At 31.0% G+C, this 554,163-nt stretch overlaps 8 protein-coding genes and 22 long non-coding RNA genes across 69 annotated transcripts; 12 read left to right on the plus strand and 18 right to left on the minus strand.

The window, feature by feature from the left end:
- Positions 1 to 14,110: 14,110 nt before the first annotated feature.
- LOC121126624 (uncharacterized) lies at positions 14,111 to 16,429 on the plus strand. The gene is made up of 3 exons (XM_040721922.2): positions 14,111 to 14,432; positions 14,493 to 14,990; positions 15,047 to 16,429. Exons 1-3 carry the CDS (start codon positions 14,298 to 14,300, stop codon positions 16,274 to 16,276), a joined length of 1,863 nt encoding a protein of 620 aa, XP_040577856.1. The 5' UTR covers positions 14,111 to 14,297; the 3' UTR covers positions 16,277 to 16,429.
- Positions 16,430 to 31,985: 15,556 nt separating this feature from the next.
- On the minus strand, positions 31,986 to 98,210 carry unc-104 (kinesin family member unc-104). Of its 5 annotated transcripts, XM_040722675.2 has the most exons (19): positions 98,008 to 98,210; positions 97,649 to 97,844; positions 97,277 to 97,359; positions 96,979 to 97,224; positions 96,178 to 96,925; positions 93,940 to 94,703; positions 79,599 to 79,713; positions 71,187 to 71,538; positions 58,736 to 59,290; positions 57,722 to 57,818; positions 57,319 to 57,658; positions 56,874 to 57,262; positions 56,391 to 56,825; positions 56,063 to 56,337; positions 55,466 to 55,933; positions 55,366 to 55,418; positions 55,075 to 55,141; positions 40,318 to 40,477; positions 31,986 to 32,381 (listed from the first exon to the last, which is right to left on the minus strand). In XM_040722675.2, the coding sequence occupies exons 2-17, from the start codon at positions 97,746 to 97,748 to the stop codon at positions 55,125 to 55,127; spliced, it is 5,037 nt and encodes a 1,678-aa protein (XP_040578609.1). In that variant the 5' UTR covers positions 97,749 to 97,844; positions 98,008 to 98,210; the 3' UTR covers positions 31,986 to 32,381; positions 40,318 to 40,477; positions 55,075 to 55,124. The 5 variants fall into 5 exon arrangements, with proteins under 5 accessions (XP_040578609.1, XP_071748255.1, XP_071748256.1 ...); XM_071892154.1 differs by lacking the exon at positions 55,075 to 55,141; XM_071892155.1 differs by lacking the exon at positions 55,075 to 55,141 and having other exon boundaries at positions 96,178 to 96,920; positions 98,008 to 98,175.
- A 17,128-nt stretch (positions 98,211 to 115,338) lies between these two features.
- Drep2 (DNA fragmentation factor-related protein 2) lies at positions 115,339 to 119,428 on the minus strand. Of its 6 annotated transcripts, XM_071892158.1 has the most exons (8): positions 119,202 to 119,281; positions 119,064 to 119,108; positions 117,943 to 118,046; positions 117,647 to 117,841; positions 117,489 to 117,597; positions 116,780 to 117,432; positions 116,426 to 116,723; positions 115,339 to 116,364 (listed from the first exon to the last, which is right to left on the minus strand). In XM_071892158.1, exons 3-8 carry the CDS (start codon positions 117,979 to 117,981, stop codon positions 115,820 to 115,822), a joined length of 1,839 nt encoding a protein of 612 aa, XP_071748259.1. In that variant the 5' UTR covers positions 117,982 to 118,046; positions 119,064 to 119,108; positions 119,202 to 119,281; the 3' UTR covers positions 115,339 to 115,819. The 6 variants fall into 6 exon arrangements, with proteins under 6 accessions (XP_071748259.1, XP_071748260.1, XP_071748262.1 ...); XM_071892159.1 differs by lacking the exons at positions 119,064 to 119,108; positions 119,202 to 119,281 and adding an exon at positions 119,293 to 119,428; XM_071892161.1 differs by lacking the exons at positions 119,064 to 119,108; positions 119,202 to 119,281 and adding an exon at positions 118,365 to 118,772 and having other exon boundaries at positions 117,647 to 117,851.
- On the plus strand, positions 118,708 to 133,599 carry LOC121127160 (uncharacterized). 2 transcript variants are annotated; one of them, XR_011782731.1, is made up of 4 exons: positions 118,708 to 119,089; positions 119,214 to 119,672; positions 119,732 to 121,476; positions 128,772 to 133,599. It is a non-coding gene; the product is annotated as an uncharacterized lncRNA (long non-coding RNA). The 2 variants fall into 2 exon arrangements; XR_011782730.1 differs by lacking the exon at positions 128,772 to 133,599 and having other exon boundaries at positions 119,732 to 121,596.
- Positions 126,625 to 127,684, minus strand: LOC139906785 (uncharacterized). Its single transcript, XR_011782732.1, has 3 exons — positions 127,057 to 127,684; positions 126,865 to 127,003; positions 126,625 to 126,802 (listed from the first exon to the last, which is right to left on the minus strand). It is a non-coding gene; the product is annotated as an uncharacterized lncRNA (long non-coding RNA).
- Positions 133,600 to 142,410: 8,811 nt separating the features above from the next.
- On the minus strand, positions 142,411 to 143,761 carry LOC121126838 (uncharacterized). Its single transcript, XR_011782762.1, has 3 exons — positions 143,608 to 143,761; positions 143,252 to 143,552; positions 142,411 to 143,205 (listed from the first exon to the last, which is right to left on the minus strand). It is a non-coding gene; the product is annotated as an uncharacterized lncRNA (long non-coding RNA).
- Positions 143,762 to 148,522: 4,761 nt separating this feature from the next.
- On the minus strand, positions 148,523 to 149,768 carry LOC139906871 (uncharacterized). Its single transcript, XR_011782974.1, has 3 exons — positions 149,440 to 149,768; positions 149,247 to 149,385; positions 148,523 to 149,184 (listed from the first exon to the last, which is right to left on the minus strand). It is a non-coding gene; the product is annotated as an uncharacterized lncRNA (long non-coding RNA).
- A 1,083-nt stretch (positions 149,769 to 150,851) lies between these two features.
- Positions 150,852 to 151,491, minus strand: LOC139906803 (uncharacterized). The gene is made up of 2 exons (XR_011782751.1): positions 151,244 to 151,491; positions 150,852 to 151,186 (listed from the first exon to the last, which is right to left on the minus strand). It is a non-coding gene; the product is annotated as an uncharacterized lncRNA (long non-coding RNA).
- Positions 151,492 to 164,230: 12,739 nt separating this feature from the next.
- LOC139906818 (uncharacterized) lies at positions 164,231 to 165,489 on the plus strand. The gene is made up of 3 exons (XR_011782798.1): positions 164,231 to 164,913; positions 164,971 to 165,110; positions 165,173 to 165,489. It is a non-coding gene; the product is annotated as an uncharacterized lncRNA (long non-coding RNA).
- A 16,236-nt stretch (positions 165,490 to 181,725) lies between these two features.
- On the plus strand, positions 181,726 to 182,647 carry LOC121126694 (uncharacterized). Its single transcript, XR_005867098.2, has 2 exons — positions 181,726 to 182,372; positions 182,463 to 182,647. It is a non-coding gene; the product is annotated as an uncharacterized lncRNA (long non-coding RNA).
- A 2,766-nt stretch (positions 182,648 to 185,413) lies between these two features.
- On the plus strand, positions 185,414 to 212,788 carry LOC121126690 (zinc finger MYND domain-containing protein 11). Of its 3 annotated transcripts, none has more exons than XM_071892059.1 (9): positions 188,368 to 188,645; positions 188,706 to 188,767; positions 188,826 to 188,941; positions 199,023 to 199,271; positions 199,318 to 199,746; positions 199,826 to 200,479; positions 211,408 to 211,680; positions 212,365 to 212,526; positions 212,590 to 212,788. In XM_071892059.1, the coding sequence occupies exons 3-9, from the start codon at positions 188,933 to 188,935 to the stop codon at positions 212,710 to 212,712; spliced, it is 1,899 nt and encodes a 632-aa protein (XP_071748160.1). In that variant the 5' UTR covers positions 188,368 to 188,645; positions 188,706 to 188,767; positions 188,826 to 188,932; the 3' UTR covers positions 212,713 to 212,788. The 3 variants fall into 3 exon arrangements, with proteins under 3 accessions (XP_040577926.1, XP_071748160.1, XP_040577928.1); XM_040721994.2 differs by having other exon boundaries at positions 188,506 to 188,645; positions 188,706 to 188,843; positions 188,902 to 188,941; XM_040721992.2 differs by lacking the exons at positions 188,368 to 188,645; positions 188,706 to 188,767; positions 188,826 to 188,941 and adding exons at positions 185,414 to 185,793; positions 185,853 to 186,133.
- Positions 186,544 to 188,229, plus strand: LOC139906737 (uncharacterized). Its single transcript, XR_011782559.1, has 2 exons — positions 186,544 to 186,638; positions 186,707 to 188,229. It is a non-coding gene; the product is annotated as an uncharacterized lncRNA (long non-coding RNA).
- Positions 208,892 to 229,450, minus strand: LOC139906736 (uncharacterized). The gene is made up of 2 exons (XR_011782558.1): positions 229,312 to 229,450; positions 208,892 to 209,519 (listed from the first exon to the last, which is right to left on the minus strand). It is a non-coding gene; the product is annotated as an uncharacterized lncRNA (long non-coding RNA).
- Positions 229,449 to 295,776, minus strand: Ubr3 (Ubr3 ubiquitin ligase). Of its 5 annotated transcripts, none has more exons than XR_011782557.1 (17): positions 295,249 to 295,776; positions 294,546 to 295,184; positions 285,220 to 285,759; positions 272,906 to 273,132; positions 261,451 to 261,516; positions 260,832 to 261,376; positions 260,592 to 260,771; positions 251,027 to 251,151; positions 248,471 to 248,613; positions 247,079 to 248,416; positions 235,402 to 235,870; positions 230,949 to 231,149; positions 230,693 to 230,889; positions 230,256 to 230,614; positions 230,072 to 230,198; positions 229,778 to 229,937; positions 229,449 to 229,716 (listed from the first exon to the last, which is right to left on the minus strand). XR_011782557.1 is itself a non-coding variant. In XM_040721990.2 (17 exons), the coding sequence occupies exons 1-17, from the start codon at positions 295,460 to 295,462 to the stop codon at positions 229,599 to 229,601; spliced, it is 5,673 nt and encodes a 1,890-aa protein (XP_040577924.1). In that variant the 5' UTR covers positions 295,463 to 295,776; the 3' UTR covers positions 229,449 to 229,598. The 5 variants fall into 5 exon arrangements, 3 of the variants coding, with proteins under 3 accessions (XP_040577924.1, XP_071748158.1, XP_071748159.1); XM_040721990.2 differs by having other exon boundaries at positions 230,256 to 230,639; XM_071892057.1 differs by having other exon boundaries at positions 230,256 to 230,639; positions 294,546 to 295,203; positions 295,249 to 295,621.
- Positions 295,777 to 299,032: 3,256 nt separating this feature from the next.
- LOC139906869 (uncharacterized) lies at positions 299,033 to 301,700 on the minus strand. The gene is made up of 3 exons (XR_011782971.1): positions 300,110 to 301,700; positions 299,917 to 300,056; positions 299,033 to 299,854 (listed from the first exon to the last, which is right to left on the minus strand). It is a non-coding gene; the product is annotated as an uncharacterized lncRNA (long non-coding RNA).
- A 2,852-nt stretch (positions 301,701 to 304,552) lies between these two features.
- Positions 304,553 to 307,753, minus strand: LOC139906738 (uncharacterized). The gene is made up of 2 exons (XR_011782560.1): positions 304,873 to 307,753; positions 304,553 to 304,809 (listed from the first exon to the last, which is right to left on the minus strand). It is a non-coding gene; the product is annotated as an uncharacterized lncRNA (long non-coding RNA).
- A 13,185-nt stretch (positions 307,754 to 320,938) lies between these two features.
- LOC121127247 (retinol dehydrogenase 13) lies at positions 320,939 to 382,524 on the plus strand. Of its 20 annotated transcripts, none has more exons than XR_011782569.1 (8): positions 320,955 to 321,078; positions 339,332 to 339,718; positions 356,062 to 356,367; positions 359,567 to 360,783; positions 360,865 to 360,936; positions 360,983 to 361,210; positions 361,304 to 361,768; positions 361,874 to 364,266. XR_011782569.1 is itself a non-coding variant. In XM_071892063.1 (5 exons), the coding sequence occupies exons 3-5, from the start codon at positions 339,645 to 339,647 to the stop codon at positions 382,122 to 382,124; spliced, it is 672 nt and encodes a 223-aa protein (XP_071748164.1). In that variant the 5' UTR covers positions 320,990 to 321,078; positions 339,332 to 339,368; positions 339,427 to 339,644; the 3' UTR covers positions 382,125 to 382,524. The 20 variants fall into 20 exon arrangements, 6 of the variants coding, with proteins under 6 accessions (XP_071748163.1, XP_040578530.1, XP_040578529.1 ...); XR_011782573.1 differs by having other exon boundaries at positions 320,963 to 321,078; positions 360,513 to 360,783; positions 361,002 to 361,210; XR_011782567.1 differs by having other exon boundaries at positions 360,983 to 361,768.
- LOC121127250 (uncharacterized) lies at positions 329,058 to 332,869 on the minus strand. The gene is made up of 2 exons (XR_005867704.2): positions 330,013 to 332,869; positions 329,058 to 329,956 (listed from the first exon to the last, which is right to left on the minus strand). It is a non-coding gene; the product is annotated as an uncharacterized lncRNA (long non-coding RNA).
- LOC121127248 (uncharacterized) lies at positions 332,973 to 335,006 on the minus strand. 3 transcript variants are annotated; one of them, XR_005867700.2, is made up of 3 exons: positions 334,474 to 334,936; positions 333,482 to 334,376; positions 332,973 to 333,421 (listed from the first exon to the last, which is right to left on the minus strand). It is a non-coding gene; the product is annotated as an uncharacterized lncRNA (long non-coding RNA). The 3 variants fall into 3 exon arrangements; XR_005867702.2 differs by having other exon boundaries at positions 333,482 to 334,308; positions 334,474 to 334,935; XR_005867699.2 differs by having other exon boundaries at positions 333,482 to 335,006.
- On the minus strand, positions 353,732 to 354,693 carry LOC121127252 (uncharacterized). Its single transcript, XR_005867706.2, has 3 exons — positions 354,217 to 354,693; positions 353,947 to 354,147; positions 353,732 to 353,896 (listed from the first exon to the last, which is right to left on the minus strand). It is a non-coding gene; the product is annotated as an uncharacterized lncRNA (long non-coding RNA).
- A 3,949-nt stretch (positions 382,525 to 386,473) lies between the features above and the next one.
- Positions 386,474 to 388,709, minus strand: LOC139906740 (uncharacterized). Its single transcript, XR_011782578.1, has 2 exons — positions 386,854 to 388,709; positions 386,474 to 386,791 (listed from the first exon to the last, which is right to left on the minus strand). It is a non-coding gene; the product is annotated as an uncharacterized lncRNA (long non-coding RNA).
- Positions 388,710 to 396,396: 7,687 nt separating this feature from the next.
- On the plus strand, positions 396,397 to 406,044 carry LOC121127251 (uncharacterized). Its single transcript, XR_005867705.2, has 2 exons — positions 396,397 to 405,814; positions 405,917 to 406,044. It is a non-coding gene; the product is annotated as an uncharacterized lncRNA (long non-coding RNA).
- Positions 406,045 to 418,992: 12,948 nt separating this feature from the next.
- On the plus strand, positions 418,993 to 485,579 carry LOC121127242 (uncharacterized). Its single transcript, XM_040722591.2, has 8 exons — positions 418,993 to 426,868; positions 444,604 to 444,922; positions 462,787 to 462,876; positions 462,937 to 463,123; positions 476,635 to 476,749; positions 476,843 to 476,963; positions 484,675 to 484,813; positions 485,131 to 485,579. The coding sequence occupies exons 2-8, from the start codon at positions 444,701 to 444,703 to the stop codon at positions 485,151 to 485,153; spliced, it is 897 nt and encodes a 298-aa protein (XP_040578525.1). The 5' UTR covers positions 418,993 to 426,868; positions 444,604 to 444,700; the 3' UTR covers positions 485,154 to 485,579.
- LOC139906741 (uncharacterized) lies at positions 444,929 to 454,362 on the plus strand. Its single transcript, XR_011782579.1, has 2 exons — positions 444,929 to 445,280; positions 445,348 to 454,362. It is a non-coding gene; the product is annotated as an uncharacterized lncRNA (long non-coding RNA).
- Positions 448,070 to 457,691, minus strand: LOC121127245 (uncharacterized). The gene is made up of 2 exons (XR_005867690.2): positions 455,793 to 457,691; positions 448,070 to 455,698 (listed from the first exon to the last, which is right to left on the minus strand). It is a non-coding gene; the product is annotated as an uncharacterized lncRNA (long non-coding RNA).
- LOC121127243 (uncharacterized) lies at positions 464,268 to 466,896 on the minus strand. Its single transcript, XR_011782575.1, has 2 exons — positions 465,152 to 466,896; positions 464,268 to 465,049 (listed from the first exon to the last, which is right to left on the minus strand). It is a non-coding gene; the product is annotated as an uncharacterized lncRNA (long non-coding RNA).
- On the minus strand, positions 466,892 to 489,240 carry LOC139906739 (uncharacterized). 2 transcript variants are annotated; one of them, XR_011782577.1, is made up of 3 exons: positions 485,704 to 489,175; positions 467,175 to 467,525; positions 466,892 to 466,926 (listed from the first exon to the last, which is right to left on the minus strand). It is a non-coding gene; the product is annotated as an uncharacterized lncRNA (long non-coding RNA). The 2 variants fall into 2 exon arrangements; XR_011782576.1 differs by lacking the exon at positions 466,892 to 466,926 and having other exon boundaries at positions 467,197 to 467,525; positions 485,704 to 489,240.
- Positions 476,970 to 482,163, plus strand: LOC121127244 (uncharacterized). Its single transcript, XR_005867689.2, has 2 exons — positions 476,970 to 480,807; positions 480,870 to 482,163. It is a non-coding gene; the product is annotated as an uncharacterized lncRNA (long non-coding RNA).
- Positions 489,241 to 493,085: 3,845 nt separating the features above from the next.
- LOC121127070 (uncharacterized) lies at positions 493,086 to 497,029 on the minus strand. Its single transcript, XR_005867492.2, has 2 exons — positions 495,695 to 497,029; positions 493,086 to 495,644 (listed from the first exon to the last, which is right to left on the minus strand). It is a non-coding gene; the product is annotated as an uncharacterized lncRNA (long non-coding RNA).
- Positions 497,030 to 506,107: 9,078 nt separating this feature from the next.
- LOC121127330 (dual oxidase maturation factor 1) lies at positions 506,108 to 518,310 on the plus strand. Of its 2 annotated transcripts, XM_071892064.1 has the most exons (9): positions 506,167 to 506,259; positions 507,410 to 507,557; positions 511,534 to 511,713; positions 511,762 to 511,819; positions 511,880 to 512,709; positions 512,766 to 513,011; positions 513,075 to 513,247; positions 513,298 to 513,417; positions 518,075 to 518,310. In XM_071892064.1, exons 3-9 carry the CDS (start codon positions 511,549 to 511,551, stop codon positions 518,115 to 518,117), a joined length of 1,635 nt encoding a protein of 544 aa, XP_071748165.1. In that variant the 5' UTR covers positions 506,167 to 506,259; positions 507,410 to 507,557; positions 511,534 to 511,548; the 3' UTR covers positions 518,118 to 518,310. The 2 variants fall into 2 exon arrangements, with proteins under 2 accessions (XP_040578593.1, XP_071748165.1); XM_040722659.2 differs by lacking the exon at positions 507,410 to 507,557 and having other exon boundaries at positions 506,108 to 506,259.
- The last annotated feature ends 35,853 nt before the right edge of the window (positions 518,311 to 554,163 follow it).

Here is a 554,163-nt window from a genome sequence, read left to right on the forward strand (position 1 = left end):
AATGATTAATACCCTAATTTCTAACTAATTAACAGGTTTTTGGATTTTTTTATTCGGATATCTTTAGCCAAGGTCTGGAGAGTTCCGTTCCAAAAAACCAGGTACAGCAAAATTGATATATATCCAACTTTGAACTAATCAATTCGAAAATCCTAACTATAAAATAAAAAAAATTGGCCATATGTGTTAACTAGCTTATGACATAACAACAAGTTTGAATAATTTGGCCGTTTAACCTATTCTTGGTACATTGGAAGATAAAAAAAAGCGGTGACATTTTTCACCCAAAATCAGGGTTTCTTGGAAAAAAGACGAGCAATCCGGAAATCTGAAAAATTAAAAAAGTTGCGGCCTGACCTACCAATTATTTTGTGCATTTAAAATTATAAATATCTTTAAAACCAAGGCTAGATCCCTTGCTGGCACAGTAAATTTTTCTGGCATCACTTTGAAGAATGCATTTTTGGACCAAACTTTAATAGTTATAGACACCAAAACTAGAACGCGTACGGCTATAGTCCATAAAATAAAATATATAAACCATGAAAAAATGTATCAAATAAAAAATGCCAACGCAACATTTTCAATTTCCGGAAAATTTTGCTATATAATTTTTGCAAAATTTGCACTTTTATACCCTGTTTTGGGGGTTACTGATTAAACCGAAAAAAATTAGAAACTTCATAAAAATCAATGTTCAAATTTATAATAATAAAAAAGTTAACCTTAGGTATAAGATAAATTTTTGTATAACACAAACTATAACAATTTTAAAATTTAACTTATTTCTTTAAAGTATAAAGGTCAAAAAAAGGTCAAAATATTGTATTTTGGTAATTTTTCCGGAACTGTTATATAATGAAGCATTTTTGCATCGAATTTTAACATAGAAATAAAAAACTATATTCCTAAAGTCCATAAAATAAAAGTTGTAGTTAAGCACTTCACTTACTTCTTCCAATATTTTTTTTTTTTTTGAAAAACCTATGCCAAGTTCTGGAAAAATCTGTTTAATAAAAAAGCAAAATCAATCAATGTCAGTTCTTTGAGTTATATACGGTTAAATTAAGTTTTTAATAATAATTTTTTGACTCAATTAATATAGGATTGTAAATTATTTACATTTGTAAATTTTGCTGGGCGCCAATTATAAGCTCCTAGTCGTTATATATAATAAATACAATTGTTTATGTCTTCTAAAGTCTTAGCAATAATTTGTGGCTTACACACTCAGAAACTAGCTGATGTACGATTATAGTCCATAAAATAAAAGTTGTAGTCCTATTTAAGTAGAAGAACGTATACACGTTTTTTTCTGAAAATCCTATGCTAAGTATGGAGATACTCGTTCTAAAAAAAAAGGACGTCAAAAAAGAAATAAATCTAACTTCATAGAAATCCATTCGAAAATTTTACAACTGTAAAAAACTTTACTTTATGTGTTAGTTTACTTTTTGAATAAGAAAAGTTTGTAAAATTTGGCTGTTTAATCCTGTTCTTTTAACTTTTGAAGGTAAAAAAAACGGTCAAAATTTTGGGTCGAAAAATGGTTTTCTCGGAATAATGACTAACAAGTCGGTAATCTTCATAATAATAAAAAGTTACGCCTGGCCTAAAAAATATTTTAGACTATCAAAATATAATATTTTGAAAAAACAAGAATTTTAAACTTGTTACAAATTTTTTTGTTGTAATTTGTTTGTCACCGCTTTTTATTTAAGATGATGAACTATTTTCGGATCAACTTTATTGATTATTGAACGTTCGTATATGCTCATAAAAGACGGAACATGACCCTAAGGATTTGTTCGGAGATATAAATGTAAGTCCCTCTTGGACTCAGAGTAGAATTGGGGATCGACATCGGAGTAATACTAGAAAATGTAAATGTGTATATCCTTTTTTCCTTCCTCTCTTGTCACAGCTGATTTTAGCTGATCTAATAAAACGTCATGAGCATTATCCTTTCATTTATTCACAAAACATCTTGAAATATTCCCTTTTACAAATAATATCACTAAAACATTTTTTTCAAAATTTCATTTATATTAAGAAACTAAAATACCCTAGGGTTGTTGCTTTTTTTTTCTTCAAAAAACTGGTTCTTAAATTGAATAAAATCAGGAACTATTAACCTTGCAAGATATATATATTTAATCCTATTATTATTTACCTCCTAAAATTAATGACGACCAAGATATCAGCACTTCAAGACTTAAAACTTAAACAAAGTTATAAAACTTGGATATTTTAAATATCGGACTATTGTTTTATTATTTGAGCTATTTATCTTAATTTAACCCCAAAAAAAAAATTCATTTATAAAACGACGAAAATTTTACCCGTATGGATGTAAAAAATTGAGTGAATAATTAACCAGTTTTTGGTTGAACTCAAAGTTGTAAACCTTAATCCACTGTTTTCAAAAATGTATAATCTTTCGTATATATTTCTTCATTTGCATTGAAAGAGGCCAGTGAAGTGTTTATGTTATAATATGATATCACCATTAAAGCATCCCAGAACTTTAAATACAGGAATAAATTATTTTTATACAGTTTTGAGTGTGCATTCATTAACCATACTTTGATTGATTTTCTTAATATAAGCGCAGGTTAATGTAATAATATATTGGTTTTTTTGTGTGTTTGTATGAATAGACATGTCAGTCAACTTTGATGTGGGTAAGGGGGTAGCTCGTTTAAGTTTTTGGGTTTAATTGACTTTTGACTTAACTAATTTATATAATATAGCTAATATTTGCATAAATTCCTGCTATTGACTCTGACGTGGGGAAGGTGTCAGTTCGTTTAATTTATTGAGTTTAATTGATTTAATTAACATATTTTTTCTGTGGTATTTGATTGTTCATTTGAATATATATTTGAGTAAGTCAACTCTGATGTGGCGAAAGGGTCATTTTTAATATTTTAGTTTAAATTTAATATTTACTTAACGAATTTGGATAAAAATTTACAACTAAACTTTTCACTAAATTAAATTAGGATGTGAAAATTTTATCATCCCCCACTTCTAAGCTGTCAGTTGTTATGTATAATAAACACAATGTCTCTATGTCTACTAATGTCTTAGTAAAAGTTTGTGGGTTATAGACTCTGAAACTAGCAGATGTATAGCTATAGTCCATAATATATAACCTGTAATTAATATTAAAAATAGAATACAATGTACATTAAACGCCGATTCATTTAAGAGATTCGAAGTAGAGTAGATTTTTAAAATTGTTCCGACAGATTAACATTAATACTATTTTATATCTTTGTTTAAATTATATCGTGGGTACTATTAAAAGAAGAAAAAAATATTAAATTGCATTTTCCTTCACCCTCGTCGTCAAAACTTCTTATTAAAGTTATACTCCTTTGAATAAAAGTTTCAAAACCTATAGAAAGGTATCCTTACTTACATCAAATAGCATACACAATACTATACACGTGTGATTAAAGACTAAATTTTAAAATAAGATTTATGTTGACTTGAGGTAGCGATCATCTAGTCCTGCATGATCTTCGTCTTTAATCTTTTCATCTAGGATGGTACGGACTCCCAGGATCCTCAAGTGCGTTCGTAGAAGAGGTACTGGCTCGTTTCTTTTCTTTCCTTACAAAGAAAACAACTTTGTCTATCCTTTTCTCGATCAGGTTTATTCGAGAAGAAGCTCGAAACCATTTTGGTTTTTGCGTTTGGAAAATGCATGATGGTACGTAGATTTTGATATATTTAATTATTAAATTCAGAATTTCTAATTCCTCGAAAAAAAACTTCAAATGGTGTATTTCTTTGCTCAAACACCTTCATACGTCCTCAATGTGATATTTAAAAAATTTCAAACACTAATTTTCAAATAAAGCACTGGTTTTGGATTTTTGGAAGAAAAAAAGGCTCATTTTTACAGGAAAACTAAAACAAGTATATGAATAGATGGGTTCCCTATGGAAACGAACGTTTCTTATGTATGCATGAGATAGATTCCCAAATGTGAAGTTGTTTGGTCTTATAACAAATTAAATCACTACTTCACTATGGCCATGGCATAATCTGATGAAATAAAAGATTATTTTATTGATGAAGAAACATTAAAAAGGATTGTTATTTGTTAATACCAACCTACGTGTTTACAGAAAGTGCTTAAACTCTCAACTTATATAGTCCTAATTAAATTTATCTAACGAAGAGTGACGAAAATATTCCTCTAATTTCTTGTGAAGCCACATAATTAAATTTCAATCGATTGAAGTAAGCAGTAGTAATTTTTTTTTATCTTCTGTTTTTTACATGACCTAACGGTGGTAATAACATTATGCAACAAAATGAAGTTCTTGGAACGCCTGCTAGCTGAAATCAAAATTTGTTATTGTTATGTAAGCTGTTAAACACGAATTGACCATTAAAAATTTCAATCCATTAAGATTTGGCCTTTAACGCCTTTTTTAAATCAAGTTTTTATGGTTAAACGAAGATTCAGTGTCATATTTCGAATTAAAAAAAAACGATATATATGAAAATCAAACTAAATAATAAATTAATAAAACATTTCAGCATTTAAAAAAAAATTATTTGTTAAGTTATCTTTAATACATTTTATATAAAAAATGTATATAACCATCAAAAAATATATTTTCACTTGCGAAGTTTCTTCTAGATTTTTTAAATGGAGTTTTTGTGATTATGGGATCAAAGTTTTGTATTATTTTATAGTGGAAAAACAAATTAAAACCCGAATTCACGAGATGAATTTGTAGCTATTTATAAGTAGCATAAATAATTGCAATTCCAACATTTCCAATTTTACTACATATATAACCAAGATGCATGTCTCCTACATAAGGTTGTGCCCTTATCGGCCTATCGGTTCCGCTTCTTGAACGGGTTGAACCAGAACCAAAAAAGTCGAACCGAGAGCTCAATATTTAGCTTATCCGTCTCAGTTCTTGTGATATTTTTCCTATTGCGAATATATATACATAAAAATATAATCTATATTATAAAGCATAAATTAACTTTAATAAATAAGTTAATTTTCGGAGGGTTTTTTTTTTTTTTTTTTGTATGCAATTGTAGCGTTTTCCAATAATTTTTTTTATGTCGCTAGGGTGATACGGTTGTATCTGAGTTCCAAATAGCTAAGGGCTTCTTATGGTTCTGAAAGAGTGGTGTTAGATACCACACAGTGTAAATAAAAGAGGGAAGGGGAAGGAATATGGAATCAAGTCCTTACTAACCTTACTGGGAGTCCTATAATATAAAAACTATAATATTTCCAGAGACAGGGTTTCCCAAACTTTAGTAAGCCAAGACCCCCTCCCCCATCACTATTTCATTTTTTGGAGAAACCCCTTTTTACAAATAATGTTTATTGTGTATGTGTAGACTGAAAGTAATCCTCAATTCTCCATCTTACTGCGCCCTCCTCCTCCCGAGCCTCCCCTCAGACGATATGGATCCTTGATGTTGAAAGATTGCATGGGTCCCTCTTTTGAGCTTGGACGTGCTAAGACGGGGGTGTCAATTTTGGGGGGATCGTATAAGGGGAACTTATGCTATGTCCAAAGCACAAAAACCGTTTTTTGCAGCTCATGAAGACTAGATAGGGGTTTGAGTTATTTATCAAAAAGAGATTCGCGTCTCAAACAACTATACGAATAACTACGTTTTCTAAATTTATTCAAAATCAAAAAAAAAAAAATCGGTGAAAATTGCAATTTCGTTTATTTCAGGTGCAAAAAAATGATCTTCCAATGAAATATGGGATTAGTAATTAGGATAAAGTTTGTAGGAATTTGTCTAGGGATTGGTTTGCATATAAATTTGCCAAATACAAATTGATGTTTAACTGAAATATCTGTCATTTTCTGAATAATTCTTCTATTTTTTTATTTTTTTCTCTCTTTCCCCCCCCCCCTTTTTTTTATCAAACGTCAATTTTCAATATTTTTAAAAAATGCCATAAAACGATACATTTTGCACATAAAATTTGAGATTCATAATAAAATGTTTGAAAATATTTTCAATTTCCGGAACTTTTTGTTACATAATTTTTGCAATATTTGCAAAAATGAACCAGTTATCGAGGGTTTTTTTTTTTTTACATTATTCTTCATAACTTTTTGTTTTGCAAGTACGAAAAAAATATTGGTAGGTTTGTGTTTCTTTTACAATTTCAATAAATGCTATTAACTTTTTTAATTAGTGCAATAAAAGTGTTTTACAATTAACTTCGCGAATTTCGACTTGGGAATTTTTTGAAGTAAATAGAAAATGGACTTCTCATCTAGACCATTTTTTAGATGCATATATGCTGGTATGTGATTTGAAATTTATAACAAATTATTTTTTTTATATTAATAATAATAAAGTTACAAGAGGCAAGAATAAGAGTAATTTTTTTGTGGCGGGTGAGGGGAAGTTGCTATGATGAGACGTTGTAAATTACCTTACTTAACCGAATTCGTATAGTCTGAAGAATCCAAGAGAAATAGAATTAGAGTTATCAGGATCTTTTTCGACAACAACGAAGCATTCATATTATAATTATTAGTATTTAGAAGTATTTTCTGCATATTTTTTTTATTTTCTTAATTAATTTGTCCATTTTCAATGTGATTTCCCTCTCCCTCCTTAGCCCGAGCAACACCGAGTGACCCTTAGCTCGTATTCTATAAATATTTATTCATTCTAAATACAGTCAACAAATGTATTGGTCATGTAATTAATACTAAATATAAAGAAAGAAAAGAGTAAAGATCCAATAAATCCAATATTCAGAGCTATATTTCAATCCACGTTTTCAAAGTTCAGGCAAAGTTCGAGTCATCATACTCTGGGTGTATGGAAAAATAAGTAATGTCTAGATAAAGCTGTAGTCTCGTCTAAGGACAAATATCCTTTTTCCACAAGTTAATCACTAATCTTTGACAACACTAATATACTTTTGCACTCTATTGACTTTGTAATGGGGTAGTGATGATAAAAAGCAATATAAATAATAATGATGTCAGTTTTGTAAGAAAAACAAACATATTTTAGACACTCTCCCTGAATCAAGTAACAAGGTAACAATTCCAAAAAGTTGGACCATCTTTTTATAGCATTTAATGCAACTCTGAACATATATAATATTGTAGAAAAAAACGCGTGCAAGGAGAAGGGGGGGAAAAAGACATATGGTATCATTGTTTAAAATACTGATGTGATTATCATCTGCCTGCTTTATTATGATTTTTGAGGGTATAACGAATGCATTTATTAGCAAAATATTTAATGAAGATATACTACGTATAATTGACTTTGACGTTTTTATCCGTTTCAGTAGATTTGAAAACGTCACACTCCATGAAATTGTAATTCACTATGAACCTTAATTCTCAGAATAATAGATAATGAAACGACAAAGTAGAGTATTTGAAATATACTTGAAGCTCAAAAGTTTAAAAAAGAAGGCTTTAATTAAATATAATCTACTTACTAAAAAATAAACCATTAAACATTTAAGTTAAATATACAAAATTAAACAATTAAAATCATATAACTATTAATAATAATAAATTATAAATACAGAATATTGAAATAATAGATTGATCCATATAATTTTTTCTTGTTCTAACATCGGAATTCAGTTAAATATGTCATAACTTTAGGTTGCAATACACAAGCGAGACGTGAAGTTTAATCAAAAAAGATAATCACCCCTCTTCTTCATGTGGAAGTTGCTATATACAATTGTGCACAGGATAGATATATCTCTACCGATGAGATCAAACTAATTATTAATAATAAAGTAAATGTCAAAATCATAAAATTAGACTATAAATATATTAATAAAAAAATGTTAGAAATAAGTTCATCGTAAAAATTTAGGGCAAAAGCTAATTATGTAGTAATGTCCGACGATATTGCTCCCTATTAAGAGCATCAAAAAAGATTTTCCCCGTTATTTAGGTATGCATATATAACAACATACTATTATAATGAAGGATATACACAATTGTTAATTATAATGCAACACCCAATGTAACTACCCTCGTTGTTGTGACCATTTAAACAGTTGTTTTTGCCTTTTGAGTTTTCTGAACAACATTTCTTGGATCCCATCAACCATAGCTAATGCCATAAGTAAGGGTGATAATTTTGGTAAGAATAGAAAAGCGTGCGAGCAGAAGAGAAGAAATACTTATGGCATCATTGATTAAATAATATACATCTTCTTCTATGAATCAAGAACGTTATCATTCCCGCCTTTATTATTCAATATTAATATAATATTAGATGGTGATAGTCGAAAGAGAACTGAATAAAATGCCTAAAATAACGTCGCCTTCTGTCTGGATTTCTGAAAATGGAGGCCCAGGAATTTGGGAATTACTTACCAGATGAGAAACAGATGGTTTGTCGGATTTGTCGAAATATATGTGCCTTTGTTCTCCTATCTAGAATTACACGCCACTCATTATTCTCATCTCATATCAAGAGAATGGATATTCATCTAAAAAATCAAGTTAATGATGAATACATCAAGTCAAACTTTAACTCTGATCTCACAAAGATGCTTATTGCATGTAATATAACCTTATCAATTGCTAATCATTTATGTTCAAAAAATTTATGGAGAAATATACGAGTAAACCTATCCCTTCCCGAGGAGCCATCCTTAAATTAATGGAGGATGTTGGTACTGATGTAATTTATAGAAATACATATAAAAATGTTTTGAGTCGTCCACACCAAATGACGATCAAGTTATCAGTAAAAAGTATAAAATATTTACTAATTTCGAAATGAAAATCTGAATTTTGTACTATCTAACAGTAAGTACTCAATCTTTTTTTTAAATCTAACCCTAAAATATGATTCTATTTTTGCTAAACATATTAAGAATTATGATACACAACTCATTAAATAGTAAAAACAACTGCTTAAATGATCACAACAACGGGGGTAGTAACTTTGGATGGTTCCCAACTAGCTTGTCTGAGACTAGTTTCTTCACTTAAAGACTTGGGTATGATAATTAGGTTTTCCAATATTACATAGTCAATAAATATATCTTTTTTATCACTTAAGGCTTAGCTATGGTTGATAGGCTCCAAGAAATGGTGTTAAGAAAACTCATAAAAGGCAAAAACAACTGTTTAAATGGTCACAACAACGGGAGTAGTTACATTGGGTGTAGCATTATAATTACTAATTATGTATATATGTTGTTATATAAGCATAAATAGCGGAGAATTTTTTTTTTTTGATGCTCTTAATAAGGAGTAATATCGCCGGACATTACTACATAATTAGCTTTTGCTCTAAATCTTTACGATGTCATGTTAGAAAACTACAATAAGTCAAGAATGGTTGCCTGAATTGTCTTATCAGTTAAATTTTACTGCATGGATTAACTTTTCTTTTTTTAGATAAATATGAAATAAATGAAAGTGGGATTCTAAAAGCTGTTCTTACTAAGATTGGAAGAAGATATGGATTGAAATCTAACATTATTTTATGATTTACTTTATTATTAATAATTATTAAAATCTCATCGGTAGAAATATATCTATCCTGTGCACAATTGTATATGCAACTTGCACATAATGAAAAAAGGTGATGATCTTTTTGATTAAACTCCACGTCTGGCTTGTATTTTGCAACCTCAAGTTATGACATATTGAACTGAATTCCGATGTTAGAACAAGAAGATATTATTTGGATCAATCTATTATTTCAATATTCTGTATTTATAATTTATTGTTATTATTAGTTATATGATTCTAATTGTTTAATTTTGTATATTTAACTTAAATGTATGATGGTTTATTTTTTAGTATGTAGATTATATTTCTTTGTAAACTTGGAACTTCAAATATATTTCGAAATACTCTACCTTGTCGTTTTATTAGTTATTTTTCTGAGAATATGGTTCACAATAAATTACTATTTCATGGAGTGTGACGTTTCCAAATCTACTGTAACGGATAAAAATCGTCTAAGTCAATTATACGTAGTATATCTTTATTAAACATTTTGCTAATAAATACTTTCGTTACACCCTCAAAAATCATAATAAAGCAGACAACTGATAAATACTGATGTGATTATCACTGATAATCACATCAGTATTTTAAACAATGATACCATGTGTCTTTCTCCCCCCCCCCCTGTCTCCTCGCATGCGTTTTTCTCTACAATAATATCAACTATAGCCTTCTCTTCTCCTTGCACGCTTTTCTATTCTTACCAAAATGATCACCCTCAATAATACAGGCTATGTAGAAAGAAGGAGGAGGGGGGGGTGAAGGAAGGAAAATATTCTTCTATATGAAGGATGGAAGAATAATAATTTGCAACATTGCGAAAAGAAAAAAACCTTGGATTTTTGTAGCAGCAATAAAATGTTTGTTTTTCTAGATATTTCAATTTTTTAAACTTAACAAAAGTTGTAGAACATGGCTTTTTTATTCATGCTTTATTTAATAATGATGTATCATTTTTCCGAGAAACAAGCACATAAAAAAATTATGTCAGGAACTTCAAATTACTCACATAAAAAAATTGTCCAGATGAGAAATGCATTTTGTATTTTATTGAAAAAATTGCCGAATTTTAATTTGGGAAGAAATTAGGAAAACAGTTTTTTGTACTGATTTTACAAAAATTGAAAATAGCATTTATTGGCATGTAAAAGAACAACTCAAAACGACAACTATTTTTTTTCGTACTAGCAAAAAAAAATTAGTAACAAAGAGGTTAGTTTCGTCAAAAAATAGCCCTTTATAACCTTTATAATTGCAAAAATTATAATAAAAATTTTTTCCGAAAATTGAAAATACTAATTAACAAGGTCAGGTCTCAATTTTTATGAACGAAGAGCATTATTTTGTAGCATTTCTTCTTTAAAAATTGATGTGGGATGAAAAAAAAGAAAAGAGTCAAATGGTTAAAAATGAAAACTAATTCAGAAAATGAGATACATGGGTTTTTATGCGTCATATTTATATCTACAAAAAAAAATATCTAAAAACTTTATTTTATATGCAAATGCAAAATTTTTCATTTATTTACATAGTTTCAAAATATTAGTACGGGTTAGTACGGAAAAGGAAAAAGGAGAATTGAAAAGCGGTTCTCCCTTTTTTCCCTAGATTATTTAAATATCTAACAACATCCTGGAACTTATAAAAAATTATTTTTTTCAAGATATTTACATTTGTTAAAAGCTTAATAGAAAGTCAGGACAGGGCACAACTTTTCTTATTTATGCAGATTTACGTCATTTCGAGAAGCACCGATTTCGACTAAAAAAAATTTAAGTTTTTTTATCTTCAAATTTTTAAAAAGATGGGCATGAAATTTTTTTTCAAAATTTAGTTTTTCGGGTTTATTCAGACCTGCGTCTTTAACCAACAAATTTGAGTGAGAAAAATGCTTCAATCGGTTATAAATTTGGCAGATTGCCCGAATATTTTGCAAAAAAACAGATTTTCCCCATTGACCGTAACATATATAATATATTTTGTTTGAGTGCGAGTCCTTTATGGGCGCTCACACTATTGGACCTAGGATGCTGAAATTTTGCATGGTCAGGCTTATTCTATACCCACTAAACAAAAACAAAATAGGGCCTCAAGGAGACTAAATATGGGGTTGAGTCATAAATCAAAAAGTGACTGGCATCTCAAAAAGTAACTATCAGAAAAAAGACATTTTCTAAATTTATTCAAAATCAAAAAAGCTATAGGGAAAACTGCACTTTCGTTATTTCGTAGGTGCAAAAAAATTGATTTTTAATGGAATATTGGACTCGTTGATAAAGTAAAGTTTTTAGAAATTTGTCTGAAAATTTGTTTGCATATAAATTTGACACATAAAAATTCATGTTTAAATGAAATATCTGTCATTTACTGAATAATTTTTCCATTTTTTTCCTTTTTTCTTTAAACCGTCAATTTTCAATTTTTAAGAAGATATGGCACAGAACAATGCATATTGGACATAAAATTATAAACTCAAACATTACACTGTATAATTTTCAATTTGCAAAACATTTTATTTCGTAAAAATTTGTAAAAAGGAACAGGTTATGTAGCGATAGGGTTCAACTACGGCATTGGAGAAAGGAATCTCTTGGATTTTGCGGTTATGAAGGATTCCTTATTGGCCTATTCCTTCATATGTTACCTAAATTGGTAAAAATACTTTAATTAATACTGAATTCAATATTAATTGTCATCTCATTCTCATATACCTGGAGTAAAATCGATTTGACAATGGAGTTGTCCCTTGTAAACTTGGATGGGCATTATGTTTGGGAGGGGTTTTCTTCAAGTTATCGCTCAGAATGAATGCCCTGTTCACTTCAATGTTTGGAACTCGAGTCAAGATGAATTCATATTACGAATGATGCAGAGCTTAACTATTATCTACATATTCTAAAAATTTCAATGGATTGACAATATTGAATATCCGACAACTCCATAGGCTCATATTCCATGTCAAGCAAATAAATTATCAATCATGTTTTCGCCAAAATAGAGGATAGGAACAGTTCTAACCGGCGTAGCGAGATGCAGTCGATTCAATGAACTCTTCCAATGTCTGATTAACGATTATTTCCTCTTTTTCGTATTATAACACCAGCAGAGGATCTCATGGAGAGTATTTTAAATTCTACATCAACATTGTCTCAATTTTGTTAATCTTGGAATATGATATTTATATGAGATATTGAAGTTCCAATATCAATGGCTATGAATCTAAGCTTTTGCTGCAAGACCATAAACTTGGATTGACAGACAAGCATTTGCATAATACTAGGCAGGAGTATCAGTTTTCACTTCGTTATGATCCAGGATGTTTTAGAAGAAGAGGTAGTTGGCTGTGGCGCGACAAACCAATGAGAGGATTCGGGCCAGTAGTTAAAGGTCGAGTCATCGGAGAGTGCGTGGAAAACTGCAAAGCTCAGTGGAGTTTGAGCAATCTGAAATTGTAATAAAACGATGGCCTTCGTCTCTTCATAGACCTTCTTTCTTGTCCAAAGAGAACGAAAAAGGCTGCATTACGTAATTACCTAAAGTACTTCAATTCTCGAAGTTTTTTTATCTAGGACTGTGAATGCATACATCTGATGTATCAAACCAAGTTATGAAAACCATAAAAAGTGACTTATCAGCTCTTTGAACGAATTTTTATGTGTAGTTATCTAGTATGATACAATGACATTTGCATGTAAATATCACAAAATATTGCATTTCGTACAAATTCAAATAGATGTATTTATTTCTAACATTTTTATTTATTAGTATATTTATTGTCTAATTTTATGATTTTGACATTGACTTTATTATTAATAATTAGTTAGATCTCATCGGTAGAGATAAATCTATCCTGTGCACAATTATATATAGCAACTTCTACATGAATTTTGATTAAACTCCTCGTCTCGTTTGTGTTTTGTACCCTAAAGTTATGACATATTTAACTGGATTCCGATGTCAGAACCAGAAAATATTATTTGGATAAATCTTATTATTTTAAATATTCTGTGTATATAATTTATTGTTATTAGTTATATGATTCCAATTGTTTAATTTTGTATATTTAACATAAATGGATGATGGTTTATTTTTTTAGTATGTAGATTATATTTAATTAAAGCCTTCTTTTTTAAACTTTGAGCTTCAAATATATTTCAAATACTCTACTTTGTCGTTTCATTAGCTATTATTCTGAGAATAAGGTTCATAATGAATTACAATTTCATGGAGTGTGATGTTTGCAAATCTACTGTAACAGATAAAAAATGTCTAAGTCAATTATACGTAGTATATCTTCATTAAACATTTTGCTAATAAATACTTTCGTTATACCCTCAAAAATCATACTAAAGAAGGTAGATGATAATCACATCAGTATTTTAAACAATGATACCATATGTATTCCCCCCCCCCTTCTCCTTGCATGTGTTTTTCTCTTCAATATAATCAACTTTAGTAATAACAAGGGAAATGATTTGACATCGCGACAGCAGAAGAGAGAAAAAAGATAGTTTGACAGGACTAAATCGAAAACATAGTAGTTTAAAGCTTAAAGGAAGAGGAAAGAAGAAGGAAGGAGAGGGAAAAGGGGAAAAGGTTATGAAGACTGAATTGGAATGGGGTGAGGCAAGGGAAGGGAAGGGAAGGAAAGGGAAGGGAAAGGAAAGGAAAGGAAAGGAAAGGAGAGGAGAGTGAGTTACTAGGTAAAGTAAAGTTGGTTCTGGTTGTTGATTGTGAGAGAAGGGATGTGAGGTTGTGATGGAAGGTAGTTCTCGGGAGATGGGCTCTTTGGGAGAGTCAAGGAGGTTGTTGGGAGAGAGGTGTGAAGGAGGTGTTTGGCAGTATATGGAGGCGGCTGGTATGGGGCCTGCTCCCCTTTTGGCTCCGCAACAAGTAAAGAGGGTGATGGGCGTGTCCTGTGCTGCTATTGATGTGTTTTCTTTGTTTGTTTAGTCTGGATTGAAGGTGATGCTCCCTGGCGGTGGTGTGAGGAACTCCCCTCACTACTTGTTGTTGGGCGGTGCGGGGCCGGGTGGGCTGGATGGGAGTGGCGGCCTTTCTCCGAATGGGGGCGTGCCCAGCTCTCTGGAGATGAGTGAGAGGAGCTGGAAGAATGTGGTTCCCGGGAATGTGCTGCTGGGTCCTCCGATGTTGAGTCCCGATGTGAAGAATGTGGAAGAGGGTTTCCAGGGACCGCTGGGCGAGTTTATTCCCCTTTCCCGAGTGGAGAGTTATCCTGGTGTTGCAAGTGTTGGAAGTGGGAACTCGAGTCAAGGTGGAAATGGATTTGCAGTAGCGCGGAGCGGGATACATGAGCTGAATGGATATAGTCCCTTGAGTCCTTATAGTCCTGCCACTATTTCCTGTTCCCAAGCACAATCGTCAGGCATGGGCAGCATGGGCAACATGCTGCAAACAATGCCTCCCAGACCTCGGCCTGAAGGTGGACAAGTATGTTTCGAATTTGAGGTTCCAGGCTTTTCCCCTCCTAATGTTTTGTTTGATAGGAACAGTCGAATGTTTTTGAAAGTGTAAATGAGATAAGGAAGGATGATTTGATTATTGGATCTTGGGATGAGGAATGTAAGGAGCGTGGGAAGGCAGCATTATCGCAGCAATATCATTATCAGCAACATCATTCAAATCAACAGCCCATGAATATCCTCCCTCCTCATTACAATCAGCAATTTTTAATGCAGCATAAAATGGTTGAAGATTGTAACGGCTTTGATGATAGTAGTAATTATGCGGCATGGAGGAACCACACGCCTTGTGGCAGAGGTTGGAATTCTTCATCATTAAACAATACTCTCAACTCATTATCAACAACGCATCATCAAAGTAGTACAAGGTCTGCACTCAATGGTTGGCAACAACCTTTCTCATCGAATGCTGGAAGAAGTGCTGCGCGTGGACGGGGTATCCTTCGAGGAAATAGAAGTCGTGGTAGTAGATCTAACGTTAAATTTGGGACGGAGAATGATAGTAGTCATAGATCGAGACCTCATAATAGTACCCATATTTCTGATCATCTTCAAGAAAAGAAAGAAGGGAAAAAGTCAGCTATTGCCGAAACTATTGCCATGATGTCCAAAATGAAGATGGAGGATAAAGAAAGACAGGTTCAGAAACAATCGCCAGATAATGATAGTTCAAACTCCGTAAATGTTTTAACAGAGAATTGTTCAAATATACAGTATAAAAACAGCCATTCAAGAGGATCAAGATATATAAAGGGACGTGGATATAATTGTGTTGGTCAAAACCATATAAATCCGATGAACAATTTTTTAGTTCCTATAAGAGGGATTGAAGGGTTTTTACCATTTCATCAAAGCATTTATACTGGTTCGTACCCATCTAATTTGTATAGAACTCCGTTTTTACCTCCCGTCATTCCTGGTAGTAACAACAGGGGATATCGTAACTGTAATAATCTCTATAGAGGACCTCCTCCACCTATCATGATAGGTTTGTCTCAAAGGCCACATCATGCTCAAGGTTCACGGTTCCCATTAAATATATCATATACAAATGAAGGAATCAGGAGGTGCAGTCGCGGCCGTGGAAGAAGTGGTAATCACAAAATATACATGAGTAAATTCACTTCTTCTTTGAAGGATGATGTTACCTCAAAAAATGTAGTGGCTAATGAATCCAACTCTTCTAAAGGGGAAGATCAGAATAGTGAAAATGATAGTATGGAAAGATGTTCTTCAACATTGGTTACCGATTAGGAGCTGGATCAATTTGTCATTTCTGGGGGTCCAAGATAAGCATTTTATTATCAAGGATTTCGTTATAATATTCCCGCTAATTTCTGGAAACAAGTCTTACAGTGTATTTATTAATGAACGTCTGTTAATAAATGTATTTGCGGTTCTTCATAAGTTAATCTTGTATGTTTGTTTTTTTGATTAAGTTTCTTTCATTTTTGCGGCTAATTCACCATGCAATATGAAGTATTTCGCATATATAGCGAGCTTCCCTCGTTAAATGAATTATACGGCCACCATCTGCAATTATTAGTTGTGGATCAATTAATGTTGTTGATCCTTTTTCATCATGTACAATCATTACGGTAATTTTATGTTTAATTATAAAGTCTACTTTAATAGGGTAAGGCTGAGACCATAGAGAAATAAATAGATCAAGGCGACAAGGGATTTTTATTGGCAGTAAGGCTTAGTAACTATCAAGGCACTTGTATATTAAAATCTTCAGTCTGGAAGAATGAACTGCTGCTTGAGGAAGGGTTATGATATTTTCAACGTAAAGCAAAGGGAAGAAGTTGATTAATCAACTTTTTTATAAAATAGCCAATTTGAATATATCCTCCCTGGTTGGGATTACAGATATTTAATCAACGAAGTTCATACTTTATTTATTCATAAATGATAGTATTATACTTACACTAAAAAGATAAAATGGTGTGCTGCCTAATAGAGAATGTGAATTCTCCCTCCCCCTCTGTCTTACATATGGGTATGATTAGCTTATATTTCATGTTCTACTTAACATACTAAAATAAAAATTTTGACATGCTAAAGTCACATTATCACTTAAACATGCATTGTGAAGTTAGAAGATATTTTATTTGAAACTTAAAGAATATATGGAATAAATGATTTATACTTAATAATAAAAATATTAATAGAATATATTCTGATCTATTTTTAGTGAGTTTATACTGTAATCAAGTTTTAATTAATCTTTATATTTGCTTGCAAAATATTATGCTATTATTAATCATAATGATTCATAAACTAGAAGTGAGTTTCAGATCATTAGACCCAATTTTAACCGGAGTCATGATATTAATTGAATAGTTGGCATGTTTGGTTTAGATTTACAAAATTACAACTCGTGTACCATGAGAAAATATATGTATAAAATTATTATCTTAATTTTTTTACTATAAAAATACCTATAATACCTAAATTTAACCACACTTAGCGTATAAAACTAAATTAACCTAGATTACATATTCAATAAGTATTAGTTATTTGTATCTTTATTTAGGTATATTATTGGATTATAAAAAAGTTACACATAAATTTAAAAACAAAATAAAATCCAAATAAATTAATGTTTGGTTTATTATTGAAGCACATAATATTTTTTATGATGACATAAATATTTACTTAGAATTTCGTAATGTTGCTGTCACAACAAAAATAACAAAGGAAAAATTAATTGTAGTATTCGTCGTACACGGCTTAATTCCTTCATCTAAAATATCATTTCCCGAATTGCTTCGATTTTCTTAAAATATTATCCTCACAATGGATTTTATGCAAATAAATCATTCATAATATAAAATAAACATTTATTTTCTTAGATATTCATTATATTATGTTATTTTCTACATATTTGCGATTAAAAATAACAAAATTAAAATAAATTTAACAAAAAATAATCCATTATGGAGTTAATTAGGATCTTAGTAACGAGTTTAGGGGTAATTTTCTATATATTTATAATTTCAATCTTATGCCCTATCTCAATATTCTAAACTATCTCATTTTAAGCAATATCGGCGATCACAATATAAATTGTTACTATTTTTTAACTAAGCTAGAAATGATGCAGAATACGTAGATGAAGATAAAAAAACAAACACACTGATATAAAGGGATAAATGCCATTTTTTGAAAATTCAAAATGTAGAACTAATTCTCTATAAATATTTTTCATCATATTTTCGCTCGTTTAGGGGTACTTAAATTTCACAACTCTTTATGATTGCAATTAAATTCCTGAAATTTATATATATTATTTATTCCAAAAAATTAAGAGAAATAAGGCACATGAATAAATAAAACATAAAGATCTAAAATTATATTTAAATCCATAAAATGATTAATCCAACGTTTTATATATTTAATTCATTGAGAAAAGTCTTCTTTTTTTTTCTTGAAAGTTTTCATCTTTTAAACTGTGACATATATACTTAAATAATTCACCGACTTTAGAAAATACTCTGTCAACGGTAGCTGAGGAAAGTAGTGTATAAATCAAGTCAGAAGGTAACATGTACCTGATTAGATCTAACGGCAATTCCATCAAATATTCAAGTTACTTTGAATAACGATTATTAAATTGATAGAAAATTAACATTACCACGTGTAAATCGGAAAACATTAAGTACTAATTGTTGGTGGTTCTCAAACAGTGTGTCTTGAGACAATTTTCTAGTGTACCATACGATTTGTGACTGCTATACATTATTTGCATTAGCTTTTTATAATCCAAATAATTGGTTTAATTAAAAAAGGTGTTTTAATAAATTCTTACTTGTCTTTTGGTGTGTATTGGACACAAAAAGTTTGGGAATTGGGTCTTATGGGTAAGGTTGATAATTTTGGTAAGAATACAAAAAGCATGCGAGGAGGAGGGAAGAAATACTTATGGTATCAATGATGATTTTAGTCAATGGACAATGATAACGTATCATTGTCCATTGACTAAAATAATAAACATCTTCCTCTATCAAGAACGTTATCAATTCCCGCCTTTATTATTCAATATAATATTAGATACTAATAGTCGATAGAGAACTGAATAATATTCCTAAAATAACGTTGCCTTCTGTCTGGATTTCTGAAAATGGAGGCCCAGGAATTTGGAAAATACTTACCGGATGAGAAACAGATGGTTTGTTGAATTTGTCGATACAAATGTGCTTTTAGTCCCCCGTCTAGAATTAAACGCCACTCATTATCCTCATCTCATATCAAGTTAATGATGAATACATCAAGTCAGACTTTAACTCTGGTCTCACAAAGATGTTTATTGCATGTAATATAACCTTATCCATTGCTGATCATCTATGTTCAATATATTTATGGAGAAATATAGGATAAACCTATCCCTTCCCGAGGAACCATTATTAATTAATGGAGGATGTTGCTAATGATGTCATTTATAGAAATACCCCCATTGTAAATTGTGAAGTTGAGATAATTTTCAACATGTCTTGAGTCATCTGTCTGGATTTCTGAAAATGGAGGCCCAGGAATTTGGAAAATACTTACCGGATGAGAAACAGATGGCTTTTCGGATTTGTCGATATAAATGTGCCTTTAGTCCCCTGTCTAGAATTCCACGCCACTCATTATTCTCATCTCATATAAAGAGCATAGATATTCATCTAAAAAATCAAGTTAATGATGAATAAATACATCAAGTCAGGCTTTAACTCTGATCTCACAAAGATGCATATTCGATGTAATATAGCCTTATCCATTGCTAATCATCCTACGTTTACAAAATTTATGGAGAAATACATGGGTAAACCCCTCCCTGTCCGAGGGACCATCATTAAATTAATCGAGAATGTTGGTAATGATGTCATTTATAAACCATACATAATCCTTAAGTGATAAAAAAGTAATATTTATTGACTATATAATATATATATAGAAGGGGACGTTATTTTAGGCATTTTATTCAGTTCTCTATCGACTATCACCATCTAATATTATATTAATATTGAATAATAATTATGTCGGGGATGATAACTTTTTTTGATAGAAAATGTATAATATTTAAACAATGATGCCATGCTTATTTATTCCTTCCTCCTCGCGCATTTTTCTATTCTTACCAAAATTATCACCCTTACTTTTATGGGACATTTCATTAGGAGGTTTCGTTCACTGTGGTTGAACACAGGGTTGTCAACTTTTTGAACTTATGTTTGCGTGAGATTATGAGATAATATTATGTCAATTTACTACATAAAAATATAAGAAAATCGTATTTCAACAGGGGAAATTAGTAATAATAAAGAAGGATTTATCTTCCAACGTAATCTCTACACAAGAAGGAGCTGGCATTACAGTTACTATAGAGGCAAAATTATCTACCGAAGACAGTAGACAGTTTACTCATTATATCATTACTTTAATGATGGTTCCTCGGGAAGGGACGGGTTTACCCGTGTATTTTTCCATAATTTTTTTGAGCGTCGGATGATTAGCAATGGATAAGGGTATATTACATACAATAAACATCTTTGTGAGATCAAAGTTAAAGTCTGACTTGATGTATTCATCATTAACTTGATTTTTTAGATGAATGGATAAATATAACGAATAGATTCGTTATTTTCATAACCATGAGACATCCATGCTCTTGATATGAGATAAGGGTTACTGTGTAAACTGTCCAATAGAGGGAAATTTCCCTTTGCGACCAAGGAATCGACCGTGAAGAAAGTGAAAAGCTCACAACGTTTTGAATGAGGATTGGATTGGACGAAAATCAAAATAATTTCTATTTAGGAATAATTACTTGCTAGCTCCTAAATAAAGGCAACGACAACATTTATCAAGAATTTATTTTCAAAAGTTTAAAAATATATAAATACTACGTTAATCGGTGCCCTCTAATCTTTCCTGCGATTTTTTTTATTTTATAAATGCTCATTTAATCAAATTTGAATGTATTTACTGTAGGTACTTTGGCCTTAGGAAATTTTGCGTTGAAGCCATTTTCCCTTAAGAATATTTAACCTTAATATATAAATAAATGAGGTTTATACGTCAATATTTTTTTTTTAAGTTTAACTTTATGTTCCCTTTGAGCTTTTCAATCAAAATATGCAATGTTTATTACTATAAAATGCACTAAATGGTTCTTTTCTGTGGGAATAATGATAAGATTATGCCCCAAAATTACAATGCATACTTTCAAAATCTCATTATGTAATGGATCCGCTCGGTTATCAACTTATTAATTATCATTAGACATTATAGATTGTTCATATTAGGAGAAAAGGATTCGTGAATAGACAAACATGGATAAAATGAGGCAAGATAAGAGATTTCCACTTCGTTATGATCCAGGATGCGTCAGAAGAAGAAGCGGTTGGGTTGTGAGGATTTAGTCCTCTCTCAATAACCAAGGATATTGAAATTAATAGATTGTATTACTTACTCTATAATAAAACATTGCACAATAATAACACACGTGTATTGGTATAAAGTTAACTATTTCCATTGAATAATATTATAAAAAGAACAGAAAACCCCACCTTCCTTTTTGGAGGGAAAAAACAGTTGAATATAATTCGGGTGGCAATAGGTGATCATAATGCCAGATATGCAAAAGACTCAAATTCAAACAGATCCTCCAGAAAAGAAAAGGTTTGTCAGATTATGACATTTTATGTCTCTTTGTCTTTGCATATCCTACTCATTTTTGACTGAAATTAATAGACCCCCAGGCTGTAAAGCTGTAGATCTTTCCAGGAAGTTTCACTAATTGAGCGAAATGTAACTTCAGAGAAAGAATACGTTAATGTCAGTAACATCTACCCTGTATTGCCAAGCTATACCCCATATAACTTTATAATTTTTAGGGTGTCTAAGTTACTTTATTTTGAAAACATTATTGGGGTCTTTAGTAAAAAAAAATTAAAAAAAAAAAAAAAAATACCATACATGTATTCCTGTATTCGTAACTCAGGTTTGGAATATACAGACAAGCTGTAAGGTTGTCTGATCCCCACGAAAGTTATATAATATTGTTATTTTTAGATTTATATTAAATTATTCTTTTTAGATTTATATTAAATTATTCTTTTACTTTATCTTTCCATGCATGGTTTGAGAGGTTTAATCGTCGTCTTTTAATAATTTTATATAACTTTCTACGAGCTATTTTTTCTTCCTCAATTCATGATGATGAGTATCAGCAACATCTTTCTCTGATGTCTCTTCTGAATGTTAAGGGACTGGTTCTCCAGACATGGTAGCTATTCCCCCAGGTAGGAAGGACTTTATCCTCTTTGACTTCCTCTTTGTTGCAGGTTCGATCTCAAACAGGAGATTGCCACTTCTGAGTCGATTGTAAAGCCAACTCAGGGACCGGCAACGTCTGCTCTTGATTTTCAGCAGGTCCACATTGATTGGTCAAGTTAGATTCCATCATTTCTTTTTCAGCAATGTTAGACTCTAATAGAACAATTTGTCGTATTGAGCGTAATAATTTTCTGCCATTTGTTAGGCTTAGTGTTGCTGAAGTGACAACGTTGTCCTGGTTTTTATAGATTTCAGTAATCCTGGCTAACTTCCATGATTTTTTCTCTAATGATTCAGGTTTTAGGATTACTGTATCACCTTTTTTGATTGAGCTGGTATTAGACTTTAACTATTCTCTTCTAATACTTAGTTTATTTAAATATTCCTGTCTCCATCTTGTCCAAAAACCATTCATGATTTTTTTCCTTGACACCATATGTTACCGTAGGGTAACGTGGACAAGGTTGATTCATTTGGAGTGTTTATTACACGCTTTTAATGACCATGAATCAGAAGGTAATAAGGGATTGGAAACTCTCAATGGTTTATCATTTATGATACTTGTTATTTCAATAATTAAAGTCTCTAAAAAAATCTTAACACATCTGTATCTAATATATTTTTTTTTTTGTATGGATATAAACATTTTTTTATATCTATTGTTGCAATAAACTTGTGTATTTTTGGATGCAAAATTAAATGTACAATTTGTATTAATAAACAAAATGTAGGTTAAATGATAAAATTATTTCCTCAATTCCATTTTAAGTAAGTCATATAAGTATCATCTACTTATGAATGATACTCTGATTTAATTCGTTTTGTAACCATTTTCCAAATAGTTAATGCTCCATTACAATTATTACACATTTGATGACCTTTAGCATTGAGATATTTCCATGGCATTTCTTTCAACAAACCAGCATTTTTGTGTGGAATCCTACGCTGCTTTTCTTTCATATGTTGTTTTGTTTGGAAGTTCATATCTGTGAATAATTTATCAACAAGTTCATGTGTACTTATGCCCACTTTTTCACTTGAAAAAAATTTGTTAGTCAAATTTCTCAACTATAAAAATTATAGATGGATGTTATTTCATAATTTATATGATCAACAACTTGAGAAAATTGTATTATTACTTTTGTTACATTCTCAAATACATTGATATTTCTGGAGAGAGTCATTACTCATCTTTCATGGGTTGATGATAATAAGACTCAGTAATCACAATTTAAAATGGTCTTTTGAATATAATAAGATAACTTTCTGTAAAAGTGAGAACATCTTTTAAATAATTATGATAGTCAGGATTTATAAGTATTGTTTGAAGTGGCTCTCCAATTTTATTGTTTTGTAGCCTTTATGATTTCAATCACATATTTGTTGTCTTAACTAATTAAATCAAAAATAATATACATTTTCTTGTAATAGTTAGATCACCTGCAACGTTTATTCTCAGAACGGTAGGGTGACAAAAGAACCACCTTCTAAACAGTTTCTTGTTTTAATTAGAGATATATGAGAAGTAAAGTCAAGTAGTGTTCCTATATTGATTACTTTTTATTTAAATGAGTTCACTAAATAATACATAATATTCCCTAAAATATCTATGTATTTAATAACATTGGTGTGATTTGTAGGAAAATAATTATTTTTAACAGTAATTAAATAATAAAATTGTGAATTAGAATCAGCTATTTTTACATTCTTTGCGGAGTTATTTTTTACATTAGATATTTATTTTCGTTATTCGTTATATATAGAATTCTTTTTATCTAAAATCAAAATCATACTAATCTTTAACATTTTTAGTAGTAAATTTCTTAGGACACATAAAAATAGAATGATCTCTCGGGCCATCTTGGGAATGATAAGGATGGCAGTTTCTTATACAGTAATGTCCTATTTCATGTGTCATGAGATGAATCCCTTTTCTTGAACAAACATACTAAAATTATTTGTTGTAATTTTTAGAGCTTTGATATATTTTTTACTTGCGTGGAGATAATGCGTTCCACAAATTACACAACTTATAATATAATTGTATTTAAGTTAAATTTTGATCTCTTTATTGATAGCCACTTCTTTCTCTGTGGTTGACTTAATTAGAGTAGAATCTTGGAATAATTTATAAGGCTCGGAATCCTTAACGGATAGCAGGGTAGAATGTTTATCTTGATTCATTTGTTCGAGATTTGATGGTATATGATTTAAATCAATAGACTTTTATTTCTATATTCTCCTCATCTATTTGTGGATTCTCTTTTTCTTTCTCCTTTGTCCAAAATAAACGGAGAGTTTTAATCCCTTTTTCTAACGGATAGTTTCAATCTCTTTATCGAACGAAGAGTTTTAATCTCTTTTACGAACGGAGAGTTTAAATCTCTTTTTCGACTGATGTACCTTTCTCCCGAGGTTAACTTGGTGAAATTATGTTCTTGAAATATATCTCAAGGTTCTGGAGTTTCAAAAGATCTCGGAGTTGAATGATTTTCTTTATCCATTTTTTGTTTTTTTAATATTTTCTATAATATATACAGAAAAATTAAAGTTTGAATTACTATTTCAGCTTTCAAACAAAATAATATTTCTAATTAATATTTTCTATCTTGTTTACGGTATTTGAATTTAATAGATTGATTACTTCCAAAATATCGTTCAATAAACTATATTGTTTCGTCTTTGGTTAACACAACTCTCGATATAATTAAAAAAAATGTATATTGGAACAAAATGAACTCTTTAAACTTTTAAGCCCCCGCGTAAGGTTCTATAATGAGTCCTTTAAGCTTCAAATACTACACAATAATCCCTTCTCCTAATATACTCAAAGAAGTCTGACTGAATCGGTGTGGTGTTACAATGAGTCTTTCATGCTTCAAAGACCACGAGTATGGTTTTATAATGAGCCCTTTAAGCTTCAAATACAACACCAACAGTCCCTTCTCCTAATATACTCGAAGAAGTCTAATTGATTAGGCGTGTTGTTACAATGAGCCCTTTGCTTAAAGTTAAATTATTTGTAACTGCCAATTCGTTACAATGAGCTCGATAAGTTTCAAAGTATCTGCGTATGATTTTTAATGAGCCGTATAAGCTTCAAATACCCCACTTCTTCTAATGTACTTAAAAAAGTATGACTGAGTCTGTGTGGTGTTACAATGAGTTTTTTATGGTTTAAAGCCCACGCGTATGGTTTTATAGTGAGCCTTGTAAGCTTCAAATACTAGTACTGTTTCGTTCGCAAACGATTCGTTCTTTTGAACGAATCTTTTTAGTAAACGTACTGAACCGACTCAGTCACATGAGTAATTCGTTCGTTATTATGAAAAATGAATATATTCAAATATCGCAAGCTAAATCATTAGTTTGATACTTTGACAGCACTCTAATTCGCTCACATGAACAACTGCAAAGTCAAGAACTCGCCAACTGAAGTGTCTAACAAAAGAACTGAATCTTTAAAAGAACGAATTATCAAAAGAACTGAATCCTTCAAAGAATTGAATCATCAAAAGACTGAGTCACTAAAGGGACACCTTGTAATATCCAAAAATATACATCGGCCCACGAGTTTGTGCAGGTGAAGTGCTGGGACCCTAGGCAGGTAAAATATCAACGCCGCCTCTTCCATGAGCATCAAGGACCTCTTGTAACATCCAAAAATACATCTTGGCCCACAGGTTGTGCAGGTAATCTTAATTAATAATCATTTATTAACTCAAATGAACTCTAACATTAATAATAGGTTAACTAGAGGACAAGTTAAAGATGTTATATTATTTTTCGTACGATATGGAAGTTTTAGTATATAAGGGATGTTGAACTGACATTTGACCTTTTGCATCAAGTTATCTAGTAAACCGGACTGTATTATGTGAGATTACAAGGGATCCTTAATGCTCAGAGCAGTGTCTGTGATAGAATTTAACCTACCCTGGGCCGGGGTTTGTTTTAGTATACAAGATGGAATTTTTTATCATTCAATATTTTGCTTACCCGAATATTACCACGCAATGATATTACTTCAACCTTTTTAAAACAATAATTTTATCGCACAGCTCCGATGCCCTTCCATTTCTGTTCTATAGCATCCCTAATACCTATGCTTCCAAGAAATGCATAGTTATTGTAAGGTAACATAATCTTCTTGAGTAGGCAGTTGGGAACAAGCTTAAAGTTAGAAAAGTCGAATTATACGAGCCTACGAACAAAAGTGGCCAATTTCAAGATATCATTATATGTATATATTAGAAAAAATCTATAGAATGACATTGGGAAGAAGGATTTAAAACCTCCCAAACTTGTTTCATCCCTTCAAATTCATGTTCAGTGAGAACGTCCAATTTGGAATGGCGGCAAAGTTGACGTATTATTTATCCTAGACTTGATTAATTAATTTGAAAATACTGCCTTAATGATACATTATTCCCATTTGAACGTGTCTTCAGCAATATACGACAAATAATCTCTAAACGCAGAAATTGTTTAAGTCCAATTAAAGTCAGCCAGCTTGTATTATTTAATACTAATTTTGATTAAATGCACTTCGATCTGAATGAATACTGTAATGAGTAATCAATGATTCTTAATATTTTTTTATGTATATTTTATATACATATATTAAATAAATGTATATGTAACAGTTTACAATTTTTCCATCACAATTTAATCTTTAAAAATTTTGCTATATTGATTCAATAGAAATTTTTTAAATATCAGTTTGTGGTGGGGAGTATCTTTGAACTTATTCATTGAACGAATCTTTTTAGTGAACAGAATCACTTGAATCAGTTCACTAAAAAGAGTCACAATTCCCAGCACTTCTTCAAATATATTCAAAGAAGTCTTACTGAATCTGTGTGGTATTACAATGAGTCTTTTAAGATTCAAATACCACCCCGTCTGGTTTTATAATGAGCCCTTTAAGCTTTAAATACCACTGGCACGGTTTAATAATGAGACTTTTAAACCTCAAAGTCCACGTTTTTCAATCAATCTTCCGAAAATATATCGAAATGATTTAATATCAAATGGATCCCTGAATATTTCAAGAAACCACGATCCAACTTAGGTTCTAAGTTGGCCGAAGGACAATGTGAGGATTTAGGCCTCTCTCAATAACCAAGATTAATGAAATATTTTACTGTATTACTTAATTTTTAATAAAACCTTGGACAATAATAACAGACGAGTATTGATATAGAATTCTATATTTCGATTGAATAATATTATAAAAAGAACAGAAAAAACATGCCTTCCTTTTTGGAGTGGAAAAACAGTTGAATATAATAATAGTTGCCAATAGGTGTAATATGGTCAGATATGGAAAAGACTAAGGTTCCAGCAGCTGTGGTGAGGCAAACCCCTGAAAGGATTTGGAGAGGGCACTCAAAGATTTGGTCATAGTAGAACATGAGGAAATGAGAAACGTAAGCGAAGAAAACTCCAAAGTGCAGTACAGTTTGAACAATTTAGAATCGAAAAAGAAACATGATAACGGCTGTCTTCATCTCTTCATGAATTTTATTACTTATCCAAAGAGTACAATACAGTTTATAGTAAGTAGTTACTTATGGGACTCAAATACCTCAATGTTGTGTATATAGGAATGGGAATTCATACCTCCTATGGATTTGAAGCCAAATTATGAGAACCATTACATATTACTTAAAGGGTGCTTCAACGAATTGTAAGTCCATTTTTCTATTATAATGCAATGACATTGGATTATGTAAATTCATCTGTAATAATTGTGCTTACTAATACATTTCAAAGAATATGAATATTACAATTCTAAATGATCATTCAATCCAATTTTTTTTTGGGAGCTTACAGATCCTCATAAGTTTTCAAAAGTCCTTAATATGTCGTTTTATGAATAAAATAAATATTTTCAAATTAATAACTGTTTCAATCATTCCAAAAATGTTATTTTAGAACTGCTAATGCTTTTTGTTATGTTAAATTACAAGTATAAAAAAAGTAAATCTCTTTAATATTAAATACAAGAGCTGTCAAGAAGTATTGATATCATATTATATTATGATACTTATCAATACATATAGTTATTGATAATAATTGGGAATATCGATACACATTAGAACCGCTTATTTCAAGGAGTTATTGAAAATAAGTGACGACATATACATTTTGCAGTGACGTCATTATTTATAACCCAGCTAACTCAAACAGGTCCATTTGTAAACAGCGAAGGACCAATATATATGAAATACCCCAAGAAGAATTCAGTATAATAAGGGATCATCGAATAACCTATCATTATTGGGTATTAACTATTGAAAGTTCCATGGGCCAATTTTGTAGATTGTTCAGATTTCTCAGTTCATTCAGTAACAAGACGGTGTATTTTCTATTGATGTCTTTTTAAATATACAAGAACCAATTTAGTTTAATCCAAAAAAATGGTGTTATGCTAAAAGTATTGCATTTACAGAAGAATTACCTAGTCCACGGGCTATTAATTTTCAAATTATTCTGTCGAAACCATACTATTCTGCTATCACGGCCTGCAGAAGAAGATTTTGCTACCTTCAGGAGAAACTGACATGACATTCCCTATTGCTAAGTGGACTATCTTAGGATGGGTCCTTAGTGGAGCAGATGATATTTCATCATTGAAAGTAGTAAAGCTTCCATGTATTCAGGAATTATTAATAAAATCCGAATGTATGAATACTTTGATCTTGATACTGTTTATCGTTCTCTTGAGTTTAATTTGACAAAGTTTTGGAACTTAGATACTGTAAGAATAAATCTAATGAATCTATTACAGCTGAGCTGACCTCATTAGAGCTCTAGACTTATTTTCATATGTAAGGAACTGCTATCTTTGATCCATCAAAGAATAAGGGGTTCATAAAAATGCCATGGATAGATGTTTATTCTAAAGGAAGAATTCTACCTTATAAGTACAGTAGAGCCGTTGCTGTCATGTCCCGAGTTCATAATAAGTTGAAGCTTGAACTTATGAACTTTTGAAATAATTACAAAACATCCCTGCTACTTCTTGATATCAAGACCTGTCTTTCGTCTCGATAAGGACTCTACAAAATGTACGATCTTGGTAAATGCATCCTTATGGGATGTCAAAGATAAAACTAAGTCTTTGAATAAGCTACAAATGAAAGGTAAGAAGATGGTCTCACAAATAATGGAACTAATTCTAAAAGTAAAATGCAAAAAATATTTTGTTGCTGTAGACATTAAACAGATGTTCTTATTAATAAATCTTACCAACCCCCTAGATGAAGACATGTTGCGTTTTGTCTGGATAAGACCCGGATATCGGCCCCGGTTAATGAGATTCAAAGTAATTGTGGTTTGATTTATCAGAGCACCATATATATTTCTATGCAGCTTAACCTGTAGCTTCCGAGATTATGAATAAAATGACTTTTATGGACGATATTCATATCACCCAGGATATTCCAGAAGAAGCCTTCCAAATAAATTCAGAGATACTGAAAATTCTAGAAAGTGGCGGATTTTACAGTCATAAGATTGCATATTTTATCCAGAAATTCTTTCACAGTTTGAATAAGAAAGAATGGTCTTTCCAAGGAAGGAGATTTCCGCTCTTGGTTTAAAGTTGGACCCATTTAAGATTAATTTATGTGATCATGGAGACAAATTTGAAAGATTTAATTCTGATTGTGCTTGATTATCAAGAATTAAAACTGATTCTTCGTTTATAATGGATAGAAAAGTTTAAGTGGAACCAAAACCTGAACTATTAAGACATCAAAGCTGCTAAAGAAGCCGTTTAGGTCTTTACCAAATGGGTTGAACAGATCCCTTTGATGAAAGATTTCCATTTCCCATGTTATAACGGGGGAAGCATCAATGTTCCTGTCGCTGTCTATCTCGTTGTAGAAACTGAGGAATGCAAAAAGCTGAGTAAACTTGTCAAAAAGCTAACTAATGCAAAAAGCTATCTATGAGAAAAGTAGACTTGAGGACATGTTGCCGATTGCTCGAGCATAACTTGTTCCTCTAACTATGGCTGTGACTATGGCAAGTTATATTCAGAGTGTACTAAAGCTAATGGTGTTTCCCCAGAACGCAATCATATTTACCAACTCACTATTAAATCTGCAGCGGAGACAAAGAGGTAAGATGTTCGGTGCCATGTAAGGTTTTGCCCAGGAGTCCTCAATCCAGAAGATTTGCGTAGTAGGGGTGCTATATGAATGAAGTTACTGTAAGAATATAGTTTTGGAAACACGGCCCAAGGTTTCTCTTGGAATGCTGTAATAAATGGCAAAAACAACTGCGGCTAACTGAAGGCACTTATAACAAATCTAAGACTAATGGTTGTGATCTGGTGATATATTTTGATCAGATTAGTCATCATCTGAAAGTTATACAACTATCTTTTTTAAAATACAAAACCGCTCTTCTTCGGTTATAGATGTACATATTCGACGATGTTGCAATTTATCTTTGATTAAAATAGTGGTTTTTCCGAATAAGGAGATGTACCCGTAAGGAGCCTATTCAATCCCTTAACGTACCTAGGGAAGAATCGATATGGACAGAAGTTCTTTTAATTAAATTTGAACAAGAAAACAGGCTTGTGAATAAAATGAAAATCCTTCAAGACAACTGCTCTGAGTCTGCAAAACGTAAGATTGTCCCGGGATCAACTGTCATTAATCTTCATGTTTTTTACGACAAAAAATCAAAAGTTACTAGATTTTTAGCTTATTACACGTATCTTCCACTATTGTTTTTGACATTACTAATCCTATAATCACACCAAACAGATGTTTGATACACATCAAAGTCTCTTTCATTGGTCACAGAGACAAACGTTCAGTAGACTTAAAGCTCGGTATTGGTTCATAGGCAATTATAGATTTGTCAAATCTTTAGTTAAGAAGTTATGCAAAGTTCCTAGGTACCCTGGGGCATTTATTAGTTATCACTTATAATACTGTGTAATATTTTAAATGGGGCATTCTTACAAATAACTCTGCATTTAATTCTATAGTAGAACTCAGAGGTGGAATAAATACCTTATACTATATATTCAAGTCGAGTCTTATGTCTTTCCTGGAAGTCCAAATAATTAACTATTTTCATCTGTCCAGCTGAAGTTGTCCGAGAATAAAAGGTCCTTTCAAAAGTACCATATATCAATTGAAAAAATGAAAATATATTTTGAGTCGTGAGTCTAACTTTTAAAAGTTCATGTCAAGATTCGAGTATTTGTATTATCATCTGAAGTCGTAAGTCTTCAATATATGAAATCAAGTAAAAGTCTCCGTCTCTCCTAGAAATTATTATAACTAAATAGTTATGGTTAAATTGCATTTTTTAATTTGTTCTCTATTACATGGCATATACGCAATGAAAGAAATGTTTTGTTAAAGAATATAAAATTTGAAGGAATATATGTTTTTTGTATTTAAAAGTCCATAGCAGAGGTGGAATTTATTTGAGAGCACTAGTTTTTGCATACATTATAGTGTTATCATAGCAATATAACATTTGTTGTTTCTATCTCAGGTTATACATTTACCTGGACTCGGTGAAGCCCAGGAAAAAGTTTGAATTTTTATTCAATATATCGATAATCTCTCTTGCAATAATATAAATAAAACAGTAGTGATCACATGTAAGAGCATATTTATTTCAAAATTGATAAAATGTAACGAAAAACAATTTGATAATTTTGGATGATTTTAAAATTTTTGTTTAAACAGTATAAATGAATAAAAGTTATTAGTCAATTATAATATAATCAATATATTACTTTGATAATTATTTTCTTAACATTTATTTTTTTGGCATTTTTTTTTATTTGAATACGATAAAAGCAATAATGTGCAGAAGCATATATTTGTTTATTTTACTGCTGTGCAAAAAAATAAGAAGCAAATTGAATAATGATATAGTAGAAAGGAGGCACTAATATTTAGTATGTTAGATTAATAAGTCACATTAATCTAAGTAAAACCGTTGATCATTCCAATCAATGAATTTCTTCTTATTTATTGATCCATATCTGTAATGAATAATGGATTTTTCCTATATTTATTAATTTTATATATATCGTGAGAAAGTAACATAATTAAAGCTAACTCACTCATTTTTAAAAAGGGATTGATAAAAAAACAACATTTGTTACTTTTTACAAATATTTTCTTTCGTATATGACATATATTAATAAACATACATCAACGTGGATGACTTAGTTTTTTGTTTTTTTTTGCTATTTTGTTCTCCCTTTTAGTTATTGCTATTTTTAAGGACTTCTTAGAATACTTCGAGTGTTGGACATAAAAGATAAAAGTGGATTTGTGTAAAAAAGCCTTTGTTAAACTTCGATATAAGGAAGCCCTTAATCAATAAATAAAAGGAGGAATACAATTGTAAATAAACAGCGGCAGCAGCAAGGAATATATCAATAGGTTGTCAACTTTGGTTGAGATGGTAGAGCATGTCTTCTATAGCTATCTGGTCACTTCGTCTCATTCTATAGGCTACAACTTGAAAAATGCTTTGGGGAACAGCAGATTAGCTGTCATGGCGTTTCATAAGATTAGCTATGAGAGGAAGGAAATAAACTCAAATCCCTCTCTGCAAACAGTAAGGGCATAGGAGCGGAATTACTCCGATGTTGATCCCCAATTTTACTTTGAGTTAAATAAAGACTTATACTTATAACTAATGTTGTAGCGGTCCTTATTTAGGACTGAAAACTTCAGTCCTGTTCAATTATATATCGTATATTTGTTCTAAAAATTTATATAGTTCGGTACTTGATGAAGTCAGTGGGCTTTATTTTTAGTCAGTTGTTGTACTGACAGTCCTAAAGGCCAACAGTCTTAAAGACTGTTCCCAAGGACTGGGTTCAAGACTCCAATACACCGAATAAATAAGAACTGACAAAACACAACTGATAACTGCTACAAATTATAATTCTTACTTTCCGTCTTTTTGCAACTAATTTACACTTTATAATTAGTTGTCCTTTTGAAAAAATGAAATAATAAGGATTGGAAAATGAAGGACAATATGGAAATTGCCAACTAAAAAAAAAATATTTGCTCACAAAAAAAAATTGTTAGAATTTACAGTTCTAATTTTAACTGGGAAAATGGTCCAAAATGTTGTCAGTGTAAATTTCAAAAAGTATATATTTGTAGGGACAAAGTATCAACAGAAAGAAGGTATGTAGTTTATTATCATATCTGTAAGCAGATAAATTATTTATCAAAGTTATCATATTATTTATGACATTCCCACAAGCGTTGCTTTTAATCTCACCACAATTTGGACAATTTCTTTATCCTTAATTGTAACTACTTTTATTGTACAAGAGGAGCTTTTTTTAGAAAGATTTTTTCTTCCCCTCACTTTTTTGATTAATTAAGTAGTTCTAACAGTACATCACCTTAGAGTTATAAATCGTAACCATTTTTGATATGAAAAAAAAAAAAAACTAAACTGAAAATTAATATTCCATAAATTACCTTTTGCTTGAAATATACTTGTACATTTGGAGACAGAGGCTTTGAAGTAGTTGACATGGGTATTAAAGAAAGTACAAGCGAGCACACTGATGGGATAATCCCAGCAATGCTTATTCTAAGGAACACTGATCAGGGTATATGTTTAGTGGAGGGGTTTCAGACATACGACCCTAGGACTGGATCAGGACCGCCTGGAAGTTTGGTTCTGCTAAAGAATACATCTGCATTATTAAAATAAATGAATGAATTCACTGTCTTTTTTCTTTCAAATATGTGGATCTTGTGGAAAAGAAGAAAAATGGACACATAATTTTTTTTTATATGTTCATAGAAGGGAATGGGAAACCCTTGCTAAGCAGCAAGTTTCGTTTTTAAAAGAACACGATATTCGTTATGAAACTCAGCATAATGAAAAATATATCAGATTCCAGGAATAATTGAGAAACCAAAAGTTCCATGAATTGACAAGTGATCTAAAGTAACAGCAATATGCTTTCACCCGTAGTCGAAAAGCCAATGATACTGCGGTGAAAGCCAGTTACCTAATTGTCAGGATAATATTTTTAGTATCAAAGCCTTATAGTAATGGGAATTCGTTAATAACTTGAAGTTGAAGAGTGCTGAAATTATGCGCCTTAAGAAACGAAATGCTTTTGTTAAGATTAGCTAGACAAGAAAAATATTTTACAGTAAACTTCTTGTCAGCCCTATCATTAAAGGAATTATTTAATTCCTCCTCAATATTCAGGTCAACCCTCTTCGGTTCTCCTCTCTCCTTGTTAACAACCGTCTATGAAAGTGGCCTTTATCTCCTGAAAAAATGTGGAAGGTTTCTTTGATCGTGCAACGCGAGATTGAGATTTTTTGGGTTGCAATATTTAGCTGTTTTTTGGTTTTTTTTTGCAGTTAGTGCACGTTGTTTTCAACAGTCAAGAAGGTACTATGTAGGAAAACTCCTTGCACACCTTGTGGTTGTCAGGCTGATAGCTGACCAACCGAGTACTGGCTACACGAGACAAGGGGTGTTTGTCAGGTCCTCGATATATCCATGATTCTCTGCAAAATTGGGAATTGTATGAAAAATATTGTTCATACGCACAAGAACCAAAAATAATTGAGTTAAATTTGATTTGACAGCTCTACTTTTTTTTTTTTTTTTGCCACATGGCGTTACTTTATTCATAACTAAATATAAACTTTTTGACAACCCCAACAGCTTAGCACATCGCTTAAAACACAAAATTTTAAATTTAAGAAAAACACAAACAGTAAATTTTAGAAAATTATCAAATTAATAAGAAAGATAAAAATAAACTGAATAATAATTAAAAACTTAAATAACGTTAGGCTCATAGTCTTCAGTTAACTAAAGAACTAGTGACTTTTATATATATATTAATAATAGAGATGACGTTTTTAAGGTTTAAGTCCTTCTTTGTTCTTTTCCACTTATTAGTTGTTGAGTTTTCGTAATAATGGCGTTTACCTTGCCTCCCCCCTTCCAAAAATAGTGTCCTAAAAATTCATCTCGACCAGTTGTTGCTCCAAATTTTTTCAGCAGTCCATACAAGATCCACTCATAAGTTACACGGAAAATGCTGCACCTCCAGAAGAGATGGTTTGTAGTCTCTCTTGCTTCTTTGCAAAACGAGCAAATACTCCTCGAGTCATTAAAAAATTCTGCCCCAACTTTCAACTTTCCTGAGATTAATCGATATTTGAATCATATCTCAGAAGATGTCAAATATTTACTCCTTGATGCCGATATATCCTCCTTTATTCATGTTTCTCCTTTCTAAATAGTCATTAAATGGAACCAAAGTAATTTTTTTGAAACATATTCTGATGTCTGACGTAGAAACTATTGAGGGTTTCATATTGAAGGGCACCAGGTGCTTTTCGACGCCCTTGGAATGAGTTAACATTGATCTAAAAAGACTGTTCAGCCATTTTTTCAATGAGCGAGGTTTACCATCGATTGTCTGCCACAATATCGGCAGAAATGTTTTTGCACTTCCGGGAAATTTACGTGTCCTCCTATGGGAAGTTACCAACGGAGAGAAAATTCAAATTCCATTGTAGCATCTATGCACACTTTAGATAGATACTGCATTCGTTTTGAGTATAATGCAAAATTCTCCAGAATAATATTAAAAACTAGCTTTAGAGTTACCCAAAAGAAATACTTGTCTCTCTTTCAGGAAGTCACTGAGAATAAAACACCTGGGTTCCTACATTCCTACTATTCTACATTTTTCTTACCCAATAAAATTTGAGAAGATTCCATATTTCTGTGTTCACTATACTGTGGACTGTGAAGCCTATCATAGGAGATGGTCTTTCTCCTTTTTGCTTGGAGATATGAGGTCTCTGTAGCAGATATATTTTTAAGAGGGTGCCCATCGTATGGTGTTACTCTTTTGGGACAAAATAAAAGTTTCACAAAGATATTTTGTCCCATATATTCAGGGTGGAATTCGTGATGAAAAGGAGTTGCTCCTTCTGTGGATTAGAAACCGAGACAAGCAGACAAATGCTCTACAAGTTATCAAGAATTCAAGGTAATAGGAAGGCCATAGAGAGGAATATTCTTACGGATTACGTTGCGAAACTAAACGTCCTAGACTGGCTCATAACGACGTCAAGCCAGCATGTGAACTGCAGAAAAATAGAGTTTGATTTGAAGCGTCCACTCAATACTCTACACAATTCGGTGCAGAGGGAAGGGGATCCCAGGCAATTTCGAGAAATATATAGAGCAATCGATCCATATCCTTGGATACTTTATAGATAGGGGAGCCCAGCTTGGATCGGACGTATGGACGGACGAATTTTGTATAAGAAAGGATAAATGGGTGGTGGGAAAAAATATATATTATAAAAGTGTTTTGTATATATGTTTTTCTACTTTACACCAACTGTTAATTTTTAAAATGATAGTTTATCATTCTCATGTTTACATAGCCTATCTACGATTTACCAGAATTTTTAAAAGCAAAGGATGAGCGCTCGCTCATCAACTCTCCATCCTTTTTTTTTTTCTTTTATCTCCTTCGTTTTTTTTTACCTCGGAGGAAGGGGGCAATATAAATTGTGTGGAGTGTTTTATAATAATATATATTAGTTTGGTGTTGTAATAATGGCAAAAAAAAGAAGAAAAGAATATGAATTCCCTGACAATTTCCTCATTATTCTTTTGACAACCCTAATTCCCCAATGTTATGTATTTAATATGTCCTTTCTGGTTATTATCTTCTTGTATATTCGTCTATGTATTATAAGTACTGAGTTTTACGTATTATAAATAGTATCGTCTTTTGTAAATATATTAGAGTATATTTAGAACACACATGATCTAGTGTTACATTATTCCTCCACGTGAATTCTTCTCCTCTCATCTCTCCCGGTCATCCTGGATTTCTCCCACTATAAAGAAGTTTGACTCTCTCGTTCGTCAAGACACAACATTGGCGACGAGGATGGGATCAGGATCACGTGACCTCCCTGCTGTGGGATCGTCGGCGAAGCTAGCCCTGTTGGAGTTGGGTAGCCCTTTTTCGTCGATGGGGAGAACGCTTGTTCGTCTGCGGAAGGCAGAGCAATATGGACTGTGCCTATGTTTGGGCCTCGTGGAGGAAGGAAGAGAACCTTGGTCACTTTCAAGAAGTGAAGTGTGTGTCCGGGTCAGGGACCACATAATTAAAAATGGGTTTTGTCCTACACAATTTTGGTTCTCTACTGTTCCTACTCTCCCGTTCCCATCATTGGTTAATGGATGTGGAACGGTCTCTCTTCTGGATCATCCCGAGTTGGATGAGGGTACATCGAGCAAGATGTCTCCCAGGGACGAGCAGGGTGCTCGTCCCTAAAACCTCAACAAGGGTGAATGTTATTTCTCCCAGGGACGAGCAGGGTGCTCGGTTCCTTAAAACTTCAACAAGGGTGAATGTAATTTCTCCCAGGGACGAGCAAGGTGCTCGGGTCCTTAAAACCTTTATGAGGAGTATTGTCCTCCTTTCTGCGGTGCGCGTGCTGAGAGCACGGCACGTCTATGGAGATAAACTTTTGCAGTACAAGGAAGAATGTTTTGTCCTCGCCTGGACATGGATGGAGCGGATCTATAGGCTGCTGTTCATGGAGAGGAACCTGTTTAAGCACCGCCATGGATTTGGTGCTTGGGGGGGTGATGTTATGTATTTAATATGTCCTTTCTGGTTTTTATCTTCTTGTATATTCGTCTATGTATTATAAGTACTGAGTTTTACGTATTATAAATAGTATCGTCTTTTATAAATTTATTAAAGTATAGTTAGAATACACATGATCATATAAACAGTGTGTAGTTTCATTCCTCCACTTCATTCTCCCTCTCATCTCTCCCGGTCATCCTGGATCTCTCCTATTATAAATAAGATTGTGTCTCTCCCTCGTCAAGACGCAACACCCAAACAGACTCCAAGGATGTTGATGTTTCTTGTGTTACGAAAGCAAGGCCATCCTTTTTCTATCAATCCTCCATAAGCCCTCAATAATGAATTGGGAAGTTTAAGAGAACTTTCTAAGCAAGGTCATCATTCTTCTGATTGACTTGATAGTTTAAAAAAGGGCTCACATCCAAGAATAAAGTTAAGTCGTCAGCATAGCCAAGACATTTTGGAAGTGCTGGACGACATCGCCATATCCCAGTGGCAATGCACTCGGGAGATATTATTCTCTTGAAGTTAATATGTGTTCGATCTCAGGCGATACCTACAGAAGGAAATATATAATACTTTATGAATATATATGGATTTCACAAAAAATTCCAAGGTTAGATTGAGTAATTGTAATACTATAAGGTTTACTTAGACTTAATTAGTGCAACTCCATCTAAACAATTGAAGGGGAAAAAAAAAAGTGGCTGGGATCACCAAAAATCCAACGATTTGGTCATCTTCCAGAATATTTTTAAGAAATGTGTCCATCCCTACGTTGAACAGCAATGTAGACACGATTTCTCCTAAATACTCCAATTCTATTTTCAAAAAAGGACTCTTGATTATCATACCTCACAATAGTACGGGAACCCGCTAAGATTCCTCCGACCATTCTAACTATAAAATTGCCGAATTTTTTTCAGATATAGCAAACAATGATACTTTCACAAAAGAGCGATCACAGAGTTACACTTCGAAGATTCGAGGAAGGTCTGTACTGAAAAGGGAATGTTGTCCATAGGTTTCAGAAATCTATACTGGGAAGGGTTCATATATACGGCCTTCAAAGTATTTATTCTGTTAGTCAAAACTTAGTTAAATTTTTTGTGTATAATATTAACACTGGGTAGTTCTTCAGGTATCCAGGATCCTTGTTAGCTTTCTTTATCAAGACAATCTGTCCTTGTGTAATGTATTCTTAAGACACAACAGCTTGCGATGCAAATTCTGTAAAGAACCCACGAACATTAATATTTCATAAAAAAAGAGCAGACGAGGAATCAAGAAGTCTACCTTGTTTTAGTAAATTTTGAACGTAAAACCAGAAGACCCAGAGGATTTATTAAACTTATCATTTATGGCAATGATATTTTTTTATCACAAAGTGCGTCAATGTTTTTCTCTTAGATCTTTACCTGCTTCTGATATATCAGCATCATCACTCTGTTCACACCTCAAGTCCACACAAAAAGTAAGCTGCATTCTTCTGACATCTCCTGCACTAATTATCGCTCTGGCAATCATAACATGAGTAGTGATTAGAGTAGAATTTATTGATATCACTATAGATGAATTTTGGATCATCCGATTTCAGACCATTATTATCTAATAGCCAAATGTTTTTTTTAATACTATAATTCTCTAGCCGCATACACTGCAGTCTGGAATGTGACAGGTCATCAATATTGTGCATATTCATTTGTACTCTATATTTCAGATCGTTTTTCCTACTTTTCGGGTCTAACTTGGTTTTTTTTCTTTGTCAGTAACAATGCTATTGGAAATAGATTCAAATTTGTGAAGGTATTCTATTTTTCTTTTCGTAATTTTCTATTTTCCTTTTCTTCTATGCAAAACTTAACAAATTTCTCAGCACTACTTAATGGAGAAAAAAGTATTGGAAAAAATGCGTGCCGGCACCAAAACAGATTGAAAAGTTAATATATTGAATATCTCTGTGAATATTTAGTTTAGTTGATCTTCGGTTCTTACTCATGATGATCAAAATAATTCATTATTAATACATTTTTTTTAGAAATAAAGTACTTATAAAATAAATATTCGTAGCTATATTAATAAGAACAAGTTCTAAAATTACGCATTCGACATTGCAATGTGGTGAAACGACAATTTTTTTAGCATTATATTTAGAGATGTGAAATGTGAACGAGCAGAAGGTTAAAACATTTTTTAAATCATAAAAACCCTGTTACATTTTTACCCTAGAGTATTTATCTATACTCACCAATAGTTTAAAGATAGTACTTACTTGTTACTTTTTGTTCCATCTATACTCCACATAAATTTAAGGTGTTTCTGTTGATATTATAAATTTTCTTCGGTTGCTCTTTATATATTGGTTAATTTAGATAGTCAATGATGACTGTTCTTCGGAAGGATCGTTTTACTTTTCTTAGATATCAATATTTCTGAAATTGATGAATGTTTTCAGTAAATTTAAAATTCAATTTACTTATATTTGTTCATTACAATTTTTTAAGAGTAATAGTACATCTACTTTATATTATTTATTTTTTATGATTATATTATACTATTACTAGCAAAGGAAATACCTAGGGTTGCTTGGGGAAAAAAATAAAATTTTGTACAAAAACAAATGGGAATGTTATTGTTACAAGAGGAAGAAATTTCTGACCTTATGCATTGAAGAAAAATGATGTCATGATCTTTTGACATCAAGTGATTCATAAGTGCATGTCTAGATCTTTTATCTTTACTCATTTAGTACTTAGAAAAAATATTGTGAATAATATAGTGAGGGTACGGGATATAAAAATAGTGGCCTACCAACAATCAAGAGGCAACAGGCTCAAAGCTTTTTGACTGCTTCTTATCTCTTACAGGGGAGAGATCTGTATCTGGTTTGTTTCTTTTTCCCACAGAGGAAGCACAAGTAAGACGGTCCAAAATATATGGACGTCCAAATGAGGTTTGAATTGTTTCATTGGCTATCAACATCATTAGTCATATCAAATTGTTTGATCCCTGTATTGGAATGAAAACTATTCTTCTTCTCAGATCTCGTCATTTCAATGCAGGATATATTTCCTTCCTCTTTTGTTACCCTACCAATCATCAGTGAACCATAGATCAGTCACATAAACTTCGTGTAGGTCTACAGAAGAATAAGTTATTCACTTATTTGCAACCAAATCCGATTAATAAACTTAATAACAATTTTAAGTTAAAATTATTATTCCTGGAACTTTTAGAAATACTATTAGTTACAATACGAACATCCTTATCAGTAATTTTCTGTGTAGACACATTTGTATGTTGCACTTTTTTAGAATGGCGGTCTGACACTGTTTCTTTAGTATTTTAAAATAAGTATTGCACTGTTTCAAGAGCATAGGGAGTATTTTGAAGAGTCTCTTCAAGAGCTGACTGATTAAGTAAAGGATGTATCCCCTGACTTATAGAGAATCCAAGAGCTGGATGAACGTGTTTGCTTGTAGATGGAAGAATTAATGGTACACTCCAGGGTACAGCATTAAAAAAAATTTAATTTCTTTCTGTGACCAAGGAAAGCTATGACGAGGCTATCAGAAAATTAAAAGAGAATTTTAGCTGTAGTTTGAGTGTAATATCCAAGCTGGTCCAAGGATTTGTGGGTCTAAATCAAGTAAAAATAATGCAAATGATTTTCATCATTTCCACGATGAAATAATTACGATTACGACTTAAAGCGAATGATATAGATTTTGAAGTACCTAGTTTAAGAAGTTTTGTCATTCCTCTTCTGGAGAGTAGAGATTCTGGCCTCCTTAGGGATGGATGGGAGAGATTCGTTAGGGAAATTCAAGATCAAAATTTGATCAAAACAGAAAAGTTCCTATTGCATGTTCGAATTGCAGCTAAGGTTGCTGAAACTGGCAATTCAATTAAGAGTTATGTAACATCCCAAAGCATGAAAGTGGTTTTTAATAAAAGTATAATAAATTTGTATCAGCCCCTAATAATTGTGTAAAACAACATTCACTCGATGGTTGTGTGTTGTTCTAGAAGAAAACTTACAATGCCCGTCAATTACAAGTAAAGAACCTCTGTGTTTTTTTTTAACTGTTTGAAAATGGGTCATCGTCTCAGTGAATTTTTATCAATTAATTCATGTCAAAAGTAGACACCATACCCTTCTTCATAGAATTAAAACAGGACATGTTCCTTCAATTTCAAGATCTAATGTTTATTTCTACTATTAAATCTACTTTGTTAATGACTGGAAGAGTACATAATCTAAGTAATGATGGTAGTAAAGAGGTTCGTGTATTATTCGATCGTAGATCTCAAATAAGTTTAGTAACGTCTAGGGTGGTTAAGTATCATAAGTTACAAGGATTTTCGTCACAAATATATATTGATGGTCTTCCTGATATGGGGTGGCCAATTAAAAAGTATTCTCGACACGGTATCAGATTATAGATTCGTACTGGAAAATCAGTTCTAATCGTGGACTTTGAAGTTAATTGTATTTCTGAATACTCTTTATCAATCCCGAAAATTATATTATCTCCTTCACATTATGTGATTTAGATTTAGCTGATTCTGCAGATCTACCAGGAAAAATTGGAATATTGATAGGAGCTAATATGATCCATCGATTTTTAACATCTATTCCAGATATCATTGGGAAACAGGATGAACTGTTTGTAAAACATAAGAAACTTGGATGGGTTATTAGTCTCCCATTTAATCGTCATTATGCTTGTGTATCTCATACATCTATCAAACAAGAAGTTCATGATAATTCAAAATTTTGGAAACTAGAAGAAATTGATACCTCTATGAAGAAACCTAAATAAAAAAAAATGAATAGAAGGCTGAGGAAGTTTTTCGTTCTAAGGTTAAAGTGACAGACAATGGTCACTTTGAGGCTCCTTTACCTTTGATGGATGACTCTTTGGACTTGTCAGAGTCAAAAGCACTTGCTCTCAAATGTTTCAATCAACTAGAATCATCATTTCGTAGGAGGGCTGGATTTTGAAATACATATCGGAATGCTATGGAAAGTCATTTTGATTTGGGTTACACTAAAGTGATACCGTATGATGAAGTAGCAAGCATAGATAAAATTGTAATGCTGGTTTCCCTCTCCAAGGTACCTTGGAGAGCATTGGCCTGCTCCCTCATTTTGGGCGTGTATTCACAACATTTCCGGGGGAGGTTAGAGGGATATGACCTCCTCAGACCAAATTTAAAAAATTTCAGGACTTTTTTAAATCAATAAAAATATTAATTGATTTAAAAAAAGTGCACCCTTCTTTTTCTTCGTTTACTATCATATGACAATTTCCGGGGAACCAAAAAGCCCGAGATTTGAGAAATGTAAAAAAATAATATTTACCACATCATGGTGTGATAAAATAAACGTAAACTACAACGAAGATTAGGATTTTTTTTATTCATCAATAAAAGTGAATAATGGTAAACTGCTTAATGATCAGCTCTCTGTAGGTCCAAAGATAAAACTTGATCTTATAGACATTTTATACTGGTGGATCTTTCGGCCTGTAGCTATTGTGGCTGGTATAACAAAAATGTACAATCAAGTTTATGTTCCAGAAAGACAACAAGATCTTCTGCGTTTTTTTTAGACTAAAAATAAATGGCCATATCAAAGAGATTTTTGGAACGGCGAGTGCTGCACATTCGTGTATATCTGGTGTCAAAATGAATGCTCATAAATTCAAATCACAATATCAAACTCCAGTGAATGTTTTGATAATGATATGTACGTGAATGACTTGGTCACTGGAACAAGTGACATTATCAAAGGTTATAGATGGTTACAATGAAAATTTGAATTAAGACTTCTGAAATCCTTTTCAGTTCCTAGATGTGTCATGAAACCCAATTTTAATTATAAAGATGCTGAGTTGTTTATTCTTGGAGATGGTTTGTCCAAGGGATGAAGTGAAATGCTTTAAGTCAAGGTTGTTCTTAATGATGAGTCTATCAAAGTTGGTCTTCTCACATCACGTACTAGAGTCAGACCACTCCAAATCACAATTGTACTCATGTAATCAGAGGCTGCACTTTTATGTGATCGCCTTATTAAACATTTTTACCCAATAACTCAAATTAAAATTTCCAAAGTTCGTGCATGAACAGATTCTGTTATTGTTTATAATTGGATTTAAAGTGAGGCATCGAATTGGAAAGCCTATATTGTCCAATGGTTACAAATAATTCAATATATTATATGTCCATCATGTTGGAGATATGTGTTTGGAGTACATAATCCTGCCGACCATAGATGGCGTGGATTGTCGGCCGGTCAATTTGTAAAAAATGGTTTATGGTTCTATGGACCTCAATGGCTTAGTTTGAAGAAAGAGATTGGCAAAACATCTATGTTATAACTGGTGAAGAAAATAATGAAGTAGACTTTGAAAAAAAGAAATCTGTTAATAAACTTATTTTTCGAGATATTCTCACTCCTTTATTTCAAATACATTTTTGTCTGTGATCAAGATTCAAAGATATATAACGTGGTTAAAACGACTACCTATATTGTTAAAGGGAAGTGTCCTATAACAAGATGGTGCACTTTCTCTTGAAGAGCTGTAAATTGCAATAAATTTATTGTGCTAGTTAAACAAGAAATCTATTTTGAAAATAAATTCAAGAGTTTAAGTCAAGGTGATTTGAAGTTAATATATTTTCTGGGATACTGATGATCAATTAATAAGGGTTCTGGGTTGCCTTAATAACATGGAAATATTACAACCTATACCTAAACTCCGATGTTATTTTCAAATCCATCAGGTTTTGCTGTTCTTCTTACTGCACCTGAACATGCAAAATTACTTCACTCTGGTAATGCTACAACTTTAGCATCACTCCGTTATCTTAATTGGATTGTTCGAGGGAGACAATTAGTCAATTCAATAATACGTAAATGAGGTAGATGTCAACCTTCTTTAGTCAAGCCGTCTCCTCAGAAAATGGGGGATTTACCTCTCGCAGGGGCAGTTGTGGGTCTTCCATTTGCACAAACTAAAATTGACTGTGCAGGCCCGATCAATATTTATACTTCAAAAAGAAAAACAAATCAAGATAAGCATAAGATCCTAAATAATTCCAACATTTGGGTGAATAGAGGGTATGTTTGCATGAATTTTCTCATTAAAATTTGATCACAACTGATTTCACCATCATCTGCTTCTTTATTAAAGATCCTTGTGCCATGAAGAACATTGGAAGAAATAACTCTAAATAAATTCTGGGGAAAAGCAAGCAATATAAATATTGATACTAAACCCTCCATTATACTTTTCGAAAAATATAAATGAAACTTTTTCATCCTGTGGCTCATTGCATTAGAATAATCAACCCATAAAATATACACTCTATTTTACTCTCCCTGATATCGCACTTAGTTGGTCAAACTAAGTGTATTTTATAGGATAGAATAATTAAGAAGGGAAAGAGGGTATTAAATTGAAACAATCATTAAATGAATAACATATGCTGTTAAACCATTTTTTAAGGTGATCTTTTTTATTGTGTCCAATCGGAATTATAAGAAAAATTAAAAAAATATATTTTAATTCGTTGAAAGTGGGTTATTACGTTTATTATATTATACCAACAACTATATAAATATACATCAATTGACAAGCAGAATATTGGGATTTCATCAAATGGTCAACTCAATTATCTACACCTTTGCGGAACAGGACTTTGGAACTAATTGACAACTTCATTGATTTCAACTTAACAACAGAATCTTGGAATTCCCAACATCCTATTGAATATTAATTCATATATTTTGACATATTTGTACCCTTTTACTTTTTTACCGTACAAGCGAAACTTTTGTAAATAAATTCTGTTCCCCGTTCATTTTTGAATTTTCAATTTATTCATTTAATATTTATCTAGTATCTTAAGACTAACCTACAAAAATACTCATTAATTTCTAAAGCCCTTTTCGTTTCGCCATACATAAAAATGAGCCTCAATGGCGTAGCTTACTAAAAACAATACAGCCAATCTCAGGTGTCCTAAATTGATACACTCATTTTTTATAAAATTGTGTCCAATTTCTTCAAATTGTTTTTGTATTTTGAATATTCTCAAAATAGAGGCAGTACTTTCATTCAAGGCAACCTCCAATTTATTTTCAATAATCTCCCTCCTCAAAAATAGCTGAACCGAGATATTTTTTCTGAGTTATTTTATTTTTTATGGAATGGTTGACCCTTGGTATAGACAGTATAGGCAAATGTTTTGTTTTGAAAGAAAAAGGTGACCCAGAACCTAGCCCAATTTTCGGGTCTACCTTAATTTTTCCAACACTATAGTTGGACCCATAAAACTAGGGTGTGGTCGGTCTTTAATTGTCAGACCTAGTCGCATTTCATTTTTTTATTATCTGGCAGAACTGTTTTAGAGAAGTCTCTAATTGCTTTGCTGATTTTTTCAAAAGGTTTTAATTTAGACCTGTGCATTAATATCTGATATACCTATTGTGGTCTTAGTTTGTATATAGTGTTAACTTCTCCAGACAGATGGGTTCTGTTTTTATTATTGTTATTTATTGTTAGAGACATTATTGCTAGACTTTGGGGTGGAGGGGGTTGGAGGTGCTTGCCGTGTGAGAAGATAAAATTAGTATACTTATTAGTATAAAACGGTATACACTACACGAACTATAAATTTCCTTGACTATACATATATTTGTGCAGTGGTTATACCTTTATTTTGTAACACTAGTCGACAGTATTCTTTTTTTTACATAGTCCAATTTTAAATTTTGCGTTGGTTATCGATGTTACATTTTTTAATTATTTATTATATTATTAGAATATAATAAATTTCTAAGACAATTAATATATTCAGCTTTGTGTAACAGTATAATATTGAATATACATATTCTTGGCTAATATTTTGCATAGGGTACCAAATTGATTCGGATTGGCCCTGTTAGATTGCAGGGTTGATCACAATACCATGTAAATAAAAAAAAGAGAGTAGGCGAAAGAGTCAAACATCATCAATTCGTTTTTTTTTTGTAGTGCCATTGCCAGAGGCCTACAAATGAGTAACTAAATCTAACTAACTGGAAGATGAAGGTATACAATCGACTAGAATTATTTAGGAACTAAAAGACTCGCAACTGCAAATTATAGTTAAAGATAAATAATTTGAATTTAAAATTGCAATTATAAATCCTCCACGGCTTACTAGTCCCATTCATCAAACTGTGTGTGCTCTTGGCCTTAAAAACATATGTATCTCTCTAAGTTTATTAAATAATTATGGGTGGGCAACTTCCAAAAATATATGACTGTTTGATTTCATAGTATTTTGGACATTCAGTAAATTAATTACCTTGGATTGGAGTTCATAATGAAAATCTAAATGTAAGTGTCAATTATATATAACATTTCCCCCAAAAATAGAGCAAATAAAGTAGGTATGTTACAAAATGCCGATTTACGAAGATAAAATTTTTGCAGGAGGCGTGCATGGAAGTATTCTTAATATTTCACCAGGTCTAAAATTTATTTCAATCAATTGCTTCGTCTAATTGCACCATTTGCTGGAAAATAAGTCATCTCAAGATAGCTTTCAAAATTACAAATGTATTGTAATGGATCAGGTATAAGCTATAATGGACCAATAAAATGTTTATTTATCTAGTATCTTGTAAAGTTTTCGTTTAATGTGTTTGTGAGACGTTCATCAATTTTAACCCGACAATAGCACCTTTAATCTTTATTACTGCAGAATACGAAAGTACTTTGATTATTTTAACTTCTCTTTTTTTTTAATAATTATCATTTATTGCCTGGAGAGCGGGGAAAGATATTGTTATACTCGAATTTCTTACATCAAAATCTGTAATATAATAAAATATGATATTTCAATAAAACAACACAACTCTCAAAAGAATTAAATAAAATTTCCATGATTTACAGAGTACAGTTGATGTTTTTAAATATCTGGAATTGAATGGTATCATATGAAATTCTAGTATCATGATACATATTGAAAAGAAGGAGATGTTTTAAAATTAAGACAAAGTACGTTTATATAGTGCAGTAATAAAGATTGAAGGAGCTAATGTCTGGTTAAAGTTTATGTATTTTATATAAACAGATTGAATAAAAACTTTACAAGATACTAGATAAATAAATGTATTTACGTCCATTATAATTTTTATTTGGTACAATAAAAATATTTTGTAATTTTGAAGGCTATCTTGAGATGACTTATTTTCCAGTGAATGATACAATTAAATGAAGCAACGGATTGAAAAAAATTATACTAAATAAACTATATTTCAGCAGCCATCAAAGATAATAATTATAATTAAACGCATAGTCACGAAAAAAAGATAAGGATGTTCAAGGGATGAACTGAATGAGTGAACACTGTTCATTTTTCCGTTCAACGTCCAAACCTGGATTTTGATAACCTATTTAAGCTCTAATTCTTATTATATTTATTAACATTAGTAATTTATAATTTGTGTAACTAAATGCTAATAAACTTTATTTATTCAACTTACAAAAAGTCTGCTTTTTCGTATCTTCCAATTCCAACGCTTATTTGATTGAGTAAGTGTAAGCCCTCTTTTAAGCTATCACACCTTGCATTGTAGCTAGGGGTTATGCTTGTTAAGAATGTTTTTGAGGCACTTAAATTTTGATTTATCATCGATGCATATATCCTTCATGTATATTAATTCCCTTAAAAAAGGGCCAAGTAAATAGATATTTTTGTGTCTTTTAAAATCATTTTCAATTTTGCCAACATTCACCTCGGGCTACTTGGTTCAAGTAAAAAAATTCGCAATAATACATGTACAAGCAATTTTTTTTTTTTTAAATAATAATTCTGAAATACACTTGCAAGTATTTGATTAACAATCATATGAAAATGATACTTTGACAAATTGTTTTACATATGTTGAGGTATCACCCTGCCAAAAAGTAGGGTTTTTGTAATTATATCTCTCAGGGGGGAATTTCAAAGTTAGGATAAATTTCTCCGGAAGTTTTGTCAATTTTACTTCCCTGTTGATATCTTAAACTTATTTTATGATTTATATGGACATAAAAAAGAATACTGAACTACGATAATTCCCAATATTACTTAGAAATTTAGATATATAAAAAAATACAAGGTGTGAAAAGTACTTTGAACTGTCGTCCTGCCGCTCATATTGGTACTGTTATAACACATATAACATGGGTATTGGAAATCCAGCAAACATAATCTCTAAGAGATCAATTATAAGATTGAAATTGAAAACAAGGATAGCGAAACTTAGTATTTACGTCTTTGTTATCGTATTCTTCATTGGTAACTGCACCAATCCATACCATATTGTCATAAGTGCAATCAACAAATTAAGAAAATTATGTTTATATGTACGATTTTTTAGTAAATGTTGTAATGATGATGAGAAAATCTACATACTATTCAGACTATGCACCATAATGTTTTAATTAGTAACCAGAATATAATCTGTGGAATACTTTATTTAAATTGTGATTGACGATGAAGATAAATTGACAGTACATTCCTCTGATGGGTGGTCCCAAGAAGGTCATCCCATTCATTTGAAAGAAAAACTTGGCAATTATCACGTCATTAGTTTAGTATTTTATCGTAAGTAATCCATGTTTAAATAGTGCATACACACATAAACAGAATACAACCCAGAACAACTAACTATGGAGAACCATTTTCTTTGGAGACTACAAAATTTGGAAAAAAAAACCCAGAAGAGATATAAGGGAACTTAGTGCCGAATTTAGCATAAAGTTCCTTCAAAATGCACAAAATCAACCTTTCCTGCTCATAAAACATATTCCTTTAGGTACTAACTTAAGAAAGAGAACTTGTAATTCTTTCAATGCATATCAAGGAAATGATATAGATATTTTTTGGAATAATCGTAGGAATAAGTTTACAGGTAGGATTATACAATCATATGAGTCTCTTCTATATATATATTTATTTTTTTTTCTTTTGTACCTAACAGCTATACAATAATAATGAATAAGCAAAAATAAAAATAAAAAATACGTCTATTTTTAATAATGTAATCTAAATTTAGTTTCTTATTTAAAGCATAAAACAAAAATTTCAAATCAATTTCGATGAAACTTTATCCAATGAACTTGATCTCAATGAGACTGGCCAGTAAAATTATTGCAAAATTACATGAAACTTACAATAAAACTACTTTTTTTTTCTTTATATTAGTAACTAACATTGTAAAAAAGAATAAATCAATTATAAAAATCTTTATTATGTGAATTTTTCTTTTATCAAATACATTTATGAGCAAATTATGAACTCCAAAAATGTATGTGCAATTTTTATAACACTTTTACTCAGTTAAAAATTTATTTAAGTGCGTGGTGCATAACTAAGCACAGTGGTAGCAACAATGTGCAAAACATCCGGTCGAAACATTATAGAACTTTAAGATAATGCTTTTTCAACATTTGGAATGCATTTTGAACAAATAAATGAGAAGAACATCAATATTAGACATATAATTTTGAGAAGCAAAATCTCATGTAAATGTGAGCTTTGAGTGCGTTTCGTTTTATTAATTTTCATTCGTAAAAAAACTTTCAGAAAAAGATAGGTAGTTCTAAACATGAACATAATTTTTAAAGCCAGTGCTGTTAATGATAAATAGCCGGGTAGAAGGTACTTGTTAAAATGTGTCCAACTCCAAAGAGACAAATTTGTTCTTCAATCCTTCATGACACTGCAAATCAATTATTTCAAGTGTCATGTCAACGTTCAAATCAGAAGCTATGACTGTGAAACGGTGAGCAAACTGCTTCAGTCTGTCTATAGTTCTCTAAAAAGCTGAAATCGTTTCTCAAACTCACTGAAAGCCCTCAAATTTTGTCTTTGTGACGTATTGTATCAAAACTGACGATTGATGTATGCATATCGTTTAAACAGAGAAAATGTTCCGGGTCACGGCTTTTCATCTATGTCTCCCAAAGCTTTAACTTGAATGTACGTATGGTGTCATAATACTGTGATACAATTTTTTTTACGGTCCTAGCAACATTTTGCTAAGATTATTCAAGTCTTCAGTGATGTCAACCATGAATGCAAGGACTTGTAGCCATAGTGAGCACTGTAATTCCTTAACAGGTTTACCATATTTCTCCATAAATTGCCCCATTTGGCTGCGTAAATCAAAGAAGTGCTACAATACAGCACAGCACCTCTGATTAACCATCGTACTTCCGTTTAGGTAATGTTTCAGTCCTTAAGCAGGTTTTCAAATTAATGATTATTATTAAATATCTGGCTCAAATTAAATTAACAGTTTGGAAAACCAGCTCTATGATGTGATCCATTTTTAGCGATTTACTGATGCAACATGCAATGCAATTTCTAAAATTAACTTCCCCATTTTCGGTTTGTAGTCTATTGCGCCATCATTGGCTATGCTTTCAGTAAGCATTCCGCTCTAACTTGGGCCAGCGCTCCAACTAAAGAAGTATAATCTACTCAGCTGTCGTGGTGTCTGCCATGGGTAAACGCTTTGTGACAATTCAAAGTTTTATTCACCACGAATAAATATGGCAAGGTAGACAACGTCCGTAGTATTAGTACTCTCATCAATCGTAACAGAAAATACCAAAAATGACTTCACTTTGTGTTTCAGTTGATGGTCTAAACCTGCCGATAGTTCCTAAATTCCACGGTATGTCTTGTCAAACTAATGTTGCCAAAAGTATGTCGTTCCTCACAACGCACAATTTCAGCAGCCTTCAAAATGCAGTTTTTAACCAATTCCACATCGCTATAAGGCTTTGATGCTAAATTTAATTGTAAAAATATTAGATAGCTGGTTTACACCACAGTATCACTAGCGTCTCCTCTTCTGATGAAAGGAGATTATTGTTTGCTCACACGCATTATCATTTCATTGAACATTTGTTTTCTCCCAGCAAGGAGATATATTTTTTTATTATTGTGAGTTTCAAAATGGCGCCAAATATTTTATTTTTGAAACACGGATATTTGCTGCTGGAATACCAAGCATACATACATGGGTTTCATTAATTTTTGTTTCTTTTTTAGAAAAACTCTACACATAGTATCCACTTTTCTTCTTTTTTTTTCACTGATGCGGGTGCGAGGCCAGATGAAAAATTAATATCGCAATTCACGCCAACATATGCTTAACAAACTCAAATGCTACCACCTACTGGTGTTAGTTACATCACAATGTTGGTTCATATTGTATTTTTGACTTTTTCAGATAGATATTTGATGATCAGCTATTTCCTTCTATAGGGTCATTCAAAACGAGCGGTTTTTGGATTGTAGAAATAAAACACATAAAATATTATATTCTGGTCAGAACTTTATTGGCCGCAACTGGCCTTTAAATGGTCCATTCTTTCGCGCCAATTTTTGATGACGCGTTCGAGCATTGTGAACGGAATCTCACGAATAACTCACTCAATATTTGCTTCCAATGCTTCAATTGTTGCTGGTTTATCCACATAGACTTTTGCTTTTTCGTAGCTCCAAAGAAAAAAGTCCAAAGGTATGATATTACACGATCTTGGTGGTCAACTCACCGGGCCAAAACGTGAAATTAATCGCTCACCAAAATGATGTCCTAATAAGTCCATTGTTAGGCAAGCTGTGTGGCAAGTGGCACCGTCATGTTGAAACCAAGTATCGTGCAGACACAATCTTCGCTACAGTCGTAATATTTTCTACGCTGCGAGCTGTATGTAGCTTACCAGACGACGGGATATCCCAACAAGTTGCTGCCACTTCCAATTTTTCGATTATTCTGCGAATTGTGGATTCTGAAGGTCGATTATGCGGACCATAAGTTTGGCGTAACTTATGGAAAACTTCTTTCATAGAACGCTAATTTTCTTAACATACAATTGAACAATTTGTACACGTTGTTGTGGCATATATCTTTCCATGAAGAATTGTAAAAAAATGACGTAGGAATTTGACAGAAATCGCGCGTGCCTGTAAAAAAATCCCTACTGGAAAAAACCGCTCGTTTTGAATCACCTTTATTTGGATTCCCAAGTCAGTATTCTTTTCACTTTTTAATTGGAATGCCATTCATTTTTCTCATTGGCAACAACTGTAAACGATCAGGATACTTTTTTACTTAAGCTTCAAGTATCGCCCTCTTCCATGGGATACCGATCCACTGTTATTATTATTTTACACACACTAGGATACAAGGTTAATAGAAATACAAGATTATACCATAACACATGTACGACATATGTTTGACTTCCACCACGCTTTGAATATTGACGTCATATGAGTAGTTGCGTGTTTGGTCAAAATCTGGTTTCCCTGCCCAGTGGCCGGTACTATACATTAAATTGAAAAGTCTAGCAATAGTGACTTCATAGACTATAAGTTGTTGCGGGTTTTGTCAAAATCTGCCTGTCTTACCCAGTCGTCGGTACAGTAAATCAGATTGAAAATTATACCTAGCCCGATTACATTATGGTCTAACCTTGTATTTCTAATAACCTTGCTAGGATGGCGCTTTTATTTACTTCTCTACCACGTATATCAAGCATGTATACGTATATACTGGAGTGGTACTAAGGAAACTTTTTATTCGGGAAAAATAGTCCTACTAAGGTATCAAAAAGTTATTTTTGAAAAAAAAAAAAAAAAAAAGGTAGTACAAAATTTGACTATGATCAATATATAGGAGTAGCACAACCACCCAAATTTACAAATTTTTTCTTATATCCTAATAAATACCCAAGAAGGACATCATATTTAGTATTTAGATGAGGACTTTATCTAGAACAAATATTTTAACAGCTTTCCCCCAATATCAACAATTCACTAGTCCAAAAATATTACAAGTTATAATGACTTCTTATTTTTATTTTTTTATTGGTTTCTGCATACAGTGGCAACTTTTTCGTCATTAAGGGTAGATGAAGAACATTATATCTTAAGTAATTTTTGAAAATGAAACTAACTATTATTTTTTCCAACTATTAATTCAAGTAATTAACCAATCTGTTATAACACAAATCGGGAAAAAATGTCAGGTTTCGGACACAATTTTAAGAATGATTTGAGTTTGTTGAGAATGTTATTGTATTACCTAATCAGGACTACAACATGTTCAGAACTGTCATTGAATACCTCAATACTTTTTTTCTATCTTTTGTGCTTTGTTATTGTCGTCCATGCTACTTCACAAGACTGGATACTCATATAGAAACCATGTTGACATATTCATTTTAATAAAAAAAGTGATGGTTCTTTTTTGGTCGCAAAATCTTCTAAAGTACAAATATTATCATTTCATATTTTCTTATCAAGAGTCATTTTTAGTCGTTGTTTTAACATTAATTATTTTGGTCTTTCAGTTGTATCAATAAATACCATTATATAGAACTGAATTTCTTTGAAATAAACTCTCATTTTACACTGTTTTTTGGAAGTTGAAGCAAGTATCTTACTTCGGTCATCCTTCTTGCATGGTGCATTGTTCCTGGACGTTTGAATGACATTTCATCTGGAAGAGTACGACCAAGGAAGATTTACGATTAAATCATTTTGACAAGCTCCCTTTCAAATATCTCCATCCTTTTGTTGATATATATTTACTTTTAAAGACTCTGCTTTATGATCCGCTCTGGAATTAAATGCGTCCTTCTTCAAAAATGTTTCTGCAAAGTCTCATAAAAAGTTTTGATGTCGGTTTCATGTGAAACTAAAATCCTACTTTGCCAACCAATTCAAGTAAATGATGCAATCTTTATTCATACGCTAGTAGAAGCACAATACTTCACAATTTCAGCAACCTATTCAATCACTTTATGCACATTCTCTTCTTCTATTCCCCTTAACCCCAGCTAGTAAATAAAGAAAAATAAGAGGTTTTGTAAAAAGTTCATCAAAATATACGTAGGGATTAAGGTAAATTATGCTAGAGGAATAATAATTATATAATTCAAAAAATTTCAGTTGAAAAATATACCTTCATGATATCAGTGAAGCTATCTCAAGTGATAGGTAAGATACAACTGTTTAGCTAAAATTCGAATCTATAATTAAAAAAAAAAAAAATCATTGAATTTCACCTACATCAAAATCTCCCAGGGACGAAAATGTTTACGGCAAATATGCCTGTCTCAATATTTTTACATACGTCATCAATGAGTGAACTTAAATATATAATAATCAAATGGTAGTCGAATTATATTTAGTTTGACAATTCTGTTAAAATAATAATTTTAATCGTTAAAAGAGTAAGGAAATAATATATTACTATTTTTATTAGCGGAAGACTCATTTGTACACCGGTTTCTTGATGTTGCTGACCTGTACATATAAATATAATTAAATCATATAAAATACATTATACTTACCTAATACGTCCAGCAAGAAGAGGATTTATAGCATAAAGCCAATCTTGAAGTTCTTTTTCGTCAGCAGTTTGGACCAGATAAACATTTCTCTTAGAAATAATCCGAAAAGTATTCTTGATTATTGTTTGCTGATTTGTGGAATACTCTGTGGTTGCATGTGCCAAGTTAATTATACCTCTCTCGGCATGGTCTTTTTCATCTCTGAATATAAAAACATATGGACGACGAACTAATACCCAACGTTTTTTCCATAACTTCGTCTTTGGTTCCAACATGTTCAAATAACCTTTACGAGATATGATTGGTGATACTCGTATTTCTTCTAATTCTGGAATCAGCAATACCTTGGAAGGAGATATTTTGACTGGAGATTTAGTGGGCTGCATAGGAGATAAAGTTTCCATATCTCCAAAAAGACCCGATAAATTGTCTAAGATTAACGATTTCGGTCTTTGCGGCTCAGAAGTGCTAAATATGAAAAAATAATAACTTAATTAATTTTACAGTTAATGAGAACAAAAGAAAAATATTAGAAAATCTTATGTAAATTTATTTTATTCTATAGTTAACTACATATAAGATCATTTGTTGACTTACCTAATATTTTGTGTATAGATGGAGTCACTAGTATGAATATCAGATGGAGTTTGAATATTTTTGTTTATTTCGGTGAAGTTAGGCTTTGGGCCTAATGCGGATAGTTCTTTATTCAACTGATATTGAATTAAATTGAGGTATTTTAAAGAAACTTCTCGCTCAGTTACAGTCATTTCTCGGGGCTCATATGGTTCTTTATTGCCTATATTAATCATCCGTTTTTTTATATTTGTTCGATTCTCACAATTTGCTTTTGCGACTTTATTACATGCCTCCTAATGATTTATAAATATTTTAAACAAAAAATAACGAAAATAATTGATATTACCTTTTCTGACTTATCTAAATTATGATTATTAATATTTAATATCGACAAAGGTTTATCCGTTTTCAGCTTTTCTCTTAAAAGTAAAAAATGTCGTGCTTTTTCTGTTTCAGAAAGTCTCTGAATTTTTTCTAACTTCCACTGATGATCAAATATTAAATTATCCCCTTCAGGCCTCCAGCCATGTAAATTTTCTTCTCCTCGCACATAAGTGCGGGATGTATCAAGAACGCGTCTTTGTCTTCTTTGAAGGCCTGGACTACCAATTGTTGCTTTTTTAATGGCCATTTCATACACACCAGTGAGTCGATTACTTTCAGGATTCCGGAATGTACCCTGAAAAAGATGCTTAAGTCTAGGACCTATCCGCCCATCACGGCCGTAAACAAGCATGGCTAAATCTTTTGTTATAATTGCTGGTTGACAGCAGTTTTCCATCTAAAAATTATAAGTAAGAATATTTCTCAATTCTTTGGTAATTTTTACCTCTAAATATGCTGATATTGTCATATAAATTGTTTCGCCAGATGGGGTTACTCTATTTAATAACAAGGAATTGTGTAATGATGAGTCCCATGCCGCTTCAAAGCGAAACATCGATCTTTCTTCACCCTGGTATTCTAAATATTCTCCTGGAAACAGTCCTAAGCTTAAGACACTACCATCCAAATCATCGTCAATATCTGATTCAGGTGTAACACGGATCCTTCCGACAACAAGTTCTCTAACATCCCTCCAAACGATATCTGAAGATTTTTCATGAACAATCGTTATGCGAATACGACGTTGGAGACCATGATGTAAAAAGTAAACACCTCTACAGGGTAGTTCATCTGAATGATCTACCAGAACAGGAACGTAGTCACCAGATGAAGCTTTAAATTACAGAAAATTTAAAAGGAAATAATGACTTATTTAATGAGTGTATTACCTAATTCCAAAACTTCAAACCAAACAAGGATATCATGTTTATTATGAACATGTACTAAAGTTGACTCGTTGAATTCTATAGGTGATTGGGTTGGGCATTGAACATTTGATTTAGTTGAAGAGTGCTGCCATTCATCTGCTATTTTATGACTTTTGATCGGCTGAGATATTGGTAAGGATGCAGGAAGCATACCTTTTGGGGCAGGACGACTTGTTCCAATATTAGACTTTTGATTGCTAGATAGAAAATCAACTTCTTTTTGTGAGCGGCCGTAAATGGCAAATAATATTGGTTGATACTTAATATATTCAACAAAAGATTTTGTTACTGAAACAGTTATCTAAATAATAGAAAGTATATCTTAAGTCACAGTTTCAGGAAAATAGATAAAAGTTTAACCTACATTTTGAACATGAAAAAAATTTAATGGACAGTTTTTGTTCATTTGTGTATGTTTCATGGGTTCTGAAGAAAATGTTTCTTGACAACGATTTATGAAACTGAAAAAAAATTAATATATTATTTCATTATAGTGTTTATTATTTCAATTTTCAATATAGGTCAAAGGGAATGTTTATTTAATCTTGAAAGATTTTTCAATCTAAAAAAAAACAAAAATTAATTTTATTGTTTCATAGTTCTTAACCCTCAAATATAAAGTTGTATAAAATATGAACTAAAGTTCGCAATCTAAAGAGTTTGTTTTATTTTCCATAGTTGTGGTCATTTAAGTATAAAGTGAATGTTTCCATGAATGACAAAGAGTAATCTTAAGATTTGTTTGGGAGTTATCAGTTGAAGTCTTTGTTGGACTCAGACCAGAATTGAAAATCCACATCGAAGGAATTTCTATCTAGGTCCTTACTAAATACGGGGTGGAAGGAAAGAAACACAAATTCCGCTCCGTATCGAGTTAAGACATTGGCAGGAATTAGAGATGTAGATATCAGGAGGAAGATATATTCCTTTAGGATTTTAATTAGGGAAGAGGGTATACATGGACAAAGTTTGCGGGCAGAGGGCAGGCTATCAAAATTTCGTATATGTGCATTCCTAGTAAACATACCATGTTTTGGGTTCCTCTTATTTTTCTTTCTTTTTTTTACCTTACCGGCATGTCATAATTTATAAAACTCTAGTTATATAATATTTTCTATATTTTAAAAATTTAATTATTTTTATAGCGTGCAGCCTCCTTCTCTAGAATGATCCTTTACAGTAGCTATTACATTTTATATGAGCTGAAGTATAGGTGAAAATAACAAAAACGTAGAAAATTCGAGTGGATATTATTTGTGTTAGCACAACAGTTAGATCACTATTAGATTTATCAGATTTAATAATAATGATTAATTATTGAGCCTTAATCATTTTATGTTACCGAATTTATAAGAAATATATTTATATAAATTGTTACCTGAATTGAGTGAAAATATCTGTATATTCAGATGAAATTCCATAGGCCTGAAGTACAGATATTTTGATAGTAAATGTTTTGCCTATTTTTAAATGCTCTGGTAGATCATCAAAAGTTTCTTGCTTTTCATGGTTAATCTCCTCATCATATTCAAGTCTCTTTAAGTTATCCTCATTTATTTTGTTATTTACAAAAACATTTTTCTCATTTATCTGTAGGTAATCATCAGAAAATGAAACATTGGCTGATTGACATACTCCACCGCTGCCATCAAAATTTTCATCTTCCACCGCATGATTTACTACTGATTGTACAGACACATGAAGATACCCCTTCACATCTCCATGTTCATTTACAACAGCTAATCGATGGGCCAAGGGTACAGGGTACATCAAATTACTCAAATATACATAAGCTCTTCCAATTAGTCGGAATCTTGGGAAACGATCATAAAATGGATCTCCAGTTTCATCACTAGACGAGTGTTCGTCAGAACTCGCAGGTGAAATTTCAGCCTCATTTTGGCAAATCTCTCTCATTAATTCAAGTCTTTGTCTGAAAATATAATATTATTTAAAGTTTTGATTTGGGTGATAATGTCTAAAAAATTTATTTAATTATTTAACAAATGAAATGACATTTTGCACCTAATTTCATATTTATTTTTGAATTTGAATTTTACTGCATAATGATAATAATACCAATAAAAAGGAAGAAGATATGTGTGCTAAATGAGTGCATAGCCTCTTCAGTGCACCCAACTTTAAGAAGATTAATTGTAATTTAGCATTTAAAACAAAAATCAATTTTCCACGTAAAAGAAAAAACTCAAAAAAACAAAAAGTTTGTTTCTATGAAAATGCAAATTTAATTCTTTATCTGGAGACCATTTCGTAAATCGAAATTTTTTATTTAAACTTGAAAATTGTTATTTAATTACAACTGAAGCACACTTTAATTGTAGAAATTTTTTATGTTAAGTTTTTTTTTAGGTTTGCATTTAATGTCTAACTCGATATGAAGTTTTATTAATTGGTCAAGAACAGATCATTCACATTTTACACCTTTCAGTTTTAAAATTTAATCGAGTTTTTTTAATCAACGCAGAAATAAGTTTTATTTTTGTAAAAATGTAATTAATATTCTTATGTTTCCCATGGATGTTCCTCAATTATCAGTGTTTTCACAAAAAAAAAGAAAAAAAAAGTCATCATCCTAATTTTTTTATAACTTATATGGGCTCTCAAGGGAAAGTTTGTTTTTTCGTAAATAAGTTTTATTTTTTCATAAAAGAAGATCGATTCCCCATGTCTTAAAGATTTTTTTATGGTATTTGTTGTTGCTTCAAAATTCCATAAGATAATTAGATTAAAGAAAGAAGAAGAGGATTAGCAGTTAGTCTTATTATGTATCTTCAATTAAAGTATAAATCAAATATATAATATAGGTACGTCCTAATAATGACAAAATATAGTACTATTTTATCAGATTCTTGTCTCATTTTCACTGTCACGTCATTTGTGCCATCTTGGCATATTACTCATATCTACTTGATTTTAGGTTGGCCCACCATCCCTGATAATGATTCAACGTGATTATATGTAAGATCCCCTTAATGTACATGTGGTTTGAGAATGTCCCTTTAATTTAATTTTATTTTGAAACTTTGTTCAAGTTAACCTTGAATTAAACACTCCATATGAAATTGAAATACCAATTTAAAAAATCAATCAAAATCAACCTTTTTTAAGGGAATTTTTTTTTGTTTGTAATATAAGATTTATTCTTTAGTTTAAGCTAGTAATTATGATATAATTACTAGCTTAAACTAAAGCTAGTAATTATGATATAAAGTAATTTTAAAAAAAAGAGTAAATATTTGCTTCAAAATGAGATTTTTTATTATCAGAAACATCTTTTTGCATTGTATTCAAGATAACAACATAATAAAAAAAAATCAAATGCTGGAATGCTTTTATTAATTGTTATTGTTATATATTTAAGGATATCATACGCTACGAGATTTGGCGAAGTAACATCATTTGTTCAGATCATATTTGGATATGTTCATAATATTAAGGTAACTCATATTATCAATACTAATTTCCTGTCATTGTATCATTACATGAACATAGAGTAGAGTAAAGTACTAAAGTTGTGGATACTCTATATGGCGCTTTCGGCTATTAACCAATAAATTGGACCAATTTGGATAACTTGAAAGTTTACAAGATTGAAAAAACCTTCCTTCCTGATTAGCTTATATCAGGTTGGAGCCTACGTAAACGCTACGAATTAAAAAGCTAAAAGCTATAGTTTTATTAAGTAGAAAGTGAATCCATATTAAGGTCATGTAGTTATAGTAACAAATGAATGGGATCGAGCGAATATATTTAAAACTCTTAGTATGCTCAATCAACTAGCAATTGAAATATTTTATATATTAAACGATATTATTGAACTATTGGAGTTAAAGTGTGAAAAGAAATCTCAACCGAAGGATATAAATTCAATTATTGAAGATCGAGATTGTATGAAATCAACAATAAAATATACTTTGGTAAGGCGAAGTACTTATTTGAATAAATTTGAGAGTGTGGATATTTCCTTCAAGAATTACTTATAATTAATCTGAGTTATTGAGAGGAAAGTTAATGTATTTCACTTTGTAGAATGACGATTGATTTTTGAATAATATTAGGATATATGGAATAATATTCGTAGGAGAAACAACTGGTAAATTAAACCTCGTTTGTAGATATTTAGATGGGTGAAAAATTGAGATTGTTGATTGAAATCAGTAATACGTCAGATTTAGCTGATCCTAAGATTTTGTATTTAATGCAAAGATTTTTCCTTTTAAATATAACATTATACTGAATAAAGAAATATTTTACAATATATATCGAAAAGAAGCTCAACCATTTGAAGATTTTTACATTGATACGTAGAAAAATAGTAGTCGAGCAGAGTTATATTATAAAATGTGGTAATGCGGGTGTTTTGAGGGGAATGTAAAAATAAAATTGATTTTTAATTCACACGATGAAGACACAAGAAAGAAAGTAATGCTGTTCCATTTCAGGAATAGCCTCTCCAAAAGGTGACCGATGTTTGTTTAGTAAAAGAGACAGCAAAAAATAAAAGACGATAAAAGCTTATATACAAAAACCAAGATATACAAAATCTAAAAAGCTAATAGAAAATATCAAAGCAGAGATATGGGTATGAGAAGAAGAGATCAAAGGACTATAAATTGTAAATATAGCTTGAGAGCTAATAAAAAAAAATCAATCTCCAAAATAAAAAACAGAATGTAGGAAATATAAGAAATTGTGTAATTTCAAGATTTCAAGGATGTGTTTGGAGTAAAATGGAATAAATTGCCGGGTTTTGATTAAACATTTAACTGAATTTAGCCCATTGCCATCGATTCACGTCAGGATAAAAGAGATAAATATCTAGTTAGATATGATTATTCTATAGGTGACTCAAGGTATGAAGCAACAATCACAGATTATAAATTTTTGAAAAAAATGCATTTTCGATATTTTACATATGAGAAACACGTTAAAAATGGTATTAGTGGAGCAATTGGGAAGTCATTTTCTCAATTAGGAATAACTAAATGGAAGATTGGATGTGGAAATAAAGAAGTTGAAGGGGATATAATTGTAGTTGAAGATTGTATTGTAATGTTTATTTCATGGAGTAAATGTAAAAAAACCTAAGATTCTACATGAGAGCTATCCCACTCAATTACAAGACAATGGATGGAGGCAATCAATCATACGAAAAAAAATATGGCAGTTGAGAATGATATAATACCGTCAGAATTTGAAAAATAACTTGTAGATAATGAGTTATTAGAAGCATTCTCAGATGTTCGGATTGATAGGAAGAAGCAAAACCTTTTAAATTATAGACTCCTAGGATAATACTATTGACACAAATAGAAAAAAATAAAAGAGAGTTGGACAATATGGTTCGTTTGGAATAACTCAATCATTAGGGAGCATGCCCACGAAATAGTATTTCCCACTTATGTTGGTAGGAAAATCAAACAGAGGAATTTGATTTACAGTAGATATGACAAAACTTAATTTATAAGTTACACCCTATCACAAATCCAAAATAAATAATTTCAAGTATAGAGACTGGATATAATTATTTTTCAACATTCGACATTATTAATAGATAATTGCAAATACCTTAAGATAAGAAAAGTCAAGAATTGACAAACTGCCAGGCCCTTTTCGATTAGGTACGCTAGGTGCTATAAACTACCAATTAATCCCAAATTAAGATGTTAATAACACTATTTCGTCTTTATTTAATTTAATAAATTTCTAGATATCCCTTGATTCACTAACAAAAATTTTGCCATGTTCATTCCACATGACTTCTGGTATGCCTTAACGACATGTAAATAAATCACCGGAGAGTTATTAGAAACTCAGACATAGATACTGAGAATACAGCTTCTAGACGAAAAGTTCTCGTAGCCATATCTGCAAACAAGCATATATATGCCTTCTACGTAATTCTAGTTTGCTTATTTGGAGGGACTAATAACAGTCCAGCGTAATCAACTGAGGTTTTTCGCCAAATGTATTGATAATTGCTTTCTAAATTCAGGTAGGCCTCCTATTTTTGGAAAATGAAGTATAGGAACCGATTTTAGACATACAACACATAACCAATCTTTTACAACTATTAATCCAGTAGTACTGACTTTGTGAAGCATGTGTAATACTAGGTCTGGCATGAAATAACCTCGAGTGTTCGTATTCAATTAACATTTTGAAAATTCTAGATTAATGTGACATCAAAATTGGATGCTTTATTTCTTTTGGCCATTCTTTGATATTTTTTTTTCTTTCTACATGAGTCATTTTTATTCACTTGTCCACACATTTCTAATTATATCAAGGATGATAAAGTTACTGTAATTATAAATAGACTAATTTATCCAAGTACATAGAACTATATGTTGGTTAGAACAGTTCCACACAAATGGGTATAAAATACCACCTTGCAGACATCCTTTTGTTGGCGAGAAGGGCACTTTACATCTTTGTCGAGAATATTCAACCTTTCATTTTTCAAAAAGTACTTGTACCATTTGTTTGTACAATCATCAATGTCAAACATAACAAAAGGTTCTTTCTAGCTTCAAGTGGAAGATTATCAGATGCTCCTTCTATGTCAAAAAACACTATTAGGTCATTTTTTTTTAAAGAACTACTACACTTTCACCTTTATCTACTACTTTTTCCATCGTCGAGTCTGTGAACTTTCCTTTTCGAAATCCAAATTGATTTATCATTGTGACGTTTAACGTCAGGGACTCAATATACGAATTTTAGGTGTACCATTCAATATGGTATTAGTTAGTGTGATTGGTCTATAGGCTTTCAGAAAGCTGTAGTCAATATTATAAGGCTTTGGTAAAATTATTACTCGAGCATTGTTACAGAATATTAGTATATACGGTAACTTAAATAATAATTTATACAACATAGCAATTTCACATAATACTCATCAGGTAAATTTTGAAAAACTACTGGTGTAAGCAAATTAAGACCTCTTTTTATAGTTTTTAAAAGATTAAAAAAACATCCCGAATCATTCATCCATGTTGCGTTCATGTTTTAAAGCAATACATTAAGACTTATTTCTTCATATATTTCATCTGACCCCTATACATATAGTTGAGAACTGAAATGCCCTCTTATTAAATAATTTAGGCTATATTTTACCTAAATCCTAAATCTTTATCAGATAACATTCTTATACTCGCTCCATTATTATCATTTTGCCGTTTTATTGTAACTGATACTGCTGTGTAAGAATCCAACTGTATGCATCCCTCCCAACAATACCTGTGTCTCCATTCCTGATGCTGTTCATTCACTTATCCAATGCAGTAGTATTGACCATTTTGTAATAAAATGAAATCAAAAGCTTAAGTTATTCAAAAATCAGAGTGCCAGGCTTGGTTCTCTATAGACTATTATTATATTCTAGTTGAGATATATACAAAAAAAAATAGTAAAGTGTACACACATACTTACGAGAATAATGAGAAAATGATATGGAAGACAATATGTAATAAGAACAATGGGATAGATGCTTCCTATTACCTGATGTATCATCAAGAATTGATAGGGAGGTGCATTTTGGTTAAACTGAGATAAGAGTAAAAACTTCTCCTGAGAGAATTTCAAAAATATAGGATTACTTAAAAGGAAGAAATATTTTCTGACTGAGATAACTATTTAAACTAGAGTGCTTCTTGCTAGCTGATATGTTAGGACTCATATTTTGTTCTTACCCGCATATATATATCTTTAAATATACGGTCGGCGTAAGTTCACCGATATTCAAATCCGTAATGATGTATAACTTAAAAGATTTATTTATGAAATCGTCTTTATGTTTATTTGTCCCTTATTTATTTAAAATCTCAGGTCATATCATATTTGAGTAATTCCACTAGAAATTTTCGCGAAGAAACGGATTGGACAAATTTGGTATGTAATATCATTCATAGTACTCCAACTAAGAAATGAAACTCTGAATCCGTAACTCAATCCAACGCTGAGTTTTGGGAAATAAAATTTTTGATACATTTTTGATTAGTGACACTTCTAAATCAGAGGTGGGCAAATTACGGCCCACGAATCTTATAGCAAATAATCTTAAAATTATCAAAACTGAATAAAATAACTGTTATATTGATAATATATAGTACGGATCAAGGAAACATCAATATTCGTTCAACTGATATACCTAAAAATGTAGTTTTGAGATTTTCCTGATTAAATTTACACCCTCTAAAAAAATGAAATTCCTCCCAAATGTAGTGATAAATTTCAAAATCAACTGACGTCTTAGAATGAAAAACTCCTGAACATAGAGAAGGGACCACTGTTTATTTTTTCCCCTGCTCTTCTTTTACTAAAGCTCTTACTAATAATAAACTTCATCACTAAAAATTGATCTTGTCTTATGAGACGTCTTAACGATCGAATCAGTGAAGATTTCTACTGCACAATGTGTTCTCATTTCATTGCATTATACATGAAGGAAGTCTCTCTATATCTTCATTGCAAATCAAACATGTTATGGATACATGGAGTGTATTCAATAAGAGCAATCGGACTGAAACACCGTCAATTTTGAAGTTTCTTAGAAGATATGCATGTAGATTTTGAGGCAATTTTATGCAAATGTCAACCTCCCCATGAAAAAATAAATTACCCATATTAATTTCAAAACCTACTTCAAATGTATTATCAAGGTCGTTATTTTAAAGTACAAAATACGTCTGATCACAATATTCATGCAAATATATGTTTTCTTACTATGATGAGGAGACGCAATACTGTTAACATTTATTTTTCAGTGAATGAAATTGTATGACTTTCTGAATGGCCAGTATGGCAAAAAGAAAAATAACCTACCAATGTCTTCTAACCTGACTTTTCATCAGGAAGTGCTGTTGTGACAATATGTCAATGAGTTATATGCTTTGTGTCTTTCCATTGACTGGTGAAACATGCAGTTATGATCCCTGTTTATGGGACGCCTCATCGAACGTCTATAACGTTTTTTTTAGAAGAAGTTGTTATAAATCTTGCATTTTGAAAGCAATGTCAGCCAAAATTCCAAGCATAGCTAACTTTGATAAAAATGACATATTAGCAGCAATTGTCAACTTGGTCTTATTTTTTATTATTATTTCCGAGTGCTATGGGTGGATAATCCCAGTGATATATGTACAGGTCAATAACATTGTATCTTGTTTATGGTTATACCACATTGTTAATAGGCCTCTGCACATGTGGTTCACTGTGTAGTTTTAGTTTAGACAAGTCCTTCTGAAGTATTTTTTTATGATATTAATTTAAAATATGCTTTTATACATCTCATTACATTACGTTTGAAATGTGAGGCAGATTCAGATTTTTAATGATTGTGCTGCCTCCCAGCTTAAGTACAAACATCTGTGGACCTTTTTGTCATCAATTTTCCACCATATGTTTCCCATCTCCATGTTGAGTTGCACTTTTTTACAACAGCCCATGGCAAGGGAGCAGTCTATGGTGTTTCAAGCAAGGTGAAGTGGGATGGCAGGACGAACAATAGGGAATTTTCTACACTGCTGCTGATTTCTCCCGAGTAATTGACAGAGGTACCCAGTCATCACCATCGAAAAGATGGATCCTCAGGAGATTAAGAGCTTCATAGACAGACAAGAGCTGGAGGCCAAGTCGGAAGATCTGCCCACCATTCATGGCACAAATGAAGTACATCATGTCGAGATTATGTCATGGGACGGATCGATCACAGGATGTACTCTACTGCTCAGACATCATAACTCCTCCATTTTTTCCCTTCAACCACCAGAATCTCAGTCGTCTCCTCTACACAAAGGTTCAACTTCTCCCATTGAAGAGGCCAGATTCCCACCACCTGTATCCTCTGACAAGGACGACTGTTGCCCACCTCTCATGAAAGCAAGGAATTGTCTACTCGTCTATTTCAGAACAAACTGACAGTTTGTGGGATTTGTCACACAAAAAGACATCACAAGGCCCGAAAGTCAGTTCCTACGAAAAAAATGAAGTGTTAGGTTTAGTCATCGCACTCCCTCCCATAAAGGGCAAGTCCTGCATTAGTTTTTATCAGGTTGTTAACATCTAAGTCCTCACATGGGCAACAAAGGGATTTATCCTTTCTCCAAACCAGTCCAGGCAGAGTGAATTGGACTGATTATAACTACAAATATTCGGTATGTTTATTGTTATTCCAATAATTTTGATCTTATATGTTGATATATGTATTTGGTTGATAGTTTGTGCGTGATAGATATATGGGGTTTTGTAGGAAAGAATGAAAAGATAGACATACATTAGCCAGGTGCACAGTCAATTACCAGTAACTCTCTTCTCAAACTGAAGAGTCCACAGTTCGTTGTTTCCAACTAAGGGCTGCATGCTCTCTGATTGGCAACAAACAATTTGCATAAACTAACCTATCTAACTAAACTAGATTCCCCTCCAAACTGGTTTAACCATTTAAGTGGGCCATAGAAGTTGCGCAAATGTGGGACAACCCCCATTTTCGATAATTTTTTTTGTCTATTTCAGACGTGTAACATACATAACACAAAAACGACAATGTTTTATTATTCTTTCTTTAACAGGATTTTTCCTCCTAAATATGCTTTTTGCGTACTTCAAACTCTTCCCTATAAAATGATATCAAACATATTATTCTTGGCAACATAAATTAATAGAGTTTGTATCATGTGTTCAGTGAGTCCAAAAAACTTGTTCATTTTTGTAATATCCATAAACGCTAGGCATTATGTTACTTCTGTAAAAATATATGGGGTTAAAACATTTCATATTGCAGGCTTATTTTTATCCTAATAATTGTAACTAAAAGATGTATTTTCCATTTTCTAATTCAAATAAATTTCTTGTCAATGTTAAGCGCAGTTTCCAAATTTATCTCTGAATGTAACATCCATAATGCTGGAATTTCCCTTTACTAAAGTACTTTACCACTCAAATGTGCTCAAATGTGAAGAGTACTAAAAATTAGTGATGGGACGATTAATCGTAATCTGGTAATTGGCTGTTTTTTCTGGAATCGGAATCGGCATTCCATAATAATGTTTAATTTGCGATTTTGATTCTCATGTATTTTTATTTATCACTTGGGATTATCTGTTTTTCTTTTTCGAGCCGATTATAACATGTAAATCTTCCAAGATTGACTTCCTTACTATGTGAAATTTATAATTTATCTTTTCTAATCTTTTCTTTCGTTTTTCTATGTAGAAACTTGCTTACTTTTGTGCAATTTGTATTCTTAATTCCAATTCGTTTGAAAAGTATTCTTTTTTTAATTTTTTTTAGACGAATGGGAGTAATTGAAATTGCATGGAATTACGTAGTTAATTAAGCATACCCTCAGAATAAAAATCCTCCTCAGACTAATAGACATACGACAAAAAGGTGTGCATGAATGATAATTAATAAACGAATATTTCCAAATGCATGAGGGAGGGGCCGCTACTTAAGATAAATCTGAATGGTCAAAGTTGATTTTCAATCTGCTCGTTACTAATTCGTTTGGCATATCCGCAGAGATTTAAGCTTAAACATAATACTTATTCTTCTAGTAATTGCAGCATTTCAGTACTATAGAAGTATCTTAGTAACTATCGTTATCTTCTTTGTTTAAATAGTAGTTACAACTTGAAGTTAATTTACGTGTCAAAGTTTTAATATTTATTTATATTCGATAAATCAATTTTTTAAATCAATTTTTCCTCTTTAAGAATGAATATGAAAAAAATAAAATATTAACTGTATAGAAACCTTTATCTTTCCACATATTAATTAGCATCAGTACCACTAAAAACATATTGGTTATATATTATATCCAGACTATAGTAAAATATTGATGTGTAGACAATATAAACTGTTGAATTACGCTTACACTGAATGAACATGATTCAAATTAGTCCAATTCATTTTTAAGTTAATCTTGGAAAATAAACGACAAAAACAATTTTTCAATTACAAGTTTCAATAATTCTTTAAAAAAATATAATTTTTTTGTCTCACGAGTTTTTTAAAGAACAAAAGTCTTAGGGTGAGTAACAAGTATTCAGCGGGGTAACGAGTATTCAAGCAATTAACGATCATTCAAGCGTGTAACGAGTAAAGATCGTAATTCCTTGACTGTTTTTTTAAGAAATTCAAAAATACACATGCAGCAAAATTCAAGTTTCGGGACATCACTATGAATATTATTTACATAAAATGAAGGAAGCCTACTTATTTTATCAATTGTAATTCTTAGAAATTTATAGCAAAATGATATTTTGAACTATTATTTAAAATATGAAAGAATCGGAATCCCAATTTTTTACTAAAATGTTTTTTTTTTTTGGAATCGTCCCATAACCACTAAAAATATTGAGGGGAATCAAAACAGAAGTTGTTGGGTTTTGGATATAGAAAATATTTCTCATGATTTTTAAAAGGAAATAGAATGTGGAAAATGTTTATGTGATTTTGGTTGTGCTGTTGAAATATTGCAAAAAATAAATGCATTAAACACAAAACTACAAGGTATGAATATATTTACTCATTATTTGTATCGGGAAGTAAAAGCCTTCCACATGAAATTTGAAATTTTTGCCAAGCAGTTGAAGGAGAAATTTTTTTGCTCATTTACCACATTCGAAAAACAAACTGCCTTCACTCAATAATTGTTAGAAAATTGGAATTTCTAGTCTGTTAGTATTACATGAGAATTTATCAGACGATTTGATGATTTCTATGCAATAGGAGATCAGTTTAATTTACTTAGCTCACCTTTTGTCGGCGATGTTGAAGAAAAAAAAAGAAGAACTGCAGTTAGAACTGATAGATTTGCATTCAGATTATTCTTTGGATAAATTAAGTGAAATCAAATCTCTGAATGTATTTTATGCATTTCTTACCTTATATAAATTTAAAATTCTTCTGAAACTTTACAAGAAGAGTGCATGTGACATTTGCATCAATCTACATTTGTAACCAGAATATTTCAATACTCAAAATTAACAAATCAATGAACAGATCACTGATCACAGACTCAAACCTTTTACTCTGTTTTAAGAATTACCACAGCCAACCCAAAATTTTGAACAGTTGGTTAATGATTTTGACTACCTACAGTTTTGCACTCAGACAGAATCCAATTTTTGAATGCAACCCTCGATCTAAAAATTTTGACTACTCCTTTCCTACATCAAAGCAATGATAGGCAGATATAATAACTGAAATGCTATTAGTTAGATAAACAAAACTTACTTAATAATTTGTTAAAAGCTGTTATGAGTAAAAAAAATAAAATTAGATGGCCTTTATTTTTTCAAGGTAGATACTCTTGGATTAAAAAAGAAAAAGAGCCATGTAAAAATAGAGTACTTATAAATATTTAAAAAAAAGAGTGAAGTAGTAAAATCATAGAATTAGTACTTATAATGTGATTTATAGAAGTCATACCTTATGATTTTATAAATCACACTATTCTCCTAATTCCACCACTATACACACTACACTTTTTTTTTAATGATTTATAGGTGTTTAATCTTAAATTAATTAAAATTTAAAAAAATCAAAGGTTAACAATCTTCAAAAATTGTTGTTGTGTGGCCCCTGAGAATTGATAATTATTTTCCACAAATTTTCAGTCCTCTAAACAAGGTAAGGTAAAAAACTATCCCAATCAATTTTCAACAACATTTTTAATAGTTTTTCAATTGTTTATTATTTTTGCTTATCATTGATTTGATTTACGATATATCTCTAATCAATAAATCACTTTAATGCTAAATTCTGATAATGATAAATTAAGCTATTATATAATACATTACCTAAGTTTTTCTAAACTCCAAACATGATAAGCATCGTTTTTCATATCATAAACTTGTACAGCTACTATAGTTTTAGGTTCTGGCGTTTTATCATCATCTTCAGGGTCCCTAGTAGCGATTATATCTTGAGGAATAGGAGAAAAAAGTGTGTCTGATATTAAAATAAATTGAAATTGAACCCTTTTTTTTAATTCAACAGATATAGCATTCGCTTCTTTTAAAAAAATGGCATTGCCCCAAAGATCATCTCGTAAAGAGGTAAATAGATGTCTTCTCCATTTATTAAAGGCCCAAGATGCTACTTCATATTCTTGCTCGCTCCAGACGCATTCTGGGACAAAAATTGGATTCACTAAACAAAATAAAATTAAATATTATAATAATAAAATTAAAAATATTACAATATTTTAAGGCCAAATTACAGTAAATCTAAGCATTATAATTATCATGGTTGGGCAAATAAATTTATTTGCAGAATGCACACTATTCAATAATTATTAAAGATGAAAATATTGGCTAAATTGCGGTAAGTGTAAAAACCACTCCTGAGAAAATGTCATACAAAATAGGATATCTTTGAAATACGACATATCTGTTGACAATGATAGCTATAAAATATATTGTTCCTTGCTCTCTAATAGGTTACAATTTTCAAAATAGGGAGGAATTATTTATAAGAGCTCTTACTGACATATATATTTTTTAAAGTATATGTCAGTCCCAATTTACCAAATATTCACATCCTTAGTAATTATGCAAAAGATTTGCAATAGTGGTTTTTATAATAAAAAAAGTATTAATAGACATATCTGCTTCTGAAAAAATCGATATTGCTGCTGCACTAAATATATTAGAGTCAAATACTATTTTGTAAATGAAAAAAAAAATTACGTAAAATTGAAATTATTTTGGCTTGAACCAATTGAAAAATCGAGCTTTTATTTTTTCCAAATAAAACCGTTAAACATGGCAAACTTTTAACCTTTAAATTTGGTTTTCTCATGGTTGGATATCTCCATACGAACTATAATTCCATGTTTAAAATTAACGTACAATTTCTGGATAAATGTGTATTACTAATTTTTTTCTCTTTCATAACTTGTCTCAAGGATATAAAAAAAGCTAAAAATACTTAAAAGTAACAAATTGAAAATTCTCAAAAACCAGATTTGATATGAACAAAACTAATTAAAGATTCGTAGCCAACTTGTCATGTACTAGTATAATTAGATTTTTTATATTTAATGTTTTTATTTTTACTTTAATAGCTTATTAATTTAGAAGCAATGTTTATAATTTATTCCAGCCTACAAATTTTAATATTCTTAGAACAACTCCCTAAGTAGACAAAAACACCGATAGACAAAAAAGAAAAAAAAAATCATCAGTCAAAATTATTTAATCAAAAGTCCCTAATCAAGTCAAATTCTTTTGTTTTATTTTCCAATAAACATTTGAAATATTTGTTTGATTTTTTTATGAGTCATTAAGAATTAATAATTAATGTTTAGGTACATATAGTTGAGAAGTATATTGTTAATGACGAGTATTAAAATCCAATGCTATAATCGTAATAATAATTTTTAGTACTGTAAACATGAGAATATAAAAAAGTAGTTAGCTTCTATAACAGGGGTGTAGATAGATTTATATATATATATATATATCATTTGATCTTATAAAATAAATCGACTTTTCCCAAATATTTTTTTTTCCTATGTTAGACAACAAACTATTTAGCCAACCTTTTATATCCCTCTTTAATTACCTAGTCTATAGTAAGTTTTGTTCCAAACAATTCCATTTGTTTCAGTAATCGTTTATTATTTATTCTATTTATTTTTCTCTTGGTTGTTGATAATCTAAATTATAAAAACGAGTCTTTATCTCGAGAAGACGAGTTGTTTCTTAGATTTATAAACCCATTTGAAAATATAGATGATATTGAGATTACCATTATGTTTTAAATAAACTATGGTTGAACTTTATGTATTATCAATTTAAAGAAGTTGATATGTTCTTGCCCAATGAACTCATAGACATCTACATCCCTGATAACTTAAACGTAAGGTTCCAAAATAGAAAAATGATCTTTGATGCCACTGAGGTCAAATTTAACAAACCAAGTAATATTGCAGATCAATGAGTAACAATAAGTTCCTACAATAATTATAAAATTTTGTCATATTAATTATATTACATTGTGAAAAAAAAAATAGAAAAAATAATTATAATCTGGGTTGTAGAGCCGGAATAAAATTTTTTCATTCAAAATACAAAATATGAGACTATTTTCAAATCAACATTTTTATGCATAACAGAATTTATAATGTTGAAATCAAATTTAAGATATAAATATATAAAAAATATCAACAATAACAATTTCATTTGTACTACAAACGTATAACAATTAATGGTTCTTAATTACAAATATTATTTAGTAATCCGGGGTCTGAATCCAACATTTAGATTATGAGATTCCAAAACCATTCAACTTTGGTTCACATAGTGTCTGTAAATTCTCTACCCACTCAAAAGTAACTTCCCAAGCTGGGTGAATCCTTTGTTAGAATTATATTATATATTACTTAAAATTATTTTATTTTATCAATTTAAGATTTCGGAAATCGATGTAATCCGACACCAGAAGGAAGTTTCCTATCGGCTCTTGTTCGACACCCAACATAATCACACTTGTTTACCGTAATGAATGAATTATTTTATTATTACAAAATGAATATATATTAAATAAATATTATATCATTTGAATGAAACTGATACTAAATAATCTTGTAAAACACGAACTGAAGTTGATACTTTATTTTTAAAGGCAAATTTATCCGTTTAAATAATTAGTTCAATTATTTTTTGACGATTTACTTTACAAAACTTTTTACAAAATATTTACTTTTTATTTTGAGGTGTGAACGTGAAGTGAGTCCATCATTTTTGTCTCAAAAACAATTTTTGGGGATTTAAAATGCTTAACCAAAATGGAATAGTTCAATAAAACACCATGCGATGCCGTTAAAAAACCACAACGACAAACTATTATTCTTTTATAATTGGCCAAAGATCATATGAGTTTACAAACAGATATTTGCCATAAAAATGGATAATCATTACCAAAACAGGTTGCATTATTGGAGCTTGTGCTCCTCCAGACAGTATAAGAACTCATTGAAATAGTAGTTGAAATCATGTTTGAAGTCTAATTGTTTTCTTTGTTATTATTATTTTTGTTGTTGCTATATTGTGAGTCAGTTCATTATTTTGGTTTTTTAGAATAAACACATCAAGCAAAATGTTTAAATCATAATTAAAGTTTAATACAAAATTGGATTATACAGACAGGGCCGTACGTCAGTATTGCGCTTTTTCCGCTTCAGTGGACCAAAAAAAAAAAAACCTTACTCAACCGTCCACCAATCATATAGGTATGTAAATATAGATGAATTAAGTCATAATTAATTATTAAAATCTATTATATATATGTAACTTATGACCAACTCATAATAGTACTGAGTCATTATAATAAAATTACATATTTGTAGCACGTCCACCCAAAAGGAAGCTAGATAATTTTTCTCAAAATTGAACATGGAATACATTTTCCAACAAATTATAGTTCATTTAAATGAAAAAATGATTCTGATTAATCCTTTGGAGGCACCACAAATTGTACTTAAAGTAGCCAAAATTCACCGGCACATTTAGAGAATTAGTAAATTATATCTCTAAGACAATATTGGGGCCAAATTAAGTCCGATAGATAAAACGGAGGTTTTAAACTACAGTTAACACTCCCGGGTATCTCAATTCATCGCAGAAATTTGAATTTAAATCTTGTAATTTACCGTAATATTTCTTTCAAATATTGCCTGTCATTTTATAAATATAAATGATTGAACCTTTGAATATAAAACGCGTTTTCCGCTTCCCGTGATACATTTCTGATAATTAATAAATTACTGCAATTATTTCAAGAGTACTTTAAAGCCAAAAATAAAAAACAAAGACGCACACAACATTTTTCGTATGGATTTAAAGTACTTCACATTGAGTGGATATTTGAGTTAGATATTACGTTTAACGTTACTGGTTGCAAATGAGAAGTACTTTACAGACAAAAAAAACAAAAAAAAAAACGCACACAACATTTTTCGTATGGAGTACTCTTAAAATATTTAAGAGCGTGACAATTTGTTTAATTGAATACAAGATAAATTAAATTATTACTGCTTAAAAGGGACATAAATAATAGTTATGTACTTTTTAGAGTGGATTGTTGCAGTAATTTATTAATTATCAGAAATGTATCACGGGAAGCGGAAAACGCATTTTAACAGAGAGTTGGTGATTTGTTCTATCTGTCAGAAGGAAATACAGAAGGACAACTTTAATGATCACAAAGTTAAACTCCATAAGAATGACCCCAGCTGCAAGTATCAAGTGAAAATTGATCATAAGAAGCAGAAAACATTGAAGTTTGCTATTAAGAAAACTTCCTCTACTACATCCTCATCCTCAATCACTGCCTCATCCTGTCCCGATGACCCTGCTCCAGTTGAGGCCTTACTGCCTGAACCAAGATCTGAAAAGTCAGTTTCTGCTGAAGAGAAAGTTACTGCAGACACAGAAAATAATGGCGACTCATCAAATTACCCAAGCAGACGGATTTCTCATGGAATAAGACTTCCTAATCTCGATATCGGACCAATCTTCTCTCCCGAGCAGCTCTCTGTAGTCAACAACAACAATATTCCCTCTGCAGAGGACTCTGAGACTAGCAACAATGACCAGGGAGGTGAGAAGAGCAAGACTGAGGAGATGGAGTTTGTGGACGGAGGCCCAGAGTACCCTGTCGTCTTCATGAGCCAGCTGGGTGACCCGATACTTACCGGGTGGGAGCCAAAGCAGAAGGACATCCAGACCAGAACCAGAGTGGAGACTGAGCAGGAAACTGTACCTAAAGTCGAGAGAGATCATCCTCTACAGCCCAAGTTACAAACATACATTCCTCAGATAGATGACAAATACTCCAGAGACTTTTAATATGATTGGTTCCGTAAGTTCCCGTGGCTAGAATATGACGAGGTTGAAAAGTCAGCCAAGTGTTTCGCCTGTTTCAAATTTTCCATTTCCAACCTTGGGAAATTTGAGTTCAAAACATGGAAAAACAGTTCCTCGTTGAAAGTTCATTCTAACAACAAAAACACAAACTGTTGATGGAAAAGTGGATCAATTTCCTCACATCAAAGAGAAAGAATACCTCGGTTCTCGGCCATGTTCAGTCTCAACATGCTGAGGAAGTCGTGAAGTGGCGAGCTTATTTGAGGTATCTTTTCCAAACTGTTGGGTTCCTCGCAAAGCAAAGATTGGCTTTTAGGGGCGATTCCGAAAGAAGAGAAAAGTTGACGGAATCTAATGAAAACAATCGAGGAAACTTCTTGGAGATTTTGTCCCTGCGTTCACACGACAATCATATTCTCAAAGATAAACTGGAGGCCGAAGTCAAAAAATTTGGTTCAGCTGGGCCAGGTTTTGCCAAATGGACTTCACCTGACACCCAAAATGAGCTGATAGAGATTATAGCATCCAAAGTGACGGAAGATATAATTGAAGATGTCAAGACTTGTGCCGGCGATGATGAATATTGGTTCTCTGTGATTGTTGATGAGACATCAGATATGTCAAACACGGAGCAGTTCAGTCTGTCACTGGAATATCATACGAGTGAAAGCATCAAGAAAGAGAGCTTCCTCAAGTTTGTAAAAGTTACCCAGACTGACGACAAATATTTGTTTGAGAAGGTTCACGAAGCTGTCAAGGATCTCGGCCTTAACCCCGCCCGCACTGTCTCCCTGGCCGCGGACGGTGCCTCCAACATATCCGGCATCAAGAAGGGTCTTGCCGCCAGGTGGAAGGAAGCAGCCCCACTGTGTGTCTACATCCCCTGCTACGCCCATGTCCTCAATCTTGTAGTAAAGTATCTTCTCTCAGATATAACCCTGTTGAGAAATACAATGGGGACAGTACAAATTTTATACAACTTCATTGAAGGGTCACCAAAGAGGTCAGCAATCTACAAGTCGGTGAAGATAACAAGTAAAGATGAGGACCATGCCAAGGTGATGACCCTGAAGAACCAGTCTGCTACCCACTGGAGTCTCCGCTACGATGCTGTACACGCTGTATCTTTAGGGATGGTCAGAATCATGAATACCTTCATAATAATGAGAAAAGATAAAGATACATTGTCGAGTTCAACAGCAACTTCTCTGCTCAACAGCATCTTTAGTCACGAATTTGTTTTCGGCATTGAACTGTTGAAGACACTCCTCAGACACACATCTAGCTTGTCAGATGAACTTCAAGGCAGAAAGGTTGACCTAACAAAGGCCCGGAAACACGTCAACCTAGTGATTAGGACTCTTGAAGATCTTAAGAATGAGAAAATCTTTGAATCAATCTGGAAACTTGGTGAGTTGCAGTCGTCTGAGATGAAATTAGTATTTGACCAGGAGGACTCAATTGATTTGGAATTCAAGGAGGCGAAGATTCCAAGGAGAATAAAGTGGAAAGGAACAACTGAATCCTACTTCCGTAAAAACACATTTCGATGTTGCAATCAATAAGATTGTATTTGAGCTTGAGAGCAGATTTGCCACCGACGATACAAACATCACAATGAATCTCATTGCAATCGTCAATGACAGTGAAGTGGAGACCTGTGTCATTGAGCGTGTCGCCAAGCACTACAGACTTGAACTCGAGTAGCTCCAGTCAGACCATGCAATCTTCCAGCAATTCAAGGTTAATATTATAATGTTTCATTTTGCATTATATGTTTAAAATTTATGTTTCTCTAGGCAGATATTGACACAGAAGACATGGTTTCGTCACAAATTGCTGCGGAGTGTTCCGCCTGATGCCGGAGCTATACAACATGATTGTTATCCTGGCTTCAATTCCCATCAGCAGCTGTGAGGCGGAGCGGTCATTCTCCTGTCTCAGAAGGCTCAAGAACAACATGAGGACCCCCATGGACCAGGAGAGGCTCTCCTCCCTCACCCTCTTGAACATGGACAGGGTGATAGTGGACAAGGTGCTCCATGAAGACATGGACAGTTTGATTGACACCTTTGCGTCAAGGAAAGAGAGGAAAAACTTCTTCTTCTAATCATGATAAAGAACACATACATTTTTTTCTTCATTTTTTTCAAACACATCACCACGTATACATGCGAGTTAAGAGCATCAAGACTTGTGAACATAATTTATTTTCTGTCGATGTAACCGTTTCATGGTATATTATAATCTCGTTCATTATATTCATCCGTTATTATTTTAAAAATATTTAAGGAGGTTTAAATTGTTTGACTTAATTGTATAGTTCAAAAATTTTCTCTCATTCTTGCACCGTGCATTTTATACTCCATTATACTCCTTCCTTTATGAATAGGTCGGCATTGACTTTCCGTCTAGAGTTTTTCCTTTTCATTATATTTTTCCCAATGTTTGCCTGAAGAGAATAATGGTCAGACAGTCCATTGGACGATATTCTTGCAAGATTTAATCTATGCTGTAGCATTTGCCCTGTTTAAATATCCTACGTTCACCACTGAAAATCAACCGTTCACCCTTGTAAAGCGGACCGAAAAATCTTCCTGACATACGGCACTGTATACAGATATACATATATATAAACTTAGACGTGTTCACACACGATAACGTATCTTTAAGAGCTTATAACTCAGAGTCAGATGGAGCTACATAATTAATGATGAAAATCGTGTGTATTTTGGGAATAATAAAAAAATAACCTAAAATCACCATTGTAACCCAAACAATTTCGAGAATATTTTGGAGGAGAGTAGCTTACCTGCCATGATACTTCATTAGATCAGCTAAAATCAGCTGTAAAAACAAGAGAAAAATAAATAAACTACGATGTCCATCCTCAATTCTACTTTGAGTCCTACAAAGACTTACAATTTTAACTCTGCAACAGATCCTCAAGTTTAGTTTTCCTCTTTTATGAGCTTATATGAATGTTTAATCAGTTTTGAATAAAGTTGAATATTATAAGAAAGGAACTTCATTAACCAGGAGTTAAATACTAATGACAACATTTAAGGAGAAAAAATCATTTTTCAGATTACCAATTAAAAAACAAAACAAAAACCGGACTAGCTAAAAATGCAAACGAATTACATCACTATACATAATTAAATTTTATTTTTGAGTAGGAATACTATCAATAGTTCCACATATCAAATTTAAGTAAAAATCTGTTTCGTGGGAAAATATGTCATCGAATATATATATATATAATGTCAACTGATTACGATTGAATTCTATATTTAGAAATATTTACTAGGTATAATTATTTAATGTTATAATATTTACCAAATACATCTTCATCATGTTGAAATTCATCTGTTGTAATAGAACTAAACATTGACATTGTCATACTCTGTTCCATTACTTGTTTTTGTAAAATCTCAATTTGGTCTTCGTATTTCTGAAAAAGAAGAAATTATATTCTGTATAAAATGTTAATTCAACGGAAAAATGAAATTGAGTAAAACTTGCGATTTTAAGTAACACTTTATTGGTCAGTATTTTAAACTCGGTTTTTGTACGTTGAATTTTTCTACTGCTTCATTTAGCTTTCTTTACTTGTGTGATACGACAAATAATAGTTAGTTACCAGTAGGAATGTGAATACATGATAAAAACAATGAGCATAAAAAGTACTCATTAGAGAATGTTATACAAAATATAATCATATTTAGAGATGACATATGTGCTGACATATAAAACTATAAACCCCAGTGCTACATGCTAGCTGATACGTTAGAATTTTTAAAATAGGAAAAGTAAATTAATAAGAGCATTATTATTTTTTCTCTTACTACCCTATTTTTTACATATTGTTTTTTTTCAATTTCCTGTGACTAGAGTTAGCTAATATTCAAACCTCTAGTCACCACATCCATCATGCAGGTACAATAGGGTAATCACTTTTCGACTTTTTTTCAAAATTGATTTCTTGTATTGACAAGGGATGAAATTTTACTACCAATCACCTTTGTTTGATTTTTTTTTAAGTCACGCATTAACCAATTTAATGATAATTGATCTGAATGTAATACCTATAATTTGAATTTATAGAAAATATGAATGCTATAAGAGAAACCGAAAATCAACAGTGTAATAATGACATTTGAAATAATTTTTGGAGAACAGCAGTTAGCTGTCATAACATTTTGTTATATTAGCTGCAAGCAGCTATAACATGAAGGGAACACACTCAACTCTATAAATTGCAATGTAAAAGACAGAAATTGCCCTGGTGCCGATCATCAATTCTACTCATGCTCCAAGAAGGACTTATATTAGTAAGTCCTAATAAATCCTTAGCGTTACTTTCAGGCTTTTATGAGTACAAGTACTTTAAACTTAGATGTTTTATCATTAAGAATAATGATGGAAGATAGTGTTCCGATTGTCACATAGAAAAAATATCACAAACGTTTTATGCCATATTTTCTACACCTTCATACATTGTAGTGGAATATGTAATAACGAAAAAAATCTTATAAAAATGAATATAATAAGACTTCTATCTAGACTGCAAAAAAACTTCATGATAATTTTCACGTTAGGATTTAAAGAAAGAGTAACTGAGAGTGAATAACTATAAAACAATAATTGTAAATTTTTATTTTATTGGTAGTCGAAAAATGTTTCAAGATCAAATAAACACTTCTTGTGAGCCTATTTTGATATATAATCAATAAACATCTTTTTCAATACCATATGTATATTTGTATAAAATATGACAACCCAGTATCCTAAAAAAACGAAATATGACATGGAAATCATCACGATTTAAATAATGTTTTGGAGGATAGTTACTTTACGTAGCAGTCACGACGTTTTATTAGATTAGTTGCGAGCAGCTATTAGATGAAGAAAATAAACGTAAATCCTACTCCATATATAGTAAGGACATAAAAGAATTACTCCGACGTCCATTCTCAGTTATACCCTTTGTCCAAGGAGGACTTACACTACTAACTCTGTAACGAATCATCAGCGTTGCCCTTCATCTTTTTCACACTATTGATTACATTTAAATTTAGATATTATCCCTACAAGAATAAAAGAATAATGTTAGAAGCTTTGGAAAATAAAAAACCCTGTTCATGTTGCAACTACAAAAATTATCGCACTTACCTGAGGTAACATTTTTTACAACAATAAGCATATTATTGTGACATGTAGTTTTTATATTTTTGGGGGAGATTTTTTTTTAAATCTGGTAGTTTATATATAAAAATAGTCACTTACACAAATATCAGGGGAGTTTTTATCAACCCCCCTTCGCCCTTGATTCCCACACATATGTCATGCATATCTAATTCATTTAAAGCTATATAATATTATTAAAATGTGTCAGAGAAAAATTTATCTGTGGGTCACGGATTCCTTAGAGGGAGGTTGTAGAGTATTGATAATGTTACCATATTTACTTGTATATAACTACTCTATATATTTCTTATTTATATACCTTCTCATATTATAATATAATCAGTTACTGTTACACTATTCAACATGGCGCAGGGGCGGAAAATAATATATTCCCAATAATTTGAGTTTTAACATAGACAAGTGTAGAAAGAGGATATCATTTATTCAGGACGACTACGAACTTTGTATTGACAATTCTACAATTATAATTATATTTAGTCATGATGCTAAATTAAAAAGACATAATTATTACCAAAGTGATCCCAGGATCCCCTTCTTCAATACTCTTTACAGGTAACAAGATCTACATTGAAATCCTTCTTTCTTCAAACCCTTCTACTCGTGAACCCTACTCTATTACATTCATAGCATATATGTTTAATTGGAGTTAATTATATATACTTGAAATTCCTGATGATATCCTTCCTTAAGTCTACACTAGTACTTCTTCACGTTGCTCTCCTTCTTCCTAAAACTTTAAATTAAGTAACGAACCGAGGACCCACGAGATGAATAGCTAAAAAATGTATTGGTGTACAGAAACTTATTTTGTTCTCTAGAGGTACTGTTTAGTTATTATTTGGAGATATAATTAGGAGTTATGATGTTATCTAATACTCGAATTCCGGAAGACGGACTTACCTTAACTAGAGAACATTTTATAATATTGAGTTTTGTTAACCCAATAATTTCTTTATTCTAGTTGAAAGATTATGATGTTTATCCTGCGTTATTTTTTCAAGTATAATTAATGTAAAAATATATATTTTATATTAAACTATTGGCTCCAAGTCAAGCCTCGAGTCGAAGTTTCCACCTCTGACAATAATTGATAATTGTATCTTAAATTATACATTAATTATTCTAATAACAATCTATCAAGCAATCAATAAATTATAAATTGATATGTAATTGAAAAGCCCGTACTCTTGTCTTTGGTGGAAAAATTAAAAAAAGGAAAAATCAAAGAATAAAATAATCTCTTGATTCGCCACAGTAATTTTAGAGTGTCAGCTAGGCGTGCTTAATCAATCACTTTCTTTAATATTACATCCCAGCTAACGCTTTAATCCCCTCCTAAGTCAGAAAAATGACGGAATGACGTCATATGAAAAGCGACATCTTACGAAAAAAGTGTCAAAACGCTGCTCCATTGTTTCTCCTCAGGGTAACGGTCGCGTTTTGCTACTTGATTTAAAGCTTTACTTCTTCCCTGACGACAAATACAGAAGTATTTCTCTTCTTTTCTAAAGGGGAAATTTGTTAAATATTATTTATTTACTATAATGGCTGAGATTATATACTTTTTAAATAAGAGCTTTTATGCTCACAAGTGTGCTGTTACGAGATGAATTAAAAAGGTTAATATTGTATTTTATATATAAGCTCCCTAACCATGAGGTACCAAAATTATTAAAAATGAGACAGAAAAGTCCATTAATTTAGTATATTTAGAGGAAACTGGTCAAAATATAATTGAACACTCATCTACGGATAAAATTATTGTGGAAGCAGTCACTGATGACTTGACTACATACTCAGGTAATTCAATAGATGTAATTAACCATGATATTACTCTAAATCTGGATCCAGAACCTAAATACAAGTCTCCAGAACCCTAATAAAAATCTCCAGAACCTCAATACAAATCTCCAGAACCACAATACAAAACTTCTGGAGTAAACAGTTACATATCTTCTAAACCACATTTTCACATCAAAGCAGATCTGATACATTATTGGGAAAATTCAGTAAAGTTAGATATTCTTCATGGGAAACTTCAAGTTCCAGTTCACTTAAAAGGTACGAGTGCCAAATTTACATATTCCCAGAAAATATCAACTCGTATATTGCTTCCGTGCTGAATATTTTAAGGTGTTAAATTAATACAATATTTTTACTGATGGTGTCGTAAAAAAGATAACTCATCCCTGATTTCATTTTATATGATGACTGTATTAAAATTAATTTGGATTATTGAAGGGTCTAAAAATTTTGATAAAATTTATAAAATAATTTTAATTTATTTTATTTGTTTATCCAAAACAATGTATATCAGCTTATAACAAAAGATGAAAATCCTGTGTAGAATGTGCATATTAAATAAAACAACCAAAAATCAACAATTTGAAGAATGTTTTGATGGAAGAGAATTAGATTAGCTACAATCAGTTGTGTCAAGGGAAGAAGGAGAAATGGATATGAACAAGGTCATTTGCTTGAATTACTTCGATATTGATTTCCTATTCTACTATAAGTCCAAAAAGGACTTACAATTATAACTCGGCAACAAATCCTAAGGGTTACTTTCCGTCTTTTATGTGCACACACAAATTACTACTTAGTTTTTTTTTAACCTTTCGAATAATTTTGCTTCTTTTACAACTTCAAAACTCGATGTAACTCTCTATTTATTTATTTCGATATCGGAGTTGTTTTTAAAATTATCCATTACTTCTGGTAGGGATTCAACTGAATCCTTGGTTATATTTGGAGTACTTGTGAGAAATATGGTTAAGTCTTTTACTTATAGCCAAACCTTTATTTTTCCAATATCAGAACCTTAAATCACTTATTATATTTAAGAAGAAGTTATTTTTACGTTAAGAAATAGAGTTGAACTCAAAAAACTTCCTTGGAGACATCCATCATCAATTTTGTAGTTTTCTTTTTGCCTGGCAAGTCAAAAGAACAGTGTGATTGCCTTAAGATTGTTGAGATAATGTTGATGAAATTAACGGGAAACTTGTACATAGTATATTGTGAAATGATGAATCTATGCAAGGTTGTATCGAATGAACTTTCAAAGTCGATGATTAAAGTTACGTATTCTTCTCCATTATTTTGGACTTAGTGATTCCCATACTGAATTGATCGGTGGATGTCTTTTTCCAGACGGCCATTAATAAAAACTTTTTGATCCACACTGATAATAGAAGGGATGAATCTTACAATTTTATTACTGAATATTTCAAGCAGTATTTTGCATAAAGTATTTAACAGCAGAATAGGCCTGTAGGTATCTATTTCGCGGGGATTCTCCCCTTTTTTCGGGATTAATGTTACAATGCCTTTACCGATAAAATATGGGACGTACACCTTATTAAAAGCTTCCCCATATACTACTTTTATTATGAAGGCCCGATCCTCACATCAAATTTTATAAAATTCATAAGGCAAATCAGATGTGCCAGGAGACTTAAAATTATTTTTATAAGAATTGATATAGTAAATTATTTGTTTTCTGTGATATCGCCATCGATTCCTTTAAATTTTTCTCCAGTTTTGGCGTTACTATTGAGATACGCTAGATTTTTAGAATTCTATATCTGGACCAATGATTCTCATAAAAATTGCAAATTTTCTCAATGTTTCATCCTTTCCACCTATATTTTTCCATCATGTATATAATTGCTTCCTTTTATATATCAATTGATACAGATCCATCTGGTATTTTTAAGCAAGTCAGCTCTTTTTGAGCTTGATTACTTTTTGTAGGTATTTAAAGTAGCATTGTTTTTTTTGACATTTTGATTCACAAGTTTGGATTTACTTATTATTAATGCACCGATATTTTCTTAATACAGAATATCTTCGAGTGATTCTTTAATGTAAAAGTATTTCCTATTAAAGTCTTGTAATCCTTCCCATCCGGTCTGAATTTGATATTCCTTTGGTAGCTTTTCAATATTTTTTTACGTATAACCTTGTGAGTAGATTCCAACAATAACATTATCTGAAAAATCAGAGATCAACTTTTTTATCTTTTTTATTGTATGAATGGAATCTAGAAGTTAAACATTCAATTTCTAGAAAGATTTGTTGCTTCTAGACCTTGTTGTAATATATGCATAAATAGGTGAATGGTTTCAAATAAAGGGTGGTAAAGTCGTAAATTGGTTAAGTTTTTCTACTATTATAAATGAGACAATGGCGTAATCTAATCTACACTTAATTTTTTTTTATTCTTTGTGAAGCTAGTAAAAGTGAACCTTGGATTTGATTCGTCCCTCTGAAGGCCGAGGTTGATTAAATTATATTTCTTTATATTTTCATCTAAATTATCCCTCTTCTTCACTTACAGGTACTCTTGTTATTTTGAGATCACCCACGACTATTGTATTCCCGGATTCGTTTTAGTGAGTGAAATAACATCGGGGAAAATATCATCTTTCCTTATTTGGTCCATAAATTACGAAGACAGTTTTTATTATCCCAAATAGTTCGATTTCTACCACTACAAAATTTTCTCCATCATCCGAGGCTGAAAGGTTGGGGTTCACTATTTTTTACAACAAAAGGGCTCCCTCGGGAAGGATAGCTTCTTGTCATTTGTGCATTCGCTGTGAAAGATATGTGAGAATCTGAAATCAAGTAATTCAATTTGTGATAATTTCTAATTTTTGTGTCTACTAGACCCACTATGTCTGGAAAAGGGAGTGTTTTTTTTGTATAATTTAATATTATTTCTATCTAGAACGAGTTGACATAGAGTTTACATAGTATAAAATAGTAAAAAGAAGACAACCTCAGAGCATTACTGTTATATAGTTCCAATTTTTTTCAATTAAATAGTAGTGAAACCATATTGTAATGAAATCGAATTGAAATTTAATTGATGAGATTTGAAAACTATTAATTATACTATTGAGTTTTTACATTTAATAATATAAATTTCAATTCGGTTTCATTCTAATATAGTTTCACTTCTATTTTGTTAAAAAAAATCGAACTATTACAGAGAAATACCTCGGGCTGCAGTTCTTTGTTAATCGGGGAAAATTGTTCTCTTTTTTATTTGAATCTGGATATGAAAAGTTACTAAACCAGGAGGGAACCCTTGTTTCTTTACTGTGCCTTGAATGATCTATGACAGTTTGTGTGTCCTCAACAGTTGAACCTATGTTTTTATTCGACATCTACGAAGATGGGGATTCTACGATATAAGCTGTTGGATGTCAGCTGTATTCTTCAATATAAGATTGCACAACGTCTTTCTGAGTTTCTGATCGTGGGTCTTCATCTGTGTCTCACCCTTATGAGTAAGGGTGATAATTTTGGTAAGAATAGAAAAGCGTGCGAGTAGAAGAGAAGAAATACTTATGGCATCATTGATTGAATAATATACATCTTCTTCTATCAATCAAGAACATCATCATTCCCGCCTTTATTATTCAATATTAATATAATATTAGATGGTGATAGTCGATAGAGAACTGAATGAAATGCCTAAAATAACTTCGCCTTCTATCTGGACTTCTGAAAATGGAGGCCCATGAATTTGGGAATTACTTACCAGATGAGAAACAGATGGTTTGTCGGATTTGTCGAAATAAATGCGCCTTTGGTCTCCTATCTAGAATTACACGCAACTCATTATTCTCATCTCATATCAAGAGAATGGATATTCATCTAAAAAATCAAGTTAATGGTGAATACATCAAGTCAAACTTTAACTCTGATCTCACAAAGATGCTTATTGCATGTAATATAACCTTATCAATTGCTAATCATTTATGTTCAAAAAATTTATGGAGAAATATACGAGTAAACCTATCCCTTCCCGAGGAGCCATCATTAAATTAATGGAGGATGTTGGTACTGATGTCATTTATAGAAATAAATATAAAAATGTTTTGAGTCGTCCACGCCAAATGACGATCAAGTTATCAGTAAAAAGTATTTACAAATATCGAAATGAAACTCTGAATTTTGTACTATCTAACAGTAAGTATTCAATCTTTTTTTAAATCTAACCCTAAAGTATGATTCTATTTTAGCTAAACATATTAAGAATTATGATACACAACTCATTAAATAGTAAAAACAACTGCTTAAATGGTCACAACAACGGGGGTAGTAGCTTTGGATGGTTCGCAACTAGTTTGTCTAAGACTAGTTTCTTCACTTAAAGACTGGGGTATGATCATTAGGTTTTCCAATATTACATAGTCAATAAATATTCATTTTTTATCACTTAAGGGTTAGCTATGGTTGATAGGCTCCAAGAAATGGTGTTCAGAAAACTCATAAAAGGTAAAAAAACTGCTTAAATGGTCAAAACAACAGGGGTAGTTGCATTGGGTGTAGCATTATAATTAGCAATTGTGTATATCCTTGATGACAATAGTATGTTGTTATATAAGCATAAATAGCGGAGAAAAAAATCTTTTTTTGATGCTCTTAATAAGGAGTAATATCGCCGGACATTACTACATAATTAGCTTTTGCTCTAAATCTTTACGATGTCATGTTAGAAATTACAATAAGTCAAGAACGGTTGCCTGAATTGTCTTATCAGTTAAATTTGACTGCATGGATTAACTTTTCTTTTTTTAGATAAATATGAAATAAATGAAAGTGGGATTCTAAAAGCTGTTCTTACTAAGATTGGAAGAAGATATGGATTGAAATATAACATTATTTTATGATTTACTTTATTATTAATAATTATTAAAATCTCATCGGTAGAAATATATCTATCCTGTGCACAATTGTATATGCAACTTGCACATAATGAAAAAAGGTGATGATCTTTTTGATTAAACTCCACGTCTGGCTTGTATTTTGCAAACCTCAATTTATGACATATTGAACTGAATTCCGATGTTAGAACAAGAAGATATTATTTGGATCAATCTATTATTTCAATATTCTGTATTTATAATTTTATTGTTATTATTAGTTATGTAATTCTAATTGTTTAATTTTGTATATGTAACTTAAATGTATGATGGTTTATTTTTTAGTATGTAGATTATATCTAATTTAAGCCTTCTATTTTAAATTTGGAAAATGAAATATATTTCGAAATACTCTTATTTTGTCGTTTTATTAGTTATTTTTCTGAGAATATGGTTCACAATAAATTATTATTTCATGGAGTGTGACGTTTCCAAATCTACTGTAATGGATAAAAATCGTCTAAGTCAATTATATGTAGTATATCTTTATTAAACATTTTGCTAATAAATACTTTCGTTACACCCTCAAAAATCATAATAAAGCAGGCAACTGATAAATAAATGTGATTATCACTGATAATCACATCAGTATTTTAAACAATGATACCATGTGTCTTTCTCTCCCCTGTCTCTTCGCACGCGTTTTTCTCTACAATATTATCAACTATACTTATGAGTTTCCCTCAATCGTAACCAAAAATTGATATTTTTCCATACCGACTGTAAAAAAAAGTACGGAGACCTGCCTCTAAGTATTCATTACAATACTCATGATTGATCAAGATGATGTTGCAAAATACAAATAGAAATTTTTATTTTATAATATTATTACTATTACAATGCACATTAATTATGTTTGTTGCCCCCATCAGCCTCAATGATAGCTTATAACCGCCTCTGGAACCTCTTGCACACGTTGGTAACGTAGTCCTTTCATGATCCTCTACTTTTGGCCAACGGAAGTATTCAGGGCACCAATATTCGGTTGGCAAACTTTGTAGGCCTTCTTCCCAATTTGTCACCAAATTCAACACCATCCAGTATTCGGCCGCGGATAAACGGTATCCAACAAGAAACCAAATTGAAGTTATTTTTGCTTCAGTTGATGCCACAATCCCAACATCCTAACAAAGGTCGGATTTTGATTATTGGTGACTATCCAGATGCTGTTGTCAGACTTACCAAAGCATACAACGCAATCATTTTGCTTTTTGTAGACGGGGTCAACAGTAAAGGTATTTTCATCAGAAAAAAAAAGTAACCGATTGTTGTTTTGCTTCAGATCATTCAAGAGGTGTTGACATCGCTGAAAATGGAGTTTTTTTCTGACGTTGGGACAGGCCTCCATTCTTTTAAGTGACCTTCCTCCAGGCTTTCGGATGGCTTTGTCCAAAGTAGACCAATGCACCTTCTTCTTCGCGGACTGTGACATCTTCATCGTTGACCTTCAAGGCCTTCATGAATATAATATCTTGATTCAAATCAATAATATTACCGAGACTCCAGAATCCTAATATCTATCAAATGATTGAAGACGCTAAATCAGAAGTAACTTTCCCACATAAATCCTAGCAACTCGTTTTACGAGTTCTCGCTTGAGTTCTTCTACACTATTCAACAGTATTTATGCCTTCCGGCTAATTCCGATATATATTTGTTATTTAAGACATAGAACACAAAAACGATTCAGAGGCATATTTTCAAATAAGATGACGATACAGTTGAAAATTTATTGTAATAATAATTGTTCAAAACATTCCAGAATTCAAAAAATATAAATATTTATTAAATTATCTTGAATAAAGTTGATACAAAATGTGTCTAATCGTACTAAAGTCCAGTAAAATGAAAAATTATACATGAAAGCTAATTCTTTTTTCCTGTTTTTTCCAATTACTATATATTACAGCTAAAATTAAAGAATTCCCGTTATATTAAAGATTTAAAAAAAATAGCTGAGAAAATATAGGTCGATATTTTTGAATTTTTTCGGTTCAACTATTGATTTTTTTAATAAAATATTTAATAAATAATCAATGTAAGGTTGTGTAAAAAAAATTCAAAAATAAATATGATCATATCGATTATTTGACTAATTGTAATAAGTTTTGGAGACTAGAAGATTTAAAATTTAAATATTTTTCATAGCCTATGTATTTGATTAGTATTTATTGATTCAGTGTAAGTTTTATATTTGAATTACTTATATTTAATTTCTAAGCTTTTCATGCCTCTAAAATATTCATTATATATTATAATTATTCATAGATAAATGTTTAAAATTTACTTAAGTTATTATTTAGATCAACCAGAGTGCGAAAAATGCCCAATTTATCATTAAAAAAATTGAAGACTGATATGAATGATAAAGTAAAGTAGTTTTAAATTACAAAGTTGATTATTTTTTAGAAAGTGATGTTGCTCAGATTTATAAATATACGTTAAACTTATATTACACTGTATCTAAACTTTAGGAAAATAGGTATTTAGATCAATTATATTCAATATAACAAATGATTATTATAATTAATTCAATAAATAAAAAAATCTGGTAGGAACCAGGGTTGTGGTTTTGGAGACGCATATTTTTGCTAGAATCCGGAGTTGAATGGAGTCTGAGTCGCAAAATTTTACATAGTTGGAGTCGGTGTTGCATAATTCTGAATAGTTGAAGTTCGAAGAGCTAAAAAATGGTTCAAAAAGAACAGATTCCATATTCTATTTTATGACGTCAGATACAATTTATACACACATTAATACGATAGATTATCCTGAAAATCTGTTTATTCTAGATCATTTATTTATTTCATACTTTACTGATTAATTTATAATTCTCCTTTTCGCTAATTAAGGAATAATATATTTAATTTGATTATTATCCTTATAATTATTATGGTTTTAATATAAAATCGTCAGTTATCAATCATTTTGACGGTAGTGAAGATGGCAAAAACTATATTTGCAAATGCAAAGTAAAGAGAATAGATGGTGTTGAAGAGGCTGAATATGGCGAAAAGATAAGAGCATTTACCTAGGTTTAATCAAATGAGTTTCAAATTTGAAAAGGGCATCTTAGCAGATTACTTATGAACATATTTACAGTAGCAGAGAAGGAAGATTTTCGAAGATTTAATATCGATAATGTGTATAAAAAGATCAGGTAATAGCATGTGGGAGCACTTACTTAGTCTTCGGCCGCATTCTCAAATTAAAATATGTATTGCTTGATATGACAAACTCAGATTTGACAATGTCTGAAGCATTTACATTGATTTCGATCGATTTTTGATGATGACCGTAGATCTATTTTTTGATCCAGACCGTATACCGATATTGATAAAATCCAGACTGTAGATTTGAACCGGCCCAAACAAAATAATAGCAATCTCGGACAAGTCTAGAATTTTCAGAAACCATACCCGTCACTAGTCTATCATCTCCCTGACGTCACCAACGGCTTAGCTTGACCACCAGGCGGTGCGGTACGAGTACTTGAAACAAGAACGCTGGCCCAAATGCTTACGAACATACCTAGTATTTCTATATACCTTGGGTTGAAACATATCCTTCAATCTTTTCCTTTTCCATGGTAACCCTCATAAAAATGTGACAATCATCTCGATTTGGATATTGCCTTAGCAAACTACTTTTGATGAAAAGATTTTGAACATTCATAATTAAGTTTATGGGCTTGGCATTTTGGTCGAGTTGAAGGAAATCTGACGGCAACACATCAGCATCGCTTTTACAAAGTGGGTTTCTACAGCGATTAAAGTTTGAAAATAAAGTTGGTTAAAGTGAAATTATTGAGCTCTCCCAACTCTGGTTGAACCTCAGGAATTTCCATCAATTCCTCCAAATCTAGAGAAACCCCCATATGATTTTTGAGTCAAGGATTTAAATATGGAGCCTTGAAATTTATTTTCATGAGATAAGATTTCCTTTCGAATACAGCCTATGGTCTTTTTCGGCTCCGAAGGACAGGAGAACATGAGCAAACCTCCTTACTTAAATTGATTGTCTCAACTCAATAACTTCTGCAAAGAATGGAACTCCTACAAAACCAAACCTGTAGAGGGAAATGTTGAACATGGTCTCCAACAATGGACATTCAGCCTTCCAGTCTTTGTAGGGGAACTGACTAGGAGAGTTTCAAGAACTTTTATTCTCTCTAAAATGAATCTTGGCCGATGCTAAGTTTTAGAGCTTTCTCTAAAATAGAGAAGAAACTATAATTACAGGGAACTTTGCTGTAGAAGATGCTTTTATCACAAGGATTCGTTTGTTGTCTTGAAATACACCAAATAATTCTGAACAACCTCATTTTTCCTGTGAATTTGTTCGTTCATACTATGCCCATATGTTCATATAGTAGAAGTGTATAATTTAAAAATACAGGGGAGTGTCCTGTAAGTATTTAATTAGATTTCTAGACTTTAAACTTTTGGTTATCAATAATTAATTATACAAACTTGCAATTTAAAAGGTTGCTGAATAAATGTTGGTTAAGTTCCAATTATTTAAATTTTACATTATTGAAACAAACTGATTAAAAATAGAGGGAATAGCCGATTAAAATTAAATTTTACAATTATTTTACATATACCTTGTCAGGTTTATATTATTTTAAATAATTTATGTTGAATAGAATGTTTTTAATTATCCTAAACATACTATATATATATATATAGGAAAAGTTTACTTTGAAAAATAATTTCTCCTATTTTACCGGTTTTAATATTAAAAAAAGTCCACGTACAATGCAGATTCCATATAGTACGGATTTTTTGTTCCCAAAAACTGCAAAAAGCGGGGACCCCCTCTAGTTTTATTTAAATATATATGTATATTCTGACAAGAATTCGAATTAGAAACAAACAAGGATATCACTTTTTTTACCAACAGGAAACAAATTTTAGTTTTCTGAAGCACAGCTATTATAACAGGACTATTCCAAAATTGCACAAATGACTTCCGTACCAACGAAATCTCAACCTTTAAATTTTAAAAAACAATTCTGTATAGATTGTTAAATAATTAACAAAAAAAAAAGGATAGCAATTACCATTTTTCATTTTCTAATTTATAAACTGTATGTGATGTAACAAAAATGGCATTAAAACTCATACTTTATAAATTAAGGAATAAATATTTCCAACACACAAATAAATATTATAATGAAACTTATTACTTAAACACTAATTAAATACATTGAATAAGGAGCATATTTAAATTGAAGTTAATCTTTTTGCCTCTAAAATATGAATAACTGATTACAATTACTCAAATAAACTACTAACTTATATTTAATTTGGTTGCGCAAATATTCCATTTTTTTAGGAATTGTAATGAAAATAATATAATATATCATGAATCTGTCATTTGGTGTAATATCCTATGAATTGGTTTAAACTTTAGTTTCTATCTATATATATTTGTTTACGTCAAAATATGACCTTCAATTGAAATTCTACTTTAAAAACGTGATTTAAAAGAGGCTCTAAATGGAAAACTTATGTCGGTAGAATGTTATAATGTTTCTTTTTGTGTTTTACAGTTTTAATAACATTAATAAATGTAAATTTCAGCTGGTGGGCAAAAATGCAGTTGTATAGTGAAAGTATAAAGTTTATATAAAGAAAATCTCATAGTTATTTTTCAAAATTTATATCAAAAATTAAAAAAAATTGTCAATACTATTTAGTACATTGAATTTTTTATCTTAAATGATAATAATTGAAATGTACCTTTCTTTCTTGTTGAAATGCTTGGTGTGTTTGTTCCTTCTCTTTTTTCCATTGCTCTTCAAGTTCTCTTAATTTCTTATCCATTTCCTGTTTAAGATCTATCCCTTGTTTCGCCATAAGTTCTTCAGATGCGTATTCCCAATCGGCATCATTTTTTTCGGTCTCTGTTTGAGGACTATTAGAAATAAACCTCTCTCGCGCTTGAGTGGGATGATTAAATCGGAATACATGGTTTTTACCCAATATTACTCGCATACCAGTCTTCAAAATTATTGGCTTGTCCACTTTCCTTCCATTTACAAAACATATGGCTTCATCATTAGGTATTAATTGAACGTTTCCATCGGAATTTGCAAAAACGCAATGCTCAGGACGGATATGAGTTCCAACTAATTGAATATCTTGTGGAGTTTTGGCTTCGGGGGATCCAATACGCGTGACACCTTCTTTTATATAATAAAGAAGACATTCACTTAGAGTTGCATCTTCATTTAAATTTATTAAATGAGGTGTCTTTTTTGGAGAAAAAAATCCAACTGTTTGACCATCTTCTTTTATGGCAACACCCATTTCTGCAAATACCTGTTCTCTTTGATGCCGAATCGATTCCGTTCGACGCAGTTTCTCTTCCCACGTTTCATTAAGTTCAGCCACCAGTTTTTCATTCTCATGAAGTTGATCTACCGCTTCTTCTGCTATTGAAGATTTAGAGCTCATTTTATTAGATTTATTTAAGTTAACTTCTGAGTTTTTTTCAATGATTCCTAAAATTATTATTAAAAATTGTATTGGTTAAACTGATAAATATACTAAAATATTGTTACTAAATATATTTATAAAATAGGAAAACATTAAAATAATAAGTATTTTTATGTGGAATTTATAACCAGATACAACATTTTTTCTATTCAAATGTTCTGTTCATAGATTAATCAAAATATTTATAACAATATATCTTTGATATTTATTTGCAGAAACTTGTAAATATTGAGGTCTTCCGACATTAAAAAAAATAAAGTTTTTGCACAGATGATCAAATAAACGTTATTATTTATTAGTAGCATCTCTATTTACAAATCTTAACTACTCAATAAATTGTAAGAAGAACGAATTGTATAGACTATGTGATGACAATCTTTACATTATATATTTTTCTAACATATTTTGTTTAAACTTTGCAGAAGATTAATGTAGATATTAAAATAAAGTTCTGTAATGTGGATCTTTTCGATGAACATAACTTCATCCATTAGGAAAAAAACAACAACTATATTTAGCTTTCGCAAAATTATTATTCTTACATCATTACTAAATATATTTAACCTACTGTTTTTCTTTTTTCTTTTTCTGACAAATAAATGTTATATTTTGAGTTCACAAAAAAGTTTTTGCTATATTATAATAGAGTATATAGTTATATCCATAGGGGAAGAAGATGATTTTTTTTTTTTTGGTGGAACTTCAATTTTAACCAAATATGTTACTAGGATTTTTACTACTAAAATTGGTACTACAATTTTATTATTACCTTTAAAAAAAATCAATTATAAAGAAAGATTGATCGGTCAAATATAGCAAACTAATTGTTAAATATTGACGATTAGTGACGATTGCCAACCTTTGGTATGCTACACTGGAGATTTATAAATTCAGTTTTTTTTTTGTACTTAAAATAAAATACTAAAAAAATTCTGTAAAACTTATTGTAACCAAATCTTGACCATATAGCAATATAATCTTCCTGAACTTTGAGGTTTTTAGGCAAAATTACTTAAATCATCTTTTTATCTATTTGAAATTTTTGGAAAAGGATTCATACCAAAGTTTAATTATCAAATAAAAGTTGTGAAATCGATAGTTAAATACATCAAAGGCTACTAACTATTCCACTATAAGCACCAGGGTACATAAATGGTTAAGATTTGGGTTCATAAACTATTTTTACAGTTATTCAAAGAGAATAACAAGACAAGTCGGACGATACTTAATTTACTGACCCTGGACATTTGAGAAAGAAATTAAAATGTATTTATATGATTAAAAAAATTAAAAATTTACTTCAACATTTTTTGTGCAAAGATTGGAATTTAAAGAGTTTTTTTACCGGTTGTCACCTGTTGTAGTCAGTATAAACTTAAAAGTATTTTTTTATTTTTAACAATCAATTAACTTTTGTATGGGAGAGTACTTACATTTAAATTTTTTCTTATCTTAAAATATTTTAGTAAAAGGTATTACCTTCTTTCATTTCTATTCCCTCTGCTTTTAACAGATCTCTTAACCTTGTTATTTCTTCCTTAAGTTCTCTTATTAATTTTCCATTAGCATCTTCATTAACAACTGCTTTACAAACTATTTGCTTCGCTCTATCTGCATATCTTAAAGTTGATAATGTTTCATCGTAGTTAATATCAGCTGGAGAAAGAGCAGCTATCATTGCAGTCTTTGAATTTCCTCCTAAATTTTCACGTAATAACCATGTTAAAACTGAGTCTCTAAACGGAATAAATTCATTTTTTTTCTTTTTTCGATTTGAATGAGTATTTGAGGAAGATTCTGCAAGTGCTGAAATAACTTTTCCCAGGGTTGTTAAGCTTTTGTTTATATTTGCTCCCTCTTTAAGTCGTGTTCCTCTAGCTCCTGTTGATTCCGCTCGTTCCGATCCAGCCAAATCAACCAAAGAAATCTTGCTAACTTTTTCAGCAGTCAAGCCCGAATGATTATCATGACGTTGTTGTGTAAAAATGATCGTAAACACAGCGTGTGACCTTGATGATGTTTCATTCATATTTGTTGCAGCAACAGTTCTAGCTTTATTTCCTTCATCCATTAACTCATGTATTCCTTCGTAAGATGTTACTGCCAGTTTGGATAGGTCTTCAACGTAGGGTCCAAGAAGTGGATGCTCTCTAACTCTTAAATTTTCCGTGTTCTTTGGATTAAGCAAGTCTCTAACCCTTTCACAATAAATTTCCATATAACTGACCTTGTCAAAAATAATTAAATATAAATTAAAGTATTGATGAAGTTCTTACTTACTTCAACTGAGTATTGTATAAAATCTTTTTCTCCTAGATTAATTTTATAGAATAAATCTTTACAAAGTCTTGGTATTATTCCTTCATTAATATTATCAGGCTTCCCCATCATGGTGTAAGATTTTCCTGCTCCAGTCTGACCATAGGCAAATATACATACATTATATCCCTCAAAAGCATGTGTCAGCATTTCTTCTCCCAAATCATTATAAACCCTCTCTTGATTATGAAAACCTTTCGATTGAGGCTATATTTAAAATTAATAATAAATTTGGTTTCTATTACATTAAATAACTTACGTCATGTGACCAGTAAGAAAAATCAAAGTTAAATAATTTTGTTGAGTCTTTTGATCCAAATGGTATTTTTGGATTTGTGATGACTATAATAATAAAAACAATATAAATCAACTAACTTATTTTTTTATATAGGATAAAATTTTTTATAGGGAAACTACGTTAATTTTCTGCAAAAAAAAACTTTATTTTTATTGAATACACCTATTTATTTTAAAATAAAAAGGAAAATTATATAAGTATAAAAATTAATAAAAAATTTTACTATGACACAGAGTTAGAAAAATATTAACTTAATGAAAATATTAACGCATGTATAAAAATCCCAATAAAACACTTTTCCATTATTTAATTGGTAAAACTGAAAATAATTACTTGTTTGTGACCCTTTCATGTCTATAATATTGGAGGAATCTTTACTTAATTCACGGTTATTAAAGGGGCGAACCCTTACAGCAACTTTAACAGATGACATATTTGACAGTCCGAAGTATATATATATTTACTGTCTAATGTATAAAATGAATTTTTTTTTGATTAACGAGTGTATTTTTGGATCCAGCATAATCTTCTAAAACATAAAAATAATGTTAACAACTTCATTTTCATAGTTTATATAATAAGAATGAATAACAATTTATAATTTTTTTTATTAATTACTTCTTCAAAAAAAATTAAGTATAGAGTGAACATTCGAAATAATGAATGAATATCAACAAAATAATGTTATTTACCTTAAATTTAGTAGATATAGATAATGTTTACCATTTTAAGTAGTGTATAACAGTATAAAAGGAAAATCAAATATAGCAACCCTTAATAATGGTAGCTTTAAAAACTAAAAGGACTGAGGTTGGTCCAGTAATAACCTCAACAAAGAGATCCTTCATTAAAAGAAAGAGAAAGGCTCTTTTGATGACACAAGAAATGAGTTCCTTTCTCTTTTTTTTTTTTTTTTTTTTTTTTTTTTTTAGAAAGTTATTGATTTTTACATTTAGTGAGTAGTCATATTTTTATTAAAACATGCAGAAATTATCATTTGTTTTCAAATACAGAAACAAATTAGCATCGAATCACTAAAAAAATCAATTTTTTCCCTATCTTTATATAATATATATATATTTAATTTTGAGTAGTTATATGTTTAATTTGCAAGAAGAAATCTTAACTTTCGAATGAAATTATCCTATTAATCGGTGTTTTATTCAGAAATAATTAAATTTCTTTCTATGTGAAAATACGATTTACTGTATGATTAATCTAATTCATACACTCTACACTATGTTATAAAAAGTAAAAATATTATTATGAAATTTGAATATTAAAAGGAAGATAATAGGATTGGCTATAAGACTCTGGGGAAAGAGTGGTCATCAGAGATTCAGTGGTAAATTAAAAATAATATATAAGGTTAGAAGTGTCAAAAGTCAGACCATTACCAATGACGGTCTGACTACTGACGGTAAAGTTCCTTGCAACAATCATCAACAGATCCTTATTAAAGATTATTTATAATATTAATTAAATATTGCTTATTTGAAATTATAAAAAAAAAAATACATCTTTGAATAATAGTTTGAATATTTGTAAGCCAAAAAATAACTATTTATATATTTCTAAAAAAATATGATAATGGAAGAGTGCGATACTTTTTGCAGTTATAACTTATATAATGTTTATTTTTATTTTCCAAAGGAGTTATCATTATTTTTTTTATTCTTGAACAAAAAACATATAAGTATAAAGTAATCAAGTTTGTGAAAGACAAGGAATAACTCTAATATTGCAACAGGTTGGAAAGTTTTCCGAAAATTTCTATGGAACCTCTGTTTAGGAAATTTTCAAATGAGTGGCTTATGTGATTTTTAAATTCTCCGTTTACATTTACAGAAATATTACAATATTTTAGAAAATTTATCGTTCATACTTTAATAATTAAATATTGAGTACACCAAAGAACTCCTTACCACCTATAACAAATATGTTTAATTACAAGTTTAGCCACATAAATCTTCTTTTTTTAGTGCTGCCCCTGATCAAAAACGTCAAGGACTGCGGAAGAAGAAAGGGAGGCTATTAATTTTTCTCAATTAAATAGATGGATTATAAAGGGCTAGCAGTGTACAGTAAGGCTAATATTCAAGTATACAACTTAAGGAGACTACTATTTCATAAATTTTCGATTTATTTATATAATAAAAAATTTATATTATAGCTCAATTAGGAATTTTCTTTTATAAGACAGTGCAAAAATATTTTTTTATGTATAAAGGGTATCGCTAGATCAAAAATATTTTTGTATGTACACATTTGAATCTGAGAGTAACATACCACCTTCTGTAAAATTTAAGAGACCAATAGCGAAGTACATTTAATTTCGCATTTTTTTACATTTTGCAGTATTGGATTAATACTTTAGTCTCACAAAAAGAATTCAACGTTGAAACTTTAGTTACGTTTCCTTTTCTTTCTGCGTCTGCTATGAACTTTCAAATACCAAGGACATCTATTCGTTCAGATCACTTATCTCTTAATAAGACCTTTCCTTTATGACGTCTTTTTCACTGATTTTCCTTTGAACTCACCCTATTTCCTCTGAAGAAAGAGTGAAGAGTGGAATAGAAGGAGAAATATAACTACTTCAAATTTAAAATTGTAATTGACTTCCAAGTCATTTGTTTGCTACAGTGTTTAATAAGAGATTACTTTGACGATTTCGCTTCAGTGATTTCGATTCGAATCATTAATTCACATGTCACATCCATGAAATTCAAAATATTACTAAATAATTAATAGTAATGACTAATTATGATATAAACCTTTGTAGTGTTCTTGAAATTTAAACTCTGTCGTAGAGATGAAAAGGAATACTTTCATCATTCTCCAGACATTACTTATCTTTTCTTGGACCCGAAACATGAGATTTGGACTCAGAACTAAAAAGACCCAGAGTATTAGGACTTGAAACCAAAAATACCTGCTGCAAGTGGACTTGGATTTGACCTAGACACTGAAAAGGTGGACTAAAATACTGGACATTGGATAGAATATTTTTTTACACTTTTCTTTCATTATATTTATTATTTAGATTGAGAAATAATTTATAGTATGGAATATAAAGAGGATATTGTTTAATCTGATGATTATTTATTATCATTTAACATCATTATTACTCTGACATTGACAGTTGAGTTTATATTATTAATATTGCGGGCAAAGGGGTATATATTATAATTAAGTGTGACTGCGAGAATACATAATTAAGATAATTTTATTTTACAGATTACATCCAGTTGTACTGAATAGATGATAAAACTTAGATCTATTTAGGAAAAGATGATAGCTACTCAGGAATTAAATAATAATGGCAAATGCTAATGAAAAGAAAATTACTTTTTTTATATTACAAATTAACAGGCCAGCTAAAATACACAAACCTGATTTACATCATTGCTCATAATTAAAGTTGATAATTCTGTAGAGAAAAACGCGTGCAAGGAGAAGGGGGGGGGGGGAGAAAGACTTGTGGCATCATTGTTTAAAATACTTATGTGATTATCATCTGGCTGTTTTATTATGATTTTTGAGGGTATAATGAAAGTATTTATTATCAAAATGTTTAATGAAGATATACTACGTATAATTGAGTTGGATGTTTTTTATCCATTACAGTAGATTTGAAAATGTAACACTCCATGAAATTGTAATTAATTATGAACCATATTCTCAGAATAATAACTAATAAAACGACAAAGTAGAGTATTTTGAAATATATTTGAAGTTCCAAGTTTAAAAAGAAGGCTTAAATTAAATATAATCTAGGTACTAAAAAAATAAACCTTCATACATTTATGTTAAATATACAAAATTAAACAATTAGAATCATATAACTAATAATAAAAATAAATTATAAATACAGAATATTGAAATAATAGATTGATCAAAAGAATATTTTCTTGTTCTGACATGAATTCAGTTAAATATGTAATAACTTTAAGTTGAAACCAGACGTGGAGTTTAATCAAAAATATTATCGCCCTTTTTCCCTAATTTGGAAGTTCCTATACATATACAATTGTGCACAGGATAGATATCGATGAGATCAAAATAATTATTAATAATAAAGTAAATGTCAAAATCATAAAATTAAACAATAAATATACTAATAAAAAAATGTTAGAATTAAATCCATCGTAAACATTTAGAGCAAAAGCTAATTATGTAGTAATGTCCGGCGATATTACTCCTTATTAAGAGCATATAATAGGATAATAATAGCAGCATATAAAAATAATCACAAATTAAAATTTTTTTGGATAAAAGTTATTTTAAAATTTACAATTTCTTCGTAAATTTTTTTCTTTTGAAATAAACAGCCACATTCATATTGCAAAGGAAAAAAAAAAATAATTTATCAGATGTAAGTAAGTATGCAAAACTAATTTATAAACTTCAATCATTAGTCAATTATTTATATATATAAATATGCCAAAAATAATACAATAAAACAATCAAAAACATTTTTATGGACAGATAATATGGATCAAGATTATCCAATTACCTATGAAAGATAAAATTTACGACATTGACTTGAATCGATCTTTATTAAGTATTATAATTTATACGTAATTATAAATAATACTAATATTTGAAAAACGCCCTACATAGGAGAAAATAAGTATTGATACCTTTCAGATTTTGCAAGTTTGCCTACTGACAAATTAGTACAAACAATAATCAATTTTCAAAATGAAGAATGTTCTATGATTAAACCAGGAAGTTCAGTTCAAAAGGGTCTATAATTTGTTTCAAAAAGAGGAAGCTCTCTGATCAACTCGCTTCTTAAAATCAGCATGTAACCAGCCGAAAAAATGTAATCACATCTTAGGAAATAGCCGAAGTCTTTGATGGTGGAGAAATTTCGAATAGAATGGCAACTCTGTTGATTGCTGCAACAATTAAAGCTGGTGGGGGAGAAAATGAGTATTTTGTTCTTTCAAAGTCATCAACAGCCAGAGTACGCGAGCAAAAACACACAAATATATCCAAAAAAGTGAAAAACTCTTTCAGAGAAATAACATCAAAAGTATCCATGTGAATAACAATTCACTGGGATTCAAAAATGATATTAAATGTACAGAGATTGGGAGTAGTTGCAACTGGAGCCTCATTTAATGAAAAAATAATGGCTATACCTGTTATTGAAAGAACAACTGGTGAACAATAGGCTGCATGTAATAGTATACATGAGTGAAATATAAAAAAAAATGTATCCGCTACGTCTTTTGATACAACACTATCAAATACTGGAGTTCATGCATGTCTCATATTGAAAGAGCTGAAGAAAAACTTCCTCTTCATTTAGCCTGTACGCATAATATTGGATAATTTTAAATTAAATCTGCCGGGCAGTTCATTTTTGGAATGAGTACTAGTCTAGAATATTCGGTGTTTGTGGAGCTTGCAAAAAAATGGAATGAAATGAATAAAGAATCCATTAAAACTTTTGAAATTAAAGAAGATCTAGTTTTGAATATCATGTGGGATCAAGTCAAGGAGTTTTATAATTTATTACTTTATAACAAATGAAGTGGTTCATCTTCTAAGAGTAACGCCATACAATGAAAGCACTCTTAACAACATATCTGCTATAGAGAGCTCATTTCTACAAACGAAAAGAAGAAGGAACATCTCCTACGATAGGCGTCACGGTCCACTGAATAGTAGAGGACTATTTGTGATGAGTGTCTCTGAAATATGGAAGGTACTGACCTTTTACTGGATTAGAAAAATGTGAAATAGCGAGGAACCCTGGTCTCTTATTCTCAGTGACTTTTCTGAAAGAGACACGAGTCTTTCTTATGGGTAAGGGTGATAATTTTGGTAAGAATAGAAAAGCGTGCAAGGAGAAGAGAAGAAATACTTATGGCATCATTGATTAAATAATATACATCTTCTTCTATCAATCATGAACGTTATCATTCCCGCCTTTATTATTCAATATTAATATAATAATATTAGATGGGGATAGTCTATAGAGAACTGAATAAAACGCAAAAAATAACGTCGCCTTCTGTCTGGATTTCTGAAAATGGAGGCCTAGGAATTTGGAAAATACTTACCAGATGAGAAACAGATGGTTTGTCGGATTTGTCGATATAAATGTGCCTTTAGTCCCCTGTCTAGAATTACACGCCACTCATTATCCTCATCTCATAATAAGAGTATCGATATTCATCTATAAAATCAATTTAACGATGAATACATCAAGTCAGACTTTAACTCTGATCTCACAACGATGCTTATTGCTTAATCTTATCCATTGCTAATCATCTACGTTCAAAAAATTTATGGAGAAATACACGGGTAAACCTATCCCTTCCCGAGGAACCATCATTAAATTAATGGAGGATGTTGGTACTGATGTCATTTATAGAAATACATATACTTTGAGATTCAAATATATTTCAAATACTCTACTTTGTCGTTTCATTAGCTATTATTCTGAGAATAAGGTTCATAATGAATTACAATTTCATGAAGTGTGACGTTTTCAAATCTACTGTAACAGATAAAAAACGTCGAAGTCAATTATACGTAGTATATCTTCATTAAACATTTTGCTAATAAATACATTCGTTATATCATAATAAAGCAGGCAGATGATAATCATATCAGTATTTTAAACAATGATACCATATGTCTTTTTTTTCCCCTCCTCCTTGCACGCGTTTTTCTCTACAATATTATCAACAATACTTATGGGTAATCCCTTTGCTAGTTTTAAAAATATTATTAAGAACGCATTATACTCCAAACAAATTCAGTATCTGTGTAAACTGTGCATAGATGTTACTACGCAGTTTGATTTTTCACTCCTTTGGGTGTTGCCCATAGGAGGACGCTTTAATTTTGGGGAAGTGCGAACCATCTCCACCGATATTGCTGCGGACGTACGATGGTCGACCTCTCTAGTTGATAAAATGGCTGAACAGTCGTTTAGATCAAAGTTAGGTTATTTTAAGGTCGACGAAAGGCCTCTGGTGCCGTTCAGGATGAAAACCTCGATAGTTTCTACGTCAGAGATCAGAAGATGTTTCAAAAAATCCCTATGGCTCCTTTTTGTGACGACTGCGAAAGTAGAAACATCAACAAAGGAGTATATAACAGCATCTACGTAATAAAAAATAAATATTTGATATCTTCTGAGAAATGGTTCAAATATCGATTACTTGGAGGTTGGGGAAAAATTCTTTAACGCCCAGAGGAGTATTTGCCCGTTTTGTAATTAAGCAAAAGAGACTGCTGACTGTCTCTTCTGGAGGTGCAGGCTTTTTTAGGCTAATATATGAGCAGATCTTATATGGACTGCTTGATAATTTTGGAGCAATAGCTGGTAAAGATGAATTTTTATGGCACTATTGAGGATAGGAGGAAGGCAAGGTCGACACGATTATTACAAAAACCCAACAATTAATATAAGCAAAAAAAAAGACTAAAAGGACTTAAACTTTACAGACGTTATCCCCATTATTAAGTTACATATCAAAGTAATTAAAGATATGGACTACTTCTTCAGGCAAATGAAGACTATGTCACTAACGTTATTTTAACTTTTAATTGTTCTTCTGTTTGTTTTTTACCTTTTTTTTAGTTTGATAATTTTCTTGTTTTTATAATTTTTTTTTAGTTTTAGTTTTAAATTTGATGTTTTATACAAAAAGTTATTTTTAAAATTTCTCCATTTGCGGAGATGGAGGGCTGTAGCATCTCCCCCCTTAATGCGGACACCTCTATATATAGGCGCTGCATGTTCGAAGTGACTGGATAACGTTTTCTTTTGTATGTAGAAACGGGCAGACCCTCTCTTTTGAAACCCAAAAGTATTAAAGATATTTGGGCAGGGCAGTCGCATGAAACTGACTAAAAAGGATGCAGAGTGGAAATTGCCTTCATGCTAAAAACCAAGCATATATATTGCAAAAACTCAAGTATAATATTTAGTATATTATATATTCAGAAATTTACTCTTCCTTAGCTCACATTTTAATCTGTAGTATTGAAGTGGAATCGAAAGCATCTTTAAAAACTGATTGTATATGTATATGATATATTAAAAATTATTATATAAAAGTTTTAGTAAAATTGAAAATAGACATGCTTGATCTTTTTTACGTGAAAATATTTTCATTGTGACATTACGTGTAAAAATTCATTTTGATGGCTTATACAATAAAATATAACGAAACAATAAAATAATAATCTATTAAATGGTTTTTAAAATAGATCAATTTCTTCAAAAACATTCATACTTATTAACTTCTGTAGACTTCTATTGGAATGTCTGAAGGTCGTTGCAATTCCCAAAATTATTCAATCTGAAATCTTCTTCAAAATAGCCAAATTACTTGTCACCACATTGGAATCAGGGCTGTGGGTTAGTTTCAATTTCAGGGCAAGTCCCGAGTCTGACTTGAACTTCAAGACCAAGTCCGACTTAAATTTCGATCTAGAGTCTCGAATTTAATTAGAATTTCAAGCCCTATTCCTAAATCTGGTAATTCACACACTTTGAGAGATATATGTATATCAATCTTGATAAACACTACGATAAAAAGATAAAAAACACTCTCAAATTGTGCAAGGTGGTCCATATACAAAAGTATATGAACAATAGGAACCTAAGTAATATAGTTTAGATTTTCATAAAAATAGAAGATAAAAAAACTTCGAAACTAAATATTTTCTTTACGATTATGTATATTTACAAGTTCTTTATTAGAAAAAACAAATAACAAGTATTTACATATCCTAGTTTTCTCTTAAGAGAAGGATTACATTTAGTAGAGACTCCTTCATTAATTACCTCTGCACAATTAAAATCAATTTCATTTCAGAGAATAATCGTTCATCACTCAATTATGATGATTGGCACTAATGTGTATGCAAGGGAACGAGTGTCTGAGTAATTCATTGATGTGCCTTTATTCATTGCACCAAAGGTTGTTTTTCCTCAGAGTCGATGTTCGACAAAATCTGTCATAAAGGATTGAGATAAGATGTCCTTATATAACTAGATGATCTCTTTTTTTTTTTTTGTATAAAACTTCTATATTAAAAAACTCAAGTGCGTCTTTAAATTAAATGCAGTGCTATCCGAGACACCAGCAATTTCTACAGAACAGATTTTCTCATTAGCTACAATTTGGCAAATAATTTTTCTTCGAAATTCAAGGAAATGTTTATAAACTTTGGATTTACTTTTGCACCTATATCTAAGAGGACCTGTTGAAAGTCTAAAAACTAGTTAAAAATTTATTTTTTTATTCCATTTGAGAGTAAAAGTAATTATATACTTTAATAATTTCATCAAACTCGAAGGAAAATATGTTTAATTTAGCATTGGAAAAATTTTAAGTGACTAAAACTTACAAACAACAAATAAATGCAAAAATTACTATAAGTATACATAAATAGAAATTTAGAGTAAAAACTCTAATGATTATCTAATCATACGTGGAAACTACTTCGAGAAATTATGATTGATTGAGTCAATATGCCTATCCTCATACTCAAATTATATATTTTTAATTCGAATTTATTTAATTATTATTAAAAGGTAGTAAAAACACTATCCACTGTCGCTGTCTCCAATTTCAAGATAGAAAGAGAAAGTATGACTTGCGGGCAAACGACATTGAGCTAAGTCCAAAGCTTAAGATATTATAACAAGATTTTGGCTAAAAAAAATGTATCTGACCTCTATCGAGTATTATGAAATAAGGTGAAAATATATTTCATTACTTTTCCATTATCATATTTGGTAGAACGGACGTTCAGTGTAATTGCCTTACTTTTTTCAATCAAATCAACAAGCTTAAAATTACCAAACTAAGGGATTTACGTCTTGTCTTTAGTAAGTTTAAACCTGATATGGAGGAACTAATATTACTATTCTTACACCACATACCCATTTTCATTTTGGAAGAAAAACTTATATTTATTTATAGAATACGGGCGCTATAAGTTTATATTGAGGCTAAGGGGGCGCCAGCTCGAAAAAGTTTGGGAAACTCTTCTTTAGACCTTTTTTTTTATTTAAATTAAAATATATACATTAAAGTATAATACTTTTCCAACTTGGTCACTCATGGTCTCAATTACAAGCCCTAGACGTTGCTTGAAGTACTTGTAGACAGCAACAAGTTTCTGAGTGGGTGTCATAGTACAATACTTCTTGATATATGGCTTCGATGTTGTGATGGTGTCGTGAAGTCTTTCACAAACTTGCTCTTCCAATTAGATTTACACGTATAAATCCTAAGGATTCAGGTTGAGTGAGTTAGAATGCACTGAAAAAACTGAAATATTTTTCTTGAACTAGGACAGGGTTCTTAATGGTTGCGCGTTTACCTTGGTGCAATTCCTTGGCCTGATTCAACTTTTAAATTAGTTAAAAATTAATTTACATAAAATTATACTTTCTTTATTTTTGGCAAAATTTAATATTCATTTCATAGGTATACTTTCATTTCATATTTTCTCATCAAATCATGAAAAAATTATATCTAAATCTAAAGGTAATATCTAAAGGTTTCGCGTGAAAAAAAAAACAAAAAAAAAAAGCATCTCTACTTTTTATTGGCTTTTGAGGAAAAAGAGTTCGTCTTAAGCTTAAATAGTTAATTCATCAAAGACCTGTATTTTCTTTTAGTAGGTCTAGTTTAGTAGAAATATTAGCTTTATTATTGTTATTTTTCTTTTGGCTGCTGAAAATGCTCAAAGTTGATACAATACATTTGGGGCATTCCATATGAAGAGCTAACTTTAACAGCAAATATAACATTTCCAATTAAATGTCTAAAAGAAGGTAATTTCCATTGAGACCCAACTCTTATATTTTGCATACTTATTGGGTATGAATAAAGTTAATATGTTTGTATCGAAAAAACTACCATTAAACATAAATAAATTAAAAACGGTTTTTGCGTCTACTCTTTTTTTTTTTTTGCTTCTTTTTTTTCATAATTAAATAGGTAACCGTGGTGTTAACTTTTCCCATTGGAGTAAGTCTCGACATTTATGACGTCCAGAAGCACAGTCTAAATTCAACAATTTTCTCTAGTTATAAGTGAAAAGAAAGGTGATCGTCAATCAGTATCTCAACCATTTGGGATGGGAATCTGTTAAGTTGTTTTTTAGTATTGTTTTAGGTTCGAATACCTACACACTTTCAGGTCTAGTCTTTCTAATCTTTTATTTGCGATAAAAGACGAACCACTGTCGTTGAAACTGTATATTGTAGATCTTATTCTACTGTTAAGGAGTGCTTTCAATGCTATGAAGAAGGTTGTGGAAGGCTCGAGGTTCTAGGTTTTGGAAAAGTAGCATGAGACTAATATCTTAGTTCTAATTAACAGAATGAAAATGATCAGCCCTATATCTCTACGAGATAGATATTGTCCAGCAGAAGTTAGTTTTCCTCTTCTGAAAAACTCATCCAGACCACTCAACCTTGGATTAAAGTTCAAAGGTTCGTTACAGCCCATGCATTGTAGAATTTAATTCATTATTGACTTCCATGCCCTGCCAATGTGTTTTCAGTAGATACCAAATTTTTTCTTCAAGCTAAATAACTCTGATAGTCCCACAAATAGTCAGTCAATAAGATATTATCCTGTTTCTCTCTTGAACTTATTTTTATCATTATAGGTTAGAAATCACTGATTTTCCTTTATGTAGTAAATTAAGATAAGTTGAGTTCTTTCCACATAGTTTCAATATTTGTTGTTCCAAGATACCACTCTTCTATTTGAGAAATTATGCGGGATCTAGAAATTTTGGGTGTTGATCCACCACAAATTTATTTTTCCCTTAGTTTGTCAAGACGCTCACATATAACATTAGAAATAGGAGGATATCTCAAGATGTGGATAACTTTAGTTACGATAGTAAAGTGCCAGACCTTGAGTTTTCAAGTTAGGATGCTTTGGTGACAAATTTGAATTTACTAAATTGTGACCCCAGATCTTCTTCTCAATTTATTAGGGTAATTGTGTTTTTTGTGTTATCGAATAGACATAACTGAATTTTAAAGTTTTCCAATTTTTTAAAGATTGCAAAAAGGGAATCCGTCACATCTTCTCTGGATAAAAAGAAAAGAAAAGAAGTAAAAGTGACATCATCAGCTGATAAGGGACACTTCAGAGATATATTTTACGACGATATACTTTTTATCACTTAATGCAAGTTTATCATTTTGTATAGACAATCCATTGCATTTTGAAAAACGTAGGAAAAAGAAAATATCCCTATCGAACCCCTCTATGGATAGATAATTTGTGGTGTGTCAACACCAAATGGAGTTAGAAGGATTTTTTTCTGAAAAAGTGAGGGATGTATTTGTTTTTCAACTAATTATCCTCCATTTCTTTTAATAAAATATTATTCCGATTATCCCTAGAGAGGCCCCAGTATTATCTTAAACGATTTTAAAAAATTAGTCACAATAAAAAAAAAACACAATTGATTCACCTTTTATTAGTTTTCTTTAGATATCTGTGGTCTGTCAAAATAAAAATCATCTTCCATTTCCAATTTTCCTATATAGTGGTATTACCAATGAAACTTAATATAAATGAAGTTATGATTTTAAGAAATCACACCTTTACTACGAATTCTACAGTTTTCCCAATGTACAGTTGTTTGGGTTTTTTTTCTTTCTTTTTCATTTTTGAGCTGATCTATTGTGAGTAGTACGACATATCAAATTTTAGTCAAATCTGTTTTCTCATACACATTTATCATGGAATGATACGCAGTACACTAAATAAATTGATATTACAATGAAATAAAACTTTCACATACTGTAATTAATTAATTAGTAATAATTATAGAAAATGTTATAAGTATATATTTTGGATATATGCATAAGTGTATAATTTTTTGGCCTTCTGCTGCCACACATTTCTCCAAATAAGATCTGAAGCTATGTCCAGCATGGATTTTTTTTTTTTGATCAATTAAGGTACATTTCTCTTAAATTGATGCCTACAATACTTAGTTATTTGGATGACGTGTCGCACAAACCCTCTTCTCGATAATAATTCACAGGATTTAATTCCGGTATAGCAATCTACACCTCCAATTTCATTTTTGAGCGGTTACCGGAAAGCAATGAGGGAGCATAGCTTTCCCATCCCTTGTAATGGCACCCAAAACCATGATTAAATGACCGTCTTAGGAATCCTAAGTATTTTTTCTCTATTTTTATTCTTCGATGAGGTACCAATTATGGGAGAGGTTACCCCTGAAAAGCTTCCTTACAGAGAAGATTTTTACCGTCGGCGACGTCGTCCGTTTCATGAAATTGAAGAGATAACTCATCAGGTCTTCGAAAATCCTATTTGAGGTCAAGTTGGACAACATGGTGGCGAATTATTTTCTAAGTGACTCCAAATTCCTGTATGATACTGCTAGATAAAAATTACCCCATTCTGCAATAATTTTATCCAAATCATCCCTGGGTGTGGTGCCTCTAAAATTGATTTTATCATATAACTTTTTGGAGTTGACTAGTAAGTGATGATCTATTACTTCATTCTTTTTATCATTAATTTATACATGTACTAACAATAATAAAGGAGTTATATTTTTGTACTGAACGACTGAAGAGGTTATAATTATTTTATATATTTAGTTATATTTAAAGTGAAATATTAGTAGAGTGTTGTTAAGACACTACATTGGGGACCCCGATAAAAAAGAATCCTGACATTAGTAGACGACAAGGAAGTAGAAAAAATGTGTGAAATTAGTCATTTGTCCGTGAAATAACCAACTTTTACTACATTTTGATACTCTGCATATTAAATATATGTATAAATGTACTATACACTTTTAACAATAGACCAGATTAGTAGAAAGTAGCCACAGAAACTCCAATTAAATACGGGCACCCTTGTAACATATACCCCTAAAACTGGGATATATTTTCATCTACTAAAATCACATCTTTTAGAAAAAAAAATTATAAAATTACAACAAGGGCCTAAAACAGTCTATAAAAATAACAACACCGATTTAAAAAATTTCCTTAAAATAGCCAGTCTTCTTCAGGGGTCGAGGGTTAATCTGTTCTGCAAACAATGAGACCTAATTGCCTGAACTCCAGTATTTTTAATGTACCTGACTCTGAAACACAAAATTATTTTTTACTAATATGCTTTATAGCCAATATAAGTACCATTGAGTCATTTGAGTATATATATTTTAAATATAGATATAATATAGAAATAATACATTCATAAGTTTTGGAAAATAATTTATGTACTCGTAACCCAGGAACAATAATACATAATACACACAACATCTCACTGCAATGTTGCACCTTTCTCTGATGAGATTGACTATTCATAAGTCTAATTAATAAAATTGTACGGCTAATGGCTAACCTCTACCCAACATAATAATTTAGATTTTAGAAAAGTGTACGGGAACTCCGATTGCATGGACGATGAAGCACGTTCAACATTTCTGAAGTAAACTTATAAATTAGTTAACTTAATAAATTTCATAAATGAATGGTAAGTACTTAATACTGATGATTAATAACAATTTAGAAAATAATTTTACGAATACTCAATATAAGCATTAAATTATGAATAAGTATTGTTTACATAAATTATAATAAATTTTGTAGCCGGAGTTGGTACAAATTTTCCGACTCCTGACTCCAACTCCACCAAAAATGGTACCTGTTCCGACTTCACGACTCCTACTCTGCAGCCTTGGTATTCTTAACGGCTTCAATGTAGAGTAAAATTTATTTTTTATTAGGGCGAGTCTTCCATATTTCCCTCCTTATACCCTCCAGGGCATCACACTCTACCCTTAAATGAATTAGAGTCTCAGTTGTATCTCCACACAATCTGCATGATGCATCTTTTACCATTCCCATGATCTTTAGATGCTTCCTTAAGAGAACATGCACTGTAATGAAGGCAATTATAATGTTTATAGATGCTCTCCTGTTTTTAAAAAGTTTCTATTCCGAACTAGGTCCTTCCAAAAGAATTTTGCTTGTAGGCAAGTTGTGTTTTCTATCCATTCAAGTTTCTATCTTTTCCTAATGCACTTATTTATTTTGGAAAAAACTGCACTTTTGGGACCTTCCACTTCAGATTCTTCAGGAATAGTTCCGCCATTCTTGGGAAGCGTATCTGCATATTCATTTCCTGTATAACCCCAAAGGCCTTTTAACCAAGTTATTGTCACATTCCTTTTCAAACTTTTTATTTCTTTTATCAGCCTAACTTGTTGACATTTGAAAAAGCCTTCATTTTTAGCAATAGAACTAATAGCAGCTGAACTTTCCCGGAAAATTTTGTTAGGCCTTTGAAAGAATTTTCCATATTATTGAGAGCACGTAATGCCTTTAAAATACCATCCAGTTCTGCTTGAAAAACAGTGTGTTGCTACAGCGCTCTATAATACAATTATCTTCATATGTTATACAAAACTTTGTCATCGATTTTTGAACCTTAAAATTGATTTCACCTCTTCTTGCATCAGCCAAGTCCCTCCTTTGGTTTTATTTGTAGGAATCCAGGTTACTAATGTTTTCTTCTATTCTCTTACGGTTTGCTAGTACTCGTCGTTTTATACTTAGCTGTAAAAGTTCGATATTGAGCAAGATTTCCATAGTTCTTGTTGGTGTAAATCTCATCACACTCCAAAACAGTAGGCATGCTAATCTATTTATTATTCTCAACCTCTCAATGTGGACCTCTTTGGTTATTATATGCAGTGCCCTTATACATGCTTTATAAGTCAAAATCGATTCAACATAAGCCTTACGTATCCATTTAGCATAGGAATCTTTATAATTTCTGTATAAAACGGTCCTATTATATTTTGTTTATATATAATTTACATTTGATGAATCCATTTGTAATATTCAATGATTATAACTTATGTATTGTATCATTTGTCATTATTAATTTGTATGATTTTCTCTGCATAACTACTATTAAAGCTGTCTAATTAATATTTTTTGGTATAGTTAACCATTTATATTAGTTGTTTGTTTTTATTTACCCATACTTTTTCAATTCAATATTATAAATACACGTTATTATACTTTAATTAATAAATTTAATAGTAATTTATTACTTAGGGTGAAGATCTTTAGTTTTTGATTACTCATTCCATAATATATCATATTAGCAACTTTATGTGAAGAAATATAAGAGATTTGTATTATATTTGAAGTTCCAAGTGTAAAAAAGGAGGCTTAAATGAAATATAATTTTTTTACTAAAAAATAAACCATCATACATTTATGTTAAATATAGAAAATTAAACAATTGGAATCATATAACTAATAATAACAATAAATTATAAACACAGAGTATTGAAATAATAGATTAATCCAAATAAAATTCTCTTGTTCTGACATCGGAATTCAGTTAAAAATGTCATAACTTTAGGTTGCAAAACACAAGCCAGACGTGGAGTTTAATCAAAAAGATAATCACCGTTTTTTCCTCATGTGGAAGTTGATATATACAATTGTGCACAAGATAGATATATCTGTACCTATAAGATCTAAATAATTATTAATAATAAAGTAAATGTCAAAATCATAAAATTAGAGAATAAGTTTCCTAATAAAAAAAATGTTAGAATTAAATCCATCGTTAAAAGTTAGAGCAAAAGCTAATTATGTAATAATGTCAAGCGATATTACTCTTTATTAAGAGCATAAAAAAAGATTTTTTCCTTGTTATTTATTCTTGTATAACAACATACTATTATCATCAAGGATACACACAATGGCTAATTATAATGCTACACCAATGCAACTACCCCCGTTGTCGTGACCATTAAAACAGTTGTTTTTGCATTTTATGAGTTTTCTGAACACCATTTCTTAGAGCTTATTAACCATAGTTAACCCTTAAGTGATAAAAAAAAATATTTATGGACTATCTAATATTGGAAACCCTAATGATCATACCCAAGTCTTTAAGTGAAGGAAGTAGTGTCAGACAAACTAGTTGCAGAACCATCCAAAGCTACTACACCCGTTGTTGTAACCATTTCAGCAGTTGTTTTTGCCATTTAATGAGTTGTGTATCATAATTCTTGATATTTTTAGCTAAAATAGAATCATATTTTAAAAATATGATAAAAATGATTTAAAATATCTTCAAAATTCAGAGTTCCATTTCGAAATTAGTAAACATTTTACACTTTTTACAGATAACTTGATCGTAATTTGGTGTGGATCACTCTAAACATGCTGAAAATTACATCAACTTTACAACTTACAATGGGGTTTTTTCTATATATGACAACATTACCAACATTCTCCATTAATTTAATGATGGTTCCTCTGGGAGGGAAGGGTTTAACCGTGTATTTCTCCATAAATTCTTTGAACGTAGGATGATTAGCAATAGATGAGGGTATATTATATGCAATAAGAATCTTTGTGAGACTAGAGTTAAAGTATGAATTGATGTATTCATTATTAACTTGATTTTTGAGATGAACATCTATGCTCTTGATATGAGATGAGGATAATTAGTGGTGTTTAATTCTAGATGGGGGACTAAAGGCACATTTATATACTCAAATTCGACAAGCCATCTGTTTCTCGTCCAGTAAGTATTTCCAAATTCCTGAGCCTCAATTTCCAACAATCCAGACAGAAGACGACGTTACTTTAGACATTTTATTCAGTTCTCTATCGACTATCAGTACCTAATATTATATTAATATTGAATAATAAAGGCGGGAATTGATAACGTTCTTGAGATAGGAAGATGTTTATTATTTTAGTCAATGATACTATAAGTATTTCTTCCCTTCTCCTCGCACGCTTTTGTATCCTTATCAAAATTACCCATAACTCCAGTTATTGATAAGGTTAATAAAATATGTTTAGTAAATGACTTTTATGAATTATAAAAAATGTTTAATTTCTTCAATACAAATATGCACTTATCCACTAAGACGTTATTAACTTTAGGTTTTCATTATTAATAAATGCACAATAATTCAATAAAAAAAATTAACTTCTTTTATTTCAAAACTCCTATGAAATCGTTTTTCTTATCTACTGTTACAAAACAATCTTGGCAGTAACTAGAAATTGTGTTTATGTGTAGTATACTTATCAGAGGAACATAAGAAGAAAACATGCAAATAATATAAGTATAATAATGAGCGAGTACAATTCTCCTAGCTTTAATATTTTTTATTATTAAAAAGAGTGTCTTCTGACGAGGAGGATGAATTGTGGACTTGGCATAAACAAAAAGTCAATATTTTGCTTAACCTTTGACAACATATACATTCAATCATTCTTTCTTGAGGAGAAAGACATACATAACTTATCGGAAATTCATTCTTTTTTGGTAATGATTGTATCTCACTTCTGGATTTACATTTATATGAAGAGTTGTCCTTGCTCCTAAAATTATACTTAAATGTACAATATTTCTGCTCCAACGTTTTGGTTGTCATGTACAATTTTTGTCACTCTATAATTTTTTCACTTACATCTTCTTCAGAAATAATTTTATCTTTTATACTTTCATTTGAAATAGCTTCATTTTGGTACCCAGGATGTTCTCCGATTGAATAATAATTGTTATTATAAATAACTCCTATTTCACAGAGATCCTCTCCTTTAATTGTTGCTTTAATTGTCCAATTGTAAACCTTCTTGTCTGTTATTATTTCTCTGTCTAATTTTTCTACATCTAAAATTTTAGAATTGAGTCTTTCAAGTATAATTCCGATATCTTTAATGGATAAATGAGAGGAGTTTGTTGTTTCAATAGAAGTAGAAGGTGAATCAACGAGCAGTAAGAATTTAGAACATGCTTTTTGATCATGTTCGTCGTACAAGTCAGTTTCACTTTCAGAACTATCATGACTGCTACTTCCGCTGTTTTGCCTATTACTCATCGAAGATTGAGTCGTTAAAGCTTCAAAAAGCAGAGTTGGATGATATTGAGAAGAAAACATAGCAGTTTGACTAGAACCATTTGATAATTTACTTGACTCTTGTGTAGAATCTATTTAAAACAAGAGCATACATTATAGTCATGACAATATTGAATTGAATGATTGAATTACTTAAAGATTTTCCATCTTTTTGTCTGTAGGAAGAGGATGAGTTACCAACTACAGACATGTTTTCTCCATCTATGTTACAGAATCGTACATGAGCACCTTTAAGATGAGATTTTTTTCCATCAGAAGAATGTGAATTGATAACAGGAGCACAGTCTTCATTTTCCGTTAAACATGTATTTATATATTTAGAACGTCCTTGTTCCTCTTTTTCTTGAAATTGTTCTCCGGATGATACAACATGTAGAGAGCAACAATGAAAATCACATTCCACGGAAGAACTTCGTGGTGGAGAACCTCTCTTTAAAAACAATTAAATGAATGATATATATGTATGTTTTATTTATGAAAAAATACCTTAGAATGACTCGTGGGTTGATGTAAAAATCTTCCTGGAGCACAACATTCAGGAGTATGAAAATGAATTGGAACAATACTTCCACTTTCAACCGAACTTCCTTGCCTTGATAATACTCTTGGCGCCCCTGTAATTATAGAGCTTCCTTTATGATTATTTCCTGGTATTGTTGGAAAATGCAGGATATTCCCTCTAGTAGATTGTTGTAACTTTGATAATGGTATTCCGTCTTCTGGATTTATAAGACTCACTTGGGCACTATTACTTAAGCTCCTATTTGTATTTGTTTCAATAAATCTTTGGTCCTTATTTGAATCAAAACTACTTTGAAATAATAGTGAAGAATGAGTTTGAAGAGCACTACCTCCAGAAGAATTTCGAGAATTATCACGACTTAGACATGGTGTAGATCTTTGAGAAATTGATCGAGATGGAAGGACTCGAGGTCCACTAGAAGCTGCAAGAGTAGTATAAGAAGAGGATTTTCTTGGAGTGATTGATGTTGTTGAATTCCCATCTAATCCTCTTTCCCAATGTAAAACGACTGTCACTTTACCTTTATTATCCATTATTTTCCATGAAGGTATTTGATCTATTAGTCCCAATGAAACTAGTGTTTCTGTAACAATCGGAGGTATCGCTTCAATCATTGCTGTAAAATTAAGGAAATTTAAAATATATAAATATGAATTAAGAAAACCTTTTTACCCGATCTAAGTGCATCACATCCCCCTCCAGGAATCCAAGCTTCACCTGGTCTAAGGAATAGAAAAACTGAATTTTCTTTCAACGTCTGAAAGTATTCGCCATCATCTACCTACAAAATTATTAAACTCATCAATAAATTTTCATAATTATTCAAGTACCTGAGTTCCATCAGATTCAAGTACAATTCGTAAGGGTTCTAATATACCAAAGCCTAGCTTAACACGTCCTTTTCGTATGAACTCTTCATAAGTTGATACAACCAGAGCTTTTCTAACATTCCTTGCAGCATTCCATACTTTGACCGGACGTCTTCCTCCGCCAGCAGAGTGTATGCTTAATGCACGAGTATCCTCCTGAAGAACTCTTTGTATTAGTGAAATGTTGATTAAATGTTTTAGAAATTTAATCAAATATGAAAATTAGACGAAATAGATAAATAATTAGTAATCCTCACCCCTGAATTCTTCATTTCTTCTTCTTCTATGTTCGACATTATATCAATTTGAACTTTTTCTCTTTTCTTGTTCAGTTAAACTTCAAAATATTTTCATAGTAAAACTGAAGAATAAATCAAATAAAAGAGGAAGAATTCTTTTATTATGTTGGCTAAACGTATTAAAAAGGTATAAAATTGATCAATTTAAAAGTTATATATTCGTTAAGAAACTAATTGTATACATTTCTGCAGTTAAGCAAACTAAAATAATGATTATCATATATGAATGCATGTATAACTAATTAAACTTAGGAAAAACTATAAAAAAGTTTCAGTATTGACAAAATGGATGTTTATTCAAGGTAACTACTGATGCTTTGATGAATTGAAGTATAATTAGTCTCTTAATCTAATAAGCATGGATATAATTAAAGTTTTACCACGCAATAGGAAGAAGTGCATCTGAAAATCTAACACTATAATAATAAGAATATTTTTTGGATTAATCCTTGAAGTAGAATTATGTCACTAAAGTTGATCATTCTCATCACAATATATTCATTATTCAATTTCACATGAGTATATATATCTTAAATAATAGACGTTAAGTATAAAAAAAAGAATTGCTTTTGATATTGAAAGAAAAAAATGTTATTATTATGTTCCTTTTCGCCTTATGGAGATATATTTCTCCTCTTTTTTTTTCGTTTCTTTTTCTCACAATGACCTTCAAAGGCTCTCTTTATAATAGCCTTTCTCTTTAAAAAAAAAGTTTTCTTTTTCATAACAAATTAAAAGAAAGCGATCTATACCCAAAAAACCTATTTATTTGTACATTTATAAAATAAAATAGTAAATAAAACCAAAATGATAAATTTGGAGTTTCATGAATTTGTTTTATAACATTTTGAGTATTACTAGTAATTTTAAAAAATGAATATATATTTAAAAACTAAATGTTTGTCAGTAATATTTAGGTTAGCATTTCAGATAATAAATAAACTTAGATGTAGGATAAAGGGAGGGAGGCAATTAGGAAATATGTCCAGATATTTGGGGAAATTGGTTGTTCCCCTATAAAAATTCATCTCCTACGCCAATGAACTTACTTACGAAAAGTTGAATTATGATGGTTATACCTGAATAATGACTCTTCGTTATCTTGGTGAGTCAGTCTTTGGTCACTTAAAAAAAACAAACAGATTCCGAGTTTTATAATAATTATTTCTTTGCAAAGGTTATTAAAAAATATAAATAGTAATGTTTGTTTTATTTACATTTTCTTCTAGATATCTACTCTGATGACTTCTCCAACTCCTCATAAAGCTTAACTAACTCCATTAGATCTCTTTTTATCAAAGTACCAACCTGTGTTTTCGTCCGCGTATCCTAAAGAAACTGCAACTTTATTAAACAATTTTTCCATAAACTCAATTTTGAAGATCAGTTACTATGAGATAATTTGAAAGTATAATAAAGTGAATTTAGAGGTAGCATTAACCCTGTGAAGATATCAATTATATTTAAGGACAATTTAAAGCCAAAAAATTATTCTTTTTTAAATGATTGTTTGAAAAGGAATAACGACTTCATTTTTCTTTTGTTTGATATTTATTGGATCTGATTGAAAGCGTAAATACTTGATCTTGCGTATACAAAAGAGCGTTTGTTTTTAGTTTTTCAGCAATATTGATTTAAGAAGGGGTTTATTAATGCAAAAATTTATCCATTTTGAATTAATGAAATAGGTAAATTCTATTGTCTACCTGTTTATATTTGTATTTATTTCTTAGAATTTAAACAATAGTGGATGTATCGTGTACCGCGTTCAATTGCTACAACTCATCATGTTGAGATAGTACAACTTTTTATATCTGAACTGAAAAAAAAACTGGATCTCAACAACGTTCTAAAAGCTATTTGGTTTTAAGATGAAGCTCAACTGTTGTTGATGACTAAAAACTAGGTCTTGTATAATACAATTTAAATAACATATTAAAAGCATTAATTATGTCTTGTTTTATATAATGATAGTAAAAATATAATAAAAAATCTTTATTTTACAAATTATTCAAAATTATATTGATATTGTACATGGATTGGCATAAGAAAGTTAAAGTTAACAATAGAGTTATTGTTTAATCCGGACAATCTCACCATGAGGACTCTTTGAGAAATAGGTTTCACTGTTGTGACATTTTCTGTTGACAATCACTCAGTAAATAGAAAGTTATACATCCAAAATCTGTGTGGAGGTAATCTTCAAGCCTCAATTCCTCACCATTAAGATAGTTCAAGGCGATGTCATCTCCTCATCGATGAAGTTCACAATTTAAACAATATTTATAATTGTTTTCAGAGAGGGAATAACTTGGTATGTCCAAATATTTACCTTCTTGGATCACCACCTTTGCGCAGAATAGTATTTCATAAATACCATATTTATTATTAATACTCTAATGGGAAATTCTACGGAAAGGAAAATCAAACATGTAAAACGGTTTTATCATTTACAATAACTGGAATAGCCTGTTATTACCAAGAAATAAATAGCATGGTACAGGCATCAATTGAAGATATCTTCCTCTAAAATAAAATGGTTCTAGTCATTGAAAAAAAAAAAATATATATATATATAAGTGAATCCTTCATCGTCTAATCATTCTGAGATGTCATATCAACAAAAAAAAATAGGGAATATACTTAGTTGTACTTTAGTGGAAAACTTTATATTTAACAAATTTCCAAAGATTTCTATTTAAACGTAAATAATTTCTTTATTTGACACAATTCAACTCGTTCAAAACAATCCTTACAAACCCGAAAAAAGAAGAATTTATAAAATATTATCACTAAAATTGGATCAATGTGATATGCAAATTGAGAACATTCTGAGGGAATCTCCCCACTATATAACTCTCTCTAGAGGTTCTTCAACACCAGGAAGGAATAGTATGTGTATTTTCGGATATATAGCATAATCATTATTCAAAAACTTGTAATTCTACACATCACTCAAAATATATAACTATGATATGACCTTAAATCAAGTAAATAATAAAATTAAATACTCAACTTCCCTTAGTTATCATAATATCTTCAATTCGAAATTAACTTCGTTCATAAACTAAATAAACTTATGTGGAAGTTAGATACGTTCAAGTATTTTAGCAATGATCAAAGATTCCTTTAAGTTGACAAATATGTTTACACTAAATTTAGTAATATTCTAGAATTTAGTTGAGGGTATTATGATAGTTTTTAATAGGTAACAAACAATGAGTATTAACCCTGTATGGTATCCAATATCCTGTGAAATACTATCGACAAGTTGCACATCTCGTCATTGTTTCTCTATCTATATTCTTAAAATAGTCCATAAAGTTTCAACGTTGTGATGAAGAAGTTTGAGTTGCATACTTAAGATAAAATATTTGCCACCATCACTACAACAAAAATATGGCTAAACTTCATTCGAACTAATAGATGATCGTACTTCTAAAATTATATTTTTATCATTACATACGGAATAAAAAATATGTTTTAAATAAGGTAAAAAAATTATAATATGCTAAATTAATATTGAAATTAATATAAATTAAGTTTTAATTTGTCTGGGTATAAAATAAAATTATTTTGTTAAAGGATAAATAAAATTTAGGATAAGTTTGAGTAATAAGTTGATTAATTTCAGATCATGATGAATTTTAAATTGTCGTATAAATTTATCAATCAATGTTCATACACCATACTAATCATTTCTCATTTTTGTAGTTAGAAAAAAAAAGAGAGAGCCAGCCTCCTCGTGTGAGTGCAATATTTTTCTCTCCTTTCCAGAAGTTTTAAGTATTCCTTGTATGAGTATATCATAAAAACTCTGTGAAAAGGATTCGTAGATTCTATCATTCGTATGGTTTCAGTTACCTTTGTGCGTAATAATAACTAATTAAATGTAATACAAAATTCGGCTATTTTTAAAGCAATAGGGATGTTTGTCTGGAAGACCCTTTGCCTTTTATACTTTTATTATTTACATTGATGGGCTAATACAAGACATAGATTACAGAGATGAAATAAGAGGCTCTCAGTTGCCTCACTCGAATTTGAAATGCCTATGTTATGCAGAGGACTTAACAACTATATTTTGCAGGACTCCGTACAAAACAATCTAATCAATCAATCATCTGGTCTGTTGTTGAATAAAGATAAAAGTGAGCTTATCAATCCTCATAACAGATTATTTGGAAAGGCTTGTTCTTATTTTAAATTTAAATTAAAAGTTACAACTTTTGGGATCCTGGATTCACAAATCTCTTGCCCAATGAATGGGAAGAGATTTGTAAGAGAATTAGGAGTGCAACGTGTTATTTCTTTTATTTCAAAATAAACCTATTGGATAGGATCAGGACATGAAATATGCATATTACTCTTAAAGTAACTCATTTCTTCCGTCTTACACTTTTGAATAAAAGTATTTCTAAAGAAATCTAATTGATAGAATATTTCTACTTGAAAACAGTAACAAGAAATATATAAAAACCACCAGAGACTCCATAACCCCTTGAACTTCGAAGGACTGGGGGATATGGATTTCGTTTATCCACGAAAATCTCTAAATTTCTATTGGATAAGAAACTTAATTGATTGTTACAACTTTTGGAAAATTCATCAAAATGAATTTTTCAAGCTAAATCAAGTGAAATTTCAGCTTAGCCGATATTCAAGAATTACAAATGTATTTATAGTAGTATCACTATACTCCAGCCGTATTAAATTTTGCTGTAATGTGCTACTAAAATAATAAGAATGTTAGAGCTGGCAGCATCAAACTTTCTTGTCTTCTTATATCTCCGGAAATAAAAATATCAATTGAAATATGCGACATCAATTTAAATTAGCATCCTTGATCGCGAAAAATGGAAATTAAAAAGTTTCGAAATACGACGATGTCTCCAAGTATTTGACATGCAGTCTTTGTGCCTTTAATTTTAAAACAACTAAAAGTATTATTTACAAGATGAACTTGGACATATATTTAAAGAATGTAATTGAAGCAAATTCTGAAACCAATAATTTCATATATGATATGACCAAGACTTTTGTTTCCTTCAATGTTCCACTCTATAAAGTTAGTCTTCTCAATTTTGTAAAATTCATACAAATATAAATGGGATAAGCCCTTCCGTCTATCTAAGTTATCATATAGTCAATGGAATCTGAAAGACATGCTGTGATGTCCCATATAATAAAAGTAAAAATTAAAGATAGCATACCATAACTCCAGTATTGATTGGTACTCCAGAGGATCATTTTATAGGTCGACCTTACTTAATTAATTTGGAGAATTTAAAAAGAGCCAATAGCAAAACGATTACAGATGTTCCAATCAATAGTATTAGAAACGTTTTGGAGTACGAGTTCAAAGGCGAAAAACAGAAGGTTTTTATACGGTTGCATATCGTATAAAAATATGGCAAAACTTTTTAAAATAAGTAATTAATAATGAAATGTATCCTTATCTTGATCATAGTTTAAACAGAATATAAATTATTTTTCCTGATCAATTCACAAATACCAAAACTTTAATCTCTGAAGTGAAGAATGCTTGTGATTAAAAACGGAGATTTACTGCTTAATTCGAAATTCCTCTACCACTCGCGCCTATCCTCACGCAATATTTTATTACTGCGTTAAGCACTTCAATTCATCAAATAATCTATAGAAAGCAGTGACGCAATCCAAAAAGCTCAAAATGTTTGGTGACAAAAATATTAATAAATATCTTCGAAATTAGATATTTTATTTCTTACATTTGTTATCTATTCTAGTAAAAATTACCCATATACAAAATCTTATTTTATTATAGTTTGTAATTACTATAGTGTATAAACTTAAAGTACAATTAGTAAAAAATACTAATTAATTATATTAATATAATTTATTGGATTTATGGGATCACTGTATTAGCTTAATTGTAAGCTCCAATCAATAAGAAGTCAAAATTTCATATGATGATCATAAAAAACCTTGTGAGACTAAAACTTTTCAGTACATTTATGTTTCTTAATTATACTACTAAAATCCATCAGGATGTCACTGTTTATAATACGATGGTTTTTGTATTTCAGGCACTTACTATGGTTATTGATTATTTCTGGCACCAATTCCCTCAGTAAGATGTAACTTTTGTTTTTATAAATCATCTCCAGACATTTAGTTTTCATGGGAGAATGTGTATTCTAATATATATTTTCAATTATCGTTACACTTGTAAGTAGTGGCGTTCTTTCTTTAAATAATTTAATGGCTATTTGGATCTAATTTAAATAGTGTTCAATCATTAGCATTTCTGAGTAAAAAAACTCATTATTCATATTATCTTTATCTGTTTGGATTGCATCATTATTTCCTTCTTGGTCATTAATCAGCGCTTGGTTTTGCAATTTGCGCTTGGAATCACCAGTATTCTAAACTTTTTCTTAACTTTAAAGACCAGAGTGTTGATATTTGCAGTTTTATCAGGGCTAAGCATTAGAATCCCGTTTTACAATGAGCAAGATAAGTGATATGTAGCATAACTTGAAAACGTTTTTATGGTTTTTAGTTGATTTTATAGAATAAGTCGATAAAAACTTAAAGTGTTTCGGCTCTGAAAGTGGAGAAAAAATTGTTGTTAAAATATTTGACAACAAAGTTTTGTTGTCCAATCACTTAAGATCTTAAAATTTCATTAGCTATAAGATTTAAATTCGTTTTTGAACAAATAAATGCCGAACGACAAAAAAAAAATGAACCGTGTTCATTTGCTTATTATCTATAAGGAGTCGCTTTTTGACTATTTTTTGCAAAGATTATTGCACCCCATATTAATAGAAATACAAGGTTAGACCATCATGTAATTGGGCTTGGTAGAATTTTCCATCTGATGTATTGTACCGACTGCTGCGCAAGACGGGCAGATTTTGACAAAACTCACAACCACTCACAGGCTATGACGTCACATTTGCTAAATTTTTCAATTTAATATAGCGTACCTACTGCTGTGCAAGAAAAAGACATTTGGACAAAACACTCAACCACTCATCCACTATGACGTTAATATTAAAAGCGTATTGGAAGTCAAACATCAGTCGTAAATGAGCTATGGTATAACCTTGTATTTCTATTCACCTTGACTACAAAAAAAATCACCAAAAAAATTCATTCAGATAAATGAAACCTGACTGGAGCTGACAATTAAAAATTAAAACCCGACCAGGCCGTTATGGGCACAACTTGGCTCAACAATCATGTTTGAAAAATTGAACCTGACCCGAAATTTAGGTTAGATTCGGGCTTACCTCTTTTTTTCGAACCCATTATGGCACCCCCAGAATGAAGGGCGCCCTCAGCATTTGCCTATATTGTCTATGTCACGGGTCTGTCTTGCTAGTAATAAGGTGAGAAAATATGTATGTTCACCTGTTTTTTAAAGAAGGGCGGCTGTTGAAAATATATTGGATATCTCTTTGAATAAAAGTACTAGTTTATAAACTTTTTGAGGTATTCCTAAAAAACTCACTATTTTGAGTCTGTTCAAAAAAAAATGTGAATAGATGGGGTACCATTTTATAAAAATTGAAGGAATAATTTTTACCAGTATATTGGAGCCCTGGGATTGCTTGTATTGGTTTTAGAAAGTTACGCCCTCGAAGTTCATTTTTATATATTGAGAAACAAAACGGCTTTATTTATTACTGAGTATTTTGTAGGTTGGACATTTTATACTAGATAAATATTAAATGAATAAATAAATTATTAAAAAAGGAACGGTGAAAGGAAATTTTTTGCATGTACGAAGGAACAGAAAAAGGGTGAGCGAGTACAAGCCATAGGTATATATAGTTGATAATATTGTAGAGAAAAACGCGTGCAAGGAGAAGGGGGGGGGAAAGACATATGGTATCATTGTTTAAAATACTGATGTGATTATCATCTGCCTGCTTTATTATGATTTTTGAGGGGTATAACGAATGTATTTATTAGCAAAATGTTTAATGAAGATATACTACGTATAATTGACTTCGACGTTTTTTATCCGTTACAGTAGATTTGAAAACGTCACACTCCATGAAATTGTAATTCATTATGAACCTTATTCTCAGAATAATAGCTAATGAAACAACAGAGTAGAGTATTTGAAATATATTTGAAGCTCAAAGTTTAAAAAAGAAGGCTTTAATTAAATATAATCTACATACTAAAAAATAAACCATTAAACATTTAAGTTAAATATACAAAATTAAACAATTAAAATCATATAACTATTAATAATAATAAATTATAAATACAGAATATTGAAATAATAGAATGATCCAGATAATTTTTTCTTGTTCTAACATCGGAATTCAGTTAAATATGTCATAACTTTAGGTTGCAATACACAAGCGAGACATGAAGTTTAATTAAAAAGATAATCACCCTTCTTCTTCATGTGGAAGTTGCTATAAACAATTGTGCACAGGATAGATATATCTTTACCGATGAGATCTAACTAATTATTAATAATAAAGTAAATGTCAAAATCATAAAATTAGACAATAAATATATTAATAAAAAAATGTTAGAAATAAATTCATTTTAAAGATTTAGAGCAAAAGCTAATTATGTAGTAATGTCCGGCGATATTACTCCCTATTAAGAGCATCAAAAAGATTTTCCCCGTTATTTTATGCTTATATAACAACATACTATTATCATGAAGGATATACACAATTGTTAATTATAATGCAACACCCAATGTAACTACCCTCGTTGTTGTGACCATTTAAACAGTTGTTTTTGCCTTTTATGAGTTTTCTGAACACCATTTCTTGGAGCCCATCAACCATAGCTAAGCCTTAAGTGATAAAAAAGTAATATTTATTGACTATGTAACATTGGAAAACCTAATTATCATACCCAAGTCTTACAGCGAAGTAAGTAGTCTCAGACAAACTAGTTGCAACCATCCAAAGCTACTACCCCCGTTGTTGTGACCATTTAAGCAGTTGTTTTTGCCCTTTACTGAGTTGTGTATCATAATTCTTGATATGTTTAGCTAAAATAGAATCATATTTTATGGTTAGATTTAAAAAAAAATTGAATACTTACTGTGAGATAGTACAAAATTCAGAGTTCCATTTCGATATTCGTAAATACTTTTTACTGATAACTTGATCTTCATTTGGTGTGGATGACTCAAAACATTTTTATATGTATTTCTATAAATGACATCAGTAACAACATCCTCCATTAATTTAATGATGGTTCCTCGGGAAGGGATATGTTTACCCTTGTATTTCTCCATAAATTTTTTGAACGTAGATGATTAGCAATGGATAAGGTTATATTACATGCAATAAGCATCGTTGTGAGATCAAAGTTAAAGTCTGACTTGATGTATTCATCGTTAAATTGATTTTATAGATGAATATCCATACTCTTGAGTCTTGTTATGAGATGAGGATAATGAGTGGCGTGTAATTCTAGACAGGGGACTAAAGGCATATTTATATCGACAAATCCGAAAAACCATCTGTTTCTCATCCAGTAAGTATTTTACAAATTCCTAGGCCTCCATTTTCATAAATCCAGACAGAAGGCGACGTTATTTTAGGCATTTTATTCAGTTTTCTATAGACTATCACCATCTAATATTATATTAATATTGAATAATAAAGGCGGGAATAATTACGTTCATGATTGATAGAAGAAGATGTATATTATTTAATCAATGATGCCATAAGTATTTCTTCTCTTCTCCTCGCACCCTTTTCTATTCTTATCAAAATTATCACCCTTAGGTATATAATATACCAATACAGTATAAATGAAAAAGAGTATAATAGAGGGGAGCACTACATTAAATGTATGGAATTTCGTAGGTGTTTATTTCAACTTGCATTAAAAATGAAAAAAAAGTGAGTACTTTGTATAAAATTTAACTTTAGATGAGGTTTAGAAATTATTTAAAGTTCCCTGTGACTCATCCAATCATCTAAAAAAATCCCCAAGCTTTTTTTTATTAATTTTATTCTTTAGGAGAGTAAATCGAAGTATTGAATGAGTAGCTACGTGTAAGTGTGCTCATGAAAAATGGAGAGTAATACCAAAGATTTGTTAGGAGTTATCTTCCATATTATTGGGCCCTAATTTTTATGTAAGTTAACAACTAATAACTCTGAGCAATGCCGGCTAATATTTCTAGTACTTTTATATATTTACTATTAGTATGAAATTTTCATTCAAGAAATCGTACAGAAAAAATCTAGAAATTATTAATGTTTCATTATCTATTTACAAATAATTCTACTCTAAACAGTTTCTGTATATGTACAACTTTAACACCGGTAGAGATTGTACAAGAGGTAAAACATGGAATTGAGACTCGACTTGGAATTTAGTCTACATTTTGAAGACTTCAGATCCGACTTGATCTTACAATTAAAGACTTGCGACTTGATTTGGACCATAAAACTAAGACGTACGATTCGACTTGCAATCGAAATCAAATACTAAATATGTGAATATTTGCTAAATTTGAAAATATATAATGACTTGGGTATGTGAGAAAAAACTTGAGAGTAGACTTGTACTTGCAGTATTTGGACTCCTACATATATTTTTATATTAATTCTTTTTAACTTACCGCTGTTTAGATGTCCATTTTAAAATGAGGAATTATGATAAATTTTACGAAATGAAGAATTTACCGGTTTGTATTTTTATTTTTTTAACACTAGTTTTATTTTTTATTTTACATATATCGTTCTTTTGATTTTCATAAATTATTATATGACTAATTAACTTAATTTTCATAAAAATAGGAACTGTGTTATCCCTTGATGGACCAAATATAATCCAGATATTTTCTTCTCGATCTAATTACCTACACATCTTCTGTACTGCAATTCAATAAATAAAATCCGTCCATATCGAATGATAAATTCCAGATTTTACCATTCAGCTAATCTTGTAACTGTTCTCCACATGTTCAATGAATTTTCCCAGAAAGACTTCTGTATCATATGAGACTAAAACATAATCACATTCGGGATCATATCTGTAGATATCCATTTTTTATTGTTTCCAATGCATTGTCAACCTTATTATTTGAGCACTTGAAATAAATAATTGAATTAATAAGATCATTTTGGAGAAGTTTTTCGTGTCATTTGGAACTTTACATCGCTTTTTATTGCTATGAGATTTATCACTTCTGTCTGATTCTTCTAATTTAAATAAATTTCATTAAACTTATTAAGTTTTATAACTCATAATGTGTTCCAAGGTTAATAGAAATACAAGGTTATACCATAACAAGTGTTCGACTGGCGTTTGACTTCCACCACGAGTTTAATATGACATCATCGTAGACAAGTGGTTGCTTGTTTCTTCCAAATTTGTTTTACCTTCACGGCAGTCGGATTCTATAAATGGAATTAAAAATTATATCAATATTGACAACATAGACTATGAGGGGTTGTATGTTTTGACAAAATCTGTATATCTTGCCTAGCAGTCGGTACAATACATCAGATTGAAAACTGTAGCAAGCCCAATTACATGATGGGCTAACCTTGTATTTCTTTTAACTTTGGTATGGTGTACATTTAAGTATTCCATAGAAAAATTAAGCTTTTGAAACTGTATAGTTATGAACCAAAAACTAAAATACAACAATTTGATCCACATTACTTTATAAGAAGAAGTGAGATTTACGACTCATTTTTTTTTTTTTTTTTTTGTATAGTTCTAGTAGTTGATAAAGAGTATAATCGAATTTATTCTAATAAAAATCATGGTATAATATGGATATATTGAAACAATATGTAATGAAGAATTCAACTAATTCATAAATCATAAATAAGTCATTCTTGAGTTATCAACTTACAACGTTTCTATTGATAGACAATTTTTTTGATACTAATACATATATATTCTATACAAAGATACATTCTTAAATTATATACATACATGTTTTATTCCCATTAATCTTCTAATGATATGACCTCACATCTCCCCCAAACAATCAACTAACAGATAATTATGTAATACTAATATATATTAAGTAGTTTGAAAGAGATTCAAGTTTATACAGTTTTATGTAGCGTTTTTACGTATAATTTTCTTTTCCTTAGGGGGGGGCAGTAAAATTATTTTGGTAAGGAAATTACGTACTAAAACGTTGGGGTAACAATGTTGCGTGGTAATATCGTTATGAACATTATCATTGTGAGACAATACGTTGTGTGTAATATTATCGCAAAGCAATATGATTGTGAGTAATTTCATTGGAAGACAATATTATCGTGTGCCATTTCATTGCAATTTATGTTATATTCGGACGATAATCCTATTGAATGATGAAGAAACATGTCTGGATAGAACCATTCTAATAAACTATAATATATCCTGGCCCAATGGTTCTCTAGGTGAGCTGCTGGGCCGGAGTCAAGTTAAATTTATCCGCCGCTACCCTGAGCAATCAAAAAAATCTCTCTAATATCCCAAAATACAGCTCGGACCTCAGATTAAAGAGGTGAAGTGCTGGGCCACAAGGCAGTTTAAACTCCACCGCCTCAAATTTCCTCAGTACCAAAGAACCCTGATCCATGGGTATTAAATTTATCCGCTACTGTTCTCCTAAATATCAAGGAAACCTTATTATATTCCATTATCAATGTTTTAAAACTGAAGACTCCAACAGAAGGTGTGAAGCTGTTTCTCTTTCTTAATGGCAGAAATAGCAATTAAGGTCATCTGATCAATATTATGATACATCCAGTGTTCCTGTCACTACTCGATAGGTGAACCATTTCTCAGGTGTAGTCAAAATATGATTTGCGTAGCTCATACAAGCCGGAGGAGTGGAGACATCAACGCTCCTGCAACTTAATACCTACTTTACCGCATCCAATGACGACTGCACCCATAATGTTTGGATCGATTTTACCCGACTCCTGAATGAGAAATCATTTAAACAAGGTAGATTGTAATTGTTTTTCCTTTATAACCACGTAAGTCTTTTAAAAGCCAATGTAGCCAGAAGATTATGATACAATCCCTCCAGGTCTCTAAGAACTCCCATACCATTTTTCAAAAGCGAAGGATTCACTTCTGTAAATGCATCAGCTAGAGGTTTATTTAGGAAACAAGATAGTTCAAACAATTGGAACGTTTTGTTTTTATTAGAGACAAGTTTATTTATAGAACCTACTGCACTTAGTTTTGGAAAAAATATTGAATCAAATGCTGTTTCAAAAACGAGGGTAATCATAGTGAAGTTGTTACTTTTTTCGAACGCTGTTTGTAAATTAGTGTTGACGTCTTCAATCTTACACCCTTTTATAAAACCTCTCTGATACTTGCTAATAATTTCAGTGAGTGTCTATTTCAGCCTTTCGGCGACCACATGATAGAATATTTTATAAATTGTGCTAGGTAGGTTTATGGGTTTCAAATTTTTGACACATCGGTGCTCTTTGTCCTTTTTTGTTTTTGGAATTGTTATGAGTAGGCCTTCACTCACAAATGGAGGAAAGAATCCTGGTAAAAGTATATGTTCAAAGACTTTTTTTTTAAATCGGTGCTAAACATTTGATATATTTCAAAACCTATCCCCAATAAACCAGGTGATATCGTCCTTTTGCATGATAATATCTTTTTCATTAAAATATTTTTTGGTCATCAATACTGAATCAAGAATATATGACACTATAGGGCAACAGTGACAAAATCTGTCCTGTTCAATCAGTATTCCTTACTATTATTTCCCCCATAGGAATATTTGCATGCCTAGAGTTTTTCGTAGAAGTCAATAACAATAGGGTTAACATCTGACTTACTTTCTTTTAGTTCATTATTGTTATTAAATAAGTCCCCCCACTGAGATTGTGGGTTTGCCAATGTCTTGAGTAGAGTACTTATTCTTCCTACATTGGTTAATTTCCTTGAATTTTAAATCTGATAGATTGCCCCTATAATTTTTATGAATAATTTTGAGATATCATATTTATGGATTTTTAAATTTTTTCTTTTTGGGTGGCTTTGGCTCATGTAAAATACTTTACAATTTTTTTAATGTTTTTTAACTCCCTAGAAATCTCCACTCCCTCCATTGTCCGAATCTTAGTGTTGACAATTACATAATGTAGTTTTTCTATGTATACACTATCTTTCAGAATGGTGCTATTCAGAATCCATCTTCTATTGTGTCTCCTCTCATTCGTAGTGGCAAATTCTATAAGCATTGATTTTTTGATCACAGATAAAGTTTTGCAGAATATAAATCTTCGATAGTTTGCATCCCTCATTACTACTAATGAATGAGGCACATGTCCAGCGTTGATGTCACGATTTTCTTTTTCTTTGTTTTAGTTGAGAATGTATTATCTTTGTTATTCAAAAAGTATGGTCGGTCAATAATCTTCTTTTTCAACATCATAGCCCTGAGTACTGCGGACGCCTTATGGCTACTTTTGACTTTTGCTGTGGAGTTGTCATTCTTAAAACGTAACTTAAAATGACCAGCAAATATTATGTCACAGCTCTCCACAAGTGGAGAAAGTAGTTTTGAATAATTAAACATCAAATATCCAATAATTGAAATCTGTTTGGACCTTGCAGAGATTTCCACATATATGGCTGAAGCTATCACTGACTTCCATACCTATTTTTGTTAAAATTGCTACATCCTTTCTTTTCTCATTTGAGTTAGATTCGTAAATCTTATAAGTTTTGGGAATACTGTGATAACTCGCCATTTTCCAAAAATGTATAAGTTTAATTACTTTTATAATCTTTTCTCTTAATGTGAATTCCTAAATCTCGTATGAAAGAAAGAATGACGCTTTTAAATTCACACTAAGAGAAAAGATTATAAAAGTAATTAAAATGTACTTAAAAGCTTATTTATTTTATTCGTCCTTGGACTTGTAAATGAGTCAGTTGAATTCAGTGGATTAGAACTCATTGATCCACTCCGTTTCTGAGTAAAAGAATCATCACCTTCTTCCAACAAATTCCATGAATTTTTATTTGCATCTTTTGTAGTGGAATATCCTAATTTCCCCTCTAATAAACATTTCCCAAAAAGTTTAACAATAATGTGCTCTATAGAGCATTTCTTTATAATGGAAGAAATGGCGAAAAGAAAATTTCCTGACATATTTTGCGCTGCAATGAGTAATATACTAGATGGTGCAGAGTCGACTATAGATATAAAGGGTGGCCCAAAAATAAGATTGGAAAGAGGTGTGAGGCCAGGGGATCTTTTTCTCATTTTCATAGCAAGATCCAAAAAAATTATGGACGCCAAGCTGGAGGGAGTGGTCTTTGGAGGTGGAAGCATTACCAATATATTTTTTTGCAGACGATTGTACAGTTATTCTTGGTGGAAAAAACATCACGGATAATGCTTCAAAGCTCCATAGTACACTTGACAACTTTCGAAAGAAGTCAGGCCTGAAAATAAATATATCAAAATCTCAATTAATTACAAATATGTCAACAATACCTCATACCCTAAAATTGTTGAAAATAAAAGACATAGCCATTGTGTTTGGAAATCCAATCCCCTTTAGAGATACAACTACTGAAAATATAGAAAGAATAAATTAAAATATAAATCACTCAATTCAAGAAATAAGAAAACATAAACTCGCCATTTTAGAGCGAATTAAATATTGTAACATGGTAGTCATTTCAAAAGTGAACCATATTCTGAGATGTACGACCTATAACGAAATACATAGTCAGATACGGAGGCAGAAAGGGAAGGAACTTATTTGTTTACCTAAAACGGTAGGATTGAGAAGACTATTCAGTCCAAAGTGTCGAGGCGGCCTTGGTAGTATTGATATTAGGACACACTGGATTATCTTATTGCTATCATGGCAAAAGAGGGGTGCTTATTTTTCCGTGGCAAAGAATAATGCACATGGGGCAAAAAGAATTTAAATATTCACCATGAAGAGAGATTAAAAGCCAACCCAAAGAGACGAAGAAGATGTATTGGCTAGAGGTAGGCCATGAGAGTGAGCTTCTCCAAATACAAATACCTGCAAATGTGAAGACAGCTCTTAGTTTGAGAACTATAGACGATGTGCGAAAAATTGAAACTACTCACCCCTTGATAATTATGGTTCACAGTCAACTTGGAGAATACACACTCAACCCAATTAAGAGGAAGGGGAGTCCATATAACATCCTAAATAGAAAGATGAGGATCCACTTGGTAAAAGACGATTTCAGAAATAAGTTTGCTAGGGCAACGGAGAAGACAGAAAATACCGATATATATATCAAGACAATTTGGGACCAGGTCCTCAATCCAACGGAAATGTACCTGAAATTTTGTGCTTCTGTGTCTTTTTACTTGACTTAGCTCATCTATCAAAATGTATCAAGAATGTATTAAAGAATAAAAATAGTTTCCTTTGGACAACAGAGCTCAAAGTTACACTCAAAAAGATCAAAAGTATCGTCACTCTTCATCTTGAATGCAACTTCTTCAAGAAGAAAACAACACTATACTTTTAACAGTGGCATCTCGTCTTCATCGAATTGAATTCTTATTCATTCATCAACCTAAGAATGTATTCGAAATTACTAATCCCCGTATAATGAGAATAATATCTTGAAAACGACAAATAAGGAAGATTGATAAAATTGAGAGAACACATATTAAGGCTGGATGGTGAGAGGTTGTGTTTATTCGGAAAAGTTCCGTTAACAAGTAGATATATTGTGTGAAGTGTATATCTTTGTGGGACGTGATTCAAATTGATCGTTGTTGTTAGTGCATTGGACTTTGTAATTAATTAAAGATGGCAACCAAAACCAAGAACAGCTATTCAGGAATGAAAGGTGTTCTCACTGAAGCTATTACAAGTCTTAAAACTCAAATAAATCTGAACAAGGATAATTCATTGTTATGTATTTAATATGTCCTTTCTGGTTTTGATCTTCCTGTATATTAGTTTATGTATTTAAGTACTGAGTTTTATGTATTATAAATAGTGTCATCTTATGTAAATATATTTAGAGTATAGTTAGAATACACATGAGCGTATAAACAGTGTGTAGTTTCATTCCTCCACGTCCTTCTTCCTCTCATCTCTCCCGGTCATCCTGGATCTCTCCTATTATAAATAAGCTTGCGTCTCTCCCTCGTCAAGACGCAACATTGGCGACGAGGATGGGATCAGGATCACGTGACCTCCCTGCTGTGGGATCGTCGGCGAAGCTAGCCCTGTTGGAGTTGGGTAGCCCTTTTTCGTCGATGGGGAGAACGCTCGTTTGTCTACGGAAGGCGGAGCAATATGGACTGTGCCTATGTTTGGGCCTCGTGGAGGAAGGAAGAGAACCTTGGTCACTTTCAAGAAGTGAAGTGTGTGTCCGGGTCCGGGACCACATAATTAACAATGGATTTATTCCTACACAATTTTTGTTCTCCTCTGTTCCTACTCTCCCGTTCACATCATTGGTTGATGGATGTGGAACGGTCTCTCTTGTGGATTATCCCGAGTTGGATGAGGGTACATCGAGCAAGATGTCTCCCAGGGACGAGCAGGGTGCTCGGGTCCTTAAAACCTCGGCAACGGTGAGTGTTGTTTCTCCCAGGGACGAGCAGGGTGCTCGGGTCCTTAAAACTTCAACAAGGGTGAATGTTATTTCTCCCAGGGACGAGCAAGGTGCTCGGGTCCTTAAAACCTTTATGAGGAGTATTGTCCTCCTTTCTCCGGTGCGCGTGCTGAGAGCACGGCACGTCTATGGAGATAAACTTTTAAAATACAAGGAAGAATGCTTTGTCCTCGCCTGGACATGGATGGAGCGGATCTATAGGCTGCTGTTCATGGAGAGGAACCTGTTTAAGCACCGCCATGGATTTGGTGCTTGGGGGGTGATGTTATGTATTTAATATGTCCTTTCTGGTTTTGATCTTCCTGTATATTAGTTTATGTATTTAAGTACTGAGTTTTATGTATTATAAATAGTGTCGTCTTATGTAAATATATTTAGAGTATAGTTAGAATACACATGAGCGTATAAACAGTGTGTAGTTTCATTCCTCCACGTCCTTCTTCCTCTCATCTCTCCCGGTCATCCTGGATCTCTCCTATTATAAATAAGCTTGCGTCTCTCCCTCGTCAAGACGCAACATTCATATAATTCATTCAGTATCCAAGGATTACAGGATGCTATTAAATACTTTGATTATAGATATAAAGGTGTTGAGGATGGTGCTAATCCCTGGATGGATTGTAGTGGAGAAGAAAACAAAGAAGAAAACGAGCAAATTATTCAATCGGATCTGGAGGAACAATTTCAAAGGTATCATGAAGTTGTTGGCGAGGGAAGAGTGGTTCTGATTAAAGCCATGGAAGCTATTCGTTCCGATTCTTCTCAGTCTACTTCTCTATCTACTCCAGCCGTTCACAGGTCCAAGATTTGTAGACCAAACGATTATCTCGAGCCCAAACCCTTGCAAAAATGTAACTCAGTAGAGCAAATGAAGAATTGGTTGAGGAGATTTCAGGTCATACTATTCTACTAGTAATATGAAAATTATTCCAACTCAAGATCAACATGCCTACTTCCGTAGTTGTTTGTCTATTGATTTGGAAAAAGCTATTCTCTTAAAAAAATTTGTCAGATACGCCAATATTTGGCGAAGATAACAATAGTTGTGAGAAACTAATATTTGAAGAATTTCTTGTAATATATTCATTGTTAACAAGAAGATTAAAATACTTCAGGGAAACTCAAAGAGAAGATGCAGATATGTCTGATTTCGAAAGAAGATTGTATATTTTAGAAGATGAAGGAGACGTAAAAACTACGTTTATTGAACAGTTGTATATCTTTCGATGCATTGTTGCCACGAATAACGACGAATGGAGGCAAGAATATATCGAGGCAGGGGGAGATTTGATAAGAGAGACATTGAAGAAAATTTCTAAATTTTATGAAGCAAGGAGGATTAATAAAAGGGAAGTGGAATCATGAGGTGTTCAAGACTCTATTAATTCTGTTCAAAGAGGAAGATAAATTGAAAATAAGTCAGTCACACCAAAAGGTTACATTAATAGATTTGGGATTCAAAAAGAGATCGACTATATACCAACAGCCGAAACGATACAAGTAGCACAACTATGTCAAAAGGTTGTACTCGTTGTGGAATGTTGGACCACATGATTTAGGATTGCTATTATAGTTTCAATGTTATTTGTTCGAATTGCAACAAAAAGGGGCATATTATGAAAGTGTGTCGTATACCTAGAAGGGACCAGAAGATAAGTTCAACTTTATTGGGAATATGTTGAATGCATACGACGACGATACTCCCAAAGCCAATGTTATTTTGAATCATAGTCACAACAAACAATTTCAATTTAAAGCTTTACCTGATACTGGATCACCAATTACCATTATTTCTATGAATATTGTGGATAAATATAATATTCAATGGAATGAATCTTATCAACCCAATATCCCTAACGCAAGTGGAATTTAATAAAATTTGTCAGGCATTGTTAATTAACTATAATATTTAATGGTAACATCAGGGAAGCAATGGCCCTTATAAGTACGGAGAGAAAAAAATGAATTTCTACTCAGTTGGAAAACCTGTCAAAGTCTTTCAATAATTTCGAAAGATTTTCCGCTTTTATGTTGTGACAGCATCGAAATTAAATCAAAATAAAAGCTCAACAATTTAATCAAAAAATATAAAGGAGTAGTTAATTGTGATAAATTAAACCCTATAACTGGTCCTCCAATGAAAATTGTACTCGATAGGAATGCTGAACATTATACACCATTGAAGATCACTACTGCGAAACAGTTCCCTCTTCATGAAGAAGATCAATCAGAAGAAGTATTAACTAAAATACAAAACTTAGGTATTATTCAGCCAGAACCAGGTGTTACGGAATGGTATTCACCTAAAATGATGGTTCCAAAACCGAATGGTAGAGGAATTAGACCTGTAACTGATTTCCATCTGTTAAAGATATTTCTCAATCAGTTCCTAATGAAAGTAAAGTGTTCTGTACAATGGTGTATTGTAAAATGGGTTATTTTCAGATACCTTTGGAAGAAGAAAGTAGAGCTTTAACAACATTTAACACACCCCGAAGAAAATTTCAATATTGTGGAGGTCCGATGGGTCTTTGTAGTTCTAACGATTAATTTTGTGTAAGGACAGACGCTGTTTTATGTGGAATCAGGAATGTTAAGAAGATTGTGAATGATATTTTGATATCTGGCAAAAATGAAGATGAAGTTTTACAAAAGGTGGAAGAAGTACTCAGACGTTGTGAGAAGAACAATATTACCTTATCAAAATATATAATTCAATATGGAAGAAAAGTGAAATTTGCAGGTATGCTCATATCTGGTGAACGTATCAAGCCAGATCCTGAAAAAATTGTGAAGTTCCCAGAGCCCAAAAAATCTTACTGAATTAAGATCATTTATTGGACTAGCCAATCAATTAGCTCAATTTCATCCGTACTATACAAAAGTTACAACACCATTGAGAGAACTATTAAAGAAGAATGTTGAAGGTCAATGGCGAAAAGAAAAAAAAAAGCTTTCGATGAATCAAAAAGAATTATGAGCTCAGCATCTGTTTTAGCTCGTTTCGATGTTAAAAAAATTACAAAGTTGGTTACTGACGCAAGTAAGCTTAATGGTATTGGTTTTGCTCTCATTCAACAGGATAAATGTGGTGAATGTGATAGAAAATATTTAATTCATTGGGGTTTTCGAACATTAACTCCAGCCGAAACACGATATTCAGCAATTGAACTTGAATGTTTCGCAATTAACAGGAGCAACGAAAAATGTTTGCACTATTTAAAAGGTGCTAATTTCTATGTTGAAAAAGACATAACTTTCAAAGTTATGTGGATTTCAGGAAAAATGAATATTCTAGCAGATGTGTTATCACGATTTCCTGTTTCCAACACAGATCGACCTGAAAAGAAAATTTACAACTTTTATTTGATCAAGTCTAATCCTAAACTAAAAGAACTTTAGAAATTTGCAAGTGAAAATATAAATTATCAAAAAATGATTAAAGCGTTTTTGGGAGGCAAACAAATTAAGGATGTATCGAAGACACATCCAATACAAGACAATTTGGAAGAATATTTTACTGGAAAACAAACTACTAATCACGAATGGAAAAATTACTATCCCAAGTATTGCCATTAGTTATATTTTGAAGAAATTACATATATCTCATCCCAGTATTGTTCGAGCCCGAAAGTTAGCCCGAGATAGATACTTTTGGCCTGGTATGAACCATTCAATTAAAACAAGTATTGAGTCATGCTCTAAATGTATGGAAATTCAACCAAGTCAAACAAAACTGACAGAACATAATAAAACGTTAGGAAGTCAACCTATGGAAAAAGTATTCCTCGATTTATTTCACCAAGATAAGAAAGATTCTTTTATTGATGGTCGACAGATTTACTGGATTTTCTTGGGTCAAACCATTGAAAAAGACTACGACAACAGAAGTAACTAGTATTCTACTAGATTGGTTTTATGACTTTGGGTTCCCAAAATCTGTAAGAAATGATGGTGGCCCTCAATTTAAATTGAAGAATTTAAAGAACTCTCTAATTTTAATGGCATTATCCACGAAATTTCATTACCTTACGATGCTCAGTCAAATGGACATGCCGAATCATCAGTTAAAAATATGAAACATTTAATGAAAAAAGTTGATTATAATTATGCCAAATTTAAAAAAAGCCCTAGCCGAATTTCGGAATACACCAAAGGGAGACTGTGATTCTCCAGCCGAGATTATGTTTAGAAGAAAACTAAGAGGAGAATTACCAATGTACGAGAATGATCAATATAAACAGCAGATTACTTTTTAAATGGGATAGAGAGTATGTTTGCAAGATGAGAAATCAAAGAGATGGAAACGAATAGCCGTTATTATATCAAAGCATAAGCATGGAAATTCCTATTAAGTCAAAATAGAATACGGGTCCAGAAAGCGAAGAAATGCAATTCATATAAAGCAAGATTATACCCAAATGGAACTAATTTCAGATATACCTAAATCTCCGACCAAGCTGAGAGGAAGTCCTCGTTTTAATGTTTTGAAATAATTATTTGTGTTTAACTCTCTTTAAAAGGGGAGATGGTGTATGATTGTTCGTATGCCTTGTATGTATTATAAACGAGTGAATGAATATAGACTCATTCTTATATATACTATCAAAGTAACAAATCGTGTTTTATTTTACAATCTTTAAGGATTATTTAGTTCTACGTATTTGTAATTATAATAATCAACCAGTAATAACATTATTCTGTTCTCCCAATGTGAAACGGAGGATACAGAAGCGTGTTGTAGCTTCAAGATTAGTTCAAATAACAATATTTTTTAAATATAAGTAAGTTTAGAGGCACTATGCAAACATACATTATGTACATAGACCCTAAGTGTACAGATATAAAAAGAGAGATTAAAAATTAAGACAAAGAACTTTCATATTGTGAAGAAATAAAAATTGAAGGTGCTAATGTCGGGTTAAAATAAAATAACAGATTGGTGCATAATTTTACGAAAGATAAATAAATGCATTAACGTCAATTATACCTTTTGTTTGATCCATTTAATCCTATTTGTGATTTTGAAGGCCATCTTGAGAGGACTTATTTTACAATGAATGGTGTGATTAAACAAAGCAATGAATTGATTTTTTTTTTTTCATCTGAGTGAAATATTTATAATTTAACTAAATTAAATATAAATAAATTTAAATTAATCTCCCCATTTAAGTAAAATAATCCAACATATCTATGAAGATCCCCAAAACTATACTCCCCCCTCCACGCACCCTGCAAGTTTTTTTCTCTCTGTAAATTGGTGTTTTCTTACATATCTACTTTATTTGCTCTATTTTTGGGGAAGGTATTATATAAAATTTACAGTTACATATAGATTATCATCTTGAACTTCACTCCAAGTTTATTAATTTACTTAATCTCATAAACACTATGAAATCAAATCGTCATATATTTGGGATTTGTCCAGCAATAATTATTTAATCAACTTATACATATTTTTTTAATCGTTGGTAGCATACACAGCTTAGTGAATGGGCCTAGAAAGCCGTGGAGAATATATTATCGCAATATAAAATTCAAATCATTAGTCTTGAAATATAATTCACAGTTGCGAGTCTTTGAGTACATAATTCCAGTCAATTATATAGCTTTATCTTCGAGTTAGTTGGATTTATTTACTCATTTGTTAGCCTCAGGCAAAGGCAGTTGAAAATAAAAAAAAGCGAGTGAATAACGTTTGATGGTTCTACTAACTCTTGCTTATTGTATTTAAATTTAGTTACATTTATCTTATTTTACAAAGAGTAAAATGATATATGTAAAATTAATAAAAGTGTGAATATTTTCCTTCCATAATGTATTTACTCTTATATTTATTATGAGGTAATAGACAAGTTATGTTCACACAACTATAGAAAGAGTAACATAAATTTGATAATATTAATTTGGTCGAGCAATTTAGTCTTGGAATGATTTTCTTTTGACGAGGAATTGACAGCTGACAACTAAATAAATAGTGTATTTTTGTGTCAGTGAGGTAACGCCATGATATTTATGTAGAAAATATAATAATGCAATATTTTTGGACATTTTCTTATAACAATTTTCTTATTTTACCCTCATTTTGGACATAATAATAATGAAAAAGACATAATTTCATATCTTTTTTGAAATAATATCCTTTCTCTTTATTGGCCTAACATATTTTTTCTGCTAATAATAATATCTTTAGAAATGTTTTTGATACAAAATATTAGAAGTATTCAAATTGAACAGCGTCAAGGTTATACGGAAAACGGAAATAATGAGATGTAATCCTTCTTCTGACGAATACTTTAGTCTACCGATTGACTTGGAGTCCGATTGAATGTTCATAAGATACGAATTCACAATCTCATCCTCATATAGAGAACTGAAACTTACTTTAACAATTCTTTCAATTGATAATTATCTGGATTACTTCAAGGCATGATGTCAAATTTGTTTTTCATGGTGACCAATTTAGCCTATCCCCTTTTTCTTTCTTCTGTCTTATTCAAAAAGTGGAGATCAATCGAAATGTCTCTAAGAATATGATTTATTCTTCACAGAAAGTTGTTTATCGAGAAAATAATTGATATGACTTTACTAGAATTTCTGACTTTTATCAATTCTATGGAATCTCGATCTAGGCAAAATTTGAATTCAATATCCTCTTGATTCAACAGTATTGCAATATTTTCCAAAACATTAAAAAACTGGACTTTTTTTAAATTAATTTTTAGATCAAAAGTAGAAAAAAAAATACATTGGAATGTATATATTATATTCTTCTGGTTGTGACTAATATCACTTAAACGTCGAAATAAAATTTAAAGATATGTAACATGGTTTTATTTAATTGTATTGTGTTTAAATATGGTTTGTATGAATGTACATGTTTACTGTTAATATTAACCATGACAAGAAATGGTGGTCCTGTACTCGAATATGGGTATATATATATAAAATATAAAAATGCTAATTTTTTTGGAGATTTAATTATTACAATTTTACTTATTTTTAAGCTCATTTTGAACTTAACAAGAATGAAAATGACATAAAATGATATATTATTTAAATGAAATACTTTCTCTTTATTGACATAACATACTTTTTCTGCTAAACAATTAATAATAATATCTTTGAAATATTTTTTTAGACCAAATAATAAAAGTTATCAATTTTGGTCATAATGTATTTATGAAAAGTATTTTCCTCTACTTTAAATCAAATTTACAATTAAATACATTTTTTTTATCAACTGAATGAATTTTTATAGTGTTTGTAATTTAAATTAAAAAAAAAAAACATATTAAAAACTTAGAGGTATTAGTTGCATGTTTACTTATTTGAACTATTTATTCTTATCTAATGTCTGTTATGAGTAGATGAGCTTTATTCATTTCTACAATTTTATTTTTATGACTATCTGCAAGCTCAATTCCCGCTTTGTACCGACCAGGACGATGTCTATTAACTATTAATACAGGAATATGCGGGCCTAAAAATGTTCTTAATTTGATGGATATTTCAGTAAACATATGTCTATCATCCTCTCTTCCCATTAATACTGCTTCCGTTCGTAATAAATTTTGATGCTTCTGAATATCAAATGTTGATCTAACTTGGAATCTAAAACTTGTATAGTTAAAAAATTAAAATCCCAATATTAACTTACTTTTCAATGTTGGTATTATAACATAATTCTTTATTTAAATGCCCACCAAGACATATGGTGAAAGGTATCTGGACTTTTTTGAAATCTATTCTTGGATCACAAGTAGAAAAAAATACATTCGTAATGTATGTATTATGTTCTTCTAGTAGTGACTCATCGAATTTATATGCCGAAATAAAATTTGAGGTTTTTTCATTTATGTTGACTCCAAGAAGTGTATTGTGTTGCTTAGATCGTAGCACGAATTTACGAATTTGACTAAAGTGTGTTGACTGATTGTCATTACAATGACATGCAAGGCCTGTATTAGCCCATAAATAAAAATATAATAAATATTTTGTAGAAATTTTATTTACCTAGTTTTATAAATACGTTGAATAAATTAATTAAAGATGGATTTATTTTCATATCTATTGGATATATATATATATATACACAAGAACTATATAAAGACAACTAAACATCATAAGTATTTTACAAGATAAAAAAATGAATTCTTCCGCTCTTCGTATATAATTTCTTTATTTTTATTCCTAGGCATTAAGCTGACGAAATATGCTATTTTAGAAACGAGTGAAAGTCCTTTTTTATGAGTCACAATTCTATGAATAAAAGTTAATTATTGATTATATAATATTGTGAATGAATAATATGGAAATTAACCTTATTTCCTCAACAACAAAGCATTAAGTAATTGCTATTTATAACAAGTATTTTGTTGTAGTTCTTTTTTCTTCTTATAAAATTCTTCTACACTCTTGGGTTTTCATTAAATTAATATGTGCCATTTTGTGTACCACAAATATTTCCACCAAGGATAAGCACAGATTTTACTTTTGCCTTTCAACAGAAGCCAGTCATTTACAGAAGTTCGTCTCAAATTTAGTTTTATTATTTCTGAAAAGACAGAAAGTAACTGGACTATTTTTTAAATTCTTTTTAACACTAAACTTTCAGAAATAAAGAATTTACCAAAAACCTGGCATTCCTTTTGGGAAAAGAGTAAATGAACTTGAAAATTGCTACTCCTTTTATGGTCAAAAGAGGATTCTATAAAATGGATGAAATTTCTCAGACGTTTATTCCAACTCAGATAAAAAAAAGAAAAGACAAGGGATGTTCTTAAAAGGGATGTAAAATTTAAAAAAAATGATTGTGACTTTAGTCAATGTTTAGTAACGATCTAAAGTACTTCCTGACTCATCTAATCATATTAATTCTTTTTTTTTTAAATTATTATTTTATTCTTAAGGAGAGAATTTATAAGTATTGAGCCAGTAACTATGTGTGAGTGTGCTGATGATAGTCGGAGAGTAACACGAAAGATTTGTTGGGGAGTTATATTCTGTATTATTAAAACAAAACTTGTATGTTCTACGACACCTAATATATCAGTGCAATGCTGATTGCTACCGCTAGTATTTTATATAGTTTAAAATAGTCTCAGAAAATGTTAAATCAATATTTGAATGCTCATAAAGCAAAATGTAATTGCGTACTTTTTCTCTTTTAATCTAGACATTTTATCTGTGTGTATTAGTTATGTTTTGAACGTAGATAATTAGCAATGGATAAGGTTATATTAGATGTAATAAGCATCTTTGTGAGATCAGAGTTAAAGTCGGACTTGATGTATTCAGTATTAATTTGATTTTTTAGATGAATATCCATGCTCTTGATATGAGATGAGGATAATTAGTGGTGTGTAATTCTAGACAGAGGACTAAAGTTACATTTATACCCACAAATCTGGCAAGCCATCTGTTTCTCATCCGGTAAGTATTTTCCAAATTCCTGGGCCTCCATTTTCAGAAATCCAGACAGAAGGCGACGTTATTTTAGGCATTTTATTCAGTTCTCTATCGACTATCAGCATCTAATATTATACTAATATTGAATAATAAAGGCGGGAATGGTAACGTTCTTGATTGATAGAAGAAATGTATATTATTTAATCAGTGATATCATAAGTATTTCTTCTCTTCTCCTCGCACGCTTTTCTATTCTTACCAAAATTATCACCCTTACTTATTGTATAAGAATTATCATTATCTACCCAACTAGCAACTATATAGAGAAAGACTTAATACGAAATTGAGTCAACTGTTGACAAAAGTCCTTTGATTTCATTACTCATTATTAATGAGGTGTTAAGCGAGTTATACAATTATGTGATAATTAAATTAAAGATATTTTTAGTCGTAAAAGGTTATTCCAAAGATGAGTTAGACAACCCAAGATTTTAATTTCCAGAACTTACTTTCTTACAGAAATAAGAAACGTCTCAGTCCTTCTCCTTAGTAAGATTTGGATTTAAATCAATTAAAATAAAATCCATTTATTAGTCTCCTTAACCCAGTTTTCCAAGTTTCTTCGAAAAGAGTTTGTAGATAAGTTTGGACTGGCTCCCCTCATTTAGATGCAAATGTCAAAGAAGTTCAATTCTCGGAATCCGTTTCCTTATTGAACAAGGACCGACTGACTAAGATAACAAATAGCTCCCTTCCTTTTGGATAAGGATCTTTCAATATCATATGAATATAGTCAATTTTATAAATTACTAATTGACACCTAGTTGAAGAAAGTCACCAACATTTCTTCTCACGAAAGCAAAAATAATTTTTATTGAGGAATGATTACTTTCTAGCTTCGAAATCAAGAAGACGACATCAGTAAACATCTATAAGGAATATATTTTTATACAATTATAGAAATCTAAATACTATGTTATTGGAGCCCTCTGATCTTTTTTGCAATGGAAATAAATAAATATATTTTTATATTTTATTCTAAATTTTCTAGCATTTTTGAATTAGATACTGAGGACTCATACTCATGAATTTGATTTTTTTAAATATTAATATTTAATACATACAAGACGTTATCTAGATAGTCCTTTTAAATATATTTTATTTTTATTATCCTAAAATCCATTTCAATTTGTTTATTTAGTATTTACCCTATAACTGTTTTTAGGAGTAGAAATATAATTATTTATTTTAGAATCCATTGGTTGTAGCTAATTTCAATTAGTTGATTTAAGTTAATTTGATTTCCTGTTTGAATATTACACCATCAGTGTAAACTAGTAAAAAAGGAAGTATTTAAAACGACTTATACTTATCTTAAATAAATTACACACCCATGTATATAGCCAAAGAAACTGATGTTAGGCAAACTACTTGAGCACCATCTAAATCTAAAATACAGTTTGAGACCATACATGTAATTTTTTTTGACATTTTTTCTGTATTTATGAAAAAATGTATTTTATTTGGGAAAAAAGTTATTTTCTTTTAAAAATGTATTCAATTTGATTTTGAATGGCTCTTGTATGATATTGATACGTAAATGTTTCAGAATAGCCAAGCTTACAAGTCAAGAAAGTCTTCCTTATAAAGTAGTAATGGTTTCGTTAATTAGGTTGAGATTATTATTAATTATTGATAATTCTTCATAAATAAACTTATTAATTATTATCTCCTTAGCTTTTAGGACCTATGATGTTTGTTTATTTCATTAAGCCTGTTTAAATATTCCCTGATTTCTTCGAAGTTATTGAATTAGTAATCAAACGCTTTTAACCAAGTTCTCTAACTAGTGAACGATAGGTGCTGGAGGTAAGGAATCGGTCAGAAGTCGTAAAGATCCATTTTCTTTGCTCGACATTTAAAGACATTTTTTTAACTTATGAAATAAGCTCGTTTGTCTTTCGGAATTCTTTACGTACAAGTTCAGTTACGTTATGGAGTCCATGAGCCACAAAAGTAATATTTTTCAATTAGGAGTAGCTACAATCATGATAAAAGCTTTAAACTTATTTTCATCATAGTCCAAACCAAGAGTTAGTTAAGCACTCTGAACAACAAAATTTGCAATATTATTACCATTAGCAACTTTTATGTATATCATGTTGATTAAATAAGGATGACCCAAGAAACGTCCATCCGATGTACCCATAACTATAGATGTTACTGATTGTTGCCAGATTGTCTTTAGTCTCATCAAAAGCTATAAAAATATCCTCGTCTCCAATTTTCCATTTAATTTTGAAGATTACATTCTTGCTGACAATCTCTATTAATCTATATAGGGTCCTTCTACTAGGGACGGTTCTACCATTATATTTCTCCGTAAATTTCGTGAAAATGTATATTATATGAAACGAGAATCTATAAAAGGTCGATGTTAATGTTGTCAGAATCATCCTGAGTCCGATGTTGTATTAAATGCATTCATGTTTTTGACGTAGGAGGAGGACATTAAGTGTCGTTTGATTTTGGATGTGGAACTATAAGAGTACTTACACCGACATATTTGACAAAAATATTTTGTTGTCATCCGGTAGGTTGCTTTAAATTTCATAGGCTGTTTTAATTTCAATTCTGACGTAGGGATATTTTTTTAGTAATTTTACTAGAAATATTAATTATATTATACATAGATACACGGTAAACTATAGATGTGATCACAACAAAAACTTGGTAAAGAATGAATAAAAATAATAAAAGAAGTGTTTTACCTTTTTTGAATCTCAAAACAGTTATTTATCGAAACTAGAAGTCAGCTTTACCCATTAGTGAAGCGATCTTTAGACAGATTTTAAGTGAGCTTTTATATTACCCGTTAATTTTGCAAGGAGTCAAACAATATATCTAGGTGATAGTTAATGAACGTATAATAATTCTTCTTCCATTATGATTTTACTCTCATATTGATAAGGAAGTTATAAACAAGTTATATTTACAAAACTATAGGAAAAGTAGCGTAAATTGGAATCTATTAATTTTGTCCAGTAGTTTTGTGTTTGAATGGCTTTCTTTTGACTATTAGAGGAAACATAATTTAAAGCCACGAGTTTGTAATATCAGAAGTACTACTTCAGTCTTTCATTGCAACTCTTCCCCTTCTATGATAAATATAAATTTACTGGCATTGGTATAGTTGATAATATTGTAGAGAAAAAACGCGTGCGAGGAGGAGGGGGAAAAAAAGACATATGGTATCATTGTTTAAAATACTGATGTGATTATCATCTGCCTGCTTTATTATGATTTTTGAGGGTATAACTAATGTATTTATTAGCAAAATGTTTAATGAAGATATACTACGTATAATTGACTTTGACGTTTTTTATCCGTTACAGTAGATTTGAAAACGTCACACTCCATGAAATTGTAATTCATTATGAACCTTATTCTCAGAATAATAGCTAATGAAACGACAAAGTAGAGTATTTGAAATATATTTGAAGCTCAAAGTTTAAAGGCTTTAATTAAATATAATCTACATACTAAAAAATAAACCATTAAACATTTAAGTTAAATATACAAAATTAAACAATTAAAATCATATAACTATTAATAATAATAAATTATAAATACAGAATATTGAAATAATAGATTGATCCAAATAATATTTTCTTGTTCTGACATCGGAATTCTGTTAAATATGTCATAACTTTAGGTTGCAATACACAAGCGAGACGTGGAGCTTAATCAAAAAGATAATCACCCCTCTTCTTCGTGGAAGTTGCTATATACATTTGTGCACAGGATAGATATATCTCTACCGATGAGATCTAACTAATTATTAATAATAAAGTAAATGTCAAAATCATAAAATTAGACAATAAATATACTAATAAAACGATTTTATAAATAAATTCATTTTAAAGATTTAGAGCAAAAGCTAATTATGTAGTAATGTCCGGCGATATTACTCCTTATTAAGAGAATCAAAAAAAGATATTTTCCCCGTTATTTATGCTTATATAACAACATACTATTATCATGATGGATATACACAATTGTTAATTATAATGCAACACCCAATGTAACTACCCTCGTTGTTGTGACCATTTAAACAGTTGTTTTTGCCTTTTATGAGTTTTCTGAACACCATTTCTTGGAGCCCATCAACCATAGCTAAGCCTTAAGTGATAAAAAAGTAATATTTATTGACTATGTAACATTGGAAAACCTAATTATCATACCCAAGTCTTACAGCGAAGTAAGTAGTCTCAGACAAACTAGTTGCAACCATCCAAAGCTACTACCCCCGTTGTTGTGACCATTTAAGCAGTTGTTTTTGCCCTTTACTGAGTTGTGTATCATAATTCTTGATATGTTTAGCTAAAATAGAATCATATTTTATGGTTAGATTTAAAAAAAAAATTGAATACTTACTGTGAGATAGTACAAAATTCAGAGTTCCATTTCGATATTCGTAAATACTTTTTACTGATAACTTGATCTTCATTTGGTGTGGATGACTCAAAACATTTTTATATGTATTTCTATAAATTACATCAGTAACAACATCGTCCATTAATTTAATGATGGTTCCTCGGGAAGGGATATGTTTACCCTTGTATTTCTCCATAAATTTTTTGAACGTAGATGATTAGCAATGGATAAGGTTATATTACATGCAATAAGCATCGTTGTGAGATCAAAGTTAAAGTCTGACTTGATGTATTCATCGTTAAATTGATTTTATAGATGAATATCCATACTCTTGAGTCTTGTTATGAGATGAGGATAATGAGTGGCGTGTAATTCTAGACAGGGGACTAAAGGCATATTTATATCGACAAATCCGAAAAACCATCTGTTTCTCATCCAGTAAGTATTTTACAAATTCCTAGGCCTCCATTTTCATAAATCCAGACAGAAGGCGACGTTATTTTAGGCATTTTATTCAGTTTTCTATAGACTATCACCATTTAATATTATATTAATATTGAATAATAAAGGCGGGAATAATTACGTTCATGATTGATAGAAGAAGATGTATATTATTTAATCAATGATGCCATAAGTATTTCTTCTCTTCTCCTCGCACGCTTTTCTATTCTTATCAAAATTATCACCCTTAGGTATATAATATACCAATACAGTATAAATGAAAAAAAGAGTATAATAGAGGGGAGCACTACATTAAATGTATGGAATTTCGTAGGTGTTTATTTCAACTTGCATTAAAAATGAAAAAAAAGTGAGATCAGAGTTAAAGTCTGACTTGATGTATTCATCATTAACTTGATTTTTTAAATGAATATCCATGCTTTTGATATGAAATGAGGATTATGAGTGGCGTGTAACTCTAGACAGGGGACTAAAGGCACATTTATATCGACAAATCCAACAAACCATCTGTTTCTCATCCGGTAAGTATTTTCCAAATTCCTGGGCCTCAGAAATCCAGACAGAAGGCGACGTTATTTTAGGCATTTTATTCAGTTCTCTATAGATTATCACCATCTAATATAATATTAATATTGAATAATAAAGGCGGGAATGATAACGTTCTTGATTGATAGAAGAAGATGTATATTAATTAATCAATGATGGCATAAGTGTTTCTTCTCTTCTCCTCGCACGCTTTTCTATTCTTACCAAAATTATCACCCTTACTCATTAATGATTGTTGTACAACATCTCCCTCTTATAAGGACTATAGTTTGCCAGTGTCATATGGCATAATGACTCCCCAAAAATAAGTAATCCCGCGTATAAGCCCGACATTGGGTAAGTAACTCCTAGGATAAATCCTATATGGGAGAAGTACTCCCCCCTGTGAAATAAGTACTCCGCTCTATATGTATATGTATTAAATTATATTTGCAAATGAATTAACAAATTCAGTCAAGATCCATAAGTATTGACAATGCCGCATGTGTCATTTGAATTTATTTATCAATAGTTCCTGAAGGGTGAATGGCCACCAACTGTATTAACCAAACGGGGAAAACCCAACTTCCAACGGCTTGTAGACCCTTCGTAGTTATGGTACAAGAAAGATAATTATGATGAAACTGGTAAGAAAGTTGAAATAAGTACACATCCCATATGAGATAAGTACTTATCCCATATGTGGCTTGTACGCTAAAGTACTTTTTTGGGAGTACATATTCCATACTACACCGATTACCTAAGTGCAATATTGAATATAATTAATTTTATGAGTAAAGTGCCTTAAAAAAGTTACCTCTCCACCTGGATTGCAATGTATTGGATCTGCATATATCCATTTTACCTAAGATTTCATATTTTTCCATTTAGATATTCTACCACACGTCTTCTGATCCTCTCTTCATGTTCTATTCAAGGAATCTCTTCTCTGTGTGCCCCATTCGGTGAATCTCATCTTTTTTGATGGAAGGATCGTTTATTTTGTTGATGTTTCTCCCCATCAAGGTCTGTGATAATTACTTCTAACATCGTGAATCATTGCCTCTATAATTAAAAATGCATAAATTACTCCAGATCTTCCACAGAATAATCGTATACTGCTATAAGAACTAATGAGTGATGAAATAAATAATAATCCACTCAAAGCCCAAGTGAGGAACAGAAAGAGTTATCAACCTGCAACCGTCATTAAAATTCTGAAGTATTTTCTTCTTAAGTCAACTCTACTTCGTCTCTTAATCTACGAAAAATATTTCATTGATAAGAATCTTTCAGTTTCTTTGATGTATGTAACTCAGAAAAAACTTATCTCAATCACAATTCAATTTATAAGGTAGAGTTTGTGATGTATAATTTATATGGATAATTATACAACCTGGATCCTTGATTTCTTTAGTACTTGTGTGCCTCTTTTTTCATAGGAAAACGAGTGGAGGATAACTATAGACTCCTAAAGATAATATGCCTCTCTTTTCTCGATAGTTTTGTCTGCGTTGCCAATGTATATGTTTTTCTGCTAATAAATATATTCATTTCTGTATAAAAATGTCTCATTTAATTTTGTATATATATATATATAATGTTACTAATAATATGTTTAATATTTTTGTTTTATTTTATATTAATATCTTCTAAATCGTATCATTTTTCCTTTAAATTTGTATGATTCTCTGCTAGTGACTTCTATTAAAATTTGTAATTTATATAATTTTTTTTAGTTGTATTTTTTTTTAAATTTACCCATATTTATTTAACTTACTATTATAAACATACGTTATAATACTTTACTATTTTATGTAAATAATGTTCACTATTTCAATGTAACGATAAAGACGTCAAACTTCGTAATAAATAATGATAATTAATATTTGTCTATCATACCGTGCTTCGTACAAATTCAAATAAAATAAATACTAATTATATTTGAAATATTGAAATTCCCTACTTATCGTGAATAGATCTCATCAATTTTCCAATCTTTTAATCCCCTTCCCGAGGAAGGAGTAGAATCTGCTCTCTTGAGATGGATAATTAAGTTTGAAGTATCTTTTTTTCGATTTCCTCTATCTGGCCTTGGTTTTACATCTTGGAGAACGTATCTGAAGAGTTACCGTATTTTCGTATCATAAAAATACAATCCCTGATTTTTGCAGTTGAAAGTTAAGTTGTATGTTCAAATGGTGTGCAAGGTGCTTTTCTAACATCCATTTCTTCTAGTAAACACTTGGGTATGCTCCATGGATTTGAACATGTAGATGTGGAATTTATTTAAGATAATTATAAGTCTTTTAAGTGTATTTGATGAAGAAAGATTATATTTCTATTAATAATTTGTATATTTCTGAGTCAAAATGCCTCATTATTTTGTATATATATAATTCACATTTGTTGCTAATAATTTATTGAATCCATTTTTAATATTTAATATTAATAACTTCTATATTGTATCATTTGTCATTATTAATTTGTTTGATTTTATATGTATAACTTCTCTTAAAATTTATAATTAATATTTTGTGTAATAGTTAATCACTATTTGTATTATTTGAACAGATCTCTCTTACAATGAGTTCTAATAATATCTGGAGTTGACCAAGGGGCAATCACTTAATTAAATTAATACAAAACCTCTAAATAAATTACTGCCTTTTGATTTCATCAGCATCAGATAATCTATGGAAGTCATGTACTACAATTAATATATCTTCCACGAAGACAATATTTTTTATCTGAAGTAAAAAAGTTTTGATGCTTCAAATATTACCTTTAAGATTTTTCTCCGAGTCAATTACACACACAAAAAAAAAAAAAATACAAAAATCAAGTTTAGATTGAACATTTTATCTGTTAAAGTTAGAAATCGTCTCTTTGAAAAAGGGATTACAATAGATATAATTACAGTTGATAATTTTGGTAAGAATACAAAAACATGCAAGGAGAAGGGAAGAAATACTTGTGGCATCATTGATTAAATAATATACACTTTCTTCTATCAATAACGTTATAAATCCCGCCTTTATTGTTCAATATTAATATAATATTAGATGCTGATAGTCGATAGAGAACTGAATAAAATGCCTAAAATAACGTCGCCTTCTGTCTGGATTTCTAAAAATGGAGGCCCGGGAATTTGGAAAATACTTACCAGATGAGAAACAGATGACTTGTCAGATTTGTCGATATAAATATGCCTTTGGTACCCTGTCTAGAATTACACGCCACTCATTATCCTCATGTTATGAAGAGTATGGATATTCATCTGTAAAATCAAGTTAACGATGAATACATGAAGTCAGACTTTAACTTTGATCTCACAAAGATCGTTATTGGATGTAATATAACCTTATCCATTCCTAATCATCTTACGTTAAAAATTTATAGAAAAATACACAGGTAAATTCTTCCCTTCCCGAGGAAACATCATTAATTAATGGGAGATGTTGGTAATGATGTCATTTATGGAAAAAAAAACCATTTTAAATTGTGAAGTTAAGATAATTTTCAGCATGTTTAGAGTCATCCACTCCAAATTACAAAATGGAACTCTGAATTTTGAACCATCTAACAGTAAGTATTCATTTAAAAAAAAAATCTAATCATAAAATATGATTATACTTTAGCTAAAATTATCAAAAATTATGATACACAACTCATTAAATGGCAAAAAAAAGTGCTTAAATGGTCACAACAATGGGAGTAGTAGCTTTGGATGGTTTGTAACTAGTTTGTCTGATATTAGTTTATTTACTTCAATACTTGGGTATGATAATTATGTTTTCCAATATTACATAGAAAATAAAAATTACTTTTTTATCATTTGAAGATTAGCTATGGTTGATAAGCTCCAAGAAAAGGTGTTCAGAAAACTCATAAAGGCCAAAAGAACTGCTTAAATGTCCATAACAACGCATTGGGTTTTATTATAATGCATTATAATTAGCAATTGTGCGTATCCTTCATGATAACAGTATGTTGTTACACAAGCATAAATAACGGGGGGAAATCTTTTTTGATGCCCTTAATAAGGAGTAATATTGCCGGACATTAATACATAATTAGCCTCTGCACTAAATCTTCACGATGGATTTAATTTTACATTTTTTTTATTAGTATATTTCTTCCCTAATTTTATGATTTTGACATTTACTTTATTATTAATAATTATTTAGATCTCATAGATAGAGATATATCTATCATGTGCACAATTGTAAATAGCAACTTCCACATTAGGAAAAAAGGGTGATGATCTTTTTGATTAAACTCTACGTCTGGCTTGTGTTTGTCAACTTAAAGGTATGATATATTTAATTTAAGCATTCTTTTTTAAACTTGGAACTTCAAATATATTTCAAAATACTCTACATTGTCGTTTCATAATCCCACCTGCTAGCTTGATCATAATTCAGTGTGACACGCGTTGCCTCTTATTCCTACTAAATGTCGCTTATGAATCAATCTTCTGAGGTAAGAAATTAAATATGAGTACATGAAGGAAATACTACACTCAATATTCATAAGATAAAGAAGAACCCATTTAAAGTCTTCGATTAAGTTATTTTGGATTTTTTGTAGCCTTCCTACTTATTATATACTTTTATTAAGTGATATTATACTACAGATATCCTATTTTTTGAAATAAATTAGTTCTTGAAGGAAGGTTTTCGGAGAAATAGGAATTAAAATAATGAAATATTGAAAATTAATTAAATGTTTTTCTGTCTAAAACTCCTTCTTTTTTACTCCAGATTATCTTTTTTATACTTCAATTCATTTAAAACATCATGGGTGGATGCTTTGTTCTTGGATGCAAGAGCAGGACGGATTTAAAATATAAAAAAAAGATTTGTAAATTTGAAACAATTACGACGATTCAAGCTCTCCAACCGCCTGATCATAACTATTGTAATAAACTTATAAAGTCTTATTACCCGGTGACAGATGTATGGCCGATGAGAATGTTAGATCATCATGCACCCTCATCTATATTTGATTCCAAATTTATACAAGAAGTCACAGTGCATACTATATGTCCTCATTTCCATAATTATATACAAAAGATTGAATATCAAGATGCTGTTATATGGTCTTTGAAGGCAACCATTAAAATAATGCACCAAAAAATATGTTGCCTAAAAGACAAAAGTATTCATCAATTGAATTGTTATAACTCTGATTTGATGAAAAATCTTAAAGTTGAAAATTCTAAAAGTCGAAGATTTTGTAATGGTTCAATTTAAGATGCATTGAAATTATGAATGACCTGTGGGAAGTCTGGTTATGACTTATTAAGAGAGTATTTACCTCTGGCTTGCATTAGAACTTTACAAAAATGGACATAATTTTTAATGTTTCATTACGGAATCTCTAATGAAGTCTTTGACATGCTAAAGATCAAGGTGAGAAGTGTGTCAGAAATTGATAGGAAAGCGTCTTTAACATGAGATGAATGTTCAATTAAGGGTTCACTAGATTATTAATTTTTTAATGATTATTATTGGTAAGAGTGGCTCCATAATGGGAGAATCATCTTTTCCATATTCCAAAGGCGATGCTACGAAAGCTCTTGTTTTTATGATTTCAGGAGATTCCACGGCGAGATGGAAGCAAGTAGTACCAAATTATTTTACACCAAATGCTTATGACGGATCAAACATAGGTCGAATTATAATTGATGTGTTTAAAATGTTATACAAAGTTGGAATTGATATTGTTAACACTTTTGTAGATATGAGATCTCAAAATTTAGCTATGTGGAAATTATTTGATATAAATTGTGAGGGAAAATCTCAAAGTATGAATAAAATCAATAACCCAGCTATTCCTAGTAATAAACTTCATTTTCTTGCTGAAATTGAAATTGGAGAAATCTTCTCTCCTAAAATGATATCATTTTATCTGAGGAGACTCTAAAATCTGAAAATCTTCTGTCAAAAAAAAATTCCAGAAATATTTTCTACTAAAACTAGCATGCAAATTTGATCATAGTACAATACTCGTAACAGAGTCAAATAGGTCACTTTAAACTTTAAAATTATCACTAGGGGGATCACTTGTGGGTTACACAAATGAAGGAAACACTATTTCTTACAAACTATATTTCTGTCACTTAAAAAACTTTTCTTTTTATGTAGAGCGACTTGAGGCACGTTTCAAGCATCAATACATAAACATAAACACATTAAAGAGTTTGTGTGACTTGGTCTGCTGAAGAAAATTTTCCTTTGCTTTTAACAAGAAAAATTTAGCTCAATATGAGAATACTATATTTATCTTATAAACTTTTTAAAAAAAAATTAAGGAAATAAAAGTTATTTCAAACACAAAAGGAAATATTAGTAGGAAACCAACGCAAAAAGGATACATTTTAACAACATTGTCAATGATTGATATTCAAGAAAAGCTGCTTCATGCGGGACTGAATTTTGTCATAACTTCTCATTTCTCTTCCGATTGTATTGAAAATGTATTTAGTATGGTATGAGCTAGCAATTCCACCCTTCAACTAAAGAATTGAAATATATACTTAGATTAATATGTATATGTCAATTTATGAAAGAGGTAAAGTCGAGTAATTATCACTTTGACGATTCTTTCTTTTTAGCAGAGATTATAGATCTAAAACAGGGGTAGCAATCTTTGAGATATGGAGTGCCAACTTCAACATTTCTAATAAATGAGTGTGCTACTATCAAAAATAATACTAGAAACACACAAACTACGGGAATATATTATAATTTGCCATAGGTGCCATAGGTTACCGACCCCTGATCTAAAACAACATGCACAGACCAAGACGAAACCTCCTGGGAAATTGATTTTTATTCAGGTTTTATTATGTTTAAAATACAAAAAAATGATACCCATTGCAAGGCATATTTATCTGTTTAAAAAAATAGTATTAATGAAAACTATGATGACTGCATAACCAAACTTATAAAAATACCTGATTACACTTGACAACTTGCATAAAAAAGTATGACTATTAGAATTCCCAAAAAATAATTTTCTTCAATATCATCCTAAAAATTAATGAAGAATTAGAAGTTGATATAGGTATTTTTAGATAAAAAACTAATTAATTATTATTTGTGAAAAGTTTGAGGTTTATTTAAAATTCTGGCAACCAATGACAGATCAATAAAATCAATTACACATTATTTACACAATTATTATTCTTATTTTTTCATATCTACAACTTCATTCTTAATATTTGTTCGTGTTCGGTGACAACATTGTTTTGATTAGCTCATCCTTTTCATCTATTACGATCCATCCATTGGAAATATAGGATGAAATAACATTTGCACGTCCAAAATAAAGCCGAAGGAATTAATAAGATTTAAAAATTAAATAACGGAGAACTCATCAACAGGAAATTCAAATTTAGAAAAATATATTTGATATTATAATTTTTTTATTACGTGCCCAATCAATAACACTATCTAACACCAAAAATGATACAAAACCAGTATGTGCTTTATTTAATAGAGTTTGATCCCCTAATTCCAAATATGGCTTTATTTTTTCTCTCATAGCTTCGTGGCTTACAGAAAAACGCAAAACATTTTTTTGTATTTTTAAGGCGCAAAGCTGTTTTAAACGCTCGGTGTTGAAGATAGGGATAAATTATGTTAATATATTTTAAAACTGAATCTTAAAAAATTCGAAAACCATTATTAAAATGTCTGCATCATACTTTTAACTCGAGTTATCTTTGTTTAAAGTGAAAAATATAAGCTTTTTGTTCAGAGGCTCATAGCTTCGAATAGATTTAAAAAGCTTAAAAGTATTGCAATTGATAGCTGAAAGTATCAGTTTTAATTTTTTTTTAAAGAGCCTTTCCAAAAACGCTCTATATTGTTGTCAATGTAAGATAAGGCCACGACAATATTTCATGGAAAAAACTCATTTTTGAATTGATCTCATAATAAAGATCCTGAAGTATTGGTATGCCCCAGTTACAAGAGATAGGAACAAAGAACAGAGAAGAAGAAAATAGATAGAAACAAAGAGAGAGAGAGAAAAAAAAAGGATTTACTCTGAGAACTCCCTTGAATGTCCGTTTTTTGGAATCCCTTACTCACTACGTGTATGCAACGAGTCCTCTTATGTCCATGAAACTTGAAATAATTTATTTATATAGCTTGAGACATGAGGCTTAATGTTATAACAAATTGTAAAATATATCTTTTCTTTTTTTCCTTTTTCTCTCTCTTTGTTACTACATCATTTCTTTCTCTCTCTCTTTGTTTCTATCTATTGTAGTTGGAGCACACGAATATTTATGGACTTTTAATATGAAATCAATTCAAAAATGAGTTATAGCCTTTAAATATGGTCGTGGCCTTACCTCAAATTGACCAAGATATAGAGCGTTTTTGGAGAGGCTCATTTTTGTAAATCAGAGTTCATATTTTCAGCTATCCAATGAAATACTTTTAAACTTTTAAAATCTATTTGTCTTGAAACTATGTGCCTCTGAATAAAAAGCACCTACTTTCGACTTTAAACATAGATAGTTCGAGTTTAAACTATGATGTAGGCATTTTGAAATTTGTTTTAAAAAATTAACATTCAGCTTAAAAATATATTAATGTAATTTATCCCTATTTTCAACACCGAGGGTTTAAAACAGCTTTGAACCTGAAAAATAGACAAAAATTATAAAAAAATGTATGGTTTTTTTCTGAAAACCACGAGGCTATGAGAGAAAAAATAAGACCATATTTGGAATCAGGGAATCAAATTGTACTAAGTTGAGGATATTGTATTCTTCTGCATAAAAAAGAAGTGTTATTTTGTTGGATAGTGCAATTGAAACAATTGCATTAAAATCTTGTTACATTTGGACTATTATCTTCAATAAAACAATTTATTATGATAAACATTTATTAATGATATTCAGTTTATTTATTTGCTTGGAGTTCTTAGATATTCACTCGAGTATTATTCCAATATGTGAGAAGAAGAGTAATAGAGGATTCTCTATTGAATAAGTTAGGAAATTGTAACGACAATTGTAATGAACACTAAATGACTCTATCAAGGAAATATTTTAGTAGGAGACAAAGCAGAGTTGACTTTAAAAAGATTGAACTCAAAAAGTTATGATACTTCATCCACAGCTCTCCTTATGTTCCAAGCTGTATTTTCCATAACATTTTTCTTTATGGAAGTATGTCGTATTTTAATATATGTATAGGATAATTTCATACAAGATACAATAACTATTCATATGTAATAGAAAAATATAATATGCTTTATAGTCCAAACTATAGAGAATAAAGAGGTACTCTATCTTTAAGATTCTAGAATCATCTTCAACTTGATTTTGAGTGAGAAAAAGACTTACAAGTAATAAGGAAATGAGGGGTGAGGTTGTTGAAGTGTTTAGCTTCTATAATTGTCCATGTAGACCGTACCTCACGGAATCCACCTAATAAATGGAATTTATGTGAATGTGATAAAAATAAGGGATTCCAGCGTTATCTACATCAAGGGCACTGAAGGACTCTGATCAATTAAATAGGTTTTTTTGGGAGTTTTCTTGGTGTTGACGAAACAATAAATCGCTGGTAAAGTAATCTTCTAAAAAATAGATCTATTTTTGCCAAGATTGGTGGCAAGAGCACATCGGCAATACCAACAAGAGGATGTTCACAAGGAATTTTTCTTTTCAAGAAGCATTATAGAAATACCTATGTATAAGATTGCATATGCGGATGACCTGGCACTATATGTTAGAGGGGCTGATTGTCAAACACTAACACAATTGATGCAAGGAGCTCTTGATAAGCTCTCACGATGGCTGAAGGCAGATAAACTATTTTCAGCGGTAACAAAACCAAGTGTATGTTTGTTACTAAAAGAAGAAAAGGTTACAATTTTACACTTTACATGAATGGGACTGAGATACACAGGGTTAAAACCTTCAAGTATTTGGGCTCTTAACAGACAATGGACTAAAGTTGAATGAACATCTAAAATATGTCATGGCAAAAGCGAAGATAGGCCTCTTTGCCTTGAAGACATTCATGGGCTTGGACTGGGGACTCAGCACACTCAAGTCCAGATGGGCTTATGAAACTTATGTTAGATCGGTAGTTAGTTATGGAACGATTGCTTTCTCAGCTAAACGTAGTAACTAAAATTTCTCAAGAAAAAAAAGGCAATAAACGCGTCTCTTAGTAATTATACATCATTTATTGTACAGAACATTACTGTATACCAGGTTGTTAATCTTAATTATATAAGATCTATACATATAACCGCTGCTGCAAGTTATACTACATTCTCTTTGAAGGTACACCCTCCGATGGGATACGTGGAATTATGCATCAGATTTAATGAAATACTTCCAACAGATTTCTGTACGATATGAAAAGTATCTTCAGTTAATTATTCGACAATATAAAAAGCACATTTTTGGGTGATGTTATCCTTAAGAGGGTGTTTTATGCTATTATGTATTATTTTATGTTTTTTTATGTTGTATTATTGAAGTTTTGATTGATTTTTTTTTTTTTTTTTATTCTTTTTAAATGAGCATTTTACTTAATTTTTTTTTATGAATAATGAGGTTTTATTGAGGAATATTAATTTTAAACTATGAGGTTTAATTATGTTTGTTTTTCTATATGAACGCAAATATTCTTGAAATAAAAAACTTGCTGGTGAGAAAAAAAAACAAAAAAAACTGTGATTTATATAAGTGCCATCAGCCCTTTTAGGTATAAGAGCTATGTTTCCTTTTTTAAGAGAAAGGGGCATTTTTTCAGACTTCTCCATGGATTTTACTAATTTTAAAAGGCATAGTGCAATTTCTGTAGGAGCGAGAGAGAAAATTCGCCCACAAAGGCCATCTAAACCCGATGTTTTGGAATTCTCGAAATCATTCGTTACATAATTTACGATGTTACCTTGGTAAATACTTCAACCTTTGAGGGTCTCCTTTTCTTAAGAAAATTGAGTCCCTCTCTCCTTAAAATCTCTGAGAACCTTGTATCAAAATATTGCAATAGTTCAGAAAGCTTATTTAATGTTATAATGTCAATAACAATTTTTGTATTGTAGTAGCTGTATGATTATGTTGGCGAAGTAAATATTTGGTTCTAAGAATGGGATTAATTTCGTGATCTACTTTTCTTCGTTTTTAGTTTCACCAATGTCAAAGATTATGTATGAATTCCCCAAATCTGTGGTGTAATTTAAAAAAAAACGGAAGAGGTATTTAAAACTTCTTCAAGACTCTTTTGGAACCTATTTGCTTTCTTTTTTATCTAGAGCATGGTTATGGAGTTTTAATAGGGTAGAGAGGTCTTTTCCCAAAACTAATTTAGTTTTCTCAAGTCCACACACAAATGAATTTCACAACTCTTCTTTTCAACAACGAGAATTATGTCAACCCATTCTGTGGGTTGTATAAGTTTATTAATATTCGCTCCTATCAAATGAATCTAACTCCATTATCACATTTTCTCTCTAAGCCTTAGTTATTGGCCTAGCTGATCTCATACAAAATGGTTCTTCATTGTCCTTCAGAACTATCTTTACTATATTCTTATTGACTATGGGATAATCTGTAATTCAGAGAACATATACTTATTATTTGAAAAATAGGTTCCCACATAAAACAAAGTAAGTTTACTTAATAAATCTATCTATCAATCCTTAAATCGAAATATTAACGAAATATTATAGTAGTTCTTAAAAAATTTACATGAACCTTACTCCTAGGGTCATGATACTTTTGGACCAGGAAGAGTTGCGTGTCATTATGATCTCTAAGCCATTCGCTCCTCCATTAATTAGAAAAAGGAAGTCGCATATAATATAATCATTGTTGGATCAAGAGTACGGTAACTATTGCAGTATACCAAATTATATCTTTTGAATAGTCATTGGAAGACTGTGTCCCCCCGCATGGGATATAATAGAACAATGCCGTAATGTTTGCCATTTTTTATGGTTATTCTAAAAAAACTGTCCTGTATTTCAGAAAATATCTACAAATTAATTTTTTGGATAATTTTACATTTAATATCAACAACTGGTATTAAGAAATACTTGTACCATGTCATTTCTCTTTACAAAGTTATTTTTCTTTTCTATTCTCAATATAAATTAAGAATAAAGAACATCTAATATATAAATGCTTGATGAGGCTGAAAAGGTAAATTTTAATTTCTAACATTCTTAGTATTTTTAATCATGTAAAATAATTATAGGAAACATTGAAAATTAGAAAATTATTCCAAGGGAATTACGTCTCTACTTTATAGGATTTTAAAAAATGCCACTAATTTCCTCTTATTGACGCAACTGATTGTTGTCTGACAAAAATTTTCGTCCTCTAATTTTGCATTTCATCTTTGGATCTTCCATATCAGGGCAGTAAAATGTAAAAATACATAGGTTTTTTTATCTCAATGAGAAATAAAAGATATTTATAATTTTTGATATCACCAATAAGAAACGCTAAATTAACTGAAACAATGGTTTATTTTTCCAAAAGTATCCAAAGTCTCCAGATAACAAGAACAACGATCTTCGAAAGACCTTTAAACATTTTGTCCTTGTGAAATCATTCACGTAAAGGGCATCTACAATACCTTGAGGGCTACGTAGAGCGGTATAAATTCCCAACCCTGAGCTAATGTACACTAAGAAAGCTCTCAGAAAGGCCACATTTAATGAGAGGGAAACTATCTGGCAACAGTTGGATAGCCGCCACCAATCTAAGCAGTTTATCATCGAGCCATACAGTAGAACAAAAGTTTACAAATACAAGAGACATCAAATCTCTAGTATAGTTGGTATTGTTAGTGGCCACTTACAACTTAATAGATATCTTTTTAAAATGGGTAAAACTCTGAGCCTCATCGGTCGACTCTATAAAGAAGGTGAGGAAACACTATTTCATCTTATCTATGACTGTGCCCGTACGATGCAGGAAATGACTGAACTTATTATAGAGTAAGTGGGAATGCATTAGATCAATGGAGGAGTAACTTTTGAGCATTTTTAATATGTTGTGTATTATGATTTATTTTATAATAATTAGGTTGGAAACTCATAGATGAACCTCTACCGGTTGATAACGGATTGAGTTCCGGTATGCTGGGGGTATCTAGGAGCTAAACAAACAAACAAGGTTTCTTAAAGTAAGTGGCAAAACAGTGTCAACTTCATATAGAAAAGGATACACGGATTTCGATGAAGGAGTTTTGGATGGAGGAAATAGTGAGTAGCATTTTGCGTGCTTTTTGTGGAGCTCCCTGTTTCTTGCAAAGTTTATGATAATTCTGTAGAAGATCTGCAGGAAATGATATATTCTTGTGGATAGAGACAATGAGCCAAGAGGTGATGGATCCTAAGTTAAAGTTAGCAGACGAGACAGGTCGTATGTATCAAACGACTGGGCTGGAAATAAAACTTTTCTCAACCAATGGGGACCACCTAAATTCAACATTACTTTTGGTGAGTTCATACAATGGAGTCGCAGTAGCAGAAAGGTCTTTCAAAAATTGAATATAAAATTGAACTAGACCTAAAAACGATGAGTAGTTGGGACAGGAAAATCAATAAGTGGACAATTGAGCTAAGGGTCCAGTGAGCAGCATTGTTCTGAGACTTTGAATCCAAGGTACTTTATTCGGGCCTTGCAAACACACATTTGTTCTTATTAAGCTGTGCACCAGCACAAACAAGAAGATCATCTATATAAACTTTCAAATTAGGTTTGACATCAAATAGTTTTTCATGGACTGTTTGTACTATAACTAAGGGTGATAATTTTAGTAAGAATAGAAAAGCGTGCGAGGAGAAAAGAAGAATTACTTATGGCATCATTGATTAAATAATATACATCTTCTTCCATCAATCATGAACGTTATCATTCCCGCCTTTATTATTCAATATTAATATAATATGAGATGGTGATAGTCGATAGAGAACTGAATAAAATCCCCAAAATGACGTCGCCTTCTGTCTGGATTTATGAAAATGGAGGCCCAGGAATTTGGAAAATACTTACCGGATGAGAAACAGATGGTTTGTCGGATTTGTCGATATAAATGTGCCTTTAGTCCCCTGTCTAGAATTACACGCCACTCATTATCCTCATCTCATAACAAGAGTATGGATATTCATCTATAAAATCAATTTGACGATGAATACATCAAGTAAGACTTTAACTTTGATCTCACAACGATGCTTATTGCATGTAATATAACCTTATCCATTGCTAATCATCTACGTTCAAAAAATTTATGGAGAAATACAAGGGTAAACATATCCCTTCCCGAGGAACCTTCATTAAATTAATGGAGGATGTTGGTACTGATGTCATATATAGAAATATATATAAAAATGTTTTGAGTCATCCACACCAAATGACGATCAAGTTATCCATAAAAAGTATTTACGAATATCGAAATGGAACTCTGAATTTTGTACTATCTCACAGTAAATATTCAATTTTTTTTTTTAAAAATCTAACCATAAAATATGATTCTATTTTAGCTAAACATATCAAGAATTATGATACACAACTCAGTAAAGGGCAAAAACAACTGCTTAAATGGTCACAACAACGGGGGTAGTAGCTTTGGATGGTTTGCAACTAGCTTGTCTGAGACTACTTACTTCGCTGTAAGACTTGGGTATGATAATTAGGTTTTCCAATATTACATAGTCAATAAATATTACTTTTTTATCACTTAAGGCTTAGCTATGGTTGATGGGCTCCAAGAAATGGTGTTCAGAAAACTCATAAAAGGCAAAAACAACTGTTTAAATGGTCACAACAACGAGGGTAGTTACATTGGGTGTTGCATTATAATTAACAATTGTGTATATCCTTCATGATAATAGTATGTTGTTATATAAGCATACCTAAATAACGGGGGAAAATCTTTTTTTGATGCTCTTAATAGGGAGTAATATCGCCGGACATTACTACATAATTAGCTTTTGCTCTAAATCTTTACGATGAATGTATTTCTAACATTTTTTTATTAATATATTTATTGTCTAATTTTATGATTTTGACATTTATTATTAATAATTAGTTAGATCTCATCGGTAGAGATATATATATCCTGTGCACAATTGTATATAGCAACTTTCACATGAAGAAGAGGGGTAATTAAACTCCACGTCTCGCTTGTGTATTGCAACCTAAAGTTATGACATATTTAACTGAATTCCGATGTTAGAACAAGAAAAAATTATCTGGATCAATCTATTATTTCAATATTCTGTATTTATAATTTATTAATATTAATATTTATATGATTTTAATTGTTTAATTTTGTATATCTAACTTAAATGTTTAATGGTTTATTTTTTAGTATGTAGATTATATTTAATTAAAGCCTTCTTTTTTAAACTTTGAACTTTAAATATATTTCAAATACTCTACTTTGTCGTTTCATTAGCTATTATTCTGAGAATAAGGTTCATAATGAATTACAATTTCATGGAGTGTGACTTTTTCAAATCTACTGTAACAGATAAAAAAACGTCGAAGTCAATTATACGTAGTATATCTTCATTAAACATTTTGCTAATAAATACATTCGTTATACCCTCAAAAATTATAATAAAGCAGGCAGATGATAATCACATCAGTTTTTTAAACAATGATACCATATGTCTTTTTTTTTCCTCCTCCTTGCACGCGTTTTTCTCTACAATATTATCAACTATGTTCATACTTTAATACTATATAAAAATGATTTCCATACATGTTTCTCCAAAATTAAAACATAAAATGTTTAATTCTTTGTCATAAATTTCAATAATTAATTAATCATTAATTTAATTATGTGGATGCTTTAAAAGTTGATTAGAACTGTTGTATAAAAAATCATGACAACTGATTTTATTAATAAATAAATTCCAAAGAGACAATATCTTTAAAAAAGAGATGGAGTCGATAGTGGATTAATCAATGACTCCATGAGTATCGATTGAGTTTCAATGGACATTGCACATGAAGAATAATTTGGATGGAATATGTTGGAGCTCCTATTTAACTGGTAAAGTCCTGATTGGCATTCCTCTGTCTCGAGGTCGTCTAAGTATCAATCATTCTTAAGATGTGTTTTTCATTGGAGTAGAATCCAACTAACACTACACAAGGAGCACAAGTAATAATTAATTATTAATAAGCATGTTTACCAAGATTTTTCTATCTTTTCGTACAAGTTGTTGTCCGTGCCTAAGCTTAAAGAACAAATGAAAAGTTGGATCATCAGAAAATATATCAACTAAAGGCTTATTCATATTTCCAGTCTAATTTCCAATGTTAAATCTAACAATTTCCTCTTTTTAATAATTATAGTCTATCCGAACTGACTTATTTCATATATCTCTATATTAAGTATTCACATGTATTGTGAAATACAGCTTCCCCTCCAGACACCCTTTGAAAGAGGTCATGAATTAGGAATTATGATGTAACTTCAGCTACTCAAATGACGTGATTAGTAGTACCTACGTCATTTTAGCTGTTGTAGTTTTACAAAAGAACAATCAGGACAGGTAAATGTTTAATGGTTTATTTTTTAGTATGTAGATTATATTTAATTAAAGCCTTCTTTTTTAAACTTTGAGCTTCAAATATATTTCAAATACTCTACTTTGTCGTTTCATTAGCTATTATTCTGAGAATAAGGTTAATAATGAATTACAATTTCATGGAGTGTGACGTTTTCAAATCTACTGTAACGGATAAAAAACGTCGAAGTCAATTATACGTAGTATATCTTCATTAAACATTTTGCTAATAAATACATTCGTTATACCCTCAAAAATTATAATAAAGCAGGCAGATGATAATCACATCAGTATTTTAAACAATGATACCATATGTATTTTCCCCTCTCCTCCTTGCACGCGTTTTTCTCTACAATATTATCAACTATAACTATAACTGGAGCTGAAGGTAGACCATAAGGAAGTTCATTGTACTTCAATAACCCAATAGGGGTGTTGACTGTCAGGAGTTCTTTGGAGCGTTCATCCAACTCGTATTGTTCGTGACAATGTCGAAAATCCAACTTAGAGAAAAAACGGCCTCCAACCAGCCTGGCATATAGTTCTTCAGAATGAGGTAAAGGGTAGAGTTGTTTGTTAATAATAGGTGAGAGGGTCTATGTAAAATCCACACATACATGAACCTTTCCATCTGGTATCATCACTGTTACAATGGGAGATGTCCATTCTGATATATCAACTTTGTAAAAGTTACACGCTTGATCATTGCTCGCAACTCATCAATTACTTGACTGCGAAGAGCCACTTATACCAGACATCCTCATTTACACCTTGCCATAGCATCATTACTCATCTTGAAACACAGTCTTTGAGTGCATAGCAATAACCAGGTGAGTCCATGAAATTTTCTTCAAAATCGTGTTGAAAGGATTCAATTTCTCCATTACATTCCTCAGCAGCAGGACAAAGGAAACTAGGTGAGTGTAAGGAGACCAACTTAAGGTTTAGACAAACTTGATAACCAAAAATTGGCTTGTCCTTATCCGTAACAAGGAATTCCAATTGTCCTTGATCTGACCCATTTATCACAATCTCAAGGCAACAGGCCCATTAGTTGGAATTTTATTCCCTCCATATGTCATGATATGACCAGTGACTTTAGAGCTTGGGGAAGGGCTCTTTTCGTCGTTAGAATGTTCACATTTGCACCCAAATCGATTAATAAGGTAACCAACTCTCCATTTACAATCAGGTAGAAAATAGCTTTTTGGGAGGGCTTTTAACGGGAAAAGTGGTACGTACACCCCGTAACAGTGGCACTAAATCAGTGTTTGCAGCAGGAAGTAAAGTGATCAGTGCCATTGCACTTGCAGCACTTCTTGCCAATTGCAGACAACTTGCACGGCAGGGCACATGTGTGTAACCACAAAAGTTACAGGGGTTCTTCGAAAGTTGTACATCACCATGAGGTCGGTCTAGACAAGAATTGCTACATCCAGGACGCCGAGTCCCCTTGTAGCCTTTATATCAGACATGAGAACAGCTGTATCTGAGTTCATCTGACAGGAGTGGGTATCGGCATTCTCGAAAGCTCAACTTGACGATCTTTTTTGCAAACACCAACTGACGAATTTGGGGGCGGATGTATTCTTCATGATGTCCCAACGAGAACATCATCTTCATATGATGTATTACAGTTAGCGCAGATAAGCTTACGGAATCATGTTGGGCGCCGAGGTGAGAAACGTAGTCATCAATCGGCTCTCCTACACTCTGTTTCAACTCTGTGAGGCAGAAGTGCAGAGAAAGTATCGAGTCCATCGGGGAGAATATTTCATCCATGCCCCTATTGAGAGCGACAAAAGAATCTTCATCTTCTCTGGGCTTCAGTTTCAGTATTTTGTGGCATATTTTAACTTATGAAATGTACACATCACAGTATTGGTATATGTTTTAATAAAAGATAATCCAAAAATATCTTAAAAACTATATAATAACAATGCAATTATTTATTACATACATATGACAGAAAATTTATGATTTTTATAATATAATTAACAATTTCAGAAGATTTTATTTAAGTGTTTTATGAATGGTTTGTAGTGTTTAGATGTAAATTAATAGTAATCCAATGACTGCTTAACAAAATGATGGGGGCATCCTCTAACAAAAATATTTTCTAAGATGTACTTCGTCAAATTAAATTTTCTATTGAAACATTTCCATAATTATTCCATATAAAAATTATAAGTGTCTAAGAAGATAATAGCAAAATAATAATGTAATAAGCTGAACGGAAACTTTACATTTAATTTGGTTAGAAATATGAGTGAATGTGAAACCAGTACACTACCTATATCTTTGTGTGAATGTGAACAGATATAATTTACCTTTTTACTTTTATCTTAGACAGAATACGTTTTCCCAACTACGATACTAATATTGTCAACATAATTCTCTTTAAATAAAACTTTTCTAGCTTCTGGGTACTCATTAGCGTATTTTTATGCAATAAATGAGAATGCGTTATGAGATAGATCCGAACTAGACTTATCTCCAAATATGAAGACAAATGTTTTCGGATTTGGTTCTTTCATCTCCGTTATCACGTGACCATTCACCAATTTAATTTTATTTTATTTTCTCACTACACAAGCACAATCTAGTAGGTTCTACTCCTGATTGATCATTCAACATTATTTTCCGAAAATTGTCTACCTCTTTTACAATTATACCATATATTCTAAAAACGTCGACTCTCCCTCTAACACAATTTAGAGAATTATTTGACACTTCCATAACTCTACCAACAACAAGCCAAGAAGATATTTAAAATCTTGACCGATGAGTACACCAATTGCTCCACATTCTTTTGCTATTTTATCTTGAAAACACTTTCAGAACAGATATTTTATGAAAATTCCATTTCTAATTCCGGAAATTTGCTATATTTCTTATAGAAAACAAGCGTAGATTGAAAACTTTTTCTACTTGATTTTGGTTAATAAAACAAACAGTAACATTATATTTCCTCGTCTTTCCTTCATGTAACATTCCTCCGGCGACTTCGTAACAAATCTTGCCAGACATTCCATTCAAACACAATTAAAACACTAAATCTTTCATTATAGTGCTTTTATCAATCCTAGAATATATCAACCCGCGAACTTGTCTCCATAATCAATTTCTATCTTGAATAACATAATTTATTTCCCTTCAAAGTCTTAACATTTGTGCTTTCTATTTCATTATATCTATTGATTGGTATATGAAGGAGATTGTGATGGTTGTGTCTGTTACAAAGGTGGTACAAAATCTGGACACATATACATTTTATGTCCAACTTAGAGACCTCGAAAACAAACTCTTCTTTTTGTTATTATATAATGACGTTCATTTACAGATAATATAACAAACTTTTTAACATTTCGTGAGGTAATAATAGTAATTGCCACTGCCACAATCATACTCGATCTTCACGGCTTATTTATTGAACATAGACGGTAGTGAGTGATTTTTTTGTTCTTACATTTTTCTCTTCCTATATGGATACACATTGTTCCTTAGAAATAAGACTAGTTCGTCCACATTGTAACCTTTCTTCATTGTTATATATAATATGGATGATCTCTGACGTAATTTATTGTAATAATATCTTTTATCAAAAAACCTTATCTACATATTTAGTTTGACTATTTATTTCATCTGATCTCAAAAATGCTTGACAGATAATAGCAGACCTTTCATTAATTCACTATTTCCATCTTCAATTCTTCGTATTTTATGAAACTCTGATGTTATTTCTTTCAGTACATTTTGTTCAGTTAATCAAATTTCTCAAATATAACTTTAATTCTTGTTTTTACTCTTTCTTCCTCTTAATAAGAACTAGGTAATGCCTGAATCGATAATGCTAACTTTCCTGCGTCATTCTTAATAATCAATGCTTCTAAGATTTCTAAAAACGAAGTTTTCCACAAATGATAATTTTTTGTTTCTCCATCCCACTTTTCAGGTTTTCAAATTCTTTGATTCCTTTTTCGTTTCTAATAACTCATTTACCATATGGTTACAGAATTCTGTATTTTTCACAAATGCCTCTTCCAAGCGGAAATGATTTGAACAGTAACACATAGACGTATTCTCCACGTCTAAACCCATCACTATTTCAGGAAGGTACGGAGAATAATAATAAAGCCAGTACCTTCCTGAAACAGCGGTACATCTTCTGTTCTTATTCTTTCTTTGATTTGTTCCATATTATTCAAATCAATTTCCATTTAAATTGACGAGAACCAAACTGTACTTAATTTCAGATTGAATTTTCATTGAAAGGATCGAGTGAGGGGATTTAAACTTATGGGTTTTTTCTTCAATATGATGTCTACCATGTTCGTTTCATATCATGCAAAAAAATAAAAAAATGTTTTATTCCTAATTTTTATTCGGATTACGAAACTGTTTACAAATATTTCCATATCACCTCATTCTTTCTCTCATGACGAATTTTCCAAGCTCATGGCTATGACTTATTCATAGACAAAGCATCTTCTGAGTATTGAAGAGTTTGTCCACTGTGCTTTCAGGATGGGGACTTCGTCTGTGTAATGTGTTGTCTTGTATTACTTAATACTAACTGAATTGATTTTATAATTAACACGTGCACTACAAACATTGAGAAGCCAATGAACAAAACAATAAAAGGATAAATAGACTTATAAAAATAATGTATAACATATAACTAAGCTAATTCAACCTTTAATAAAATCATTGTAGATCGCTGGGGCTTAGACACCCGTCCCAACTTAGTAACAGTTTCTTTTATAACTGCTGGAGCTAGATCTTTTGCATCTTTATTAGTTTCTGTAGTTATAGAATTTTCTAGGCGAGGAGGTGGCATCTTATTTAATTGGGACCGATTTCTTCTATACGAACCCCTATATGTTTCAATGATATAGGAACGTGGTGTTGAATTTCCTATAATAATTCCAGACTGTCTTCTATCTAGTATTACATGTTCATCTCCTTTCTGAAGAGGAATCAAAGGTTTTGCTGCGTGTTATGGATCAAAATTAATCTTTTGTGCCGTCTTTTTATTTTCCTCCAACTGATGAAGAGCATGGCTAGCTATTATTATTGAAGATAACTGGCATGCAGCTACATAAACTTTTGTGCTGAACCTTTTTCCCATCATTAGCTCAGCTGGAGAATATCCATTTGAGAGAGGAATAGCTCTATAATTTAAAATAACTAAATAAGGGTCCTTGCTGCCTGATCAAAGTCTTTTAAAAGTTTTGACTGCTCTCTCTCTGCTTTTTCATTTCTTGATGAATGTGCTGGACTGCTTGTAAGATGACGGAAACCAGATTCATTGGTAAATAGTTTGCTCTCTTTTGAAGAATAATAACTGGCGTTATCAGACCTAACTTGATCTGGGATTTCAAATGTAGAAAATACCTATTTCCTCCTATCAATGACTTCATTCGATGTTGTTGTTTGTAAACTAGGAACCTCAATCCATCTTGCATAATAATCCACAAGAACAATATGCTGTGCTTCACTTTATCCTGATGTCTTTTGTCTTTTTTAAATCTTCGGTTCCAATCGCCTGAACCTGAATATTTGACTCGTTTTTAATCTCAGCCTATCTTGCTGAACATTCCTCTACTCTGCATTCATGCATGGCCTTTTCCAGTATAAGATCACCATCCTGTAATATGCTTGATCTCACCTTGCCACTATTTATTCCAAGTACAATTTGACCTTTGATAAACTCGTCCCTCATATCTCCATTAGAATATGTGTTCACAAGTGTATTAATCTTGGATTGAAAATTATCAAATTTTTCTCTTTCTTCCTGTATTCATAGATTAAATTTATATCTGTCATACGTTACATTCGTCTCTGCAGTGCAGTATTTTTGAAATTTTAATAGAATTTTCTCCGGGTCACTCTTATCCTCTTCTGGGACATGTCCTGCCTCTCCTTGATTTCCTGCAGCAGATGACCATACAAATCTATTGTACACCCTAAGGGCCTCTTCACCTACTGGGTCCAATCCTGTGGCAACCAAATAAGTCATAATCCTGGAGAAACTACGTGATATTCTCACTAGCATTGCCAGAGAGATCCAATGGCTTTGGGGGGAGGTAGACTATTACCATTTGCAGCCATATTCTGTCCCACAACAATCCCAGTGCACTCTTAATTCGCTTTATTTATTTTTCCCCGCTTTACTCCTGACACCATTTGTAGTCTTGTATTACTTAATACTAACTGAATTTAATATATAATTAACACGTGTACTACAAATATTGAGACGCCGATAAACAAAACAATAAGAGCATAAACAGACTTTTATAAATATATACATAACAAAAAAAGTACATAACTATTATTTATGTCCCTTTTAAGCTGTAATAATTTAATTTATCTTGTATTCAATGAAACAAATTCTCACGCTCTTAAATATTTCAAGAGTACTCCATACGAAAAATGTTGTGTGCGTCTTTTTTTTTTTTTTTGCTGTAAAGTACTTCACATTTGCAACCAGTAACGTTAAACGTAATATCGAACTCAAATATCCACTCAACGTGAAGTACTTTAAATCCATACGAAAAATGTTGTGTGCGTCTTTGTTTTTTTATTTTTGGCTGTAAAGTACTCTTGAAATAATTGCAGTAATTTATTAATTATCAGAAATGTATCACGGGAAGCGGAAAACGCGTTTTATATTCAAAGGTTGAATCATTTATATTTATAAAATGACAGGCAATATTTGAAAGAGATATTATGGTAAATTACAGGATTTGAATTCAAATTTCTGCGATGAATTGAGATACCCGAGAGTGTTAACTGTAGTTTAAAACCTCCGTTTTATCTATCTGACTTAATTTGGCCCCAATATTGTCTTAGAGATATAATTTATTAATTTACTAATTCTATAAATGTGCCGGTGAATTTTGGCTACTTTAAGTACAATTTGTGGTGCCTCCAAAGGATTAATCAGAATCATTTTTTCATTTAAATGAACTATAATTTGTTGGAAAGTGTATTCCATGTTCAATTTTGAGAAAAATAATCTAGCTTCCTATTGGGTGGGCGTGCTACAAATATGTAATTTTATTATAATGACTCAGTACTATTATGAGTTGGTCATAAGTTACATATATATAATAGATTTTAAAAATTAATTATGACTTAATTCATCTATATTTACATACCTATATGATTGGTGGACGGTTGAGTAAGGTTGTTTTGGTCCGCTGAAGCGGACAAAGCGCAATACTGACGTACGGCCCTGGGAGTATACAAGGATTCCATATAAGATGTGGAGGGGGTGATACATTCTTGAGTGAATGATCTACGAGATTAGAAGTCAGTGTAATATACCTTATGTTAAAATGTATCTCTGCAAAAAAATTATCCTTCCATTATTGGGGATGAGAGATAATGAGTGGGCCAAAGATCGTCCTCAATTTACTGAAAATATATAAATTCATTGGAACAATGGATTGATGCAGATCCATATTTACGAATATTCCACAGAAAATATATATCTAAAGTCTAATTTAAGTAAAAAAATATACTAGAACTACCGAGAACACAATTTTAACTATTCCCTCTCATATTTTAAATTTTTTTAATGTAGAAAGTTTCGTGGATATTCTCATTCCTATTTACTAAAGAAAAAGTAAAGAGAAAATATCCCTTTTTAGGGATAAGCGTAGGGAATTCTTTTTCTTCAATAATATAAGTTATCCCTACGGCAGATTAAATTCCGTACGAGTGACAGCATTGAATCCTGCTGCCAATTCTTTAAGATTAGGTTTATTATGTTTTTTTTAATTAAAACACAGGCAGATCTGTTAACTTATTTCTCTTTTGTTCTTGTTGCAGTTTAGTGAAGAAAACAATGTTTCACATGCATATGTTGAAGATAAACTTGCCAATAATGCATTTATGAATCGTTTGAGAGCACTAAACGTTTCAGGAATGCAATTCCAAGCAAATAATAATTCTTCATCTTGATTACAAGAACCTAATCCATGTAACTTGTCTGAATTATGTTCTTCTAAAATAGGCCCTAAGACGGATAAACTTTTGCTTCCAAATGGAACTCGATTTCCAAATTATCTATCTCTAGCCATCAAAACAAATCTATTTTCAGTTGGATAAAATTTGCCTTTTCCAGATTTTTTACGATAATTAGAATTTCTTCAAGCGCCCGAAATTGTGTTAATCTTGATGAAAATGGTCTTTCATGGAAATTAAAACTGACTTAAAATAGGCTTCCTCAGTAATCCCAATAGTCTGATCTTGGTAAATCCTCACGTTTTCTTTTTTATTCACGGAAATCATTTCTAACTTTTAATTTCTAAGTCACCTTGGAAAATATGCCGCTTACTTTCAAAAGCAATGATAATCCAAAATATAATATCAATGATTTTACAATAGGCTTATAGCTTAACATTTAAATAGTTTAAATTCATTGATACAAAAGTAAAAAAAACATTAACATACTGAGCTAGGCATCATAATCCAACTCGAGGAAAATTATTATTATTTTCCAAGTTTAGAAAAGAGCTATATCTCATTTAAATATTCGACAAATAATTTGAGAATTTTTTCCTGTACAAGGCCAACATACACATTATTGTACCTTAACAATACATAACAAGGGGATTCCACTTCGTTTAGCACTAAGCTGAATTCACATTTCTATAATGCTCCTGCTGATAACAGGTTGACTACCTTAGTGCGTTTGATGTCACATCCTTCCGTTCTTAAAACTAGGCGGGGGGTAAAATGGGATAACAATCTTCTTCTGTGGAAAGCTTTAAAAATCCAATATTACGCCTAACCCGTTGGGTGTTCCATCTGTTGTTACCGATACAACTTTTTGAGATATCTATATTTCTTTCACGCAATATATTTACAACAATCTGGCATTTCTCTTTCCCTGTGGTATTTGAAGACAAAGTTTTTAAACTCAGCAATTCTTCATACATTTCATCTCCTCTAGAGTATTTGGAAAATATTGCTAGTAGTGCAGACGATGTGATATCAGTAGTTTCATCACGACAAATTGAAAAGAAATCACAGCCAGCCAAGTATTTTCCTAATTTACTCTCTCAATTAGCGTTCATGGCCATTACCCAAATTGAACAATGTTTCTGAAATAGATAAATCTTTTATGCACTTGATAATAGCGTATATATTGTTCAATTCCCCCCATACCCCCCCAGCACAGTCCACAAAATCCTTTTTAAGAAACGAACAGTCACTGAAAGTTTTTCCATCCGTAAATGTATGAAAATGTATGAAAAATGGAAATTTGCAGAAACCAAATCTTAGCTCTTGCATAATGTACTCTTTACGTTCTTTTTCACTTTTTTGTAAAAGCCACATTCCATGATCTGCTCACAACTTTTTCCTTACATAAGATACGAAAAGCTTTCCTTTTGCTTTTTATAATGTCATATTGATGAGTCCAGCATTCTTGAAAATTCATTTTTCAGATAATTTAATTTTCTAGATATTCATTATGATAAATAGGGATTCAATCAAAAATTGTCAGTCCAGATATTCCACTATTTTAATTATTGGTTCTATTTCTTTTGTATTTCAAATATAAGTACTTTAGATTAGAGATATACCCATTAGCCTTGCTTTTGTTATCCTGCGCCAGAGCTAAGTACATGTTTATTCTTGACTACGCTAAAATACAGTTTTCACATAGCATACACGTTGCCAAAAACTGCATGGAGAACCGTCTTCTCTGTTTTAATTTTGATGCATTGTTTAACTGTTCAACTATAAAATTTATTTCTCTTTCAATATTATATTCTTCATTTTCAATGGTATTTAGAATTGTTATACAATTTTCAAGCTTTGATTTCGCCAAAGTCTCAGAATGGAGAGATTTACAATAAGATAGTAAGTTTCCTATTTGATTAAGAGTTTCAATTTCCTCAGAGTGGCTATATGTTTAAATTTGTCTTCAGTTATAGTTGTGCAATGATTACATAATGTAAATTTTAAATTATCAAATATTTAAAGGGATTGATAAATTTGGGGAACTGTTCCATTTATATAGCAAAAAAGAAGAATATCTCCGTTTATTATAAGATGAGTATCAGACGGCAAACAACTAAATCGATTATATCTAATAAAGGTGTTATTTTATTTATTTCAAAGTAGGTTACTTCTTCGTATAGTTGACGAATCGTTTCATTTTGGAATCTGTAATGATTATAGAAAAAATATTAGTACATAAAAAAGACTTATGCACGTATGACTTATTATCTAATTACTTTTGTTTTACTTAGTAGTTGAACTTGAAGCAGAAGTTCTCGGAACTGGACTGGTTTTGAGTAATATCAAATATGGCCAAAGTTGATAATCCTGTACAGAAAAACGCGTGCAATGAGAAGGGGGAGAAAGACTTATGGTATCATTGTTTAAAATGCTGCTGTGATTATCAGCTGCCTGCTTTATTATGATTTTTGAAGGTATAACAAAAGTATTTTGGAGCAAAATGTTTAATAAAGATATACTACGTATGATTTATTTAGACATTTTTTATCCGTTAAAGTAGATGTGAAAACGTCACACTCCATGAAATTGTAATTCATTATGAACCATATTCTCAGAATAATAACTAATGAAACGACAAGGTTGAGTACTTCAATATTTATTTGAAGTTCGAAGTTTAAAAAAGAAGGCTTAAATCAAATATAATCTACATACTAAAAAATAAACTATCATACATGTATCTTAAATATACAAAATTAAACAATTGTAATCATATAACTAATAATAATAATAAATTATAAATACAAAATATTGAAATAATAGATTGATCCAATTTTCTTGTTCTGACATTGGAATTCAGTTAAATATGTCATAACTTTAGGTTTCAAAATACAAGCCAGACGTGGAGTTTAATCAAAATGATCATCAACCCTTTTTCCTCATTTGGAAGTTGCTATATAAAATTATACACAGAATAGATATATCTCTACCAATGAGATCTAAATAATTATTATTAATAAAGTAAATGTCAAAGTCATAAGATTAGACAATAAATTTAATAAAAAAAACAATATTAGAATTAAATCAATCGTAAACTTTTAAAGGAAAAGCAAATTATGGAGTAATGTCCGCCGATATTACTCCTTATTAAGAGCATCAAAAAAGATCCCCCCCCCCCCTTAATTATGCGTGTATAACAACATACTATTATCATGCAGGATACACACAATTCCTAATTATAATGCTACACCCAATGCAACTACCCCCATTGTTGTGACCATTTAAGCAGTTGTTTTCGCCTTTTATGAGTTTCCTGAACAACATTTCTTGGAGCTTATGAACCAAAGCTAATCCTTAAGTGATAAAAAAGTAATATCTATTGACTATGTAATATTGGAAAAACTAATGATCATCCCCAAGTCTTTAAGTGAAGAAACTAGTCTCAGACAAACTAGTTGCGAACCATCCAAAGCTACAATCCCCGTTGTTGTGACCATTTAAGCAGTTGTTTTTTCCATTTAATGAGTTGTTTATCATAATTCTTGATAATTTTAGCTAAAATAGAATAATATTTTATGATTAGATTTTAAAAAAATTAATACTTACTGTTAGATGGTACAAAATTCAGAGTTTTATTTCGAAATTTGTAAATATTTTATACTTTTTACTGATAACTGTGATCGTAATTTGGTCTGGATGACTTTAAACATGCTGAAAATTTTCTCAACTTCACAATTTACAATGTGGGTATTTCTATCAATGACATTATTACCAACATCTTCATTAATTAATGATGCTTCCTCGGGAAGGGAAGAATTTACCCGTGTATTTCTCCATAAATTTTTTGAACATAGTATATTACATGTAATAAGCATCTTTGTGAGATCAGAGTTAAAGTCTAACTTGATGTATTCATCATTAACTTGATTTTTTAGATGAATACCCCTGCTCTTGATATGAGATGAGGATAATGAGTGGCGTTTAATTCTAGACAGGGGACTAAAGGGACATTTATTTCTAAAAATTCGACAAACCATCTGTTTCTCCTCCGGTAAGTATTTTTCAAATTCCTGGGCCTCGATTTCCAGAAATTTATACAGAAAGAGACGTTATTTTAGGCATTTTATTCAGTTCTCTATCAACTATCAGTATCTAATATTATATTAATATTTAATAATTAAGACCGGAATTGATAACGTTGTTGATAGAGGAAGATATTTATTATTTTAGTCAAAGATTCCATAAGTATTTCTTCCCTTCTCCTTGCACAGTTTTGTATCCTTACCAAAATTATCAACCTTAAATATGGCTTAAACACCCTGAAATATAGATGGAACTGCATCTTTTTTTTAAACATAAGGCGAGAGAGAATAGTTAGTATTTTTCTATGGGGTTTGAATCCGTGATTTTAGATTTATAGTCTTCTTGTCTAAAATGTTTGTTGCACAATCTTGAATTTTTATTCGGTTCATAATCTTTCCTATAGGTATATTAATAGGAACTTTTAGTATTGATACATTTGTTCAAAGTTTACCTAAACTATCAGTGAAAGAGAAATAAGTAAATAGTAATTGCTAAGAAATCGTATAGGCCTAGGGTTGGATCGGTCTAATAAAAGCTAAAGAGACTGCAGTCCTATCGGTCCGATCCTAATTAATTTTATAAGTCCTAGAACCGGTCCTTATCAGTCTTTTTTGGGAACTGCAATAGCTGAAATGACGTAATTATTAATTCCATTGCGTACCTATTCGTTAATCAGGTGTGAGGAAGATTTTGCCCTTCTGCGCTGATCCGTTTGTCCAAAAAATATATCATCACTTGTATTTTCAAGATTTTTTTTATTTCAGATACGGAGAAGTATTGAAATTCAAGACTTTCATGAAAGATTGTTATAATTTCTCCGACTCGGTTGTCCCATGGAAACCAAAGAGGTCAGAAGACTGGAAACTAGGTTACGACAAGTGGCTCTGATGGTCATTTATAAGACCTTTAGGTTGTCCTCGAGGGCCCTTATGGGAGCCTATGAGGAGACCAGTATGATATCCCGGACAGTAGCGGCAATGTATAGTGCTTCTGATCTTTAAGATCAAGCAGAGGAAAAAAAGGAGGGTCTCCTATCGGTTAATTAATTTACCGCTACATCGACTTCTAACTCTATTCCTAGACCAGCGGCAGCACCTAGTCCAATAAAGAGGATGAGGGGACAAAGAATAGGTAATTAAAATCTTTCATTACTAGTTCAAAAAACTTGTGGTATCAAATGCCAAATACACTTCCTTGATTTATAAGAAAAGTCTTGGACCAACAACCCTAGGATGCAAGAGCTCGGATCTTCTTCGCTTTCTCATTAGGAAGTGAAATAGTCATGAACTTGAAGTCCCATGACAACCCCAAATAAATAAGTTGCTTTCTTTGAATCAATAATTATTATTTTAATAAGAACTTGAAACCAAGGATTGTGTATAACATCAATGCTATACACGAGGAGAGTGAGGCTTGCACATAGGCATTGTCCATAAAAATTAATTCATCTAAATAGATACTACAACTTATAGTAAGTTGTGACGTTAGATATGAAACCACTATTTTCAAAAGCTTATTAAAAATTATCGGTGTTGAAGTAAACCCCATAAATATAATGACAGTATTTTTTCATTTAAACCTTGAAAAGAAAACGACAATGGTCAGGATTAAAATAAAAAAAGTAGAATATGTATCACACAGATCTACAGAATATTAATTAATTCAATTGAACATAATTTATATTTATAATAAACTATAACCTTGTTAAGTAACCATTAATCTCCATCGATAATTATCTTTATGAAGTAGCATTATTCATCAGGTGGTTATTTCTTCCCTTCAGTGCCACCTATAACGATAATCATAAGCAGAATGAAAGAACAGGATTGCTCTAAGCAATTTTAATAACTTCCGAATGGACGTGATCAAGATGGTTCCTGCACTTACAGGAACTGTCAATGAAAGAGCTAAGATTAGGATCAGCACGAACGATTTTCTCATGTCTTGACCCTCAGACTCTATCATAATCGGGAGTGCTTTTAAAATAGGCTACACTATGACATTAAATATAAATTAATAAGGTGTTTATTCGTTTTTTTTTATTATGTTCCATTGTTCTATTACTTTACATTCAGTAATATATTATATTTTAATAATAATTATGCTTATTTACTAATAATTGTTGATATTTATCTATTAAATAGGAATATAAAACTAAGGATTCATATTTGTACTGCTTACTCTATCAGAAAAGAATATTAAATAAAACATAAACGGTACCTTTAGATGCACAAATATTTTTAAGTGAGCATTTAAATATTCCTATGAAACATTTATAAAATAATGGATCGAATTCACCTGTTGATACTAGTTTTTCCTTTTCTTACTTTTCAAATATATAAAATCATCGGTGTACTTGGTAAAGGAGGAGATGGGACTCCACTAAAAGTTTTTAACAAATTTAATAAAATAGATATATATAATTAATGTTTGTTTTATTATAATAGTTAACTAAGGAGTCAAATGGGACAAGTCCTAAAGACCACGGACCGTTCATTTTAGTTAAAAAATTTATATACTACAGTTTGGTTACTCTGTTTGAGAAATTCCGCATCAAGGAGGACCACAGGTGTTGTATTACAAACGAGATGTCTGAGAAAGAAGTTGAAGAGGTATGGAGTGAAATAAAGCTGCTATAAGACAAAAAAGAGAAGCAGAGAGACAAATTAGAAGGAGGTTTAGAAACGGATTCTCGAGTAAAAATTTGGAAAAATTATTGGGTAAGTTTGAAGAAACAGTGACAAGTCTCAACACTTTGAAGACAAAGCTGATCGAGCACAGGAATAAAGTTGATATGTTGACTGTAGAAGAGCTAACCAAAGCACTAAAGGAGAACTTATTTGCAGTAACAGAAGTAAAAGATTTGGAAGAGAGTTATAAGGGCAAAGGTAAAAAATGTTGATTCGGAGTCTCAGAGAAGTCGTGATCATAACTTAAAAGAGCTGAAAATTAAGCTTGAAATAGAAAAGATGAAGTTGGCAAATGAGAAATTTGTGGAAGTCAAAGTGAGGCAGCCTAGTAACGATAAAGAAACGCGAAGAGAAGAATAAAGTTTGGAAATGGACTAATGATAGTGATGGGTTTAGACTCTGAGAAGAATCTATGAGTTGTTATTCAAATCATTCCCGTTTAGAAGAAGCATTTGTGAAAAATACAGAACTTCTAAATCATATGGTAAAAGAATTAGTAGAAACGAAAAGAGAGTCAAAGAACTTGGTGCTTCAAATAGCTGGATATAAACCTAAAAAGTGGGATGCAGATGCAAAGAATTATCATTTGTGGCGAACATTTTTCCAAAGAATGTAAATCCTTAATAATAAATATTATTAGTGAAATAAATAAGAAATTTATATCTACAATATTTAAAAAAAATTTACATTTTTTTTTTAAAGATTCTCGTTTTTCCATGATTTCATCTGAAAAAATATATTAATTTGAGGATATTGACATTACTGAACCCTTGGTTCCAACCCTTGGTTTGAAATGGTTGGATTTAAAAATGACAACATTATACATTCTACCATAGACAACATTTAGAGCAAGACAAACCGAGTCTGTATTAATCTCTACTGAAAAAGAAGACAAAGATGATGAAGAAGAAGACAACATGCAAAAAAATACGTTAATGCAACTTATTTAAAAGGAACAAAAGACTATATCTAAAAAAATAAGGTATGTAAACTAAAAAATGAGCGCTATATAAAAGAGAAACTAAATATTTTCCTGGGTGAAGAATGTGTAAGTTCCAACGAAAGCTTATTAAATTGGTGGCAAAGTATTGGGAAATATAGATTTCAAAAGCTATCCCAACTTTATTTTTCTTTGTATATTATTCAAGGTTCTTCTTTTCACACCCAAGGGTCTTTTCGACAGCTAGAAATGCACTATGTGATTCAAGAAATCTCTAGTCAAATTACATGGCAGAAATGCTAATAATATTAAATACTAAATACAAATAACTATTTTTTTCGAATTATACTTTATCAATATATATTTCAAATGTATTGGTGAATTATTTTCATAAATATTATTAAAATATTAATTAACACAGACTTATTATTTAAATAATCTAAAATACAAAAACTTTGGACAGCAGAAAGTCCCAAAAGATAATTACGGATCTGAAGGTACTTAAAGGGTGTTTATTTTTTAAATATAAAAAAGTTATTGGACTTGGTTATAAAAATTTGAATAATAAAAAAAAATAAACAAAATTTACTATATTTGCCTCTTGTATTGTGGTACACATAATATAATATATAATACTTAAAATTAAATTGAAATGGCATAGTTATATTATTAAAATATACGTATATATTAAATCAACTAAGAATGTTGATACAATCAAAACCCCACTTCCCTTAACAAGGCTAAGATATATAGCTTATAAGTCCATTTGAACGTCTAAAATAAAGTATAATGAATAAATACTTAGGTACATTTACATAATTTCCACATTGTTATATTATTTTATAATTTTTAAATATAAATACAAAAATCATTTAATTATTTTGTTACATATTTAATTATTTACATAAACAAAACAACTAGTAATATACTATTATGGAAAACATACTTCATAAATAGGTATAGTTATAAAATGTATTATATAACTTAATTTAAATAAATCTTAGATCCTTGTGAGGATAATATTTTAATATGGTCACAAACATTTTTCTAATTATATACCAGGAATTTATTATGATTTTCAATGAAGGGCTATGAATAGAGTATGTGAACAATCCGCTTCTCTGTTCTTGACTGATTTTTTAATTATATTTTTTATTAAATTCCTTAGTTTTTGTAGCCTTCTTAATAATTTTTCTGCCTATTTATTAATGCAATGATTAATTAAATATTGAACTAAATATTTTAAATCAGAAGTTACTGTCTTATTCTTGAACGTATAGGCAATGATGGAAGGGACATCATTAACTTTCCCTCCATTAAGAGTATTTTATGAGCCGAGCGATAATTATAAAATATAAGCTCTACTAAATATTATACGATGGAGATACATGAAGTTATATGTAGGAGGTCTGTGGCTAGAACGTTCTAGCTATATATCATTATTTTTTTAATCTTTATATTATTCAATCCTTAGCTATGAGTGAAGAAAATAAAAAGATAGCTAGGACCGTATGACTGAAATAACGATGTATCAGTCCTTAGGACTGTTGAATGGTAAAAAAGATCGGACTGATAAAAAAAAAAGACTGAAAGGGGTGGGAAAAAAAGACTGATAAGGCGATCGGTCCGAGGACCGATCCAACACTATATATGCCCGATCTCAACTATGAAGAAGCGTTTCCTTTTCTTAATAGGTAGCCTATAAAAAAGTCCTCATTTGGATTGCCGGAGTAACCTGTCCTGCATTTCTATATTTTGGAGGAGAGAAAGAATAATGCTCATTACGTTTCATTAGATCCACTACAATCAGCTGTGACCAGAGTGGAAGGAAAAAAGAATATAAATAGGACATTTGCTAGAATTACTCCGATTTAAATCCCCAATTCTACTGTAAGTCCAAGAACAATTTATAATTATAACTCCGCAACAAATCCTCAGGATTACGTTCTTTTATGAACACACACGAAAGTTCCATCAAGTTTGGAATATATTTAGAAAAGGATGTTCACTACTCAGGAATTAAATAATAATGACAACTGTTGAGGAAAATAAAATTCGTTTTTTATACTTCCAATTACAAAATTAACGGCCAGATAAAAGCAAAAGTCCCCCTTTTTATATGTCCCACCCATAGGGATAAAAAATATATTATATTTCTATGCTCCAAACCCATGAATTACTATACTATACATATATTCAAGGAAGGCTACATACATGTATCTAGCCTTCCTTACATATACAATATATTTAGTAATTTATGCCCAGCCTCACACTTAAAAATTGCTTAGGGGAAATAATTAACAGTATAATAATAAATGTCTAATTGAAGATACAATGTAAAATTATTGTCAGAGGTGAGAACTTGGACTCCACAGTTTAATTATAATATATATTTTTTCAATAATGATATATGTAAAAATAACTCTTTATAAACATCATCATGTTTGAACCCAAATAAACAAATTAATGGGTAAACAGAACTCCATATTTAAAAAATATTATCTATCTAAGCTAAGTCCGTCTTGGGGACCTCGAATGAACATCTTATAAAAAGTAAATTATACTACTTAACAAAATAACTCTTAATTATATCAGCAAATAATAACTAAATAGTACCTCTAGCGGACAACAAAAGGTTCTGTGTACCAAGATATTTTTGAGTTATTGATCACGTGGGTCCTCGTTTCGCTACTTGGTTTAAAACTTGAACTTTAAAGAGAAGGAAGGAGAGAGAGAGAGAGAGAGAAAGTGGGAGAGTGCTCGCCAGTTCCAGCTAAGAGAGAAGAAGAAAAGTGAGAAAGGGAGAAGTGGAGAAGTGGAGTTCTGCGTTTGCTAGCACAGACTACGAGGAGGGAGTCTTGTTCGAGGTCTGTGGATGGATTCCAGAGGAGTAGGGGAGGGGATACTGAAGAGAAGATAGGGGGTTGTTTGCTTTAACTTACGAAATGGTCACGAAAGAGACCCGCCGAATCTCTTCCTCTGGACGGGCACAACAGCTTTGGGATGCGATCAAAGCCGTTCGACTTCAAAAGCAGATTCCCGCGATTACTCGAATGGGCCGGTACATGAGTCGATATTATCAATTGAAAAAAGGTAATTTTTGGGGGGCCAATGGGACTATTGGAATTGGATGATTTTTTGAGTGATTGTAGATGAGACTCAACGCCTGCTGGATCTAGCGGTGGAAGATAATCTCATCAAGTTAGAAACGAAGATAGGGACGAAGGGAACCAAGTCTGGAATAGAGGAGAAAGCTTATCGATTACCAACGTCTGATATGTTACCAAGGGAGAGGCATGATTGGTATTGCTTCAAATGTCATGCAGGCGGGGAAGTGGTTCTGTGCGCCACATGTCACAGAGTTTACCATGAGGATTGTATTAAAAGTCCCGACTTCATCCCATCAGAGGAATATGTCTGTAAATATTGTGAGGTATGTCTATAGTATATTCTTAGATTTTTAATCTCTTTCAATTTGGATCTGCTCAATTACTTATAATATTTTTCGTATTTTACTACTAACATTAATCGGTGGTAAAAAAAAAAAACCCGGGAAAATGCCACTGAAGAGAATTTTGAAATGCATTACGAAATTACTTTTTTCTATGCTTAGTTTTTGAGTTAATTCGTATTTTGTCATTTCTTAAGAAAGGATGATATTTCGATAATTAATTGTATCATCAGAATTTAATGTGTATAAAAAAAATTATGACATAAATTGAAGCAATTCAATTCCTTAAAACTTCATAAATATTGCTTTTAATTAAAAGTAGACATTTTTAGTTTCATTTCATTATATACATGAGGAATCCTAATATAGATTAATAAGATATACTTATTTATAGTATATTGATTAGGTATATTAACAAACCAGAGACTGCTGTTGAAATTTTCTCGTGCAAGAAGGATTTTTTTTTTGCGAGTCTTATTTCTATACGGTAATAATAATATTTCACTTTCTTATATTTTGTCTTATAACAACTCCCCTCCACTTATATCCTTCCAGATTTGTGCTCCATTTTTTTATATCATTACCTTTTTAAAAAAAAATATTTTTCTCCATCTTTGTACCGTTTGTAAGTCAAGAAAATGTTATGACCTGCACATAGGTGAAACAGACGACATTAGAAAAATGTTATTTTTTTAAAAATCACTCATTAGGAGGAGGCATTAAATTAACACGAAATATGTCTAATTTGATGTTCATTCTTATATAAAAATATCAAATTTGAACAATATCTGATTAATTGACAAGTATCAAAATTAAAAATCATTTGTCGAATTGGATTATTCTGTGTATACTTAAATAATAACAAAATAGAACAGAAAGCTTGATCATGGTAAACAAGCTGAGCGATAAAATAATGTCATTTACTCAACTGAAGAGGAGAGACGAAAAACTTATTGATTCGGTCGTTTTGATTAATCAATGATTGTCTGTGGTGATTTGGATGTTTCTCCTCCTGTAGAGCATTTGGATATATGGATCTACGCCTACCCATCATTCATACGACATTTACACTTTCTATCCACATACTTATCCGTTAAAACTTGAAATTCTGGGATCTCGTCCCTTTGGAAGAGATCTTCATGTCTCACCCCGTATACTTAATCTCCTCTAATGGAGGGATTGTTCGTTGTGGAGATATTCTTAACATCAACGATGTGACAGTTAGTTATAATCTAGTAGATCGCTGTCCATAGGCTCAAGAATACATCCGTTGCTACTGATATTGCATGAAATCATCCTATACTCCGAATACTACTATAATAACTGAGGAATGTAATAAAGAGATACAATATTCGAATAAAAGACCCGGTGACAAAGAGAATCCTCATCTTCTATTGAAACTCTGGTTTAAGTCAACTCCACTTTGTCTCCTACTCTAATTGATTAGTGTCCTTTGTGTATAAAACTAACAAATCACGCCGATATAATTCATTTTATAAGCCTCAGTCTGTGCAATACGGTCTGTACGAATAATAAGTACAAAAATCGATACTTGACACTACAAACCTCACTCTTGAATAATTTTGAGAATCTCTATCTTTTGAAATTGAAAAAAAGTGTAGGGCAATCCTAGACTCGGAACATAATGTGACCCTCTTTACCTAATTTTTTAATCTCCAATGCTACTTTATAATGCGAGGAAAAATATAAGAGACTTTATAACTTCAGTTTACTTCCGAATTGCAAATCTAAGTGTCATTGCAATTTCCAAATTAAATGATTCGGGAATCCTCTTCTAAACTACAAAATTTATTTTCATTGAAATATTATCCTCGTGAGGATTTATAATCTCCAAACAAATAATTTAATTATTTATTATAAGTAAATGTTAACGAAAACAGTATTTTAGTGTTTATAAGTAATAAAGAAGATTTTTTTTTTTAAATGTAACAAAATAGCAAGCCATGTTGTTTATATGTTACAGTTGACAATTTATAATTTTGTAGCAATCCAAATACTCATTACAATAATATCTACATACGGTTGGTTTAGCTTCACCATGCAGAAATAAAAAGAAATAACGGCAATACAGGGATGATGAACACAATACTAAATCAGAAGATAAAAATATCATTATCTTCAAGTGGATAGTCAACAGATCCGTGTATGAATTTCATTTTTTTAAATTCATACCATACAATGTTGATTAAATACGAGGAAGTACTTATTTCATGAATAGTTCCATCGTACTACAATCACATGGCTATGGTAAATATACAAAATCAGATGATTGGGTATTCAATTATGGATTTTTGCTCTTAAAAAATATTATTTACGTTTGTTCTTTCACATGATCGACATGACTGTTGTCAAGAGTTGAGTTTGTTACCTTAGAGCTCAGACTGGGATGGAAACCAACAAGACTCTTCATTTAATTTCAAAATGAGAAAAGTTCACTTTCAGAAATTGAAGAGGATGATACGGTTAAAAAAAGGTAAGTTATACCAAGTCTTTGCAAAATAATAAATTATAATTTCAATTGGTTCATAATCAGGAACAGTAAATCTACTAATAGATGGAATTTCGCCTATATAAGAAATGAAGCCATCCTTTATGGTATAAATACCTTGTAGGCACATTTGTTTGATTTTTTTTTTAATATACTGTTGCAAAGAGGACACATGTTAAAATGGTACAATCTGTTAATCAATACATAAGAACTAATTTGATCGATAACTTTCCAATTATAGATGACAAATGTAGAAATTACAAGAAATCAGTATGTTTCGGGTAAGTGGGAATGTCATTAAAAAAATGGAAATGGAATATCTGATGACACTGGTCTCTATAAACTCTTTGCTTTGTTGATACGTTAGAATTTTCAAAAGAAGGAGCATCCATATTTTTATTTTATTAGCATATACATTTTTTATTATTTATAGTCACTGATATATAGCCAATATTCACATCCCTTGCAACGAGCGTGTGTAGCTCAATTTACGTGCGTCATTTTAAAAAGAAAAGGGGGATGATAATATTCCCTAAATTGCAGTGAGCGTAAAAACACTGCCCGAGAGAATTTCATGAAAATATGGTCACTTTGAGAGACGACATATATACTGACAGATCATTCTATAAACTGTAATGCTCCTTGATACGATAGAATTTTGAAAATAGGGAGGAATAATTAAAAAAAAACATTCATATTTTCCACTTATCACTTCTTTATTAAATATACGTTCAAAACGATATTCACATCCGTTATTGACCAAGCAAAGTTTTTCTTTTTGTCTATTTGTCATATAATACTCTGGGGAATGCCACCTGGAAAGTTGACTATAAGCGTATTTTTATTACTTAAGAATTGATTTTATCCAGATTTGACTGTATATAATATCTGAAACGGGGCATTCTAATGTTTAAAAAAAAAATTGTTACAACTGCAGTTTTTTTATGAAATCATTTGACTACTTAATATTTGTTAACAAGAATTAGTGGTAAAGCTTATATATTTAGATTGTGGAGGTAAATTGCCGTGTTTAAAGCTTATAATTTGAGTTGGATAGCGTAACAAAGTAAAACAATAAATAATAAAATTAACAGACGTTGAAAGAGCACGTTTATTGAAAGCTTTGCTAGGAAAGCACGGGACTCCTTCCTAATTGTCCACAAAAAATTCCAAATAACTTTTTTTCTTATGTTCTAAAGTAAAAAAACAAAACAAAAAACATAAGCAATAGTAATTTGATAGCTTTTAAATGATGCATTAATTATAGTTACATATTATTGCTTTAGTTTACAATGTATCACTAATCAAAAATTCTTCAAAATCCTAATTTCTTCGGAACTCAAGAGTTTATTTATAAAAATCTTAACTTCATTTCTATACTATTTTTTGTATATTTATAAGAGGTATGTTCGATTAAACCTTATTTTCTTTTTATTACTATATAAATGAAATTGTTATTTGTATAACAGAGTAAAGGCTCACCCAATTTTAAAAATATTCTTATCTCTATTCGTTGCCACATTGATATTTCTTACATCAAGGAGTCCTGCAGTTCTAAGATATTAAGGGCTCATTAAAAATGAACCCTCCACAGACAAACAAATCGACAAACTTTGCTTAACTATTATCTTTTTATCTGTAAACCAATTACTAACATTCAAAATCGTGTCAAAGCTTTAATTCGAACTGGATAATTGTTCTTTTGCAAAATAAATTAATAAGGCAATTTATCTAGTTTGAATTAAAGCTTATACGATTTTGAATTTGAATAATTGTATTCCAGGTAAACGGAACATGAATACATTACAGGAAATAATGCAATTATGGGGCAGTAATATTAAGTCATGAAGTCCTTGTGGAAGTTTGTTGGGAGTTTGACTAATGAAGTGGTGATAAATGGCAAATAGATATGATAGTTTTGGTAGGAGTCATAATGGTAATCAAATACGTACACTCTATGTGTATAGACTTTAAATCTTAATCTTTTACTCTCGTGTGAAATCTTTCGTAGTTGGCAACATGTACAGTATATTTTGTTTTTGCCAAAGCTGTTTTCGCTATTCTTTCATTCTTGAGGAGATAACAAATAAGTATGCATTATAACCACGAGTAAATGTGCTCATGAATGAAGTAGAGTAACACTGAGAATTTGTTGAAGAGTTATTCAAGTTTGACTTTTTTCATCAAACATAATATGTAACCTGATATTATTCCCATTTTCCATGGTCTAGACTAACTAAATATAGAAATTACTTGAATTTTGTATCTTAGATATGATTGCCGCAAGAGGCATTTAGGTTTATTGGTGACGTTTTTCAAAAAATACTGCAAAATTCGATGTATATTTTATTATTGTTTTCATTGTAGTGGCCCAAAAGTAGATTTTATAACATTTAAAGTTATGTTAAATTAAAGCTAATAAAATTTTCTTGAATATGGGGTAAACAAGTATATGTATATGAAAATTTTAACTATTTTTATTGCACTACCATACAGTTGACTCCTAAACAATTCGTACTCCTAAAAAAATTATAAGAAAACAGAATTAGTTGTTCATTTTGGATTTACAAACTCATTTAGAATATCCCTTGTCAATCAAAAACTACTCTTAACCAAAAAAAAAATGTTATAATGATTTATTCTTTTTTTCGAAGTTAATTAAAAAAATATCAGTTTTGGCGTTTCATAAGTATTCATACCCGAAAGCAAAATGACTTTATACTTAGTGACATGGCCTCTGGCTTTCTTCAATAAGAATAAGTCCTTACCAAATTAAGGCAAATTCTGGGACTGATTTTGACAGAATCTCCGAAGTTCATTGAGATATATCGGATGTCTTTTCCACATTGCTTTTTTCAATGTAGTCCATAGATTCTCAATAGGGTAAAGGTCAGGATTTTGGGCTGGCTATTCTATGACCCTAAACATATGCCTATTGAGCAGTTTTTGAACATTTTGGGAAATGTGATTTGGATGCAGGACCCACCAATGTCTTCCAAGCTTAAGCATCTCTGCTATTTATGCGGATACATTTCAAGAATCTCGATGTAGTCTTCCTTTTTCATGGTGCCATCAATTTTGTGAAGTTTTCCAGTTCCATTGGCAGCAAAACAAGCAAAAATTTTGTCATACTTTCTCTTTCAATCTTGAAATTGTAGACAATGACAATGTATAGCTAAAATCTAATTATTGTAAACTTTTAATAAAAAGATAATGACTTATAAGGGCAAATACTATATTTTTGGATTAGGAGGAAAGGGATCTTGACATTTTGAGATATTCTGACAATTATCACTTGATAGAATCACGAAAGTAAATGAAAGCTCTCATGTCGAGGAGTTATCCGTGGACTGAAGGATGAGGCCGCAGGAGGAGATCACATCTAATTAAGTAAAGCACTACAACTTTTTCTTGTATCTTACATGGACCATTACAGTATAATTACAGGATGAATGTAATTGGTATCATGGAAAGGAACTTCTATGTCATCAAATCCAATAATTCCTGTAACAAAAAATTAGTATTAACATAAATGAATACAAATTTACATTATAAACTCTAATGATTGTCTAATCATACGTGGAAACTTATTTGAGCAATTATGATCGATTGAGTAAATATTTTCTCTCCTGATACTCCGTTCATAAATTTTTCGTTTCTAACTTATTTCAATATTATGAAGAGGTAGCAATAATTGATTTTAGACTATCCACTATCGCTGTCTCTAATTTCAAGATACAAGAGAATGTATGACGTGCGGGCAAACGACATTTACCTAAGTCCAAAGCTCCAGATATCATACCCAGATTTTGGTTAAAAAAAAGAATCTAGTATTATGAAATAAGGTGAAAAATATATTTTATTACTTTTCCATTATCCTATTCGGTAGAACGGACCTTCAGTGTAATTTTTTTTCTTTTTTTCAATCAAATTAACAAGCTTAAAATTACCAAACTTGGGGATCTACGTCTTGTCTTAAGTATGTTTAAACCTAATATGGAACAACAACTATTACTGTCCTTGCTCCCAATACCCATTTTCATTTTGGAAGAAAACTTATATTTATTTATTGGGGGTTGCTGCGATAGAAGTTTATATTGCAGCCAAGGGGGTGCCAGCTTGAAAAAGTTCGGGAACCCATTCTATAGATCTTCTTTTTTTTATTTTTTTTTATGTTAAAATATGTACATAAAAGTATAATACTTTTTCAACATGGTCACTTATGGCCTCAACTACAAGCCCTGGACGTTGTTTGAAGTACCTGCAGACAGCAACAAGTTTCTGAGTGAGTGTTCTTGATATCTCGCTTCAATGTTGTGATGAAGTTATGAAGTTTTTCACAAACTTGCTTCTTCTAATTTGCTATAGACGTATAGATTTTAAGGGTTGAGGTTGAGTGAGTTAGAAGGCACCAAAAAACTGAAATATTCTTCTTGATCTAGGACAGGTTTCTTAATTTTTTTTGTAAAATTTAATATTTATTTCATAAATATACTTATATTTTTATCATCAAATCCTGAGGAAATTAAATTTAAAGGTCAGAACCTCTTTTTCTGAAGGTTTGCTTGGAAAAAAATAACATCTTACTTTTCATTGGCATTTGAGTAAAAGGAGTTAGTCTTAGGCTTAAAAAGCTCATTTATCAAAGACCCGTATTTGCTTCTAGTAGTTATAGTTTAGTAGTAATATTATCTTTATTAATATTAGTTTACTAGTTGCTGCTGAAAATGCTCAAAGTTGATATAATACATTTGGGGCATTCCATAATGAAAAGCTAACTTTAACAGCAAATATGGCATTTCCAAATAAATGTCTAAAAGAAGGTTTTTTCCATTGAACCCCAAATCTTATATTTTGCATACTTATATACTGAGTAATGTTAATATGTTTGTAACGAAAAATTAGGAAAGGAAAAACAGTTGTTGTGTGTGCTCCTTTATTTATTTATTTTTCATAATTAAATAGGTTGTCCTAGTGTTAACTTCTCCCTTTGAAGTAAGTCTCGACGTTTATGACTTCCAGAAAAAGTACAATTTTTTACCCCCTCATCTTCTTTCAGTGTTTGGATGTTTTGTAGACATGATACCCCCTTTGGTTTGGACGTCCTAAATTTTTAGCCCATATTAATGTTTGATATTACTTTCACTTAAATTTGTTGTGGTATTTTATAATTTAAAACGCACCAATTTATTTGATTGGATTTTCTTCTTGAAGCCTTGACCTCTAATGATTGAATAATATTTTAGTACTACTTGGGGGACTCTTAATATCGGGTTCTCTCCTCCTTCAATTTTTGTTACCTTCTTGCTTCTTTAATTGTGGATAAGCACGAAAATAAACTTCGACCGATTTTTTATATTGTGTATTTTACTTATATTTATCATTATTATGTATATTTATTCATTTTGATACTTTTTGTAAGTGAAATTTGGCTGGGAAGAGTAAGAGTACAATTGCTTATAATGTAAAAAATAACTTGCGAATCCTTCTGTTTTCATAGAGTTTATGTTCCAGGGGGTTCCACTCAGAAAAGTGTGTTATATTGATGTAAGTGGTATGGATTTGTAAATAAAATATATTGGCTATCTTGAAGACCATTGATATCCAGTACTCCCCCCTTTAAAAAATCAGTCCCCCTCCCTATCAACTGGGCGTCATAAATGTATGAACCCCTATTTTGAGTGTAAATTGTTTAAAAAATATATTATTAAATAAATATTTATGAATTTAAATATAATTACAATATTTTCATAGCAGTAATTCTATTTTACCCTTTAAATTTTTTTTTCTACTTATCGTGTTCTTTTATGCAAAATCTTACTAAAATGTAATCACACTTACCAATAAGAGGGTTATCAAATGAGACTAATTGTAGTTGAATATTATATAATATATCTGATTACAGAAAAATCTCGACAAAGTTTTGATTTTCGTCAAGTTTATTAACTAGAGTTACAGGGTGAATGTCTGTAGCATTTATTTAACCATAGAAATAACCTTTTATTCGATTCAGCCACCACCAGCGCTTCGTCCTGCTCCTGAAGCTAGCACAGGGGTTTCTCATGTGAGCAGATTCCAGCCCTTTGGCCTTTTTGGATGGATGGGACTTGTCAAAGGCCATGTCCTCTAACTCCCCTATACGCAGATATTCAAAAGGGTTATGTGAGAGGAGGTGGGGTTCAGGTCTCGACGTCCAAGAAAATTGGAACATTGACTTGGAGCAAATTTTGGACAATATTGTCGGCTTTGCTAAGTCCTGTTGGAACAAACACGGGAGTATGGGCAGAAGCTTAGTAATCCACAGGACGATATTGGTCTTAAAGAGGTTTCATATTGCAGAGCTGTCAGTTATTGAGGATATAGTTATCGTTTAAATTGACCCTGACATTACATTGTTCGACATGATCCTCACAATAATTGATAACTAATTAAGGAATATTTTCCTTTGTAATTTTGATTTGGTAGAATGTTTCTTCTCTTCCCATCGACTGGAGAAATAAATATGTGCATGAAATTATTTTATTCAAACAATTGTCAAATTGAATATCACTAAGAAAATTTTTGAGGGGAATGAATCACTAAATGAATACCCATTCATGTCAATATATTAATTCTAGCAATATTAGTACCAAATAGTGTCACAACACAACCACGTTTGAGGAGATCTTATAAAATTACCTAAGGAATTATCTTCCAGTAAAGTAGAATAGAAACCTAACTAATATAGTTAGGATTACCAAAGGGAAGATAAAAACTTCGAAACTAAACATTTTAGTCCAGGTCCATTCTCGACGTTGATGATTAGATCCTTCAAAGCTATTTTTCTTGTGCTTGGATTGATTTTTTGAAAAGTTCTCTTGGAACGTTTATCGAGAATATTTAATTCCTTCTCTACCTCATCCTCTTCTTGTACTAGAGTCTTATTCCGTCAACAGGCCTTCTTCCTCGTCAACGGAAAACATTGTTATTGCTGTTTCCATGATGAATTTTCTGGCCAACATCTTATGAGATACTTCTAGTAGAAAACGATATCTAAGAGCCAGATAAACCCCTACCAAGAATAGTAAATTTGACATAAGTTTTTTCTCTCATTTTATCATTTAGACTTATACTTTAGAATATCTTCTGCACATATATACCTTTTGCGGAACATAACTTCTTTATTCAAAGACTCTTATTCCTTTAAAGATCTGGGATTCAACTTTTCTGTTAGGGTTATTACTGTTGCTACATATGACAGTTCAAGAACATGATTCAATTCTGTAATTGAAGTCCATATAGATTCTGACATGTAGAAATCCTTGGAAGTTTCTGCTAAATCATCAACAATTCATCGGTGCTCTATGAGCCTATCCAGCATGAGCTTTATGCTCCCTCATCCCGTCGCACAATCTAAGATTGGTATTTTATTTGTCTTTTTGCGAATGGCAGGCAGAACGTTTGAGTTCCTCATATTTTTGACCAGTTGCCGAGCATGATTCAGAATGACAAATTTTCCCCGCTTCAATCAATCTTTCACTACAAGCTAGAGTGCATGAACGCCACACCCTCTGTGGTGTACTGTTGGGACTATACTCATAGTTAATTCTTCGTCATTGCCATCTTTTTGTTCTTTGTTGTCTTCAATTATACTTCCAATGTCTTACTTTAGCAACCGAACTGTCTCACCATTTTCTTAGCCTTTTAAATATTTATAGCAAGGAAATTCTTTAGGTTACGTGTAGCACCATCTACTTACATGAAAATTATTTTCCTTTTTATATTTTCCGTCAGCTCATTTTACTTTTTTTTATATCTTTACATCAAAAAACCCTCACCGTTTCTTGAGAGTCAATTTCAAGCTGATCAGGCATAGATTTCAAGAGCACTCATATCATACATGAATCAAAATAGAGAAGAAAGACTTCCTAATTTACTACAAGATCAACAACATGGTATTTGATAGATTCTTCACTCAAAATAATATTAATTGGATTTGTCGCAACAAAATCCGTCATAAAGAATTGAGATTGGGATGCCCTTTATATGATCTACTTTTATCGTATAAAATTCCTAAATTAGAAAGCTCGGAGATATGTTTTCTTTTCAAGTGCCTCTTTAAATTGAATATAGTGTTATCCGAGGCACCAGCCATTTCTGCCGATCAGATCTTCTCATCAGCTAGAATTTGACAACATAAATTTTCTTCCAAATTCAAGGAAATGCTTGTAAACTTTGGATTTCACTTTTTTAGTCATATCAAAGAAGATTTGTTGAAAATCCAAAAACTTATTTAAAATTTGTTTGTTTATTGGATTTGAGTCAGATATAAATAAATAGCTATATTACTTTAATAATTTTATCAAACTTAAAGGAAAATATATATAATTTAATATTGGAAAAGTTATAAGTGACTGCAACTAATAACCAACAAAGAGGAATACAATTAAAAAGATAGACATGACAAATCTAACTAATATTATAAAATTGAACTTATTATAAAGTAAAAGTAGTTATACTAAATACTATTTTAGTTGCTTCTGGGGAACAGCCACGTTCCTTGAAATTAGAAATAAAATTGCAATACATGTACATGGATGTACAAAGATTGAAGTTTGAAGTGAAGAAAAAATCCCTCCTATAGTATTGTTTTTGTTTTCATAACACCTATTGGATAATATACTTTCAATAGCGTACACAGCTAATTAATGGGAAAATAAATAAATAAAGATAAAAAGGACGCCCAATCACCTATAGGTTTCCACACTTAAATATATTCCAGACTGACGGTAGACTTAATAAAATTTTATCCCAGGAAGGTTAGCATGCCTTACTTTCATGGATTTATAAAGTGTTTTTTTTTTTCATTAATAATAGAAAAAATAAATTAGGGTTATGGAATACCAGTAAATTTTAACGAGTAAGAGTCCTAAGAAAACATAGCAAATCCACTAGTCAGAGTTTACATCTCCCTACCAAAATAATTGTTTTATAAATACACAATGGGCATTATCATAATATAAATATATATTATCTGCACGGTGGTACGAATGTATGTAGTTTGGAAGTGCAACATAAATATATTATATAAGGTTTTCCTTTTTATTTTATTTTTTCCTTGCACCCCAAATACAATTTTGAATTTAAATTTACAAATGTTAAATAATATTATCATTCATGGAGTTTTATTATTTTGCATCTCTGGATTGTTCTGTAAACTATCTAATATTAGTAAACAACGCCTCCAAGTCCATTTGAAAGAATACTTGCTATGGCTATGGTTTTTAAATGTGCTCAATTTATTTATTTCGAAATTATTCAATTGAATTTTATTATTTCAATATGTCAAAGAATACACCAATGTGACAAAGTAAAAGAGGAAAAATAAGTGTAGATGAAGTTATCTTGATAAGGTTAAACGACTTGACTAAGTAAGGGATAATCATTTGGGCTATGCGGATATGCACAAAGTACACATCCAATCGGAAGAGGATGTTTTGGAAATTGCGAACATAAACTTTAATGTAAAATGTACATTATTCCAACCAAATTCAAACATGAGTTAGGGACAAGTTTTGTTGAAATACCATAAAGTTGGGTACATACTTTGCACATGAACCCCAATAAGAAATGGGGATATGTTGTTTTATCAGACCTGATGAAGTTCAGTCTATTTTTTTGATAATCCTTACGGCTCTAAATGTTATTGCAATTATTTGAGAAAGAAAGGAAAAACAAATGTTTGCAATAAGATAAATTGGTTGGTAGGGCTCCCATGGTTTTGAAGTTTTTTCTTTGTAAAAACTGGAATTGTTTTATGGATGAAAAAAAAACATACTGCCAAAAACATAAATGTAAAATTCAAAAAGTCTTCTTACATATTTTGATTGTTTTTATTCTCTTTTTCACATGGCAATACAACCATTTATACTTCAAAACAATAAAATAGTGGTTGCACCATCAAAATATTACTTAATTGAGTTTGTCTGCTAAGTCATCAGATTTTAACAGTAGATAAAATCTGTGGGTAATCTGGTATAGATAAGGTTATATCAACAAAATGCAATTTGATGCCAAGGAATATTTAGAATCTTTCATTAAGCAATATTGAAATAAAGTATATATTAAGAAATTTAATTAGTTAAATGCAAAATAAGTATTTATGTATTACAATCAAAAGTGAATTAATTTAACTTTTGGAACATAGCACACAAATAAACAAACTTATCAATTTATGTGGAAGTTTTAAGGTGTTGTTTTTTTTTTGTCCACTTCATATTCTCATAATATATTACGTTTTTTTTTTAGATAATTATGTTATTCCTTTCTTTTAACTTTAGTTTCATTTTTTTGGCATATTATTTCATGAATCATTTTTCTTAGGCTTTTCAAAAAGTACACGAAGTCAGTAATAAGAGAGATCGACGAGATTTAAATCACTTGTTTCGTCTTATAGTTATGAGATCTAAAAAAAAACTACCGGAGCGCATTTATGCGCGAGAAGTTCCTCAGCCTCCATCCAAAAATATAATTGATTCTGGTAATTTGCAAAATCAATTAAACTTGTTTGATACTAATGGAAAGAAACTAGAAGAGGAGCTGTGGAGAGCTTCATTTTTGCTTAAAGAACAAGTATTTAAATAAATAAAATAAAATAAATATTAACACAATTTTGTAGATTGATTTTTCAGAAATTGAAAGAAAGTGCTTAGCCATTGAATATCGTGACTTGGAGGAATTCAGGGCAGATTGTCACCTTCTTATTCACAATGTTGTAATTTATCATGGAGTGAATTCTCATGTGTCAGACTTGGCTCGCTCTGCTTTTCGCGATTGTATTAGAGATTTGAGAGATTTAGAAGCATGTAGGGATTGTTTTAGGTACTCAATAGAACCAGAAGATGATAAGTATTGGTTTTGTAAACCCTGTCGTCCTCTTCATGAACTAGTTTATGCCCGGCAAAAAGGATTTCCTTATTGGCCGGCTAAAGTAATAAAAATTATAGACAATATGTATGATGTTCGATTTTTTGGTGGATATCATCAGAGAGCCTTAGTTGAAAAGAACCAAGTTCGCTCTATTACGATCAATATTCATTCATTACAAGTAAGTGCCTACTTGATTGAAATATAATGATTTTTGTTTCATTTTCCCAATGTCTTTAATTTTTTATTATCTAATCAAGGTTAAACGGACTTCTGCTCTCAACAAAGCGTGTGAGGAACTTCGGAAGCATCAAGAGTATTTGATTAAAATTAAGGAGGGTTTAGATTTAACCGAAGATCCTTATGGCAACCCATTTATTACAAATGGTATAAAAGTCGAATTTCCAGAATCTGAAGGCGAAGAATCTGAAGATGGTTTGCCTGAGGAGGGGCATTACCCAGGCGAAGTAAACCAATCTCAAAAAGAAGAAGATGCTGATATATTGAAAAAACCTAATTTTGTTCCTGGAGAGGCACCAATTCTTAACCCTCCATCTGTTACACATCAAGTATATCAACAACAGTTTTTAGAAACTATTGGTCAGCAGGCTACACAAATTACTCAACAACAAACAATGCCATTAGTTAGTGGCACCCCTGTATCTATCCAAACTCTTCCTCATCAACAGTACCATATTGTTCATCATCATATTCCACAACAACAAATGAGGTTAGTTCCTGTAAATAATGGTAGCTCTGCTGTTGTAAATCTGACGACTCACGATGGTAATCAGCATTTAACAACTGTCAATGCTGATCAAGCAAATCTTATGACTTCATCTGGCCTTGTACACACTACTTTAACGACGGATACTATTAAAAAGAAAAGAGGTCGTCCTAAAAAATCGAAAAGGGTGAGAAGCTTATATGTTATATTCAATTGTGTTAAATGAATGAATACATTTTAATGTTATCTTCGTAAAATATCATTTTTTATATCCCATTTTTTTAAAATTAAACCTAATATTTTTAACCCTATGTCACGGATTAAGATGAAATAAGGTTAAATATATAACTACTTAGCTTAAGTTTAAAATTTCAATGAAATCACTACTCATGGCTATAATCTGAGTTTTCTTAGCCACATAGAGGATAGTTAACATCAACCTATGTATTACATGGAAATACGTACTCTCTGGATTGATGTAACGAAGAGTGAGTAAGATTCCTTTAATTCCCGTCGAAGAATAATTAAATTTAAATAAATTGAGTAATATTTTTGTTTCTTTTCTATGTTTTTTTATGACTTATTTTATTGCCTTATAATAATAAGGTTCAAACTTGTGAGTAAATCGTACTCATCTGAACATTAAACTATTGAAACTGATGGACTGAAGGATAGTAATGAAGAAGAAAAAAAGTAGATATCCGTGCAAAGTGAGTACGTAAGCACTTAATTGACCCCAGCTTTAAGCTCATTAGTTATGTATTAACAGAGAAGTTATTCAAATCCGAAATTCATTCCCAATTTTTGCCCAACATTCACCTCAACCCCATCAGATTTATTTTATAAATCTACTGTGTGCGTAAGTGCCTGTTGCAAAATCTATGTTAATCTAAATACATAAGCTCGCTGATTTTTTTACTTCACTAATTTATAGAGTGAAGTAATTTAAAGTTTAAAACTTCATCCACAAATGCTATGAAACGGTCTTGATATTTTTTCATGAGTACGGCCTCTATATTTTTTCATGAGCACGGCCTCTATATTTTTTTCATGAGTACGGCCTCTATATTTTTTCATGAGCACGGCCTCTTTGAGAGAATTCTAAATAGAGTAAAGGAGTAGAATTGGAGACCCTCTCTACTACGCTCCTCCAGAAATAGTCAAACACGTGACAATTTACTACTTAGGAAATAGGAAACTTGGGCGAAAAATAATATTAAGTTTGATTGATGTATACAATTGCATATTTTAATTCAATTTAGATATAACATGGTTTGAGATTCGACCCCAGTTTCACTGCCAAAATTGGAAAAATATCAGGTTTCGAATTATAATTTGTAATACATATTTTCTACAGCAAAATTCTATGCAGAATTCAAATTTGAAGTCAGAAATACAAAATCTGCAATATTTTTTTAGATATTCCCATTTTTGTACAAGTCAATATCAAGTAGCTGCTGGTCATGTGTCTGTGCAATATCACGCGTTCCAAAACATGGATATTTTATGTTTCTTCGTTAAAAAAAGAAGAAATATTAAACTTTCTGAGATAAAATTAAGCGCATCAACCTAAAGGATACTTTTTCAGGTTAAATTTTGAAGTACATAGCCATTAACGTTTTTATGTACCATCTATTTTAATGATAGACTGTATTCTTCACACGTCAAAAAAATTAGGTAGTATGGATAGTATTTTTATTTTTTTAAATGTTTTTGTACAAGAAATATCATCAAATGCTATCAATTTAAAGCTTATTTATTTACCATAAAATGATAGATAAATCAAACCTGTTGGCCTTTCCTATTAGTTAATATGACTACTTAAAACCAGGTATTTATTAAAAAGTGTTAATTTTTTTATTCTTGTTTGTGACATTTTTCAATCGGCAATTGCATAAAATTTATGGAAGAAACAACTGAACTGACAGTTTTATTTTAAAATCCTGGCCACTATCTGTCCTTTTTAAATTAATAATAGTATTTAAAATATACATTGTAGATTTTATAGGTCTACAAAATTGGATTTCGAATTTTTGTCACACAAAAAAGTCATTTTTAGGCAAAATTGGTGACAAATTCAAATTTCTTGGCTAAACGACACAAACTGCAGGATTGAAACATATAAAATCATAATTTTAACTGATATTGTTACCATACAAAAGACTTATTAAACAATTCTCAATCATTATTTTCTACCCTAAATATTTTTTTCACGTTTTTGGCAGCGTAACCGGGGTCTTATTTTCAACCATATCGTATCATATAACACTACACAGTAGTATGTAGTTTGAATCTACTGCCGACGCGTTTCTAAGCAGCAAGGCCCCCTTCTAATAAGCTAAAATACATTCTGACACACGAGTTATGTAGATGAGCTGCTGTGGCCCAAGGCAGTTTAAATTCTTGCGCCGTCGCGACTCTGAGCACGAAGGAACCCTTTTAATATGTCAAACTACAGCCTGGCTATCAGGTTGTACAAGGGATGCGTTGCACAAAAGACTGTACAAACTCTATCGCATAAGTGTTTCTAAGCACCAAGGGCCCCTCTTAATGTACTATAATACACCGTGCCAACGATTTGTGTATACGAGCTACTACACTCCAAATTATGGTAAATTCTTCCACCGCCACTTTCCTTAGCATTAAGGAATCCTTCTAATATCTTAAATACACCTCGGCCATCAGGTTATGGAGGGAAAGTGCTGGGCCAAAAGGGACTTACAAAATCCACAGCCGCCGCTTTTCTAAGCACCAACGACCTCTTCTAATATGCGATGATATACCCTGACCCTTGGGTTGTGCACAATCGATCCCTTAAAATCGTACATGTACAATACTGCATTAGTTCTTTAAATGATAAAAGTATGTAGGAGTTCGGCTTATTTAGGTGATATTAAATATTCATCATAGTATCTAGTATTTTTATTTTCGTATAAAGGAATGATCATTTTTACTTAGTTAAAATAAAGATATTTAAATCTTAATATTGGTGATCCCAACGTGATATCATTGCAGATTTGGAGTAGATATTTTCAATAAAAAGTTATTCCGAGATGAGCCGTCCTTAATTTCAGAAATATCGAAGACTCAAGACATGAAATTGAAATATAATGATGTATTTGATAATAAAAGTTTCATTGAAACTTATCCAGCTCACGGAGTTGAACACCATATCGAAACGAAAGGTCCTCCTTGCTTTGCGAAATCACGCAAGTTAGATGGTGAGAAGTTAAATTTTGTACGAGACGAAATCAACGATTTGTTAAAGAAAGGAATCCTACGCTCGTCTTTTTCTAATTTTTCTTCTGGTATTCACGTCATTCCAAAACCCTAAGGAAGCTGGCGAATGTGTGGCGACTATCGTCAATTAAATTGGGCATTCTATTTCATCGAAAGGTTTTAGGACTCTAGAATATAAGATAAATGCAGTCCAAAAAAGTACCAACTCCAAAATCAAAAGATGCATAGATTTTCGGGCATGGCACAATATTACTCTCAGTTCATCGAATTGTCTCAATGGACAGTTCATTTATACCCCCCTGTTAAAGAAGAATGTAAATTTTAATTAGAATACAGAACATGAACACGCCTTTCAATGTATTGGAAATATATTTGTATTTATTATTATTATTAAATAATATGGACGAATGTTTGCAGGACACTTAGGATCGCAGGAATGAAAACAGCCTCGTATCATCCAGAGTCTAACGGACTCATAGAACGTTTCCACAGATCATTTAAGACCGTGCAAGTAGCACGAATGCTGGAAGAAAAAGAAGACTGGATCTATGCACTACCTGTAGCTTGATGGGGATTGAGGAACTCTGTACCTATAGACTCGGGCTCTAAATATTCACCTTTTCAGTTACTCACATACCGCTCAGGATCTATGGCCTTTAATTTCTTTACCGTGTCCACCTTTACTTCTGGCAGCCTCGACGTCGAAAGTTTCTTTAAAACAATGGAGAAAATAATAGACGTTCCTCCGAGACACTTTAATAACCCATTAACACACATATAAAAAGATACGAATTCGTTTTTGTTAAAAATAAACCAATAAGAGTCTCTTTCTCCTAATTTCTTGGGCCCGTTTAAGGTGATTGAGAGGCAATGAACTGACAATGTCTCGATGGATAGACTTCGACCTGCATTTGGAGTTCCAGCGTCTCCGACTATAAGATGCACAAGATTTACAACTGGAGAATGGTCTATTTGTTTATTTATCAATGTTTTTTATGCATTTTATTGTGTGTTACTACCTAGACTATCTCTTTACTCACTCTGTCGTCTAGGGGGAGTAGTGTAGGAGATCTACTTGTTTAGATGGTATTAAATATTCATCATAGTACCTTATATACTATTTTCCTTTTTATTTTCGTATAAAAGAATGATCCTTTTTTTCAATATTAGGATCCACCTATCACTACATAATTGATGTGGCACAACTTTTTGTAATTAAGTTATGCGTATATGTTTTTGTTTTTTTCAAAAATGTAGTTGCAGACTTGACGGTCAGAAACTTGGGGCTGGTTGTTACCGTTCAGTCGATGGTTTGAACTTCTTTGGTTAAGATAAATAGAGGCTTGTGCTTGATTGAGCTTGGTAAAAATTGTCTGTATACATCACCACTAAAATTCAATTTCCCTCTTCTCTCCTTTTTAAGTATATGGGTGATCTCATAGAAATGTATGGCAAATAATTTAGTCTGTGACAGCTACCATACAAAATTTTGTCTATATTTGGATGAAACACTTTTTTTAGTGATGAATCTCTGCTATAGAGAAGAACGTAAAACTCGTTTCTCCTCAATATGTATATTCAAAACCTCAGGTTTGGCCCAAAATATATATTATAATCTGGACCCTAAAAAGTGTAATAATCGTATTTTTTCGGCTTAGTTGGGATTCCTTATAAAAGAAGCGTAAATATTATAATCTGGACCCTAAAAGTGTAATAATCGTATTTTTTGGCTTAGTTGGGATTCCTTATAAAAGAAGCGTAAACATACAGGGTTCAAATTATTAATAGAGAGTTCCAAGGTTGTTAGAATAACTGGAGTGTCCCTGGAAGGATTAGATTAGATATAATTAATTTGTATATACTTAAATATTTATTGTACAAATTTGAATTATAACACACCCCAACCCACAGGTTGTGCAGCTGGGTCCGATGTGTGACAAATTCAATAGTTGCAGATTCTCTAAGCATCAATAACTCTTAATATAAAAAAAAAAACACCTTGGTCCTTAGGTAGTAAAGGTGAAATTAATATTCTTAGAAATATAATATGTATGTATTACTCTAGTTAAGATTTAAATATCTATATTTTAACTGAGTATAAATTATCATTCCTTTATACGAAAATAAAAAATCAAATCGCAAGATCAAATAGACAGACTGCAAAGAACCCTTGTGTCCTCATAGTTATACGAACCAAGATTTATTGGAACCTGAGAAGATAGTCAAACAAAATGGCTGTGGAGTTTGGTTTTTGTGCAGTTCTGTACTCCAGAGAGTCCACGAGGATCGAAATATATTAATACTCAGCTGTTCTTGGCAGCACTCCTTATAGAACGAAGTCTAATTTTACGCAATGCACGGAAATTATCTCATCAAATGTTAAAAAAGTTGAACAGGATGCCAAATTCAACCGACAGAATGACTGCAACATAGAAATTCCAAATATTGAGATTCCATCAGATCTAAGGACAGTTCTTAAATCTAAATTTGCAGTTTTGGGAATGGTTTGGGGCCGAATTTTCAAGTCAAGGATTCAAACTTTCGATTGTTTTTCTAGAAAGTGTTGTTCTGTTGAACCAATACATCTCCGAAGTTATGGATGTTATGGTTCTTCTCTGGAATAAATCCGGAAGAACCAGAGCAATAATCTTATTTTTCAGGACAGTCAACAGTTGTCATTATTATTTAACTCCTGAGGAGTGAACTTTCTTTCCTAAATAGATTGTATTATAATCATAAACTGATAGAATATTCTTCGTTGCAGGGTTATAATTGACTAAGTTATTGTGAACTTTGAATCTCCCCTCATTTAATATCATATACAGAATCAAGCCGGCTGTGCTTCTGTTCGGCCCGTATTGCAGCCAACATTCACAATAGAGGGGGTAAATATTGAATAAAAAGTTTAAAAATGATTAAATTACTAACTTTTAAAAACGGCATAAAATAAAAATATATATAAGGGAAAACGCCTTTTAAAATTTTCTAATCTTTCACTCCTCATCCTGTAGATATTTATAAAGACTATATATATATTCTTGTATTCGTCATGGATTAATAAATAAGCACAGAGTTACTGGATATGTCCTCTTTGTGGGCTTTTGAAAAAAAAAAATATTGGTCTCTTGTTTCACACGATCAACCTAGTGCCCAACAACGGTTGAATCAAATATTACAGCAAATACAACAACAACAACATTAATTTAAATATTACATATTAAGTAGGTTATTTAATTAAAGTTATCAAAATTTTGAATAGGAAAAACAGTAACTAGTATAATAAATTGAAAAACTAATGTTGTGTCGACTGTTCTACTCTACTTGAGTCAATGATGTATCTACTCCACTCAAATAGTGATTTGATTTTCACATTCGAAAAAACTCAAGTTGAGTTGGCTGATTTTTATCAACAAAATCATAAAATATATTGAGTTTCGTTGCGTTGTCCCTTACGGATTTTCTAATCAATCACAATTTAACCATTTTATTGGTTTAAATTAGATAGATATTTTTTATCAAATTTAACGATTCCAACTAATAAATACTGTAGTTATTAAAAAATTTCGCTCAATATGGTTTCTTCACTCGCCATAAGAAGAAACTTCTAATAAATATGAAGGATTTTGTAGATCTGACCAAGCTAGAGATCTCCCTTTATTCATTTTATGTATATTTCCTTTCTCTCTCTAACCTTTAGTAAATCGACCTTAAATTAAGAAAAACAGCTACCACAAATATTGAATAAAAAATATTTCTTAGTAATACTGCAAACATTCAAAAATCAAAACGATAAAATTTCATCCATTTTGTTTTCTTTTTGGGTTCATAGTGCGTAAATAATGTATTGTGCCTTTGTCATTGCCTCATCATTTTATTTTATTTTATTTTAGTTCGTTGACGAGAAATCTAGGTTTTGGTAAAAATTTTCATCCATCAAAGCATTGACATCCTTAACGGTTGATGCCCATTCTTGACAATCGACTACATTCTCACATTATATTGTATGTAGTTTTAATCATATGTTATAGAAAACCTTTATTTTCTTGACCGATTACACTAAACAGCAAAATGCATGTATTGAAACGTCCACCAGCTAAAACTAACATTTATTATTGTTATTTAAGCTGCAGAACACGAAAATGAGAAAACGTTTTTTTTTAAATCCGTTTTTTTTAAAGAATAATTTCGATTCGGAGCCATGTTTTGACTCTAACGAACTATTTAAATTAAAATATAAGTTACAATTAACTTATAAAACATTTCTACATATGAAAGACTGATAAATGATTTAATATGTTATCTCGATTACAATCCCTAATGTTTTTAATAATACCAAAATCAAGTGAAATAAAAGATCTTTTGGAAGCTATTATTTTTTTATATTTATTTCAATTGCTATATTTTAATAGCTAAAACTAAAAAATAAACCTTGTATTACAACTTATATAGAAAGTTGATTTTGTTAGATATTTTCACTTGAAATTTAGATATTCTATTGGAATATTTAATAAATAAACAATACAAGTTTACCTGAAAAAGTTCCAAAATTAAACATAAATACATTGATTAGATCAAGGTAATTTGAAATGCAAGGTATGTCAATTACGCTTTTTGGACTGATGCGTGTTATCCTTTTACTGTCGGTGTGCTGTGACGTCAAAGGAGGTATAATACTAAATTAACCAATTGATTTAAACATGCGATTATAAAGAGACCTATCTTAATTATTAATACTAAAATCTTTTCAGTTTTTAAAAATAAATATACCATAAAAATAATAGTTTTTGGAGGAAAATTGTCTACATTTGGAAAACATAAAAAATATACAGATTAGTTCAAAAGTTGCTATAAATATTAATACGAGTATATAAAAATTGAAATAAAATAACTTTAATTTAACAGACAAAATTAGTTATTTTTCTAGCTAGTTTCCTTTTTTACTAGGTTCTTGTTTAGTTAATTTATATTTTTTGGTTGAATAAATTTTCGAGAACGTAGAAATTTTTTAATAACTTCATGAAGTTCATTAGGATATTTATTATGAATAATTTTTATAAGTTTGCCCATAACAAATGAATTAGTATCTACATAGTTCCGTGGAAGTGATTAAATTCATCTTCAATTTTCTATGTATTAGTCCCCCTTTTGATGGAGTTTAAAGCAATAGACTATATGGAACATAAAGATTGCAGGTATGGATTCTTAATGTTTGAAATTTGTGGAGGAGACATATAACCACATACACAATAACATATATAAATATCTCTTCCTAACAGTTAATTTTGTTAGTAATACTTGCAAAATCTCCTTTTTATAGTTTTCCATTTTCATCTTCGCTACCAGATTCTGTGTCCTTGAATTCTTTTTTTTTTTTTCTCTCTCTTTTTTGTGGTAAAATCAGAGTCTTCAATGCCTTCAAACGTTTCATCTGTAATACATTCATGATTATTGCTCTTCAGTTTTTAATCGTCGTTACTTGTTGAATCATGAAATGAGAGTAATTGATGCATGTAGACTATAATATTTTCGTTACACTGATTACAATAATGCCAAATCGATCCATTGATTTTACTACATTAGGGTGAGAGTTAGATTGTCCAATATATCTAATTTTTGGAAAAAAGTTTCTTAGACAATCCTATGATGTCAACATATACGAAAGCTGAAATTCGTTTTTTAAACCTTCATATAACGCCGTGATCGACTTTGTTGAAATAATTATGCCTCTTTGGCAAGGCTTTAACATTGCTGACCAATGATATAAATCCTGTGTTTTTGATATCAACATATACCAAGTTGTAATAAATGTATCGCTCTAGCCTTTTATTCGTTTTTTTCTTTTTCGCTAGAAACTACTCAACTCTACATATATCTCAAAAAGGTGGTGTTTGTCTGTGTGTGGTTTCAGAAGCTTTTTAATATTTTTTTCTCATTGGACCTCTATTATTTTTATGATAAGAAGAGGTTGTTGATATTGTACAAAAATTCTGAAAAAATCAGGAACAATCAATTAATTTAATCTTGGATACGTGATATACTAATAACCAGGGTTAATAGAAATACAAGGCTAGACCATCAAGTATTTGGGCTTGCAAGAATTTTAAATCTGATATATTGTACCGACTGTTGGGCAGGACAGGCATATTTTGAAAAAACATGCAACTACTCATCTACTATGATATCAATATTAATTGCGTCGTGGAAGTCAAATATCAGACGTACACGCGTTTGGGTATAACCTTATGTTTCTATTAACCTTGCTAATAGCGGTATTTTATGAAAAATTTCAATTATGAAAGTTTAGGGTGTAAAGCCCGAAGAATAATTTGTACCATGATTATTGCAACCATAAATGTTAAAATATGATGATTTAATATATTAATCTGAAAACAAATTATTTCATTTTCAGAATATGTATATATCTACATATGTATGTAGTTATATATTATTCATAAATTGTGTTAAGTTTCTATATATATATATATATATATTAGAATATACATGATTCCAAATATTCAATTTGTTATTGGATGATTTTGATGTTGTAAAAATATGAAAAAACTATAATGAATTGAAGCAGTAAAATAAAAATTCAATAGTATTTCATTCAAATGTCGATGGTAGAATTGAAATATTCTGTTACTCAGAGTTACCATCTTTTTAATATATAATTTCAGGTGTGAATATTTTACTGCAATTAAATTAAATTCATGACATCATTAGTTAAATTACACGTAGGCTTATTATTAATCGAATTCCTGTACATAATCTAATTTACGACTCCTAATGAGTTGTGAAACTTCTGTTAATCACTGCAATGAATCACATTTATGATTGCTGGAGCCATTTATAAATGGGAGTTGAATCAAGTTCACTAATAAGACCTTTCAAAGTCTGAAAAAATACTATGAGTTATTTTTATCCTAAAATGGAACTATTGCAAACCATTTCAATTCACAATGTTCAAATTATAACACATCGTTAATTTGAAAGATCTTGTAACAATCTTAGCCTCTTCAGAAAACTATATAAAACATTGCTTAATAATCGTGTCTATACATGCTCTTAACGTTGGTATTAAAATTTTCTCATTTTACTCGATGTCAGTTAATTTATTTTAATAGACTTTTTAAGATGCGTTGTCTGCGACAAATGTGTTAGGGGAGGGGAGGGGATGTAGTGAAGATATATGGTTTAATAACTAACATTTAAATATATGATATAGATTTGTCTAAATATAAAAAATACAGTGCAATAACAACACTTTCTCTAACTGTAGCTATTCCATATTTTAATTAGAAATACCTTATAATTAACGTATTTAAAAATGTAAATGTAAAAAACCAAAATCAATTTTACATTTTCTAAATAATAAAATAATTCGATTTTAAAATAAAGTAAAAATGTATATTTTGAAAAAAATTAAATATTAGTAACATCTGAAAATTATATGATAACATTTTCTTTTCCAAACAAATTTTATAGTTCTTCCGTTTATAAGAAATCCTAACCAAAAATATTAAAAAAATGGAAATAAATCTATAGAAAAAATAAGTAAAAAATTTCTGAATTTTGAATGATATAAAATCATTTGTATTGAATTATATTGTCTCGATCTATTATGTTGAATTTTATTTTATTTATATTAAAAATTATATTTCTATTTTTGTAAAAAAAAAAAAAATCTGGTAGAAGCAATAATATATACATACTCTGTATAGTAATATATATATATCACTTCGATTTAAAAAAATGACCCCATGTGTTGTTTTCATCATTTGTCTCAAGTATCACCTGCGTTTTATACATACTAAAACATTAATTTATTGGTTTAAAAATTCATTATTCATTTATTGTCTCTATCATTTTCTTTAGGAGGAGCCGGAAGATTTTGTTTCATCTTCAAGTCAACAAGAAGCTCGTTTTATTAATGCTGGAGTACAAACACCCTCAAAGTTACTAAAGGCATATTCTAATACCAATGGTGGAGTTCTTAATAACTCTGCTTCTGTTTCTTCATCTAATGTAGTTGTAGCATCTGAGATGCCACAACCTTCCCAGACTATTTCTTCGGCAGCAAGTGCTGCAGCTGCCAACTCCTCTAATCGTCAGCTTAATGATCGAGAATTGAAGGAATTTGCTGATAAGGTAATTTACTACCTAATAACATCAATAACAAAAGGATGTGAAATTAGATACTCGTTTGCTAATTTTATAGAAGAATCTGCAAGATGATGTATTATGGATGCATGTTATGTTATAGTACTTTTTTGATTTCGATTTGCTAATTTTTTAGTTTATTTAGTAAGTTTGATGTAATATATTGATTTCAAGAATAGTTTTAAACTGCATGAGTGATGGTTAAAAAAGTCCTTCAAAACAATGGGGGAAAAAGACGTACTAATTATTGTTCTTTATATTTTTCTTGCTCCTTTTAATTCAAACGATCAATAATGCATTATTTTTAACAGATCCACTCTACTTTTAAAAGGATTATTTCTATAAGTTTTTTCAACTTTACATTATTTCTTAAGATTAATAGATCCCATATGTAGTTCCTAATCACATTTAATATTGAAATAAACTTATTAAAAGTAGTTCAAAAAAGTCCTTGCAATCTTCTGCAAGTGCCAAACATTAAAACTAAATACCAAAAAATTGGATTAATACTAAAAAAAAACTTTTTTGAAATCATCTATCAAACTTCACAACTTTTGAAACTGTAAAATTTTTTAAGCTTGTGCTGCTTAGGTATGTTTTCTGATTCTAATATAAATATGGTATTTTTCTCAACACAAATTTAAGCTAAATATGTTAATATGTCTAATTTAGCTACGTGTGGACTTTGAGCAAGAAAAAAAACGAGCCGTAAATGTTGCAACACGTAGTTTAGAAAGAGATTTAGAAAGACTCAAAGCAGATCATATTACTGAAATTGAAGAACTGGTCGATAAACATAAACAAGAAATATCAGAAAACAAAAAAAAACAATGGGTATAATTTTTTTCTTAGCTACATCTATGAATATTTAATTATTTTTTTCTTCTTATTCTTTAGTGTTATCATTGTGAAAGTGAGGCAATCTACTGGTGTTGTTGGAATACTGCGTACTGCTCTATTGAGTGTCAACAAGAGCATTGGCACAAAGAGCATAAACGAATGTGTCGTAGAAAACGATAAATGATACTCTATATTATTTGTTTATACTACATTAATATTAAATGGAATTATATCAATAAAGTATTTAATTCGTTAATATTTGAGGATTATTTATGTTAATGTTATGTAATAATTTCAACATGATTATATGAACTTTCGTATTTATTTAGACTATTTTGATAACAAACGAAACGAATTCTTACTTGTGAGGAAATGAGAATAGTGTATCTATTGAAAAAAATTCCACGGTCCCTCTCTGACGAACGATAAATATTTTATTCACTTCTTTCTGATACTTAAAATGGCCCGAATTTAGTACTAGTACTTTTCTAAATTTTGAAAAATCAATTTGTGATTGCAAGAATTTTAATCACTACACTGTATTACAAATGTTCCTCCAACACTTACACATTTGTGCAATACTTTCTTGGAATGCCTCATCCCACCTCAAGTTTAACTTCCGAGTATTTTGTAAAATAACATTTGTCAGAAAAAATAAAGATTAAATTTACTTTCTCTTGGGTCACATGTATAACCTAATGTCTTTTTTTCTTTTTCGAATGTAGTAACTAACCTTATTTGTATTTTTTAAAGGTTTAATTGAAATAGTTAAATAATATAAGTTGTAGAATAATGAGCAATGAATAATAAACTAGACTTATCTCTCCTTAGGAAAAATATTATTTTTTTTCTTCTCACATTTATTCAATTTTATTATAAAGTACCAAATTTTCCGCCGATTCTGATACCATCTTTATTGACAATACAGATTCTTTATTATGTATAAAGGAATTTCATAAACAAATAACAAAATTGTTCACTTTTTTTAATGTTTTAACTTTCTATTAATTACGAATACAAAAAAAAACAAAAAACATAAATTTATCAATCATAATTATGTGTTAACTAATTTAAATTTCAAGAAGTTGATTACTCTCAGTACTCGGGGAGCAATTAATTTCTGCCTGTCTAATATTTGGGAATTTGACGCTTCTCCTTTGTTGGATATTTAAAGCCGGCCTCTGATCTAATTTGAACTGCTAGATTAATTTTTTTTAAACTGCATCACTGACAATAGGCTATTTTCTATTATTTTACTGGTTCAACCCACATGAAATCAAATGGGATTGAACCGTCTCTAGTTCCTAACTAAGTCTTATAAGCTTGCCCTGGAAATTGAAATATGTATAAACCAGTGCTCGAGTCTGACCTGTGTCGTTTTTAATGTACCAGTTACGGATACTGATGACTCGAACTTGATTCAGAAATTATGGACTCGACTTCAGTCTTGTTATAATCAATATTATTCAACAAACATGCATAAAAGAAATATTTAGTGAAACAGTTACTTTATGGTTTCAGAGTAAACCGCTCAAACCAACTACTTATGAAGTTTTGGGACGACTGATGATACAATTCATATGTATGAGAAACTAAAAATGTAGTTATTTCTAAATCATAACTTTCAAGTAAATTTCTTGTACAAACCTGCAAATTTATATTATGAATTTATGTAATTTCGCGAGCTATAAAAATGAAGTTATTTTTTTTATTTTTTACAGCATTATTCCTAATTCTAAACATTGAACTTTTTTTTAGAGATGTATAAGTGTCTTATCTTTAGATAGTTATAATTTCAAAATATCAAAGACCATCAACCTGAAAATACTAAGGTCATACTGAACTTATTCTCTTATAACAAAAATCGAAAAAAATACATAACACAAGTATTTGCTTAGCTCTATTATAGCTTCTCAATTATGTATTATACTTTCCTATTATTACTTTATGTAACGATATATCCAAAATCAAAAATTAATCAAAATGCTAATGTCTTTCATACCTGATAACTCAGAGTTGGACCGAGTTACAGATCCATAATTTCATGTTGAGTATTAACTACTATCAATAGTACTATATTCTAAATTTGAGTCAAATCCGTTTCCTCAAGAAACCACTTTGCGTTTTGTCATGTGCAAATGGATAAAAATTGACAGCAAAAACTTATGACAACATTTATAGCTACAGGTGTGTAGCTTTCAGAAAAACTATAGCATAAAATTGCAGCTCACCTTTAAAGAGTAATAAATTATAGCACTTTGATTATCCAAGATTAATTGTAAGCTCTCCGTTCCTAGTTTAAATCCCCAGTTAGAATTTTAACTTTTTAGAAAATAAAAATATGGTGAATCTAGTTTTTGGGAGTTTTTTAAATTATCACTAAGAAAGAAATATAATTATGTAATGGGGTAAACAAACTTTTTACAATGGGTTAGATAACTGAAAGAATATTGAGCGCAGGCCACATTATCATTATGTTCATTATTAGCAAGCCAAAACAAAAGCTCTGGGAAAAAAGGCGAAAATCTAAGTTTAGCATTTCAAATTTATCATGGGTTAGAGGTGTGCAATAAACAAAAACAACTAACATGTTTATTTACGAAGTAACGTTAGAAAAAAGATAGTTACATCAGACATAGTGTGCATAGATCCTAATCTTACAAACTAATCAGGAAAAAAGGTTAGTGAGATTTGTGAAACTCATGTTTTGCCTTCAAGATATCATCTATATTCGGTTTTGGAACGGCTGTATCCAATCCACAGAATTGCTTTCAGTGGTTCATCAGTAAATCGCGTGCAATGTACTGACTTAAAATAATTCACTTTGAAATATATTTTAGCACAGGTATAAGTTGTACAAAAAAGTGATGCTATACTAGCGGTAAAGTTCTTCAGTTTGGGAAAGTCATCATCAGGCAAGCAGCTGTAAGATGCAACTAGTTTTCCTTCTGTGCGCTATTCTTTCAACAAGTCATTTGCATTCAAATCTATGAGCTCCAACTGTAGATCATCAAGGCTACAATCGAAAGGATTCTGGAACTATCATTCTCAATTCTGTTAAGATATGAAAATCTCATCAAAAAATGGTCTTTCTAGTCACAAATCATCTTATTCAGATAATTCTATGAAGATCACAGACAAGGTTTATACTTTACCTAAAGTTTCAAGTTCAATTTATTCATGTGTAATGTAATATTGCCCAAAAAGGACAACTTCGACAGCCAAGTAGGATCTGACAGTTGTGGATCAACTTTTTCAGTGAGAAACCCCTCTATTTCATACGGAGGTTATAAAAACGAGTGATAAGTCTAGTCAAAGAAATTAGAATCATTTTCTTAAAGAAAAACTTGGAACTGACTGAGATTGAGTGCATATCCAAAATGAAGTTCACAGTAGAAACGAGTGGTTTCAGTACACAAGATATATTCAAGTATTTCACAGAGGTTGGTAGCTCATATATCATGCAGTTTATGAACAGAGCGCCCAAAATCTTCCAACTGACTCCTGATATGCCCGCCAGTCCCTTCCTCTCTCCATTAATGTTTTTTTCCTCCATCAACTGTAATACTTCGAAGATTATTCGACTGAAGTTTATAGTTTTACGAAGTTTTTGGTACCTCCATGAGTATGTATTGCGCAGTTGCTGTTTCATGCATACTGCAAACGGGTGCCATTTCTTGTTCTATCGAGCATGTAAACCAGTAGTTGTACTATAACAATCAGTAGACTTATCTAGCAACAGATAATACTAAATACTGCTAAAAGCAGAAAATTGTATTTTGCCTTGCCTATTGTGCTTCTTGGTCTGAGGCTGATCCCCTCAGCAAATTCAATGTCGACGTTTACTGCTTTGACTGGTTCAGATATTATGATAGCTAGTAATTTCATTGACAACAAAAACAGTTTAACAAATATTGTGGACCATGAATATATATCAAATTTAAAAGTGTATTTTAATAATTTGGACTTTAGAATTCTTTCTGGTGTGATACAAATGATTCATCGAAATTATCGTATATTCTAAAAGATACTTTAACTGAACATTTAGTAAGTCAATCAACTTCGATAAAACTGTGTAAGATTATGTATTAATACTTTAAACATTCTTGGGTATAAAACATTAGTTAAGAAGTTGTGTTTTTGGTTATGACAATAAGTCCTTTTTGGACTAAGACTAGAGTTAATGATCTACTTCGAAGTAATTCTTGCCAATGTTTTTACTTGGTACGGTGTAGGATTTGTTTTGCTTCCTTTCCAACCCTCTTAGGGCTGCTCATGGATATTCTAATAAAACTTCATGACAGCTAAGCTGCTCTTTTCAAAAAAAAAAAAAAAAAAAAAAAAAAATCAAATTGACAGGATTACCAAGTTAATTATTATTTTTTTGTTTTGTTTTAGCATACCCGTGGGCATCTCTGGCCATGTACACTAAGTGAATCACTATTTGGTAATCATAAAACATAAGTATAGAAGTATCTAGACTGGACTGACAGAATTTACAGTATATTTCTGCATCTTCAACTCTCGAAGCTTTGTGTTTGACAGACACTGAACTGGGATCTGAACCTTATAGTCTGGAGATCTTATTGGACCAATGGAAATCCAATTGATCTAAATATGAAAAAGTTAATTAGGTGGCGAAAAAGGTCAAGAAGTCATGCATTTTCATCTAGAGTTCACTAAGATAAAGACGAAGTGCATACAACTCCGTACTGATTTTAATAAGGAGATAAGAAATTGTACATCTGAGTCTACCTCACAAAGCTCAGATATTTTACCAAAAATTGCTCTACTCAGACCTCATATTTTTCCAGAAAATACAACTCATCGGTCGTTTATAATATGGAAACCACATTGGGAAAATTACTTTAGTATGACCTCTCTAGGTAAAACAGAGAATATATTCCAAGTATCCGCATTTTGGGCTTGTTGTTCTACAGAATTATAACAAATTATAAAATACTCAGTGAGAGTCCCTTTAGAAACTGATAAGATTTTGGAAGATATATTCAAGGAAATTGAAGCTCATTTAAGGAGCTTAAGAAATCCCTTTCTTTACTTGAAGGATTTTTTCTCAATAAAACAAGCACAAAGTCAAGATTATAAAAGTCTGTGTAATAGACTTCGTCAATTTTCTGATTTTTCTGATTTGAGAAACATTTCCTTTGATTGATTAATATGTGGATTTCTTCTTCAAGCCATATCTACAGAAGATCGAAGAACCATAATAAAGAAAAAGAAACAAATGTGTATCGAGGAGAAGATTTATAATTCAAACAATAAGTGCTCTATATGTTTAAAAAAAAAAGAGATTCAACATCACGGTGCTTCCTACTACTATTTGAGACTTGTAATCGTAAGGGGCATTCCGCAAATCTGTGTCCCTCTATATCATTCCATTCATCAAAGTCAGTGTTGGATCTCTTCAAACTGATCGGCATCAATCATATTCTTCCTCGTCTAGTTTATCAACTATACCGTTGTGGTGAACAACAAATATTTCCTCATGTTTAATCATACGCCAACTTTCAAACAAAGAATCCATAAGACTGAAAATAATATATTCAATAAGTTTTAGTTTTCAGACAACAAAGTGGCGTGCAGATACAGGAGCAGACTTGAATATGATGAATCTGGACACTTTTGATATTGGTCATCGATGATATTGCTTATGGATTTGGTTTCTTTATTAATAAAAGTATTAGAGCGTTGTCACGTGTATAAATTAACAATTAGTAGTAAAAAGACCATTTTAATTGATAAGCCTCATATTGTAAAATCCTTGGGGTTACATAAATGAAGTTTACTTCATTTAATGCACTTTAAATTGCTTTTGTTGTATCAGCTCTTTCAGACCACCTTGTCCCAGAGATGATCTTCAGACCTCGTTCACATTCTTTGAGGTAGGCTGTTAATATTTCTTAACGCAGAATTGAATCTGAAAAGAAGTTGAATCATTCCATGGAATGAAGCTAAATGGGCTGGAGGGCCCCAAAAATTACTTGTCCTATTCAGAGGCCACCCAAAAATCTTAACCCCCAAAATAAAATCCTGCAGACGCTTCTGCCTGTTAGGAAACATTTTATTTCACATGTACCAACTAATTTTCGAGAATGAGTTGAATATGCTATCAAGTCCATATTAGGTTTTTAAGTCTTATTCTTGTATGAAGTCCGATTTAGGAAACAGATGTGAAACCAAATTGAGTCCAAGTAAAGTCACGAGTAATATAGGTGCAAGTGAGACTCGAATGACAAGTCATTTTTTTCTTTTTTTCAAGTCAGACTCGAGTCACAAATCATTATACAGTCATTTTGTTGAAAGACTCGAGATTGACTTGATGGCATCACTCATTAACAATTCAAGGGAGAAGAGGAATTAGTCTCTTTCCTGCTCTATCTCTCACTCTGTTTTCTACTTGTGTAAGTTAGAGTAAAAGAAAAGCTTACAAGAAATAAATCCAACAATGCTGAATGCCATTCTTACTGCAAGAAATTTTCATATTCACTTAAAAATCATAGTCAATACAGTATTTTTATGGATCAACTATTTGAGCAAACTACCCCTGATTAATTTACGGTTGAAGAAATCTCAGATATTGTAATACAAAAAGATTACCAAAATCCATCGGAATTTTATACAAATTATAAATATTTATTATGTATGAATAAAGCTTTTTCAAAATGAATGGACTAATTACCAAATCTAGTAAATATTTTTTGATTAATGAAATGTATTATCATATATTTATTCCAAATATAGTTTTTATTTAAAAATATAATCTAAGTAAAGAACAGGAGCATGAGTATATCTTTTATTATATACATATGTGGTGCTTGTAATTAGAATTATTTATACATACTAGTTGAGATCATGTTTTGGAGTCTATTTAGTTTTCTTTTGTTTTCCTTGCTATTATTATTATTATTTTGATATTATATTGTGAGCGAGTTCGATATTTAGATACATAGAATAAACACGTATTTCAATAAATAAAAATGTTTAAATCCGAATTAAAGTGGAATCCAAAATTGGATTCTACAGACAGAAAGAATCCACTGTAACGAAGTAACTAAAAATGAAAGTGTAGACATAAGCCACGTTTCGGTCAAGTTACCAAGGTTCACGGCCTTTCGTCCGTATGGAGATTTTCTTCGTGCGGAGGCTCAATTAGAGCTAGCAAAGATAACTCAAGAAATAACCAATATAACTATCTCCTTGGTGCTATATCTGAAGATATAATACATAAGATTCCTGATTTTTCATTGAATCTGACTATTGATTTTGTTAAATTAATTAGAAACAGTGATAATATAGAAGTAAGTGAAATGGAATCTAGAGGTTGGGATTTGATTAACAAGATTTGTAAAAACAAAAAGGATTTTAAAGAGGCATTGATCAAGTACATGGTTAGTGAATGCCTTCCTTTATCATCTCGTCAACACTTTAATCAAAGTTTCGAGAGAATGCCCCATGTGCGAAGACGGAAGAGAGTGCGTGTAAATTAAACAATTTGCATATTCATCTGTTAAAAGAGGAGAAGGAACACTCCCACGAAGAAATTAATCATAACAATAAAAAAGATTACAATGTGTGCCAGCGTTTTCAGCTTAAAGAATTTTTACCTGCTAAAAAATACACACCTAATAATATTTAAAATCATAAACAAAAAACCCTATGTCAATTTCACTATAAATATGGAAGTAATTCTTATCGTTGTTTGTCTCCTTATGTTTGCTTTGAAATTTTATATAAAAGTGCAAATAACTAATAATGCGTCGGGTATACCTGACGCCTTATGTAAAAAATATTAATATTAAATCTAAAGATTCCAAAATTATATCTTCTACCTCTATCTTCTATTTATATTAGAATATTTATCAATTATTTAAAAAAAACTAAAATTTGTTTAGATTACGGGCCCATATTACTGATTCTACAAATAATTTTAAAAGACTTATAACTTTTTTGATTGATACGGGAGCAGAACGGTCATTGATTCCTAATTTTCGAATAGTATCCTTATGAGAATCCTGTCTTATGTTATTGGCTGAAAACAACAAAGTATTGAAATTTTTTGGATACACAACAAAAAAGGTTCAATTACCTGGAATGGACCCAATATCTTGGAATTTTATTGTTACGGATATGAGTTTTGGAGTTATTAGTTTCGATTTTCTTACAAAATACGAAATTGTAGTTGATATTGCAAATAGAAAATTGATTAAAGATAGTAGTGCGATCAATTATATAAACGAGATTTCTTCATGTTCAAAAGTAGACAAAATACTCCACAATTTTCCCGCGTTGCATGATAATTCTTTTAAACGAAAGTATGCCATTTGTTACTCGACCACGAAGATTTACCAAGGAAAAAATAGAAATTCTTAAGTCTGAGATATAAAAATTACTGAAAGAGGGAATAATACAAGAGTCAAAATCTTGTTGGTCCTCCCCAGTACACTTAGTTAAAAAACAAAAGGGTGATTGGCAATTAGTCGGTGATTACAGATTGCTTAACAATGTTACAAAGTGCGACAAATATACTATGCCTGCCGTACAACATTTCAATCACTTTATATAAATCTTGTTATTTTAGTAGGCTTGACTTGTTAAAAGCTTACTATCAAGTTCCAATGTTGCCTAAAGACAAAGAAAGCACTTGTGGTTTTTATCAAAATATTCGCATGCCGTTTGGACTGAAGAATGCGATCAGCTCATTTCAGCGAATGATTGATAAAGTATTGGGACATATCAATGGTTGTTTTGGATGTATAGACGACATCTTATTGTTTTCAAAAACAGAGAAGGAGCACCATAATTTAATCACTGAAGTGCTAAAACAGTTAAAAGAAAATGTTCTTAGCTACAATATAAGTAAAAGGCAGTTTTGTAAAAAGGAGATATACTGTTTGGGATTTACTATAAGTCAAAAAGGGATCAAGCCATTAGACAAAAGAATGTCCGAGTTAAGACAGTTTGAAAGACCTTTGAATGTTCGAGGAATTAATAAGTTAATCGGAATGGCAAATAATTATAGACGTTTCAGATCACATCTTGGATCATTACTACATCCTTTCTACAAAGCTATTAATAACAAAAAGAAAAAGGATCCCATTAACTGGTCTTCTGAATTAAATCATGCGTTTGAAAATTTCAAGATAAGGACAGATGATATAACAAGACTAACAAATTACATACCTGAAAAAAAATTTAGAATTTGTGTCGATGCTTCTAATGAAGGCATTGGAGGTGTTTTAGAACAGGGATAGGGTTGCCAATTTCGTCCTGGTACCTTTTTTTTGTAGAATATTGTCAGAAAGAGAACGAAAAGGCTCGGCCTTTACTCGGAAATTGTTAGGTGTACGAGAAGTATTCAGACATTTTAGCTACATTATCGAAGGTAAAAATGTATTATGTCTCACCGATCATAAACCATTAGTTACGGCTCATTTTGTGAAAGATCCTAAATGGCCCAGCAAATACCATCGTTATTTTGCAGAGTTAAGCAAAAGGAACATAACTTTATTTCATATATCAGGGAAGCATAATGTACCAGCTGATTTCCTTTCAAGAATAAATTTAGTAAAGTTAGATGTTATTGTTGGGAAGACTTGGAGATATTAACAAATGAAGGAAAATGTCCTTACTAAATACCCATTAGCAGAATGAATTGCTATTGATGGACAAGACATACTTTATGATGTTCAAGCAAAGAATGGTAGACCTGTAGTTCCTAAGACAATGATAGATAAGGTCTTGTCATTATTTCATAACGAATATCAGCGTGAAATTAAGAATACAATTCGAAAGATCCAGCCAGATTATTTTTGCTATGACTTTTGACATAAGGCAAATTGTACAGAATTGCTCAATTTGCAGAAGAGCCAAGAAAAACCATTTACCAAAGTTAACATTTTATAAAATAAAATCTCCATTTAAATTTTTTTATCACATCCACTCATTTCATCGGGCCATTCCCAATAGCAAGAGGAAATAATATGGTTCTTACTGTTATTGATCGTGCTACTAAATGGTTGGAAGTATATCCTATGTCTATCGTAAGCAACGGAATATAATAAAAAAACTGAAAGAAAATTGGTTTTCAATATTTGGATACCCAAGAATTATAACAACCGATCAAGGAGGATAATTCGGTTATTTAGTTTGGGGAAAACTACAAGAATTAAATATAAAAACAAGTCCATATCATCCACTGACCAATGGGTTAATTGAACGAGAACACATGATGTCTCATGATATAATCTAGAGGCAGCTGAACTCTCAAATAAGTTATTCGGTGCTAATTACTGGAGTCAACCCACAGTTGTGTTGATGTATTGCATAGGATCTTACTTGACCTTAGGACAACAGTAAAATCAGGAAAGAATGTTTCTCCTGCAGAATTGGTATTTGGAGAAGAAATTTGTTCAACAGGGACACTGCTTCCTAATGACATAGATATTAAATCTAAATTTAACACTATATAAAATTTAAAAAATGATTCTTATACAAATAATGAAATCTATGAAAGATTAATGCAGGACAAAGAAGTTTATGTTTTAAACCCTCCTATTAGATCTTCGCTAACACCTCATTTTAATGGTCCCTATAAAGTAATTAAAAAATTCAAAAAGAATTTTATTATAATTAATAGAAAACCTAAGTCAATATCCATTTACAATTTAAAACCGAAATAATTATGAGGGGGGAAGTATGTGGTGCTAGTAATTAGAGTTATTTATACATACTTGTTCAGATCATGTTTTGGAGTCTATTTAGTTTTCTTTTCTTTTCCTTGTTATTATTATTATTTTGTTGTTGTTTTGTGAGTTAGTTCGATGTTTAGATTTTTAAAATAAACACGTATTTCAATAAATAAAAATGTTTAAATCCAAATTAAACTTTAATCCAAAATTGGATTCTACACATATGTATCAACTAATGAAGAAATTATTTAACGTTATCCAAATATTAATGAGAAAATACAATAAGATTCCAGACTCTCTCTTTGTCTAATTATTCCTTTTCTCTTCTTCGCCTTTTGTGGTGGTGTGTATGCGTTGTAACGAAGCTAGACTATTAACGCAGTTAAGCTTTGGAGCTGAGGAGGCCCTCCCTTTCCATCTATCTTCTCTCCTCTCGGCCAACCTTATCCATTTGAACTCATTTAGAGCAGCCAAAGCTAAAGGACTCGTGGGAGAAACATCATGGTACCGTGCATGGTACTGCAATTTGATTACGACTTTCGAGGCCACTCGCTCGAGATTGCTGGCTCCCCCAACACCATACACAAGACGAGACAAGTGCAAATACTAACAGAATGAATTGTGCGCACGTGCTTAACCATATTGCAAACTGCCGGGCCGGCACTCTCCTTTTCCCTTTCTGTCGCTCTCGCTCTTCTTCATATTGTATTGAGGGAGGACGAATATGAAGACTTAATCAAAACTAATCTTTTCATACGATTCCTGTTTTACTTCATTCTTAAGTATTTTTTTTATCGTTTTAAATTGATTTCGATTATGAATTGGTTTTTTATTTTGGTTATTAACAAAGTAAACGTATATATATACATAAAAATAAATAAATAAAAAGATTCCAGACTAAATAAGTTTGTGGTTCTCAATAAAATAAATTGTTCCCAATCACTATTTATTATGTAGTACCAGAATAGAATATCCTTTGCGAACAATAATATCGATAAAAAAACGGAACATTAAGAGTATATAATTATTTTCAACTTGTTTTCCATTGATACATTTCTGCTTCATATACATCAAAGATACTGAAGGGGTCATTTATGAAATGGGTTCTTTTAAAAATAGGATACGAAGCAAAGTTGACTTAAGGATGAATGGACTTAATAATTTCAATGAAGGAGCTGAGGATGGAGGAACCTTTCTCTGCTCCTCACTGGTACATTGAATTAATTTTCTGTCTTTTGATCTGGAGTAATTTACCTATAGAGGCAATGATTAACAAGGTCAGAAGTCCCTATCACAGACCTTGAAGTATTGGGGAACCTAAACAATGAATATTCCACTAACAAAAGGCTTTTCACCCATAGATTTCCGTATGTTGTTTATTGATCTGATATAATATGTTTCTTTTTGTAGATTCAAGAACATGTAATCTAGAAATTCGTTGAATTCCCAGTCACTTATGAAATTTAAAAAAAACAATCCCCCAGACCAATCTCCCTTCCCCGTACTTTTATGTTTATAAAAACTCTCTTAATCTTCAATTCCTCGAAGCAGGTCGTATTAAGGCCTTTATAGAAAATTTCACCAACATAATCGAAATTTTTTTTTTACATCTAAGACACAAAGTCCAGTCGAGGATTTTTAATATAAGGTGTCTGACAGCCCATTGTTTTAACTTTCTTCGAAGACATCACCCTAAGTATCGTGGATTTTATTTTCCCAAAAGTTATTAATTCGTCCAGTGGATCCAATGAAGGAGCCGTCTGTGGAGAATGATAACTTTCTTTTTTCATCGCTATATTTTCCATTATACTTTGATTTATGAAACTCTTCAGTTCTTTAATATTATAATATAATTATATGATGATTCCACACAATAACTATTTATATGTAATAGCCGAATAAACATGTTTTGAAGATAAAACTATGGGAGACAAGACAGGTAAATTATCTTTAAAACTCTAGAATCATTTACAAACTTATTTTCAAATGGCAAAAGGGACACATGAATAATAAAAAAATTGGGAGTGAGGCTTGAAGTGTCAAAGTTATATGATTATCTGATTTATCTGAGAGACAAATTGGAAGAAAAGACAAAAAAAAATTTAATTGATATAATTCCTATCACCAAATATAATAGATATTTAGATAAAAGAAAAATAAAAAAACACGACAACGGTTCGAATGGAAGAAGTGTTAATCAGTTAATTATCAATTATAATATCATTTGATATGATGGATTATTCATATAGGACAAGACTCATGGATTGACAACAGATATTATCATAATATTAGCCAAGAACAGTTAACTTTATTTCGTCAAGATCCAGGACGTATTAGAAGAAGAGGCGGTTGACTGTGGTGTGACAAACCACAGTGAGGATTGGGAGAGGAAGTGAAAGGTTTTTTGTAATTTGAGAGCACAAGGAAAACTGTAGCCTCAGTACAGTTGTGGCAATCGGAAATTGTATTAGAACAATGTTCGTCGTCTCTTCATAAACCTTATTTCTTGTGCGAAGACAACGACACAGGCTGCATAAGTAGTTACTCAAAGGAATCAAATCCTCAAAGTTGTATATCTAGGACTGTGAATTCATACATCCAATGGATATCAAGCCAAATTATGAGAACCATAAGAATGGAGTTATAGGCTCTTCCAAAGAATTTTCATGTCTATTTTTCTGGTATGATACAATGACATTTGAATGTATTAATGATCTTCAGTGATATTTATCAAAGAATAGGAATATTACAACTCCATATATTCATTCATTACAATTTAGAATGAGTATCTGGCTCCAACTTCATAATACTTAAAAAAAATATATTAAAGTAAATTCCTTTGTCAATGTTTAATTCCATCACTTAATATATTTATTGCATATATATATATACATATTTAATAATTATAGAAAATGCTCTAAAAAATTATGTAACAGTCTTGTAATGATCTAATTTGGTTAATTGCGGTACATATGGCTTCAGACCCTGGAAAATTTCAGATGCCTTATATTTATCAATATACGTTCGTGTTTGTTCGTCAATCCTTGAGTCTAGTCTAATAAGAATAATTTAACATATCGAATGATATTCTAACTGATAAAAGAGAATTATGTTATTAGTACTTCTTTCATTCAAACTGCTGTCGTTTTTCTTCATTTTTATTTCATCTTAACATATATTATAATGGTGATATAAGTTTAAAAGAATTTTGGCATTTTTTCCATTTGGTCACTTTTTCTTTACCATTTTTTCATCTGCCATATTTTCCTGACACCGATTATTCATATAGACCAGGGATGGTCAACTGCAGCTGGGCAGCACACTGCCTTCAACCTCACTCAGTGTAGGCCGCAAATGAAGTATATAAAATCCAAAGAGAGAAACAACGATTATACTTTGTTTCATTTGATGCTCATTGGTACCACAAAATTGACATTGGCATCCAATCCATTCTGAGCCAGCAGGTTTAATTAAAATTGTCATAATTGAATGCATGTTTTTAAAGAAACTTTTTTATATGAAGGAATTAAAATTACTTTTTGTATTTTTTTAAGTAAATGTTTTGTCTTTGTTGCTTATTAAGAACATGTAAAAATGCATTTATATGCAGAAAATAGTTGGATATTGGTGCAATAAACGTACAGATATCAATACATATACTATGTATTATGTTTTCTTATTGAGAATCATTTGTAGCGTCTGTAATAAGTTATTTGAAGTTCCTGGTCATGTGGCCCTCCAATGATAGTGCTAAAAAAAAGTTCCTCTTTATCATGGATGTTGCCCATCCCATAGACCGTACATCAAAAATTCCAAGTTATAAATGGCATTGATATCAACGTGGTAGAGATGAGTTATTTCTTCTATTCTACTATATATACCTTAAGATATTGAAGGGTTTTATACATTACTTCGTTTTTTTAGTCAATTTTCAATTTGTAAGAAGAAATGACACAAAACGATGCATATTTGGAATAAAATTGTGAACCTAAACAGTAGATTATAGTATTTTCAATTTCTGCAAAATTTTATAATATAATTTTGAAAATATTTATACAAATGAACCTGTTATCGAGGGTTATTTTTTCCACAAAATTATTATACAAAAAGATGGAAATTTCAAGGACAAAATTTTACCACAGCTCAAAGAGCTTGGTTTGAGTATGAACGGGCCCAAAGGCAAATATTGACCTTTTATGCAGAAATGTTTAGGCTTAGCAAGCTTTACATTATATATTTCTATTTATTTTTCAAATATGGACAAGAATATATTTACAGTTGACCAAGTCTAGTGATAGATATCTGATATTTACCACAGAGCATATACATATAAAGGTCTAGTAAGACGATATTGTGACTAATATTGATAGTGGCTCCCTTGTGCGCCCAGTGTGTATAACTAATCTTATGAACGATCACAATGAGGGTATAAAGTATGATCTACAAGGAAATTTGCAAATTTCTATGACATGATGTTAATATGCGACAACAGTTACGAATGCTTTATAGTTTTTAGTTTATTTTTGATAGTGTTCTTTTGCTCGTTATTTATCCATTTGACTTTAAATTGCAGCAAAGTACGGGCAATATGTATAGCTAACTTTTCACGAACGAGGTCTTGGTAAAATATTGGAGGCAATATAAGCTTAAGAATAGTGATATTTATTAAGCCACTAAAATGTGGAAGCGATATTAAAGTGTCTTTTAACCCTATAAGGACGAATGTAAAGAATTATTTACGTTTGAAATCGTCATTTTTTTTTAATCCAAAGATGAATTAGACAAAAATTTAATATGCCTATTATCTTGTTGATCTACAATATAAGAGTACTTTGAATCTTTGTTTCTCCTTTATTTTCTTTTTCTAATTGAAATTTATTGACCATAAATAAGTTATTTTGTATACAAGTGTGTTTCCTTACTCAGTGACTTTTATGATTCAAATTATTTGCTAAATTTCGTTATATTTAAAAAAAAAAAAAAATATTGAGTTGTTTGTTATTACCTAATTTTTAGATAATATTATTGATATTTCCATCTATTTCTCCTTTACTAGCATTTTTATAATAAGAATTTAAATTGTAAAGAATTCTTTACGTTCGTTTGTTTGGGATATTTTTTATCGACTTCAGAACTTATAAACATTCATGTTCTAAATTACAATATGGATAAATAGTATTATGATAACGAACAACACTGATTATTTTAAAAAAAGCTAGATTAATTGATGATGAAACGGAAATTCGATTAGTAAAATGGGTTGACAAAAATGTGTGACCCTTGTATCAACATTTGCTTTCGCTCAACCAACACAACTTTGCCGTCGTTTTGGCAAAAAGAACAATAACATGATTGAAATTTCTTGTCCAAATATTGTTAAAACCTATAACGACAATCTGTATAAGAATTTAAAAAAATTAAAAAAGAACAACAAAAGCCCATGTCGTTTTTCCTTTTATAATGTTAACTGTTGTTTTTCTCTTCGTTTTGCCCATTGTATTGCAGCAGCAGCTACTATAATCTATTTTTTTTTCAACTCGTTAAAGTATTTGCAAATCGATGACGTAAATACAAAAATACTTTAAATTCAGGGTAATAACAGGATTTCAAGATTAAATCCACGACTTTTGATCCGGAATTGGCTAAAAAATTAAACTTGAGTTAGATGTTTTGTCCGATACACACCACCAACATCATATGTGGTAAATACCACATAGCATAAGCATATAGAGGTCTATCTACAGGCAAGCACTATTGGCAAATGCACGACAGTAGCGCCCCCAAACATTCAGTGTGTATCAGTAAGACAAATAAGTAAATAAATCTTCAAAAATTAAATATTTAAACGAAAATTAATCAGGTAAGTTGGTTAAAATAAACTTTAAATCCCTTAACCCTCAAAGCACGAACTTTTTTGCTTTGTCCATTAAAAAAAATTGTTTTCTTTTTCTTCATTTATAACCTCAAAGTAACATACTTTTCTTTATACTATCAAAATTACCGTTCCAACTCAACATTAATATTTCGTAGTGCATTAATAATAGAGGTAAACATACTCATTATTACTTACATTTGGAGCAATATTTTAGAAATTGTATAAGGGCCTTGAAATAATCATCTAAATTGCAAAATCTTTGGAAAAATTCGGGATCGCTATATCTTGTATAAAATCATTGGTTGATACTAATACATAAAATCAAAGCCATGTTCTAGTGAATACAAATCAAAATATATTTTAGACTTCATAATAAAAATATATACATATTTTTTTTTCATAAGTACCATACACTATATGTACATTTGTATATAGCGCATCAATTAATCTTTGAAAATTATTTTTGAAAAGCCAACTTTATTCTATAGTTGATTCCAATGCCAAATCCATGTTCGATTATTATGACTAAAACGGTGATTTATCCATTGTTGCTGAAGTAAATTATATCGTTCATCATTTAAAAATAAAGGCCTTCCCCGCCTATTATTTTAATTATATGTATATAAATATAATTATAAATTAATCTTCAATGAAAACTTACTTTAATTCTTTGTCTTCTTCACCAAAAGAATCTAAGTAAATGGAACCCCATACACAAGCACGTCTACCTCGAACAACAACTATATAGGATGAATTTACAGCCAAAAACATAGCAGTGCCAGCACCACAATCAAATGAATGGCGTATAGCTTCACACATTCCTATAATTTAAAAAGTGATATAATATTGAGTTTATTTTATAACATTTAAGTTAAAACGTTGATAAAATTAATCAAACAAATGTTTATAAGACTTTAAAAAAAAAAAAAAAAAAAAAAAAAAAAAAAAGGAATACCGTTATTGGAATTTCCTCCAAATCGACAACAAGACTCTTTAAAACAAACAAGAACTCCACAAAGAAGACATATTGAGGGGTCCTTAGGTACTTGATGACAGACCCCACACTCCTTTTTATGGTAAAACTAAATTACAAAAATAATATAAAATAACCAAAAAATAATTAGTGAGCAAAAAATTACTTGAAAAATAGCATCATAGTTTTTTGGCAATTGCAGTAATTGAGGTTGTGCCCATAACGTATTTTTACATAATAGCCGAAATGAAGAGGTTGTACTTTTTATAGAAAATGATTCAAATTCTTTGAACCAAACATGTATTCTTGTATTTTTCTTAGAAAACCAATTCAAACATTTTATAGAAGGAGTAGTTGAATTATTTCTAGTATAGTTATTCAAATGTAGAAACTTCACAAGAATAGCAAATTCATCATTCAGATGGTCAATCTCAGGAAGAGGCTCAGAATAAAGATAGTGGCGAACAACAGAAACAATCCGTAAAAATGGCAATGTGAGTCTCTGGACATGGCTTTCGATATCGACTATTTTATTAATGATTTTATTTAACTATAAATAATTGTTGAAAATAAAAATTGAGAGTTAGTAAATGAAAGTATTACCTTATTATATAAAGAACTAGTTCCAAGATACTCCACTATCCGACCAAGGTACTCAGGAAATGTACTGGGAACACAAGATTTTAACGAATAAAATCTCATATGTTCTCTCTCCACATCAGTAATTGCACATGATGTACGAGCCATACTCTGAATAAGTTGCAAATTAAAGTGGGCTTTGGTCAGAGTTTCAAAGAGAACTATATAATATAGAAAACAAATTAGTTCAGATTATCAGAATTAATAGGAGAATATTTACCAATATCTAGTTGAATCGGTAACATCAATAAAAAATGTAAAAATAAAGTCGTACAGTCTTGTAGAAGCAAAGGTACAGTTTTTGAATAGTTAGGAGAAGAATTTAAAGTCGATTCTAAGCCAGTTATTCCAATCCACTCGCGAGATAGATCGATTGGACATGTTGTTTTTACGTGATTCGATAATACATGTAGCAAAGGAACTGAAACATAAATAGAAAAATTATTACCAAATCAAACATTATTTAAATAAAATGAGCAGTCTTATTATGAAACATGACTAGGATTTCATAAAATAATGGGATAAAGTTGATTTTATGAAAGAAAGAAAAAACCAATTGGTACAAACAAGTATTTGGATCAATTTAACTAGCATCGTTTTTTATTTATTACATTATGTAAGAAGTGAGTTCTTAGAATGCCCAAAGGTTAAATCTACAATTATTATTGTTATTAAAGCCGTGGAACACGAAAATGACCCTTAAAACATTCCTACTCTAAAAACTTTTTTTAAATCAAGTTTTAAGGGTATAGTTATAAAATTCAGTGCCATATTTAGAAATAAAAGAACTATACGGATGAAAATCAAAGTAAACAACAAATTGAAACAAACATTCAGCATTTGAAAAATTAATTATTTATTACTTTATCTTTATTACAAATAATAAAAAATATATATAACCACTAAAAAATTGAGTAAAATGAAGGATTTTACTTTGAAGCAAATATCTTTTTTTTCTTAAATCTTGAAGTGCTTTATATCTTTGCTGAAGTTGTAGAATATACCTTCCATTTCAATTTAAAAAGAAAATGCTTTTTAAAAAAGTCCATTTTGATTGATTTTTTTTCATATTAGTTTTTAATATTTATAAAAAATATAATTGATTATATCTAATAATTAATCAATTATTTTGAATATGAAGCATCTATAAACTTGTTATATGCCGCTACAAAGAATTTTTTTTATATATATTAGTTTATATTATTACTTAAAAACGCATGAAGATTTCAAATTTGTTATGTTTTTTATATGGAAAATATTTTTTGGAATTTTTCAAAGGAAAGGGAAAGTTATTAATGTGTATGTAATTTACACTTACTGCTGACATATTGCTAAATATAAATGAATTAAAGATTGAACTACAAGTTAATGGGGTATTTGTTCATGTGATTTTATGCATTTCTTAACTCAAATAAACTTCAAAATCTCAAAAACTTTTCAAGAAAAATGTTTGTGATATTTGCATCAACGTACATTTGCGAACAAATATTTCTAATAATCTAAATTAACAAATGAAAGAATAGGTCACTCATAACAGACACAAATCTTAACTCTATTTTAAGAATCCGCACGACCAACTTCCCTCCTATTTTTGAAAAGTTGGTTAATGATTGTGATCAAATGCACATATATCATTAATACTCATAATCTGATACAAACGAGTTATTTGTTTTGCCTAAATTAATACTTAAAATAATTTTTTTGTCTAATAGTATTTTATTTAAATATAATACACCTCAAACATAATCTAATTTTGAATGCAGCCTTTGAGCTAAAAAGTTTGCACATTCCACATATTTACCTTAGCACGCCTTCCCCTCCTTATTGTATTAGTATCAATTGAATAATGTAATGAATAGGTTTGTGACTTTTGCTGAGAAACAATTGTATATAAGGCAAAAAAAATAATAACACTGTTGGTACGAGTATTACTAATCAATATTACTTAATAACAGTAAACCCTGTACAACACGGACTCAGTTTTATATATTAAATTTATGTCTTTCGTCAGTGTGATAAAGATGATTTATTTGTTTGTAGTATATACAAAGCACACTAACGGACTCAAATCAATTAAAAAATTAGGATCACCTGACAAACATATAATTGCATTTCTTAACCAATTAGATAATATAATCTGAAAGAGATAAATACATTTTGACACTAACAAAATCCTTCTAAAATTGAGTCTTTAATGATATAGGGTGAAAAAATTTATTTAACTGAAAAAAGAAAAAAAAAATGCATTTAATTCCTAAGAATATGGAATCAGGAATACATTTTTTTAACAAGTGGAACCCTAAAATTCTGTAAATTTAATTAATACTAACATATTTCATGGAGATATCTTTCGAACATATTTTTTACTTAAAAAACCCCGTGTGCAGGTAATAAAAGAAAGATTCTAATGCAATGAGTTTGTAATAATTTTTTGGATTTGAAAAACCAAAAATGCTATTCCAATTTTTTAAATAATTTAATTACTTTTTGCTACCCTCAACTATTTTAAAATAATGAATAACACTAGTCAACAAGTTATATAAAAAAAAATACGTGATTTATGAGTGAAACAAAATTTAAAATTTGCTTAATAATCGAACCAAAGGTTTGAGATTCGACTCCAGTTTTACTGCCAAAATCCGGAAAATATCAAACTTCGAATTCTTAGAAGTAATACATGTTTTCTAATCCTAAATTTTATGTAAACTTCAAATCTAAAGTCAGAAATACAAAATATGCTATGGTTTTTTTAATATACTCATTTTTGTAAAGGTATGTCTAATTTGACGGAATAGATATATATATATCACTTCAGCATTTTTAAGTTCTACAAATGAATCAATTAGTCAAACATCTGTGGTTTTGAGAACTTGTAGTTGTTTAATAACAATTTGGACCTTGATTTAATCAATATCAAGTAGCTCCTGTCATATGATTTTTCGCTTCTTCCGAAATATGGATATTTTGCTCAAAAATCTAGGATATACTACAGCTGATAGGAAAAAAATAAACCCATCAGCTTAAAATATACTATTTCAGGTACACACAATCCATTTTTCAAGTAGCTCCAAACGTGTTTATATACCATCTTCCTGTACAAGGAAAAAATGTTTTAATTAGGTGTCAATTTCAAGCTCATTAAATTTCCAATAAAATGAAATTTAAATCAAGACTGTAGTCCTTTCCTATCAGCAGAGATGGTTATCTAAGCCGGAAATTTATCAAAAAGTGTAAATTTTGTATTCCGTTTGTCACTTGAGACATACTTTTTAAACAGCCATTGCAAACAAGTTATGGCAGAAACTACTGAATCAACAGTTTTATTTTAAAGTCCTGGCCACTATCTGTTATAATAATTTTTTTTAAATGTAGTGTAGATTCTATAAATCTACAAAATCGGGATTTAAAAAATTTCTCAAGCAAAAACTATCATTTTTTGGGGAAATTGCCACAAATTAATTTTTTTGGCTAAACTCAAAATACAGGATTAAAACTTAAAAACTCATAATCTACAGACATTTTCACCCTGGAAAATACTTATTAAACAATTTTCTCAATGATTATTTTCAACCCTAAATTTTTTTCTTCTCACTTTTGTCAGTGAATCCGGGGTCAATTCTTCAACAATGTCTTATACGGATATTTATGAAATAACAATAATGAGTCAACTTTAAGATAAAAATAGGATAAAAACAACATTTTGATTACTAGATATTGATATTATGCTAATGAGGTTGTCTTTTTTCCTAGAAACATTTCTCCTACCTTAAACAGCTTTGATAGTTATGCATTTAAAAATTAAGATATTTTTAGCAAACAATAAATATTAAATAAATTCAACATAATTTTGTAGGGTGTTCTTTCTTTATTTGTTTTTTGTCTTCACTTTAGAAAAAACTAGGATTTTTATCATTCCGATCAAAAGTGATCAAATTATTTGACTTCCAGAGAGTAATTCCCTTTTTCACGATTTTTTATTTTGTTTGTACTAATAAGGTATTTTCTCCAATTCCCAAAATACAGAAAAAATCAAAATATTTTTCGAATCTGGAAACATATTTAGAAATTATAATATTTTCTGATGTATTTAGATCCATTAAGGCAAAAAATAAAACTATTTTAGGAATTTGTAATAAGAAACTATTTTGTAGGCCACAGTACCACAAGTTAATTATTATATCTTGTAATTTTCATTTTTGGAGGTTAAAACAACATAAAAAAGTACCAACTAAATACGAAGACAAAAAAAGTTGAAAATTATTCCACTGCTTTGATCTTCAATAACGATGATTTTTATAGAATGATCGTTGATGAATATTGGGAAAAGGTCAAGGCTCTTCGACTGTTTGTCGTCAGGCCATTAGATCATCGTTGCCAACGGCATGACCGTCGATATTTGACACCTTAAGTTTTAAAATGAGTAATGTCATGACAGGAACAGTAAATAATAAAATAATCGTAATATGATACTTACAGAATAAGAAGGTGTTGACATGTTTCTTATTATTTTACGAGCACCTTTATTCAGTATGTTTTTATAGCTCGAAGCATAAATAATAAACTAATATATAGTTAACAAAAAAATTATTTGCCAAAGGCCAAATGATGAGTCATAGGGTCATAATATATACACATACATTTTTAAAACAACAGAAACATAGATTAGTATTTACCAAAGCAAGTTTTGAATGGATTTACTCCAGTAGATGGGCTTTGAACTTCATTGTTTTTTCCAATTAAAGTACCACCTCGTTGAACCAAGTCCAATTCTAGATTAATTCTGGCAATAGAACTCACAAAAACAAAAATAACATGAGCTGAGCGATTTGAACTAGAAGGTTGATACTGTAGAAGTGTTGCTTTTGGTAACTGCTCCATTAATTGGGACATTGCTCTCTTCAGTGGAGTCATACTTGAAGCTCCTCTTGAACAACTAGATGTATCAAACCTATTGTCTTCAAAAATTGACTTCTCATTTGATAAAAATAAAATTTGTTCAGCTAATTTAGTAAGCTCCTCCTCCGATGAAGGGCTATTAAATGACGAAGAAGATTCATCAATATTAGGAGGGATCGGTAAAATTGAATTTGCTAATTGCCGACACATGGGACACATATACTCCCCATGCTCGACGTCCAATACCTACGAAACGAAGTTAAAAAAAATGCTCACAATAATAATGTCAATATAATTAAATACATGGGGTTTATAAACATTTTGTTAAAAAACAAGGATTTTTCACCCAATATGATAGATTGGAGGGAAAGTAGAAATTGAGTTAGGATTGATGGACAAGCGTCAAGTAAACTTGGACGAGTAAGTTAATTTTAGAACAAAAAGAAATTATGAGGGAAACAATGTATTAATAACAAATGACGCAATGTCACATTTTACATGACGCTCGTCAATGTTTGAATTCCTTTAAACGAATATAGTCTTCATGTGAAAAAAAAATCAATTGAAAGGTCAAATGTTTTGTTAGCCGATTCATTTTGACACAATTCAAGAATAACTGGTTAAAAATATCATTCCTACACATCATTTTAAGAAATCAGGTGTACAAGCATTAATAAATAGTTTATATCAATATAGATAGTTCTTTTTTTTTTTTTTCTTCCAAAAAGGTTATGTTTTGAACAGATAAATACGTATATTGTGAATAGACATAGAATAGAAATTTCCAAAAAATACATTCTAATACACGGGTTTATCGAAGGAATTAAAACACTATAAAAATCAAAATCTGCATGCTCAAGAGTCATAATACATATTAAATATGATTATTTCTTCTTTAATTAAGTATTGATGTCTTAGAATAAGAAACATTCACTTGAGTTTATAGTGAAGAACATATCACATCAAAAGTTGATCAGAGAAGTAATTTGTATTACACAATATTATCCAAAGAATCATTCATTCGCTTCCATAAATAACTCAAATAAAGAAACTCATTAGTCAACTCCGGTACGTGCTATACATTTCTTCTCCTTCCTTTAGCTCCGTAATTTTCCTTAATTGCTCGATGTGAACAGTTTAAGGTAGTTATTATTACAAAAGAGGGAATGAAAATATCATCTGATATTCAGGGCATCAAGAAAATACAAAAAAATCCTCTCAGCTCTACCAAAAAAAACTTTTTCCATGCTTAGAAGTAGGAATATTTGACCTCCTTATCCTCCAAAGTGTAATATGTAGCATAGATCGTAATTCATATATCCCTCAAAAATAAGATAATTTTATTCATCAAAGGCTGGAGTGAAAGTTGTGGAGTCAATAGATTCAGAGCACTCATTGGAAATAATGAACGCCTTTGGGAAAAGAGGTACGAAAATAGAGAAATATGAAATAGAAGAAGAGTTAAGACTTACGTATATTGTATTTCAAGTAGAAGTAGTCTAGAGCTTCCCACTCTTTCATACGAAATACAATGGGGAAGATATATATGATTATGAGGTGATCGATATGGATGAACGCTGCAACGCAACGAGTGATATTCTCGATCGTATGATAGACCTGTCGTACTGCAGGTTACATGATATTTTGCTATATGACAAAAGTTACAAGATTTATATATAAAGGGTAGAAAAAAAATGTCAGTAGACAATTTGGAATTTAATTCAAGTGAAGTAATCCCACTCTGTATATTGCTCGGACATATACGTGATGGTTTTTTTTAGTAAGAACGCGAGAAGGAGGCAGGAGCGAGACAAATGATACACATAACTTAAGACCATTGTTAATATCAACTGCCTGTTGTATGATTTTGGAGGGATAAAGTGAACTACTGGTTTTAAGAGGAGAATCTTCTACTATTAAAATAAAATTAGTACAGGGAAAATATTAGAATTATAATGAAATTCATTTATATTTATTTTATTATGCCTCCTTAAAACAATTTATACCATAAACAAGTTGAGTTTTTCTGTTCGTCGGAGATGCTTATGCGTTACTTATTAATTTATGAACAAAAAAGAAGTAGAGAACACGTATCAATCTTTTTTCCTTTTATAGTTACTATACTTAGTTGTTTTTTTACACCTCTCCTCTTTATATATAGGTTGGAATTACTCCAATGTAGTTTATCAACTTTACTCAAAGTCCAAGAAAGACTTACATTTAATACTCCCGAGCAAACCCTTATCATTATTTTCTCCTTAGTTGTTCTGTATTCAAGAATTAAATAATAATGACAACAGCTTAGGAATAAAAAAAACCCTATTCAGATTACCAACTAGAAAAAACCATTCCCTCTCTATGTATATATTGGGCCACAAAGAAGTTTAATTTATATTTACAAGGTTTACAATAATCTGTGATGCGAGACAATAAGAGACTAAAGATTGGAAAAATTGAAGGAGTGTGATAAAGATGATAAAAGTTTATCAAAGGCTAGTAAAGTATGTCATCTACAGATCAGGGGGATACTTTAGATATTTTCCAAACAAAGTGAAAGTTTATTGGAATGTACGGTACGAGTAATCTATAAATCTGAGGGATTGGTAACACTGGATAACAGTAGAATCGTTGTTCTAAAGGAGGTAAGGAAAATCATTTAAGAAAACTTACGTTTATCCGATCAAGGGATAGTAAGAACAAAACAATAAGCAAATAACATAATTTATTGGCCTGGAATCAATTCCAAAATTCAAAATATAGTATGGAAATGCAAGTAATGTTGCCAAGTTTGGATTTGGATACTCGCATACAAAGTCCGAGAGTGAGACTAGAACATATCAGTTGCCGTTGATATATTGACAGAGAATTTTTTTTTTTTTTAGAGCATGTTGATCAATTTTCAGGATTCCAACGCTTCAGTACTACAACAAAAGTGGAATAACATAAGAATTATAAACAGTCATTGAGAGTACCTTGTTACATATTGTATACTTGAGCTTTTGAAGTCGGATGGTAGCACAAATTTTGCGTCAAGAGAGTTTCAGAGTTTTTTAGATTTATGGGGAGTTGAATGGAAATGTTCGTCAATCTACAACCTGCAATAAAATGGTTTGCCCTGAGTAAATGTGAAAAGGCTAAAATATAATGTTAAAAATTTAACATCAGGCGGTCGAGTAGATAAGTTGATAATTAACTACTGGAGATTAAAACAAAGGTCAATGGAGTTGACCCTGCAAAGACGGTGTTTGAAAAGGATATGTATTTATGTGTATATTTGGCATGTTTAATAAAATAAACCGAAATCTAACATGGTAATCCTGACATTTGAAGAATATTTTGGAGGAGAGCAACTTAGCTATCATGACGTATCATAGGAGCCAAAGGGGAAAGAAATAAACCGGGATTTCGGCAAGAATTACTCCGATATTGATCGTCAATTCTATTCTTTATTCCGAAGGAGGTAAGAATTTTTTTTAATGAAAACTTGCACGTATCCCACCAAGAGAGCCCAACGAAAAATTGCAACTATAACTCAACAAAAACCAACAAGTTTACTCTCCATCTTTTATGAGCACATACAACTGTTCAATTAGGTTTTTAATATAATTGAATGTAGTAATAATGAAAGTTCACCACTCGGGAGATAAATAATAATGACAACAGCTAAGAGAAAAAATCCGGGCCAAATACAGACAGTTTACATAATTAAAGATATGAAATCGATCTGAGCAATGTTACCCCAGACATCTAGTAACAATTATGACTTATCTATAATGAAGAAAAAACATAACCATGGTGTTGAGCAAAAAATAAACAATACATACTTTATCAGAATGGGACAATCCGTAATAATTCAAGATGGTTCATCAAATTAATGTACCTATACAGGAAAAAGTAGTAGTTAAGTGATTGTAGGTTAGCAGTAAAAGCGGGTAACCACATCTATCGTATGTGTAGAAGTCTAAACATATATATGGGCATTTAAAGGGATGCCCAAAAGTCTTAAACCTCTTAGATTTGGCGGGCAAAATTTTGGTGGTAAAGTATACTACCTGCTATCTGATTGGTTGTTATGTAATCAAACTTCAATCCCTCTCTTCTGATAAAAAACAGGACTATTAAAGATATTTTTATTAGACAAGATGAATTATCTAAGAAAAGGGAGTAGAAAGTCTTGCTCGTATTGGCAAATCATCCTTTCAAATTCATCAGATTTTGAGACTTTCAATCAGTCTCAGTTCTGTTATATATAACGTTAAAAGGATTAGAGAGACTAGAAACGTAGATGATAAACCAAGAAACGGACGCCTTAGATCCGATCGGACCCCAAATAACGCCCTGAAAGTTAATTTAAAAAGATAAAGAAACCATAACAGCCCAATGGCAAAAATGGTGAAGATGATCAACGTGTCAAGGACTTCAATTAATCGAATAATCTATAAAGCCCAAGGGGCGGTTTCTCTGAAGTTTCGTTACAGTCAGAATTTCTCGGTAGATGCACGGATGAAACGGATTAAAAGAAGTAATCCATGTTTTGAAACTTTGTACGACGAGAGTAAATATTGTTTTTTTGGATGAGAAAAAATGGTGCCTAGATCAAAATTAATCTGTCAAAATAACCGAATTCTGGCCTCATCATCAAAAGATTTATCCTTAGACCAAGGAACAATTCCGAAACGCTTAATACTTTATCCCTTTTGGGTTAGGCAGGGGTTTCAAGGAAGTAAAGAAGATAAGCTACCTTTGGTTTTTATTCCGGAGGGGTTCTGTATGAAGACGGGTGACTACATTTCATACCTTTTGGAGCCTGTGGTCCTAAGCCAACTCATCTAAAACGATTAAGGTGACCTTTCAGTCAGATGGAGCTCCAATACATACCAGCATTCATTGTCTAGAGTGGCTTAAAGCAAAAATTCCTTTTTGGGACAAATTGTATGTAGACTTCAAATCTAAAGTCAGAAATACAAAATATGCTATGGTTTTTTAAATATACTAATTTTTGTCAAGGTATCTCTAATCTGACGGAAATAAAAATATATCTTCTGCATTTTCAATTTCTAAAAGGGAATCAATTAGTCAAATACCTGTGGTTTTGAGAGCTTTTAGTTGTTTAGTGCCAATTTGGACCTTGATTGAGTCAATATCAAGAACCTGCAGGTCATATGATGTTTCACGGAAGTATGGATATTTTCTCAAAAATTGAGTTTATTTTGCTTTGTACTTTTTTTTCCTCTGAAGTATTAAGAAGGTTCACTCAAATTGGGCATAATTTTTATAAAGAAGTATATCCTGGGCATAATCGATTAGCTTTTCAAGAATATCGCTCATTCCGTATTTTCGTTTTGCATCCTCTCGTAATGCAAAAATTTCCCATAAAATTTTAAAAGTATAAATTGTAAAACAAAAAAAAAGAAATCTAAAATATTACAGCCTATAGGAGAAAATTAAACACATCAGCCTAAAAAATTATATTTTCGGTACAAACGATCAAATTTTTAAGTATATAGCTTCAAACGTTTTTATGTACCATCCATTTTAATGTATATTTTTTAAATATTTTTAATAAAATGTTCCGGTACAAGAAATAGTATCAATTTAAGGCTTATTAAATTTTACATAAAATGATATGTAAATCAATAGTATTTTTTCACACGTCAATAAAATTAGGAGTAGGCGTAATATCTTTAAAAAAAAGTTTCTGAACAAGAAAAAAAGTATAAATTAGGTATCAATTTAAAGCTCATTAAATTTACAATAAAATGAAATGTAAATGAAGACTGTAGTCCTTTCCTATCAGTAGATACGGCTACCTATAGCTAGGAATTTATCAAAAAGTGTAAATTTTGTATTCTGTTTGTCACTTGAGACATATTTTTGAAACATCCATTGCAAATAAGTTATGGCAGAAACTACTGAACCAACAGTTTGATTTTAAAGTCCTGGCCACTATCTTTAATAATAATTTTTTTTTAAATGTACATTGTAGATTCTATAGATCTACAAAATCTGGATTTAAAAATTTTGTCACGTAAAAACTATCATTTTTGGGGGAAATTGCCACAAATTAATTTTTTTTAGCTGAACATAAAATACAGGATTAAATCTTAAAAAATCATAATCTACAGACATTTTTACAATAAAAAATACTTATTAAAAAATTATCGATGTTATTTTCTACTTGTTGTTTTTTTACTTTTTGGCAGTGAAACCGGGGTCGAATCTGAAACCATGTCAGATTGTAATTATGGAGTTATAGAGGTTGGATAGACTTGTATAATAAATAAAAAGTAATAATAAAGCTTAGTTCCTGCTGTACGGTCTATAGTCTGTATAAATAATTCTGTCACATATATACTGTTGTCTATTGAACTGTATATTGTATTTATTTATATACAACATGTATATGTGGCATAATTATTTATACAGACAAGACGAAATAAGCTTTATTAATTTATTGGATATTAGTGTCATGAGAGATGTGTAATTTCCTTGTTTTGTAATCACAGACATTGGAAAGACTCGAATCAGTAAAAGATTTTTCTTGGAGGTGGCGACGAAGTGGAGTTGACTTTAGTTGGAATGTACTCCAGAGTTTAAATAAATGAAATGTAGATGGAAAATGAGAACCCTGTCCCACAGTTCCTCGCCGGACCAATCCGGAAAATTTTGTCTTTAGATTGAACTTCTTAGTTTTAACAGTAGCATTTGGAGTCTATGATAGTTTCAGACAAGATCAGTAGAGATTATTCTTTATCCTATAGACGATGATCCACGAAAATTAAAGTTACTGGCACACACATTTATGTTGAGGGGTATCTGTACAATTGAAGGAGATGAGATCCATCGAGTATGATGTGATAATCCCACTTAGAAGGAAGAAATCCTTGAAAATTATATTTATACTAGGAGGGGTATAGCTAAGATTTCAAAATGAAAAAAATATGCAATAAGGTACAGATCCATTTATAACTGATTTTTGTTTTTTGCAGAAGATGTATCTAAATTATCAATGGCAATCATCAAATTAGAATGATCAAAATTCTTGTTATAAATCCTTTACAAGTAAACACTACTAACGAATAAATCTCTCAGATATGATCTCTGGGAGCTTTCTACTAGATAAATCAACTCGAAAAATTATATCCCGTGCTGGCGATATGTATTATGAAGCCATCGAATAAAATAATGATCAGATAATTTCGAATAGGAGTTTGAGTAGTAGCTCTCATCCTCATGCAGTTGCAGGGGATAATGAGAAATTATTATCAACTTGACCTTATGAAGATGAAATTATTAAAAATTAAGTTAATTCTCTATTCTCTGTTACTCCAAATTTCTCAAGCTCTTCAGAACTGCATAAATTAATAACAGCTTCTTACATCTCCTTCTCTACATTCTCCCATTGATATCTATCCATCAAATTTTGAAAACAAACTTTTATATCACCAGACAATGCTAAAACTGCAACCCGCTTTAATACCATTTTCCTATGTATATTTCTGTATTCATTTATTCAACTCACAAATAAAATGTTTTAGTATTTAAAGTTCTTTGTTTTATTGATTTATCATATATATATTATATTTTGTTTTAAATATTTATATTAATAATGTTTTACTTCTTTGATATTATTTTTCAATAAAATATGTCCTTATGGAGAAAAATAGAATAGATCAACGCTTCTCATGGTATTATTTTGTAGAAGGATGAAAATTGATTTATTTAGGGAAACCAATTTGCTAGAACCCTAAAAGAACATTTGATTGATGTCTTTACTCAAAACAAACAATTTGAATATGCTGAAAATCAGCTCACTCATATTTGAATGCCAATCACATGTAAAATAAATTTGGGGCTATGTAGAAATTATAATTAAAAATCCTTTAAATATTCAATTATCTTTTAATGAGGTTCAATCACAGTAAGGAGTAATTTTTAATGTAACTGTTTATATATCATATTCCTGTCAAGAAATTTACCGCGTCATGATAACAAAGTCATGGAAAAGAACATTCATAAATGATCAATAAAAAATATTTTTTTAACATAAATAGATCCAAAATTTGTATAAAATTTATCTCCTAAGTTTTGGGTCTGGAATATTACCCTATTGTACCTTGATAGCACTCATAAATTAAATGAAGACCCTATCTCCCTCTCCTACGGCCCCTAATTTGTTGATCAGGGCAGCACTAAAAAAAAAAAAAAAAAAAAAAAAAAAAAAATTTGGGCTGAAGTTATAATTAAAATAAATCTAGCAAGAAAATTAATACTTTTCTAAAATTTAATTGTGATGGGGGGGGGGTAGAGGTTGAGTCGTTATTGTAAACAGAAGCTCAATATCTAATTATTAGAATATGAACAGTAAAAATTCTAAATTAGTGTTCTTTTAATGCATATATAAACTTTTTTAATCACATAACCTACTTATAAGAGAATTTTTATTTTTAAATTTTTGTGGAATTTTTCTACACCTAGGGAAACTCTAGTTGCAACCTTATCAGTTTTTATTTTCCAAAGCTACTATCATTTTTCTATCATTCTTGAGAAGAACACTTCTAAGTATAAAGTACGGATGTTCATGAATGTAACAATGAGGATTTGTTGGGGAGTTATATCTGTAAGTCTTTGTTGATGTCAGAGTAAAATGGAGGATCGACATCGGAATAATTCCTGACCATATCTTTTATAGATAAGAAATGAGATTTGTTTATATTTATTTCCTTGTCTACTCATAGCTAAGGTTGATAATTTTGGTAAGAATACAAAAGCGTACCAGGAGAAGGGAAGAAATACTTATGGCTCATTGATTAAATAATATACATCTTCTATCAAGAACGTTATCATTCCCGCCTTTATTATTCAATATTAATATAATATTAGATGCTGATAGTCAATGGAAAACTGAATAAAATACCAAAAATAAGGTCGCTTTCTGTCTGGATTTCTGGAGATGGAGGCCGAGGAATTTCGAAATACTTACCGGATGAGAAACAGATAGCTTGTCGGATTTATCGATATAAATGTGCTTTAAGTCTTCTATCTAGAACTAAACGCCACTCATTATCCTCATCTCATAACAAGAGTATGGATATTCATCTATAAAATCAATTTAACAATGAATACATGAAGTCAGACTTTAACTTTGATCTCACAAAGATGCTTATTGCATGTAATATAACCTTATCTATTGCTTATCAACCTACGTTCAAAAAATTTATGGAGAAATAAAAGGGTAAACCTATCCCTTCCCGAGGAACCATCATTAAATTAATGGAGGATGTTGGTACTGATATCATTTATAGAAATACATATAAAAATGTTTTGAGTCATCCACACCAAATGACGATCAAGTTATCAGTAAAAAGTATAAAATATTTACTAATTTCGAAATGGAACTCTGAATTTTGTACCATCTAACAGTAAGTATTCATTTTTTTTTAAATTTAATCATAAAATATTATTCCATTTTTGCTAAAATTATCAAGAGTTGTAATACACAACTCATTAAATGGCGAAAACAAGTGCTTTAATGGTCACGACAATGGGGGTAGTAGCTTTGGATGGTTCGCAACTTGTTTGTCTAACATTAGTTTCTTCACTTAAAAGACTTGGGTATGATCATTAGGTTTTCTAATATTACATAGTCAATAAATATGACTTATGTAACACTGAAGGGTTAGCTATAGTTGATAAGCTCAGAGAAAAGGTGTTCAGAAAACTCATAAAATGCAAAAACAACTGCTTAAATGGTTACAACAACAGGGGTAGTTACAATGGATGTAGCATTATTATTAACAATAGTGCGTATCCTTCATGATAATTGTATGCTGTTATATAAGCATAAATACCAGGAATTCTAACATTTTTTTATAAGTATATTTATTGTCTAATTTTATGATTTTGACATTTACTTTATTATTAATAATTATGTAGATATCATAGATATCTATCCTGTGTACAATTGTATATAGTAACTTCCACATTAGCAAAAAGGGTGATGGGAATATGGTTCATAATGAATTACAATTTCATGGAGTGTGACGTATTCACATCTACTGTAACGGATAAAAAACGTCTAAGTGAATTAATTATACGTAGTATATCTTCATTAAACATTTCTCTAATAAATACTTTCGTTACACCCTCAAAAATGATAATAAAGTAGGCAGCTGATAATCACATCAGTATTTTAAACAATGATACCATAAGTCTTTCTCCCCTCCCCCCTTCTCCTTGCACGCGTTTTTCTCTACAAAATTATCAACTTTACTCATAGCTGCTTGTAGCTTATCTAATGGAACGTCATGTCAGCCAAGCTGCTCTTTCTCAAACATATTTCAAATTGTCAGGAAAACCACATTAGTTTTAAAGGTTTTTTAATAATATATATTACATAGTAAAGGTTCATATTTTTAAAAACTACAGTATTATTCTCGTTAAACTCAACATAAGTCCCATCTCTAGTATTTCTATTTTTAGATTGAAGGTATGTGAATGAAGTAAGATAATTATGGGAGTGAACAAATTTAACGCTTGTCCTCTTGTAAATGCGAGTGGACCCTTCCTCGGGCAAGTAAGTTGTATTAGTAATTAGCAGAAGTAACCGCCAGAGGTAAGAGGAATTTTATGTAAAAACTGAAAAAGACCGGATTGTTCAGAGTTGTTTTTTAATTAATTTTTTCAATGCTTTTGTTACTCACATTCAACAATTAGTCCATTTGAAATTTCACCTCTTTTATAACTAGGAATAATGATACCAGAGTTCAAATTTAAGCTTGTATTTAAAAATTAAAACTATTCAACGAACAAAAAAGAAGTTAATATATAATTATTAAAAATAATTAAATTGCTAACACAGATACTAAATGACTTCTTTTAAAAAAATATTACAAGTTTTACCATGGGCCTTATTAATACTCATAGAAAAAAAAAACTAACAGCAAACGAAAGTCTCTTGAAATCAATCTGTGTATTTGAAAGCCAGAATGGTATCTTCGGATAAAAACATCTTCTCTAGCAAATTTTTCTAGTAACTATAGTTATTTTTAAAACATACGACATCATCTTACAAAAGATATGCCAAAAAAGTCCAACGTTACATAGAGGGGCCTATATATATATATATATTTTTTTTTTTTTTTTTTTTTTAGATATCTATACAAATTTAATTTCAAATTTCCTTACTTAGTATCATAATTTTTGGCAGGATTTGAAAATATATGTCGTACTCTTTTTCAAGTATATACAATATAAAATTTTTATAACTTATTTGATGTTCCGTATCGTCAAACGTATAAACATTTTAAGTGAGTTCATATTTTTTTTAAAGTACCACTTAAGACTGAAAAGGTAACTTTTTTGTTTTAAGCAAACGTCAAATACTTGTTTACACTTTATATTCAACAAAATTCGTATGAACTTTTAAAAGTGTTATTATAAAAACTGTCTTACGTGATTGTTCTCCGAACGTTGCTGTGATCTTAAATGTTCCATATAACTTTGCCGACAAGACAAGTGAACTCTATGCCCACATGATTGGATATGAATACCACCTGCCCATCCTCTTGTTTGAGCAAGAAGATATGAGTCTGAGCTAAAATGCCGAGAAAGTTCCTGAAATTGATTTTCATACTCAATACCGAGAGAATGAGTGTTTAGTAAGTACTGTTCTTCATCACATGTTGGTAAAATCAATTTACTTGATTCATAATGCATATGAGATAAAACAGAAGTAGCTTGAAGTAGAACAACTAAGCCTATAGGCTTTTCCTCTGTTGAGACTGTTGTCAAATGACAATGAACACAATCATATACCTCTCGTTTTTCGTTAGAAGAAAAGGTAGAACAAAATTGATTTGAGATCGATGTATTATTTGATGGCATTTTACTTCCGCTTTCGGCGTCAAATAAACTTATATTTTCATTCCCTCTATTAACGTTAGCCATAAATCGTCTTTGCTGAGCTACTAGTTCCTCCATCATTTGTTTTTGTCGTTGTTTTGCTCTTTTCCTTCTTATTTCTGCTTCTTTGCGCTCAAAGCTTTGTTCTTTAACTGCTTCGTCGTTATGATACGATGGCCAAATTTGAGTCCTACTAGCGGAAACAGACTGCTTACACATTTCATCAAATTCAACAATTAAATCTAGCACTTTTTCTATAAAAAAACAACCATTTCCTATTCGAGAGCCACGATAACTAGAGGTTGTAGATACACCAGTCCTATTATGTATAGGTATATATGAATCAGGAATTTTTGATAGTTTCGAATGGAGTTTAAGCAAAAGTGTTATGATACTTTCATTTATTCCAATAACAGACTGACATGATGTCGATAAGTAATTTTCACCCTGGCCTTGCAGAGAGACAGAGTATTTATTCTTATTTGCGAAAGGTATTTTCGAATGCTCTTTGGTATTTGACATTACAACACCTCTATTATCAAGTGTCATTGAACATGTTGAATAAAAATAAGTAAGTGCATTTTTCGGCATAATAAAAGGAGAAGGAGAAGTAAAAAAATTTGATCCAGAGGTTGAAGAAGCCGAACTATTTAAGCTATCAATATTATCCACTTCCATTTGCATGGAAGGCATAATGTCTTGAAAATTTGTAGGTACAATAGAGTTCGATTTGCTGGGGTCGTTCAAGTCACCAGTTATAGGGGGAATGAATAAGGCTGAAACAACGTGCCTTAAATTTGCAGAGAGCCAGTCTGTTGGGAACCAAGTATCATACTTCAAATCTGTTGGTTTATGGACGATAAGCCAGGGCTTACTTATAGCAATTTCCTGTAATGAAAAAAGTAAAACTTGTGCTATGTATGTGAATAATTAAAGACTAACCCTCCCAGAATAGCCATCCTGAGGATATGTAAGAGCTAACTCAAGTAAGAAAATAGTTAGAGATATTACATGCTCAGAAACCATAACTTCTTCATCATGAACTGCTTTGTATAAAATATTAAAAATAAGGCCATGAAAAAATCCTAAAAAATTAAACATAAAAAGTAAATAATATTCATTTCAAATGTTTTAAAAAGGAAGCAAAAACAACTTGTGCTATGTAGAAAAATATTATGAAAATTGAATATTACTATTTGGGGATTCCAATTGTAAAAAGAAGAAGAAGAAAAAAATTACGAAAATAAATTTTATTCAAAATATCAAAACATCATTTCTCATGAATTTCCACTTAACGTGACGATAACTTCGCATGGTAGATTTTTTTTGCCCATATGTTGTGTTGCAAGTTGTAAATTGTATAGTTCGAATTTCGAACAATATATGTGGAGAATAATATTATGATTGAAAATTCATATGATATTTGATGTATTAATAATGCAATTCAACAAAAATTACTTTCAAGTATCTTATCTAATTATAATATTGCGTGACTAGTTATTCTCGTATTTGGTTTCGAGAATTTTTAGTCTTTTAATAAGTTTGAGCCAACTTTTGAATAAGATAAAGTTCAGTAATGTATATGAAAATAGCCTATATTTCACACAATTCAATTACAATTTCTAATATGGGTTTATAGTTTAAATGGAATGATGCAATCCTGGCAAAATACAATTTATAACTCAAATAACCACCTTTTTTATGCGTATTGTATTAGAAAACTTCGTCTTTTGAAATGTTTTAAAACTAAATATTTTATTTCGAGGTTAAATAATTTTTCTTTTATAAAAAAAAAGAATAATTTCTTTTAAAAACCTAATTACTGTCAATATTTCTTGAATTTTATTTATTTAATATAAAAACCATTTGAAGTAAAACAATATTGTTTGCAATTTATATTAGTATTTATTGACTTCATTTCTCAATATAATTCAGTTTAGAAAATTTCGTAACTTAATCTCGAGCAATATCAATAAAAAATAAAATCCAATCAGTTTCACTGATAAACGATACCTTTTGGAAGCCAATACTATGCTATAAATGGAAGACAAATTGTTCACCTTCTGAATTAGAGGCTTTTTAAGGGAAATTTAGATCTTGTTTAAACCGACATATATTTTAAAATATTAAAATACTAAAAAAAAAAAAAAATTGTCTTAAAATTTTAGTAGAATATATGCTTCTTTTCATGTAGATTACTGGTTTTTTTCTTACTCAAAAGTTGCATCATACCTTAAGATAAAGTTTAAATACTCAAAAATTTTTATTAAAACCAGATTTCATACAACAAAATTAATTACAGATACGTAACCTAATAATATAATTAAATATAGTACTCAAAATATCTTTCAAAAAGGGAAATTCTGTTTACTTTATATATCAGGTGAAATTCAAGATTTTTATATATTTTGTTTAACATAAAAAAAAATTCAAAATCCTGCATTTCAATCACTTATATATAAAATAAATAATATTATAGAAAAAATTGTCATATCAATTTGTATTATAAGGTAAAATTTCAAGCATTATAATTAAATTTAGCAAAACAAACCAGAAATAAATCACGATATGCATTTACAAATGCACAACTATATACACAACATTTAAAACAATAGATTAAAAAAAAAAGGATATTATTGCTTTGATACCGAAGTTAGCGACAAGTTACATTCCTTCAAGAATATATCTAATTTGATCATTTAAAACGTAAAAAAACCTGCCATAAAAATACTATGAATCGTCTACTCTAGTCAGAATTGGATGAATTATTGTATACACTCAAGCTTTTCCCTGCAACAAACAAATATATTTTTTTCTGGATTCAAATACTTATTTCATTAAATATTACATGCAGTTATAATTATTTAACTATATTTACTTAACCTTTGATAAAATACTACATTTCAAACGTAATAAAACAGTGGTCCAATCTCAACAAGGCATCTATCAAATATTACTAATTTTCTGAAATGTTTGTATTTTATAAAACTTTATTTTGCATTTACTTCACAAAAAAAAAAAATTAAGTTTCAATAAGCGCAATAATAAAAAAATGAAGCTTTAATTTTATTTTATAACTACTTTTTTTCTTTTGTCTCAAATTATAACTGTGGCTTAAAAACAGTAAGTGGTAAAAAAAATTATTATTTATATTTATTTATGTTCAAATTAAACCACTTATTTAAGAGGTAAATTATTTGAATTTTGGTATGCAGTCTGATTTTGACAAAAAATGCAAAACAAACATTATCTTGGGCACAGAATAACACAATAGAAAAAATAAATCTTTTGTTTGAAGGTAAAAACTAAGATGATTACTAAATTTCATCAAATTCTGATGATGTTGGGTATTAATTGGATATTTTTTTTTGTGTGCAGGTTGGGCTGGAATAATTCAGAGTAAAAAAATAATTAATTAAAAACGATTTTAAAAAAAAGGATATTGAAGTTAGGAAAGTTGTTTCGCTTACAGATATTGAAATAAATATTTTTTTTTACTAGAATGAAGCAATCTTCTAGGATCATCAAATCCCTTGTGACATGGCGATGGAAGTCTCCATGGCGGCCATAGATTGTTGATTGTTTTCAGTCTCTCAGGATCATTAGAATACTTGTTTTTGGCACTAAATTTGAAAACTTTTTTTAGTTTATAAACATCATTTATTAATATACATTATTTACAAATAGCATATGAAAATTTGGCTTTTAGTATTATTTCATTTCGGGGCCAAATATTTGAAGCCGAAATGTAAAAACAAATTTTAATATGATTTTATATCTAATTAATCTAACATGTTGTACTTTTTTAATAGAGAGCAGATACTATTACAAAACCGTATACTTGGTATATTAAACATTCTTCATAATAAAAATAGGGACATATGATAATGATAAATACAAGGTTACAAGATTGACTTGCAGAGGCGTACCATCAAAATGCAAAAGCAACATAGAGAAAAATATGCACATTTATTCTGCCAAACCTAAATAATAATATGAGTTATAGTTATACTCTCAAAATTATCTGGGAGTAACTGGGATTTAAACATACACACCCATAATTAAATACCAGTCTAGATGTAAATACAAAATCAGAGATGTATCATGGGGATGGAAGTCGATGTGTGAATAAAAAAGTTTAGTTATTTTCATTATTTAATTTAATTATATTTTTATTAAATTTGTACACTTTACGGTTAAATTACTAAATGTTTACAAAGAAACATATCTAACTGAAAAAAATTCCATAGTATCATTGACATTGGAGCAGCTCATAAATTGAATGTTTGATTAGTGATATAGGAAAGGGGGATATCAAATATTTCAGTTTTTGGTTCACTTCCACTTTTCTCTTTACTTAAGAAATAATGCAATTTTCACATAAACACTTAAATGTAGCCCATACAAACTATGTAAGTCATCATATTTATTGGGATGGGAAAAAGTTTTCTCTCCATTTTCAATCCATTTTTGATATGTTTAGTTAAAAATTTCGTGTCGCTTAGTTGCTTAACTTTCTTTCTATTCATAGAACATAAACAAAACAAGCAAGACAGTCACGATGGAAAAAAAAGAAGCGTGTATAGACTTCTTCCTTTAATTGGTCAGACGAAGTATAGTATTACAATTACTCCATCTGACCCAAATTGAGTGCTAATTGTTGTAATTCAAAAATTACAAGCATATGTGTTACGAGCTATATGTAATTCTAGAACTATAATATTGAAAAACAGAGAAGTTCAAAATATTGAAATACATTTCTTAGATCCATTTTATTTTAAAAATTGAAAAAGAATGAAGTTTCCAAGCTTCATTCTGAAAAGTAAATAAATGAGTTACGATAATTTGGTACTCATCTCTTTATTTCATTCTCTAGGAGAAGCAAAGTATAAAGCCTACGCACATTGAGATCAAGAGAATAATTTCTCTAGAATGTCTTGTCCATTGAACTACGTACCTCCATCTTACATTACCGTTCTAGTCCACATTGGTAAGACAATATTTTATCACCCATTGATACTCTAATCCCTTACATTTTTTTAGAGGCTGGGTGATAGTCCTAATGTTACTACTGGAATTACCAAAGCATACCACAATGTCCAAAGTGAATGCCTTTTCATTAATTTTTATAAGTTTAACTCATAATTTTCTTTCAACTAAATGGTGAATCAAAATCGAAATTTTTTAAATAGCAAATCTTTTGAGCTTGTAATATAAGGGTTATTCTTTAGTTTTTGGTATAATATAAAGCAATGGGTGAAATATTAGCTTCAAAATATGGTCCTTTATTTTACTTGGTTTTTGTAAGACAATGAAACATTTTTTTAAGGAACTGTACTCAAGATAACTTCATAAATAATTTATCTAGCGAATGCTGGAATATTTTAATATATATTATTGTTACTTTTAATTTATTTTTATTTAGTTATTAAAAGTCGAAATAGGACTGTAAAACATGATTATAAAAAACAGGCTTTATTGACCAAACCTTGTGTAGTTGACAGCTTTAGAGGTAATTTCCATGTATTACATCTTAAATAACAGTAATTAATATGGATTTTAACCAGCGATTGTTTCAATGCCTGAATTTTGTTCCATAGTATAATGAATGCAGTAAGTAATGGGTTCAAAAGTATATTTCACGGCTATTCCGTTTTCAGAAGTCTCTGAGGAGAGAAGACTTTTTTGAAGCATTTTAACCCAATGCTGAACCCAAAAAATGGATTTCAGTGTACGGCCAGAAGGAATCAGCATTCATAAATTCTAAGTAACTCATCATAGATAGAATCCAAAAAAGAGTACAACTATTCGACCACGAAAACAGAACTTGTCTGAGTAACGATTGGTCCAAAGCAGGGATTGGATACTACCTCAGTCAAAAAAATTAATAATTGTAAATGTAAATCCCAACTACCAGATTGTTGTGAAGCCAGGTGGAAGGTTACGCTCTTGGGTTGAAAAATTTTATCACTAGCAGAGAGCTTTACGCCCCCGTGGAAGCTGAAATACTCGTAGTAGCATGAGCTCTGGAGCTAACAAGGTACTTCGCTGAAGACTGCGACGACCTAGTCGTAGCGACAGATCACAAACCATTTGTCAGCCTACTGGGCAATCGTAACTTGGATGAAGTGCCAAATATACGACTTTTCTGCCTCAAACAGGGGACTTTCCTCTGCAATTTGAAATCGCTAATCTACCCAGTAAAACTAACTCACCCTCGCCGTATCTTCGAAACCCGATCAAAATATCTCTTGACAAGACTGAAGTGGAGGAGAACGAATCTTTGGTTGTGATGATGGAAAATTTCCCGGAGATGGAAAAACTTACTTGTAAAGACGTAGTTGAAGCCACAAACTCTGACTACATATATTTGGACCTCAATGCCACACTTATAGACAAGAAGCCTACTATTTGAAGTGAACTCCGAGAGTACCCTACGAGTATTTTGGCCATAGATTTAATCTATGTACGAATTGTAGGGTGTGATAATGTACAATGATAGAATCGTAATCCCACTCAGGATTTATTGCACTCTGCCAGGCCAACACAGACTCTCCTAAAATGGTAAACTATCACTGCATCATTCACCAGCAGGCTATATGCGCCAAAGTCATGAGATTTGATCATGTGATGACACCTGCCATTTAGATCATCAACTCCATTCGCACAAAGGGCAAGCAGCAAAGAAGCTCCAAACTGTTCCTCCAGGAACTCTCTGCTGAACACAGTGATCTTCTCCACACTGAGGTGAGGTGCCTGAGCCGAGGAAAAATCCTGCATCGCTTATGCTCATTGCTGAACGAAATTAAGGCTTTCATGGAGTCAAGACAGGAGGACACTACACTTTTGCCTGTTGCTGAGTGGCTGCTTGATCTTGCGTTCCTGACAAACATGACAGAGAAACTCAATCACCACAACACTTAATTAAAAGGTAAAGACAACAATTTCTGGTATGATCAGTGCTGTTAAGGCTTTTAAAGCAAAACTATCATTATACTTCATGCAACTAAAAAACAAAAGACTGCAACACTTCCCAACAGTAGTTAGATAGCCATACAGGGGCTGACTTTATTTTAGATGACAATAAATATTGTGACCTCAAATCAAAGCTAAGCCAGGACTTTGAGGATAGGTTCAATGATTTTGATCAGCTGGAGCCATGTGTGGCATTCATTGCCAACCCACTCATGGAGGTAGACATCACAGAGATTTCAGAAAAGATGGTTGAACTGTTCACTGTCAATCCTGTAGAGATGAAGGTTATAAATCTCCAGAATCATATTCAGTTGAAGTTTCAGCAACACTCACAAATTTTCTGGAGCATTGTAGACCCAGAAAACTACAAGAACATTCACCGTGCAGCACTTAAAATTTCTGCTTTATTTGGTTGGACGTACCTTTGTGAAGCTGCTTTTTCTGACATTAATGTCATCAAATCTAAATTCTGAGCAAGACTGACCGATGAAAATTTAAATGACTGTATAAGAGTGAGCCTGAGTGCATACACCTCTTTGGTGGACTGCATGCAGTGTCAGTAATCTCAGTTTTAAAAAGAGTGAGAGTACTAATGTTTTTTTGGACCTTTGATGTTGAGTTATTGTATTAGAGTTGAGTTATTTTTTATTAGTATTTTGTATTGCAATTATACCCGTGTAGAAACAGAAGCTTATGTCTGTTGATTAATAAATATGAGCGATGTGATGCAAGTAGCTCTTGGACACTTAATTTTTTTCTAAGTAGCTCTCAGTTGAAAAAAGGTTGGAGATTCCAGGTCTAAAGCCTATTTAATGTCATATTTGGTTTCTTGAAACCATGAAATAAATCATGAATCAAACTTTTGCTATGTGATCTTTGAATTCAATTTTTACGAAGGAAACATTTCAACTTATTTAAAAATGGTATATTTTCATATAAGAGAAAATGATAAACATAAATTTTTATGAATTGATCATATACTTTTCAAAATATAGAAATAGGTGTTGAATTCTTGGCAACAGTTAATTTTTATAAATTTTTAAAAGAAGTTGAGAAAGTATCCTTGAAAGACACTATTTTATTATTATTATTGAGCAGGGATACTTATAATGCAATTGATTTCAATTTTAAAAGTAAATGCATCAAAAAATAGTATAACATAACTCTAAAATCTCATTTTTAGTGTTCAGTGTTGAAAAAAAAAAAAAAATAGGATTCCGTTCATAGAACTTGTGTTCCAATGAAAGCCTTGAAATTTCATATACTGTTCACAAGTTTTGTAGGAAGTAATTATGTGTGAGTTTGCTTATGAAAGGTGGAGAGTAACTTTGAGCATTTGTTGGGGAGTTAGAGTACAGTTAAAAATAATATGTCCTGCCAGTATGAAATTAAAAAAATACGAAAATTAATGGAATCGCCCTGACAATTTGCACAATATTTGGAGGAGACCCGCTTAGCTGTAATGACGTTTCATTAAATTAGCTGCGAAAAACTAAAAGATGAATAAAGTTATCACAAATCTCATTCCGTATCTACCAATGATTTAGGTAGGAATTACTAAGATGGCAATACTCAATTCTACTAAGCGTAGGACTAATACTTATTACTTTGTAACAAATCATCAGTCTTACTCTTCGTTTTACGAGCACAACTGAGCACTTTAAACTTTCAACAATAATTTTTTTTTGATAATAGCTTTGGAAAAAAAAAACACTCTTCATGTTGCAACTACAAAAGTCTCACACTCTTTCATTCTCATATTTTTTTCATCTATAATTATTTGGGCAGCTCCTTATAAAACAAAGTCGAATTGAGAATCAAAATCGTAGTAATTATTAGAAATATACAGAGTTGTAATTGTGTTTATTTATGTAATCTTCTAGCCGCTTACAGTTAGTCTCAGGAATGCTAAGCTGCTCTCCAAAAATGCTAGATAAATCACAAGTCATAATTTAAGGAAATAGGTAATTTGCCTATTCGTATCCTTCGTCTAAGACTTCCTTTTTCGTTGGAAAAAGTTCCTATATGAGTTTCGACCGGCTCATTTCCCCATTTAGATGGTAAAATGAAAGGAGTTGAGTCCTCAGAACATGAGTCTTTTGTGACTAAGGGATAATTCACGAAAATAATGAAGAGCTCACATCGTTTTGGATGAAGATTTTTCAGAGAATATCACTGAATTTTAGATCATTCATGAATGACTACTTGACACGTAGTAACTTACATAGTTATTTGCATATCATTAATTTCGAGAAGGTTTAAAGAAAGTGACCAATATTTCTTCTCAAGAAAGTGAAGATAGTTTTTATATAATAATTATATCTTTCTAGCTCATAAATAATGGCAACACTTTCATTGCATACAGTTAATTGAAAAAAAACAAAAAAACTACCTTTTTTATTGGAGCCCTCTGATACCTTATACAATGGAAGGAAATAACAATTTTACGTTATTTTTTCGATAATCGCGGCATTATTGATTTAGATTGTATCCACTCTTTTTTCCTTTTCTTTTTTGTATCAATTTGACTATTACTTTTTCTTTATAGAATGTGATTATTTAATACATATATGACAATATCCAGATGGTCCTTTAAAATTTATTTTTCTATATTAAAATCTGATTCAAACGTATTGATTTAGCATATATATTTTCATTAAGTTAGATTTGCAATTATTTATTTTAGGATCCATGGGTTGTGGCTAATTCTATATTTGTTGATTTAAACTTATTCGATCACTTGTTTGAATATTATAATTTTAGCAAAGATTAGGGAGAATAATATCGACTATATGTTTTGTTTCAACCATATGCTTATAATTTAGGAAGATAAAGTGGATAAAAAGTAATTATAAGAATTCCAACAATTCTTCAAATATTTTATTGGAGATAGAAAAGAGTGACAATGATAATTTAAATGATAACAATTATCAATATAATTTTCTATTTCAACCATACAACTTTATGTTCGTTCATAAATTACTGAAAATTGTCCATTCTCCACGTATATACGTATTATAATTTTTAGTGCTCCCTGAATGCATTGATGAAAAACTTATTGATCTTGTTGTCGTTGATTTTTTGTCGGTCCGCTCTTTCCTTTCAGTCCATAAGTTATAACTTGTTGAATTTCTTATGAAGAAAAATAAATATAAAAAATCATGATTTTAATTGGACTCTCTTTGACTCTTGTTTTGTATGAAGTAATTCCTGTCATTAGTTACCTACTTAGTAAATTGTCTTTTACAATACAAGGCCGTCATGAGCTCCCTACACCCGTATTGTCGACAGCTTTACATCTATATTACTAAACCAAAGTTTATCCTTCTGTCTGTATAAATCTCTGAACATATGAATACGAGTCCCCGGGTGCATTGTATATAGTAATTCCTCATGTATATTAACAGGGGGCTCCGATAAACATAATATTTAGTTTTCTCTAGACTGTATGTAAAGATAGTGGCAATAAGTCTTTTGTTTTTGTTATAATATATTTTCATCTAAGAAATAACGATATAGTCGTATTAATTAAATATTGCATGCGTGTGCTGATAACAAGATCACTGTTTCTGTTTGCTTTTATTGTTGGTATCTTATGTATATCATATTTACTGATGAAAACCGTGTGTATAATGCGCATGTTAAAAAAAAAAATCAGTATGGTCACCCCTATTATTTGAGGAATGTTTTGAAAATCAGCTAAATTCATATTTAACAAGGGAGGAGGGGGAGAAGGAAATGAACAAGGAGATTGGCAAGGATTACTCCAATGTCAGTCCCCAAATTCTACTCTGAGTCCAACATGGACTTACAAATATAAATCGGCAAAATATCCTCATGCTACTCTCCGTCTTTTAAGAGAACATACATGAAAATTAAATTATGTTTTTAATATAATTAAATCTATTTAGGAAAGGAGGTTCACTACTCGAAATTATATAATAATGATCACTGCTATGAAAAAGAAAATTCCTTCTTCAGAATACCAATAAAAAAAAATAAAACAAGGCCACCGTCATGTTAAGACTTGAATAAAATATAAGCTATGTTAAAATGAATTTTGTTTGTTTTTATTAGTGAGTGCTCCTTTAAACTAATGTATTCATAAGCAGAGCTGGTCCACCACGCTTTTAATATTGACATCATAGTAGTTAAGTTGTTGCTGGTTTTGTCAAACTGTGTTTTTCTTGACCAGCAGTCGGTACATTACATTAAATTGAAAATTCTAGCTATAGTGACGTCATAGACTATGAGTGTTTGCGTATTTTGTCAAAAACTGCCTATCTTGCCCAGCAGTCAGAACAATACACCAGATTGAAAAATGTTGAAATAAGTTTTAGAATTAATACATTCAAAAAATTGAACTAACTGTTATATACGCATTATATTTTATACAAATGAAAATATTTTTATTTATTTTATCTCATAATAAGGAAGACTACAAGCTATAAAATTAACTTTATTTATAAATTCCGCATCATTTTAATTTAACTCTTAATCAAACTTCGGAACTTTCGATGACAATTATACATTTAAATAGTTTGGGTTGTCTTTTTTTTTTTTTTTTTTTTTTTTTGTCTTTATGATGAGGAAGGAATTGTTCTTGGACGTCCTAAATAACAATGAATACGATTGCTGGAAATTACATTTTTTTTTAACTAAGAGGCTAATATGATTTCAATATTTAGATAGGATGGCAATTAAATATTGTAATACTAAATATCCATATCGTCATCCCTTCCATGCCTTTATTTAGAGCAATGATCTTTCAGGATACTTATTATAATTAGTGTCATTCTTTATTAATCTTAATATATAAATATGATAGAATGTTAGCAGTAAGATTGTTCAAAAACGCCTATTAACGAATTTTGAAACAAAATAAATAAATAACTCATTAAATTGCATTTATAATATACATTTTAAAATTTGAATCAGCCTGATCCAGCTAAACAGCCTAAAGAATAAATATTCAAAAGATTGAGAGGAAATGGAAATAAAATAATTTCTGCAAGTGATATGGAAAAGAAACCCTCCTAAATTATGCCAGTTGGCTACAGGATGCCCTGTTATATTATTGTTGTTTTTTTAAAGTTGTTATTATTCTATCTTATTTCTCTTGGAGGAAACATGTTTAATTTTTTTCATGCAACAAAACTATATATAGTCGCTATTACACCCCTTACGTATAAGTGGTTATTTCTTAGCTCCATTTAAACCATCTTAAAGTGAACATATTTTAAAATTTATACTTAATCTACCTAGAAACGACTTGAAATCTATGTCTCAGATAATAATTTTTCCTGAGCATATTTTTGACACTTGGAATACTCAGATATCCTACATGAGAATATTGATTGTTAAAAAAAAGAAAAATGTTGAGTCAACCTCATTTTCTACCCCAGCCTTCATGAGGAGAAAATAAGTTAAGCTGCATGCGTGATTATTATATGCGTTTAAAATTCCATTGTCATTTTATTCAAGAATCAAATGAATCTCTTTGATCTATTTATAAGTACTAAGTAGTTACTAATTTAGTTATAACTATTTTATGAACATGATAATTAGTAAAAAAGAAAATAACAAAAAAAGGGAACAATATTGTTTTTTTACTTCTTCTTTCCTCAATCGAAGTATAATAATTTCTTCTTTATTCAATAAACAGTGTAGGTGTGATCACCTATTACTAGCTACAATCAAAGGAAGTAGAGTTACAAAAAAAATTATAATTCAAGATAATATTTACTTAATCATAGAAATATTTTACTATGATCCATGTTTTTTAAAACAACGTATAAAAAAAGTTTTGCTTCATACGCGTTTAGAAATTGTAATTATTCAAGAGGTTAACGTTAACCAAATTATCTTAAATTTTGCATTTGTGCTCTATTTACCTAGTAGCACTATCAAAATTAGGGGCAGCTGATGTTGGTACAGCTGCATTGCCCAAAAAAAACATTCCAAGTATAAAATTTGGAAATTGTTAAATCAATTTATTATTTTACAATGAATTTTCATCGACTTTTAGTAAATAAATTATTTATAATTAGCTTAAATTATAGTAATTGTGCCATATAATATTACTTACTATTCATTAAACCTATCAATGGACGTTTGAAAATCTCTGCGATGTACTGCTCGAAGAAGAACGTAAATGGGATCATATAAATTATCCCAAACATTTGGTTTTGGTAGATATATTCCTTGTTGCATATTTCCTCCAGCTTCAAATTGTGGCTCGCGATATTGACCTACTTCCAACAAAACTCTGCAAAGCATAGGCAGTAATTTTAATATTTCAAATTTGAACAATAAATAATATACATACTTATCAAACAATTCAATGTGAATGGGATTGGCTGATTTTTCTGGAATTGAATCAAAAAGCTTTGAATGTTGTTTGTCTCCCATGCAAAGTAGTGTGACCATTTCCAGCCGAGCTAGATCCGTTTCTGAGAGCCCCAAATTAGATCTTAACACTAAAAGCGACACGATGAATGTTAAACATGATTCGATCATTGGAATGACTTGTTCCCTATCTATTCTAACACGATTGTTTTTATTTGCAGACGAAAAAGTCAACCAGTCATCCATTTGAAATCGTTCAAGAACTGTAGACAGAAAATGCAAAGGAGGTAATTGAGTAGCACAGACCTGAAGAAGAAATATATCGGCATCCACCATAGATTTGCAAAAATGACACTGTAGATACGTCATAGCTTGACCCTTGATTTGAAGACCATTCCTTACCCATATACCACACATTATTTCATAAAAAGCTGTTTGTACTCTTAAGGGATGAGCCATCACTAAAGATAAGATTTCGGGTTCTGGTAGAAGTTCTTTTAAGGAGAAGCCATGGCAAATAACTCCCTAAAATGTTTTTTTATTTTATTTAAATGTAAGTTAAATTTAATGTAAATGAAAGATCATCGAAAAAAAATTACTTGTCGGACAAACATCGAAAAATATCTATGAAGAGGTATGTGGAATGACACCTTAAATATATTGCACTGTAAAAAAGAAAGAAATAAAAAATATAGAATTTTAGGTAATTGTCGTATTAAAGTTAGTAATATATAGTATAAATATTATCTAGAAGTAAATATACAAACACAATATTTTTGTATCATATTAAAAGCATTGTAAAAAGGTAAATGAGAAAAAATACACGGTCAATCAAAAATCTGAGAATTTATAAAATAATTTTTATATAAATATTTCACCTAGATCAACGATTCTTAATGAAGGCAAATATAATATGAAGCTTGTGAACAGAACGAATTTTTTTAACATTGAACGCTAAAAATGAGATTTTAGCGTTCCGTTCCAAAAATACTTGTAAAAAAATCCAAGTTTCTATTTTTTTATTCCTTTTTTAAATATCATTTAAAGGGATGATATAGTAAAGACAAACGCTTGTGAGACCTATTATGTGGCAATGCCACAAGGAGGAGGGGGGATGCGAGAGTCCCAAACCGTGTTTCCAGAATTCGGAAAAATTCTCCTCGAGCCATCGCTGTATGGTTCTGGTCTTGTGCCCCCATGGTTTAGTCCTGCTGGGACACATCATTTCCCTGGATAGTTGGACTTCACCCAGGGCAAGTCAATTTCCTTGTGGACGTCCTGCTACTCCTTGGCTCCGATTTTCAGGCCTTTCACAAAATAATAAGGGACATCTTCTTCCCGTCTCATGCCACGATTCTCTGCATTATAGCAAAGGCTGGGAACTTAGTCTAGTTGACTGGCGGAACCTCATCAGCTGCGAAGGCGAAGTAACGGTCTTGAGTTTCTCGACTAGTCCAAGGTCCAGTTTTTCTTGTTTCTGTATTCGGTGCAGATCAAATCGGTTATACTTTGACTTTTGGCCACCATCTCCACAATGTACGAAACGATTTAAGTCAGCTGTAGCTCATATTGGAGCTACGCTGATAATCACTGGATGATAGTGTTAAATACTCTTGACAGTTAGTTTTCTAATGAGGACTCCCTGACACTATCAAAGTGAAAGCCATGATTTTCTGTTGTACAGTGTAAATGGTCCTATCTTATGATTGGAATGCTGAATGGAACCGAAATAATGGCTGAACGATGAACAAAAAATAAAATACGAGTAGAATGTTTAACAGAAGGTCAAAATAGTAGAATGTTTACAAGCCTATATAATAGAAATACCACATGTCAACCATAAAAAGAATCTTAGGTTTTCTATATTCAATTGCAGTAGTTCTGGACACTATAATCAAAAAATTTACATCACTTCTTCCGTATCAAATCTGGTTATGGATAATTATCAATTTGAATGTTGAAGTATTAACCTCTTTATAAGGTTTAGACAACTTATGAAAAATAAATCAATCACCCACATTAAAGTTAGTTACTTCTTTGGAAAATGTTATATTGATCTCAAATACGTTTTAACATTTCATATGCGACGTTATCACCTCATCTTACAAAATTCAATTTAAAAATATATTTTATTAGGTTTGGATTGAAAAAGTATTACACCTCAGTTTTTCGATTTATTTTTATGTCAGAAGAATTTCTTTGAAGAAAGAAAAATTAGTACTTCATTTCCAAAATAGTATTTGGCTCTAAATGAACTATTTCAGCCGCAATATCAAATTTATTTCTTATCAAGGTTAAGTGTAGGAATTTTCAAAATTTTTTATTAATGAATTACAACAAGTAAAAATGGAATTAAATACATTCAACTATAAATAGTTACAAAAAAAGTTTTTAGATGTTATTTTATAAAGCTTTATTGATTATTTCCTCGATATTATTGAGAATAAATAAATATAACATCTGAACTAGACCTTTTAAAATCAATTAATATTTATTAAATTTAACTAGTTTTGTTCAAACTTCAAATTAAGCTTTAGGTCTCAAAATTAAAAAGTTTAAAAAAGGTCTGAAAACCAGAGGTGGTCTTCATTTTCAAATAAAAGCCTTAACTTTTAGTTTATTTAAATTACATTTTCTCATTATTGGATAATTGTATATAAAACATTACAAATATTTGAAATTAACATAAAATTTTGTAAAAAATAAATAATCTTTAATGTAGATTAATTGTTTGTTTTTTTCATATTCAAAAGTTGATTCAAACTTAAATAAAGAGTAAAAAATACTTAAAAAATCAAAAGAATTTATGAATTTGATACAAATAAAAAAATAAAATTCGTGATGAACTTGTCAAGTATTATTAGAATTGAATATCGAATTTAAATTTTTTTTAAAGACTTGGGCCATTGGAAATTCCAAATAGAAACATGATTTTCAACTCGGTGTAATAAAAGTAAAGTAATAACCTTCTTTACTTTAACTGAAGTTAAAATTATACTACGACTTTATACATAGAGATAAAATAATATAAATCAATACTTTTTACAAGTTAAATTCGTTCCTAGGCTTAAGTTCGTAAGTCAAAGGAATGTATTCAAAAATAAAAATCTAATTAAACTAAACTTGAAGTAGCTTTTGTATTCCGTCACCAACCCTAAACAAGCTCGTATCTTGAGAAAAAATATAAAAAAATAGTATGTTGTGACATTTTAATTTCTATGTATTACTGTATTTTTGTTTTAACCCTATACAATAGCTGACGTTCATTGTTGTAGACAAAATATCTTTATTTGTTAACCTTTAACTTGTTTCTATATATTGAAGACAAACACAATATCTCTTACATGTGTATTTAACACATAAAATGGTAGCAAACATACAATTGTGCAATGTTTACATATTGTTTTTAACATCCTCAATTGGCTTTTAAATGTCTTTCATTTAGACGGCTCATATAGTTTGTTATTAGTAAGGGTGATAATTTTGGTAAGAATAGAAAAGCGTGCTAGGAGAAGAGAAGAAATACTTATGGCATCATTGATTAAATCATATACATCTTCTTCTATCAATGAAGAACGTTATCATTCCCGCCTTTATTATTCAATATTAATATAATAGTAGATGGTGATAGTCGATAGAGAACTGAATAAAATGCCTAAAATAACTTCGCCTTCTGTCTGGATTTCTGAAAATGGAGGCCCAGGAATTTGGGAATTACTTACCGGATGAGAAACAGATGGTTTGTCGGATTTGTCGAAATAAATGTGCATTTAATCTCCTATCTAGAATTAAACGCCACTCATTATCCTCATCTCATATCAAGAGCATAGATGTTCATCTCAAAAATCAAGTTAATAATGAATACATATGAGTCATACTTTAACTCTAATCTCACAAAGATTCTTATTGCATATAATATACCCTCACAAGAAAATAATATTTGGATCAATCTATAATTTCAATATTCTGTATATATAATTTATTGTTATTAGTTATATGATTCCAATTGTTTAATTTTGTATATTTAACATAAATGTATGAGGGTATATTTTTTATTATGTAGATTATATTTAATTAAAGCCTTCTTTTTTAAACTTGGAACTTCTAATATATTTCGAAATACTCTACTTTGTCGTTTCATTAGCTATTATTCTGAGAAGAAGGTTCATAATGAATTACAATTTCATGGAGTGTGATGTTTGCAAATCTACTGTAACAGATAAAAAATGTCTAAGTCAATTATACGTAGTATATCTTCATTAAACATTTTGCTAATAAATACTTTCGTTATACCCTCAAAAATCATAATAAAGCAGGCAAATGATAATCACATCAGTATTTTAAACAATGATACCATATGTATTTTTTCCCCCCCTTCTCCTTGCACGCGTTTTTCTCTACAATATTATCATCTTTAGTTATTAAAGATATAAAAAAGGTCGAAACTCCAGAGTTTGTAAAAACTACACTTGAGAGGATGTAATAAATAAATAAGGTAACTGAGAAACAATATATCTGCTGACAGAGATCACTAAAGTTATAATAAGTAATTCTTCCCCACTAGTAAAATAGAATTTTTAAAATAGGAAGGAATGTTATTAATAAGTTGCGGGTTAACATAATATATATAAATATTTCATTTTTTTACTATCGCTGGATTTCAACTTTTTTTCACATCTCTCGGTGTTACTGATCATAATCGACCATAACTTTTGATCAAATTTGGATAATTAACTTAATTTAATTTTAGGTTTAGCGTTCTACCGTGTACCAATTTTAGTTAAATTTTTTTATTAATACCTCCTCTGTCACTACTACGTTTTGTATGTTAAAGGAAAAAACGTAACCTTTCCACAGAAAATGACGAATTGAACCTATCTAGTATGTTAATTTTCATTTTACTCATTCATTTATTAACCACAAAGGGCCTTATAGAAGCTTAGAATATAAAACTTGCACTATCATCTAGTAATCAGTCAGTGATTCAGTATAATAGAAGGAATTTATTGTGTTATTATAAAATTTGCGACACAAGTACCAAAGCCATTCTTGACGTTGCTCGGTTTCTTCTCAATAAGATACAAACACTAGGGCCAAAAGAGGATGTTAAGTCAAACAAATTTAATTTAAAATTAAGTTTGTCGAGATATATACTTTTTTTTCCCCCTATAATTTGCTGGATGGAGTTGCATTGCTTAAATACAAGGCAACATTTAAGTATTACATTTACTCTGTCTAACATTGGAATATTGTTTTAAGTCCACATAAGTTAAGTATATTTATTTATGTAGGAATGATCAATGCGTGAAACTACACACATTGAGTTCAAGAGAATAATTTCTCCCGAGCGCCTTGTCCATGAGCGACTTCGATTCTAAGTTTATCCAGATATTTTTCAATTTTTATATAAATAGGTGAGACTATGTAGGTGAACGTTAAGGTCTCCTACGAGTAAGATTGGTAAATTATTACCTTGGCAATTGTTTATACTGGCCTGGAAAAAGGATGAACTCCTTACGTTTGGACCATAAGCTTATAATCCAAGACAAAAACTTAGAATTTAAGAATTAGTTATTTTGGTGGTTAATTAATTTATGTTCGTTAACCCAACAAAAATGGTATTTAAGAGACACGACGAATTGATATTAATAAAACAACAACACGTTACTAGAAACTTCGAAACAGCTTGTGTTATAATGGGACCATACAAAGAAGTTGATAATGGGCAGCTACCAAAATATGAGTGACGACATTAAATTATTGTTCAATATCGACTTGTAATTAAAGTATAATGGAAAGGATCTAATTAAACAATTTATGCAATTGTTTTTGAAAATATTAACAATATTAGAAACTAAAGTGCGATTCTAACTTTAACTAGACAATGTATTCAATAGCTGAAAGCCTCTTTTGAAAAATATTTTAATTTAAAAAGATATCCCAAAAAACCAACATAATTACAGGTTTCAAAACAAACAAAAAAGTTGTATAAAAGCATCAGAGATGTTTTTCGACGTTGCTGTTTGTAAGTGTATTTAATTTGAATATTGATTGTGAATAAAACCTATGAAAGTCTTCATCCATGCGAACAGTTTATGTTTTATATCAAAGAAATGATTAAAAAATGGTTATAGACGTTGTCGATCAATCAGATACGGCTAAGTTACATAAACGACGTCAGAAGCAAAATGAAGAGTAAACGATATAAACAAAAAAGGAATATTTCACTAAAAAATCGGATTTAATTTCAGTAATTGTCCAAATTATTATAACTGGACTTTTTCGATATATATGGTACATTGACGCGATCTGATGATGGTGTTGGCTTAGTGTCTTTCGAAAATTTAACTCTGGGAATTGATATAAACAGATATGTATACAAACATCCATAGAAGTTTTTTAAAGGATGGACCTAAGCATGTGTTTCAAATAATTGATTGCTCTAAATTTTTGTCAGAAAATATGAGGGTGTTGTGGACTCGAAAGTGTTATCGAAAGAAGACCTTAATTAGCCCACACAGAAAATCTTTCTACCAGTATATTGTTTGATGAACAGGAACCCATTCGGGAGTTAGTATCGTGAATAACAATAAAAGCTAAGAATATTTATACAACCAGAACTAAACTTTTCTGAAAGAAATGTCACCCATATTTTTTGTTTGGCACGAATGTTGAGTTACTGGTTCTTTGAAATATTTATTATGCGGACTTTCAAATCATAGCAAAAGATAAAAAACTAGAAATCATTGTTCCTTCTTGTTACACAAAATCAGTAGAAAGATCTGTTAAACTGATAACAAATGCTTCACAAAGTGCAACTAATGCTAGTTCTACAGATATCTGTATTCGAAACCAAATTCCAGTTTCACATCAATATATCCAATTTCAGACACAAAAATTAGTTCTAAGATTATTTCTTGGATTAAAATTGATTTGAATAATATACTACATTTCAAAATTATTTTTGAACTATATTAATTGATTAAAAAATTAATTTACAAAGTTCGAAGTGTTCTTCATCTATTAATATATTAATTAAAATTTTTAGATTATAATTATAGATTAGGTAAATACAAATATGTTGCTCAATGGTATATACTAATTTTTAGTATTAGTTTCATCAATCCTATTTGTTCTTTAGATGAAGAAATTAAATTTTTTTTCTATTAATCTGAAGACTTGCAAAATAAGACTTTACCGGCTAATCCTAAAGTAGTGAGCAACTTGCAGTAGAGAATTAGAAGATCCATTCTGTTTGTTATTCAAGTAATAAAGTAGATCTGTGAGATGAACCTGGGAGTATATAGGATAGGCCTGTCACGATTACACATTTTTCTGTACGATTAATTGCCCCATAAATTACTGTGATAAGCGATGATATTGCCATTTTGACACCATTTTAAACTTATATCATGAGAATGGCATAATAATGCAAGTACATCCTTTCGAAGATCAATAAAACTTAGACATACCTAATAATAACAATCACTAACTGAATGCTTAATCCATCGGGAGACAAATATACTGGATTAAAAGCTTTTGATATCCAATTATTTTGAAGTGTGGGAATGGAATTTATTGAAGGGGCGAAAAATTATCGCACATTTAATTGATTTATTACATATTAAGACAGGCCTAGATAGGGAGGACTTATTTTTGGTTCACAAGATCTTTGTATTCGTGTGGTTATGAATTTAAATTCCATTTCCTCAGCAAAAGGAGGGAGGTGAGAAATAGAAGAGTTGGAACAGCATTGAAATACTTTTAATTCATAGTGATAGAGATGCATCTTTCCTACGAAGAATGAAAAAGCATCCACCCATCTTTCCAACTCTAGGAATTCCTATTTTTCCATCTGGATATCCTACCCACACACCTTTTGCTCCGCTCTTCAGCTTCAAGGTCTGAGAAGGTGACTTCTGATCTCGTGAATCATCGCTTCTATGCTTAAGTATAAATAAATTACTCCGTTACTTCAACCGAAGCATCGTACACTTCTATTAGTGTTTTATAAATATATATTTGATGAGGGGGAACAGGTATATTTGTATTTCTATTGTTTTAAGTCTTTGTAATCTTGTTCTAAAATGATTAGGAGAAGTTGAATATTATCAACTTACTCTTTAATTATTATTGCCAATAAATTAATTCTCCAACCTATATTATTATTAAAAAAAGTAAAAAAAAAGACACTACTTCTCTCTCATCGATGCACCACTTTTTCTCCTACGTTAACGTGTTGCAAACCATTTTCAACTTCTTCACTACTGACTTGATAACGAAGAAGATGTTCCTTTATATGTGTAAATCTTCATTAAATAGAAATAATACTCAATTATTTGATTATTACTCTTTATGTTAAATTCAAACATAAGTAAGACGACATTCCCATATCAAATGGGAACTTATCAGGCCTAAAACCAACCACGTATGTAAGAGATGGAGGGGGAGTGTAAATAAAATGATCACGTAAGTTCACATATACAGGGGGGGGGGGGTGAACTTCATTTAAAAAATGATTCTCCTGGTTTTTGATATGAATACTTTATCAGTCAGATAGTGTGGAACCTAGTTCTATTTGACATTATGAATACATGAAAACTAAATATTGTATTTGATTATCAATTCTTAAGACCCTATTTCACTCATTAAATCCCATAATGGATTGATTTTTGTTTTACTATTTGCACGTGAACACGCGAAACTTAATAAATTTATCCCACTTTCGTTTAAGTTGCATTTTTTCTCATTCTTTCTCTTTAACGGTGTTTGTAACAATTGTTGTATGAATTCGAGCTTGTTAGGATTAGAATAATTCCCAACAATTCTAGAATAGTTCCTAATCATAATTAAATAATTATCCTATAGTTGGGAAGGATTGGCTAACACCATGACCGAAATGGTTTTGATCCCAAATTGATATGTCCCGTCCTAACAATCTTAAGGAAGCGTCCAAATTGGACTAAAATCCGTTCCAAAGAACTAAATGGATTAATTCCTGAATATAACTTGGTGGGTTCTTGTCAGGGCGCAAACGAGTCACCTTCCATATTTTTTCATTACATACCTTCTCCTCTTTAAATTATTTCATTTTATAATGACACACCCAACTTTGGGAAAATTTGAACTAACAATCCTTATTTCTTCCTTATTTTCAATAGTACATAAGGTTTAATTTTGTAGAATGTAACCAAACGTGTCAAGTATTAACAGTAAAATTGAGATTAATATTCTTAGTAACTAATGGATCATAATATAATAAGTCATCATTTTTTTAAGCAAACATTAAAATTTATTTAATGAGTAATATAGCATAGTATATGACAATAAATATAGTATTCCTTAACCAAATTATAGACTTATAACTTTTTTATTTCAAGATCTTGTATATTCTACTTCTGAATGTGATCATCCTCCCTTTCAAGTAATAAATAGTCAATGATATTAAATACACCAGTTGGGATGTTGCGAGTTAATAAATTTTTACGGAAAAAAACTAGACAAATTAAGAATTCCTCTAAAATATATTTGAAGAAAAAAAATTATCTTATAAAACTCCGAATTTGCCCTTAAGACATACCTGAAATATCTGGGATTAGAGTAGCTTGGGACTATTGTTCAATCATTTTTTAACTGTTACACAATTGATAAGTTAAAAGTAGGATTAATAAAATTTATGTAAAAGTGTTATGATTATTTAGTGTTTTTATTGATTCTATATCTTGTACTGAAGTCGATACATTTCCATTTTTATGGTTAAACATGATTAAAAACGACACTTTTCTTTAGAACCATGTAATTAATTCACAATACATAGTGATGAGAAAGATCATGGCTTATACTAAAGAAAATATTATATGCTATGTATAATTAACAAAAAAATTATTTATAAAATATGCATCTCCAAGGATTTTGTTCCATTTTGTATTATTTTAGTGATCATTATTCAGGACTCTAATATCATACAAAAATAACACTGATCAACAACGCACACAAAAAAAATCTGTCATGGAATTTTCATAAATATTAAGAAAAGCTTTCCTTCTTATGAGTAGTGTAGCTATAGTCATGGATTATATGATTGGATTTTAATTCAGTATCCCACTAAATTACATCAAAGCACCTCTTGGAGATCAAGATAAGCTTTGGGTTTCTCCCAAATTGTGTGAAACCTTTGTTTAGACTATGAGATTATGGTTTTCAAGACACAAATGTTAAACTTAAGCATGGAGATCCTATTGTTTAGAAAAAACAAAGTAATCATTTAGGTGACTGTTATTTCTATCTTGCCAATGTAAAATATATAAATATGAGGGTAATAAAGTTAGAATATGATGGGAAGCTATACATTTAACAATTAATTTCATATACATAAGCTAGACTATAAATTACATCATTGTGGTTTTTGTAGCATATTTGGTTGTTTGTGATAAGTTTTAAATTGAGTAGTTACAATAATGTTAATACAATCTTGGAAGAAACAAATATACTTGATATTGAAAAGCCAAAGCCAATAGCTAACTGAGATATCTTTTAACAACCTAAATATAAATAAAAAAAATTGTACAAGATAAGATATATTTTCTGTTCAAGACACATCCGTATTCTATTAAACCAAAACAAAAATTGCTTGGCATAAATTTAATTGATATCTCTCATTACGTTCACCTATGACTATAACTAAATTATTTTTTGAGTGTTATTTAAATAATATATATATATTTTTTTAATTTTCCTTTAATTGGCAAAGAGACCAAGTCAAGCAGTTCTTCGGTAATGCCCAACTTACTGTTGATCACTCGTATGAGGATGAAAAAATTATGGTGTATCATTGATATCCAAGCTTTCGTCCATTGCAAGCCTGATAAACTCAGAGGATTAGTTTGTTTTTCAGAGCATGTGCAATGCTCTCTAAGCTATATTATAAATTTTTTGCTCACCATTTCCAGAACTTTTTTGTTGCATATTATTTATTCGTTCATGTGTAATTTTAGTAGATGCCACTCTCACTCTTACACTAGTATTAGTGTGGACTTAATATAGCTGTATGTGGCTTGTTACCCACGGGTTGACTATCGCTAACATAAAGCCTAGTCTAATATGTAGAGCTGTAAATAAAAACTTTTCACTGGTACACGTAAAATAATAATGTTACCCGTGGGCATTCTGCACTACTCCTCGACTAAAAATCCTTAGCACTAGTGTTAGATAAAAAAAAGTGAAATCGTCATAACTATAAAAAATAAGATAAGTATTTAAGACATCATTTCCTTTTTTTCTTTTTTTTTAAATAGCGTCAGTGCATATTTTTCCTACTGACAAAAATAAGATGAGTACTTAAAACACTTTGCTTTGTCAATCCATGTATTTTCATTTAATTATTGTTTTGCAATGAAATAGCAAATTACCCCCCATAACAGTAAAAAAGAAAATAATAACATTCCTGTCGAATAAGAATGTGGGCAACTGATATAACTATAATTTTACACACATCCCTTTAAGTTTTTATTTACAACTCTCTCATTTGTCTGAAACAATTGGTGCACAAAGTCTGTGTGGGAGAGTAAAATCCGTATGATTAATTGAAATAACTACCCTATAATTAATGCAATTTAATTAATTTAATTACCCCCACAAACATTTTTTCTCCAAGCAAAATTTCTGCACTCTAGAAGCGGAAATTTGGAGTTTGATAGTAAGAAAATGTGACAAACGAAAAATATAGTATTATGATATACACATACATATGAAAAAAGAAGGTAAATAATTTTGTACAATAAACAGATCGTGGTAAATAGGTGAAGAGATAAAGCTATTTCAAGTAACAAAGTTGAATATTTACAGAAATTGCTAGACATAGTAACTGAAACAATAGGTAATAAAGCTTACATTTTCTTTATTAGTCTAAAAGTTCCATTACGTAATGGTCACATATTAATATAAACAAAGTGATCCTATTTATAGAGCCTAACTTAATTACATTCAAACTATTGCGAGTTTTATTTTATATGGCACAATATTTAATCAATGAAGAAACTTAATGGAAAATCTTACTTGATTTGGAGAAGTAAAATTATTCACTTTAAACCATTCCATTAGTGCTACAACACAATGCTTAATTACATTTGCAGTATACTGTCCAGTTTCTTTATTTTTGAGATGACTAATAAGAGCCCACATAGGTGAAGCAGAAGCCTCCAGTTCAGCTGAAAAAGAAGCATAATACGTAGAAGGCTCAAATTCGATATGAGCGTCTAGTTCCCGTTCATTGACATTCATGCCTGAAAGTAATAGAAGATTAACATCTCCACTCTTCATAAGTTTACTAATATATTTCAAATAGTTCAATAACATTACATATAAATTAGGACAGATATACAAATCGGCGAGGCGATTATAGGCAATTTGAAAGTTATCAGTAATCGACAATATTTAAAAACTATCATCAACATTATATTAGTTTGTTTTTTACTTTTATTTAGAAAAAAACAAAACTAATTTTTAAGAATTTATTTATTTACACATTTTCGGTAACAGCCCAAAAATCCATGACGTAATGATGGCACATTTATATAAATTGCATAGCTAACAGTATGATTTAATTCAAAGTCACTCAAATGACACTATACAATAACATTTTGGTATGCCAGCAAAAACTCACATTTGTTATTGTTATCTTAGAAGAAAAACTTCGGAGATCATGTCGAGGGGTGTCAAAAAACAAAATATATATATATATACATATTTTAAACTAATACACCACATATTTTAATTGGGTTTAGATGTCAAACCCAAATTTTGTTAAATAATACCCCTCCTAAACTAAATTTTTGAAAAAAAACATTTGATATAATATCGCACCAACATCATATTAAAACATTAAAAAATAAGCCTTTCGAAATTTTATGATACTTTCAATGGCGTCAATGATGCTGAGATCAAAAACTCAATACGGTACGGGTAAAACTTAAGTACCTTCCAAGTGTCAAGTAAATATGGCAACTTCACTATTCATAATTGCAGTAGATCCTCTTTTCAATCAAATAAATAATATCAAGTTATTGAGGAGAACCCAACCTAGGGATGTTTTTTCTGTATATGCCTCAGCAGACGATATATCTGCTATAATAAATGGAAACACTGTATTGACATTAGCATCATTCATTGAATTCTATAGTTTTATCATCCTTTGGCACAACGTCAGACCTACTAGTTCATGAAAAAAAGTCGAGCATAATCAAAATAATCTATATATTGTAAATATATATCGACCAACAGTCAAAAAAAAAAAAGCATTAGGGTACTTGGTGCATTAATTGAAAAAGACATCATAAGTGGCTATAAGAGATAAATACTATCCAAAATATATCCTCGTACCAGTTTCATAAAGAAGATTGGATTTTATAGATGGTATCAAATTGATTTCTAAATACCTACATGTCATGCGTCTAACTAAATTTGATGAAAACTTGTGCAAGGAGGTGGACAAAAATTCTTCTCGGATTCTTTGATCTAAGCACAAAACGTAACATCTGGATGAAGAGAATAATGTCGAGAGGTCTAGGAATGATTAGTTTTCGAGAAATATGGAAAGCTATGTTGGCCCAGTGGTTGGTGAAATGCTTAAAAAGAAAGGACTGATGGAGCCACTGTGTCATCGATAATACCTTAATTTAAGAAGTACAGTTGGTTATATAAATAAACTTATTGCTAATACAAAGGAAACGTTCCAATTGATTAAACTATCTTGTGGCCTAATTGCTTATGCATTTACTGAAGTGAATCCTTCGCTTCTGAGAAATGGTGTGGAAATTCTTAGAGACCTGGACGGATTGCATCATAATCTTCTGGGTACGTGACTTTTAAAAGGCTTAGGTGGTTACAGAGGAAAAATAATTTCAGACTGCCTAGTTGAAATGATATCTCATTCAGGAGTCAGGTAAAAACAATGAGTTTCAAATCTATTCGAAGATTATGGTTGCAGCCGTCATTGGATGTGGTAAAGTAGGTATTAAATCGCAGCAACGTTAGTGTCTCCGCTCCTCGGGCTTGTATGAACTACTCAAATAATCTCCTTACTCAACCTGAGACATGGTTCACGTATCGAATAGTGACAGGAACACTGGCGGTATAAGGATCTCTATCAAATAACCCTAATTACTATTTCTGCAATTCAGAAAGAGTGACAGCTTCACACCTTTTGTGGGAGTGACCAGTTTTAAAACCTGTTTACTCTACTTTAGAGAACTGGTAATTGGACGCTTCGGAGACTCAGTGAGCAGAAAGGATTTGTTCACACTAGTTTCCGATGACAAAACTTATCATCACACAGTGATCGCAAAAATTCAATTCTCTATCTTCGCCATGAAAGCATCCAGCTCCAAGGTTGACGGTGGCGTGATAAATATGATAAGAAACTATATTAACATTTTAAAAATATTGTAGCTTAGCTCTTTAAGATTTTATTGAATGATTGTGTTTAATATATATTTTATTACTCTTTTGTACTATTCTGTAATATGTTTTAATAATGTGTAATATGTGTTGCAAGTATTTCAAAATCTTTGAAATAAATTCTGGTTATGAAAAAAAATTAATTGAACTCTTAAGCGATTCATTTCCCCCCGAAATATTAATATAATCTATATTCACGCAACCTGACCAGTTTATTATGGGATATTTTAATTTATTTTCAACAAAATTAAGACGAACTATTAGCTATTTGATATTGTTCTAAAAAATTTAATATGGAAAATGCCCAAATAGTTAGATTTTTATGAGAATGGTGAAGCATGAGTATTTCGCTATAATCAAAATGGAATTAGAATGGATTAGAACTACATATCAGAAAATTGAAAATTCAATAAAAAAATTAACTATTTATATATTTATTCTTTGGTATAAGTTACTGATTACGTTTATGAGATTCATTTAAAAGTGTAAGATACCTACATATATTAAATAAAATGTTGTTTGAACTTCAATTATTTATCCTAATCAGTTATTAATATATATAAGGTGTGTGAATGATTTAACAAATATTGGCAATAATATAAAAAAGGCAGATTGTGTGTGTGTGTGGATGTCCTTTATAAGTTCACACACCATTAAACCTCGAAGGCTAAAATTTTGCATGTGTCCCTATATCCATTCTAGTCTCCTTGAGCTACAAAAAAAAGTTTTTGTAGCTCAGGGAGACTAGATAGGGGTTTGAGCTATTTATCAGAAAGAGATTGGTTTTTCAAACAACAACTAAAGGTATAACTACGTTTTCAAAATTTATTCAATATCAAAAAGTTATGGCAACAAAAGAAATCAGTGAAAATTGTGATTTCATTTATTTCAGGTGCAAAAAAAATGAACTTCCAATGGAATATGGGATTAGTAAATAGAATAAATTTGTAGATATTTGTCAGGAGATTAATTTGCATATAAATTTGCCAAAATAAAATTGATGTTTAACGGAACTCTTCCATCAAATGTCAATTTTCAATATTTTTAAAAGAAATGCTACAAAACGATACATTTTGGAAATAAAATTCGACACTCTTACTATTCAATGAAATATTTTCAATTTCCGGAACATTTTGCTACATATTTGGAACCAGTTATTGACGGTTATTTTTTCGACAACATTATTCTTCATAACTTTTTCCAAGTACGAAAAAATATTGGTATGTTGACGTTCCTTTTACACTTCTTTAAATTTTATTAACTTTTTTTTAGATACCAAAGTCTCAAATACTATTTAAGTAAAAAGAACAATGAGGGGACAGTGTTCCAACACCGTTTGGATCATCCTAGTTAAAAAATTAATTTATTTTTTAACTATGGGAACTAGTACTCAGATTTGCAAACCAGGCTTCAAACATAACCAGGACTAGTGATCAAAATAAACTGTCAAGCAATACGTACTTTTGAACCTATCATTGGAGTATTAACTATTTTAAATAATGAAAAACTATTTCTCCTAATAAAATGAAGCAAATTGTTTATTACAACAATTGATACATAAAATTTAACGTTCTTAATTATGTTAAGTTCAAATCTTAACATATAATGAAAATGAACATTAATTATATTTATGAATGATATACAAAGAAACCAATAACAAAAACAAACGGAATCATTGGTCTTTTTATTCGCATAAGCCTGCTATATTTTATTAACTCAACTACTTAATTATTTCTTATATCAAAAATATTTATATTATTTACATCACAGCACCCTGTATAAAAGTTCGATGCTATATACACACTCCTGCAATATTTCATTAATACAACTAAATTTTCACTCTTCCATCAAAATGCTTTTATCATTTAGCACTATATACAGAGCACCCAGTGACTTGACTTACATTTATACTGACGGAAAATCATGTATTAAATTTATAGAAAAGTTATCAATACCTTTTCTACGTGACTGCATAACTTCTTAGATTTCAATATTCATTCTCCGCCAGTACAATGTTTGTCTAGCTCTTCTCTTTATCCATTCTATTCCTTGATGGCAATAATTAAGATTTTCCAGAGTCTCTTTCCGTTAACTTTTTGGAATTATCAATCAATTTCTTTAAAAAACGATCCGTCTCACATTTTCCACCAGAACAATTCTATAACTATTTACAATAGAAGTAAGGGCTTATGATCAGTTATAACCGTAAATGTAGGTAATCTGGAAAAAAATATATTACACGTTTTAATAGGCCATATTATTTCAAAGTACTCTTAATCTGATCATGGTTCATGCACTGGACAAAATTAGAGATACACGCTGTATTAATTTCCGTCCCTCCTCAAGCTTTTGATGCAACACATATCCTATAACATTAATTTTTGATGCATATGTCTGGACCCGTGCTATTAATTTAGGATCGAATGGTACTAATACATGAGGCGAAGTCAACATGGCTTTCAATTTGTCCAAGGATATGGTATGGTTCATAGTCCATATAAATTCAAATTTAATGGTTACAATTCTCTTATAGGTCCCGTTGCTTCACTTATCTTTGATGAAAACAGACTCAGTTGAATCGTCAGATCCATCTTTTTGGAATAGAAAATTCACTAATTACACTCAATTTATCAGGATAAATTTATGTGCCTTCATTAGATAACTACTAGAAAAAAACTTTACTCTTGGTTTTAAGTAAATATAAATTTGTCAGGATTTAAAGAAATTTCTTGGTTTTTTTTCTTTTTCAAAATCCTTCTGACTTAACAAATCACTTGATACTGTTTTAACATTATTAACCAATCTTAATGTGTCTCGTATATGATCTATAATTTCATTTCTATACAAGTATCCCCTGTTATAACAAAAGCCATTTCGCCCTATTACACCAAATGAACCGATAAACACTTCCCCAAGAAATCTGAATGTCTTGGTTTTTCATCTAATTCAATTTGCTTGTAGCTTTTTTTTTGTTTCCATTGCCCCTGAAAAACCTTCCCTTTCCAGGTAAGCTCAAATCTAGGTGAGCTCTAGGGAGTCCTCATTGTATTAATTGGTCAAGCAATTTAATCATTAATTAATTAGAAATCAAGAAAGCCTAATTTTCCTTATTTCATTTTAGAACTACACTAATAGGTGACACCAGAGCTTTTATCCCTGACCTTATTTATCACTCTCATTTTCTCCATATGATCAATTTCCCTCTTTACTTAATCTCTATAGGCAAACAGAATGGGTCTTACAGCAATAATTACATTATCTTCCAACAAGATATTAATTGAGTCTCTATCCCTTGTTTTTATCTCTTTTTTTTACATTCTAAAAACATCATCGAATTATATAATCAATTACTTTTTAATTTTCTCCATATCGTTCAATTTGTTACGTTTTGATGCTATTGAAATCTGATATGGAAAATTAATTGAATTAACCGAATTTCTCAACAAATTTTTCATGATAATTACACTTTAGTAACCTTCTTGCAAATTGTTACGTTTAAATTAATATCAATAAGTACACTACTAATACTTAGAAAAGACTGACTATTTATATCATGTATTAATACATATTTACAAATACTTCCTCTTTAGACATTGATACTTATATCATATCATCTCCCTCCCAAGTTCGATCTTACTCGATTTTTTTTCGACCTTCTGAGTCCGAGTTCATGTATATCCCCATTGTCTTCCACACATTCGTCTATTTCGCAATATAATTCTTCCTGTATTTAATCAAACTTGGTATTTTCAATTTTTTTCCTTTTTATCCGATTATTCTTTTAATTTTGCACTATCACTTCCATTCCTATTTTCAACTACGGTAAATTCCCCTTATTATTATAATAACAGATTTTGTCCTTCTCCCTTTGCTCCTCCATTCTCCTCGAATAGTATTTTTGTTCTTTTTCGGACCTTGGACCATAGCTCTTCCAATGAATAGGTAAACACGATCTTACTTGATGACCGAATAGGTAAACACGATCTCACTTGATGACCAAATAAGATCTCATTTGGTGATCTTCCATCTGCATTTGGAGTATTTCAAAACTCCAGAATTCCGTGTAAGAATTCATCAGAACTACATTTTCATCCTGGTTTCACTAATAAATTCTTCATACATTTCAAAAAACTCTCAGTATGTCCATTACTTTGCAGATGATGGTGTGAAGAAGGTTCCCATGTTAGTCCCCACATTTTCAAGAATGCATGAAATTCCCTGAAACTAAACCAGGGCCTTGATAAGTTCTTATACTGGAATCCCGGTTGCAGAAAATATTTTTCTTAAAGTCACTATTATTTCTCCCCAAGATGAACTCTTTTGAATTCCTCTACATATGGTTCCTGAAAGACTATCTCTACATATTAAGTAATGGTTTACCCTATACTCAAACAAATCTGCAGACGTGCTCTCAAATGGCCTCATTGGTATCGGGTCCCTCATCATTGTTTCTTCTGGTATACTAGGTAATCTTCTTATACAATTTCTTCAATATCAGTTAATTCCAGGCCAATAAATCGTCTGCCAAACTCTTCTTTTCGTCTTCTCGATACCTTGATGTGAACTGTGCAATCCCTGTAGAACTTGCCTCTCTTTTGGAATTACCAGCCTATTACCTTATAAAACAAGTCAATTTTCAGTACTTAAATCCTTTAATATCTTGGAAAATCGTTGTACTGAATCGTTTATACAACTGCATTGACTAAATCTTTATATGATTGCATCTTTTATAATATCTTTTATTAATAGATCAACGAATCTTTCTTCATCTTCTAAATGAGTAGCTCTAATAACAGTAACTCTAATAACTTGTCCTCTGTGATATTCAACATCTCTATACAACTGTTCATCTTTCTCGGGATGAGACACCAGTGATCTAAATAATGCATCTGGTACTTCATAATATTTCCCCTTCATACATTTTGTTTCAAATTGAAACATTGATATTTTCAATTTAAATCTAATTAGTCTAGCATTAGCTAGGGTGTAATTATTAAGAATAGAAACAAGTGGTTTATGATCCGTAATTACAATAAATGTAGGTAAGCCTGCAAGATATATGTGACATTTCTTTATAACCCACACTACACCTAAACATTATAATTCTATCATGGAGTAACTTGTTTCAGCACTTGATAAAAATCGGGAGCCCCATTGAATTAATTTGCAGTCTTTTTTGTGCTTCTGACATAACACATATCCCAATCAGTTTCAAGTTTGGTTTCTAATCTGGATCGGACGGTGCTAATGTTGGTAGTGAAGTTAGTTCTAACTTCTTTAATTTCCTTCATTGATAAAGAAGGATTTTGGTACACACATACTCCACTTTTGACACTAAAAGCTCACTTAGTGGGCCTAAAACTTCATTAATCCTTGGTGAAAACTGTCCCAATTGATTCACAAATCCAAAAAAAAACCATCTCTATTTCTTTCAAGATGATGGAATTACCAGCCTTTAAATATCAGATGTCCAGATACTATTTAATAGCCTTCAATTTACTTGGATCCGCTTCAATACTCTTCTTGGATAAAATATAACCCCAATATTTTAATTTAGGTTGTGCAAATACGTATTTAGATGGATTTAATGTTATTTTGTTTTCTCTATATCTTTGTAGGATTATATGGACATTCTTAATATATGGTCTTCGAAATTGTGTGATACAGTAAGAATGTCATCAACTACTGTGTAATTGCTTGATACTTTCCAATGCATCATCTCCACGAATACAATATGCATCCCCCATTCCTATAAATCCGATCGTAGCTCTATTAAAAAAATATCTACCCCAAGGAGTCATAAAACACGTCAATTCTCTTTATTTTTCTTCCAGTTCGACCGGCCAATATCCCTGTTTTACATCCAATCTAGTAAAAATTTCGATGTTTGTTGGAATACTTGATATTATGTCCCAATGTGTTCTCATGTGATGGATTGGCCTCGACAGATTGGAACTTGACAATTCAATTTCTTAAGACCCAAACATATTCTCACTTTTCCACTAGGTTTGGTTACGACTACTAATGGATGGCACCAATCTACTGCTTTATCACCGACTTTACTTATAATTTTCATTCTTTCTTTTTAGTTAATTTATTTCTTCACTTGTTCTCTATAGGTACATGGTATGTTTTTTTATAGTATGAATTACGTATGGTTGATAATCGTCTTTAAGACTTATCTTCGTTGGTTGTCCCTCCTTAATTTTCAATTCTTCCTCATCACAAAATAAATCTCTAAATTCTTCCATCAATTCTTTTTTTTAATCTCTAATATCTTCTTTCTTCACAGATTGAACCGCAGCTACACCCATTTGTTTTGGAAAATCCTTTGATATGATTTGCAGTTCTCTACAGACTCGTCTAGATCAGAATATTTCTACATATAATTACATTTTCTTCACTTTTTTCTGAATTTAACGCTTAAGTAATTCTTGACTTTCCAATAATTTCTAATTGCGATCCATCAACACCTGAAATCTTCTCTTCTTCGTACTTTTTCACCATTTTCTTAATTAATCCTTTCTTCTGAAACTCTATTCCTGCTACAGTAACAGATAGTAAGTACGGAAACTGCTTTAATTTTACAAATAATCTTTCTTTCACAAATTACATACAGTAATACCATTTGATTATTATTATCCTCCTGAATCCCATTTATTTTTATTGCAACGAATCGTTTATCATCTATTTTGGACTTGCAAACTCTTTGATCATGTCCTTTTCTTCTGTATCGATTACGCTTCTTTCCATATGCCGGACATTTTCCTCCTTTTCCATGGTTGTTACTTCCACATTAAGAGCATCTCATGTACTTTTGACTTGTTATCTCTTTAACATTTTGTTGCTTTATGCTAGATACTAATCCTAATGATTTTCTAGCCAATGCCTCTTCCTGGACTTTCCCCTTCTCTTCACTGCGAAAGAAAAAATTACAACTGCAAGGGATAACTCGGATGATAGGATAATAACGATTTCTTTGTATCTTCAATTCTTATCCCCACTATGATAAAATTTGACATCCAAGTATCAAACATCATGGATTGCATTTCCTCCCCGATGCAGGACATATTTTTCCATTTCTATGATAATCTCTCGAGCAACAAAATCGCTATCAAGTTTCCCTTATCTGCTCATTTTTCCGATGTGAACTTGACATTCAAAAATCGATATTGACATTTTACCCTTTGATTCACTTCGAGAAATGAATATAACCTTTGAAAATGGCAACTCAGGTGATTTAGAGAACAGTTTTATTTTTATATTCACTATTTCTTCCGATTATAAATGTCGTTGATGGCATCTCCTAAATCCGGTATTTTTTACTTGACACCATAAAGCGGTGTAAAATGAATCAAAACTATCATATTCACTCTACTTCTTTTTTACAAACTTGACCTGTCCGAATACCATATCAATTTATTTCGTAATGTAATGCAACTTTCCATGAATTCGATGATTTATTTTAAGGGATTGTCCACATCCATTTCGATTGATATGGCATTTTGTATCTTAGCCAGTATTTCAGGACTGAAAAAAAAATTCTAGAATTTTTTGAAGTTTATCTGTTTAGATTGAGAAATAGTAGATCGACATGAATACATTTAAAAAAATCTATTTTTATCCACTAGTTAATAACAAATTGAGTTGCATAATCTAATTATTATCGTTTTTTTTACATAAATTTGAGCTCTGTCGTCAAAGATTTGCTCGAAAACTCTGAAGATGGATATGAACTATGATAGAGGGTCATTCCACATCAAATTGTTCCAAGGTTTTTGAATCAACAAGTCATAATATAATGAAATTTGGTATACCTTCAGATTTTGACTGCTAACTCCCAATCTTTTTTTTTATCATTACTTTTTCCAATCAGATGCACATAAAATTTCAAATTCCTAAATTTTTCATAACTTCTGGACTGTTGATCAATTTCAACAAAATATAGTGAAAAGTAGAAATGTATAAATAAGTTTCATTCGGAACTTGTTTTGATATTAGATCATATTACCTTGTATTATAACCTTTGATCTTGAATTTAACATTGTGGTTCAAATCAAAATCATTTTTAGGTCTAATATCATCTACAACATATATGGAGAAGATAAAACTCTCCATGTATATAGTGATCCCTGAATGGATGTAACAATGAGCTCCTAAAAGATTCCTTTAATTCATGGCGAAGATTCATTTTTAAATTTCAATCGATTGAAGTCATCAGTGATGTTTTTGTTTATCTTTTATGTATTTTATATAAAATAACGGTGATATTTTATTTTATTATAACTATATGGTTCTAAATTGTGAGCAAGTCAAAATGAATTCGAAAAATAAACCCATGAAACCGTTTCCATTTCATAACCACCTTCTCTTTTTTCTACTTTCCGTAAGTTTACTTCTTTTTTTTCAAGGAGAAAAAATCATAAAAAAATTATTGAAAAACGAAAAGTCATGTCAGAATGTTCACAAAAAATAGAACTAGCTAGTGCAGTAAATAAATAATTAAGGATAATAATAATAACAAGGAGAAATTATCCATACTAAATGAGGGGGTAATACTTCAATGAACCTCCCTTAAGAGTATTATAGAAATAACCATGTATCAAATTATATTATTTTGACATGATAGCATATCTTAAGTAGAAAATTATTAGGTACATTCTACACTAGTAAATAAAAATTATTTTAAGATTGATAGTTGCGCAAAAAACTAATTGTAAAGTTAGACATCAAGTTATTCATTATTTTAAATAATTTCTTTGAAATATTAAAAATTTAATTTTTATCATCAATCAAGTGGTACATTAAAATCAAAATACTTAGAATTTAAAAGTTCAACCAGACATCATTTATTAATTAACAATAGAATTTCAACACAATGAATCCAATAAATAGATGTGCCTATGAACCCTCTTACTCATTAATGTAACCGCCCTTAGGGGCAATGGCGGCCTCCAGGTGGTAGCAGAAGGTCTGGCACCCACTGCAGATATTGTCCTCTTGTCATGACTTCCCACTGCTGGCCGACAGTGCTATGAGGTCCTCGGTCATTTGCAGGCCTTCCCTTCCACATGCATCCAAAAGATGTAGTTAAGGGGGTTAGCATCAAGCCTGTAGGGGGATATAAGAGTCTAACAAAGCAAGAAATGGAGTTTTTATTTGCTGGTGTTAATTGTGGCCTCTCCACCCTCACAAGGCTCTAATAAAATACTGGTGTGAAATCCCGTAATCTATTTCATGGGCCCTCATGTACTTGAGAAGATTAGTCTGGGCTGTTTTCTTTAACTCATCCTGATCTAGGTTGACCTTTTTAACAGATCCCTACTTTCTCTGGAACTTTTTGGACATGCTGACGTCCTATAGACCCCCAACTGCTTGGAGTGCACGAATGGAAATTCCGCAATCACTTTCAAGTGTCCTTTTCTAGACTTGTACATAAGCCAGAGAGCTCAGCTATGTTTTGTTTTGTAAATAATTGTTTATTCCTAATATATATCCAAATATGAATTAATCTAATTCACTAAACCTACATTAATTATTGAATTAGTAAGTATACAGATTTAAATACACGACTCTGTATGAAAGATTGATATATAATTGTAAACCAAGCTTCTTTAATAATGAAATATGTTTCATAATCACAAATGTTATGTATTAATATGCACCAACTCATTCAATTATATGAATTGAGTAAAAGTTGTGATTTTAAACTAATATATTATACAAGTAGTTAACAAAAATTATATTTGTGTTTTAGACAAATAATTGAAAATTCATGTAATGAGTATAATAAAATAATTGAAATTATATAACCTTCTTGTACCTACATATATATAATGAATTCAAAATGTAATTTCGATTTAATAATTAACTGTAAGAAAAATAATTATATATTATAAAATCTTTAGTAATACCTTGTAACATTTGAAGAAAGCCAAACCACATCGAAAGCAGACCATTATCAGACATAAACTTTAGAGCAATGGGCTGGTGAGATAAAACATTACTCAAATCAGATACGAGTGGCCAATAGCAATGATCTTTGGTAATATGATTCATACAATCCACGACCATATGATCACTTCTAGGACTATGTAATGTACATTTGATTAGTACTTTGGACATCATATTATAAACTAGAGAAGAAACCATCACATGAAGTAGTTGAAAATTTTCTGTCATACTGAGAGCAAGTTTTTTATTTGAAAATAATTGAACAGATACGTGCACCACACGATTAGATAAACGATCAGAGTTGGATGATTGACTTAGTGTATGAGATACTCGAGAATAATGCATAACAAAGCTACGCGTAAACGCTTCTTTGTAGGTAGCATCAGGTAACATTTTAAGTAGAAGACAATTTAGAAGCTCAGGAAATTCATACTTAACTGTCCAAAATACAAGTTCTTCTAGGAATGTCTGATGTTTGAGTTTTTCATCAGAGATATAGTCTGAAATATTGGATAAAAAATTATTCCATTAATAGCAAAATATTTAAATGAAAACTGAATTTTATAAATATATAAATATTGGGCCTGTTAAAAAATATTTATTTCATAAGCTAATGTATAAAATATCAACACATATAAGAATTGATAATAATAGGAAATATCGATACAAATTAAAACCAGTTATTCCCAGGATTCTTTGAAAAGAAGTGACGACATAGACCATTCTCAAGTGGCATTATTATTTATAGATAAACCATCTCAGAAGAAAACGTTAATAAGTAATAACTTAACTATTAGTCATTAACAAGTTAATAAGTTATATCAACAATAAATTAGAATAGACTTTATGTTTTGACATAGCCACACACGCGGAAGAAATTAATATCTTTGAAAAAAATTAATTCTCGCTTGTGCTTGTAGTTATTTATTAGAAAAAAAATATACTTTTAAGCAGAGGTGGAAAAACTAAAATCCGCGAAAGCTTGTAGCAAATAATCTAAAAACTATTAAAACTGAATAAAATCAAATAAATACCGACTCTTCACAATGAGAAACTCCTGAAGATAGAAGAGTATGTTTCAGATTAGATGTGTCGTTTTTCATTCCCCAATTACTCAAACAATAAGCGTTTCGTTCACATCAAACCTCTGCAGCTCTTCATGGGATCTTAAGAAGAGTCTGTCCAGACCATTAGGTATGCAAGAGTCGTTACTTCTTGCTGCGTAAAGAATAAATACAACTTTAGTGATTTAAATACTTTATTTCTAGAAGACATCTTTGTTTAGGTGGTGTTATTATAAGCCAATCTCCAATCATTATTGCTGATTTGTAATATTCCCTCAGAAGCTTACTGTCATGGTGTACTAAGTGAACCACTGTTAGGCAATTCCATAACATTTGTATAGAAGTTTCTAGACTGGACTTACAGAATATGCAGTCTCTATGTGCATCTTCAATTCTCGATTTATTCGTAAAAAGAGTTGAAGTAGTTATTCGGCAGCGGCACCACTTTTCTTTTGAGCCCATGAAAGGGTTGCAAATTATCATTATTTTAAGTTTGTGACCTTTTACAACCTAAGCGAAACGTACCAAATCAGCCGGAGAACCCAATATTTGGTTTTATTGTAGAATTGGAATTTATCTAAGATTGCATGGTTGATGCTGTCAATGTTGTGTATTCTGAAGTTAAATCAAAAATAGAAGATATATCTCTGTAAAGGAGAACTATTTTTTGTCGCATTGATTCAATTGCAGAGAATGTTCAAGAACTAACAAAACCTAGTACTAATTTTCTATTGCAGATTTTAGAGGAATTTACGAAAACTTACATATTACATAAGAATTACTATCAGTGGAGTTCCTATAAGACAAAACTAATAGAAACTATTTGTACAACAGTGTCATAACCTGTTTAATCAAATCAAAATTAAGTTTTCATGAAAACAGATGGTGCCTGATACTCAGAAGTTAGAATTCTGGGCTTATTAGATGTCTGAACAATAGAATCAGGGAAGATTTTCCTATGCATGATGTGCTGTTACTTCATTGCATCATACATCGAGAACCCCTATGTAAATCATCATTACAAATCAAACATATGGATCCTGTCATAAATGCAGTGAACTCAATAAAAGCAAACAGACTGAAACACCAAGCAATTTCGAAGTTCCTTGGAAGATATGAATGTGGATTTCACCGAAGTGTTTTTCCACAAATATGTGCGCTGGATAACGTGGGAAGATTACTGAAAAAAGAAGGAGAAGTGTCATAACAGAAATTGTTATGTATTTCAATGTGGGAAATATTTATTTTGAATTTTCAAAGGAAATGGAAAGTGTGAAATGGGTATGCGATTTTCCATTTGATATTGATATATTCCAAAAGATGAATGAATTAAAGACAAAACTACGAAGTAAAGGTGTATTAGCTAATGAAATGTACCAGGACGTAATCACTCCGAATGAAGTTTAAAAATTTTGAGCAAGCTGTAGAAGAAGCAAAACTTAGTTCATTTCCTAGTTTAAAATATAAAAAAAACATTCTATCGTCACACAATATCAAACAAAAGGTCACTGATCACACACTCAAATCTTTATATGTTTTAAAAATCAGCACAACCAACTTCACTCCTATTATTGACAATTTGGTTAATGATTGTGACTTAATGCACAAACATCATTAATACTCATAATTGGGATCCTTTAATTTTTTTTATATTATTACTTAAAATACATTTTTTGTCTAATATTATTTTATGTAAAACTAGGAGAAGGCGCCTGCATTGCAGGGCTGAATAAAACATATTTTATTTAAAATCATAAGTTATTTAAATAAATTCCACGTAAGCCTCATTATTTACAACATTTTGTGTCCTCCAACCTGGAGAGTTGATAAAAATAATTTCCTTACTTTATAAAATTGGCCATGAGACAAACAAGGCTATTCTAAGTGAACTCCAACCACCTAAAGTGACTAACCTTTTCTCTTGTTGAAAGACAAGGAGAAACAGAGCTTTACAGTTGATTGCAATCTTTTAAATGGTAAATAAGTATTAAAGGATATTAGAAGGAACGATAGGAATTCAGGTAATACAAACATCCTTTACTTTGGTAAATCCTGTCAAGATGGAAACCTCAATGCAGTATCAGAAAAGTTGCTAGACACAAAACCTGTTCCATTGCAGAGGCGTGGAGCCTCAAAATTTCTCAGAAGTATAAATAATACTCCAACCTTAAGACGTAGTAGGTGTACCAGTTCGATTGAGCAAATTAAGAAACTCAATGAGATAACAAACTGTATCATTCTATTCAATGCCACTGTCAATAAACTGATAACTATTCCGTTCTCCTGGTACCATAAGCATCAGCTGATAGTTGTGTGTTTTGACATAATTTTTGAGAGCTGAAATAGCACTCTCACAGAGCCATGCAAGGTAACTGAACTTGATTAGTAAATCAAGATACACTTCTGAGACGAATTCTTTGGGAGACTGGACAATGTTATCGATATTAGATAAATATACATTCCCATCTATGTTTTTTTTTAGAGAATACTTTCGATTCAGAACCATATTATGAAGTAAAAGAACTATATAGATGAAAAATAATCATAAATCATAAAAAAACATTCAAACATACAAAAGATAAATTATTTATCAAATTCCCAAAAACTTGTCTTATGATCCAAAATTCAAGTGAAATCAAGGCTCTTCTATGGAAGCTAATACTTCTTGTATATTTTTTCGAATAAGTATTATTTATTATTTTATAAAATATTTAAATAAGCAATGTAAGGTTATCTTAGAAATTAAAAAAAAAAGTATAATTAAGTTGATTATTGAAGCAATTAATATCTTAGAGGTAGAAAGATTATCTTCAATGTATTTATTGATTATATGTAAGTAATTAATTCGACTTACTAATATTTAATTTCGATACTTCTCACGGCAACTTTTGTATTGCTTATTTATTAAATACTAGCAGTTGTACCCAGCATTGCCCGGAGTTATTAGGCATCGACAAACAAAAATCTTTACTTAAAATTATTATAATAAATCTTCAGTTTTACTGACAATTTTCATAAGCACAATCACATGCAGTTACACAGTACTTAGATGCTCTTTCCTCAAGAATGAAAAATTAATCAGAACAGCTTGAGGAAAAAAATTATAATATAACATGATGATCCAGGGAGTAATTTAACTACACTCACTCGTTACTGTGCCTCATTTAAATTAATTATATAGAATGTACTTTTTTTCTTTTGATATGAGCGTTTGCTACACACGATCGTTATGAAAAATGGATCCAACTTAAAGTCCTAAAAACCTCACATGCTCTATACAGAATGGATAGTAATATGATGCAGAGGCCATGGTTTTAGTATAACTGATTTACGTACATTTAGTTCCCTCCCTTTTCCCCCAATTTACAAGCGGGTAAAGAAGGGAGTTAGGTGAACCAGTAACTAATATTTCAAATTAAGTTATATTAGAGTTACAAAATATTAATTTCTTTCTTTTTCTATTATATTTCTATATGTTCTGCTTTTGAAGTGAATTTATATATTTCCAAGCGTGGCTTTTATTCATTTTATCTCTCACCCAGCACTCTAGTGTAGATGTGATGGGGGAAGAGAAATAACAGTAAATTTTAGCACAGTTTTGTAAATAAAATTTTATGGCTAGGGGAAAGAGCCAATTATTTATACATATTTTAACACAAACTTGCCTTACCCAAACGTGGCTTTTTATTTTAATTTTGCCCCCTTATGACAGAATCAGTGTGAATTCGCACTAGTGGTCATAGGATCACACCAACTCACTTGTTTTTATTTTTCTTCAACTAGATAAGTAGTATTTACTCGAACAGCATTAAGTGTTATATTCTTTTTCAGCCAGTAGCCCACTCCCCAATTCATAGCGCGGGTAAAGTGGGCGAATGGTCAAGTTTCATTAATTCATTCTTTTTATAGATACTTTTTCTAAATAATATATACTAATTCAATATATTTAGCCTCTAATTAAATACTGGGTGGCAATGGGTTGATGGAATTGCAATATGGACAAGTTTTTTAAATTTTAATGAATGGAGAAATTATACGTTTTCAAACATTCTCCAAGGGTTTTAATCGGATGGCCATCTGACACTTAATAATATGATGGACAAGTCTGAGCCAATGCCGTTTTAAACTCTTATTTTCAATATTAAACTATTCTAAAAATTCTTTCTGATTATACCTTCGAAATATTTTACTCCAATGTAGATTGTTTTTATTTTACATATATATGTCTCAACTTTTTAAATTTTCATGAATGAATGTAAATATTTGTACTACAACATAACATACAAAGGGAGGTAGAGAGCAAATAACTATAGGGAACATGGCCCACAAGGGATTCCTGTTTAAGAATCAAAAAATGAGTGTAAAACCAAAATAAGTCCCCTCCCGAAAAGGACAAAAATTCCAAAACAGAGACCCCCCCCCCTAGCAGGCGAGGGGTGGCCCATTCCCAACAGAAGAGAGGGCTGTGTTTCTGCAAGTTTCAAGTCCCTCCCTTCCTTATTTATAATTAAGTATCAATTGACCTAAACACCTGCAAGATTTTATTTATTTTTAAATCCCGTTCTTATATAATTCTATACATATATACTTTTCTTCTTTAATATGAAGCATTTTGCTCGATGCTAAACACTAAAGTCTGCTATATTTAATTAATAAACACTTAGTTTTTAGATCAAAATTGACTGCATAAATTACATTCATACTTAAAGACAGACATGCAACTTTGCTTTAATAATACTAAAGATATTTACATATAATTATATTTGTTGAACAGAAGGGGTTTAAATATATTTCAACATCCATCCACAACGTAAATAATTTGTAATTTGTGACCAATTGGAAAAAGAAGAAGAAAACCTCCCCCCGACCAACTATTAATTAGTTAATATTCCTTCTTCTCAAGATAACAATTTTATATTTCCATCTACTTCTCACCATTCACGATTTCGTTCCTTCGTCAATTTCTTCTCCTATAAAATCTATCAATTTAACTGAAGACAGTTAATCAATTTTATCTTTACCAACGAATTATTTGGTACAAGATACTTCATCATCTTTGAGTAATTTATTAGAAGGTATAACTCAACATTTTCCGTTGCTTAATTTTTTAAATTTTAATCTACTTGTTTTCTATTATAAGGCACATCATGTAACAATTAAAGCACACATACAGATTTATCTACATCTTTTGATCCGGATGAAGATATCCACTTGAATAAGAAAATTATGTGTTTAGATCACGAGGAATAAAAAAAAAGGACTTTTTATGTGATGGATGTAATTTTCACAGTAAAAATGTGAACATTGCAAAAATTGCATATGAAAATGTAACATAGTAATTCGGTACTATTATCGTTTAGTATTTTTCCAACATTAAGACAATCACCAAATTAAAAGTAAGATTAATAATTTTTTTAAAGATTGTAAGTGTTTTTATTTATTCTGTATATTATTCTAAAGTAAAGCACACACGAATGTTCAATGAGATTTTGAATATAATTGAATCTATTTAGGAAAGAATATCCACTACTCAGGAATTAAATAGTAATGACAACTGCTGTGGAAAAAAAAAAGTATGCTTCAGATTACCAATTCCAAAAAAAAAACGGACCAGCTAAACAATTCACAGGATTTACGTCACTAATTAAAACTAATTAATCATTCATAGTGATAAGTAACGTATTATAGAAAAATATCCCATGTAATTTCTTATTTTTTGAGTGATCCTATGATATATGGGATTTACTAGCAAATAGACAACATTATCTTAATTATGTTTATTATTTAAATGTAACGATAATGACTTTATATCCCGTAATAAATGAGAGTAATTGATGTGATAATAGAATACTGCACTTCGTAAAAAATAAAATAATTATATTCCAAGTATTTAAATTCCCTATTCCTCGTGAATGGATCTCTTGTCTGTTTCGAACTTGGAATCTCCTTCACAAAGAAGGAGTCAACTCTTTTCTATTATGAAGCCGAATAGTTTCCCTTGGGTGCATTTTTATCCTGTTGTCCTACTTGGAATAGAGAATTCCGAATTAGAGCATCTCTTGTGATGGATGATAATGTTAAAAGTATCTTACTTCGATACCCTCTATCTTCATTTGGCATTAACTCTTGGAGAACATAGAAGTACACTTCTTCCAGTCTTAATCTATGAAAAATGATCTCATACCTTAGCAATTGTCAAATTAGAATCATGTAGCGATGTAATAATCATTATAATATTATTTTTAAAATTGTTAAGATCATTAAAAACAAGTTATAATACTAAGTTACTTTTTATCATTCAAAAAATTTATTATTTGAAAAAGAATGATGCTGTTTCGTGAAGGAAATCAAAAGACTTGAGAAAAAATTGGATGTAAAGTTGCCGGTACTTCAGCTGAAGGATATAAAACTTGGATGAACAAGAAAACACGTTGCACGATAGAGATAAAAATATATTTGATGCTTAAAGTACCAAAACTGAATTTGAAAAAAAATAATATGATTTAGAAAATGATATTGCTTCATCTGTGGATTATCAGGAGAAATAGAAACTTGAGAAAGAACGTCTAAAATAGGAATAAAATTACTTGAATCTAAGATCATTTAAAAAACAAAAGTAGTCAGTAAATTCATTACAGATAAAAAATTACTTTTTCACTTCAAAATACTTTCATGGGGATCGATCGAAAAACACTACAGATGAATAATACTTAATGTCAAAGATAAATGCATGATAAAAATACATTGCTGAGGATCGAAATCGGAGTAATTCTTTCTGATAAGTTGTTATTTACTTTGTATATATGTATGATTGAGAATAAATTATAACTTGTACATTGTTTGATCTGTTGGGTGAGATTCTTCAGATAGAAAACTTGAAATAAATTATTAACCTCTCCCTGAAGTACATAGATCATATTATATTTGACAAATATACAACGGAAGTGTTAGAACTTGGGCAAGTAATAAAATTCAAGGGAAACTTTCGCCGATATCTTGAAGAGTGATTTCGAATACCAATTAAAGAATTATTTTTTTTAAATGTTCCTTTAATTGGTTAGATGGAGTTGCACTGATTATAGTATTACATTTACTCCATCTAACCTAGGAATCTTTTTGGTGAAATTCAAATACACTAAGTGTATTTCTTTCTCTAGGAATCACTGGGGCGAAAACGTACATACATCAAGTTCAAGAAACTCCCAAGGGTGCTATCCATGAGCTATGGCTATTCCATTAAAAGTATTGAATGTCAATTTGAGATATAAGGCTATGTCGTTTTTATTCCCTTTTCAATTTTTGTTCTTCAATTAGTCATTCTTATTCCGAATGTGGTTGTATTATTCATGTAACTTCTTGAAGATTATATTTTTTTCGTCTCGTCTTAAGTTAATAATTACTTTTGGAATTCTTGAATGACAAGTAGAAGCAATTTCAATGTGTGATCTTGATTTGGGTTCGAAATGACAATAATGGCAGATCATCCAAATTGATGGGTGAATCTTGATTTCTTGGCTTTCGATAGAGTAGATTAGTATCATTTATGTTATATTCTAAACATTTTATCCGAATTATTTAATTATTAAGGAGAGAACATATACGTATCAAGTGTAACAGCGAGAGTGTACTCATGAATGACTGATAAGTATAAGGCTAAGTCCCTAATGGACTCATGAGTAAAATTGAAGATCGACACCGAATTAATTCCTGGCTGTGTTCCTGCTAGATACGGTGCGGGATTTCTGTCTATTCCCTTTATGTCATAGGTGGTGAAGCAGATAATCTAATAAATCGTCATAAGAGATAAGCTGCTCTTCTCCCAAACATTGATCAAAATGTCAAGGTTACCTTGACACTTTTTAGTTTCTTTTTTTATAGTATACAAGTTTAAGGGAACAAAAATTGTGAAATATCTGAAAAAGTCATTGAAAATCAATAGTATTCTACTTAGTGTTAAAATAATTGACCAATGCTAACAAAGCTTCTGACAGCAAGAGTCACAAAATAACTAATAAAAAAAAGATTAATAATGGAATAAAAAAATAAACCAATTAGTAATATACATATATTAATACTGAACATTAAGTCGAGGTAAAATCAACTTGAACAGAATTCATGAAAAATACAAGTGATTTAATTAATAAGTTACCAACTTATGGATATGAAACACAATATATCTACAGAGGCGTATGGATATAGGGCTAGATAATAAAGTCAATTACCTTTATGTTCTATAGGAATATCAGAAGCTATATTTGGAAGATCTTCTATTGCATCTTCATATAAGTTTTGACTTTTACGCATAAAGTTAACATTCTCCGAATCACTGTTAATACTCGTGAGCGAAGAGTAGAGTTGTGGATCAATAAGAGAATGAGTCATGACAACTCGCATGGCCGCACCCAAGGAGGAGAAGTCATGGAGCAAGACCAAGAGGCCCTCTGCTGTCTGGATCGTTCTCTCATATCTCGCTAGAGTTTCCTTAGGGGACAAAGGGGGGCAAGTTGAGGAAGCCACGGCGTTGACGCGCAGGTGTTGCACCAGGCGCAGGATCACTCGTGGCATGAGCAGCGAGGCCACGAGGAGGAGCTCTTCTGGAGGAGAAGGCGAGGCAGAGTCCGGGGGCTGTCGATGCTTGCTGCAAAAGCCCTCCGGCCGCATGACGGAAGCATCCCCACAGTCGCAGGCCCCGCCCGCTTGACTCTTGAACATGTTGAAGTCGTGGCCCTCGTGGTTCCCCTCTTGGAAGCACTCTGCGCACAGCGACATGCACTGCGAGATGCCGCACGTACGACAACGGAAGGCCACAAAGTCTGCAGTCCACACCAAACCACACTTCTCCGTGTAGTCGAACCTCCGCACTGAAACACAACATCAACCCTTACTTACAAACTCACTCACTCACTCACTCACTCAGTCACTCACCTCGACGAGAAAAGGCCTCGAAAGTCTCGCCCCCGCCCACCAGCCACCGGCACCAGTCCAGGCACTCCGCATCACTCAAATCAGTCTCCGGGCACAGCAAATGGTCCAACAAAACACTCAAACTCGCCGCACTCGAGCAGGAGACACATTCCGCCAAAATCAAGGCTGCGACCGTCCTTTTACCCTTGCGCATTAATACCTCCGCCTTTCTCATCCTCAGCCCACTCTTTCACATCACACGCAACAACCACAATACTCCTTCTCAGTCTCAGTTCCACACACTAACACTCACTACTCACTCTTCCACGCTCTCACTCCAGGCTCCAGGACTCAGCTGCTCGCTCACTCCCTCTTTTCTCTTCCCCTCTTCTCCACCTCTTCTCCACCTCTTCTCCATCAGGCGCTCCCTTCAAATCTGGAGTGCAACAAGACAAAGGCACACAACCTCGCTTTCAACAATATAATAATGGTCACATCAGATTCTCTTGAGATTGCAATATCTCGGATAATATGACCTTAAATCCAGTCACTTAATAACCTCTAAATCATAGAAAGCATATACACTGACAAGGCTTCATTTGATGCCATTGGAGTAGATTATTATGAGTCAGCTGTTTTTGGGGGCATAGTTAAGTTTATTAATTGAATCTTGTTCGGAATTAATCAATACTTGTCGCTTATTACTTATTAGTAATCACAGAGCCGTATAAGTAGAGTTACGTCACCGGGCTATCCCCTTTGACGATAGCTTACTGCCTCATGTGTTCGAGTCACGCCCCAACACATTGAAAATTTTTAACTATATTTTAGGTGAAGAACTCTATACTCCAAGTACGCCCTCTTGTCGTGCACTGTGGATTACAGGAATCCTTCTTGAGCTGAGGGGATGACACTTTTTTCATTTCCAAGGGACAAATTCCTTGGAAGGCAACGGGGCTCTGAGTAATGAGTAATAACTAAAATGTTTAAATATCCCATTAATGGTTAATGCCATGCTTATCTAATTTCATCAGATGATAGATGAATCATGTACGTTCAAAGAGTGCAAAAAGTATCGTTTCCATAATAAATACGGTTATTCGAGAATTGAGTAATACATACTTAATATTATTTATTTTTGTATTTCAAAAAATATGTAGAAAACAAAACAAAAAATTGATTAATAGAAATTGTTGCACATACATAAAACTACAATTTAAAATCAACAACAATATTTTTACCCAGTCTTAGGCAAAGATTTTTAATTTGCTTGAATTAGAAAAATGATATTATTATGTCCATAGACATTAAGGATTAAATATTGCATAGATGATTAATGATTAACTTTATACAATTTCGTCAAATGACAGATTAAATATTTTGGTTTAGTTATTTATGTTTAATAATAATAATAATTTTTTTTTAGAGGGATTTTTTTTACTTATTGAAAAATATCACACTTATTTTGAAAAAAAAAACCAAAAGTAGTACAACTATGACCTATTTTGGACACTAATTTGGATAATTGAATACAATCACGGATGGATAAAGGAATTATTTTGTAATATGTGGGAAATAGTGAATAGATAATAATAGTAGATATAAATGATAATTACCCCAAATAACTCTTCAATCAAAGTTTTAATACCTCGAAACTTAAGTTGATAATATTGTAGAAAAAAACGCGTGCAAGGAGAAGGGGGGGGGAGGAAATACATACGGTATCATTGTTTAAAATAATGATGTGATTATCATCTGCCTGCTTTATTATGATTTTTGAGGGTATAACGAAAGTATTTATTAGCAAAATGTTTAATGGAGATATACTACGTATAATTGACTTAGACGTTTTTTATCCGTTACAGTAGATGTAATAACGTCACACCCCATGAAATTGTAATTCATTATGAACCTTATTCTCAGAATAATAGCTATTGAAACGACAAAGTAGAGTATTTCGAAATATATTTGAAGTTCAAAGTTTAAATATGTAGGATTTAATTAAATATAATCTACATAATAAAAAATATATCATCATACATCTATGTTAAATATACAAAATTAAACAATTGGAATCATATAAATAATAACCATAAATTATATATACAAAATATTGAAATAATAGATTGATCCAAATAATATTTTCTTGTTCTGACACCAGAATCCAGTTAAATATGTCATAACTTTAGGTTCCAAAACACAAGCGAGACGTGGAGTTTAATCAAAAAGATAATCACCCCTCTTCTTCACGTGGAAGTTGCTAAATACAATTGTGCACAGGATAGATATATCATACCGATGAAATCTAACTAATTATTAATAATAAAGAAAATGTCAAAATCATAAAATTAGACAATAAATATACTAATAAAAAAAATGTTACAAATAAATCCATCTTAAAGATTTAGAGCAAAAGCTAATTATGTAGTAATGTCCAGCGATATTACTCCTTATTAAGAGCATCAAAAAAGATATTTTCCCCGTTATTTATGCTTATATAACAACATACTATTATCATGAAGGATATACACAATTGCTAATTATAATGATACACCCAATGTAACTACCCCCGTTATTGTGACCATTTAAGCAGTTGTTTTTGCCTTTTATGAGTTTTCTGAACACCATTTCTTGGAACTTATCAACCATAGCTAATCCTTAAGTGATAAAGAAGTATATATATAGTGGAATACCTAATTATCAAACCCAAGTCTTTAAGTAAAGAAACTAGTCTCAGACAAACTAGTTGCGAACCATCGAAAGCTACTACTCCCGTTGTTGTGACCATTTAGCACTTTTTTTTTTGCCATTGAATGAGTTGTGTATCATAATTCTTGGTAATTTTGGCTAAGATAGAATAATATTTTAGGGTTAGATTTAGAACAATTGAATACTTACTGTTAGATAGTACAAAATTCAGAGTTCCATTTCGAAATTAGTAAATACTTTATACTCTCTACTGATAACTTGATCGTCATTTAGTGTGGATGCCTCAAAATATTTTTATATGTATTTCTATAAATGACATCAGTACTAACATCCTCCATTAATTTAATGATGGTTCCTCGGGAAGGGATAGGTTTACCCGTATATTTTTCCATAAATTTTTTGAACATAGATGATTAGCAATGGATAAGGTTATATTACATGCAATAAGTATCTTTGTGAGACCAGAGTTAAAGTCTGACTTGATGTATTCATCATTAACTTGATATAAGATGAGGATAATGATTGGCGTGTAATTCTAGATAGGGGACTAAAGGCACATTTATATCAACAAACCATCTGTTTCTCATCCGGTAAGTATTTTCCAAATTCCCAGGCCTCCATTTTTCGAAATCCAGACAGAAGGCGACGTTATTTTAGGCATTTTATTCAGTTCTCTATCGACTATCAGATCTAATATTATATTAATATGGAATAATAAAGGCGGGAATGATAATGTTCTTGATAAAAGAAGATGTATATTATTTAATCAATGATGCCATAAGTATAGTTGATAATATTGTAGAGAAAAACGCGTGCGAGGAGACAGGGGGGAGAAAGATACATGGTATCATTGTTTAAAATACTGATGTGATTATCACTGATAATCACATCAGTATTTATCAGTTGCCTGCTTTATTATGATTTTTGAGGGTGTAACGAAAGTATTTATTAGCAAAATGTTTAATAAAGATATACTACGTATAATTGACTTAGACGATTTTTATCCGTTACAGTAGATTTGGAAACGTCACACTCCATGAAATAGTAATTTATTGTGAACCATATTCTCAGAAAAATAACTAATAAAACAACAAAATAAGAGTATTTCGAAATATATTTGAAGTTCCAAATTTAAAATAGAAGGCTTAAATTAAATACAATCTACATACTAAAAAATAAACCATCATACATTTAAGTTAAATATACAAAATTAAACAATTAGAATCATATAACTAATAATAACAATAAATTATAAATACAGAATATTGAAATAATAGATTGATCCAAATAATATCTTCTTGTTCTAACATCAGAATTCAGTTCTATATGTCATAACTTGAGGTTGCAAAATACAAGCCAGACGTGGAGTTTAATCAAAAAGACTATCACCTTTTTTCCTTATGTGCAAGTTGCATATACAATTGTGCACAGGATATATATATTTCTACCGATGAGATATTAATAATTATTAATAATAAAGTAAATCATAAAATTATCTTAGATTTCAATCCATATCTTCTTCCAATCTTAGTAAGAACAGCTTTTAGAATCCCACTTTCATTTATTTCATATTTATCTAAAAAAAGAAAAGTTAATCCATGCAGTCAAATTTAACTGATAAGACAATTCAGGCAACCATTCTTGACTTATTGTAGTTTTTTAATATGACATAGTAAAGATTTAGAGCAAAAGTTAATTATGTAGTAATGTCCGGCGATATTACTCCTTATTAAGAGCATCAAAAAAGATTTTTTTCTCCGCTATTTATGCTTATATAACAACATATATACACAATTGGTAATTATAATGCTACACCCAATACAACTACCCCCGTTGTTGTGACCATTTAAGCAGTTGTTTTTGCCTTTTATGAATTTTCTGAACACCATTTCTTGGAGCCTATCAACCATAGCTAAGCCTTAAGTGATAAAAAAGTAATATTTATTGACTATGTAATATTGGAAAACCTAATGATCATACCCAAGTCCTTAAGTGAAGAAATTAGTCTCAGACAAACTAGTTGCGAATCATCCAAAGCTACTACCCCCGTTGTTGTGACCATTCAAGCAGTTGTTTTTACTATTTAATGAGTTGTGTATCATAATTCTTGATATGTTTAGCTAAAATAGAATAATATTTTAGGGTTAGATTTAAAAAAAGATTGAATACTTACTGTTAGATAGTACAAAATTCAGAGTTTCATTTCGAAATTAGTAAATATTTTATACTTTTTACTGATAACTTGATCGTCATTTGGTGTGGACGACTCAAAACATTTTTATATGTATTTTTATAAATCATATCATTACCAACATTCTCCATTAATTTAATGATGGTTCCTCGGGAAGGGATAGGTTTACCCGTGTGTTTTTCCATAAATTTTTTGAACATAAATGATTAGCAATTAATAAGGTTATATTACATGCAATAAGCATCTTTGTGAGATCAGAGTTAAAGTCTGACTTGATGTATTCATCATTAACTTGATTTTTTAGATGAATATCCATGCTCTTGATATGAGATGAGGGTAATGAGTGGCGTGTAATTCTAGATAGGAGACCAAAGCCACATTTATTTCGACAAATCCGACAAACCATCTGTTTCTCATCTGGTAAGTAATTCCCAAATTTTTTTCAGTTCTCTATCGACTATCACCATCTAATATTATATTAATATTGAATAAGAAAGGTGGGAATGATGACGTTCTTGATTGATAGAAGAAGATGTATATTATTTAATCAATGATGCCATAAGTATTTCTTCTCTTCTCCTCGCACGCTTTTCTATTCTTACCAAAATTATCACCCTTAGCTATAAGTATTTCTTCTCTTCTCCTCGCAGGCGTTTGTATTCTTACCAAAATTATCAACCTTACTCATAACTCATCTGTACGTCATAAATAAAGTTATTGTATTATTATAAATGTATAAAGTATTGTATGATCACTTCATGTTTACTTTCCTTGTCATAATTAATTTGATTGATTTACTGCCCCTGATAATAGCTGACATGAAATGCTGTGTCGACAGCCCCCTTAAGCAATCTATAATAATCTATGGTCTAAATAAACGTAAAGTGATAAATCTACATTTTTAGATTATGGTGAAAGAAGAGGCCTCAATGTGAGTTCAATAAAGTTAATAATTTCGCTAAACCTCTCATCTAAGTCTAGCGAAACGCGACCGTTAGCCTGAGGAAATAGTATTGCCAGTATATTTCATATTTTTTGGCTAGACCTCGCTTTTCCTATGAAGTCATTCATTTATTTATACGGAAAACGATCACAATCGTTTTATTTTTATCTATATTCATATTGATATTCTAGTCTTCATAAAGTGATATTGTGTTAATTATTTTACTTTTTTTAAATAAAAAAATAATGTCAGATGATAAGAATAATGTATCAAATTCTTCAGATAATGTTTTAAGGGAGACGACAATCTTTTTATTGATGCGAAGTCTCAATTTGAAGGGAACGAAAATAAAACCCCTTACAAACCATCAATCAGATTGTGATCTTAGAGTCTGAGTAACTTAAACTGATGGTCAAATTTAAGAGACTCATGCTATCCTATCCTTCGGAAACTCAATCCATATTTAGAAATTAATACTGACGCATCAACGTCCGGGTATGGCATTTCTTTTTGAGATGGAAGATTTGAGCAAGGAAAACGGTCTCTAGAAGAGATAAAATTACACATCTATATGTCTAAATACATAAATTTTGCAGAAATTATTTGCAAATTTGCCAGTACTATCTTTGTAGATTACAATTGTATATTGACTACACGTCTTTATCTTTATTGTATCACGCAACGTTTACTATAAAAAGAAACAGAAAAAAAGCCCGAAATCATCTGGTAGTTAGCCAAATAAGTGTGTCATACCAACCGCTATGTATATATTAAAGAATCGCAAACTATCACTGTCCTATTATTTCTTCGCCATTTTTAAAATAAACTACATACAATTAAAATCTACATAGTATTTTATTCGATACTGTATTATAATATTACTTAGTAATATTTGATTAATGTTAGTTATGATTAGTTATTATATTATTTTTGTGAAGAAATTTAGGCAATTTATTCATTAAAATAATAAAATGGCCTATATATGTGAAGCAATTACAAAAAAAGCAACATACCATTGTTTTTCGCAAAATTAAGTAGATGTTAGTAATTTACTATTCTTTGTATAATGCTCTACAATTTCTTTTATATGAATATATTCGTTAACCCTATGTAGATTGCGTAAATTAGGGTTAATTATTATCAAAATATCCTGCTAAAAAATAATATATCTATAATAGTTGGTACAGCTGACCATAATGGGAGGTGCCTTTATTATAAATGCGAGGAATAAGTCTTATTAGATTTGAGTTGAATTGAAATGCAAGAAATCTCAAATTTCACCAAAATTGTTCTAATTCGTCTATTAAATTTGTGCCAAGTCATTTTGTTTTGAAATAATAAAATATGGATGTGCCTTGCATAGAGAGCATCTGTTATTTTATTCAAAATTCGTTTACAAGTTGTTATTGTTATGAAATGGCAATACACTGTCATTTGCCTAGAGGGGAAAGAAAAACTATCCTGTAAAATATTCTGTAACCATATAAAACAAAATAAGAGCATTGTGTCTCATATTCAAAGGTTCAGACACTAAAATTAACTTTGTCGCTGAAGCCATCGATATTGCAGCTTTTCTGATTCCACATACCATCCAGCCGAGAATCATACATTTGACACCATTGATGAGAAAAAAAGTGGGAAAAAATAAAAATAAAAATTATCTGACTAATCTTATGTTATTTTATATTTATGTTACACACACGCTCGAGTAGGGTTGTGCTTGCCGGCATTTTCCCCCTTGTTCTAATTTATTTTCTTTTAAAATATGTGTCTTTGAAGTTTAAAATGTAGTGATTGATGTCATACTATAAGGAAATTTGTAAGATTTATTTGTAGGTGATAGGTCGTAATTTCACTCATTCTCAGCTTTGCAGTGGTGGTAAAATGTCCAAAAACGATTCAATCATTATAAATTCTGTTGAAAAATTTGAGATAAAATCGTGGTAGGATGAGTGTGGGTTCACTGATTTTTGTTAAATATATACTTAAATTCAAATTGTCATAATTTTTATTGTTAAATCCATAGAATCCTTTATAATAACTACTCTTAGAAGTTCCCTGGAACTTTCAATGCAACATCTATTTTTTTCTATGATTTTGAATGGAAGAAAAAGAAAAGAAGAAGATAATGTGTTGAGAATCAGGTGTAAGTTGTTTCTACTTATTTCAACTATGCTGAGAAGTGAGTTTGGATATATACAAATAAGTTTGTAGTATTGCTCTATTGTTGAAAAAATGTTCCGAAGAAATGCTAAAAAGAAAAATTCAATCCATGGATCTGGCATATTCAAATATAAACATGAGATAATTTTAGATCAAACTATGATTGCCTTTTTTTTAGGATGGAGGATACATTTATTGTGGAGAGTTGCAAATAATTCAAATCAGTATTTTGTCATAGGATACTCGTTGCTTATATTAATTGAAGTAAATAAGATTTAATTATTATGTAGAGCCTCAGGTTAATAGAAATATAAGATTATACTTCATATAATCGGGCTTGCTAGAATTTTCAATCTCATGTATTGTACCGACTGCGGGGCAAGATATCTAGATTTTGACAAAACATGCAACCACTCATAGTCTGTGACGTCACTATTACTAGAATTTTCAATTTGATGTATCGTACCGACTTCTGGGCAAGAAAGACCTATTTTGACAAAATACGCAATCATTCATCTGAAACCTGAAATTTTCCCGATTTCTAAATTATTAAACAACATTAGAATTTGCCTAATAACAGCAAAATTCCTAAGTCAAGTGAACTTTCCCTATTTCTTCCTGTAACCCAATAGTGTAAACATAATAAAATGACAATACTTTGACTACTCGGTCTAATAATGCGTTAAAAATCATATAATTACAGTAGCAAATCTAAAGTTTCAAAATATAATTGATAAAATTTAGTTCTAATGCTATCATATTATAAAAGATATAACTAGGGTGCTGGGTTAGATTTGAGGTTGAGTTTTTCATTTGAGGATTGGAGTTTTTTTTTAATCAAATTTTTGAAGAATTGTAAAAAGCTTAAGGAGTTTAAATATAGATTGGAATTTGTAATGTTGAAGAGTTGAGATAAGCAAACCTCCTACATTACAGCTCTAATTTGTGTCCCTGACATGGAAAAATATTTTATGTTTAATAAGATTACATGTAAATTCATCGAGTGTCAATATTGTTGTCATCAATCCACACATACTTGCTAGGAACATCGTTAACCCTGAATATATACCAGCCATCAGGTTGAGCAAGATATATGGCTGGATCTACAGTATGGCCAAAAATCACCACTAAGTCTTCACTAATTCACTCTTATTAACTAGATGCACCCCAGACGAAAGTCCACAGAATAGTTAAAACCCACCGCTGAGTCTTTTCTAGTCCAACAGAAGAAAAAGTGGGCTATTTAATAAATTAAAGATTTATCTTGTTCTACAATTTGCAAACTAATGGTATTTGTTACTTGAATAAAAATACATATATTTTTGGGAGTTTTTAATTTTACTTTTTATTAACATTATATAACACTATATATTCTCGAACAATATATAATACATTTATATTAAATTAATGAACTGGATCAATTTGATTATTCATCAAGGTTTTAATTAAGAGGAACCTTGACGTTGGAATGGAGAACCACTAACATTTCAGCATTCTCATCGCTGAGCCAACTTCGCCTTTTATTTAGCACAGAGCCTGCTGATGAAAGCAAGCGCTGTGATGGAACACTAGTGGCCTAGGAGAAAGATATTTTAACATAAGATGAAATAGATATTTGTGTTTTTTGTCATTTACTGACCACCAGTTTATGATGTTCTGTTCTGGATCCAACCAGAGGACAGTAAGATTTGTATCTTCATCTTGGCATTTTACACTCGCCGATCACTTGGAGACTCAGTCCTTCAGAAGCTGGGTCGTCACAAAGCTGGCTTTTATGAGGGAGTTTCAACTTGGTGGACGGAATATTGAACAGGTGTTTGCTCCTTTTCAATCTCCAACATTTCTCTTTTATGCTGAAAAATAGTATCATCTGCTTTAGTCAAATCACAAAAGGAGCTTCTTCCAAAGCGAACACCTGGAATTGTTGCTTTGGCAAGGACTTGGTTCTTCTCTAGACCCTTACAGCAAGGAACAGCTGAATTTATCTATGCTTGAGCCGATTGGTGGGCGATGTTGACTTTCTGGTGGCAATGACGATGTATGAAACTTTGTGTTTAAATGTTGAAACAGCCGGAATATACAGGAAAGCATCTTCTACCATCAAATTCCATGAATTTGCAAAGCACTGCACTTTCTTGAACTTGAGTCCCTCACCAGCTGCTACAACATTATTTAAATTATCTATAGAAATAGCAGTCAAGTTTCAAATCATCTGAAGCACGCTTGATGAAACCCTAAGAACAATAATATCGTAATGAATAACTAATTTAACAAAAATTAAAAGACGCACAGAACCCTGTAATAATCAGTGTTGTGGGTAACGCGTTACAAAAGCAACAATTACCGTAATATATTACATTGAGGTAATAACAGGCTAATTTAACGCGCTACTAACTATATTACGATAATATTATTACAGCTACTGAGTCCTGTAACGCGTTACAATACGAGCTGTCTTACAGGTGGAGTTTTCCAGAGAACACAATAGGCGCAACACCCGTAATTAAAGAGGAAAAGAAGACGGGTTTAAATCAACAGAAGAAGAAGACAGTTTTTAAACAACAGAAGACGAAGACGGGTTTAAATCAACAGAAGAAGACGATTTGGTTTGGAGATTTAGAGATGGCAACAATGAGGGATAATTCAACATTTTCTAAGTGGTTACACTCACACTATTTTCAATTTAACAGAGAAATAGACAAGAATCTAACAGTAAGGTGTACTTTATGTACTGGTGGGAGGCCGAGGGAACTTTCAACGGCTAAAAATAGTACAAGTCCTCAAGAAAAACCTGGAGAGTGAGGTAACCTTAAGCTAGTGGCTAAACGACCTCTTGCCAGCGGGCCAGTGGAAAAGGACGAATTAAAACAACAATGTTTAATGTTAAAAGTAACTTATTATTTTACAAAGTAGGTAGTATTCAAGGTTAGACCATCATGTAATTGCGCTTGCAAGAATATTCAATCTGATGTATTGTACCAACCGCTGGGTAAGATAGGCAGATAATAAAAACAACATTCAAGTACTCATAGTATATCGCCTCACTATTGCTAGAATTTACAATTTAATGTATCGTACCGACTGCTAGGCTAAAATCATAACTGTCACCCAAAGCAGCAACAAACCTTTTCCCCCATTTTCAACAACTGAGAGAGGCTGCATATCAGCACAAATCATTTCGATGAGAAATTTGTCTAATAAGGTTTTATTTGTATTGGTATACTTCTTATTACGAGTGAAGTATTTTTGCAGGTTTTCTTATTTATTTTTTAAGATAGGCATTAAATTCGACAGGATGCAAGTGAATGCCATGTTTGTTCATTGATGAGGTGAATCCACCTTTATTTATGAGGATTTTTTTTACATAAATCGCATTGGACTCTGGTTCACTTCTTAGCCAATTATTTGGGGGCAATTTTTGTAAAAAAATCCTGTACAGTAGATAATTTTTCTAGTTTGATGATATTTTGATTTCCACTTCATCCTTGTAGCCTTCGTTAGCTTATCTCTCTACTTCACTAGCGTCATTATAACTTATTGTAAAATAATTGCATTAAAAAAATTAAAGAGTATCTTATAAACTTAAAAAAATGATCTAAAGTTAACAAACTTAATCACAGTATCCAAAAAGAACAGTATTTAAATTACTTTTGTTAGTGTACCAAAGACAAATTCATCATCTATTACAGATGATGGCATAGCTCCATCCAAGATTTCATGTTAAATTTGACTACTATCAGCAGGATATTGGCTAACAAAAAGATCACCAGCCAGAACGTATATCCCTTATTATTAATTTATAGTAATTAATTTAATTCTCAGTCAAGCATAACTTAGAGTTTATTTTGATTTTTTAGCTCGTGACGTCATCTGCCTGGTTTGCAGTATTGACTGAAAAGCCACGACCTTATATATAGGTAAAGTTGATAATTCTGTAGAAATTTTTTTTTTTTAGGGTATAACGAAAGTATTTAATAGCAAAATGTTTAATGAAGACATATTACATATAATTGACTTAGACATTTTTATCCGTTACAGTAGATTTGAAAACTTCACACTCCATAAAATTGTAATTCATTATGAACCATATTCTCAGAATAATAACTAATGAAACGACAGAGTGGAGTATTTCGAAATATATTTGAAGTTCCAAGTTTAAAAAGAAGGCTTAAATTAAATATAATATACATAATAAAAAATATATCATCATTCATTTATGTTAAATATACAAAATTAAACAATTGAAATCATATAACTAAAAACCATAAATTAAATATACAGAATATTGAAATAATAGATTGATCCAAATAATATTTTCTTGTTCTGACATCGGAATCCAGTTAAATATGTCATAACTTTAGGTTGCAAAACACAAGCAAGACGTGGAGTTTAATCAAAAAGATAATCACCCCTCTTATTCATGTGGAAGTTGCTAAATACAATTGTGCACATGATAGATATATCTCTATCGATGATATATAAATAATTATTAATAATAAAGTAAATGTCAAAATCAAAAAAGAAAGAGAGTATTTACTGCTTCGTACGAAATTCTCCAATCTCCATCACTAATTATAAAAAGATAGAGAACTTAGTTAAAAACAGTAGAGTACTACTACCGTCACTTTGACGTCTTCAACGAATATTTAAACAACCTTGATGAAAATTTGCCACCAACCAGAAGAGCACAAGAAATAATTAATAATGATTCCTTCAGAGAAGAAGTCGTATTTATATAGGAAATTTTTCGTCAAATACCTTCAGCAATAATTGCGCTTGAGGAAAGATTGCATTTTCTTACCAGCCTAACCATAGTAGAAAGTCTGACGCAAGATTTGAAGGAAGAACCATTCAAAACCAAGTAAAAAGATGTGTTTCAAAAGAATCCTGGCTACACAAAACTAAATCAACTCTCAACAAGTGAAAACTGTGTATACAAAAATACTCCAATTGCCAATTGTGGTGCTGAGAGTCTTTAGTATGATGAATATCATCAATACGAAAAGGAGGTCCAAACTAATTACTATATAATTGAGGGAATTATGGATCACCAAATGGAATGAATGTTTTGCTATCATTTAATTGTCAGCACGTAACTATTAACAATATTTTTTAAATAATTTGTTACTTTATTGCCTCATTTCTATTCTATAGAGTTCGTGCCAAAGTTATCTATTCATCCTTTGGTGGTCACTAAGAAGTTATAAGGACACTTCCTGTAATGATGGGTTTGATGTTCTCTATTTTACAAAATATTTTTTCTTCCATAAATTTACAGAATATAATATACATTTATAAAGTTATTTATAGGGAAGTTATATAATAATAATATTCAACAATCTCTCTTCCTTCATTTGTAAATAAATAAATAATTTATTCTAAACGATATTCTTTCAATTGGGTTGGAATCGATATTTACATTGAACTCTTGATCCAGCGACAGATACAATTGCACCAATTTCTAGCTATTATATTTTTGAAGTATTTTCCATGGACATTCGATGGGTAATTTATTCAGTTAAAATTTTTGAATAGAGTTGATGATCAAAATAGAGTTTTCATTTAGACACCAGCATACTCTTGCATAGTTGCCTCTTTTATCACATCTCGTCCATTCGATGCTTTTTGCAAGCAAACTTTCCCATTCTTATAAGGAAATTGGAAAGCACAGTGTCCCAACAATCTTTCTTAGCTCTTGTTCCACGATCTCCTAGAGCTTTGACTTCTTCGATATATATTGAATCCACATGACTGTATTTGCGTTACCACTCTTTGATACTAAATCATTTAGACTATTTTGATTATTATTTGCCGTTTCTACTATTTTCCATTAATATATACTTAACATATTTTATTTGCATCATCAAATAATCTTAATTGTGCTTCTCTATACTTTCGGACTCCGGTTAATTTGTTAGACGTCATCGTTGAATTTTCTTTCAAATAGAAGTTATATACTTGGATCTCAGGTCTAACGATGATTAGATCCACCTTTTATATTGATATGTGTAACCAAAGTTTTATATTATGGCAATTAATATTTAATACTATTTGTATCATACAATAAATTATAACTAACATTTAGACATTTTTTTGATAATATTATTTTGGTTAAATAGTACCAAGTAAAGCTATATTTTGGTGAAGGGAAGTTCTATATGTAGTAACCTTTCAGATATGTTGTAATGTTATAATTGATATATCTTTATAAGTATGTTCAAAATTACCCATCGGCCATCAAGTATGACTTATGAATAAAGTTATGTTTATGTCCGAAAGAAAACAGAGGAACTAGATAGTTGAAGTTGTATTTGCGGGCGCGCTTGCGCAAAACATGATTCCCACAACCCTATATATAGGCAAGGACTCCTCTAAGCAGTACAGGGCATTGCGCTCACATGTTTCCAATTAAAGTCTTTGTTTATTCTATATGGAATGTCTCTCTTAAAGTGTTTTGCAATAAAAGAAAGAGTTTTTAAAAGTATTTTGTTAGGGAAAATCATCAAAATAATAAAAATGAGGCTATACATTTCTAATGGAAGTGGTATTTTATTAGTACTTTAATCAAAATAAACATTAAAAACCTATAAAAAAGAAAAGGCACAATCAAAAACTACAAAGTTGGTACAAGTCTACAAGTAAGATGAGTTTGATTGAAATTTACCTTTTTTTCTATTAGCTTCTGAATTCTTAGCTACCATTCTCTTTTTTGTCAAAAATCGGATGACATCATTCAGTTTAGTACTTGAATTTTTACTCATGACATTAAACAAAGCGAATGAAATTCTTTAAAGAAAAGCTGACCAAGAGTGTTCTTCCTCGCACTTTACTCCCACAACGGCATTAATGTCAGAGTTTAAACTGTTCTGCATCCTGTCAATGAATGTGGTAAGCTCTAGGATTTGGGGTGCCATGTAAACTGTCTTTCTCTTCAGGAGTAGATGTGATGTAAGAGAACATGGAATGAGAATAAAGACAGGAGAGGTAGAGAAGGTTGGATGGAGTCGACAACCCCCCTCTACTCATTATGTCGATGAACTCTTTCAGGTCTCCATACTGATTGTTTGGGCTATCGAAGGTTATTGAGTCCGGAGGTGTGTCTCTGATTACCATTAACTCTTGGCACAGCTGATCTTCTTCTTCAAAGAAATACCAATATACCCGGCAACAAAGTAGACAGTATTACTCTCTCCCTTAGAAGCTAGTTCCTGGAGGTCATCTGGTTGCCAGTTTGTCAAAATGAGCTCTGCTTTTACACGGTTTTCATCCAGCAAACCTTTAATTTCTGAAGTAGTTAGACCTGAAAATTTAAAAAAGTCAAATATTTTTATGATATTATTTTATTGTAAAAATAAGTAATACCTAAATAAAGAAGCTTATTATTAACAAACATCTTATTTATCTGATAATTTGACAAGACTCAGAATACGAATCTTTTTCTCTGCTTCCAAAATCTGTCTTACACTGATGGAGTAGATACTTATCCTTAGTTGTCTGTACTAGCCGAACCTTCTTTCGATCGGATCAGACTGGAACATGCCGAGGAGTACATAGGAGCAAGGCACGTCTACTTTGTTGCTGGGAAAGTTTCTGAGGCCATGTCTTTTACTGTTTTTCCACTCGATGAGAACGTCGACAAAATTTCTCAAGAAAGAGAAGCCAAGTTTGTTCTTCTCAGAGATAGGTTCCTGAAGCTCCTCTCTTTTTTCGTAGCAAACTCCAGGTGTCTTGACCTTTAGGATATTCCACATAGTCCTGAGCTCATATTCTCTTACATGAGTGCAGTTGAAAGAAGACAAGGTGTTGGTTTGGTGAAGAGGAGAGCCATTTGCTCACGAATGAAAGAGAGCATAGAAGCCTGCTTAGGTTCTATCTCTGAGGAGTTGAGAAACTTCACTAACTTGTTGAAAATATCTTCCCAGGTCTCTGATTGATTCAATTCTTCTTTTGCTCCCAGAAAGGAAGCCAAATTGATTCCCTGAATCACAGTGTTAACCTTGCCTTCTGAGGTGGTGTGTGACACTGCCTTTTGCAGCACTTGGTTATGAGATGAGGATGAAGTTTGATGGGAGTGTCTCCTTCGCCAATTTGTCAACAAGTTCTTCCACAGGACTCATTTCATTGAACTGTTGAGCCTTACGTGACGTGGTCGCAGCTTGAGTTGGCCTTGATGAAGCTTTAGGAGTTGAGATGTAGTTAGGCAGTTTGCCATAGGGATGGTACTACATTTATTAGTAAAAGAAGGACAGTTTTAAGCATAACCATCGATTGTGAGCAGCTGCCTTACCTCTTCTTTAGAGCATTGCCAAGGGTCTGAATTCTTTTAGAATCACAGATGAAATACAATTCGTTGAAATGCAGAGAACACAGCTTTGTGCTTTTGGATGGTGCCTAATCTGTCTTATTCAGAACTGTTTCTCTTGAAGTGGCTCTCAGCAAGGCGGTATCAAGTTTGGGTTTCTCTCTTTGTCTGGCCACAGATGGATAGTAACACCAGACTGTAGTGGTTCGTTGTCATAGTCCGTTCTATATCCTGGAGCATTACACTTAGTGGCCATGAATGGAATTACAAAACACAATAAAGATGGGGTCCACAAAGTAACTAATAATTATTAGTTATTACTTATTATCATACCAAACACGTTGCATTGTTTTTTTGTCAATGGACCCATATTGCACGCGTATTTGAATTCATGTTTGCGAGTGCCCGGTCCTGCTTACAAGAGTCCTTGATATAAAATACTTGTACTTACTGATAAAAAAAAAGAGAGAGAGTGATAATAAAAAAAATTATAAAAAAGGGGACCTGCATTAATATATATATATATGGAACTGAAGGGACACGGAACCGAAAAAATTAAGGTTCAAATTAAGAATCTGGAATTTTCCATTTTCGGGAAACAACGTCTTTTCTGACATATGATGTAATACAAATTTGTTTTTTTTTCAACACAATAGTTAAAATGTAACTAAATAGTATAACGATAGGTGAAGTATTGATCCAACAAATGAATTAAAGAACATTAAAGATATTCAGAAAAAATTAGGTTTCATATTTATGTGCTCTTCGATATATATTTTTTTAAATATTGATTCCTTCGACTTTTTATAGGAAATACAAATGCTATTTCATAATTGTGATTTTTGTCAGCCCTGTAGAAGTTTTTATGTCAGTCTTATTCCGATATATTAGCAAGATAATTACATTGAAATCTATGTTTATTATATTCAAGATAAGTGACAAACTAAGATCCAAGTTTATTTTTATTTACAAGACCATATCATTTTTATTGCGTAACATTACCATAGTCTTATTATTAGGTATATTTTGGTTGGAAAAAATATTGCTAATAATGTATCAATGGCAAAATTAATTATTTTAAGCTATGATAAATAAATATAAATTGAAACATGAAGAGAAGTATATATGTAGAATAACAAATACAAATTACAATAACGAATATAATATAAATATTGTTTTCACTAAGACCATTAATTAATTCCTGTACTTTATCGAGTTGTTTTATATAATCATCCCCTGTTTTTAACCAAATTCCCTAATGTTTAGTAATTTGTGCTAGAGATAAGCGAATTTGCCTTAAGCACTGAATTTTCGTTTCGTGACATTAGAATATAAAGATATATTTTTCATCTATAATATCAGAAGGGTAGCTTTAGGAAATTGCTGATGACAAAATTTAGATATATATGAAAATGGACTAAAAATTTCAATGATTGAGCTGTGGATGAAGAATGAGAACTCTCTCTGTTTAAGTCGATTATGCTTTCTTTTTATGTATATTCTTCTAATATAGAGACAATGATTGAAATGGTATCACACCTTGATGTGAAGGAGAATTTGCACAATGAAGGATCCTTCCCTTAAAGGAAATGAGATCCACCTAGTGAGACACAAAGAGAAGAGATCCCTTGTACATGAAGTCAAAGAGAAGATTAGTAGTCATTTGGATTTGATATCTACCAAATGGCAAAAATATAAACTTCTAGGAAGGAGAAGGATGGGTAGATGCCGATCCATATTTGATTTTAATATCTCATAATAATACGTGGTTAATATTTGAAGGTTTCATACAGGCTCTGACGCCAAGAAAACAATTCTTATTGTAAGGTTGTTCAGGAGTCGGTACGATACAACAATTTGAAAAGGAACACTGGCCGGTATGTGTTATTGATATACTTTGTATTTCAAGTTACCTTGGATAAGCCTAGATCAAATATTATCAAAGAAAATATTTATCCCTGTTATTTCACTCCATTCAATGGAGGAAGACATCAAGATTATGTATTAAAGACCCATTTTCATCAAAGAAAGAATAAGTAATACTTCTACTATTCTTATTGATTCTCTATTTTGTTCATTATGTTCTGTAAAATTGGATTTTATTCTGCACCCCAAAAATGTATATTTCGATCTTAAAGCAAAAAACTGAGCAGGAATATCCATGTATCCTTAGGTTTCGATTAATAGAACCATATGATAAATTTATGCATAAATATTTAGCATTTATCCCGCATGATCAACAAGATCTAGTAAGAAAATGACTTGTAGACATATCCAACAATTTTAGAATGTGAAACCTCACTTTTGGATTTACTTAGTATTTCAACTATTTCTTCCGACACATAAGCATTTGCAGTATTACGTAATAATTGATAACATAAAGAATATTGTCATACATGACTTTGGGGTGAAGTACACCTGGAATGAAAATTAGTCTACGTATATAAATTGGTATAATGGAGAGTGATAACGCCAAAATGGAATTAAATGGGTCTAATTACGATGACCCTGAATTTGTAAATATAACTATTTTACGTTTAATGACGCCCAGACCAACAATTATGAGTGGTGATTTTACCATAAAACTTACACCTGGTAGGGACTCTAATAGCCAAACAAAAAACCCTTGTTCCTGTTCAACTGCATGCCTTTCGTCTATTATAACTTCCTATGATTTTATGACGCTGCAGACATAATGAATGATTATTTTTCTCGGCCGATAAATTATCTAACCCTATGTTCTCTAAAAATGATATATTTGTATTTAAAGGTTTTTGGGGGTCACTTAAATTATAGAAGGATTCATATCCCTGAAAAAATCTGAAATGAAAATATAACAGAATAAGAAAGAAAATGTAAACTAAAAAAAGAATACTGAGAGATTGACGTATTCAATAATGTAAAACTTAAAATGAATAAAATAGATGATCTTTATATATTAAGATTACAATGTTGTATGCTTATAAAGAAGAGGGATATAAATATGTAAGTTTGAACAAAAATACGAGAGATGACTGAGGACCCTTCTGTCATCTGCGAAGAAATACGCTCCTTTTATCTTTACGACTGTTTTACTGTACACTATTAAACCATGTACAACAAGGTTAATGGTAATACAATGTTATACCATAACGCTTGTACGACTAAAGTTTGACTTCCGCCTCACTTTTAATGATGACGTGAAAGTAGATGAGTGGTTGAATGTTTGATCAAAATCTGTTTTTCTTCCCCTATAGTAGGTACGATATATCAAATTGAAAATTATAGTAATAGTGACGTCATAGACTATGAGTGGTTGTGTGTTTGGTTAAAATCTGACTATCTTGTCCAGGAGTCGGCACAATGCATCAGATTGAATATTCTAGTAAGCCCGATTACGTGATGGTCTAACCTTGTATTTTTATTAACGTTGATGTACAAGAAGTAGTGTTTCAAAATTCAACTTTGAAAAATTTGGAGTATATTGCTTATGAAACATATATATTTGGAAAATACAAAGCCTTTGGAGATGTCATTGAAAGTCGTATGAACATAGATTAAATAAAAAATGCAATAAACAATCAGGCAAAGATAAATAAGGCACCAGGACCCTCTGGTCTAATCTTTGAACTTTATAGGAAATACGTTAATCACTTAGCTCTTATTTTGTTCAGTTTTTATGAACAGATATTGTCATTTGGATACTTCCATAACTTTGCATTCAATGGGAACATTGTTTTAATTCAAAAACATATGAGGATCCACAATACCTCAAGAATCTGCGTCCACTTACAATGCAGAACTCTTTATTTCAGATTTTTTCTTATATTCTTGTAAACAGATTAAATATGGTTTTAGACAAAAAAGTGCACGGTTCTCAATACAGTTTTGTCTAAAATATAATAATGGACAACATTACTTCTACCTAACAAACTCTTTTACAATCAGACGAAAATGTCAAATTAATGACAATCGACTTTGCTAAAGCATTTGATACTCTGTCCCAGAGTCTGTTCAGAAAAGAAATCATCAAAAACTTTAAAAAATATTTGGGGTGGAAGATGCCCGTAATAGAATGTATTTATTTTTTCATTAGTCCCGTTTGTTATGTACTTAATGAAAAAAAAAGCTGGGAATGAGTATTTTTATTCAAAAAAATATAACTTTGAATAATTGAATGAGCGAATAATAATCCACAAATGAGTGAATGCTTACTTTATCAAGTTTATTAATTGGCTTACTCATTTTCTGTGCAAAATCTAGAGGATAAACTCCCCCGTTAAAAATTAGATAATTTGAATAGAGATAGACCGAATACTTTTTAGTTTCAAAGCCTCCAAATTTATGGATCATCGATTGATTAGTATATTCCATAGCTACAACGTAGAATCAGGGCATCTTTCCCTGCAGCTCCTTCCGAGAGTCATAAAATTGCTTTGATGTTGATCAATCACAATTGATAATTAGGCTTAAAGAGTAATGCTTGTATAATATTAAAAATAACTCCTTTGTAAGTATTCCTTCACAGCATTAAGTATATAGTCATATTTTTTGAAGCACTTTACAGTCTATTGCAACAATTGTACCATTTTACTTCTTTTTTTTTTTGTCGAATAAATTGTAAGGTAGGTATATCCAGTATACCTTCTCTTTATGAAGCTTTTCTTCTCAGTTCTCAATATCAATTTTTTTATACGTACTCCTACTAGGATCCTTCATGATTTTTTGAGAATAGTTTTAGGTCGCCCATGATTGTCCTGTCATAAAACCATTAAGTACTCTTGGTTTGAATTATTTTGCATTAATAGTATAATAATTAATTTCGTGATCTTACTTCAGTTATTGAACTTTGCACAGCTGTTTGAAAGGCGTGACAGATGTATTGATTAAATACACTCCGAGTCTACATAGAATTCAATATTTCACTGTACCTGGCATCATATTCTATTTGGGAGTGATCACTTTCGAAAACTTCCACTAAACTCTATTGTTATTCTTTGCAAAAATCAAACAAAAGTCGTGATAAATATTAGGTTTATATTATGACTACCACAAATATCAGGATAAAAAGTTATACTTGACACTCCAGAAGAAAGTGTACTATATGCATTGCTATCTTATTAGATCCTTTTCCGCCTTTACTTCATGATATGTGAAATATATTTCAATATTATTATTCATGTTCATAAATGTCAAATTAAACCCATTAAGTTTTCGTTTATTAAATGTTTTTTTTTTTTCATGAAAGAGTTTATGCAGTTTATCAGTAATACTATATAAAAATAATGTTAAATTTAATGAGTTGGAATACTTAAATTAGTATATTTAACCAATTGACTTTAAAAATTCTAAATTTTTCAAATATTTTGCAAAATCTGAATTTCATGTACTTAGAAGGAGCAAATAAATAAGATTTAGGTAACTATATCAAATTTACCTTATACTGCACAAAACTTTGCATGCGGTAGTTCATATGCGCAGACGAAAATTTGTATTCCTGCAAAGTTAAAGAAACTTATCATTCGCCGTATACACTATTTGTTCTCTTTTTCACTTCATTTAAGCTATAAAATTATGTCAAAATGAAACGTTGAGTGAAAATTTCCAGGCAACTACTATGAAAAGTTGAGCTAAACCATGCAAAAGGAATATGAAAAAAAAAAGAAAAAAGTTTTAGATTGTAAAATACATCAGTATCCATACCTTAAATATACAATTAGTCCATCATTTAAGATTCAAGAACAATTTTTAATGATTTCAAATATTATTCTAAAATAAAAGATTTGATTAAAATATTACGTCGTGTTGATACAAAATTATAATTATGACAAATATTATACCTTTGGAATCATCCACAGTTCATATTAGTTTACCATCGGGAATTTATAATCAAAAGGTTGTGTTTCCTCACAACAGCTTTCTTGAAATTAGCTGGTACTTCGCTTGATTGTATTATAACTCATTGCTTGACGATTGTAAAAAATATACCTATCGGTAATTTAAAAAAAAAAAACAAAAAAAAAAAATGCCCTACTGGCAGTGTTTATGTTTCACAACTCTTGAGCAGGTGAATTATACTGCTGCAGATTGACAGCTTAACTTGTTTAATTATTATACTGCCATTCTCTAATTCTTTACATATTAATTCCCTGAGATTGAAACAATATCAACGTTGGTATTTAAAAAGAAAAAAAAATAATGTAGTTATCCTGGCAATTTGAAGAATGTTAGGGAAGAAAAAAACTAAGCTATCATGACGGTTCATTAAATTAGCTGCAAGCAAATATTAGATGAAGAAACTATACATAAACCCACTGGTGTCAGGAAAAAATGGCAAAGGAAAAAATGTCAAGGAAAAAATGGCAGCGGAAAAAATGACACGAAAAAAAAATGGGAAAGGGTCTAAATGGAAAAAATTGCAAGATTCTTTTAAACTGATATAATATCTATCACAAATATAATATATAATAAGAGAAAAGAAAAATTAACAAACACGACAGCAGTTCCAATGGAAGGAGTGCTAATCACTTAGTTCTCCGTTATTAATTACAATATCATTAGATATGAAGGACTATTCATATTGGAACATCCGCTAGAGAATATTTAAATAGTCTTGATGAAGATTTGGCAGCAACCAGAAGAGCACAAGAAGTAATTAATAATGATTAAGGGAAGAAGTCGTATTTATGCAGGAAAATTTTCGTCAAATACCTTTGGCAATAACTGCACTTGAGGAAAGATTGCCATTTCTTACCAGCCTAATCATAGTAGAAAATCTGACTCAAGATTGAAGGAACTCTCAACAAATGAAAACTTGTTTACAAAAATACACTAATTGTCAATTGTGATGCTGAGAGGGTCTTTAGTATGATGAATATCATCAATACGAAAAGGAGGTCCAAACTAAGTAATAAGAAATTGAGGGAATTGTTGATCACCAAATGGAAGCAATGTTTTGTTATCATTTAATTGTCAGCACGTAACTATTAACAATATTTTTTAAATAATTTGTTACTTTATTGCCTCATTTCTATTCTTAAGATTTCGTGCCAAAGTTATCAATTCATCCTTTATAGTTAGTGGTCACTAAGAAGTTACGAGTACACTTCCTGTAATGATGGGGTTTATGTTTTCTAACTAACAATATATTTTGTCGTGCATAAATTTACATAATATAATATACATTCATAAATTTATAAAGTTATTTAAAAGGAAGTATATATTAATAATATACAACAATCCCTCTTTTATGTGTAAATAAATAAATAAGTTAAGTTAAAGATATATTCTAAACGATACTCTTTTAATTTGAATCTATTTTCACTTTGAACTCTTGATCCAGTGACAGATACAATTGTACCACTTTCATATGTAGCTTATATAATTTTGAAGTAATTTCCATGGGCATTCAATGTATCGATGGGTTATTTATTCAGTTCAAATTTTTGAAAAGAATTGATGATCAAAATAGAGTTTTCTTGTAGACCCATGCATACTCTTGCATAGTGGCCTCTCTTATCACATCTTGTGCATTCGACGCTTTTTGAAAGGCAAGCTTTTACATTCTTATGAGGAAATTGGAAACTACACTGTCTACACAATCTTTCTTGGCTCTTGTTCCACGATCTCCTATAACTTACTCTTCTTCGATATATATTGAATCCACATGACTCTGTATTTGCGTTAACACCCTATGATACTAAATCATTTAGAATATTTTGGTCATTATTGGCCGTTTCTACTATTCTTTATTAATATACACTTCTCATATTTTATTTGCATCATCAAATAATCTGAATTGTGCTTCTCTATACTTGCATACCAAAGTTTTATATTATGACAATTAATATGTAATACTATTTGTATCATACAATAAATCATAACTACCATTAAAACATTTTCTAGATAATATTATTTTGATTAAATATTACCAAGTAAAGCTATATTTTGGTGAAGGAAAGCTTCTATATGTAGTAAATTTTCAGATAAGTTGTAATGTTAAGAAAATCATAAATGAGATATCTTATAAGGATGTTCGAAATTACCCATCGGCCATCAAGTATGATTTATGAATAAAAGTTTGTTTTTGTCCGAAAGAAAACAGAGGAACCAGATAGTTGAAGTTGTATTTGAAAGCGCTTGTGCAAAACACAATTCCCACAACCCTAGATATAGGTAGGAATAAAACGCTGTCGATCCAGAATTCTACTCTGAGTCCAAGAAGGACTTACACTTCTAAATCCACAATAAATCCTCAGAGTTACTCTTCGTCTAACTTTATCGTTGCATCTACCTCGGGGATTAGAATGAATAAAAAAAGTGGGGGCTCTTGAGTACAACTGCAGTTAGAAATAATATAATTGATAGCTCAATGACTGTTAGATTTTATTATGTTCACACGAGTAGTTGAAGATGTCGCACGTGTGTGTGAAAAAACGGTAAATTAAAACTGTGAGCATTTCCAATTTTTAATGCAAAACCTACTCGCATTTATTCATTGTTAGTTGATTCTCTTGGAGATACGGACTGTGTTTCAGCATTGAATAAGGTATTTTTTATTATTAGTTTGAATTGCAGATATCACAGGTCCTATAAAGTATTTAAATAATAAAAGAATTATCATACGCTATGTATATCGTCAAGTTGTCTATTGGAGTAAGGTAGTATAAATGTTATTTTTATTCTGTGTTCCTTCTATTTAAGCTTATATTTATATAATTTTTGAAGTTATATTAAATCAAAGTAGAAGACACATAAAAATAAATATATGACTCTTATTTCATACTTTTAATATTTTTTTCCATTGAAAGCAATACTCCTAATTTTTCATAAGATAAGAAGTGTCTTTGTGTCAGAATTCATAAAATTCACCCAGATCAAATCACTTGCTCATAAGAAATTGACTATTTATTGAAATTATCCTCTGTCCCAATTTCTACCCGCCCACCATAAATTTTTATTGATAAATTTTACTGTTTCTCCCAAAATTTCAAAATTATTGAAAATAAAAGTTGAACTCCGTACACGACAATTTGAAAAAGAAGAAAATCCATATGTCAATTTATATTATAATAATAATTGTGGGTTTAGCATGACTAGTTTGTCGACTATATAAATGGCCAAATATCATGCCTATTAGACAAAAACAAATACAAGTTCCCTCCCCCCCCGCCTGCCCTTGAGGTATTATTAATGTCACGAGATTTATGCTTGATAGATAAAATTTTTGATAGACTTTTGATATTCTTATTTTATATTTAAGATTTAAACATTATTTATAGGATTTTCCAATGAAGAAAATCTTCATGTTTATGTTGTATATTTTCAGGTAAATTTGTAATATAATCAATGTAATTGATTTTCGAAAGGGATCCCCTTGGCTAAAAAAAAAGTAAAAGAGAAATATGCACCGATATAAAATGAAACAGCTCATTTTACTTAATGTTTTACTGTTGAAGGCGTGCTAACACGACTTTCACATTTTTACTTTCTAATTATACAGACTAGTAAATTCTATCATTTTCTCTAATATAAAATTAAATCACTAAGTGAAAGGAAAAGGAGGTAAGAATTATCTTGTTAATTTAAATAATTTATAAAAATTATAACTAAAGTTGTTATATATCTATCAGTAATTTTCACTAAAGTAGGCCATAGTAAATTGATGCTAATTTCAAAAAATATGATAGTGATGATTTTAGTTTTCGAATCTATCATAATGTATTTGAACTGTAAATCTAAACCCAAAAAATAGTTTGTTTTAGCTTCATGATTTCATTAGAATTATTATTTTAAAGAACAGTTACTGCTACTTGAAGAACTCATATACGTAGGGAAAGGGCTATGTTAACTTTTCAGTTTGAGAAAATCTTAAATTATTATTCTTATTAAATTTCAAATCTAATGTCGCAACATGAAATTAAATTTTATATCTCCTCACATCTATTTTCCTACATAAGCATAACTTACCAGTTTTATTGGGGTTGGCAACCAGTATTGGTAATAGACTTCAGCAGGGTTTTATTTTCGACAAAAATTACCAAACCAAATAATTAAAACTGTATATAATATTTTATAGACAATGTCTTTTTTTTTTTTTTTTGGATTTTTTAAAAATTACTTAATTTGTTTCAAATATTTTATAAAATTTACATCCATTGGTTGGCAGTTATACTTGTAGGCCTGATTAGATACTAAGTTTATGAATTTCGTCATTACATATAATCAAATCTTAACTTCAGATTTTAATGGTTAGTTTATATTTATTTTTTGTATCAATAAAAGTTTGCAGAACAACTATTTCAAAAATTATATTATTGTAAAAATATAGAACTAGTAATCATTTTAAAACATGAAGAAAATAAGCATATCATAATAAAATAAACAAATTAATGAAAAATATTTTCAAATTTCTCAAAATTTCAGTATTTCTGAACCTTTCTAAACTTGAGAAAATTACTTTGAAGTTAATAAAAAGAAGCAAATATAACCCAATTATTACAATATTACATGAAATAAGTTAAGCAATTATTTATTTGGAAAAACGAATGCAGTTACAAGTATCAATATCAGTCCAACTGAAGTGATATAAATCATGGATTTCTCAAATACTGTATTATCAGACTCAATAAATAATCATGAAACCTTTATTTTAGACACTAATTGATTTTTTATTTATATTTCATATTTTCTAACCCCTTACAATTTTACTTTTATATATGTTTAATTTAAAGGATAATAAATATTAAGATAACTCTGCTAGACCATTTAATGTATTTTTCAAGGGGAAAATATTTATCTTCCCAAGCTCTTGGTTTTATCAGTCTACTATTTTATTACCCAAGACTTCATATTTTCTAAAAATCTCACAGATAACATAATTTCAAATGTGATCGATTCCTTTTCTTAGCCTCGATGTTGCTTAGAAGATCCATTACTTTTAACATTTACAATATTACAAAAAATCCTTTTCAGTTTAAAACACTTGGCAGCTTGTTTCCAATCTGGGGGTTCGGTTGAAAGGTTGCCTTTCTTTTAGCTGAGGACATAAAACTTTGAAGCTTAGTTTGTGGGCATATAATATTGTGCATTAAAGCTCGTAAAGTGATTTGAAATGGATTAATTGCGCAGATGGTGGGGAGTCATCAAAATTGAGACTTACCAATGGATATATCGACAGCAATGACACATGACTTCTTCAGTTGATCATTTTTGTTCAAAAAAATAAAAACTTAAAAGGCAACACAAAGGGCCATGTCTGAGGGTTCCATTTGTTAGTATTGTTTCATCTAAATTTCGGACTAATGGAAAGTAATTTTTCGCCACGTTAGCTACTGTAAATCAGTGGAATTCAATCCTCTTGATGTTCTGGCTTATTCAAAATGGTGATTCTTTGTACGAGCTCATTGAAGAAACTGAAACAAAGTTGTAGTTTTTATAATATCTCAAAAATAGGTTGCTGATAATACAGGCTTTTAGAAATTCGTATATTAATTCATCAGATTGATGATATAGTTATATTATAAAAGATGCTATGTTTAAAATTATATCAAGAAATCTACCATAAATATCTTATGGTTTGAGATATTACTTTTATACAAATAAAAAAATTATAATGTTCTCAATGTTCGAACAGATGATCTCTTAAATAGATATCCTGCCGTCTTTTTTTTTTTTTTTTTTAGCAAATCCGACTTGATAAAAGATTTTAGTAAACGAAGCTGTTTTTCTAAATACGAAATATGATTTGACGAAAGTTAAAAGACCAATATGTTTCGGCTTATCCAGAGGAAGGGAGAAATTAGAGTTGTATAAAATATAACCAAGAACTTGTGCAAGACTTATTTGCAACCTGATAATGATTTTATATTTTCTGAAGCTGTTATCATTATTATTTCATTCTTGAATTCTTATAGTATATAGTTACAAAACAAGTATTTAGCAACTGTTAAAATTAGAGTCTGATTGAGAAATTAAGAAAGTTGGACTTGTTAATATTTGAATGTTATAAATAATTAGATATAGATAAATATTTATATATGTACGTAGATTTTTTACCAATAATAAAAATAGTGCCGATATTGTTAAATTAATTTTAAGCATATCATCCTCCCATCAATGTGTGAAATTGACCTTTGTTTTTTGTTTATTGACATTTAGCTTTTTTCTTTATAAAATCAGATTGAGTATTATTGGATTTTTTATATTAGCTTAATTAAAAACATCCCGGTCAACATATTGTACAGTTGTGAAGTGTAACATCAATACTTTTAAGGAAAAAGCTTGAGGAATAAAGTTGTTTCACTTCCCTGGTAGAGGCTAAAGTGGACTCAAAAACCTCGAAATACCTTTTATAAATAGGAATAGGAATTCATACCTACAATGGATCTCAAGCCAAATTATGAGAACCATTATAAGTGACTTATAGTTTCCTACATCAATTTTAAGTGTATATAAATTTATAATGATACTACATCCTTAGTTTACTTTCAAATACAATATTAAATATAATAAACACTCTAATTTGAAAACATAAAAATGATATATAAGAAAATATACTCGTTTTTGTAATAAAAATTACTCAAATTGAAATGTATGTAAATAATTAGCAATTTTCTTTAAATATTTAAAGTTATCTGCTGGATTTTAATTCAGAACTTGATTTTGCAATCTTTTATTAACATTTATATATATTTTTTTCTCAATGTCTCCTGACCCTGATCCAGATCCCTTTTTTTCTTTCTTGTATAAGCATTTTTCAATTTTTAAGCAATCGATTAGTTTCCACCAATTCGGCTTCATATTAGTAATATAACTTTGAATAGAACGATGGAACAATTCGATGCTGTTGTTCGTTGGAATATTATTATTTAATGTTCTTTCATAAACATTCCACAATGGAATGGGGACAGTCGGTTGTATTCTTCAACGAGTATCCTGACGATTTCGTTCAGGTCTAATGTAGTTATTTTCAAAGTAGAAGATGAAATCTTTGGGTAAACTTTCATTATCTGATAAATTGATGAAACCATCGATTAGAACCTCCATTGGAAGAAATGCCAATGCTGTGAAAGATCGTGGAATGGAAATCGGCATCACTGTTATACTGACTTTTAAAACCAAGATCGACAATATGGTGGTTAAAGTTCTTTACCATATAAAATAGGCATCCTGTTATGCTTTTAGAAGGGAAAATTTGGTGAATGCATTTATGATCGCCTTTTCGACGTCAATCATCAAGGTATTTGGATTTAGGCTTGGGTGAACAGTTGGCAATGTATTAAAAAAAATTACTGTATATGCCTTGCGATTTCACAAGAAGTAGCGCAAAAATTCTTGGAATGGAAACGCATTTAATAACGGAACAGAGACTAGGGCCTAGCACTTCGTCCATTCCAACAGTCGTCGTCAGCTTTGTTGATTTTTCTTATTATAATTATATTAATAATATTACATTTTTTGTTTCTGGTTAGAACTCATACATAGTAAGATTTTGATAGTATGCATTGTAATTTTGGGCATATCCCCATAATTATTCCAACAGAAAACAACCATTTAATGTGTTTTATAGTAATAAACATTACATATTTTGAATAATAAGTTCAAAGGGAACACCAATCTAAACTCAAAATAAACCATAACGACGTATAAACATATTTATTTATATATTAAGGCGAAATATCCTTAAGGCAAAATGTAATGATGCAAAAGTACCAGTCATGTACTTGTACACAATGATGAAGAACCCGTATACCAACTTGAGTCAAAATGGCTAAGGTACAGACTCGATACCTACAGTCTCTATACAAATAAGTCCAAAAAGAACGAAGAAGAGAGGATATGTTCCATTTGTGGCAAAGAGCGGGATACCTCGCTACCTATATTTTATCGGTGTGATAGGAGAACTCCATCGAGAAGTAAAGGCGAGGAAATTATCGTAAAGGAGTTTGGTCTAACTTTAACCAAGGCTGACTGGATGTTTGTTATATCACCTGGAGGTCTCCACTCCTTAAAACGGACTCATTTCTCACAAAAGCCCTCTCCCTGATGTACATATCAACGAGCAAAGGTCGACCCCTATCTTCAAGTATGGTAGATGTCACCAGGAGGGACGTTTACCTTCTTCAGGGGATGTAGAAGATTAATTTTATATGTTTATATAAACAGAAACAAACTATAATAAATAACACAGGTTGAGCGGGCTAAATTTATAGAATTGTTCGAGGGGAAGGAATTTAAAATTTATAATGTTCTGTCTCCCCTCGTTGCATTTCTTTATATCTTTTTTTATTATAATTTTTTTTACGTAAACAATACATTTTAAGGAACTATAGTGATTTTATTTCCTTTCATTACATTGTTTAAAAATCAGTTTTTATAACGTGGGATCTAACAGGGGTAATTGAAACAAAATAAAAGTAATATATGTGCCTTTGTCTACAATATATGTAGTGTGATTTATACATTGTCTCAAGTTCTACACCTAGTAGTTTTTCAGCCTTCTTCCTCCATTTACTACATATACATCAAGGTTAATAGAAATACAAGGTTACACCATCGTATAATAGGGCTTGCTAGAATTTTCAATCTGATGTATTGTACCGACTGCTGGGCAAGATAGTCCGATTTTAACAAAAGTTTCAGATCATTTTAGGAGATCTGGAAAATGATTTGTATACGTCTTGTAAATTAGCAATGGAAAAACTCGGTATTCCAGAGTGTATCAGATACTGGTATAAAAATTTACTAAGTACCCGTACGGTCACAGCCAAACTTAAAGGCGAAGAATTTTGTGTCAATCCAACCCGTGGGACGCCGTGAGATTATGGAAAGATTAATTAATAAATTTAAAAAAGGAGCAATCAAGGTCGTTGGCTATGCAGACGACATCCTCCTTTTAATTAGTGGAAAGTATCCCCACACCCAAAGTTAATAGAAATACAAGGTTATACCAGGGTCCTCTTTTGGATAAGAAAAATTCATTTTCATATGGCAAGAAACCGGCACATTGTATTGCTTAGTATGTCGAATAAGAGGGGAAAAACAAAAAACAGAATGAACATAAATATCACATATTGTTGGTGATCTTTTGAGTGCCTCCCTTTCCAAAGACACAGGGTTACGTAGATTCTTAAGAAAATGTTTCTTTCTATGATTCTTAAAGCTTCTTACTTTTTTCAAGTTTTACCACCCTACTCTACTCTATTCTCTTAATTACCAAGTAATTATTTTTGTTATCTGCACGATATGTATGAAAATAAATGGGTTAGTAACGTATATCTCTGTTGCTTACGTTGACCGTCGTATTGAAATGACGATTTGGATTATCTATTGAAAATGAAGCATTGTTACGTCTCATTAAGTATTGTGAACAAGAACAAAGCCACTTCTCTTATCGGATAGTAGATAAACTGAAACAAGAGAACAGTCTCTGGAAAACATAATTGATGAAAACTGGCTGTTATAAACGAGGGGAACAAGCCTAATTTCATAATCTAACGACCCAGTTCAACCATTGACATCACAATTGTGAATCAACAATGCCTTCAACAAGTTGGAGATAACAGGATGGCATCTTAGACCATCAATGTCTGACCAAAAATATATAGTTTTCGTATACAGCAAATATATGCCAATCGTGGAGCAATGAAGAAATTTTAGAAAAACTATCTTCAGGTCTCACACTGAATCAGCATAATTACCGTTGATGGGGTCAATCCCAAATGTTATTGACGATTCCACTGAAACGCTTAACAAGGCTATCAACATGGTATTAGATATAGGGTTCCCAAAAAGAAAAAATATCAGAGCAAAATCAATTCCCTGGTGGACCAAACATCTTTCCAGCCTTAGCTATAAACTCAGCAAAATCGAAGCCAAGTTTCATTGTAGTTCCACGAGAAGTGAACACCTTATCACAATGAAAGCTTATTGTTCAGCGCTCAGATAGAGCAGAGAGAATCATGGAGGAGTTTCTGCTGCAGAGCAGAGGGTCAAAAAATGTTGCTCACTTATAAGATTGCAAAAAACGACGTCCAACTCTATTGGTCCAATTAAAACTGATCATGACTAGGCGCAATCACCTGTTGAATCACTAAAAATACTCATACAAACTCATTTCCCCCAATGTAGACTCAGTACGTCTTCTGGAACATCCATACAAGTAAATGATATTAACATAGACTTCTTGGATCGCAACAAGGTCAGGAAATCCTTTGGGCCATGCAAAAGCTCGGAACCTGATGAACTGAAACTAGTTTTACTGTAACAAGTTGGGGATAGCATCATCGCCTATATCTCAGAACTGTATAAAATCATCCTCATTACTGGTTATACACCAAGATGCTGGTGAGAAATGAGAGTAAGTTTTCTGCCAGAACCAGGTAAAAAAGGTTACAGCCTGGCCAAATCCTTCAGACCGATAACTCCTTCCAACTTTATGCTTAAATGACTTGAGCAGATTTTACAGTGGGTAGTTGAAGAAGCCATTCCAACACTCCACTCACAGCATGCATATACAAGGACCTTATCAACTGAGACGGTCCTTTCATAAGTGACCGATACTATAGAAAAATCAATCTATCAACAAGAATGGACATTTGTCGTCAGTTTTGATTGCACAGGTGCATTTGATTATATACAATTTAGTTCGGCTGATGCAGCAATGGAAAAACTAGGTATTTCAGAGAGTATCAGATACTGGTATAAAAATTTACTAAGTACCCGTACAGTCACAGCCAAACTTAAAGGCGAAGAAGTTTGTGTCAATCCAACCCGTGGGACGCCGTGAGATTATGGAAAGATTAGTTAATAAATTTAAAAAAGGAGCAATCAAGGTCGTTGGCTATGCAGACGACATCCTCCTTTTAATTAGTGGAAAGCATCACCACACCCAAAGTTAATAGAAATACAAGGTTATACCATAACGTGTTTACGACTTATGTTTGACTTCCACCACTCTTTTAATGCTGACGTTATGGTGCATAAGTAGTTGCGTGTTTTGTTTACATTTTCCATCGTATAAAAAAGAAACAATTTACATTCTTGATTCCACAATTTGACAAGGTCTTCATTTTATGAATAGACATTCAAACCCATTCAGGATCTTCCAGGTCGTAGTGAAGCATATAAAGGTAAGACTCAGTTTCTACAGAGGATCACTTTGCCATATTGTACTACAGCAAGGAACGAAGGAGATTGGGGGATTGCACTGAAATCCATTAGAAAAATTAAATTGAAAGCTAATTAGTTATTACTTATTAGATATACTGTGTTAACTCTTCAGCCTTGTAATCATCAGTTCTATCATTCAATCCATATATTTTGTAATTACTTATAAGTTATTTGTATTGACTGTCGTTTGTTAGGATGTCTATAAATTATCATAAGCATTCTTCGTCAAATAGAAGATACAAGATGAAAACTCATTGGAGATTGTTAGAGTTCAATCTAACAAAAGATTGTGTTACTTTGTCACTCCCGGCATTAAAGAATAGGTCATTGTGATAAAGTGCAATATAATTAGATATTCTAATGATCATGAATTTAAAAAAAATCGTAATATTTATTGCTATGTAATGATTTAATTAAACTTATGTATTTTATAACGAATACTTGATTGAAATAGAACTGATTAATCCACAGTCAAACAGCTCCCATATTGACTTTTTGTGGATTTAACACAAGCATAAATCTTCGCTCCCAATAGCATTACAGTTATGTTAAAGAATAACTCTTACTTCGAAAAAAATATTGGGAATCCAATTTCCAAAAAATTGCTTGACAAGGTTTTTAGACTTACATTTTGAAGTTTACTGTTTAAAATTAATTAATGAGCCTCAAGAAAAAAAAATTCTATCTCTATTTTTTAACTAATGAAATGAGCAGTTTTACGCACATTACTTGCTATTTCTCTTTTTATGCTACTTTTGGTTACAATATTTATATACTTTAGTCTAATGAATGTACGAGTGCCAATAACTTTATTATAACTTCATATTCTTCCTTAGGATACTTTTCCACAATTATGCTGATGAGTTGATCCATCACATATAGTTCGGTATCAAAAACATTCCCATGAAACTTAATGAAATGCTTCTATATTTTTTGCAAAATTCCAAAAAAGATTCCGATGGTTGAAGCAGTTCCCCTCTTGACAATGTTTTAAGCCATTGACTTGGAGGAATTTGGATACTGAAAGTATTACACCCCAGAGTTAGAAATTTTGATGTAACGATTTGGCCAAATATCCAGTAACATATTTAATACTTCATTTTCACCGATTTTAGGAAGATATAAATCATTAGACAGTTGTTCTATTGTATTTTCTCATTATTTATATATTCCTCAATTTCACCCTTAATGAGTTGAGGATAAACTATATCATGAAAGTCTTAATAAAATTCTATGTCATCTTCTGCATCTGCTTCGCTTAAAATAGAACCTAAAAGGAGATACAGAATTAGTATATATATATTAGTTCATTGGTGATACTACAACCTGTAATTTGTTGAAACATAGAAACAAAACATTTGGCTACTTCAGATCTGACGGGAGTATTCTCAAAGACGATTTTTTCCTAGCTACTTATTACAAGTATCCCAAATCGATCGATGGCCTCTACTGCATTAGGATGAGAGTGGGGTCGTTCAATATATCTTATTCTTGAAAAAAAAGTGTACAAGACAATCTTCATTTAAACGAGATGCCAATATGTATGGAAGGCCAATTTCATTATTTATGCATTGATACAATGATATCAAAGATTTGAAGAAATACTTATGCCCTTTTGATAGGGAATCAAAGAAGTTGACTCAGTCAACACTACTTCATCATTTATTTCTTTTAATTTGCTTAATCGTTTGAGGGTTGTTAAACTAGGAACTGGAAGTAGACTACTGCATTGAATGTAACCGTAGCATTTGAGGAAAGAGCTTCAGTATCAGTCCTTTAACAAATTACTCCTCATTTCCTTTTCCAAACCTCTTCCAACTGATGATGAATTTACATTGAGATTTAGTAAATCTCTTACCCAGTTCTCCTTTCATCGCTTCTTTAAAATTAGATAGTTTTTAATAATCTATTTTATGATTGAAGGATTTGCAATTTTTCGTGTAAATCTGCATTCTGTTTCCTTAGTGACTCGAGTTCTAGAATGAGTTTATCTTTTTTGGTATCAGAAGCTTTTTTTATTTGTATAATCCACGATACACATGTTTGATTAGATGCGTTAACCTGTTCTAATACAAGTGTTTGAGTTGATTTTTTGTTGGTTTGGGATGATTTGTTTTAATTTCTCCAAATATATTTCATTAGAATCGTCTTCAAAATGGTTCACTTTCTTCATTCATTTCGTTTTCTTTAGTGCTTGCTCAAATCCTTCTCCAGGTTATGAGACATCTGGAAGGGATAGCATCTTCTTTCATTTAAAAAAAAGGAATCCCAGCATTCACCTTTTAAATCCCTTTTATAAGCATTTTATAAAAATGATTCTCACAAATTCTAGGGTATTTCCTAAGGGGTCCTTTCGATGACAAGCACTTTCCCATTTTTTCCTCCTTGAGGGATCTTTTGGAAAATGATGATAAATTATGTTGTTAGGAGAATCGCAAATGACAACTAACAGTTTCATTGCGGGTATACATTATACTTTTTCAGAATGCCAAATATGTATTATTATCGTAATAATAATAATCAATTAGTAATATTATATATATTGTAAAATGTAAATAAGATATAATATCATATTCCAAGTATACCAAACTTGTCTCTCTTGCCCAACAACCTAGTCCCAGTTCTTAATGTTGGCCTTTTGTGAATTTGTATTTGGTATTCTTTCTATTCTCTATGCCGTCCAAATCTCCCTATTTTGCCCAGCAGTTGGTATGATACATCAAATTGAAAATTCTAGCAAGCTTGATTACATGATGGTCTAACCTTGTATTTTTATTAACCTTGTCCACACCCTTTTTAATACAATGAAAAGAACAATCCCTACTGTTATTGAATGCGGAAAAGAAAATGGTTATACCTTTAACCCATCAAAATCAAGCACTATAGTCTTCTCGATAGCTTATAAACTTAGATCCAAATACTTTCCACAATTAGAAATGGATGGCTAAGTGATGGAAAAAGCCATACATATCAAGTACCGAGGTGTGACTTTTGATCAAGGACTCGCCTGGACAGAGCATTTGATATATAAAGCAACCAAGTCTTCTCGGATATGGAATATGGAGAAGGCAATCATAGGACATAAAGGGGGACTTACCTCAGGCAAGGTTCTCTAGTTGTATGAAGCTATGGTCAGACATGTTAGCTCCTATCGGTGTCTAGTATGGCGACATGCAATCACTACAAAGAAAAGTCCAAGGAAAATATTGAACACAATTAAAAGGAAAACACTCTTGGGAATTACTCATACATTTCGATCGACACCAACCACAGGAATGGAGGCTGTTTTGGGTATTACTCCTCTGGACATATACATTAAGGAACAGGCAACGAAATCAAGAGGTAGAACGAAGTATTTCTTATACCTGGGATGGAATAGGTAATCTTCGAAAACGTCGTGGGTATTGGTTCCATAGTGATAAAATACTTATAAAGGATGGAATGGATCAACCAAGTTACTACATAAAAAGTAGTCATATTTGGATAAATAATAGTTAGATTAAGAATCGTGACGCAATCATCTACATGGACGGCTATGAGGACGAAGACGGGGACACTGGGGTTGGATGGGCCATTACCTTAGGTGATTCATCAATTTGTCATTCAATGGCTTCATTGAATAAAGAGGCTTCTGTGTTTCAAGGATAGATTTTCGCTATAACACAAGGTGTAGAAACTCTTCTCAAGTACGAAGAAACACTGAATAATTTAATAATCAGATCAGACTCCCAATCAACAATTGCTCCAATCTTTAATCCACTTACTACTAGTAAAGAACTTTTAAAATGTAAAGAAACCATCATCAAAGGAATGAGTGAGAAAAATATACATCTAGAATGGTGTAAAGGACATTCTGATATTACAGGAAATGAATTTGCAGACCATCTTGTGAGGAGAGGTACTGAGAACCAAAACCAGTTTACTATTACGCCTCCAAGCTACATAAAGAACGTAATTCATGACTTCTTCTTTCAATATTGGTGTGACCGATATAAAAAGATCAAGCTATGAAACATTATGCTGAATAAGCTGAAGCCGAAGTGTATGAAGCTTGGATGAGAAAAATTGAGACTCATTGTTCAACCCTACACTCGACATGGCCCTTTTGTAGCTCATCTTAGCAAGTGGAAGGACACAAGCTCAACGTGTATTGTATGTATGGAAGAATTGCAATGTGTAGAATATCTCATCAATAGATGCCCCACTTTATCTTACGAGAGACATCAAGCAATAGATGAAAAAAACGAAGACATTCATATTTTAAAATTCATGAAAAAAAATATATATATATTGAACAAAATTTTAATGTAAACTAGGTTTTAGAATCTGCAGCACAAATAACCAATTGTGTGGTCGTGTTTGTTGCCTTATATTTGTACAATTTTATTTTATGTATGCTCCCAGATACTCAGTTTGGCTATAGAAAGGGCAGGCGAACGGAAAATGTAGTAATGTCTCTCCAATCGATTGTTGAATTCTGGAAACAGAGAACCCAAAGTTTTGCTTTTCTCTTCTTGTATTTAAAAAAAAACTTTCGATTCTATCGAAGATTCCTTTCTATTGAGTGAGACGAAAAATATAGGTTTTCCACAATTATATTGCAACATAGTTAAAAATATAATGTCCAACGAACATCATTCTTTGATATCGAAGGAGACCCAGTGGTAGAATTACAAAGATGAATGGGTTAAGGGGATCCCAAAGTCCTAGTCTCTTTTCATCAGCAGTGATAACTCTACAAAAAAAAAAAAAATGACCTGGCATTAGAGTTTTGGGTAACGGGAAATTAACCAACCTGTTCTTTGCAGACGATTGCACGGTCATACAAAGAAGCAACAAATTCGAGGAAGAAAGAGCTAGCCTGGATACACTCCATAAAGAATATGGAAGAGAGTGTGGTTTATTAATTAATGATAAGAAAACACAAATACAGGCAAACTTGAGGGAAAAAATAAACAAAATTAGCGCTACTTATCTTGTTCATAAAGAATTGGTCCTTGGCACTGTGGTTTCAATGGAGGACTGGAGATCCCAGAACATACGTCGGATAGATGAGAAAATATCACACCCAATAATAAAAGTCCATAAGCAAAAACTTAGGGTTCTTGATAAAATAAAATCTTGCAATATGACAATACTCTCAGGAATTAATCACATTCTTCGATGCACCCCTTTTGACAAATTGAAGGCCCAAGATTGGAAGAGAAAGGGCATAGAGTTTGTTGGCACTCCAAAATCAATCAGTCATTGGAGACTTTTCTTACAAAAGTCTAAAGGGGGCTCCACTTGGAATGATGGACCTAGAGTTGCACTGGGAAATTTGGATTTTCTCTTGGTACAACAAGTTGATTATCTTTGGAAAACATTCTACATGGAAGAATGCAGAGAGACAATCACGAATACGCTGACATCATCTCCATGAAAGGAATTAAAGCCATCCAACCACATCCTCAAGATGTACTGGCGGTCAGCGGGGGCAAATGCTCCTCTAGTTGGAAACCATAAGTAAAAATAGGTCTTCGTAATAAGATTAGAGAGGAGCTAGTTCTTAATACTATAAACGATGTCATTACCAAGGATGCAATCAACCATCCGAGCTTGAATATGCTACACGATTACTTCCTAAGGGTATTCAAACCAAACAAAAAGATTAAGGAGATAGTGAGAAAAAGACAGCCTCCAAATGATCTCTGCAACATTTTAAAATTCAAAATAAAGTATAGAATGATCCAGAAACAATATCCGAGGTCATTATTTGATCCATTTCTCACTCTTAAGCAGTCTTACCTGAGATAAATGGTTGCCTTTGGAGTGTATTGTACAGAAAGAAACAGGCCTTGCAAAGACTGCAAAAAAAAAGAAAAAAAAAAGAAGCTCACCCTTGTTTTTCGTGACAGTGAATATCTAAAAGGAATTTGGTTTATAAAAGCTGAACAACACACTCATTACCTAGGAAGAGGGCTCACCCCAGAGGAAAAAAATTTATTGCTCTAACAACATAGCTATTCCGTTCAGAATTAGATCCAAATCCATTACAAAATAGCAAAACATGATTGCAAGGTCCAATTATGAAAACATTAAACTTCACAAAAGTATAGCCTACACTGCTTTTAATGAATTTAGCTTTTCATCATGCGTGTAGTGATTACATTTTTAATTACTTATTTATCTACTAATTTGTCAGATACTATCTTTATGATCATGTCTTATAGTTGAGGTTGTTGTTTTTTGTTTTTCTTATCGCCTCCCTTTTTTCGTTTTTCTTTTTAAGATTGTTGTATTTCTAATATGTAGTGTTGTATTTGTTATCTTGACCCCGATTCTGATGACGGTTTTTTTTTTTTTTTTGGGGGGGGTTAGACAAATTTGACACTAGTGATAGATTGTTATATAAAATTGTGACCTATTATATATTGCAACGCAACTCTATTGTTTGTATCTATGTTATAAATATGATTAATAGTCATCTTTTGGTAATTATTAAATTAAATAAAGACTATTTTATATATGTACATATATATATATAAACTAATTCCAAAATCACGTATTAAATCATTTAGTTCTTGCTGATCAAATTCTTTTAAATGACGATATGTATGTTATAAAATTTCACAGTCTACATCATTTATTTCTTCTACATCGTTTTGATTTTCTACAGAAAATACTTAATTTGGTACAGGAGCTTCATCAGAATGAAGGATAGGTCTAGTTTCTGAACACATATTTGGATGCAAAATATAACATTTATGTTTATTCGTCAATCCAGATCAAAGTTAATTTAATTTGGAAAATTAGGTCTAGTTTTTTTATTAAACAAATTACAAAACTCTTCAGATATGCTATTTAAGAGTTAGGACCAAACGCAGATAGAGGAAATCGGAGGAATATACTTCTAACTTGATCATCCACCTCAAAAGATGCTCTTACTCAGAACTCCGTATTTCACAAGGGATGAGAATTGATACGAGGAAAACTACCCAGCTTCATAAAAGAACAAAGTCGAATCCTTGATTGAAAATAAAATTCCAGGATTACAATAATGAAGATATTCATTCACCATGCGTAGGGAATTTAAATATTTCAAATATAATTTGTAATAATTTTATTTCAGTTTGTATGAATCGTGGTATTATATTGTAATATTTATTATTATTACTTATTACGGAGTAGGACATCATCATCGGTACATTGAAATAGTAGTAATTATTTAAATAATGTTGAATATTTCTGAGTACATCCCCATAAATAATAGGATCACTTATAAAATACAACATCGATCCAAATCCAATGTTATTTATATGATTTTATTTATAAAATTTATCTATATACTACATGTACTAATTATTATAATATGAATGTTTCGTTGTTGTCGAAAAACATTGTGCTAATTATAATTCTCTTAGATTCTCGCTATCGTTTTAGAGAGAATCCAGTATAAATAGTTAAACAATTTTTAGATGTCAAGTTTATATACAAACAAATTTCAATACTTAGTTCTACAAGCTTTACTTTTTTTACGAATGTGGATATAAGAATTTGTAAATCACATATGAGTAAATTAAAAGAAAACTATAATTATTTTTGCATCAGGCTATAGATGTTCATTCGTTACATGGGGACGTATAACTATTTAGATAAAGACAAATCTGTCATGACAATATAAGTTTAAGGAAGAAATAGTCTTTAATTTGGTCAAAATACTTATACTTCGCGGGGAAGAAGTTGTGTATCATTTTATGCAATTAAGCAATGGTAGTGTGAGATCTTATATTTGAAAGAACATTCAATGATGACGTCAAATAAGGATACCAATTGGCCGTAGTCTAGAAGTATAGAGAAGCACAATTAAGATTGTATGATGCTGTAAATAAAATATGTGAATTATATATTAATGGAAAATAGTACAAACAGCAAAGAATAATCAAAATAGTCTAAATGATTTATTATCAAAGGATGTTAACGCAAATACAAAATCAAGTTGAGTAAAAATATATCGAAGAAGAAGAAGTCAAAGCCGTTGGAGATCTTGGAAGAAGAGTCAAGAATAATTTTTTAGACAGTGCAGTTTCCAATTTCTTCATGAGAGTGGGAAAATTTGCCTTGCAAAAAGTATCGAATGCACAAGATTTGATAAAAGAGGCCACTATGCAAGAGTGTGCAAGTGTCTAAAAAAACTCTATTTCGATCATCAACTCTATTCAAAAATTTGAACTGAATAAATTACCCATCAATACATTGAATATCTATGGAAATTACTTGAAAAAAATATTAGCTACAGATGAGAGTGGTGCAATTGTATCTGTTGCTGAATCAAGAGTTCAAAGAAAATATCGATTCCAACCCAATTAAACGAGTATCGATTAGAATATAACTTTAATTTAAATTATTTATTTATTTATAGAATAAGGAATAGGGATATTGTTGTATATTATTAATATATAACTTCAGCATAAATATCTATATTTAAATGTATATTATATTTTGTAAATTTATGCAAGATAAAATATACTGTTAGTTAATTAGAGAACATCAAACTCATAATTACAGGAAGTGTACTCATTACTTCTTCTTGACTATAAAGGGTGAATATATAACTTTGGTACAAATCTAAGGAATAGAAATGTGGCAATAAAGGTACAAATTATTTAAAAAATAGAATTAATGTTAATATTTACGTGTTGACAATTAAATATTTACAAAACATTCATTCCATTTGGTGATCAACAATTCCCTCAATTTCTTAGTACTTATTTTGGACCTCCTTTTCGTATTGATCATATTCATAATACTAAAGACTCTCTCAACATCATAATTGAAAATTGGTATATATGGTTTTCACTTGCTGAAGAGTTACTTTAGTTTTGTGTAGCCAGGGTTCTTTTGAAGCACTTCTTTTAATTTAGTCTTGTACGGCACTTCCTCCACATCATGAGTCAGATTTTATACAATGGTCAGGCTAATAAAAAAAAAGGCAATCTTTCCTCAAGTGCAGTTATTGCCAAAGGTATTTGACGAAAAATTTCACTAATAAATACGATTTATTTTGTATGGAATACGATATGGAATCATTTTCTATGAACTTGGAGAAATTGGGAAGATGTAGGACATTTAAAGGGATGTTAATCGACACAAATAACTTTGCTACTTCCAAATGGAATGATTTGCCGTTTAATTCTCATTTCTCTCCCTGAATCTTTTATTTCTTGAAGACTTTTAAGTTGTTGATGTAATGGGAGGTTTTAGAGGGGCAGATTACTCGTCATAAATAACGAGATGGGCACAAGAAACCGCTAAAATAGGAAGCCATATTTTTATTGTCCAAATCATTATTCCACACATCAGTACCTCCGTTGTTAGAGATCGATGAAAAATAGCACGTTTTCTTGTGCATAATGTACGTGATAGAGTAGTCAGGGGAGTTAATTTATTCACAATTAGTACAATACTGAAAAGAAGTTGTTTAAACGTTATTTGACAGCGATTCCAACAACCCGTGTGATAGGGAACGAAAATTCAGAAATATATGTCCCCCAAAGACAGTGATTCCCTAACTTTTTGTACCCAAAGCACACCAAAAGACAAATAAAATTTTGCTGATCTACCTATTTTATGAAACAAATAATTTGGATTATTATAAGGTATTGTAATTAATGTATGGTTGGTATAAATCGTACAGTACACTTGAACTTAAGATATGTTTAATTTAGTTGTAATCATAAAGAGTTGTCCAATTCAAATACACCTTTTCGAGTAAAAAATGAGCCTTTCTCATTTTTAATTGAGTGGGAAAGCGCTCATGGCTTTAAAAGTCGAATGGGAGCGCGCTCAGGATTTCATGAGTGGACTAAAATTCTTTATATTTGTAAGGTTTAAAATTATTAAGTCGCAAAAAAGGAAATGCCTCTCAATCAGAGTGACAAACGCTCGAGTCTTCTACTGGTATTTTTATTAAGATAACACATCTATTTAGACCAAATGTAGGAATATTTTAGACAAAGTTATATTTTTAGTAAAGGGTATAGTGGATGTCAATGCTAATTGAGTAAATATATGGTACATTAACATAAAATAATCCTGAACAAATATCCAAATTAGAAAAAAAAACCAATTAATTTTTTACTTCATTTATACATACATTTTAATATTTCATATACATATTTGAGTAAATTATTGGCGTTTTATTCCAATTTATGTGGCAAGTTAACATAACTAAGAACTTAGTCTATTTTTGAAACCTTCATTTTATGTAAGAGAGTTATATTACCCCAATCAAGCCTTTCCAATAAAATTGATCTATTTGTTAATTATTCATTGTTTCCATAAATGTTTGCTTTTGTCAATACAATTTTCAGCGTTTCTAAAGTGTTAATAGGAATAATTTATAGATAGAAATTGACAATAATTTGTCGAAGAAAACAAATGTTATCTACAATCAATTTGAGAAAAATCCTTCTAGCTTGCTTTTGCGTTGAAAAGCCAAATATCTTAGGTCAATATAATACATAAATAATAGCAAAGTCTTTAATTAAAATAATTGCAAGAGTTCAATCAATAATATAAATTATTAAATAACTCATAATTATAATTCCTATTATCTACTAAAATATATAGAATTATAATAGAACAAATTATTTTTATTTTTTAGAAATATGGAAACAAATTCATTAATTATACTACATCTGGTCATAACATTAACTGGAATCACATTTTTCATTCTAATAATCAGATGTTTTTTTAAAGGAAAGCCATGCCCTAGTAAGTTCGTTATTGATGGAAAAACTGTTCTTATTACACGTGGAGACACTCCTGATGGAATAGAACTTGCTCGGGAATTGAGTCATCGGGGCGGTAGAATTATCCTGGGTTGTGAAAACATAAATCGTGGATATGACATTGCTATAGATATAAGAGGTGAAACTAATGGTGAGGTCATTGTTGAACATGTGAATGCACAATCCATGAAGAGCATTAGAGATTTCTGTACAAAAATCCTTGAAACAGAATCTAAGATTCATGTACTTATCAACAACAAGTAAGAAAGATTCGTAAAAAAAGTATTTTTATTTCTACACCAATGATGAAATTCAATTAGCATATTGTTCAAAAGTTTCAAAAACGTCGAAAAATAAAACTATTCTGTGAAATTACATCCAATTTAAAAAAAAAAATTAAAAAAAATAGGCATTATGAATAATCATGTACGTCAACTGGGAGGGGAGGGGGGATCAACATAAAATATGTAGACCTCAATAATATGACACGATGAAATAAATGACGTAATAGGTAACAGGGAAAAAAACACAATATTCTTAAATAATGTATATTTTTTTTGTTTAATATAATTGTTGAAGGGGGGGGGGGAGTAAGAAAAGAAAAATGTAGATGGACATGAGGGATATAAAGTTATGTGAATCAAGAACCTCATGGTAACAATTTCAAAAAAAATACCCATAAAAATTCGAATTTTGATGGATTTTTTTAACTTAACTTTTAATTTCTGTATATAATTTTAATAAATAAGCAAGGCAAGGTTTGCTTTAAGACGTTCCAAAAATAAACATAATTAAGTCCATTATTTGAGTAATCTTAATACGTAATTCATACTTTTAAGGAAGGAGATAAAGCCTAGTTTATATATGTTTAAGATCTATTGTATTTGATTTATATTTATAAGAGATTAAGTCATAAAATTGACTTATTTATATTTCAATTGGGAAATTTTTACGAAAACTTTTTCATGGCTTATTCATTAAATATTTCTTACCAAAATTAAAAGTTAAAGTGAAAAAATCAATCAAAATGGACCTTTTTTTAAAGCAAATCCTTTGTAATTTTAATATAAGGTTTATTCTTTAGTTTTATCTATAATGAAATAAGGGATGTGTGTAAAAAAATAAAACAAATAAGTATAGAGATTAAAAAAGGAAAAAAAAGTGGTTCATAAATGTGCTCTTAATTCTTTTTTTGTTCATTATTTAATACGTCGTGTGTGTTAACATCTCCCTCTAAAAGAAGAATTATCGCCTAAGTTTCGTATCAAATAATTTTAAAATACATTATAAAATTAATGCATATAAGAATTCAAATATAATTATATCTAAAGTAGTTTTATCCAGACCATTAAGAAATTAAAATTAATGCTGAACTGTTCTGCTTCATATAAAACAAAGAATAAAGACCGTAAAATTAAAAAAAAAAATTATCGCTGGATGTTGTTGGTGTGTATCTTTGCACACTTTTTTAAAAAGAGATTATAAGATTTAGGGAAGAAAAAATATTAAAGTTGAACTGTAGTTCGCTCAATTTTATATTGTTATCTCAAATGCTTTGTCTTATTCTCTCTTCTTTTTTCTTCTCTAAACCTTATAATCTCCTTTTAAAAAAAGTGTGCACAGATAAACACAAACATAAGGTGACAATAATTCTTGTCTTTAATAATTTAAAGTCTTTACATCTTTTTTTTTATGTGCAGTATTCGTTTGTTAGTCGAAAAGCTCGTTTGTAGAAAAATGCTATTTTAAGACCGCCATGGCCTTCAAGAACAAAAAATATCTCAACAGAACCATCACTTGAGCCTTAAAAGCCTACATTAAAAAAATCAGCATAATCCATGCATTAGTTTCACCATGATTCACATGCACATACAAAAACACACACAGACATTTGCATTTTATATAGTGATATTGCCCCTGCACTAATGCTATTTTGAATGTAGAAGTAGGATTTATTATTTAATAAAATGTGATTTTGAAAGCTATAGTCCCACTTAAAATATGTACTGAGGTCTTGTAGTTACAAAAAAATATATTTTTTGATCGATCAACAATACACCCCCCTCTCCCTGGACATGCCCTTTTAAGTTTGCCTATCCTCAATCCTCTTTCAATTATAGTTAATTTCTTGGTTTATACTTTCCTATTGATATATTTCCCTCTCTTGAAACCAGAGGCTCCACAGGCTTATATTTGCTTGTGGGGTGCTCTTGTGTACATTTAGCTATTATACGAGAAATGTCAAAGTATTGTTTTAGAAAATTTAATTTGTTTTAACAGATCAGACACCTCACAACTTCAATGTGGAGGAATTAGTTGACAATTGCTTAAACTCTGAACACAACCCTGTCCACCCGACTTTTATGCTCAATCGTGTTATCACAAGACAATGGTCTGAAGTAGAAAGAACGCTTAGTAAACATTAAATATATTACTATCTATTTTTAAGTGTAACAGTATCAAGCCTCAGTTAACAAGCCTTAGATTGTTTTACTTGCTTAATGAACCCTGACTTTGATCACAATTTTAGTAAATTTGATATCCACATTTCACCAAAATTAAGTAGTTAAGTCAGTCTCAAGAATGAAACATTCAATCATTTGACCCTTACATGTACTATTGCTCTGTACCTTATAGAAGATGTTGTATCTTTTCTTCTTAAGTATACAGATGTATCGAATCATTTAGCTTGTATAGTAAGTTGCTTTATCAACTTATAATTTCCTAAAGTTATGTTTTGTGCAGGTGCCTTCATTTGACTACATATGGTTGAGCCTTTCCTTTCTTTGAGTACATCGGCTTATGCAACTTACTACAAATATATTTCAGTGTTCCAAAACTTACACAAGGAACTATTAGATAAAGATCCTTTACTTTTGCTACAAGCAGCTGCACCAGAATTCAAGTTTGTTTACAAGGAGAAGTTTTATAATTGAAGGTACTAAGAAGAAGGTTGCAATAATATACTTGATATAGCAAGTACATGTAAACCTGAATTACTTTGAATGATGCTTCTTGAATTGGCCAAAGGATTTTCAAACTAGAAAGGTGACATTTTTGGCATTGGCGAAGATGATGATTGATGAGTCTACTTAGCACTCAGTCATTCATATGAACCCCCAAAAGTTAGAAAAGTACCCATAGACTAGTTAAGGGCAGAATACAGAGTGGCCTTAATCAACTATGAACTTTACAGAGAGAAGCTAACCAAACTGAGTTGTGGTTTATAGTCTCAAGTCAAAGCCAGATATTTTGAGTAGCATTACTTCAAATGCTGATATCCTTTTAGAAGACTTTAGTCAATCATTATATGTTACTTAAGATCAATACTTGCATTGTCTATCGGAAATAAATTATAATTTTTTAACGTATTCATCTAAATATTAGTCAAGTTAAATTTTTTAAGCATGCATATATGTAACTTGTTTTTTTACAACATATTTCATGGATATCTCTCACACTTTTTACAAATTTGATATAAGGTGTGATCATCAAGGCTGTAATATAATCTATATATATATACATATAAATATATATAAGAGCATGTATGTGTATGTCCTTTATGGGTGCCCACACCGTTGGGCCTATTTAGGCTATGCCGGGGTGCCAATTTTCGTGGTGGGTTATATAAAGGGGAGGGGGTTACGCAAAAAATGTTTTCTGCAGCTCAAAGAGACTAGATAGGGTTTGTTGAATTATAATTCAAAATGTGATTGCCGTTTAAAAAAAACAAACTTTCCGAATAATTAAGTTTTCTAAATTTATTAAAAATCAAAAAAGTTATGGACAAAAAAAGAAATAATTGAAAATTGCAATTTCATTTTTTTACGATGAAAAATGAACTTCAAATGAAATATTGGATTAGTAAATAAAATAAAGTTAGTACAAATTTGTTTGAAGATTCGTTTACTTATAAATTTGACTCATAATAATTTATGGTTTAAACGAAATATCAGTCTTTTTCTGAATTTAAAAAAAAAAATTAGTTTCTCCTTTTTTTTTCTCATTTATTCATCTAACATCAATTTGGAATTTTTTTAGAAGACTATAAAACTATACATTTTGGAAATAAAATTTTAAAATTTAAATACACAGTTGATTATTTTCAAATTCCAAAACATTTAAAAAAATAATTTTCGCAATATTTCCAAAAATGAAATAGTTAGGGAAGATCATTTCTTCATAACTTTTTTGTATTTGCAAGTATAGGAAAAAAATATTTTCCAGGTTTGTGTTCCTCTTTATAATTCTAATAAATACTATTTACAACTTTTTTTTCCAAAATTTGAACACAACAGTTTTTGTAATTTTATTCACCATTTTGATTAGGGAACTTTTTTAAGTAAATAAAAAGTGGACTTCTTATCAAGATACATTTTTTGATGCATGCATGTTGGTATGTTATTTGAAGTTTATGACAAAATATATATATTTTTTAATTTTATAAAATACCAAGGTTAATAGAAATACAGGGTTAGACCATGATGTAATCGGGCTTGATAGAATTTTCAATTTGTGGTGTCGTACCGACTGTTGGGTAAGAAAGACATATTTTGACTTAACATGTAACCACTCATACACTATAACGTCAATATTGCTAGAATTTTCAATTTGTTATACAGTACCGACTGCTATGGAAGATACACAGATTCTGACAAAATGCAACCACCCATCAACTGTAACGTTATTATTAAAACCGTGGTGGAAGTAAAACATAAGTCGTACAAGAGTTATGGTATAGCCTTGTATTTCTATTAACCTTGGTAAACACCTAAAGTTTGATGAGACATAGTGGATTACTTTCTTAACAATATTGATATTGTATGAAGAATCCAAGAGAATTAGAATCATCAGGATCTTTTACGACAACAACGAAATATTCATATAACAATTATTAGTATATAGAAGTATTTTCTGAATAATTTTTTAATTTTCTCAAATAATTTAAATCTTCCAAGGTTAATAGAAATACAAGGTTAGACCATCATATAATCGGGCTTGCTAGAATTTTCAATGTATCTTACCAACTGCTGCGAAAGACAGACCTATTTTGAAACGAAAGAGAAATTAATGCCCCCCCCCCCCTTTTGGTAGAAAGGTTCTCCTCTTTATAACAGTAATTCATTTCTCCTCCCCCCTCCTAAATCATATAACAGACAGCTCATATTAACAATGGTCTTAATTCAGAAACACCATATGTCTTGCTCCCGCCTTCTCCCCACGCTCTTACACAAATCCAATCTCTAGTTATCATCTAAAGCAGTTGAAAAATAATATTAGCTTCTAAATATGATCCTTCATTTTAATTGATTTTTGTATGATTACACTCATTTTGTAGAGACTGAATCCGAGAAAACTGAATAATTATTATTTTTTCAAATGATGAAATGTTTATTATCAATTTTCATTATCTTCAATTTTCATTTATATAGATATTTTACTTCAAAATATGACTTTTAATCCAAATTATACTCTAAAACGTGATTTTTTATTAAAAAAGATTAAAAGCTAAACATATTGCGGTTTTAAATATTTATAAAGACTGTTATACATACCATAATGGGAAGGGAAATCGGCACAATGAACGATCCTTCCATTAAAGAATAAGAAATCTACCGAGGGAGGACAAAAAGACGAGATCCCTTGAACAGACAGGAAGAGAGGATCAAAAAGGTGTGTGTCTAGGATATCAAAATAATAGAAAAGTATGAACTCCTATGAAAAATGGATAGATACAGATCCCATTCATTACAATCAAGGTAGTGGGAGAATTTTTTTAAGGCATTTGACTAATAACATTAATTATATTCAATATTGCAAGATGGTAAGCGGCAAACTTTAGTATCGGATATCTAACAAAATTAATTTTTTCAATGTCTACGTCCAATACATTATTCAAAAATCTTCCAGTAGTTGTCTTTCTTAGATAGGGTATGATCGTTGGAGTAAAATGGACTGTTACATATTTATGTATTTCATACTTGTACATATATATTGTTATTATGTCTACTTATATAACATGTATAAGATTCAAGACAATCGTATGAAGTAATGATAAAGTGTACAGGTTTAAAATAGATCACCATGGATCAAGGTGCTTTAGTCACTATTTGAGATCATTATATGTAAAAGTCGGAAGATAAGAAGAACCTTAAAGAGGATAAGTAGATCCCTGAATTGATAAAAATACAACAAGATGTCGAATGAAGAGAAGGCTGCTTACGAGTTTACAAAGATTTAGATTTGCCATCAAAGAGACCATTGCATCCATCTCCTAGCTCCAAGATAATCGGAGTAAACAGATCAAGATTGGATGTTAGTAATAGTGTTGAACTAATATTTAGACTCGGTAATCGTCAATATAAAGAGGTCGTCTATTTTGTGAAGAATATTGGCGAAAAGGATATATTCTTATCACAGCATGCATATGACCAAATCTGAAATAGTAAGATAAAGTCATACATATTGATGTGGATCAAGCAGCATTTGAAGATATGCAAGCTATGGAATTCCCTTAAAAGTGGCTTCCACGGAAAAGGTGTGCTTTCTGGACCCTCAGAACGTGCCCATAACTCAAGAAAGTGAGAAAACTGCGGAAAAGGTGATAGACAATGGTCAAATGGTGAACCCTTTGTTTATAATTCTAATCAACACAAAACAACTACCATTGTTTATGATAATGCAAGTAGTTAGACGGAGGAAATTATAAATTTCTGTGTTCATGCTGCCAATAATAAAAATAATTGTAAAGATACTCCAAAGACGAAAGAAATTGTTAGTATTAGAGAAACTGGTACGGAGATCCACAGAATGCTATATGAGCCAGGGAAGACTTAATAAATCAAGCAGCAGGAATGAAAGACTCTGAAAAATATTCAATTATTTATTCAAAAAGTCGTGATGGCAAAAAACAATAAAAAAGAGATATGTTCTTTGATTTGGCTCCCGTAACGCTATTATTGGATAAACATAAACAAAAGGAACCAAAATAATTAGCTGCTCTTATATTAACACTAAAACCTAAGAAAATCTCAAATTGCCATACTAACAGAGCCATACCTCAGGAACTGCTCAACAAAAAGCCTCGCTCTAAGTTTTTATATTATTCATTGCAAACATGGCTCACGACAAACTGCTAATCATTTCCAGGCATAAATTTTCTGAAAAGGATGCTTGCATGGTATGCTTAAAAATAGACTAGTCTATAATGTATATTTGTGCAGTCTGTCTGGATCAATTTTTATTAGCTTAGAATGAAACAATATTAAGTAACATTGAACATCGTGAACACATAAGAAACCTTCTTTTTATGACCATGGATTCTAAACCTCATAATCATCTTTGGGGCAGTAAATACATTGACACTAGAGGAAAAGTTCTTGGATACCTAATAGATGAAGACAATCTGATATTATGAAATGAAGGAAATTAACCTACTTTTGTAACTCAACGAGCCATTTCAACCATTAACATTACAATTATGAATCAACATAATTTTAAAAAGTTTGAAATTTAAGGATGCTACGTCGATCTATGACCATCAGTGTCAGATCATCGATACATAGTTTTTAGCTTTAGAAAGCACAATCCCATTGCTGAAAAGTCAAGAAACTTGAAATAGTTAACTCGCATTTATTCAGACGTCCATGCAAAATGTATTACGGTCTGACAAACTTCCCAATGCAAGTGTGGTAGATCAATGTGTGGAATCAATATATGATTTTATAATCTAGGGACTTGACATCGCTTGCCCATTAAGAAAAACAATATAAGACAAATCAATACCATGGGGGACAAAAAATCTTGCCAGCTTGAGATACAAACTCTACTTATGTAATTATAGCTAACACATGGAGGAGTACCTAAAAACAAAAAAAGAATATCGCACAGAATTTAGAAAAGAGGAGAAAGATTCATGGAGCCATTTCTGAAGTAAAGGTGAAAATGCTAAAGATAGCACAATCCCCTACTCAATCCTTGCAAATAGTAATGGAAACTCATTTCTCTTACTGCAGAATCAATACAACCTGTAATATACAATAGCAAGAAACCTTTTTTGACATTGACTTTGTGGAAGCTAATAGAATCAAGGAATCATTGAACTCCTTCGGACTATTTAAAATTTGAAGATCAGATGGACTGAAATTAGTTGTACTACACCAGTTGGTGACAACTTAGTTATTAAATCTCTGAGCTTTACGGAGTAATTCTTGGCACTATCTATACTCCAAGGACATGGCTAGAAAAGAAAGTTGTATTTTTAACAAAGTCGGGTAAATACCCCCACAGCTCAGTAAATTAATTTGGACTAATCAAAGTAGAAGAAGTTATCCCTAGACTTCGCTAGCAACATGCTTACACAAAGGGTCTATCAAGTAAAACGACCTTGTCACAAGACACAAATTTAATCAAAAAATCCATATATCACAAACAGTGCACACTTGCAGTTAGTTTTAACTTTACAGGTGGATTTGATTACATTCAATTTCACTCAGCAAACACAGCAATGACAAAACAGAAAATGCCAGAAGGCATCGAATAATGGTATAGGGACCTTCTTAACACACGGATAGTCACGGTTGAATGAAAAGGTGATAAAGTCAACGTCAATCCAAGACATGGTACTCCTCAGGGGGGAGTTTGATATCTAATGGTGTGGAATACAATTATGGATACCCTCTTGACCGTGTTGAAAGAAAATACAGTCCAAGTTGTATGTTATGCAGATATCCTTCTATTAATAAGTGGTAAATATCCTAGTACCCTTGTCAATGGGATACAGGATGCTATAAATTTGGTTCTGGAATGGGAAAAAACAAATTGTCTCACCTTTACTACATCACAATATAATAGTATTCTCAAAAGCATAAAAATGAAGAACTAAATAATTTCCACCATTATATACTGATGAAAAATTATAAAATGTAGAGCATAAAGGAAGTACCTAGGTGTTTTATTTGATCAAGGACTCACTTGGATCGACAACCTTAAAGAAAAAGCTTCGAAGTCTTCCTGTATATGGAACATGGCAAAATTTGGCATTGGGCAAAAGTGGGAGTTAACCTCATATAAAGTTCGCTGGCTCTACGAAGCCATGATCAGATCCATTATCCCCTATAATTGTCTTATATAGGAGCACACCGTTATTGCAAAGAAAGTTGGAATAAGGAAATTAAGCAAATTCAGAGAAAATCACTCTTGGGCATAATTCATATCATCTCATCAACACCAATAACAGGAATATAGGAAGTAAAGGGCGTCACTCCCCTCAAACTCTACATACAAGTGCAAACAACGAAGTCTAGATGGAAAACAGGGCACTTTCTCCGGGCACCTTGGATGGCGTCGGTGATCTTCAAATGTGTCCTGGGTAGTGGCAATCGTATTTGGGTCGACCGCCGTCAAGTTGAACACCCGGATACAGTTATATATATAGACGGATCCAAAGATGAGAAAATTAACACAGTTTTAGGATGGGCCATCACTCGAGATGCCATGTCAATTCATCAATCATCGGCATAATTAAATAACGAAGCGTTGGTCTTCCAAGTATAAATAATCGCCATCACTCAATCAGTGGTAGCTCATCTTAACCAAGACAAGCCGTCACAAAATATAATAATTCGATCTTATTCTCAATTGGCAATTGCTGCTATTCTAAATCTGTATACAAAAAACGATACAGTTAATAAGTGAAAATAAATATTAAACTTTGGAAAATATGAAATAAACATATATCTCGATTGGTGCCATTCAGATATTTCAGCAAACGAATTTGCAGACTACATTGCAAAGATGGTACTGCAAGTTAAAATCGTTTGTGGATTGGAGCGCGTCCTAGATACTTAAAGAAGGTGGTAAATTACTTGTTGTAGCCTACACAGGTCATGGGCCATTTTTGGTGTAATATGCAATATTTGCATGGAAGAACCATAAAGTGCAGACCACCTTATTAACAGATGTTAATTGTTCTCATATGAGATAAAAAAAACACCATGCAAGAAGAAGATTTTGATTTTTGTATTGAAAATTCAAATAAATTCTTATTTACTATAGTAACTTGATAAAATATTTTCAAAATCCAAAAACGTATACTCCCTTCTTTTTCATTTTACTTTATTAGTATATGATTATGATATAAACCCTAAAGCACTATATATAGTTCACCTTGTGACTGTTTTTTATACATTCATAAAGATAAACTTTGGTTTATTTATATAAGTAAAGAAGCATATTATTAATAAGAACATTCGTAGAAAGAGGCACATACACTGGATTAACAGTGTACCCTACTCTACCCTCAGGGTTTTTTTAAATCCTAGGACGTCTGCAGAAATTTGCAATTCTTTCTTTACATTTAGAAGGAATTTATTATATTTTTTTATACATACGGATTATATGTTTATTAGGAGTGGTAAATTTTATAAGAACAATCTCAAATATCCTCATTTCAGTATATTAGTAGAACAAATACCAATGTTTTCTTGATCCATACTGATTATAATCAATATTAGTCAAGGTTATACCATAACGCGTTTACGACTGATGTTTCACTTCCACCACGCGTTTAATAGTGACGTCATAAGGTATGAGTGGTTGCGTGTTTTGTTTACATTTTCCATATTATAAAAAAGTAACAATCTACCTTCTTGATTCTACAATTTGACAAGGTCTTTCATTTTATTAAAAGACATTCAAACGCATAGATGATCTTCCACGTCGTAGTGAAACATATAAAGCTAAGTCTCAGTTTCTCAAGAGGGTCACTTTGGCATTTTGGACTACAGTAGGGAACGAAGAAGATTGTCAGATTTCACTCAAACCCATTAGGAAAATTAAATTGAAGGCTTATTAGTTATTCTGTGTTAACTCTTCAGCCTTGTCGTAATCAATTCTATCATTCAACCCAAGTACAATATATTTAATCCATTATTATAATATAATGTAATTACTTATAAGTTATTTAGTTTATAAATTCTTCATCAAACAGAAGATACGAGGTGAAGACTCCTTGGAAAATGTGTGGAATTCAATCTAACAAAAGATGGTGTTACTTTGTCACTCCCAGCATTAAAAAATAGGTTATTGTGATAAAGTGCAACATAATTACATTATAGGGATCATTAATTTAAAAAAAAAAAAGATAATATACATTGTTATGTAATTATTTAATTATACTTAAGTATCTGAAAACGAATACCTTATTTAAATACAACTGATTCATCCACACTCAAACATTTTTCATATTGACTCTTTGTGGATTTGACACAAGAATAAAACTTCGCTCCCAATAGCATTACAGTTGTGTTAAATGCCGAAGAAGAACTCTTTTACTTGGAAAAAGTTTTGCCCATCCAATTTCTAAAAATTGCTTCACAAGGTTTTTAGAATTAGCTAGAACACAGGCACTCACCTTTCGAAAGTTTATTCTTTAAAATTAAATAATGAGCCACAAAAAAAATTATATAATTTCCATCTCTATTTTTTAACTAATCAAATGAGCAGTTTTTTTTATCACAATATTAATATACTTTGGTTTAAATAATGTACGAGTGAATTTTTTTTTATAACTTCATATTCTTCCTTAGGATACTTTTCCACAATTATGCTGATGAGTCGATCCATCATATATGGTTAGGTATCAAAAAAAAATCTAATGAAAGTAAATGAAATGCTTCTCTTTTTTTTGCATAATTCCAAAAAGATTCCGATGGTTGAGGCAGTCCTCCTCTGGACAATGTTTTAAGCTATGGACTTGGAAGAACTTGGATGCTGGAAGTATTACACTCCAGAGTGGAAAATTTTAGATATAACGATTTGGCCACATATTCAGTAACAAAAATAAATCCTTGTCTTGACAGATTTTAGGAAGATTTAGTAAATCCTTACATTGTTGTTCTATTGTATTTCCATCATTATTTATATCTTCCTCAATCTCACCTTCAAAGATTTGAGAATAAATTATATCATCGAAGTCTTGAGAAAATTTTATGTTATCTTCTGAATCGGTTTCGCTCAAAATAGGACCTAAAAGGAGATGTAGAATTAGTATATAAACATTATTACATTGGTGATACTGCAACCTGTAATCTGTTGAAACAAAGAAACAAAACATTGGTCTCCTTCAGATCTGACCGCAGCATTCTCAACAACCATTGTTTCTGAGCCATTTATTAGGACTATCCGAAATCGATCCGTGGTCTCTACCACATTAGGATGAGAGTGGGTTCGTCCAATATATCTTATTCTTGAAAAAAATGTTTTCATGACAATCTTGATTTAAACGAGATGTAAATATATATAGAAGTCCAATTTCATTATTTATGTATAAATAAAATGATACCAAATTTTTTGAAGAAATAACTATACCCTTTTTGTAGGGCTTCAATGCAGATGACTTAGGTAACACCATATCACCATTTTTATTTCTCTTAATTAGCTTTATTTTTCCAATCAAATTTATCATGCTTCGTCGAATATCCTTTTGTATATCAAAATTTACTCCATAGGTACATCCAAAGTCATTTTTTGATATCGGTCGGGAGCTTCATTTCATCAAAACACAAGACAGCTAAGTTTCCATTTAGAGTTTCGTTGGATTTGATTTGTTGAGCAATAATTTAATAATATTTGATTGTATTCGAGGAGCTGATTTAAAATTAGACCACTGGATTGAATGTAACGGTAGGCTTTTGAGGAAAGAGACATCAGTATCAGTCCTTTAAAAATATCCTACTCATTCGATTTTCCAAACCTCTTCCCACTGATAATAAGTTTACATTGAGATTTAGTAAATCTCTTTTCCAGTTCTCCTTTAATCGCTTCCTTAAATTTAAATTTGAATAATCTATTTTCCGATTGAAGGATTTTCACTTTTTCGTGTAAATCTGCATTCTGTTTCCTTATTGACTCGAGTTCTAGAATGAATTGATTTTTTCTGATATTAGATGACCAACTAATTTCTATAATTCGGGATACACATGCTTGATTACATGCGTTAACCTTTTCTAAAACTAGTGTTTGAGTTGATTTTACATTGGTTGGGGATGAGTTGCCAAATATCTCAAAATATATTTAGGGATCCTTTGGAAAATGAAGATAAATTTTGTTGTTAGGAGAATCACAAATAGGAATTGCTCAACTGACAGTTTCATTGCGCGAATATATTATATTTTTTCGGAATGGGGAATAGGTATTATTATTGTACTAATAATAATCAATTAGTAGTAATATATATATTGTGAAATGTAAATAAGGTAAAATATCATACTCCAAGGATACCAAAGTTCTCTCTCTTGGCCCACAACGTAGTCCCAATTTTTAATTTTGGCCTTGTGTAAATTTGCATTTTCTATGACGTCAAAATCTCCCTCTCTTGCCCAGCAGTTAGAACGATACATAAAATTGAAAATTATAACAAGCTCGATTATATGATGGTCTAAGTTTGTATTTCTATTAACCTTGATACTAATGTCATTTTTAACATTATTTTCTACAATTTTTAGAACGCTACTAAGAAAATAATCGAGGGCTGTATGCCACTGCAACCGTAGTTTGCCCACTTCTGTGATGTCCATATATGTATAGGGATAATATAAAAGCAAGCTAGAATACTTTTTTATTTCAATCTTGTGACTGTATGATAAACGTAACTGTTGATATAAGTACTATAATTATATTAATTCAAAAAAGTGGCTCCTCAGGAGCCATGGTTTTTAAGGTTAACTGAACCTGATAAAAATCGGTTATTTGGTAACACTGATCATAAAAGATATTAAGACGTCTTGACGTGAAAATTATTGTTTTAATATAGTTTAAAATAATCAACGATCAAATTGACTGATCTTGTACATAATATGTTCATGTAAAATGTGAATAAATATTAATAACTTGTTGGACTCTTTTTCAGTGGTTTCATATTGTATTTGACTCTTAAAAAAATCCTCTTTGGTTTTTCCTTGAATTTAAAAATTCATAATGCGTTTTTCTCTTCTTTATCAATAAAATCTGAGCTTGCTTTTATGTTATCGTCACACATATATTATTTGTTATTATATGTCAAATACCCCATTATTGGGAAAGGCAAATGAAATTTCAGTTCTGGAACTTAATTTAGCTCTGAGCGATCATCTCATTTTAATAATCAATTTGATATTTACTAAAAGTATTAATTAAAAATGTAAGTTATACACAGAAAATCAAACAATTTAATATTGACAAATGCCACGGTTATTGATATAAAATAAAACAAATGAATTCAACGTATTCTTAAAACAATTGTATATTATATGTATTCAAAATTAAATGAGACATTTTTATACAAAAATAGATATACTGAATATGAGTAGAAATATAATATGTCTTCTTCTTATCTTCTATGTCAAATTACTTGTATTTAAACAGGACTCCTTTCTTCGTCTTATATGTTAGAATTAAGACTAAACAAGAAAAGTAAATTAATATGTTTAATATTTAAAACGACTAATACTTATTAAAATAAATGGAACATCAAGATGTTAGAAACCATGGAGCATACCCAAGCCTTCACGAAGAAACTGATGTTAGACAAATTCCATGCACAACATTTGAATCTAAGCCACCCTTGAGACCATTCAAGGTGTTGTTCTTGCTCCTTTCTATTTGGTTTTCGAATATTCTATTTCGGAGACAATGGAAATTTAGTGAAAAGCTAATCCATAATTTGGAAAGTAGTTGTTTAATTATTTTTTATGAATATTTGAATACACCAATAACTTACTAAGTTTCAGTTGCCAATATCATCAATAATCAGATATTGTTTACATATATTTATGTTATTGATGTGGGACGAGGTCATTGAGAGTCGTTTGACTCGGGATTTAGGATTATAATAGCACATGTTGTATAAAATATTTTTTGTCAATCGGAAGGTAACTCTAAATTTCATGGCCTCCTTTAATTACAATCCTAGCATTAGTATAATTTTGTGTATCAATCTCACTAGTAATATTAATATTATATTGCACAAATATAGGCGGAAATGTATACATCCTATATTGAAGGGAGATGTTATTGCAACAATGATTCGGCAAAAAATGAACAAACAAATAAAATGAGCGCACGCAACAACCGTGTGTTATTTCATAAAAAGTTATTTTTGCCTACTTTTTGCCATAATCTAATCATGAATAAGATGAGTAAATTGTCTTAATCTTCTTGATTGTAAATCATAAAGAAAAGTATACGCCGATCTTTTTGAAACACGATATCTCTGCTATCAAAGATCACTAAAAACTATAGTGCTACTTGATCGTTAATACTATGTACTATGTTAATATTATGTTTAATATTGTTTGATATTTAGGTTGCTTTGATCCTGATGATTGATAATAATGTGACTGCTTCTTCTTCCACTATAGCTGTTAAACTATTGGAAAAGTTAATCAGCTGCAATATTCATTTTTACTTCTTTCACAAAGAATGGGGCATAAATCTAACAATTTAATATGAGAAATTTTACATTTCAACAAGTTCATAAAAATAGGAAACTTCAAAATGAAAAGGAAATAATTTCTGTTTTGTCTTCAGTGGGTTATTTTTTCTTCCTTTTTATATTTTCTCCTTATTAAGTACATCTTTAAGCGAAAAAATAGATTTTATGTTACTGATTAACTAGGATTTAATTGTTTTTATAATTCACTTTCCAAAAAAATGTTAAAAACTCAAGAAATATTTTCTTCTACCTAGCTGCCTTTACCATGCAAAACCTATTTCCAGTGGATCTAAATTGATTCGAAGTAAAATAAATTTGACCTTTCTGTGATCCAAAAATAAAGCTAATAACTTGGCTCGTCACCTATATGTCTGTAAGGAAGCCAAAAACGTTTAAGAACTTAATCATCTATTACTACTACAAATAATTTTCTATGACTTTAACAACATGTAAAGGGAAACTAGAAAATTAATTTGCTTCTGTTTCTTAGAAGTGATTGCCATCATTTTTTTATGACTTAATTTGGTATTGGAGGTAAAATAATTTACATTTATACAGTTCCTAAAATGTTGGAAAATTTAAAAAAGTATTGAATTCTCCGAATTCTAATGCTTTTATCTATACAAAATTAATAAATCGGATGCTACAATCGATTTCGAATGCAGAGATCATTGTTCCAGAATACATTTTAGATGACTATTTCTGTCAATGATTGTATCCAACAATTCTCTAATATACTCCAAAACAAACGAAATTATTTTATTGTATAAAATTTGTCAAGTTGGATAAAATATTGTCCAAATTCAAACAATAAAGAGATTCTATGACTAATTTTTTTTTTGTTTGGGTAAGAGAAAATTGAACGTCAGTCATTTTCATTCTTCTAAAATATAAATTATCATCGCACTTCCTCTCCCACAAATAAGAAACATTTTAAATCACAAAACCTCTTAACTTTGATAGGGAGAGTTGTTGCGGGTTGAAGATCATAATATGAAAAGTTTATTTTAAAAAATTGTCTAAACACGTAGGGGATTATATCGAATTAATATTCATTTATTTAAATCAATATAAAATTGTACATAAATTGATAGAAAAAAATCATCAATAACTATCTTCTTTTTTAAATAGTGTGATACAATGGGCATCAAAAAGAACAACAGAAGATGGATTTGAATTACATTGGGGAATAAATCATATGTCTAACTTTGTAATGACACAATTGCTTTTACCTTTACTCCATCGAGCAGCTCCAGATGCAAGAATTATAAATATGACAAGTTCATGGTACTCCCGTTCAAAAGGTATCAATTGGAATGATCCAAATTTTCGAAATGAAAGTTATTCTGCATGCGAAGCATTTAATCAATCAAAATTGGCAAATATATTGTTCACTCGTGAATTATCAAAACGACTCGAAGGTACAGGAGTTAATGTGTAAGTAATTGAATAAAATGCTTCACAATATTTAATGAACATAATTGTTAATATTCATGTATCATTCAATAATGATATGACTAGAATTTGGTTATGGGGACATAAAATACTATCCATTTTGAAACAAACAAAAATACAATGTATTATCTCTTCAGCTGTTTTTGTCAGTTGACTCTTTCTTATTGAAGCAGGTGACTTTATGTATTTATGAATTTATTTTTTCATATTCGCATGATTGTAGCAAGCTAAACCTTCACATAGCTACCATACGTTTTTAAAAACTATTCCTTTTATTTTTGAAAGTCGAGATTACAATCGGACACGATCGTAAACCCTGAAACAATGAGTTAATGTGATACACTAACAATTTGTACAGTTATCATTATCTTGTCAATTTATATGTATCAGAGAATCTAGGTGAAGTCAAAATAACTTGAAATACAAGATATTTCAATTACACATATTTGGACAGATGTGTCTCTTTCCCCCACGTGTTACCCTTTTTTGTTTGTCAATAGAGCATGACGTTACAGCTGATATACTATGAAATTCATCGATTGAGTTAAACGTATAATTATAAAGTGATTGATCTAAATACTTAAGACTAAAATGATTTTTAGTTTTTAAACAAATATAACAAATTTTTAGATACGATCCCTAAATTTTTTGAATTTGTTAGTTAAAGATTTATGTTCCGATAAGAAGATCCAAATTTATTCTCCGAAGATATTGAATGATTTTTTAATTAAAAATATTAAAATAATGCTAAGACAAATGGTGTTATTAAACAAAAGGCCTCCAATATTACACATTGTACAAACTGATTGGAATGTCAAATGAACAAAAACCTACACACAAAATAAGTTAATATAACTGTAAAAGATAGGTAATGTTGCTTAAACTTTTTCAATACATTTCATAAAATGATAACTGTATTGTTGGTTATGTAAAAGCTTAAGAGTTGAAAATTTTAGCACACTGATGCACTATCAATCCCTATAATTCTAAAATGGAACTTCCTATCAGTTGAAAGTATCATAGATATATAAGCTGGACATACTCAAAGCATGACTATACATTATTAAATAGATTAACTTGTGGAATAATACAAAAAATATTTGTAACATTATCCAATTCATACAATAGCCTTTGAGATCGTAGGTCTAAGGTTGACTTTTGTGTTAATATGTCTCAAGATATGATGACTAAAAATTCTTGAAAATATGTCCCTTGATTGACTTACAAAATCTTATGTATTGAATATTGTTTGCGAGTGATATGTCAAAGTGATTTTGATGATGATCGCTATGATGATGATCATATTTTATTTAATCATTTCAAGCCAAAACGTCATTAACAAACAATAAATTATAACAATAATTTATTTCAAAGAAAATGGCTGAAACATGAAATACTACTTTTGAATTTTAATTTTAATTGTTGAGACACAACTTTGTAAATTGTATTAAAATTTCGAATTCACTTGATTATAGTTCATACATAAAGAGCCGAAAGAAGGCAACTTGAACAAAATGTTTCTGTAACATTTTGAGAGACTTCCTTACTAGTCCCTAAATAATATTCTCTTTATTCATCCTATTAGATTCTTTCTACTGACAATGAGTTTGCTTTGAACCTCAGCAAATATTTTCAGGTCCTGCTTTCATTATATTTAGAAAATTTGAAATAAAATTTAGCCTCTCATTGCTTTCCTCAAAATGATTTGTATAAATCTTGGGTGTCTTTCCAAAGCGACTCCTTCGATGACAGCTCTTTCCCAAATCTTTGTCATCAAGAAATCCTTAGCGAAATTTGGTAAACCACATTATTAGGTGAGCCACAAATGGCAACCGCACAAATCCAAGATTTATTGCAGGACTCCATCACTAGTCACTATATAAATAGAGGTATAGGAATTTTTGATAATTATGATTTTATCTAATTACTATGAATACGATTAAAAACTATATTTATATTATATGAATTTTTCACATCAGCTTTGAATTCACCAAAGCAATACTTTATTTAGCTTGATCAGCAGTTGGTACGGCACAACAATTCCAAAAAGGAGGGCTGGTCCAATGTATGTTATTGAGATACCTTGTATTTTAAGTTGCTTAGGGTGAAGTCACATACTTCAATGAATGCTTTTACCATTTGTGACCATAGATGGAAATAATCAAAGATATTCAAAACGCTATCCATGCGGTATGCTAAAAAAAACACCGAAATTTAACCCTAACAATTCTAAGAATGTTTTGGAGAAGAGCGCCTCAACTGTCATGACGTTTTATTAGATTTACTGTGAGCAGCACTGAGAGGGGTGGAAAGAAAGTAAACTTAAATCCTACTCCGTATATAGTTAAATTTTTTGGATGAATTACTTCGAAGTTGCTATTAAACACAAGATTTAGTCCAACAAAGACTTTTTTATCATAAATATAATCATAACTTCCCAACCAATGTTGTATAGTGAACAATGGTTAAAATATTAATCCATTATCTTAGTCAGTTTTTAACAAGATTGAATGTACTACCAATGTTCCAATTAGCAGAAAATGATCCAATCCTGGATCTTTTGTGTCCTAAAATTACATTGCTCTCAATACCGACATGGAAAGAGCTGATGAAATAGATCTTTGATTTTGAATAATTAAATTTTATATCCTCTAAATATTGAAACCATATTAGCTTCTTAATTACAAAATTGTTATTGCCAAGAATCTTATTCAATGTTATGTAAGACGTCAAAGAATAACTCCTTCGTACTTATCGAAAAAAAGGACAACCCAAACTGTGTAAACGTATAATTGTGATGGAAATTTCCAAAGTTTCATTAAAATTAAATAAAAAAGATGTGAAGTTTAAAATAGAGAAATAAATTGATTTTATAGCTTATATTCTTCCTTAATGAAAAAAAAAAAAAAATCCAATTATAGAAAATATAATCCCTATACTATAGCTAGTATATATTTTTTAAATTTATTCATTCTAAAAGTTATTGTACTTGTAATTCTAATATTACTTACTTTTCTTATAAAGAGTTATAACATGTTTTAAACAAAATATTACGGAAATAACAAGAACAAATGAATATAACAACTATATTTAATTTTTCAACATTAAATAACATTCAATTATATCGTATATTTGTTACTTATAAATATTAATTTTAATTTCTTTCTTTCCGATATTGAAGGAAAAGTCTAAATTTATGTAAGGCTTCCGGATTTCTATCATGCCGTTATAGTTTTGGGATCCAAGCCTTTAGAAAATACAAATTTGACCAGCATAAGAGAATCTGTATTCACCATAATAATTTACAGTTTTGTTCAAAGAAAATAACTAAATCAAGTCCTGATGCTTCTAATGTTATTTCGAATATTATCAAAATGCATGTCTCATTTCATATTGATAGTAATCCAAATATTGTAAGATTCATGGAACTTCATACTGGCAATGTAATAAATTTCTTCTCGATACACCATTACATAGTCCATAAAGTCCCAAAGATGTATTTACTATTTCTCACCTGAAACAGGATCATCCACCGGTGGTTTTGCAGACAGTAAGGGTATTTACCCTATCATACTTGCTAAATCCGGCGTGACCTAAACGAGACACAACTTGTTTTGCTCCATTTTCGGTATATTTATCCACTTGTAACACTTGTTAACTAAAGCGTTCAGAAGGTAAATAATCAGCTTTTCTTTTCTAGTAGTACAACTTTTGTATAAAATTAATCAAAACTTCAAAAAAGACAATTAAAGTAATGTTCTAAAAACTTTTTGATAGCCAGGTATCTATATAGTTTAAATTTTGTTTCTTAATTCTGATGATCGAAAACGATTGATTACTACTCCAAGCACTTCAATTCATCCACAATGGTATGGATGAAAACAACTTGATGAAATCAATAAATCATCAACGTTATCCATTCATGGCATATAAAACCTCTACTATTTTATATGCAAAACTTAAATGTGTACAGATGATTGAGGACGCTATATATTTTCGTTGAGTTTATTATCAATAAAACCTACATAGTACAATCACTATAAGAAACAAAATATAAAGATATAATACCATACTTGTATCTACCTAATTTCATAATTCTCATTAGCTATTTTGTATCTTCATCATAGGTCCTCATCGTATTCCATGAATAATTATTAATTACTCATTCTAAATAGTAAATACTAAATATAATTCAAGGAAAGAGTAAAAATCCAATACTCAGAGCTGTATTTGAGGCCACTTTTTCAGTGTTCAGGTCAAGTCCGGGTCATCATGCTCCGGGTCTTCTGGTCCCAAGTCATCATGCTCCTGATTTTTCTGGTTCCAAGTACAAGTACTCATATTCCGAGCCAAAGGGACAATAAACAATGTCTTGATATACATATAGTTTAGTCCAAGGTAAGATATCCTTTCCCACAAGTTATTCTTTAATCTATGACAACACTTATTTACTTTTGGACTCAATTAACTTTGAGTTAGCATAGTGAGGATAAAAAGTAAAGGAATAAAAGAATAATGAGGACAGCTTTGGTAAATAAAATATATATTTAGGTAGGGAGCACTCTCCTTGAATAACTTTACAACTGCAAAAATCCAGACCTTCTTTTTTATAATAGCTTGGAAATAATACCATCCACCGATACGTTAAAAAAAAGAAACTGAAAATAAATCTGACAATTCAAAGTATGTTTTGGAGGAGAACAGCTTAGATGCCATAACGTTTCATTAAATTAGCTGTGGTCAGGATCAGCCCGTGCTTATAGGCAAATGCTTAGTGTGCATGATTCTTATGGGGCGCGGGAATTTGGGAAGAACTATTTTACTCGTACGCTTAGCTTGTTTTTTAGTTCTTTTTAAACATACGTACCTATGAAGCACATAAAATAATTCCACTAATTTAATACTGTTTTTCTTTAAGGCAGGACAGTTTCTGAAGAATTGAGCTATTGTTTTTTTACCCAGAGATCGAAGGCTTTCTTCTCGCCCGTATAGTAGATATAGTGTGACTCTGTATTTTAAGTATGCATGTTTTGACGTAAATGGATCAAACACAATTTTATTTATGTAGTTATTTGTTTGTATATAAACATTTGCATTGATCGTATGTCTGAAAACAGACAACAGACAACCTCTTTTGATCCCTTATTTCAATTTGTAGTTGGATACAATAAATACCATTGAGAAAGGGGTTATATTCTCCATTGTCCCTCAGATCTTCTTTAGGGACTTCAATGCCAGCCAAATTTCCGAAGGTGTTGTGTTGGAGACCGCAAGGACGTCGTGTATTCTTACCGACTTGAAGTAGCTTTTGATTTTCGTTGATAGGGATATTTTGATCTCTGGATTGTCTTCGATTGGTACATTTGCACCAATTTCTTCACAAGTAAGTTCTTAACAGCTCTTCTGATGGAACAAGCTTCCTCCAAGGTAGAATTTGGGCTGGGTTTTAGATTTTCCTCGGCATGCTCTGATGTATATTTTCTTCTAGGGATGGCAGTATTGTAAATGCATCACATCACCCAGCCAAACTGAGGCAAAGGCTGCGCTGGACCAAGTTGGGCAATGTCAAAACGTCCCAAACTACCTGGTATTGGTTCAGAGTGGTCCATTTAAAACGGGAAACAGCTTCACATTCCCTAATTACGACGGGCAAACATGTCAACATGCCTATTTTAACAGACTATTAGCCAATGGGGAAAAAGTGAGAAGAAGTTGGCTTCTATACTCTAAAAAAGAGGACAGCTTAAACTGCATCTGCTATAAACTTTTTTCGAAAAGAAAGTAAAAAATGAAAAAGGAAGGACTAAAGGGTTGGAAAAATGCAGGTCACTTGCTGCAGGACCATGACGATAGAGCCAGGAGCATAATACTAAAATGGAAGAACTTGGAGGCCCGTCTTGCAGAAGGGCTCACAATTGACCAACATGATATGGAACTTGCAGAGGCAGAAAAAAGAAGGTTGCACGATGTTTCAGGTCGATTGGTGACAATCATTTTTTGAAAGAAGTTGAGCTATTGACAAAATTTGATCCTGTAATGAAACAGTATGTCAGTATGGCGTCATGTAATTTACCTCGACAAAATATTCCAAAATGAACTGATTGAATCTATTAGCTCTAAAATAATTGAGCAAATTGTCTACGAGGTCAAAATGTCCAAATATTTATCAATCATTTAGGATTGCACCCCTGATCTGAGTCATAAAGAACAGCTGTCTGGCATAGTACCGGTCGTGTCACAAGAAAACATACCTCACGTTAAAGAGCTTTTCTTGGGCTTTATTGTTGTACAAAGTCGACAGGAAAACATTGTGTTCTCTAATCCTGAAAAAGCTTATACGAGCTTAACATCTCATTTGAGGATTACAGAGTATAGTCTTATGACAATGGGGGAACATGAAGGGCAAGAAAAAAGGTGTTCAGGTAAAGTTGATTCAGCTAAACTCAAGAGCTTCATTTATTCGATGTGGTGCCCACACATTAAATCTGGTTGTCGCAAAAAGATTTTCATATGCCCTTAAACACTTTTGGTTTTTGACAAATTTGTTCAAGCTCTTCTCAGCCTCCACCCAAAGGTGTAATGTCCTCCTGAAACATATGAGAATTACTCTGAAATTATGGGCAGAGACCAGATGGGAAGTAGGATAAAAAGTATTGAGGCAGTAAGGTATCAGGCTGAGCAAGTCAGTGAGGCTCTTCTGGAGGTGAGAAAAACAGTTGCAGATCCGGTGGTTAGAGTTGAAGCCCAGCTTTGGCAGAGGAGCTTGGATCCTATCACTTTTGCATTTGTACAACCGTATGGGATGATGTTCTCAGCAAGATCCAGTATGTCCGTAAACTGATGCAGTCGCCCTCCATGCTACTTAGTGTGGCTGTCGACTTGCTGAATAAAACCAAACATTTCCTTATTAGCTACAGAAAAGCTGGTTATGCTGCTGCACAGAGTTCTGCAAAACAGATGTGTGAGGAGATGAACGTGGAGGCTGAACTCAAGCAGAAGCGTTTGAGAACCACCAAAAGGCACTTTGGCTATGAGTCTCCAGATGAGCCTAGACCAGATGCACTTCGAAAATTGGAAACCTCATTTTTTAATATGGCGACGATATTGCAATCTCGTCACTTGATGAGAGATTTCAGAGCCTTGGAGAGGTGAATATCACTTTTTCTGTACTCCACGAATCCATCCACATAGGAAGAGAGGACCTGCTAGGGAAGTGCCAAACCCTAAGTCTTTCTCTTGCCCATGACAGTTAACTAGACATTGATGCCATTGCACTAACCAAGGAAATGGAGTATTTCCCACCATTGGCATCAAACAACATGACGACCATGGAAATCTTGGCCTTCCTGCATACAAAAAAGCTGACGTAAATTTACACAAACATGTGGGTTGTGTTACAAATCTTAGCCACCCTCCTCATTACAGTGGCTGCTGCTGAGAGAAGCTTATCAAAGCTCTAGTTAATATAAACAAACTTGAGATCAACAATACATCAGAAATGTCTAAGTAGGCTCGTCATTATCAGCATCAACAATGAGCTCTCATATCATCTACCGTATGATGCCCTTATTGATGATTTTGCTGTCAAAAAGACACAAAGAGTAGGGTTGTAGTATGTGATGTAAGACTATGGACATTGTAGTGTATTTTGTTTAGTGCATTTCTTAAGTTGTCACCACCGCAGGAGTTCCTGATAAAATCACAAATGTTAAAGGTTTCACCTTTTTTATTTATTATATGATGATTGTTCTTTTGTGTGTTGTTATATTGTCTTGTCTGTTGTTTAATTATTTTTTAAACAACATTTAACCTTTTTCAAGTTTTTGTGCACAAACAATTTCTGTTCTAAAAATTGCTGAATAAAACAATTATTAAAACATAGCTATTTGTTTGATTTCTTCTTTTGCAATGTAAGGGGCGCCACATAAATTCTTGCTTAGGGTGCCAAATTGACTAGGACCTGCCTTGGCTATGATTATTTATGAGATGAAGGAAATAGCTACAAACACCACTTTGTATCTACCAACCATATCAGATGGAAGATCTCCTATGTTGATCCTCAATTCTTCTCTGAGTTTTACATGTACCTACACTTATAACTCCTCAATGTTACCTCCCCCCTTCCTGGCATTTTTGAGTGAATACATTCGTGGTCACATATTATAGATTATATGTTTATCAATGATATCTCCTCAAGATTAAAAAAAGACTCGCCCCTAGAAGTTTCAAAGGGCAATAACGAATTATGTATCTTGGTGCATCCTTTTACTTCACACTTTCCAAAGTATTTCATTTAAGGGTGGAACTCTTCTAAGCATCGAAAGCATAATTGTTCCTTCTTTCCTATTTCCAACTTGACGAAGTAGGCTCATTGGCAAACCGAAATCACCTCTTCAATACATGATTAGACATACCACAATATATACATGCAAGATGAATTGATGTAACGTAGGCATTTTAGCCATTTTAGTTGAAGCGTGACCCATAATAGCTTTAATAATGTTTAACATTCTCTTTCTGCATCTCCTCCTCACAATAATCTTCAAGAAAAGCTTGAATGATCAAAAAAATTTAAATTTAACGATATACGAATATTACTCAGTTTCACAATGGCAATCATTTTATTTTAATATTGCAATACCCCAGATTAACGGAGACTATACTTTACAGTGCTTAAAATCTTACTCTTGACGAATTAAACGAAGCAATAAAATTTATGATTTATAATAAGGATTAATAGTTTTTAATAAATTGAGGGGCTTGCCGAAGCAAACAAGTGTACCAAATAAACACAAATTAAACTATTTAAAAAGGAAATAAGTGCGAAAACAATAAGAAAATTAATCAAACCGGTGAAGCGTGCTAGCTAGAAGCAGTAATCATTTTTGACATTTGAGGACCCTATTTGATATTTAAGACTAAGAAGCTCTTTTTACTAATGTCTACTACTACTGAAAACTTGAAATACAAATAATAATAAAAAATTTTTGACTCTATTTCATAAATCTGTTTTGACCCTCCTTTCCCCCATGGCTTTCAATATTTCAAATGAGTCCTCTGAATCCCTTCTGCTCTAGCCTTTAACTAATAGAATTCCCTTATTATTGAGAGTAATATCAAATAATAATAAGGATCAATACCCCATATTGCTCTTTCGATGATGTGGAAGACGGTGATTCCTTAATTCTAAGCATTGAATAAGTGTTTAAGTCTTTATTGAAGCGACTAAGAGGATATTTCTGCATTCATAATAGAATAATGTACTGCAAAATGTCCTCAATATTTAATTATGATATTAGAGCTTTCTTTTTGTCCAGATGTTCTTCCCTCTTTTTTGACATAATATACACAAAATTTTAAATATTAAGGACGGAATGATGTAAAAATAAGGATTTGAAAGGAGCAAGGAAATACATGGACGAACCTATGTTGACTTTTGAGGCCCTACATTTTAGTATTTTTAAGAGGCGAATAACAATACTTTGGATATTATTGTGCATAGCTTCTTCTCTAATAATCATTTGAGGTAGTACGCTCTTTATTATAAACTTAATTAAATTTATATTACTTGTGAGTCATCAATCTATTCTATTTATAAAATAAGAAAATAAATATTGAATATCTTTTATGATTATTGACATTCAAATTTCCCGGTGTATGTAAAGTATTTTATGTGATTTAATAAAACAGTGCAATACGATAAATTGGAGATTTTGGGTTTTTTTATATAACTTTTATGTCAATAGCTTACATACAAGTTTTAAATTTTGAACTTATATGAATCTTTTAAATAAAAAACATCAGTATTGAGTTAGTAGTAATTTAATTATTTATTAATGTTTCTAAATATACATATTTTACGAGACAGTTTGAAATGTTTCATAAAAATAAAAATACACCATCTACATCTCTACCCTTTTCAATTTAAATCTTGATTTTATAAAAACACCTTGCACAATTGAAACACACTTCTTTAACTCTGGTTGATGATGAGGAAGGAAGCTAATTTAATAAAGGAGTGCTTGAAGTTGAAAACGGATTCAAGATAGAAGATGGGGTTAAGGTAAGAAACGGATTTAAGGCAGAAAGATGGCTCGAAGTAAGAAAGTGATTTAAGGTCGAAAGAGGGTTCGAAATAAGATACCGACTTGGAAAGAGGGCTCGAGGTAAAAAGCAGATTTATGGTGGAAGGGAAGCATGATACAGGAAACAGACTTATGGTAGGAGAGTTTGAGGTAGGAAACTGACTTACGATAGGATGAGTGCTTGAATTTATAAAAATACATAACGTAGGAGGTAAGCTGGGACTCGGAAGAAGGCTCGAGGTAAAAAAGAATTTAAGGTTGACGAGATTGATGTAGATAAAAACTTTAAGGAATGTTCCATAATTCCTTTTAGATTTTTTTTTCCTTTTGTTACCTCAATTGATCCGAAGAACTATTTTTCCTTTCTAGGTATTATTTCCTTTCTACTGTTAGAAGAGCTTCTTTAAATAAATATTTTTCAAGATTCGGAATTGGTTTATTCCTTAAATGAAATTATTCTCTAATAGCCTAACCATTTCATTGCTTTACTGTTGAGTATTTAATAAACGATTCCAAGATGATCAGAAAATAAAATAAATACGTGGAATTTTTTTATTCCTTCATCGTATTAATGTATTCTGATAAAATTTTTTTCCAATTGAACCATCTAACTCTATCTCATTTTGTAGGTCTTGCAGGCAATTTGGGAGACGTATTATTTTCTACTTCAATTAAGTAATCAATACTTTCCTGATTTTTAAAAGGTTCAAAAATCATTCCAAAGCTTCAATCAGCAGAAAAATTGGAATGATTTTCTACTAGAGAATGAACAGAGATTTTATCCACTTTCCCCTACATTACATTATATACTAAAAGATCCATAATAATATAATTTGTGTTCTTACCTTTGACAATCAATAAAAAAACAAATGGCAAAGAAATATATTATTGAAAAAAAATGACCCATCCACAGTTGCTGTATTTAATTTGAAGTCAAGGAGCAACATTATAATGAAATATTTCATGGTATAAAAGTGATTCAGTACAACTATAGCCTTTCTTGCGACTTTCCTGTCATAAACATAGAAGAAGTAAAATTATATAAATATTTTTGAAAAATTACAATACACATATTTAATTGTTCTTCTTCAACAAACATTTATTTATATGTGAGATGTCCTGTCTCCTTCATCAGCAAATAAATTGATTTTATATAAAGATAGGAAATGAGTCTTTCCTCTTTGAATATATCTATATGGAATGGACTTAGCCTCCGAAAAGTGAATTTCAATAATTAAACTTTAACCCTATTATCTTTAGAATAATTGGATTGTATGTTTAAATCTTTTCTTTCCATTTTAACACAATCCAAATGATTTTTTATTGAACTATTAAGTTTTAATGTCCAGCCGTATTAAAAAAAAAAAAATAATAATAAGTGTGATTTTTGTTTAATTGTTATTTTACTTGTTTAAAACTATTTATTATAAAATTTTACTATATAATTTTTTAAATTTTCTATTTCCCTTGTTCTTATTTTCATTCTTTAACCCGTAATCGATCAACTTATTTTATTTGTAATTACTGCATTAATTTAATTTTTATATTATAAATTAGTGAATTACTAAAAACAATAAAAATTAATCATGTTATCAAAACAAATTTCATAGCTTCATACTTTAGTTATAGTTCAGTATTAAAATTTGAACATAAAATTAGATATTGCTAATTTTTTTATATCTTTACTTACATAAAATAAAGAAACTGGCATCAAAATCAAATGTAAATAACTAAGATAACTCAACATGATCAATTATTGGTTAATTACAAATAATTATTTGTTATTAAGTTCATGTTTATTTTATATATCATTTGAAAATCGTGTTTTTTTCATAAATTTTGCTATTTTTAAACTAAATATATGACATATTTTCCCCCCAAAAAAGTATGTATTTTTTTATTTGTTCTTTTTTTTAAAAACTGGTTTACTCGGTTCATGTTAACGGTTCTAATTAAAGGTGTGAATGCTGCTCCACAGCCTCGCATTTTTAATTGCTTTTTATATAGGCATGATTACCTATAAATATCAGAGGGGAATACATATTTTTACCATTTAAATTAAGCACAAGAGGGAATTAATCTTTGAGAGCAAAATCCAAAACTGATCTTAGTTTTTTATTCATTCTTTGGTTTCTAGCATATCTAGGCTTATAGTCATTTGGGACTAATAACGTCAAATGATAGATTTTTCTTAGTGGCTAACTCAAAATATAGTGGCTGTAAAGGATGTATATATATATATATATATGTATATACATCATGGTATTAAAATCCTACTTAGTCTTTTATTCGATACTGTATTAAAATATTTTCAAGTGATTTTTCATTCATAGCACAACTATACACCTGTATTTCTATACAATAGCAAAAACTTCTTCATAAAAATAATAAAATGGTATATATATATATATATACGACAAGGGATCAACAAGAAACTGTAATCTTGTCCTAAGTATGTAATAACTAATGTTGATAATCCTGTAGAGAAAAACGCGTGCAAGGAGAAGGGGGGAGATACACTTATGGTATCATTGTTTAAAATACTGATGTGATTATCTGCTGCCTGCTTTATTATGATTTTTGAGGGTATAACGAAAATATTTATTAGCAAAATGTTTAATGGAGATATACTACGTATAATTTACTTAGACGTTTATTATCCGTTACAGTAGATTTGAAAACGTCACACTCCATGAAATTGTAATTTATTATGAACTATATTCTCAGAATAGTAACTAATGAAACGACAAAGTAGAGTATTTCAAATATATTTGAAGTTCCAAGTTTAAAAAAGAAGGCTTAAATTAAATATAATCTACAAGCTAAAAAATAAACCATCATCATAATATCATGTTAAATATACAAAATTTAACAATTATAATCAGATAACTAATGATAACAATAAATTATAAATAAAGAATATTGAAATAATAGTTTGATCCAAATAATATTTTCTTGTTCTGACATGGGAGTCTAGTTAAATATGTCATTACTTTAGGTTGCGAAATTTTAGCCAGACGTGGAGTTTAATTAAAAAGATGATCACCTCTTTTTCTTCATGTGGAAGTTACTATATACAATTGTGCACAGGATAGATATATTTCTCTATCATTTCTTATGATAAATTCCCATTTTCTTTTACAATAAGTTATAATAACGCTAGGGAAAAAATTTCAACAAATGATAAGTTAAGGTGATAAATTTCCCCTCCATAGATTTGCTTGTCACTTTTATCCTTAGATGATCTTTATGTTAGGTTGACTGATGAACACCAAGAGCTTTACGCCTCTCTTCTTCTTGTTGTGCAAAGTTTTCCATAGAATAAGGGATTGGACAACAGAAATAAAATATACATTAGTATTCATAAGCAACTAAGTAAATCGTAAATTTGGATATTTTGTAAACTTTTCGAGAAATGAGATTAATTATAAGGTTAACAATAATTTGTAACAAGAAAATGAATATAAATGACCGAAATCTTGGAAAATAAAAGGAACAGAAAATATTTAATTAAATAATATTAAACTTATCCAAAATAACCTAAAAAATATTTATAATGTACCAATCAATTTTGATGTCTGTTTGATAAATAGTAGAATCTTTCTTATCAAAGTTTTCCAGTTTATTATTTTAACGAATATGATCCCCCTTTTCTGTAGGAAACTTTTTCATGAATACTGATAGTATTCGACCCTTACTATTTGATGTACTTTATCTATTTTAATGCAACGATCTGGTATTCTCACAAAAATTAATAAATTTTAAAACTTTTTAGACTGAAACAACTTTTAATAATAATATATTTACTTATCTATTCATAGCATATTCAATGAAGTAATTATATTAAGTTATGAAACAGAAGAAGGTAATATTATGAAGACTGATGTATAGCAGATCCAGGGTGTAGATGCCTTGTAATCGACAAAAGGAAGGTTATCTGAACCAAAGTCCCATAAGAAGAAATACGTCACGAGATTTCAGCGCCCCCTTGTTATAGATGCCAAATGGACCAAAAAGTTCTTAACACAATAAATGAATACTAAAAAAATAATTTTATTGAGCTTAATTATTATGAAAAACTGGAATAATTACTTTAATAACAATTTCTTTATCTTACTTAATTTCACATACACATTCTTTGTTTTCCGAAAGTAAAAGAAGCTATTCGATTTTCTTTGCTAATCACAGCTTTCATTCGTAAATGTATGTGCATTCTTATACTAACATACTTAGATACAGTAGATAATAAAAATTTATGGCATTTGGCGACATTTATAGACGATTTAATTAATGGAACCGATACTTCAGTTATTGAGTTTACAATTTTTTTCATATTTTGAATTGATTTACGTAAGATTTGAATAAAGCCTCTATTTTTGCAAATTGATCCAAGAAAGTTCTTGGTGCAATATATTAATTGGACAACCTATAATTCGTCAATGAATCTTAACTGAAGTGAATTCTTAATGGTTTTATTAGACCAAAGACGGATTTTGGAATGTGAGGACTTCCAGCTTAAAATTTTTATATGGTTTTAATTAAATACCGAAGGGAAGCGCATTTTTAAAGACTTAAACTTTGATTCTGCGTCCCAAATTTTGACATCTTTTTCCTTCAACTTCTTCGTTAATTCCTTTATTTCTGCTTCATGGACTCCAAGTTTGATTTGTGTGTTGGTATTTATTTCCTTTAGGTGATTTACCTCAGGAGAAATATCTGTAATATATACAATTATTATTTTCTAAGGATAAAGTAACTTATGCAAAAAATTATATATATTTCATTATAAGAAGTGTCATCTTCTGTTGTTGATGAAATTAGGTTCATGTTCACTAAGTCCATCTCTCTATTTTCGGAAGTAGGAGGTTCCAAATAAGGAGTAAAGTATGTCTGATCCTGAAATTGTGGAGATATTTTTTTATCTGAAATTCGAAATAAAAAAGTTGCATCAGATTTCCTTAATTATTAAATTTTCTTAGCATAAGCATTGTTCTCCCGAATGAAAATTGATTTTTAGGAGGTTTTGGTGACCCTTGGAACTTTAGATTTTTAAACAATGTTGGAATAGCTGGAGAGTTGGAATTTCTTACTTCTTCAAAATGTTTAGATCACAATCGAGAATTATATTATGGTTTCTAAAGATTTAATTTAATTTTTAGGATCTATTGCCTTCCGAGGAATTTGTCCCATGGAAATGAAAAAAGTGTCATCCGCTCAGATCAAGAAATATTCCTATAATCCACATGAGGCATACTTGGGGTATTTTAACAAAATATATCGCCTTTGTAGAGTTCTTCACCCAAAATATAGTATTCAATTTTGAATGTTTTGGACCCTGACTCTAACACATGACGAAGTCAGTTATCGTCAAGGCAGATAGCCCGGTGACATAACTCTACTTATATGTCTATGATCTGATACTTTAAGTAATTCCATTGCTCAAAAGATGAGTGTTCAAATTTTTAAAAAACATGTAGAAGATTTAAAAATGAAAAGAAAATGTTCAAATATGTTGACGTTGCTTATGTATTGTCAAAGTTGATAATCCTGTAAAGAAAAACGCGTGCCAGCTTTATTATGATTTTTGAGGGTATAACGAAAGTTTTTATTAGAAAAATGTTTAATAAAGATATACTGCGTATATGTTAGACTTGGACGTTTTTTATCCGTTAAAGTAGATTTGAAAACGTCACACTCCATGAAATTGTAATTTATTATGAACCATATTCTCAGAATAGTAACTAATGAAACGACAAAGTAGAGTATTTCAAATATATTTGAAGTTCCAAGTTTAAAAAAGAAGGCTTAAATTAAACATAATCTACATACTAAAAAATAAACAATCATACATTTATGTTAAATATACAAAATTAAAAAACTAGAATCCTATAACATAGAACTATAGCTCTAAACATGGTGAAATTTCTCTCAACTTCACAATTTACAATGCGGGTATTTCTATAAATGACAAAATTACCATTCTCTTCCATTAATTTAATGATGGTTCCTCGGGAAAAGATAGGTTTACCCGTGTATTTCTTCATAATTTTTTTGAACGTAGGATGATTAGCAATGGATAAGAGTATATTACATGCAATAAGTATCTTTGTGAGATCAGAGTTAAAGTCTGACTTTATATATTCATAATTAACTTAATTATTTAGATGGTTATCCATGCTCTTGATATGAAATGAGGATAATGAGTGGCGTTTAATTATGGACGGGGGGAATAAACCCAAATTTATGTTGGCAAATTTAACAAGCCTTCTGTTTCTCGTCTGGTAAGTATTTCCAAATTCCTGGGCCTCAATTTCCATAAATCTAGACAGAAGGCACCGTTATTTTAGACATTTGATTGAATTCTCTATCGACTATCAGTATCTAATATTATATTAATATTAAATAATAAAGGCGGGAATTGATAACGTTCTTTATAGAAGAAGATGTTTATTATTTTAGTCAATGATTTCATAAGTATTTCTTCCCTTCTCCTTGCACGCTTTTGTATCCTTACTAAAATTATCAACCTCATGCATTGTTAGGGTTGTTGGAATCGTTGAAAAAGAACAAATTTGATAGGTTGAAAGACATAAAAACAAAGGAATAAAATACGTTGGTAGCCTTGAATCATCTAAACAAATTTTCATCAGTATTGTACTAATCATCAGCTAAGCAACTTCCCCTTACTACTCTCTCACGTGCATCATCATCATGCGTTTTTTGCAGTTTCTCGTGCCCATCTCATTCTTTATGGCAAATAATCTGCCACTTCAAAACCTCCCATCACATTAACAACTTTTGTCTTCAATAAACACAAGATTCAAGGAGACGAAGGAGAATTAAACGGTTCATCATTCAATTTGGACGGTGCAAAGTTATTTGTGTGGTGTAACATCCCTTTAAATGTTCTAGATCATCCCAATTTCTCCAAGTTTATTGAAAAATATATTGGAAAAACTTCTCCAGGTCGATGGGTCGGTAATAAATTGGTTGGGGATATATGTCAAGAAGTTTTGAACAGAATAAAAAAAGAAGTGGAATAAAAAGGTATTTTTGTTGCACTAAATGAGACAAGAGATCATCAATAACTGGAATTTTTTATTGGCCCTTTAAACGGACATTTCTGTGGGAGGCCTTACCTTATTGACTTGATTGAGATTGCAAATGCAAACAATGTCAAGAGCATCATCATAAGCTCAGTTTATAAGTTATTGGGCGAGGATTTTGTCCCATGTAGACTTAAAGTTTTCATCACTGATGCCGCCTCGTATTGTCTCAAAGCAGGAGAAGATCTTCAAAAAAAAATTCCGGAATTGATTCACATTACATGTATTGCTCATGGATTACATAGAGTTGCAGATATGGTTCAACAAAAGTTTCCTCTAATGAACGAACTTATTTCCAATTTGAAGATGTTTTTGAATTCTGGAAGAAGAAACAGAGTATTTACTGCTTCGTACGAAATTCTCCACTCTCCATCACCAATTATAAAAAGATAGAGAACTTGGTTAAAAACATTAGAGTACTACTACCGTTACTTTGACGTCTTCAGAGAATATTTAAACAACCTTGATGAAAATTTGGCAGCAACCAGAAGATCACAATAAGTAATTAATAATAATTCCTTGAGAGAAGAAGTCGTATTTATATAGTAAAATTTTTGCCAAATACCTTCAGCAATAATTGCGATTGAGGAAAGATTGCCTTTTCTTACCAGCCTAACCATAGTAGAAAGTCTGACGCAAGATTTGAAGGAAGAACCATTCAAGACCAAGTTAAAATAAGTGTTTCAAAAGAGTTCTGGCTACACAAAACTAAAGGAACTCTCAACAAGTGACAACCTTATATACAAAAATATTGTCATGTGTGATGCTGAGAGAGTCTTTAGTATGATGAATATCATCAATACAAAAAGGAGGTCCAAACTAAGAACTAAGAAATTGAGGGAATTGTTGATCACCAAATGGAATGAATGTGTGTTATCATTTAATTGTCAACACTTGTCAATCAATATTGACAATTTTTTAAATAATTTTTTACTTTATTGCCTCATTTCTATTCTTAAGATTTCGTGCCAAAGTTATCTATTCATCCTTTGTGGCCACTAAGAAGTTATGAGTACACTTCCTGTAATGATGGGGTTGATGTTCTCTAAATAACAATATATTTTATCTTGCATAAATTTACAGAATATAATATACATTTATAAAGTTATTTATAGGGAAGTTATATATTAGTAATATACAACAAACCCTCTTCCTTCATGTGTGGATAAATAAATAATTTAAGTTATATATATATTATAAACGATACTTTTTTAATTGGGTTGGAATCGATATTTACTTTGAACTCTTGATCCAGCGACAGATACAATTGCACAACAGTCATATGTAGCTATTATATTTTTGTAGTATTTTCTTTGGACATTCAATGTATCAATGGGTAATTTATTCATTTCAAATTTTTGAATGGTTGATGATCGAAATATAGTTTTTTTTTTAACACCTGCATACTCTTACATAGTGACCTCTTTTCCTCATCTTGTGCATTCGATGCTTTTTTCAAGGCAAACTTTTCCATTCTTACGAAAAAATTGGAAACCACACTGTCTACACAATCTTTCTTAGCTCTTGTTCCACGATCTCCAACAGCTTCGAATTCTTCGATATATATTGAATCTACATGATTTTGTATTTGCAATAACACCATTTGATACTTAATCATTTAGATTATTTTGATTATTCTTAGCCGTTTCTACTAATATCCATTAATATATACTTCACATATTTTATTTGCATCATCAAATAATCTTAATTGTGCTTCTCTATACTTCCGGACTCCGGTCAATTTGTTAGACGTCATTCATCAATGATCTTTCAAATAGAAGTTATATACTTGTATATCAGGTCTAACGATGATTAGATATACTTTTTAAGCACTACTGAATGCGCGATATAATGAAGGGTTTGATGTTCTCTAATTATATTTGGTCTTACGAGTAATAAGGAAATTGGGAGTGAGGCTTGAAGTATTCAAGATGTATCATTCTCCATATTTGCAGTACAGTATGAATTCAAACTTATTAATGGAATTGATATTTGTGATAGAAACTATATACAGTAGTGATTCGTGCATTATAGGTATTAAGGACAATAAATGACTCTTAACAAGGAAAGAGTTTACTTAAAGTAGGGGTTGACTTTAGAAGGATTGAGTTCAAAGAGTTTCAATGAACGATTTTTGGGTGGATAATAAATTTTTCGTACAATATATTTCCCTTACATAATTTTACAGAAGATAATATGCATTTATATATAGTTATTTATACGGAATATTGTATTGTTTAATAATATAAACTATGTCCCTTAAGAAGATTTCTATTCTAGGGGCTCACACATTACCATTGCATAATATGATACTCAACTTCTTCCCTGCGAAGTAAAAGTATTTGGACAAAATTTAAGACTATTTTTCCCTTAGACTTAGATTGTAATAACAGATTTTTCTTTATCTAAATGGTTTTACGTTCCCAAGTAAGGAATGCACATCTACAGCCTCATGCAAAAATTATTATAGTATGCATTTAATTTACATACATGCTATTTACGATTTATGATATCCACCTTGTATATTGATAATCGTAACTAAAGTTTTATATTATGACAATGAATATTTATTACTATTTGTATCATAAATAAATTATAACTAATATTTAGACATTTTCTTGATAATATTATTTTGATTAAATAGTAGTAAGTAGAGCTATATTTTGGTGAAGGAATGCTTCTATATGTAGTAAATTTTCAGATAAGTTGTAATGTTAAAAAAATCTCAATTGATATATCTTATAAGTATGTTCGAAATTACCCATCAGCCTTCATGTATGATATGTGAATAAGGGTTTGATCAAGTCCGAAAGAAAACAGAGGAACCAGATAGTTGAAGTTGTATTTGCGGGCGCGCTTGCGCAAAACAAGATTCCCAAACCCCTATATATTTTTTAATAATCTATTTTAATATGAAAGGGGAATCAGAAATTATCCTGAAGATTCCATAAAACCTAGCTATAAGAGGAAGAAAATAAACACAAATCTCGTTTCGTATCGAGGCAGGAATTACTCTGATGTGGATCATCAATTCTACTCCCGAGTTTAATAAGGACTTACACTCATAACTCTGCAATAAATCCTCAGTGATACTCTTCGCCTTTCGATACAAGTAATTTTCCACTTCTATACTCCTTTAATCCAGAATTATGGCTTTCTATAGAGCTCTGTTTGTCATTTTCCTAACAGATTAGAGCTCATTTCAATCGTTGGACTGTCATGCAATGTCGCCTTTATTCATTTTCATAGATGATCTAAAAATTGAAAAGAAAAAAACATAAGAGTAATTCTAAAGGAAAGACACATATTGGATATTATAAACTTACACATGTTATAGACTAATCCCAACTACTCCAAGGGGGGAGGGATATTAATCTGAGGCAATATCCTCGTTGAGGAAAATGTGATATTTCCATTCTTCCAAGTTTAACAGATCGACTCATTGTTTATATTTATTATTTGAATTACTTATTCCAAACTGCTATTTCATTGTTACCAAATAATGGCATTATTTTTATTAGAATAGATTTGAATCTAGCCTTTATTTATTAATAATACCAAAAAATTTAAATGAGGCGTAAATCTCTCACCTTTTGAGAGCTGCGTTTTCACTTTTTCTAATGACCAGGACTGAAAATTAGAGTGAGGGCGAGGAAAAAGAGAAGCGAGACATATGGTATTATTGATATAAGTATATATTTTTTTTAAATCAACTACAGGATAAAATAGCATGTGACTCTGCTCTAGAAATGAGAATCTTCTATACTTCAAATAACACTGGAAGAGTGTTAATCTAAAGTATTTGAAATTTTCAAATTCAAATACATGAATAAATTTTAGTATTATAACCTATATTTTTAATATTAAGTTAAAGAAGTATGGTTAAAAAAAAACACACACAAACAAAAAAAAATTAACTATTACAAAAAATATCGATTAGAAATGTTAATACAAGTTATACATATAGAATCAAACAAAGGATACTACAGAAGAATTTATCAATATTTATCATAAATGAACCAACCTTTAAAAATATCTAAAATAACCAATCATCAATGACTTCATTAAATGATAAATAATACTTAATTAAAATTTTATTATTGCCCTTGAAATATTATTTCCATTATTAATAGCTATGTTTAAACCGAAGCTACAAACATTGAACCTTCACTTCATTCCAATGCAACTTGTTTAATTTATATAAAATAATAAACTATGGAAAATAAATAACTTCTTTGTGCACACAAATTAAAAGATTTCTCCAAAAATAATTAAGAAATTAAAACTTGCCCTTAGAAATAATGAGACATTAATTTCTTATTCTAATATTACTACTATATAAATATTTACCATACAGCCCATATATTTTATAAATTTTTAAACTTGTAAGAAGGAAAATGAAAATTTAATGAAAATGAAAATATTCCTTTTTATTATTTATTCACCTAAAAGACTTTCATCAACAGCTACATATATTATTATATTATTGTATTTTTAAGTTTCATCCATAGGCAGAGTTTGATAGGAGGTAGGCTCCCTTGACCTTCTTAATTATATCTGATTCTAGGAAGATTGTCTTTATGGAAAATTGACCGTAATTTACTAATCATTTTAGGTTAAAATAATACTTCAATGTTTAAAAAACAACTTATCCGTTTCAAAAAGATCCAAGATCCCATATGCTTTTGTTGTAAATTTAAAATTCTCATATATCCTACTTTTGAGTGCAATTTGAACGTAACTTAATATTTTTGATTAAAAATCTTAGAATCTAATGTAATTATTTTCCTTTGTTTCTAAAATAACATTATCTAACAAAGAAACATACCATTTTTAACCTGTATTTACGTTTTTTAAACTAACATAAAAGCAAATCCAATGTTGTGTCCATTTGAAACATATTAAGAGGTTTTTATACTTTTAAATATAATCCAAAATGAATTTTTTTACCATTGACAGGAAATTTTTCGTACACAAATATATATAGAGGTCATTTTACCAAAAAATTCTTTAAGAAACTTATTTGACTAAAATTAGCGCTCAGTATCATAGTAATCATATTCAGTTAGGAAATATTGAACCCCTAAAGATTGAGCTCACTAAAGTGTTCAAGCATTCATTCATTTTCCCCACATATTTTCTCCTTTTACTATTATTATTATTCAGGTCATCTTTACTGCCATAGCTCTTTCGATTTTTAAAGGATCTTTTGACAAAACCTCTTGCTTTTCAATTATTTCAAGTACTTTCTAATGATATCTATTCCTTCAAGCTAAAATATAAAATGAAAAACGTATGAAAATTATAACAAGGGAGAAAGTGCAGGTGAAATTGGAACACTCTAAACGGTTTAATATTCGAATCAGTATGATTGAATCACAAGTTTGAACCATATCATTAAAAGACAATTCTATATAATTGCGTCATATAGTAAATATGAAAGAAAACAAAAATATTACTCCATTATATTTAAATTTATTTATTATTCTTTGCCTGTAATTAAAAGAATGTTTACGCTACTGCTCGTTACACCTATCCAGGAAGCACTATACACATGGAAAGTACACGCCTTTTTAGGAAAAATATAGTTTGCCATATAAAATCACATTTAGTATTTCTAAGTGTTTACCAAAAACTCTTTGATTTCATGAGAAAAGAGTTCTGGTTTTTGATTTATTTAATTTATCAACCACTTTTTATTTGAGATTATATGTTATGTATTTATAAGAAACGTTAGTTTGCCAGGAGTAATCAATTTATTCATTTCCTTTCCTCAGTTTTCCTGTTTCTTCAGAAATTTCTAAATTAGTTTCGAGTGGCTCTTACCTCATTTAAAGAATTTCATCCCTTGAAATCTGTTTCTTTATGACCAAGGACTGACTCACTAATATAAAGAAGAGCTCACTTCGTTTTGGATCATGATCTTTTTTTTAAAGAAAAAATGAACGTAGTCTATTCCTAAATTACTCCTAGCCACATAGTTATTGATAATTAATTTCAGAAGAATTGAAAAAATTATTTACTTGCAATAAATAATTTCCTACACTTGAGATTTTGTGTTTATTATAATTAAAAGAACAATTAAATATGAAAGAGGAATAAAATCATCTTACCTACGAAAAATGTAATTGGGATGTGTATAGCTGAATAATAGAAATTAAAAAAGACAAACAAACCCTTAATAATTTGGATTGATTAATTATTTTGCCATAATATTTTAATACATTTAGATATATGGAGCTCCAGAAATTTTCAATCCTTTGATATTTGATGCAATAAACATAGTAGTAAGATTTCTATCAATTTTACATAAATAAATTCTTGATAGATGTTGCCTGCTGTAGTTACCTGTATTTAGGATCTATGATTATCATTAATCAATAAAATTGATGAATTTATGAGTTTATATTTTCTTGAAGGATCATGATCGAATACGATGTGAGATCTTTGTTATATTGATAAATCAGTCCTTGTTCACTAAAGAAACATATTCCAAAGGTTTAACTTCTTTGGTATAACAATTTAAATGATGATGAGAGCCAGTCGAAACTCATACAGAAACTATTTCCGAAAAACAGAAAAACTGAAGCAAGGATACGAATAAATGTATTATTCTAGGCAAACGAACGTTTCTCATGAATACATTAGATAGATTCCCAAATAAAAAGTACTTTGGTCGATCATAGTTAAATTACTACACATTTTCATAATCAAATGAAATCAAAGAGTTTTCTTAGCTACGTAGAATTACTCAAGAGGATTGATAATGTCAACCTATATTTATCCTGAAAATGCATGCACTCTCCATGTATATAGTATATTACAAGTAACATCGAAATTATTCCTTTAATTCATGGAGAGCAATAAAAAATAAATTTAAATTTAATGTTTTTGTTTTTCTTCATCTATGTACGATGTAATTGTATTTAATTGTCTTTTAATGATAAGGTTCGAACTTGTTTGTAAATCAATCTAATTCGAAAATTAAACTGTGCCAACTTCATCCACATCTTTAATTTCCTAACTTTTTCTATTTTTTATTTTGGTTTTATTTTTGGCTTTAAGAAGAAGAAATCATAATCATTAGATAGGATTTAGATTTATATATTAATTAATATTATTGAAGGGGCTTTGTTTAGAATTTGTGTCATTTCACACTCAGTCATTGGTTAGATAATCGATTTAATGATGTATATAATAATTAATAACTATTCTCTAAATAATAATTAAAAAAATGGTTACAATTAAAAATACGAAGGCAAGCTACTAAATGTCTTTTTTTTAAATTGTTCCTTTCCCATTTTTGTCAGTCAAGGTTAAAAGTGGATAAAAAAACTTAATCTGATGGCAATACTTGAAATTATTGTACAAGTACAGGTTTTATCAAAATTTCCTAAAAAATAGAAGGAACTAGTAAAAATGTACTGGAGGATAATTATAATAAAAAGTGAGAAATTATACGTACGTCAGCAATTCAAGAACCTACTTGAACTAAATCCCACTCTGTTATGGTGTGATAAAAATCATAACCTTATTTATATGGTATATAAAGAAAATTAAGGGTTATCGAATTATATTAAAATATAATAAAAGAACAAAAAATTAAAAAAACTGAAAAAATAGTTTTTTTTCCTAAGTCCAACTAGGAAAATTGTTGGTTGTGTTGCTCCAAACTTAATCTTCAGAACAAAAAAATACTATTTAAATAATCCCATATCTCCTAATTTCACGTCTTTATCACTTGACTATTTTAAAACAGATTTATAAGTATTCAATTGGCTAAGTTAATCAAGAAAAAATGAAATATTTCATAAATTATTTAAGGTCAAAAGCTTAGGCCATGATTAACTTTTTTTTCATAATATAAATACATAAATATAAAACATCAGTTTGGTTTACCTAGTTGAAAGCTTTTCAATGATGTATTATACTTGCCTATCATTTCATTGGTTTACGATACATCACAAATAAAAAATTAATAGAAATGCTCATTTCTTCATTTTTAAGACATCAGAACTAGAAGGTGGATTTATCTAAAATTTAATATTATGATGAGGAATTTTATCAATGATAACACATACTAAATCTCTGTTAAATATGTATCTTCGTAAATTTTTTTGGTGGAATGACTAAAATATAAATGAATTAATAAAACTTTCTTCCTATTCCTCCCCCCCTCCCCCCTCATATACATATCTAAAACTCTACCTATGGTTTAATTAATAGAAAATTGATACTAAGTTGATTTTTTTTTAGTTATGCTATTGATCCTGGGCCTATTCGATCTGGTTTAGGAGTACATATAATTCAGGGATTAGGCTATTTAAAAGCAACTTTTGCCATTTTTTGTTGGTTACCTTGGTTAAAAACACCGGAAAATGGTGCACAAACTCTAATATATGCCGTGACGGACGAACGTCTGAAAAATCAATCCGGATTTTATTATAAAGACTGCGCAGTACAAATGACAAATGAATTAGCAGCAGATATGGATGCATCTTATAGACTTTGGGAAATGTCCGAACGAATGGCCGTTCTCTCATCTTGACTTCATAAATATGAAATATTTATGTTTTTTTAATTTTATAAACACATGTATACAGGGACAAATTTCGTGGGAATATGTACCATGTACCATTGTAGGGGTATTCAAATAAAGTTACGATTGAATTGTATTAAAACTATAACATTAAGGAATATACTGAGTTTTAAAAGTATTTATTTCAGTTATTTTGCTTTATCAACTCACTCGTAGAAAATCATTATTATAGAAGTTAAATTACTAAACTATAAAAAAATACCAACAATAACCAAAATAATTATATACTGGATTAGTATGAGGTCATGGCATATTTAAACTTTTTATATTTACTTATGTGTTTCATTTTGTTATTATTATATGTATATATATATTTTTATGAATTGAATAAAAGTAGTTTAAAATATAATTCAACAAGGTAAAGTCGATCAGGCAACCAAAAAACGCTATCACCTCATCAATTAAAGGCATGTATCCACTAAGATTGATAAATTAAATCCAACTACAGGGGTGTTTGCAAATTTATATTGGGGAGGGGGGGGGGCGTCTTGGGTTTCAAATTATGTAGGAAAATAATTTAAATTTTTCAAAAAAGTCATTGCTATTCAGAAAAAAAAAAAAAAAATTCAGAGACATTTTTCAAATATTATTATTATTTTTTTTAATTTCAAAAATCAATACCTATTCAAATAAAAATAAATTTTCTAGAAACTAATTTCAAAAATTAGATTTGAAATGATAACTCTTTCTGTTCCTCACATGGCCTTTCAGTGGATTATTCTGTTTTTTTATGGAGTCATTATTTCTTATAGCAGTATTCGATTATTCCGTAGAAGATTTTGAGGAATTTATGTATTTTTGAAAATAAAGACAATGATTCACGAGGTCAGAAGTCACTATCACAGATCTTGAAAGGGAAGGAGCCTCAGTACAATGAACGATCTTTCCATTATAAAAAATGACATCTACTGAGTGAGGCACATAAAGACGAGATCCCTTGAACAGAACATGAATGGAGGATCAGAAGGCGTGTTGCTAGAATGTTCAAATGTAAAAATATGAATTCCGAGTGAAGATCCAATAAAATGCAATCCAGGCAGAAAGGAAACTTTTTAAAGGCTAATAAAATTAATTATATTAATGTTACTAATCTAAGCGGCAAATTTTAGTCTTTATTAAAGGGAGTTGTCCAAGAAATATTTATAAGTAATGAAGAAAAAATGAAGAAAGATAAATCTACCAACTGATTTCTTTTTCTAATCTCAAAATAGTAATTTATTTGACCAAACAGCCCATCTTTAGTTATATTATATATTATAAAATATTAGGAAGGGGAATTGAGTAATTCGTAGCATAAATAAACATTATAGTTTAACATTGTTCTCCTCCCGAAGAACTTTTCAGTACGTGGTGATAGAAAGTAATAAAATAATTTGGGCAATTTATAAAACATGATCAGATGTAGTAAAACAAATAAAAATAAAATTTGAAGAGTAAATATTATAATATGAATAATAAAACATTTAGAAAACAAAAAAGCGATTGAAGAGTCTAAAATTCACATTCAAAACAATTACTTTCCAAAACTTTCATAAGATTTTATAATTCCTTTCGAAGGTTTTTAATATTTTTCTGATATTTTCTTGTAGTTTCGTACCAAATCCGCTCCATAGTGCCATCCATAGACCGACATATTTAGAATCCTCAAAGAATAGGGCGAGAATATAAATTTTTTGCAATTTTTTAGCCTCTAGTGATTTATAGGTGTATAACTTGTTCGCAATAAGGGCTTTTAAATTAGATAAAGACAAATCCAACCCCTTAATATTAATAGAAGAAGTGCTACTATTTGATACTCCAAACAAAGACTTGAATGGTAGAATAGGGGGTTCCTGGAGAATTTTTAAGAAATATTATTTTGATGTGCTTTGGTGAATTATGTTATTCGATTCTATCAAGGATATAGTCTTGGAATAATCACAAGAGCCTTTTATCTAGGTACATGCGTGTCACGTATATCTATTTTCAAAAACCGGGAAAAATGTTTCTTAAATAATAGCACAAAAAAATATATACACATTACAATTTCCCTTCTCTTCAAATCGCAAACGAAATGTTAGTATGTCAGTATGTCCAAACCACTATCCTTCGTCCTTTTTTTTTTTGCTTTCCCTCGCATCATATAATATAGACACCACACCGTTACCTTTATTGTATCACGCAACCTTTACTCCAAAAAGAAACAGAAAAAAATCCCAAAATCATCTGGTAGTAAGCCAAATAAGTCATCCACACTAACTCCTACTTATATCTTAAGTACTATTAAAATCCTATATAGCCTTTTTTCAATACTGTACATAATATTGCTTTGTAATATCATATTAAAAGTGTAGCTATACATTAGTACTTCTGTATGATAGCCAAAATTTATTCATAAAAGAGAAGGGGCCAAGCTCCTCGGGATTTTTATTGTTTCGACCTCAAAAATAAGTGTAAAGGCCAATGAAGTTGAGCTTATCAATAGATAGTAAAAGTCTCCATCACATATGCAATATTTATGAATTTCCTATTCCTTACATATATACGACCGTTTTCCAGGCGTATTTAGTAAGTTCGATTTTTTCTTTTAATAGTTCTACCAACCTTTTCCAATAATTTTGTTGCTGGATTCTGTATCCCAACTCGTTTGTGTAATATATTTGGGACGTCATGAACTAATTTCTTCAGTACACTACTGCGTGCTGGAATTTTTGACCGTAGGTTTTGTGTATGAAATAAATAATTGGGAGAGTATCCGCCCTTGCGGGGTATATTTTATAATCTAATAGTCTGTCTCTAAACTATTCAAATAAATATTGTTGCTTCTATATTTAGTAAGGAGGTTCTTCGTATTTCTTATCGCTACCATCGCCGTTCTGTTGCTTTGAGGACTGTAACGACTAGATGGATAAAAAATGATGCACATATGGGACGAGAAGACTGAGCTATGACCTGATCTCAGATTCTCCGGATATTCAAACTTAATTTATCATTTTGAAAATGTCTGAATAATTTTCTCCGTATTTATATTTTTTTTGTATTCTTCAATTAACTGTACTCTGATAATGCATCCACACATAACAGTTAAGATTTTCTGTTTAACATGAACAATTCTGTAGACATGGATTCAAAAATTAGTTGTAGTATATCGTCAAGTTTCAAACTCTCTTGGCATTGTGGAGGTGCTTTTTTTAACAAGTTTCACAGTTCTCAATAATAATGTCAATTTCATTGTTCATTCCTGGCTAGAATATGGACTCTCTCGCTCTTCTTTTGGTTTTAGTCATTCCTTGGTGTGACAAATGTAGTTTATCAAGAATGTCTTTTTTGGCACGCATTAGGGAGTACAACTCGTGTTCCTTTCAATACTATACCGTCCTCAACACTGTAGTCTTCAATTATGTTCTTAAATAATCTTACGTAAAGATTTTTTAGACTCCCTTTTTCTTTCAGACCACATTCCACGAATTGCACGAGTGCTTGATAGTCTTCACACTTTCGCTAAACTTCAGATCTCTTCAATTATTGGATCGACCAAACCAATATTTCTGATTTTATTGCTGATCTAGTAGTGTCTTTCATTCCACTTTCTAATTCTTCTCTCTTTCAGGATCATCTACCGGAGCTTGTGATAAAGCATATGTTATAATTATAGTTGATAATATTGTAGAGAAAAACGCGTGCAAGGAGAAGGGGGGAAAAATACATATGGTATCATTGTTTAAAATACTGATGTGATTATCATCTGCCTGCTTTATTATGATTTTTGAGGGTATAACGAATGTATTTATTAGCAAAATGTTTAATGAAGATATACTACGTATAATTTACTTAGACGTTTTTTATCCGTGACAGTAGATTTGAAAACGTCACACTCCATGAAATTGTAATTCATTATGAACCTTATTCTCAGAATAATAGCTAAGGAAACGACAAAGTAGAGTATTTGAAATATATTTGAAGCTCAAAGTTTAAAAAAGAAGGCTTTAATTAAATATAATCTACATACTAAAAAATAAACCATTAAACATTTAAGTTAAATATACAAAATTAAACAATTAAAATCATATAACTATTAATAATAATAAATTATAAATACAGAATATTGAAATAATAGATTGATCCAGATAATTTTTTCTTGTTCTAACATCGGAATTCAGTTAAATATGTCATAACTTTAGGTTGTAATACACAAGCGAGACGTGGAGTTTAATCAAAAAGATAATCACCCCTCTTCTTCATGTGGAAGTTGCTATATAGATATATCTCTACCGATGAGATCTAACTAATTAATAATAATAAAGTAAATGTCAAAATCATAAAATTAGACAATAAATATATTAATAAAAAATGTTAGAAATAAATTCATAGTAAAGATTTAGAGCAAAAGCTAATTATGTAGTAATGTCCGGCGATATTACTCCCTATTAAGAGCATCAAAAAAAAGATTTTTCCCCGTTATTTAGGTATGCTTATATAACAACATACTATTATCATGAATGATATACACAATTATTAAATTATAATGCAACACCCAATGTAACTACCCTCGTTGTTGTGACCATTTAAACAGTTGTTTTTGCCTTTTATGAGTTTTCTGAACACCATTTCTTGGAGCCCATCAACCATAACTAAGCCTTAAGTGATAAAAAAGTAATATTTATTGACTATGTAATATTGGAAAACCTTATTATCATACCCAAGTCTTAAAGCGAAGTAAGTAGTCTCAGACAAACTAGTTGCAAACCATCCAAAGCTACTACCCCCGTTGTTGTGACCATTTAAGCAGTTGTTTTTGCCCTTTACTGAGTTGTGTATCATAATTCTTGATATGTTTAGCTAAAATAGAATCATATTTTATGGTTAGATTTAAAAAAAATTTGAATACTTACTGTAAGATATTCGTAAATACTTTTTACTGATAACTTGATCGTCATTTGGTGTGGATGACTCAAAACATTTTTATATGTATTTCTATAAATGACATCATTAACAACATCCTCTATTAATTTAATGATGGTTCCTCGGGAAGGGATATGTTTACCCTTGTATTTCTCCATAATTTTTTTTGAACGTAGATGATTAGCAATGCATAAGGTTATATTACATGCAATAAGCATCGTTGTGAGATCAAAGTTAAAGTCTGACTTGATGTATTCATCGTTAAATTGATTTTATAGATGAATATCCATACTCTTGTTATTAGATGAGGATAATGAGTGGCGTGTAATTCTAGACAGGGGACTAAAGGCACATTTATATCGACAAATCCGACAAACCATCTGTTTCTCATCTGGTAAGTATTTTCCAAATTCCTAGGCCTTCATTTTCAGAAATCCAGACAGAAGACGATGTTATTCAGTTCTCTATCGACTATCCCCATCTTATATTATTATTATATTAATATTGAATAATAAAGGCGGGAATGATAACGTTCATGATTGATAGAAGAAGGTGTATATTATTTAATCAATGATGCCATAAGTATTTCTTCTCTTCTCCTCGCACGCTTTTCTATTCTTACCAAAATTATCACCCTTAGTTATAATATCGTCCTTTCCTTTCTTCCTTGATACTTTGAAATGGTAATACTGAAGGCACATTCTAATCATCTGTATTTTGGTGTTTTCGATTTGGTTTAAATAATATTTATTAACTATAGTGGGGAGAGAATAATGATTGGTTATTTACTTCGAAGTGCAGTAGTTCACTAAGGTAGATATGACATTTTTTAATGATCCATTTGATGGGAAAGGCTTCTAACGTGATCATTGCATATCTTGATTTTGTTTCAGTGATAAATCTCGAACCAAAGTCAATTAGTCTCAATCTTTCTTCAGATCGATGTGATAAATTGAATACGAGATTTCTGATGCGTCCGTCTCTAAACGCGTTTCTCTCTACGAATCAAACAGTGCTAGGATTGATTCGTTATGTAAAATATCTCTAATATTGTCCATTTCTGGGAGCGAACAACTCCCATTTCAATTAATTCTTTCCCTTCAACAATTATCTCAATGGTCCCGCTACTTTACAAAATTTTGATGTAAAAGATAGTAATTGATTAGCCATAACCATATTTTATTCTGTTGGTAGGAGTGGGAAATTTGCAAATAATTTTTTATTTATTTTCGTTTACAGCATACCATTTTTTATCAATTTTGTAACCGTTAGAATCCATTTTTTCTTTTGTGCCATTTCTTAATGATAATCCAAATTCCTTGCATCTGTTTAGTATTTTTTACTCTCTTAATATGATTTTCAAGATCTTCGTCGTCAATGATATAATCGACTACTTTATGAACATTTGGAATGTCTTCTAGTGCTATGTCACACAAACTATTGTACGCGTCTCCTATAGAAATAAATCTAATTGTAGCTCTCTTAAAGTAATATCTTCCATATTGAGTTATAAAAGTTGTTAATTTCTGGCTTTCTTCTTTTTCATCTGCAAATAACCATGTACTGCGTGAAATTTTGTGAAAAACTGGGAATTTGGGTTGATTTCGGAAACCATTTCTTTTTGAGTTTGCATAGGATGAACTAATCTCTTAATCCGTGAGCTTAACTTGGGTAAGTCAACTGTTAATCTTATTCTACTCTTCTGTTTAGAAACAATATCACTGTGTGGCAATATTTTCTTATTTCTGTCTCTACTTTCATGATCAAAACCTTTTGACGATATCAAATAGCATGTTTTTCACCTGTGCACAATAGCAAAATGGTATTTGTCTTGCTCTATGCAGTGCAAATGACTTTATTTTTTCCGTAGTTCTATTTTCATTAGTGGGGAATTCCTTTCTTTTAATTTATGTTCGTATGAGAACACACGTGAAAATTCCTCAAATAACTGAATTTCCACTTTTTTAAATTTTACTGGGCATTATTGTACACACGCTTGTGATGCCTAACGGCTGAACAATCATTATTTTTTAGTTGTTGTGGGAAATTAGAATGGGAACGCCAAGAGGAATAAATACATTTTGAGATATGAAAAATTCAATCTCTGGAATATTCTTATATAATATAAACTGTATCTCTAATAGGTGCAACTGTAAGTTTCATGATAAGTTGTACAACACCAAGAATATGCAGTGAATATTCATTCACTCCATTAACCTTTTGATTATGAGTAAATTATTTAAGATCAATTTTTCACTATAGCACTTCTCCACTTCCTTTGTATGATTTACATAAACATCCATGATCTCAGTAGGTATTTTATTTGTTTTTAGTTTCTGAATGGAATTTCTTACTCTGACGGAGTTCTGCTTCGCTGATTTACATATTCTTGCAAGAAGTTCCTTTCTTTTACAATTCATATAGATATTTTCATGTCTCCTAAAAGAATATAAGCGACTGAGTCATTTTTTATATTGTTCAAAATTGATAGGTAAAAGGCATGATACTTTTTATTTGGTCCATACTCGAATGTTAGGGTTGAGTTTAATGAACCTTTTCATTAATGCATGCTTCTTTTATCGATCCAGTCCACTTCTTGTGTTGAATGAAAGCATTTTGAAACTATCCATGATGCAAAAGATTAATTTTAAAGGACCCTTCTTATGTTCCTCAAGGGTTGTCGCTTTCATCATTTGCTTAACAAACTTCCTTTATTGATTCTTTAGGAAATCAAACAACTTCTGATACTTATTTGGACATCTTTTGTCTTTAAAAAATTTCGCTCCAACTTCTAAAGTTTCGGATAAAAGGCGGTATTTAAACCACTTTTCAGGTGCTCTTAAGAATTCGTTTTGCACGGAATTGATGTTGTCTTTTGAGTGTTTCTTTTTTTTATGTTCGTTTTCTTCAAATAACTTTGAAACGATTTCATTGTTGGTTACTTTCCACATTTTCTCATATCTGCTGTTGATAGCAGACAGGCTGTCATTTCAAAATGGAGGCAAATACTTTTGAACTTATATGAAGATTCCGAATCTGGTTTTGAAGGCTTGCCTGGCTTTTCTGTCTATCAAGTTACCGGATAAAAATCTGCTGTAATATCAAAATTGACTGTTTGGATTTCAGATAGACTTATACTTTCTGGAACAAGGTATTCCCAACCAAGACATAACACTAGATGTTCAATGGTTCCTCTCGCGCCTTCACAAAAACCTTGCATACGCTCAGAGTATATTACTAGTTTTTCAATAACTTTTTGGTAACTATCATGAGGATTTTGATGAAAAGAGTCCTATTTTTCTTAAAAATCCATTAGCGTTTCACTCCAAACCTCATTATACATCAACCATTAAATATTTCAAATATAAAATTCTTTTAAAAAAATAATATGTAATTATGTCGAATGTCTAAAATTAAAATTACTCCAAAAAGGAATAGACATTTGCTAATCGGTGTCAGGGAAAAAATGTCAAGGAAAAGAGACGAAGTGGAAAAAATGGTAAGATTTTTGTAAATTGATATAATACTTTATATATAATAATATATTAAGATGGAATAAAAATAAACAAACATGACAGAGGTTTCTATGGAAGAAGTTCTAATCACCTTATTCTCCGTTATCAATTAAAATATCATTAGACATGCTGGATTATTCATATTGGAAAAGACTCAAAGATTGACAAACAAGCATTAAATAATTCAAAAAATATATTTCTTGACAAATTAATCAATGTAAATTTTATAATTTTTAAAATGTTTTTTTCAAGTTTATTTTCAGTTAATAGGTAAAAAAATTAATCACATCAAAACAACGATAATGTTCAAGTCTGTTTGTGATTTTTAAGGATCTTTACATTTAATATTTCAACTATTAGAAGCGAAATCTTATTTTTTATATGTTACTGCGGTACAAGTATGCTACTATTTAATTAATTATTTTTAATAAAAATAAAAATTAGTTATACTGCTCTAAACATTGTATTTTAAAATACTTTAATCTTCATATTATAGATGAATACAACTTAATAACTCAATAAACGTGAAATAAAATACTTGATGTGCGTATGTTAAAATAATAATGTAAAGATGGATATTATTAGAACATTAATAATATACATAAATATAGTCATGAAATTTAAATATATTAAAATAACTTACAAAAACAATTAAGTAAACGGAGAGACAGATTTTATATATTTTTCATTTTATTGTATATGTTATTTTCATTTGCTTAGATCGATCTTCATTCATGAAAGACATAAATACGTTAATGTTTTTTAAAGAATAAGCACAAAAGAGGAGATCCGAGATACTTTATCCTCAACATTAGATGCTCAATTTTTTATATCTACGAGGATGATGATTGGATGAAAATTTATCCAAAGAACATAACCTAACAAAGTTAAGCTTCATAAGAGAGTAGAGCCTACATAAGTAGAAATATATCCATCGATATTTTTTATTATTAAAACATTTAGTGCTACACATCATATAAAGAAATACAATCAGTAAGGACATATGTAATAATGACTTTAACTGGCTATGCCCTCGCTATAGTTTGCCAGATTAGGTATCCTACTACATTCTGTCCTGAACTTCTTCTAGGGATGGTAAATGGTTCAGCCAGCGCCCGACATCAGAATTCATTATGAAACTGGAGTTGCTGGAGACAAAATATCATTGGGAAGGTGAAAAATTGTCCAAAAGCTGTGTCCGCTGAACTATATAGGCTTATATTCATAAGCCTGATGAAGTGGTTCTTCATCTCCGTTTAACGTGATGACATAGAGGGCTAACTTTATGGTATATAAGGTGACAGTGTTGACACAGGAGGCAATGCCCAGTGGTAAACTGAATCACGAAGAACGGTTTTTCTTTCCAAAAATCCAAGAGATGCTTCCACCTCCCAATTCTAACTCTTGGGAGCATCACATGGTTTTGACGGCAATAGTAAAGTTTCTACGAAAGTGTCTGCCACTTTTCCATGTTATGGACAGATACCTTCTCCCTAAGAGATGACAGAGGGATACTAACCATTCTGGTAGGAGTTTGATCTTGAGCTCCATCTGTGGCTAGCATATCATTCCCCTCATTCCCAGTGACTTTACTGTGACCTCTTTTTCATTAGAGGGAGAGAAAGACCTCACTAACAAAATACATCAAAAGAGTTTTCGCTTCTAGGACAAGGAAACTCTTTGTATTTATCGACCCATTGCTGTTTGGGAGTCTAATCAGATGCAAAATCCCTTAGGAACCCATGTCTCACAATTTTCTCTAAACCAAGAAAGGGCCTCTTTTATCGGGACCCCTCGGCCTGGAAAACACTGCTTTGAGGAGTGAGGCATATGGGAGCATCCTGCACTACTTGATCAACTTTAGTGATTCCAAATCCCGAACCAATGATTTGGTTGCTTTTCGATCCATCTGTGAATATATGAGTTTGGTCTTCAATCTCATTATCAAGAAAGTTGCACTTCTACATTTTCATTCGATTTATTTCGAATTTTTGGAGGTTGGAACAGATTAAAGATAATTGTTTCCTTATCAAAACTGGATGCAACACTCATGGAATATTCCTTGAATACTGATTTTTGAATGTTGGCTGCTGCTAGATACACTGCTTTATCCTTAAGGACTCCCCCGTCGTAAGAACTCGTGGAACTATGGCGCCGAATTAGTTATATATTTTCTATTGATATATTTTCGTTATGAATGTACTTTTAGCATGATTACTTGGCGTCATAAGAAGTATAGGAAAGAAAATAGAGATTAATTTGGATTTTTCTTTTATTGTTTTATTTATTTGAGTTATTGTGCTGGGTTTTTATTTTCTGTTAAGTACGTTGGGTAACAGTATTTGATTATGTATATGTGATTATTCGAAAGGTTGTATTTATTAGTATGATTATTTGAATTTCTTCAGTTTTTAGGTAATTTAAAAGGAAATAGATTTTTAACTATAATGTTAAATGATATTTTATACAAATATTTTATGCAAATTTCGTTTTATGGTTATTTTTATTTTTGTAAATTTAAATATTTATAAATAAAGACCATTTCGGTTGAGCAAAAAAATGGACAGCTCATAAGTTTATTGTTTTTCCAACGTAATAATACCATCCAAATTATCAGAGTACTCAATCATACTCACTCAAATAATGGATATAAATTACGTTGAATAATATTAACAAAAGGATGTGCGTTAGGCGTTTAAGAGGCTATGTGGTGATTATCTAAACGTGGACATGGACTCAAGTATTTCTAGAGTTTGGGTTTAGCTCTGGCTTACTTATTACATTCTAGATCATTCCAGATCATATGCATGTGATGCAAGATACACGCACATGATAATACGGCCTCGATTTTAGATGTAATTAATTCACATGATGATACGAAACCTCTCACTCGGTCATAAACCGGCCTCCTTCACTGTAGTTATCATACATTTATATACAATCATGAATTATATGCATAAAATACCGTATTACTGTAATTAGCTTAGATAATTTATATATAGAAATAAAATTAATACCGTTACATGTAAACAACAATATAATATCGATGATCCCTATCACGACGATCCCCAATGCCACTATAGATGATCCTCCGTCCAGAAAAAGACGACCTCGTCTTTTCTTCCGTACTTCAAGGTCCATCAGGATTCAGCATCACCCCCATAAGGTATCAGGAAAATTCCTTCCTGAAGAATCCTCCCCGGTGAAGTCTTTCCTGGCGAATTCCCAACTAGATTAATAAACCAATTTAAAAAATTAAGTATTTTTTCTTTTTTTCTATTAACTTTGTATTTCTATATATTTTCAAAAATAACAGCAAATACAAACATGAGATAATAAAAAAAACTGAATATATATCAATTTTAAAAGAAAAAAATATTCAAAATGCAATATTCTGAGCAATATCTCCTAAATAATCTAAATTTTCACGATTCTCATAATTATTTAAATAGTGACAATACGTTGATATCAATTGCGATATTGTCTTCTTGGTGCAGGCGGAGAATGACTTGCAAGCTCTTAAATGATGTCTATGTAATTAATATACAAAATATCAATATTTTAATGAATAAAATAATTTTTCTTATATTTGTAGAATATGAGTGATCTTGATTTCTCATCTTTATTTTCTTATAGTTTTTTTCCCTCTATGATATGTAAAGAAATAATGTACTTCCTAAAACCGATTTCTAAGTTTCAACGTTAATCAATTTCATTAATTCCCATAGATAAAGTTGCAAATGGTTGTCTCTAAATTCTACATAGCCACTTTAAGTTTCTCATAAAATGGAGAATATATTTTTAGACTTCAGAAAAATGATTCAAATCATTTCTAGCTGTTAGTTTGAAATGGTTTATTAATATAGGTGGGAACTCATCAGGAGGGAATTCATTGGAGGAAATTCACCAGGTGGGACTTCATAAGGGGAGAATTAACTTGAATGAATTCTCAAGGGGGTATTTTTCTGGGAATCCTCCTCTACAACCCTACACATTTTTATCCAACAGAGTAATATAGCAATGAAATAATTACTAAAGGTTCGATTCCAACTATACTACAAATCCTGAAGTTTGAGACTGGTTATACGAATGATCCCCATTTCTTCTCGAACCTTGATTGTCCATAGTATAAATCCAACTCATGTAGATCGAAATTCACAATCCCATTTTTTTACTTAATCCAAAATCCTTACTTCCATAGTTCTCATCTTGACCTTGTTCCAATCAAATACCCTCCGTTGTATCATTGTACTTATTCATAAATATTATAGCCCATTTCCAAGTACTTCTTGACGCTTTCTGTAACATTTAAGAATTTGTACAGGACACTTTGATCCTGTATATCAACAATAATTTTTTATCATTTATTTAAGACACAACCCCCTCGTCCGATTTATATAACATCTTCCCGAGTCACTGAGCTAATTTAAAGTTTCTATGAATTAATGCTGGCAAACATCCTTTTTATCCCATTTTAAACAACCTTAATGTGGACAATTACGAATATCTTCGACATGAGTAAAATCCATCAATTCATCGGTCTCAATTTCTTTTGACTTATATAACTCGTACAGATTATATTTATTATACAAAGGTAATCGAATTAACTCATCTAATCCATTTGCCGCTCCCTCTAATTTAAAGGATAAAGAGAAATCCTTTCAATACTCTCACTTTCAACTGCACTGATTGATCCATAATGATTTATAACTTTCCCATGTCCAATATATTTTTCCCATTGTGAATTGAAAACAAATCTGGACGTTCATTCTGAACACATCTTATCCGTTTGTGGACCTATTTCGAAGTAATTGTTAATACCATTATAATTGTATCAATCTTTTCAACTTCCAAAAGTTGATTGTGAAGCACCATTGTAACATTTACAATAGCCAAATTCTTAACTGAATTCCGGATTGCTTTAAGTTTTTCTTCTTCCTGTATTGAAGTATTTAAAAATTCTGACCTTGAATATTCTTTCACCATTCCGCCTCTCAATAATTTAAGACATTATGTACTTGTATTTTCTTTTTGTTGGTCATCCCATACCCACATAATACTATTACTTCATTTAATTCTATGTGGATATTCTATATGGAACAGTTTCCTGAATTGTCAAGTAAAAAGCTAAGTAAACTCTTAGCTAAAGAGATTTCTTTAAACATAATCAAGGAGTTCTTTCTTTCCATTATAATCTCTTTACTGGATTAATTTGACAAACTCCCTGCACTAAGACAAGGGTATTTATATTATATTTCATAATATACAATATACCCATCGTTGAATTATATGAAAAATATTTAAAAATGGCATGAATGCACTTATACTTACACTTCCAAAAAAAATTATTTTAAAATCGACCAACAATTAGCAAGATATGGTCATTTTTAATAATCTTAACCACTAGGTGGCTCTCACACGTTGAAAAACTTTAATCACTGATTTTAGAGCGCATACTTATTTATGGGTGAGGACTGGTTGATTTTGTTTCAATAATTTAGGGGGGAGTGGGGTCTTGATGTCCAGCAATACTGCTTATTGATGAAAAGCGCTATTTAATTAATTTTCTTTGACTTTCTTTTCTTTTCAAGAGATTTTTGCATTTAATTAGGCAAATCACCATTACTCTGTTTCTTTTTCTTCTTGAACAGATATTTTCATTTCATTAAGCAAATTTTCATTATTCTAGGGGTTTTTTTTCTTCTTCCTATATTATTTTTCCCGTATTTATCTTCATCGAGTTCTTCTTATCATTTCATTTTAATGTCTTTTGATTTTTATTTAAAATTTATTGTTTTTCATTCTTTTCCTCAGCCCTGTTTTTTTTTTTTTTTTTTTTTTTTTGTATATAGATTTTCCTATTTCTGTATTTATTAAGATGTAGAAATTTCTGTTGATTTTTATATAAAAATAAATAAATGTAAATTGAGATACTTTATTTGCACCATTATCTTTCTGTTAGTTTAGGCTCTTTTCTTTTAGAATGATTCATTCTTCATATAACTCATTATCTATCCTTAGTTGTTGTCTTGGAAACTTTGTATAATTTAAATTTAAGTATTTTGTCCTTCATCACTCTTTATACCTTAACAAGTCCATTATGATAAATAACTAATTACGATTAATGTTAGTTTGTGGTACCCATAAAATACATGATTTAGAACACTAATATTTTGTAGCCTTGCCTTCTTATTACAAGCGTCTTCATTTATTGAGACGATTTTCTAACTATTTCACTCTAACATTATCCAACGCTCAAATAATTGCATAATTATAAAATTTTAAATTTATATATTTATCTATTGAATCTTATAACTTTCCACCTTAATATTTACTTCAGTCGTTTATTATTGGATTACCTTGATTCTTTCTTTTAATAAAGTATTTTCTAGGACCACATGCAATGGATTTTCCAAGGGTTTCGATAAATTTGAAATAAATTTTATTGGTTCCTTCGAATCTTCAATTTTTTTATTTTATTTTTCCTTCCTCTCTTGTCACAGCTGATTGTAACTGATCTATTGAAATAGCATGAGCATTATTCTTTGTCTCCTCCAAAAAATTCTTCAAATTGATAGGGATACTATGTTGATTTTGGTTTCTTTTTTTAACATGCCCATTCTACACTGGATGTCATCTTTGAACAATGTAGATGGGCGACTGATTTCAGCAGCTTTATTTTTAGTTAAAATTGATTCTGGTTTTCAAACCTTAAAAATATTTAACTCTACTTATAACTTTTTACGTCGTAGAATAATTTATCTGTGACTGATTAAGGCACTTTTACCATTCGCAATGGAATTTTCTTTAATATGATCCTTTATTTGCGTTAGCGTGGTCTCAATAGTAAACTTTGAAGCTTTTGTTTCAAATAATACATGATAAGAAAAAGCGTGGAGTGTCAAATAAAGATTATACCTCTGACTTTTCCTTTAACTATTTAAACACTTCTTCAGTCCATTGACATTCTAATTTTTTTCGGATAAGTTTGCAATTGGTTCGAATATTCTTGCATAATGTGAAATACATTTACTACAATAAAAAGTCTTGCCCAAGAAGGTTTTGAGTCTCATCTTGTAACAGGAACAGTTTTAATTGTTGAACAGCCTTTATTAATCTATAAGCCGAAGCAACATGTCCTCTCCCTATTTATTGTCCTAACCAATTTTTCAAAAGACATGATTTAATTTGTTTTTCTCACCTTTCCCCCGAGATTAGTATTCTCAGTCGTTTGAACACAAAATATAGCAAATTTACTTCCCATTTGCATGAACGTACACTCTACGATGAGATTGTCATTAAAGAATAATCACCGGTTGACTTATTGGCCAATTAATTGTGCATAAGTTTCGCTCATTTTGGGTCCAAACGTATCTGAAGGAATTTATAGCCATTAGAGGGTCCTATTGATTAACAGGAACTGTAAGGTATGCCAAGTCATATCTACTGTAACAAAATAGTTTGATTTACCATTTGTGGATCTATCTGCAATTTTATTAAATATGCCATAGGATCCGCATGAGATCTATCATATTATTCAGAGCTCAATCATTCGTAGTAACTTTAAGGTTTTTTTCTTCATTTTTACTTGAACAAACGTTGAACACCATTCACTTATAGTCGGTTTAATAGTTCCTTTCTGAATCTATTAATTGAACTTACTTGTTAGGCTTTCCTTTCACAACTGGATTCAAAGCTTTAACTCTCATCTCCCTCAGCAAAAAACTTGTACCTGTCGTAAATTTTATTTCAGTACGGCCCACATTGGACGATTATTTTGATAAAATAGTATAACATTCAAAAATTATTCTTTCACTAGTCTACATCCAATAACACAGGGGAACAATTAGAGGCCCGAAACTTCCCCAAATGAAATTAAAACAAGAATGTAATTTTTCTTTGAGTGCAAAATACAAAACTGATCTCAGATCTTCTCTGGGTCGTCAGGTTTCAAAAATATTTGAGATTATAGTAATTCGAGACTATTAACGTTCAAAGACGTTTGTCACGATCAATAGAATCACCAAATTGAAGTATAATGAATAAAACTGATATAAAATGTATTTTATGATTATTAATCTTTATATTGATTCTGTATGTATCCTCTTCTCAACTCGACAAATTTCCATTTTTATGCTGAAAAGGAGGAATAGAACTTAATCATCATTCATATTGACAAAGAGTAACATAGGTCATATTATATAGAAATATTCGATCGTTTATTTGAAAAATTACTTACATAAAAAATAAAGATATCCAGTTTAATTTGGTATTTTTTGAGTGATTCCATTTTTTTAGGGAGATGTACAAGGAAATATGCAACATTATCTTCTATTATTTACGATTTCAATGTCCTCATAATGACGTCATACCTCGTAATAAACATATACATAACAAAATGCCACACTTCCCACTAATTAAAATAAAATAATTATTAATTAGGTATATTTTTAACATTAAAATTCTTTACTCATCATGAGTGGATCAATTCATTGTTTCTACCCTGGAATTTCCTTTCCCAATAAAGGGGTCCACCCTACTCTCTTATGAAACCTTGTAGTTTTTGTCAGATGAAATTTCATCCCGTTATCCCTAGTAAAATATAGAGTTCCGAATAATACTATAGACATATCTTGAGAGGAATGATCAAGTTAGAAGTATTTTCCTTTGGTGCTAATTCTTGGATAACATAAAAGTTTAACTTCTTCAGGTATTCATGAATGAAAAATGATCTTAGGCTTTAAAAATTGTCAAAATAAAATTTCATTTAAATTTCAAATTGTTGTACATTTTAGTTGTATTGATATAACTTCTCATTGTTGTAGTACATATTTAAAATATTATTTCTAACATATTTCACATCTAAAGCATTTCATATGATTTTCAAAGTAAATGGATTTCGTCATAGTTCCAACTGTTGAATATGGATGGAACGATTCCCACAAAAGTAAAAAGTGGCCTTTACTCTAGTATGAAGCTTAATGTTGTTTAGTTTTCTTGTTCAGCCATTTTCATCCTGTTTGTGTTATCGGATTCTATCACATATATATTCTAGTGTTGTTTTAAGGCTCTTCATTAATTTGGAAGACCGTGCATTCCAAAGGAGGCCAATTGCCTGAACTATAAGAAAAAAAGGGCATTATCCTAGAATTTGTAGAGCCAAAAATATAAGTGCAGTCTTAATAATCAATTCTGTTCGTGAATGTGAGTTGAATTAAGTCCAAATTAACAAATTGGACGCACGCGGGAGTTCGTCGGAAACAAAATTGCAGTATATGATATTGGCTGTTCATAGTAGCTGTGTCTTTGATAGTCCGTGATGATTGGCTGATTCCTATTGAAGAGAATAGCAAGAAATTAACAAAAATTTCACTCCATATAGAAAATATTACTGCAAGAGAGCTCCTATGGGATTTATTTCTACGGTAGATGCATGTAATAGTTCGTGTGACATAGCACTAGAAGGCATCCCAAATGTCGATTAAATAGTCCATGATAAAATCTTGTTGACGACGATGATTTTAAGAACCATATTAAGAGCGTAAGAAAAGTCTTCTACATAGGTACTCCCTTATCACACACTTATATTACTCAGTGACACTACCGTAGATATTGAAATTTGAGCATCTTTTGTTGAGGATAAAGTATCTCAGGTCTCTTCTTTTGTCCTAATTCATACAAAAAAATTCTTTAATAAATGAAGATCAATCTAAGTAAATGAAAAACACTTTTATATTAGGATTTGTCCCTCTATTTACTCAAAATATTTTTTCTAGTTATTTTTAATATATTTAAATTTTATAATTGTAGCTTATGTCTAATATTCATGTTTAAATAACATCTACTATTTTACTTAATTATAATTACATATGTACATCAAGTATTTTATTTTATTCAATTAGAATTGTAGTGTCTCAAGGAGGATGTATGACTTAACATTAACCAATTCAGCATACACAATGGCTTTATTTTCTCGATTAAAAGTTTTGTAAATTTCGGTACAATGTATTTGAAGCATTTTCCATCATGGGGTAGAGCTTTGATAAATTTTTAATGAGCCTTACTTTTATATGGAGAGGTGGGAAAATAATTTTTCCCGTTCAACTACTAACTTATTAATGATATCTATACCTCCATGGATTTTTTTTTTTTTCCCTAATCAGAAATCAAATCATTTATTTCTGACTGGTCAAATTCTTTATGTTAACATGATGATTATTATAAAATTTCAGAGTTTGGATCATTTATTTCTTCAACGTCGCCTTGATTGTCTCAGCAAAAGGTGCTCGAATTCCAATATTTATAGAAGTGTAACAGGCTGGAAATGGCCGAAGAAGAAAACCAAACAAAACTAAGCTTCATACTAGAGTAGAATCGACTTTTTAGTTTGGTGTAATATGGTGTTCCCTGTGTAACCATTCTTTTTTAACCCTTTCTCATACATATAATGTCAATGTTTATCTTAATTTTCTCCGTCTCACTACCTACTCTATCAAGGGTTACCTATATACCGAAATAATTTATCTCTAGCTAGTTCATACTTAAGATTATGATGTAAACTTTTTAAGTTCTCCAGATAGAAAGCAGATTATCTTTTATCTCAATTGAAGGTAACCGTGTTCATGTGTTCGTGTTTACTGCTTCAATTTCCAATTAGTTCCTAATATTTACGCAGGGACTATTCACCGATGCTCTTCCAGAACAATTGAAATGACTAATGATACCCGACTGTTTCCTTGCCTTTTCTTCATTATTTCAGTTAATTGTGACTTTAAGATTAACTTTTCAATCGTTCTTTGTTACTGATAACCATAGAATATCTGATGTGCTGTTATCAGAAATATTGTACTATTTGGCTGTAGCCTCATTTCTACAAATACCTCAGTCATAATTACATGAACTAGCTCTTCACAGTCAAACCATTAAAGTGAAGACAAGTATTATTGCCTTAGCAGACCCAAAAAATTATGTTAACCAAATTTCTTCCCTCACATATCCGACCTATGCAATCACATCATCACCTAATTCCATTGATATGGTCAGTTCTTTCATTGCTTTTCAGTGATTCATTGAATAATACTCCTGAGCCATGAACTAATTGGGGATAGCTTCCCAATGGTTAATCTATATTGTAGACCATGTAATTCACCACTTCAATAAGAGTTACCATAACATTTTGCTTATTATCTCCTACTGAATTCACGACAATATTTGCCTTTTCCAGGCCATTCAGGTACATTACCTCCTCCATAACTCTGGATCAATAAGATAGAGCGTCTGATTCATAGGATCTATTATTTCTTTCACTCGTTTAAACCACCTTAATATACAGAAGCTCCACTTACTGATTTAAAATTTTACAAGGAGTTTTTAAGCTATCAAAAATTGAATCAGGAAGTTGCTATTGCTAAAGTCGATGCATTTCTAGGACACACATGGTACTTTACAAAAGAATTGGTTGTGTTACCTCTATTCAGCGTCCAGAAGCAGATTTAACAAATATATTTAGACGAAAAAGTTTAAATTATACAAAAATTAACCTAAAATATGAAAGAAAAATTAGTTTAAAACAATAAAATGTAAAATTGATTTTTAGTTCCACCAGAATAGAAATATAGGTAAAATAAAATAATATAATTAATAAAAGTAGTCATATTAACTGAAATATAAGTTATTCGTAAGCTGAAACTACAAAATTTGTAGCAATTTTTCACTACAAAGTCGAGTGTATATTTAAACCTCTAGCGATGGCTGAATTATTAAGATATCTGTATGATTTTAGTTATGTTATTTATACAATGAAAAACCTCATAATAAGACAGCCCAGTTTCATGATACCAAAACATTTTGTTTGTTGGGACACCTTAATGGGGCAATCTTGTCTGATATGCCTTATTTCCAGGCTGAATTTTTAAGATATCGGTATAATTTTTGTTATGTTAGTTATACATGAAAAACCTCATAATAAGACAGCAACATTTCATAATACCAATATATATTTATTTTTTTTGGAACACCTTAATGGGGCAATCTTGTCTGATATGCCTTATTTCCCATTAACAATAATACTTAGGTCTATGTTATACCCAAAATGTCCTAGTTTTTCTATTCGATTCTTCTTTCTTCTAAAGCTCTTCATAAAACAAAGTCATCTTTACCTCATGCCGGCCTTGGGGATGTATCACACAGTGGTTTTCCTTTATTGACAGAATCACTGCATCCAATTCTTTATCTTCATCATCATTATAGTGCCATCCAGCAACTTGTTGATGTTTTAATAATACTCCAATCGTCTTGCAATTTTGACTGTTTTTTTTACAGCAAACTCTAATCAAGTTATAGTTTTCCTAGATTGGATCCTTCACTTCCTCCCCAGAAAACTCATAACAAAATGGTCTCCTATCCATGGTAATGTACGTATCTAACACTATATGTCGTACTTTACAGGCGTATAGGGCCATTCATTGCTCCAGCTACTTTGTAAATATCTCACCTTCCCCCAACTTTCAATATTTTAAATAGACTAGTCTCAGCTCTACACAGATGGAAATATTCAGATCCATGAAATAGCATAACAGTGTTTCTCTTTTTAGCAAACTGCTCTTGTTGGAGTTTTAAGTTCTCGATTGTGTTCATTCTCCTTGAAGTCAATAAACCAATTACGTCAAGAAAACTTAATTCGGGAAGACAGCGCTTACTATTTATATTGACCTTGAACCGTCTCAAAATTGAATTCAGAATTAATACTCAAATTTAACGGTCACTATTCGACTCACCTCACCTTAATTAAAAAAAATATAAATATTTTTTTGTTTTATATTTCTATAACAACCCCTTTTATTTACTTAATTTCTATTTATTCTGTGAATCATTAGTACCTCTATCAAAGATTTATTCCTTCGCTCCATGTAATTAATTTTATATGTACTGTCTTCTCATTTTACTCTCAAATTTTAACTGATTCTAAAAGGAAGATACTATAAAATGCAGCCCATACGAAGTAAAACTCACGAGTCATTTTATGTTGATCAAATATCTTAATTATTTATATTTACTTAAAAATTAAATAATGTAATGTCCTATTCTATTCAAGCGAATTACAATCGTGGAAAAGGCTACTACAAAGTTACTTAAATTGTTTTAAAGGATATCTACTAACAAATGTCTGAGAAGTATTCTATCTTTGGATATATATTACGTTGGAGACTACTAACAATAGGATGTGTATTAGGTGCTTAGGACCTTACCTTATTGATTGTTTACATAGGTATCCAGTGAATAATACAAGGAGTTTCTTGTAGTTGTGCAATGTACTGTATATTATAATACTTAGGAGGTAATATGGTGATTACCTTAACATGGACATAGACTCAAATATTTCTAGAGCTTGGGTTAAACGCTGACTTACTTATTACATTCTAGATCATTCCAGATCATATTCATCATGTGATACGCGCACATGATAATATGGCCTCGATTCTAGATCCAATTCATCTACATGATGATACAAAAACATAAAAAAATAAATAGGTATATAATCATTAATAATATAGAAATTATTATAATACTTTCCCGTATTACTGAAATTAACTAGATAATATATGTATTTATAAACAAAATTAATACAAGAAAGATATACACAATAATATAATATCGATGATCTTGATAAGGACGATGAATGACACTAAAATACATAAACACAAAAAATATATCACATAAAATATATAAATTTAATTAGCACTGTTCCAATCGTTCTTGATTAATATTATCTCCCATATTTATTCTACTTCGACACCTTCAAACTTCTTCTTTTACCTACTGAATCAAACTAATCCTACTTTTCTTTGAAATTCTAATTTGGAACTAATTTGTTGACAAAATACAACTTGCCTGAAATAGAACCTGCTACGTTAGCCACAGTGAACGAAATAATTTAAATATAATATACTCCAACTATTCTTCTTCTCATTTGTCGCATGACAATTCAAATTGCCTACAATTATTCTTTTGTAACTCAAATAATGAATTTTCTGGATCTCCCAATATATATTTCTTTAGGAACATACAGACAGATCAAAGAACTATCCTCCGTAAGAACACAGAGCTAAACTGAAGAGTGGACAGTGATTTTGCAAAGTGATTCTACTCCAACAGAAATTTTTTGTCCCTTATCTTATACCTTATTCAGATTCCATAGATAATTTTTCTCCTCAGAATACTTTTTAAACATAAGGTACTATACCGTACTTACACCATTAAAATGTTTTACAAAATATACGTTTAAATTTACATTATGGCCTATACCAAAAAGAATTAGAAGCAAAAGTATCTTACCGTCTGCCAATTTGTAGTATCTTTTCTATTCAGGAGAAAGCTACTGCAAAGTTACATAGATTTAAAAAAAAAGGATATTGTTAGTTAAAAATTTATTTCTGTTTACAATAATACATATATACATTATAAAATAGTACACATACATTACAAAACTATACTTTAATACGAACATATAACGAAGTAGATGTGCTATTATAGTACAAATTGATGTTAAATCTGTTACATTTTGATGTAGCTCATACTTAAAGATACTTATTGTTACTATGTGTACCTATATTATATATATATATATGTATATTTGTCATGATCGCATAAAGGAATAATAAAGTGTACAGTTTAAATATAGACCACGATGGAGCAAGGTGAATAAGTTTTACTCTTAAAGATTATTATAAGGTGCAGTTGGTAGATTTAGAAGAACATTAAAGAGAACAGACCCGTGGATTCCTAAGAAGGCGACAAGATGTCAACTGAAGAGAACACTGCCACGTTATCCATAGTGAGCAGATCTGGAAGGGTCCAGAAAAAATCATTTTAGTTGCAATCTGAAAATTTAAAAGAATTATTATTATATGAAAATTTGTACCCTTATAAAATTAATCGTACTTTAATAGGTATAAAAATATAATTATTAAATATTATGAAAAAACTGAAGAAGTTGTTAGTCTTTTGGAAGAATCCTCGGAAGAGAATACGAAAGAGACAAACAATATAGTAACAATGGGAGAAAAGCTCATCAAAATTGAATCTCGAGTAGATATGTATTTTGAAAGACGTTTGAAAAATTCAACGGACCCTTCAGTAAAGAGTGTAAGACATCAAAATATTCAGGCAAAATTATCAAACCAAATTGAAGAAAATATCAAACAAGCAGACTTCCGGAAATGGATTGAGAGCTGCGATAATTATGTGAGGTTGACTCATTTGGAATTTGCCAAATGTTTCTAAAGGGCCTTGTTCCTTTCTGCATAATTTATAACGTGTTGCTGCAATTTGTCTCTTTTCTTTTAGGTATGTTCATATGTCTTCCAGGACTTTTTCAATGGATTTGCTTGTATTTGCTGGAATATCCATAATATATCGGATTTTTGTAATGAACTCTGATAAACACCAAGTCGAAAATATAGAAATTGGTTTTTCCCTTGTTTTTTTTTTTACACATGTGGGTAAAAAGAGCGTAATTATTACAAGTCTCCAACCAATTAAGGAAGTCAGAATATCTTATTCCATCTCCATCTCTGATTTACTTTCTAAATATACATCTATTTGAGCTTCAATATTAATTAGATCTCTTCTACGTCACTGGCCTTTTCGACTTCAAGTTTGTATTCCAGAGAAGATTCCTCAAGAAGCACAAATAATTCCTCTGTTTTCTCCTTAAATTTCTCGGTAGCTTTCCTTATTATTTCTAACGTCCTCCAAATTTTAAAAGTATTTGGGACATAATTCTCCATGAGCTTTTCGATGTTCTTTATTTGTGCATCAGACCATCTTATTTGCTTACCTCTAGATCTTTGAAGATTGATCAATGGAGATGTTTGATCTATTTTGATCATTTTTGGAATAATACCTTCATCTAGGAGTTCTTCTGTACTTCTGGTCTCACGTTGCCTACGACTTTTTCTTCTTTATAGTAAATCTTTGGAGTTCGATTAGGACTGCCAACTGCACCATGTGGTATCCGATCCTATCTCAGATATATTCTTAGAATAATCACGGAATAAATACGAAAAACTTCTACAAAGGTCCGTGCATATTACAAATCTATTTGTATTTTAAACTTGGTAAGAATTCACCCATAATAACAATAATAGATTGCATAGATACATATATATAACAATATTGTAATGCTTCATTTAATAGTAATTAAGACAAAATCCCAAAAAGTATAAAATGTATCATGGCCACTTAATACTCTTTTGCACTCTCCCCATTTTATTCATTCGACACTACGTATCAAGGAGTAATTCCTGAATGAAAATTATACTCCTTCACTTGGAAAATCATCCAAAACGATAAAAATCTCTTCACTTTCTTCATTAATCGTTCTTTAGTCACTAAGGAAACCTATTCCGAGGTTTGCAATTCTTTTACATTAACAAAAAGGGAAGATGATGAGATTCACTCGAAACTCAACTTGAAGTTCTTTCCGAAGAAATAGAAAAACTGAGACTAGGAGACCAATAGAGGGATTTTTCTTGGCAAACGAACGTTCCTCATGAATGCATGAGATATATTCCCAAATATGATGTCGTTTGGTCGAATAATTAATTAAATCACAACCGATAGCCATAATCTGATAAAATCAAGGAGTTTTTTAGCACCGTAGAAATATAAAAGAGGATTGTTAATGTCAATCCACGTATTTCCAGAAAATCCTTGAACTCTCCATCTATATATTGCCCGCGGGATGGATGTTACGAAGAGCGACGTAAAGTTTCCTTTAATTACCGGCGAAGAATCATAATTAAATTTCCATCGAACGAAGTAATCAGTAATATTTTTGTTTTTCTATGACGTACCCGTGGTAATACCCTTATAACGATATGGTACGAACTTCTAAATAAATTACACTGATTCAAACATCAAACCAATTAACCGTTCCAATTTTATCCGTATCTTCTTTTTTATCTAATTTAATTATGTTTTTTTTTTTTTTTTTTTCATGTTGTAGATGAAAAAACTAGAAATTATTTACCAAAGGAGATGTTTTGTCAAAAGGTCCTCAAAATATAGGAGGAGCTATTGTAAAAAAAGTGGACTGAAGGATCATAGTAATAAAAAGGTGTAACATTGATTTGGTGATAAACAAAGGATCATTACTCTGATAGTTATTTCTGCATGGTAAAGGTATCTGGATTTACCAATAAATTTATAGGTCATATCATGTATCCAAATTTGTATTCATCAACAAGACCCATATCTCCTTGTATGAAATTCAGGAAACAATATATGAACTGTCCCTAGAAAATGATGCAACTTTGAAGGTAGAAATGATCCAGATTTTGAAATTTCAAAAGATGCATATGCTATAACAAAAATATATAAATGATTTAATGTAAAAATATTACCGTTGCATCAATTAATTAGTGATAAAATAAATCGAAGGGAATAGTCTATTGAAAGAAAGCATCGAACATTAAAGGAAGCAATTCGTAGAAGATGATGATGGATGAAAATTTATTCTAAGAAGAGAACCTTACCAAGTTAGGCTTCTAATGAGAGTAGAGTCTACTCCTTCTTTGGGTAGGAATCTATCTATCCCTTTATAATAATGAATATATTGAAGGTTGAAACGATGACGAAATCCATTCATTATAAGGTTCAGGTATAAGGGTCTGGATATGAAATAAAAAAAATAGTATGTGGTAAGTCAACTGAAAATGAAACTTGAGTAAAAATCAAGTTATTGAGCAACTCCCCTTTTATTTATTTACTTAATAAATATTAACTGCTAAATAGCTTGTAGTTATCTCTGGTCCATTACATGATTTAACATTCAAATTTGAGGGATGAGATGATATACCCCAGAATATTAGCTATAGTTTAGAGTCTTAAATTAATTAGTGTGAGTCTAATTGTTCCCGTTACAAACTTTCAAAAATAATTGGTCATATTCATAGCCTCAAATTTTGTTAATATTTATTAAAACGTACTTGTCATAAAATGAAGCAAGGTGATCCATTAACTTTACTCGGAGATATTATATACTATTAGGGGCCGTTATTATTAAGTTGTCAAACGTTATAAATTATGCACGAAGACATTTTTTCCTCCTCCTATGTCGATATTGGACCTTTTCATCATGAGTTGACATATTGGGGTGTGGACAAGGAATAGTAAAAAATGGCTCTTAAGTTTTGCGAATTAGGATGCAGTTGTAAATAGGGCCTCAAAAATCATTTGAAAAGAGAAGGCCATCCTGTAAATAGTTTTCACTAGAATAACTTAAATTTTGTAGGTGTTAGTGCTTGGAAATGGTACCAATTTCTATAGATTCTCTCGAAGTCTGTGACTTGAACATATTCCTTTAATGGACAAAACAGACGACAGGATGAATCTATTATTGAAACAACTGAAGCGTGTGTACTAGTAAGGTAAATTATCATTAGGACTTCAGGGTTTTAGGTTTTTTAAGTACTTGGAGTAAATACATCTTATACACGAAATATGTGTGATCATGCTAGGATTTTTGGTTATGAAAAATTTTGTTGGAAAAATACATTTATAAATTATTGGAAGACAGCGTGTCCACAAAGAGAAACTATGGTGAGAAGAAGTGACGTTTACCAGACATGTTACATCTCTTATGAAAACTTTAGTGTCCTTATTTAGGGAGTCCATCATAAAGAATCATTTAGGCGATTAGAAATTAAAAATTGCTAGTTCCATAATAATCATTTGATTGTGTTCAACATACGAGCCAATTATGTTTAATATAATAATAATGATGTTTTGGACAATTAATTTTGGGAAGGTAAGTCCATTCCATATTCTCCTATTGAAAGAGGAAAGACTCATTTCTTATCTTGATATTAAATCAATTTATTGGCTATTGAAGATGAAGGAGCAGGGGATTTCACATATACATATATTTAATGAAGCAGAACAATTAAATTTACATATTGAAATTGTTTTAAATATTTAAAATTAAAAATTTCTTTTGAAGAGCTGTAAGCTTATTCTTCTGTGTAAAATAAAAAAAATATTTCTGAGTGACTTAAGCTAGTTAAGTTAATTTGGATTTTTTTATTGATGTGCTTGCTTTCAAGTAAGGAATTTATCTGAACTATTCTGAACTTCGGAGGACTACACAAAAGTATTGTTTTTTTAATAGTTTAAATTGGTTCTCTAACAACCTATTTTTAAAAAAATCTTCTTAAAGCAGGTCAAGTGCATATCATTGTTTACTCGCAGAGTGTTTATATTAAAGATGTCCGGGCTCCCGCCTGTTATATCACCAGAAGAGGAAGCAACAAAAGATTCTTCTGACTTATTTCTTCGTATACTATATTCGAGGGCAGTGAAACAAGGAAACAAGAGTCAATGACGGAAAGTTTATTTACTGGGATAAGAGATTTAAAGACAATTAATTTATTATTTATTTGAAGGGAGTAATTGAAAAACCTATCGTATTGAAAGACTGAGGCATATTGACATTTATGGTATTTTATTATCATATGCTTTTAAAGAGAATGAATTAGTGGAAGCAAATCCGTACTTTGGTATTAACAAAGCGGGGTTTTACTCCAAATTTCCAATTATAAGAGGAAAATTAGCAGACCGCAAAATGGTATACCCATTTAGGGTTGGAAATGTAAATGGAAGTTGTATCAATGTGAACTTAAAATGAAAGGCATTGACAAAATTAATTTTAATAAAGAGAAAAAAATTACTGTCACAATGGTTAAGATATTCAAACGAATCGATGAGTTAAGGGCTATTAATTGGTTGAACCAACAAAGATGTGAGGAGAGATGGAGATTACATTGTAGAAACAGTTGCAGATCCAGTAAAAATTCTACAGCTAATTGTTTTTCATGGATACCTTGTTGAGCTCAAATTTAAGGGATCCAGACTGCAATGTCGGAACTATTTTGAGCTAGGTTACACAAACCATGTCTGCATAAATAGTATAGTTAAGTTTCATGAATGAGAACGAATTGTGGTCGAAATGTAAATAAATCAAATTGTTAAGAGTATTTAAGAATAGTATTTCTTCTGAAAAATTATTAATTTTGATCCTTGAAAATTATCTATGTATTATCGATTTATAAAAAAATGTTCAGATACATTGATTATTTAACTTCTTGAATAGATAAATAATGTCAAAACTTTAATAAACACACAATGGATGAATATCAATAATTTCCTGTGCAAAAAATTTAATTCACCTATAGCTCCCTGGGTTACTTTTCTTAAGTTCAGCCATCCCAAGGATGCCCTCATCACCACCATCGTCTGAAATTTTGTCACTGCTTTGGACACTTTCCTCAAAGCCACATTTTGGCTCTCCGGCAAGAAGCCGTATAGTAATTCGTACTGCGTTGGTGCTCTCCCAATATTTTGAAGAATACCCTTCGTCAGGACTCCCACCGCGTTCTCTATTATTTTGCTCACTCTGAAGTCGTATTGCCTTGTCTGCATCTCATTACAGTGACTACAGAGGCTCCGCTCAGCGTTAAATACTATCGGCGTGAAGTAGAAGCCAGATGTTATTCTTTACTTTATATACCTTTGTTTGGCTATTAGTATAGAGACTCATATTGTTCAATCATATTCTTTTGTCTTCTCTTTTTCCATTGCAGCCCTCATAAAAATGTTGAGTTGGTACACACTTGGATCTTGCAAACACAGTCTTCTTATGATGGAGCAATTTGGAACATTCATAACAACATTCATGGGGTGAGGTCTTTTGGTCAGCCTGAAGGGACTTTTTTTATCATCGCTATTGTAGGTTCAGTAGTTTCATTGCAGTTTAAAACATCAGTTATATTATGTAAGCCTAAATTTCTTCATATTTCCCTAGATATATATATTTTTACTTCCTTATTTCATTGAAGTGGTTCACTTGCTCCTCCCATTATCTTCCAATATGTGTTCTTTATCTCAGTTTCCGGTACCAGCCTTTTCCATGGCGTTTGAGTAGTAGTACAGACGAAGTTTCGCTTACAGTCTACATACAAAGACTTTTTTTTACAGAAAATTGACCTAAAATACTCTCTTATACAAGGATAACAAAAGAAGTTTCCAATGAAGCATCACATCTATCAAACCTAAACCACCTCCCCACTTCTCAATTTGCATTCTCCTATGTATTTTAGTAGATTTACGTAATCAATACCCATCTTATTCCATTTATTGGAACACTCCTTTTTATATGGGACACATCTCATAATATATGTTATACTAGGAATTATCGTTGTATTCCAATATTTGATTCGATCAAGTATTTCCAGCTTATGTTTTCTAATTAATAAGATCATCAATCATATTTTATTGTCTATTTTTTTAGAATTATTTATTGTCATTTACCATAGCGATGATATTTCACTATATTGTTTCCTCTTTTAACAGACAGGACTCCTCTTATAGTTTCTCTGGTGTTCTCATATTCGTCTGGACTTTTTCTTCTTAATTTTCTAGCCCAATCTTTCTTAAAATGATTTAAAGACTCTCCTGAGGTATCTCCAGCCTGACTTAAATGACTGATCACTCATCAAGATAGTCACATCATCTGCAAATAATAGATTTTTATCCTTTTTTCTTTCTATTTTTGTTCTTAATATTGTTGTTACTATTTTTGTTCTTCTTATGTAGGGGGCTGATCACTATAAAGAAGAGAAATAGGCTGATAGGATCCCTTGGTTTGCGCCTCTCTCAATATCAACATGGATATCTATTACTGATTTCGCTGCTGTTATTATATTCTTTACTGCATCTATAAATACAGGAGAAAATTTCAAAAATTCAATTTCCCTCAACAATGCCAGATGCTCAAAGGAATCGAATTCTTTTTGGAAACCAAATAGAGTATTGGCCGAAGCATTTGTTTCATCTATTGCTATTGATCATCCGTTCTCCTACCTGGTCTGAATCCAAATTGTGTATCTGGAAGAATGTTATCTAAGAATGGCCTTATTCATTCTGTTAAGATCACAGAGTATATTTTGTTTTCTACTTCCAGGATTGCTACTAGTTTCCAGTTTTTACTTTTCTTCGAAACAAAGATATTCTTCCACTCTTTTTCTATACTATTCTATGAATGTGGTTCCTGAAAATATTCCTGTGCGTACTTTGTAATTTCTTTCTCACAATTTCTCTTTCCAATCCACCTCTAATGATCTCATTTTTGTTGTTCCTATTTTTCTTCATCAACATCTAAGTAAGTTATAATTTTTTAAATTTATATCACGTAAATGACATTGTATCCTTTTTTGAGCTCTTCTTACTTTTATATCCATCGAGTTTTCCAACTACTGATTACACTCGGTGTCTTCTTTACAGCAAGTTCCTTCCTAACTTCCTTTTCTATTTGCCTTCTTTAATCCACCTCACGTTTTGCAACTACAATTACTATTTTCTTGGTCCTCTAGTAAAACCTATCCATTGCCTCTCTTACTTCATAACCACCATTTATATCCCTTTGAACCCAATCTATGACCTCCCTAATTACTTCCATCCTTTCTGTTTGTTTGAACAGTTCATTATTTAGTTTCCATATTGTTTTCTTAAATGAAGATTTTGTTGAAGATATGCTTCCCAGCAAAAAGAAGTGATCCGACAATCCATTTAAAAAAATTCTTTTTATTATATATCTGACGAAAGTATCTTATCTCAAGCAATAATGTAGTCTAGTCTACTCTCTGTGACTTGATCCTTACATTTTCGGCTTGCTTGTAGTAACATCTGTCAGATCCTTCATACTACTATTTTCTTTTCATGCTACGTTTTGAATTTGTGAAACCATTTAATGATGTGTAATCTCTTCCATAAATTTCAGATACATTAAAATCTCCAACCATCACTTTCTTTCTCCTGGTTTCACTCCGAACTCCTTCATATATCCCGCGAGCATTTTTGTGTCTATTGTAATAGATAACTTCTGTACCATATCTTCTATATCCAAGATCTTCGTACTTCCATCTTGGTCTCTGAAAATTTCCTTAGTTTCTGATATTTAGGGTTAAGATTACTCCTCTTGCCGGGTTTCGTATGGCCGTTTTTTTTCGTATCTGATTTGTATACCTGATAATTTCTTGAGACAAACGACCAAACCTCGTTGATCTTCATTCGAGTATCACATAGGCATACAATGTCCAGCAATTCTAAGACTTTTAAATATTTAATCAAATTATATTTATTCTTTCTATCAAAGAAACCATTGATATTCATTTGAATGATACGAAGCTTCTTCATGTATAATGAAATAATCATGTACTGTTAATCACTTTTAATTTTTTTTATTGTGTGAAATCTCTTAATTTCATAAGGAATACTTAATTCTGGCTGAAGATGGTTCTATTTTGGGTTTTCTTGAGTGTGAGTATGTATGATTTAAATTCTTATCCATTTCTTCTATGTCATTAATTTCGTTTTTCAGAATCCAAGCTCGGAAAATACCTGTGATGGAATATTTATTTGCATAGTTACGCGTTTCTTCTTTTCCAAATCTTGAAACACTGAAGTCCCTTACAATGATGTTGGAAGTTGCTCCTCTTTGGGTCTCATTTTTAAGAACATTTCCATATGACTTTCTTGACGATGTATGGACTGACTTAATTAATTATTTAGATCCAAAAACGTCAAGGGATACCTTTATAAAATTTTCTCATGCAAGTATATAATTTTTTGTGAAATTATTTTTTTATCTATTAGAGGGTCGACCCCTCTGCAAGGATTACTCTCCTTACCCTTAATTGTCCATGTAAAATAAAGTTTATGTTCTTTACCGAAAATTTCGTTATTTACCTCGCTTATTATTCTATTACCACAGCAAGTAACAGTGTTTGGATGAACCAAGGTTCTTCAAAAACTTTGTCACGTTTGTAATTTTGAGATTACATTGACCTTTGCACTTATTATTATTATAGTCCTTGTCATTGTTCAAATGTGTTCTGGTATATTTATTGATCTTTTGTATCCTCTGGACTTTTAACATATGTAGTAAAAAAAAAATTTAATTGCTCTTCATCCATTTTTTTTCTCCTCCCTTACCACAATTGGACTATATTCTTAAATTATTTGGCGTTAAATTGGGATTTGGTGGCGCTACTTTTCATTGTCTACATTGGTGCAAACATTCCCCAATCGTTTCACAGACAGAAGACTTATGTCTTTTTCTGCTCACGCATCCCCTATTTTCCCACAGCTATTGAGTGAAGGGTTAACCTCAATCAAGTCTCCAGCTCTCACGGGAAGTTGATTCTCTCTTTTCTGAATTGTTGTTTTTCTAACAATTGTATGTTGAAATCTAAATATTTCGTCCACTTTCCCTTCATTTGTACTCTGGTTATGTGTTCTAGTCATAGTTGGGATTATTTCTGGTATAATTATACTTTTTTGCTGTTGTTCTCAATTTTTTGTACAAAAGTGATATCAGATTCTTCCTCTTTCAGAGCATTAACATCTTCGCTTACTTTTTGCATTCTACACTAACAGTGTTATTTTCTTTCAGAATTTTGACATCAACTATCTTATTTATTGTTTCTTCTATCACAAATGGTTAGCTTCCATCTTCATTAATTCTTTTCTGTCTTAGTCCCATTCACTGTATGTATTGTGATCTTGGAACTCTTTCGATTTTGATTACCTATCCACGAATTTTTCCAGATATTTTTTTAAATAGTTGGGGATTGAGGAAATTAACAACATTTCTTATTTTAATCTTAAATTGTTTTTCATTCTTGGTTTTAGTAAACTATTTGCAATCTATGATGGCGTTGTATGTTTTTCTGTTACGGTCTTTCAGTTTTATTACCTTTGGCAAAAATAATTCTCTCATGCATTTTCGCTAGATTGTGTGAGGTTTTTGTTATAAATTCGGGTCAAATGGCTTATGTTTACCAAAGTTAATTACTTAGGACGTATCTATTCCAAATCCGTGTCTCGCTTTATAAAATATATTAATGAGGTGGATTTTTTTTTCTCCTCACCATTGTCTTCTCAGACCATCTTCTCCAGTACATGCTGGTTTTCGACTTTATGAATGTTGTGCTATTATCTTCTAGAGTGCGTGCTGGTCTTCTTCTTTTCGAATGTTGCGTCATCCTCTCTAATGTATTCTTCTTTTTTCCTCCTTTTTCTCTTCTCCTGTTCTCCCGTCAATACATTCAAATATTTATTGATTCTAACTGCAGAATTTGACCAAATTTTCCGTCTTTCTCCCCCAATGTCTTCAACCCTGGAAATCCTTTCAGGTTGTTCAAAGTTTTCAATATTATCTTCTATTTTTTCAATTCTCCTTCTCATACTTGGCAACTTTGGAGATGACAGGCATTGCCTCTTTTTACTTTCATCCATCCCTTTTCTGTGAGCTTTGGATTCTGATGATCCTTTTTTGGGGGTTCGTCTCATCCCCCAAGGATGAGAAGAGAGACTTAACTGAATAAGTTTATCACCCCTTTGTATAGTTATATAAGTATACACAGCAATAAACAAAAACTTAGCCTTAAATTATTGGTAATTATATATAATTATTGTCACTCCTAAACCTACAAGTTTTTATTTACTCGACGTTGTGTTCTGCAGAAGTTTCGCCCTAATACATATTTAATGGTAGGTGCAGCGATAATTTTTTCACACTTTCAATCTAGAACTTTATCAAGGTGTATTTCAGCGATCAGTTGTAATGGGGTTTGTCAATAAACTAAAAATATATAATAAGATGTCTTGGATACAGTAATCATCGGTGTAGCCCCTTGGTAGCTTCCAGGCGTCCACAGAAGGCATTGCATTACACGGATGTAGCCCACAGACATGACATCCCGGTGCTGGTTGACAGTGTTCTTGAGATTAATTATCTTTCAGTGACGGAGGATGCAGGCTTTGGACTCAACATGCACCCAAACAGTGAAGTCCAATGGGTTTACATCTGGTGATAAGGGGGCTCATTTTCATTGACCGGAAAAGCAAGTTGTCCTTGAAGCACTTTTGGGCCTTTTTTGACGTGTATGCAGGCACACCATCCAGGTGGAACACCATGTTCATGTAAGGGTAGTTCTGGACTAATGGTAGCAACTTCTTCTGCCAGTCTTGTACATAGTGGGCGTATTTGTGACCTTTCCATCTGAGGCTTCATATCCCAAAGACATAACAGGTGCTTTGTGTTAGTAAGAGTCTGTATAGACTCATCAACCTCCCCAAAGGACATATACCTGTCATTTTGACAGTTTTGCACGAGATCTATTATCCATGTCTTCTCATCACTCAAGAGCCCAACACGACTATCCTTGGCCTTCTTGAGGTCATTCAACAGAGCTTTACAACGTTGCAGATAGGTGTATTTTATGGCTGGTGTTATAAGGGCCTCTCCACCGTTGCAAGGCTGTGGCTGCAAGCCTTTTAGAATGTCCTGTGGACGTTTTGGTCTGAAATGCCAAAGTCCTTGTCGTGCTATCACATCTACTTCAAAGGGTTGGCGTTGGCAGCCTCCTTGTATTCTTTCATATTCAATTTCATTTTCCCTGATGAACCAAGCTTCCTGTCCACCTTTTTTGTACTTCATAACAGCATAAACGGTGGGCTTGGAGATCCCCAACTACTTAGCAATATCTGTTGTCTATATGTGTATGTTATATATTACTTGTATTTAATATTGACTAGTTCAGTCTTAAGAGAATAGCAAAAGAGAATAAACACGAAAACGCTACAAGTTTATTAAGAAGTTACCTTCCTTCTTTTAATAATTAGTGTATCCATTTATTTATCAATTATAGAATATATGTACTCATAGATCATCAGAATAATAAAAGAAATAGGAGTGACGAGTGTAGTTTTTTTAATTGTGTGTGGGTTGCATCAATATCGGTGGATATATATGTATATATATATGTTTTCTTAATAATGGTAACTCCAGGAGAAGAGAACGAAAAGAGGAAAGTGGGGATCAAAGCCCCTGAATTTGACGCAGATGACTCAGGAGTATTTTTGACATACTGGAGGCCCAATTTAAACTAACGAATATAAGGACGGATTCAACAAAATTATTTTATACCATAAACGGCTTACCAGCTAACGAAAAATCAAAAGACAGCTCAAAAAGGCGAATCATACGACAAGTTCAAGGCTGCAGTTCTGCCTCACAAAAAAAACCACCCCCCAAATGATCGATGAGCTGATTGCGTTCATAGTTATGGTTGGCTGTCCATTCAACTACTTAAAGTAACTACCATAAACTGTAGAGAGACTGAAACTTCCTGAAGAGATAATCCGCCATAAATTCATATCGGCATGTTCTTCAGATATTTATTCTGTTTTAATTTCCAGATAATACGATTCCTTAGAGGACCTGGGAGAGCTTGCTGATCCACTTTAACATATAACTAAAAAGTCTAAAAAAAAACATTTACAGTTCAATCGTCCCCATCACAGCAAGAATTAAATCGAAAATTCATTATCATCGCCGTATGTCGGTCTTGTGCTGAGGATGTCTACCACTCCATTGATATAGGAGATGATCTTTCTAAAGTTGGACATTTGTATCTATAAAAGCTCGATATCAGTAAGAAAAAATGAGAGTGGGGAATGGTATGTGATTTTCGGGCAATGTCTCCGATAAATATCCACCTCTATTCATACAAACCTATCTCACAGGCTTAATGATATGAAAGTAATTACGAAAATTGATATGCACCGAGCGTATTATAATATTCCTGAAATGATCATCAACTTAAGACTACTATTACAACTCTTTCGGACTCTTTGAATTACGTTACATGTTTTTCGGCCAGAAAAATGCTGGTGCAACTTTTCAACGATTCATGGATACATTATATCGTTATTGTCTGTTTGTCTTCGTTTATTTGGACGATATTCTCATTTTAAGTCCATCTGAATCGGAGCACAACCATCATGTTAGTCAAGTTTTGGTACTCTTAGCCAAGTATAACCTTAGATTTGCTACTGAGAAAGATCAATTTCATATCGTCCCAAAAGCTTTTCATAGGTTCCTCGTATTTATTTGTTATTATCGAAATGTTATCCCTAACTTTCCTCAAATAGTTTTTCTTTTTACCTTAAATGATAAAGTTGGTTGACATAAAGACATGATTCACTTGGTCCAAAGACCAATATAGATCCTTTGATAAAATCAAACTTGCTTTACAAAATACATAAGACCTTCCTTTCTTAAATGCATAATCTCATATTTTACATTTATTTACAGACACTACACAGGCTGGTGCTAAAGCAGCTCTTCCTCAAATCGTGGATGAATAATCTATTCTGGGTGCATTCTTCTCGAAGAAGATCAATGACATGCAACGACGATATTTTAACGCTTGATCGTGAGGTATTGTTGGGTTTTTTGTTTGTACTACACTTTAAGCACTTACTTGAGGATCAAATGTCACAATTTTTACCGATCCCAAGCAAAAATTGTGACATATTTGCCTTTCTGCAATCGAATGAATACAAACGCAAATATTTCGACAGACATCATATATTTTCCTCTTCTTAAAAAACGCTTCTCTTGAACCCCAATCCTTTTAATGAGAATCTCCTTCACAAGTTCATCCATAACCTGGACATAATTATATATAAACGTTGAGTACTGTAATAGGTCTCCAGTGACTAAAATTGGAATTGTCTCCCTGCTACAGAATTGGAGCTATTCTTCCCTTTTCCAGTGAACTAGGCATCTTGTCTTTTATTTTCCATCGCTTTACCGATTTTAACAGAAAAGGAAAAACTTCCCTTGTAAAAGTTGAGTAAATATTGCCAATAATTCCATTTAGAGCTTTACTATCTTCATATTTTCGAGTAATATATCGAGTGGTATTCTACTCAGTAAACAGTTTTTGTTCATGATTCAGGGCCATTTTTCTCCTTTTTGGAGAAATGTCCTCCAGACCAAACAACTGCCTGGAATCCAGAATAGAAGTAGCTTATGGTATCTTCAGTTTTAGTTAGGATTTTTCTATCCAAAAAATTTATTCTTGACATTAAGTGCTAATATTATTTTCAGACAGATAATTTAATCTTCTCGACATATTGTTTTTTACAATAACTTTATCCTCCATTCAACCTTCCACAAGCTCTTCCACTCTTAAAGAATTACTTGAGTCTGCCATAATCGAACGGGCAAAAATGAAATTGCTTTCAAGATTTTTATTTTATTTGAACTTGGTTATTCGTAGAATTCTTTTGTTTTTGTGATGTCACTGTCCGGATTATTTTGTAAAAACATCGACTGTGGTATAGAACTACCCACGTGATTATCCATAATTTATTGAAGTGAATCCATCGTTCATTAGACCCATACGCATTTATTAAATAAAATACGATATCATTGTTACAATTATTAATTCTGTGCTACTCACTAAGAAAAGAATATTCTTTGATACAAGATGTTACTTTAACATTTTTTTATTATTAAAGTTAAGACTCCTCTTCTTAACTCATTACCCGTAAAATAGTGAAATAAATTTGTCGGTAGGCACCAAGGACAATCTTTTCTACATGAGGAGGAAATGGTCGATCACATATATATCCTGTAAGCAGATTATATCAGCATCAACTGATAAAATGTGTTTTATGAATGCATGACTTTCTGTCCAGTCCCATCCTCCCCTGACGTTGAGGGATATTATTTTTTTACTAGATAAGTTCATTTTTATTGATAAATGATCCTATGCATTTGTCTTCTTTGATGGAGTTTTATCTTTGTTCGGCGAATATTCCGAGTCTGATTGATTTCTTTTCACGGAACATTGTGAGAAGTTTAGGTTCTGAGGTTAATTGCTCCCTATCTTCGACTCTAGCATCTCTTTTTTTCTCCAGCAGATTCATCCTGGATTTGAGGACTGTTGCTCTCAACCATACGGTATTTAGCAGGATAATACGGTTTCGAGTTGCTAAAAGATACTCATAAATTTAAAAATACCTTTTTTAATTCTTGAGACAGAAACGAAGTCCCTCTGTTGGGATGGATATATCTCAGAATTCCAAAAATTAATCGATAACAGTAATCATATATACATTTTTAGAACGAGTAGGTAGTGAAACCTTAAAATCGATACTTAAATGTACTATAGTTGTTTTAATGAGAGTTCCCAAGGGAGGTCTAGCAAATCTTTGCTTGAGTTCAGCACATATTCTACAAGATGAACCAACATTACTAATATTACTCGTTGAAAACGGTAAATTCTTTGCTCGCACATATTTCAACAACTTTGATACTCCAGTATGGCACAACCTACCATAAAGATCCTGGAGAACTGACTTTTCATTTTCCTTAATGAGACATATACATTTTTCTCACTTGGACGAAAAATTTTCACTCCTACTGTTATATTTTCAAGGTAAGGGAACATATCCAACAATTTTTCACTTAAATCAAAAGCAATGTCTATGATTAAAATCCCAGCTATTTCAAGCCTCTCAATGATGGAAAACAACAATTCATTTTCCATATGTCTGTCAAATTTCACAGACATTGGTTGCTTTCATTGCAACAAAGGTCCAAATATTTGCTAAGTATATAGCATATTTCAAACGTTCTTCTAGCTTCCATCTCATCGAAACCCAGAACCACAATACACTCTTGATAAGGAAAGTAGGGTTTAGTAATCTCAATTTTGATTTACTTAAAATTAAAAACTAATTATAAACGTTCAATACATTGACTAATGATAAATGTTAAACATATGGACTAATGATAAACATGAAATATATTAACTAATGATAAACGTAAAATATATTAACAAATGATAAAATAGACATGTTGATTTGAACAATTAAACAATATCAAGCCATACTCCCCCTCCAGACACTAGAATTCTAATAAAATAAAATAAGAGATATTATTTCAAGTTGAAACATATCAAACATAATACACACTAACATTTGTATAAATAAACCGACCCATTTTTAATTTAGATGTGCTTTTCATATACTTAGATCGATGTTCATTCATTAAAGTTAGAAATACTTCCATGTTCTCTAAGAATTAGGACAAAAGAAGAAATTCGAGATAGTTTATCCTCAACAAGAGATGCTCGATTTCAGATATATATTGGGGTGAAGAGGGGATGACAATCTATCCTAAGAAGTTAACCAAACCAGGCTAAGGTTTATAAGGGAGTAGCGTGGATTTTTTCTTAGTATGGGAATCTATTCATCTATATATCACAATGAATATATTGAAGTGTTGAAACTATAATGGGATCCATTCACTTTGTGATTCAGATAAAAGGCTCTGGATGATAAATATCAAATAAGATATGTTAATTAATAATTACAAATACTTATACCTAGTGCAACAAATTGAAGTTATTACCATAAAACGAACATATATAAAATACAAAACATTTAAACAATTGAATAACTCTAACAGAGACAAATTTGATATTTAAATGTGCTTTTAATTTGACAATTGCTAAGGCCTAAGACAATTCTTTGATCCTTAAGAGTGAAAGAAGTGGACTTCTATGTTCTTAAAGAGTTAGGATCATAATAAGATAGATGGAATCTAAAGAAGATACTTCTAACTTGATGATTTATCTCAAGAAAGGTTCGGATTCCCAATTCTGCGAGGAACAACAAGATAAATATTCATCCAATGAAATCTTCCAGGCTTCATTATGGAGTAGTGTGAATTCCTTTCTTAGGACAGAAATTCTAGCCTTCAAAAATTTTAGGTGCTTAGTATTTTCTATATATTACATAATGCTTGTTTGTCAAACAATAAGTAACAGGATAATTAAGTGATTAGCACTTCTTTTATTCGAACAGCTGTCGTGTATGTTTATTTTCCTTTTATCGTAAAATATAATATTTTGGTGATAGGTATAATATCAATTTAAAATAATCTTGCAATTTTTTTGCATTAAGACACTTTTACTTTTTGATTTCTCCTACCTTTTTCCCCACAAATAATCAAAATTTTTTTTGGGGAAATCCAGATCTTAGATATGTACATTAAGATTGGGAGACATAATTTATTGGAAGGAATACATTACAACATTCCACATTCCATTAAATATCCTTTATTGAATATTTTTTATTCAAGTTATCTTTCAGAGTTTGGCTCAAATAAATTGCTATGCAATGGTGCCTTTTTGAAATTTGTGTGTATCGTATATAAATATACAGAGATGCATAAAATATGAACTAGAACGAGTACGATACTTTTTTTGTTACAGCATGAATAAAATATTTTATTCTAATTCTTTTGGTTCTATGACGTTTTTAAAATAAAGCTTCTTTTTGCAGTTCTGTCGCACCACAACCATAGTAGAGGTGGATGAATATGAAGGTGTTCCTTTCCAAATAATCCTAGGTACTGCCACTAAAGATGGAGATAATGCCCCAAGGAATCATTTATAAAATATGTTCCTAGTATAATCCTTGATAGACCAGATATGAGGAAATAGTAGCTTGCCACTTAGTCTTTGGAGGTATTGAAAGGTCAATTATAAATTTTTAATAGGCTTTGGGCAGTGTTATTGATAGCAGAAATAATCCTCCTCCCACAAGAAAATTTAGGTAGTTTGATTGAGAGTAAAGATATTACCATTTTAGATTTGTTCAGTTTGACCTTACCTCAAACACGGAGAGAGTTACATTGATATGCAATGATCTGAGCATGTATATCTTTGCCAATGTTTCCTGTAACCCTTTTGTTGATGGCGGTAAGCCTTTTCTTGGCATTTTTTTCCTCCCTCATTTCCTCCACCTCTCCCCACGAGGGCAGCAAGATTGTTGTATAAAGGACTACTGCTGAAGAAAACGTGACACACTTGCGTCCTCAACTTGATTGTCTAAACTCCTTTGACTTTCAGGTAAATTTTAGAATGAAACTCCTCTAAAACATGAGACGGGAATGTTTTAGTAGGTGTCATGCGACAGTGAGCAGCAGGGCTATACAGTCCTTGGGGGGGGGGGTGATTTTACTAAAAAGTTGTAAAAACTTTGTCAAAGTCGACCATTCTCAGAAGACCCCAATACATTATTCTTATCACTAAACATAAGTTTCACTAATATAATTCATCTCTAGCCATACATTAATTAATAGACCACTATATTCTAGTTTCTAGGTGGTAGATACATTTGTTATTCTCCCGAAGGTAGAAATAATAAAAAAATACAGCCTTTAGTGCACAAAAAAAGTAATTTTTGACCAAAATATTTTTTTGGCTATTTATGACGTTGGACTTCGATGAGCAACTTAGTTTAATACTTTAGTTTTAACCATTTCTTAATATCTAAGTTCATTTCAACACTATAAATCGTTTACATGGATATTTATTTTATCATCTTTATACATTGATGTCTTCCTTTTCGAAATACCAATCTATTACCATATAATACAAGATAATTTTCATAAGTTAACTTATTTCTTAAATTGCCAAATGGTTGTACTGAATTGTTTTATATGTTTGATCTCTCATTACCTCTCTAAATCTTCTAAATGTGTATCTCGCATAACAACAATACTAATAACTTGACATCTATGATATACAACCTCTGTATCCAATTTCTTATCTTTCTCAGAGTGAAAAATCATTGATCTTCATAATTCATCTGGTACTTTATGTTCTTTTCCCCTACTCCACTCCGTTTAAAATTGATACTTTCAATTGATATGTAATTAGTTTTTCGTTATCTTGGTCATATATAAGTAACTATTGAGAATAGGAACAATCAGTTTATGATCTAAAATTACAATAAATATAGTTAAGGCTGCTAAATATATATGAGATTTCTTTATGCCACAAACTAAATCCATGCATTTTAATTATATCTTGGAGCACCTTATTGAACAGTAGTAGTGTTATTGGTGAAGTTAAACTTCTTTAATTTCCCTCATTGCTAAAGAATGCTTTTTGTTCCGCACATATTCTGTTTTTGACGTAAACGCTCTCAGTTTTCATACGACTTCAACAATTCTTAGCGAAAACTGTCCAAATTGATTCACCGATACCAAAAAACTTCTTAATTTCTTTTTAGATGATGGCTGTTCAAAATCTTTAATAAAACTCAATTTACTTGTATTCGCTTCAATACACTTTTGGATGGGATATAACCATAATTTTTAATATAGGTTGTTTGCGTTACAAATTTTGGTGAATTGGTTTTGTTTACTCTACACCTTTGTTGGACTCTACGAACATTATCATTATGGTCGTTGAAATTGAGTGTTATAGTAAGAATGTCGTCTATTGCTTTGTGAGTGGTTGATAAACACCCCTATGCCTTATCTTCAAGTTGACAATATTCCCTTGCTATGAATCTCATCACGGCTCTATTAAAAAAAAATACCTTCCTCATTTATTTTGATTTTTCTTTCAGCTCCACAGATGATCAGCTCTTTTGTATCGAATGTTGTAAAAAATGTTTATATGGGCAAATGTTATGCTTCTTGCAATATGAATTGCATATGTCTTTTTAATATTACCCCCCCCCCTTTAATTCGGTATTGACCTTGTTTTCTATTGATAAAAGAGACTCACAAGTAATAAAGAAATCAGGCAGATTGACATGACTAATTTTTGCGTTATATACATCAAGGACTCTTATCAACAAAATAGGTTTTTTTTAATATGAGACGAAACAAAGTTGACTTAAGGATGAATGGATTCAATAATTTCAATTAAGGATATGTGGATGGAGGATGATATTCTCTTTTTTAGTCACTAATACATTGAGTCAATTATACTGTCTTTTGGCGGAACTCTTTAATTCTTATCGAAGTTTACGATAATTTTCTAGAAGATCTGGAGAAATGAAATTATTGAGACAATTATTAACAAGGTCTGAAGTCACTTTCACAAGACTTCAATTAAAGTTGAATCTGCACAATGAACTATCCTTCAATTAAAGAAGATGATGCCTGCTATTGAAACACAAACAGGTGAGATCCCTTGAACTGAACATGATATTGAAGAGTTGGATTGGAAGGCGTGTAGCTAGGATGGCCAGATGGAAAAATATAAGCTCATAGGAACAGGAAATGAGGGTTTAAATCCATTTATCGAGTGTATCGTTCAAAAGATCCATATAAATTAGTATGATTGAAATGGTTTTCGACGCAGTTCCGACTCTTCTCATATTTCTCCTGCCTTATTCGGCGGATTAGAATAAAGGTAATGAAAGACTGAAGTCATTGGTCTTTTACCCGGATTATATTACTCATAACAGCTGACTTAATTCTGTCTCCAATATCTAGTCCTTCTCCCTAGTAGCTCTTGCTATATTTCATACACATTTGTTTCTCTCCATTCCGCATACCCTTAATTTTTTCTTTTCTAGACTTGTTTCTACTTACATTAACATTATATACAATTTAATCATCTACGAGTCGTAAGATATTTTTATTCATGTCTGACTTGAGTCACAAGTCATTCTAGTCAAGTCACGAGTCATTTCAATTCAAGTCAAACTCGAGTCACAAGTCGTTATATTAATTACTCGAGTCTGGCTTAAGTCTAAATCATGTGACTCAAGCCCACAGCTCTGGTTCAAATCAACTCAAATCTAACACGACTTGCTGTTCAGCTATACCAACCATTATAGCTACATTATTTTTAAGTATTATTTTGATGATGATTAACCCTAATCTGTGAACGCTACAGAGCGTTTGTTGAAATATTTATAAAATATAAATTTAAGAGCATTATGGAAAGAATAGTAAACTGGATTTATCTCCATTTTAAGAAAAACAATCGTATATTGTTTTAGTGATTACCTCACATACGTCATCTTGCAATATTACTATATTTTTATGACATTTACCTAGCTGATATTTTTACACTAATCCCAATTTTGTAAATATTCACTTCCTTAGATAACATGTAATACATCAAAAGGAGAACATAATACTTCTCTAGAGTGCTCCTTATTCTAATTATTTTTATTAATATTTACAGGTATCTATATTGGGCTGTTATATGCAATCAAATGTAATATAAGCTAACTTATTAAAATCAAGTTTTTAATCAGTTTTACAGGTTGAAAATCTAAATTTTTGTAGAAAATTATTGAATCATGTAGCAAATTACTTTGCTTTAAAAATTGGAAATGTTATATAAATTATGGGAATATAGCTTTCTTTATTTTCAATTATAAATGTATTAAATTAGGATGCCAAATATCATTTATGTAAGTATTTGACAAAAGAAAGTTATTTTCAATATATTGTTCATACACCCAATGTGAATATATTTTACTCTGATTTTTTTTAGAGTAGTATTTTAATGAGCAATTTTATACTTAAGCACTTTAATCAAAATTTTATTATAGGTAAGCTTTAGTATCAATAAAATTAACATAAACATACCATAATTTTATATTTATATTTATTTAATGACATTATAGTAATTAAAATTAAATTTAAAAGATAATGCGATTAATCAATTATCGTGTTATTGTCATAATACCGATATCTAAAATATCATGGTTTTACAATGTTCCTAAATTTACTCTTAAGAAATTTTTCCTCATAATAAGAATTCCTTATTAATAAGAAGAATAACTCTTGTATCTCGCTTCCACATAAGTTTTATTTATCCATGCAAATTAAGCATTATAATTTTATTAAGATCGTTAATGTGATTAAGTATTTACTTTATTTATATTGACAAGTACATAAGAAGAGCTTAATAAATGACTAATATTATACCGAATTTGCTAACTCTTTCTCATTGATTGTCGAGAATACTAATTAGTTATTTTGGGCGGAATTTCTTTTTTCCTTATGTCTATATATTTCCTACAAAATATTTCCTATATTATTATAACATAGTTTTATTTCCTTAGTCAGAAATAAGCCTAGCAAACACTTTTAGTTCAATTCTTACACCTGAACGACACGGCCGACGGACCCTATAAATGAATTAAACAAGCCGTACTAGTTAAATATTCCCCAGAATTTGAAGATATTTCATTTTATTTATCTTTCCTAATGTAAGCATCACAAAAACAAAATAAAATCTATCAAGAAACACTAATATGAAACAATAAAGTAATCTCATTTGTAAAATTAAACATAAATTTAAGTGAAGTTATAGATAGATAAAAACAGAATATAATAAGTTAAAAATAGTTTTTAAAAGTATAAGTAAATACAGATAGAGTAATTTTCAAGAGGTTGTTCGATCGCTGTCAAAACCACCAATTTATTTAAAAAATCGTTTGAACGAGCAATGTCACTCATATTATCAATCAAACGTAAAATGTATTTCTTATCTCATTGTAGATCCGGCTGAACCACATATACTTCTTCTTATGCTTTCTAAGGTATCATACCTTGTTAGTAAATCTACATGATAATATGGTTCGTCTCCACATAAACCTATATTAGTCTTTATCTGTCTTCTTGACATGTTTCTTAAAAGGAATAAAGCAGGTAGAAATAACCTCCTCAATACGCCCTTAACTCATTTTTCAACTCTGGCAACAAATATATATATCCCTAGGGTATAAGATAACTCATGCTACGTTAAATCATCAATTTAGTAGAACATTTTATTTGCCATCCAAAATATTCAATAAAAGCACGCCTTACTTCCTCACAATGGGTTGATCAACTTCTTTGGGCACTTTTAGGTACCAGTAGAGCCCCTAAAGAGGGTTTCCCTTCTTTGTCTATGGAAATTCTTTATGGCTAACCTCTCTCTCCATTCCTGGTGTAATTATAGATATTCCGTCATATTTCAGGGGAAAACACCTGCCAACCTTCAGACAAATGTGAAAATACTCCTGATCCCACAGTCCATCATTCATCACGTCAAATCGATTATATACCAACAAATCATTGTATACTCAATTCGTTTTTGTTTGCCATAGGTCTACTATTAAAGATTTACTGTCTCCTTAAAAAGGCCTGTGTAAATTTATAAAAATACAAATATTAGAAAAATATTGCAATATTGAACGGGTTTTCCAACTATAATCGATCTTCATTGACAGATTAAAGCTTGGAATAGTTCTAAGTTACTTTTTGACAGCTATTTTCTTTCTCAAGGAAAACTCAGAAATCATTTATCACTAATCCTTACATCAAAGAGTCCTCGACCGGAAATTTAAGCACAAGCATTGATGATCATTGTTTGTGTTTATAAATAAAAAATATTTTATTGTTATGTGCTAAATACTAGGGGCAGCAAACTTCTTATGATTCGTTATCTGTTGGGAGATAGGCTCTGTGGCGAAGTCCAAATGTACACAGTAGTGTAAACTTTATCAATGAAGAATCATCCATCTCATTTATATGTAAGATAAACAAGCTAATAATAAAATATACTAGAATATACTATTGGAAAAGAATAAGATATCCCTAAACTGCTATAATATATTTATTAACCCTTTTATTGTATATAATATATATATTTTTTTTTCAATAGTAGATTGAGGGTAAAGAGGCAAACATTATATAGGTCGACTTTTTTTGGTTTTGGAAACTGGAACAGTGTTTTTATTTTTATGTTTAAGCCCGACAAGGAATACTAGAACTACTGGAAAGGAAACAAAAATATTTCGCTCACAAAAAGAGGCTGACTATCTCTTTTCTTGTAACTACAAAGAGGCGAAATAACTAATATGATTTATGTACATTGATAAATTTATCAGACTCGTAACAATTTATCACAATCATAAATTAATCAATTTCTTAACCCATCCTAAATTATATTTATCCCTTAACTTAATAATTTCATTTTATACCCAGACAGATTAAAACTTAACTTATATGACTTTGGACATTCATTTATCATATATTATTTCTTATATAAATATAAAAATAGTTTTTATATGGTATTTAATAATAAAAATACAATATTGGAAGTACAATCAGTTAGTTCGAATGCAGTTTGGCAATATTTTTGTTGTTGTATTGAAGATGGCAAATATTTTATCTTCAGTAAGCAACACAAAATTCTTGACCACAACATTGAAAAGTTTATCGATATTTTAGCAATATAGGTAGAAAAACAGTGACCAGATTTGCAAGTTGTTGATGGTTTTTCATAGGATATTGGATAAAATACAGGGTAAATACTCAATTACTCTTACCTATTGAAGACTATAATACTACCCTCAACTAAAAGTAAAGTGATTCTAGAACATGACTACACATAGTATAAATAAAACTGCAGACATAATGGGAATGCCTGACCGTTGCTAAGATACTTTCAAAAAGTTTCTAAGAAGTTCATTTCTAGTTGAAAGTATTATGATAACTAACCGTAGTTGAGTATTTACTTTTATTATTTTCCTGATTTAAGGTCATATCATAGTTGTATATTTTTAGAGATGTGTAGATATAGCAAGTTTTGTATATTGACTGTGATATATATCTGGCAATATATATACTATTCCTTGCTGGTGCTGAAGATCCTCTAGGGAAAGTTATATAACAGGAATATTTCCCCATAATGTTATAAATTTGTATATCATATTGATGTACTTTCAGGGATATAATTTTAGAAATGATTCTTTCTTCGGCTTTGTATGGATCGACTTGAACAAGTTGAATTGTGTCAAATAAGGAAACTATTTACTTTTTAGTAGTATCCTTCGGATATTTCTTGAATAAACAATGTTTCACTGAAGTACAACTAAGTATATTCACAAATTTATTTTTGTTCATATAGGCATCACAGATTGATATAACGAGAAAAATTGTCTTTTTTGTACTAGCTAGAATCATTTTGTTTTATTTTGGAGGCAGATAACTTAAATTGATATGTATGCCATGCTAATTATTTCTTTAACAGCCATTCTTGTTGTTTTAAATCATAAAACCGTTTATAAGTTTGATTTTCCTTTCCGTAGAATTTTCCATTAGAATATTAAAAATAATTGTGATATATATAAAATACTATACTGGTGTTGAAGATCTTCTAGATAAAGTTATATATCAGGGAGATTTCCCCATAATGTTCTCAATTTGCAAATCATATTTATCTACTTTCAGGGATAAGATTTTAGAAATGTTTCTTTCTTTGGCTTTGTATGGATTGACTTGAACAAGTTGAATTGTGTCAAATAAAGAAACTATTGACGTCTCATTAGCATCCTTTGGATATTAGTTTAATAAACAATTTTTCACATGAGTACAACTAAGTTATTTTTCTTGATATATGTATCACAGATTGATCAGACGAGAAGAATTCCTTTTTTTTGTACTATCTAGAATCATTTTTTTATTTTAGAGGCAGATATCTTAAATTGATTTTTGTACAATGCTCACTATTTCAATTTCAGTGTTACATTTTTTTCTCTACTCTTCAATCCTCTAATTTGTGCTTTTAAGTACTTTGTTGTGCATGAAGGTAATCCTGCTTCTACTGTAATCACACTGGATACGGTCCTAAGATACTTGGGAGACGGAAGTGACAGAGCATTGGACATATATATTTGCTCATACAGGCCAGAACTGACATTGTGCCATATCAAAACAAAGGAAAGGAGTCCAGAAGAATATCTTCAACCTTTAGGCCGTTTGAAGAGGTGATACATTTGATCTATTATGAATGCGAGCTTGGATGATTGAATTTGGCCTATTTCTGCCGAGTTAGAAAAATTAAGGAGCTGTTCACAAATGTCTCTTTCTCTGTCTGACCGTCCGTGGAACCCAGAAAAGCGGCAATGTTGATGGGCTCAGTGATAGAGTTAACTTTATTTTCTAAATTTATGCAATGTGATACTAAGATCTTATTTAGCTCAACTTCGTTACAGAAAATTCTGAAGGAGATGTTTTCGTCTACCTTTACGCAAACAACAATGCATAGCCCTTCCATATCTCAATGAATGATTTTGAAAAGTGCAACTTTTGGAGTTTTAAGCAACAAGAACCCCCGAGGGCAATGATTTCCGAAGAGAGTTTGTCATAGAGATCTTGTGCCGAAAGAACGGTGTTATCCATAAACGTTGGATATTCCATAGCTTCTTGGCTTTCATTCTCCAAACGCACTCTATTGGTGCTAGCTGATGCCTCTTTTGGTCTTGGATGTGGTGATGGTGATGAGTGGTAGCTTGCCAGATTAGGCCACTTTGATGGGATGGCTTCCTCTTTCAATCGTTTAATTTGAACATAATTTTTAGAACACTTTTAAGTAACCTGTACAGCTGTTTGTACTACACTTCTGAAACTCTTTTTAAATTCTTTTACGTTTGAACACTGTTCAAGAACCTATCGAAGTATAAACCATTACTATTCAGCAACTGGGATGCCTACGCAAAAGAAATAAAAATTATCAATTCATGTAAAGTTTTTTTTTCTTTTCCTATATATTGTGTTGTTCCACATTTTTTGTTGTTTATAATATACACTTGTTGACTTTTGAAATTAAAATCTAAAAAATTGATAACTCTGAATACTCAAAATGGCTCAAAAAAAATTATTTTTCATTTCTGGCCCAAGAGGTCAAAAATTAAAATTGCGGGGGTCTTGTAACTATGGTTTCCTGAATTATCTAAATCAGATCTAGAAAATAGTTTCTGGGGGATCAAGTTAGACTTTATAATTAAACAGATGTTGAAATCAAGTAAAAAATAGTTTTATGGCATAAGCTTTTATATTTAGAGGGTTTTGTTGCCACCTTGGTCAAGAAAGCAACTTAAAAAAATATGGATTCTTACCCAAGGCCGGAGAAAGGATTATGGGTCCCAGTAACACATTTGGCTTAAGGGCCCTGTAATGATCTTGAAGAGTAAAAGTGATCGTTCTATTGTGCTCTATATAAAACTTTGCACTTCATAACAACTCCATACGATTATCCTGAATCATGTACATATTATATAAGTACAAAAAATTATAATGTGTATTTACAATATTAAATACATCAATACATAACAGACCCCGTCGTCACACTCGATTTACCCCTCCACCCTAGATCAACATGTATCTATTTATCATGTATTCTATTATGTATCATGATTTCACCATTTAGGTGGTTTTCTGCATAGATAAAGATATATCATGAGAAGAAAATGCAAAAGTTAAAGTTATAACAATCTATCAGATTGACTTTTTATTGTTCAAATTTTTTGCTGTTTCCAGGCCATCAAGGAAGTAAGCTAGAAGCTTGGTACGTCGACATCAGTTCAGTGAGATACATGCTTTGTGCAATTAGTACAGGAGTTAAAATACAAGCATTGTAATTCAAAGATTCTCAGCCCACCATATCTTCCAATTAAAGTGTGATGCCTCACAACTTTAAATTTCTACATTCAATTACAATAACAGGAAAATGTAATTGAATATCAAATGCATAACACTTTCTGAAAGTTATATCCATACACATCTATCATCTAAAGCAATTTCTATTCTTTCTGCTTTCTAATTATTATTAATTAATTTGTTCAGTACTATGAACCCGTGCTGATTTTAACTACCAACTTTGTGTCTTAAACAGCAAATATAGTTCTTCTTTGACATTCTTGAATGGCAAAGCTTCCCAAATAATATATATCATGGATTTTCTACAATAGCTAATCCATAACCTTTTATACAAAAAAAAATAAAAAATCATGGATTACATCAGTATGAAAAAAGAAAGCTTTATGATTAACTGTATGGTCTGTAAGACACACTAAATAATCAGATAGGGACCCTTATTAATCTATACATGGAAAAGATGTTAATGACGTCATTAAAATCAATTTCCTATGCAAGACTGATTTCAATTCCAAGACTTCATCAGTCAACATTAACCTCCTGCTTCATTGTTGAACTTATGTCATTTTTGAGCAACTTGCTGAAAAACCTTTCAGCAGTTGTAATAGTAACAAGAAGCGTCCGAAAAATTCACAAAGCAATGCAAATGTTTCGGAAGATAGACTCAAGGGTCACGATTGTTATTTTTTAAAGATAAATAATGGGTTTAGTCGAGTTATCTGGTTAATGCAAATGCATGACTAGTGTTGTGTCGGTCCCTATTTATTCGGTCCAGTCCAGTCTTAGGAGTGGTCCTTTTGGTTCTTAGTACACTCAGTCCTTAGGATCGGTCCTTGCAGATTTTCATACAAATATTAATGCTTTATAATGACAAATAAGATACATCAAATATGTATTTAGATTATTGCACAAATCTTGCAAACATTTTTATTATAACACAATATACTACGAACATATTTTATTGTTAATTAGTTATATAGTTTAGTCTATTATATAATGGAATAATTTTAAAAAAAGAGGAAAAATATCCTCAATGACGTCACAAGGGATCGATTTTAACTACTGTAAGGACCGACAAATGGGCATGGACTAGACTGCAGTCCTCGGTCCTAGATTAGAACGGACACAACACTGGCTATGACTCCTATTTTCTCACTTCAAAGCCTTGGGGCCAGTAAAAAAGTACTTTTGTTCCCCACTATTTCTGCCCCTGATCCCATCTACTCGGTAATTAAAAGATTGTCTGAAATCTTATACGAATCATACATACTTTATCTGAGGGAATAAAATTATCTCTAAATATTTACCAATCATTAATTACAATCATTAATAATTTTCGAAATATGTTTTTTCTAAAATCAACGTTCCTTTCATATTTACTCATTGGAGAGAAGTAACTGGTAGCTGCTTTGTTTCGAACAGTTGATCCTTTTATCCATCATTTCTAGCATTGGAGGTGGGGGGAGTAAATAAACACTTATTTATTACTGGTTAGTGATAGGTACAGGATAATTATTGAAGTGCAGGGTCCCAAACCAGATGGAACCCACTGTAGATACTTGAAGAAACTACTTAGAGGTCCTAACAACCCCCCAATTGTGCCCCGAACATATAGCAGATTATAAATATAAGCGAACAATAGTTAAGAACTATTAAGCTCCGAAAACATCCGAACATTCGTTTACAATTGTGGGTTTGTGAGGGGCTCTTATTAGTTTCTTCAAATATCGTCAGTGAGTTGCATCCTTTTTTGGGATCTGGTGGTACCCGAAAACATTCGCAACATGTGGGTACAATTCGGAAGGGGATTCCGCAGGGCTCTTAGTTGTTTCTTTAAGTATCGCCAGTAAGTTGCATCCCGTGTTAGGACCCGGTGGTACCCAAAAACACATACAACATTCGGCGTACAATTGGGGGGAGTGGGAAGGTGAACTTATTAGTTGCTTCAAGTATCGGTGGTAGGTTGCATCCCATTTTCGGGACCTGATGGTACCCGAGAACACTCCTAACATTCGGGATACAATTAGGGGTGGGGTGAAGCTTTTAGTTAATTTTAAGTATTGGGGGTAAGTTGCATTCCGTGGTTGGAGCTGGCGTGGCTAGAAAGAACCCCCAAACATTTGCAATACAGTTCTATTTTGAAATATGGTTCTGAATAGAAATTATACTCTAACTTTATACTCTTGCTTTAAAAAAAGTATTTAAAAGTCAGACCAACTTTAATTAAATATTCTAAAGATCTTTTTCCAGATGATTATCATGCCACCTTTTGTGATTTTTGGATACAAGCCTTAAGAAAATTCAAATTCCCACAGTATAATAATTTTCATATTCATGATAATAATTTGAAGCTTTATCCCAAGAATGTAATTGAATCGAGTCCTGATGCTTTGAATTTGATCTCGGATATGACCATTTGCATCACTCCATTTGAGATCAATCCAAATCTTGTTAAATTCATGGAATTTTATACGGATAAAGTATCTCTGGCTTCGTCATCACAAAATCAATTAAGTCCCTTAGTAAAGAAGTGTTTTCAAAAATTAAGAAAGAACTTTTAGGAAATGATAAGCTTCTTGATTTAGACGGAACCTAGGTTAATAGAAATACAAGGTTAGACTATCATATAATCGGGGTTGCTAAGAATTTTGGAATTTGATGTATCGCACCGACTTTTGGGTAAGATAGGCAGATTTTGACAAAATAAGCAACCACTGATAGTATATGACGTCACTATTACTAAAAATTTTATTTTAATGTATTGTACCGCATGATCAGCCAGAAATACAGATTTTGAAAAAACACACAGCTCCACATACACTATGACTATGAATTCAAACATCAATCGAACACGCATTATAGTATAAACTTGTATTTCAGTTAACCTTGGATGCAACTACAATCCATGACTGCAGAGTTGATTGCCCTTCTGTATGGTTGAAATAATAAAATAACTTAAAATACTAATGTCGGCTTTATTAAACATAAAAAGGACGGAAGTATATATCACAACAATGATCATGTATAAATAAAACGAGAAAACTAGGGTTGTGGGGTGCCTGAACGTTGGTGTGTACACTCATAAGCTACACAAATTAATTAAATTTCATTCATCCCTGATCTCAAAAGTTCATACATAATTATATAAGTATACAGATTACTTCACATACGACTAGATCTCCAAATTTCTGGGGTCGACCTTTCCGTGGATGTTCCTGCTCCTTTTTTCAGTTCAAAAGAATTACCGAATGCATCAGTTACATTGTTTTGAGGGGTTACAGTCGTGAAGTCACCTTGAGAGGGTCTAAACCATTCACAGAAATGTTTCTGTCGTATACAGGGTGTCCACGATAAATTGGAACTACTTTAAACTTCATCCAGATCCATAATGTGGATTTTGGGGGTTAAATGATACTAATATAAAAGGTTGCGTGAACAACACACTATAACTTCCACCACATTTGTTTTGACAACAAACAATAGTCATCATGGAACAAGCAAGGAGAAACGTCATCCTCGAATTGGCTCGCCGCGGGACACAAGCCCTCTGCTATCTACAAGCTTCTTAACTACCCCAAGACCACGGTGTACCGGGTCTTCAATGCCTGGGAGGTTGAAAAGAAGGTCTGCAAGACCTACAACGTGAGAAGTTACCGAATCCGCACTCGCCGCTTCCTTGAAGGCCTCCGGAAGTCCATGAAAGCTTCACCGGGGACTTCCTTGTCCAGGTTGGCCAAGAGCCGTGGAGTGAGAAAGCAGCTGGTCTTTAAGGCTGTGAATGAGGACCTCGGGTACAGGTCATACTGAATGGCCAAACAACACATCTTCACAGCATCCATGAAGGCCACCAGGATCACCAACGGTAAGCGTCTCCTCAATGACGTGAAGAGCCATGGAGGAAGAATCATCTTTTTCTCCGACGAGAAGAACTAGACTGTCGACAGAAGCTACAGCGTCCAGAATGACAGGTGGCTTGATAAGGAGAGAGAAGATGTCCCTGCAGTCTTCACCACAAAGTTTCTGGCCTCCATGATGACCCTGGCTGTCATCTGCAGCACCAGTGAGGTGATGCCTCCTTTCTTCTTCAATCCCAAGGAAAGGGTTAACGCGATAAGGTACTGCTAAGTCATGGAGGAGTTCGTCATTCCCTGGATGAAGGATACGGCCGCTGTGAGGGAGTTCATATTCCAACAAGACTCCGCGACCGCACACATAGCCTTTAGGACCACTAACCTCTTTAACTCCCACAACATCACTTTTTGGGATCGCCACACCTGCCCCTCCAACTCCTCCGACCTCAATCCGTGTGATTACTACTGGTAGGGTAGTTGGAAAGGGAGGTGTGCAAGGTCAGCCACAAGAGCATCGCAGCCCTGAAGGGCTCCATTACGAGGGAGTTGAATGCTGTTGATTCCGCGGAAGTCATGAGGACATGCAATCCTTTAGGGGCAGGATGGAGAAAATGGTGGCTGCTGAGGGAGGTCATGTTGAGTAAATTTATTTTTTAATATCATGTCTAACTTTTTCAGATCAACAAATACACTCCAAATTCCATTTTTATCAAGCAGGTTGAATTTTAAGATAGTTCCAATTTATCGTGGACACCCTGTATGCCAACAGCTTAAATGCTGAGATGACTTTGAAATAGGTTACCGGACCCATCGTGTTGCACAGCTAAATATTCTTCTTCATTGTTAATGATGACGTATTTTTCTTTTAGTAGTGTCAGTATAGGACAAAATGTTTTCAACTTCAGTTCTTCTTCCTCACAATGGATCAGTAAATGTAATGCATGTATTAATTTATTGTCGTGATCCCTGTAGAAGTCACATTACAACTAGAACATTTGAGATTCTTCTTTTTGCAATTGTTCTTTATCCGTTTCTTCCATTTTTCTGTTCTGAATTCCGGTACGTTTGATGAATTCTCCATCGACTTCTTAAATCTTCCTCTACTACAAGTTTTACTCGTTGGATATTGTATCGGAGTTTGCCCGGGGTTTCTTATACATTCATTACCATGTTTTTTTTTCGTAATTTCTGAATTATTTGAGTCTCTTCCACATTTGAGATTTTCTTCATCCTAGTATGGCTGTCTCTGAGAAATATCATGATCTGTCGATCGTTATTATCCAAATTATTTATATTCACTATTTTCACTTTTGTTTGGGTCGTAGTTGCTTCAGAAATGCCAAATATTAGTGGATTTTATAATATCAATCGTAGCTGATCTTTGTCCCCGTGTAATCTCTGTTCTTATATTCTTTGTTCTTTTTAATAAATATGAAGTTAATTTATATTCTTTTTTATAGATGTTCAGGTGTTTCCAGCATAGGATTTGAACCTTTTTAAATTTATTTTTGAACGTTTAAATCTGCTTAGCAATTGAGATTGAGTTAATCAGTTATTTGAATTTGGGGAAGGCTATTTTGATGTTAGCATGTACATGAGAGAATCCAGTTATTATTTTCTTATTTTTGGTAAATTTGCCAAAGTTTGTGTCTTTTTTATCTTTAAACTGAACCATGTCTGGAAACTGAGGTATTACATTCACGGCCAATAGTAATGCAATTTGTAATAACATTCTACATAAAAATTAAAATGTATTTATTCATGATTTGAGGAAATTTTCGTAATAGTCTATGGTTTTGTGATAGGTGATCGTGTAAATCACAATTTGGAGGATTTTGGACCAATGGCAGTTGAATTTTGATTCCTGCCGGAATCACTGTCGGATTTTGTCTCTATTTTGGGGTCCTCTATATCTCCAGTCTCCTACTTTTCTGTGGAGCTATAATTAGTTTTCCCCAGTTCACATAAGTAATTATTTATAAACATAATAGTTTAAAACGATTGAAGCACCCTCAATTTTCCCTCAATGAAAGCATGACATTTTTATAATCGATACCATAGTCCAGGTGAAGTATAAAATACAGATAACTTCACCGTGATGACTGCATCAGTGTTTAGATGAACCTGAGTTGACGGTGGCATAGCCACAACTCAATCTTCTTGTCCTAGTTATTTTCCAAGTGCATCTGTAATTTTCTGTTGCACGAATTTTCTAATAGATATCCCTTTATTACATTCATAAAAAATGGAAGGATTACTCCGTCAGATTCTTGCAGAAAGAGCGAAGCCTCTCTGTTGTATCTTTTTTCGACTTATTTGTGAAGACTGTTGACGGAGCGATACGATATCGTAGCCATATCTCTCTTGAATCGGTGAATAGATATCTCCATCCCACTTTCTCGATCCTCTTGTCTCTTCTATTCAGCATTCAGAGTCGTTTGGGAACTAAAAGAATTTGGGGTTGTATACTTTCATTTTCACGAGCTCTTTTCGAAAATGTTGTATATTGAGAACCTACAACGCAGTGTAAAACAGGATGTATAGAATCCTACTTTATTTTTTGTTTTGTTTTAATATGTTTCATAGAAATGATACGGTCGGCTGTTACAAAATTTAAAGAAATCAGGCATAGGAAGGAGTTTATTTGACCTAAGGAGACCATTCCCAAGTGCTACATTAGCTCATATCTACTTTTGAAGAGGTCATTAAAATTTACAGCTTTTTTTTGTCTCAACAGTGGAAGACCAGCCTACAAAAAGGAATTCCAAGAAGGCAGTAGCCCCTTCCAGTAAGCCTCATTCTTAGGTAAAGCTAAAAAAAACTCTCCTGGGCCCATGGTAATTCTATCCTCAAAATAGTAGCCTGTGTTTGTCTTAACATACTTTCTTATTAGCCAAGAATCTGGACACAGCCTTAGTTATCTAAACCAGAAATTGTTTCTGGACTTAATTGAATCTTTTTCGTATTGAAATCTTTGCTTCTTGCTTTAACAATACAAATATATCGTATGGTGAGTTCAGGTTTCTAATAAATACTGCATAATGCAGTGATGTAGTTGTACGTTGCCAATTCGTGTTATATTCTATTTGAGCACACATCAAAGCATCAAACCAATTTGCTTTACCATTAATCGTGATCGTCTTTTTATAAGGATAAAGAGACTGGTTCAATTTTTTATGATTGACCATTTGATTGAGGATAGTATAAGGTAATATTAATGAGAGAAATACCAATAGCTTTATAAATAATCTTTACAACTTTATTAATATATTCAGGACCGTTGTTGGTAACTATTATGGAAGGAGGATGACTTATCAATTTTGACAGGATCACATTGGCTATTTCTTCAGTCGTTTTCACTTTATTTTGAATATACGTCAAAATGTCTATGACATACTGTCCCTTCAGTATTTTAATTAGCTTTCTCCAATAGATATCGTTTTTCGGAACATCTCTCAACTCTTCTTCGTTACGGTTTGGAGTTGAGTATCTCCACCATCAATGCTCTCGATTTCTTTTGTAATGATTTTCTCAATCATATTTCTTAACAGGGAATCTGGAGCTCCCATATCCTGGCCCCTCATATAGTGAGACTCGAAATTATACACAAGAGTCTTATCTTTGAGGCGTTGTAATGTTTTTGCATTCAGGGTAGTTAACTCTCTCGTGATTTTAAAGTCACTGAAAGGTTTGAAAGCAAGGGTTGACCGTATAACTTTTACTTAATCTTCAACAAACTAAATGTTTTCATGATTAAGATGATATATTGAAATTCCACCAAAGCTGCAGTCTGGTAAAAACATTGCATTATTTTAAGCATGAAAGTGTATAGAAACTTCCTTAAATGTATCATAAATATCCATGTATGCTATAAAAGCCAAAATGATATTTTAAAAAATCTGGCCTTTGTAAAGAAAATGATAATTCATGAGGTACTCTAGCAAATGCTCAATATATTTTCTTCTTTCACTAATAGTTCGATAATGTGGGTTATTAGAGGGAGCTCCAATCAACAAATGTTATTTATGTGTGGATTTATTTTCCAAATAAGAAGCATGTAGTCTCTTAATTGTGGATTTTCCCATACTGAAGCAAGAAAAAGTTGTCGAACAAACTCTTCCTCCTCCTAGTTTAAACTTTTTCTTTGGATCTTCTATATCGAGTGCAGAAAAATTGTATGACGTCATATCATTTCTTTTCTTATGGTACAAAAATAGCTTACAAAGAAACACCTGTTTTTCTACTTTCCTTCTATTTTTTTCCAGAACCCGTTCTATTGTTCACTTCACATGTATCATTTTTAAAGACGCCTCTATACTTTGCAAATACAGCGAACTGCAAAACACTCACTGCAAAGTATGGCTGATCTCTATTAAAGCTTCTTTCACATTGTATATGGCGAGAGAGAAGAAATTGATATTATGTTTATTAATATTAACTATCTATAGGAATTATAGAATGTTTTAGATATAGTTGGGAGAGCGAGTTTTTTAGTCAACTGTATTTGCAGAGTCTTAGCATAGAGACACCCTTGATCTGATCATTAGGCATTTGAAACGCAAATACTACAGATAAAATATGAAGTTTTTTAATAAAAGATTATTGATGTCTTAAACAATATGGATTTCACTTTAGATCTTGTTAAAATGTTTGTGTGTTACATTTTCCCATTTACCATAGTGGGAAACCCGATTTTTGTCAAATTTGTTGCTAAAAACACGGAAACCCCACCCTTCTTATTATTTAATAACCAAGCCACTTAAGTTGGAATGAAAATTTGTCTTCTCTTGGGTAAGGAAATAGAATTGTTTTCACAGACGACGAGAATAGAGACACCAAGAATCGTGTTATGGCTGCAGTTTGGATTGAACTTCTTGATACGCTTTTCTGAGTTATCCTTTATAGCTGACGATTGTAGAAGTGAGTGTCAATAGTCTAAATGCTGAGGCGGAGACTTGGATTCGAGTCTTGCAACTGGACATGTATTTCATTCCATATTTTGAAGACTTGCGACTCAACTTGGTCACACAATCAATCACACACAATTTGACTTGGACTCGATAACTTTACTTGTACTTATCAACAAAGACATGGTACTCGAATTAGACTTGCATCATAAGAACTTTTTCACATATCAGGTTTTGATATTTATGAGTCTTAATTTTGTAAAGAATCAGTTAAAAGGAATTATAACCGATAAAATATCTTATTATAACATAACAGCTGAAAAAAATTGATCAATGAGTACATTAATGATTAAAATTATATGTTCGACATTAAAAGTCTGCAGAATATCAGAGATCTGTCGTCAACAATTTGAAAACGTAATGTTCTTATATCTCACATAAAGAAACTCTTTTTGCAGTCTGGTACTAGAACAGGTAGATTCACTGCTTCTTGTAAAATTTAATTACCCCTTCCACTCATTATTACATGTTATGGAACTTGAGTGAAAGTAAGAACATACTAAATCGAACATTTTATCTCAATTAAAAATATACATAATATTAGTTCCAATGTAGGAAATCTCAATAAGAATTTCAGGGAATCGGAATCAATATTCATCAATTCCAAATTTAATAACATAGTAATGACTTTGCAATGCAACCGTTTCTAACTAAATTAATGAAGGTGATGGGGGGAAAACGTCTGGTACAATAAAATGAAAAATCATGATTCAAAAATAGTTGGAGGAGATAAAGATTATGATAATTAAAAAAAAAACCACTGCTATGAATTAGGAGTCATAAAGAACATTAAGCTTTTGTACGGACGTTAACTCTTCATTATTGAATAAATTGTCATGTTCTCAAAATATTTTTGTTATGTTTTGAAAGCTTGAGCTAATAAAATTGTAATAAAATTAAGCATCTCTTCAGTTTTGAAAATAGTTCTATATTCACATAAATGGTTAGTATTTATTTACTTTTAGTAGTATAAATATGAGAAGAGCCGCCAACTATGAAGCAACTAGACTATGGCAGCCACATCCATAGCATTACGTTGATAGCAATCAATACTACTTTCATGCCTACTACATTTTTTTTTAGTATCATGAGGAGAAGGTCTTCATTTTTACACAGAAAATATACTAATTATTCCGTCTTTAGATAAACGGGTATAAAGAAAAGTGTAGTTTTTTCTAACTTTTCAATTTAAAAAAATATCACAATTTGAGAAATAGATAAAGAGGCAGTAAAAAAAAATTATAAATCAAAGAAACGTTTTGACATAAGTTGTATTAATCGTCTTTTTAATTTGATTATTGTTTTTCTGCTAAAAAAGGAGAATGACAATCACTATAAAGGTAATTCCATAAAATTTTGACCACCCTTAATCTCACAGCTTTTGATGAAATTATATCTCATATTTGATACTTATCATATTTGCTTCATTTTAAAATTTGAGGACTTAATTTGATCCACTGCAAGAGTAATGCACATCTGAGGTTTAGACCAAATTTTCTGCCAAATATTAACAAATATATATGACAATTCCAATTTTACTAGAATATTACTCTCTATTTATTCAATACAACCTAATAAATGTTGACTTATGTGAACTTAGATATACTATAGTTACTATATACAAATTTGTTTAAAGAAATTCCTAAGAAAAGTAATAAATATGTGATTTTAAATATTATGTTTCAGTGTTTCTCAAATATATTTAATCTTAGTTGGAATCTTATTTCTAAAAAGAAGTTGAAATTTTTTGCCTTGATTAGCTAAATAAAACTTAATACAGAGTGTCTAGAGTGAACGTAAGGATAATAGTAAATTTATAAATAAAAAAAGGAAAAATAGTCGTTGTGCATCCTCTTTCTTCCTTTTTGTTCATTATTTACTTGGTCGTCGTGGTGCTAACTTCTCCTTCTAAAGTAAGCATTTTCACTTATATTTGGTGTAAAGTGTTTTAAAAATGAAAATAAAATAAATTTATATTTATGGTATTTTTCCTGCACTAATGCTATTTTAAATATAGAATGTTCTTCCTTTTGTAAAGCAGTATTTTATTTTCTCCCCCAAAATCATTTAACAGGCAGAAGACATTAATAACAGTCTAAATTAAGTAGTAACATATGTCTTGCTCCCCCCTTCTCCTATCTCTTTTTCTTCGTTACATAAATGACCACTTTAGTGATGTCATCAGTCGGTAAACTTTTCTGAATTATTATAATGAAAGGTTACGGAAGCTTACAAAAAAATAAAAAATTATTACCAACACTATCACTAGTCATAAAATCTTGGTTAAATTGAAATGCTAATATTTCTCCTTAAAGGAATCAAATATGGGAATGAGATTCACGTATTTACTTATAACATCTGGACAATTTCAATTGATATAATAACTATAGGGTATTTAGTTTAATATAAGTAAGTATTTCTTGTATTGTATCGAATATATTTTAAATTCTATAAAAATAATCAGATTGAAATTTATTATTAATATATAGTGTTGTAAATTTTGTTTACGTTAGTTATTACGCCTACAATTGGAATATGGTTCCTCTGTTTAATTATATTACCCACTTGTTATTGTTCATCAATAATAACCAATACTGATAGTTCTGCTCAATGTACGAGTCCCTACAGTTCTCTTTCATTCCTAAAACTCAACTTTATCTCCATTTTTCTCCCAATATTAAATTTAGATATATGTTCTAACATTTTCTGCATTGGAGGAAGGTTTCAAATTTGACGTTTAACGATCAAATACAAGTTTTGAAATTATCAAGTAAAGTATGTGTCTTCTATTTGGCATAATTTTTGAAAATTGGTTAAGGAACCATTTTGGAATAATTTAGTGAAAAGTGTTTCAACTGTCCCTTGTCCCCACTACTGAATACTTTTAGAAATAGATATTATGCTCAATTGTGATGGTTGCCAATTTAAATATTTGATTGAAGAAGATATAATTTGATTGTATGTATATATACACTTGTATTGTATATGTATATATATTCGTATTTAGCATATATTTAATTACGAAATATTTATTTTTAGGATAATTTGGATATCGAAGTAAAAAAATGTCAAAGTATTAAGAATTGTCTTTATACTACTTAATGGATACAAAAAAAAAAAAAAGATCATATGAAAAATGGAATCACGTTTTGAAAGAGAACGGCGATTAATAATTGGTTCAATTTGTCAATACAAGCCAAAAGTTCAAAAATATGTCATAGGAAAATATCAAAAACAATTTAGTGGTAAAAATATTTCTCACGATACATTCAAAAGTAGAAGGTCACCTATCCATGATGATACTCAAAATTGTTCAATAGAGTTTAATGATCACTCTTTCTTAGAAAATAATGGGCGCGTGAGTATTTGTATTACAATATTATAATTAGTGTTGTGTTGGTCCAAAAATCTTCAGTTCATTCCGCTCTAAACAATCTTTGGGCAATTGAGCCTGAAAACTGACACTTTAAATTCTATGATCCTCAATATCTTAAATTAACTACCTGACTCTTAGTTTTTTTAAAATTTAATAGTGATTTGGAACCCATTTAATATTACATAAGTGATTACTTGATCGAATAATTGGTTATTCAACTTATCCTAATTTATTTCACTCAAAGTGGTTTACCAAATCTGTCTTGCGTGTAAACGTATATATAGTGATGGAAATCCGATGTACAATGGGCATGTTAAAAAAGAAACTGAAAATCAATATGGTAATCCTGACAATTTTAAGATTTTTTTTGGTGGAGCAAAAGAATAATTATCATGATGTTTTATTAGAGGATATACAATCAGCTGGGACAAGGGAGAAAGAAGAAAAGGATATAAAAAAGGACATTTGCAAGAATTACTTCGATATCGTTTCCCAATTATGCTCACTCAGAGTCCAACAAGGACATGCAACTATATTTTTGCAACAAATTATGAGGGTTATATTTCGTATTTTATGAGCACATACGAATTTTCAATCAGTGTTTGAATATAATAAAAGTTATTTAGGAAAAGATGTTCACTACTCAGGAATTAAATAATAACGACAACTGCTAAGGCAAAGAAAATTTATTTTTTGAAATTACCGATACTAAAAAATGGACCTGCTAAAAAATTCACCGGATTTACAACACTGCGTATATACGTGTAAAATGTTTGGGAACGGGCGAATTCATACTTTTTTCTAAAAACTTTGCATATTATGATTTTCAAACTTAAATAGCTATAAATACTTTTACCATATATATAAACGAAACAATAATCATTTGTGAAAAATTAAAAACTTTCACTTAACTAATTAGTCCCATGAAACCATAATTTGGAAGAACTAAATTTTTTGGCATTTATGTCCCTACTTGCAAGGTCTGCTGGAATATATTCACAGTTAACATATCTTCAAATTATGGTCTTATTATGTCTTGTATAAACTCAATACAGTATTCAATAAAATCTTTCCGTCTCTTGGAGTGAAAATTAATCAAATATCACAGGATCGTTAAGTTTATACAAACGTAAACATTTTTTATGCAAATTGCGTAATATCCAAAAAAATGTACAGTAATTTTAGCAGCCAATATAGCACCTTCTAAATATATTCTTGGAATACAAATTTTCCTTAGAGGTATTACTGTAGACAAGAAGCCAAAACTTCCACGCTAACTTTATATTTATTTTGAATTCGCAAGTACAACACGGGTGGGTACACATATCTTTCACGACACAACTCAAAAAAATATAATACAAATAGTAGCATTTTATTACACAACTGTGATGGAAGAATTCGTTGAACTTGCAATTACAAATATAGACAACTATGGTTTGATCTAACAAATGTTGTAGTATGCTTTTAACTAATGATGGACAAGTTCATTCGAGAGAAAAAATATCTTTGTTTCTTATTTGTATTTCTACGTTGTGACATTGTGGGGGAAAACTGAACAGGAGCAAACAAAAAATCTTAAATGTTGCCTGAAGACAATAGAAAGAGTTTCAATTACAATTAATTTAGACTAGGGATCTTTTTCAGAAAAATCAATTAAATTTCCAATGTATTTGGTCGAGAAGGCATGATTCGTAAATGACTTATTGAATTTTGCTGATCCCAATAGTTTCATGAGCATGCAAACTATTATAGAAAATAAAATTTGATATATAACTGCATCCTAAAGTTTTCAAATAAATACTGTGTCTGTACATTGCCCAAATTTCTTTGAGTAATGAAGTGCATGTTGGGTTCGTAATTAAGTATTTGCTTCAGAGTCCAAGAGTAAAATGCTTAATTTAGAAACTGCTCCATTAAAAAATCTAATTGCTGCAGTGTTATCTCACGAAAGTCGTGCCTTTCAATTTTTCTCAAAACCTTTGAATGATTCTGGGACAAAATTTAGTCACAAAGAAAAGGATGCACAAGCTATCTTTGAAAAGGTACGAAGACGTTCACACTTTCTTATGGGAAGAAGGTTCATCATTAATACTGATTAAAATAGTTGGTCTTTCATTTTTGACAAAGATCAAAGATATAATTTGAAGAATTCGAACTTGTTCGCATAAAAGGATGTTTATTCATACCTGTAGACCATCTAGTGGTTTTTCAATACAATCACAGCTTTTAGAATCTAGTGAAGCATTGCTTTGTAAATTTGATAAGAAACAAATCGTATCTTGTAAAAAAAGAAAAAATTATAGGAATCAATCTAAGTTATGTGCACATTAAATTTCCCAAAGAGGAATAAATACTGTGCCAATTTGTAATTTTTCCTCATGTACCAAGGATGAATTAAAAACGTCAACTAATGTAGAGAATGAATATACTGGAAGCAACGACGATTTTTCAACAAGAACAACTTATTAATGCAATCTTGGTCGGTATTCGAGGGAGAAAAAGATAGACGGAGCTATTTCATTTGTTTAATAGATTTTCATTTTATTTAGAAGGGATGAATGACATGATCCTAGATATTTAGCTAGTTTATATCATTAATACATTTGTGTAGCTATGTATGAGGAGTTAGGCGTCTCTCAAGAACCAAAGATAATGAGATTTATGGACTGTATTACTTATAAGAACACACGTATATTGGTAAAGAGTTCTACATTTCGAATGAATAATAATGTAATACTAAGAATTTTGAAAAAATCCTTAGTTTAGGAGGGATAAAAATAGCTGAACATAATTAAGGTTGCCAATAGGGGGAATATATAGCCAGATATGCAAAACACTCAGATTCTAACAGACCCCCAGGAAATAACAGGTTCGTCAGAATACGACATTTTCTGTCTCTACGTATTTGTATATCCTTCTCAATTTCGACAGGAATTGATAGACTTCCAGGCTGTAAAGCTGTAGATCTTTCCAGGAAGTCTGACCAAGTGAGGGAAGTGTAACTTCAGAGAAACAATACGTTAATGTTTGTAATATGTACCTTGTATTGCCAAACTATGCCCGAGATATCTTTATCATTTGTTGGGTGTCTAAATTACTTTCTTTTCACAACATCATTCGGGTGTATAGTAAAAGGATTCTTTTTTTTTTTATTCATCGTTCCTTTTATATGTACAAAGCAATTACGTAAATAAATGAACATCAATAAACATTGGAGTTTAAAGTTATTGCTTTATATTAGAGCTTTCAAAAATTTATATCAAACAGGCCATTTGAAAAATAAAACACAAAATATCTTATTCCAAGCAAGCAGTGGGGGAAGTTAAGTGTCAATGGTTTTAAAAAAAAAAATTGACGCTCATCAATAATGATAATAAAAAAAAACATCCTTTATAAAACACATCGATAATTGTTACTATATACAAATAATTGAAACCAAAATATATTCTAGCAATCAAGAGTGCGTGTTAGAAATTCTAAAAATTCTGAAGATTGACTTTAGTATCTTCCTATGCTGGAGTGATACTGATGGATATAATTTTACTTCTTTTGCCGCCGGGATCCAGGACATGTCATCAGCATAGGGGATTTTCAAGGAAAGGGTAATATATATAGTAACGGATGCCAAATAAATTGCTCTAAGTTCGTAACGGTATATTGGTTCATCGGATGTAAGTATTCCAGCAATTAATGCCTTAGAGTGTAATAAAGCATAAACAATGGCTTTATACTTCTGTAGAGACTCATTCTTCCTTTGAAATAATCCGAAAGGTATAGGAGCTTTGATTAAATTCAAAGGTCCTTTTGCCAGTACCTTGATGTTGATGGCGACGAATATTTGCAGAATTTTGACAGCCCTATAATCTACAAAAGGCATGCAGTATATTGTTAAAATAAATCCACAATCTTTGGATGGTTAGAAAAGTTTGATACAATAGGCAGATATCTGAAATTGTTCAGTAAATTTCCTTTTATGCAAAATATACATGAGGGAAGATAAAATTATTTTTCTCCAATTTTCTCGAGTCCTAACATATTCAAATAATAATCACAAAAAGATTGAGCTTCGTTTGTTTCTTTAATAAAAGTCATTTTCATATGCCAGGGTCTAGGAACAATAAAATCTCTTGTCACTCTTTTTAAAGGGAAGTAAAACCGAACATCACGAGAGGGGTTTTACACATTTATGTCATGAAAAGTTAAAATATTTTTTTAGGGCTTCTTCCTCTAATTTCTTTGGACTGTAAAGATTTCTAAGAAGACAAGCTTCTTAATCTTGCCTCGGATCATATCCAGAATAGAATCCCCATTGAATAAAAGAACAGCTGACCAAATAATGAGTTGAGCTGCAGTACATACCGGGGAGCGAGCAGCAGTTCTTTCGTTGGTGAGGGCAGTACCAATCATGAGCCTATGGTAGAACTCGCTGTATGAAACCTGTCTCCTCCATTCAATGTCCTGGACATATCCATAAAAATTTATATATATATTTTTTTCAGAATTATATTCACTAGAAATGCAATTCTGCCTCCAATCGTGATTTAGGCCTTTTTATGGGGGTCAAATAGCATGGGTAAAATAGTTTTTTAGCCACTTTTGATCTTTTTTGATCACCTTCAACAAATTGAGGGGAAGCAGTGGCTTTGTATATACCTAGGGAACTATTTTTCTATTATATAGATCAATCCTTCTCTGAAGATTAAAATTTCTCCACCTTGTGATGTTTCGGTAAATATCACAATTTATAGAATGCCCATTTCAAACATGAACTCCCAATTCATGCACAATATCTCAATTTTATTTTTTCCTGCACAATTTCTTATTTTTTTATTCTCACTTTGCTTCAAAGCATTCAGAGGAAGAATGGAGGTTTTGCCTTTTGATATTTAAGCCAGATCTTTCCTCATACTTTTCCAAGAAGTACAGCAGGATATTGATTCTTTTAAGAAGCTGTGACTCTGAATTAGGTTCTACTGTTAAAGTGACATCATCTGCATAAGCATCGATCAGATGCGAGTTGCCATTAAAATAATCACCAAACCCACCGTACTTTTTTAAAATATGTAGAATTAATTATTCTATGGATGCAATGAATAAAAGAGGCGCAGTCAGGCAGCCTTGTCTGCAACTTTTTTCAGAATTATTTTTCACTTTCTACTCCATTTAACAAAATAGTATATGAACCATTATATGAAAATGCCCTCACACGATTAGAAAAAACTGTTAGAATCACTTTCATCTACAACTTTGTCATTCATCTACTTTTCGGCTATTTCTGCTATTCTTAATGAATTAACAGCATTTGCAGTAAAGGTTGATGTAAATAGTGAGCTAGAACTCAATGATTTTTTACTTCGTTTTGATATATCGGTTTCTTCCTTTTCCTTTCCCAAAAAATTCTGAGACAAAAGTTTGAATAGCTCAAGATAGAACATGTATTAATTGTTTAGTGTTGAATTTTGACTTATGACATTGAATAAGACTTTTTTAACTTTTACTCTAAATTTTTCTTCACCAAGAATCCATCCTGATAAAATTAATAAATGCCATTTCAATTGACAATAGAAGCTGATTTCTATTTGTTTATATATATATGGCACTGTCTACAGTTTTGTTTAGGTTGTATGACATCAATACCAGGTCAATCCGGGAAGGCTCTTTGTTTCTTTGCTAGGATACTTCCTCTTCTGGACAGTGCTTTTTTAAGATGTCCTCCAAATTCAACCTCACACAAAGCTCACCTAAGACTTTTGAATTGGGATATTGATTTGACGACCTGTCAAGGTCAACATTCAAGTCTGCAATCGATATAAAGAGAAACGGGTCTTTCTTTTGAATATTGATGATAGATTGGAAGAAGAAAGTGGGTAGCTCATTTGGTTCATATGCATTTATTACCGAAGACGTCTTTCTATTGTTGGTCATACATATTTTATTCCAGTCACTCTAGCTGCAGTAACGCTTTACAAAAATAACATCGCTAACTTTTTTCGTGACTAGTGTCACAACACCTCTACTGTCGTTATCTCTACTAGAAAAGGCAAGAAACTTTTTTGGAAGGCAGAGAGGACAACTTGGATTATAAGAAGAATATAGTTTTTATTTTATGTCCTGAAGACACATAATGTCTGGATCCATACACAGAAGATGGTTCATTAAAGCATGCCTTGATTTCCTATCTTTTCTGCCCCAAGTTTTTGAAGAAAGTATTTTTTTTAATGCCCATATTCGATTTAAAATCATTGGGTAATGGTTCCAAGTGAAAATCAGTGATTTTTGTCTGTTTTTCGATTAAGAGAATATAAAGGCTCCAGATCTTTATTCATATGGATAGATTTATAAATAAAGTTTTGTTTGACATTGTTTGAGGGCATTATCTTATTTAAAGAAAAGTAACAAAAAAAATAAAAACACATTTTAATGAACATAAAAAATTTAAAAACATAAAATGGAATTTGGGCTTCCATATTCTCTTCAATTTGTACTTTTGATGGAAGACGTTGTTGAAGAACCTTTTAGAGTGCCCTTTCATATTCAAATGTTGAATTTGTTTTTCCATACAATAATGTTTCATGTGTCCAAAATGAAAGCATCTTTGACATTAAAGTTTCACTCCAGAAAACTTCAGCTTAACTAGACTTCCTTGAACCAGTAAAATTTGAGGGATAGACGAAGGATTAGTTACAATTTTCACAAGGTAGTCACTGTCTTGCCAAATTTTCTTATTACTTTTATGTTTTCCCTCTGCTTTTTTATCTAGATGGTTTTTTTTTTAAGGATAGTGTTCCATAAACTCCCCAAGTTGCTTCAACCATTTAATAATGGTTGCCTCATTTGTTCTTTTGCAAGTATTTTTAAGCGTCACAATCATTTTTTTCTTTTTATTAATATTAACATTATCAATACCTTTTACTTAAGTGACTTCCTCTAAAGAACCGTCTCCATTTTTTATTTTCGCCTTTTTGTGTTTTTTCAAGTCATCAATTCGATACCTAATGTCTATAGGGAATCTAGTATAAAAACAAGCTTGACCTAGGCAAAATCTAGCATTAGCACCCGCACTTTTACGCATATTAAAACCATATTTCATTGCTATATCATAAATATCAATGTGTTTAACATTTTGTCCTCTAAAGCCCACACCTTTTGCATTTTCCATTGTGAGCACAAAAGTCTCCCATTTATAATTATTATCCAGGTTAACACGAACTGCTGCATCTCTATGATTGCTCTTATTTTCCTTGAGGATATTTGAGTAACCTATTCCAGTAATCCTCGATTATTTTCCGATTTTATCGTTGAAAGGTTAATCGGGAGGGTAAACATTTTTTTTTTAAGTTCCAATTATTTTTTTAATCAAATAAAGACAGTTATGTAATATGTATATGTAGGAGTTCGACTTGTATAGATGATATTAAATATTCATCACAGTATCTTGTATATTTTTTTCCTTTTTACTTTCGTATAAAAGAATGATCATTGTTCCGCAGTTAAAATAAAGATGTTTAAATACTAACATTGGTGACCCCCGATGTGATATCATGCTTCCTAAAAAATCTCATTCTGATGGGCAAGACCATGGGGACAATGTCCCTCCGATCGAACAAAATTACGCAGCGGAAGAGGGCACCAACTTGACTCTTGCCGTAGCAGAACTACATCTTCCAAAATTCTCGGGGATGGACCTTGAAAATTGGTTTCGAAAAATTGAGCTGGACTTTTGGATGAGGAAGATCAATGAAGATCAGACCAAATGTTGTTTAATGGCTTCAACATAGTTTTTAGCTCTATTCCTATTAACAAGGAAAGACTCATGTATGATTGTGCAAAAAAGGCGGTTTACAGAAATATTGTCTCTCACCTTCAGATAGAATTAAAGAAAATTCTGATATACTGTACGATTCATGGGGATTCTTCCCTGGGGAAGTTATAGATGGAGTTAAGCATCTCCTTGCCGAAGAATACATCCATGATTTGCAACATCATTTACTACAGGAGGCCCTCATCAGAAATTTGCCTAAAGACCAGCAAGGGTACTTGAGAGCACAGTCCCATTCAGTTGAAGCAAATGTGTGTTGAAGCCAAAGAACTTAGCAATTCACATATTTTCACTGTGGAAGACTATTCCACTTCGCCTCCTATCAATCATGTTTTCAAAAAACCTCTTCATAACACGTCCAAATTTAAGGAGAAAAAGATATCTGCTATTATCACTCCAAATTGGGAATGAACACAACTACCTGTTCAAGAGTTCGTGGGCATTTTTTTTTGTACTTGTTTCAAAAAACAAAATTGCCCTCGGTTGCGCGGGACCGAGGTTGTTAATAAATCATCAAACTTCTTTTTTATCAAAGACAATTATAATTTGATTAACTTTTTGCTAGATACAGGAGTGCAAGTGTCTGTTACTCCATTTAATAAATGTAATAGTATTTTTCGAAAAAAAACTCTCATCTATTATTGGATATGGAGGAACCCTTATTGATGTAACTGTTACAACAACTTTAACTCTCAATCTAGAAAATCTAGGAGATTTCCAATGGAAATTTATTGTGGTACAAAGTGGTATCCAATTTAGGGAGCAGATTTTTTAATATAATTTCGGATTTGGAGTTGATATTTTCAATAAAAAGTTATTCCGAGATTAACTGTGCTTCATTTCAGAACTATCGAAAAGTCAAGAAATCAAATTGAATTATAATTATTTCTTTGATAATAAAAGTTATAAAGTTATATAGAAACTTATCCAGCTCACGGAGTTGAACACCATATCGAAAAGAAAGGTCCTCCTTGCTTTGCGAAATTGCACAAGTTAGATGGTGAGAAGTTAAATTTTGTAGGAGACGTAATCAACCATTTGTTGAAGAAAGGAATCCTACGCTCGTCTTCTTCTAATTTTTCTTCTGCTATTCACGTCATTCTAAAACCCAAAGGAAGCTGGCGAATGTTTGGCAACTATTGTCAATTAAATAGGATGACGGACCTTTATGGGTATCCCCTCCCATATCTATCAGATTAGTATGCTAATCTAAAAATTATGACTGTTTTTAGTAAAATAGATTTACACAGAGCATATAACCAAATATCTATGAATAGCACTTCTATAAATAAAACTGTAATCATTATACCATTTCGTTAAATATGAACATTTGAGGATCCCTTTTGGTCTTAAAAATATATACTCAGACATTTCAGAGAATATCAATTCAATTCTACGAGGAATTCCAAATGTGTTTGTGGACATTGATGATATCCTTGTCGCTTCGGAGTTGATGGATGAGCATTGAAAAACATTGAACGAGGTGTTATAAAGTCTTGAAACAGCTTGTATGATCATCTTGCCTGAAAAATGTGAATTTTTCATGAAATCAGTAGAGTTCCTTGGACATTCTATTTCATCAAAAGGTTTTAGGCCTGTAAAATGTAAGGTAAATGCAATAAAAAAAGTACCAACTCCCAAATCCAAAGATGAACTGTATAGATTTTTGAGAACGGCAAAATATTACTCTCAGTTCATCGAAAGATTGTCTCAATGGACAATTCATTTGAACCCCCTGTTATAGAAGAATGTAAAGTTTAATTGGAATACAAAACATGAACATGCCTTTCAAGGTATTGAAAATAGTTTGTCTAAAATAACTCAACTTGCATTCAGAGATAGTTCTTTGCCTTTAGCACTGACAACTGATTCATCTGATACAGGGATGGGAGCTGTTCTCAAGCTAAAGGTAAATGGATACTGGCAACCTCTAAATTTTTGATATCGGGCTCTTTCAACGACACAACAGAAATATTGAACGTTTGATAGGGAATTATTAAGGGTTAAGGAGAGCATCCAACATTTTGCATGGGCTTTGGATGGACAAGTTTTTAAAGTTTTCACGGACCACCAACCTTCAGTCACAGCGATTAACATTCACAATCCCTTTTGGACACCAAGATAGTTCTGTACTTTTGCATTCATAGCAGAATTCCATTGTGATATCGAACATGTTTCTGGAAAATTAAATCATACTCCAGACATTCTTTCTAAAAGTATAAATAACACCACAATAGGCCCAAACTTCATCGAAGATGTAATTGAGGATCAAAAGAAACAGGGTCCTTATTTACTTAAGTTTAAAATTAAACTTTCTGTTAAATACATTGCAGGAACCCTACTTGCTGGTTTTGACAATACTGACGCATTCTGTGTTATCTCCAGAATTGCGTCAAAGGATCGTGCATTCTGTACACAAGGAAAATTGTCCGGGATTTAAAGAAACGTTTAGGAAGATTCCACTTTTTTACGCTTGTCCTAATTTGTGTGGAGACGTCAGGAACTTCACTAGAGTGTGTTTAGCGTGTCAGAAAACCTAACTTTTCAGGAGCTCAAAACCAATGTCATCTTTCGATCCTCCATCTGAAAGACTTTCCTTTATTCACGTCGACAAAATCGGTCCATTTCCACGGATTCAGGGACAGTGCTATGCCGTAACTATTATGGATCGTTTCACAAAGTGGCCAGAAGTGATACCTATTCCAGATATAACTTTCAAGACAATAGTCAATAATTTTTTGAGTGCTTGGATTTTGAGGTTTCGAGTTCCAGGAATCATTGTGTCTGACTGAGGAACTCAGTTCACAAGTTCATTATTGATGGGGGTTTGCAGGACACATGGGATTGCAAGCAAAAACACAACCTCGTATCATCCAGAGTCCAACGGACTCATAGAAAGTTTCCACAGATCGTTTAAGACCGGGCTAGTAGCACGAATTCTGGAAGAAAAACAAGAGTAGATCAATGCACTACCTGTAGTTTTATGGGGACTGAGGAACTCAGTACCAATATACTCGGGTTCTAAATATTCACCTTTTCAATTAATCACAGGCCGCTCAGGATCCATGGCATTTAATTTATTTAACGCGTACACCTATACTTCTGGCAACCTCGACGTCGAAAGTTTCTTAAAAATAATGGAGAAATAATACATGTTCTTCCTGAACACTTGAATAAAGGACCCATTAACAAACAATTTAAAAAAACCGAATTATTTTATTTTGTGCTATAACTAGACGATCTGTTGATTCACTATGTCGTCTAGGGGGAGTAGTGTAGGAGTTCTACTTGTTTAGATGATATTAAATATTCATCATAGTACCTTGTATATTTTTTTCCTTTTTATTTTTATAAAAAAGAATGATCATTGTTCTGCAGTTAAAATAAATATATTGAAATCTTAACTTATATATGAAATTAAATGTAAACACCCTCACAAGGAAGAGAAGAAAAAAACAACAACAACAATGACTTGCTTAATCCTCTGGATCTCAAGATACAACAGTCGACTCTCAAAAACTGACCTTGAGTATACTGTGGTCCATAAAAAATAAAAATGAAAGACGGAAAAATGGACTAGTAGCACTTTTCACATATATGTATAGAAAGGCCAAAATACATTTTGAACTCACTAATTCCGATTTTAATTTATACATCACACAAAAAGACGTCTGCACAATATACATAACAAACAAGTGTTTGTTTGTTTTTTTGGCGTCTATTTCTCCTGTACTAATTACTTGAGTTTGTAATAGACAGAAAAATTATAAGATAGTCCACTTGCCCATGATAATTTTACCAAGTTGTATAATTTTATGATATTGTTATTTTATAGATTTATATTAAACAATTGTTTTTCATAATCTTTCCATGCATGGTTTGAAATATTTAATGCTTGCTCAAATAATTTTATTTGATATCTTTTACGTTGTCTATTCTTCTTCAATTCATATTGATGAACATCAGCAACATGATTCTCTAATTTATATTTTGAATTGTAAGGAACTAGTTCTCCAGACATGGTAGCTGTTTTCCCAGGAATTACTTTATCCTCTTTGACTTTTTCTTTGTGGTAGGGTTGATCTTGAACACAAGATTGGTTCTCGGGAGTCGATTGTACACACCACTGAGGGACCTTAAACATCTTCTCTTGTTTGGTCAACTTAGATTCCACCATTTCTTTTCCAGCAACGTTAGACTCTAATAGCGGATTTTATTTTATTTGACGTCAAATTTTTTTGCCATTTGTTAAGCTTAGTGTTGTTTATCATTTATAATAATTTTTATTTTTTAAATTAAAGTTTCCAATTCTCCAACTGTCAGCAAATTTTGTTATGCTGCCATTCTAAATTCTCCTTTAAATATACCAGCCATTCTCTCCGTGACACCGTTTGTCGTGAGTCCCTCGGTTGGAAGAATTCCCAATCTATTGGGAAATCACAATGAAAGATTATTCCTTGAATATTATCAAACTTTACTTAGAAAAAAGTTCCTTTAAATGGTTGTTAGCTTTTTGAAATTTTATTGCGCTGTCTGAATACAATTTGGATTGTCTACCACAATTTCCAACAAAACGTCGAAATACTTCAAGGAAATATAATGTTTAGCATGACTTTGCAACTTGTATAGCTTTAGTGTGGAAACAGGTGAAGAGTACAAGCCCGAATCTTTTGAGGTTCGATATGCATTTTATAATCTTTTATTTATGATAAGGGTCCCAAATAGTCAATTTCAACATTAAACCATAGAATTGGATTAACAATTTTCATATTTCGTAATGGAGACATTTTTGGTTACTCAAACTTTATGCATCTGCGTCGCGAAAGATAGCAAGGAATTCAAGCAGATTCCCAGTCCATCTTGGAAACGAGAGTTCTTTTAATTTTGGAAATTTGAATGATCCAATCTTTAAACAGTTTTACAGATTCTTGAGCGACAGGATCCAATATGATAACCCCATTATCATATCTTATTGTTTTTGTTAAAAGGCTCTCATCTCAAGAATTCTTATTGTACCATAACATAAGAAGGTTTTGTTTGAATTTCATTACAAACAGTGATACATATCCTTGTGTGTCAAATTGCTATTGATATTACCTAGAGGTTATCTTTTTTGAATTTGGGACAAATTGTTTAAATTTTGAATCAAGATCAAATTTATATTCGTTTGATTTTTGATCTAATGTATGACCAAAATCGAAATTAAATCAATTTGAACCAGTGTTTTTTTTAACAATGGCATTTAATATGACTTAGCCATTTACCGTAATTTTGTGACCTTGAAATCAACCACTTTCAAGAATGATAAGGATTTCTTTTATAAATTTAATTCTTTCTTTTTCAGTATTACCTCCACTCAGAATTTCATCCATATAAGTCTTTATTACTATAATATCTACTGCTTTTGGATATTCTTTTCTTCAAAGTTTTGCAGTAGCTTAAATACAATAACTTGCTATATATGGACTACTTACTCATCCAAATGGGAGTCTGGTAAATTGATACATCTCAGTAGGATTTTTATCAAAATTACTATTAATAAATATTAACATATCCATATCTTATTCCTTTTTTAGTCGTTTGGAAAGGAACGTTTGTGTAAAATCTATTGTTGCAATATACTTGTGCATTTTTGAATGCAAAATTAATTGAAAATTTGTGGTAATAAATTTGGACAGGTAAAAGTAATGTGTTTAATGTAAGTTTTCTCTTTTTCTGGTCAGGCATGGATATATTTATCAAAATCCTGTATTTTGTTGTTGATCGTTCAGGTTTTAATACAAGACGACTCATCAAAATATAAGTTGGGTGACTTTTTTTTTTTTTGTGTTTGCGTTGGAATTTTTTCAGCAAATCCGTTTTCAAAAATTCAAAATAAACGTAATCTAAAAATGACAGATGATCCGATTTAACTTTGTTCAGAACGGTTTTCCACATGGCTAATGTGGTATTATTATTATCTGTCATTAAATGTCTTTCTGTATTAGGATCTTTCATGGGCATTTAACAAACCAGGTTTCTTTTGTATAGAATCATACACTGCTTTTTCCTTATGTGTTGTTCTACTTAGAAGTACATAGCTGTGAGTGATTACAATCAGGTTCATGAGGTCATATATATACATTTTTAGTTTTAAGTGTCTCTTTTTGTTAGGGTAGTAATTTTAAAAAGGTAGTACTTTAGAGAGCTCCCTGCTTTGTCTGGAAAGATATTTTCGTTTTCTTATTGTTTGTAAGTTATCTAATGATATTACAGGAACAGTGAATAAGAAAAAGTACATAATAGGATTCATCTGGAACAAGCAGACTGCCAAGTGATATTGTCATTGTAATAGGTTATTCTATAATTATGTTCCGTTTCCCAATGGACATAAATACATTTTTTGGTCAATACATCGTCTTATATATACATAAACTGGCCATCTTATTATTTTAATGAAGACATTATGGTTATCATATAGGAATATATATGTATAGCTAAGCTTTTAATAAAATAAATAGTATCGAATAAAATACTATGTAGGATTTTACAGGATATTATTAAGTATATCAATGAATTCTTAGATAAAGAAAGGAAGTTTCAGCTGTCAATCTACAACCTAGGAGGTAAACAAAAAACAAGAGGAGAGAAATTTGTAGTTCCATGTTTTTGTGAACTGAGTAGAAAGATCCTTGAATATTGTGATTGTATATTAGAAATCATTGGAACTGGAATGACCCATATCGATAAAACCTCTATTAGATATGAGGTCCAGTACCTGGACGGATCTGATACAGTGAAGTCGTTTGATAGATTCAATGCAGTTCACAGATTTTTTAATACTTAGCATTCTCTAAATCTTCATTTCTAGACCAGGATTTTAAGGACGAATTATATTATGATAACTTATCCTAGAATCGATACTACGTTAATTCAATTGTTTTACAAGAACTCATTAACCTGGTGCTATGCGGATCTATTTGGACTTGAGGCTATAATAACTGTGTGGCGATAACATAAAAGCAAGTTGGTATACTTTTTCTCAATATTGTTACAGTATGATAAATTTATTCATTGATATGAGTGCTATAATTTATATTAATTCAAAAAAGTGATAAAGTAGTTAGGAGCTGTGGTTTTTAGGTTTAACTGAGTCTGATAAAAATTGGATATTAGATAACACTAATCATAAAAGATACTGTAAAAGTTATAATTTATAATTATATAATAATACTAGCAAGGAGTTACTCGGTGTTGCTCAGCTAAGGATTAAGCGGGACATCACAGTGACAAAGGTCGAAATAATTGAAAAATTGTTCAGAAAATAATCTATAAACAGAAATAATCTATTCTACTAATATAGTTTTAATATGAATGTTTCGCTGTTGTCAAGAAAGATCCTGATAATTCTAATTATTTTTCTATGATAATAACGACGGAGCAAGAAATTGACTATATTTTATACTACATATACTAATTACACTATATCAATTCGTTTAATCCACATAGTCTCATCATAGCGCCCCCCCCAAATACTCTTACCACTGGCTCTTGTAACCTTAGAGGTATTATAATATTTGTACATAAAATAATTGTCGAGATGAGACGTCCATTTTTATTTTTGTCAAAAATTGCCATCCAAAAATTAGCATAAAACTTTTTTGCACTAACTTAGCCCAAAATTATTGATTATTTTACTTAGTGGGTGGTGACCCGGCCATTATCTGGATCGTAGGGGAAAACTCGTTGGCTGCTATAGTCAGGGCCCTGAATAGTACATGTTAACCCCTGCGTGTAGATCTTGTCGTGGAGGCCACGTTTGTATAACTCACCAGTTTGGTCACTGGAGGAGCAGGAGAGTCCTCCAATTTGGATATCCATTATTTCTGCCAACCCCTTGTTGAATTTTATGGCCTCTTTCACAATGGGATCAGGACTATCTCTAAGTGATCGATCCCTACCATTAGCTAAAGTACGGTGAGCGAAAAGGAGCTTTCTAATACCGAGTTCTATATCTGCCACACTATCATGGTAGAACTCTTTGGGGGTGTTGTGTGAAAGCTTTACCCATTCCCTTATCGAGCTCCTTACAAACAAGTCGCAGACCTTGATGTCTTTAAAGGAACATTTGGCAAATTTTAAAAAGTAAAGGAGTCGAGAGATAAGATGATCCCAGAGGCCAATATATCTATTAAAGATAGAAAGTTTACTGTCCTACAGGCTCATAATCCCATCCCTCATCTTCTCATAGATTTTGGCTAACAAAACCCTGGTGATGAGTTTTGTACACCTATTGTTAATAATATTTATGTGTTTTGTAAAGAGAAACACAAAACTAACAATATTTTTTTCGTACTTGCAAAAACAAAAAAAGTTATAGACAATAATGTTATCGATAAAAATAATCAAAGATAACTGGTTCATTTGTACAAATATTGCAATAAATATTTGATAAAATGTTCCGGAAATTGAAAATACTCCTTGTAATGTTAAATTCTTTTTTTTTTTTTTTTTTTTTTTTTTTTTTTGTACAAAATGCATCGTTTTGTGGTATTTCTCCTTAAGAATTGATGTTTGATGAAAAAAAAAAAAAACTGAAAAAAAAAAATATTCTGAAAATGAGGGATATTTAAGTTAAGCATCAATTTTCATGTGTCAAATTAATATGCAAACAAATTTTCAGACAAATTTCTATAAACTTTATTATTTTTACAAATCCTCCATTATTTATTGGAAGTTCATTGTTTTTGCAATTTTCACCAATTTTTTTTTCCAATAATTTTTTAGATTAGGAATACATTTATAAAATGTAGTTATTAGTACAGCTGTTTTTGAAAGGCCAATCACTTTTTGGATTTATAACTCAACCCTTTACCAAGTCTCCATGAGCTACAAAAAACGGTTTTTGTGTTTTGAGTATAACATACGCCCCGTTATATGACCTCTCCCAAAATCGGAACTACTGCCTTAGCCTAACCACGCTCGAAACAGGCACCCATGGAAAATTTCAGCCTCTTGTATTTAAAAGTGTAAGCAGTCATAAACGACAGACATACGTAAACTCTATTTTATATATATATATACATACAGAAAATTATTATTTCAAAACACTTACAACTCAACTTTTTGACAAATACATTTAGATTAAACGCATCGATCCATTTAAAATTTTGTCAGGTTTTCAACAAATAAAATAGTATAAAAGTTGAAATATTCAATGGCACTAACAATAAATACTGTGACTTTATAATTTTATAGTCCCTTTGGAGGAACAAAACACTACTGGGGATGTGAAAATTGTCCAAATTATCGTGATCATACATTTAAAAAAAGTATGTTGGTAACCAGGAAAATGTCAGTGCTCTTATTAATTATTTTTCCAGATTTTGAAAATTCAAACGTATTAGCAAGTAAACAGCACTATACTTTTTTTTTGATATTTTTAAGTAGATTTGTCATTGTTCAAAGTTGCCAAGATATAATTTTCTTTTTAATTTACGCTCATGAGGATTTAAACAATTTCCACCTTTGACTAAGACATTATCAATAAGGATTTTTTTTTTTGAAAATTACCACAATGTATGCATTTCATATTCGTTGTCGTTGCGATATACAAATATTGATATTTTTGAACGCTGCTTTGGGATCAAAACAGCAAATAATAGCATGTTTTTAAATTCCTTTTTTATTTTTACATATTTATATTAGTAAGTCTAAAGTTCTCTATAGCAGGTAGTCCAATAATAGTAAGAAAAAATAATTAGATTGTTTAATCAAATTAGTAATTAAGTTTTTTCCCGCTTTATTTAATAACATTTTGAAAGCAAAATATTAGATTTCAGAAATTTAAAGAATGATTGTTTTTGCTTGACTGTTAATAACAAAAAACGTATTGATAACATCATTAATGGCATTTCCTTTGTGATCAACATGTGTTACTTGATTATGAATAAACTGAACTGTGGTATGGAGTTTTGAATTAGGTCCAACAAAGCACTATAAATAATAGTTTACTAATATGTCTAAAATATTTATATTTCATGTTAAGTTTGGATGTAATATCACACGATATTCAAATAAACATATATATTCTCCATTAACGTGCTCTGCATCAAAATTAAATTTTACAACTTATAAGGTAGGTTTTTCAAATATTTTTTTTAATTTTCATTTTTGCGCATCTTTTTATTTATTGTAGACAGCAACACCTACATCAATTCATTATATAAAAAATAGGAGACATGAATCCACAGATAATTCAAAATTAAGATCATTCTTTAAAGTTGTTGAGAAATCAAGCAATTTAAAACATCCTACAATCGACTTATCGAATAAAAATAATAGTAATGATAGAAATTCAACCTCTAAATGTAATATCTATAAAGGTAAGTATATTTATGCTAGAGTTAAAATTGTAACTTTTTAACATAAATAATATTTGTGTCTATAAATATAATTTTCTTTCAATTTTGAACATAAATTCCATTGTAATATAAAACAAAAAAAGTATAGACTCTTTGTAGCTAAAAAGATAGCATAACGGAGTAACCATATGATCAAATTGTTATTTTTCCATTTTTGAGAGTCCAGAACTCAAATTTTCATAAATATTGTGATATTTTGTTATTTTTTTTGTACCGCAGTAAAACTATATTACAGCTTATTATCTAATTTAACAACTAAATATTAATTTACTAATAACTACCACTAATTTTCCTATATATAATAAATATACTTTGTAGTAAAAAGTAAATAAATTGCATGAAAGGGAAATCCTCATTCACTGATTGGAACTGTTTGCCGTTGTAAACTTCCGTTTGCGATCAACATCATTCTTAAATGTTTTCTTGATTTAAAAGATTACAATGTTATTATTTGTAACTTTATCAGGGCTAAGTATTGTGATACTGTTTATACCATGAGTAAGACAAGTGGTATGTACTATCCCTTTAATATATTTCTTAAAGTTTTCGGCTGATTTATACAATAAGTTGTTAAATTTTTTTTTAGTCTTTCGCCTTTTTAAATTGGAGCCGAAAAAGTTGTTAATACTTTCGACTACAACATTTTCGTTGTCGGCTCTCATATCCTCCTCAAAAGTATAAATATAATGTGGATTGTCATAGATCGCCTGTAGATTTGTAGGAAGAAAAATATTCTATCTCTTAAGTTCTAAATTTATCTTGGACAACACTACTTAAAGTTGTAGCAAGTTGGAATGACTTTTCCGTTATTTATTTCTTCTAATTTTACAAAATTGTAATGAATACCTATATGGAATGGAACATTGCATGAAATAATAATTTTGGTAATATCATTTATAAAACTATTGGTTTTAGGATTTGCTTCAATTAAATTTCTTAATTAATTTTGAAGTGCCTCTCATGAAAAATATTTTTAGTTTCCAATATGGGTCCTAGTTTATTCTATATGGAATATATCTCTTAAAGTGTTTTGTTACAAAATAAACAGTTTTTAAAAGTATTTTGCAACGGAAAATCATCAAAATAATAAAAATGAGGCTATATATTTCTAATAGAAGTGGTATTTTATTAGTACTTAAATGAAAATAAACATTAAAAACAAATAAAAAAGAAAAGGCAATATCAAAAAGTACAAAGTTGGTCCAAGTCTACAAGTCAGAAGATTTTGAATGAAGTTTAGCTTTTTTTCTATAAGCTTCTGAATTCTTAGCTGCCATTCTCTTTTTGTTAAAAATTGGATGTCATCATTCAGTTTAGCATTTAAATTTTTACCCATGACATTAAACAAAGCAATTATAATTATTTAAAGAAAAGCTGACCAGAAGTGTCCTTCCTCGAACTTTACTCCCACAACGGCGATAATATCGGAGTTTAAACTGCCCTGCATCCTGTCAATGAATGGGGAACAAATGAAGCTCTAGGATTGGGGGTGCCAAGTAAATTGTCTTTCTCTTCAGGAGTAGCTTTGATGTAAGAGAATTTGGAGTGAGCATAAAGACAGGAGAGGTAGAGAAGTTAGGATGGAGTCAATATCCCCCTCTGCTCATTATGTCACCGAACTTTTTCAGGTCTAATTGCTGATTGGTTGGGCTATCGAAGGTTTTTGAGTATAAAGATGTGTCACTGATGACCATTATTCTTGGCATGATGTACAGCTGATCTTTATCATCAAAGAAAAATCAATATACACGGCAACAAAGTAGAGAACATTACTCTCTCCCTTGGAAGCTAGTTCCTGGAGGTCATTTGGTTGCCAGTTAGTCAAAATGAGCTCATCTTATACCAGGTCTTTATTCAGCATAGCTTTAATTTCTAAAGTAGTCATACCTGAAAATTTAAAAAAGTAAAATATTGTGATAATATTATTATATTGTAAAAATAAGTAATACCTAAATAAGGAAGCTTACTATTGACAAATATCTTATTTACCTGAGAATTTGACAAGACTTAGAATATAAATCTTTTTCTCTGCTTCCAGTATATGTCTCACGCTGATGTAGTAGATATCATCACTTAGTTGTCTGTACCAGACAAACCTTCTTTCAATGGGATCAGACTGGAACATGCCGGGGAGTACATAGGAGAAGACTTCATGTAGGAGAAGATATTCTACCAGATCTACTGCGTTAAGATGCGTCTGCTTTGTTGCTAGGAAGGTTTCTGTTGTGAGGCCAAGGGCTTTACTATTTTGCCAACCGATGAGAAAGTCGACAAAATCTCTCAAGAAAGAGAGGCCAAGTTTGTTCTTCTCAGATATTGGCTTCCGAAGCTCATCTCTCTTCTTGTAGCCAACTCCAGGTATCTTGACGCTTAGGATATTCCACATAGTTCTAACTAACTCTGAAAATTCGGCTGTGTCTTTAAACTCCGGTCAGTTATCTTCTTTGGAGTATTACTTAAGTGCTCCAATTGATGATTTGTGAAACACAGCATCAGCCTATTTCCCATTGGTCTTCTTCAGGTTTGCAGGGTTCAATGCTTTGAGGGTCAATTTGTGGGCCTGTTTGATTTCGAAGTGAGACTCCTTGAAGTGAATCTACCTGAGTTGGGCAAAATTTGGTCCAAGAGTATCGTATCTTCCAAGTGTTGAAGGGCACTCGAGCACTTCCAACCTTTGGGAGCTGTTGTAGACGTTTTTGAAGTTGTGCAATGGGTCAAACAGCAGGTGAATTTTCTTTTTTTCTTCCTTAGGCTGAGAGATGGAAATCTTCGATTCATCATTCCAAAGCAGTTTCTCGTAAAATTTGAGGTTGGTGGTGTGGTTATCTACTATGAGTTCCGCTACCGTGAATCCCACTTCCCAGAATGCTTTAATGACCACTTGATACTGGATATAGAGAAACTCAGTTGTCAAATTGGACACGGATACCAGTGCAACAACATCAATGTACTTGCCTCCAGCTGATTTAATGATGAAGGTAACAACTGTTTTGGTGGCTTGATTGTTCTCACAGTTCACAGTCAACTTTCCCTTCACGAATTTCACTTCATCTATCATCAGGGTGACATTCCTCTCTGTTCTGCTTAGGCCTTTCATTCTGACTTTTAGATAAGTGATTGAGGATGACGGTAGACCAGATTGGGTGTCTTGGGATTGGTAGGGTCACCAAATTAGATGAGCAGATCTACAGATAAAGTCTCGAGCTCACATTCTCCCACATGAGTACAGTTGAAAGAAGACAAGGTGAATATTTTCTAGCTGTATATTTGGTGAAGAGGAGAGCCATTTGCTCACGAATGAAAGAGAGCTTAAGAGGTTGTGTAGGTTCAATCTCTGCGATGGTGATAAACTTCACTAAGTTATTTAGAATGTCTTAGCAGGTTTTTCTTTGATTCCATTCTTCTTTTGCTCCCAGAAAGGAAGCCAAATTGATGGCTTGAATCACAGTGTTGACCTTGCCTTCTGAAGTGATGTGTGACACTGTCTTTTTGTCAATCGACACACCAAAGTGGTATATTTTGAATGGCATATCTGTCTCGAACTGGATACGGGCTACTACTTGGGGGCCCAATTTCTCATCATGGGATAGCTTCAAAAGGGCAACACTTGGTTTTGTAATGAGGATGAAGTCTGATAAAGTGTTTACCTTGCCAATTTGTCACCAAGTTCTTCCACAGAGAGGACTGACTCCTCAATCAACAGTTCAAATTCCAGATGCTGTTGTAGGTCATTGAAATGAGCACTTTTACACACACTCTCAGTACTACGTTATAATATAAAATGATGGAAGAATGAAAAAAAATCAGTCTTAATGGTATGGTTGAAAACAGTAATGTAATCGATAAACCAACAGTGATAATGTTTTTCAATCATGGCATATAAGACCCTTGATATAAGGAAATTTATTTGCACAACTTAAATGAATAAGGCCTTTAGACATTTTGTACATAGTGCAATCAATAAAAGAAACCAAATATTAAGATATATTTTTAATATTATACTCGTATCTACCTAGATTAATAATCTGTACTAATTATTTTAAATCTTAATCATAGATCCTTTTTATATTCCATAAATCCTTCTATAGAGTAAATATAATTAAATGAAGTAGTAAAGATCTATTCTATGCAATATCCAGAGTTGTATTTGAGTGTACTTTTTCAGTGTCCAGGTCAAGTCCAATTGCTCAAGCTCCGTGTCTTTCTGGTCCGAGTTCAATATCTCATGCTCCATGTCCATGGAAAAATAAGTAATGCCCAAATCTACCAGTTCTTAGGCAAGAAAAATATCCTTTCCTACAAGTTATTTCTTAATCTTTGACAAAACAACTTTGATTTGGTACTCCATTGACTTTGTGATGGCCTAGTGATAATAAAAAAGAATATTGAAGACAGATTTTGAAATTATAAAATATATATTCAGTTAGCAACTGCAAAAAACAGCCCTCTTGTAAAATAGGAGCTTTTTTCATCTATGCTCATCATCAATGATGTAAATCCGGTATGTTTTTTTAGCTGTGCAGTTAATTTGTAATTGGTAGTATAAAGAATGTTTTTTCTTATCCTTAGCAGTGGTCTATATTATTTGATTCCTGATTAGTGAATGTCCTTTCCTAAATCGATTCAATTATATTCAAAACCTATTTAAACGTTTGTGTCTGCTCATAAAAGACTAAGTGTAGCCCTGAGGACTTGTTGCAGGGTAATAGCGTAGTTTTTAATAAAAACAGCTTTTTACCTTTTCTGAAGATTTTAAAAGGAGATCAATTTTGACAAAAAAAAATTTAATAAGAGGAAATTGGGGTCAAGAGATAGTTTTTTTTAATGACGTGAAAGGAACAAAGAACAAAACAATCCGATAATTACTTATGGGGGAAATCGATAAAAATACTTCTTAAAGTTGATTGAAAATATCGAATTATTACGAGCACTCTCCCTTTTGGTAGTACTCAGGCAATCTATTGAAAGAAGGATTTGCTTCTTCTGTGAGAACAATATCGAGACATCCAGCAATTTTTTGTTTTAGTGTAAAATAATGAGTAATATATCGGACAACTTAAGATGTGAATTTTTTTCAAAATCCTGCATGGTTTTAAGACCCGAAGGTTTTATTTATATTGATCTTGGGTAGGATTTTTTTCTATGGTTACCATAATAGAGCTTAATTTATATAAATTAAGAAGTACGAGAACCCCCCTGTCTCTATGTTTGTTAATGTGTGTATTTAAAATTATTGAATTTTTTATTGAATAGATGTATGAATTATGTTAGTGATGACAATTCTGTGTATAATGGATATGTTAAAAAAAAGAAACCGAAAATCAATATAGTAACTCTAACTATTTGAGGAATGTTTTGGAGGAGATTAGATACAATCAGCTGTGCAAGGGGGATAAATAAATTAACATGGGCATTGGCAAGAATACTCTGATATCGATACCTAATTCCACTCTGAGCCCAACAAGGACTTACAATTATAGCTAAGCAACAAATCCTCAAGGTTATGCTCTGTCTTTTATGAGTACTCACGAACGTTTAATGAAGTTTGGAATATAATTGAATTCATTCACCAAAGTGTGTTACACTACTCTGGAATCAAACTATATTGACAACAGCTAAGCAAAAGAAAATTCGTTCTTCAGATTACCAGTTCCAAAAAACCAAAAAGGGCCAACTAAAAAAATGACAGGATATGCATCATTATCACTCATCTTGTTAATGTAATTTAACAATGTTTTTACTAACGAAGGCGTGGAATTGCTACTAATCTGTTTATGTGGATAAATTAAAATTTATAGTAAATAATCTGTTATTATGCAATCGGACTCCATATTTCCATCCCTTGCTGTGTCCATCATCAGTTTATTGCATTGTATGTTTCGATAGACCTAGAAACATAATTTATTAGAACACACAGAACAGGACTAAGCCTAACCCTTGCATAATAAAATAAACCCTTTACTTCGAATATAAGGGCCTCAATCTTGCCTGACTCCACGTATCTTAGAGATGTAGCGATGAGGCAGTCGGAGCGAGTAAGATTTTGGTTGTGTTCTTTCTTATTTAACACTAATAGTTATATTACAGGAGTAACTTTATGACAATTATAAGATACATCTAAGGAAGTCTCAACTTCTCTTCGACAGAAGGAATCTAGTGTATCGACAGGGTTGAGTAATCAAATTGTCTAAAATGCAATCAAAAAGGTTAAAGTCTTAAAATTATGTATCTTAAGTGTTTTAATGCTTCTCCTTGTCATGTTTTGAAATAAAATTGAAGAGCAAATATACATACAGGCATGAAATGAATAGTATGTCCCAAGGAGTCGAAAGACTTCCTCGACATAAAATTTCAATGAACTTTAGTTGTTCAACCTTTTCTTCATAGGATTCTGCAATAAGTTTTATGTTATACGGAGGATAATCTTTTTGAGCTAAGGATACCCTGCATGACATACATTGCACTTTTTACGGAGAGAAAATAAGCATATCCTTTAATGAAGTCAAGGGCATTGCTCTTTCAAATTTTTGTGATAGTCTCCGACTCTTTTTCTTTTTGACTGGGTGAGACTGAAACATTGCTAGGACAACATACTCAACTTGCTTCATTTCCAAAAAATACTCAGTGTGTTCAGCTATCGCCAGAAAGATATGTTTGACACGAGGTTGACATTCAGTCCTTTTGATCCAAACTTTTTTCACTCATCAAGAAATATTGCGAACTCTTTAAGAAATCCTAATTGTCCCATGTTTTTCTTGGAAATGGGTTATCTGAGAATATCCCGCTTCCTGTATCCACCTTTTGGTCTTTTAACGTTTAAAATTTTCCAATGATTTTATACAAACTCAAGAAGCTTGGCAGTTCCAAGAAATTCAGGGGTTGTTCTGGAATAAAACTTAATAGCCCCGATCGTAGACTCACGAAAAATTGAATCTGCAAATTTTATACTCTTCTTTTTCTTGATGCCTGTAGAATTTAAAACTTTTCAAATTATCTTGTAAACTAATTTTGATTGAAAACTGGATTCCATAGAATACATTTGTCGAAAATAAGCAAAGTTGGGAGGTAGGAAAGAAAATCAAGGAAGGTAAATATTGGGAACAACAAAGTAATATTTTCGTAGAAAGCATTTATATACATTCTTAAAAATATGCTCTGTATCGATTAAGTGAAATAACCTCTTCGTGTCGTCTTGAGGATGCCGGATTTATTTTTTCAGAACTTTATCATATAGATACTCAGTATAAAATTCCTATCGACAGTATGATTATCGACAGACAATGCAGCGACTGTGAACCCAATTTCCTATAATGACGACATGACATAGTTATACTGGCGAAACATAAATCAAGTTGTCCAGTTTGTCACCGTTACAAGAATAACAATGTATATATATTTTCCTTTTGTAGACTTGATCATGAAAGGGGGGCTGTTTCAATTGCCTGGTTGGTTTCCTATCCAAAAAAAAAAAAAAAATCCGCTTACAAATTCATTTCTTTAGACGAATATATTTCATCAATGATGAGAGTTACGTGTTTTTCATGTCTTTTTAAGCTTTTGATCCTTGCTTTGAGATATTTGACAGTAGAACTGGGAAGTTCTGTTTCAATTGTCGAAGCACTGGATATTGACTTAAGATATCTTGCCGATGGAATTCAAAAATGTTGAAGGCAAAAATTTTCTTTTAAAGAGCAGGTCTAACATTTTGCCACATCAGGGCAATGTTTTGGCCTTGGGAAACTGCAAGACGGGGTTCATTTTTTGAAAAATAAATGAAAGCTTCGAATATTGTAGATAGTTCATGTCTACAGAGTTAAATAATTAATAGTTTTTTTTACAAATATTATCATATGTGTCGGTGTTTAGCTCATTTGATCCCAAAAAAGCTGCAACGTGTATGACTTCTGTAACATTTTTGAGTTTTTCATAAAATTATAGACAGTGGGATACTCTCTAATTTTGAGTTAAGTATGGTTATGATATATTTTGAATGATAAGTCATCTTCCACTTCGAGGGCGATATAAATATGAAATCCTTTGTCATCTGAATAGATTATTTTGATCAGAACAACATTTGGAACTTCCACTAAAACAAATCCTAAAGACAATGTTTGAGATGAGAGCTCAATGTAGAGATTTTTTGGCGAGTGGACTGTCTCTTGCAAAAGCATATAATTCCTGAATGCTTTGAACCGTTCGTTTAGTAACATTTGTCTTTGTGTTGTAGTTGTAGTTGTAATTCTGACAATTAGCGGTCATGGTGTTTCATTATATTAGCTGCAAGTAGCTATGTGAAGAAAAAAATATACACAAATCCATCTCTGTATTTAGCAAGGACATTTGCAGGAATTGCTCGGATGTCGATCCTCCATTCTACTTTGATTCTAACAGGACTTAGAATTTTAACTCTCTAATAACTCTTTTGTGTTACTCTCCGTCATTCATGAGCACACGTATTAGTGATTACTTTAAACATAGATGTTCTCTCTTCCAAAATTAAATAGTGGTGATAAAAAATAAAATAATCTTGTTCAGGTTACAACTACAAAAAGTATGTGTTTTAGGTCATATTTTATAGAACTCTATATATAAAGGTCTGATATACAAGAAAGAGCTATGTTTTTGATAAACGGTAGAAGTGTATGTCCTTATCTTTCGTAGTCCTATTATACATCCAAATACAGAGCAATAATTTACTATTTTCCTTAATAAAAAAGAAACAAGAGTATTTTATCCTTATAAAATTGGTTTGTTTATCCCTACAGTAGTAAAAAGATGCTCCACTGATTTGTAAAAATACTAAAAAATGACGTGATAACTGTGAAGATTTGGGAATGTTTGAAAAGAGAGCAACTTAATTGGCATGAGGCTTTATTAGATTAGATACAGCCAGGTAGGCGAGGGAGAGGGATGGAAATATAGACAAAATGTAACTTCTCTATCTAGCAAGGACAAAAGCAGGAATTACTTTGGTATTCGTTAATTATAATCTGAGTCAAACAAGGACTTACACGTATAATTCTACAACAAATCATCCGGCTTTCTTTCGTATTTTATGAGCACACCCACACGTGGTTACTTTACATTGAAATATTCTCTTCTTAAAGAAGAATGATATCCCTTTTGAAGAAAATAATAAAACTATTTAGATAGCCAATTTTTAAAAATTTAATACATGAGTAAAGGGTTAAGATTTACAAGTCTATTTATGTATCTAAAGATGATTCACTGATGTGCTTACGCATGCATATATTATTCGTTTTTGTTATACTTATTATCTTATGTAAAAACTATAAGATTTTCTATGAAGTGAAGTATAATAATAATAAGAAATAGGGAGAATATATGTATGAGTAAGCAAATCAGTACATCCACTTTAAGCTGGCCAACCCCCACAATGATGAAGACGAATTAATACGCTCTAATATCATAGTTTTTTCTCTTTATATTCAAAAATGATTATGTGTCTTTAATATACACCAAAAAATCAAAATTGTAGACTACAAAAGATTTTTTTTAAATTTTTGTGTTATTTAATAGAAAAACAAATGTAAAAAAAACCATTTAATACCAGGCACGAACAAAAGTTTAAATTTTTGTTAAATAATGACATTAACCCATGCCAACCAATAATTATAAGTAAAGTTTAACTATTACAACTGTTTAATATTGACTCGTACTAGCCAATGTGATGTATTTGTCACGAAAGTTCTTCAGTTATTTTAGTTGATATATATTTCGTAAGATATAAATAGTTACCTCATGATTCTTCAATATAACTATAAATTATTTTGGCATATTGCTATACTACAATTTATGTAATTTATGATTAGTTTATTATGGTATTATACAAGATTGTGCCCTGTTCAGTCTCAGCAGTGCTATAAGTTCCGGTTCTTACATTTCAACAATTTGGGTATCGGTTCAGCTTTATACACCTCAGCTATTTGTTTATACTGGCTCATTTTGGTAACAGACAGTTAAAATAAGCGTTTTCACTAGAAAATTTGGGACCAAAAATGATATTAGATAAGGCCCCAGCTACCTTATACGCAGAGTGGGTAGTGACCCAAGTTCCAGCAGGGGCTGCGAAAACTAAGGTTGCTTTAGAAAATGATTTGCAAAAGTGGGGGTCACGACGAGAGGCTAGGGGCTCATAGGAAGATAAAGAATTCAGGATTGCCTTCAGTCTACATATACATAGAAAAATGTTTCGTATAAAGGGGGCCACAGCTAAAAGTTTATGGGTATAGTGTGGGCTTGGTATAGTAAAGTTTTGGAAACCCTAACTTTAGAAATATTATAGCCATCATATTATAGAGGCCCCACAAGCTTGGTCGAGGAACTGGATTTATAAGTTGATCTACCCATTCCTTCTTTTATTTACATTGTATGGTGCCTAAAACCACTTTTTCCCCAATCCATAAGAAGCACATAGCTATTTTGAACTCAGATACAACTGTATCACCCTGGTGAGGGAGAGAGCTTGGAATTGGTGTTTTATGTAATAAACACTTTTTTAACCCTCTTGAATAATTTTAGAGATTCTACTTCATTGGAATCATTGGTAATAAACCTGGCTAATTCTTTTTTTGGCAGAATCAACTACCCTTGGCCTCTTTAAAAAAATAAAAAAAATATTTGTAGTGAAACTATGAGAGTCAGCGTTTGACTGATTTGAGTTGTCATTACATCCAGGAGGTTCTTCTTGGCAAGATATTTTTTCCTTTGTCTTTAAGCTAGTCCATTTTAAATATAGGAATAGATACACTGGCGATAATTAAATTCCTATCTTCAAGAAGGTGGCCAAATGGTTTGTTGATAGCTTATCTAAGGGCATCAGCAAGTGATTTGTACATAGATAAATTCTCCTTTGCTTATCGTATTTTGTCATTAAGTTCTAAAATGGCGGGCAAGAAATAACCAATATACATATTTTCCTGGGCTTGTAAAATATGGAGAACTTGTGCAAGGGGTTTCATTACATTGATGTATTTTTCGAAGAATATAGCTTCATCTGATGTTATGGGTTGACTCTTACAATTAGTTCAACTATAATATCAGCCATAGCAATAGGATTTTCTTTTGAAAGTAACCTGAAACTAATACTATATCGTAGAAAAAATTCCAGTTCTTGGCTAGAGGGACCAATATACCTATTTTAAAGTTAGTATGATGAAGGTTCGAAACTTCAAAAATGCAGGAGTATACCGTAAAATATTACTAAGCAACATTATAATAGAATATTGAATAAAATAGTATGTATGATTTTAATATTATGAATATATATATATGTTTCATCCTGAATTCATTTTAAAAATCGTGAAAAAATAATATGAGTTTCTTAGTACTTACAAGAAAAATAGCTTATAAGATTATAAATATATCAAAAAATACAAAAAAAACGAAAGAATCGCTTGAACCACAAACACCGCAAGAATAATAAGAGCGCAAAACTTGGTTATTCATTAGAGGTACTATTTCTTTGCGGATTTTTTTTTTCGGACGTTACGGATTTTTTGCAATCAGAATGAAATCCTGTTCTTAAAACCAAAATGAGATATGTAAACAATTTTTCCTTGTTTTTCTTATATAGTATTTGTAAAAACACATAATCGGAAATAAAATGTTAGGTTTTGAAGATACTTATTACTTTCTTTCTTTATGAAAATTATAAGTATATTTCTTAAGTTTATTTTACTCAAATACTTTAGTATTTGGATCACTTTGTAGAGTATAAGAGTGGTTTCATCTTTTTATCATAGACTTACACTCGACCCAGAAATTTTTTGGCAAGTCCACAGACTTAGTTAAGATATTATTACTATAATTCACCCTCTTCACGACAATACAAAATTAATCAATTAATAAGGTAGTTATATAGATAAATAATTTTGATTTTGAGGAAAAAAAACATTTGATGGGTGTGTGTCTCGAAAAAAAAAACACACACATCTATGATCACTTTTTCAAAGGTCCCTCTTAGTTTTTTCTTGTGGCAGAAATCTCACAGCCATTCTACTGAGTAAATAAGTTAAAGTGGTGCTCTTCAGATGAAGGAGGGATACAGTGATATATCAGAAAAGCACTTCAATACAACAGAAATCATGTCAAGTCGTTAAATAAAATGATCAATTTTGATGCGATTTAATGAAATTCATCTTAAGTTAATGAAGTAAATTATTAAGAATGACGGTTCTAAAAAATAACAATCCGAGTTGCTAGGTTTCAAATATAGGATTAATATAATAAATATATTAAATAATATGTAAGTAGTCGACTACTTCTCTGTCTTTGACACAATTAATTCAAATTCAAGTTTTAATCATGAAATATAATAATTCGAGGTGTATAAAAGGGGTTTGAGGTAAGAAATAATGCATTTAAAGTTGTTTTCGTGCTACTAAATCGAAAAGGGGCTTAAAATGATCATATTTTTTTTCAAAATCCAAAACTCATGCCTTAAGTTAGAAACTTGAGTTTTAATCATAAAGTAGAGCACTTTAAGGACGTAAAAAGGTGTTTGAGGAAAGAAATAACAAATTTGAAGCATTTTTCGAGGAATCAGATCAAAAAAGGGGTTAAAATGAGCATATTTTTTCAAAAATTCCGAAATCCTTCTTTTTAGTTCAAAAAATTGTGTTTTAATTATGAAATACAGTACTTTGAGAACGTACAAGGGTATTTATGCAAAAAATAACAAATTTGAAGGTTTTTTTTCTCGAATAATAAGAAAAAAAAAAGCCCTAAAATGAGCATATTCTTGTCGAAAATTGTATTTATAGTTTGAACTTTAAGCTTTAATCATAAAGTTAAGCACTTTGGGAGCGTAAAAAGGTGTTTAAGCAAATAAATAATACAAGTAAAGCTTTTTTTGATTAATTTAACCAAAAAAGGGCTTAAAATGAGCATATTCTTTTTATAAAATGCCGAAATATGTATTTTTAGTTAAAAATTTGTGTTTAATCATAAAATATAGCAGTTTGATGTGTGTAAAGATGTTTAAGGAATTAAAGAATGCAATTGAAGCTTTTTCCAAGCTTAAAATGAGCATAAATTTTTTCAAAAAAATCAAAATTCCTATTTTTGCTTTAGAAATTCATGTTTCCATTATGAAATATAGCACTTTGAGGTCATATTGAGGTTTTTGAGTTAAAAAATAACACATGTGAAGGTTGTTGTTTTTTTCAGAAAAAAAGGCCGAAAAGTTTATTGAAATGAGCATTTTTTTCAAAAAATCAAAAATCCTTATATTTAGTTATAATTTTTTTTTAAATCATGAAATATATCACTTGAAGGACGTATAAAGGTTTTTGAGTAAAGAAATAACTCATTTGAGCTTCTTTCGAGGAATTATTCTTACAAAAGGACTTCAAATGACCATATTCTTTTCAAAAAATCAAAAATCCGAGTTTATTGTTCAAAATTTTGTTTTAATCATGAAATTATTATCTAACTTTTCTCTTTTATAGATATTGAAGAAATTGAGTATATAAATAATCATATACCAAATCAAGAAGAAGTCTACAATAAAAAAATAAAAAATATTATTGAAGGTGATGAACAAAGGAACAGCAATGAATTAAAGTAATTTTTTCATTTATTTAAAAAGTATTAATTGAATTTTAATTCATAAGAAAATGAAATAATAGTTATATTATAATTTTTTTTTTTTTTCAGCCGTGAACAAATTATTACGATTGGCAATGAACAATTGGAAAGTTCAACTATACTTATAAACCATATATCTAGAAAATTTAAACTTTATAAATTTGTCACGAAAGCATTGTATGACTTTAAGGTAAATACTTAATGATTTTAAGTATGTTAACATGATTTGTTCGGTAATACTGTAGCCTTTTTCTATACTATTCTATTATATTCAAAACCTGATTGAACATTCGTGTGTGCTCATTAAAAATGGAGAGTAAAAATGAGGATTTGTCGCAGAGTTATATTTGTAAGTCCTTGTCGGACTCGGAGTAGAATTGAGGATCGACATTGGAGTAATTTTTGACAATGTTCTTATTTGTATCATTATCCCTTGTAACAGCTGATTGTGGCTGATTTAATGAAAAGTTATGCAGCTAAGCTGCTTTCCTTAAAATCATCAGAGTTATCACGTTAATTTCCTGTTTCTTTTTGTTCTAACATACAAAAAATAATGACAATTTTCATCATTACATATTACCGATGTAGCACTGTTATTTACCTTTCCAGAACAAATATAACACTACAAAAACAGCATTTTCACTCACCGTCTAAAACCCAGAATTTTTTTTTCAGCTAACTGGCATTGCTTTATCTTATTAGTCTTAATAGTGCTCAAAAATTATAAGAAAATTTAAATGGTAAAACAATTAGAGAAAAAACTAGTCTCAACCATATTTATACCAAAATGGACGCAGTTATCATAAATAAAAAAGGAATACTTATGCACACACATAAACGACAACAAAATCACAATAAACCGAAGATAAAGTCAAAATAATACACAAATTAACTAAACTTTTTTTTAAACTTTAATTAATAATTTGATCGCAGAGATGATGCCATTGATATTTGATTTCCTGCTGATCTTTTTACGTAAATCAACTACTGAGTTTTGGTAATTATGGCATTAACCTTATTTTCTCCCTTCCCATTGTAGTGAGCAATCATCTCATCTCTACCGATCGTAGACTACAAAAGCTCCTTTTTGCTTACAGACTCCTTTGATTTTTCGAAGTATTGATTCAACTTGCAGAAAAGGGTCTCCTCCATTATTTACCATCTAATATATTTACAGAATTATGGATATTATCGCTTCATTAACTTCGAGTTCGTCTAGTATGCTTGAATTAAGAATCCACTTCTTAACTCTTTCATCTGGAGATTTAATATCAGGTGGATAGCCTTATGGTCTGATAATTTATTGTCCAAACGTCATATGAAATAATTGAATCCTTCGAAAATCCTTTTATCAAAAGCAAGTCGATTCATGATTACACTGGAACAGAGTTTTTGTCTATTGAGAAGAAGGTATAAGTGTGATTCTTCATTTCTCGACCTACGTCCGTGAAACCAATGGAATATATTATCGAGGACAATATCTTTGTACACAGAGTATGGGATTTTGAGGATTTGCTAGTTTTATCTCTATTTATTTTAAGCTTCCTATAGAAATCGCCTCCTGTAATTGTAGGTCTGTGGGATATAATTGGTAATAATTTGCTTTGGTAAAAATTTGGATCATCAATATTCGGTCCATATAAACCAATTACACCCAAAGTGGAGTCTCGGTTGAGACAATTTGCTTTTATTATGTTACCTTCAGCACACTGGAAGTATACTTTCGCGGGTTTAGGTCCGATTTTATGAGCAAACTTACTCCACGCATTGGGTGAGGTTTCTTATTGTTGAAGGACGAAAAGGACCTATATACACGGGGATTGGTGAAGTGGTTCTGGTATCACATAGAATTATAATGTTTGGTAGTTGAATATACTCTATTATTCTTGTTATGTCGCATTTTCGACTCGGACATTGTAATGAATTGACTTTCAGTGATAAGCAGGATAAATTCAATCTTTCTTTTGTTGTTTTGTACATGGTGTACTGGGTGACGGTTGGAAACATGATAATGTTCTTTTTGAGTTTGATCCAGATTGGGAGGGTAATATGTTTCTTTTTGATATAGTGCTAAGAGAGTTCTTGGGAGTTCCAATGTCTGGCGATTTTCTTACTTGCCCTCCACCCGCTCCTGAATCGGGAGAGAGGATCAGAGTCTATTGTAAATCATTTGTTATGTTCGGGTGTTCTTCCTCAGATATATTTGACTCCTGACGTGGATTCTCTATGGGTGGAGGATTAGCAAAATCGGAGCAAGCAGAACGAAAATCCACATTTATTATTGTTATAGTACACGAAAATCTAAAATTTTAAATAATAGTATGTTTGTCCTTCAATGTCTTTTTTAAAAATTCACATTTTATTTAGTATAATTTCGATTCGAGGCCATATTTTGAAATGAAAGAACTATATAGATATATTAGAATTTAAAAAAATGATGACAGCATTTCAGCATTCAAAAGACAAATTATTATTAAGTTATCTTGAATGAAGTTCCTACAAAATTGAACTAATCATAAAAAAGTCGAGTAAATGAAGTATCAAATATAAAAGCTAATATTTTTGCAGATTTTTTTCAATTATATTATATTACAGCTAAAACGAAAGAATAAGCCTTATATTACAACTTCCCAAAAAAAATTCTCAAAACAAGTTCGACTTTGACTTATTTTTTCAGTTTAACTTTTTATTTTCTTTTAGAATCCTTAACAAATGGGCATTGCAAGGTTGCATGACAATTTTTTGGCAATAAATACATTAAAATCAACTTTTTGACTTATTGTAATAAGTAATTAATATTTCAGTGACAGGAAAATTAACCCCAATTTAAATATGTTTAATAATCAATGTTTTTTATAAATATATTTTGATTACACAAGGGAATAATTAGAAGGTCAAAATTTGTTAAAATGAATGGATTCAAATGATTTTTCAAATTTATATTTGCGCGCAAAATCCAAAACAAATCTCAGTCTATCTCTTAGTCATCTGTATTATTGGAAATCTGGGACTATTATAATTCATAGTAATTTTTTACGGCACTACGTACTTTCGACTTAAACTCTTTTATCTCAGGATATCTTACCTTAAACCATTATGCCTCAAGGATATTTCCCCTTAAAATGTATTAAAATTATATAATTATTCTTCAAAATATCATATATACATATTATAGAAATCTCACTATTCGAAAGGAAGAAGTACTAATCACAACAATGTTATTAATTAGGATCTGACATGACGGATTATTCATGTTAGAAAAGACTCATGTGTTGACAAACATATATAATATGAAGAAAGAGCATAGTTTCATAATTAGTGTAACGGTAAGCAACGTTTAATCGCTATATATATTACATATTTTGATTTAAAAAATCAAAGGGAACAGCAATTTCAACCAAAAGTAAACAACTTTTAAACACACTTTAAGGAGAAATGTTCTAAGGCGAAATGGTTTTAGGGAAAAGTGCTTGGCACCATTATTTACTTTTAAAACAATTTCCAAATTACAAGTACGACTAATAAAAGATATGTAAAAGGGTTTTTTATGATAATGGAAGTTTGTTTTTTTCAACCGATTTTTTTTAGAGTGAATATTGATTTATTCAGTCCAAGGTCGTAATTATACATTATTGAAAATTTCACCTAAAATGCCGGTGTCATATGGGATAATGACTCCCCAAAAATAAGTACTCCCTCGTACAAATCCCATATAGGATAAGTAATCCCCCGTATAAATTCCATATGGGAAAAGTACTCCTCCTGTGAATTATGTACTACCGTCTATATGTATATGATTGAAATTATATTTACAAATGGATTAACTAATTCAGTCACAATCCATAAGTGCCATAATGTCACATGTGTCATTGGAATGTATTTATCAATATCTCCTGAAGGGAGTGTGGCCACCAACTGTATTAACCAAAGGGGAAAAAACCATCTTCCGAAAGGCATGTAGACCCTTTACTCTCATGGACCAAGAACTTTTCTAAAAGAAAGATAATTATGACGAAACTGGAGAGAAACTTGAAGTAAGTTAAATGAACTTTTTTCACAATAATACCGTTTCTTAATCAATCCCACATGACCCAAGGTTTTATTACGAGTTCTCTTTACAAAAGCTGAACAGAGAAGAGTAATTTGTTGTGTTCACAAACGTCTGGGAAACAGCATTGAAAGTCAAAGTATGATTGGGCATCGGGGAGTAACGCCTATAATGAACATTTTAAACAGATAATTTTATTGGTACACAATGGACTCTGATATTCAAGAATATTGTAAGTTCTGTTGCATGTGTCAAAATGTTAATAATAAGTGGAGGCAAGAGAAACTTCCATTATGTTCTTGTTCTAAAAGCAGTAATGGAACTGATTGGAGTCGATAAATATCACTTCATGAATGTGACGGATATCATAACTTTATACTGGCCATTGATTAGGTTTCAAAATGGACTGAAGGAGAGCCCTTGAAATATAAGACAGCAGTTTCAGTTGCAAGCTGTCTATTTAACCTAATTTGTCGTCACTCATGTGTGAAAATTCAAATTAATGATCAAGGGAGAGTTTGTCAACTCTGTATCCACAGAGTTGCATCGACTTATAGGGATTCATCTACGACTAACAGGCCATCAGTCTGGTGGAGAGGCAGATTGGAACGATTAAGACTAAACTTCTTAAGGCTCTACAAGGAAAACCTGAAGGATGGTGGAAATGTCTTGAGCTAATATTATTTTCTCATCGTTTAGCTGTACATCGATCAACAAAGATGACACCATTTTTTTTCATGTATCTGTCAATTTTGCCTGTAGTCATTTTCCAATCATTTAGATGATAGTGACATGACTGATAATGATTCCAATTTTGTTTATGGAAACGATGTGGAATAAATCAGTGAAGTGAGTTTAATCAAGATGAAGTGACAAAAGTGATGGAAATGATGATGAATATAAAGGAAAAAACATTTGTTACAGCATTCAATAATATCAAGCTTGCAGAGGCAACTTAAAAAACTAAATACGACCAACTACAAGGACTGACTGGTTCATCCCTTTCAGAGAGACAGCAAGTTTTACGGAAAAGGAAAGGTGGTAAAACAGCTTTACCTTTCAAAGGCCTTAATTTAATTTAAATATTTACGACAACAAAGTAGATACACTGAAAAATAAAGAAATAAAAATACTGAAGACAAAGCAAAACATTTGTAACTTATATCCTTCCTTTGCTTCTCCCAAAGAAGATAAAAACTTAGAGAGAACAAATGAAAAAGAGATTGCAGAAGATGATATAGAAGTCGAGAACATCGAAAACATGGCACTTTCCAATTACAACCCTGTCACTGCTTATAGGCAAAATGAAAAAGCTTTCTCAATTAAAGCTAACTGTTCAGAGCGCGCATTACCCGAGAAAAAAAGGATGTTTACTCATCAAACCTGCAATTCTTGAAAGGATGAATGGTGATGGCAATTCTTGAAAGGATGAATGGTGATGGCAATTCTTTCTTTCGGGTAAGTATTTTACACAAGCTCATTCAGGAACAGATGGGATAATGAAGGCTGAACTTGTCTAGTCAATGTGAATTAAACCTAAAAAACATTTCATTATTTTTTAAGGAGCATATCGTTCGCTATGAGTGGGGTGCAGTCGTAGAATATCGAAATTAGACAGGCTATTGTTAGCCATATGATGACAAAAACAGAAAAATTAAAAACATCTTGGTAGAATGGCATTACCCAATGAATGTGCAATAGATGTTGAGCTTTTTGCTGCCACTTCTTTGCTTAACATAGATATAATACTGTGGTTGCAATCAGTTGATAAGGCCTTGTTTGGAAAACCCATCATGAATCGTTCAGTTGGCCTGAATGATTCAAATCATTATGAAAAATTGGCTATATATCTACGACATACCACCAGAAACCACTTCGATTATCTCAAAGGAGTTTTTTAAATCATTAATTTGTCATTGAAAACTATTGATAAAATGAAAAACAAAAATATACAATTGAAGATAACTGATATTGAAACAAATAACCTCATCTCCTTTTTTTATCCATACACATACATAGGATTATATTTCAAAACCATAATTTGCAAGGGATTAGCCGTTTAATCCAGGATTTGCACTGGTTAAATAAATGAAAATGATTCTAGTAATTTCATTAAGGGGGAGTACTTATTTCGTAGGGGGAGTACAAGTCTAATACAGGATAACTATTTGGGAGTAGTTATCCATATGGTATTTGTATGGAGGAGTACTTTTTTGGGAGTACATATTCAATACTACACCATTACATAAAATAAATTAGAAGTAACATAGCAATATTTTAAAAATAAATAGAAAACAATATTTCACATACGTCAACATAGAAATAGGTAAACACCTTTTTTTGAAGGAATGTTTGCTCTTTTCTCTATAAATCCTCTCTTTTAGGGAGGACGGCTCTCGCTGAGTTCGTATAAATCTTAACGACGGACCAGGGAGTTCTATAGAGATTCGATAAGGCTCTTCTTCGTTACTATTGTATTAAATAAATAAACAAGATTCCCTGCTTCGTGACGTTGGGATATATTGGAGAAAATAAAAGAATGACCAAAGTATTATTTTTGATTCTGTATCTTGTTTTGAACTTGATATATTTCCTTCCATAGGCTTAAGAATTATGAAAAGCGTAATTCTTCTTCAGATTCTTATAAATTATTCATCATTCATAGTGATAAGGAATATGTTGGATTATATTAAGAAAAATATTGAACGTTTAATTTAATAAATTACTGATTTAAATTAAATATTTATCTCAAGTGATTTTTATTCGATTTTGTATTTTTTAAGTGATTTAAGGAATTTAAAAGTTGAATATAAATCAACTGGAACCAATAAACCATTTACCAGGTGTCATGTTTTATAAAATTGGTAATATTGGAGAATTTACTTGCAATGATATATATGGCTTCTTTTAAAAGAAAAGTATCATACTATAAATGTTTCTTCCTACATTGTACACCTTTGCTCATATTAATCTGGATGGCATCTGTGAAATGAATTAATGCATTGTTTACATCAATTCAAAAATACTGGTTATGTTAGTTGTTTGGAAGTTTAATACTCTTCAACAATATTGAATCATTTTTTTACTATTTGTATATTTGATTTTGACATTCCATTAAGGAATAATTAATAATAATGCAACAACTACTTATAATAAAAATTTAGATTTGAGTTTTGCTACTTATTTGATTCGATTTGGAGGTTTGATCACTTGAGTATTTGAGGTTCGTTGGGATCCAATTTTTTTTTCTTCCAAATGATAAATTAGAATTATATTGTTCTGTATCTCTTAAAAAAATTAACCTTAATGAAGCTTTTAATACAGCAACATAACTTTATAATTAAGACCACTGAGTCCCTTTGTAAATAGAGAACGTCGTAAAAAAAAAGAAGACATTTTCAAATAGCTAAAGAGGTCACAAACACGGTTTTTGAAGATTGAATTTTTTCAAACATAATTTTTTTATAAATATACAACAAAAAATTGAATTAACCGAAATTGGGATACCCTAGTGCATACGCGTAAATAAAAATTCAGAAAAAGTTAAACTTTTTTATTCCCTTTGATCTTTTATTAGAATTTAAAATTACTTTATTCATTTAAAAAATTGGTTCTCGTATAAAAAATCCTTATGATCAGAACATTCGCAACTTTTTTTATTATAACTCTGAAATTAACTTTAAAAAATATGGATTCAAAAAAGTAATATGTAAGATAAAGGGGGAAACCCCTGCTACCGACCCCCCTCCTTGCAAAAATACTATCAAGATATGTGGTCATAAAAAAAATTGTGCTAAAATTATATATCATCATTATCATAAATGAATTACTATTACAATATCTATATTTTTAGGCTGAAAATAATAAAGAATTAAACATTCAAAAAGGAGATACTGTCATCGTCCAAAGGAAAGTTGATTCAAATTGGTATGAAGGTGAATGTAACATGAGGCACGGAATTTTCCCTATTTCGTACGTTGCTTCAAATGCAGGTACTATTAATTATATCTTCCATCAAAGCAAGAATTGCAATAAGGGAAATACAATGACCAAATACTCTTTTCATACTCCTACACCGATTGAAGTGTCATTAAATAAGGTTTATTACGGAGCTATTTTAATTTTATAGGAATATAGAATATTAAAAATAATTAATAAATACATTTTCATACTATTCTTTGAACATGATATAATGAGAAACACAGAAAATTCATTATCTCCTAACTATGCAATAAAATATTTATTCCAATGCTCATTAATAATTTTCTTCTTACTTTCTAAATATTTGCATGATATTTTTCCATTTCAGGCGTAAAACAAAGGAAAACGTGAAAAATGATAAAATTTATTTCAAGTTTAAAGAAAATTTTATATAAATGCTTAGACGTATCATGGAACCATAGAAATTGCTTTGGACCCTCAAATATTGAGAAATATGGGCGTGTCCATTACGTTTGAAATATTGGAACACACAAACTTATAACTTTCAGAAAAAATGAGGTCAGGAGAAAAAGTTGTACATCATTTTATACAAACAATAAGAGTTATTTAAGTAAAGGCGAGAAATTTGTAAAATTTTAGACCAAAATGTATTCAATTATAAAATTAGGTTACTTATGTATAAAATTTATTTGAAAAATAATTTAAGACATCTATTAATAAGCAGTATATGTACTTAATATAATATGTTAAAAAACAACTTTTTTTGATTTATTCTGAGCTAATGTGTCTAAAATATAATTTAAATTGTGAAATATTTTTCAATGCCCATTATTGCTAACTCAGCTATTGCTGCTAACGATGTAATATATATATCTTTTGTCAAAAAAAAATGACATAATAACATGATTCCTAAGCTACTATTTGAACGAAAATTACATACCAACATTCAATTGTTTTAGAATTATGTTTAACTTTTTGTTTGCAGTTTCCGAAATCTTGATATTATTTCCAGTTGCAGTTCATAGCCGACTACCTTTATCTGTTGCTACAATATTTATTGCTCTCTTTATGTTTAAACCATTTAATTATTATTAATAACAATCATTCCGGCAAGCGCTAGACATTTTTTTATTGAACAAATACGTTTCTAGACGTACGTTTTTTATAAGTTTACCTCCCCTTAATGTGTCACATAACGATGGAAAGACGTTTTTGATATCATGAAGAGTAAGAATTTAATATTACACACCAAAGGCCCTTTTTTTCATTACTCATCAATAATTGAACCTTTTGCTCATTCCTAACAAATTAGAAATATTTTTCATGGAGTCAGTAGGTAAACTAACTCACTGTCAGACTTAAATAAACGCCTGGTACTTAATTATGCTTTCCATCTATTCAACAAGTCAATATTATCGCTCCACATTAGTCTAAAAGTCACCTTATTGGCTGTTTTATTTTATTTTACCGGTATACGAGAGTAATTCTTTAATGTATCTTCGATATTATACAGTAATTAATGTCCTTTTGAATGTAATAACCTATTTAACCCTAATTGGTCTTGAAACATATTTTTGTCAATTTTTTCCTTATATCCCCTGAAAAAAAGGACTCCAATCTTCTATAGAAAAATGATAGAATATGAAAAATTGGGTTCTTAGAGGGGAGCACTAACGTTTTGGGAGCGAAAAAAACGTCATTTCTATGTAACATACAATTTTGTGCATATGAAATCATTCTTTTTCTATAAAGATGTTTTCGTTTCCTTATTGCTTGTAAGTTATGCAATGATCAACAGAAGAGGAGCAAGTAAAGGAAATAAAATGATAGCATTTATTAAGAATAAGCAGGCTGTCAGATGATATTAATATAATTATTATACTTGCACCTGTAGAAGGTTTTTATATTGTGCTCTTAATGTCATATTCTTATCACTAACCTGTAACCACTTGTTTCATATTTCTACAGTTTTTTTGAACGTGTGACGTTGTATATAACGTGTGGAAGGGTAAAAATTGGATTAGTTTATATTTCAGTAAGATCATGTGTAATGATTCAATATTTATCCAACAAATAGAAGTCCTTTGTTATCAACGAAATTTTAAAACCAATATATTATACACATCGTTGATTTACTTATTTTTGATTTTTTTCGAGCCTTAATATAATAATGGCTTACAGATTGAATTTTAAACCCTAATTTGTCAATCTAATTTTGTGACCAAAGCCTTGGAAAACCTCGAAATAGAATAACGAATAAAAATCTGCATTAACGACCACAGTTTAGATGTTTATTCATGTCATATATGAATAAACCAAAAAATAAAATTAATATAATGTGTATTTCAAGGAAGAATTGGGTTACACTAACAAAACTAAACATTTTAACTTTAAATTAGACCTCCTATCCAAGAGTTAAATCTAGTAAATCTAAAAATTATCAAATATTTCAATAAGATGGCCGCAAAATTAAATATCACAGCATAGTAATCAATCAGTTTATCTCCCAACATGAAAGTGTTCATACCCCCGAACAATTCTTTTGAAACTAGTCATGTATCTAGCTCAATCTGACAATTTGAATTGGACAAAATCAATTTCATAGTCCCAGGTATTATCACCTTCCCGGGTATTTGTAAAAAAACCCAGCATATCCTAATGCAGAGGACAAAACTATTGCTTTCAAGTTTTCTCTATTAATTGTCTCTCCACATTTTAACTTATTGGCAAGAAGAGCTTTGGTGCTCAAAAGAGCAAAATATATTACTCGATTTACAAAGGATTTTCACCTTTGCTTTGTTGGTTGCCATTAAAGTACTAACATTTCGCCCTCCACATTAACAGAAACAAATTTTAGTGAAAAAGAAACCAAAAGGGATTCGATAAAATCACACAAAATATTGTTAATATACTTTTTATAATCCTTACAGGTATCGTAGAAAAAAATACATATACAAATATGGAATTAAGTTGTAAATTTTCTTGATTTGACGATTACACACGTAGAATTCGCTTTCGTGTGAGCTCAGGACTCCGAAAGCTCCAATTTTCTTAAAAACTTTTGACAAAACATGTAAGATACATCACGACATGAAGGCGAAATCCTCATGTTTAAGTGCCAGAGCCCTGGACATAAATCATGTCTCGCAATTTTTTTTTTATGGGAAACCGATATTTTCAATTATTTAACTGGTAATTTGAGGTAGGGTTAAGGTCATAAAGAGTAACTGTATTACCAATAACTGCTTTTGAAAAGATTTCAAATTATTATAACGATTTCAAGAAATACTTAGGATAGCTTATGGACACGAAGGCCTATGCCTTCGTTACCTTAAGCTATCTTGTTCGTGATGAGTCTGATTCATAATGCTCAGAGCCAAGTCTTTTATAAAATGACTCGAGTAGCAAATATCTGATAGTATCCAACTTCATAGCAATACATGGAAACGATGTCCATCACTTTTCACACAAAATATATCACTTCACCATATAGTCTAACGACTACCACGACATAACTTTTTTATCCACTCTCAACCTACAGTGTCAAAAAGGAAAAGATAAATATTGTAGCTTGCCTTTTTGTTGCCAATTTTAATTATTATTGAGAAAATAGTTATAAATTATTATATAGATTGATTTAATAATAATTATTCAATGACTGAGTATGATATGTACGAATCTTTCACGAATGCTCTTGATTTATATAAATTAATATAATTATAAAACTCTATTTATTACTTTTTTTCCTTCATATTACGTAGGGTCAGCTGCTTAAAATCATACAAGAGTCAACTCATGAATATTAATTAAAATAGCTGGTAGGAAAAAACACAGCATCTTCGTATTTTTTTTTTCACAAAAAAGTTCGTTGTGTATTGAGTCTCTTAAAGTTAGATCAGCACTGCCTAGATTTCTTCATTAACCGTTTTGTGTAGGGGTACCATATAAATTTTACATACACAACACCCTCCATACAAACACTTATTATAATGTATAACTTTGTCTTAAACTTAAACTTTATAATAATAAAAGTTTTCCAACTTTATAAATTATGTCAGACACCATCTCTTCTACTTCCTATGTCGATATCCGACCTTTTCACCATTCAGTAACACTTTGTTTTGTAATTAGGGCCTCAAGAAACCTGTGAAAAGAGACATCCATACTCTAATTGGGTTTCTCCTCAAGAAGTTACTTTCTGTAGAAATAGTCCTTGGAAATGGTGACAATTTTCTAAAAATTTACTTGCTATGCTTTTTATTATAAATTTTTGTTAAACGGATAAAAAATACGACAGGATGAAGCTTTTTATGGACGAGAATGAATCAAGTTTTTTTAATAAAAATTTCATATATTGGATATGATTGATTGTTCCATTAAAAATCATTTAAAGTTGTAGATGGAAAATGGAAAGAAAAGATTTCAAAACACGAGTCAGTTATGCTTAAGATAATAGGGATGAAGCTCAATTGTTGATAATGGACTTTTCGTAGGCTACTTCCATTCCATATTTCTCTATTCAAAGAGAATACTCATTTTCTATCTTTAAATAAAATCAATTTATCTACTGTTGAAGATGGAGGAGCAGGGTCATCTTCCATATGTATGCTTGATAGTAAGTAAAGGGATATATCATAATTTAAAAAACATATTTATATTTTCTTGCTTTCTTTCACTTGGGGATTGCTGCCTGACTAATAACGTATATTTTGCTGTATAAAAATATATCCAACAAAAATGAGCTTTATCAGTGAAGATGTTAATTTAATTTAAAACAGTGTAATTTGGAAAGGTTATTTTGATAATAAATTTTAAAAAATTGGTAATAAAAATGTACCACTCACAAAAAATGATAAATCCCTGTAATAATTTATCCACACCCTACAAAACAAATCGACATACAGATAGATACAAAATAGTGTCTTTACAAATAAATTGATAATTAGATGGAAAGACCAGAGTTTAGTTTCCTATCATCACTAGATTCTCATTTAATTATTTTTATTCTACTACTGTTGTTTACATTTCTGCAGCACAACAATTGTATTAGGATGGGCTATAATATTCCTTCATGTAGTCCTTGTATAGACAAATCCGTATAAATAAGGGTTAAAATGTTCTATTAGAGGTCTGAAGGCGCAAAGGAGAGACGAAGAAGGAAATTACATTATTTATGCAAAAATTTTATCAGTTAATTTTCTGTATAAGGGTAAGAAGGCTGGAGATGCTTGCAATACGGTAAGGAGTCCAAGAGGTTGTGGGTAGAGTCCAAGAGGACTATTTTAGGTATGAAATGCTGAGAAGCCTTATGAATGGAAATATTAATTTCAAAAACTACCCTAAAATACGATATTCCTGGTTTCCTACACATTTGGAGTTTCAAGACACGACTATAGTATATTGCGCAAGAAAAATATTGCCTAAAATAATTAGTAAGGCATTTTAACGTAAACATCAACTAAATAACAGGAAAACTTCATATTAATAAAGATTAGCTATCTTCAAAAAGAAAAAATAGCTCTAATAGCTCAGAAGAACATCTGTCCCAGGATCTACTCAAAAATATAATGCCAATATGGAATTAAGCAATAATCCTAGCAGCCGGAGAATACTACGGGCAAATATAAACGGAATTTCATAAATTAAAAAGAAAAGTCCGTTTATATTTGTCTGTATTATTCTCAAGCCCCTAAGATTTTTTGCTTAATTCCATATTGACTTTCATAAATTAAAATATATAGAAATAAATATACTATATGTATATGGATTTTACCAAAAGATTCCTAGGTTAGATGGAGTAATTGTAATACTTAATCAGTTCAACTTCATCTAACCAATAAAAGGAACATTAAAAAAAAAAAAAAATACTAGAAATGCCATCAACTTACCTACCAGTTACCATTTTCATCTACGATCACTGACTTTGATCGTACGTCATTTCTGACAAGGATTGTGACTCCCCTTAGTTGGATTTAGTTAATATTATATTTGAAGAGAAATTATTATATTTTGATTCAATGAAAGACAACCCACCTATGTTGCGTATTCTTATGTCCTTTAAACAGACTACCTCTGGTAGGTAAGTCGATGGCATTTCTAGTATTTTTTTTTTAACGTTCCTTTAATTGGTTAGATGGAGTTGAACTGATTAAGTATTACAATTACTCCATCTAACCTAGGAATCTTTTGGTAAAATCTACATACATATAGTAGATTTATTTCTCTAGGAATCGCCGGGGGGAACATACATACATCAAGTTCAAGAGAATAACTCCCGAGCGTACTGTCCATGTGCTATGGCGATTCCATTTTTTCTTTTTAATTTACGAAAGTCAATATGGAATTAAGCAAAAAAGAAGACACAGAGAGAAAGTGATAAGATAACTTATTGAAAATGAACAGGACTGTTTCTTGAGCCACGATCAAGATAACCTAAACGAATACATACTTGAAGGATCCAAAATAAGAGCACGAAATTTGAATCGAAATATTAACTCTAAAAATCTAAATCTCCTAAGGCATTTGGAACAAACGAATTTTAATAATATTACAAATGAGATGCAGATAGAAAATAGACAGTCAAACAACAAAATAGAAAACAGACTATGTTTGGAAGTTTTATCATGACATTTTTACATCCAGAGTAAAAACAGTTAAAGATACTTCATCCAACCAAAAAAAAAAAAAAAATTCTAACGAAGACAAATTCTCTCACGTGATTTTACAAAATCTAAAATCTGCCGATACATTGAAAACAATCTAAAATCAGACAATACATTGACAATTACCTAAAATCTGACAAATATCCAGGTTTTTCTAGATTTACTACCGAATTTTGTAAACAGTTTCTGGAACTAGGTTAATATCTTTAGGAGAAGGTCTTACAAGAGAGCAAAAACGTGAACTTATAAAATCATTTCCTAAGGGTAGAAAAGATAAAACAAAAATAAAAACTTGAAGCCAATAATTTAGTTAGAAACTGAATATAAAATTTATTTTCGTTTTTTGACCGAAAGAATAAAACCGATTTTAGAATATATTCTCCCTGAGACTTAGTTTGGTTTTTGTGCCGGATGCGATCATGTCCTTAAAATTTATAGTCGGTCAGGCAAAAGAAATGAAGAATATACTGCACTGATATGTTTCGATTAAAAGAAATCTTTTAATTCGATCGAGCACAACTTCATCATTGAAGAACTTGCTATGAGGAACTTTCCTGCTGTGTTATATTCCACAATAAACAAACTATTTAAATATGCTGATTCAATTATTGATATCGAAAATACATCAAAAATATGGTTAGAGCGTAGAGTAAGACAAGGAGATCCACTGAGTCCTCTTTTGTTTCTTACATATGTTACACGGCTTCAGAATACATTGAATACGTGTCTTGAAGGGATGGAAATAACAAGGAAAGAAGATTTCTTTCCTGATGATTGCACAATTATCCTGAATGGAAAAAATATCATTGAGAATGCTTCACAGTATAATTGACAATTTTTAAAAGAAGTCAGGCCTGAAAAAAAATATTTCTAAGTCTCCCTTGATTACAAATATGTCCACCATACCTCCTACCATGAAATCGTTCAAAATAGCAGAGACAGTCACCGTAGTGGAAATACAATCTCATTTAGAGATACAAGTACTGAAATATATAGAATGATCAATTCCAGAAATTAAAAAAAATATTTTAGACCGAATTTAAATTTGAACATGGAAGTAATTCCAAGAGTGAACCATTTCCTAAGATGCACGGACTATAACAAAACGCTAAAAAAACAAATAATTCTGGTATCTTTTTATTCAGTGATTCTTTATTCTTGTGAAATTTAAATTTTTTTTTTTTTTGGGGAACAAATCCGTAATAAGGAATACGTTCATCAACTGCAAGGAAAAATGAATGAGATATGGTCTTGCAACCTCCACAATCTCGCCTAACAAATCTGTTGAAAATGAAGTTTATGTAAGAGTTATATCGAATCATCCTTGCATTTGTTCTAGAAATGTAGTAGAATTGATTCTGTAATAAATATTGTGGAAATAAAAATAGAAGAGGAGTACGGTATATAAATTAAGTAAGAAGACTGGCCTGTAGCTATGCCTCCCACAACAATGGCTTACCTAAAAGCAGACTCAGTCGTAACTAAAAAAATATGTGAAATATATTTCACCGAACGACAGACAAAGTTGTAAGAACATCTGGCATCGATGATTTTATAAATAAATAATTTTTAATATTACGGTCGTTTAAAGTTCTTTATTTTAAACAATTATGGCACGAATAGCTTAAGGAACTGAATTTAATAAATTATTTACTACTAGTTTTTATTATTCTCTTTTATTCTTACCGAGTACTTTGAGAGTGAGGGACATAAGTAGGAACTTATTTTATAATGAGCCACTCATTACTGTAATTTATACAAAAAATATGTCATTTTATTAAAAGTAAATATATTGTAATAATTGATTATTTAGGCGATTAAAAAGTAAGCGAATAACGATACTTTGGATCTTATTAGGTAATACCTCTTCTTAATCAATAGAAATACAAGATAATACCATAACGCGTGTATGACTGATGTTTGACATCCACCAAGCTTTTAAAAATAGACATCATAGTATATGAGTGGTTGCGTATTTTCTCAAAATCTACTTTTTTTGCCTGTACGATACATTAAATTGAAAATTCTAGCAATAGTGACGTCATAGACTATGAGTAGTTGCGTGTTTTGTCAAAAGCTAGTTATTTTACACAGCAGTTTTTTGTACGATACATCAAATTGAAAATTCTAGCAAGCCCAATTACATGATAGTTTAACCTTGTATTTTTATTAACCAGGTTCTTAATCATCCATTTGATGTTATGCAGTCTTTACTATCAACTCAATTAAATATAAATTACTTGTGAGTCATCGATCGTTGCTGAATTAAATAAGAAAATTAATATCGAATAAAGTATATGATTATAACTATTTATCATTCAGATTTCCCTATGTATGTAAAGTGTTTTATATGATTCGATAAACCTGTGCAACACGATAAATTATTTGAAGATATCGGTTTTTTATCCATAACTTTCCTCTCAATGTGTTCTAACGTGGAAGTACGCTGGGGATTTGATACGCTACAACCCATATGGTTCGAAAGACAATATGACGTTTCTTCGCCGTCCACACATCCACAGACGGTTTAAAAATTTTAGTGAATCCAATGCTTAGTTGTTGTCTTTTTGTCACCATCCTACGTTTTTTTTTAGTTGTATGATTTTGATAATGTTTATTCATAGGTTTTCTACCTGATCATTTTACTAATTTTATTAAAGATTTTCATTTTACTAATTTTATTGAAGATTTTCATATTACTAATTTTATTGAAGATTTTTATGAAATGTGATTAACTACTACATGGTATTATAATTATCGTTTGACTCACCGTGCTAGTTAACTGTTGTAATGACTTTAGTTAAGGGTTTTAATTCTAAACTAAAATGCTTATTTATATATGTTTTTATATATGTATCTTCTCTAAACGAATAAATTCTTTATGTAAAAAAAAAGAAAAGTCTTTTGATTTGCTAACAGCTCGATAGATATTTACGCATTACATATACACAATATATAATAGGTACTTAATATATCGTGAAAGGAGGATTCGCCTGGAACATTTTTGCCTTGTATGTAGCCACCTTGTGGCATTTTCGCCTTGTACGGGTTTACCATGCGACGTTTTAGCCTTGATACTTTCTTACCTGGGATAATAATAGAGGGAGTACAAACTCTTCTTAGTTATATATTTGTTTTGATATTTACCATTGTATTCCAGCTCTGAGAAATTAGAAACAAAAATGTAAAAAAGCTAGACCATAACAATTCTTCAAACCTTAATTAATTATATAAAAATAATACGTACATTTTTATTCTAGAACATTAGTATTCTGTCTATATGTATCTCTTTGTTAAATCTAAATGTTATTATGATAATTTTTTGTAAATATGAATTCTAAAATAAAAGAGTCAAGATTTTGTATAATTATCTTAATATGTGTACTTGAATTTCTCATTTTTTAGATTAATTATCTGCTAATTTGATTTTCTGTTGTGTAGTCATAAAAAAAATAGGGTTGGAAAGTTTTTATGACCTCTATCCCTTTTGAATTTTAAAGTTATGATGCTTAATTTCAAAAGTTTCCTTTAAGTTAATTTCCTCATGGGATACAGAAGAATAAAATCATCAGTTTTTATTTTGAAAAAAGTGTATGTTTGTTAACGTTTTAACAACTTTATATAGTCGACTAATTGCAACTGATGTACTAAAATGACAAATACAGAAGGGAATTATAATCAACTCACTATTGATACATTACAGTGATTTTATGAGGGAATAAAGTGATTTGAAAGAATTATAAAGATAAATACTGGATTCCAGTACTTTATCTCAACAAAATATCTAACTTAATACATCAATTATTAAAAATGTTTTCGGTGATGTATCTGCAATCCATCTTAAAAATATAAAAAACTAAAGACTAAATGAGATATCTTATAGTGATAAATAAATATAATTACTATTATATAATTACAGATCCCCAGTTTTGATCTTTAGTTTAGTCGGACGCCCTTTGCTCTATTTAAAGGAACTTAGCGAGACGGCTGGAAAGATTGAGGTGCCAGATTAATATTGTCCGATACTAGTTTATAAATTATCGTCCATCCGAGATATCTCCGGTTTTAGCATCCTGCGGAGAAGATTCTCTTGATGTTTTAGGAAGATTAACCAAACAATTGCTCGGTTTTCTCAAGTTCCTTATACTTTTAAAGTCGTCGATATACAATGTCCCATACTAGGTATGGTCTCTCTGAGTATTTATGAGTTTGATATTCACTGTGAAATAATAATTATAGTTAGTATTATATTATTAAATTATATTCAACCTTTAAAACTCAAACTGTGAAGATCTCCTTATCCTATTCAATTCTCAAAGCTAGACAACTCTACAAATCCATCAAGTTCTTGTATTTACTATTTATCACCACTAAAAAAGATGCTTTACATAGGAAGGATCTTGAAACTATGCTTTCCTTCCATTCGTTAGGATCCAAAATCCTCACAGTATAGGAAGATGGTTAATTGCCACCTAGAATCACAAAATATGCATAAGATATAAACACACAAGACTGGAAGATAATTTACTACTGAGGCACAGTGAGAGAATTACAAGTGAAGGGTCAACGCGAGCACAGCAAAATCTATGATTGTGAATACTGATAAGTTAATGAAGTTCGTTGATAAATAGTATAAATATATCATGTTCACAAGTACATGTAGACTTTCATGGACGAGATCCCCATCTTGATCTTTAACTATAGTACAATCCTTGATGTAAGTAGAGAGTTCAATATCTCTTAATGGCATTTTAATGAAGAAATGGACTGCATATGAATGCTAATGATTTTTTTGCAACGGAACGTAGCAGTAGCATTCCGTGATTCCTCCACAATGCTTTGAAACCTACGTATTATTTATATATAACTAATTAAGGTTTGAAGAATTGTTAATGACTTGCTTGTTTGCATTTTTGTTGCTAATTTCTCAAAGCTGGAATACAACTGTAAATATTCAAAACAAATATGTAACAAAGAAGAAGTAGTATTCCCTCTGTTATTATTATTAAGGGAAAAAAGTCTGAATTCAAAACAGTGCAAAGCCAAAACACCTCAAAGTGAAAGCGTCACACGGCAATAACGGATCAAGGCGAAAGTGTCACAAGACAAATTTGTATACTGCAAAAAATCACGGCGAACCCTCCAAGAGCCTTAATGTATTACAACTTCTTTTATGAGGAGCTTTTTCCTATCGCCAATCAATAGTAAGTCTGAAAGCGAAGTTTAATATATGATGACAACAATTGCCTTGCACAATTTTCTCTTGAAATATGAGTTAGGTAATTATATTCCTGATCATTTACTAGATCATGAGGGTCTAAGTGGAGAAATGATGGAATTTCAAGGGCACTAGAGTAGTTCTAATACTGGCTTGTCTCCTAATATTCATGTTCATACTTCTATGTATTTTCTAATTAAAAATACAATAAATTGATCAAAGTTATTAATTTCTTTAGAGACTTAATATTCGGTTGTAATATTCAGCAAACTTTTAGGGAATATTTTAACAGGGTAAATTCATCTGTACCATGGCAAAACGACATGAATATTAGTTTTCTGTATATAATTTTTTTTTAATTGGAACACCCACAAGTTACAACTATATTTATAAATATTTTTTTATACATTAATATTTAGATGATTTATAAATATAAATCTTAATTCTTTCGGTATTTCCATAGGCTTTCTTATTAAGCCTTTACTAAAATACTATCCTCACTTATTAATCTTTTTTTTTAATAATACAACTATTTTAGGATAATTAGTTTAATTTTTTTGAACTTTTGCCACTACTATCGTTTGAACTGTCGATACATATTTTATTTTTGGAAATGCGTTGGTCAAATTCAAATATGGGGATCTGTTTTTTTCTAAATTCGGTTAAATGAATAATCCAGAATATCAGAACTATTCACACCTAAATTATTTTGATACATTTCCCATTTTAGAAAAAAATTATTGATAATTCGTTTGCTCGACTTGGAATATGAGTATATTGAGCTGGCAAATATTCAATAATGTAAATCTATTGGAGTTTATATAATATGTGGGTATTAGTTAAGTTCTGCATCATACAAATTATAACTTTTGTCAATTAATATTGACTTGAGCTCCAAATTTTGATCTGAACAGGGGATTCATTATGGCCGTTAACTTGGAGCAAGACCCTCTCAAGCACAATGCCCATCCAAATTTCCAAGGGACAACTCTATTTCCAAATCAAATTAACTCTAGGTATATGAGAATGAAATGACAATTAATATTCAGTTGAGTCATTATTTGAATTATATTTACTAATGCCGGTCACATATGAAGAAATAGACAATGAAGGAATCGTCTATAACCGTTAAACCCAAGAGATTCTTTTCTCCAATGCCGTAGTTGAACCCTATCACCTATTATCACAAATTGCTATAAATCAGATCTCTCATTCCAAATCCTTTATTTATTAATGTACATTATTCGAATTTTTTGAAATCGGTTCGAACTTGCACATTGTATGTTATAACTTTGAACATGTTTCCCGTACGATAAATGCACATTTCCAGTCTTCCACCAAATAAACCTATTTAAAATGAACACAGTATCTTCTCCTACTACTTATATACTAAGATGATCGGTTGAGCGATTTTTACCACAAGGAAAGACTAGAACTAACCATACAAAATATGTTCATAGTATTTTTTTTTAGAGGCACGCGCCTTAACACGTATTCTGCTCTTCCCAATGTATTCCGAACCCAAATTACATTTTATTTTTATCCAATGTTCTAGGAGAATTAAAAAAATCGAATCAAGAATCAAACACAAAAATTAGTTTTTCTTTTACTTTTGCGTCTACTTTATCGATTTTGCTTCATATAAAAGATATGGCTTAAGCAGTTGTTCTTTAAATTATTTGAGCTGCATATGAAACGCGCTATATTGCATTTTTCTTGCAATTTAAATGAATGTCACTGAGTTTATGCGATATCTTAAATTCACTACCATCTTGAATGAGAAGTTTTTGGAAATGTGATTCTAAACCTCAGCTGAACATCTGTCATCCCTTGAAAATATAACATATTCTGTATCTAGTACATGGTACCGAGCTCTATCCAATAATTGAAATGAATCAGGAAATACACAACCATTATTTGAAGGGTCATGTGGATTCACAAACGAGTAAATTTTGTCATTTAATGACACTTGAGATATCAGAAAATACATTTTCCATGTCCATACGGATTCCTCACATTCCAAACCCATGCTTCTCCATTTCATTTACAATAGAAAAAAGTAACTCCTTTGTGATGTTGTTATCAAGATAAAAGAAGATTGGCTGCCCCAAGTGACCGACTAAACCCCGCATGATTATTATTTCCAATTTCTTACATCGACCAACTATAGGGTAACAGTACTAATTTTTCATCATCTTCAGAAATTAGGAGCATCTCTTTCAAGGCTCTAAATGTAGGGATCACTGAAGTGTTCACGCACTCATTTAGTGTTATATTGATTTTTAAGACAAGATTGACAATATAGTTGTATAAATTCTTTGCCATATGAAATAAACATTCCGTTTTGCTTTTAAATGGGAAAAATTTGTTGAATGTATTCATGGTTCCTTTTCGAAGTCAATCATCAAAGTATTTGGATTTAAGGTTGGGTCCAGGTTGGCCAAAGTATCAAAGAGTCTACTGTATTTATGTCTTCTGATATGCCAGGAAGTAGTGTAAAAATTCAGTTCTAAGATTCCCCCCCCCCTCCAATAATTTTTTTTCGGAATGATTCAAACTGATATTTAGACAATCTGTATTAAATCAATATATCAAAATTTTGAAAGATTAAATTATAACGGAAAAATTGTAAACTGTTAGATATAAATTTATTTCATATATATAAAATATACATACAAAAATATTAAGGGTCATTGATTACTACATTACGGTATCCATTCGGATAGAACTCATTTAATCAAAATTAGTATTAGGTATACAAGTTGGCTGGCTTTGGTCTGACTTAAACTATTTCTGCGTTCGGAAATAATTTGTTTTATCTTGCTAAGACACGTTCAAATTGGACAGATGTAGCAATAATGCAGTGATTTTTCATTAATTCATTAAGTGTGGGATAAATAATCCCTCCACTTTGCCACCAGACATGAGGGTCTGTAGGTCCTGATAATAAAGATTCTGCAACAAAAGAGCAAACTTTTATAATTGCATGTGAAGAGCCATTATAATATCCTAAAGTCTATCTTTAACTAATTTGAAATTGGATTTGCTAACTGAATTTGAATGGATGAAACAAGCTTAGGATGTTTTAAATTCCTGTTCCTAATGTAATTCTACAGATTTTTTCTAATATATATATATAATAATAATAATAATAATATCTTGAAATTCAGGCCTCCGTAGGCTTGTGTAATTCGCCTCTTATACCTCTAAGCTTGTTCCAAAACCGCCTACTCTATCAAGGACACTATTGAATAGAAATGGAAGGGCGCATAAGCTGTCTTGTAAAATTATTGGGTTAAAAAGGTTGGGGTAAATTCGTTGCATGGTAATATTCGGGCAAGCAAACTATTGAATGATAAAAGAAGTTCCATCTTATATACTTACACACTACAGCACATGTCAGGTTAAATTCTTGCACACACGCTTCTATAAGCATCAAAGATCCCTTGTAATATCCCATAATACAGTCTGGTTCACTAGATAACCTGATGCAAGAGTTCACATGTCAGTTCATCATCCCTTATATCCTAAAACTTATATATTGTACGAATAATGATATACCTTCATTAACTTGTGCTCTAATTAACTTATTATTAATGTAAGCGTTCATTTTAGTTAATAAATGATAATTAATTTAGATCACCTGCACAACCAAGATCAATTTAAATCAACGGCAGTGGAGTTTAAAGTACATTGGGACTCAGCACTTTCACTGCACAACCCGTTGGCCGGAGCATATTTTTGTATATACAAATAGTTCATGATGCTAAAGGATGTGGTGGCAGGGGGGAGGGGGAAGGCTTCAATCTAAAATAAAGAAGTAGAAAACACTGTATTTGAAATCCTCAAGCTTGAACAAAGAAATATTTGGGAAATTCAGATTTGTCCAGGATATAAGAATATGATAATTGTAAAACTAAAAAATACTATTAATGTTGGAGTGGTGTTAGCTCATGTAAAAAATGATTTCATTATAAAAAAAGCTGAAGAAAAATTAAAAACCCAGCGAAAAGACAAAGTTGGAAATCCTACTGCATCCTACTATTGAAAAGAGAGTCTTCATACGCTCATCGCATGAAGATTTTTCCACTAATGATATTGGAGACGGGATCAAGGAGTTTGGAGCAGTAGCAGTCCCTGCAAAAGAGTGTTGTTTCTAATACGGAAGACTTAAGGGAATACATAATTGGAACTTTACTATTAAGGTCACTTTGATATCCGATATACAAGGTTTCCTCCCGATAAAGGGGTTCAAAACTCGGTTTACGTATGCAGGCCAAGAAATTACATACGCTAAATGCTATAAATCAGACCATTTTGCGAGAGAATGTACTAATGAGTATGTTAAGTGGCTAGGTTAAATACAGACGATTGAATATAATAACCTTACACCTTCATCAATATATACTGGCGAGAAGTGTGTAGTAAATGAGTCAGAAAAGGGTATTGCAGTAGAAAAAGAGGGGGACAAGCAAGCAAAATGGATCTGAGAGCTATTTTAATTTATGGTGCTACTAGATATGCAACTTTTTCTTTGGAGATTCCCCAGCTGCATGGTAACTCCTGGAATTACGTTTCGGATCTTATAAAATATTACCCATATTCTTCAATAAGATATGAAAAGACTTTAAGAATCATCATCAATATCTACAAACAGTAAGCCGAAAATTAGGCATTTTTTGTTTTAATATTTTGTCTTACCATGAGGCCTTTTAACTATTATTTTGTAATTGTTTATGTTAGGTACAATGTTTTCTGATTTCTATTGAGGGTTTTTTATTTATTTATGTTTTATTCTGAACAAAAAAAAAAATTCTATTAATTTTACAAATGTGTACATTTTTTTTTAGTGTGTGTGTGCATGTGTTAATAAATAAAGACCAAGTCAAAGGAAAAAAACAATCTTAATTTATTAAGACAAAAATATTGGATCATTGTAAAAATATTATTTGTCAAATCTTGAAAAAATCTCGATGCTGATACTCAAAGTCTGAATTTCCAAAAAAAAAAAAAAAAAAATCACCATATGATAGTTTGTAACCCAATTCTATCGTTTAACATTGAAGTAGAATACTTGAGACCTTTATTGTTCTCAAAAGATTGTAAAATTCATAAAACAGCAAAAAAAAAAAAAAAAAAAAAAGCTTAGTTCTTTTATGCATTTCCATACTATAGTAATACATTTACAAGTTTTAAGGTCATACTCAACATTTGATTTCTTGGACGACGATTTGTTGGAAAATGTAGCAGATCATAAAAAAAGATACAAATTATGGAAAAATTATAAAAGAAAAAAGCAACAATTGCGATAAAGGATTTTTTCTATGTCAAGTTTGACAGGATTTAAGCAGAAACTTTAAATGGTGGTTCTTTGATAGATTAAGAGTTTTCTAAGCCAGAAGAACCTTGGACAAGCAGTACCACTACAAGAATTATTACCATCCTAAAAAAACAATTTAGAATTGCAGTACAACGAAATGAGTTGAAAATTACAGAAGTGGAAATGAAGACTACTGTGAGTTTCTGATCATTATCTTTTATCATCTTTAGCCATTACTCCAAGCCTCCGGATTTATGGTCGAAAAAAGGGCACAATAATAATTCCAAATGAACCAATCTTGTACACATTACCTTACAGTAATATGTAATTGATAAGGGAAATATTTGTTGTATATTTTTAGACAATATGGAGAAACAAGACAAGAAAAATTATATGAAGTTAGGAAAGATTACTGAAGTCAAGAAAAAAAAGAATAACAAAGAATATACAAAGCTTAAAAAGAAGTTTGGAGGTATGGAGATAATAACGTGGTAATTATGACTGATCCAACCTCAATACAACGGATAGTTCCTTTACAGGGACCACTGGTCAAATTAAAACTGGGCGCAATAATTCAATAGTTACAATTCAGGACTATGCAAACGAGTTTAAGCAAACAATGGTGATAAATTTCTAACCGTAGTTTGAGGAACGTACAGTTAAGACTACCCATGAATTGGTCTCTTTAATTTTGGGGATTCAGAGTAAGTAGATCAATGAAGATTGGATGTGAACATTGAAGATGCGGTTGTTGTAGATCTACATTTACAAACTAATACACAAATTTCAGTTGATAAGTAATTGTTTGAGTTTTAAATCTTATGCACTTATTAACATGTGAACATTTGAGTAATATGAAGAGTATTTTTTGATTTTATTTTCCAAGCCTGTTATACTTATTCTTTAACTATTAAAGAGAAAACATAGAAGCAAAGACAGAGAATAAAACTGGTTCTGGCTGGAGAGTTGTAAGCAGATATGCTAATTTTTATTTTTAGCACACCTGTTTTTTGGGAGTTGGCAACCTGGAGAAAACATTTTCTTTTTATAGGCTGTTATCATTATTATTTCATTCCTGAGGAGTGAAATTATTTTTCTACTATACACATTTATATACAAAACCGAATTAAACATTTGTGTGTCCTCATAAAAGATAGAAAGTAATCATAATAATTTATAGTTTAAGACCTTGTTGTATTCAAAGTAGAATTGAGGATCAAAATCAGAGTACTTCTTCCCTTGATCCTTGTTTATTTACTTATCCCCTCACCTTTGTTACTGTAGCTGATTTAATTCACTGTCATAACAGCTAAGCTGCTCTCCTCCAAAATATTGTTCAAAATTTCAGGGTTATTATGTGGATTTTGGTTTCTTTACCATACTTAAAATGCTACCAATTAGCATTACTAGTGGAAGTCCTTGTGGTATTGGTGATCGACAATAAAGTAATTATTGCCTATACCCTTCCTAGATACTGAGTTGGATTTGTATTTATTTATTTTATCTCATAGTTACTTGTAGCTAACCTAATAAAATGTCATTTCATGTCTGTTCTCCTGCAAACAATTGGTTCAATGTCCCTTTCGGTTTCTTTTATTTGCATACCCACACAGATTAAGATTTACATCCCTACTAACTCCCATATTTCCAAAATTAAGTTCATCGCGGAATTTTCCTTTCTACAAATAGGAAATAGTTGAAATCACATAGTCTCTAATGGGGTGCTAGCAAACTAATAAAAAAAATTATACAACTACATGACACGCCATACTTGGGCCTTGATCATTGAAAGAAAGAAAAACTACGGTGAATGGCATTTACTTAAGCAGTAATTACTAATGCTGCTCAACAGCAAAAATGTTACAAAATCGACATAGTAGAATTTGATCCCCTAATTCCAAATATGGTCCTAGTTTTATTTTATCATCTTCAAGGCTTTCAGTACAAGGCTATAAAGTTTTTTTATTTTTTAGATTCAAAGATTTTTTAACCGCTTGTTGTTGAAAATATAGATAAAGGATATTAGTATATTTCAAAGCCTAATGCTAAATAAATCCAAAACAATTCTAAAAATTTATTCAAGATCTTTGAACTCTTTTTTTTTAAAGTTGAAAACGTGTTTTTTTTCAGATGCTCATAGCTACAAAAAAAAAAAAGTCTAAAAATATTTCATTTGATAGCTTAAAGTTTAGACTATAATTTACAAAGCTTCCATTTAGAAAACTCTCTATATCTTTGTAATATTTAGGGGATACAGCCCATTTTTGAATTTATCTTATTTATTTGATTATTAAAGGAATATTTAAGAAGACAAGAACAGAAGAAAAGGCTAGGAAATAAGGAAAAGAAAATGCTATGGAAAAGATCTAAAACATTTTGTTGCATAAGTTGAAGTAATTAATTAAATATGTGGCCTTCGGCAAAGAGGGAATACACGATTTGTCAGATGAAACAACTGTCTTCAATTCAGATGAATTTTCCTAATTTGCCATTGTAATCAGATCCGGAATCAGAACATCTGATCCCCCTAAATCATAATTGCTATCAGATGATTGAATACACTCAATTAGAAATACTTCTTTCCCATGAGTCCTAGCACATCGTTTTATATGTTTTCGCTTAAGTTCAGTTATTGTCCGACCATAATAATTTTGATCCATAATATATCAAATTATGGATAGCTTCTGTTTTATTTATAATAGTAATACTTATTTAAGTGAAAACTATTTACTTCTCCTGTATGTAGAATAGTAGATTTGCTAATTTATGGTGGTGTTTTTGAAAAAAGTTGAAAATGAATATTGGTTAGATAAGAAAACTTGATGTAGTGTTCCTAAAATACTACAAATACGACCAGAGAAAGAGTTTTCAATAATGACTAATTTATTAGGGGTACAAGCATACACTATATAATATATATTTCTATAAAAAGAACATTAATGATTCAAAAGATTCCCTACGTCAACTTAATGAAAGTAATTAAAAATAAGAATGACACATAAAACTTAATATGGGGTTATTGACAAGACATATAGCAATTTTTAATTAAATTTAACTATTAAAAGAATCAATTATTTTCAAAAATGATTATTTTCTTCTTTTTTGTCATTTGCATCGAAATAAACAATGATGGTGTGCATTTTATCGTAAAGGATATAAATGATTTATCTATTTTCTGTATCATAAAATTATATATACTATGTTTTTAACTAAAGGTTTATTTTTAGAGGTTCCACTTTTCGAAACATCTGCTTAATAGATAAGATATTCAAAATCAGTATTTGAATTCTTGCGCTTAAAAATAATATTATTAAGAAGAATATCAATAAATGTTTCTGGAAATATACAAATTATTTTTTCTATGGTACTGAAACGTTGCAGAGCATGTTTTTTTATACCTAGGAAAACTTTTAAAAAGTAACAGTCATTAACAAATTAAATATATGATAAAATTTATTACAATTCTACTGTATAGTAATGATTAATAAGATAATATTTACACTTTCTTAGTGAATATATTATATATGATAGATATATTAAGCTTTCTAGGCCCCCAGTATGACGTCTCATCTCTTGGATTATTTTGAATCACGTTGTTTACATCTCACACCCTATTCAAAAGGATTATAAAATGAAATAAATCGTCCATTGTTCCGTTCTAAAATGATGCACTTTGAAACATGTACACGTCTGATAGATGTGAAAACTCATCATTCAGTTTTTTTTATCTATCTTTAAACAGTTTTATCGGATATGACTCCGTTAAAAATGTTTCGGCTTAAAAAAATGAGATGTAGATTCTTTGATTTTATTGAATTGTTTTAAAATATTGTGGAAATATTTTTTACAGCTGAATGGATATATAATCTATAGGTAGTTAACACAACATTTGTTTATTTGCATATTTCAAATTTATGCTATTAAAATGTAATTTTTCAATTACTTTGAATAAACAATTTCAACTTTTCAATGTATCAATAATTTTTATTCAAGTATAGTTCATAAATGTATTTTACCTTCAATCAAAAAATTAAATAGACATCAGTAAAATTACAAATAGACTTGTCTGTAATATTATACACCTTCAAATATATCTAGCTTTAAAAGTATGTTAATATTTAAAATATATAGGTATATTTGGCGTGCGATAGAGGTAAACCATCTCCCTTCTCTTTCATATTTTTCCCCAATTTTTTTTTTAAATGTATCTCCAGTAACTAAAAATACTTAAGATTAAAAGTAACCTTTAGGTGTGGTTCATTTATACAATTAAACCAAGTATTATATAGTAGTCAAGTAAGTCTTTATTTATACTTTTACATAAACCTATTCCTTAAAGTTATAAATAATACTGTATTATAATCAATGAAGGTTGGTATTAATTTTGTTTCCGATTAAAAATACCTTCTCTTGTAGTACATCCTTAAAACATTTGGGGAAAATGATGTTCATCATAATATTTTTATTACTATTTTTTTATATTTGGGATAATCAAAAATTAGATTTATTCATAAACTTTATTTATCTGATGCATCAAAATAAAGTTATATTTACGTATAGCTATATATTTAATATTTTTACGATTGGAAAATTAATCGAAATGATTAAGTTATTATTTTTATTGTTTTAACTAAAGCTTTAAGTATTTCCTTTAATGTAGAAAGTGTATACGGATATCATTATCCTCCCTAAAATAAGATATTTAAATAAATAGTATTATATTTTTTAACCTATTATTATTCAATAATATCTTAGCTGTTAGAGTATTCATTTCATTATTTTCGAAATTTTAATCTATAAAATATCCCCTTGATATATATTTATAATATAGAACACTATCATTATGTCGTTATTTTATTAGAAAGTTTATTTCATTATATAATTTAAAAGAGCTATGTTTTTCTTAAGAAATAATTTCTGATATGTCATTTGATATTTTGAGATGCTCAGACGCTCCAAAAAATTTTATAATAAAGTTAGGGAAAATTTTTATTGTTTTAAACAAAATGGGATGAAAGGTTTTTGTAATATAATCAAATAATGCTGTGGTTTCCAAACTTTTTTGAGTTCAAATCTTAAAATATATGTGGCTATAGAATGTGCAACCCCTATAATTCCCATTGAGGATTGAATATAAATTTGGAATACATTTTATGCAAATATTTGACTTAGAGGTCATATCAACCCTATAAAGTTAAACCCCGAGGATAATATAATATAAGTTATTTGTTTATATTGATCCAAAATAAAGATTTTAGTTCTAAATATATTGAAAAAATAAGAAAAAATCAGAAATACAACGACGAAAAAATAGAATATACTGCAAATATAAAACCAGAGATATATGCACTAATTGAAATCATTTCGATACTATCAATTCTCTTATTTTGTAATAAATAAAATCAAAAATGAGACACACAAACTAATAATGTGGATGTGCAAATAGGTTTATCAACGAATCAATGTCTTAATTTTACAAATGTGCACTGTGCATTGCGGAAAGCATTTCTAATATTCTTGGTTTAATTTTGGACACGTCGACTTGAAGATCATTCTCCACGTGAAGCCGCGATTTGTATTTATTTGGGATATAAGTTAATACTGATAAGTATATTCATCATTATTAAAGTTTTGATGGCACAATTTAAATTATATTCTTCTTTTTTGGAAATCAAATCGCGACCCCTTTCTTTTGTTCCACGACCCCCACTTTGGGAACCGCTGAAATAATATGTACTAACAATTAATTTGCTGAATATAATTTTATACTAATGATATGTTTTTTTTAATGTGATTTTCTTTATTTTTCTTCTTCATACAACAAATTTCTTATTATCCTAATTCCTAAATGTATCAGGCTTTTCCATATATATTTTAGAAATAAGAATAGCTTGTAACATATAAAACTCTAAATTTTGTAGCATTTATATACAATTAATTCAGTAATTCATTAAACATGGTTAAACGAATAAAAAAATTAAAAATTAGATTGAATATTTGTCCAGCATCTAAAAGTGATAGAATATTTTACAATATCTTTGCATTTATTGAGATAATATTAAGTCAAGGAATGCAGTCTTTTTTTATTTTCCTAGAGTTTCCTTTATTTTTTTGAGTAGAATAGTTAGATTTTTACTTGGTCGATTGTTATTATTCATGCCCGTTATTATGTTGACCTCTTCTCCACCTTTTTATGTATTTCTATTATAGGTTCGAACTTTACGTTTATACGTATCTCGATCAGATTAATTATATAGCTAGAAGAAGAAAAAAGGAATAATGATGAAGAAATTATCTGTAATCTTGAGCTGTTTACATATTTAAAAATATAGGGAGAATGAGTAAGGAATCACGGATCTGGAATGCTGAGTCTATATCGAAAAGATTTATTGACTTGTGGCACGTTAATGTGGTATTTCCAAAATTTAATTAAAAATGATATTTTCACTTTTTTAAATTCAGAACCTCTTTATTTCGAAAGGGATAGTTGTTGAAGTTGGTAGATGATAATTTACAAAGTTATTAGAAATAAATTGTCTATTCTTGTGGACGCATGATAGATTTGGTAACTCACATTTACACTAATTACTCCTCAACTAATCTTCAGTGTAAAGGCGGGTTCACATAATACTATGCGTAGGTAAAAACATACGTTGATATTTTTTTTATAGTTATTTTTTCCCTTCATCTCTGATGAACTTCTAAATACCACAAAAATATTTTTTTGTGGAAAACATATTTTTTAACGAACCCTTTTTTTATAACGTCACTCCCAACCCTTTGCCCTTTTATACAAAAAATTGCGTCGACGATTTTACTTAATTAGGTTCTGTTCAGGTCCAATAATTCATTTGGTACCAATGATGATAACATCATTGAGCTGAGATTGAAAATATAATAAAACAATGACTTTAATTATCATATTAATTGAGGGCACTACAACATAATTTCCTTTTTCAAAGAGGCCATAAAACAAGTTTTTATTAATCAGAAAAGTTTATTTTGTTTCATCATAATAGTACAGACTTAAAGATATGTTTATGTAGTTTTGAAAATCATATCAGATAAGTTACGTCCCTCATTTTCATGCACTGAACTTTGGTATTTTAATATATCGTGGTTTTTTTATTCTCTATAAACTAATTTTCATTGATAGGTTTTTTAGGAATAGTTTTTTATGCAAAAATTTAATTTGTAACATATCTATTTTTGTATTAGTGGATAATTAGTTGATTAGCTCAATAATTATTGACAATTTTGTAAATATTTTAAACTTTTTGTTTTTCTAATCTAATTTCGACAATTCGCCAAATTAAAAATTTTTCCATGACACCTAATTTGATGGCCCAAATTTAAACTCTCTAGCTTCATTATTTGTTATTTCTGTTCAAAAATTTTTAGAAATTTCAAATTATGAAAATAAATTGAAAAAAATATTTTTGTATATAAGAAGTTGAAACAATTAACTGACTTTCATAAGTTGTACCAAGAAATCTATAAATATTTATTCATAATATGAAAATTAATAAAACTAAATAAGTTGTCTCCTAGACGGTTCAGGGGAATACTTAAGTATTCTTGCCTTTGGAAGCAGTTTAAATATTTTTTAAATTTTGTACAGGGTCGAAGATGAGATGGAATTTTCTATTGATGGCGTGTGGCGAGTAATTGAAGTCTGGAGCTCATCACCACAAAGAAAATGAGTGAACAACTTCCTATTGACTGGGTGGTTATCAACCAATACGGCCACAAAGATAAAACCTATTTGATAGAGGTTTTTCATAATTAAAGTATGTTTGCTGTAGAGGAATTCAGTGTTTAATTTGGCAATCGGTAGATGTGCATGTAGTTTCCTCCAATTGATTAGATCAGAAATTTAAGGAACATTTTAGTTGTTCGGTTGTTCTCGTATCCCAAGAACTTACCTTTAAAAAACTCGAATCTTTCTGTGGAATAAGTCTCATCAATTATAAGAATGGCATGATGTCCTCTACTGTTTATGTGTTTGATCTTTTTTCGAAGATATTAAACTATAGATGACGGTAGTCCAGTAATTACAATAGACAGAGTTCCAAGATACTTTTTATAAGTATTTTCATTATTTAAGAACTCCTTTAATCCTTAGTACACATCAATGTTGATTACTTCAGTTACTGATTTGATGACAAAGAATGTAGTAAGACAGTTGGAGACTGAACTATTACTTAGCGTATGATGGCTGTTAAAAATTCGAAAGGTGAGGATTCCGAGGCTAGCCTTAATATCAAGACCCCTACCTTCAGTTGCTTCAAGCGTAATAAGGACCAATTTGGGGGATTTAATTAGTATATATCACTACGGTAATGTTTCCAGTAACAACTTATCATAAAGTTCGTTAACGGCTAGCGCCTCTTCTTCCCCAACTATTTTGACCTCCAAGACTTCCTGACACTCATTCTCGAGCTGGAGTTGTAGGCCACTAGTGGATGCTAGGGTGGATCTAAGAACAGGCGGAGGAGAAAAGAGGTAGATCGGAAGGGTTGGCTACTTTTCAGGAGAAAAGTTAAGTAATTCAATTAAATACATATGTTTTGGAGTAGTCTTCTCCCATTTGGATTCAAGTGCTAGATTAGGAGGCACATTCAAACCAGGAAAACTATAGTAATGACATCATAATGTTGACGGCGTTTACAAGCTCAGCACTTTCATCCCATTACATTAAACTTAACAGTCACGATTGGAATCTTGAAGCTATAAGTATATGTATTATCTCTTCCTACTGGAAACAATGACTTATCAATTTTTTATGTAATCTCTGTCTTGGAGCAGGCACACTTTTTTATTTATCTGCATGAAGCCTAGATAGCTCTTGATGTGCATGTTATAATGTATTATTTATCAATAGAGTTTAGAGGAAAAATAAGCACTATAATATACAGTAAACACTTTATAAAATGAATGAAATCTTGAAGGTATTTAGTTCAACCCATGTTAAAGGAAAAATAAAAGCGGGAAGTACTTTATATAAAATACTAAAAAATGAGGGAGACTTTAATTGAGGTTAAGATAAAGTACTCCCTGGCTTTTCTAATGATATTAATTTTTTTTTCTCAATCTGTTATTATTATTTTTTATTTTTAAGGAGAGAACGTCTAAGTATTGAGTGAGTAGCTTTGTGTGAGTTTGCTCGTGGAAACGAAGGGTAACCCCAATGATTTGTTGGGGGATTACTTTCCATGTTATTAAAAAAAAAATTAGTATGTTCGTCAACTCTTAATAAATCCTACCTAGCCGAGTACTACCACTCATAATAAATAAAAGGAGGGAAAAAATGCCAAAAAACCTACTGCAATGTATAATAAAATAAGACAATAGAATAAACTAACACACCACTTACATAATATATGTATATAAATTATTATAGGTTTATAAAAAAGAATAATGTCAAAAATCAATCGAGAATACTAAATTATCTACCATTGTAGCAGTTTTGTTAATTTCAAATGATATTTGAAATTAGTTTTCCTTATGCCTTCTTTTTAATACAATATATATTTCATAAGTTATAATAGTTATTTTTTTAATATACAGAGTTCCATTTGAATTATGAAAGGGTGGTTTGACGGTTTTCGAGAAAATGGAGGACCCACTATGTATGCTTATAGTAATAGAACATCTGTTTATGGTGATTTATCAACCATAACAGTTTATATTGTTTTTATAACATTGTTCTTGGCCTTTTTTGTTATTTTCCCTGGAATACGAAAAGAGGTAATTAAAATGTACAATAAATTGAATGAATAAATATTAATATTTTAGCGATTTACAACATTTACATCAGTAACTCTCAGCCTTTTTGTTGGAACTGCCATTTTAAGTAAGAAAATAATTTATCTCAGCGGATTATTTTTTTTTTAACGTAAACCTTCTGAATTAGTTGGAAACAGTGGATCTAGTTGGCACATTGCAGAAGCAGAAATATCAAGTGCATATAGAGCTTTTTCAAATGATAAGATTATAGGTCGTATAGGAATATACATCGGCCTTGTTCATACAAATGTCACTCTTGAAGCTATGAACAAAAATTATAATAATACAAAAATTGATATTAACTTTAATGAACGTTTTACTTTTGGTGGTGCAAAAGAGTTACAAGAAGGGTATCGTGATGCACTTGTTAAAGGTTTACCGTTCCCTATTTTAACAGTTGCTGAATATTTAGCTGCTGATGCAGAAGGCTTTTGTTGGGGACGTTCATATAGAGAAGCTGGTTATTATACATCTATATCTCTTTGGGTTTCATTTGCTTCATGGATGATAATGAATATACTGTTTGTAGTTGTACCTCGATATGGTGCCTATAGTATGACTATGACAGGTCTTATAATGCTTTTATCCGATGTTATCTATTATTGGCTTTTACCAACTCGTCCTCTCAGAATCAAAATGGAATCTTCAACATTAATTTTCGAATTTGGATGGTGTTTTTGGGTTATCTTAGTAGCTGGTTTCATTTGCTTTGTTGTTGGCTTTGCCATTTCGATTATAGATTTGATATATCCTCATAAGTTTTCTACTGTTATGGAAATGGACTATGGGACTCCTTTTGATCGTCACACTATAATAGAGGATTCAAATGAGACAAAAAAAAAGAAAAAAGTTATACCTAAATTAGAAGAACCATCTATGTCTGTCGTAGGTCTTGGTGGACTTTTACGGAGATTTTCAAAACGAGATCGAGAACATCATCATCATATGCACCCAGGAGTAATCATTATTATTGAAATGTTTTAAAAAAAAATAATTTTTTTATATTATTCTAGGGAGAAGATAATTATACTTTTGAATTAGATGTTCCTAAAAGTCCTTGGCGGTACCCGCATCTTATTTTCCGTACTGACAGTAGAAAAAATAAACAGGTATCTTTTAAACAAGTTAATCATAGGGAGGATATCAATCCAATGGTGAATTTAAGAAGAGTAGATTCAAAAGATTCATCTTGTTCTTCTCTGTCCTCTACACATCAGAATATTGGACATTCATTATCGGTACCGGCTTCAGTATTAAATGTAACATAAATTATTTATTCACGTATAAAATATGTTGCTACATTATACTTCTTTATTTAATAGCAAAGATTTCGCCGAACCGATAGCGCTGATAGTAATAACTCCAGTCTAGCATCTTTTGGGATATCAATACTTTCAAGGACAAATTCTAGAAAAAATAAATCAAATAATAATTCTCATATCATTACCCCGGCTCAAGAAAAAGAAGATAATGATATTAACATTATTACAAGAGGGTAATCATTATAAATTTTATAGTATCATATTTGCATAAGTTAGTTTACAGGAGAATTTTTAATTCTACAACCGATGCAACCGATTCTGGATCGTCAAGAAAATCGAGTAATAATGATGAAGTAACAATAGTTGTTGGTCATAGGAAAAATTCTGTCACAAAAGCTATAAGGTAAACATTTATTACACTTTAAGTTTTAAAGTAAATGAGCTCATTCATTATTAATTTGAAATGAAGTAGGGTTAATCCATATTTAATACAACAGATTTAATAAACTTGTTAGCCAAGTTTTTTAATTTTGATAATTTTTGCAAATATTTGAGATCTATTTAAAATAATACATCATACAAAATTTGAACTAATTCGGATAAGGGGGTATTCACAAACCTCGAGACAACTAAAGGGGAAGGACTCCGGCTTAAAACCACATCTACAATCATTGTAGAAGAAGGACGCTCAAATTAAAACCTCGAACGAGACTATATATATTTGCTGACAAGGATATCAATCAACTCACTGAACATTTACTAATAATTCATATCTCCATTTATAAATTATAAACATTAAATTGAAACTTTAAGAGCTCATATCTTACCCATTTAAAATTACTTTTAATTTTTGCTAATAAAAAGTTTAATGATTAATCAATTATAATGGCGAACACTAATTTTCTTCAAATCAATTGAAATCCTTGATAGAATTCATCTTTGATTTCAGAATCTAAAACTTATTTCAGATTTTCTCACGGTGAACTGTATTCTGAAATGTCTAAAATTATGTTCATTTGGGACTATCGTCATTCAGAGTCATTTTTTACAGTCAAGACAATCACTAAATTATAAGTACGATTAATAAAACTTATGTAAATGTAATTTGATTGATTCTGTATCTTTTCTCGAACTAGATATATTTCCTTTTTTAGGCTCATAGTACCATTTTTGGAAGAACACAGATCAACTTTCAGCCAGATCGGTCTATTTCTTTCTGTTCGGCAACTTATATAAATATGTGCTCAAATAATCATAACATATTTTGTTATATATGTTGTTGTTACACATTCATAGGTCAGAGGGGAAATATAAAGGATTTAACTAAGAAAGCTTGCTTGGCCTATTTTAAAATACTAATGGGCAATCAAGATAACCTATAGAACCCCCACAAAGTGTGTTATTTTTATAGACTAGTTTTAAATCGATCGACTGTTGGAAAACGGAACAAGATGCAGTTTGTTGTACCTATGGTTTAGCCAGAACCAAATGATAATTCTTCTGATTGTTACTTCTGTCTGGTAAAAGTATCTGTATTAACAAATAAAAATAAAAGTCATATTCTGTATTCAAGAACAAGACCAATCCCTCATTCTTATGAAATTCCATATAAATCAAAAATACAAAATCAAGGCAACGTTGAAGAAAAAAAATTATCCAGACTTTGAAATTTTAGAAGATGCATCTTCTCACCAAAATAATTTAAAAAGGAATAATTAAATAATTCGATACAAGATTTGTGAACAAGGAAAAAACATCATTTTACAATTGAAAGAGAAACACTAAAACGCGAGGTTAATACCACAAACTATCGAAATCGAGAAAGTAATTTTCTGGAATACTTTCAGAGTAAGAAGGAACTTGTTTATTGCCACAACATTCCTGATATTTTAAAGAAATTAGAACTTTCAGCTGATCGACCCGATCAATTGAGGTTATTTATAGTAAACTCCAATGATAGTCTAAAATTTGTCCATCTTCACAATGGAAATGTTTAGCGCATTCTGTTATTATGTCTTAAGTGCATGGGAACACTATGAAAGTTCTTGAACTAATTCAATATGATAAACATAATTGAAGTATCTTTGTTGATCTCAAAAAGATATATTTTCTTCTTGTCCAACAAGGGGGATTCGCGAAATATCCATATTTCCTATGTTTTTGGGACAGTAGAGCTAGAGAGCAGCAAACTAATTGGTTTCTGAGACTAAATTTAATACCTGGAGATAAAAATATACTAGGGGTCATTAAACACTTTATCAAAGCTCCACCCGATGATGGAAAAGACTTCAATTATATCAACTCGAAATTTCCAAAACTTAAATAACGGCTGGTGTATTTGACGGACAGAAAATACAAAAACTCATCCGGGATGAAGATTTCTTCAATAAAATGACAAAACAGGAAAATAATGCTTTGATTTTTTCCAAATATGTAGTGGATAACTTCCTGGGAACTACAAAGCAAATCATCACAAAGAGTTAGTGAATAGACTGATGGAGAACTTCAAAACCATGTAATGTAACATGAGTATCAAAATTAGGTTCCTTTATATCCATTTTGCAAGTTTTCCTGGTAATCTTTGTGATGTAAGTGATAAATAAGGGGAAAGATTTTGTAAAGATTTAATGGTAATGGAAAACACTATGGCGGAACTTCACAGCTAAATCATATACTTGAATAGTTTTCAAGTAATCCGTCTTTAAGGCTTTACCTTCCAAATTTTCTCATACAAGTACAAAGATTTTATATATTAACATATTAATACCAAATTTACAATAATTAATTATTACTATTCATAAATGTCTTTTAATTAGTTCTCTCAGAGTAATCGAACAAAACGTGAACTGCTTTCATTGTTTCCGTTCTCTGCTACAGTATTATAAAGAAATAATATTGCGTTCTTTTCATTTTAACCTCGTAAATATTTTTTAAATGAATTAAACAAAATTTACATATTGAAAAAATTTAATAACATATTAAGAAAAACAGAAAATTATTTACGTCTCGAGCTTTGGACACTTCTGCATTAATTTTGTGTAGTTTGGAAGTATATATTATAATGATGGACCAAAGACACAGGACAATTATCAATGCTTCAAATATTGACTGAACAAAGGAATTCTTACACAGCTTTGTAAACATGATGACATTAATACCCTTTTCTATTGATGAATACGAAGTATTAGCTGCTTTTCCTCAGAAGTAGTCAACTTATAAAAAAATGCTGAAGAGAAAATAAATTGCATCTTTGTTAACTTCCAAAAGCGAATCGTGAGTGTTCTTTTTATATATATACTGTTCAGTGACTTGATCTCGATTTTTTTTTTTGAGAAGCCTGACAGGAGTGACAATGGATTACTCATATGCAGAGCTGTAGACTTGAGTCATGCATCAGTCATTAATCTAACAGCTTGTGACTAGAAATGAAATGACTCATGACTTGACTTGGGGAAAGAATGGCTCGGGACTCGAGTTAGACTTGAATATAAATGACTTGCGACTCGTAAAGGATTAAATTGTATATAATGTTAATGCATAAACAAGTCTCGAAAATTATTTTATTCTGTTATTTCATACAAATAGTTATTGGGAACTGATAAGTGATAATGTATTTAAAAAAATGTAAGTGACTTCTTAACTTACATAGAATTGTATTGGAGTATCTGAATGTTGTTGCAATTTGTAAACTTATTGAGTCTGGAATCTTATTGTATTTCCTCATTATTATTTAAATCACGTTATATAATTTTTTCACTAATTGATTATATAATATATATTATGTAAATTCATGGTTTGTTTCTCCTATCTTCTTCCTCATAAAAAAATATGCAACAAATCATACTAAAGAAGCCCCAATATTCGGATACGCTGAAGGTGGATGGAAAAAAGGTGTATGAAATATGAAGCGTAGGATCCGGCATCATGGGACTTAATTAAATTAGTAGACCACAGAGTGAGATACAGAGCTAGAAAGAGACTAACTTCTCTTTTCCTTTAAATAGGTAATTTTTTATGTCATAAAGTTATTTTGGATTCCTTAAAAACAATTGATTGTAACTAGTGTTGGATTGATCTTAGGACTAATTACATAATTAGTCTTTTTTTTTATCGACCCTTTCATTTTACCATTCAACGGTTTTATCTTTTAGCTATTCTCACTCATAGCTAGGATTGAATAATATAAAAACGAAGAAAATAATAGATGATAACTAGACCATATATTAATAGGTTCTAGCCACAAACATCCTAATTTAAACTTCCGCTATCTTGTCTTTAGAAAGAAGTTATGTTGAATAGCTGTAAGGACACAATTAGTAACTACATAACTTAAGCTATTGACTTTAATTGAATTCACTCGTGACTTGACTTGGTCTCGCCTCTGCTCATAGGTCGATAAATGCTACTACTAAAAATTAAATTTTAGCCCTCATCATTAAGATCCTGCTGGTCGATGATTCATGATTTAACACCACGTATATTTTAACTTACAACGTCAAGTTGTTCAATTGGGGATCCACACGGCCTATTTTGTTTCTAAAGTATGATATTACTTGGAGAAGGAAGAAAATTATACAAGCACAAAAATAATACCACAATTAAAATTTCTTTTTTTTTTTAAGCCCCAAAAAATAAATATCAAAACTATATTGCTTGTAGTGTAGGTAAATTCAGACTGATAATTTTAATGATGTATCATACTACATAATGCATATTTATTGTTTACACTTTCCTTAATATAAAAAGATCTCCAATGTAATTAATTTTCATACAACATATCAATTCGTATTAATTATGAATTATTACAATTATATTTGTATATTTTTATCACAAACAAATAATTTATCATATCCTTGTTCTATCTTTTTACATAATAAATAAATTCGTATTTTTTTTCATTAGTAATTTGCTTTTCTTTTTTTTTTAATGTACATAAAACAAAATAAGAATTATTTAACTATTAATATTATGTCACTAAATAAATTAATCAATTTGTGTAATATATTTCTTATGAATTACTTCTTAGTACTAATTAAAATTTATTTGATAAAAAATTATAGGAGAAATTCATCAGAACAAAAACCTGAAAATGGAGCGTGGTAAAATGGATAGAGAAATGGAATTATGAAATTTGAATTAGGGTGATAATTATATTCAGCAATTAGTATATCTGTTATTTTTAATGTATCTTTTAATATTCATTTTATGACAAAACACATCATTCGATTACTATTGTAAATTGAATTAAAATTATGTTATGGTACAAATGTAAATAAATGACTATTCCACAAGAAAAGTATAATTTTTTAAAAACAAATATCTACATCCCACAGGTTAAGGAATTTTTAATAGTATTATATGTGGCCCCATAAATCTGGGATCTCTAAATTGTTAGATATAAACCTCCAGGGTTCTAAGGACATATCTGGAAGCGATTAGTACACAGTGATGGAAAAGAAATTTTTCAAACGATCAACTAAAATAGTTATTGTTTGTTCGATCAAAAATATCAACAATACAGACGTTATGTCAACAAAAATAGTTTATAATTATGCAACTATTATAATTTTTTAAATATCCTTGAATACTTAGATGATTAAAAAAAGAAATGCAAGTATTACAGATTAACTAAAGTTCATGAGTTGCGTTGATGCTAACGTTCAGGAAAATCAGCTAGATGTATTTTTGTACATCTAGTCAAGTAATAAAGACTATTTATTAGTGATAGGCGATAGTTTTTCCTAATTGTAAATTAATTGCTCATTAATCGAAGAAAGAACAGAAGTACACAGTATTTACATTGAAGGAAGGAAATATAGCTTTGTATTCTGAAAAATTGTTTTTTTTTCTTCTCCTAAGTCCATCTAGGAGAATTGTTGGTTGTCTTACGCCAAAATAAAACTTTAATCGAATATATTTCTTAATCATGCGACCAAAGTTAACAGTTGAAGGCAATGGAAATTCTATCTTATTCCTAAGGGTGATAAATTTTGGTAAGAAAAGAAAAGCGTGGGAGGAGAAATAAATAAATTCGCACGCATTTATTAAATAATATACATCTTCTTCTATCAACCAAGAACGTTATCATTCCCACCTTTATTATTCAGTATTAATATAATATTAGATGCTGATAGTCGATAGAGAAGTGAATAAAATGCCTTCTGTCTGGATTTATGAAAATGGAGGCCCAGGAATTTGGAATGAGAAACAGATGGCTTGTCAGATTTATCGATATAAATGTGCCTTTAGTCCCCTTTCTAGAATTACACACCACTCATTATCCTCATCTCATAACAAGAGTATGGATATTCATATATAAAATCAAGTTAATGATGAATACATCAAGTCAGACTTTAACTCTGATCTCACAAAGATGCTTATTGCATGTATATACCCTTATCCATTACTGATCATCTACGTTCAAAAAATTTATGGAAAAATACACGGGTAAACCTATTCCTTCCCGAGGAACCATCATTAAATTAATGGAGGATGTTGGTACTGATTTCATTTATAGAAATACATATAACAATGTTTTGAGTCATCCACACCAAAATGACGATCAAGTTATCAGTAAAAAGTATAAAATAATTACTAATTTCGAAATAGACCTCTAAATTTTGTACTAACTAACAGTAAGTATTCAATTTTTTTTTAAATCTAACAATAAAATATGATTTTATTTTAGTTGAACTTATCAAGAATTATGATACACAACTCATTAAATTGTAAAAGCAACTGCTTAAATGGTCACAACAACTACGGTAGTAGCTTTGGATGGTTCGCAACTAGTTTGTCTGAGACAAGTTTCTTCACTTCAAGACTAGGGTATGATCATTAGGGTGTCCAATATTACATGGTCAATAAATATTACTTTTTTTTACCTTAAGGATTATCTATGGTTGATAAGCTCTAATAAATGGTGTTCAGAAAACTCATAAAAGGCAAAAACAAATTATATTTTTGATTAAACTTTACGTCACGCTTGTGTTTTGCAACTTAAAGTTATGACATATTTAACTGGAGTCCGATGTCAGAACAAAATAAATATTATTTGGATCAATCTATTATTTCAATATTTTGTATATATAATTTATTGTTATTATGATTCCAATTGTTAAATTTTGTATATTTAACATAAATGTATGATGGTTTATTTTTTAGCTTGTAGATTATATTTAATTTAAGCCTTCTTTTTTAAACTTGGAACTTAATATATTTCGAAATACTCTACTTCGTCGTTTCATTAGCTATTATTCTGAGAATAAGATTCATAATGAATTACAATTTCATAGAGTGTGACGTTTTCAAATCTATTGTAACGGATAAAAAACGTCTAAGTCAATTATACGTTGTATATCTTCATTAAGCATTTTGCTAATAAATACTTTTGTAATACCCTCAAAAATCAAAATAAAGCAGGCAGCTGATAATCACGTCAGTATTTTAAACAATGATACCATATGTCTCTCCCCCCCCCCTTCTCCTTGCACGCGTGTTTCTCTACAATATTACTAACTTTACTTATGCCTTGTCACCTCTAAACCATTAAAACTACTAGCAAAAGGCAACCTTTAGCTTGAGGAGATACAATGGGGAATAGGCAGAATACTTTATGCAAGTGTTTATAGTTTGTTTGAAAAGGTATAGGTCTTTTTAAAATGTGTATTTAAGATATTTAGCAACTATGTATGTATTTTTGTAATTCAAGCTGTATGGATCCGTTTAATGATTATCATTTAAAAAAAAATACCAAAATATATTTAAAATAAGGGGAAGAAATAAGTAAATGACAATGATTATAAGAGAAAAAAAATGAAGAAGATATATTGATTTGAAAGAGAAATTGTCGTAATATGTAGTAATAGATGCAAGGCCTAGCTGGTGGAGTCCAGTTACAATGGTTGGGTTTCTGTTCTGAAGTCCTAGACCGGTCTGACACCGTTATGATTTTTGTTGGATATGACTAATTCGATTCTTTAAAAAATTTTGGTCGAGATTTCTCTGACAGAAAAATTTGTTCTAGATCGGTCCAAAGAAAAATATTGGTATAGGCCAGTGCAAAGGAAAAAAAATCGTATTTTAATTGGCGAAGTGAAATATTAGACCACCAAACACATGCACTAGCTAGCGGATCCTAGCTGGTAATACAATATAAAATAACTTTGTGTACTTAATGATAGCCAAAGTGGAGTAGAGCTTATCTTCTGGCATTGTATGAAATAAATAATTGGAGTGTTATTATTTACTTCTTTAAATACATTTTTGAGTCATCTTTTATTAAAAAAATATACTTAATACTGTGATAAGTAAATTTGGCAATCTAAAATTAAAAATTAAAAAATGGATGTAAGGATGAATAACTTAGAATCAACCATTTAAAGAGACATAAAATGTATGCTCTAATGATATTAAGTAAAACTAATTAATAAAAAAGAGCAAAGAAATGAAAATGGCAAGCACATAATAGTTGTTAAAAGCGCAGTTATACATTTGTATCTTTACAAATACAAATGTGGGGGGTTAGGGTAGAGTTATATAATAGCCAAAATTAGTTCCTAGAAATAATAAAAGCTCCAGGCTTCACACATTGATGGTGTAAAATCTTAGTAAATAAAGACCCCACCCTCTCTTAATACCAAACCGTGAATAAATAATAGTGGACTGTTTAACTAATAAATAAATATGCGTATAAAAAAAGATGTGTTAACTGTAGAACGGTTATATTTCGACTGAATTATATACTTAATAGAAGAGAAAAACCCACATCCCTTTTTGGAGGGGAAACAGTTGAATATAACCAAAGTGTCTAAAAGAGCAATTTGTCTTATTGAGTGTAAATTTTTTCTCTAATGTTGAGCAAGACCTTGCAACTTGTATATCTATAGTTCTAGTTTGGAAAAATGTAAAGAGTGCAAGGCAAGTCTTTTGAGGTTCCTTTTTCATTTCACAATCATTTTTGCATGATAAAGGTCCCAAATAGTCTACTCCAACATTAGACCATGGATTGGATTATCAATTTGCATAGTTTGAAGTGGTGACATAATTGGTGATTCAAACTTTATGTACCTGCATCTAGGTGTTTTGCGTGATTTAACTATTGCTTTGACATATGACAAATTTCCTATTACCCAATATTTTTGTCTTAACAGATTAAACGTCTGTTTTTGACTGATATGCAGTCTGGATTGATGAAGATTTAATATTTTTCTTTCTGCAACCAGACTTTTAGGAAATCTTATAGGGTTGTTGAATTCATGTCATAAGAATGATGTCCAATGAAGACATATTTCGAGTCTTATGACTTCTTGATCTTTATCCCATATGACAGGTAAGTATTTTAGACATGAATTTTTTGGAAACTTGTTTTTACTCTTAATATCGCCTTTCTCAAGTATTCTGATTTCAGATTTTAAGTACTTTTCTTGAGACCTTTTTTATAAGAATAAAATTGCCCATTGATTTTCTTCATTAGTATCATTGACCTAAATGATTTTTATCTTTATTTCATATTCTTTGACTCATTCTTTTGATTTGGATTAATATCCTTAAAATTTTGTACCTCTTACTTTGGTTTGATACTAATTTATCTATAAACTCAAGGGTGTTTTGTTCCTCTTTATGAGATTCTGCATTAATCTTAAATATATGTATTTTTGTATCTTCTATTGATTCTATATTTTCTCTAGTAATTTGATTGAAATATATATATAAATCATTTTTCTATAGTTTTCATCTATTACCGAAGGACTCGAAAGCGGTTTGTTTGGCCACAATTATTTATGTTTAAGAAGAAACATGGGACCAGACAACCATTTATCCTCTTTTATTTTTAATTCTTTTAATGTGAGACCTCTACTTGGTATATCTGCAGGATTCAGAATACCTGGACAAAATCTGATAGAGGAATCTTGAACACTGCCAATTATTTTTACTATTCGTAGTTCTTCCCAGATTTTGCAGTGTCCTTTATCTCTCTGAACTCTCTGAATATTGAGAAGGGAGTCTGTAAAATATACTATATCTTTACTTGTGACAATCCTTTAAAAGTTTTTTTGGAAATAAAGTCCAACTCTAATTGCGATAAGTAGGGCAACTAGTTCTGCTCTTGCAATCGTTAATGCATCCTCAATATGTGCTCCTTTACGTGGAATTTTTGGCATTATTGAGGTTTTTGAGAATGCTAGTTGTGATGTGAGCTTATTCTGTCCTGTTGTCTTTTTGAGTGATAGGATCGGAGATGAGTTTAGCACTATCATCTTTATTGTTTTGGTTAATAGGGTCTCATCACAAGAAGTCTTATTGTGGCATAGCATAGGTAGAATTTGTTTGAATTTCACCCAAATGCAAAAAAAACAAAACAAGATTACTCGTAGAGATATAGTATCAATTGCAAGTCACACACGTATTTGACACAAAAGGATTGTATTACCGTTGTAATGAAATTCAAACAAATTCTACCTATGCTATGCCACAATAAGACTTCTTGGGATGAGAACCTATTAACCAAAACAATAAAGATGATAGTGCTAAACTCATCTGTGATCCTATCACTCAAGATGCTATACAAATATTTAAAGATGGGATATTTGAAATTCCCAAATTTAAAGAACTCTCGTTCCTAAGATGGACTGGGGTCCGTTTGAATTCCTTGCTATCTTTAGAGACGAGAGTAAAAAAGGTAAGGGAGTTGAAGCTTATATAGTGTCAAAAACAGGACAGAATAAGCTCATATCACAACTAACATTATCGAAAAACTCAATAATGCCAAAAATTCTACGTAAAGGAGCACATAACTGAGATCAATTTATTATCAGGTTTATGTTGGCTTATATCTACATTTTCTCCTGACCAAAATTTTCAACAATATTTTTATATATAGCTAATATTTCATTATTCATGTTGTCAAATTCCTGAGAAATTTTTTTAACTACATCAAGCTCCTCTCAAAACCCAACCCAATTTTGAAAATTTTGCTGCGGGCATTGAAATTTCTAGAGAAAGTCTTTTTTCTTTCTCTATTAGTTGATAATAGTAGGGTTCAGTGATCAGAAATTGAAAAGGACTTTTAACTTTTATATGATAACTTTTTGTGAACCGAATGTCTTTTAAGTTATCATAATTATTAGGATTTATTACGATAGGGTGAAGAGGTTCTCCAATTTCTTTTATATTAGTAGCTGTTATAATTTCTTTCTAAAATTTATTGTCAGTAGTCATTAATTGAAAGAATACATTCAGTTCTGAAGATGCAATATTTTGATTTCCTGCCATGTTCATTTTTAAAATAGTGGGATTTCCATTTAATCACATTTTTTCTGCAATATTTCTTTTGTTTAATGAAGCATTTGAACCTGAATCGAGTAATTGTCATACTTTAATTAATTGATGAGTAGATGGATTCATAAAATAATAACATAACAGTACTAGATATACCTTTATAATTTGTAACCCGTGATTAATTTGTTTGTTTTACACTAAGTAAATCTCCCCGTGAATTACGCAAATGACAGCTGTAATTGTCATATAAATTTACAACATTAATAGAATCATTGATATAAGATTTTTTGATATTTGTAGTATAATATTTATGAATATAATATACTTTATACAAATCAAACAAATTCTTGGGCTTCTTTCTGCCAAATTTCTTGTTTTGAGAAGTAATAGCTGAAGTTATCGACGCCAAAATTTGATCATTCATTAATTTGCAATTTTTGTGAAATCGGTGTTTTTACTTTCAGTGTTTCTCTTCAAGTCTCTTTTCTCAGTTGATTCTTTCTTCCTGAAAGTTTTGAAATTCAAGGGTTTGGTCCTGAATTTTTTTTCGGACAAGTTAATGGTAAACAATACGCCTTGTATTGATTCTGGCACCATTTACACTTTATATTGAAAATGTGCCCCCTTGTCCTGGGTTCTGAACATCTTATGCATATGTTTTTAGTAAAGCATCTTTCTTTTAATGCTGAATAGGTCATACCTAACGCTTCTGGACATCTTGTAATTTGATGATTGTTTGATAAGTTTGCAAGAAACATTTGTTTTGTCGACTACAGCAAAATTGGTTGTTATTGCTACCTTTTCAATAGTATCAAGGCTGGGAATTCGTACTTTGTCTATCCGCATCTAAGTATTAAACGAATCTAGGTTTTCCACCCTCTCGGCTGTCCAAGGCGTAATTGGATCGTCCGTTTTTAAACTTCTTTCATAATCATAAGTGTATTCTTGTCTAGCTTTGAATTTGTACCCTTCTCAATCAGCTCACATTTTAGGAGAGAGGGCATTGATGAGTGCCAATTCGAACATATCGACCTAATGATTAACGAGGTCATCTAGTAGCACCTTTAGTGCTTGAAATAATTTCAAAATTTCATGAGCCATTGTTTCTTCATCCTGAATAGGGTCAATTGCCTTCCTCAGTTATGAATTGAACATTTTTACAGGATCTTTATATAGCTCAATCAGGCTTTTTATAGCCTCTGAGTATGCCATAGGATGAAGCAAATGCAGAAACGAGAGAGAGTGCTGGACCATCACAAGATTATCTTAACTTTGGAAATAAGATGGCTTCTGTAAAGCCAGGCATTTCTCTAATTCCTTTTACTTAATTTTTCCACGAGGTTTTCCAATTTGAAAAGTGGAGGAGCACATTGTTATCCTCTGGATGCCTTCTAAATTTTTCAAGTAAATGTTTTACATGAAACTGCGTACTACTCTTTTTTTCTTGCAGAAAGGGGACCGTAAAATTTGGCTCTTCAAATGGTCTTGGAGTGAGTTTCTTTTCTATTTCTGGCCTTGCCGAAGTCTCATATTCTATATTGGCTATTAAAAGTTCAAAGTCCTCCTCTAGGGCAAAATATTGGCCCGATAGTGGGCTTCCTCTGGTTTATACAAATTTTTAGATTCATTGAGAAAAGTTGTTTCTATGCGTTTGGTATAATATTCTTTGCACACCTGTTGTATCTTCCAACTCTCTTAGGTAGCTCAGGCTTCAATATCTATTTTTTGATCATTCTTTCCACACCTATTCTATGTTTTAACGCTCTTAAGTGGCTCAGATTTAAACGGCTTTTAGATCATTCTTTGTTCATCTATTTTATTTTTCAACGCTCTTAGTAAGCACAGACTTAAACAGCTGACTGGATAATTAATTCTTCGCACACCTACTGTATCTTTCAACGCTCTTAAGTGGCTCAGACTGAAACAACTTATAGATAATTAATTCTTCGCACACCTATTGCATCTTTCAACGCTCTTAGGTGGCTCCAAATTACAACTGTTATTAAAATTAATTTTATAATTAGTGTATATATTAGTGCGAAGATAATCCTGAACCAGTGAACAAAAACACCACAAAATTGAAAAATCAATACGATGCCTTGTGTTCAAAGGAATACGACAGTATGCACACATGTAATAAAAATGTGAAGAATTATTTGATGATCAGAGGAACATTGAACTCAAACTTGAAAATTTAACCTATAACATTGATTAAGAACCCTGATCAAAATTTTTGTTCAAGGTTGGTCGAAGGACCATATCAAATCTTAGTAAATAAAAACTTTGAAAAGACCCCAGCCTCTCTCAATACCAAGAGGTGAATAAATAATAGTGGACTATATAACTTACTAATAAATAAATACGTGTATAACAAAAGATATATTAACTGTAGAACGGTTATATTTCGAATGAATTATATATTTAATAGAACAGAAAAACCCACCTCCCTTTTGGGAGGGAAAAAATAGTTTAATACTATGAGGGTTGCCAATAGGTAATTAAATGATCAGATATACAAAGGCTCAGATTTTAAGAAATGGAGCTTGTTTATTGACCTCATTTTTATTTAGTACCACCCATTAAAAACCAGCTGTCAAAATATCATAAGAATATGTTTTTCAATTTGTAAGTTATTGTACTAAGAATCCCACTTATATTGGATTACGTAATCATTTGACTATTTTTATTCAACTATGTACGTTTTCTATACACTTGGTGTACAATACGGAATATTTTGCAATAATGGGATATCCAGAAGATATTTTTGGAATGTTGTCCAATTTTAATTCCTTCCTCTTTAATTAAGAATTTAATTTGGTTCTGGATATCTTAGTGTCGTATTTACCTTATAAGGAATAAGAATCATGAAACATTGGGGTGTAATGGTTTGGTTCCTTTTTTTTCTGTTGGATTTATTCTAATTACTGCAACATAAGCTTAGGATCTTTTATAGAATAAGTAAAAATACACTATTTCTCTATCAACTATTACGAAAACATTTTTGTCAAAGCACCATTTTCCGAATGACATCTATCTAAGAACAATTCGGCAAATATAAATTTTGCCATTGGACAATTTGCCCAGCGGACATTTCACCGAATGACCTTTTGAGACATTTGGCCGAAAAATGATATTTAATAAATTGATTGTATATTTTAATTCAATTTAAAATTATAGTATGATAAAGAGGTGTTGTGTCTGTACAATATAATAGTGTTCGTAATTTTATTATATTCTAGGGATAACTTTTAGTATATGTAGGCATGTTTCTTTTCCTTTTTTATTAATAACAATGTGCAGTAAAATGAAGGTTTTAGAGCGGCTTCAGGCTGAAATCCACATCTATTATTGTCTTAATATATATTGAATATTACTGTAATCTATATCATGGAACCTAACCAACTTATTATACTTAAATTTTTCAATAAATACTAAATTTACCAATAATATATAAAAATCGACTTTTTTCAATGGTAATTTTTGTAAATTGAAATATAAGGTTAATTGTATAACTTGGGCTAGGATACAAAGCACTTGAAGAAAAAATACAAAAGATATTAGCCTCTTAGTAAGGTTTTTAATTTGACTCGTTTTTATGGTGAATATAAATATTTTTTTATTCATTGCAATCAAGATAAAATAATAAATAATTCATTTTTCAAACATTGAAATGTTTGAATCAATTTTTTGTTTGCTTTGTTTCTTATATATATAGTTATTTTATTTCAAAATATGGTACTGAATCGTAATTATACCCTCAAAATTTCATTTTTAATAAAAAAATTCTACGGATTAAATATCAATAACAAATGTGGGTTTCAGGCTGCAGATCAAATTTATGTTGTATGTTGTAATTAATCCGTACACTATCAAAAATAAAGGAGTTGTATTGTGTTCTTAAAAGAGCAATGTGGTTATTATGCTAACACGTGGTATAATGTTCAAAACTTAATTAATATTTGAAGCAAATACAACAGCGAGCTCCATTCTATTTTCTAACTGTGCTAAAGTTGCCCCAAGACCAATAGGTGATACATTGGTTGACAATACAAATGCCAGAGACGTGTCATAATGAGTGAGAACAGGTGAGTTAGCTAAAGCAGACTTTATATTTTGGAAACTCACCTTTCTTTTTTCAGACCAAGAGAAGACCACATCCTTTTTGTCAGCATGTGAAGGGAAGAAGATTCCACTGATAGATGTAGTACAAAATGACAAAGTGTACGAGGCCCAAAATCAATTTAACCTCAGTACACGATACAGGAACAGGGAAGTCCAGAATCAGTCGGATAATTATGGATCCAGCGATCAGCCACTTTCAAATATGGGAGAGCCTAAATAAGTTAATTTTTCATCCATCCAGACAACCTCCAGCATTTGAGATTCGACTGAACACTTTATTTGAAATTCGAAAGCGTTCCTCCTTACTTTTGGAGAATATGAGGACATCATCTATTAAAATCTTGAAACCACGAATATGTCCCAATAGCTTTTTTTGGGCTACCAGCATAATAACAGGAGCTGAAGCAAGACCATATGGTAAGACATTTTATCTATAAAGTACTAACTGGGAATGAATAATCAAACACTCCTTTAATTTTTCTTCCAGCTCATACTGATCTTAACAGTTTGCAAAATCAATTTGGTGAAGAACTGGGACTCACTAATCTCTGCAAACAATTAATTTGGCTGAGGGAGTTGGTGCAAATCTTGTTCATCACTAGACAGATAGTTTGTGTAAAGTCGGCAAAAAATCCGAACTCTTCCATCTGGTTTGAGGACAGAAACAATTGGAGAGGCCCATTTTGAACAATTAATCTTGAAATGGTACCACGCTTCAACATCTTTCGAATCTCCGAAGCGACCTTCTCACGGAGATCTCACAGAGTGCCAGTGTCATTGAACAGGCTTCCTTTTGAATCATCGAAAATAAACCGTTATTTATTTTTCAGGACCTTCACTTGAGATTCCATAGAACCAACCACATTGCATGTGTTAGAAAAATTGAGCCGTCTAATCAAACCGAAATCCAAGAAGTCCCGAAAACCTAGGATTGGTTTCCCAATAGGAGACAATATAAAATTATGACGAACAGAGTTAGAACCATTAAGGTAACAGAAAACCTGACAGAGCCAAGAGTCTTGACTTTTACCCCTCGAAGGACAACTATTGGACCAATGTTTTTAAAATTTTTTACATGTACACCAGATATTTAGGTAAAATATAAACGTTTGATGCAAGGTTTAATTATGCTCCAATTTATCATAAAGAAGACATATCCTCCATCCCCTAATCCATCCTTGTACTGGAATGTGATAGAGAAACTGGAAGGCGAAGGTGAGGGACAGCAAATCCTAAAATGGGCTAGTTTGCCACACTGGATACACTCCTTGCCAAATGCAGGGCATTTTGACTTCTAGAAGACATAGTTTCTCCCACAAAACTTACAGTTCCCTCTGTTCATCTTTTGAATATACTTGGAAGTAGACCACATCCCATTGTAACGACTGATAACTTTTGGGCCCTTATATTCAAATCCCATGACAGATTCACGCAATCATATTTCTTTAGCATAGCTGATTGACTGATAACGATCTTGCTATTGGTAGCACGTCTTTCAACTTTGTGTTGCTCCTCTAGAAAACAGTTTGGCAGAGCCTTGGGGACAAAGTGTTCTGGAACAAAACGTCAAGAATAATTTAGTCCTTGAACAAGACTTTGCAGCTCGAAAATAGGCTAAATTTTACCTGGCCATACAACAGAGTTACATAGTCATCCATAAGCTCCACAACTCCCTGTTTCATATCATACAGCTCATATAATCACCCTTACCCTCAAGGTTAAGACTTTTTCTTCAGGAAAAGTAACAATTTGTATCGTATTGAACCATTGTTGGATCTCTGTCGCAGCACAGTGAAGCAGAAAAAGCTTATTCCGTTCTACAGACAATTCCACAATCAGGGATACATAATTTTTAAACTCTTCCCACAATGACGACCACCTATGACTCTTTCGCACACCATCCATCACGAATGGGGAAGGGTGCCGTACCCCAAACTGTCCTGTTGTACCTGACGCCCATCTCCAGAGGCTTGAGTACCATTACTAAAATCGAAAGACTTGGCATCACAGGCTCAACCCTCAATATAATCTGTGACCAATCCCACGAGGTCCAGTTTCTACTTTCCCCACATCTCTTCCTCCCGTCCAAGTTCCATCCAGGAAGATTCACATCTCAGCTCCGTGAGCGTAAGCCTGAATAATAATTTTTTCATCTTCATTGCCCCTTGTAGCATTCTACTAACGCTATGTAAGCGTAGAATTACCAGACCGGAGGGCGTTATTTACTTCTTTATAACTATCATATTATAATATAGTAAGTTTTACCGGCACTAACATGGCGCAGTGACTAAAAAAAATATATTGCTAAGGATTTGAGTGTTGAAGGAGAACATCATTGATACAGGACAACTACGAACACTTTTACAATTATATTTAGTGCTTTAATATTAAATTACAAGGACATTATTATTATCGAAGTGAGCCCAGGATCCCCTTCTTTAATACACTTTAAACATAAAAAGAAATACACTGAAATTGTTCTTTCTTCCATCATTTTTAATCATGAACTTTACTTTACACACATATATTACATACATTATATATATAATTAATTGGAGTGAATTATATATATTTGAAATGCCTCCTGATATCTGCCCTTACGTCCTCGTAAGTATTTATTTGGGTTCCTCCACGACAAATATTTCTACAAGCACTCCCTCCCTTATTTTCTAAAGGAAAATATTTATTAATATTTAATTACTAGAATGGCTGAGAGTATAGATTTTTAAGCAGGAGATTTTATACACACAAGAGCTGTGTTACTGGAGGAATTGCATTGCTTAAAAAGTTGATTGATGTTGAGGATAAACAAAATAATCATGACAATACCAAATTTTAAACAAATGGGATAGAAAAATCGGAAAGAAATTTGGAATCATTAGAGGAAGCTGGTCTAAAGATAGTTGATCAATTCTCTACCGATAAAATTTTTATGAAAGCGTCACTGATGACTTGACTATATAAACTAGTAATTTAATCGATATAATTGGACTTGTTCTGAATATAATTAGCTTGGAAAATAATTTCTCGGTAAACTCTATGGATGAGCCTAGGTCTAGTGGGGTAACGTACAGAAAAGTAAACTTTACAACATAACCCTGTAGAAATGAAATTATGGATACAAATGTTTTCTTCATATTACAGCTATTCATAGCTGGCCTATTTTTTCAAACCCGTAGATATAAATCGAGGAACAGCAATAAAACAGAAAGTGGTCGAGTCAACACCATCTTTTAAAGGTCCTAAAAACATACATGTCCCGTCTCTTATACAAATTTTGGATTCAGATATAAAAAAAAAAAAATATCAAAAATTTCAGAGACAAGTTGAATGTATTAGTCTAAAACAACAGAAAGGGGAATCGATGTCACAAACATATCAAAGACTCAAAATTATTGGAAATACTGTACATCTTCAGGACCTGGATTTAGAACGATGGTATCCGATGCCACCTATAAATTCATGTACTTATGAAGAACTGAGAATGTTGAAAGCAGAGAATGCTCTCTTGATAGTATTCTGGAAACTATTTAGAGATACGAATCTGTTGAAGCTAACAAAACTTCAATATACAGTCGAAAAACTTTTCAATATCAGAAGAATTTTGATATAACTAAAAAGACAACGCCCTCGCAGAAACCATCCTATATAAGAATAATTTGTTTCAAATGTAAATTGAAATATAACAAATCCAACAAATGTAATATTGACAGGGAAGTTATAAAAAATTTGAAAAAAAATGGTCACATTGCCAAGCTCATAGTAAACGAAACCATGACGCAATATCATCTAGGCCAAATTTATTTCATCAAAACTTACACCCAGAGCAAAAATCATAGTTCATGATCCGGTTAATTGGTGTTGACTTCCTACTTTTATACTATCAACACGTCACTCGTTCTGTCTTAAAAGTTTAATTTGTTTTAGAGGGGCTTAAAGTTATATTTTCACATTTTTATTAAGTTAAGAAGTGTCATAAGTGCATATCCTTCCTCTTCTGAACCAGCATTGGACCTGAGGCATTTTCCTTTCACCAATAAATAGATCAATTGATAGCTAAAACAATGATCTCATCTTTTTCTTAATAAGGGCGTTTCTAACTCTCTAATTGAGCTTAACATTTTTGCCCATCTGTCACTCAACCTTTGATCATGGCTGAAAATGAAAGTGATAAAACATATCTAAGTATAAATATAAATGTCGTTGACCTAAAACGGAAGACCATCGCATACAAAAAGTGGAGTAACAGAGTAAGAGCCCATACCATGATGGGAGAACAATGTTCCGAAGAACCCAAAAACGAAAATGACAAACTTGGAGTCAAAAAGTCTAACTCTACATATAAAAAATAATAATCAGAATGTGCAACTCTTTGCACATGAAAAAACTGAAAATAATGCCCCTCAAAGTAAGAAACGAGAGAGGGAGTGTCGTTCTAACGAAATTCCTCCATCCAAAAGGCCTCAAAGCAGGAGTCCGCTGAGCAACAAAAGTTTCCACAATCAAATACTAAGCGTAAATTTCTTTATGCAGAAATTGCCAAGGAGGCCACATCTCCCTTGTTGAGTGGAACAAAGTAATAAAAATACTGGGCACATATTATATACGTATCTTATCCCCCACAGAATCATCGACAAACCCGTTATCTGATTATGAAGGTCACCACTACATCAAAAAAAGAGCGGTGATATGCGTCAGTAATTACACTACGCACCAATATGTCCAAAGGATTCTCTTGAACGATACACCTCTCTTGTCAGCCTTGTGGGGAGAGGTGGAGAATATGAGAGAGGAAAAAAATGCCAAGAAAAGGCTTACCCGCTTCATCAGAGGGGGTATAGGAAATATTAACGATGAGATACTTGCTCAGATCATTGCATATCAATGTAACTCCTTTCGTGTTAGAGGTAAGGTCGAACAGTCTGGAAGAGTCCTACACATTGATGCGGATAAAGCAGTATACATATAACGATCTACAAGTTATTGACTTCACTTTAAAAGTGGCGTCCACGGGAAAGGTGCGCTTTCAGGACCCTTGGAACGCACCCGTAACTCAAGAACGTGAGGAAACTGTAGAAAAGGTGATACACCAAGATGAAAATTGTAAACCCTGTGTTGATAAGTCTAATCAACACAAAATAACTACCATTGCTTATTATTGTGCAGGTAGTTCCATGGAGGAAATTGAAAATGTCTGTGTTGATGCTGGCACTGATAAAAATAATTGTTAAGATACTGCAAAGGCCAAGGAAACTGGCAGTATCAGAGAAACTGCTACTGAGGACCCCTTAATGTCAGATGAGCCAAGGGAAGACCTTCTAAATCAAGTAGCATGTGTAAAAGACTCTGAAAAAATTCAAATATATATCCAAAAAAGTCGTGATAGCAAAAATCAGTCCCAAATACATATGTTCTTCGATTTGGTTGCCAAACCAAAATTAAAGAGAAAAAAATAATTAACTGCGCTTACATCAAGAGGATGAAGATCTTCGTAAATTTATGAAATGTACAAAAATATTAAACAAATTATTGATAAGAACCATAAAATTAAGTAGGCATTAAGATCAACTTCTGCTGTATTAGCACATATACCCCTTTGTGGGGTCGTGTTCCTTACTGTATGTATGTATAGTTTTGTAATGTATCCATATTTGTATTATTTTATAATGTAGGTATGTAATATGGTAAATAAAAATAAATTCTTAACTAACAAGAAAAAAAGTCGAGAGAGTCTTGTAAATTTTAAATTTGACGTTTTACACAATTCAAGAACCATCGCACAACTGATATCATTTTACTTTATTTAAAATATTTGGCTTCTTTTAAATTGGTCGTATATTTCTACAGTTTATAATGCTTCTAAGCACCAAATGAAATGCATTGGTGTACGGAAATGAACCTTTGGTACTTTAAACATCATTCACACATCAAAACAGCTGTGATGGACAATATACAACTGTAATGAATTTCAATAATTTCGCCTTCAAAATCAACCACGAATAAATAAAAATGCATTGCTTTTTATCCTATGGAACGTGTATCTATGGACCTTTTTAATTACGGAGGAAATAATTACTTAGCAATTTCTGATAGATTTTCCTAGTTTATTTTTGTTGAAAAATTACGTTCCACAACTTTTATTGACATCATCAAAATTATCAAGGAATTGTTTATGGACATTGGTTACCCGAAGTATATTCGTTCAGATAACAGGCCCCAATTTAGTAAGGAATCTACCGACTTCTCTTATTATAATTCAATCGTACAAGAAAGGCCTAAACTAAAATGTATAAAAGTTGGTAAAGTTAATTTAAAAAAAAAAAAATTTTAAAAAGTCGATTTTGAATTTTGTAAAGCTATTGAAATAAAAATAATTTAGACAGAGTCGTAGCTATGATCATGATAAATGTTAGCTGAAAAAAACACAAGAAAAGTAAGTAAATTTTGTATTTTACGATAGAAGAAATGCATATATATATATATATTATTTTTTTTTTTGAAAAAACAAGAAAAACCTCTAGAAGTAAGTATTACATTTTGATGGTGGTGGCGTCTAGGTTTGTAACCCACCTAATACAAGTAAAAACTAATGCTAAAAAGTTACATTGATTGATGATCGCTAAAACGAATCCCTACGTCATATTCATAAAAGTAAATAAACTGACTGTGAAACAGAACAGTATGATTTTTAATACCTACTACTTTGCTCATTTAAAACCTTTTATTCATTACTAAGATCATCCATCATCTACACATTCATTTATGATGTGTTGATTTAATAGATCAATGCACTCATGCATCCTTATTTCAAGCTCCATAAAAACAAAATGGCTCGTTGAAGACCCGTAGTGACTGAGGGATTCCAAGAGATAAAATGAGCAGGCAAGAGTTCAGGGAGTCTGCAGAGTAGTTCAACGGGGATTTTGTTGTAATAGATTCCTCCCAAAAAATGTATTCCTCTCCATTCACGAATACTGATCCCGAATATGGGATCCTACTCTCAAGAGGGATTTCATTTCACAGCCATAGCTCCTATTTTCTCTCCCTTTCTGTCTTTGTTTCTCTCTCTTTCATCTAGACCATTCGAATATAGATCTGTTCAAGAATGAGTTTCATCCTTGAGATATTGTCGTGGCTTTATCTCAAATTGACAACAATATAGAGCGTTTTTGGTGAGGCGTGTTTAAAAAAATAAAGTTCAACCTTTCACATATGAAATGAGATGCTTTAATTTTTTTTTGAATAAATTAGTCATGAAGCTATCAGCCTCTAATAAAAGAATCTAACTTCAATTTTAGAAAATGATAACTCAAGTTATAAGCATGATACATCCATTTAAAAACAAAATGGTTTTATAATATTTTAACATTAGTCTTTAAAATATATTCACAGATTTTAGCCCTTTCTTCAACACCAAGCGTTTAAAAATGCCTTTAACCTTAAAAATAGGAAGTTTCTAAGTAGCTTGATAGGCATCTATGGACAGTTAAAAAAAAATTTCTCCTCAAAAGTTCAATAGTTATCCTTTTTTATTGCCATAGAAACTATAGCTTTTGTTTCTCAATTTTTATTATTAATATTTTAGTGAATGTTTAGGATTAGTTTTATGTTTGTTTTAAACATATGGACGTATTTTATCATTTTTTTGAGAACATGCATGTAATAATGTACATTATCTATCCATCATGTTAATAGTATTCATGGCTTTTAGTTTAGGCATTTCATATTAAACAATAATGTTTATTTATATATTTTTTTGCGTTTATTTATCTACCATGGACCAATAATATCATATATCTAAAGGCATACCTGGACCAGTACAAGGACAACGTCGACAAATGCAAGCCTCTGTTCGACAGCTTAGTAGTTGGGATTGATAAACACTTCGGAAGCTACTTTAAAATTAGAGAAATGCTTGTCTCCTCAGCTTATTTCCCTCAATACAAATTAGCCTTTCTTAATTAGGAGACTCTAGAAAAAGCAACAGTGTTCCTTCTTGACGAGACCACCTTATTTGAAGATAAGCCAGCTGTCTCAGGATGTACAGAAAGAGAGTAATATCTTCACCTAACGTCCCAAAAAGATGGATAGTGACAAGCAGGAAGTAGAAAGATACAGGGCTGATGACTCTGAAGGTCTGGAAATGATCTTGGCCAATTGGATGGTCAAAAAGATATTTCAAGGACACAATGAAGTACTTCCCAGTAATGCCAGTAGCGAGAGTTTGTTCTGTAAGACCAACCAGATCCTGAGGAGGACTATACAGATTCTGAAAGACGACAACTTTGAGAAGCAGTTCCTCTTAATTTTAAATAAAGAATTAGAAGAAAAAGGATTTATGGTGATATTTCATTATTCGCTGGCAGACTATATTTTACTTCTTTTTCTAAATATATTTTATTTATTATATTACAGAGTGTAACAGAATTTTTTTGACCATTATTAAATTTAATTTTTTTGCACTCATTAAGCAAATGGTCCGATACATGTATCGGACCATTTACTTTTTGCTTTTTTCTTGTGCATTGTTTTGAATTGATCAAAATTGCACAAAAAATGAGTAAACAGGAATCCAAATATCTTCTCGACGTGTATGTAGATCAAAAAAAATAAGCTCAGACATTGTCGGTATGACCATTAGGACAGTCCAGAGCATCAGGAGGGCAGTTCATGACTTTTTTAGAACTCCAAGACATCTCTTCACCGACAAGATGAAGGTTTTAAGTCTTTGAGAGATACAAAAAAGTCTTTAATTACTTGAAGAGTAATCTGCCGACAGTGAAAATCCTAAAAGGCAAGACTATCTTCACATCTTCTTCAAGCCCAATTAAAAAATTGGGGCTGAGGCCTACTATAAAGTTGGCCGGGGAAAAATTGTGCCCTGCCTGAAGGCTAACCATCCTAAGAACTATATGTGGACCCAAGACGGTGCCCCCAGCCATACCGCTTTGAAGACACAGAACTTCTGCAAGGGTCAATTTGCTGACTTCAGGAACTCCATCCCCTCGACTTCAGTGTGTGGAGTTTCATTGAGAATAAGGTTGGGAAAACATCACACAGAAAAGTGAAGGAACTAAATGCCAGCATAAAGAAGTAATGGCCAACATTACTTCCGATTCTATTGTGGCAACCTACATCAAGTTCAGGCCTCGTGTGGAGGATATGATAGAGGCTGGAGGCGGCCATATTGAATCATTATTTCCAAGATTAATTGCTAAACGTTTTTATCATAACATTTTTCATTATACTTTTCAAACAAAAAGTTATTAAGGTTTTGTTTTTATTCTTGAGCGGGAAAGTTTTCCCTGTCACATTCTGTAGTAAAATATTATAAATAAATGCATTTAGAAAAGGTTCATAAATCGTTTATTGAATTTAAAAATATCAAAACATATATAGATTTAGTTATAAGTTTCAATAAATTGTATATTTAAAAATGATTGTAATTATACTGATCAGATCGCTGATTGCATATGGACCTGATCTTTATATCGTAATGAATTTCTGATTGCACTTTTGATCCTGATCGACCAAAAGCCAGATTATTTCCGATTTCAACTCTTCAAGACAAGAATGTACTTTGTTTTCTTCACTTAATGTTGATTTTTTATAACGTGGATACAAATTGTAGCTTTTATTGGTAATTTATATTTTTCTTATAAAGATGAGAATATTGTGATATGATTTTCTTTCATTTGCTCAGTCATTTACATGCCAATGGACTGGGTCGAAGAGAGCGTTCAGCACAAATTTTTTTATATTTAAAAAATAAAACAGGTACTTAAGGAATAACTGTGGTACTAATGACAAGTTTTTCCGAGCTAATCTCAAGAGTGGCATAATTAAGGGTTTGCAAAACTTTAATGACTTGTTCCATAATTACTCATTCTTCTGGAGAAATCTGTAGTTTTATAAAAATGGCTCTTCTTTTATTGTCTACAGTAGGATAGGCTACAGTTTTCAAACATAAATGGAATACAACTGGTACCCGCCTTAGAAAATAATTAACCGGATTCTGTTTATCAAATATTACCCTTGAAGAGTTTTTCACGCCAAGTAACCCTTTTTACGGGTAAAATGTGGCCATATTTTTCATTAATGTTTCGGATACGAGTTCACGTGTAAGAGTATTACTCGTAGTCATACCTAGTCCTTATTTTTCTAAGAATTTGAGGAGACAATTGTTCAAGTCATTTAACGCGATATCCCACCGTAGTTCGAAGGATTCTGTCAGAGTTATCAAATCAAGATATTTTGGATCAATAAATAAAAGTGTGGGTCACCCTATGTGAGGGTTGCCAGAAATTTAATGTCAATAGGCACACCAAAGTTGAACTGAAATCATTTTACTCTGGTGTGAGGGGGGTTAGGGGGAAGGCTTAATATAATGTATATTGACATTGTAAGACCTCTACCTCCGTTCCTAGTCCTCGACAGTCATCATCGGAGCTGTTTTGATATTTGCTGATTTGTATCGATAGAGCAACCATATGGATGGAGGGACAAGAATCTCCCCATAGTTTTTTATAGCATCTTCAATATCACTAGTTGTAATATATTCATTTGGAGAATATATTAATATATTTTTCTCAAAAACAATGGAATTTCCGTCCTCATCTCTACGTTGAGCTTTGAGTCCCCTAACGGAAACCTTAAGTCCCCTAAATTTTCCATCTGCAGAACAGATCATTTACATGAGCCAAACTAACTCGAATAGTTCTCTAACAATGATATTCTTAAACCTAGGGCAAACAGAAATTCCCTTAAGAACACTCTGATCTAGTTTTAAAATCTCAAAAATCACTTTCTCAACTTCCTTGTTAATATGCCTATTCGGATAATATTAATCTTCAGTGGACTTGAGATCAATCATAATTTGATTAACATAAAAGCTAGTATAATCATGCATGCACTTGTGGGAGACTAAATCTCGCGAATTGGAGTCTTTTGTACGTAGTTGCTGTTAGGTTTTACAGAATTCATGCCAAGGTATTTCACCCTCAAACTAATGGTACAATGGAGAGGCAGCATCAACACTAAAGGCAGAAACTATGGGACGGCAGGAGGCTTGGATAACTGTATTACTTCTGGGTTTGCTTGGAATTTGATTAACAACAAATTCAAATCATATATCTCCCTTCACTGCAGTTACTGGTACGGTTGTGAAAGCTCCTCAATGGCTAATAAACGCATCGTTTGAAAAGTTTACTACCTCGTATCACCCTAGATCCAACGGCATTATTGAGAGATTTCACAGGACTTTGAAGACTTGGGTACTTTTAAAGTCTTGTTTAAGTCGGAAAGAACCTTGAGTCAGGATATGTGACATCGAACCAGCTAAGAAATACTGCTTTCAGGAAGGAAAACTTAAAGGAATTTTGAATGGAAATTAAGTAATCAAGGCAATCTTAAAGAATGAGGTGCCTAGATTCCTCCCAATCATAGCCAAATGTTATAGTTTTCGGCACTTTGCTAGGGAGAGCCCCAATAAAGCCGTGAAATGGAATGACCAAGTAGACAAGATAAGGAAATCTTCACCGATTGAGACAATCGACGTTGAGGAAAAAACTAAGAGTTTTGACGCATCTGATAAGAAGATTATAAGTGATGCTTCTGACTGTAATGGAAAGACTTTACAAAATATATTAAATGCAAATGAAACTAATATTTTAATTAATTCTGGCCGAGTCAGTAAATATAACGGTTGCTAGAAGGAAGGGAATAGTTCAAATGTAGAACTAAGGTGTGCCACAACAATTGAGAGAAAAATATCAGAAAAAGAGGACTTTTTATGCTGTTAAACGATGAATATTTTTTGGAATAAGGAGAATGCCCAAATGGTGATAATTTGAAGCCAAAAAAACCAAGAAGATCGTCAATATCACGTACGAGATCACATCCACTCGAACAAGGGCTGGCTTTACTTATAAAAGAACATCTCCTGATTTAGGGTTGTACTCTGATCGTAAGGAAACTCCTTTAAAAGCACATATAAGAATTGAGACGGGTTCTTTTGAGAAAATCATAACTCTTACAAACATAACAGAGCAACGCAGACTTCAATGAAAAATAAGCCCCTTTCTTATGATCTCAAGAGGAACATAGTTATGAGAAAAATAGTCTCCCTAAACTCTAATGGAGGAAGGGATCGTCAATCCAGACATGCAATGATGAAAAGTATCCTAGCACTAAGGCCAGATATAATATACTTGCAGGATATAAAGTCTAAGATATCATCTTCTTGTTGCATTCCATGCTCTTTTTGCCTTACATTGAATTACTCAAGCTATTTTACTGGATCTAACTTGCACCGAGCTATACTCACTCTGGTATCCAAGTCTTTGGGGAGATATAAAAGCATTAAGCAATATTCCAATAAGAGTGATTTGCATAAGATTAGGTTATCCCAAGCCGACTCGGAATTAGATAATATAAACACCTATGGTCCTAATGAAAAGTCGTTCCCTTTTTTTCAATCCATTGATAATAGGCAGAAGACAGATTCTGATTGGTAATTTAAATGTTGACCTTCAAAAAAAAGGAAAATTCTTACCCAAATGTAAACATACTTAAGAAATTAATCCATGAATTTAACTTAGTGGATGTGTTTATAAGCACCAATGTGAATGAAACTTTTTCTGGGAGGTCTGGCAAAAATTTGTCAAGAATTGATCATCCCTAGTCTCGAAGAGTATTCTACAATACCACAAAAACAAAAAAAAGACTTATAGATTCGAACCTTCTTGTGATCACAAATTGATCAAATTAAAATTTTATACCAATCCTCCTAATAAAAAAATTCCGATTCCCTAATTGGGTAATTGACTATGATGATTATAAATTTAAATTAAAAATTAGATTGAGGATTTCTCTTGACTCTAAACTATCCTCCAATAGACTATATAGAATATTTATAAAAATTATTCTAGATATAACCATTACTTTGACAAATAAGAAGAGGAAAATAGAGATTCAGTTAAAGGAGGATGATGAAGACATAATGAAGACAGGTTCCTTGTTTATTCGAGGTATAACAGGGGATTTTTTAAATATTATAGGTATTTCTGGTATTTCTGAAGAAGAAATGAGGATAAAAGTTGTTATAGAAGGAAATCCCTTCATAAGATTGAAAAGTCTGTCGTCAACAAATAAACTATCCACTAGAGGGATTAATAAAATAGTAACTGAAAAGGAAGTGCTAACTGAACCAAATTCTATTCTCAAATATTTCCATGAGTTTTACCAAAATATTGATGGGGGCACTATAAAGGGATTTCCTAGACCAAAGAAGTTGAGCAACTGTTCTGTATATTCGGAGGAGAATATACTGTAGTGTCCTTTTCTAGCAATCGTGGAAAAGGCTACTACAAAGTTTACTTATATTTTTTAGTTTGGATTAATATAAGATCAATATTTGATAAGCATTCCTTCTCAGGATACAATTTAGTGGGAGTCAAATGAGAGCACCGCTGTGTTCAATGGGATAACTATTAGGCCTACCTTAAGTTGTTGTTTTGGAGTTTAGGGTTGATAATAAGAATCACGTAGTACGTTTGCACACTGCACTTATTTATTACTTAGTTCTTCGGAGATAATCTGGCGATTAAGTCTCCTACATACATCATAACATATATTTATAGACGTTTGGGGTCTAATGCTAGTTGTTCTAGAACTCTCCAATTCACCTCATCACATGCTCCCAGCATGTGATGATTGGCCTTGGTGATTACTCATCATACGCGTATCATATCCAGACACACAACTCAGCAATAAACCTCTCAACACATCATTTATCATCAAACATAATATCAAAATAACAATAACTCATGATAGCTTAAATCTGATAAATATATATATACAATAATAACTATCATTCAAATCATCATACATAATACATCCAGTTGGTGATACTACAGATGCTCCCTCCTTGAGGAAAAGACGACCTCGTCTTTCTTTCCCGATATACAGCCCTTCAGGATTTAACTCACTCCTGTACAGCTCTTCTAGCTCGTACCTTACAGAGCAACGTCACAAAGAATCCTGAAAATATAATGATTCATAAAGTTTCAATAACCACTATACCGTATATCCAAAAACGATTCTCTTCAACCCTGGCAGTTCTTGCCATTATCCTCAACTTGTCTATAGATATTGCTTTCTGAGGTTCCGTCAATAATTCTAGCTTGTCCTTGAGGCTTGATTGTCCATTACCATAAACCCAGCTTTCATGGAGGTTTAAATCCGCAATAACATCTTCCACCTCATCCAGAATCATCATTTCCACGACCCTCACCTTGATCTTACTTGTCACTGGTCTTTCTCGAATCAAGTAATCACCAATCCTCACATTGCAATCATTCCGCAATGTGATCATCCATTGTCCGGACCCAAGTGCTTCTCGACGTTTTGTTGTCCTACCAGAACCACTTGTACATGACGCTTTGATCCTTTGTGTCTTCTGCACATCCACGAATATTTTTCCATCATTGATTTGCGACACAAACACGTCATCCGATTTATGTAACATTATGTCACATAATCCCTTAGCCAATTTAAAGTTACCATGAATCAATGCAGGCAAACAACCATTTTGTCCAATTCTGAACAACCTTAAATGTGGACACAGACGAATATCTTCAATATGAATACCCTGAGATTAGCCTTCTCAGTCCTGAGCATAAATTCAGCAAATCTACATAGTGTTTGCATGAATGTACATCCTAAGATGAGATTGTCATCAAAGAATCCGAGGAGTCCTCGCCGGTCTAGTTGTGGACCATAAACTTGACGCATTAATCGTGCATATGTCCGCACGCATTCTTGGGTCCAAAAGGCATCCGAAGGAATTTATAAGTCCCAAATGGGGAAACAATTATTAACTTGTTCTGATCCTCATTCACTTATGGTCGGTTCAATTATTCCTTCCTCAATCCATTGTTGAAGTTGTCCTTTAAAACTTTCTTTCACAGCTGGATTCATAGGTCTAACCTTCGCCTTCACTGGTTCATTTTCACTAGTATCCACCACAACTTAAATATTTCCGTGCGGCCTACATTGGAGGAGTCTTTTGATAATATACCATAAAATCTATATAGTAACTCTTCTACTAGTGCCCGTTCATTACCGCTCAGATAATCATTCTTTCGAACTCTCCCCCCAAACATAATATTAATTTCATTTTTTTAATTTTCTCCGCCTCACTAGCTACTCTTTTAATAGGTTTTCCAATATATTGAAACAATTTATCTAGTACTAGTGAATAATTAATATTAGGGTGTAATTTTTCAAGTTCTTCAGATGGAGGGCAGATTTTCTCCATCTCCATTGAAGCTAACAAATTTTCATGAGTTGGCGTGTAACGCTTCAATCTTCGAATAGTTCCTATTTTTCTTCCTGGAGCTATCCGCCGGGGTTCTTCTTCAACAGTCGAAATGACTAATTTTACTCGACTATCGCCCCGCCTCGTCATCCTCACTTCTGTTAATTGTGACTCAAGATTTATTTTCCAATCTTCTTCAGTTGCTGTAAACCATACAATATTTGATGTGCCGTCATCAGTTACCTTGTACCCTTTGGCTATAGCCTCAATTATTACCGTCTTCTCTACGGGAATTACCGTCTTCTCAGTAATAATTACCTCAGCAACTTCTTCACAGTCAATTAACATTAAAGCGGAGACAAGTTCCATTGCCTCGTCAGAACCCAGATATTCTGTTAACCGAATTTCTGTCCCACCAGTCCCAACCCTAGCAATGATATCCTCACCTAATTCTAATGATATGGACAGCTGTCTCATAGTTTTCAGTGATAGTATAAATGGCACCCCTAGCCCACGAACTACTAGGGGGTTTATCTTCCATGGTTCTTCTAAATTCTCCACCATGATTTCAACCGGTTCAGTAGGAATACCAATAATATCTAATCTATTATCCCCTACTGAACCCACTACAATGTCCGCCTTTTTCAGGTCCTTGCAAGTATTTGACCTCCTCCATAATGCCTCGTCAATAAGATTGAGTGCCCGGTTTCCAGTGTCTGCTAATCCCTGAAACCGCATACCACCCAACTTGGCCCAGAACCAAATTGGCTGACTACCTGGCAGATTTAAGCTTGCTAAACTCGATTCAGCAAATTTGCTCATTGTAGTTTCTTCCCCAAAGTCTTTTGGATGCGTCAGATCCCCTTTGGTACTTGTGCTGTCCGCGATGGCGTCGCTTTGGGAAATAATACCTAAGGGGGGTTCTTCCCCCCTTAGGAGTTTCCCGGCTTATTTTTAGCCAAGGGGCAATTTCTTTTAATATGCCCCTCCTTTTGACAGATAAAACACTTTGGTTTCTGTTTAAACCTCGGTGCCGCAGTAGCGCCCTGTCTTTCTTCTTCCTCCCTTTTATACTTCTTTACTATGAAGCAATCCTTCATTTTGTGACGACCCTGAGGGTGGATCAAGCAATGGTCTCCTTGCGTGGGAAGAGTTATTGCATTTACCTCCATGGGTTCAACCATGGCGTAATGGGGCTTTGGGGCATTTACATTGGGTGCTTTACTTGGCACAGCTCGTCCCCATTCCCTCTTATATACCTTTTGGTCGACATAATCGACCTGATCCGCCCTCTCATAGTGCTCTACATGTCGAAGCACTTCTTCTGCCGTCATCTCAGGATGGTCATAATTTATTTTCCTTCTAGCTTTTGCAATTACCCTATTTAACAGGCCCTGCAAAAGCTGCTACTTAATCTCATTTGGAAGGCCGCCATCGCCTCTTCTTTCCCCCCAACACTATTAATGGAGGTGTCTAACCGCTCCATTAAATGTGTTCCGCCCTTGATTATCTCCAGGGGGACCCCTAAACTCTCGTAAAAGGTAAAATATGTGTCCATGACTATGTGCCGGACTGTCTGTTCCATGGGACCACACATGGCCTCCGCCGCCCATTTACACATGAGAATCTCACCCACCCCTATATCCTTCAGCTTGGACAAAGCACTGATTTTCCAGTAATGGAAGTCAGTACTACCATCATACGCCTTCAGGGGGTTCTTTTGGTTCCCCTGAAATTGTTTTGATGCTTTATTGACCTGTTGGCCAATATACAATTTTAGCTGCTCCCTGGTTAAGGTTTGTGACCTCGATGGATTGGGATTGTCGCCTGATGTCTGCATTTTCTGTCCTTTAAATTGTTAAAACTAATAGGTCAGTAATTTTATAAAACTTAATTTGGCAAAACAGCGATTTACTATTTATCCTGACCTCAAAGCGTAATCAAAACTTATTTCAGAATCAAAACGCGAATCAAATGGGCGTATCACTATTCGTCTCACCCCAGCTTAGTCTAAAGAAATATATATAGATACATGAGTTTACTAATTATCTCTACCCCCTTGTGTTCTTCTACTTTTACTTTCCTTATATTATGTTTAAATACTTCCTTTACATTTATGCATTTAGGCAGTTTTACTCCCTCCCGTCTTAATAATATAACCTTCAATTTGATTACTCATCTCCAAATATATATCTGCTATAGATGCCACACACGGAGTGAACATGTATGCCAGATCATATTCTTCGATCCCACATACATAAATATATACATGTAAAATTGAATACATAAACACAAAATAATTATACAAAAGAGATAACATATATAAATTTGTCTATATACTCCCACTCATCCCATTCCCCTTAAGTCACATGATAATTCAATAATTTTTAACCGACATTAAATTTTATCTTGACTTAAATTTATTTTTTGGGTTACTAATTACATATTTCTTTAAGAAATCTACAGTCAGATCTAATAACTACCCTCCGTAAATTTACTGCACTAAACTGTAGGGTGGACAGTGATTTTGCGCATTGATTCTACTTTAAAGGAATACTGAGAAACTTTTCCTGCCCTGTCCTCTACCGCATTAAGATTACGTCACTACCGTTCTCCTCGGGAGGCTTTTCAAATATTAGGTCCTATACCGTACTTACATCTTGAGAGATGTTTACAAAATCTACTTTTACATTACTTTACATTTGCGATTTTCGGCCGATAACAAAAATAAACTAAAGCAAGAGCAAAAGTTGCTCAAGACTGACAGCATCCTACCGACTGCGCCAATTTGTAGTGTCCTTTTCTAGCAATCGTGGAAAAGGCTACTACAAAGTTTACTTATATTTTTTAGTTTGGATTAATATAAGATCAATATTTGATAAGCATTCCTTCTCAGGATACAATTTAGTGGGAGTCAAATGAGAGCACCGCTGTGTTCAATGGGATAACTATTAGGCCTACCTTAAGTTGTTGTTTTGGAGTTTAGGGTTGATAATAAGAATCACGTAGTACGTTTGCACACTGCACTTATTTATTACTTAGTTCTTCGGAGATAATCTGGCGATTAAGTCTCCTACATACATCATAACATATATTTATAGACGTTTGGGGTCTAATGCTAGTTGTTCTAGAACTCTCCAATTCACCTCATCACATGCTCCCAGCATGTGATGATTGGCCTTGGTGATTACTCATCATACGCGTATCATATCCAGACACACAACTCAGCAATAAACCTCTCAACACATCATTTATCATCAAACATAATATCAAAATAACAATAACTCATGATAGCTTAAATCTGATAAATATATATATACAATAATAACTATCATTCAAATCATCATACATAATACATCCAGTTGGTGATACTACAATACTCTACGGTATTAATCACCATTATATAGATAACCTAGATAACATCAAAGGGAAGTTATACACTTTTTGCCCTGAGGACCCTATTCCATACCTATTGATATTTGGAAACGATATGAAGACAAAAAGGAAGCTCCCTGCTGTTCTTACACAGGGTAAAATATCTTTGGTTCCTAAAAAAGGTGATAGGACAAGAAAAAACCATTGGAGACCATTAACAATTATAAACAAATCATATAGAATATTGGCTGGAACTACATTGAGGAACAAGTACGTAGCAATTTTTGCAATTGATTTCATTAAAGTATTTGATTTGATCAGTCATAAATTTATCCTACAGGACTTTTAAAAAAAATTACAAAGACGTTTCTTCAGTACTATCCGTATAGTTTTGTTCAATGGGACTTAATCTTTCATGTTGAATAGAATCTAGAGTGATCCCATAATGTTGGGAGAAAGCTGCAGACAAGGGTGCCCGGTTTCCCCCCTTCTCTTTGTAACTGCAATTCTCACATTGATTCCTCAGATTATATATATTGCTACTGCTGTCCCTTCTGTAGGTGAGAAGTCACTGATGGAGGAAGATAAATTGTTTGGTGCATTGTTCGATAAAATTTACTTCCCCGCCCTAAATAGACCACGGTTTCAATTAGATGGAGGATTAGTCTTAGTAGCTAATGTTTTACGTAAAATCTATCTCAAAAATTTTATAGATATAATTCCTAAGCCTCACTAGGAATGAAGAAATTTTTTACTGACCTTTCAAATAATCGCATTCTCTATCAAAGGAATGGGCAACCAGCTCAGATAATCATGTGGGAAAATACTCCTCGTTTTTATTCGGATAACACGATGGACATCATTGATGAAAACCTGAACAAAAAATATTTTTTTAAAGAATCTTTCACAACCAAGTGAGCTTGAAAACATCGCTACGGACCTAAACGTCCTTACTCTCCATGACTTAAAACTCACCCCCAATATTTGATATGTGTAAATTCTTCTCCCCTTGACAAAGAATGGCTGTATATCATCTTCCACTAACTCCTTGGTGCCTAAAATTAGTGAACATAATTTCTCTTTTCAAAGAGGCTATGGAGACACTCTTTCATGTTATATCTCTTCTCAACTTTGATAACTCCTGGGAAAAGAAAATTGTATATTCTTTGAAGATAAATGATGGTAGGAAATTTACGGCCCAATTCTGGATAACGATATAGCTGTTAAAGTTTTCAAGGCCTTGCAAAGACTGTGGACGAATTTTTAATAACATTATCCATGCTTTTGTTCACTGTCCAGTTTCTTCAATAATTGAGCAGTTTCTTGTTCTTAATCAAATATTTATCGAGAACTATAAAGAACAGGCAATGAAAGGATATATTCTGTTTGGTGTTTCTTCTGGAAGAACTGAAATTTCTCAAGAACAAAAGGCAATAAACGCGTATCTTAGTAATTATAAATCATTTATAGCACAGAACATTACTGTATACTGGGTCGTTAATCTTAATTATATAAGATCTATACTTATAGCCGCTGCTACAAGGTATGTTACATTTTCTTTGAAGATACCAACCTCCGACGGGGCTACGTAGAATTATGCATCGAGTTTCATAAAATACTTCCCCCGATTTCCGTACGATATGAAAAGACTCTTCAGTTAATTATTCGACAATATGAGAAAATTAGTGGATGATATTACCCTTTAAAGGGTCTTTTATGCTATTATGTATTATTTTATGTTTTTTATGTTGTATTATTGAAGTTTTGATTTTTTTTTTTTGTTTTTTTTCAATAAGCATTTTACTTAATTATTATTATGAATAATGAGGCTATATTTAAGAGTATTAATTTTAAACTATAATGTTTAATTATATTTATTTTATATGAAAGCAAATATTCTTCAAATAAAAACCTTGCTGGTGAGGGAAAAAAATATATTATGATTATTATATTATAATCAATTAGCTTGTAAAATATTTTAGCTTCATTTAAAAACTAAACAGATGACACGTTTTTAATCAAATTCAAAAATTAATTTTTATGAACTATAAAAAAATACACCACAATAAAATTAATTTTTATGAACTATAAAAAAATACACCACAATAAAATTACTTTTTACACCTCAATATATGGTATATAATATATTCTTTCCATAGAAAAATATAATCTGTAATTTCAGATACAAAAAATAAATATTTGATTTATTATAATTAATAATTATATACCATATTTATAAGATAAGTAGACTAAGTAAACATTGACATTTTTACATTGTTAGCGTCACAACGAAAATATGGATGAAAAAACTAATCGTAGAGTTGATCTTAAAGTTTCTAACTTATTCTGAAGAAATGTAACGAAAGGAGATGATTTTTCTTTAAATATTCTGAATATATTACGATCTTAATGATTCATGTCAAAATTTTACTACTTTTTCTGAATAATTAATATTAAAAAAAAATAACATTTTATTATTCTGTTGAATATTTTGTTTAACTAGGTTGGATTTATAATAAAAGTTAATCTATCCGTGTAACCTATTTCCGACTTCCTGAACAAAGAAACGTGATATTTGTAATATGGATGTGAAAGAAGGACAAACAATTAAAAGGTATTTCAAAAATGGTGGTTCTTTTTCTCTGGGACAATTTGCTTCCCAACATTTATAAAAGTCGATCTTGATATTCATGTGTCTCAAGATACGATGACTAAAAGTCTGAAAATATATATCTTGATTTAGTTGCAAAATATTAGGAATTGAATATTTCTTATCAATGATAAGTCAAAGGGATTCTGATGATTATCGTCGCAAGTCATATCATATTTAATTTAAACATTTCAAGCCAAAACGTCATTAACAAACAATAAATTGTAATGATAAATTATATAAAATAAAAGGGCTGAAAGATAAAATACTACTCTAAGATCTTAATTTTGATTTAAATTGTTCAGACACAATTTTGCAAATTGTTTTAAAACTTCGAATTCACTTTTTTATAGTTCATACACAAGGAGTGCGAAGGAGGCAACATGACTGAATGTACCTGTAACCTTGTGAAAATAGAGACTTGAGTACTAGGCCCTGAACAAAACACTCTATATTCATTATACCATATTCTTCCCGCTGAGAATGAGTTTACTTTGAACCTAAGTCTCCATAATTTTAAAGAAGCTCTCCACTTACTCTTCAAGACTAGAGGGATTCTATATTGGCTCAAAATAAATTAACAAGTATTATCTAAAGGAATGTGTTTATCCAATAGAGGTTAGAACCCAAATAAAGGTGAAGAAAAAAAAAAAGTATTTCTTTGGAGTTCATGATATTCTTCATTGATGAGATCAAACAGATATATTTCTATTTCTCAAAAAAAAATTGGATTGGAGTAATGGTAACGATGGGAAGATAGGGATCCATACATCAGAATATTTCATTTGAAAGAGCTATTCGAGTCATCTGCGAATTAGATGTCTTTCCATGTAGTTCCAACTCTTATTTCCCCCCACCCCCCCTTTCTGCTGAGTAGCAAAAAAGTAAAAGAACTATAATCAATTATAGCTTCTATCATTCTTTCATGTTGTTCTAGCTTTAACTTTTCATATTTCATACACCTTTGCTCCTACTCATTTAGTATATCAGACTTTTTTATCTACACTTTTTTTAAAGTTAAAGCTAGAACAACATGAAAGAATGATAGAAGCTATAATTGATTACAGTTCTTTTACTCTTTTGCTACTCAGCAGAAGGGGGGGGGGATAAGAGTTGGAACTACATGGAAAGACATTTAATTCGCAGATGATTTGAATAGCTCTTTCAAATGAAGTATTCTGATGTACGGATCCCTATCTTCCCATCGTTACCATTACTCCAATCCAATTTTTTTTTTGAGAAATAGAAAATATATCTGTTTGATCTCATCAATTAAGAATATCCTGAACTCCAAAGAAATACATTTAACCAAATCACCTGGCATAATAAGAAAGATCCAATAACATTTACACTTGACCTGCAGAGTAAACCTCATAAGTTAATTATTGAAGACATAATCGTTTGTGTATACTCGTATATAAATTGAATCAAAAATATTTATTTGTTAATTATTACTTAAATTTATTTCCCTTAAGGGAGGAGTTATGTAATTTATATATATGTACATACAAATACTTTTAACCGGATATTTAATCTGTATAGATATAAAAAACTTTAGTGTGGAATACATATATTAGAAGTTAGATGTAGTAGCAACTTGACATCTATGTTCAAGAATACATAACCTGTTCCAGATCTTCTACGCAATCATCTCATAATTCTGTAATAACTAAGGAATTCCATAAAAAATCAGAATAATCGGCTGAAAGATATAGTGAGAAACAGAGAGAGTTATCATCCTATATCTACAGTTTCTTCACTAAAATTATTGAGTAATTCTCTCCTTAAATGTGATTCTTCTCCTACTGTAAGGAAACTATTTCATGAAAGAGAGTCATTTGGTATCTTTGATGTATGTATATAACGCAGAAATCAATTATCTAAACCACCTGTGATTTCCTTATTACTTTTGAATCTCTATGGAAAACAAATGGAAAATCATTCTAGACTTGTAAAGATAATGTGCCTCTCTTTTTAAAAAATTTAAGTCTGCGAAGCATATAATATTCCTCTATTACATATAAATAGGTTTTTGGAACTGATAAGTGACTTTGTGATGAAAAAAAATATAAATGACCTGTTAATTTCTCTAGACTTCTCTTGGAATATCTGAATGTGGTTGGAATTCCCAAATTTATTAAGTCTAGAATCCTCTTGTATTTACACATTATTATTTGGATAACATATCCAATAATTTCTTTATTATTTGAAATATTCATGTTCCTGTACTTTACTTTGGTTATATTTTTAAATAAAAACTATAGTTCTAGGATATTTTCACTAGGAACTTTCTCCCCGCGGGAGGTTCTGCCTCATGTATATATTTTGACAAAAGTATACCTTCTCACCCATAATCTCAGGTTTAAAATGGGTACCTGCCATTCGATGTCCTCTTTAATACATTTTTGCATTAATTAGCGTAAAATGAGTGTATTCAATTAAATTTTAATATATATTTATGTATTTATGTCTTCTTATTTTAATCATTAAACCAATATATATTTAATCGTTTTATTTTAGAAAATGAAGGAAATCAAATAATCTTAATATAATTTTTAATTTATATGAGTTACAAGTTATAATAATGACTTGAAAATTTAAAAAGAGACAAAAGACAAACTAACAGCTTCTCCAGAGCGGATCTATAAACTATCTATAAATAGATGGCACATAAATAAAGAATGCAAAACCACGTTAAGTATAAAATAATAATGTAAGCACTAAGAAATAAAAAGTCGTACTCCACAACGTAAGAGTAAAGAAAACATGGTATCCTCTAGGGGTGATGTTGTTTGTAATAAACAATGATCCAAATAAAGTTGACAAGATAACCCTTTTTATTAAGAATGATCGAGTTCCAAGGGGGATAATAGGCATCTGGAGAATGATAAAGTAAATTCTGGAAACATAAAAAGGAGATCATTGATTCAAAGATAGTCCAGTATGATAATTTTAACGACCATCTGGGATAGAGATAGTTTTAAATAGTTTGTCCAGATAAGATTCTTTTATGATTTCCAGTTTGAGAAGGAAGTCGAGCCAGAGTCTACAAAGAATGAAAGAATCAGTAATAATATCGTGATAACTATTATAAAGAAAATATAATGTTACACAATGGGATAAGACTAAGGACAAGTGAGATTAATAAAAAGAAAAGCGATGCACCTTCGTCAGCTATTTAATCTCATTGATAGTGAAAGTAGATACAGTAAAGAAATAAGAGGCTACCCTTCATCTTCGGACAACAGCTATGATTCATCAATAAATATTTCTTTCTTCCTATTGATTGAGTTTTTTTCTTCATTCCATGATTCATTAACGTGTCAAAAGTCAATGAATCCTTTCGAAATAAACTAAGCATCCCTTATCTGTGATTCCATATTCCCATGTCACAAAGTTTTTTATGTATGGGGTGTCGATTCGAAAATGTACCAAAAAAATTAAAAACCGAAAAACGAATTACTGTACGACCGGAAAAAGGGAGAACGAATATTGTATACGAATTAAAAAAAGGAATTAGGAAGAAGATTACTGATTAAGTCTTAGCATTATATCTTCATTATGGTTGAAGAAAGAATACGTTTCTAACTATTATGGTGTCTATTGACAAGTTTTACTAAATTTTGGAGTTATTTAAAACATTAATAAAATCATTCGAAATAGAATATATAGTACGGGTACGTCCCATTACAACTATAATATTATATGATTTATTTCATTTATTTTAAAATTATTATTGATAAATAATAACTTTACAACAATGCTAGGAACATTTCACTACTTAAAACTATATTATTAACGTCGTTGATGATTTTAGGAAAAAATTACCAGTGGAAAAAAAATGAAGTGACAATGTGAGAAAAATAGCAATTTAATTTTAGGCTGATATAATACCTACCACCAATATAATATACATTAATTTCAAAATAAACAAACACGACAGCATTTTGAATAGAATAAGTGCTAATTCCTTAAGTAAAAGTTATTTTAAGATTCTGTATGTTGTTCTGAAATCGAAATATTTACTTTTTTAGGACGAAAAATGATAAAAAACGATACTCTCCTTCAGACTCTCATAACTTATTCATAGTTATAAGAAATATCATCGCTTATATTATAGAAAAATATTCAATGTTTTATTTTTAAAAAGATATTCATCTCGAATGATTTTTGTTCGATTTTGTATATTTTGAATGATCTTAGTTTTTATGGAGGTTTAATGGTAAAGCGATGTCATTATCTATTTTTGCCTACCCCCAAAATAATAATAATAATTCATATCATAATACAGCGCTTCCTACAAAATTTAGACCAAATAATTATTAATCATTTTTGAATTAATTAAATTTTCCGGATGGATCTCTTCATTGTTTCGATCCTGGATTCTCCTCTCCAACGAATCA

Source organism: Lepeophtheirus salmonis, chromosome 12, assembly GCF_016086655.4.
Source record: "Lepeophtheirus salmonis chromosome 12, UVic_Lsal_1.4, whole genome shotgun sequence".
In the NCBI taxonomy this organism is placed as follows: domain Eukaryota; kingdom Metazoa; phylum Arthropoda; class Copepoda; order Siphonostomatoida; family Caligidae; genus Lepeophtheirus; species Lepeophtheirus salmonis.

Bases quoted from the DNA above. Each gene is read 5' to 3' on its own strand.
- LOC121126624 (XM_040721922.2), top strand. From the start codon at position 14,298: ATGGAAGGTAGTTCTCGGGAGATGGGCTCTTTGGGAGAGTCAAGGAGG. The intron at 14,433-14,492 runs GTAAAGAGGGTG...TTGTTTGTTTAG, and splicing joins CCCTTTTGGCTCCGCAACAA to TCTGGATTGAAGGTGATGCT. The intron at 14,991-15,046 runs GTATGTTTCGAA...TTTGTTTGATAG, and splicing joins CTCGGCCTGAAGGTGGACAA to GAACAGTCGAATGTTTTTGA.
- unc-104 (XM_071892154.1), bottom strand. From the start codon at position 97,748: ATGTCATCTGTTAAAGTTGCTGTAAGGGTTCGCCCCTTTAATAACCGT. The intron at 97,360-97,648 runs GTAATTATTTTC...TTATTATTATAG, and splicing joins CATGAAAGGGTCACAAACAA to TCATCACAAATCCAAAAATA. The intron at 55,419-55,465 runs GTAAGTATAATG...TTATATGTACAG, and splicing joins CTTCTTGCTGGACGTATTAG to GTCAGCAACATCAAGAAACC.
- Drep2 (XM_071892159.1), bottom strand. From the start codon at position 117,981: ATGTCGAACATAGAAGAAGAAGAAATGAAGAATTCAGGG. The intron at 117,433-117,488 runs GTAAAAAGGTTT...TTAATTTTACAG, and splicing joins ATGTGATGCACTTAGATCGG to CAATGATTGAAGCGATACCT. The intron at 116,724-116,779 runs GTATTTTTTCAT...TTGTTTTTAAAG, and splicing joins AACCCACGAGTCATTCTAAG to AGAGGTTCTCCACCACGAAG.
- LOC121126690 (XM_040721992.2), top strand. From the start codon at position 185,646: ATGGTCACGAAAGAGACCCGCCGAATCTCTTCCTCTGGACGGGCACAA. The intron at 199,747-199,825 runs GTAAGTGCCTAC...TATCTAATCAAG, and splicing joins TCAATATTCATTCATTACAA to GTTAAACGGACTTCTGCTCT. The intron at 212,527-212,589 runs GTATAATTTTTT...CTTATTCTTTAG, and splicing joins AAAACAAAAAAAAACAATGG to TGTTATCATTGTGAAAGTGA.
- Ubr3 (XM_040721990.2), bottom strand. From the start codon at position 295,462: ATGAGAAAGGCGGAGGTATTAATGCGCAAGGGTAAAAGGACGGTCGCA. The intron at 248,417-248,470 runs GTTAGTCTTTAA...TTTTCATTACAG, and splicing joins AGGATGGCTATTCTGGGAGG to GAAATTGCTATAAGTAAGCC. The intron at 235,871-247,078 runs GTAAGACAGTTT...TTCGTTTCGTAG, and splicing joins AACGTTCGGAGAACAATCAC to GTATTGGACGTCGAGCATGG.
- LOC121127247 (XM_040722595.2), top strand. From the start codon at position 339,336: ATGGAAACAAATTCATTAATTATACTACATCTGGTCATAACATTAACT. The intron at 339,719-356,061 runs GTAAGAAAGATT...TTTTTTAAATAG, and splicing joins CATGTACTTATCAACAACAA to TGTGATACAATGGGCATCAA. The intron at 356,368-359,566 runs GTAAGTAATTGA...CCGATATTGAAG, and splicing joins GAAGGTACAGGAGTTAATGT to GAAAAGTCTAAATTTATGTA.
- LOC121127242 (XM_040722591.2), top strand. From the start codon at position 444,701: ATGGAATCACGTTTTGAAAGAGAACGGCGATTAATAATTGGTTCAATT. The intron at 444,923-462,786 runs GTGAGTATTTGT...TTTCATGTTAAG, and splicing joins TCTTAGAAAATAATGGGCGC to TTTGGATGTAATATCACACG. The intron at 484,814-485,130 runs GTACTATTAATT...TTTCCATTTCAG, and splicing joins GTACGTTGCTTCAAATGCAG to GCGTAAAACAAAGGAAAACG.
- LOC121127330 (XM_040722659.2), top strand. From the start codon at position 511,549: ATGAAAGGGTGGTTTGACGGTTTTCGAGAAAATGGAGGACCCACTATG. The intron at 511,714-511,761 runs GTAATTAAAATG...TTAATATTTTAG, and splicing joins TCCCTGGAATACGAAAAGAG to CGATTTACAACATTTACATC. The intron at 512,710-512,765 runs GTAATCATTATT...ATATTATTCTAG, and splicing joins ATCATCATATGCACCCAGGA to GGAGAAGATAATTATACTTT.